We start from the raw sequence: 517,500 nt of genomic DNA, 5'->3' as shown, positions 1-517,500 counted from the left end.
CCCAGGAAACAAACCTGGGGCGGAGGCACGTGCTGGCTGCTCGGCGGGCCCTGCGGCAGGCTGGCCCCGTCCCGCTCTCCTGAGCTCCGTGGGGTGTTCCGAGTGAGGCGAGGGGCAGACCCTGCTCGGGCTCCACCTGACCGGAGGGCCTTCCTTGGGCTCTCCGTGCCCTGGTGCCTCCCTCTTGTGCAGTCATGGTAAGAACGCTCTGCTTGGGGGTTTGGTGAAGATTCCGTGACTCAATATGAGTGATAAAGGCTGCGTTTCTTTTGAGCCAGTGTTGACTCCTGTTTACCCAGGCCCACAGCTTCCTCCCAGGGCTTGTCTGTGCTGGGCATTCTCTGCGTTTTGGCAAATGCATGATGACAGAGATCCTCTGTGGCAATGCAGAACGTGGTCCCTGTCCTGGTCACCTGCCTCTGCCCTTAGCCTCCTCTCCCTAGACCCTTGCACCACTGATCCTGATAAGGGCTCTGCAGTTCTGCCTTTTCCCAAATGTCCTGGCTGGCTTGGGAGCTGGTTCCTTTTCACTGGTGAATAGTATTCCCTAGTATGGAGGTGCCGCGTGTGTCTCTCCATCCTCTGTGGATGGACACCACGGCTGCCTCCAGTTTTCAGCAATCACGAGTAAAACTGCCATAAACAACCCCTGGCTCACAGGGAAAGAGCTGGGAGTCCATTTTGTCAGTAAATACCAAGGGGGAGAAAGTCTTATAAACCCCAAATGCCCTGTGCTTTACAGTCATCAGAAAGCAGAGCTCATTTCCAGAGAAGCTGAGCAAGATGAGCCCATGATCTGATGACTGAATGCTGTTTTCAGTGTTATCAAGAGCTGTCTTTCAGGACTGCCATGTGTGGTTGAACAGGTTGTGCACTGCAGAACTCTGGTAGAAGGGTGGCTTTCATACAGATGCCTGGGTCTGGAGGAAGGAGCCCCCATTCCTTCTTTCAGACGTAAAACATTGAGCAGTGATTTGGGTCAAGCCTTGGGCATCCACTACCAAGAGGCTCTACTGGCAGGGGCCAGCTTGGCCGTTTCCCGTTGCCTGGCTGCAGCAAGCTCAGAAGGGGCACTGTTGACTGTTTTCATAGACATGGACTGTTGTGCGGTGCTTGTGCTGATCACTAAGCCTGGAGGTCCAGATGAGGACTGGCGGACACTCAGCGGTAACAGAAAGGCCCAGCTTATCCCTGACCCGTGCTCCCTGGGAGTGGCTTCTTCTGTCGCCTGGACACCCGACCCTGAGGCGCCCCGCGTGCCCACCGCCCACCCTCCCAGGGCACCGTGGAGGACGCTGCACCCTGCACCACCCATCCCACCAGGGGCGGGTGACTGTCCCCTCACTTGCCCTCCGTGCTCCGTCGGCCCCTGCCAGGACGGCTGCTGTGACACTGTGTGGCTGTCCTGCTCGGGCCAGGCAGAGAAATTCTGTGTGGTGTGCGGACACCCGGCTGGACCTGCTCTGGAGAGCGGTGCCCCTGGGCAGGGCCGTGGCACCCGGGCCACTGGGCGAGTTTCCAGGAGCGTGTTCCCCCTGAGTCTCAGGGGCAGCCCTGGCGCTCGGCGGGCAGACGGCGGGGTGCTAGGTGTCCTGTGCCGGGGACTGTCCTGCGAGCCCGGCCCACGTCCTCCGCGACTCCACGGGCTCCAGGAAAGAGCTGCTGTGGTCTGTGTTCTCGTCCTTCGGGAAGGCAGGCTCCGGGGTCACACAGCGCAGGGGCTGCTCTGTGACCACCCCGCTGGGCGCCTCTTCCCGCCACCCGATGTGGCGGCAGCACCGTGGTGGTCCGCCTCCAGGTGGCCGCATCTACGCGCTCCGGGAGGCCGTTTCCAGCGCGGCCGTGTAGGAAGCAGCGCGCTCGGAGATGGGGCGCTTCAGTTCCCAGGTAGAGCGTCCCGTTTCCCTAATCCCGTGGTGGCCTTGTGGACGGGCACAGGGCCGCTCACCGCAGCTCCGCAGGGTAGAGAAGTCGTGGGTATTGATGGAGGTACAGGCGGGACAGGCCGAGGACGGCTGGGTCAGGAAATCCGGTGCCGTCTTATCACTGCCGTGGGACTTCGGGCAAAGCCTCTGGCCATCCCCACCGTTCCCTCCACGAGCCTTTGCTGTTGAATAAACAAGCCCTGCCTGAGACCTGCCAGGCGCTCAGGGACGCGGGACGAGAAACGGCACCCGCGTCCCGCTTCCCGGGGTCTCGGTCCTCACTTCGGCTGCCTGCTCAGTGCCGAGAGCATTTTGTGATTCAAGAGGAAAGACCCACCTCCAGGGTCTCCGGAAGCAGTCCGTGGTTTTTCTCTCTGGCAACTGTGGAAAGTTATTCAGGAAACAGAAGCAGGAGGAGCTGTTTCCAGTGTCCCCAGCCCCAGGGGTGACTCCGGTTCACAGTAAATCGTCATATGAAGAAGCAGAAGAAAGGAGCCCAAAGATTTCCCACACAAAGAAATAATTAACGCTGAAGCTGACGGACGTGCCGATCACCTGACGGACGTGCCGATCACCTGATTTTATCATGGCACATCGTACCGTTGCTGAGTTACCTCCGTGTATCCCATAAATACGTGTGATTATCGGGTGCCAATTAAAACGTGTTTTAAAGTGCAAATGCTTTCATAATAGTCTGACGATTCTTCTTCAAAGGGGAAAAAAAAAAGTTACTTAGGAAAAGGCTTAGAAAAGAGCCAAAAGTCCAACATCTGGCAGCAGGAAAAAGTCAGTTTCCTCGGCTGCTCTGGGGCTTTCCACTTCCCTCTTGGTCTCTGTGTTGGCACCGGGTGTGCGTGTGTGTGAAACCTGCGTGTGCGTGCGTGTGTGTGTGAGTGACATCGATGGTGACGGAGCGTCCCCCGCAGCCTGAGAGGACAGCGGTCGGCACGTGACACTCCCTCTCGGGGCCGCCGGCCCCGCTGCTTGGGGATGAGGCAGTGTCCAGTGTCCAGAGGGGAGAAGGGACCAAAGGCCCCAGGCAGGACCACCTTTCCGTCTTCTCAGTCTCCTCCAGGCCTGGGCCACCCAGGACCTGGCTGGTCAGCCAGCCCCCAAGGCCAGCCCAGAACCAGGCCAGGGCTGGACTGCACTCTGCAGCAGGGCTGGGAGAAGGGGCCCTGAAGGAGGATGTGCACCTGCAGGACAGGTGGCCGGGCCTTCTTGGAAAGTGCTGTCGGCCACATGCGTCCCTGCCCGAGTCTGAGTTCTCCATGAAGACAGAGGACCTGGGGCTGCCCCCAGGAAGATAGGAAGGGCGGACCGGCTCGTGTTAGCAGGGACCTGGAGGACCCCGCGCAAGGACGTCTCCCACTGTGCACGCGGGTACGGCAGCGTGCCAGGAAGCCTCCAGGGACCCAGAGCCCCGGCCACAGCAGAGGCCGTCCTGAGAGCTGGGCTCTTGGGGCTCAAATGACCAGATTGGAACCAACCCTGGCCATGGCGGCCTCCTCCAGGATCCTTGGCCTTGTCTGCAGTCAGCTCTGTCACCAACTGGACTCGATGCTGCCAGCTCAGCAGGGAGGGGGCCAGATGCCCTACTGTGCGCGGGTCAGTCGGCTGCATCAGACATCCAGCCCCCAGTATAGATGCAGCAGAGGCCAAGAAAGCCTGGTCTGAGCGGCACCCGGGAGCTGCTGGACGGTCGTGAATGGCCTCCCGTGGGAGCACCGTCTGGGAAGGCCGGGCCCGAGAGCACTCGGTCAAGAGCAGAGAGCCGTGTGCAGAACAGCTCTTCCTCTGACTGAGGAGCCCGGGAATCCCGGAGCGTCCCAGGAAGGTGACCGTGTGACTCTGGAGGAAGGCAGGCTCTCTGGCAAAGGCGATTCCAAAGATGCCGACCTCTGCTCCTCGTCACTCACGAGAGGCCATCGTGGTGGACGGAGAAAGCCGCCGGCTTCCTCCCAGGAAAGCTCCTGCTCAGCACGGGGAGGCTGGGCGCAGGGCCCCAGTGGGAGCTCTCTGGGTTCAGGCTTGGGCCCCGACGCCTCCGTCCCAGCGGTCAGCTGTGGCCACCTCCAGGAGAGCAGGGCTGACCCGTCCCCTCCTTCCCTTCTCCTTCACAGAAGCTGCCATCTAACCACCTTCTCTCTGGTCCTGCTGCCCAGCGGGCAGCACAGCCCCAGGGCAGCACTGAAAGAGCAAGAGGGCAGCCAGGCCAGCTGGGGCCCAGACCCAGGCCCGACGTGCCGTGTGAGCAGCGACTTCATCCCGCGGTGCCCGTTCCTCACCCGCACGGTGGGTCGGAGGAGCCCCGTCTCCTCGGCTGCTGAAGAACCAACCCAGGTGCCACACGTGGGCTTCTGTTTCCAGAGAGCCACGTCCCCGAAACCAGCCTCCACCAACACTGCCTCCACCGAGGCCCCAGCCAGCCTCCTCTCCACCTGCTGGCTGTTTCTCCTGAGACGGGAAAGCAGCCTCAGAGACAGAGTAGGGGTTCTTCCTGAGCTTGGCTGCCTGCTTGCTGGGCTCGCGCGGGGACTTAGAGGCACGAAGAGCAGACGTGGGGTGAACGGGCTGGGCACCCGGTCCACCCTGCCCACTGTAGGGGCCGCTGTGCTGGACTGGGGGTTCCAGTGGGCGCGTAGATCTGGGCTCTCGCCACAGAAGCGCCAAACCCTGTGCCTCTCCGGGCGGCCCCGCGACTCCACTTCGCCGTGGCCGTGGGTTCCTCTCTGACGCTCCCCCAGACACGCGGGGCAGCTTGAGGGCACACGGTGAGGCCGAGGTTCGTTCTTAAACACTCACTTTCCATCTCTCTCCGTCCCCGGCCTCACTTCTGTCACCGGGGAAGCTCCGGTGGCTGTCACGGGTGCAGCAGGGCGATGGTGGTTAACGACACCGCGTCGTACACTTGAGGTTCCCAGGAGAGCGGCTGCCGACGTCCCCGCCCCACGCGCACACGCACAAAGGCGGCCGTGTGCTGTGGCCGGCTGGACCGTGATCATGCGCTCGCGGCTCACGTCTGCACCAAGACTTCAGCTTGTACCTTAAACGCCTGTGATTTGTGTGATTTTATTTGCCGATTACTGACTTGCCAGGGAAGCCGGGACGGAAGGTCCTTAGCTGCGGTCACCTCCGCAAAGGCCCAGACGGCTCCCACCGTGGCGGCACCTGCCCGGCCTGCTGTGCACGGGGACTCGCTCCTCACAGCCGGTCGGCCGCCCACCCGCTCCCCTGGCCTTGGGCTGCGGGGCACTGCGGAGGCTCACCGCCCGTCTCTCTCCGCCCCCTCCCAGGTGTCCGACAGGTGTGACTACGTCTTCGTCAACGGGAAGGAGATGAAAGGCAAGGTGGACGCGGTGGTCAGCTTCACCTACCAGCACCTGAGCAGCCCTCTGGAGGTGACCGTGTGGGCGCCCCGGCTCCCTCTGCAGATCGAGGTCTCAGACACGGAGCTCAACCAGATCAAGGGCTGGAGAGTCCCCATCGTCTCCAACAAAAGGTGAGCGTGTGTTGCGTGAGTGTGTGTGCGCACGTGTGCTGTGTGTCTGCGCACGTGTGCTATGTGAGTGTGTGTGTGCACGTGTGCTGCATGTGTGTGTGCGCACGTGTGCTGTGTGCGTGCGCGCATGTGTGCTGTGTGTATGTGCGCACGTGTGCTGCGTGAGTGTGTGTGCGCACGTGTGCTGCATGTGTGTGTGCTGTGTGCGTGTGTGTGCATACATGTGCTGTGTGTGCGCATATGTGCTGTGTGTGTGTCTGCGCATGTGTGCTATGTGAGTGTGTGTGTGCATGTGTGCTGCATGTGTGAGTGTGTGCGCACATGTGCTGTGTGCGTGTGTGTGCATACATGTGCTGTGTGTGTGTGCGCATGTGTGCTGTGTGTGTGCGCGCACGTGTGCTGCGTGAGTGTGCGCACGTGTGCTGTGTGCATGTGTGTGTGCACGTGTGCTGTGTGAGTGTGTGTGCGCACGTGTGCTGTTTGAGTGTGTGTGCGCACGTGTGCTACGTGTGTGTGCGCGCACGTGTGCTGTGTGAGTGTGTGTGCGCACGTGTGCTGCCTGTGTGCGTGTGCGTGTGCACATGTGCTGTGTGTGTGTGTGCCCACGTGTGCTACATGTGTGAGTGTGTGTGCGCACATGTGCTGTGTGAGTGTGTGTGCGCACGTGTGCTGCCTGTGTGCGTGTGCGTGTGCACATGTGCTGTGTGTGTGTGTGCCCACGTGTGCTGTATGAGTGTGTGTGTGCACGTGTGCTACATGTGTGTGTGTATGTGTGCTGTGTGAGTGTGTGCACACGTGTGCTGCGTGTGTGAGTGTATGTGTGCACACGTGTGCTGTGTGAGTGTGTGTGCACACGTGTGCTACATGGGTGAGTGTGTGTGTACGTGTGCTGTGTGAGTGTGTGTGCACGTGTGCTACATGTGTGTGTGTGTGATGTGTGAGTGTGTGTATTTGAGCTTTGTGAGTGTGTGTGCCCACGTGTGCTGTGTGAGTGTGTGTGCACACAGGTGCTTTGTGCGTGTGTGTGCGCATGTGTGCTGTGTATGTGAGACTCCCCAGCAGAGACCCGCTCGAGCACGCTGGGGCTCAGGGAGCAGGGACAGCACCCCAGGAGCCCTGTGGCGTTGTAAGGGGTCTCTGGGTCCCTGCTCTGATGTGCTCCCTGCTGGCTCCGACCCCAGCCCTTGGACGTCCCACCCCGCGGGAACCTGTGCACCTGCCCGCCACCCTGGCGATCCCAACCGTCCAGTGCTCTCCGTCTGTGCGTGTCTGAGCCCCGCAGCAAGCCGTGAACTCCTCGAGGGCTCAGGGGTCCTCCTGGGCCCCCAAGCAAGTACCCAACCCACCCAACTGACTCTTGGACAGGCCGGCTCGGGACAGCGAGGAGGAGGAGGACGAGGAGAGGCGGGGCCGCGGCTGCACCCTGCAGTACCAGCACGCCACGGTGCGCGTCCTGACGCAGTTTGTGGCCGAGGCGGCCAAGCCCGGGGGCCACCTGGCCCACCTGCTGGGCTCGGACTGGCAAGTGGACATCACGGAGCTCATAAGCGACTTCATGCAGGTGGAGGAGCCCAGGATCGCCAAGCTGCAGGGAGGGCAGGTCCTGACTGGGCAGGAGCTTGGGATGACCACCATTCAGGTAGGAAGCCCAGGGGCAAGGGCCCCCGGTGTCCCTGTCCCAGCCGTCTGTCATTCCTTAGAGCAGAGTCCAGTCTGGGGGTGACACATGACACCACAAGTGGGCAACACTGGCTGCAGATCTTGGGAAGGACCCTCTGGTCCTGAGCGGCCCTCCCCTGAGCACCAGCCAGGCCAGCCTCCAACCTCCACCTCCTGGACATCCTGGCTGCAGCTTCCCATCCCGCCATGACATGACTGCCACCTTGGCCAAGTCCCACCTCTGGCCCGATTGGTCCTAAACATGGTGGGAAGGTGGGGCCGTCGTGCGGTGGTCTGGTGGGCAGGAGCCTGCTGCTGGGCAGGTTCCAGAGAGGGCCTGCGGGCAATGCAGAAGTTCCAGGAAGTGAGAGCATGGTGGCTGTGCAGAGGGCCCACCCACAGGAAGCACCCCGGGAGCAATCTGACCTCCTTCCCACCCTCCCCTTGCTCTGCTCCCCGATCCTCCTTCTGCTCGTTCATTTATTTATGTTACTGGGACTTTCCACACAGAGACAGGCGCCGTTCCCTGTGGCCAGCCGACATGGCCTCCACTGTGATGTCATTCATTCCTGCCCTTCCCTGCCTCCTCCTCCTCTGCTCCCTGGCCTGCCCTGCGTGTCCGTGACATCTGAGTCCCCCACTCGGCCGTCTTTCCTGTCCTTGGCTCTTTTTTATTTTTTAAGTTTATTTTACGTTTGTAGCATTGGGAACAGAGCCCAGGACCTTGGAGCTCAGTGGAGGAGCACTTGCCCAGCAAGTTCCAGGTCCTTGGTTCAAGCCCCAGTGACTCTGGGGTTTGGGAAGAACCGTTTGTACAAACGGCTGTGCTGGGAGGCTGTGCTGGCAGACCTCTGCAGGTTTGGTGGTTTACCCTCAACTGGGAACAAAGGATGAGTTCATTCCCTCTCAGTGCTCCTCGGAGGAGGAGAGGAGAGCGCCTCGGGCAATCTGAGGTTTCTGAATCAGCTGCCCTGGGACTCCCTGGGGCTGCAGCAGTCCTGGAACATGGAAGGATTAAGACATAGCCATTCTGGAAACCAATTGGTTTTCCAAAGAAGAAAACAGTCGTTCCTCCCTTGGTATCCACGGGGTGGTTTTGAGGGTACCAGATTCCAGCCTGCTAGTCCCTTACATCACACAGTAGGGTATGTGCCTGTAAGCCGCGGGCACCTGCCACTCACTCTGCCATCTCTGGATCACTCCTAATGCCTAACGCAGGGCAGAGGCCGTGGAATCAGGGTCGTACTGTGTCCTTCAGGCAGGAAAGACAAGGAAGAGTCTGTACCTGTTCCGCTCAGACCCAGCTGATCCACAGTTGGCTGAATTTGATGCGGAGCTGGGGACGTGGGGGCCACCCAGAAGGGTTTGGGCTGTGGACCGAGAGTCACATGCACAATCTCTAGAAAGTGCCACCGTAGACTAAGGAGTTGAAAGACCTGATCGCTGAGGCCTGGAAGCTGGACCAAGACGAGGGTTTGGTATGAAGCACTCGCTTCATGCGACAGCTGAAGGACAGAGTGAATGATGCCGTATTCAGGAGTCGGTGATGGGGAGGAGGAGACAGGCCAGCTTCCCACGCATGGGACATAGAAATAGGCCTCTGGCAGACCTTATTGCAAACCTGTTTGTTTTACTGAAGAAAATATTTGAACTCATTTTGTTTATTATGACAATTTTGTTATTGACCCATAGGGGCTATTTTGTCTAGGATTGCATAGTGTCTGATTTGGGCACTGCTAATATTGACCTCCCCTTAAAGAAAGGGTTTTGGAAACATATCGGGCCACTCTAAGCCTATAGGGGGAAATCTGCAATACCCCAGATCTGCACTGCTAGAGGGGAAGATACAGGAACAACGTGAAAAAACAAGGGAAGGAAATGATCCAAACAAATCTAGATTCTATAGTAAAAGAATCTATCGCGTTCCCTCTGGCCGCAGAGAGAGACACGACAAACGTCTGAAGCTTTGGAAGTTTATTGCGTACAGTCTTCCTTTCTTTCCTTCTTATCTATCCCTTTCTCTCGTTCTCTTTCCCTCTCCTGCACTTCACTCTTCTCCCGCTCGGCTCTCACCTGCTCCAGCCGCTTCGTTTCTCCCGCTCGGCTCACGCCCGCTTGCACGCCTCTACTCCCAGCTTCTACTCCTACTCTCAGTTTCTTCTCTCTTTTCTCTCTCTTGCTCTCTTTCCCTCCGCTTAACTCTCGCCTGCGCCGGTCGTTCCGCTTCTCCGCTTCTACCCCTACTCTCAGCCTCTTTCTCTCTCAGCTTCTGCTCTCAGCTTCTTCCCTCAGCTTCTGCTCTCAGCTTCCGCTCCTCCTCCCAGCTTCTTCTTACTCCCAGCTTCCGCGCCTTACTCCCAGCTTCAGCCTCAGCTTCTGCCCAGCTTCTTCTCCTACTCCCAGTTTCTTCCGCTACTCCCCCGCCCATCAAGCTTATATACACCTCAACCAATCAGGGGAGAGCACACGAGGTAAACGCGCGGACAGCTGCAGGTATAGAATAGGTAAACGAGGGGGGCATGCTCTAATCACATCGTTAACTAGCCAATCATTGGAATTCGCTGGTTGTTTACTGTATAGCTGGCCGCTTTTGGCTCAGCGTCAGGCGCCATCTTGACCGTGCCCAAGGCTGGGGGTCCTGGAAACCCCGACAAGAATCCAATGACAGTATGTTAGAAGAAATGTCAGAGAAGGACTTCAGAGTATACATGATTAAGAAGATTCGCGAAGCAAAGGATGAGATAAGAGAGCAAATACAGGCAATGAATGATAATACCAATAAGCTGAAAGAGCACCTGCAGGAAGCAAAAGATCATTTCAACAAAGAGATAGAGATTCTCAAAAAAAAAAAAAAAAAAAAAAAACACGGAAATCCTTGAAATGAAGGAGACAATAAACCAAATAAAAAACTCAATGGAAAGCATCACCAACAGACTAGACCACTTGGAAGACAGAACCTCAGACAATGAAGACAAAATATTTAATCTTGAAAATAAAGTTGCCCAAACAGAGAAGATGGTAAGAAATCATGAACAGAATCTCCAAGAACTATGGGACATCATGAAAAGACCAAATTTAAGAATTATTGGGATTGAGGAAGGTACAGAGATACAAACCAAAGGAATGAACAACCTATTCAATGAAATAATATCAGAAAATTTCCCAAACCTGAAGAATGAAATGGAAAATCAAATACAAGAGGCTTACAGAACACCAAATGCACAGAATCACAACAGATCCACACCAAGGCACGTTATAATGAAAATGCCTAACATTCAAAATAAAGATAGGATTTTGAAGGCCACGAGAGAAAAGCATCAGACTACATATAGGGGGAGACCAATACGGATAGCAGCCAACTGCTCAACCCAGACTCTAAAAGCTAGAAGGGCCTGGAACAACGTATTTCAAGCTCTGAAAGAACATGGTTGCCAACCAAGAATTCTATACCCAGCAAAACTAACCTTCAGATTTGAAGATGAAATAAAATCCTTCCATGATAAACAAAAGTTAAAAGAATTTGCTACAGAATGTTCTCAACAAAATATTCCATGAGAAGGAAATGAAGAACAACAATGGAGGTCAGCAAAGGGAGGAAATACCTTAGAGAAAAACCACTCAAAGGAGAAACCAAGCCAACTTAAAAACCAAAAATAAGCCAAATGACTGGGAATACAAATCATTTATCAATAATAACCCTGGACGTTAATGGCCTAAACTCATCAATCAAAAGACATAGACTGGCAGAATGGATTAAAAAGAAAGACCCAACAATATGCTGCCTGCAAGAGACTCATCTCACAGAAAAAGACATCCACAGACTAAAGGTGAAAGAATGGGAGAAAACCTACCACGCACATGGACTCAATAAAAAAGTGGAGGTTTCCATCCTTATATCAGATAAAGTGGACTTCAAGCCAAAGTTAGTCAGAAGGGATAAAGAAGGACATTTCATACTGCTTAAGGGAACCATAAATCAGGAAGACATAACAATAGTAAATATTTATGCCCCAAACAATGGTGCATCCATGTACATCAAACAAATCCTTTTAATTTCAAGAATCACATAGACCACAACACAATAATTCTGGGTGACTTTAACACACTGCTGTCACCACTAGATAGATCTTCCAAACAAAATCCAACCAAAAAAACCGTAGAACTCAATAACACAATCAATAACCTAGACTTAATAGACATATATAGAATATTCCATCCATCAACGAGCAGATACACTTTCTTCTCAGCAGCACATGGAACCTTCTCGAAAATAGACCATGTGTTATGCCACTAAACAACCCTTAGGAAATGCAAAAAAAATAGAAATACTGCCTTGTGTTCTATCAGATCATAATGGATTGAGAGTAGAAATCAATGACAAAATAAAAAAGGGAAATTACTCCAACACTTGGAGACTAAATAATATGCTATTGAATAAAACATGGATAACAAAAAACATCAGGGAGGAGATAAAAAAATTCTTAGAGGTCAATGAGAACAATGATACAACATATCAAAATCTCTGGGACACTATGAAAGCAGTACTAAGAGGAAAATTCATTGCATGGAGCGCATTCCAAAAAGAATGAAAAGTCAACAACTAAATGATCTAACATTACAGCTCAAAGCCCTAGAAAAAGAAGAACAGAATAACAGCAAAAGTAGTAGAAGACAGGAAATAATTAAAATCAGAGCTGAAATCAATGAAATTGAAACAAAAGAAAATATTCAAAAAATTGACAAAACAAAAAGTTGGTTCTTTGAGAAAGGAAGCAAAATAGACAAACCCTTAGCCACACTAACAAAGAGAAGGAGAGAGGAGACTCAAATTACTAAAATACATGATGCAAAAGGAAATATCACGACAGACACCACTGAGATACAGAACATAATGAGAAGCTACTTTGAAAATCTGTATTCCAACAAAATAGAATCTACCGAAGACATTGACAAATTTCTAGAGACATATCCTCCTCCCAAACTGAACCAGGAGGACATACATGATTTAAACAGATCAATATCAAGCAATGAAATAGAAGAAGTCATTAAAAATCTACCATCCAAGAAAAGCCCAGGACCAGACGGATTCTCAGCCGAGTTCTACAAGACCTTCAAAGAAGAACTCATTCCAATACTTCTCAAAGTATTCCAGGAAAGAGAAAAGGAGGGTACCCTACCGAACTCATTCTATGAAGCTATTATCACCCTCATATCCAAACCAGGAAAAGGCACATCAAGGAAAGAAAATTTTAGACCAATATCCTTGATGAATATAGATGCAAAGATCCTTAACAAAATATTGGCAAACCATATCCAAAAACATACCAAGAAAATTGTGCACCACGATCAAGTGGGGTTCATTCCTGGAATGCAAGGATGGTTCAACATTCGTAAATCAATAAACGTAATCTATCATGTCAATAGACTTAAGGATAAGAATCATATGGTTATTTCAATTAATGCAGAAAAAGCATTTGACAAAATACAACACCCCTTCATGCTCAAAACACTAGAAAAAATAGGGATAGTAGGAACATACCTGAACATTGTAAAGGCTATTTATGCTAAGCCCATGGCCACCATCATTCTTAATGGAGAAAAACTGAAACCATTCCCTTTAAAAATGGGAACAAGACAAGGATGTCCTCTTTCACCACTTCTATTTAACATTGTCCTTGAAACTCTAGTCAGAGCAATTAGGCAGACTAAAGAAATTAAAGGGATATGAATAGGAAAAGAGGAACTTAAGCTGTCACTATTTGCGGATGACATGATTCTATATTTAGAGGATCCAAAAATCTCCTCCAGAAAACTTCTAGACCTCATCAATGAATTCAGCAAAATAGCAGGCTATAAAATCAACACGCATAAATCTAAAGCATTTTTATATGCAAGTGACGAAACAGCTGAAAGGAAAATGAGGAAAACAACTCCATTTGCAATAGCCTCAAAAAAAAAATAAAATACTTGGGCATCAATCTAACCAAAGAGGTAAAAGATCTCTACAATGAAAACTACAAAACATTGAAGAAAGAAATGAAGGAAGACCTCAGAAGATGGAAAGATCTCCCATGTTCTTGGATAGGCAGAATTAATATTGTCAAAATGGCCATACTACATATTCATATTCAATGCAATTCCAATTAAAATATACATATTCAATGCAATTCCAATCAAAATCCCAATGACGTACCTTACAGAAATAGAGCAAGCAATCATGAAATTCATCTGGAAGAATAAGAAACCCAGAATAGCTAAAGCAATCCTTAGCAGGAAGAATGAAACAGGGGGTATCGCAATACCAGAACTTCAACTATACTACAAAGCAATAGTAACAAAAACAGCATGGTATTGGCACCAAAATAGACAGGTAGATCAATGGTACAGAATAGAGGACACGGACACAAACCCAAATAAATACAATTTTCTAATACTAGACAAAGGTGCCAAAAATATGCAATGGAGAAAAGATAGCCTCTTCAACAAATGGTGCTGGGAAAACTGGAAATCCATATGCAACAGAATGAAACTAAACCCTTATCTCTCACCCTGCACAAAAATCAACTCACAATGGATCAAGGACCTTGAAATCAGACCAGAGACCCCGCATCTTATAGAAGAAAAAGTAGGTCCAAATCTTCACCTTGTTGACTTAGGATCAGACTTCCTTAACAGGACTCCCATAGCACAAGAAATAAAAGCAAGAATCAACAACTGTGATAGATTCAAACTAAATAGCTTTCTCTCAACAAAGGAAACTATCAGCAATGTGAAGAGAGAGCCTACAGAGTGGGAGAATATCTTTGCCACTCATACTTCAGATAGAGCACTAATTTCCAGAATATATAAAGAACTCAAAAAACTCTACACCAAGAATACAAATAACCCAATCAACAAATGGACTAAGGATATGAACAGACACTTCACAGAAGATCTACAAGCAATCAACAAACATATGAAAAAATGTTCACCATCTTTAGTAATAAGAGAAATGCAAATCAAAACTACACTAAGATTCCATCTCACCCCAATTAGAATGGCGATTATCAAGAATACAAGCAACAATAGGTGTTGGAGAGGATGTGGGAGAAAGGTACACTCATACATTGCTGGTGGGGCTGCAAATTAGTGCAGCCACTCTGGAAAGCAGTGTGGAGATTCGTTAGAAAACTTGGAATGGAACCACCATTTGACCCAGCTATCCCACTCCTCGGCCTATACCCAAAGGACTTAAAATCAGCATACTACAGAGATACAGCCACACCAATGTTCATAACTGCTCAATTCACAATAGCCAGTCTGTGGAACCATTCTCGATGCCCTTCAATTGATGAATGGATAAAGAAACTGTGGTATATATATATACAATGGAATATTACTCAGCTATAAAGAATAATAAAATTACGGCATTTGCAAGCAAATGGATGAAATTGGAGAATATCATGTTAAGTGAGATAAACCAATCTCAAAAATCCAAAAGGCAAATTATCTCACTGATAAGCGGATGATGACATGTAATGGGGGGTGGGAGGGGGGCAAGAATGGAGGAAGGAGGGACTGTATAGAGGGAAAAGAGGGGTGGGAGGGGTGTGGGGGAAGGAAAAAAATAACGGAATGAATCAAACATCATTACCCTATGTAAACGTATGATTACACAAATGGTATGCTGTTACTCATGTACAATCAGAAAAAACAGGTATCCCATTTGTTTACAATAAAATAAAAATAAAAATAAAAAGAAATAGGCCTCTGCTCCTGGGGCCCCGCGTCCACCCCTTATCTACTGCCACCAAGTCCTGAGCTATGAACCATCGTCCACGTCCTTCTGGGGACACAGGTCCTGCAGTCACTGCCGTCCAGTGTCACCCTTGGACCCAGAGGCCGGAGGTGATCTTCGAGTGGGTACCTGGGCTTTGGTTCCTGGGACACTGCTCGCAGCGTCTCATGAGCATCACCAGGAGCCTGAAGGGAGAAGAGGGTCAGGGGAGCCGGGGAGGGCGGCCGGACCCCCTCCCAGGAGGCTAGGCAGGCGCAGGGCAGCTGGGCCAGCCCTCTGTCCCCGGGGCTCTGCCACCACTGTCCTCAGAAGCAGGACTTCCAGCTCAGCCGCGCTCCCAGGTCATGACAGGTGTCCAGAGGAGAAAGGGGACGGGGACACAGAACCAGGGCTGGAGGCCCTGCGCCCACGCGTGGGGACGGGGCAGGAGGACATTCCAGACTCAGGATTCCCCAAGGCTGGGCTGCAAGCTCCCGGCGCTGGGAGAGCAGAGGGGTGTGTAGAGCACACGCCCTTCCTCTCAGCTGCGCCTGGGTTTCCCTGGGGGAGAGAGGAACAGACGCCGGACCCAGCTCGTGAGGTGATACGAAGGCTTTTTAGAAGAAAGTCAGTTAAGAAAAATAAACACCGTTGAGCAAGTAGCTTGTCCCAGCACAGCGCTGTTCCCTCCAGCTGGGGCAGCAGCCGGGCACAGGGCCAGCAGAGCTTCCCTCGGCAGGTCTCCAGTCGTGGTCAAGGTCTAGAAGTCCCCGTGGGAGAGGTCACTTCCACTCCTCCTCCGTCTGTCCTGGTCCCCCACTGTGTGGGCATCTCAGTGCCATGGGGCAAATCCCTGGGGCCGCACAAGCGCTTTCTGACGCTGCTGCTCTGCCCTTTAGATCCTGTCCCCTCTGTCAGATGCCATCCTGGCTGAGAAGACCATCACTGTGCTGGATGAGAAGGTGACCATCACAGACCTGGGGGTGCAGTTGGTGACAGGGCTGTCCCTGTCCCTGCAACTCAGCCCAGGGAGCAACAGAGCCATCTTTGCCACCGCGGTGGCTCAGGAACTTCTGCAGAGGCCCAAACAGGTGAGCGGTGGGCTGGAGACACAGGTCAGGTGGGTCTGGCACCAGGTGGACACCTGGTCAGACAACTCGTGCAGACTGCAGGAGGGCTTCCGGGAAGAGGGGGACACACAGCAGGTTTCTCACCTGCTACCCCACACGCAGCGGGTGCTGCTCCCCACATGCTTCCCAGGACCCTCTAACCGGGACAGGAAGGCTGCAGCCACCAAGACACAAACGCAAACAGGGAGCACTCTGCCACCCGTGCCTCTGCCGCGGCCGTCTCACATGCCTGTTCCTGCTCTGTCCAAGCAGACCTGGCTGGACACAGCAGGACCTCGCCAGTCATGGAGGGACAGGGCAGCGATAGCCTTGGGAGTCCCCACACCTGTACAACGTCCCTGCAAGGAGCCCGGCACCAGGTCTGGGGACCGGGAAGGAGACAGAGGCTTGTGCCCCCCATTCAGTGCTTAGCTGGCGGCAGAGTGGACAAGCGTGCTGAGGCCCATCAGGATTTTCTTTCTCGTTGTTTGAAGCCAGTGTGCTCACGGAGTGTGTGCTGGGTGCTTGTGTTGTGTGTCTGAGTGATGGACATATGTGTGTTTTGTGTATCTGTGGGTGTTGCATGTGTTGTGTTCTGTGTACTGTTTTGTGTTGTGAACGTGACTGTGCGTTTGTGTGTGGCTGTGTGAGTGCTGAGTGTTGTGTGTACGGATGTGAGTGTGTTGTTACAATGGCTTCCAGAGAAGACCGTTTACAGGGGCCTTGCCAATGGAACAAGCCCCTCCCCATTCAGAAGTGGACCGTCATCATGTCTTAGAGACAGTCTCGGGGACGGCTCGTCCTCAGGTGGGGAGGCTGGATGGTCTCCCGCCCTTGGAGACTTTTCTGGAAGCTCCCGTCATCAGTCAGGAACCTCTCTGCAGCTCTCCCTCAGCAGAGGAGTCAGAGGCTGGACCCTTCCCCGGTGCCCCAGCTGAGCTGTGGCCACTCAGAGCAGGACAGTGTGGTGGGCCAGGATCAGCCGCCCCGCGTCCCCAGTCTTTCCTACCCCCCTACACGCCCCTGTCACATGTCAGTGGGTCCCTGAGCCCTTGGCTATGGTCCTTAGGTGCAGGGTTTTGGACTGGGAAGCGTTAGAAAGTGGATGCTGCCATGACATATAAATCCTTGGCATAAAGCAAAGGTCGTTCTGTCCAGGAAGAGTGCTGGCCAGGATGGAAGACTCAGAGAGCCCGAGAGCCACCGCCAAAGCTGCTCTCCCTCCTAATGGAGCAATAGGCTCAGGGGGCCGCCAGGCAGGGCTTGAGGAAGCACTGCGACACAGGGAGAAGGCCGAAGAGCTTATCCCTGGAACAGGCACAACTAAACACGCGGCTCAGATCTGCTCCACGGTCGCTTGGGTGGTCCTCAATCCCCAGGTGGAACTTGGCTCTGACAGGGGCCTCCAAGAAATCCACTGCTCATTTGAATTTCCTGCCGAGGCTTCAGGGCAGATCAGAAGGTCCTGGCCATTCAGGCCATGTCCAGCGGCCTTTGCTCTGAGGCTTGGCAGGGTTTCCATTTGACAGCTGGTTCATGCCAGAGAGTAACTAGAAGTGTTTACTGCCTGAGCTTGAGGCCACCAGCTGCCTCCAAGCAACCTGGCTCGTTACACCCCAAGGCTAAGGTCACCAGCGTCCAGCTAACTTCTGCCGCAGTCAGGAGCCCTTCGGTAGGAAGGAAGAGAAGCCCCAGCCAGCTCGACCGCAGGGAAAGGGGTGAGGATGGGGGCCGTCTCAGACCCAGCGGGGAGCTCGGCGTCTCTGGGGGCCCAGGCTGCATTTCCTCTGCTTCCTTCCTCCTGTGGATGAACGCCACGGCCCAACTGGCTCACGCGTGATCCACCATCCCTCCGATTGCCCCGGGTCCTGCTCCACTCCTGATTCTAGATCGACTCCCACTGCCCGGCTCCCATCTCCCCACAGCTAGCAGCCTCCGTCTGGGAGGGAGAGGAAGAGGAAGGATAGACAGCTCGAGCCGCTGAGGCTGCGGCTCTAACAGCAGCTGGCTCCTTGCTTCAGCCAGCTGGAGTCAGGTGGCAGGGCTGTGTCCTCTGTGTCCTGCCGCTGGGCTGGGGCAGAGTGGGCTTTCCCGGTGCTGAGGAAGGAAGGAGCGATGGCCTGCCCGTCACTGCCAAGCAGAACGGCCTCTGGCTACGACGAGAGGCCGGCATTAAATCAGGTGGTCTCTGACGATCCGCCTGCTCAGACTCAGGAAGGAAGTTGGTCGGAAGCAGCCAAAGAGGCAAGAGGTGGAGGCGTGCGTGAACCGTCCGCCTCTGCGTCTCCCAGACTCCTCCTGCCGGTGGGGCCCAGGGGTGGAGGCAGAGCAACAGTCCCCAGCTAGCACGCTCCTCTGTCTGGCTGGTTTAACTCCGTCCCCACCCCAGCCAAGAGTGGGCCAGCCCCACCAAAGCCTGCAGCCTGGCGCGCATCTAGCCAGGGTCTTTGATCTCGGACGCTCATCTTGAGGCAGTGTAAAAATAACATAGCGAATATTTTCCTTTAAACAGGAGATCCCGTAAGCGATCCCACTAAGCAGGGACACCCGCCCTTCGCATGCGGTTCACGGCTGTGCGGAGGCGACCATCCTCTCACCTCCCAGGAAAGCACACCTTGCTGCGCACCAGCCCACATTGTCCTTTTGTGGGTTTATTTTGATTGTGCGTCTTCGTGGGGCTTCATCCTGCCCGGCCTGGGTTCGTCTGACCTCTCTCCGCACCGCGGAGAGGTTTCCTCTGCTCCGTGGCACACCTTTGGCAGCTGTGTCCCTTTAATGGGACCCGTCAGTGAGCTTTCCAGAGCTTTCCAGCCTGTTCTGATTCACCTGTTTTCCTCAACAGGAAGCGGCCATCAGCTGCTGGGTCCAGTTCAGCGACGGCTCAGTCACACCCTTGGACATCTATGATGGGAAGGACTTCTCCTTGCTGGCCACATCCTTGGATGAGAAGGTGGTCTCCATCCACCAGGACGCCAGGTTCAAGTGGCCTATAATCGCCGCGGAAACCGAAGGACAAGGAGCGCTGGTCAAGGTGGAGATGGTAATCAGCGAGTCCTGCCAGAAGTCCAAGCGGAAGAGCGTGCTCGCCGTGGGAACCGCAAACATCAAAGTGAAATTTGGCCAAAACGATGCCAACCCCAGCACCAGCGACGGTCGGCACGTCGGGACGGGGATTGACCTAGAAAACGACACTGAGGACCGGAGAGCCAAAGCACCCTGGCAGGAGCCGGGGAGCCCAGAAGGGCGGTACCTCGGTAGCTCTTCCATGGGCCTCATGGAGGGAAGAGGAAGCACCACCGAGAGGTCCACCCTCCAGAAGAAGGACGGCCAGGGGGGCCCACTGGACGGCGGTGTCCACCTGCAGACCTTCCCCGTGGACGTCACCAGCTTCCCAGACCCGGCGGATCTCCCCAGGAGCAACGTGGAAACGGAGGAGAACGACCCGGCGCAGGCATCCAAAGGGCTGAGCGACCTGGAGATCGGGATGTACGCTTTACTGGGCGTCTTCTGCCTGGCCATCCTGGTCTTCCTCATCAACTGTGCGGCCTTCGCGCTGAAGTACAGGCACAAACAGGTGCCCTTCGAAGAACAGGAGGGCATGAGCCACCCCCACGACTGGGTGGGGCTGAGCAACCGGACGGAGCTGCTGGAGAACCACGTCAACTTCGCGGCCTCCCAGGACGAGCAGATCTCGGCCGTGGACCGCGAGCTGGACGTGGAGGAGAGCAGGTACCTCCTGGGCACGCTCACCCAGAAAAGCACCAACGGGCAGCTGCTCGCGCCCGCGGGAGCCACGCTCGCGGCCGGGAGAGACCAGAGAGGCGAGCCCCCAGCGTCCCCTACCTCGAAAAGGAAAAGAGTGACGTTTACCACCTTCACCGCCCCCTCTCCGGATGACGGGTGTCCCGAGGGGGGCACCACCGTGACGAGCAGGGAGGACAACATCAAGTGGGTCTGCCAGGACCTGGACCCCGGGGGCCGCCCCGAGCTGCAGGGGTACATGGAGCGGCTCCGTGAAAACGTGTGAGCCGACCGGCCCCGTCCACACCACTTGCAGCCTCCAGTGAGGCATCAGGACCAAGGAGCCGGTGGGACAGGAGACGGGCGGCAGCGTCCACAGAGCCTCAGGAAGGGCCCCGCTCGGCGGGGGAGGCCCCGCCAGCGTGAAAGCTCACATCCCGGCCCGCCAGGTCTTGCTCAGGGGAAGCTTCCCTCAACCTGCCCAGAAAGGACTCTGAATCGCTGAGCTTCTGAGCGTTTCCAGGAAAGAACAGCCTCTCCCTTTAATCCAAGAAGTTTGGGTTTCATAAAATCCTCGTGACTCCAAAATTCAGTGTGACAGAGAAGAGAAGAGAAGCCAGGTTCGGGCGGAGCGCGCCTGAATCCACGGGAGAGTGTACGCTCGCCCGCGCGGCCTGCCTGACTGTGAGCGTGAGCTTCGGCGGGCGCGGCCCTGAGCGGACACCTCCCGAAGGCCAGGCTGAAGCTGCCTGGGTTGTGACAGACCCAGGCAGGTGCTGGCGAGGACAGAAGGGCCACCAGTACCTTGTGACAACCTGCCAAGACAAACATCACCGCTCTTCCCAGCCACCCAGAGCCATCCTCACGGCGTGAGCCGAGGACACGGGGCACAGGGCCTCTGTCAGTCCCAGGACCAGGCTCCTCCAGCAGGTCTGCTCTCTGGCTTGTGCTCCTCCCTGCCTCCCCACCTGCCAGAGCCCGCGGGCCACCTGCGTCCGGGGCAGGGAGGGCAGGGTCCCCGAGTGCTCAGTCTCCTCCCCGGGGCTGTGTAAACTCCAGAGCAACCCAGGACGTGCATCACCTGGAGGAGGCTGGTCCCGGGGAGTAGGCGGTAAGCACAGTGAATTCCGCACCAAAGGAGGTGGGCGGTCCCCACGCTGTTCGCCTTGGCCTCCCACCAGCCACCGGCCATCAGGCTGCCGAGACAGACCGGGGTCCGAGTGACTGAGCAGGGTGTGCGGGGTGGAGGCGGAGGCGGGGGGCTGCCCGGGCCTGTCAGCTCCGGGATGGGGGCAGGAGAGCAGCTGCCACCAGGAGGAGGGGTCCCATCAGCACCTGATCCTCCCGTGGGCCGCTTAACGTCAGAAGGACTCTTGGAAGGCTCTCCGATGGAAGACCTGGGGGACAGAGGGCTGGGATGAGCAGAGATCCTCAGCCATCTCGCACGGAGGCAGAGCCGCAGGCTGGCGCAGCCCGAGGGGCAGGAGCTGAGAAGGTGGCGGAAGTGGCAGAGGGCCATGCTGTCCGGCAGCCCCCTCCCCGCCTCTCTGTTTTTAACTGTGCCATCTCCTCTCTGCCTCTCTCTGTCTCTCTGTCTCTGTCTCTCTCTCTCTGTCTCTCTCTGTCTCTGTCTCTCTCTCTCTCTCCCTCTCCTCTCTCTCTCCTCTCTGTCTCTATCTCTCTCTCTGTCTCTCTCTGTCTCTGTCTCTGACTCTCTGTCTCTCTCTCTGCCCTCTCTCTTCTTCCTCTTCTGCTGCTTTTCTCTGTGGGCCTCTATTTCCTTCCCCTCCCCAGCCTCCTCCTCTTTCTCTTCTCTCCCCGGGTCGCATGGTTGAATTCCTGTGACGTGACACCTGTGTCCACCCCGCTGGGCCGCCCTTTCAGCTCCAGCACTCTCCTCCACCTGTGGTGCTAACAGTCGGCTCTGACCTTGGGATCCCTGCAGCGTACATCACCTGCACCTGTCCCGGTTTTCTCGCCTTGTGCGGTGGGGTGACTCGCCGTCACCTCTTTCCCCCGAGAGTCCTTTGCCCTCCACCCGGCTCACGTTTCTCCTTCTCGTGTGACATTCCGCTGACTCCTGCAGCGGCCGCTCACTCCCACGCCCATCTACATGTAGAATGTCTTGTAGATTGTAAGAATGTAATATATATTTATAAACCTGCCTCCTGTAAATATAAAACGTGCACTCAGCGGCGTGGTGGCTGGTGGTTGTCCTTCTGCACGCTGACCCCTCCAAGGGGCTGGCATCGGCTGCAAGTGGCTCTCCCGGTGCGGTGGCTTTTGGCAAATGAGAATGCAGATGTGGGGATCCAGCACAATCCAATTACACCCTGACGCCGTGTAATGCCGCTCTTGGCATTGAGGGGCTGTTGACACCTGATGACAAACGGCACTGTGTGCTGAGCATCTCTCCTCCAGGACCGGAAAGGATTTGCAAATAAATCACACGTGTAATTCCCTCCTAAAAGCATGCTGAGCGATGGATGGCAGGAAGCCGGCGGTGGGCGCTCACAGAGCAGCTCCGCTCTGAGCGGGAGCCAGGAGGTCTTCTGTCCTTCTCCAGCCTGCATCCCCACCTGCAGCACCCTGGGCCAGGTTCGAAGGCTGCCGGGGAGACCCCTGTCTGGCCTGCAGCTGGACGGTGCACCCAGAGAAGACGGTGGAGCCCGGGATGCACGCCGCAGGCAGGCAGGACGGCCCGTCTCTCCACAGCACTGACCGAGCAGCTGTGTGCCGGGAGCGGCTGTGAGCACCGGACACTGCGGAGGTGGCCACAGCCCCTCTGAGGACCTCGCCACAGGGGGCGGGCGGGCACTCAAGACAAACAGCTTTTGGATAGCCATCAGTTTTACAAAAGGCAATAAAACGGGTTTCAGAGTAGAGAAAGGTCGAGCCCACACTGAGAATCTTGGTCCGTTCACTTAAAAGGATCTTGTTCTCTAGTCTTTGCTGCTGGTCCAGACCCTGTGGGAGGGGCTTCAGCTGGACTCGGGCAGAGCAGGAATAGGGGAACCCCCACCCGGGCCTCCCTGGCCGTGAGTGGTGGTCCCATGTGTCCCCATCTTGCGGGTCTTCTTCCCCTAGGGAGCCGTTTCTCCCCAGCTGACTCCACCCCAGAGGGAGGAGAGCAGGTAGAGTCAGAGGAGACTGAGCCCCAGACCATTAGAGGAGCAGCACGTCAGCATCTCCCAAGCAAACAGGGACGTCCTTGCCTAAAACCAACCGAAGGTGCCCCTGTGACAGGCTCCCCAGTGTGATCTATGTGCCCAGAGTTCAAGACAGTGTCGCCCGAGGTCTTAAGGAGTTAAATCCCTACAGGGCGTCTTTCAAAGGTGAAGAAAGTGAGGCTTCTGTTTCCCACACCTGACTGTCAGCTCACTTACGCCCCCTGCGGGCCGGGCCGGGAAGTACAGAGTCTCCCATCCTGGGCTGGAGGCCAGAGCAAGCAGAGGACCAGCCTCCTCCCACCACCTGGGGAGGCTGTTTCTGTGCTTGCTCTGCCTCCAGCACAGGCTGGGAGGCCTGCTCTCTGCCTCTCGGGTTCCGATGCAGGAACGTGACCCTAACAGGACCACAAACTGAGCAGTAGAAACACACTTCTTGCAGACCTGGAGCCCGACGGTCTGACAGCGGTGACAGAGTTGGTCCTTCTGAGGGTTTTGGGGGCAATCTGTCCCCAGCCTCTCCCCCAGCTCCTGTGGTTCACTGGCCATCCCTGCTCTTCCTGGCCTTGTAGACCACCAGCCTGAACTCCCGCCATCTTCCCCTGGCTTTCTCCCTGTGTGGGTCTGTGTCCAAAGGTCCTGCTTCGTAGGAATACCAGGCATGGTGGATCAGGCCCCCCTACACCCTTGTGACCACATCTTAACTAATTGCACAGCAAGCACTGTTTCTAAACAAGACCACATTTTGGTCCTGGGGACTTGCTCATCCTCAGTCCAAAATATGAGTTTGGAGAGGACTTAACCCACAGTGCTGGCCTTTAGTAGGAAGGTCCTGGGTAGTGGCTGCTTCAAGCACCAGCCTGGGTACTGGGCTGGTGGATTCCACGGCCTTCCAGGACTGTGCCACCAAAGCCCGACTTCACTCCATTCCTCACCCATTCTGCACAGGACAGCCTGGGAGTGCAAGGGAATGGTTTGCCCAGGTGCCCCGGGTCAGCGCTGAGCTGAGTTAGTCACCCCGTGGCACTTCCCGGACATCTTCAGCTCCTCCCACCCTCACTGTGGTTGTGGCCCAGCAGATGATGCTCAGGCAGGGGTGTGGGTGGCCAGGGATGATCTCCCAGGAGAACTGTGTCCTCCAGCCAGAGTCTTTGACCTCCTAGATGATGCTCCAGGTGGGGTGGAGGGAAGAGTGCCTGCAAAGAGGTTCAGGTGCAGCTTGACTTGGCTCAGAGGCGCCCCCGCCCGGCCATCCGGGCTCATCACGGCTGCGACGCGCCTGCCTTACCTCAGCCCCTGTGGGATGTGCATGCGGGGAAGAACTAGCCTGTTCAGCAAAGCCGTGTGCATGGGGGAAGGAAAGATGTGCACCAGGTACACCCTCTATGTATCGGGTGGCGGGATCAGTTTCCTGGGCTGCCATATGGAATTTCCACAAACCGGGTGCCCCAAAGCAACAGGACTGCATCCTCTCGTCGTCCTGGGGGCTGGAAGCCTGGAGCTGGGGTGTTGCCGGGTTCGGCTCCTCCTGAGAAGGTGAGGGAGGGTTGGCTCTCCCTGCTGCTGGTGGCTCCTGGCTGTGCTGGGGTTCTGGCCGGAAGACACCTGGCTCTCGATCCGCTCGTCTTCTCCCCCCCCCCCCGCCCCAGGCTTTCTTTGTCCAGGTTCGACAACTTCTCACGAGGATGCCTGTCACTGGTGTGGGTTCCCTCCAATCCAGTGTGACCTCATCTTGCCTCTGTTACACCTGCGAAGACCCCAAGTGCATGTAAGGGCAGCGTCACTCGTCCTGAGAATTGGGATCTGAACATCTGAGGAGAGGGCCAGGATTCTACCCTCCCCAGGGAGAAAGCAGTCCCCTAGCTTGCTATTTGTTTTAGGGACAATCTTTTCATTGCAAGGGATTAAAAAAAAGTGAGTTTATGAAAAAGAACAGTAAGAGTGAGGGACCAAATGCCTTGTCCTGGGACTGAACGGCAGGGGTAGCTTTGACCCTCACCGCGATCTACTTCTCTGTCCCCTCCTCTCCAGCGGTCAGCTCCATGTTTTCCAACAATCGCAGAGGGAAGAGAGCCTGCCCTGCCCCTTCAGACTCCCCTTCAGACTCCTACCGGTCAGGTCAGCTCGAGTCTCCTGCTGAACAGGTGTCGTGGTCCCAGCCTGGGTCACAGGTGTCTCACCCCAGCCCTGCAGCCTGGGGAAGGGAGAGGGCAGAGGCCCAGGGCAGGCTCAGGATGCTTCTGCCCTGACGTGGGAAAACGGAGGCTGGCTTTGCAAACCCACAGGTCCCATTACCCATCACGGTTACGTTCCTCTGAGGTTTGCTTTCTAGATATTTGGAAAGACTCTAGACAAATGTGTGGGACCCCAGAATATTGAGGGCCAGGCTGACAAATGGGAGCAAGACCCCTCCACTGAAGAACCCCTTCACTCCCTGGCTGGGTCCCCCATGAGAGAGGACAGCCAGCATCCTCTGGCTTTCTTGGACAGCCAGGTCTTGAATTTCTCAAAGCCATTTTCCTGATGGTAAAACGAGCCTGATCCAACTGTCCTGCTAATGGCCTGGAGGCCCCGTGGATAGGAATTTCTTTATGATTCCAGAACCTTGCGTCTTGCTCCCGTTCCTTCACCCAGAACACTTCATGGTTATTGGATGAACCTACCAATTACACAGTAGTGTTGCTAAATGAAAATTAACAGGCTGGCCCTCTAAACCATGATTCAAGTCACGTCATTCCTGGCTTAAAACCAACAGATGCCCATGGTTCCCAGAACAGAATCCAGACTCCCAACATGGCGGGAAGGTCAGGAGCAGGGGTGCCCGTCCTTCACCTCACTGCCCAGCACCCACCTGCCCCCACAGCGCTCCTCCCGAGTCCTCCGGCAGGACAGGCTCACCACCACCCGGGGCCTTTTCCTTGGGGCTGCTGCTCCCTGGATCTGCTCCCCAGGTTCTCACAGGCCTGACTCCTCGTCACGCAGCGCTCTCTTCGGTCTTCACTTCCTTGGAGACCTCCTCTAAGTAGACACACACCCCAGTTCCTCCTGCTCTGACGGTCCCATCTCATATTCTTCACAGCTCATAAAGCATTCTGGAATGGTCCTTCCTAAGTATTTGCTTTCTTGTTTGTGCTGTGTCTTCCCTGGTTGAATGTGAGCTTCAGAAGAAAAGAATCCAGTCCAATCTGCTCTCTTCTATATAGCGCATGACTAAAGCCATGCCTGGCAAGAGTCGGCAATCAATGCCTTTTTGGGGGGATGAATCGTTGAAGGCTTGGATATTTGGATGGCGTGTGGATGAGTCAAAGTATGTGTGCATATGAGTGGATGAATGGGTGGGTGGATGGATGGACAGATAGATGGGTTTGTGGGTGGGTGGATGGATGGACAAGTTGGTGGATAAATCCATGCAGGCATGGATGAGTGGGTGTTGGGTGGAGACCTAGATGGATGAATAAATGGATGGAAGGGTGAACAAATGGATGAATGGTGGTAGATGAGTGGATGTATGCAGGGATGGGTAGGTGGAAGGGTGGGTGAGTGGGTGGGTGAGTAAGTGGGTGCCAGATGGAGGGCTAGGTGGATGGGTGGATGACGGGCAGGGTCTGCAGATACAAGCATCGAGAGTGGTCAACCACATAGTGGGCAGCAGGAAGCTGAGCTGCTCCCAGAGGGTTGATCTTACGTCTTCTGGCTACTCTGGCATATGGACTTCACTTCAGAGGACACAGAAATGGGCCAGATGCATTCCCCTCCCCAGAGACAGAAGATAAAGTCCCTTCTCCTCTCCGTCCGTAGAAACCTTGCTGGACGTTCAGGGCCCTCTGCAGAGGATGCCGAGTGTGAAGGAAACATCCCCACCTTCCAGATCCACCTCACCCTCTGGAGCCCACCCCATGGACTCCACTGATGCTCTTTAAACCAGCATCTCCCGTCTACAGCAAGCAGGTTTCCCCCGGATATTTCGTCTCCCTGGGAGGAGGAAGGGGGCTCCACTTGCTCTGTAGGCCCCAAGGACTCAGGACACACTGGGCCACTGGGAGCTGTGCTGGAGAGTTGGGCTCAATACATTTCCCAGCCTGCCTTGCAGCTCAGGTTGGGGCTCCCAAGGAGCTCTGAACAGGAAGTGTGGACCGTGGTGACCAGGGCCACTTCAAACACCGGTAGTTAAGGCCCAGCGTGAGCTCTCCATGCCGTGACATGCGGCATCACAGGCGGATCCCTGAGTCACTGCAAAAGGAGTGTGGCCCTGGGGAGAACCCCCTCATCTGTCTCTTTTTGACAAGGCGCAGACCTCTCTGTCCTGCCCCTGGTGTTTTGGGTGGTTCGTTGCTATAGCAACACTACCCTGACTGATTTATACAATAGTTATTGATTAGATGCTGCTTGGTTTATTGAGTAGCTGAATCCCTAAGAGCAGGTCTTCAGGTGGACTCGGGTGTGCGGGAGGGCAGATCCGTGCCAGGCTGGGGTATTTTTCCCCTTAAGGATCAGCAGGCCCTGGACGTCAATGCAGACCTGGCCTGTGAAGCTGATCACATGTGTCATCTGGAGGGAGGAGAGGTCCCCTGAGGTCTAATTGCGATTCTTATTACCCACAATGGTGGGACTTGCTGGCTGGTCTCTCCTGGCTGGAGAGAGCTCGTTAGTGAGCTGAGAATTGGCTGTCTGCTTTGCTCGTCTGTGGCACTGCTGCCCAAGGCCTGCTTTCCCCAGCGGGGCTTTGTGCTGGCTGGTTCTCCCAGCCGCCCCTGATGACCTTTCTCCCTCTGTGTTTTGGAGCACAGATATTGTCACAGTGATGAGATGCTACAGCTCTGGAAAGGCAGGTTCTGCTGGGTTGTACCTCCCTGCCCATCCCAGGCTCCTTAGACAAGACAAGCTGCTTAAGGTCAGATAACAGCAGGACTGGCTCCTTCTGAGAGTGGGCATCCTTCCAGGTTGAACCTCAGTGAGGCCCAGCTGCTCAGAGGAAGCGAGGGTTGCCACCTGTCCTCTGTGCTCCTGCGGCCTGGCAGTGCTTTCTGATGCTAAGGTCTGATTCTGCAGCAGAGAGGGAGACCCCAAGAGCCATTTCGTCTCTCCGAGCTTCAAGTTCATGGCTTGCGACGTGGAGAGGCTCTCTAGGCCAGGCACCCCTGGAAAAGTGCTGCATACTTAGGCAGCAGTGCCCCTGACCGGGCGGTCCTCCGTGGCCAGCCCTGCCTGTGGCCGGAAGCCATGCTGCCCTTTGGGACACTCCTCATCTCCAGACCAGGCTGGCTTTGGTTTGTTTGCTTTCCCTGGTTTCCACCTCTGTGCTGAGCCCCCAGTGTGGATCCGGGCCTCTGACCCAGGGTTTGGTCAGATCAGATGAACCTTATCATGCCAGCAGACCAGGCCACCCCGTTAAGATGCCAGGAGCCCTCACAGGGTCAGCACAGGACAGTCACCAGGCAGTGTGGACACAGGAAGAGCAGTTAAGACAACAGCCAGTAGCCCTCGGGGACAGTGGCCCTCCCGAACTGGGCCTAGCTTGGCGTGGTCTCCTTCTGCTCCTGAAGAGCCCCCTGGCCTCACACTGTGGGGAGGCTGGGCTTGTGCACTTCACAGTCTCTGGCCGGGTACCAGTTAGAACCTGTAAACTTTGCCAGGGGATGGTGGTCTTCCAGCTTAGAACAGGCGGTGAGTCCACTCCCCAGAATAGCAGAGACTTCTTCTGTCCTCCCAGCGGGTGGACAGAGCCCTGGGAGATGACATCACCAGGTGCTTCTTTGGTCCTCATTCTCTTCGGAGAACGTGAACCTGAGGATACCGAGCCATCACGAAGCTAAATGGCCCACCCAAGTCCCTCTTCAGGCTTCCCATTGCCCCAAAGAGGCCTTCCATGTCCACTGTCTGGATGGCTGTTCTGGACCCCAGAACAGGGCAGGTCCCTGCCGGTCCTCTTGCCTGGCATTGGTTGCTGCTTAAGACCCAGCATGGGGAAAAGCTCTCTGCTCTCTCCTGTGGGGCTCTGTGCTCCCGAGGGGCAGGTTCCTGGCCAAGACTGTCACTTGCTTTCTACCACAGGGAAGAGAGTCATCCAGCCTGGGGGCCCCTTGGAGCTCCACTCTGGGACCCCGAAGAGAGAAACTTCCCAAGTTACCTTTTTCTCCATGAATATATAAACACGATCTAAATCTACCTGTTTAAAAAGGCCTCAAGGAATATGCGAAAGTCACTGTTTTTCCTTAAGCATTTGAAAATAAGTGTGGTTTAATAGCAGCAAGGGTAAAATCTTCCGAGTCCATGGCCGGGAGGTCCCTCCAATGGCCTTGCAGTGAGTGGAAGGCCCCCTGCCCGCCACAGAGGAGGAGACGGAAGCCTGACCAGGCTGGAGGACAGGGTGGGGCAGCACCCACGATGCCCCTTGGAAGAACATCTTCCCCACGCGTTGAAAGTCCCCCGTGGCTCCTAGGTGCTCCTCTGGTGGGGCAGCCCTGTGTCAGCTGACTACGGGCTGCTTGTTATTCGCTGATACAGACCAGAACGGTGAGCTATTTCCGCCTCCCACGCTTTCTGTGGCCAGAACCTAGCAGTGGCCTAGCTGGTGGCTCTGGCTCAGGGTCTCTCCTGAGGATGCGCTTGGCTGGAGGTTGGCTGGGGCTACCGTCATCTGACAGTTTGATTTGAGCTAGAAAATAAGTTCCCCGTGTAGCTCGCTTGCACATCTAGAAGTTAGCGTTTGTCCTCAGAAGGAGACTTTGCAGCTTGACTTCTGCAGAAAGTTACCAGAGTGTCCCCAGAACATGGTGGTCAACATCCCCAGCGTGGCTGACCCTCGAGACTGCAAGCAGCAGCCACGATGCCCTGTACAACCCAACTCTGGACGCCCCACACCACGACCTCCCAGATCTACTCGCTGCACCGATTGGCCCTACTGAGTGTGGGAGGGGCATGCAGGACTGAGCATGAGCAGGTCAGGATCGCAGGTGCCATCTTGCAGGTCGACGCCCCCACAGTCCAGGGCAGACTCTCTTTAAGTACCAAAGAAACAACCTTCCTCGGGTGACAGGAAAGAAGCAACATCTCTCCAAATGTTTCCAACAAAATCCAGAGACTGAGCTCCTCCCTGACCCACGTTCACAGGGGACAGGGGACAGCTGTGGTCACTCAGCTGCGAGCCTGGGCCCACTTGTGCAGCAGTGGGGTAGAACTGCCCGAGTCCCGTGGGGCGAAGTGGAGGAGGGCACTTCCGCGTGGGCAATTTGACCTTAAATTCCATAGGAAAGGGGGACGAGGAGCAGGTGAGATCGGCCACTATTGGCTCCGGGCCCGAGTTCCTCCCTCAGCCATGGGGCCTCTCCACGGGGAGGAGGCTGAAGTGGAGAGGCTGGTGCCGAGCTCTGTCTGCAGGTCTGCCCCAAAGTCGGACGGGAGGCCAGCTGGGCACCGCCTGTCCTCTCTCAGGTCCCAGGCCAACGAGCCTCACGGTTAAAATTCGGAGACAGTGTCACCTCCAGAGGATGAGAGGGTCATTGCGAGGGGCTCACTCCTTTCCCCCCAACGTCTGAGATGCTTCAAACACGAGGGTTTTGAAAACGTTCCCAGCCCATCTCGCTGCCCCTCCCTCAGATCACAGAGACACATCGATCAGCACAATTAAAATTTTCCATTTGTTGATGTAGAACGGGGCAGACAAATAGCCTATCAATATATAGATCTTGGCAAGGGAGATAATCCGTTACCAGCAGCTATTAATCACCTGCTGCACCTGCCCGAGCGGGTCTCAGCGACTTCCCATGGGAGGACGCGCTCACCACAGATGCTAGTCTGGCTCTTCAGGCCCCCAAAACGGCAAAGGAATGTTTGAGCTACGTGGGTAGCAAATCCACAGCCCTGGATCATTGGCTTCAGCCACCACAGCATCCAATTCCTCTCCCGCGAACACCCCAGGATCCCTGGCGATGGCGGCACCGCTGTGTATTCCTGGTGGGCGGGAAGGCAGGGGCTGACCCTGTGCTGTGGGAGGGGGTCAACTGGAAGCCCCTCCAGTCAGACCTTCCTGCTGCTCCTGCTGCCTGCCCAGCAGGAGGCGCCCGACCTGAGCTCATCCACCAGCAGCTGCTTCTTCCTGGGCCATCAGCCTCCAAACGAGGGACCCAGGGACAGGAGCCAATGAAGCTTGTCCACCCTCAGGAGCTCCTGCATGGACCAGCTCTCCGGTGTCTCCCTTCTCTCAAAGCCGCCTGCTCCCTGTCGGTCTCTCCCTCCCAGCAACTCTGAGTTCCAGCAGCCTTCCAGAAAGTTCCATCTTACTAGTGGTGATGAGAGACCAGGTCCTGCGCCCAACCCCACCTCTTACCTGATTCTACTGGTCTTTCTACCTGACGCTGCCTGTAACGAAAGCTCACTCCCTTCTCCCGCGTGACACTGGGCCGCCGTCAGATGGGGATCTCTGAGGCCTGACATTTCAATATGGCCCTGACTCAGGGAGCAAGCTGCACTTCCCCGGAGAAGGAAATGGACAGCTGGTTTCTGTCTCAAGCAGAGGTTTAGAAGAGACGATGGGAGACTGGCCCTGGCTCTGCTGGTGTGTGACGTTCTCTCCTGTGCTTGACGCACCCCCGTGAGTCACAGACGCGGCACAGCAAGGGACCGTGACCGCGGGTGACAGAGAGGGTTCAAACAACACTGCAGCGAGTTTTGCAGACGTGGTCTCCCCTCTCAAAACCTCTCCTCGAACTGTGCTCAGCCTCCTCCTCCGGGGACATAGGAGGACAGATCCCAGGGGACGAGAAGAGGGAGGCAAACCACAGCAAGCCGGGCTGCGGCCCTTCCCGCCGGGCCTGACCCAGAGTGCAGCTGACCACGGTGACTGGGCTGGCAGGAGAACCAGGGCGACAGAGGCTGCCGAACCGTGTGCACGCATAGCACACGTGTGTGCAGCCTGTGTTCTTTGCACATGCCTGACACGCACATGCAGATGGGCCGCACACACGGGGACCATCTGCACTCTGGTTCTGGGAGAGGTATACACACAGGTCCACGGCTTGCACCTCCCTTGGTGCTGTCCCCAGGCGCGGGGGCCCAAGCAGCAGAGGAGAGGAGGGGCAGTCACTTCAGTGCTGCGGGGCGGAGGACTCAGCGCGGGCTGCTCATCTCAGGGATGAGCCTCGGAGCTGGCGGCCACGGCCACCTCACTCTGCAGAGGACGCAGCCAAGACCTGGGAGGAGCAGCCCGGGCGGTGCTGGGTGCACTCTGCCTCCTCCCGCCTGGGGCCCTTCGCCTCGACCTCCGACCCTCAGTTCCCACGATGTGAGGCAGAAAGGTGGCACATCCGTCTCAGGGCTGCGGGGCGGATGGAGTGGCGCGTGCCTGGACCAGAGGCCCTTCTCACCCTGGGGAACAGCACCGGCTGACCGAGACGTTGAGAATGGGTCAGCACAGCGGACGGTGCCATGGCCCCCAGATCTGCTTGGGGAGCCTTCGCAGCATGTGGACTGGAAGGTCCCCTCCCGGGCATGTGAGCCCTGGGATCTGGGGCAGGGCCTGGGAGCGGCGTCTCCAAAGCCCCCCTCCATTGATCCTGGCACATGGGAAGCGCCTTCCAGCTCCCAAGTGCTACACCCACCTCTCTCCCTTCACGCTCTGCCCTTTTATCTCCATGCCAGGAGCCCCAGCGCGGTCCCTTCTCCAGCCATTAATAAGCATCATGACTCTGCCATCCTTCCTCCTTCCAGTCCTGATCAATAGCTCTCCTCAGCACTTGGCATGGCTATGCCTGAGCTGGTGAGCTCTCAAGGTCGAACTGGGCACAGAGGCTTCTCCAACGACAGCACGGAGCTTCAGGCATCTGCCTCACCACACCAGCGACTGCAGTCTGAGGCTGTGCAGCCCCTGCTTCCTGAGCCCGGAGAAGGGGGACAGGAGCTGCACCCCACGGAAAACACCAGGAGGGCTGCAGTCCGAGGCAGCGTGGAGGTCAGTCCCCGGCCCTGGACACTGCTGCCTCCAGCAGATGAGCAGGCTTCAAGGAGCAGAGCCTGCATGCAGTTGCTGAGATGCCTCACTGTGACCCCCAGACAAAGGCCGGGTCCCCCTTTGGAGGACGATGGGCTGGTCCCCCACAGTCACACTCTGCATTTACACGGATTGAGGCCTGCAGGTGTTTCTGAAGAGCTCATCGCCCCGCAGGGACAGAACTCTAGGAAGGAGCTAAAGTCCTACAGCAGGAAGCTGCAAGGGAGTCCTGGGCCTCCAACCCTCCAGAGTCACAAGCAAGGCCCTCAAGGGCTGCCACGGGCTCTGCCCGTCCTTCATAGGTCCACTGCAGGCCTCTAAGCTTCTGGTCAGTGTGGACCCCACAGTCCCGCAGTGTGGACTGGGTGGGATCAGTGTGGACTGATCACACAAAGGGGCTCCAATTCTCCCTCTGTTTATGCCATTTTCTTTCTTTCTTTTAGATCAAAATATGTAATTGACCAAGACCGTGGATAGTCTAGGCCAGCACTCTGCGGGGTCGACGTAGGCGTGCGTGTGGAACGACTTCCAGCGTGACTTTCCATGCTTCCCCTCGGGGCCTACAGCACACCTCCCTACCCTTTGAATCTGGGCTGGCTGGGCACTTGCTTCAGTCCACAAAATGTGGTAGAAGGACCTTGTGTCAGTTCCACCCCTGGGTGTCGAGCCCTTTGCAAACCCAGCTCATTTTCAGAACGCTCTGCTTCCATGTCGACAGGCCCGGTCAGCCTTCTAACGCTCGAGACGCACGGAACAGAAGCTCAGCGGGAGACGGCTCAGCCCAAACCTGCCAAGTGGACCTGGTGCTTCACCCACCACATGACCACAGAAACACCTAAGCCCAGCCAAGACCAGAGCCGTCCGGCCAGCGCACAGTCCATGGGGTCCGTCACACACTTGTGTGAGGCCACCATGTTTCCCTGATCTCTGTAGGGTCAATGCGACACCCCGTTAGGGCTTAGGCTCCAGGGCTAAGGTGACCACGGAGTCTTCTCTGGGCGTCTGAAGCCATCGCAGTCCTCGGAATCCTGGAAATGCCCAAGGGGCCCAGGTGCAGACTGCGTCCTCATGGAAATCGCCGTCTCTGGTGGCAGCGTGGTCTCCAGTGCGAAGGCTGGAAGTGCGTGGTAAAGGGCTGTTCCAGAGGGGGTTGCCCTTGCACTTGGCTCTGGAAAAGCCACCTTGGGTGTGGGCTGAGCCGCCACCCCTGTGAGGTTGCTCCAGCGGGAGTGCCTCACCAGGGCAGCTCCGAATGGCGGATGTCAGGAGAGGCGTGCGGGAGGGGAAGGAGGAATTCTCTCTGTGACCAGAACACTCTCTGACGGATGCAGCCCAAACTGCAGACGGAAGGACGGGGCGGAGGACTTCTCAGTGAAAGTCTGCTCACCAGAGCGATGCACAGGAAACCACTGACGGTGGAGAGCTCTGGGGAGAACAGAGCCGGGGGAGGAGGACACGTGGTGGGGGCCGGACCTTCTCATCAGCGTGAGCAAGCTGGAGAAGCTGCAGCACCTCGGTTCAAGGAGGGCAGGAGCGTGTCCGAGCGCGCATCCCCGTTCCGCCGCTGGTGAACCCTTGGGGACACCTGGTTCCTCATCTCTAAAACAGGGAAAGGACAGCATCCTCTGACAGAGGCGTGTGAGGAACACTCGTGCCACAGGCTCTGTAGCTAGAAAGCGCCCGGCAGACGTGTCGTGGAGTCCAGCTGCAGACAGTCGCCCACCCCTGTCCACGTGGGCAACGACAACGCAGGAGACAGACGCAGCTGCCCCTGACCCGAGGCGTGCAGGTCACCTGGGTGTCACTGTGACCTTGCACGTGTGCCTGGTCACACAGTCCAGTTTACATGAGATAGATGGTCCCTTTGATCCTCAGAGCAGATCACGCAGTGGCTGATCCCCAGTCTTTCAAGGGGCATGTCAAGGTGCAAGTCTCAGGTTTGGACCATGCTGGTGGGAATGCTTGCAAAGATGAGCCGGGGTTCTGGATGACTCCCTTCTCCACACCCACCCCCAGTAGAATACCCAAGTGCCTACAGAAGCCAGGCAAGGAATGCATGCAGGAACCACTGTGCCTGGTGACCTTTTCTTCAACTCAGCGACACTCTGCATTGTAAACGGACGCACAGGACCTTCACTTACACAGAGAGCTGCCCTCCTCACCATCATTCTAGAGACACAAAACCCCTGGCTCCTGACACTCCTGTGAGACACACGTGAGCACCAGCTTCGCCGTCTACAGCAACGGACGTCTAGGGCCAGCGTCAGGAGGGAGAAGAAGGGTAAGGGACTGGGGACAGTCCCTTAGAGGAGGCCACACCCCCGACACGAGGCTGGTGCTGAGACAAGTCCAGCATGTTAAAAGGCTTTTGGCTTTTGGGAAGGATCAGGAACGTTCAGCATTTCTGTGAAATCTCTGGGTGTGTGGTGCTGAGGAGTTGTTTGACAAAAATGTTGGGACTGTAGTAATAAAGGGGGTTAGGCATTGATGGCGGCTCAAAACAGTAAGAAATACGAGAGACCAAGTAGTTGTGACCGAATGTGAAGCCACAGCGTCAGACATGGAAGATTAGGAGGCACTGTGGCATCTGCACCCAGAAAGCCAGCCGCTGGGGACATGATCTATGGAGACCCAGCAACAGCAGTCACCGCTGCGTCACACTGCATGGAAGGACCCGAGGGAGCCGCCCAGGAGCCCAGAGCACCATGTGCCCGATCGGTGTGGAGTTTACAGATGCAGGAATTTGCTGGTTCCTGCATTTTCCCATTAAATGATACCTCAATTGATACAGTAATTGCAGAAATCATGGAAACCATAAACCACTTTATGCTGATAAACAGGAAAACTAGAACATGAAGGATCTATTGAGCACCCACTATATGCTGCGAGCTGGCTCAGGATAGTTCTCACGTTTCCTTCTCGAAGACACCGCCCAGGATGACCCTCTGGCTATCCCTACTCTGTAAATGGGAAAATCTAGAGTCAGATGGGGATGAGACCTCCCAAGGTCACACAGCTCTTGAGCAGCAGACCTGTGACAGGCTGGTTCCAGAGGCTCGGGCTGTAGACACCTGTGAGGTGCACACACACACTCAAGGGGACACACCCAGCCTGTGCCCGCACAGCTCTGCTGCACACAGGGCTCACTTAGTTCCTTCATCGTCTGTGTTTGCTTTTTGTTTTGGCGGGGGGAGGGGTTGTTGTTGTTGTTGTTTTGATAAAACATTCTGATAATCGAGTGAGGTCATGACTTTTCAGAATTCAGCTGAGTTTTCCATAGCTTAAAACAATGCACAATCCCTGACATTTACATCTGTAGGTGAAATGTCTGTGTGAAAGTCATCAGATTTATTGCTTCTTCTTGCTCTGCCAAATGGCCTGGTCCGGTTGGTGATCCTGCATTTACAATGCCAAGGCTGAGCCCAGAACCCACTCACTGGTATTATGGTTTGATGTGAGGTGTCCTCCAAAAGCACACAGGTGAGACAGTGCCAGAATGTTCAGAGCAGAAATGACTGGGTTGCAAGAGTCTTAACCCAATCAGTGAGTTCATCCCCGAATGTAATGGTAGGGTGTGGCTGGAGGAGGTGGGCACTGGGCTGTGGCTGCGAGGTACATATTTGTGTCTGACAAGTGGAGACCTCCTCCTCTCTGCTTCCTGATCATCATGGGGGCTGCTTCCCTCTGCCACACTCTTCAGCCATGATGTTCAGCCTCACCTCGAGCCCCAAGGATTGGAGCCGGCCTTCTATGGACTAAGACCTCTGAAACAGGGAGCCCCTAAATAAACTTTTCCTCCTTTGCCATTGTTCTGGTGGGTCTTTTAGTCACAGCAGCAAGAAAGCAGACCAAAGCATGGGGTCATTAATGCAGGAGCCCAGATGGCCGCAGAGCTGTCCATGGTGCTGGCTGACCAGTGCCCACACAGACAGGGAGGAGTTGTCTCTGGAAGGAGGAGCTGGGGATCAAGACGCCTGCAGGAAACCCGGCTTATATTTCCAAACCTGCCAGATTAGGACGAACTTGGCCAGGCTGGAAAGTTCCACTGGGGAAGTTAGCAAGGCAAGATCAGCCACCCAGGAGAATGGAGCCCGAGGCTCGGTTTTAAAAATTAAAATGAACTTTCAGAGAACACACTTTGATGCAGGAGTCTCCTAGAAGTTACAAAGTCTTTAATAAGTGCAAAGGATATAGCTTTGGGAAACATTTACAGAGGTCTGGTCAGAAGGACCTTCAGCAAAGGCTCCTGAGTCCCCAGGGGAAATGGGCATGTTGGTGTTCTCCACGCTCAGGATCACAGGGAATCCCACGACGGGCTCACAGCCTCCCACACCCTGAGCTGAGCTATGCTGAAAGAGCTACATACGGAGGGGCTGTGTCATCACGAGCACCTTTCTTGGTTTCAAAAATGACTTCTAGACCTCACAGGGCATCTTCAGTACAGCTTTAGAAGAGCTCCCAAGTGGCCGGCAGAGTATGTCAAAATGGCGGAGCAGAGCATGTGCAAAGTCACACTCCAGCTAGTTAACCGTTTCTCTGGACAGAAGAATCCCAATTCCAGGAGCTGGAGAGGACCAGGCTAAACCAGCATGTCCAGGACTCACAAGAAGCAAGGCCGCTGGGTTATTACAAAAAGCAGCAAATACCCTCTCCATCATCGTCCAGATAAGTGATATGCCAGCTTGTTAGTGATCCGAGGACGTGGCGTGTGAACACCCCACTGGATTGACAATCAACTGTACCCCCAAGGAGACTGCTGTTCACGGCTACACTGCAAGAGACTTCCCCGGTCTGCAGGTGGCTTGGGATCCTCTTGAGCGTGGTGGTTTGAGTGTTTTGGAGAGGGCACAGAATGCAGCGCTTAAAGGGCAAATGCGAGAACCAGACTTCTGGGTCCAGTCCTGGCCCTTCCCCTCTCTCTTAAATGACCTAGCTATCATCTCTCTGCTTTGGCTTTCCAATCTCTAAAATGGGAACAGTAATGAGAAACATAACTGTGAGCTCATAGAACAGCATCTGGCGCGTAGCAAGAGTCCACCCAGGTTGCCAAACGCTGCTTTTTATCTTTGGCCCTGGATATTTGATATTTGTAAGATACCTTGCCTCTTTTTTCAGGTTTTTTTTTTTTTTTTTTCAGTGCGGGGATTGAACCCAGGGCCTTGTGCCTGCAACCAACTGAGCTATCTCCCCAGTCCTTCTTTTTTAGTTTTCAAAATTAAAATTTAACTTTCAACCACAAACCACTTAGGAACCCAAATAAAGTTCATTCGCTGCTGCAAAGCTAGTGGGAGAGGGTCAGTTTTCTTGGTTGCCAGCAACAGACATTGACTCACTTTAGGAAAGAGAGTGGGGACTCGGGGATTCGGAACTGGGACTAGGTGACATGGGAAATGAATGAAAAGCGGGGAACTGTGGAGATGGGATGCTGGATGCCACCACAAAGCCACCAAAGCCGCTTCTGTGCCTATCACAGTGAGGCCCACAGCCCCACCTCCCTGCACATCTTCTTGTTCAAGAATCAGAGTTCCTGGGGAGACTCTGCTGGCCGGGTCCAAGTCACGTGACCACACCCAGCTGCGAGGGGGTCTCACACGCAGAACCGCCCACCGCCAGACCTCCCTAGAAGGATCCCCAGTGTCACACCATCAAGTCACCAGAAAGGTCCACACGGTGGCAGCCACTGGCTTCCCTGCAGCCTTCTTACTCCCTTGACCGAGGACAAGAGAGCTAAAAACCCAGGACAGGCCCACTGCTGCCTAATGACATCAAAGCAAAACTTGGACTCAATTTGTCTTCTTCCCTCCTCTCCCATCCCTTCCTAGTGCCTGAAATTTAACAAAGCAATTGAATTCTGGTCTCCTGGGAGGTAAGGTGTTACCGTGGCCCCTCTAACTCAGCCACCTGTCTGGACTGTCTCTGGTGTGTGGCTCACACAATGGCTATTATTGTAAAAGGAGACCCAGGATGAGCGCTGGCATTATGCACTTCATTTATTTTGATATAATATTTGGAGCTACTTCATTAAATTTGCTCAGAACGGCCTGTTGTTTTTTGCCTTTGCCAGCGTCTGTTTCATACAGATAATAAGACACACAGAGGGCTAAAAAAAGTTTCCTGTAGAAAGGAATAGGAATTATTTAGCTTGATTTATAGATCAAGCTTGGCCTTTTCTTCCTTCTTCCCTGAAAGACTCCAAATAGCAGGCAACACTTCATTAGTGAGCATATCAGGGCCTTCGGTTCCTAAATGGCTGAAGCAATTAAGCTATTGTTCTCTGAGATGAAAGAGGCTGGGTGTACTTTGGGAGGAGTTTCATCCAGCTCCAGCCAGCTCTGACGGCGGAAATGCTAAACAGGAAGCACAAGCCGTGGACCTTCAGCTTTTTGATGTGAGAGACAAAGTCTCCAAGTTCCAGGAAGGCCTGCTTCTCAGTCTAAGGAGGCAGCCAGGAGGAGAGGACTGGCCTCTTCAGATTGTTCTTTCACGCCGTCCATGAATTTGTCACTCGCTGCCTTGCAGAGAGACTCTTGATAAACCAAGCATCCTTGAATTCAATTGAGTCTAAAGGCCCAAAGCCCCAAGTTGACAATGTGAGAACTGAGACCAAGATAAAACAGTGGGGTCCCATCTACGAAGATGAGCTGAAGTGACCGCGTGTCCGAACTCCTCACCCAGCGCTCTTCCCATTAGACACGCTGGGCCTGAAATTCCGCAGAGATGACGGTACAGGAGGGAAGGCGAAGCGAGTGAGACACCACCGTGGGGTTTTTGCTCCTCTCCAGCACGCAGAAAAAGAATAAAAACGATGTAAGAGGAATTACGTGCACCTGTAGTGGGCCGAGGGTCAGCTCGGGCAGCAGCCGGGCCTCACCCCGGTCCATCCTGACAGGCTGGTCTTGCAATCTGTGCCGATGGAGAGAGCCGGTCAGAGGGGTGGCACTTGCCTGCTGCTTTGCCGTTGGCAACTGTTCCATCTTTTTCTGGCACTGGAAGCTCAGACTTGCTTTGGAGGAGCTACTGTCCCCGGGGACGCCGTCTGGTGGGGCTGTCAACAAAGATGTCTTAGTCTCTTCCGCTCAAGGGATGCCGACATCGGTTCCCTGGGGAGCAGCCACCAGTTTCCGTGACCCACACCTGTCCTGCAGCTGTGGCCCTTCCTGTCCGTTTTAGCCTAGTTTTCAGCTGACATTTTCTGTTTTACAAAATACTTCAGCCTTTTAATGACATCCATCCGTCTTTCGGTTCTTCAAACTCAATTTCTGGCATGGGCAGCCAAAGAAGCTTCAATGAACCCCCAAATATGAGTCCCCCGATTTTCTAGAAATAAGTCAGTCCAGGAGGTGATGACAGAAGCGACGCTCCACGGGTGAGACCAGCCCTGCACGGGAAAGTCTCCCTGAAGTAACGTGTCACAGAGGTGAAGACAAGGTCCTGATGAGATTGAAGAGCCTCTTCTCGGAGAGTCAGGAGTCGGGGGAGAACTCTGTGCCCAGGAGACTCAGCCTGTTGTAACTCGTCTGCCGAAGATAAAATGTTGACTGTAACAAGCGTGGGCCTCAGAGAAGAGTGCCGTTAGACCAAAGAAAGTGTGAGACGAGGTTAGTGACCATCTACCCAGAATTGGGCAGGAGAACTGTTGCTTGTTCAGTGAAGCGTACTTTCCACGTCTTGTGTGTGTTCTTGGGTGCGCTCTGTCCGTCGTTCTCTGTCCTGTGTCCTGGAGAACAGCCCTCGAGTCCTCCCAACTGTCCTGAAGCCTACATTTATCGGGACTCTTGCAGACAGTTGTGAGTGACAGAATCCTGGTCAGATTGTTTCAAGTAGAGCAGGGAATTTGGAGGCACCTGTAAAGCAGGCAGACTGGGCACCCGAACGGCACAGGACCTGGGTTCTCCCTGCCCTCTGGCTCAGCTGTCCTCTGAAATGTCCAGCGTGGCTCTCAACAGGCTCTTTCAACACGGCGACCCCATCCGTGGGTCAGGCTCGCTTCTCACTGGCTGGCTGAGTCACACGCGCATCCTTGAGCCAGTGACTGAGGCCATTAAAATGGGGCCTTCTGATTGGTCAGGGAGGACACCCACCTCCCACAGGAACCTGGAGGAAGAGGGCAGCTTTCCAGGAGAGCCAGGCCGCCCTGACCAGGAGCAGGGGCAGATTCAGATGTCCCCCGGGCTCTCTTCACAGGAGGGAGGTCCGTGGTTCTTTTCTGAGCTGGCTTATTAGCAAATGTCTCTTTTTATTTATAAAGAATTCCTTTGAGTTGGGGAAATAAACATTATTTCGCCCTCCCTCTGTCTCCCCCACCTATAAAGGGTTCCCTGAAGCCCACGCGGCCTTAAGCCTCCAGAGCTGCTTCAGCCTCTCTCCTTGCCTCCCCAGCGGGCAGCTCACTCCCACCGTCGGCGGCCTCCTTGGCTGCCCTCTTCCCACCTGCCTGCCAGCCCTTCTGCCCTTGGGCCACACAGCCCAGTGGCCCAGCTCCACCGACCTCCTCTCTCTTCCAGAACGTGTCCTCATCTGACGCTCGCGAGCCGGAGAAGCCCAGACATACGAGCTGTGCGGCTTGGGAGCAGAGATGGGGAGGGCGGGAACAGGACGGAAAGGATCTGGTCCTGTGGGAGTGGGCGGGTGCCCTGGGGGCAGAAAGGTTCTGCGATGGGAGGTGCGTTTCCCTGCGGCTTGCTTTCCAGGATTTCCACAGGCAGCACTGGAGCTGCTAAGACACCTGGAGGCGCTGCCCCGGGCACTTGTGCCCAAGGACGAGCCTCACTAATCTGACACTTCCATACTGGGGACAAGGTTCGTCTTCCCTGTTTGTTCTCCACCCAAAGTGAGGGGCTGGCTGTGCCCTGGGGTCCTGTGAGCGCAGTGCCCATGGGCAGCAGGTCCCACTCCCAAGCCCCCTCACTCCCTCGCCGACTGGCTCACTCCTTCAGCGAGCATCACTTGTGACCAGAGCCAAGCCCTAGAGGCACACGGTCCCGCTCAAATGAAGCAGAAGGACGGCTCGCAGGTGGGGCCATATGCAACCTGCCCTCGGGGAGACTCAGATGGGGCAGTGCGCTGGCTTCCTGGGTGGCCATAGCCAGATGCTACCAACAGCAGCTTGAAATGACAGGAATCTCTTCCCTCAAGGGCTGCAGCCTCCAAGTCGGACACCAAGAAGTGGGCAGGGCACACCCGCCCCCAAGGGTCTCCGAGCCCCTCTGCCTCCTTCAGCTCCGGTGGCCCCGGGGGCCCTGGGCTTGAGGCTGCATCACTCCAGGCTCTGCCCGGGCACCAGGGGCCTCCTCCTGCGGAATTCCATCCTCTCTTGCCAGGACCCTGATCTGTGGCACGGGGGCGCCCTCAGATTCCAAGACGATTCATCTCTGGATCTTTGACCAGTTAACCTGCCAAGACCCCGCCCTCGAAGACGTCCATATCCCAAGGTTCCAGGCAGACGTGAGTTCTGGGGGGACACTGTTCAACCACCACAGGCAGGGACCTCCCAGCAGGAGACAAGAGGGACAGGTGGGGAGGGATAGGACAAATCACGAATCTCTCTACACTCGCAACTGTGCTCTGGGTGGTATTTAAGCTAAAAAAAAAAAACTCAAGTTAAACCAAAATCCCGCACCTGAGTCTTCATGGGCACTGACAGCTCAGGGTAAAGTTGCTTGCCCGGCAGCGTCTGGTGCCAGGAGGTGCACGCACACACACACACACACACACGTGCACACACACACGCACACACACACACATGTCCACACTTTGCCTCTGGTGCAGGGAGAGCATCCATATCCGGAGAGCAGGGGTCACAGAGGATTCACGGAGCTCCAGAGTGCTGGCAGGCCAGGGCGGTCACCTTGGCTCTTGGCGTCGGGCAAAACCCCCGAACGCCCTGCCAGCAGCACCCAGCGCAGCTGGGAAGGTGGCTCCTCCCTGGACAGGGCCTCCGCAGGTGGCGTCTGCCAACACCCAGCCCTGCTCTCAGCCTCCGATCGCCACGCCGGCTTTGATCACCACCATGAGCCCCTGAAAGCGGGTTGTGAGGACCAGCCTGTCCATAGCCGCTCTTCCCCGACTGGTTTCCACAGACCGGGGAGAAGTCCCCGGACTCTGCGACACTCCCTCATCGATAGGCAGGCCGCTTGCGCCAGCCACTGGAAGCAGCGCCCTGCGGCAGCACAGTCCTCCCACGTGGCAGCACGGACACCCTGGCCACCGCGGCCAGACACGCTTTCTCATCCTAATTCTCCGCAGCCACTGCTGCTCGGAAGGCGCCCTCTGTGGAGTTACTGCAGGACCATACGTCATGTCTGCGAGGAGGCCACCAGGTCCTCCCGCGGTCGGCCCGGGGCTGGCGGGCCCCACGTGTGCAGGCTGGGAGTCGGGGACCTGGGTCTTCGTTATTCACTGATGGGGGGCGACAGGTCCTGGCCTAGATGCTGGGGAGCAGCAGCACCCAGGGGCTTCTGGGCAGCGCTCCTGCCAGCGCACAGACGCCCGTCTGTCTCCCCTTCTCCAGGCGACTGTGGGCGCTGACGTCAGTGTGGCCGCTTCCTCATCAACAGCATCCAGACCTGCAGGCGGCTGGGAGCCGAAGACCAGGACCTACAGGAATGGTGGGCTCCTCCTCACCTGCAGGATGGGTGCAGAGGGCCAGGGCCAGACAGCGGCCGGTACCGCCCACAGACATGCCGACCACATCCACCCACGCCTGGGATCTTTCCAGGGGGAACCCAGAGAGAGTGGCTTTGCGTCCAGACCCTGGGGCCAAGCGGGTCCAGAACCACATCTGTGCTGCTGAGGGGCGAGGAGACCCCTGCCATCTGCACATCAGAAACTACGACCTCAGGGGTCGAATCCCGGCTATGGTCTCCAAGGGCCATTCGTGGTACACACTCGGTGCTCACTGCTGTCTCCATGGTCCATACGTGGTACACACTCAGTGCTCACTATAATCTCCAAGGGCCATTCATGCTATATACTCCATGGGCCCATTGGTGGTACACACTCGGTGCTCACTGCTGTCTCCATGGGCCCATTCGTGGTACACACTCAGTGCTCACTGCTGTGAGAGAGAGGAGAGAGAGAGAGAGGAGAGAGAAAGAGAGAGAGAGAGGGAGAGAGAGAGCTCTCCACAGAAGGGCAGCCACGTCAGGCTCCAGCAAGGCAGCTTCATGGGAGATGGACCAGATTGACGCTGGAGAGTTGGGAGCAGAGGTCCAGGCAGTGGGACACGCTGTGCTTAAGGCCAAACAAGGCCGTGACTCAGGTGTCCAGCAGCGGCCAGTCGGGAGACAGCGCCCTCCACAGTTACGGGGATTCCGCAGAGAGGTGGGACCTGGATAGGGGACCTGCGGACGGGCCTTGGAAACGCTGGCTTCCAGCAGAAGGAGCCACATTCAGAAGGGCAGGCGTCGTGTGGCTCACCTAGGGAGTTCTAGGGAACTAGGAACATCGCAAGGACAGAACCAGACCACTGGGCTCCAGGATTGCTGGGCAGGGAGGAGGAGGTGCCACCGTGCACAGGTGCCCCTCTTCCTAGGGAGGGGAGAGAGGGGACGGGCAGTGCCGTGAGCAGGTCTCAGGCTACTGGATTCCGAGGTGACTTCTCTGGTCCCAGGAAGATGCCAGCTCCCAGGATCCAGCTCCCTCCAGACCAGCCCCAGATCCTGCTAGCGCTCCTGCTAAAGTCAGCCTGTGACCAGCGCGACCCCTGGGGCCTCCTCAGAGCCAGAGCCGCCGGTGACAGGGCGGACCGCAGAGCTGATGGATCTTCTTCCCGCTGAGGTGTGAGCTTGTGGGTCAGAATAACTGGCCTCCTCCTACTGCAGGGAAATGAGGCCTCCTTGACTCCTGGAGGCCAGTCCTGTCCCCAGTCCACACGCAAAGGTGACGGCGGCATCGCTGCGCTGGGGCTGTGGAAGCACGGCCGCCCTCTTCTTTAGCTGCAGGCTCTGCTGACACCTCCAGCCGAGATGATGATGCTGCTTAAGGGGACTTTTGGTGCTCGGCAAGGAGTGCACTTAGCAGGTGATCCGATACAGACTCCAAGCCAGCTGCCGAGGTTCGCCGGGGGCCCGACGGCCGCTGTCCACCCCTCTATGCGTCTCCATTCCACCCCATCAATGTCCCGCTGGCCCTCACACGGCTGCCTGCGATGCCTGCACGTGGCCAGACCCTCTCCTACCCCACAGGGAGGGAAGAGCAGGAGACGAACCTGTGAGACTCCACGTGTCTGCCGAGTCGCTGAGCCTTCACCAAAACCCAGCGTCTTTCCCTCTGGGGAGCCCGGCTCAACTGAAATTCCCAGCATCCCTTGCAGTGAAGCAGAGTCGAGCACAAGATCTGGCCTGTGGGCTGTGCTGGAGGAAGGCCTACTGGTCACTGTCTCTGCTTGTCCCCACCCACCTGCTGAATGAGGAAGCCCAGGGGAGGACTGGGGCACGGTGGAGAGAACCTGGGACCCTGGTCACGCTGGGCAACAGTCCTCACACCTGCACTGACATGCATGACCCAGACAGGCACACTGAGCTCGCAGGCCGCCATGTGCCTGGCCTGGCCGACACTGCAGCCCTGACCTGGTCTTCCGAGTGTTGTGCGCTGAGCCACCCGAGAGTGCTGAGGTGCCTGCACTGAGATGCCCTCCAACCCAGACCACCGGCAGGGATGTGCCCCCCACTCTGCCAGGCTGTGGGTGCTTGCAGCTCCTCAGGAACCCACTGAGCCCCCCGGGCACAAGGCACCGCAATAGGGTAGGTGCCCCAGGCGTGTGCGAAGCCTGGACTGCTTCCGTCTCTCCCCAGGAGCTGCACTGCTGTCTCCAACTCAGATTCTACCAGGGGCGTTGCACCCAGCCATTTCGTCCCCACAACGAACGTCCCTTCAGGTGGCTTGATCTTCTGCTTTTCCCCCAGTTTAATGGAGGTATAATTGACAAATAAAAATTGCACATATTTAAAGTGGACAGTGTGATATTTTGATGCGTGTATACACTGTGATATCCTCGATATATCCTCACACAGTCCCTGTGTGTGTGTGTGTGTGTGTGTGTGTGTGTGTGGATGTGTGTGTAGAACACTTCTCTCTCGGCAAACTTTAAACATAGATCATTAGTAACATGGTCCCCATCCTGTGTCTGGGGTCCCCAGAACGTGTTCATCTGATCACTGCCAGTCTGTGTCCTTTGATGAACACGTCCCTATTCCCCCATCCCCGCCCTGGCCACCACCCTTCCGTGGAGTCTCTTGAGTTCAACTTCATAAAGTTCCACACATGGGTGAGACCGGGCAGTATTTTTCTTTCTGTGCCTGGCTTATGTCACTGAACAGGGTTCCTGAGGTTCATCTGTACTGTTCCAAATAGCAGAATCTCCTTCCTGAGGATTTTTAAAGCCTGGATAATGTTCTCATGTGTGCGTGTGTGTTTGAGAGAGAGAGAGAGATCTTCTTCATCTGAGTATCCGCTGGGGGTTTCTCAGACTGACTCCATTCCTTGGCTGTCATGAAGTGCGTCGCACTGAACTCTGGAGACCCCGTGTCTCCTGACACAGCATTTCATGCCCTGGGGCTGCGCATCCAGGAGGGAGATTGCTGGACATCAGACAGTTCTCCTGGTCATCTTTGAAGGCTCTCTATGCTGTTTTCTGCGAAGGCTGTACCAACGGCGTCCCCACCAACTTTGCACAAGGGTCCCTTTCTCCACACCCCAACATCCCCGCCGGCCTTCTAGGGGGTACGAGGGATCTCGCTGTGGTTTGGGTTTGCGCATCTCCGATGGTCAGGAGTGGCAGGCGTCTTTCCATATTCCTGCTGTAAGTCTTTGCTTGCTGGAGTTCTGTGCTTTTCTCCTAAGCCCACTTTGGCCTGGAACGAGGAGCTTCTGCTTCACACACAGCCCTTCTGAGCATCCTGGGTCCCACGTGGAAAGGGAGGCCGTCCTAGGCTCAGGCTGCAGCCTCTCCCTGGACGTCCCTGGGTGGAATGTGAAGGGAAGCTGGGTGCTGAGCCAGGTCTGTGGGTGGAAGACTCCACCATCTCCCATTTCCAGCCTCCTCCCTGCGGAGGAAGCCTGGTTGCTGATGTGCCTCTGCCATCGGATGCAGGACCCGTTACCTGCTGCCCTTGTGTTCTGATTACGTGGCAACCAGTTCCTTAAAAAAAAAAATCTGGCTATTTTGGAAGGATGTGAAAAGCAGAGGAGGAACAGAAAGCAGGCTGGATCCTGCCGTGTGCCAGACACTGTCCAGGTGTTGAGAAAGTGAGGGGCAAAGAAATACGAAGTCCTTCCTCCTGAGACTTAGGGGCTAGGGGAGCAAGGCAGGCACAGATGCACATTATGAGTGTGTGTGTGTGTGTGTGTGTGTGCGCGTGTGCTCACATGCATGTGTGTGTGTGTGTGTGGGCGGGCGCTCACATGCATGTGTGTGTGTGTGTGTGTGTGTGCGGGCGCTCACATGCATGTGTGTGTGTGTGTGTGTGTGCGTGGGCTCTCACATGCATGTGTGTGTGCACGTGTGCATGTGTGTTAGAATAAGTGCCTAAGATTAAACAGGATAGGGGACTAGAGTTCCCTGGCTCCCGGGCAGCAGGGGGTCCAGTGCCTGGGGCCGTCAGAGGGTATGAGAAGAGACCTGGAGGAGGAGGTGCATGGAGCCATGAGGACCCTCAAGCAGGGAGACTCCTGCGGGACGAGCTGTGGCAGAGGCCTATGGAGGCCGGGTGCTGGGACGGAGCCATCAAGAGGGAAGTGGCCTTCCAGAGGGCAGGCGTCAAGGACAGTTCCAGGTCTTGAGGGATGTCGTCACCTCCTCTGAGAGCAAGGGGAGCCCAAGAGCCTTCTGAAGACAGGCAGGGCTTGGACAGTGTCCACGTACGCTAACGGGATTCAAGAATGGAAGGAGGGAAGCCAGTCCGGAGCCCGTCTCCTTGACCCGGGAGGATATCAGCAGGAGGGCGGTGCGAGGGGGCTCATTCCCGTGGATTCCTCGGGAGCGGGGCGAGAGGGGATGGAGGAGAACAGGCGTGATGACCCAAGCGAGAGGTGGGTGGGGAGCCGTCTCCAGCTTCTGACACGCCTGGAGGGCTGGAGGATGGACTGACCGCACCCTTGGAGAGGGCCAGTGGCGGGAAGGCGTTAGGCCAGGCAGCTGGACAAGCGGAGCTGCCGTGGACGGTGGGCCGAGAGCAGCGTGAGCAAGCCAGCGCGAGTTCTATTTCAAACATGCTAAATCGAGAGGCATGTTAGCTGCATGAGGACGGATCCAAGAAAGATGTCGGACGGGCAAATGTGAGTCCAGGGTGGGCGTCCAGGCAGGATATGCAGATTAGGGTGGGCAGCCCACAGATCATCTGCACCGGGAAGGAAGAGAGCGGAGGAGAGAAGGAGAGAGAGATCCTCTCGGGAAAAGAGCTAGCTTATGAGTCAGGGAAGAGGGAAAGAGGTGGCAGGGAAAGAAGGCGAAAGACAGGAGGGGTGGAGTCCTGAACCCAAGGAAGAAGTTGCTTCGAGAAGAAATAAATGATCAGCTGAGTCATCTGTCTATTCAAGGTGGACTGAGATGGAGACAGAGAGTTGAGCAGAGAATTCAGGAACATGGGGATCGCTGGTGATCTGGATAGAGCTGGAGGGCGGGAGCAGAGGAGAAGCTCAATCCAGGGGCCGGAGAGAGGTGATTACAGGGGCAATTTCCTGGGGTGTGCTGCTGCAAAAGAGGCCAGAGGAAAGGTGGTATAGAGATCTTCCTGAAAATCAGGTTTGGCGCATGTCATGTGCCCATCCAATGGAGAAGGAAAATAATACTACTAGGGCTGTTAGGGACAGTTTCTGCGATGACAGTGTCCTCAAGCGGCTGACAGATGGGACGCTGTGTCCAGGAAGAGGGATTTGCCTTCAGTCAGAACACAGAAATACATCCACGGTGATCAGATGGAACGTCTCTGCAGGCTGACGGATGCAGCCCTGGAAGCCTGCACAGCCCTCGTCTCACTACTGCTATTTTTCTTAGTGAACAGGAAGCAAATGGCTTAGGGAACCATAAAGGGACTGCTGGGCTGCACTGAGGATCCATCACAGTTAATGGTCAGAAATTTAGAGGGAGACCAATAGGAGAGGGTGGCTGTTTCCACCCGCTGCCTGGGTGCAGGTGAAATGAATGGATCCTGTATTTTACCAGGCCTGGTGCTTTCGCGGGTGGATCTGACAGATGGAGAGACGGCCAGGAGAGCGGAGGGCTGTTGTGTGCCTGAGCAGAGCGGGGGCAGGGTGGGCACAGGGGCTGGACTTCTGACCGGCTCAGCCCTGCTCCCAAGAGGAGGGCTGAGGAGGGTGAGGAGGAGGTGGACGGTGGGCTGCAGGTCGGGGGTCAATCGAAGAACAGTGGAATTTGACGAACAGGAACGAGCTGCAGAGATGGCGGTGGAGACCATAGCACCAGATGTTTGAAACTGAGAGTGGGGTGGGCGGACTTCATTGATAATATAAAAATCTTCCAGAGGACCTGATAATGGGTACTTCAAAGTATCTCTGTGTAAAGGCCAGTGACTATTATTGAGGGTCATGAGTATGCTTTAGGGCCCTGGAAATGGGAAGTTAATTCTTACTCTTTCTCACTGAGGAAGTTCAGGAAGGTTTCACGCATGAGGATCTTTTCTGCTAGGCCTGGAAGCAAAGGCAGAATCTTGGTGTGTAATTGTGCGTGAAAGGATTCATCTTGCATGACCAACCCCTGGAGGCTGCCTGTACGTCCTTGGATGTCCTTACTAATAAGAGTGTCTTTTTTTTTTTTTAACCTGGGATCCTTTACCCACACCAGGTAGCCAATGCAATTCATGGTGGATCCCTTGGGCCTTGCAGTTTTGGGTTCAGCCTAAGGAGGCACTGGGGGAAGGTCAGCCACGAGGGTGGTTGGCCACATCTACAGGACCAACATCCACTGAAGGCTGGATACCTACGTTGAGTGAGCTTCTCTGCTCACTCAGGACAGTTCACACAGTGGCCACAGGCTGATGCCGGGAGCCGGAGGAGATGTCCGCCTGACCACGGTGTGTGTGCTGGTCCCGGCCCACCCTGCACCCTTCCACCGGTGGTTCTGGTGGGTAGTCTGGTGCTGCGGTGCCCAGTAACTCTCTAAGAGCTTCGCCAAATCCTGGAATCCTAGTGACTCACTGAGCTGGGGTGTCTTGACAATAAGATATGTCAGGTACAGGCAAAGACCAGGTATTCTAGTTAAACGCCTGCTGTGGAAAACCCAGGAGACTCAGCAATGCCACTTTCACAGGAATAGATGGTGCCCAGAAAGGAAAAAGGAAGCCAAAACAGATGGGGAAAGTTTCGACCTGACTCCACAGTATCACAAGCATAAATTAAAAAGTAGGTTGGAATACCATTTTTTAACCTAACAGATTGGTGCGATTCCCAAGGCACGGAAGCACGCCGTGTTGGTGAAGCTGCGGGGAAGCGGGGACTCACACGTAGCTGGCGGGAACATAAACTGACGCGAGTTCCATCTGGAGGGATCTGGCAGCAGACATCACGATCACTAGCGCACACCTCTGACCCTGCTGCGGGCGTCTGTGAATCCGCCCTTCCCACATACGCACGCACGTGGAGTGCATGGGCGCACGGGTCTTTATCGCAGAATTTTACGTCGCAGCAAGAGATGGGAAGTACCCATATGTTCATCAGTAGGGAACTAGCCGAGGGACTACGCTCTGCTCTCTACCGGAATGCGTGATGAAACGCTCTGAACATAAAAACAAACGATTCCTCTGTGGACCAACACAGGAAGAGGAACAGCAAGTTCCAAGAGTCTTATGGCAGGCCACTCCCTGGGTAAAAAGGTGGGGACATCAAAATACACATTCTAGTGGCTTCCGTTTGCATGAAGTTATGCCGTGATGATCCACAGGCCATCCATAAAGGCCGCCGGCGGTCTGGCGGAACAGGGAGGAAGAGGCCCTTAGCTGTCACTTCTGCCACCACGTGAATGCGCTGCTCACTCAAGGGTTAAAGTTGAAAAGAAAGCAATGCCAGTGTGTTAGCCCTGGAGGGGGTTGGCTGGACAAAGCTCTTCCCTGGCACTGGCTCCACGCCCCTGTGTAATCCCTCCCCTGCTGTGGGCACCACGCACAAGACTCCCTTCTCTCAGACGAAATGGGGCAGAAACCATGGCTGTCGCTTGGGAGATTAGGTCATAAAAAGACTGTAACTTCCATTTTGGCCTTAATCGTGTCCCCTCTACCAAATCCATAGGTTGAAGCCATAACCCTGGGCATGGATATGTTTGGAAATAGTATCATTAAAGAGACAGCAACTAAGAATGTCACTCCTAGTCCCAGTTGGACCAGTGCCCTCATGAGATGAAGGAGAGACGCCAGAGCTCATTCGCACCCTCTCTCTTCTCCCCACCATAAGAGCACCCAGCAAGAAGGCAGCGATCGAGACCACCGGCAAGTCAGGAAGTGAGCCCCAGCCAGACACGATCCTTCTGCAGCCTCGATCTCAGACTTCTAGCCTCCTGAACAGTAAAAACTGATATTTCTGTTGTTTAAGCCACACAGCCTGCAGCGTAGGTTATGGGAGCCTCCGTGGGCTGATGCATTGCCTGCTCATTCTTGGATTGCTTGCTGTGTCCAGGTGACGTGGGAGGCCTGAGTAACAATAGGGCCAGTCAACAAATGAGCTTGCTCATAAGCCTGAGGGGACGCCACCCCTGGCCAGCACCATGACTGCAGCCCTGAGAGTTCCTGAGCAGGGCAGCCTGGCTCCACTGCTCCTGAACCCACATCTCGGCCTGGAGAGAACAGGTTCTAGCTGCCTCCCGCTGCTGTGTTCGGGACATTTGTTACATAGCAATAGCTGACCATCATGTCTGCATTCCAGCCTGCCCCACAGTGTCTCCTGAAACAACACTCACTGCCTCACTCTTTCTGCAGGTCGAGCATGGCTTTGCCCCGGGTCCTGCTCAGGACGGCTCGTGAGGCCGTGGTCAAGGGTTGGCTAGGGTTTCATCCCATGGCTTGGCGGGGCTGTGGGTCACTCAGGGCTGCGGAAGGACTTCTATTCCTTGCCGGCTATGGGAAAAGGGCTCAGCTCACGTTCCTGTGGACCTCTCCCTGGGGGGCTGGGAGTGCCCAGAACAAGGCCGCAGCTTCCCTCAGAGCTGACGGCCTGGGTGTCAGTCAGTCCTACTGGGGACGTGGTCAGCCCACTTAGCACAGCTGGGACCTGCCCAGTGGTAGGGATTCCAGAATCAGGTGCCATTGAGGACCTTGGTGGACACTCTGTCACGATATTTGCTACAGAACTGCAGGCATCCAGCCCATGCAGGTAGAGATGAGGACCGAGGGCCCCACAGGAAAGGGGCCTGGAATGGACACTGTTAGAGTTTAGATACAGGCTGTCCCCAAAGGGTCACGTGGGGGACAATGCAAGAGGGTTCAGAGGTAAAAGGATTAGCAGGGCATGGTGGTGCCCACCTATAACCCCAGTGGCTCAGACAGCTGAGGCAAGAGGATCACAGGTTCGAAGTCAGTCTCAGCAACTTAGGGAGGCTCTAAGCAATTTAGCAAGACACTGTCCCAAAATGAAAAGATACTAACAATAAAAAAGGACAGGGGTGTGGCTTAGTTGTTAAGAACCCCTGGGTTCAACCCCTGGTACCAGAAAAAAAGGACCCTTTGTGAGAGCTGCAACTGACCCGTGGATTATCCCCTGATAAGGACTAACCGGGTGGTAATGGTGGGCAGGTGGGTGTGGCTGGAGGAGGTGGGTCACTGGGGTGCGCATTTGGGGTTTGTATTTTGTCCCTGGTGAGCGGAGCTCTCTCTGCTTCCTGGTGCCACATCCTGAGCTGCTTTCCTCCACACAGCTTCCCACCATACGCTCTGCCTCACCGCGGGCCTGAGCACGGAGTCAGCCAGCCGTGGACTGAGCCTCTGAAACTGTGAGCCAAAATAGCTTTTTCCTCCCTACGTTGCTCTTGCCAGTTCTTTTGGCCACCACGTTGAAAAAACTGACCAAAACGGACGCTGAGCATTAGGCTTGAGCCTGATCGGGTGACCACTGCTGCCCACCTGGTGGACTTCCTCTCCGTCCTCCCTCTAGGCGTTTCCTGTGAAGGGGGAGCAGTCAGCACAGCGACAGTGGACTGAAGGGCCCCGTCTGCCTCCTCCTACCTCAGCATCCCTTGGTCAGCCCCTGGAGACCTGCCTGACGTCATTGGCCTGCTGCATGGGCATTTCCCAGGACGTCTGCGACTGCTTACTCAGCATCCCTCTCGGTTCGCTGTAGGTTAGTTCCACTCTGACTTTGGGTGAGCGCCAATCTCGAAGGTTCACAGTGCGTGATCCCATCTCTGATCAGCCTCGAAAGAACAAACCAACCAACAGCCCTGGGGGTGGAGAACTGGCCGTGGGCTCCAGAGCTCAGGAAACAGGGAGTGACAACCCAGGAACATGAGGAAGCTTCCAGAATCCTGGGGAGTGAGGCACACGCTTCTACCCGGGGGCTACATACTGGAACTGGGAAACGGAACTTCGCTGTTGGGCTCTTTTTTAAGCAAACGGATTTTTAAAAAACTGTCCAGACCCGTGGTGTGCGCGTGGCATGTCCTCCAGAGCTGCCCCCAGGAAGAGACTCGCTGGACCGCAGGACATTGTATCGCGACCCGTCACCGCTGCTGCCAAACGCCCTCTGGAGCAGCTGCACTCCATGGTTTCTGTGCAGAACGTCCTACAGGTCACAAGTCCTAACGTGCCCGCGTCTGTGCCAGACAGCTGAGCTTGCTCTTGCCCTGGCCTCTCAGCGCAGAGCGGGGTGGGGAGGACGAGAAAGCCAATCAGGAGGCACAGACAGCTCGAGCACCTGGGGGTCGGCACGGGATATAGGAGGTGGTGAGAGAGCAGCAGAACTTACACAGCGAGCTTAGGCTGGCGAGCAGGGGCCAGGTGACGTGGCATGACTTACCTGATGTGCCCACACCCGGGGGCAGAGCTGGGCTCCCGGCTGCAGAGGGCCATCCTCTGCCCAGGATCCCTCCTCCCACGCTCAGCGCTGGGCCTGGTTCCCAGAGTCGAGGACAGCAGCCCACACCCCTCGACTCTCCACCGTGCCTTCCGGGGAAGAGGCAGAGTGTGGGCAGACGTTCCATTTTCTTGACAGAGGTTGAAATTTTAAATTGTTTCTAATAACCGCACAGATCAAATTACAACCCGTGCATTAGAAGTGATAATATCGTCTGAAAAAGACATCGAGCTGGCCCTGTGGTGGTGGTCCTCCGGGGCCCAGCCTGAAGTGCTCACGAGAGGACGCCCTCTCTTGCTTAGTGAGGAACCACACCACATCCCAGGGACCTGGAAAGAAGAGGTTTCCTTCCTGCTGTCATGTAAGATGGGAGGTCATTAACTGCAGTTGGTTAGTCACAATGTATTACAGTGACTTGTCCTTTCCATAGTCATTGCTCCCAGTCCTTGGCTCTGCTGGCCTGAGTCACACTCAGCTGGTGGTGCTGGACTTGCTCAGGGGTCTGTGGCCCGCTGCGTGGCCTGGGCTTCCCTCAGCTGCAATGAGTCCTCTGTGCTCCACAAGGCCCAGCCTCCAGCAGCTGGCCGGGCCTGGTCATGCAGCCCCAGGGGCCTGCCTAGGTTTGTAAGGAGAGGTCCAGGCACGCAGGGACTCCAGAGCTGGCTGACCCTGGCTCTACAGCTTTCTGCTGGCCAAGGCGAGACCATGTCTCCCACCCGGGGACGGGGACATGGGCAACAACATCAGAGTAGCAGAGCCCAGACGGAGGAGGTGGCCAGGCTACAAACAGGGCCCCCTGCCTGGCCACCACCCTCGCTCTGTCCCCCTGCTGCCTCTGCGGCTGGGCACAGCTCCTAGGACTTTGCAGATTGCTGTGACCAAAGCCAAGGTGTGGGAAGAACAATTAGGCTTTCCAAAGAACCGTTGGGTGGCATTCTTCTTTGACACCTGACAAGTTCACACGGTTCGGGGCCCAGTGTTAATCTCGGTGGCTGCTCCCACCCACACCATCACCCAAGGAGGCTGGACCCATCAGCCCCGCAGCGAGGGGAGCCGGCCACCCCCTCGCGGAGGAGGACCCGAGCATGCCCCGTCCCTGGGTGCTACTTACTGGGGAAGTCAAGGATCCTGAGGTGGGTGGAGGGACCCTGGATTGTCCAGATAATCAAAGTTTCTCTGACGGGGGGATGGAGGCCCGGAGCGGGAGGAGATATGAGGACAGAAGCAGAGGTCAGAGAGGGAGAGAGAGCAATTGGAAGATGCCCTGCTTCTGGCTCTGAGGACGGAGGAAGAGACCGGAGCCAGGGACTGGGCAGCCTTGCTCATGAGGAAGGCCAGGACCTAGCGTCCCCGTGAGCCTGCAGCAGGCTGTGCCTGCCGCACCTTGGTTTCGGGTACTGTCTGGTGAGAAGGGTGCAAGGTTAAGCCACCACACTCCTGGGAGCTGTTGCAGCAGCAATAGGAAACAAAGGCAGATGGCCCCTGGGGACAGGCCTGACCAGCACTGGGCTCCACCTCTCCAGTCCCAGGAGGAAGAGCACGGCAGAGGCCACGCCCACCCAGGCCAGCCCACAAGGGAGAGTCTCAGCGTCCAGCGACTCCTCCAGGGGCGGCCTGGGTTCTCTGGTCTGCACAGTGGGCCTCGTAACAGCTCGTGCCTCGCAATGGACAGAAGGAGAAAGCGAAGGAACACACGGAACACGCTTCCCGTGTCCCAGGCTCAGAAGAAAAGCAGGGTTGACCTTATGTGTGGCGATCATGCCCTACGCCTGGGGACCGTCCACCGATTCTAGAATACACGGTGTCTGGTGTTAATCTCACACATTCCCAGTGCCAAACAAGTCCAGGGGCAGGAGGTGTGGCCGGGCTCGCCCAGGCCTGGGTGCAGAGGCCCCGTGCCCTCTGGAGAGATGGGAGCGTGTGGGCGTGAGGCCAGACGGCACGCCGACACCTGGATGGACCACTAGAGTTAAATGAAAGTCGTTCCTTCTTCCTTACTGCCCCAGGACCTCAGTAACAACTCGGGCCTCTCTGAGCTGTAAGTGACCTCGGGAAAAGCTTCAGACCCCACTGGATGTCGGTCGGAGCCTGATGAATGAAGTTGAGATGATAATCCGCCTTCTCCAGAGAGGTGATTGCGAGGTAAACTTGCTTTACGTGAAGGGGCAGACATCACGTTGGCTCCTGGAGTCTTGGTAAACCTGGGAATGTTTGAAAATCTCTCTGGCACCCAACTGTGTCTCCTGGTATCCCAAGAGGAGTACCTTTGCTCAGACCCTGCAAGAGCTCGCCACAGGGTGCTTATGCTCCCTCTGGCCTCTTCTCCTGAGCCCTCCCCTACGGCACGGTCAGCGCTGCGCAGGAGGACTGGACATTGTCCAGGTGCCGTGCAGATGCAGAGCAGTGGCCAGCGGGATTGACAGCCAGCATGGAGCTGGGTTTGGAGCGACTCTTGAAGGACAGTCGGTACTTTGGTTCTTGCAGAGCTAATGAGAATAGTGATTTTCTTGTAGGACATGAAAGAGAAGACTTATTTCCTGTTGTGCAACACCAGGATTAATAATTCATTCAGCAGTTAGCTGTAAGCCCCTGTAATGAGCATTTGGGTCTTTACTTGACACCGTCGAACAGACTCTAAAAGGTTCCTGGAGGCCACCCTAGCCACATCGACTCGGCATTTTTATCACCGTCCGTTTCTCGCCTTCAGAGTAAATTTGCATAGAACAGAAACCCCAAATAACAAGCAGTAAACTCAACGACTCTGCTCACATAACAGATGCGAAGAGATGGGCAGCCCAGGCTGACCTGGTGACTCCACGAAGCCATCAGAGACCCTCTGCCTCAAGGTCGCCCAGTGTCCCCTAGGGCTTCAGTCATTATGTGGACAGTCCAGGTAACAAGCAGGAGAGAAGGGACCGGGACGACCCTCTTTGCTGAATCAGACCTCTTCAAGGGACCCCCCCTGGAAGTTCCTCCAAGGATTCTGCTTTGATCTCGCGGCCCAGGAAAGAGTCACATGGTCAGACCTAGCTTCAAGGAAGCCAGCACTGCACTCCCTCTGTCTGAGAGTCTCCACCCCAGGGAAGTCAGGGTCTGAATACAGGGGAAGAGGGAGGGGACCTCCCCTGGCCACCAGCCATCTTGGCCCCACCCCAATCTTTCCCCACTCAAGAATGGCCCCATCCCCCACCCCCAGCTGCTCACCCCAATCCCAGCCTATGTCCCACGGCTGACTTCCGTTACTTCCATGTCTACGCTAAGGGCACGCCCCCTCTGTCCTACCTCCAAAAACACCCCACGCCTGTCCAGTTCTCTGTGTCCCCCACTGCTGCCCTGCACAAGTCACCGTGGTCATCCGCTCCCTCCTGCCCGGGCTCTTTCTGTCCTGTGTCCCCTCTCCTCGCAGTGGCAAAGTCTGACCCTGTCACTCTTCCTCTTCCTGGTCTCCAGCAGGGGCCCCTCACTCTCCAGGGAAACCCCGAGCACCATGTCTCCTCACCTGAGCCTCACGCGATCCGGAAGAGCTGAGCTCCATCCTACCTCCACCCACTCGCTCCTGAGCTCCGTCTGCTGCTGTTTGTTCTCCCCCAGTGGCTGGTTACCGTCCACTCCCAGCTGCAGCCCGTCTGGGTCTGGCCAGCTTTGAGGCACCGTCCATGCGGTAGACTCAACACCCGAGCCCCCTTCCATCAGCACGTCCCTTCCCCATGTGGCCAGCTCTGCAGGTGGCTGTCCATCCACCCTCACCTTCCTGGGTTCCCATCTGGGTGCAGACACCCCCCTGGTGCTTCTGCACCGGCTGACCCAGCAAGCCTGTCCACTCCCCCGGTGCCCAGTCCCTCTCCCCCGGCTGTGTCTTCTTTGCCATGTTCACCAGCACTGGAATGGTCTTCCCGAGATGCTTTGCTCACCGACTGCCCACCAGGGCCATCCTGCGGGCAGGGCCGTGCTGGGCGGGAGGTCATCCCCTTGGTGCCTGAAGTGAGTCTACCTGCATGGACGGTGCCTCAAAGCTGGCCAGACCCGGACAGGCTGCAGCTGGGGGTGAACGGTAACCAGCCACTGGGGGAGAACAAACAGCGGCAGACGAACCTCAAGAGCCACGGAGAGCACCGTGCAGCTGCTGCGTTTGGAACGTGCCCCAGACACTGGCCCGGCCTCTGCGTGGGGCAGCAGAGAGTGCTGCCCATGTCCAGCAGCCGTCCAAACCAAAAGCCAGGGAAAGACGACCTCGTCGGTGGCATGATGAAACACCCGACAACTTAGTGCGAACCCTCGCTCTCACTGAGGCTGTAAGCGGCGGTCGGGGCGGGAGCCCCCAGCCGAGAGCACCCTTCGCCAGCAGCTGCTCTGTTTTCACAGGCCTGTCATGGATGAAGAGAGAGGCGCCCAGGGGCTTTCCCGTGGCTCACCAGTGGAGACCCGTCCACGGGCGGAAGGACAGAATGTCCAGGACGGATTAGGCTTTTCACTTCCGATGATCTTAGGCGGTTAATGCCGCGGTTCTGAGCTGGCTGGGGAGCCTCCTCTGCAGGGTTGACATCCCAGTAACCGCGGTTACTGAATAATAAAGGGAGGGTAGCTCTGGGAGCTCAGAAAGCACCCGCCTTTGGCTAATTTGGAGCTTCAGAGAGGCTGGTGGCCAGGTCTCAGGTCAACCTCAAACCGATGCTGCCACTGATCTACGGAGCCCAGGCGACATCGAATGGCGGGGTTCCCCAGGGCAGGGTCTTGCACTTGACTTCAGCGGGGTAAGAACCTCATCGCCACACGGAGCTGGCTACTAAGCACCCTGCGTGTCCGAGTAGAAGTTATGCCCAGCCTCCCTCCCTCATCACGTGCTGGTCCCTGGACATCTCCACTTTTCACCCTGGGCCACCGTCCTGGGGCTTGCTCCTGTCTTATGGTCAACTCACATTCTGCGTTGTTCTGCGACCGTCTGACTGAGTACTTCTGAGAAGGCAGAAGCCGACGCGGGCAGGAGCCCCGGGCGCCCCTGAGGGGAAGCTCCATCTCCACGTGGCTGCCGACTTTTGGCCTCTCCAGAGGACAGCCAGGGGAGAGGGGCCGCGTCCTGTGTCGGCCACACTGCCAACCAGTTCACCCCCAGGACACCCCCTGCCGTGTCTCAGCAGCTCTCCGACCTGGCGGGAACTTGAGAAATAGTCCCGAGGGTGACCAAAGTCACCAATGAAGAATCACCGTTTTTCCTGATCACTTCCTCAATTATGTCTGAAATATCATGTTTTAGCCCATGAAAATAAGCGCTCACTTCAGAAAACAACGGGTAAGAACATGAAAGTCACCCCGCAGCCTGTGGCCCTCCTACGTGAGGGGCCACCGTGACCCCCACCCAGGCAGAGGCCGCCATCCTCACCAGGACAGAGGGCACGGGCGGGCGGCTGTCCATCCTCGTCAAGCAGCGTCTCTGTAACACATTTCTAAGGGCTGCTTCCGATTCCATTTATAGTCACGCATTCCTTAATTGACTAATCTGTTTTTTCCAAATATTTGCATTGTTTGAAATCTCTGGCTTTTGTAACTAATGCTGCGATGCCTTTATCCTCTACATAAATCTTTTAAATCACCCCTGATTACATCCTTGGGGTAAATTCCTAGAAATGAAATTGTCACATCAAAGGTCTTAAATTTTTAAGGCTTTTGAGGACGCACAAATTGGGCTATACATACATATATATATTTAAATTTTTATTATTCTTATTCATTATTCATAATATACATTTGTGAGCATATTTTATAATTTTGTAAATATTATCGCTTCGCTATTTATGTGTTTGCAAGTCATTATGTGCTATTATAAATTATATTTACCAAATATATAGCTATGTGTGAGTTTAAATGTTCATCTATTTAGGTGTTTTACAGCTATCCATTGTATTCCTTGAACGGGGCCAGCTGCTCAGACAGATGCTATGTCCTGTGTGCTAGGCTGCAATTCACAGCCCCAAATTACAGGCTACCCCCACCCCGACGGCTCATGGGAGCAAGGCGACTTCAGAGTGCCCACGTCCTTCAAGGGGACTGAGTGCTCCGTGGACCCTGCCTTATAATTCCACACAGAAGAGAGCAAGTCCCGTGGCTCCGTCCCTCCAGATTCAGTGTGAACACCCCTTCCCCCAAGCCTGTACCCCCACGCCAGCCGTGGTTCATGAGCCCTACCGTCCACCCACATCCAGAGGGCAGGAGACTCGTGTGCCCCGAGAGCTGCAGGGGCACCAGGCATTATTCTCCCAACATCCAGGCCCTGGTTGACCTTGACTTGACTTGGCTCAAAAGAGGTTTATGTGCTGGTGAAGTGAATCTGGAATCGTGACCCCCAAAGGATGTCCCCCAGGACAAGCACGGGCGCTGTTTGGAACTGGTGTCTTTGCAAATGGGGATCTGGAGATGAGGTCGCCCCGGCTGGGTTCTGCACAGGATGTGTGTCCTCCCAAGACAGAGGAGGGGGAGACAGACACAGGGGGGACGCCAGGAGCAGGGTCCGACGCCTTCCGTCCTCGAGGCAGACACTCTGCCCTCTGTATCCTGCCCTCCGCCCGGAGACTCATGGAGAGGGTGCACGGGCTCGCTGGCCTGTGGCTCCTGGGTGGGTCCCACGGGGGTGAGGAAGGAGAGGCTGCTCCTCCCTAGGGGCCGGGGACTGGGGGTGCTCGGGGCCCTCTGCACACAGCTTTCCCTGGGACACCGCCCCCCACCCTGCACCGTTCTGTCCGTGAAAGGTACTGTGTTCCCTGCAGCTGCCCCAGGTGCACAGACTTCCCGGGGCCGTCCTGCGCTCTGCCCGAGTCTGTGTAAAGACTCTTTATCGGAAACTCCTCTTGAAGATGGAGTGAGCTGCCTATTTCCAGGAAACCCTGGCTGACACAGTTGCTGGGAAGGGGTAGCTTTACATGCACGCATCCTCTTTGCTTGTGTGTGTTCAAAATTCTGTATGATGAAGAGTTTAACAATACATCAAAATACTTTTTTCCTAAATAAAAGAAGGGTTATGGGAGAACCCTTCTTTTGTGAGCATATTTTATAATTTTGTAAATATTATCGCTTCACTGCGTGGAAACGCAGTCTGAGGTTGTCTGTCCTAGTTGCCACCCCTCTCGTTTCCCCATGACTGCAAGCTGGCAGCTGAGGCTCCAACCATCAGGCCTGAGTTCTGGACAGGAAGAACAGAAAAGTCCAACTGTAAAGTCTCTGCCTCTCATATGTCACTCCTAACTGCTTCTGTTCAAAACATACGGGCCAGGGCTGTGGCACAGACCAAAGGAATGTGGTGCTTGTCCCTAGGTAGTCTGCGCCTGCACAAAACTGGGATTTGGTTGCTAAGGAAGCAGAGGACAGTCACCTGCCAGTCTCAGGTGAATGACAGCAGGGCAAGAAGATCTAGCCAAGGCTGAGCGGACAGCGGAATGTGCTCGGTCACCAGCGGGGACGCAGCCCCAGCGCCGTACACGTGGCCCAGCTCCAGGTGAAAACTCCCACCTCCGCCCGTCCTCGCCAGACTTGGAATGTTCCAGACTTCACCTCGAGGCCTCAGCCTCTTTGAGTGCACGCCAACCCACAGGGGCATGAGCAGAAAGGACAGTGACTCTGAAGAGACGGGGACGCTCCGGGACCCACCAGAGCCTTTACGGTGTCTCCCCTGGTCTCTCTCGCCTCTCTCCTGTCGGTACGTCTCTCACGTTTCTTTCTGGCTCCGAATTGTCAGGGAAAGGCCCCGATTGCCTGTCTTGGGCCACCCATTCACCTGGACCAACAGATGTGGGGAGAGGAAGGGTCCTGAAGGAGGACGTGTCCTGTCCCCGTCCGCGGTCTCCCTCTGGGGACACACCTGTCTTCTCCGTGACAGCAGGACAGCTTCAAACTCGGCCACCGATCTCGACACGACGCTGGCCTCTCTCTGAGGCGCAGGACTCGCTGCCGTGGCCACGTGACTGGCCTGGACGCCCCCATCTCTGTGGTCATCTTCTAAAGCTGCTGCCGAGTCGCTGACCTCGGTGGCTCCTCTCCTGCTTGGTTTTCCTGCTGGTTTCCTTATTAACCATTTGCAAGATAAGGTTTTCAACCTTTTGAAATTCTGTTTGTGACCTCACTCTGTAGCACCCCTATGCATTGGGGACAATTATTAGACAAGGGTGATCGAGGGCCCACAGGGCTGCGGACACCGCCCCTAACAGAAGCGTCTGCACCCAGGGCTGGAGTGTGGGAGGCGGGGCTGGACCCCGGAGGTGCAGGAGGGCAGGACCCGGGGCCTCCGCCTCCGACCTCCCCCTGTGAACCGGCGGGGCCAGAACCTGCCTTTATCGTAGGGTTTTCTCAGAATGAAAGTTCAGAAGGATTTTACATTCCCCAAAATTCAGAAGATTGTCTCGAGATGATCTCAAGCAAGAGCAAGCTGCACTCACTCCGGAAAGTTCCGCAGGGAAGGGGTGGATTTCCTGGGGACAGGTGCAGGGTGAGAAGGGTCAGATTCTATCCTGGGTCCGCCACCTCTCGGGTCCCAGGAAGCAGACCTGGAGAGGGAGACCATCAGAAAGGAAAGGAAAAGCCGGGGGGAGTAGCCAGGGTGGCCAGCTGGTCCCAGGCCGGCCTCCAGAGGTACCAGGAGGTTCTCATCAACTCCGGCCTCCCAAGGGAGGGCCACCCACTGACCGTCCTTCTGAGCAGGAGGAGGGACAGACACCGCCTCCCTCTGGGCAGGGTCTGGGCAGCCCCCACAGAGGCCCCAACGCTAGGTTGATGGCAACTCTATCAAGTCTCGTTCTGCTGAATGGAAAAAAGGAGTCTGGTGAATTTCGAGGAGACACCCTGTCCCTGGAACTTCCTGGCCTCTTCCTGCCTCTGTCCTCCTCCGTGTGAGGCAGAGCGGGACAGCGCCATCCCTCGAGCAGCGCTCACCTGGTGGACATAGTGGCTCTCCCGGGGCAGGCTGAATCAGCCCTCGGGGCCTGCGACACTGTGGCCTGACACTCGGGGCTGACAGCTTCTCTCCAAGCCTGTGCCACGCATTCCTCGCCCTACACAGGCCAGCAGTGTACCTGGGTCACCTCCCCTCAGGCCCCCGCCTCCCTGCTGTCCCCCTGGACTCTGAGACGCAGCGTGCAGCCCAGGGAGGGCTTTCCAGAGGACCCCGCCCAGGGGAGCCCAAGCCACAGCTCCCTGCCCAGCAGGCTCCGCCCTGAGGCCTCTGCCCTGACGGCCCCAGAACATGTACGCCCGCCCTGGTCATCCCCGGACCACCGGGCACCTGCCCTGACTAACGCTTCCGAGTCCCCTGTGCTTCTCCTTTGCTAGCAAAGCAATAAAACTTCTTTTTCCTTTTTCTGAAAGCCGTGTCCTCATTACAGGATTGGCATCGGGGACAAGGATGGAGCTTTCGGCAGCATAGCCGTCCTGGACCAGTGTAGACCTGGCTCATCGCGCCAGGCCTGGGCGCTACACAGCAGGGGGCAGCCCTGTACCCAGTGCTGGTTAAAGTGACCCAACCTGCCAACCCCACACCTTCTGGCCCTGCCTCGCCCAGGCCTGCCTAGGACCACGGAGCCCGAGGCCTGCCTCTCCCCCGCCTCCTGGTGGACCCTGCCGCCTGCCTGTGGCGCCCCCGGTGGCTGCTTGCTGCCTCCTCTTGGAACTGGGAGTCACAAACTGCCACCGACTGGCACGTGTCCTGGCAGCGGCCTCACTATGCCTCCCATAACCCACAGATCCCGCAGGCTGTGGGGCAGGCCAGATGCCGCCCGCCGCCTGTCCCACAGCAATGCCCCTGGGCCCACCCTCCCAGAGCTCCAGGAGGAGGAGAGGGGCGCTGTGCCCTCTCCCCAGACCACCTCTGGTCATTGCCCCGCAGGACAGCAAGGAGCACCGGGCTCCAGGCCTCACACCCGCCCCCTCGGGCCTGGGCAGCACTTTGGGCCCAGGTACCCCGATGCCCCTTGGCTTCCTTGTTAATCTGCCGAGCACAGACTGCTGAGCCCTTCGGGACCTGCAGACGCCATCCAGACCCTGCAGGTGGACACTGAACCCTCTTCCTCTCCACAACCCTGCTGCACGATGCCAGCTTTGGTGTTCAGGAGTGATCGCTGTCCTCTCTCCTGACATTCAAAAGCCTCCTCCAAAATCCAAGGCCGGGCCTTTGATTCTTTGTCATCTGAATGTGGTTGGGCAACACCCACCTCCACCCTCAAAGGCAGCAAGCTCAGGAAGGTCCGATTTTCACAGTGAATTACCTGCATGTATCTGCTGTGTGCCTGCAGAGAATACGAGCAGCTAACACATCGGGAGGTCACTCTGCCATCAAGAAGTGGACGCATTCTGCATACGATAGTTGATGAGGCTTATCCAAACAGTGGTCATTTCCAGAGGACTAAAAATGGCCCAAGACCCATGGTCTTAATGTATTTAACACTCAAAATCCCTCTCGTGCTTCTTTCATTAAGCAATGAGCTCAAAATAAATGTGCAGATATTAAGACTGATGACCCTTGAACCTGGTGGAGCATCTGCCTGACCCCTGTGTGTGAGAGGGAAGGGAGACAGAGGGCGGCCAGCGAGAGCAGGTTGCCGCCCACCAGCGGCCTGTGTCCCATGCCAGAGCTGCTTCTGCACCCGCGGAGACCTTGACCAGTCAAGGCACCACAGCTCTCGAATACAAAACCTGTCCAGACTCCCCGTGGAGACCGTTCAGAAGCATCCTCACAGGCCGAGGACCATCTAGAATGCTCTGGCCAGACACGGCAGCCCCGGGGCCAAACCAGACAGGCTTTACCCGTGCGTGAGCGGAGCGCACGTGAGGCCAGACCAGCCGCCCGACCCAGGCAGCTCCCTGCGGAGCGTGGCTCCAGCTGTGGACCCGCTGGCTGCCCCTGGCTCAGGCAGGCAGAGCGCTGGGGCCTCGGCAGAGAGCAGCGTGAATAGTCCGGCTGTCCAGGGAGGTCCCTGGAGCCAGCCTCTGCAGGAGGATGGGCATTTCAGAGCCTTCCACGTCTCCCAGGGGTGGGTGACGGTCAGCGCTGCACCCCTGGGTTTGACTCACCTTCGCTTTGTGCACAGAGCTGGAGCCATGGCCCTGTTTCACCAAGTGCAGGACCCAATGGCGGCCTTGTAGGTCACTCCGTCCATGAGAGCCGAGCACACGACCACCAACCACAGAGCCTCTAAACTCACAGAGGCCAGGAGAGGCAGCTCAGGGAAAGGAGCGGGAAGCCGTCTTAGCAACCCGGAATCCTGCAGAGCTCTAGATGTGAAGCTGTTGTCTCTAAAATTGAGGTATTTGCCCAAATCTTGAGGAGAAATCTTGCCTACTGCCCGGGGCCTCCTTCTCTGGACTCTGGCAAATGTCCGCCTATATCCTGACTTGGAGCAAGACTCGGCACTTCCACGCCAGAGGCTGCGTTGCACACGCTGACGCTGGGGGCGTCCGCTGTCTTACGGTCGTGCTCTGCCGTGCTCAGGGCGAGTCCAGGACCTCCCCTGGAAGGGGCTGCTCTTTCACCTTGGCTAAGGGGACAGCTCGTGCCATCCGACAGTTGCGTGAGTTTTTGAAAAGATATTTCCCTACGCCTGGGTCTGAAAAGACAGGTCGGTTGTAAAATAATCTAGCAGGGGTTGTGGCCACGGCACAAATGAAGTCATCCCTTGTACCTGCCCTGCCATCGTGTTACCTTTGCCAGAAGCTCTTCGGGGCCTGCGGAGCCCCTTTGGAATTCCACGTGGCATCTCCGACAGTCTGCATTCTGAGAACCGTGCTCTGCTCTCCTGAACCTTGACCCCTGCTCTTAGGCCGAGGTCACCGGCCCTCTGACTGAACACCCTGTGGAGCATCGTCTATGCCTGCTGGGACCCTGGGAAGTGGCCCTGCCAGGTGGGCGGCTGGTTTCTTCACTATCCACAGTCTCAGAAGGTGCGCCGCCCAGCCCTGCCACACGCGCCTGTGGAAAGAACACAGGAGTGGCCGGCAGGACCCAGAATGGAATACGCCCCAGGACACAGGGACGCTGGCCCCGAGCAGAGCAGCTTGGGAGGCCACGCTGAGGTGTTGTTCCTGACCAGACCCCAGGGGCTCCAGCACTCTCAAGCGCAGGGTGACGAAATCCTCAAGGCTACGTGAGTCCAACCGTGCCAGGCCCGGGGCAGCGGGGGACAGTGGAGCCCTGCGAGGTCTTCGTCCTAGACGCTGTGCAAGACGGAGCTCCAGGCGTCTGTCCCTCACGTACATCAGTGTTTGTTCTGGTGGGCCTCGGGCTCCCGCACCCCTGCGGAACAGGTTCCGAGGTGGCAAGGCCCGGACACCCGAGTAACAGTGTCCGAGTTTCCTCCTGCAGGTCAGCCACAGGAGCGCGGAGGGACCAGAATTCTGCATGTGGCCAGCAGCTTTGGATTTCACGGTGCCGTCCAGGGTGGTGCTCCGCCCAACACACAGGACATTTAAGGTGGCGTAGCCTGATGCTGGGTTTTTAATCTAGAAACAGCGAAGTCTGAGACTCTCATTGATGCCTGGGGCTGGCGGAGAACTAGTGCAAATGAGCCTCCTGGGAGAGGAGGCGCGCTGCGTGTGGCCTTGAGGGGCAGAGGAAAGGCCAGTGGAAACCCTTCCTGGCCTTCAAAGGTATCCTGCAGTGAAGGCAACCAGGCTTCCCGCACCTGCTGCAGGATCCGACTCGTGGCTCTGCCTGGCTGCTATGCTGCAAAGACCCACAAAAAACACACGCTCCCCCTCTTTCCCAGTTACAGATCCCTCATCCTCAGTCAGACCCAAGGCTCCTTGCAGCAAGGTGGGGACATGCGATAGAAGTAAAAGTAGGAGAGAGAGGTCCCTGCTTCCCATCTTCCTGCCTGGAATTCAGACATGATGGTGGAGCTTAGGCAGCCACTTTGCGTCATGAGATAGGGATGGCCACCTATTGAGGATGAACAAAGAATGGGATAGAAGCAGGGTCATCTCTAATCCCATGGAAAACCACACCTGCCCAGTGAATCTCTCTGTCCAAGAGAAGATGCGCTTGTCTCTTGCTTCAGTCAATGTCTATTGTGGAATTTCCCGTCTGCCATGACCAAATGCAATCCTACCTGAGTCCTCTGGCTCCCCACCAATGCCAAGTGGGTCCCTCCTATTATGGTCACAGGTGGTTCAATGTTAAAATGCAACACAAAGTAAGTGTGCTGGAAACTAAAATCACAAATGTTGCCGGGGACACAGAAGTTGCTGACCCTGCTGGAGTGGAGGCTGGAAGCTCCTGGCATTTGAACTGCAGATCTGCAAGGCTGGGCAGCATGAGGCCAGGGCGGAGGGAAGGAGGCGAGAAGGTAGCCTGGTGAGAGACCGTGGCGCAGGAGAAGGCCCAGACTCTAAGGCAGAGCAAGAGTCCAGGCACACGCAGGCCCTGGAGAGCTGCTCGTCTCCTCTTGGCTGGTCTGTGGGAGGACATTGGGATTAAAGAGCTGAAGTGAGAGTGGAGGAGGGGAAGTGTGAGGAAAACCAGGAAGGAGGGAGCAGTGGGGGGGCCTGGAAACCTAGGTGACAGCCAGTTCGCCACACAGTTCACGTGTTGGAGTCCTGATCCTGGAAGAGTAGTGTCAGGAGGTGGGGCCTAACCTGAGATGCTTGGTCATAGGCCATCCCTCATGAACCAGCTATTGCCCTCCTTGGGGGAGTAGGGTCATTACCAGGAGTAAGCTCAAAAAAGGCCAAGTTCAGCCCCCTCTCCCCTACCTCCCTGACTTTGCGCTTCCACCACAGAAGGTTCTTGCTGGTGGGAAGCTCCTTGATTTTGAACTTTCCACCCTCAGACCTGTGAGCCAATAGGTTTCTATTCCTTGCACATTAGCCAGCCTGAGGTCTTCGGCTATAGCAGCAGTAGTCAGAAAGACACTGTCCCTGTCTCATAGGGAGCTGCAGATGAGTGGCAGGTGAGGCAGGTTCAGTCATCAAGAACCTTCCACAGGAAAAGGTCACATAGCTGTGCAAAGTATTGCTCTGGAGGTCACCATAGGGGTATGAGGGACACTTGAAGCCAAAATACCTGCTGAGAATTCAGATGTTCTCAAAATTCCACCCAAACTGTATAAGGCAGGGCAGTTTTTTACATAGAGCTGTGGCAGTTAATTCAGGGTCATAATGATACAAAGCTAGCACAGAAATTGGTACCAGAAGTAGGGTGATTGCTGTGATTAACCTGACCACATGGTTCAGAAGTTTTTGAAATGATTTGTGGGAGGAGATTGGAAAAGTTAGAAGACACAGACCAGAGGAGCCTTAGAATGTTGTAAGCAGAGCTTGATGGGCAATTCTGGTAAGAGTTCAGAAGACCAGACTGCCGATAGGACTGAGGCTCATGAAATTTGAGAGGGGAAGGAGGACTCTATTGGAAGTTGGACTAGAGTCCATTCAGGTTACATTCTGGCAAAGAAGTTGTCTACATTTTGCCCCTGAGACTTTGCATGAGATTAAATTCAAAGGTAATGAACTAATCAGTTTGGTGGAGCAAATTTCAAGGCAACACACCATTCAGGTGGTGATATGGATAATGCTGGCAGCTTTTAGCCAAATTAACCATGATAGTCAGGAGCAGAAACCACTACAGAAAGATTTGAAAAACTTGCAGTTTGGTTAGAAAAACTGTGGATAAAACTGTGGCTAAAGAAGTTGTAGCTATTAAAGAGATCACAACCACAAAAGAGATGATAAGTAATTTATACAGAGACAATAGATGCTTGAGAGAGTCTCAGGAATTGGCGAGACCTCACACATTGCAGGCTTCAAGTTGTAAAATTTTAAATTAATTTAAGAAGAAACTGTGTGGGCACACTGCTTGCACAGCAGGGGTTCAGTGGGCTAGGAAGTTGTTTCACTGTGCTGAGTCACCTAGGCACTCAGAGGTGGCTGCCGCTGGAGTCCAGGAAGACTTGGCTACTGCTTGAGATGGCAGCAGACCTTGACCTCAACCACATGGTGCTGGTTCTGCAAAAATGCAGGATATTAGAGTTAGATGGTCATGGAGGCTTCCACCGAGATTTCAAAGGAAGGCCTGGGAGTCCAGGAAAATATAGCAGAGTCAGAATCCCTGCAGGCAGCCTGAGAATGTGATGCATGAAGATGTGAGGAGAAAGCTTCAGTGGAGACCTTCAAGATTAAGAGATGCCATTACCCTGGAACATCTGCAAAAGAAAGCTGCAGAGATCAAGCAGAAACAAGGCAAGAGGGAGACCATGGGGCTGCAACCAGCAAGGACAAAAGAGCAGAATGCCACACTGTTATGTCCCTCAGACACTCAGGTGCTGGGCACGGAGCTGCAAAACTGTATGCCCAGTTGGATTTCAGTCTTGCTTTGGTCCCATCCCTTGTTTCTATGCCCCTATTTCTCCATTTGGGAAAGGGAATGCTTACCCTGTGCCATTACATATTGGACATACACCACTGGCTTTTGATCTTACAGGGTCTCAGAGCCAAGAGCCGTCCTGAGTTTCAGATGATGTTTTGGACTTGGACTTTTGGGCAATCCTGGAAGTGTTAAGACTATAGGGACTCTCTGAAGTGGACTAAATATATTTTGCATTGTGAGATAGGCATGAAGTTGTGGGAACCAGAGGTAGAATGTTAAGGTGTGGATATGAGGTGTCCCCAGAAAGCTCATGAGTGAGGAAATGCAGAAATGTCCAGAAGTGAAATGATTAGATTACAAGAACTTTGATCTAATCACTGTTTGATCCATTTAATGGATTTACAATTTGAGTGGATTAACAGGTGGCAACTGTAGGCAGGGAGGGTGTGGCGGGAGGAAGTAGGTCACTGGGACATGCCCTTGAGGACTCTTGCCCCTGGCTCCTTGCCCTTAGCTCACTCTGCTTCCTGGCTGTCATAAACTGAGCAGCTTCCCTCCACCACGCCCTTCTGCCATGATGTTCCACCTCACCTTGGGCCCCGAGATATGGAGTTGACTGACCATAGACTGAACCTCTGAAACCATGAGCCCAAATAAACTTTTCCTCCTCTAGGTTGTTCTTCTTGGGCATATTGGTCACAGCAACAAAAGCTGACCAAGACACCACCTCCCTGTGAGAGTCAGGGAGGGTATGAAGAGAGAGTTCAAGGGGAAGCCGTGTGCATACCCTGGCCTTGCGAACTCCGAGGCCACAGTCAGCAGGGCCTCTCTGCTCTGTCGCAAGGTCATCAGCATCATTAATACTGACATGGAAGTGTTTTCCCTCCATATTTAAAGGAGATACTGTCTCAGTTACATCTGAAAATTTATCCTTTGAGTCAATCAAACATATACATGAGCAAAATAAAACATACACAAAATGTCTGAGCAATAAAGTGAACAGAGAATGAGACCAAAACTATCCAGGACTCTTATTGAGAAGTGCTGCTTTTACATTGATCCTTCCTGCCGCAGTCTAGAACTTAAAGTCCCCCATGCGGTAAAGACTTGGTCCCCAGCTTGGCCATATTGGGAGGTTGTGGAAACTTTAAGGTGGGGGGCCTAGAGGAAGGCTTTCTGTCAGTGGTGGCAAGCTCCTGAGGGATGGTGGGACCCTGGCCTCTTCCTCTTTGTCTTTCACTTCCCAAACATGAGGCCAGGGGTTTGCTGTAGCACATACTCCTGCCATGCTCTGCCTCCCTGCCACAGGCCCTAAGGGATGGGGCCGACACATCCTGGACCGGAACCTCCGAGACTGTGACCGAAATAAACCTCTCCTCTCTGTAACGTTGTCCGCTTGGGCGTTTATTACAGTGGTGGAAAGCTGACGGACAGGGCGTGGTGTAAGAACGTGGCAGCATTTCCAACTCCTCCTGATTAGCTGTGGGGGTGTCAGCGCTCCCTGTGAAGGTGCAGGGGTTGGGGCCGGGGGACCCGTTCCTGGCAGAAGGCCGCTCACGAGAAGAATAGACGGTGACTATTTTTGTACCGCAGATGCTGACACTTTATTAACTTGAAGCCTGCCCTTCCCCACAGTGTGTGGGCAAGACGTAGCTTAGCGGTGATGGCCCGGCGGAGGCCAGGCACCCTCCAGGTCGCTCGGGGAGGAGGAGATGGGCGCTTCGGGACGGTCGGTGCTTGATGAACAGCAGCACCGTGGGACGGTAGCTGAGCGACGTGCCCCAGCCGTGCCTCTCCTTAGGGCGGCACTGCTACCCCCAGGCTCAGGGCTCAGGCCTGGCCCTCCCTCCCTCCTGGTACCTGCGCGGGGTCCAGGGAAAAGGGCCATGCTTGGCCACCTCCTGAGGAGGAGCCAGAGGAGCAGGCACCGCTCTCTCCGCCACGGCCTCCCTGGAGAGCAGCTCTCTGTGACCCAGCTGCAGGGCGAAAGGGCAAATGACACCGTAGGGAATCAAAGCGGGCCGCTGTCCTCCCCAGGACGGGGCGAGGCTGCTCCTCCTGAGGACGGGATGCTGGCTGCGCCTTTCTTAAGGACACGGTGGTGGGAAGCAGGCGCCCAAGCTGTGCCTGGGACGGGAAGCTGCAGGGCTGGTCCCGCCACTCCACCTCCCTCCAGAGCCCAGGTGGGCTCCTCGCCAGACGCTTTCCAGGAGAGCGTCCGGCCACGGTCCTCCGTCCCCTCCTCAAGGTGCCAGCTTCTGACTCTCGCGGGGCCCAGGGACAGTTGGCCCCGTTGACGGTCAGGGACGTCAGACAGGCTGCAGCGAGGTCAGTGCTCAGCGGAGGTCCTCCCAGCAGACACGGCAGCCGAGGTCATGGAGCCGACTTCAGGGAGGGTGAGCTGACACAGGGAGGCCCCCGTTACGATGACCACTGGGCAGAGCCTGCTGTGCCCTCGTGCTGTCCCACAGTCCCCGACCCATTGGAGACTCAGCCCCGGCTCCCTGATGCTGGGAGGGGAAGGACGGCCCCAACTGGACCCAGAGGCCTCCAGCTCAGGGCCACCCAGGTATCCTCCAGGCCATGTCTGGGCAGCAGGAGAGGTGGACAGGGCCTGGAGGGCAGCCGGGCCTCGTCTACGCACAGCTGGCCTTTCGACTGCACCAGTCTCGAGGGGTGGGAGGTGCAGATCCCGCAGGGCTCTCCAGCAGCCGGACGCAGGTGGCTGTGGCCGGGCCCCACGGGCCTGTCAGGGCCGGGATGCGCTAGGGGTCTGCACCGTGAGCACCTCGGAGGAGGCCTCCGCCATCCGCGAGGAAGTCCTAGAACTGCTGATGGAGTCCCCCCAACAGTTCCGGAAGGCCCCGCCTGGCACCTCCAGCAGCCGACCCAGGTAGATGTGCCTGGGCAGCCTCCACGGCACATGAGGACAGGGGTGGGCGTGGGGTCACGGGGGTCCCTGCAGGTCCAAGAGAAGGCCAAGCGGTCCTGGCCGGCCTGCTGGGTGCCCGCCAGGGGCGTGGACCGAGGAGCAGGGCGGGCGCGGGGGGCGCGGAGCTGGCCCCTCAGTACTCCGCACACCCCCCCAGCTTCCCCACGAGCTGCTGGTAGGTCTCCCTCTCCACCTTCCAGGAGTTGTGCCTCCTCACGTACTCCCGCCCCTGGGCCACCATGTCTCGCTCCAGCGCAGGGTCCCGGATGAGCCGCTTTGCCAGTTGAACAAACTCCTGCAGAAGAGGAAGTGGAGGAGAAAGAAGGGGATGGGTGAAGGGGGTTTACACAGGTCCGAAAGCCCCTGCCGCCTTGGCTCCTGTTCTGCCTTCCGTCTGCCGCCCCCGCCCTGGAGAAAGGGGCTTTTAGGAGGGATTGCAGTCAACGCCAGGCCTCGGGATTGAGAATAAACGTGGGTGGGCAGCAGGGGTGCACGCCGTGATCCCAGTGACCTGGAGGCCCAGGCAGGAGGATCGCAAGTTCAAAGCCAGTCTCAGCAACTTGGTGAGGCCCTAAGCCACTCAGTGAGAATCTGTTTCAAAAACTAAAAGAGCTGGGGGTGTGACTCAGTGGTTAAGCACCCCTGGTTCCATCCCTCGTACCAAAAAAAAAAAAAGAAGAAGAAGAAACATGCATACGCATATCTGTATAATCTGCCTGTACACAAGGGCACACGTACATATGTACACACGTGTGTGTACACATGTGCACGGATACATCCTACACGCAAAGATGCCTCCGCCTGCACATAAGCACAGACACGTGGACACATGCACGCGGAGGTGAGAGTCCTGGGAAAAGCTGGTGCACCAGGCACACTTGTGTCCCTTTTGTCCCTAACCAATGACAGCTATGGCTCTTCCTGAAGCCTCAGGGGCCACCATGCTGGCCTGAGCTCAGCCTGAGATACAGACGTGGTCTTCTGGGCACCAAGCCTCACACGCTGTGCACAGCACCACCACGCTGCCACCCTCTGGCCTCCCAGGCCATGGGGCTCCCCTGGGCTCCAAGAGCGGCTTCCCACCATGGGGGAGTGGCACCTGGTACAGGAGAGTTCTAGGCTTCAGGCTTCAAATCCTGTACAGCTTCACTCTGCTGTGTGACTTTGGCAAGCTGTTTAACCTCTCTGAGTCCCACACTGCGGCTCATTTGGGGAGGGGCAGAGGACACTGGATGGGCCACCCTGCCTGCAAGGAGAAGGCAGGGAGAGCGGAGCCCGGCATGATCCTGCCTGCCGCCAGCCTCTCTGGTTTAGGCCGGACCTGACCTCAGGCGTGTCGCTCTTGGGGCTCACAGGCTGGGGCGGTGATGAGAGGACTCCTGTGGTCCAGGCTTCCTGTCAAAGCCCTTCACGTCAGCAGTTGGAATCGTGTTGCTATTAGAGAGTATCCGCTATTCATCAGGCATGTAAGTCACCAGCAGAGCACTTGAGCCAAGAGGCCTGAGCTAAAGTCACACGCTGTCCCCGCAGCTCAGTCCCCAGCTGCAGATGAGGGGAAGGCAAAGCCTGGTCCCAGGGCACCGGGAAGATGAGAGGTTCCAGGGCAGAGGACTCGGGCACACTCCCCTCGCCCACCCCTGCCCCCGCCCACATGGACTCCAACAAGGCAACAGAGACCGAGAGCAGCAGACAAGGCTCTGCTGCTTAACAGAAGCATCCGCGTCCTCTCAAGATCATAGTAGAGTAAATGTCCACGGCCTCTCTCAGCTGGTGAGTAAACAGCCACCTTCGCCAGAGCGGAATCACGTGTTGATGCGCTATGGATCCGCTCTGAGGTAAGTGGGCGATCTTTCCATGATGAGACGCGGCGGAGTCCTCCCCGCTCCACGGCGGGCCGGCGTCTGAGGCCTGAGAGGCCGAGGGGGGACATTACTCACCCTGCTGCTCGTATCTTTGATGCATCTCTGGCTGAAACCCACCCCCGCCTATTACTGCCGCCCAACTTGAGGCCATCTGACAGCACCGTCCGAATGATCGTTTCCAGGATAAAGTCGCGATAAAATACGCGTGTTTTTTCCTTTCAACAAGGAAGTCTGGAGAAACAACCTCGCCAAAGCCGGAGCGACCCTGTGCGGTGGCCTCAGGAAGCCCTGGAGAGGGAGGAAGGCCCAGGAGAGGAGGCCCGCTGGGCCGTGGGGCCTGCCCGCTCCGGGACGGGCTCCTACCAGGCCAAAGCAGGAGCGCCCAGACCCAGCCTGTGGACAGTCAGGAACCCCTGGACGCGGACCCTGTCCCTTGCATCTTGGGGAGACAGCAGCACATGGAGCCCCAGGCGTCTCTCGGCCCCCGGCCCCGGCACGCCTCCTGCGGAGGTCCTGCTTCCCCTGCCGTGGACACAGCCGGGCAGGCGGCCTCCTTCCACCATGGTGCCGGGAGCTTCGGGAAAGCGTGCGGCTCCCCCACCGGCCCTCGGGTGTGCTGGCTGGAGAGCGCCAGGGCGAGCGCCCCCTCAGACAGCTGCTGGGCCACGGCCAGCACCATGGGGTGCCACCCTGGACCATCCAGCCCCGGCCAGCTGCCGGGGACTGTCCCTGGGAGAGTGGCCCAAGCCAGTCCAGCCAAGCGCCACCCGGGAGCCCAGCCAGGCGGCTCATCATGTGACTGTGAGCGGCTGGGGCGGTGGTGGACCTAGGCCACCAGGCTGGGCAGTTCCTGGTTACACAAGAGCTGAATTGGGCCTCTTTCCTCTTAGAGAAAATGACCCAGACTTAGGTAGAGGCTGCCTCTCCACAGTGTGGTCTGGGGAGAAGGCCTGACCTTCCCACGGAGGCGAGGCGGCAGACCCAACATGGCGACTCCCATGACCCGCATCTGTGACCGGAACACGCTGGGACCTGAGACTGGCCTCCAACCCTCGACTGGGCTGAGATGCGTGGGAAGGGCTCTGCCTCGGCTGGTGGGAGAGGGGCTTCCTGTGCTGCGTCGGGGCCCCTGGCAGCTCCTCAGAGCTGAGGGCTGTCCCACCCAGCAGCCAGCCAGGGACTGGACCTTGACCCTGCGGTCAGAAACCTAATCCACCCAGCCACAGGCTCAGGCTGGAGGAGCCGTGCCCACCACCCTGGAGCGGCCTCACCAGGTAGGAGACCCTGAGCAGGGAGCCCAGGCTCGCCACAGAGTCCTGTCCTGTCCTGCCTGGGACAGACGCAGGGCCCACGTCCTGGCGCTGAGCTGAAAGTCTGCCTGGTTCTAAGGAGACCCTGGGGGACACTGTGCCCTTAGTGCTGGTGTGGTCAGGATGCCCTGATCCGCCACTGTTTCCCCACTGGAGGAAGAGGCCACACCCTGAGGGCCAGGCAGGGACACTCAGAGACAGACTCGGCCAATGGGAGACATCAGGCTGGCTGTCCCTTGGGGATCTAATGCGGAATGCCTCAGGGAGACCAAGGCACTTGGCAAGAGCAGAAAACCTGGCGGGACAAGTTCGGCAAAACCCGTGCAAAGGCGGATTTGCCATGGGTCACCCGCAGGCCTAGCTGGTGCTGGCCCCCGAGCCAATCCGCTGACAGCAGGTGCTTACTGAGACCAACTGCCTCATGCTGACCCACGCCCGGAATCCACCTACGGAAATCAGTTATGAGCAGCCGAGGCGCACGAACTGGAACCTTCACCACAAAATCCCACACGGAGAGTCCAGCCCTGAAGGGAGAAAGCTCAGAAAGACCTGTGGACACTGCTCCAGACCAGCAACGGGACCCCGCCTGCCCCCAGGGGCCCATGGGGTGACGTGGCCCGTGCCGACCACCTGCTGGGTGACAGGGGCCTGCTTCTGGCTGGCTGCCTTTGCTTTTTGCCAAGAGAAGTCTAAATTCTGGATATTTATGGAAAGCACCCCATGTTAATTGAAAACCAGCAAGTGATCCACTTGGAGAACACGGCAGACAGAACAAAACCCACATGTGGGCCACACCGCGCTCTGGTCCACAGGGGTGCCAACCCTGGCTCAGGTGGCACCTTCGGGAAGCTGAAAACCATACAGAAGGACCGGGCGCTGTCCTCCAGGAGCCGCCCCTTCTCAGGGTGGCCTTCCTGCCCAGCAGTCCTGCTGCTGGCGGGCAGACTCCTCACCGAACCCCGGCCCAGGCCCCGGCCCCGAGGCTTCCCCAGCATCCCGGGAGGACAAACAGGACTGGTTTCTCACAGCATGAACAGAGGCCCAGTCCAGGCCTCGGCTCCGGAGGCCGGCTCCCTGCCCGACCGGGCTCCAGGTTCTGACTGAGCAGAAAGCACCTGTGCTGCGCCACCCCCGGTGACTCTGGGCAAGTCACGCAGGCATCTGCTGGCCGACTCCATTGTCCAAAAATCACATGGCCACTGAAACAGCTTTAGTTTTTGGAAACTACAAGTCATGAGATGCAAGTCCGAGCATCGGCCGTCTAGGGAAGGGACATGTTTTTCCCCAGACCGTTTTACTTGTGCACGACACCATCCTGGTGGTCATGTTTACAGCACTGGCCAAATGGCCACCGTCAACAGCCACCACCGGTGAACGGAACACATCCGTGTCCCGACTGCATCTGCCTTGGCCGATCCCGCAAGGACTCGCCCCAGGACCTCCTCACGAGAACATGTGGATGTCCCCTGGATTATTCAGCATAAACCTCCCGGACATCTCTTAGTGGGCAGCAGTAACAGGCAGGCTGGGGACGGTGGCATTCAGGTGACCTCCATGCCATGGTTATGCCAAAAACAGCTGCTAGGGTCCCCGCAGGTGGCTGAGTCCGGGGACCCAGCCTGGAGGGCTGAGCAGCAGCCCCCTGTGCTGACCCCTAGCGCTAGCTGCAGGGTGGGGCCTGAGCAGTGGGAGGCTCTGGCCCCACCAGGATGTCCCCGTGGAGAGGCAGGGTCTGACCCACCTCTCCCACTGTGGACCCCAAGCTGACCACCAGGGAGGCCGGACTGGGCCCTGTTGGCTGACGCCGAGCCGGGAACCTCCAGGCCCAGGCCGGTCATGGGACACCGCTAAGCTTGTGTCCAGCGGGCGTCACACAGACCTGGGCCCGGCCCTGCCTAGCAGGCGTGACAGGACCACTGGAGCCTGGCAGGGGAGGGGAGGCTGGGAGGCAGGGGCGGAGGCCCCTACTCACCTCCAGCCTCGGTGACGTGACCGAGCTCCTGAGCACTTCTTTAGCCAAGGAGCACAGGCCTCGGGTGGGGACGGTGTCCAGCCAGAACCTAGTAATGACAACCAGCAGGCTCGGGGCACCTGCATTTGCCATCTCTGGCAGGGCCTGAGGCAGCCCCAGAATCAGGCGGTCAGTATTTCTGAAGCAGACTTGGGAGCAGCCCCTGGAAGCAGGGGCCTCCATACCGTCCCGTCAGCTCAGCCGGAGTCCTTGCCAAGTGGGCACCGGCCCCAGAGGCGTTGAAAATACAACAGCTGTTCAGGTGCTGTTTGGACTTGGAATTGCAGAAGGGCCGGGAGGGGCGCTGTTCCTAGGACCCCCCACGGAGCAGGACGGCAGGCACTGACGGAGAAGCCAGACGCCCTCCAAGCTCTGCTGCCTCTGAGCAGGGAGCAAAGACGGCCGGCCGCCGCTCAGGTGGCGGAACCTGAACCAACGAGGGCGCTGAACGGGCCAGCTCTGTCTCTGTGCTCCTGGTGCGCTCCCGCAGGTGGACGTCCAGCCATGACGTCCCTGGTGCTGCCCTAGAGTGCTCAGGCAGGGAGGGGACGCAGGGGAGAAAAGGCGCTAGGGCCCCAGCTGGGGGGAAGGGTGCGGCCTCGGTGGGAAGCAAACCTAGAATTAGGTCTTTCTGGGCTTCCCTGGGGCTTGGGGAACAGGACGCTAAGCAGCAGCGTCCGGGGGCAGCTTCCGCCAGGCCTGGATAGAACAGGCGGGCGGTCAGGGTGGGTGTGCAGCCGCCCAGGGCCTGCAGACCCCTGAGGAGCGTCTCCCTGCTGCAGGGCCAAACCAGGTTGTCAAAGCTCACAGGCCAGCATGGAGCCACCCGCAGCCCCTCCCAGCCACTGGTCACCAGCCTCCTTCACAGCAGTGTCCACAAAGCCCCCGGCTGACGGCACACAGGAACTCCTGCTCCTCCCACCCATAGCCACCAGCTGTGCCCTCGGGTCACACTCAGAGGGTGCCACGGGACGATGGCCACCCGAACGTCCTGTGAGCCTCCTGACCATCCCCAAATTTACTCCACGCCCAGCCCCAGGCCTCCACGGAGAACCTGCCCACAGGCCAAGCAGGGACGCCCTCAGGTGAGCTGGCCAGAGGAGGAAATGAGAATGGACGCAGGCCAGTCCTCTGCAGAGTCTAGGGAGGTGGCTCCTCCAGCCCAGCCTGAGGGCTTGGTTCCCCAGGAGGAGAGAGGAGACGGCTGGGCACCAACCCGGAGGAGGAGGAAGGGGAGGAAGAGGGAGGGAGGAACACGGCCAGAGAAGGAAGGGCCCTGGGTCCCGGCACGTCCGCTCAGATTCTAAGGACCAGTAAGAGGCCGCACGGGGGTCCTGGCCGCATCTGGGGAATGGGCACCCATGATCAGAATGGGACTTTCGCTGAGGGCTGGTCAGGCAGGAGACCAGACCCACAGCAGCCGTGGCAGAAGGCCTGCCGCCATGGGCTGCTTTGAAAACCAAGCAGTTGAGCTCCACCTGGTGCCGGCCACGTGGCCACCACCAGGGCCAGCAATGGCCCTGCTCCCCAGCAAGGCCGCTGTGACACCCGGTGCCGTCCATTGCCTCCTCGTGGGCACTGGGACAGCTGCACAGGACCCGCGAGGGTCCCAGCCCCGTGAGAGGGAGCAGGCAGCCTGCCCTGGGGGGCCTGATCTGCCACGGAGGCAGCTGGCCGGGTGAAGAGCAGGGGAACATCCCCTAATGGTGGCGGTGCCCGGGGTGAATAGGGTGCTGGAGATGAATGGGGCCCTGTGATCGGGCAGCAAGAAAGGCCTCCAAGAAAGGGGCCAGAGCCCAGAGCCAGCAAGGGGCCGGGTCCTGTCCAGAGCAGCTCGGGGAGGCCACAGGGAGGACAGCTCAGGTGCTGGGCTGAGGGTGGGGCAGCAGGGCCACACGGGAGCCTGTCCAGCAGGCCCACCGCCTCCTCCATGCTGTGGGAAGCCCAGAGGGTACAGGTCCTGGGGCTGTTGGGGACGTGCACGGTCGGGATGGAGGAGGCAGCCAACGAGCCCGCACCAGACTGGGCAGGGCCTGGGAGTGCAGGGGACACCGTAGAGGCAGGTCCACTCTATTGTGGAGACAAAACCCACATGAAGTGGGAACTGAGGGGAAGGGCCTCGGAGAGAGGGAGGCCCCAGGCGGTGATGGAGGCTGCTGGCCGCCCCTGCCGTCGGGGGCAGCGTCCCCCTGGCTGCAGCCCAGAGTGTCCTCGCAGGCCACCTGCCCAGGGCCTGCAGGTGCTACAGTCATCCCACCTTCCTCTGAGGTCCAGGAAACACACAAGGCCACCTGCTGGGCTGGTCCAGGGAGCAGCCTGAGGGGCTGTGATTCGGCAGGTGGAAGCCAGAAGCTGCCCGGCCGGCCTGGGTGTCCTTGGGGGCTGTGGAGTCCTTTAGGTCACTCTGAGTCTCACCTGGCTGCTCCCAAGTCACAGGCCAACTGCACGCACTGGCCACGCTCAGAGCGGTTCTCAGCCAGGCTGCGCGGAGCTGCCCTGCAGCACCAGGCGGGGCGGAGCCGAGGGCTCCATGCTCCCAGTGGGAGGAACACACTTGCTCTCTCCCCAGGGCCAAGAGCACTGCAGATGAGCAGGGTTCCCCGGCAGCACCGCCCCGGCCAGGCACACGTGCAGTTCCAGGCCTCACAGGGCCACACAGGGCCAGGCCCACTCAGTGGGGCGCAGCCTCCCTTTGCTGAGGCGAGAGCCCCACCTGGTGGCTCAGCCCTGTTCCAGCTTCACATCCCGAGTCGCAGCTCTGCGGACCACGAGGGGCTTCCCTTCCCCTCGCTGTGCCTCCCGACGCTCTGACCCAGGGCCAGGGCCATCCGCGGTCAAGCAAGAGGCTGGGGCCTTGGAAAGGAGAAGCCCCTTCTCCCCGAGGACAAGGACAAGCAAGCGTTGAGAGGATCCATCCTGAGGACTCTTGGGTGGAAAAGTGGCACCTCTCCTCCACCAAGGGGACTGGGAGGGAGAGGGAGGAAAGCAGAGAACAAGGGACAGAGAGACAGACAGACAGAGAAGTAGACAGGCAGGAAAAGGAGAAGACAGCGTGGTAAAGAGAAACAGAGGAAGAGACAGGGACAGAGGAACAGACTCGGAGGAAGCCGCAGAAAGAAAGGCAGAGGCAGATGCAGAGGTGGCAGAGGGCAGGCAGAGCGGACAGGGCGGGCAGCGGCAGGCTTCTCCAGTGCTGAGTGCTGGCTCTGGAACCAGATGCCTGGGGCTGGGCCGGGCTGGCAGCTCTAGGGCAGTGGCCCAGGGCACAGGACACAGGATGAGCCCCTCTCTGTCTGTCCTGAAGTCAAGGCAGGATAACCGGCAAGGTGCTCGCACACGGGATGGCCAGCTGCAGCCCCCGCACTGTCCCCTCTCCTGTCCGTCCTGCATCCGCAGCCTGCCACCTGCCAGGCCCTCTGAACACCGGGAAGGAGAAGGGTGCTGGGGAAGGGCACTCGTCATTATTATCATTGGCTGATTTAAAATTTAAAACAGGTCCTTATTCAGTTACTCAAAAACGGCTATGTATTTTGAACAACTTGGAAATGCGGATCTATTTTTTTCAACCATAAATTCTATGGAGCTTAGACGCAGACCAAGTTTTTAATAAGAAGCTAATCTCCAAATTGAGATGTGCTGGAAATGCCAAGCACACACAGCATTTCAGAGCTCGGTATGAAAAGAGAATGCAGATACTAATATTTTTAATGTCAATTCTAGCTTGAGCTGGTACAAGTTTAAATAGGCTGAGTTAAGTCAAGTGGATTATGAAAACAGAATTCTTCCATTTCTTTTATGTACTTTTCTTAAATATGGCCACTATAAAGATGGGACTTGGCTGGACTCGTGCCTGCTGGACCACACCACTCACACGGCCAGCCCTTGCAGCCGATTGCATGCCCCAGGAAGGCTCCCTGCAGGTGGCTTGGGTCAGGTTCAGCCAGCCTTGCACCCTCAAGTCTCTGGGTTGGCCCAAGAAACAGTATGCTCCCCCGACTTGCAGATCCATGGGGACACATTTGGGATTAGCTTCCAAGGTGGTTCACACTGTCCTGAGCTTCCTCTGGATTCCCGTGGAGATCCGCTCAGTACTGGAGGTCACCATTTCTGGGGTTTTGCACGGGTGAATCCAGACACTGTGGGAAGTTTCCTGATCAGGGCCGCATTTAACTTCTGAGAAATCTCATGGTAGTTTAAAAAGTTGAAAGACGCAAGAAGGAAGTAATGTCTCATGTAATGTTGGTCGACCTCCACCCAGTCCCACAGGGACAGTGAAGTGAGCGTGAGGTGGGACATCCTCAGACCAACACCTGCTTCCCAAAGCAGGGCCCGGGCTGGGCCGAGCCTGATGGCCACCTGCTCCTCAGCACCAGGCTCCCGTGCTGCAGAGGATGACCAGCCTCCTGTGCCGCAGAGGATGACCAGCCTCCTGTGTCGCAGAGGATGACCAGCCTCCTGTGCTGCAGAAGATGGCCTCCAGCCCTGAGCTCCCCCTCAGGGGAGGCATGAGCCTCCTCTCCTATTTTCCTGTTATTCCTGCACAACAGGTCATGGTCCCGTCTTCCAGAGGAGGGGACCAGCGTAGGATGAGAAGGGCTTAAGGGATCCTTCAGATCTCAAGTGGGGAAACTCCAGACCTGAGCCACACTCAGCCCGGCCAAGAGCTGGAGGCTGTCTGTCCAGCCCGCCTCACGTTTTCCAAACTCTAAAGCACCGACTATCAACGCCATCACTGTTCAAAGAAAAAGAAATCGGACACAGGGCGTACTCCACAAATGTCAGCTCCCGGCACTGCGGCTATCCCCAAATTCAGTTTTCCTACCGTTGTCTACAACACAAACAGAACTTCCCGGTAAGCTTGAGCTACCTGCCAAGAGTCTGGCCTGGAGAATATGGATGCACAGTTTCTATTAAATGTCAAATGGATTTTAATTCTGAAGCTAAAACAACAAAGGGAAATAGTGCAACTCTTTTCTTCTTAGAAGGCAAACTCACGGGATTGAGGCAGTTATGGGGAATCAGCGTTGAGTGGGTTGGGGAAGCCCAGCTGCTACTGAAGTCTCCAGGCGAGGGGCGCAGAAGAGCCTGTTCCGCTGCCGCCGCACGGACTCCAGCTAGTCAATTGTTTCGGCTGGTTCAGGAGGAGTTCCCCCAGGAGCCCCCAAGCCCCTCCCCTTCCTCCCGATTCCCTTGATCTTTATGCAAACAGCTGCCACCCAGGGGGCTCTTGGGTCCTGGTTGGCACAGGTCACTGCTAACACACTATGTGGGGGGACCCAGAACACCAGGAGGCGGGCGTCCTCCCCCCACTTTACAGGAGCAGGGGAGCTGCCCAGTGGCTGCAGAGGTCCACTTTCAGGGGAGGGGTGAGCTGAGAAGAGAGGGGGCCAGGGTGCACCAGCGGCTGAGCGCTGATCCCGCACAGCAAAGACATCGTGGGGCTGGGCAGAGGGTAGAGGGAGAACAGGGGAGCCGCAGAGCCTGGAGGGGCAGGCAGGGCTGGCCAGGACAGCTTGCTGACCGCTGCCAAACCAGTGGACATTCTCCGGCAGGACACCTAGGGGCACCTAGGGCGGGAACACCACTATCCGCCCCCTCTGGGCCTTGGGGAGTCGGCTCCCCTCCCCAGAGCAGCATACTCAGATTTCCAGCAGTTTCTAGAGGAAACAGGGATCCAGCCGGGCTTCAGGGAAAAGGGACCCCTGTGTGTGTCCCCCGCAGGCCCCACGAGCACCCCCAGGGGCCTCCCCTCCTCTCCAGGGAAGCTCTTTCTCAGTCAGCCATCCTTCCTGGGGTCCCTCCTCCCGTCACAGTCCTTTCTCGGGGTCCAGCCCAGTTGGCAGGACCACATCCTTCTGTAGCCAGTTGCCCTGGCATGGCGCACCCTCTTCCTGTGCGACGGGCTGACAGATTCGGCTCCATGGAAATGTTACAGGCCAGGCTATGTGGGCAAGGACTACACAGACTCCATTTTACCCCGAGACTCCACGTCACGTAGGAAATGCTTCTCCCATGGGAACCCCGCCTCTGTACCCATCAACAGCTGCTTAGCGTGACTTGTTTGGCAACACAAAATGACGAAGTGGCAATTCTTGTAGAATGAAAAATTGTTCTCTTTTTGGTTCCCATTCTCCTAAGCACTGTACCATGTCAACAGTGATTGTCTAGATGTTAGTGACCACTCTTTAGTTGGTACCTGAGTGAGGTCATTTTGACCTACGTCCCCCTCTGCTAATGATTTCAGATCCCAGGATGTTAGTTTGTGATTCTGAATCATAGCAACAGACACTTATGATTGACGTACTGACTGACGGTAGAAAAACCCCTGCAACCCTACGCTTGCGGCTGTTCTCCCAATAGGCTTTTTTGGGGCGTTGCGTGAGACAGCCAGCCGGCCGGCTTAATAAAGACTCTCAGATTGGGACTTCTCAGTCTGTTCTTAAGTTGTGCCCCACAACCCCTGGGCTTCCTCCTACGCCACTTCTCCAGCTGCCACCAAGGAGGGCTTCCCATGACGCGCACTTACGGCCTGAGGTTTCTGAGGGTCAAAGTGCAGCCATGGCTGAGCTGAGGCCAGCTCCGCGCCTCGCAGGACTGAAATCCAGGTGCTGGCTCCAACCCTGTCGGGAGCCGGCCCCCGAGCCCGCGAGCCCGCTGGTTGTTAGCAAGATTCAATTCCTTGAGGCTGTGGGAGGGAGGCCCTGGTTCCTCTTGGCGGCTGCCTGGGAGCTGCCCTGGGCCCCTGGAGGCTGCCCAGGGTTCCTCTCCATGAGGCCCCTCACTGGCCTAGACCCTGCCCAGCCCCACAACTCTTGCTTTGACCTCTAGACCTGCATTTAGAGGTCAGATCCCTTTATATGTGATCAAGGCATATTAGCTAAAGCAGAACCAGTAAGTAGATTTAGCAAGGGTCCCAAGGGTGTTTATGGCTGTTCACACCATTATTTATATTCAACGCCATAAGTACACTGAACTCACAGGCTGGTGGTCTGCTGCGGACACTCCCTGACGATGAGCCGCTGGTTCAAGTACACATCTTGAAATCCATTTGCCCACGCTGGCAGCCGCCCAGCGGGCCACGCAGGGTCTCTGGGTAGGGATAGCACAAGCCTAATCCCAGACGTGTTTAAAAGGGGAGTCTGCTTTGAAGCAGGACCTCCGCCCGTGCTGAGTACAGCTGGATGGGACCGTGCAGCAGACAGAAGCACCTCTGTGACTCAGCGTCCAGCACCTGGTTCAGGGTGCTGGGCAGCCCGGCACCCACTGGCGAGGCCGGGAGAGCTGTTTCTTCAACATCTCTGCAAACCTAAGGCAGGCGGGCTGGGGTCAGAGCAGGCCCGACGGGCTCTGGATGGGGCAGAGGGAGGCCTCTGCCAGCTCCTGTGGGGCAGGGGCGAGGGGAGCGGGTGGGGCCTGCCAGGCTGGGCGGCCGTCACAAGGCCCCAGCACTCAGGGTCACCAGGAGCAACGGCCTCCTCCCCCGTTCCACCCGTCTTCCACTTAGGAGCGTCTGCAGGGGCACCGTAGAGGGACTGGGCACTGTATTTTGGAGGATGGGAATGGTCACCTCGCCAGCGTGCAGAGCTGGGCCTCGGCTGGTTTCAGGAGACCTGGGCTGTGGTAAAAAGCAACGGGCCTGGGTTTGCGGCCTCCACACGTGAGCGCTGACGACGCTCCACGCTTGCCTGGCTCCTCGTGGTCACCACTGAGGGAGGACCTCAGCACACACGTGCCTGTCAGACGAACCAGGGCCCCTCCCACCTGCCATGTCCCCGCAATGGGCACAGCCAGGGTATCTGCTCCAGAGGACGCCCAGCCCCACAGCCCTCCACCCCGGACCTCCTGCTGCCCACTTGTGCTGGAACCTGGGACTCTGGCAGGCTGGGAGCAAGAAGAGGGACCTGGGCTTATGTTAGGGAAAGGGACAGCTTGCTGGGACCCTATCCTGCTGCAGGACCCTGGGAGGACGGAATTTCCTTACGCTACCATCACTTCTAAGAATAGCTTCCTGCTTTTCTGAAACTAGCCTGTGCTTGGATGGTCACGAGCAGAACCTGGTTTCAGGTGTGCAGACGTGAAGGACAAAGCTTGGCCTGCGGTTCCGACTCCCCCACAGACAGCCACGCCCTCCCTTCCCACCTGCGCGTCATCCCACGGGGCCCTGCCACCACTCTGAGGCAGGTGTGTCCTTCACACCGCTGGTCCCAAAGGCAAAGCGGTTCTTAGAGACTTGGGCCACTTGGCCGGAGTGCCAGGCCTGCACGGGATCCAAGCCGGTGAACACAGGCGACGCCCAGGGCCCCCTGCAGAGCCGGCAGCTGCACCTTACCCGGCAACGCCTTACACACCCCCAGGGCCGTGGCACACACCTGCGCCCAGGTCCCGAGGCGGCCCTCTGTGCCCTCTGTCGGCTGCACGCTTGGCTGCTTCCCGATGCACAAGCGTGCTGGATCATAACGTAAGGGAGCAGCCTGCCTCACCTGTGTTTCTAGGGACTAAGAGTCAGGCACCCGGCCGTCTTCTGAAAGCCCCGGGCTCTCCCAACGCGAGGCTGGGGCTGAAGACGCCCCAGTTCAGACACCAGAAACCAGAGTGCGAGGAGGCCAGGTGGCCTGCGCAAGCCCGGGCCGGCGGCTCAGTGGCTGAGCCAGAAACGGAACGCAACTGGCCCACGGCTAACGTCCCTGGTTCCCTCCAGTCCCACGTCCCCGCAGCTCTGACAGAAACAGAAGCCGCGTGGCACACAGGGCCCCCTCCTGACCCTGCCAGGGACACTGAGCTCAGGCAGACACGGAATCACAGCCACTCGCCACGAATGCACGTGGAAAGTGCGCGGCCGCCAGCAACGCCGGGCAACGGCTCACCTGGGGATCGGCGAAGAGCAGCCCCGTGACTCCGTGCTTCACCAGGGCGGCATTCCCGGGGATGTTCCTGGCCAGCACCGGAACCTCCAGATCCATGGCCTGAGGAGACAGGGGACACGGGGGACGGTCATCCTAAGAGCTGGGTGGCGAGGTGAGCCGGCTCGGGGTGGGGCAACTCCTCGGGTTGGCAGGCCTCTGGCAGTGTGCACACAGCCCTGCCCGCCCGATGCCCCGGGCGACCCTGCGCTTTCAAACGGTGCCTCGATTTCAGCTGCTCACTCTGTTGGGAAGCCCGGGAAATGACGCCATCCCTCTCCCGAGGTCACAGAGAAGCCCCTCTCCAAACGCTCCCCTGACGCCCCTTCGCCCACCCCATGGAGCTCCCGCTGGGGCCCCTGCCCCTGCTTCCCGGGGGGCGGTGCTCCCAGGGCGGGCACCGTGATGCCACAGGACCCCGGTGGCCCTCCACCATGCAGACCCAAGTGGGAGGAGCGAGGCCTGGCGAGCTGATCCCTCAGGCGCAGCCGTCCTGTGCCGGCAGGTCTGGGGTTTGGCCTGTGACGCCTGCGGTGTGGCAGGAGCTGGCGGGGAGACCAGCTGACCTCCCTACCTGGGGAGCCTGACCTGGGGCCTAGAGTCGGCCTGCCTGCGAGACGTCCACCCGCTGTCTGCACCGAGCCTCCTGCAGCTGCTGTCTCTGCCCAGCCAGCTGCCATGCAGGGGCCCGTCGGCAGGCAAGAGGGACGCCTGGCACGCCTGGTGCGGAGGAGAGCGGCTCGTCCAGAGAGCAGAACTGGGCTTTTGCTATCAACGCGCGTGTCTTAGACAGAACGTCGCTGCCTGGGCGCTGAACTTCCTGCTGTGAAAGCTGGTTCTCAGGGGGCTGCCCCTGGCTGTCGGGAAGGCAAGGCGCCTCATCTCCACTGCAGGCCAGGGCATCTGCTCCAGAGGACGCGCTCCAGCAGGGACACCGCCCAGTGCCGGGCACATGCGTGTGTGGAACAGGCCCCGAGGTCCCTGCACGTGGCCCTTCACACTCACGACGAGGTGGCCTCTTGAGGCAGAGTCTGGGACTCACCTGGTTTCCGGGCTCTGCCTCGCCAATTTCTTCCCAGCACCCTGAGTCTAGGACCCAGGCCAGGGTGGCTCAGGAATATGCAGGAGGGCTGCTGCCAGCTCCTGCCTCCTGGCCTCCCTCGAGCCCACTCGGTGCCCAGCTCTGGGTGGCCAGAGCTGCCCCAGCCAGGACACACCACCTGCTGCTCAGTCAGTCCCACAGAGTTCCTGCCCAGTTGGGGGTCTCTCAGGTCCTCTGCCACATGACTCATGTCACGGAACAAGGTCACTGGACGGCACGGGTGGCCAGTCTGGAAGGGCCACCTCTCGAGGTCAAGTTACTTATAAGGGGACCACTAAGTCAGTTTTTCTGCTGCTGTGACTAAAGGACCCAACCAGCACAACTGTAGGGGAGAAGAGTTTATTTAGGGCTCAGGGTTTCAGAGGTCTCAGTCCATGGAAGGCCGGCTCCATTCCCTGGGGCTCGAGGTGAGGCTGAACATCATGGCGGGAGAGCGTGGCGGAGGGAAGCAGCTCGCATCACGGAGATCAGGAAGCAGAGACTCCACGCGCCAGATACACCCCGAAGCCACACCAATTTCCACCTCCTCCCCCCACAGCCGCTCCTCAGTGGCCACTCAGTTGACTCCACCCGGGGTTAACTCACCACTGGGTCGAGACTCTCACAACCCACCGGCTCTCCCCTGGACCTTCCTGCACCGTCTCACGTGAGCTTTGGGGACGCCTCACATCCAACCATAACAGGTGCACACACCTGAGGACAGAGCCCCGGGATACATGACGCAGGACCGGCAGAACCAAGAGGAGAGAGGGGCCGAGACGGCCGTCAGGTTCCAACACTGGGCCTCCGATAGCCCCGTCCACGGGAAGGAGGGGTCACGGCGAGGCGCCAGCTCCATCGCCCCAGCCCACGGGCTCCGTGGAACACACCTCACTCCTGCCAGACGCGCTCCCTTCCCAGGAAGGGCCACGTTACGAAAAACCAACAACAAGAGGCTTTAAGGGGAGGTCAGTCAAATGCAGTCTCTGGCCACGTGTTTGGGAACCAGGGAGAGAAAGCGAGAGGGGACCCAGGGCTTGAGGGACCAGAAGGGACACATGGGGTGTGAGTGTGACTGTGTGGGAGTGTGAGACTGTGTGTGTGAGACTGTGTGTGACTGTGTGTGTCTTTATGACTGTGACTGTGTGTGACTGTGTGTGAGAGACTGTGTGTGACTGTGTGTCTGTGTGTGACTGTGTGTCTGTGTGAGACTGTGTGTGTCTTTATGATTGTGACTGTGTGTGACTGTGTGTGTGACTGTGTGTGACTGTGTGTCTGTGTGTGACTGTGTATGACTGTGTGTGACTGTGTGTGTGTGACTGTGTTTGTCTGTGTGAGACTGTGTGTGACTGTGTGTGTCACTGTATGTGTGTGAGTGTGACTGGGTATCAGTGAGTGTGACTGTGTGTGTCTGTATTACTGTGACTGTATGTGAGTGTGGCTGGTTGTGAGTATGGTTGTATGTGAGTATGGCTATGTGTGACTGTGTGTGTCTGTTTGAGTGTGACTGTGTCTGTTTGTAAATGTGTGTGTATGACTGAGTGTGTGTGAGTGTGACTGAGTATCAGTGAGTGTGGCTGTGTAACTGTGTGTGACTATGGGTGACTGTGACTATGTGGTTGTGTGTGTCTGTGTGACTGTGACCGTGTGTGACTGTGTGTGTCACTGTGTGTGAGTGTGACTGGGTATCTGTGAGTGTGGCTATGTGTGTAACTATGTGTGTGTGTCACTGTGTGTGTCTGTGATTGTGACTGTGTGTGGCTGTGTAAGTGTGGCTGTGTGTGACCATGTGACTGTGTGACTGTGTGTGACTGTGTGACTGTGTGTGACTATGAGTGTGCCTATGTGTGTGTGGCTGTGTGTGAATGTGAGTGTGGCTGTGTGTGACTGTGTGACTGTGTGTGACTATGAGTGTGCCTGTGTGTGTGGCTGTGTGTGAATGTGAGTGTGACTGTGTGACTGTGTGTGGCTGTGTGTGGCTGTGTGCGTGTGTGGCCGTGTGTGACTGTATGTGGCTGTGTGCGTGTGTGGCTGTGTGTGACTGTGAATATGACTGTGTGACTGTGTGTGGCTGTGTGTGTGGCTGTGTGTGAATGTGAGTGTGACTGTGTGTGCCTGTGTGTGTGGCTGTGTGTGGCTGTGTGTGACTGTGTGTGCCTGTGTGTGACTGTGAGTGTGCCTGTGTGTGTGCACGAGCGTGACCACGCCCCAACACCAAGAGGCCTAGAGGAGGCAGCCTCCCAGTCCTCCGGGCTCACCTGGCACCCAGCTCTCGGTTTTTAGTGAATTTCTTCTCTAGAAGGTGGCGAGGTGGCAGGTCCAGAGCCGGTGCAGGAAAGGCCGGCCTGGGAGCTCCTGAACCTGTGCGTAGACGGCCTCTGCTCTGTGTCCTGACCTTTCCGTCCCTCACAAGAAGGTGAATTCCTCAGCAACGAGACTCGGTGCTGCTCACCCTGGGTCTCACGGCCCCACCCTGACCAGCCAGCTCCTCTTGGACGCTCAGGGCAGTAGTGTGGAGGGACAGGACAAATGTCCCCAACCCACTGCAGCCTGCTGGTCATCTCTGCACCTGCTAAACGTGGGAGTGCTCAGACAGGCCATGTCTGGCCCTAAACACTGGGGATGCGCGTCCCCATCTGGACACTCTGTGGTGCAGGGGGGCTCTGGGGATGCGTGTCCCCTTCTGGACACACTCTGTGGTGCAGGGGAGGCTCTGGGGAGGCGCGTCCCCTTCTGGACACTCTGTGGTGCAGGGGAGGCTCTGGGGAGGCGCGTCCCCTTCTGGACACACTGTGGTGCAGGGGGAGGCCAACCAGAGCCAGCTAGGAGCTGGGGACAGTGAGTGGTTCAGTTCTGGCCCCAGGGACTCCGCTGGGGACACAGACGTGCGCCGTGTCAGAACGTGACCCCCACCTGCTTGCCTGGCCCACTGGCCCTCAGTCCCCAGAGCTCCTCCACTCACAGGCAGACGGAGGCTGAAGGCGTCACTCTAGAACCTCTGCCCCTTCGCCCGGTCAGCGTGTGGCTGCCTCTTGCAGAGACTGCCTGAACTCAGGAGAGCAGCCTAGGAGACTCAGTGGCCGGGCTGCCTGGTGACAAGGGAAGCCCAAGCGCCGAGGGGCAGGCGCAGCCTGTGGGGGTGGCTTGCTGAGCTTCCAACAGCTCTGGTGCAGTCCCTAGCCCCTCAACCTGCTGTGCCCAGCCGATGACCCTGGCCTGTCCTGGGGCCACCGCTGGTCTGAGCACACCCAGCCTCGTGCTCACATGTCAGACGGTACGTCACTGGGCTTCGAGGGCTTCTCGTGGGACGCAGTGGCCTTTGGGGGCAATTCTTTGATGTCAGGACTACCCAGGATCTTAAAAAAGACTCCCCTTCGCTGCAGCTCCCTATACCCCAAATAAACGCCAGTAACACGCTCCCAGCTGAGACCACAGAGGAGACCCTTCACTTCCTGAAGAGGGCAGGGGGTAGCACCACCACCCAGGTACCCGCAGACGCACCCTTTAGAGCAGTCAGTCAAACCGTCACCGGCACGGTTGCCTTGGAGACAAGGCTGAGGGTCCCCACTAGGGCCTGCAGGCTCAGAGGTCAAGGAGTGACCCCTTCCTGCTCCTGACTTTGGACTGAGCCTCCTTCCTCCCAGGGGGCAAAACTGTGCTGGACAGTACAGAAAGAAAAGGAGAGAGAGAGGCCGACACAGGGGCAGCGGCGTGCTGGACAGGAAGACAGGGCAAGAAAACGGCTCTCGGCGTCCCTGTAATGCAGTTGGGCGCAGAACGCGGCTGTCAGCACCGCTCAGACTCGGAAGGAGCCGTGGGTTTCAGGACTCGCCACCCTGCTGCCGCGGGAACCTGGAGTCTGTCGGCGAGAAACGCGTTCCAGCCAGCGCACGTCTACACGCTTCCACGGGAAGAGAGCAGATTCCCAGAGGTCGGGGGTCACCTCCTCCAGAGGCACGATTCCCCGCCCAGCGATGAGCCACTCTGGCGACTGAATCGCTCCTAACGAAGTGCACCCTCGCTCACCCTCCACAATCAGTTCCATTCAAAACCCTGCACCCCAAGGTTATTTTGGACTTTTCAAGAGAAACACAACATCCACATTTTAAGGCCGTCAGATTGCCAACAGCTGCCTTCCCTTTGAAGTAAACGAGGTTTGACAGCAATTCATCTGCAATGAAGTGCTGTGTGTGCTAGTTACGAAACCACCCCCGCTCCACTTTACCTTTCCTTAAGAAGTTGAGAAAAGCCTGTATTTCCATACAAAGAGCCACTCAGCGACAGCTCTCAGGGCACATGCTAGGAACGCACATTTCTAAAGCTAACATGAAGAGGGGCACGTGCTGCTCCAATGCCGCGGTTGAAGCGCAGTGGGGTGCGTGTGACTGCCACGCACAGATGGGGCGCGGACACCTGGCTGGAGATGAGCCACTGCAAGTTCACACTGTGCTTTCAGAGCACCTGGACGCCACCTCCCGCGCCTGGGCTTTAGCTTCTACCTGCTCTCCGAGGTTTTTATTCCCCGCAACGATGCTAGGTTAAAAGAAAACATTAGGCCTCCAACTCTAAACCGTTCTTAAATTTAGGGAGAGGTTTCTTTTTCCCTACTTCACCATGTGATCTGAAACCCTGACTTTGAAGATTGGACCCTTTGGGTGCATTCGAACAGTATCCAAAGGAACACAGGGTGACCTCTGATCCTGAGGACAAAGTGACCGCGTCTGGACCAGGCAGACGCGGCGGTGAGGAGTCCCGCTGGAGAGGAACAAGACCAGAGCCCTGGCCCGGACCCCGGGAAGCCGTGTGCAGAGCCGCCTTCCTGGGGCGGGTTCCACCGGCCGCCATCAAGCCACGCGGAGTCGGGAACTCTGCGCCCCCGGTGTCTGCGGGAGATCAGAGCCAGGCGGGCCAAAGCACATGCACTCATGAGAAGAAGACGGCGGCCAGCTGCTGGTGGACACAGGAGCGCACCACAGGGGTCCTGGAGGTGGGAACCAGCCACGAGCAGGGAACCTTGTGTCAGGCACGGGACACAGCCAGCTCGGGGACCCCACGTTAAGTAGTGACGCTGCTCTGGTCACATGCCCTTTCCCAGAAAGCTCAAGTGACAGGAGGCGCGTTCGGCGGTCACGATACACAGTAGATTCGAGGTCAGCACCCTCTTCTGGCACATGCGCTGCCCAGCAGAGCTCACCAGGACCCCCCAAGCTGAGCCCTCCTGCAAACACAGGGCTCTGGCCGCTGCCTGCAGGGCCGTGCTGCAGATGTGCACGCGGCCAAACCAGCTGGGGCACGGCACGTCCCTGACACTAGAGAGTAGATCCCACCTGTGTCCACCTGGCCACTGTCCCCTCCCCGGCAGGGGCAGAGCGCAACCCCTTCTGCTCACCACAGAAGAGCCAGAGAAAAATGGAGGGAGAGGAGGCTGCTCGCCAACAGCACCTCGTCCTGCCTCCCGCCCACCTTCCCCAGCCCCGCTGGCTGGGGACTCAGGGCAGGGAGGTGGCCCCTAAGGGCTGTCCTTCACTTTGCAGCTGGTGGGGAGCGAGAGCGATGAAGGGATGTCCTGGAGTCCCAGACTGCACTGCAAGCGCAGTTTCCAGCTCCGCAGGCAAGGCTGCTTTGCTCCTTCAGCCCTAGAGGTGTCACTGACGAAGACGTCCCCTCCACCAGCCGCGGCCTGGGGACCCGCCTCACCCCACGCTGAGCCCCTGGGGCCCACGGTTACCTCCAGAATCGCGGCCGACATGCCCTCGGAGACAGAGCTGTTCACCAGAGCGAAGCAGTTCTTTAAGGCGGCGTGCAGGTCCTCCCGCCGCATCTCCCCCATCAGCCGGACCCCAGCGGCCCTGAAACCAGAGCGGGAGGGCGCTGCGTCCAGCTGGCCCGGGAGGGGCTGGCCAGGGCTCCCGAGGAGGGACGCTGTGTGTCAAAGTGGGCAGTGTAGCGTGGGCTTTTGCCCACCCTGGGGCAAGGATGCACAGTGGGCCACACCCGGGTGACAGAGGGACCGAAACATGGGCTTCCACTTGGGACGGGCGGCGTCCGCAAGACACATTCTCAAACACAGAAGGTCAGAGAGCTGCTCTGCCCTTGCCTTGCTAGGACTTAGGAAAATAATGTTTTTCTAGTAATTGGACCTTTCTCTAAATAATGATCTTATAGACACCTTAGGTTCTTGGCCTATCAGTTTCCTTGCCTGGACAAGGAGGCCAAAAATAGGGTCTCAGGATGGCGGGAGGACTGAAGGGCGTGGTCCCAGCCAGGTGCCTGGCACCCGGGCCCCGCTCCCGCCAGAGGCCTCTTCTCCTCCCTTACCTCTTCACTCTGGCTTTGACTTCCCTGGTGAACACTGGATCGACCTGGAGAGACAGACAGACAGACAGACAGACTGCCTTCAGCAAAAGCCTGAAGTGGACACAAATCCCAGAGACAGAGGCAGGCGACACAGCCAGACTCCGCCGTCCCGAAAGGAAAAGGAAACTATGTCCCGAGTCTGGCCAGGAGCCATTAGGACGGTGGCAGGAGGGCTACCAGGACAGGAGAGGGGTGCCATCATACGTCTCTCACGGGAGACAAACCCGCTGGGCGCTGGACAGGCGTGGGAGGCCCCAGGCGACCCGGGGAGACCTGCAGCGAGGCTGCTTGGATGCTGTCGGCACAACTTCCTGCAGAACAAGGGGGTCCTGGGACGGGGCATCTGAGGGACCCAGGGAGCCTCTCAAACCACGACCGTCAAGGCAAGAACACGTCCACGGGCTGAGGAATGAGTGACAAAATGTGTCCACCTGCACAAGGGCCTACCAGCCAGGAGGGGGCAGGCGGGGCTGTGCCAAGGCCGCAGAAGCTTGGAAACAAGCACCTACCCGACGGGAAGTCCCCCAGGTGTGGTCCCACCATGCAAAAGCCCTGCACAGCCCGATCCTCAGGGCAGGGGGCAGTACAGTGACCAGGGGCTGCCGTGGCACCAAGTCAGGGTCGCTGGGGGCGGGAGGGGAGGGGACTGTCTAAGGGTCGCAGGACACCCTTCTGGGGTGGAGGACACAGCCCGGAATCGGGGGCGGCGCTTGCGCAGCTGTGTGGGTGGGTATCCCAGCAGGGCCGAGCTTTGTGGCACGTAAACGCCATCTGGAAAAGTCAAAAAGACCAGTGTAGACCTTTCAGTTAGTCACGACCCAACACTCTTGAGTCTGCCTTTTACTCCTTTTCCACGTCTCTCGGGAAGATGTCCCTTGGGGCAGGGGCTGGGCTTGTCCCGACGTGTCCCTGGAGACTCATGTTTTTAAATAAAGGCCAGAACGTGGGGCGATATTTTCAAGCTCACCTCCATCCCAATGACATCTACTCCCTGAAGACAGGGCGTGGGTTTTAAGCACCTGCGTAAGTGTGCAGAGGCCAGACCCGCCGTCGGGAGCCCCTCTGGACCTCGGTCTCCTTACCCGTAATAGAAGAACCTAGCAGCAGCCAGGGCTGCTGAGCACTCGGCGTTCCAACGCTGCCCCTGCTCAGAACTGGGCCCACCGCCGCCTCTGCAGGCCCTCTGAGCGTGTCCAGCACACTGCAGAAGCAGCGCTGCGGAGGCGCCAGGCTCACCGGGGCTCCCCCTGCATTGGGACGGTGCACCCACCATGTCCCCACCTCCAGGACGGCGTCTGAGACACCACTCGAGGGGGGCGGACTTATTATGGACTTGGCACCAGGTGACCTTGGCACCAGGTGACCCGCCCAGGGCGGGCCGTGAACGTGGCTGAGGCAGGGTAGCCAGCCCGCTTCTGACCTCACGGGATTGTCCACTTACGACAGCTTGCAGAGAGGAAGCCCCAGAGGGAGTCGATGCGCATCTGCACACACTAAATCAAAAAGGCGGCCTTCCCGGCGAGGTGGACCCCGAGCGCCTGGGACCGCAGAGGAAAGGAAGCCCCGGGGGTGGCCGGGACATCACCACATTGGGGGAGCCAGCCCCATAAGCCGACCAGGACCAGCTGTGCGGGTGGGTGGGCTCACGTGGCCGCGTCCTCCCCCACCAGGACGTCCTCCCCACACCTGCTCCTCCTGATCGCAAGCTCGCCCCAACCCAGACTGCCGTCGCGCCCCGACTCCCTCGGTGAGTAGACCAGCAGCCCGACTTCACAACTGAGAAAATCTCAAGTGTAGGCGAACATGTCACAAAATTCTGGACTCCTCACAGATGCCCGGCAGGGGAGGGGTGAGCCGAGCTCCCACAACGCGTCCTCCTGGGACTCTGGTGCCCGGGGAGTCGGGCAGCTCCCGTTCCTGTTCTCATCCACACCCTCCACGGGGCGCCGGGGACGGCGGACCAGCTGCTCTGGAGGACGCCAGGCTGTCCCCCTGGCTGACACAGCACTGCTCCCCGGAATCCTGCCTGGACCCTCCTCTGGTAGGAAGACGTTTCCTGTGTGTGCTGAACCCCGACTGTTCGGACCCCTGGGGAGCCGGGCTCACCCCAGGTTCTCGATGTCAGGTTCACTGCCATCCCTGGCGTCCCTACGAACGGGCTCAACACCAGTCGGGGTGGGGAAGCTCACGGTGGGGTGAGCAGGTCTCTACAGGATGTGGTCACCAGGGAAATGGGCAGGGGCTACCTCTGCCCTGACCCGCAGTCCTTGGGAGAGGACCTGGACAGGGCCATCTGGTATAAAGCACACCGAGGAGCGCCCGTGCAGCGGGCATGCGACCCATCCCGTGTGGACCGCTCACGGGCACTGGTGCAGCCTGCGTCGTATCCTGGCACGGCTGCCAAGGAGCTGGTGAGCAATACAATGTCCCAAACCCCCATCAGGTCCCCCAGCTTCTCCCTCCGGGGTGGACAGAGTCTGCTCGGGGCCTCTGCAGCCCAGGGCGTGCACCCCGCATCCCCGCGAATGGGCGGTGTGCCTCCAACGGGCATGCGGAAGGATGCAGAAGCCTGAAACGATTCCTAGAAGGCCTCGTGAGCGGCGCACTGTTTTCCACCGTGACCTGTTACAGTCGGTGCTCTGCGCTCGGACTCCTGCGCTGAGCCCTCCACACGCAGTAACTCAGCCTTGCAACAACCCTGCTGTCGTTGTCCCCTTCCGCCCATGAGGACACGAACGCTCAGAGAGGCCGTGTGACATCAACAGGATCACACAGCTGCTGGAAGCACGCTAGGCCAGTATGCAAATCCAGGCAGTGAGTCGGAACCCGGATTCTTAAAAACAAGCTCTCCTGCCTCTCTGGTTTCTGCTCAAAGTGCTCCACCAAATAGTTCAGGAAAACCTCAGGTGGCCCAGGGAACACTTGCTCGCTGTTCCCCCTCTGTACCTATGTCCCAATCTCCCCAGCGACGTCACCCCGTGCCCGCCTGAGGTGCAGGCAGTGCTGCCCACCTAAGACAGGCTCCCTCTCACCCTGCCCAGAGCAGCGCCTGCTCCAGCTCTCCCGCCCAGCCAGGCTGGGGTCCTCCCCTCACCGGAGCCCCTTCACCGTCTGCAGCCACGCAGCGTCCACACACCCTCTGTCCTCTGCCAGGTGGACCCGCTCCGGATCGCCCTACCTTTCCAGCACCTGGTGTTCAGATTATATCCTGAACAGCTGGCACGTCATGACCCCAGCATCCAACAGAGACGGCAGACACGCCCAGAAAGGCCTCCGCAGATTAACGCGCACATTAATATTTTACTTATGGTAATTTGTAGCTAGAAATCCCTCTTTTGAATTTTATTAGCATGCTTCGGCTCTCGTGATTGCGTGTTCAGGGAAAGATAATTTGTCAAGGAAACAACTCCAATCTTGTACGGCCGCCGAAGGACCTGGTGCTTTAACCAGAATTTAGCTGAAGGTCTAACAACACTGAGATGCAACTACAAACCGCATTAAGTTTCGCCGGGTTTATCTTCCACATCAGTTCATTTTCAAATCTCCGAGGGAAGCCAAGCGGAACAAAACACAAGATAAAAAGAAAAGGAAGGGAGGATATTTTTATTTAATGAAAGCACATGTTATGAAATTTTTAAAGGCAAATTGTTGCAAGCAGCAGAGAAAATTCTCATTTCCTCCTTCCAAGTTTGTTTATTTTCTAGCAAAATATATTGTTTTGGCTGCCGGGCTTCGGGGAAATAATCTTTGATATAAGAAGTCACTGTGGAAAGTCATTAAGCTGTCATGTCCAAACCCAGTGTGCTCCCTGCACTCCTTAGCAAGGAGCCCGGGAACACGCCCACACACCAGGCCCCTGCCGGGCGGAACCGCAAGCTTTGCTGAATCGCGTGAACCAAGATCAAAGGCGAGTTCATGGGAAACCCAAGCCAAGCCCAGGGTGGCACTTCAGCCCCCAGAGCAAAGGAAACATGGGCACCAACTGGCTTGGACTTAACTCCAGAGGCTGCCCACACGCCAGGTGCTGCTCCAGTCTCCCTCGCTGGGACCTCACGGCGAACTGAGCGCAGGTACTGCTGCCCTGGTCACCTTCACTCTGTAGACAGGGAGACTGAGGCACGGGGCGGTCAAGTCGTGAGTGCCCAGGGAGCTGGCTGAAGGCAGTGTGGCCCTCCACCTGGCCGCACTGCTCTTGACAGAGACGTGGGGGGCCCAGAGGTGGCAGCTCATGCACCAACTGATATGGGACAGCGACCCAGTGTTTCGGAAAGTTCTTGCCAAGAAATCCACAAAACTAAACCCGTGTTGTAAAACATCTAAAAAATAAAATGGGCACTGGTGCGGCTCAGTCTCCCCAGCAGAGGAATGCCACCCGCGCGGTGGGGGCTGATCATTTTTTAAAGCAATCTAAGGATGTTCATGCTGCAATTTTGTAAGCAGTTGGTAGAGTAGGTAGAAGCTGAGTGAAGGGCAGAGCGAGGCTATTCCAAAGAGAGCCCTGGGAGCCGGGTGCCTGCCTCTGGGCTGGCCACAGGACACGCTGGTGCGAGGTCCAGGACACACGCGCCCAGCCCTGCACTGCCCTTGGTGAGCTTCCTGCAGCTGGTCTTGCCTGCCCAGGTCTGTCTCCCAACCAGTGTGTGCTGCAGGTGGGCGGGCAGCAGAGCTGGACTGCCCCCTGGGATATGTACAGAGGCCTGGAACAGTGGCCCTCCCTCCTGGGTGAGCCCCTGACATAGCTGTGGAAGTCGATGATGCAGATCCCTGACCGAGACCCAGACCCACAGAGAGAGCCATGGACGTGAGCATGTTCATAGGTCACATGTGACCAGGAAGCACAGAAAGAAACCCGGCCTCCTCCAGCCTCCTCCAGGTCTCCGTGTGGTGGGCGTGTCCGTGAAGGTGGCCCCTGCAGGACAGGTAGTGTCCTGTGTGCCCAGGTCAGTGCCGAGAGTGTGTTCCCTCCATCTTCCAGGAGAAGCCAACCAGCATGGGGTTCCCCTCGTGGACCTAGGAAAGTACCCAGTCCCTTCCTTTGCTGATGAGAACACTCGACCTGTGCACACATCAACGTCTCTTTCTTTGTTGTTGTTTTTGCTTCGACTGCCCAGAGTCCCCGCCACCCCTCCTGCCTGTGCCAGGTTTCCTCTGGGATCTTCCTCACCTCTTCCCCCTGGAGAGGGTCTGGTGAGAGGAGCATCAGCCGTTGGTCCTCTCCTTCCCAGCGGCAGGCTGTGTGGCCCGAGCTGGGGCATTCTGACGCCGTCCTCCTGGACCCTGACCCTGGAGAGCAAGCACAGGTGGGGCCGTGCCCTGGGGCAGCCAAGCTCTCCTCCATTGGACGTCCTGCCACTCTGCCTTTGGGGTTCTTGACATCCAAGCTGGTGCTTCAGCAGCCCGGCTGCTCCTTAGCGAGCTCCTGTACTCTCACGCCCTCTGACTGACCTTGGCTAGAGGCTGCTCGTCTCTGGAGCGTGCGGTGGAGGCGCATGAGGGAGCTGCTGCAACTTCTCCAAGGGGGTCCGTCAGCTCACGCGGGCTCCGTGCCGAGAACAGACACCACCGCCGGGCACAGTGGTTGTCCCCCTCATGAGGCTGGGCTGCTCTTCATGACACAGGATCTAACCGAGTTGACGGCTTTTGCAGAGGCACTGGAGGTGACCTGGAAAAGCGAGGCCCGCCGAGCACCCAGCTCAGGCCTCAAGAGCTGCCCCTCACTGAGCTCCAGAGCTCGCCGGGAGACACAGACCAGAAAGGGGAAGAAAGGTGTAGCCGCCTCAGGGGTCAGACGCGATTGTGAGACCCAGAGTGGACGTTCACTCTGCTGAACGCCGGCCATTGCACAAGGACTCTAACGTGGCCTCGACTGGACCTTCTCCATCTGCCTCCAGATCATCAGCAGGTGAGCCCCTGACACCACAGTGGGTGTCCAGACTCAAGTGTGAAATGAGGTCATCTCCCCGTCTCTGGATCCGGAAGTGATGTCCAACTGAATGCTGGCCTCTGAGAATTCAGAGTCGGCTGGAAGTCTGACGGTGAGGACGGGGAGTGTGTGTGAGCTGAGCGGTCGGAGGACGCGCCTAAGATCCCACGGGAGCCCGCAAGTGGGCCTTCTCGCAGGCCAGGTCCAGTCCCCCGCCGAGTGGCCGAGGCCACTGCAGGCCATGCAGCAGACCTTGAAAACCAATTTGAGGTGGAAATGAGAATTTCCTAACGGGACATGGAAGGGCCTGTTCTGGAAGCGTGGGCACCTCTACCGACGCCGGAGGCCCCCCGACCCATTTCCATGCAGGTCTAACGTGCCCACCATGTACCTGATGGCAGGGTGCTTGCTCAGCGAGCATCGGGGACCCCAAAGGCTTCTTTAAACGACCAGAGTGCAGGAACTACAGGAAGTAAGCACTGTTCAGCGCAGCTCCTCTCCCGCTCGGTGTGAGGGCGTGTGGCAGGCTAGCCCCTGCCCGGGCACACGTGTGCACCGCATCTCCACCAGCTTGTGTCGGGGCGGCTCTGCCTCCCCTGAGAGCTGCTGGGCCCATCCCCACCTCCCCTCAGTGCATCAGCTTGGAAACTTGGGACTGAGCATCGTGAAAGCATTTACACCATGGAAACTGGCAGATCAGGCCAAATAAGGATTTCGGGCAGTGGGCCCTGCAGGCAGGCGGCTGGTGGCTGAGTGCTGGGGCCACGGCTGACACGTGAGGAGGGCGCGGGGCACAAGCCCAGCCAAACTGCCAGAGGATCCGAAAAGTCTGTTAAACCCTAAAGACAAGCCAGGCGTGGCACACGCCTGTGATCCCAGCCACTTGGGAGCATCTCAAGTACGAGGCCAGCCTGGGCAGCTCAGCCAGATGCTGTCCCAAAATAAAAAGAACTGGGGGTGTAGCTCAGTGGTAGCGCATCCCTGGGTTCAATCCCCAGTACCAGAAAAATATCTCTTAAGGACAGAGAGAATCGGGAAGGACACAGGGGGTCAGCGGCCCAAGCCATTCCGTCTGCTGAGGGGACGTGCTGATCTGCTGGATGTGCTGTTGGTTTTCCACCCGAGATTGGAGAAAGATCTTTCAAGAGGCAGGACAGAGGCTTGGCTTCTGCCAGAGGGCCCAGTGAGGCCACCCATCTGCCACCAGAATCAGACATGGAAGATTCGGTGTCAGCTGCCATAGCAGGAGAAGCCGGCACTTCCCAGGAGGGCTCCAGGCAACGCGGACCCGCCCAGCCGGTGCTGGGGCTGCTCTCGAGACCTATGCAGGACTGAAGATGCATTTCCATTTCCCAGAGGGGTTTTAATTACAGATGGTGAAGTGCCTCGCAGAAGAGGTGCTTCAGAGCCACGAGCGGTTCCTGGCAGGAGCTGAAGCGCTCTCAGCTGCGAGGCCTCTCCCGAGTCCCAGGGGCTTGCTGAGGAGCTGCCTGTCTGGCGACTGCTCTCGTCGCCTGCTCCTCTGCTCTGCCCGGCCCACTAACCTGCTAGGTGCAGCACCGGAACAGCCCCAGGGGTCATGGGAGTGGTCTAGTGGGAGTGGGCTCCCAGGGACTTGCCCGCACCTAGTTTGCCTGGCAGTGGTGTGACGCTCGGGGGTCGGGCCCCCCCCGCTGTGGCTGTCAACTGCTGGGCCATCAGCTGGCCCCAAGCCACCATCTGTTCCTAATCCTGGATTATCGAATCCTGGTCAACATCTCATCAGGCAAAGCCCTCGCAGTCCTTGCTCAAAACCAATCAGTGACTGCATCCTTCCAGAACTGCAAGGAAAAAAAGGAAAGAGAAATGCGCGTGCAGGGCCCTGGGCGTGTGCGCGAGCGAGGCGTGAGCAGGCGCCCTGCGTGCGTCCTTCCCAGCACCAGAACGAGGCAGCTCACACGGTCTCATGGAGCAACGACACACAGCCACACCCACGAGGCCTCCCATGTGCGCTGCTCTCGGAAGGTGGCGCACGGTCCTGCCCGTGACCCCAAACCCTGCTGCGGCCGGATTCTGTCCCTCCCAGCTCACCCCAGCTGCCCGCCACTTCAGCCCAGAGCCTCGGGGACGGCCCAGGTGGGAGGAACGAGAAGCTCTTTTAACACTGATCTTTCCTTCAAAATCAGGCCAAGGTTGGCAAGGAGTGAACATTCCAGAAAGACACAGGGGAAAGGCCATGTCACATGGTCACAGCAGCAGCCGTGTCCCTCCTGAAGGACTGCTGCTGCGCTGGGACCCCAGCTGGGGAGCAAGGAGGGTCTCTCTCTCACGTGGTGGCACTACCCACCGGGCCCCCACTTGTGGCTGTCTGCAGGTGTCCGATGGAGGGAGCGCCGCAGAGGAAACGGGGAGCCCGGACCTCGTCCCTCCGCGTCCGGGTTGTGCCCGCCTCTTGCCAGCTGTCGCCCACTGCACACCACAGGTGACCAGTTTGTTTCCGAGCCTTAGCTGTCTGCACGTCTTCCCTTGATTTGTCCTGTCTGCACCTCGTCATGACTGTGGGTTCTTGAACACTTTTCCTGAAGTCCATTTGTCTTGTTTTTACAGGAAATCACCACAGGTGGAAAGTCAGTACCACGTGCTCCAAGTAGAATTTCATCATGAAAATGTAAATGTTGAAAGTCTTTTTTTTTCCCTGGGTACTGGTGACTGACCCAGGGACACTCTACTACTTTACCGCTGAGCCCCCTTCTTATCTATCTATTTATTTTAATTTTTTGAGACAGGGTCTTGCTGAGTTGCTGAGGGCCTCGCCAAGTTGCCGAGGCTGGTTTTGAACTTGCAATCCTCCTGCCTCAGCCTCCTGAGCCTCTGGGGTCACAGGTATGTGTCACTGTGCCCAGTAAGAAAGCCGTCTTTTTAAGTTCTCTCTGGGTGCTGTCATGGCTACTCCACAGGTCCAAGCCTGATGGCTTCTCCTGGGTTAGCAAGAACTTCAGCATCAACTAGGACTTTTTCTTCTAATCATGTCCTTCAAACAGAAGGCTGGAAAGAGGATTCTTAAAATAATAACGTTCCCACTGTGGGACTTAAGATTAATCAGTACACCAGTAATCATCTTGTTACCACCAAAGTCTCCCGCTTTGCGTGTGTGTGTGCAGAGGTGTGTGTGTGCATGTGAGTGCGAGCTATACCAAACAGGCCACGTGGATGTGGGGGGTCCTATCCTAGGTGGCATGCAGTGTGGCTAGTAAGTCCTCTAGCTTCTCTGGCCTCTTTGCAGGTAAACAAATTATTCCCCAAAGCCTTTGAGGATCCCGAGTCCTTAGGGAAACAGGAAACTAGAAAAACCAGCCAAGGAAGAGGGACCAAGCCGGCAGACTCGGGGAGGTTGTGCCGAGTCCATTCTCTGGAGTTCTCGGGTGGCCCCTAGGTAGAGAGGGTGGAGCAGGCGTGACATCACACACTCCGAGTCCCCGCCCACACGGAGGCAGCAAGCCCGGGCGGAAGCGGTTCCCAGGACTGTGCACAGCCCTGCACACGACGTGACTGTCGGTCCTTCCAGGCTGCTGCAGCATCGTGCCATGGAATAGGGGCTACAAACGAAGAGAGCCGTGCTGTCACGGGTCTGCAGTCTGGAAGTCCCAGGTCACGGCGATGGAGGACTTGGAGTCGGGTGAGGCTGCTCCCGGGCTCACAGCCGGTGCTCCTTCCTGGGTCCTCATTTGGGGGTGACGGGGAGCAGCTCCCTGGGGCCTCGCTTATGAGGCACTCCATCCCCTTGACCCAAATGCCACACCTCAAGACGCCACGGCACTGTGGGGCAGGATTTCAGCACCGAAATTGGGGCTGGGGGACACCAACATTTAGAAGTAATGGTGTCGTCGCTCCCGGGTGTTGCCTCCTTCTGGCCAGAAACGCTAAGTGTATTTAGTTGCTTGGAGCAACTCTAAGTTTATGTTCATGAAATGGCCAGGGTGGCCACAGACTCTGAGTCCTGAGCACAGAAAACTGAGTGTAGGACAGAGCAGGTGACTGACCCGCATCTGTCATGGAATGATGAACATCCTGGAGTTTGCGGGAACGGGAGGGATGGCTCCAAGAACTCCACAGGACTCTCTTCCCAGACCACGGCCGCCAAGGTCACCTACAGACATCTCCCCGCCCCTGTCCCTTGTGCCCACAGACATGCACCAAGGCCACTCAGTCTGAACCTGGGTTGAAGAGTACAGCACCGAGTTCATTTCCTAAGCAACTTAAGAGAGTTCTAAGGACATGGTGGGCCGTGCGCACTGTGGACTCGCTTTTGCTTCATGTGACTTTAAGTCATTTTCTCTTTGAAGGACCCGTCTGTATTTCCATAAGAATGTAAGGACCCTCTCCTTTGCAGCAAATAGGCAGCTGTAGAGATTAATTGTAGTGACCTTTGCAATAAATTAGCTGCAAGGATTAATTGCAGTTGTGATGATCTTTAACCTTGGTCTGGTTTTCATGTGTAAAAGATAAACTGACTTCATTTAGTTAAAAAGAGAAAAAAGTCCCACTGATTAGGAGAGTAATGCAAACTAATTTTTAGAAAATACATGGAAGAGGGTAAAGAAGAAAATAGAGAAGAAATAACCGTTCACCGCACACAGACTTACTTCAGGACCTACGATTACCAGGTAAACATTGGGTTCTTCTTGATGCCATTCTTGGGAAGAAGAAAAAGGAAAAGAAAAAAAAAAGATTTTTTAAAATGGCTTCAAGTCACAGTTTTAAACACAATTAATAAATATGAATTACTCCAAAATACAGATTATTTCTTATTATTATACTATCATTCATGATATTAGCCAATGTAAATTATATTTATTGAGAAATATTCATCTGACATTTTATACTTTTAAATAAGATTTTTTTCCTACTGTCTCAGACATTATCCATATTTCTAATTTACCAGATCACTAGGGCTAAGATGCCACCAAAACCCAATATGGGATTTTAGAATAAACTCAAGAGTAAATAGATCAACTCTAGCAGTGGAATACACTGGTAAACCTGTCGTGCAAATAGGCACATATGGAATCATTTTCTGATGAACAATTTTTAGCCTTGTAATTGGTTGTGATTTGATGAGTTCCTCGGCTCCAAGGACAGAGGAAAGCCCAACACTGGACTGAAATCGCCGCAGCTCCATAGACCCCATCAGCCATGTTTCCGGTTCTTTCCGCACTAATAATCTCAAACAGTTCTGCTCAGGTTCAGCACAGGAGGGGACAGAGGTTCAGACCCTGATGAGCGAGCAGCGTCCCAACTCACGCGGGCCCTGCAGGGACCTTACCTGAAAAGGCGTCCAGCAGGTAGAGCGGGTCTTTGACTTGCCTAAGCCCACAGACCAGGAGGAACACGTGCAAATCGTCCGCACCTTGGCTGATCTCTGCAACACAGGGGAGAAACAGTGGAGAGGACCCGCGGGAGCCTCAGCAGCCCGTCGCCGCTCTGTGGCTCCGAAGCCAGAGGCCGCCACCCTCAGCCGGTCGACCTCCTCCTGGCTTTGCCCACCTTCCTCAGGCCCCTCTGGGGGCCAGCCCGGCTGAGCTCGGCTGCTGCAGTACGCTTAGCTCTGCTGCAGCGAGGAAGGGCCAAGCCAGGAGAGCTGACCCCACCCTACAGACAGCGGGGCCACGGCCCCGGGAAACACTGGGACCCGATTCCAGCTGGGAGGACTCTTTGCTTTCCAGCCAGGAAAAAGGTCTCTGTGTGAAAGTCGGCTTTGATAGGTACCCAGGCATGGGAGGGCCGCGCGTCCACGCGCACACCTGCCCACAGGCTCCTGAAAGAACACAGGACGTCAGATCGTCGCACTGTGCGTCTTTCATCTTACATTTTCAATTTGTCAGTTAGGCCTCCGTGAAGCTGGAAAACGTTCAAAATAAAAGAATACGTTCACACGTTTTTAAGAAGAAGGCAGGCTTGGATTTGCCAGATGGACAGCTGTGGTGTGAGACGTCTGCAGCTCTCCCCACCGCGCCGCGCACACTTCCCCGACCTCCGGCTGGCCTCGGAGTGCCGGAAGCTGCAGTCACCCCCACGCCTCGGCCATAGGCGCCTCGTGCTGTCCATGGACCTAGGGGCCCTGTAACCGGCCCAGCAGCCTCCTTGGGAATGAGACTGTGAGGAGAGGCTCATCACTGCTGGGGAGGCCCCGGACCTGCGGCCAGGCCAGGCGGGACCCCCTGGACCTCAGCCGACGGCGTACGTCGAGTGAGCCCAGCAGACTCCTGCGGAGCAGACCGGAGCTGCCCCAGCTGAGCCACAGAACAACCAAGCCCACCCACAACATCACGAGAGATTCACCGGTGGTCCTTTCAAGCAGCACATCCTGACACCTCCCGATTGCTCCCCGATAGCGGGGACCTGACTCCATGGCGATTAACAACCCCAACGCAGGCCATCTGAAGCTCTGGCACGTGTGCAACCGGCACAACTGGCCGTAAAATCCTGTGAGGTCGTCTTTCCTAGGAGGGGTGTTTACCCACCATTCAATGCAAACCATGTCCTTCCCTCTGTTTTTCTAAGTCCTGAACAGAAATGCAATGAGTCTGACCATGACAAGGTGGGTGTACGCCAGTGAACAGAAGCCCCCAAGCCCGAGGAAAGGAACGTGTATCTAAATCTGGAGACAACCCTGACCAACACTAACGCTGAAACGTCTCTTTAAAAAGCCTTAAAAGCTATCACCTGAGCTGAGGCTGCACCCCAGTGGCAGAGCGCTGGCCCAGCAAGCCTGGGGTTCTGGGCTCAATCCTCCACACCCCAAAACAAAATGAAAGTCACTGTTGCCTCTGAACTGTTGAAACTTTGAGATGTGGAGGGGTTTATGAAAGTATCTCCCCAGTATTCTGGATATCCTGAAATGAGGTCAGAGCACAACCTTACCACTGGTTTGAAGTCTGAGCTAGAAGACAGATGTAAAACCTGCACTGGAGGTCAGAGGAGTGGAGGTCGGGGGCTTGCCCGTGGGGGATACTGGAGTCCGGCCTTCCTCTGGGTCTCCCCTTCCGGGTTCCCAGCTCTGCTCCACCACCCCTTCCACCAGGATGCTGGGCTTCACCACAGGCCTGAAAGCGGGGGAGGCAGCCAATCACGGAGGAAGCCTCTGAAACCTGGGAGCCCCGAAGCAGAGCACGGGGGAGATCTGCACCACTGAATCCGGGAAAGCAAACTCAAGTGCAGAGCAGGCAGCCCCCGGAGGCGCGGCAACAGCAAAGGGCCAGGTGCGGGACACCTCAGAGCATCAGCTGGAAGGCCCCTGGCCCCTGGCCGGGTCAGGCGGGGCCGTCTGGTCTGCTTCTCCCCTGGCCCAGGTCCTCAGAAAGCTGGCCCTGGGCGGAGGCGACCCACAGTGTAGAGACCTGGCGGAGACGACCCGCAGTGTGGAGAGCTGGTGGAGAGTGCCGCACCCGGGGAGTCGCACAGGCTGCATCCTAACCCCGCGCTCAGGATGCACGGAGCGCCCTGCACACCCCGAGCCTGCAGGCCACCTCCAGGGGCCCTTCAGCCGACTCCAGGCGGGGCTCCCAGGTGTCCTGTCCTGCTTCACTTCCTCGTGTTCAGGTGCCCTCCCCACCCGCCCCATGGATCATTAGGCTCCTGACAAAGACCCTGCAGGGGGCGGAGCTAAGCCAGGCTCCCACCTCTCCCCCATCTGCTGCGTTAACTCCAGGCGTCCTTTTCCAGCTGAGTTTCCTCCAGCACCCAGGCTGGGCGGAAGTCAGGGAGTCGGCTCCTCGCTCATTCACCGTCTTCCCGCCAGGACCATTTCCTGCAGGATGACATTTTTATCTTCAAAACAACGCCGTGTGGCTTGCACGGGGACCTGACAAGCTGGGCACGCTGTGCTCGCCCATCCTGAGCGTGACGGCGCCTGCGTGATCGGAAGCCCGCCGACCAGCCCCGCGCCTCCAAGCCGGCCGCTCCCGTTCTCTATTTTACGGGGATTATTAGGAGAAAAAATGTAAGAACTTCAGCCAAGCATATTAGGCTTACTGAATTGCAGCTGAAAAATCTGGTTTTGTGGCTGTGTAAGAATAAAGAGATCTTGTAATACCAATTTTCCGTACAAAAAAACAAGCCGGTTTTCTTAGGAATAGCCGGAGGAAGAAAAGGGCCACCTGAGACTGAGGCCTTGTAGGGTCTCCATTTAGAAATGCAAATAGTGATGGCGGGCACGGTGGGGTGGGGGCTAAATAAACAAGCAACGGGAATAAAAACCAAATGGAAAACAAAGAAATAGGGAGGGGAGGCCCCGGGCCAGCTCGGGCTTTCCTAGTTTGGGGGTCCAGCGACCCAGCCCATGAGGAGCCCTGGCCTCAGATGTGTTAGCTTGGGCAAAGGAGCAAACGCCGTAGAGCAGTGCGCTGAGTGGTGACCTTTAAGATGCACCTGGAAATGCACAGAAAACCCCGAGGGCCGGCCCACTAACTTGGGGTCCACACCTGTGTCTTCCGATCAGAACAGCTGCCACAAACACGTGCTGCGTGTAGCCCGTTAAATTCTTTACTTGGTCGATCCGTGCAAACACGGATCCTGCTGGCATCGAGCTGGTTTAGTGTTTTTGAACGAGGAGACTTACTGTCACCTGCGGCTGAGAGGCGTGGCATTGCCTGAAAACCTGACACAGGCCGGAAGAGAAGAACGCAGGTAAGACTGGCCTCAGGCCACGCGTGGGGCCACACCTGTAATCCTACTGGCTTGGGAGGCTGAGACAGGAGGATCACAAGTTCAAAGCCAGCCTCGGCAAATTAGCGAGGCCCTAAGCAACTCAGCCAGAACCTGCCTCTAAATTAAATACAAAAAAGGGCTGGGGATGTGGCTCAGTGGGTCAAGTGCCCCTGGGTTCAATCCTTAGTACCCTAAAGAGAGAGAGATTTTGGCCTCCGATGTTGCAGAAGCCTACTAGCCTCCTGTGAGCCTTCGTGACTAAGCAGATGCCCAGCTGTGTAGACGGGGTGTTCAGCCCGTCCCGGATCTACAGGTGAATGGTTCATGAGAGTTCAGAGGGAATCTGAGCGCTGTCTGCCTCAGGTCTCTGTACCTTCTGTCCTCACCGTCTGACGCTCGTGGAAGTGACAACAGTCACCGGCTCCAAACGCTCCAGAGGCCAAGGAAGGATAGAAGAGGGAGGACCAGGACCGTCCATCTCCAGAGCCAGAACAGGACAAAGACGAACAGAGGTGGACAGAGAGAGCGGCGGCCGTGTGACCCCGGCGCAGGTGAGTCCACCGCCCGAGGGCAGCATCTGGGTCCGTCACCCAGCCACTCCCGGCCTCCGCAGGCAGAGGGCTCCAAACACCGGGCAGCTCCGACTGCACACACCAAGAGGACCCTGCCGCCACGCTGGGCCCAGAGGAAAGGTCTGCAAAGGGCATTCAACCCTCCGGGTGTCTGCTCGTCACCCGTGGCAAGACCAGCGCCAGCCAGGAGGCCGCGGAGCCTGGACACACGCTCCTCCTTTTGGAGATCATGACTCTCAGTCACGCCATCCCCGGCCCGTGACATGCTGAAGATGAAATGCCCTCGCGAGGCCATTTAAAGTGGGCCGCCGGTTCTGAGTAACAGTCCCCCGGCCGCCGTGATGGAGCGACCGGCGGGGCGGGAGCATCTGTGAGGCCGGGCAGCCCCTGCTGTCGCTCGGCCGCGTGCGCGCACTCCGGATTCATTTCTAATGAAACGCCTGGGGATTCTTCTCCGGGGAAACCGGTACGGACGCGCCGATCGTGGTGGGGGGTTTGGAGGAGGGTTTGGGGTGAGAACGGGCCCGCCTTGGTGTCCGCTGAGGGAGGGACGTGACTCTTGCTTTCCCGGCCCCTCCTTGGACCTGTGACTCCAGCTCTCCCTGCACCAGCAGGTGGGTCCCTCTGGACCCCTGGAGTCCCTCACTGTCACCTCTGGGAAGACACATTTTCACTTCAGCTGAAGAATCCTTAGGCCGCAAACTGCAGGCGGGCAGCCAGTTCCCCGTTCTCACTCCTTGAGCCGGCGTGCCCGGCTGGTGGCCTGCGAGGAAGCTCTTCCCCGGTGTGTGCCCTGTGGGCCTCCCCTGCCGGCCACCACGCCCTGGACTTAAGGACACTGTGCAGCAAATCCTGCTGGAACGTCAGCCACGGAGACAGCACCCTCAGCTGCTGTGCTCAGGTGGGGAGGGCGCCCTCCCGGCGTCTCAGGTGGACCCCTTTCCAGGGGGCATCTCTACGGAGGCTTGACCGGCACAGTCTGTGGGTGGGGACCCTCCCGAGAACGAGGGCAGGTGTGTGAGGCGGGCCCTGGCGCGCTCCTCCCGGCTCACCCCGGGGCTGTGAAACCCAGCGGCCCAGCGAAGGGTGGAGTCAAGCAAGTCCATGGTGTCGGCAACCAAGCCTCGAAGGAGCTGGAGCTCGCGACGCGACAGTGAGGTGGAGGGTGACGACACGCAGCAGTCAACTGCACTTCCGTACATAAACACTGGCAGCAATTCGAGAATACATTTAAGTTCATAGTCGTATCAAAAGCAATAAAATACTGAAGAGTAATTTTTTAAAAGACATGAAAACTCTGCACAAACCCCTGTGAAGACGAAGTAAGAAAGACAGATCCAGGTCCCGGACGGCCCTGCGTCTCCCTGTCCTTGTACCAACGTGCTGCTTCCTAGTCCTGCGCCACCCGAGCCAGTCACTCAGGCAGGACAAGCTCTCCCTCAGAGCTGCCCCTGAGGAGCTGCGTCCCCGGCCTGGAGAAGACGCGACAGCTTACCTGAGCGCTGAAGAAAGGTGTCCCAGTTAAAGGCGACATTTGGTGACGTTGCAATTCCTGGGTCGAAGGAACCAGAAAAAGAAAGGTTGACGTAGGTGAGACTCCGAGACACCACGGACTGTTGATGTTTTGGTTCTTATGAACCCACCCAGCCCCAGTCCCCGCTGGGCCCGTTCACCATCCAGCACGGGAGGTTGAAGGTGAGCCCATGGTCCATCCCAATACCCAGCCTCCAGCCCCCGTCCACTGCCAGGCCAAGCTGCCTCTGGGTTGTGCCGCTCTCGAGTTCCTTAGGAACCCCTGTAAAAGGTGCCCAGCACGTCAGCGTCCGACCCTAACACCCCACGTACAATCTTATCTTTATTTAAAATTCCTAATCTCAACCCTCACCCGTCAGGTCCAAGCATCTGACGTCTGTATCCTCAGACAGATGTGCTAAGTCTGAATCTTCCTTAAAAAGCAAACCTGTAGGATTTAGACTGATTCTCAAGCAACATTCAGCACATTTTTCTGAGTTTTGATCTTTTCCAATATTCCTTGTCTACCACGTCCTAGTCACAGACAATGGCGCGTGGCTTGACAGCGGGAAGTTCCTAAGGTTTATAACGTGTGGCTCCCGTCATCCCACCACTTCTAGGACCCACTTATGCAGTCATCCTTGGCTCAGAAAGGCGCTCTCAGGGCCATCTGGCAAGAGCCCCCTGCCAGGGGACCTGGGCAGGGACCCAGGGCAGTGCCTCCCACCACTGCCCGCAGTCCTGAGACCTGCTGGCCAGGCTGGTTCCTGCAGCCCATCTGGCTGGAAACGGAGGTGCCAGAGCTGAAATGGGTTCCCCAGCGTGGCGTGGCGTGGCGTGGCGTAGCGTGGCGCTGCTTCCTCCCTGCACCAGCCTCTCCCGGCTGCAAACCAGGCCACAGCCGAGGCAGGGACACCCCTCGCCCCGCCTGCCCCTGCGCCCACACTCTCTTCCACACAGGCCGGGTGGCACCCCCTTCCCAGCACAGACTCCAAAAAGGATTTGATTTGAAAAATTGTTCTGCTGCTAAAAACAACCCTGAAACACTGGAGCCGTGTTACCGTGGTAACAAGACATGCAGCAGGGAGGGCCTGCAGGCAGGTGCGGCCTGGTGTGCAGAACCAGGAGGGGGTCCCAGCCGGCCTGCATGCGCCCCTGGCCTCATCCCTGTCCTCCCCGATCTCCTCTGTCCACCCGGGGTTGCACAGGACAGGGTTCTGCAAGAGCAACTACCAGCCCATGGGGTTCCGCTGGGGCTCCAGAGGCCCCAGAGGGGCAGGCTGGGCCTGGGCAAGAGCCGGTGGGCGGCTTCCTTGTTCTAAACTCACCACGGGGGAAACATACTGCACCACCGGTGGAAAACGTTGGGCGGCCTGCTTTTTAATGATTCCTCCATCATTTCTCCCAACGGTCCTATTCATTTTTTATTCTGATATTACAGACCAATGAAAATGTATCCCTCCTGCTCACGACTTTCAGTGAACATCAGAAATCATATTGTCTCCTCCGAATCTGTCTCTGAAGAACACACCCTTTCAAAACAGCATCTGGGATTTTAGAAACTCTCACCTTGACTTTGGACGTAGATCTTACCCTTCGCGTGTGGCTTTGGAAAAGAGGAAGAAAGAAAAAAAGTGAATTTGATGGTCCATTTTATACTCTTGACAAATAAAATCGCAGTCACCTTTAAGCCCTGATGGAAAACACCTCTAAGTTCTACCCCAGGAAGCACACAGGCCACGGCTCTGTAAGACACAGGTTAAGTCGGCTGTTAATGCTGTTGCTGTTAAGAAGGCAGCGTCCATAAGGCAAGAAGCACGGAAGAACTCCCTGAAATCAGGCTCGAGGCAATTGTAGGATTTTACAGTTACTATGTTAGTGGCACAGTTAGGGACGCTCAGCCAGAGGACATGCCGCCACAGAGCTCCTGGTACACCCCTGTCCCGAGCCGGGGGAAGCCTGGGTGGGTGGTTTGGGGCTACACACCCTCCAGTGGGAAAGCATATCCCCACCCTCGGGACAAAAGAAGGAAGGAAGGAAAAAGAAAGAGGAGAAGAAAGAGAGGAAGAGGAGGAGGAAGAAAGGGAGGAGGAACCCAAGGAGGGAAGGGGCCTGATATGTGGGCAGATTCCTCCCAGCAGGGCAGGACAGGACAGGTGAGCCTCAGATCCAGGCATCCCAGGCCTCGGGCTTCCAGGCCCTTCCGTGGGTGGCCCGGGCATTTGTGCCCAGGGATTAACTTACTATTGCTCGTGGTGTTTTCTGGTGAAACTGCACAAAACCACTTTAGAGAAAAGAATCCATTTCCCAGTTCACTGTGCAACAGTGTCAGGAATCTTCTAAAACTCAAGTTGAGGCCCAGGGTGGACGCGGGAGTGGAGAGGCCCACCCTAACGGAGGAGGGGCTCCCACACAGATGCCCGCAGTCCTCTTAGTGACCAGAACGTACAGTCATTTGGGGATAAATGTCCCAGTCGTGTGCCTTTCCGTCCTGTGACCTAAATGTTCCAGACGAATGGATGAAATGACCAAGCCAGCTAGATGTCTGGAGGTCACGGAAGCCACAGCCCTGTCCCCGTGTGTGTGTGTGTGTGTGTGTGTGTGTGTGTGCAGGGGCAGGTGCAGCCCTTAAAGTAACGTGGCCCTGGCCCAGTAGGGGGCTGCTGGCTGGTGCCCCAACTCGGCCTGCAACTCCAGGAACGGGCAGTGGAGAGAGGCCCGGGAGAGGCAGGCTGCTAGGGGGATGACCCTGCCCGGGCCTGGCCTGGCTGGGCAGCCTCCGGTTTCTGGTTTGCCATGAGCATCCCAAGCTGTTTAACCCTCAGACCCTGAGCCTACAGGAGACGTGAGTGCTACTCGCAGCCCACCAGGCAGAGAGGCGCATGCCTAGTCAGGAGGCCCTCGTCAGGAGGCCCCAGGAGGAGTCTCAAAGCTCCTTTCTCTCCGAGCTAAAGAAGGTATTAGCTTCCAGGGAAACGCTGGATAACAGCAATCACTGAAGCTGGGAACTGGAGTTGGGACCCCCGCAACATTCCTTTTGTTGAATTCCTCACTGTAACCAGGACCGGACAGGAGGCTGAGGGCTTTGGCCTCAGTCCACCTCTAAAACAGCCGCTCAGGGCCTCGGCCAGAGCGTGTTGAAGCTCCGCTGATGGCACATCAGAAGGCATCTTCGCCCGCGTGCGTGCACACATTAGACAACAACAGGGCCAACACGGTCCTGGGGGGATCTGATTCACGAAGGAGAGGAAAACAGAATTCAGTCTTGCCACTCCGTGCTTAGAAATATGCTTTGCAAAATGTGCCATTCAAGGAAGCTCCCCTTTCTACCAAAAAATCCATTTAACTGGTATGTCAACTCTACAGTAATCAGAAGGAACGGGTGTATGTGGAGACTCCTGGATTTAACTGCTGCTGTTTACAAATCTTTGAATATCATTTCTCTAAAGCCTATCGAGAGCCTGAAAAGATAAGTAAGTCAAAAGTCTAGCACAGACCTCTACGACACTTCCACAATGACATGTTGGAGATCTTATCTAAAGCAAATCAAGAAAATAGAGCTACAGTATAAAAGAAATCTGGGCCCGGGTTGTGGGTAATCACCCTACTAAAAGAAATCTGGCAAAGGCCAATCGGCTTATATTGATTTTGAAAAACATTTTCTATATTAAAATGGTACAAATACAAATTAGTTTTCTTTGCTCAATATTTATTGCTCCTTTTGTCCTAAGATGAGTCAAAGTCCTTGTGTATCACTTGTCTTGCCAGATGAGCTCATCGAGGCCTTTGATTTTATTTCTAAAATCAAATCAAAAGAAGACAGAGTCTACTTGCGGGTGGGATGGGGAAGACGCTCAATTTCAGCATCGGTGAGGAACGGTTACTGAACGTAGCCTACATTGACTGGACACGGAAAGCCAGTGTCCTCTCGGACAGGCACGTGAAACGGGGGTGACTGTGTAACACCAGCAAATGCTCACTGGGGTCTTTTTGTAACGGAATAAGGGTGACCACAAAAAAGACTCCCCATTCCTGGGCTAAGGCAAGACAGAGGCTAATCTTCAGAGGGGAAGTCTTTTGCACATGGAAACCACACTGAATACTAACCTCACAATAGATGCATACTTGAATCCTCTACAAGAGGCAAAAACAACTTTTATCTTGGAATTACAATACAGTTTCTGACTGTGACTTTATCAAAAGTCTGCATGGGCCGCAGCTGCCGCTCAGTGGTAGAGAGTTGCCGGGCACGCACAAGGGCCTGGGTTCCATCCCCAGCACCACCCCAACCACCAAAAAGTACACACAAAATAATTACAACTGTCTAAAGAAGATCAAGGCCCATACATACAACATTCCAGGAAATACAGCTACGCCACAAAACACATATAAATTGGGCATGTCTCTGGGGATATGGTGTTTTCTTCTCCGTCTGAACTCTTTTCCATGAAAAATCTGTTGCCAGGCAAGAAAAGAAAAGAACATTTTTAAAAAGGAGTGCCAGGGACACAGCCTTGCTGCTGGGCTCCTGAAACTAACCTGCGGAAACATTTTCCAGGAAAAGAAAACGGCCCAGCAGGGGCCGGGGCTGGGTGGTGGGGCACCGTCCCAGCAGGCCTGGGGCCCTGGGTTCCAAGCCAGCACCACAAACAAAGAAGACATCAAAGGTGAGGAGGGATCTCGTCCTACCCACCCAACACGGAGCAAGCGGGAGAAACGGAGCTGGACCCACCGTCCTGCACAAGAGCCAGGGTGAGCGCGTGGCCAAGGCAGGGGCAGGTCAAGCAGAGAGGACTTCTGCTTTCCAAGCAGCGACATCTCTGGTGGTGTCCGCGCAAATCCGCTGCTGGGGTGTGCTCAGAAGTGTGCCGCCCGCCCTCTGCCACCCGGCCAAGGAGAAGCCACGCTCCCGCTCTCCCCCTCCGGGCCCAGTCGCACAGCAGGTGAGCTCCAGGTCTGTGCTCTGGAATTGATGAGCTCCCCCCATACTTTGGGGGTCACTTTAAAGCTTCTCAGTTCCCAGGCCTCTCACATGGCGGGGGGTAAAGGAACGTTTGCGTTCCCTCAAGAAGGCAGGAGGAGAGCCGATGTTCACAGAAGTTGTTAGAGTGACCGGCTTCCAAGATGGCATGGATCCCCGGGGGGTCTCACATGGAGCCCCGTGTCACCCCCCACCAGATGGCGATTTCAAGTCTCCGCGGTGGTGGGAACCATAGCAGGAGTGGTGTGTAGCCATGTTCAGAGGCAGCGGCGCACAGAAACCAGCCATGCAGGAAGAGGAGGAGCACCAAGCAAAGAGACAGCAAGCACTCGCTGCGCACGACAGCACTACTTAATGGGCAGCTAGCCCCGGTTAGGTCAGCGTGGACACTCCCAGAGATGTTTGGGCTCACCTGTGACATGAACCGTGTGTGACAGTCCCTGAGATCTGCCTCACCTTCTGCACTCCAATTTCCAAAAGAATCTCCGTGAGCTGACGTACACACTGGAAGTAAAGTGGCGCCTTAGCTCTTGCCCCACACAACGCTGGGGACGGTGTTCTTCCTGACTCGGCAAGGAAGGTGACGTCGGGCCCCGAAGGTGGCGACCCAGGTTTCCAAACGGCGAAGCACATCACTCACAAGGGAACAGCACCAGGAAGCTCAGCTTCACACTGACTCGCCCAAGCGAACCCAGTGCCACCCTGCCTGTCCCCAGGCCCTTACGATGCCAGGCTTTCTCAGACACAAGAGTCTTACAGAGTGTGAATCAATGCTGGAATACAGATAACGTCCTCGTGGAATAATTCTTGGAAAGAGTGTGACCACAGCAAGAGCTGCTTGAGCCCCAGGAAGCCATGTCAAAACATCACCGCTGCTTCTGCTGGGGCAGGAGGTACCACTGGGCTGGACAACTGATTCGTAATTTGTTTTGGTAAAATGTTTACATTTTTTAAAAATGTGTTCTAATTAGTTACACATGACAGTAGAATGTATTTTGACACATCATACATAAATGGAGTATAACTTCTCATTCTTCTGGTTATACGTGTTGTAGAATCACACCAGTTGTATAGTCATATATGCACATGTTAATAATATTCGATTCATTCTACTGTCCTTCCTAACCCCAGACCCTCTCCTCTCCCTTCACTTCCCTCTACCTACTCCAAAGTACCTCTATTTCTCAACCCCCTTATTGTGAATTACCATCCACATATCAGAGAAAACATTCTGCCTTTGGTTTTGGGGGACTGGCTTATTTCACATAGCATAATATTCTCTAGTTCCATACATTTACCTGCAAATGTCATAATTTCATTATTTTTTAAGGTTGAGTAATATTCCATTCTGCACCATATTTTCTTTATCCATTCCTCTGTTGAAGGGCAACTAGGTTAGTTCCAAAGTTTAGCTATTGTGAATTGAGATGCTATAAACATTGATATGTCTGTGTCACTGTAGTATGTTGATTTTAAGTCCTTTGGGTATAGGCCACAGAGTGGGATAACTGGGTCAAATGGTGGTTCCATTCCAGGTTTTCTGAGGAATCTCCACACTGCTTTCCATAATGGTTGCACCAATTTACAGTCCCACCAACAATGTATGACTGTACCTTTTTCCCCACATCCTTGCCAACATTTATTGTTGCTTGTATTCTTGATAATTGCCATTCTGACTGAAGTCAGATGAAATCTTAGAGTAGTTTTGATTTCCATTTCTCTAATTGCTAGAGATGATGAACATTTTTTCATATATTTGTTGATCAATTGTAGATCTTCTTCTGTGAAGTGTCTGTTCCGTTCCTTAGCCCATTTATTGATTGGGTTATTTTTTATGTGTGTGTTGAGTTTCTTGAGTTCTTTTTATATCCTGGAGATTAGTGCTCTAGCTGAGGTGCTTGTGGTAAAGATTTTCTCCCACCCTGTAGGCTCTCTCTTCACATTATTGATTGTTTCCTTTGCTGAAAAGAAGCTTTTCAGTTTGAATCCATCCCATTTATTGATTCTTGATTTTACTTCTTGTTTTTTAGGAGTCTTTTTTAGGAAGTCAGGTCCTAAGCCAACATGATGAAGATTTGGAACTACTTTTTCTTCTAGTAGATGCAGGGTCTCTGTTCTAATGCTTAAGTCTTTGATCCACTTTGAGTTGAGTTTTGCGCAGGGTGAGAGACAGGTTTCATTTCATATTGTTACATATGGATTTCCAGTTTTCCCAGCACCATTTATTGAAGAGGCTGTCTTTTCTCCAATGATTGTTTTGCACCTTTGTCTAGGATGGGATAACTGTAGGTATGTGGGTTTGTCTCTGTCTTCTATTCTGCACCATTGGTCTACATGTCTATTTTGGTGCTATTACCATGCCGTTTTTGTTACTATTGCTCTACATTATAGTTTAAGGTCTGGTAGTGTGACATCTCCTGCTTCTCTTTTCTTGCTAAGGATTGCTTTGGCTATTCTGCATCTCTTATTTTTCCAAATGAATTTCATGATTGCCTTTTCTATTTCTATGAAGAATGTCATTGGAACTTTGATATAAATCGCATTAAATCTGTATAACACTTTTGGTAGTATGGCTATTTTGACAATATTAATTCTGCCTATCCAAGAGCATGGTAGATCTTTCCATCTTGTAAGGTTTTCTTCAATTTCTTTCTTTAGTGTTCTATGGTTTCCATTGTACAGATATTTTACCTTCCTTGTTATATTGACTCCCAAGTATTTTTTTTTTGAGGCCATGAATGTGAATGGGATTGTTTTCCTAATTTCTCTTTCAGTGGATTCATCGCTGATATATAGGAACATAGTTCACCACATCAATAGACTTAAAGACAAGAATCATATGATCATCTCATTTGACAGAATACAGCACCCTTCATGCTCAAAACACTAGAAAAACTAGGGATGGTAGGAACACACCTCAACATTGTAAAGGTAATGCAAAGCCCAAGGCCAACATGATTCTAAGTGAAGAAAAACTGAAAGCATTCCCCCTAAAAACTGGAACAAACAGGGATGTCCTCTTTTACCACTTCTGCTCAACAGAGTCCTGGGAACTCTAGTCAGCAATTAGACAGACCAAAGAAATTAAAGGGATACGAATAGGAAAAGAGGAACTCAAGCTGTCACTATTCACTGACAACATGATTCTATATCTAGAAGAGCCAAGAAAAATTCCACCAGAAAACTTCTAGAACTAATAAATGAATTCAGCAAAGTAGTAGGATACAAAATCCACACCCATAAATCCAACGCGTTCCTATACATCAATGTTTACATTTTCTGGTGACCATCTTGTAATCCTGAGAGCAAACATCCTGAACTGCGAGTCAGATCTGCTTTTGCACGTGTATCATGTGCCGCAGCAAAAGGTCAAAATCCCGTACAGGAGACCTCCACACTGTCCACAGCGCATGGCCCACAGCTGGAAACACACAGTGCGTCAGATCCTCAAAAATGCCAAGTCAAGGGCAAAAGACCACTAACCAACAGGAGCGCCACCCCAAAACAGGACCACGTGGGCAGGAGGGACACACAGCTGCACGGCCCGCAGACCTGGCGAGGAGCCCCTGGGGACAGAGCACACACGATGTCTAATTAGGGCTACACCAAAAATTTTAGCAACACCAAAAATCAACAACTTGGGTCTACACAGAGGCACCTTGAATTACAACCATAAAACCCTCTTTGTGGAAATCCAGGCGGGGTTCACCGTGCGCAGAGCCAGCTCTCAAGGGATCACAAACACGGCCTCCGAAGTCCCACCTCCACGAGGCCACTCTGGCTGAGGCTGGCGCTGACCGGGGACTGCACTGACTCCTGCTGAATACTGTTCACGTGTGTCCCCATCTGACGCCGTGCCTGCCTGCCCCACAAGTCTGGAGGCCGCTCTGCCCCGCGCCCTAGGGCTGCACTGACAGGGCCGCAGCCCAGCCGCCTGCATGGCCCAGACCAGAGCACGGCCAGCACCGCATGCACTGGGACCTGCAGGCTCGACGGCAAACGAGCACAAAGCACCTCTTGGTCTCTCCCGCACCGACTCCTCTTGGAGATGAGATTTTGGACACAGGACGTGTGGTAAAGAATTTGTCCTGGGTCAAAGAGAGCCCCTGGCTTCGCCCTCGGCTGCTGGGAGTCGGGAACCTGAGAGCTGATAGGACCATCTGTGTCCAGGGCAGGGACCCAGGCGGGATCTGGGTGGGGACCTGTTGATTCTGAGCGGGGAGGGACTTGAGGTCGAGTGCTGTCAGCCTGGAGACCGAGTCCAAGCCAGGGGCAGGGGCAGCCGAAGGCCCGGGGAAACTGGGGACACTGGACTCGGGAGCGTCCCTGGTTGGCCAGACTCCACGTGTCCTGTCACAAACAGATGCCAGGCAGACCAAGGGTCTGGACTTGCTCAGGCCTGGGGACTCAAAGGACTGCACGGCGAGGAGACAGAAGCACTGAGAATCTTAAGCTGATGTCCTCTGGTTGCTTTTTAAATGTAGCTGCCGGAAAGCTTCAAATCACATCCAGCTGCACGGTGTGTCCACCGAGCAGCACTGGTACTCACGGCTCCGGGGCTGCTGGTGCTTCACCTAATTACCTTTTCAAACGCAGCTTGAGACGACCTAAGTTTCACCCTGGCCTTTAATGCTCAGAACCACTATTACCTACGCAAACCCCACGCGTGAACATTCTCCCTTCTGCAGTCACAAAAGAAATAAGAAGCCAACGCCATAAGTTTTTCTAACCTGGGATTACTGAAATTCAATTCCGGTGTGATAACAACTAGGTAAGATTAACTAAACTGCAGCCTGAGCCGAGCCTGCTCGCCGAGATGGAATACAAAATCAAAAACCCAGAGCAGGCAGTTCCGTCAGGAAGAGGAGACGCGAACTGATCACAAACCCTTATCGCTGCATAAGGACCCTCTATATTAATTCTACAGCTGATTTCTGACAAAAAACTAATCAGCCGCACGTTGCTGAGCTGCACTTTATTGAAAAATCCACCCACTAAAGAAGTACAAAAAGGTGTGATAAAAACAACTTCACATTCAAATTTTACAAGTCCGTCCTTCAAGCCTCAGACACAAATTGATCCCTTCTTTTACGAGCGATATTACGGTGCATCTCACATCGTCACTGGGGCCACGCCACTGTTGCTGCCTTCTGGTGTCCCTTCACCTGCGTGCCCCCGAGCTTGGAGGAGGACCCCCAGGATTGGAGCGGGCATGGCAGGGCTGACCACCACAGCCGGGGAAGGGACCACCCAACTCTGAGATGTGGCCTTCCCCTTAATGAAGCAATCTCATGCGGGCTGGCTTCCACTCTAATTTTTGCTTGAAAATTCACATTTGTCCATGACAACAAATAATGCCACTCGTTTTTCTTGAAGGGACTGGCGCAGTCTGCTGGGCGTCGAGGAAGTGTCTGGTGGACGCCCAGGTCTGAGCAGCCGGGCTCTGTCCCCAGCTGGCCTCCAGGGGAAACATGGCGTCCAGGGGAGGCCGGCTCAGCCTGCAACTCAGGCAGCCAGGGAGGGCCTCTCCTGAGGACCACGGTCACACTGCCTCCACGAGGTGGCCGAGGCACTTTGGGCTTGCTTTCTGTGTCCCCGCAGGACATGCACCGGGGGTGGAGACCTGAGGACGTCATCGGAATCGCCTCGTGAGGACTTCAGTGAGGCTGGGTAAGTGGGTGGTGGTGACGGGCGGACTCCCCTTGCTGCCCCCACAGTGCAGAGGACAAACGTCACCTTGGCATTATCATGAGAGCAGGACGGACCCCCTCATGGGACCCACCTTACGGAGGCCGAGAGAACGTCCAGCTGGGACAAGGATAAGCCAGAAGCCAGAAAGCTGCGGGCCCCTCTGGTTTTGTTGCTGATTCTGAGCTTAACAACCCATGAATGTGCATAAAAAAGTTCTTGGCTGGCAGTTTTGGGTGTGGAGTGGCACCTGCCGACGGGAAGGGTGCTGTCCCTTTGCAAACCCACAGGTGGGCAGAGCTGGCCAAATGGGCTGGGACAGGGACTGGCTGCAGGCCCACCACCAGGGAACAGCTCTGTCCACGGGAGGAGCCTGAGCGTGGCCTCTTGGTTCAGTTCCGCAGGCGCCTGCTCTCCGCTGTCTTCCCTTCCCCGGCTGAGAACTCGGTCAGTCCCCCACCAGCTCACTTCCCCTGCCCGCAGTCAGAAGGATTACGAAGTCAATAAGTAAATTAACTTGCAAGTCTACCCAGTCCCGACTCTTTAAAGCTCTTCAAATCAACAGTCCACCCTGGGAGGCTCCCTCTGCCCCTGAGAGGTTGTTACTCTCAGGATACGAGGCGGCTGTAACATCTACAGCGCAGCCCGTAAATCTCCCAATCTAAGAACATAAAAAGAAAATAGACGAAACATTAAAAGCTTTGACAACTGGGCTATTTTGCAATTCGATGACAATATAAAAAAAAAAAAAAAGCCACGTTTTGAGAGTATTTGCACATTAAAAAAAAAAATCAATGCACAGGAATCATAATACACTGTCGTGAGCCCGGAGGCCCAGTCCAGGGACCCTGTCAGCTCCAATCAGACTGCGTCCCAGCCCTCCAGGGCTGCAACTCCCAGCACGACCCAAAGAACAACACAAGACAAACACGTACCCACTGTGTCTGCGCCATCTCCCTCATCGACTCCGTGAAGGCGACAGCAAATCTAGCAAATGAGCAAAAATAATGGGGACAATTAGGCCAGAATTCAATTAACGAAACTGTGAAACAGCTCCTCGGAACAAATTATGAGAGACAGGGTAAGGCACCGAATTTAAAGTGCAATCAATCTTTATTACTTGTGGTCACTGGCCATTAGGTTCAAACTCTACTCACATCAAAAAAAGTTGTGTGTGGAAGAAGTAAAGCAAATGATGCTCAAAACTCCCTATTTTTCTTGTTAATTCCATGCAAGTTCAGAGAAGCAGGGATAGAATTAAAAGCCAGAAAGCCAGGTGCAGGAGAGAAGCAGGGCCCTTAGCTAAACTCTCCCTGAGACCCCAGGGCTGTGAGGATTCAGGAGATACCCAGGGACACCTACGTGTTATTTTATCTTGTTTATTTACATGTTTATTTGGTACCAGGGATTGAATTCAGGGGTGCTCTATCGCTGAGCCACATCCCAACCCTTTTTATTTTCATTTTGAGAAAGACCCTTCCTAAATTGCTGAGGATGGTTGGCCTCGAACTTGTGATCCTCCTGCCTCTGCCTCTCAAGTGGTTGGAATCGGCCACCGTGCCCAGCACACCCGCAATTTCCTACACTTGATGCTTCTTCAGTGAACGTGCCAGGGGTTCCCAAGCTAAGAAGAGGAAGATAAGCTGTTCATCAAGTTTTTCCTTGTCGTGAAGGCCAGGGATAGTAACAGCTACCTCTTCACGGAAATGTAGAACACATTCCTAGGTGAGCTGATATAAAAATGTTCCCTTCTGCCAAGTCAGACGAGAAATTCAATCACAGTTCAAAGGGCATCCATGAAGCTACTGCTATCCACACTGGCACCACAGCCTCAGGAGATGCTGGTGCACGGCCAAGGACCAAGAAGACAAGGGCCAGGAGTCCTGGAGGCCTTCATCCCAAAGGGCGCCTGGAGTCAGAAGTCCAGGAGACCAGGCTGTGCACTGGAGCCTGCCCATCATTCCAGGTGGGCGGGCAGCATGCCCCCTCCCAGGGCGCCCTGATTCCTCCCGCCTTGGAGAGAACACTCTAGGAGCGTCTAGCCCAAAGCCCTGGGCCAGGAAGGAACTTGAAGAGAGCACTCCTTTTGTGGAAAATGTTAAAGCAACTACCTTTACACCTTGGTTGAACATTGGATTTACCCACTTTGACATGGGATTCTAGTTGTCAAAAACATCAGTAGGAAGACTACAGCTCAGGAAACCAGTGGAATTACCAGTCTCCAGCTAGTTTTGACCTAAAACACAGCAGAGCCACATAGTGCTATTATCTAATTATGCTCCTTCACTTCACGTCAGCTCTTTTGATCATTTGTTTAACAACACTTTTCCTGATATGTACCTGGATGATGGTCCTCAAAACAATTTCCCCAATTTTTCAGATACTCTTCATTTAATTTTGATATTTATGAAATAATTGCCTAATCATTACTATAATATCTACCAGCTGAGAAGTTGGTGCTAAATTCAAACGGAACACTATACTCTCTAGGAAAAAAGGGCTAACACATTGAAAAAATGTTGGATCTACACCCTACAGAAAAAATACACCCATGTAAAAAGTGTTTGCCGGAAAGCAAAACAGTCACCGTGAAGGGAGGCAAGTCCCAGACTTGGCTTCACAGAACAGTGGCTGCGTGCGTCTGCCGAGAACTCTGCAGTGCGTCTGCCGAGATCTCTTCAATGCCTCGCCCACTAACCTCAATCGATAGCCCCCAAATAAAAATCAACATGTGTCTAAATAACAACGCGATGAATAATATTAATGATGATATCATTAAGATGGATTCGCCCAGTATTCGCTTTGGTGAACAGAATCATTCTCCTTCTTTAAGACCGCGTTGTAAACCATGTCGCTCCAGAGGTCATGAGTTCGTCGAGTGTGAGGATGCCACCCCGAGAAAACCTGTAGGATGACCCTGAGGCTGGCGGGCCTTTGTCCACCGGGGGGCGCACACGGGCACGTGCCCACCGTGCCGGGCTCCCTTGTTAACAGGGAGCATCTCCACCGCACTTGGGCTCGGCGAGTCCTCAGGGAGAACAGGGTGCCTGCGCTCCGGGGGCCTTAAGGGGTGTCTGAAGACTGCACCCAGGTTGCCCAGGGAGGCTACCTGAGAGGAGAGCTCTGCCCCTGGGGGGTCCGGGCGACCTGGCTCCATAAACACGCACACCCCTGCTCCCCAGGGCTTGCTGGCCGGCAGACATCTGATGAGCTACAGAGAACTGACAACTGGTGATTTATCAGGCTGAAAATCGATTATCTGGTTGAGTTTTCTTTTGCTTTTACAGTGACACGATGATTTAGAACAGTGGGAAGGACCCTCAGGCAGTCCCTGGCTGTGGGGTTGCGCTAGACACAGGTGAGCCTCTCTCGGGGCAGCCGGTGGGTGCCTGGGAGGCCCAGTGGCACAGAGCCCGGCCCCCCGGGGCCCCCAGCGCCCGCCACCACCCTCAGAACGCGCCCCCAGCTCAGCCCTCTACCTTGGGGACACACTTCTTTCCATTTAACCTCCCCTTTTTGTTAAAATTTGCATGTGACTTCAGAGGACTTCTATGGCTGCTCTTGGTTTGGTTCTTTTTTAAAAAAATTTTTATTTGTCCCAATTAGTTGTGCATGAGAGTAGAATGCATTTATAAATCCTGCATAAACGGAGGGTAGTTTCTCATTTTTCTGCTTGTACATACTGTAGGATCACATCCGTCTGGTTCTTATTATGCATTTGTTATGCAAGGAAAATGGAGAGATTGACTTTTTCCCACTGAAACTTCCAATTTACTCCAGGTTGTCGTACAAATATCACTGCTGCTGTGGTCTGGATATGAAGCGTCCCCCGAGACTCGTGTGTCGAGGGCTCTCCCTAACACAGCCACGTCCAGAGGCGGAGTTTGGGGGCAGTGAGAGGGAATAAGGGCTCTGACCTCACGGGTGGATCCACTGATGGATTCATAATCCGAATGGACTCTTGGGAGGGGTAGAAACTGCGGGAACAGTTGAAGGGACCTTGTTGAAGGAGGGGTTCTTGGGGGCATGTCCTTAAGGACTTCATCTGGTCCCTTTCCAAAATAAATCTTCCCACCTTCAAGGGGTTGCTGTCAAGTATTTTTGTCAGTGATGAAAAAGCTGACGATACAACCTTTTTCTAAGTATACCTTGTTAAAAGACAAAGCCACAACCAATTTAGTTTAAAGCTTGCAATGGGCTTTTGTTAGATTCCAGAATCAGGAACGCCTCCGTCTGTAAACAGGGCAAGGGTTCTGATGAGCTGGGTGGTGTCGGTCGGCTTGACAGACAGACGGGAAAGGCCCAGGAAAGCGGAGAGCAGCACCATGGGTACTGAGGGACCCCCGCAGGGTTAAGGAGCGAGGACTCCCTTCGTACACGGACTCAGGCTGACTGGAATCCCCTGCTTTGGGAGAACTGGCCCATGTCACAGTCTGTCTGGATCACAGGCACTCAGCACAAGCGATACCACCTCAGTTTGGTCTGCCCGTGGTCCTGGTGAGGAGGCTGGTCCCAAATAATGCCTCATGTCAGCAACTCGGGAGGCCGAGGCAGAAGGAGCTCAAGTTCAAGGCCAACCTCACAACTTAGCAAGGCCCTAAGCAATTTAGTGAGACCCTGTCTGAAAATAAAAAATAAAAAGGGCCAGAGATGTGGCTCAGCGGCTAAGCGCCCTTGGGTTTCATGCCTGGTACCAAAAAAAGAACAATACCTGGTGCTCTTTGTTGGACACCTGGGCAGGAAGGCCGGGGGAGTGATTCCAGCTGAGGTGCTGACCACCCACCTGGGGGCAGAAACACGTGCAGGGACACTGGCGGCTGAGGGCCTGCAGCTGCTGTCCACATTCAGCAATGGGGACAGGGGCTCATCCCCCAACCCCAGGGACCCCTGCCCCGGTGCTCCCAGGGCTACCTTTGAGCAGCACCCCACAACAGCAGACAGACTTATGTCCCTAGTGCTCACGGGATGGCTGGGAGTGACAGGACTGCGTGAAAGACTGAGCCATGGCTTAGGCATCCAGCAGGGACCCGTCGTGCAAAGGACCTGCAGAGCTCGGGAAGTGACAGACAGGAGCCCTGCCAGGAGCAGCTGCTTAGATGAACCTGAGGCAAAGGGCGCCTAATTCCGGGGCTGATAAAGTTGGAGTCCACCTGTCCTCCCCCTGAGAAGCAGTGGCTGTCTTTACCGCGGGAGGAACGTTCCAAGAATGCTCACCCAGCGTTAAGTGTAGGATAAGGGCCAGGAGTCCCGTACCCTGATGATTCCCGACAAGACAAAACCAGACCCACGAGAGGGGAGAGCCTGGGAAGCTGGTTCCCGCAGTCAGACGGAAACTGCCCAGACAGTGGCTCTTCTTGGCCTGTCAGCTAATTCCATCCACATGGGTCCTGGGCGGGGCGGGAACTTCCTGGGGGTTACCTGGCTTCCTCGAGGACTCTTCCCATCACTTCCTTCTTTTCCCTGTGGTTGGCATCCTCATTTAAATCTGTTCCACCGAAGATGATCCCAAAAGGGATCCGATGACCTGGGAAACGGTGAGGGGAAGCAGAATTTAGCTTTGGAAAGGCCCCCAGCAACCCACCCGGAGGATGAACTACACTGCCATTTCCAGAGCAAGGGGCTGCGTCTCGTTGTCCGAGGTTGTGCAGCTCTCCTGAGCAGCGGGGCGTGTCTCAGCGCCACGGCCGCAGGCTGAGATTAATCACGGGACACGCCGACCAGGGTTGCCCCCGACTGTTTTTTTTGTTTTGTTTTGTTTTTCAATTAATTTGCTTTAAATTTTAACAGATGAAAAATATCGTTAGCCACTATCTATCAAAGCCAAGTTTATCATTCCTGGGAAACGAGTTCATCTGCGACCATGGAGGTTGGTAACAGAGAGAGGCGCTCCCCAATTTAGAGCTGTTGTTCATCATCGTGCCAGCCAGCAGCTGGGGGGAGGTGAGAGACAAGATCCCAACCAAGTCCTTGAGGAGCACACAGCACAGCAGGGAAGACAGATTGCAGCCACGGGACTGGAATGGGAACCAGGGGCCTGTGAGGCCGAGCACGCACGCAGGGGGGACCTTGAGAGGACAGGTGCAGGCTCCCAACGGAGGCCCAGGCTCTGGGAAGGCAGAGGGTGAGGCCATCCTGGGCTTACTCAGTAACCTCGTCACGAGCACGAATGTGCAGGCACCAATGTGCACAGATCAAGTTCAAGTGATGTGCTCCTCAGGAGCGGCTCCCCTGCTCCCCAAGAGGACTTCCCAAGGTCAACTAGAAGTTTCCAAAGCCCCTCTGTCGCCGCCCACGGCAACAATCCCACGGATATTTGTTACCACCTGCACCAACAATCTCGTGGGTATTTATCGGAGGTGGACTGGAACTGAGCTCCTTCTACTATCTTTCTCTTTAGTGCGCTGCTTTCTTGCTTGTTCGCTAGTTTATAGAGGAAGAGAGGCTTACTTGCTTTTAGAGGAAGTTTTAGAGGAAGACAGGCTTTGCTTAGAGCTTAGAGGAAGAGAGACTTTGCTTATAGAGGAAGTGCTTAGAGAAAGAGAGGCTTGCTACACTTTCAGAGAGGCTACTATTATCAGAGGAGCTATTTCTTAAAGGTCTGCTGCTTCTTCTTAGAGGTGCGTCCTGCATCCTGCGATCTTCATTCTGCCAGCTACAACCTGCATTCTGCAATCTGCCATCATCAACCTGCAACCTAGAGGTGTCTGCTTAGTCCTCCGCCCAGCAATCTATCAGAGGTGCTGCTTATCCTAGGTGCTTCCTATAGATGTGTGTCTTATATACCTAAGGCAGCCAATCAGCTTAGGATTAGCACAATTGAGGCACTCCCCTTGGTACCAATCAAGAAAGAATGAGGAATATCTGTTGACCACTAGCACAGAGGAGACATTAACTAATCAGGTAAAAGTAGATCACACCGTGTTAACACTAATTATGCGCCACCTCTTGGCCCAACGCCAGCGGCCATCTTAGGGTTACCCAAACATGTCTTTTGCACCTCTCCAGCCTGCAAACCCCACGTCAGGCCAAGTCTAACTGGAGGTCTCCTTGGGATTTCTCACACAAGCTGACCCCTTTCAGTATTTAAGGGAGGGATGCTGAAGTTTCCTTGTACTGAAGGGATCGTTTTCATTCTGGAAATGAGCAGACTCCATCTTTCTCTGTCTGTCTGGGTGACTCTCACCCTAGAATTTCACTGCTAAGAATTCAGCCTCAAGATACAGAGCAGAACAATAACGCAAATGGGTGCCAAGAAGGAGCTAGCAGAAGCAGAATCTGAGAAACAGTCTAGCTGAACACCAGTAGAGACCAGCCTTGTTTCAGGAGCTGTGTGTGTGTGTGTGTGTGTGTGTGTGTGTGTACTCAGAAAAACTGACAAAATCTGCTAAGTGCAGAAAACTAGCTAACATGCATCGGTCAACACCATATGCGTGTGGTGACGATAAACATGTTTCCCCGTGCATATGACATCTGTGCAAAGACACACAGCACAAGCTGCCATGCCTGTGGGAAGTCCTGCCAGACTGCAGGGCCTAGTGGGGTGGTATTTACGTGCATTTTACGCTATTGAGTTCCTTCCGTGAACCTGTGTGAACTTTCCCAAATACAGACAGACAGACAGAACAGCCCACGCAGTGGTTCCCGGGGTAGTGGGATCAGATCTCGAAGACGCTGGGGTGAGCGGATGGTCATCCGTGTGGGAGGATGTGCAGGTCTCTGGTGGGTAAAACAACTGCCTCAGAAATGTTCACATCCTAATTCCCAGCACCAAAGTACAGGTCACAGGGAAAGGGCACCGTAGGGCAGCCAGGATAACTGAGGTGGCGGGGAGCGGCCTGGAGATGGGAGAGACCACCTGGACTCGCCGGGTGGCCCATGGGGGACCTCGAGGTCCTGATGGGGAGGAGAGAGGCAGGCGTGGGTTGACACAGGAGCGGCCTCAACAGCAGCGCAGGCTTGGAGCCAGAGGAGGGGTGGTCAGGAGAGAGGAGGGCCCAGAGCCTCCGGAGTAGGCACAGCCTGCTGAGCCCCCGCAGCCGAGGCCTCCAGGGTTCTGGCCGCTGGAACTGTGGGCAATACACGGTGTCACCAGCACCTGTCACAGCAGCTTCAGGAGGTCCATGCACCCTATGCCACCAGGGCGTTCCCCTGGTAAAGACCGCTGCTGAGGGAGGCAAAGGAGCAGAGCGGGAAGCCTTTTTCAGCACCTGAAAAGCTGCTCTGGAGGCAAGAGCACACTTGGCAAGGAAGGCCCTGGCCTGGCTGGCCCAAAGAGCCCCCAGGGCAGTGGTGGAGGAGCGGGCTCAGCTCCAGCCAGCCCTGGGCTAGAACCAGCTCCGCCTGAACACGCAAGACTTAGACAGGCGCCCAGTCTCTGAACCCCGCCCTCTCCCTGGAGAGGGAGCCCATCCTAGTTAGCTGGTTAGCTGACAGGTGCTGAGATCTCAGGACAGACTGCACAACACACGGTGTTCCCAGCAGACCCCGCGCCGAGAGCCAGTCTCACTGTGCTTCATACCAAAGACATTTCAAATGCACCAACCAGGGATTCTCTGAACTGGGTTAGCTCTTGGAAGAACCGGGTGTGAGCTATTTATTCACCTACTTCTCTTATTTCTCAGTGCTCATGCTATTGTTAAGAAAACAAAGCCTTAAATAGGTGGCACATTAGTCTTAATAGCACGACTTTAAAAAACTCACCCATAATTGTAATCGATAAATTCTAGAAGCCCTTCTGGACCTTTTTCTTTTTTTCCCCTGCAGCATGATGTATAGAAAGTGTGTTTGCGAAGCTATTTTTATTAGTGTACAGGTTCACGGTGTTTTGAAATACGTGCCCATCGTGGAAAAGCTGGATGGAGCTAATTAACATACACGGTACCCCGCAGACCTGTCATGGTGCGGTAGGGACATAAAATCTGCTCTCCAGCCACATTCAAGATATAACCCGTCGCTGTTAACTACAGTCAACTTTCTGTACCGCAGATCTCTCGAGTCTCCTCCTCCTGACTAAGCGAAGTTACAGGGTTTACCAACAGCTCCCCGATGACCCCGCCGCAGCCCCTCGAACCATCGATTCACTCTCTGCCTCTGGGGACCCCACTTTTCAGATGCACAGGTAAGTGGGCTCCCGGGGCATTTCTCTTTCTGTGCCTGGCTCTTCTCACTTAACAGAGCATCCGTCAGATTCATCCAGGTGTTTGCAAACGGGAGGGTTTTCAAAGCTAGAATCCCACAGGTACATACACCACATTTTCTTGATTGTCCATCTGCTGATGGACACTGAGGTCAATTCTGCATCTTGGCTATTGTGACCGACGCTTCAGTGAACATGGGGTGCAGATATCCTAAAAAAATAGGGTAGGCCCTCTCCAAAAGTGTATGCAGGGGTCTACACACCAGTACGTGGCTAAGAGCTGAGGGGAAAAGGGAAGACGCAGCCTTCCTTGACCAACCGTACTGTAGAAGAGCATTTGAGGACAGAAGAGAAGGTCTTAACGTCTTGTTGGGTGAGCATAGATATAACTGAATTATGATATGGCTGCCATTTTTTAAATACCCACAAACTGCAGAGGGAGAAGCCAGAGGTTGGGATGGAGAGAGAGCCAGGCTTCGCCTCCTCCACTTCCTCTGCTCAAAGGCAGAGCAGGGGCGGGCGCAGCATGTGCCGAGCCTCCTTCCTGCTCAGTCACCTGGCCCTGTCTGCTGCCCTGTTGGGTCCAAGCCTGAGCATATTTCCTACAGAGGAGGGCTTCAGTCACGCAGGACAGCCAGCATCACACAAAGTGGCCAGTTGCCTCTCGCACACGGTTAAGGCCCGTAAAAGAGAGGCCAGAAAGCCGGGCGGCAGGGCTGTCACAGCCGGAAGGCAAACAGCCACAGGACCCCTCTTTAAACACTCGACAGGCTGATTGCCACGTGGAAGAATCTTCCACAGACAGACCCAGAGGGAGCACTGAATGCCACCTGCTACTTCAAAGCTCATACTCATATAGTTCTCTGAAACACGCGCGCTAAGCCTGCAGCCTCGCTGTGATGCAAACTCTGGGGTGCTAAGGCGCTATTTCCTACCGCCCGCATATTCATCCTGGCAACTTTATTTCCCTAGTCATGCCCTCGGCAAATACTGATTCTAAACAGAAAAGTGACCTTGCACTTGTCGGGGTCGTTAAGGTCTTGCCTGTATTAAACACACACAGCCATGGGAACCTGGCTGGTTTGCATCCAGAGACCTGAATCGAGAGCTGACAAGTGCACATACCCTCAGAGCACGGCTAGAAAATGCTCAAGCAAATGAGACGAACCAAAAGAATAGGCAGACATCTGTCCATCAATCCGTTGTTTGTCGTTGAGGCAGGGGTGGGAAGAGGATGCAATCCTTGGACCGCAGAGGAAATGATCTTATAATACTGTCAGGTAGGAACAAGTGACTGAACTGAGTCTGATGTGACAACCCACCCTGCACAGGGAACGTGGTGGGAGGGTCAGCGCAGCACTCTAATGATTTCTGTGGTGCTCGGCACATTGTCACCAGCCCCCAAACACCTTTTGAAGGAGCTGCAAGTTTACGTGGTAAGGGTGCATCTTTTTTGCTAACTTAATTTTGAATAAAAAGGTAAGGCAAATGGAACCAAATCACCCACAGACACTGGTCATTTCTGCGTAAAACTGCAGGGGCCAGATTTTCTTCCTTGCCTTTTTCTGTAGTTTCCAAATCACTTACCGATGTAATTTTAAAAATCAGTGAATTCATGTATTTAATAAAGGACTATAAAAGTTTCATGGTGCATCCATGGGGTGGAACTGTTGGCCAGGCAATTAGTAACAGGTGCAGCTCCTCTTAACGTGCAGACCCAGCCTGGGAGCCCCTGGACACGCGGGCCTGTGGAAGCCTCCGGGCACTGGGATGCTCTTCTCACGAACCAGGCTTCCCTAGGTTTGCAGGCGATGGTACTCGGTTTGACTCTTAAAAACCCCTGGGCAGGATGATGTTTGATTTCCACAACGAGAACAATTTGCAACAGATGAACAGATGAAAGTTGAACCAATATACTCCAAGGGGTGATGCCTTGGTTCTTGAAATTCGTGAGGTTGTGCAATAACATTGATTTGTCCTCAGGTTGGTCAGGTTGTGGGGGGCAGGCCTTGCACCCCACAACTCTTCAGAGAAGCAAACCTAACTTCCGATGTCTTCGCGTTTGTTGAAACAGAGGTCAAGGAGGGTAAAATCGAAAAGAACTGAAGTTTCAAAGAAAAAAACAGCAATTTGACTAAAGTAAGGGGAATAGGTCCTTGCTCGTTTGCTAGCAGAACATGAACTGGAATAACCTTTCTGGGTAGCAATTTGTCAGTGTCAATCAAAAAAAAAAAAAAATACTGCCCCTTGGCCTACAAGTTTACCTAGGAATTAGTGCTACTGATAGCTCTCATAATGAAGTGAAGACATTTAATCAAAGGCACTGCCACATTGCTTAGAACAGCAAAACTCAGACTTCTAATAAATATGTGCATTCTTACAGTGGAATTCAGGTTGAGTAAGCCTAATCCGAAAATCCAAAATAGGAAATGTTCCAAAATCAGAAGCTTTTTGAAGTCACAAGATGGCAAATTTCAATTCTGACCTTATGTAACAGATCACCAATGAGAGGCAGGCACACTACAAATACTCTATAAAATTACCTTCAGGTCATTAAATAAGGTGTATAGGAATCCTACACCTTGGGACTCATCCCCCAAATGTTTCATTATGGATAGGCAAATATTCTACAATTTAAAAAGTCTGAAATCCAAAACACTTCTGTCCCAAGCATTTCAGAAAAGGAACACTCAAATGATACCTCACAGCCACTGAGAGCCAGGCCGATGTAACCATGCAATTTGGAAATGTACAGAATAACCCTGCTTGTAGGAATACAATATATTCCACGTGTGTGTAGGGAAAGCCACTTGCAAGAAACGCCCAGGATAATTTCACAGACAACAATACATCGCGCAGCCAGAAGAACACCAGACTCTGTGGAGGGGCTTGACAGCAGCCAGGACCACCCGCAAGAGGGGCAGAGCTTCCGGCTCCAGGAGGGAAGTACTCGTGACCCGTCCTGGGATAAACCTCGAGCTCTGCTAAGTCCTACTGCACGGAGAAGAGAATTCAGGTCCCACACTTGTTCACAGAGAAACCCTCTCCGGGAGTCCCACCTTCGGAAGCAGGGTGCTCGCTTCTGGGATGCAATCACTTCTGATAGTTGGGGTCCCAGAAACAGGACAGCAGATACGCTCTCAAAAGTTCACGTGCTAAGACGCCTGTGCCAAGACATGCACCGCAGTGGCTGAAGTAGAAGAAATTCAGTTTAATGTCTATTAACTGAATGCTTCAGACCACGGCGGTAGAGTTGCCAGGGAAGGAAGTTCCCAGGGACACAGACACCCCATCTGTGTTGTCCGAAGGAGGGGCATCTACACAGACGTGAAAAGGCCTACGTGGTGGCCGGCCTCCAGGGGTCGCCACCTCACACACACCTGGGTAGGACCACGCCATCAGTGCCACGTAACCAACGGGGCTCGTGTTGGGCAGTTCCTGGGGCTGGGTGGTGGAAGACAAAGTGGCCGCATTCTCTCTTGGATTGCTCTCTCTGGGAGAAGCTGGCCACCGTGTCTGAGGAGAGGGGCAGCCCGTGGAGAAGCCCATGTCTCCTGCCCACCAGTGACAGAGCCACAATCATGGACATGGTCCTCCAGCTGCCCAGGGTGACCACAGCTCCCCAGAGCCCCTGGGACAGAATGCCTGGCCAGGCTGCCGGCAAGCATGTTGCTGTGAGCAGCCAGTTTGGGGGTGACAGGTTGCACAGTAGTAGACAACCAATGCAGTGGATGTTCTTCTAGAAGAATCCACATGGAAAATGGGAGCTGGCGGCCTCAGGGGAGGACGAATGAGGTGGAGGGGATAAGGGGCAGGAAAGAGATCCCTTCCCACGCCACACCCCACGGTCATGCTTGACTCTCAGCTGGGGGACTGTTTCACCAAGCACACTTACAACCTCAAAAAATAAAAGAGAGCACAAGAGTAGAATGTACCAACCCGGGAAGACAGCATCCCAAGAGGCTCCGCTTCCCATGCACAGCGGCAGGAGAGAGGAGGAGGACCTCACCTCACCCTCAGCAGTGAAACTTCAGAACGCTTCGGAAACTTCACACATTTTGCTATCCTAGCACAAGTGTTGTGATAAAGGTTTTCTGCAAGTGACTGCCCTTCCCCGAACACCCAGCATAAAAGGCACCTTCAACACCATCAAAGCCTACCAACCAAGGAAAGCCCAGGACCAGACCAGTTCTCAGCCGAGCGCTACAAGACCTTCAAAGAAGAATTAATACCAAACTTCTCAAGTTATTCCATAGAAAAGGAGGGAACCCTTCCAAACTCATTTTATGAGGCTAATATCACTCTGATACCTAAACCAGACAAAGACATCAAGGAAAGAAAACTTCAGACCAATATCCCTCACGAACACAGACACAAAAATTTCTCAATAAAATTCTTGTAAATTGCATAAAAAAAATTAAAAAGATAGTGCACCATGATCAAGTGGGGTTCATCTCTGGAATGAAAGGTTGATTCAATGTATGGAAATCAATAAATGTAAAACATGACATGGATAGATTTAAAGACAAGAATCATATGATTATCTCAATAGATGCAGAGAAAGCATTTGACAAAATACAGCACCTCTTCCTGTTCAAAACACTAGAAAAACTAGGGTAGTAGGAACATACCTCAACATTATAAAAGTTATCTATGTGAAGTCCATGGCCAACATCATTCTAAATGCAGAAATATTGAAAGCACTCCCTCTAAAAACTGGAACAAGGCAGGGATGCCCTCTTTCACCACTTCTATTCAACATAGTCCTGGAAACTCGAGCCAGAGCAATCAGGCAGATAAAAGAAATGAAAGGGATATGAATAGGAAAAGAAGAACTCAAACTATCACTATTTGCCAATGACATTATTCTATATTTAGAAGATCCAAATAATTCCACCAGAAAACTTCTAGAACTCATAAATTAATTTGGCAAAGTAGCAGGATATAAAATCAACACCCATAAATCAAATGCATTTCTCTACATAAGCAACAAATCCACTGCCAGAGAAATTAGGAAAAGTACTCCATTCACAAAAGCCTCAACAAAAATAATTGGGAATCAATCTAACAAAAGAGGCGAAAGACCTCTACAATGAGAACTACACAACACTAAAGAAAGAAATTAAAGAAGACCTTAGAAGATGGTGCTTTTGGATAGGCAGAATTTATATTGTCAAAATGGATATACTACCAAAAGTGTTGTACAGGTTCAATGCAATTCCTATTAAAATCCAAATGGCATTCTTCATAGAAATAGGAAAAGCAATCATGAAATTCATTTGGAAAAATAAGAGACCCAGAATAGCCAAAGCAATCCTTAGCAAGAAAAGTGAAGCAGGAGGAATCACAATACCAGACCATAAACTATACTATGGAGCAATAGTAACAAAAATGGCATGTTATTGGCACCAAAATAGACATGGAGATCAATGGTACAAAATAGAAGACACAAAGAAAAATCCACATAAATACAGTTATCTCATATTAGACAAAGGTGTCAAAAATATACTTTGGAGAAAAGATAACTTCTTCAACAAATGGTGTTGGGAAGACTGGAAATCCATATACAGCAAAATTAAATTAAACTCTATCTCTCACCCTGCACAAAACTCAACTCAAAGTGGATCAGAGACTTAGGTACTAAAATAGAGACCCTGAGCCTAATAGAAGAAAAAGTAGGCCCAAATCTTCATCATGTCGGCCTAGGACCTGACTTCCTTAACAAGACTCCTAAAGCGCAAGAAATAAAATTAAGAATTAATAAATGGGATGGATTCAAACTAAAAAGGTTCTTCTCAGCAAAGGAAACAATAATGTGAAGAAAGAGCCTACAGAATAGGAGAAAATCTTTACCACACATACCTCAGATACAGCACTAATCTCCAAGATATATAAAGAACTCAAAAAACTTAAAATCAAATAACCCAATCAATAAATGGACTAAGGAACTGAATAGACATTTCACAGAAGAAGAAATAACAATCGATCAACAAACATGAAAAAAAGTTCATCATCTCTTGCAATCAGAGAAATGCAAATCAAAACTGCTCTAAGATTTCATCTCGCTCCAGTCAGAATGGCAATTATTAAGAATACAAGCAACAATAAGTGTTGGCAAGGATGTGGGGAAAAGGGTTCACTCATACATTGTTGGTAGGACTGCAGATTGGTGCAACCACTTTGGAAAGCAGTATGGACGGCGATTCCGAAGAAAACTTGGAATGAAACCACCATTTGACCCAGTTATCCCACTCCTTATTTCTACTCAAAGGACTTAAAATCAGTCACGTCAATGTTTATAGCAGCTCAACTCACAACAGCAAAACTATGAAACCAATGCAGGTGCCCTTCAATAGATGAATGGAAAGAAAATGTAGTACATGTACACCATGGAATATTACTCAGCCTTAAAGAAGAATGAAATTATGGCATTTGTAGATAAATGGATAGAACTGGAGAATATGATGCTAAGTGAAAGAAGCCAATCTCCCAAAACCAAAGGCCGAATGTTTTCTCTGATAAGTGGATGCCGATCCATAGTGGGGGATGGTAGATTGAGACAGACATTATCCTATGTACATGTATGAAAAGAATTTTTTTAAAAAATCACTGTCAAAAACAGTTAATGTAAATAAATAAAAGTTAAAAAATAAAAAAATGAAAAATAAATGGCACCTTCACCAGGCCACCTAATTCAAGTTTGGGGACAGTCCCTTCTGGCTCAACTAACACAGAACACCTGTCCTCCCCCACCTCGGGAAGCCAGACGAGCTAGGAGAGTTACAAAACCCACTACCTGCAATAAGGTCCAGAGTGAAATGGGAGAAAACAAGGACAATGTGCCCATCCTCTGGGTGTCCCAGGGAGCAGCCCTCAGGACTCCCGAGGGTGAGAGCATCCTCTCTGGGTCGTGCTGCCGCTGACCTCACTCTTGACGACGGAGAGCGCACCCTCCGCCACCCTGTGAGCCGGTCTGCAGCTCTGCATCAGGCAGAGATGTCAATCACTTCTGTCCAGTACAAAAGAGCCCCAGAGCACATGCCCCAGGACCGAATGGACCTTCATTCCTTTTGCAACTGATTTATTGATCTCATTCTGACATTTCGTCCTAAATCGCCTGTTTAAGCCCAGTTCTCACAAAGGGTCTATGTGAGCTTCAGCATCCTAGCGGGTTCCTCATTAATTAAGCTGAATTAAAACCTTTCATAATACTCATGATTAGAAAAGAACTCCATTTTTAGCTTTTGAAATTTATACTTTGAAATAGGAATACACCTGAAAAAGGTCAGGACGGCACTCTTCACACAGCAAAAAACAGTTTCAAAGTCCATTTGTTCTGTGTTGGCACAGTGACCACGTTTTAGAAAATTGCTCAGTAGAAAAACAAAGTGAAGAGCTCATTGAACTCCCTCCATCGGTGAACGGGACAAACAGGGCACACGGTTGTGCACATTCTGGACATTGCAGGTGCTCTTGGCTTACAGCATTTCTACTTTGAATTTCACTTTGAAAGAGTGTATTTGTCAGCTTTTTCATTGCTGAGACCAAAAGGCCCCAAAAGAGCAATGTAGAGGAGGGAAGGTTGATTTGGGGCTCATGGTTCAGAGGTCTCAGTCTGTGGTCAGCCGCCTCCATTGCTCTGGGCCTGCGATGGTCAGACAGAACATCACTGTGGAAGGGGAAAGCCGCTCAGGACACAGCAACCAGGAAGCAGAGAGCTCTTCTCACCAGGAGCAAAATATAAACCCCAAAGGCATGCCCCCAGGGACCCACCTCCTCCAGCCACACCCCACCTGCCTCCAGTTACCACCAAGTTAATCCTTTCAAGTGGATCAATCCACTGACTAGGTTACGACTTTCCTGATTTGATCACTTCCCCTCTGAACTTTCTCACGTTGTCTCGCACATGAGCTTCTGGTGGCTAGCTCATAGCTAAACCATCACAAAGAGCAAGAGGGTCACCTTGCAAAAGTCTGCCTCCCCTGTAGAGGTGAAGAGCCAGGGCTGCCTCCAAGTTCTCAGCCGCAATGAGGTCTGCGATTTCAGAGGGGCTTTCAAAGTCGAAGGCATCTTTCAGAAGGCACTCGTGTCCAGCGGCTTCCAGATGGTCCCTAGGTCAAAAACAGAGAGACAGGAGAAGATGGGAGAAAGGCTGACAGGCCACGGGTCACTCCCGTGATTAGGATTTTAAGTCGATTCTATGAATAATATTTATTTAATGAATTGCCCTTTATAGGAAATTGGCTTTGAAACCCAGAAGGAGGCTCAGAGTCCATGACAACAGTATTCATGCCCTAGTCCTTGACACACTGGACTGCAGCCAGGACCAAGGCCAGAGGACCAAAGGCTAATGTAGGCTGGCTGGCCACGCTTCAGACATGGAGTCCACCCTGCCATCTCCAGCGACATGTGCTGACCAAGAGAGAGCCTTCTCTGTTTCTTTGATTCCACATGTCACTTTTTTCTCCTGTCCCTTCGTTGTGAATTGTACCCCAAATTCGTCTTCAGGTCTCTGTTACTCATTTCTTAAAAAGGACTTCAAAAGTCACATATTATAACTTCAAAAACTACTTTCTGGCTCTTCCTTTCTACCTTCAAAAAGAAATGTCTTTCAAACAGGACTCTTCCTTCCTCCCCATTTTAACTCAGTTCCTGGTAACATGAATCACAGATACAAATTTGGTAAGCAAAAGAGAACTGTTCTAGATGGTACCAAAAGCAGGAATAAGATAAAAAGACAAATGAGAAACTGGGAAATAAAAACCTACTATTTACAACACATTCAGAAGAGGAAAAAAAGCTAGTTTTCCTTATATATAAAGAACTTTTATAAATCAACAAGAAAAAGTCTGATAATCCAATGGGAAAATATAGTTGGGCATAAAATTGTATTTCACAGAGAAACAAAAGCAACTGAGTTTTTAAAGAAAGGAATTGGAGCTTGACTTCTTCACCTTTTAAGGTAAATTATCTAGAAAGATCCAAAAGTCTTCCTAGGACTTTGTGAGATCAACCCTCCTACACTTTCTTTGTGAGACAGTAAATTAGTGCAACCCCTCTGAAGGCTCTGCAGGAACAAGCGGCAAATTCAAAACACACAAACCTTCTGGCCAAATGAGTCGGCTTCTTGGGCTTTATTCCAGAGGTGCATTTAAATTGTGTGCAAAAGCAGGCAGCCAGGAACAGCTCTGCTGCTGGGTTTGAAATACCAGAAGGATTGAAAACCACCGCACGACCATGATCTCCTGCCACTAAACCAGGACCCTGGGGTCACCACCCTGGGGTCAAAATGAACTCTGGAATTCCTGCTGAACCAAGCAGCGAGTCCTCTGTATGGTCTCCATGTTGCACAGAGCATCTTTCCAGGGAGACCCGGGAACAAGGGCAACGTCTGTGCAAATGGGAGGTCGCAGCGGGAGGCAGACGTCCCTCCACGTGCCCTTGTCCTCGTGGGTACTTTCACCGTGCGCACGCATCGGGTGTCGTATTATTTGGGGCGTGTGCAGGTTAGGGTTAGGGTGCCGCGTCTCTGCCCTGGTGGAAAACCTCAAGGCTCGCCGGTGCCAGTTCAAAGAAACTGCGTGAGAATGGGGTCCCCCTCTGGATCCAGCTTACTGAATAATTGACGGCCAAACGTGTCCCTACTGGGGGTCCAAACACCCGCGCCCAGCTCAGGCGGCCACCAGCCGCAGCCCACAGTCACGCCCGAGACCGCCCTGCCTTATCGCACAGGATGGCGATTCAGCGCCACCGGGCCCCGCCTCCCGCCTGGGATGCTGCCGCCAGCTCCCTCGAGGGGGCGCACGGCCCTCCTGCGCCTGCACACCTCCGCCCCGCTGGCCTGGCCATACAGCCCTTTGTGCTGCAGTTACACGAAAGGCGGGCTTGCACTTTGGGGCTCTGGTTACACAATGAGCAAACAGGTGGTGATCAAGCGCACTCCAATGACCCTCGGAGGTTCTCCCAAATCGCCCGACGGCACCACGGTCGGAAAGCAGGTCCAGCCGAGCGGTTTTCGTTTGGACTCCAGCAATGGATCGTTACTTCCTTATCCAACAGAACGAACTGGCCGTGTCACGTTTCCGGTGAATGTTTCACAAAACCCCAAATTAGAACAGAAGACGGAGGACGCAGAGGGGAGGAGGGACGTCAGGAGGATGAGGAGGGGAAGGGGAGGGAGAGGGAGGAGGAAGAGAGGTAAGAGGAGGAGGCCATCTTGAGCTTGGTCACTGTGCTCCCGCCAGGTTTGGATGTGGCTTGGGGGTCGTGACCCACTAGGCGCAGGTGTTGAAATTTAATCCTGACGGTGAAGCACTGAGAAGGTGGAAACTTACTCGGCTGGGTGTTTAGAAGGGCTTGGGAGGCCAGCAGACTAAGTAACACGGTCAGGTGCAGCCTTCATGATGGAGTACTGGTAAATTTACGCAGAGGAAGAGACCAGAAGGCACACACGTGTGTTCCCTGTCTCTTGCCACAAGATGCCCTGAGCCACCATGAGACTCTGCCAGCAAGAAGGCCATCAACCCCTGGTGGCCCTCAACCTTGAACCTGCATGAGTGTGAGCTAAGTAAACCTCTTCTTTACAAAGTTATCCAGCCTCAGGTATTTCATCACAAAGCACGAACTAGTCCGGATCATAATGTGGCCGAGGGGCTTGCACTGTGGGAGCACATGGGAACAAGGCCTGGGGAAGGACGGTAGATCCAAGTCCTGAAGTTTCCACCCACTCTGGGCACGTGGAGCGAGCCCACCCACGCTCGCATGCGAATGCTAACTTCCCCTGCTGTTTCCTTCTTACAATGCAAGCTGCACACACCCTGCTCCAAGGGCAGCATGCAAATGAAGAGAAACCGAGGCCTTAGGATGGAAGTCGGCCTATGCCATTGAGGCACGTGATGTATCTCGATTTCACCATCTTCATGGTTGCATCTGATCCTGCCATGGACGTTCATCAAAACTGTCCCTCCCCGCCAGACTCTGCCGCCTTTGTAGATGTAACTGGCCAGCAGGCCAGGAGAGAAGCCTGCGGCCCGTGTAGCTACTGCTCACTTCTGCCTAAAAACCATTATCATGCAAAGGGAAGAGGTCAACATGCTTGTGAGCAGAAGTGAATAATTGCTATTCCATCTTCTTAAGACTCTAAGAAACGAGAAGCTGAGAAAACCTATTGATAAATAGAAAAGGGTTTGAATTCTTCTCAGAGAATCCATCCTTGAGAGATTTATGACCTCTGCAGAATCCACACCCAAGAGAACAGGAAGGGAGGCTGGTGGGATGGGGAGACACAGGATAAGAAGCCATTGCAGCCTTTTGACGCTACCTTTATGACCTCATAAATATTGTAAATAATTCTTTTAATCTTAATCCTCTGTGGATTAACGTTTTACCCTCATTTCTAGTTGACTTACAATGCTTTGAAGTTGCTCTCTACCTTTATTCCTTCTGTCAAGCAATAATTCAGTTCAGCTAATAAATTCACGAAGCACCCATTATGCCCCAGGAATTCTATTTCTTCTTTCCTAAAAAGAAAGCTTTCTTGAGAAAGAAAGATTCTCCAAAAAAAAATTAAGAGACTTTGATCATTTGTTTGTCAGTTGCAGGAAGAGAAGAAATGATGTGCGCATCCCTGACTTAAGATTGGACAGCACTCCGCCTGCCCGCACCTGCCTCCGCCCGCTGGCAGCCGTCCTCCATCTGTGCGGACGGCGAAGCTTAATCATGGCACTGTTTGCCCTCGGGGAATTGCCGCAAACTTCCATGGCGGATTTTTACAGAATAGCAAGAACCATCGCACTGGAGCAGGGAAGACCGGCTGGGGTCCATTCCAGATCCCCGTGCCCTGCAAGACCGAGATGGGAGACAGGGACGTGGCCATCCTACCACAGTCCCTGCAGTGGCCTCCACATGTGAGCGCCTGGCTGGCTTCCCACAGCACCTCAGGTGAGGGAGTCTGCGCCCTCACCTGCAGGTGGCCTGGAGCAAGAGCCACCTTCCTGCTGCAGACGGGATGCTGGCCGTGCTGGGCTGCACCACAGTGCTCTCTGAGCAGTACTTCAGGAAAGAGATCGGGCTGTCTCGGAACGAGAAAGATCCTCGTGTCCATGTGGGCAAGCCCAGGAGCCCGTCCAGAGAGCGAAGCGGAGAGAAGGCCGCCCTTTACCTTCCCATGGATTAAGTGAGGTGACGGCGACCCATCTGCAGAACGTCGCATTACCTGGGTGTTATCTGTGTGAATGCTTGTAAACTCTTAGCAGAGAAAGAGAGAGGGAAGGGGGGATCCGCCTGGGTTCAACCACCAAGCCCACCTGTCCTGCACCTGCTGGCCTCCGAACCCCTCCCAGCAGCCCGAGACCACAGCTCAGAAACCCACCCCCTCGCCTCCTCGAGTAGCCCTGTCCTTTCTGGGTTCCTCTTCCCTTTACAGCAACGTCGAATATGCTCAGGCTCTTGAAGGGTTTCCCTAGCAACCTGCCTCCTGCACCCCTGTTACCCGGATTCTCTGCTCTGAGGACTCCTTGAAGGGTCCCCTGATGCCTCGACCCCACTTCTCACTCTGGCTCACTCCTGGGCCTCCACCCCTGTCCTTCCCCCAGAGTAAGGGCAGGACAGACTCCCGGCAGTGCCTGCCTGCAGGGCACCTGCCTCCACTGGAATATTCCTCTCCCTGGCCTACCTGCGTCTTCTGGTCCTCCTGGTACCTCCACCTGTGATCCTCCATCTCCTCTCAGTCACGCCCTCTCCCCAGTCTGACCCACCCTGGGTCTCCTTACGAGGCCCCCTCTTCCACCACCTTTTGGTACAGCTCTCTGGGAGTGAGGTACTTCCCCTTCCCTAATTCAGCACCTCACACTGAGCCTGGACGGCTCCTCCCGCCCCTGGAGGGGCTCTTTCAGGGTCTCCGGTCAGGGATCCCCGACCCCTCCTCCCTCCTTTCCCTGAGTTTGCCATCGGTACCCTCCCCTCTCCTCTCTTACTTGTTCCCAAGGCAACAACCTCCACCTCTCGCCTGCTAAGCCCGTGGCTTTAAATCTAGGACCTCCATGTGACAGGGACAGCACCCGGCTCACCTTTTCCCTCCCTCTGCTCAGTCACCTCCTCCCTGGGGACCCCATACATTCAGCTCCCTCTGCCATAGATACTGCTCCCAGCCCCTCTCCCTCTTCGCCTCACTAACCTTTAACACCTGAGCAGAAAAAGTGGTTTTTGCATGCACAAGAGCCCACTATGGCACATCCATAAGGGCCCAGAGTGGAAGTGATCCAAATGCAAGTGAAACTGTATCCACACAATGGAATGTTCTTCACCGTGAAGGAATGAAGCGCTAATAGATCATGCAAAGTCCTGGCAAAGATCCACACGCTGTGTATGTCCAAGCATACGAATGATCAGAACAGGATAGGTGGTGACCAGGGTTGGGCAGGGAGCAGGTGACTGCTGATGGGTTCAGGGCTGCTTTTGAGGTGCTGAAAATGTTCTGGAATTGAGTAGTAGTGAGGGTCACATGACTTGATGAATATGCGTAAAACCACCGAATTGCACACTTTAAAAGGGTGCATTTTAGGTGATGTGGAGTATATCTCAGCTTAAAACCAAAAACTGCATGTTTCGTCCCAGAGCCCTGAACTAGGGCTGGGCATGCTGGGCCTCCACCACCCTGTGTGCATCTGTGTTCCATGCTGCAGTGCTAGAACCTTCTTCCAGATGACGGGGCTTACCCCGAGCTGAGGGCAGAGGGCTGCCTCGCGGGCTCCACCACATGATGAAGTTACTCTCCCTTGGAGACAGACGCTCAGCAGACATTTGCTAAATGAAAACAGGCACTGACCCTACACCTTTTCCTTCAGGGGGGATGAGATCGCCTCTCTCCCTCCCCCACTGGAAGGCCACGATTCCTATGACTGCTCCAAAGAAAAACCGGGCAGCCCAAAAACCTGCCCTCCTGCCTGTTTTGTTCCCAGTGGAATTTAGCAAGGCAGGAGCAGACGCTGCTGAGCTGGACGGGACCTGGGTCCTGCACTCCGCTCTGCCCTTCCGCCTCTCTCTGCCTCCCGTTGTACTCCTGTGTCTGAAGGGACTCACACTCAATTCCCACACGAGCGGTGCCTGCTGTGGTCCAGGTGGAGAAAGGGTGGAGAGTCTGGCTCTGGTCACAGGATGTCCACACGAATCCAGGCCAGCACTTACCACCACGGCTGAGCGGCCCGGCTGCTCCTCCCAGCCAAGGAAGCCCAGATGGACAGAGGGTGAAGCGTCTCTGGGATTGTTGGCCAGGGATCTCTTAACTGCTGGCCTCTGCCCGTGCTGCAGACAGTCGCCCAACAACACCCGGGATGGAGTGATGGGTTCTAGGGTCACTTTATGTACCAGAGCAGGTGGCAGCTGTACTCGACCCCAGGCAATAGGGGCCACACTTGGTTTAGAAGATCACTTCAAGCCTTCTGAAGACCAGCCTCCAACTCCAGCGCGAAAAGAGGCAGCCTTGGGCGCTATGGGTTCACCCATTACCAACTCAACAAGCCCAAGTCAGCGTGCGGACCTGTTTCTACACTTGTTACCGGTGCCCCTCATTTCTTCTCCAGGGTTCTACTCTATTTTTTAATGTACCAGAGTAAATTTTAGTTTTTAGCTTTGCCCTTCTTTCATTTTTAACTTCAAGGCTAGGAACTGTCCTGGGTCCGTTCACCCAGCGCCATGCGGGAGTGTCAGGTTCTTCTGGCAAACACTGACAACCTCAGGGGATCACAGGCGGGACCCACATGTCCCCTCTCCACACTGACCACAGGTGTGCCCCACAGTGAATGTAAGTCTCACCCAGTTCCAGCCACGAAACGGTTACAGCCTATTCTGTGGGCGCAGGCGACTCCAGGCCTACAGTGTCAAATGGCACCTGGCAGCCTGGGTCTGCTTCTGCTGGGTCACAGGATCCGTCTCCTGCAGTGGGGAGAAGGCCAGGGGCAGCTGCTTGTCAACCCAAGGGCTCTTCTGCAGGAGAGGCCCACACCGTCTTCCCAGCAGCCCCCCATATCTTTGATGTCCCTAATTATTCCTGGAATGCTTTGCTCTTCAGATGTGGGTTCCTTAATATTCTCAGGGCCCTAGCCCTCTGCAGAGTAGGTGCCAAGCCACTGCATCGACAGCGCCAACTCCCAGAGCCACACGTGGCTCGCCCAGAAGAGGGTGGGGAGAGATGAGACCTCACAACATCCGACTCTTATCGGCTCCAGGTCTTTTACCCAGAATGCATTTTTTGTCTCTGCCACCTGCACCTTTTAAAAAGTGGATAGACGGTGGAGACCTGAGCCTCCTGCAGAGACCCTGAGCACCCAGGAGTGCCCACTTGGTCCCAGCACCTGCCCTTCACTCCCCACATTTGACCCCAGGCATTGGGGTCATCTTGATTCTTAAATATGCCAAACCTGAAGGCTTCCTCGGGTCCCCACCTTCTGTCCCTCCATCTGCAGCCACCGTGACCTTCCCATGCGAGCCTCCCACGGCCTTCCAGGGCTACTCTTCCTGCGCCTGTGAGAAGGTCCTTCCACCTCTCCAGCCACATCCCCCGACCCTGCCCGGAGCACGTTGCTCAGTCTCAGCACCACTGACGCTGAGACTGGGCTCAGAAAGCCACGCAGGGAAGCGCGGCTCCAAACCGGCTTCAGAAGCCAGTCTTTCTCTGCCCTCCGTCCCCCTGTCTCCTCCCAGCTTCTTCCCCTCGAGGCAGCCATGACAACTAGAATTTCTGTGCCCCATGGCAGGTCCTCAAATCTAGATCTTATTTCTCCAAGCAAGTCATAAGATCTAAGAACATGAATCTTCCTGTTTTGAAACGGGCCATCAAGAAATTCTTCAATGTCTGTGTTCACACACACAATGTAATTTCACATCACGTACAACCAGAAGAACGGGCAGTTGTACTCCATGCGTGTATGTTACATCAAAGTGCAACCGACTGTCCTGTGTAAGTACAAAGAACAAATAAAACAAGAAGTCCTTCTATCTCCTGTGTCTGACTGAAGCCTGTAAGACGCCACCCTGCCCTGCGCCTGGAAGGACGGTCAGCTGCCCCGAGGCCAGGAAGAACCTGGACAGACAGGGCCTGCTGTGTCCCCCTCTGTCTCATACCACTGGATGGCAGCCTTTGTGCCAGTCATGGGTCCCCATGGCTGGTCCATGCTTCATCACACCTAAGCACGAAACGGACATTCACCTGTGTGCACGGCTCTTCAACCTAAAGGCTCCCGATCATGTAAGACATGATCCATTAAATGTGTTATGCTTTCCTCTTGTTGACTTGCCTTGTTACAGGGGTGTTGGCCCCGACCCAGGAGGAAGGGGTGGCTGCCTCCCGTCCCACCTGCAGCAGGCTCACTGTGTCTTGTTGAGGTGGCCTGCGTACTGCAGGCTGTGCAGCGGCAGCCCCAGCCTCTGCCCGCTCCATGCCAGTAGCTCCCAACACCAGCTGTGGCAACCGAAAATGTCTCTCGGTATTGTTAAATGACCCTGCGGGGACAAAACTGCTCCCTCAGGCTCGGCACACCCTCTCTGTCCCCACTCCCATCGAGTCACTGCTTTGGAAGAGTCTCAGCCCTAGCACAGTCCGACCCTTGGTTCTTAGAAGGGTGCTCTCTCCCACCATCCTACTGCTCCTCCATCTGCACCAGACACCCTCCTGATCCCTTCCCTTCCCTTCCCTTAGTAACTAAGGCCCGTGTTTCTCTAACGGTTCACGTGTACTAAGTGTATACTATGTGCCAGACACTATTTAGAAACCCTGAAATGCACAAACTCACCTGACCCTCTTAACAACCTTAGACTTGGGACCAGCACCCCCGGCTGATAAGACACGGGGCTGCCTGGCTAAATCCTGCAGTGTTTAAGCAGCGGAGCTGGCATTTAAAGGCACCAAAAGCCTCCCCCTGATCTCTAGGCTGAGTGGGTCCCCCACCGACATGCTCCCAGAGGACCTTCCCACATAACCGCAGCTGACACAATCGAGCATCACTATGCCTGAGGCACAATCTAGGAATTTTAAGAAATGGGGTCTTGCTATGTTGCCTAGACTGATGTTGAACTCCTTGAGCTCAGGTGATCCCACTGCCCGGCCTCCCAAGTAGCAGGGACCACAGGCGTGCACCACTACACCCAGCACGGCGTTAGTTACAGTGACACACTTGGGTGTGCCTGAATGGGACCATCACTTATCTGATCTCATCTAACTCAGAGGTCCTCCTCTGCTAAGCTGACGGGACTCCAGTGTTACTCGTTTGGGGGTTCCCTCCATGATTGCACAGGGTCGCTTGAAGGTCACCAAGGTCTTTTGCAGAGGATAGTTAAGGACCGCCTCCAGTTCTCTCTGCTCATGCTGATTGGCTCTTAGGGAATCCCCATCACCATGGGAACCTTACAACCCTTCCTTTCCAGGATGCCACCATCACATCCTTGGGGACCTAAGCTTTCCAGGACCTATAATGTCTTCCAGGGACTTCCAAAATCCTTCCTGAGAGAAAGGAAGACAAACACTGGCTCTGAATAGACTCCAAAGGACAGATGACAACTGCACAGTGCACAGCCAGAAAGCAGCAGAAAGGAAGAGTAACCGAGAGACCCTGCACTCTGGCTTATGCCTACCTTCTCCAGGACCTGCCTGCCTTACCTGCCTGGGCATCCCCCAGGTCCTCCAAGAAGGGCAACCTCACAGGGGCTGGGTAAACCCGCTGTGTGAAGGAACCAAGGGATGAACAGATGGATCTAGGAAGAACAGCTCTCTTTCCACTTGACCTTCAAACTGGGGCAGAAGTAAGGTGTGGCCTTTCTGATGGTTTGAGTCCAAGTCCTTGGAAGATGTGGTTTATAGTTTTAGATAGGAGTTGAAGGAGTCCAGAGACTGTCACCCCAAAATGCGGCACCCTCAGGTCGATCGTATCAAAGCAAGGAACCTGGCGAGCAGCAGAACTCACATCTCATCAACACGCCTGGGCAGCTTTGCACACACGGTTGCCTTGTGCTTTGGCTATATTCCATATGCCAGAGGCAATCTTTACAATCCATTGTCTGCACTGTGGACCAACGACGTTGTCCCAGCCAGTGCATGTCCTACCAAAGTCGCCCAAAGAACTATCATTTTCCCCACTGCCTGTTCTCCCCGTCCCCTGTGGAAAGGGTTGTACACACTTCTGGATCACACTGGGCTGGCGGGTAGTCACCCTTTATGATTGCCTCTTTGTACCAGGTAAATCTGCACGTCTCTTCTCTCTGTCGGTTGTCCAATCGTTCTTGGGAACCTTCAGAGGGTGAAGGGGAGCCCTTCCCTCTGTCCAGAGAGCCTGATGTTAGATGACAGGCACTTACCACCTGTGTTCCTAAAGCACCATCTGTTCTCCCCAGCAGGATTCAGCTGGCCTCTCCCTCTGACCTCATTCCTAGCTCCTGTCCCCAAGCTGCCTTCAGTGACCCTGCCTTCAGTGACCAGGACTCTCAGGTCTGCCCCTACCTCAGGACCTGTGTTCCTGTGTGGTCCTTCCTTCCAGGTCTCGGCCTCGTCTGGGTTTTTAGCTTGACTGCCACCTCCTCAGAGAGCCCCCTGGACCCCACTATCTAACGTGGCCCCCCAGCCTTCCAGGAACCTGTTTTCTTAATGCTGCCACCACCTGGAGGTTCCTCCTTTACTTCTGTTCCCTTCTCCATGTCTGTTCCCCAGTGCTCCCTCCAACAGAGACCCCAGGGGCTTTCTTCCAGTCCAGCCCAAGGAGTGAATGGAATATGCCCCAATCAAGTTCAAGAGAAACTCATACAATAAAAACCCTAATTGTAAATTCTCCAAGACAGATTCCTCCATGTGTCATTTTCACTTACGATCTTTAGGAGAACTGTAGCTTTTGTTTTGTTTTGTTTTTAGCAAAAAGGGACATTCACGAGTTGGTGGGACCCAACTGCTCCTGATGAGGAAACGACCACCGAGGGGAAGTAAATTGGGAAGTGTCATGAAGCATGTCAGTTGCTGGAAAGCGGGAGGGATGGCGAGCCCTTCCACTGGTCCTGTCCGGTCCGTCCAACCTCTGCGCTGGGCCCGACCCCAGCTCCTTCCCCTAGTCGAGACAACCCAGCCCGCCACGACTAGGCCAGAGGTGGCCTTGAAACCACTCGGTCCTGTCTCCGAGCTTAGGATCCAGCGGCCAGAAGACAAAGAGGTAAAACACAAAGCAAGACAGCTGCCGAGGAAGGTAAGTATCAAGATACCCAGGCGAAGCCTGGGGAAGATGGGGACAGAGGACGCTGGAGGGAAGGACAGCCGTGCAGACGGGAGCCAGGACCCTGGGAATCAGACCTGACCCAGGGGCAGGGGCTTTGCGAGTACCGGCTCTGCCTGGAACTCTGGCCCACCCGAGCCGCGCGCCCCTGGGCGTCCTTCGGGCTGTGGCCAGAGCTCCCTAGCGGGGAGGTCGGCCCCAGGCTCCACTCCCAGGCACCGCACCGGCACCCGCACCCCTGCCGGGTCCCACGCCGCGTCCCTGGCCGGGCGCTCACAATAGAGCAGGAGCAGCCGGGCCGCGCGGAGCCCGGGCCCGGCCAGCTGCCTTTCCGCCGCCAGCGCGCCCTGCGTGGCCGCGAGCGCCGCACACCCCGCGCGGTCCCCACGCCGCGCGCCGTCCACCTGCGCCTGCGGGGCGCCCAGCCGCGCCGGCCCGGCCGTTTGAGCTCGCGGCGCGGGCGCCGCGTCGGCCCGCGGGATGCCCAGGCCCGGCCGCACCTACCGGACACGCTCGGCCGTCACCGCGTTGCCGGTGTGCGGCCGCAGCACCGCCAGGAACAGCAGCCGCATGCCGCCGCCGCCCGGGCCATGGACCCGCTCCGCAGCCGCCGCCCGGCCCGGGGCGGCGCTCGGCCGCTCCCGCCCGCAGCGCCCCAGGCCGAGCCCGCGCCCGCCCGCTCGGGCACCCGGAGGGGATGCGGGGCGGGGAGGGGCCTGCGGAGAGGGGAGCCGGGCGGAGGGGTCCGTGGGGAGGAGGGTCTGCGGGGAGGGGAGGGGAGACGAGGGGAGGTCGGCGGGGAGGGAAGGGACCAGAGGGCCGTGGGCAGGGGCGGGTCCGCGGGGAGGGAGGGGCGGGTCCGCGGGGAGGGGTGCGCGGGCCGGAGGGGACAGCGTGGAGGAAGGGAGGGTCCGTGGGGAGGGGGCTGTAGAGGCAGGAGGAGCGCACAGGTGGCCGCCCTGGGAAGGAAGGGGTCCGCCTGAGGGGAGGGGAGCCAGGTCAGAGGGTCTCAGGCAGCTCCATTCCCACGGGGATCAGGACCCCTCGTGGCCTGCACCCTCACCTCATCTGCTGGCCCCTTGGTCTTGGGCTCCCCCACCCCAACTAGAACTGTGAGGAGTAAATTTCTGTTGTCTATAAATCACCCCGTCTGTGGTATTTTGTTATAGCAGCAGAAATTGATGAGAACTGCCACGCTCCTGGGTTTCTGGGATTAGGACACAGACTGCCATTCAGCCCACCACAAGGCCCACCAGGGAGATGTCTGCATCTATGAGGCCCCCAAAGGGTCATCCGGGACCCTCTCCACCTTCCCTGACCCTCACCCTCTTAGACCTTCTCTGGTCCTGATCCCACCCTGCTTTACAATATGGGGCAGGAGGGCCTTGGCCTCCACTGGGTCATGTCCTCCCTGAAAGCTAAGTCACGCTTCCTATGACCTCCGTGTGCCCAGGGCAACATCAGGCATGGCCAGCCCACTCAATAAAGGCTTGCTTAATTCTGTTGAATCATGGAAGGTGCCCTGTTGTGAGGTCTTATCCTATGAGAAATCATTCCTGGTTCTTAATGGGAGTTAGTGCTAGAAGAGGGTTTGCTAGGCTGAAACTCACCTTCAGATTTTCTGCATACACCTGTTTCATCAGGTGAGAGAGTCTGAAAGGCCTTTTGGGGCCCATTACTTACACATTCATTGCTTCAGTTTACTCATTTGTAAAATGAGAAGACCTATAAACAATATCATAGTTAATTAGTTCTTTTTCATGAAGCCTTTTATGATTCTCCCGTTTAGGTAATAAAAAATGATAGGAAGGCAAATATGTTACCCTGGCGTAGGTAGAAAAAACTGCTGGGGTGGGGGGGTGTTGATGGAACAGAACAGGTTGTCAGCACCCCTCATGAGACCTTCCCAAAGCTTTCAATGGTAGGGTCGTAAGATACATGTAAAGCAAAATCTGTTTTCTCTCTGATCATAGTATTTACTGACTATTTTTCTAGTTCCTAGCACCAGGAAAATGAAACTTTATTATCTACCCTGTATAAAAGCGATCGTTTTCAAGGGAGTGCACTGTGGGCCTCCTGGCTTTAGAAACACCTCCGAGATAGACATCGACTCCTGCCGTCTCGCCCCCTCTGCAGTAGCGATAAGCGCAGCGCAGTGCGCCTGTGTCCCTACAAAGGGTTTTGTCTGTGCCCCATTGTTCCTCCCTGTAGTACTGAAAATTACAAGTGAGACAGAGATGGAGGGAAAATGAGAGAGAAGGAAGGGGGATGGAGACAAAGACCCTTGTTAACAAAAGAAGATGCGTGTGGAACTGTGGTGTAGGCGCCCGGGTTAGTTTTCATTTCCTTACTTCCATTGACAGAACTCCAAAGTGACCAATGCAAAAATAAATAAATAAATAATAGAAAATAAGAAGAAAAAAAGTTGTTGGTCTGAAAGCAATTACTTCCTGCGGGTTCTGCTTAGTTAGTGAATATGAAGCTAATGAGAAATGAGTGGTTCTTCCCTGATGGCTGACAGGCAGCAGTCAGGGCTTTCAATCCCACACTCCGCTGATGACTGGGCACAGCAGGCTCTAGATTTCGGCAGAGATGCTCCTCCCAAAGATTCCCCTCCCTGCCAGCTGCCACAGGCAGCCTGGTCACATTTGGCACGGCTGCAAGGATTCCATGCCAATCACCTAAGAGTCCTGGCTCCAACTGAGGACCTGCGTCCTGAGCTTGCTAGAGGTTTACTCTTGGGGAGGACAGAGGTCATCTGATCTGAGCCCAGTAACAACCTGTGGCTGGTGGAGGACCTTCTTTAATCTTTTGACATTTTAGTTATTAAGTAAAACATGTTTGATAAATTCATATAAGTGGAAAAGAATGGCAAAATCACACAAAATCCCACTGCCCTGAGATACACCATTAATACTTAGTTTTCCAGGCTTTGTCTATATGGTCACAATGACATTCTGATCACTGGGTGGCGACCACGTGCTAAACCCGCTCTAGGCTCCATACTGAGCTCCTCAGTGAATGCCCCGTCCTCACCTGTAGATTCTGCTGTTCTCACCCCTTTCTATGCGGGCGTCAGAATCTGGCACACCTGAGCTCTCCCCCAGGTAATGAACTCTTCATTGTTTCTTTGACTCTGCTACATGGACACAGGTTTTTTTTTTTTTTAACTTTTGTTCAGTATTTTTGGTCATTGCTGTTACAAAAAATAGGAACACTTTATACTGTTTCTGGTAATACGCTCCTAGTTGTGGCAGATGAGTTCTGACATGGCCCAAGAGTTGCCCTCTCCTGTTGTGCACACAACTTCTCCGAGTGAGTCAATCAAGCGCCAGCCCAGGGGCTGCTGGGAAGGGGCAGCAGAGGCGAAGACGATTTGAAGATATGATCTGAATTCCCAAGTTAGTTGACCTTAAAATAGGAAGATGCTGCAGACTGAGTCTTATCTAATAAGCATCCTTTTAAAGAGACTGAGCATTTTCTGGCAGCAGAAAGACTCAAGTATAAGAGAGTCTCTGCAGCCAACTCTGACCAGGTGGGCCATGTGGCTGGGATCAGGCCCCCAGCTGATGGAGCAGGGAAATGGGCAGTCCAGTCATACCTCAAGGGACTACATGCTGCCCCAACCACAAGAGCTGGGAGAGAGCCCTGAACTTCAGAAGGGCCTGCCTGGCCATCAGCTGGACTTCAGCTTTGTAGCTTGGGGCTGTGCCAACACCCAGACTTCTGAGCTGCAGATCTCTGAGGTAACAGATGGATGCTATCTTAAGCACTGAGGTGGTAATTTGTTACACGTGTAATTTGTTACACGGCAATAAAAAACTAACATGGCAGCATATCATGAACTCATTTCTACCTCCCCTCCTACATCTACAGTATGATCTGAATGATCACATAGTATCCCAGGCGTATGCCTGCCCTATCATTTACCAATACCTTCCGATTGTGCATCTTTGCTATTTCCAGCAAACGCTGTGATGAGTATTTTACAGTTAAGTTTCCTGATGTAGAATTGCACATTTAAAATGTGGGCAAATATGCTTTGGGTACAAATGCTGAATTGCACTCCAGAAAAGTTGTAGCACTTTATCTTTCCATTGGCCATTAGGAGCTCACCTGTTCCCCAAAACAGTGCCAATGCCGATTATTTTCAAGTTAGTGACAAAACATATCTCCTCTTCACACGTTTAAATTACTGCTGTATTTTGATTTGGTTTTATGAAGGGCATCTGTATCCTCATCTGTTCTGTGTGTACATGCATGTATACACACCAATTGTATTGGATGGACTTTTTCAATTTCAAATCACAAAGTCACATCTGCTTAACTAAAAGGAGAATTTATGGGTTTACAATTGAAATATCAGGAAGAAAACTACTTTGTGTGTGTATGTGTATGTGTGTGTGGTGCTAGGAATTGAACCCAGGGCCTTGTGCATGCAAGGCAAGCCCCCTACCAACTGAGCTATATGCCCAGCCCCAAGAAATCTACTTTTAGCTATGATCAGAACCAAGACCTACATGTTGTCCTTTTGAAACAAAAATCTTTCTCTCATCTCTACCAGATTCTTTCAGGTTGCTTAATCCTTGGGTTTTATAAGATGGTCCCAGGCAACTCCAAACATATGCCTTTAAAATCTTCAGTCCCAGCAGAGAGCAGATTGTCTTCCTTCTCATTACAGAGTAAGTCCCGATTAGCTCTGACCAGCTTGCATCACGTCACAAGCTGTGAACCAGTCCTTCAGTTCCACAGGCTTAGTGCTGATGAGGCAGACAGGTCACACACCCACTTCTGGACATGGGGGTCCAGCCAGCCCCTTTCACCACAGGCAGCCTTGGTGAACCAAAAAAGCCAAGGTGCAGTTCCCAAAGAGTGTTAGGTTCAAAAAAGCGTTCTCCTCCTAAGATTTTGTATTTGCCAACTTTTTCTCCTCATGCTTTTATATCTTCGGTTTCTTCCTTTTAGAATGTAATCCATTTGGAATTTATGTCAGAACAAAATGTGAAGCCTGTTTTCTCCACATGTCCCGTCACTTTTTCCTACAGCTTTCACTGAACAGTTCATTCTTGCCCAGGGACCTGAAACCCCTTCTTCATCTTGGGCTGAGTTATTTCAAGCTCATGTTCTAGTGCTTGTCCATTGTACCCACCACCATGGATGGCTCCTGAGGCCAACCCCAAGAAATGAGTGCATTTACAGCTACCAATGATCTAGTTTATGATTACATATAGACTAAGATTGCTTACGAGATATTTTAAAAGTGGCAGTTGGAACAGGGTGGTTAGGTGTGGATGCCCACTGTGAACAGCTTGCCTCCTTGCCATCGAAGCAGAAGTTCGTTTTCCTTCACTTACTCTCTGGCTCTCCCTTCTTCCACTGCCCCCTCCTATTGGTGAATGCCTGCCATTTGCAGATGTCTTGTGGGTTTTTAAAACACAGGAGAAAAAGTACCCAAGAAGTAGAGTTTCTACTTGCAGGGTCAAAATTAGTGTGTACACACAACAAGTCAAATCAGAATCCATCTCCCTGACCATACGGTCTCATATCCTCTGTAAAAACAGACCCAGCCATCCGGGGGCTGAACTGCCACACAGCCCCACGTGGCTTTGACCCGGGTCCAGGAATGTGAGACGGATGCCGTTCGCCTGCTTGGCCCTGTTTACCACTTCACTTTCTGGCATTTTTCTGCTTCCACATAGCCCATGACTGTGTGCCGTGTCCTCATGGGTGAGGATGAGCTGGACCTGTCTGCACTGCTCCCCAAGAACTGGGCAGGCAGCGGTGCTGGCCTGCGGTTGAGCTCTCGTGAGGTGACCTCCCGGGTAGGGGTTCAGTGGGTGATGGATGGATGGTGTGGGATCCATCGTGGCTGCTCGGGAGCCACAGCTTTGGGGAAGTGGAAACTGCACCAGGAGAGGCACTGTCCCGCCGCTGGGGTGCACAGTCAACAGACACGTGAGGCAACGAGCGCACACGTCATGAGAAAGTCAGTTGGGCAAACCCTGCGGGGTTTCCGAATTCATCACAGCAAACAGTGTCCCCTCTGAGCTCTGCAGAGGGCAAGGATGGGGAACAAGACAGTGCTGGGAAAACGAAAGCCAGCCATGCATTTCCGATTCCAGTGCATTCCGCAGGGCCTGGAGAGGAGCGGCCACCTGCAACAGCTTGCTTTGAGTCAATGCTGCCTTCTGTCGGTTTAGGTCACTTATTTATTTGATTATTTTAGTTGCTACTCACATGATTACTCTCCCGTATACTCCAAGTATATTCCTAGTACACCCAACAAAGGGGTAAGTCAATTTGCATAAACTCTTTAGCTACACCATCACTGAGGCTCAGGACAGGAGCCACAAACTCAGCAATTACAGGATCAGGCAGAAAACTCCAAGATTGAATTGGGCCCAGCATGAGAGAAAATTCAGGTTGCCCTCTCTTGTTCTTATTTTTTCCACGTTTTGATAGGATCATGGTAGGTGGCTTTTGGCTACAAAGAAGAAACACCTCTAATACGGTGGCTGAAACAATGTACACTTGTTACCTCTTATTAGCTATCTTTTCCCAGATTCTTCACAGTGCCGTGCACTGAGCTGGTTTCCTCCTAACTGGCTCATCTCGCAGTTGTCCAGCACCTGCTAAGAGCTATTAGGGCCACCGGCTTCCTAGTTCACGTCCACCCTGGAAGTAGGCATCCCTGGCAGTAGTGGAGCAACAGTTCTTGCCTCAGTACAGCTGGGCAATCATATCATGTGTCCAACAACAGACCACAAGACAAACAAGGAAATTCCTTGTCCTGAGTGGTCAGGGCCTGGGTTCTGAATCAGTCATGGTGAAGGGACATGGGCAGAGCCCTGCTGCTGACCTGTCAGCCAGGGGCAAAGGTGAGTTTCTTCTGAGTTACAGGACTGGCTGGCGTGCAGGGGTGGAGTGGGGAGGTCAGAATACATCCTTTAATGGAATCTGGATTCTGTCTGGAGGAAGAGAGTAGGTGTGGATGTTGGGTAAGTCATCAGTCTCACCCATTATGCAACAGCTGCTGTACTGCCCACTGTGGTCAACACTAGTCACATGTACCCACAGACGCTGAAGCATGTCCAGTGTGACCCAGGAAAAGAATCTTTCATTTTATTTAATTTGAACTAATTAAAGTTCGGGTAGCCACGTGTGGTTGGTGGCTACTACGTTGGACCATATAGATATGGAAAATAATTGCTCACAGCACCTGCAACCTGGTGCTATTGAACTGTGGTCAAAGGAGAAGGCAGACGCATTCCGATGTCTGCTGCAATGTGACACACACTCCCAGACCCTGGTGGTATAAATGACAAGTGTTTGTCACACTTCTGCACTCCAGGCTGAGGCTTGCCTGTGGAGCTTTCCCATGAGCCTCGAGGGCTGTTTGTACAGCCACATTTACTCAGCACATCGGCTGGGATGCTGGGACAAAGACCTCGCCTGGTTGTTGTGGATCTCCCTCAACATGTGACCTCTCTGGCAAGCGAGGTGCCTTCTAACACGGTGGCTCAGGGCACAAGGCACAAGAGTGGAGCCGGCCAGATGGCTTCAAGGCTTGGGCTCCTACCTGGTCAGGACTCTTCTGCGGCATTCTCTTGGTCAAAACAGGTCACAGGTCCACAGGTCTGTGTGCCTCTGTGACCTGCGGGGACCATATGCAGACTTGAATGCCATGAGGCAGTTCCTGGGGCAGGGGGCACAGGAGTGACAGGTAACCACAAGCCCCGGTGTTGCCACAACTCCCATTTTTTCCCCATAAGGACAGCAGGAAATCCAAATTCATATGTGAAACCCCTCCAGTAACTTTTAGTTCACTTTCTTTTGGTAACAGCTTCACTGAGACAAGCTTCACACACCATAGGATCTGTCCGTTTAAGGAATGCAACTCAATGGCCTTTAGTCCCGTCAGAGTTGTACAGCTGCCACCACAATCGGTCTTAGGACATTTTCATCACCCCATGCCCTTTATCAGTCATTTCCCAATCTTACCTCCACCAACGTGGCAACCACAGCACCTATCTGCAGCCTGTCTCTATGCATTTGCCTACTGCACACATTTCATATAAATGGGATCTTGAAGCTGGATGTAGGGGCAGTTGGGGAGGCTGACGCAGGAGGCTCACAAGTTCAAAGTCAGCCTCTGCAATTCAGCAAGGTCCTAAGCAACTTAGTGAGACCCTGTCTCTAAATAAAATGTACATATTAAAAAAAAAAACAAACGAAAAACGACTGGGGATGGGGCTGAGTAGCTAAGTGCCCTTGGGTTTATTCCCCAGTATGATGAATAAATAAATAAATAAATAAATAGGATCTTGCAGTATGTGTTCTTTGCTCATTTTGCCCCCCTAAACATTGCAACCAAACTGAAACATTTTTTGCATGTTGGATTTGTTTTGCGATCTCAAGTTACCAAGTACAGGACCTTGGGACACTGCTCACAATGCCTGGCATAGATTGAACCTGGCGACTGCTCCCCTGCCATTTTTTTTTTTTTACTTAGCGTTAGATTTCTCGAATGAGATCACCCAACCAGGTATCTGCTACCATCCAAAATGTACATCTTTAACTGGGCAATGATTCAAATCAAATTACTTCACTTTTATTCCATGTTTAAAGTTAACTCCATTCTAGACCTTGCTTGAGCATGTAAGGACTATCAGAACTAGAATAAATCCTCATTCTGTCCATCTACTAGCTGGAACTTGGAAGGAATACTGGAACTAAGAATCAGTTATAAACAAGCCTTTTCTTTAAGTCAGAGTTCCTTTACCTACTAAATATGTGACTCTGGGCAGAAATCTTGAGGGTTTTGCTTTTTCCATTAGTGGGCTTGGGTACTAATATGAACATAAGGTGTTCATTTATCATTTACAGTTCAACAAATGATCAGTCATTCAGTTAACTCCAAATGCATTTATTACTGGCAGGAGCTATAGACTCCAGGAATATGACCACCAAAGATCCCAATCCACTCAGCTTCAAAAACAGCCCTCAGTGGTTTCATAAAATAAATGCTTATGAATTACTGTGGGGGGAAAAAAAGTACAGGGAGCACAAACGACATAAAAAATAGGGGAGTTGATCTTGTCTGGAGAGTTAGGAAAGCGACATTCAAGCTGACTGCTAAAAAACAACTAGTATTAACAGGTGGGAAAAGGCTCAGTTCTGGCACCAAACTATTTTCTCAATAGATATTTAATAAACACATATGCCTGCTTTGTGCCAGCACCGGGCTAAACATCAGTCTATATGTTTGACATTTAAAAAACTAAAGATGAAGCATGCTACCTAAGGGGCAGGATTACTTATCCCTGATGACCTACAGCGGAACCCACTTCCAGGTAATGGCTCCACCCTAGCCTTGCTGGAGGTAAGGATGAAGGATGGGGAAGTGGTCTTACACCATCTGAATCAGTGCAGCTCTGGGTCCCAATGCCAACCCATGCTTGGGGCCACTTGAAAGGCACTCTGCCACTGCACCAGGTGCTGCTTTCCTAGGTGCAGGGCTTGGGGACAGGAGCAAGACAGCACTGATCTCTGCCAGCACGAAGCCTGGGCCTGTGGGAAACGTGCAGATTGGGGAGACAGACAAATCAAGCAGCAGGTTCTACAAGGGGTGATGGGATGGGAGGGCCTGGGCAGCTTCTCAGTAATGACTGTTCGGGACCAGGGTTGTCTGCGGCAGTCTCGGGCAGACCTGAAACAGGTGGGCCTGGTTGTTCTAGGATGGTGGCTCTCAGTCGGGGCAAGTCGGCCGCTCAGGGTGCTGGGGCGACGTCCGAGGACGTCTTCGGCGGCCACAGCCTGGGGTGGCGGGGGTGGAGCTGGCATCTGGCCGGCGGCAATGCCGGGGCGCTACCGAACACCCTGAGCTCGCCGGCCGCCCTGCCACAGTCGCCCAGCTCAAGTCTGCACAGGGGCCGCACGGAGAGCCGGGCAGGGCCGGCCTTCTGCCTCGGCTCCCCCCCAAGCCCCGCCCCGCCGACCACGTGCTCCTGCGCACGCTCAGTAGCCAATCGTAGCAGCGCGCGGGCCGCCTCGCGGACTTCCGGGGCGGGACCGGAAGCGAGCCCGCCCAATGAGGCGGTGCGGCCCGTTGGTCTCGCGAGAGGGCGACGCGGGGTCTTCCTGGAGCGGCCGGCGGCCGGAGCGGCGCGACGCATGGAGGGCGCGGGCGAGAGGGCGCCGCTGCTGGGCGCGCGGCGGGCGGCGGCCGGGGCCTTCGCGGGCCGGCGCGCGGCGTGCGGGGCCGTGCTGCTGACCGAGCTGCTGGAGCGCGCCGCCTTCTACGGCGTCACGTCCAACCTGGTGCTGTTCCTGAACGGCGCGCCGTTCAGCTGGGAGGGCGCGCAGGCCAGCCAGGCGCTGCTGCTCTTCATGGGCCTCACCTACCTGGGCTCGCCCTTCGGCGGTTGGCTGGCCGACGCGCGGCTCGGCCGGGCGCGCGCCATCCTGCTCAGCCTGGCGCTCTACTTGCTGGGCATGCTGGCCTTCCCGCTGCTGGCCGCGCCCGCCGCGCGCGCCGCGCTCTGCGGGACCCCGCGCCCGACGCGGGTGCTCAACTGCTCGGCGCCCTACCCCAACGGCAGCGCCGCCTGCCCCGACGCCGCCGCCCGCCGCTGCGCGCCCGCCACCTTCGCGGGGCTGGTGCTCGTGGGCCTGGGCGTGGCCACCGTCAAGGCCAACATCACGCCCTTCGGCGCCGACCAGGTGAGCCGCGCCGCGCCCCCTCACCTGCGTCTGGTGCCCGGAGAGCCGGAGCGGGTAGCCGCGCACTCCGCACCGGGCTGTGCACCTGGCACCTTGGAGAAGACAGCCCGTGAGCAGATAGCCGTGCCCATCCCACTGTTTCACATACCTAGCGTCTGTCCTGTGTCCCTGCCCGGAGCAGAAGGGACGTAGGAACTGGGAGCCTCCCCCAGGGCAGCTTCCCGCAGCGCAGGGAGGCTCAGGAGCATTTGGAAGAAAGCCGCATAGACAGGTGTGATAGGTGCTAGCAAGGTGGGGTGGCCTAAAAGAGAAGGGGCTGCCCTCTGTGGAATGACCCTTTGAATTGAGACTTGAAGGATAGACATGGTCGCTGCTGTTGAAGGTTTCCCTACGGGGGGGGGGGGTCAACATGTGCAAAGGCCTTGGGGCCAGAAAACAAGGGCAAGTCCCTGTCATTACTGGACTTCCTTTACAAATGAATGGGCACACATCTTTGTTGTTTTAAAGGATTTGGGGTGGGGTTGGTAGGAAAGGCCAGGTGAAGAGTTTTTGAGTTAGCCTCCCACTGCTGCCCTAAATCATCACCGCCAAGAATGAGGTTGGAGTCATCCAGAACTTTGGGTGGGAAGGGAAGTGCTAGCAAATGGTCTGGGTGCCAAATCACGCCTACTTCCTCCTTTTTGAGGACTTGCTTGCTAAGAATGATTCTCACATCTTTTAAGTGGTTGGAAACAATTTTGAGACAGGAGAAAAAGGTGAAGTTTCAACTTTGATTCTTCATTAATAAAGTTTTATTAGAACACAGGGCCACCCATTCCTGCCCTCATATTCCCTGTGCTGAGTCTGTTTTAACAGTGGCAGAATTGAATAGTTGCTATGGAAACAGTGTCTTCCATAACCTAGTGTCAACTACTTGCCCCATCTCAGAAACAGAATGCAGGTGTCTGCTGTAGAGAGTGGGCTGTGTGGTCAGTGGTGTCAGCAGGGGTTCCAGGTCAGAGTCTTGCAGCTGACCAGTTGAGAGATGCCTGAACTAGAGTGGAGGCAGGAGACAGGTGTTGAGTGGGTGGGTTTAGAGGTTTGGGGTGGGTAGGAAGTGCTGGTGAACGCCTGGAGCAGTGGGGAGGATGGCCCCTAGGGTCTGCGCTCAGTGACTCTGATGCCTGTTCCTTGCTGGTATTTACCGAGGCTTAATGTGCCCAGGCCCTGTTCTGAGTACTCACTTAGTCCACATGACACCCTGCTGGTCGAGTGCCCGCTTCATAAATGAGGAAGCCGCCGCTGGAGAGGTTGAATCATCAGCTCAGAGTTTTGCAGCGAAGACCTGGCTGAGCCAGGGCTCAGGAGCTTTCCCTTGAGTCCGAGCTTTTACTGCTTCCGTGTGAGGCTGTCCATGCAGTAAGGAGACGCCTCACAAGGGAGTGAGATGGTAGCTCTTCTGAGTACTGAATTCTGAACTGAGTTATTTGTACAATGCTTTAAGCTATGTGGGAGTCTTAAATTCACCTTACAGGTGGGTAAGTGGAGGCCCAAAGCTTTTCCTGTGCTGTAGGTAGTGAGTGGTCAAGCCAGGGTTCGTCTCAGCATCCAGCACTGATTTCCTAAGCTCTAATTTGGCCAGGGCACTGAGGCTGCTTCTAGGGCTGGTTCATGACCTTGGCCCTGGTACCATCCTCTCCCAGTCCCAGGCAGAGGTGCGAGACTGGGAGCCAGTAGCCCCTTTGCCCTCCGTCTTCAGGCAGGGCAAGTCCCACATGAGCGATTACCAGATGCCCTTCCTGGGTGTGTTGTGTCTCTCCTCACAGCCCTTGTGGTGCTCATGCTGTGGTCCCGTCCCTCACTGCTCATGGAGTACGCAGGGCCTCGGGGTTTGAACCTAGGCAGTCTGAATTAAAAGTTAATGCTGTCTGGTTCACAGTAGATCAGCAATTGATGTTTCTTAAAGGAGCCAATGAATGGTCCTGTGGAACTTACCTTGAGTGATCCGAAGAACATGCACTCTTTTGATCCATAGTGTGGAGATGTCTCATCTAAAGCCACCTGGCCAGCCTCTTCCCAGGTGATGCTCTGGTGGGAGAGGGACCCTGGTAGAAGGATGCCAGGGAGACTTGACTGCCAGGTGTAAAGTGGTGGGCTCGGGAGGGTTTCCGGCAGCCATGCTCCGTGGACATGTGGACATGAGACTGTAGCCCATGCATCAGGTGGTAATGCTTTCGTGTAGACCCTTGTTGTGGGAGATGCGTGATGGAATCTTGGGTGCTATAACTTATTTCTAAATAGTTTAGACAGAAATATTCTATGTTTTCATTAGAAAAAAGAGCTATCTGAGTAATGGGTATAGAGAAGCACATTTTATGATTCTTTCAACTTTTCTGTAAGTTTTAAATTTTTTTAAATGAAAGGTTAGGGGGTGTCCATCAACTAATGAAAGAATGAGCTAAATGTAGTATAGCCATACAAAGCAATATTATTGGGCCATAATAAAAGAAGTGCAGTGCTGGTGAATCTCGAGCAATACACTAATGATCTGGAGAAAGCCAGACACTGGGTTCCATGGATGTCCATTTATGTGGAATGTCCTGCACAGGAAATGTCAGGCCAGTGGTTGTCTATGGCCGGGAAGGGCCTGGGAGTGAATGCTAAAGGGAAGAGGCTCCTGTCAGTGCGAAGGAAATGTGGCAGACTGGATAGTTGTGATGGGTTACACCGAGACCATGGACCATGCTTTAATGGGTACATTTTATGTAAATGATACCTCCATGGGAGATGTTGGGATTAGTACCCCTAGGCCAGGGGCTTTGCTCCCTGCCAGTCTTGGCTGGTCTTGGTGGGATTTCTGAGGCCCCTTGTGCGTAGCTGCACTGCTCTCCTCCAGTGCAGGTCGGCTGCCCTGGTCTGCCTTCTCATTTAGAGGGAATCTGCTTGCATCTCAAGTTATTCTTTCTCTCAGGGGCCTCTATCTCCACATAGGCCCCTGGGAAGCATTCTGGTTTGAGAGGTGACTGGGGTCAGGCCGGTAGCTTTGAGAGTGAATGTGTAAGCTGTGGAGCCCAGGGGGTGATGTGTTTTGATGTACATCTTGCCAGCCTGACATTTCCCTGTCGCTTACCCTTTTTCAAAGATCAGGACCGTCCCTGATGGGTAAATCCAGTATTTGAAGAGTTATCTGGAAGAGGAAAATCTTACTGTGCCTATGGATGAAGACGGCACATAATGCACTTTTATTTATTTATTTTTGGTAGACAAAAAAATTGTCCCCCTGTGTATTTTAAGGAATTTTCCCAGGTCAGCCAGCTATTTAACCTGGTGCTCAGTTGTCTTTTGAGCCTTAATCTCCAGGTTGATTTTGGTGGTACCCTTTGGCCAGGCCCGTGAAGAGCTTGTCACCCTAGCCGGGCAGGTGGCAGCGGCACACGTGTGGAAAGGGCATGTTCCTGTCAGCCAAATGCCGGAGGCTGGCGACGTGCCCAGGCCTTAGCCAGCAGCCCCTCGGTGGCCAGGGGGCTGCTGTGTGAGTACTCGGGCCTCAAGAAGGGACTCTGGTTATGAAGTAGTTTTGGTGGATGACCCTTGGAACTTGAAATAAACTGACCACAAGTTCATCCAGAAAATGGGGGCAAACGGAGTAGTAAGGTTAGGATTCTGCTAGGCTGACTGAATGTTGACTAGTTCTTGCTTCACGTGAAGATGAGACACATCTTAAGGATGGGATTGCGTGCAGTGCCGTGGTGGGTGTGGAAAGGCCCCAGTACATCATGTAAATTGTCCGTGTTAGATTTGGTGTGTTTACTGGCCTCTTTTAAGTTTACCAGTTGTTTTTTTTTGTTTTGTTTTGTTTTGTTTACACTGATTTTTTTTTTCTGTAACATTTTTCAGCTGACATTTTTCTTCTTGTCTATCTCCAATCTAACATCATGCCCACTGTTTAATAAGATTTTAAAGGCATTGTGCCCCTGTGGAAGAAAGTCTCAGTACACACTGTTCAGTCACAGTGCTTGAATGTGGTTCAGAGCCTCTGTTTGGTTCTGATGTGGACAGGAGAAAAGTTCAAACTCTTGAGAATGACTGTGGTTTATTTAAAATCCAGGCTTTTAATTTGAGATGATATAACCATATAATTAACTGAGCCTGTTACTGCCAATGCAGTTGGTATGCTTAACCATTTGGACTTAAAAGTAATGGCTTTTGACCAGCACTCAGTTTTAACTATGTAGTTTGCACTTCTACTTTAATCTTTTTTTTTTTAAGTTTTAAATTTTATTTGTTCTAATTAGTTGTGCATAACAGTAGAATGCATTTATACATTTTGATAATCATACATAAGTGGAGTGTAATCTCTCATTTTTCTGATTATACATATTGCAGACTCACATCAGTCATGCAGTCATACATGTATGTGAGGTAATAATGTATGTTTCACTTAATCTTAAAAACAAAACAGTGCTTAAGATACTGCATCAGGCTGGGCGCGTGGCTTCCCTGTCATCCCGGCCACTCGAGAGACCAAGGCAGGAGAATGCAAGTGTGTTTGGGGTCTGAGCCTTTGGCCCGGTGCTTCGGGCCACTTAGATCAGTGAGGCATAAGTGCTGGAACTTACCTGCACAGCTGTGTGGTCCTGTGACAGTTGATTCACATGCTGTAGAATCTGTTGGCATTTGGAGAAATCACCCTAGAACCAGCCCAGCGCTGGTGGTAGGTAAGTGTGGGGCACTTCTGTCAAGGGACCCTTTAATGTATCTGCGAACGCCGTTTTGATCGTGTTGCATTTCTTAAAGGCTGCTGACAGCAGTCTTAAGCATTTCATGATCCTCGTTTTTCACCTGTGAAGATTTATCACAGACCAGCTGATGGTGTGGCTACACCTGTAGTCCTAGCTACTTGGGAAGCTGACTCCTAACTTGAACCCAGAAGTTCAAGGCCAGCCTGGGCAATACAGTGAGACCTTGTCTCAAAAAAAGGAAAAGAAAGGAAAGATAGATAAAGGAATAAATTACTGTCACACATTTCAAGTGGTTTTCCTCCCTGTTATTTTAGGTCAAAGATCGAGGTCCTGAGGCCACTAGGAGATTTTTTAATTGGTTTTATTGGAGCATTAATTTGGGAGCGATCCTTTCACTAGGAGGCATTGCCTACATTCAGCAGAACGTGAGCTTTTTCACGGGGTACCTGATCCCCACAGTCTGCGTCGCTGTCGCTTTCGTGGTCTTCCTCTGTGGCCAGAGTGTCTTCATCACCAAGCCCCCGGATGGCAGTGCCTTCACCGACATGTTCAGGATACTCACGTACTGGTGCTGTTCGCAGAGGCGCGGTGAACGCCCCAGCAGTGGGTAAGTGTGCGATCCTCATCTTGGGCTGTTGGGACTATTCACTCACTGTCACCAAAACAGCTGCTAATTGATGATGTCATGTGCTGGGCCCTGGGCTGCATGGCTGGTGAGTCCTGTCTCCTCTAGCCTCGCATCTGCTTGGCGGGGCAGCGGCTGTGCACTGTTGTCCCTTGTGAGTCCTGTCTCCTCTAGTCTTCATCTGCGGGTGGGGTGGGCATGCAAAGCTGTCCCCTTGTGAGTCTGGTCTCCTAGCCTTGCAGAGCCGGGGTGGGGGCTGGGGGGAAGGGGGGCCGTTCGAGGAGCTCGTGTCCAACATCTTCCACTGCCAGTGCAGATGGAAGCTCCTGGCAGCTTAGTGGCAGACCGGAAGTAAAGATAGGATTTGCCCAGGGCATAGAGGAGACAGAATACATGCTGTGTGCATGATATTTTATTTTGAAGCATCTTGAAATACATTAATGAATATCTAAGCCACTGCGTATTTTGTTGGAACCTTTCTATCAGAAGTGAAACAAGCAGTCTGTCAGATCAGCAGGTGCTCTGTTGTCCAGGGGCCGCGTCAGCTGCTCCAACAGAAGGACTGCAGCAGAGCTTTGAGATGCGCTTTGGGGAGCCAGGCCTCCTCTATTTGCAGGGAACTTGCCCAGCTTTGTGCTGAGTGCTCCGTGAACTGGGGTTTTAAATCAGAAAGTCCTGTGTCCTGGGAAACCCTCCATGTCCCAGCGCACTGTGACAAGTGGTCACCAGATGCAGGGTGATAAAGAGAAAAGTCTAGAACTCAGCTTAAGAAGGCACCTCGGACATCTTTTCATTAGTACTTGCTGAGAGACACGTAAGGTATACATGTGATAAAATCGTCCCTTCAAGCTGTGCATTTCTGGAATAGGACAAACCCAAGTGGTGTGACCATCAGGACTAGAACGCTGTGTCCCTGGAGGAGTCTCTGGGACCTTTATGGTCAGCCCCTCAGGGCTGCTTGGTCAGCCTAGATTCCTGGCAGCTCTCTGTGGGCCTTGGGGCCGTGCCCTTCCACAGGCTGAATGTCCGCCTCAGCGCCTGCCGTGTCTTCTCTGTGCTTGCAGCCTTGACCGAGGGCACTCCTGCACGTGTCCGTCTGAAGCTGTTCCCGAGCAGCCCAGGGCATGGAGGAGACAGAGTACATGCTGTGTGCGTGATGTTTTATTAGCCTGTAACCAGCCTTTTAGCTGCAGGCACAGTGTCTGTGCTTGATTCTGGGCCCTCGTGTGGTGTCTGGCTGATGATGTTCCCAGTGGGCCTGCGGGAATGCTGGTCGTCCGCACAGTTTCCAGACCCCTCGTTCCAGACTTCAAGTAGTGGAAGCACACTAAGGAACTTTTAAAAACCAGGGTCACCCTGCTCAGCAGCAGCAGATGCTAGCTTTTTGTGTGTCTGTGTGTGTGTACCAGGAATTGAACCCAGGAGAACTTACCCACTGAGCCACATCCCCGGTCCCTTTTTTGTATTTTGTTATTAGAGACAGGGTCTTACTAAGTTGCTTAGGGCCTCGCTAAGTTGCTGAGGCTGACTTGAACTCAAGATCCTCCTGCCTCAGCCTCCTGAGCCACTCTGATTATAGGCAGGCACCATGGCGCCCGGCGGTGATGCTAGCATTTTGTAGGGTCTTATTCATGTGGCAGAAGTGGTGTCTTGGGTCTTAGATGTTTATTCTGTGAGCTGCTATCCTAGGCAAGATGCGTCCCTCCCAGGCAGCCCTCATTGTCTCCCGTGCCTGTGTGACCTGGCAGACTTCTGCCAGAGAGCAGCTTGACTTCAAGGACTTACTTGGGTTTTAGTACCAGATGGCACGGGGAAGAGGGTTTGGAGTTACTTGTACTTCAGAAACTGCTTCCCTTTAGGTCTATGCTTGGAGCCTCTGTGGACAAGAGTACGGATAGAGGGCTCCTTGGAGAAAAGTTGGTGGTTTAGAGAACTGTCCACCTGTGCTCCTTGCTTGAACAGGGTTAACAACCTTGCCAGGCCTGCCCTCCCTTTTTGCATAGTTGAGATGGACTGGGAGACCCAGTGAGACTTGAGCAAGGTGACGCTCAGTCCCTGATGGGGCCAGTCAATAGTAGCCACTCGCTTGAGCCCAGGGAAGTAGGGTGCACCTAGTTTCTACCTGTGAGACTCTCAACTTCATCAGGCCCCACCTCAAGTTTCTGGTCTGTGTTCTCCTGCTTCCAAGATGATGCAGTGCTGATTTTAAATGAGTTCTGAAGGTCTGTTTAAATGACCTGAACACTTCCTTGAGATCTGCCCCTCCTTTAGTTGAGAGCCCTTCGGAACTGGTGACCCTGTGTCCTGACAGTGCATGCACTGTGCCCCTGGGCTTCCAGGGGAGGTGGTGGGCTCTTTTCTGTGTTCTGATGTTCCGCGTGACTGTGGCGTCATGTTAGGTCACTGAATAGTTTACTATGTATGAACTATGTGTGCTGCATATTGACTTGGCAGTTTTTAAAATGCTTAAGTGATAAGAAGTCAAAGCAGTGCAGCCCGTTAGTAACCCGCATGGGAGATTCTTCATGCAAAGTGTATTTGTTATTTGGAATGGAAATGATTTGGGAAACATACTTAGCATGATGTATAAATCACTGGTAGGATCTAATGAGGTGCATAAAGACCTCAGGTTTCCTTTTTGAAATAAGAAAAGTAGTAAGTTGTTTCAGTATCCCCAGCGCCCAATCATAACAGCCGTGGGCATACAGTAGGTACTCAGTAAATACTTATTGAATTGATTTTTGTTGTCTTTACCAAAATTTGGTTAAAATATTAGTTTATAGTTTTTAGCTTTTTGATTTTCCCCCTATTCTGAATGTCTAGATGAAACATGTCAACTTTATAAGATAAAAAATAATTTAAAATAGTGGCAACTTAGTAAAATGGGACATGAGTTTATAAACTAGAAAGCAGACACTTGCCATTTCTCCTCGAGTCCCGGAATTGGGAGCTGGTCTTAAGATAATTGTCTCCTGGTGTCTTTGACTTCAGAGAGCTTGTGCAGCCCCTTCTTCCCCCAGCCTTAGGGCTTGCTCTGTTCAGTTTGGGAGCTGGAAAAGATCTTGGAGCTGGCTAGAGGGACCTGCTCATTTTATAAAGCACAAATCAGCCGATGGAGAAGCCAAGGTGCTGGTGTGGGGACCTGGGAGCCCGGCTCTGTTCTGGACTGTGGTGCCATGGTGTGAGGGTGACGTGGAGGTAGGAGCAGAGGGGCAGTGATGTGCTGCAGTGGCCAAGCTGCTCAGATTTGCACCCTGCTGCCAGGCCTCGTAGCTTTGTGACTCTGACATATTTCTTGTCCTCTCTGTGCCCCAGCTTCCTCTGTGAAATGGGCCAGTAGGTCCTGGAGCACTTTCCGGGCTCATGGTCAGGGCAAGTAACTCAGTGCTCAGGGGTCCAAGAGCAGGAACCCTCCTGTGACCCCCCCGCCTCATTCCAGCATTGCCCTCCTGCGCTCCCTTCACCCAGGAGAGGACGCCAGTGTGGTCGTGCTGAGCGTGAGTTTGGGTTGCCAGCCTCCGCGTGGGCTAGAAGAGCTTAAGTGGATACAGGCAGCCTGGGACTGGGGGTGGCTCAGTGGGAGAGCACGTGCCCAGCACGTGAGACACCCTGGGTTGGAATCTCCGCTTGGCAAGGGAAAAAATCCAGTCTAGCACCGTTGCTTGTTTGTTTCAGATACCAAGAATCTGATGAGCAGATTGTTGGATGGAATCAGACGAGCAGATTTGGATGGAACTGCTGACCCTTAGCATGTAGCCTGCTGAGCAGGGTGACCAGCGCTGGGCTAACACGGGCCCTCAGACTGCAGTCCACTGTGTCTCCGACTTGCTCAGTCTCTGAATCTCAGTAGCTGCAGCCATGCCCTTTGTCAGCCGTTCCAGCACCTTTTGCTACATTTAGAAATTATTTAGATAGGTGTGTAGGGTTAGTAATAGAATGAGTTAAAGCAGACTCAATATGGTGAGCTGGTTTCCTACCCCAAATTTAAATTGTTACCAAATAATTGATTGCCGGGGGTGGAGGAAAACTAACTCCTTCATTTTGTTTCCCAAAGTGAAGGCATTGGAGTCTTTCAGCAACCTTCTAAACAAAGTCTGTTTGATTCATGTAAGATGTCTCGCGGAGGGCCGTTCACAGAGGACAGAGTGGAGGATGTGAAAGCCCTCGTCAAGATTGTGCCTGTGTTCGTGGCTCTGGTCCCTTACTGGACAGTGTATTTCCAGGTGAGTGGGCCTGCGGCTGGACGGCCCGTTTACCAGGCGCACTGCCCTCCTGTGTTCTACCCAGTACTGATGGGATTCCCGCCCCCCATGAATCTCTTAGGCTCCTTTGTTTTTAATTCAGACTCATTTTGAGTGCTTTAAATATTTTAAAACCCTTTTCAGAAAAGAAGCTAAGAACAGGCGTGCTTCTGGTTTAATGGACCCCTCCATTAATTTAGTTTCAATTTGGATAACTGCAGTTCTTTTCCAAAATTATCTTGCGGATTCCTGTGATGACCAAATAATTGACCTGTCCACTTCACACTTGAACCACCATCTGTTCTCAGAGTTGTCACAGGGTCTCCCACAGAGGGTGGGTTTGGGGGAGACAGCCGCAGTCCTCGGACACCATGTTTGGTTCACCTGTAACAGCTCTGCTTTCTGTGCCCAGATGCAGACCACATATGTTTTACAGAGTCTTCATTTGAAGATTCCAGAAATTTCAAGCATTACAACCACTCCTCACACGGTAAGATCATTGAACCGATCTGAAGTTGACACTTGGGGTTAGGTAATAGATAGACCCCTGCCGCATCAGCTTTCGTGACTAGACTGACGCGTTCTTAGTGGAACCAGCCTTCACATCTGAGGGGGCACCCATGCCTTTCCATTGGCCAGGCATCCGTGAGATTGACTTGACGACACCCGTCACACGTTAATTAGTATTCTTACCTGATTCTGAACCCCCATCAAAGCACAGAACAAGAGATCCTTTTAGAAACGCGTGTTCCAGTTCAGTGTGCTTTCCTGGGTCGCGCTGGGTGGAGACGGACTGTGCTCTGTGCTGTCAGGGAGGCTGACCCTCCTGTGTTCTGACCAGTTCCCAGCGGCCTGGCTCACCATGTTTGACGCGGTGCTCATCCTGGTGCTCATCCCACTCAAGGACAAGCTGGTGGACCCCATCCTGAGGAGACACGGCCTGCTGCCGTCCTCCCTGAAGAGGATCGCCGTGGGCATGTTCTTCGTGATGTGCTCTGCCTTCGCTGCGGGTGAGAGCTCTGTCCCCCCTCGCACCGCTCTCCTGAGGTGGTGCAGAGTGTGTGATCCGCAGCATGTTGCTCAGGAAGTGCATGTGCTTGAAAAGACTGCCTCCCAAGCATTTTCTAAGGATTATTCTCCATTTTCTTATTTTTCACTGTGGAAGTTCCAGTCTTCTTCCTGAGGATACATCATCAGTTTTCTAGAACTCAAACCATGTGCGCTAAAAGGGGCTGTCCTCTGCGCCTGGTTTGGATTTGGAGTAGAGGTCGCTGCCTGGGTGCCTGCTCACTAACTGAAGAGTTCTGTGACTCTCGCAGGAGAGTCCACCTTCAGTGACCAGCCGCAGCTCTTACAGGCTTCAACGTCCACATCCTTTGACTTTTTAATAGAAATCTTTGTGCGTCTTTGTAGGGAGGAGGTTCTGTGAGATCGTTTCAGGCTCACGGGCCTTGCTTCTGCCCCCAGACACAAGGAACTGATGCCTGAGCGTGCACGTCCAGGGAGGGGTGTCCGCCTTTTGAAGGGCTTCTGTCCACTCTCTAGTTCCCATATTCTGAGACATTGTTTCTCTTTTTGCTGGTAAAGCTGTCTTGTTGTTGATGTTTTAAATTTGCTTTGAAGTGTCCCTCCTTCATCAGCGTTTGAAAGTTATTGAACCATAAAATAACGCAGTTATTTGATGGGGAATCTGTGGCCATGAGGACTGGGAGCTCCTGTCCTCTTGGTAGGCCTCCCTCTGGCCAGCCCAGGAGCCACACGGTGTTCACCAGGTGTAGGGAAGTTGGTCCTGGGGCGTAGGAGATCTGGATCCAAGAAGCCAGGACATTTTAGAAGGCCTGCTTTTTCTTCTGAGCACACAGATGACGACAGTGAGGCCTGAGTGAAGCTTTTCCTCAGTGCTCGGAGCTTGATGTCTCTCCAGAACTGGTGCTGGGGACTAAGTGGGGGCAGCCCTCTAGGTGCTCCTCCGGAGGAGGAGCAGGCTTGTCGGCCCGCTGGGTCTGTCCAGGCCCAGCTTTGGCCTCAGCTCCCTTCTCTCTGCTCAGGCTCAGGGACGCTCCCCGTCAGTCTGCCTTGTCCGCGTCCTCCCTGGTCCCCTGGACAGGTTTCTGTTCTTGCTGTCATGGTGGTCACCGCAGTGGAAAGCCTCCTCTTTGCTTCTGAAGTCCCTGCAGCTGGGCGAGCTGACAGTCGGGCAGGAGGCTGGGCCTTGGGTGTGAACCTGGACGGCTGGGGCCGCCTTCACAGGCTGCTCCTTAGTTGTCCTCACATGGTGCCGTCAGCCCCTGCTGTCCCTGGACTCCACTGGTGGCCTCGGGCTGTGAGAGCATCCTGAGTGTGAGGCAGAATCACCTGAGTGCCTCTTCTGGTCGCGGCTTTCATGACCGAGAACTAACCTCTGATCGGTAGCAAGTTTGTGAAGTCACTGAACAGTCAAGCGATGGTCTTCGACAGATAGATGTAGCCATCATCTTTGCCAGGCAAGCATGGCCACTACATCTGTATTGTCTTAGGACACTTTCTGTGTATAACTGAATGCATTTTGAGGGGACAGAAAGGGTATCAGAAAGTCTATAATCATTTTCCTGTATTTTATACTTAACATTTTTTCATGTCAGCAATTACATATTGAAATCATGCTTTTTAACATACTCCATTTTTAATGTTATAGCATTTTAAAAACTCCGTCTCCTCTTATGATGGCTGGTTCCAGTTTACCAGCACAGGGCCGTGTGTGCACCTGCACATGCATGTGCCTGTTTCCTTGGGATACAGCCCTTGGTGATGGAGAAAGAGCCTCTGCCGGCTCTGATTCTGGTTTATGTCACCCTTGCCAGTGCTGATTCTTTTTTTGTTTTTTTTTTACCTGAAGTGTTAAAAAATGTTTTATTATTACTTCACCATATTTTACTAGTGATGTTTGAAATTCTTTCTCAATTTCTCAGCCATCTATGTTCTTCTGGGTACAATTTTCTTTTGTACCCATTTCCATTGGGTTTTCTTTTTTATGTTGATGTGTAATAGATCATTATGGTTTAAGGATTTCTAGATTCTCTTCTACTTCTTTGGTACCAGAAATTGACCCAGGGGCACTCAACTATTGAGCCTCATCCCAGCCCATTTTTATTTTTTATTTTGAGACAGTCTTACTTAGTTGCTTAGGGCCTCACTAAGTTGCCAAAGCTGGCTTTGAACTCATCATCCTCCTGAGCTGCTGGGATTACAGGCGTGCACCCTGGGTCCAGCCTACATTGTATTCGTCCGTCTTTCTCATTTTTTGTTTGTTCTTTTGTTTGTGGTAGCTCGCCAAGTTTCTCGTACTTCTTCACGACAGCCCTAGCTGCTTGTGTACTCTTGATGGCTCTTATTTTCAGTTCAGTGGATTATTTTCAAATGATCCCTCTTCATCTTCCAGTAACGATATTTCTTTCCCGGACTTCGTGGTAATGACAACCCTTAACAACACTTTCTCCGCTGGAGCCGAGTGCAGCAGCTCTTTCCAGCAGCTGGCTGGTCACAGCTCACTCCTGTGAGTTCGAAGTGGCGCTCCTGGGGGTGGCGAGCCACGAGCCTCCTTCGGGCCCACTGTGGCTGTGCAGGAGTGAGCGCTGAGTCTTTCTCTGGGCGGGTATGCGGGAGCCTCTCCTGCCCTCTCTTGGGCTGCTGTTCAGCACCTGCAGCACCTGTGGAGCAAGCCATCTGCTAAGAGGGCCCCGTGGCCAGGGCTCCTTCAGCACAGCACTCTGCTGCCGTCCTGGGCGTGGCTCTGTGGTGGTCTTGGGGGCTCTGGTGTCTGCACTGCACAGCTTCAGGGCAGGAGTTGGTGAGCCATAGTTGGTCTCCTTTCCTGTAGGCCTCAGAATATTTTAATGAGCTGAGAGTTCTCTGTTGCCAGGGAGTTCAGGTGTTTGCCTAAAATATTCATCTGAGCCCATTACCTCCCTGAGAGGTAATTTGTTTGGTAACTTTTAAAGAAATCTTTTCTCTGATTTTTTATAGATTTTTTTTCTCTTAATTCACTTATTTTTTTAAAACAATCCCTACTAAATAATTTTTTTTTTTTTGAGTTTTAAGAAAATGTGTTAGAGATAAAAATAGTCTTCTAAGTAAAATCTTTTATTTCCTTCCTCATTTCTAGATTCACATGCTCTCTTTTGTTCATCTTGCCGGAATTGAATGCTTTTTGTTTCCATACATCTTGAATCATCAACTTAACGGTCACTATGTTTACCTATGTTTAAGGCACCGAAACCGTTTTATTATGCTTTATGTTTAGATAGAAGAGGAGATTTACTGGCGGGATCTCACAGAATCCAGCAGAATTTGCTGTGATTTGGATGTGGCGTCTTTTGGCTCTGCCCTCTAACCGAGGAATTAAGTACTTTCCATTGGGTTTGTTTTTCTGGTTTTTTCTTTTTTTTCTCATTTATTCAGTTAAATTCCTCATTCACTTTTATTAATTTTTTTTCTGTTTATCTGTGAAAACATGTTAATGCTGAGAATTTGCCTGTTGTTACAGCCCTAATCGGGACTCATACGCTCTGGTTTGTCTTTGGTCTCTGCTGCTTTCTCTGGATGTGGATTTGGCTCTGATCTCCTTCCCCCGTTGCTTTATTGGTGGGTAGTGGCTGTGTGACCTGGGCTTCAGAAGCTGGGCGTGCCTCTGCTCTGCTTCAGCCCCCAGGACTTCCCTTCTCCCCTGCTGCCCAGCCTTTCTTCCTCTGCTGACCTTCCTGCTCTTGACTTAGTTGGTCTTTCTTCACTAGTGGCTTGTGGATGCACGTGGTGGTGGGAGTCCCTGGTGTGGTCATTGTGAGCACAGGAAGCTGGGTCAGAGTCCTTCCCCTGGTTTTCCTACCCCATCCCTCCTCCTCCCCTACGGCGTCCTCCTCCTCGCCGCTCTTTCTTCTAGTTTGATGACCTCCCCTGCCCCCATTTCTTCTCTCTGCACCACCCCCAACCTTATTTTTGACTAGCTTCCACGTACATATCAGAGAAATTACTGCACCTTTGATTTCTGGGTCTGGCTTATTTCATTAGCATGATGATCTTCAGTTCCTCGATTTCCTTTTAAGTCCAAGAGTAATGTCAGAGAATTTTTTCATTTACCGTTACTGATATTTTTACCTATACTTTTGCTGATGATGGTTCCTTTTGTTTTGGAGTCTGGTGAGATCATGGCTTTATTAATTCCTGTTTTGGGGTTTTGAGACTTCCTTTATGGCAGCTAGACGTTCTAAAAATGCTTGTCAGGTGCTGAGTAACATGATTCCTCTGTGGGAATATTCTGAAGTACGTTACAAACCAGACTTTGTGCAGTGCTGGGGGTGGAACCCAGGGCTTCCCCTGCGGAGCCACGTCCCCAGCCCAGTCACATCTTCAGCAGAGGAGTCCTGGACTCCAGTGTTCTAAACTCCTAGGGGCTCCACAGACGAGCGTGGAGGCCAGGAATGAGCCAGTGGGTCTGTGGTGACCAGGAAGCCACAGGTCCTGTGCCAGCGCTTTCTGAGGCACTGCGCAGGCTTAGTGACGCCTGTGTGTGACAGCGAGACCGTGGTGACAGGGCTGTGCGAGCCGTCTGGCACGGAGACCTCAGGAACCTCTGTTGTCTCCAGTCTGCATCTAGGTTTGCACGTGCAGCCCTCCTGCCAAAGAGAACCTTACTTTTTATGGTCTGCTTGTTCTGAGAGGCTGGGGCAGGTGTGTTTCAGGCAGACGCTCAGTGTTTCTAGCAGCTCCAAAGTCCTTTGCTTGTCTTGGGAGTGTGGGGTTCATGTTTTCTCTGGATTGCACACATCATTGGTAGTGAGACGTGATGACTCTCTGCAAGGAGGACCCAGCTCAACTCTGCGGGTCATCTGAGACTTGTGGGGTCGCCTTACCGCAGCTCACTGCGATGGTAGGCCAGCTGCAGGCCCCCGCGCACCTGCCTGTTGTGGGCGGTTGTTCTTGCCTGGTGTTTCCCCTTCTCTTGTTTCTGACTCCATTGCCTGCTGCCCCGTGGCTGGCCTCCTCTGTTGATGATCTTCCGACCACGTTGCCTCCTTGTGTGTGCTGTTCTGAGGTGCTGCGAGCTCATTTCTAGGACGACCCTGTCGGCCGTATTGGCACAGGTGTTCCTGATGGAGCTGAGCCAGGCTTGGCCGGGAGGCCTCTCTCTGCCCTGGGTTTGGGGAATGTTTCTTTTTGTGGGGACAGCGCAGTTGAGAAATGAACCGGGCACATTTTGGAGAACAGATCCCGAGTTTATTTCTAGTCTCCCTGGAAATTGTGTTCTGGTCCTTTCTTGTGCTCACATTTTAAAAGGAATGATTTTAATACGCTCATTATGTCATCTTCTTGCCAGTCTCTCATCCTCTCTCATATCATGTTTTTAAATAAGCATATTTCTGCATAAACATTGGATATCAGGGTCCATTATTCTATTTGCAATTAAAAGTTCTTAGATTAAAAAAGAAAAGTGGGCGGGATCCTTTCTGGCGGCTGCAGCTGCAGATGGATGTCTTAGCCTCCCTGGGCGTGTGCGAGCGGTTGCCCTCTTCTTCGCGCACCCTTGGACTTGCGCTGATGGTCACCTGCACCTGCAGCGAGTCCTCTCCTGTGCAGGCAGGGGTTCACTTGTGCTTGGTGCAGAGGTTCATCCCGCCCTGTGCAGGGCGGCCGGCGTCGCTGTTAGCAGTGCCGTGGTGACCGTGGCAGTGCCGGGTGGCCTTAAGGCTGTCACGGTCGGGAAGAGGTCTCAGCATCTACCTGCAGTTAGGGAATCGACTGTGGTCCTTCCACCGACAGGACCTCACTCCCCTTGAGACGAGAGAACGTGGACGAGCAGCTTGGTATCCGAGGACTGAAGTAAACGCACCTGTGTGTGGGACGCCGTAGGCACCCGTGCACAGACTTGGGACGGGGACTCTGAACCTGCAGGGGAAGCTGAGCACTGTAGCTGCCTCGGCCGTGGGTGCAGTGGCTGCCGTGCTGGGCACTTGCCCTCCTGTGGCAAGCAGAGTTTCTAGTTTAATGACAAGTGTTGATAAACACCTGCTACACTAACCCACTTCTGAATCCTAGGAATCCTGGAGAGCAAAAGACTGGACCTCGTCAAAGAGAAGACCATCAATCAGACCATTGGCAAAGTGGTTTACCATGCCGCGGACTTGCCCATTTGGTGGCAGGTGCCCCAGTATGTGCTGATCGGCATCAGCGAGATATTTGCAAGCATAGCAGGTATGTTGTGTTAGTGTCCGTGGTCCCTGGTGTTTCTTAATTGTCAGAGCCTCTGTGTCACCTGGAGGGAGCTGTGGGTTATCCCCTGGCTGTTGAGCACCTGTTGGGCGGTGGCAGTGGTTCCTGAATATTCCTGCCTCCTGTGTGGGTGCCCCAGGGGTGAGAGGGAAATCGCTCCTGCCTGGTGTGGTGCTTCCTCAGCGCCCTTCGCCGAGTGCCATCAGCCTAAGATGTGAGCTGTGCTCACTGCTGGGTGGTGGTGGTCAGGTCTGTGTGAGGCAGCAGAGCTGGTTTTACAACAGCAGGCCTCTCTGTCCCCGTCAGGGAGATTCTGCAGGGTGCGCACTGGCACGTTCTGGTCACTGGTTGGAAGCAGGAATCAGTGACACCCAGAATCTGGAGTAGTGGCCAGGGTCAGGAGGCAGCAAGGGTCCTCGCATCTGAGAGTCTCATGCACCACTGGCTGATGGGTCTGTGAGGGGTGCATCTCTGCAGAGTGGCTTCTATTTAGGATGTATCCCATGTCTTGAGTCCAGTTACTACAAGCATCTGAGTTTATAGGTGAGCCTGCTGGAGTTGTTTTAAGACTTCCCTTTGAAATAGAATCCTGGCCAGGTACCGTGGCACACACTGGTAATCCCAGTGACTCAGGAGCCAGAGGCAAGAGGAAGGCAAGTTCCAGCCCAGCCTGGACACCTTGGTGAGGCCCTGTGAAATCTGTAAATGAGCTGGGGATGTAGCTCAGCGGTGGGTTCCGTTCCCAATGCTACAGAAACAAGCAATATTTAAGGAAATTCCCCAGTTTATAGTGTGTGCTTTTTAAAAGTCCTTTACTTGAGAATAAGGAGAGGTGTTTCTTTGACAACCTCTTTCCATGATGAACTAAAAGTCCTAGGAGCTGACATCCACATGGGTGTGACCCTGAAGTTGGAGAGCGTTGCCTGCTTCCCTGAGTGCGTTCAGGAGTTGTCATGGTGGGCGGGGTCTGGGCAGCAGGCTGGCAGGAGAGGGAAGCTGCTGCCTCCCGGGCCCCAGACCCGAGCAGAGCTGCCTTCCTGTGCCAGGTGAGGACAGCACCCATCTGGCGGCGGTGCCTTTCCACACAGGCCCTCCCTCTTCCCCCAGGTCTGGAGTTCGCGTACTCTGCCGCCCCCAAGTCCATGCAGAGTGCCATCATGGGGCTGTTCTTCTTCTTCTCTGGCGTCGGGTCCTTCGTGGGCTCAGGGCTGTTGGCACTGGTGTCCATCAAAGCCATCGGGTGGATGAGCAGCCACACGGACTTTGGTAAGAGCCAGCTCCCTGTGGCTTTGAAAGTGATCTCAGCATGGCTGCTGGGTGTGAGCGAGAGGCTCTTGTCACATGGGTGTGTGGCAGAGCCTTCTCAGGGCACGTGGGACCCCTGCTGTCAGGAGTATCCTTTCTCCAGGGGCTGTGGCCAGCCAACCACTCCCTAGTGAGCCACAGTGTGCCACTGCTGCTTGGAGAATCCTTGACGGACAGATTGCTGTAATTTCTGGAACCCTTTCCGTGCGGAAGTGAAATCTGTATCTCAAGTTCTCTTTATTTAATTTGGTTTTGTATATATATTTTTTCTTCTCCTGACAATACTTGCATTTTCTGATGTTAAAAGCAGGGTTGATAAGTTGCTCTTTGTTTTTAAAATAAACAGGTTATTCGTGATCAGTCGTAATAGGGTGTTGCAGTTAATGCCAGTTAATGGTGGCATCTTGGGTTGTAGACAGAATTACTCCAGAGATGGGAGTCTTGCTTTCTGCAGATGTGTGGTGGCCGGGGGTGGAGCTTCCCTCTCCCCGGTTGGAGCCTGCTGTCTGTGGGCACAGCCTGTGGCCTGTCCTCTTCCGCCTGCAGCGCCTGCTCTGGTTCAGGAGCACCAGCCACTGTGGTTTGTTAGTCCCCTGGAAATCCGAGGGCAGTTCAGGGCTTTTTTCTAGTAGTTGTGGAGGCCCAGAGCCCTCCTGAGGCTGAGCTGAGGCTCCTGCCCCGTGAGTCCTGGTGGAGAGTCCAGAGCCCCAAGCTGCCGTCGTCCTGGTGGTCACAGTTGCTGACTGTCCAGCGCCGTGTGCTGGTTCTGAGAGTAGTGGGCAGCCCTGGGCGTCTCTTTCCCTCTCAGTCCCCGTGGAGCCTCGCAGCCTTGGTGTACAGGGCAGCACAGCCCGTGAGCCCCAGGGCCGCAGGTGGTGTGAGAGCCGAGTCCATGGAGGACTCCTGAGGGCTCCCTGGAGGCCGGCTCTGGGCCCTAGGGCCAGCTTCCCGCCTTGTGTGCCTGTGGTGCCTGTGTCCTGGGGAGGGGCTTGGTCTCCTTGTGCCAGTTGCTTTCTGGCTGGACTCGGGCCTCACGGTGCCCCAGCTGTCCTCTCTCACGGGTGTCGTGAGCCTCCACCCAAGCTTCCCGTCCTGATTTGCGCGCACACCTGGGCTCTGCGGAGGACCCCCTCTGGCTTCCCACCTGCCACAGGGCAGGGCACCCGTCTGTCCTGGCTTGTCCTACTCTTCCTCCATGGACCTAGGGGAGGAAGCCAGCCACCAACTGGTTTAGCTTTTCATGGTGGACGAGGAAGTCACTGTCCATAAGGTCTCAAGACCCAGGTTCGACGGAAGAGCGCCTGGTGTTGATCAGTGCGTCTGCCCCGCCCTCCTGCAGTGCTCCTTACAGTGACTTATTTAAGTTGGAAACAGCCTTCCGGCCTGGAACACCCTGGCTTAGGTGTGCGTACAGCTGATGGGCTTCATGCCGGGTCCCGTCTGGGCGGCCTTCCTCTGTGCTGCCTGCCGCCCCGCCCCGCCCCACCAGAGGAGCCCAGGGCAGCCCCCTGGTGGCTCGGCCCATCTTCCAGCTCGGTGCTGCTGTCAGGGAGCGCTTGATTCCTCACTCTTTCTCCGCACGGGCTTCGGTCCCACGGCTAAGTCACAGCTGCCTGTTTCCCAGCATCCTGTGGCCCTCTGCAGTGTCCCAACAGCCCTGCTCATGAATTTTGGTACGCTTATTTTCGAGGGGCTCAAAAGTGTTCTCTTTTGAAACAAAAGCCCCCTTTCCTGTCTTCATAGGCATTCATCTTCTGTCTACAGAGAGGCCAGGAAGGCCCAGGGCAGCGGGGCAGGCGGGGTGGGCACTGGATTCTGTGCATTCTCCAAAGAGACCGGTCCTGTGAGGCTTGTGACCTCTGCCCACAGGCTCATGTCACATGCAGAGGCCGCACAGCATACTTTCTGCTTGGCCTGCCAGCCTTGCGCTCTGAAGGGTCTTGGGCACATAAACGACCTTGTCCATACTTTGACTGCTTGGTCACGGCAGCGTCAGTTGCTGCTCCTGGATTGGGAGTGAGAGCAGGCGTCAGGCCCAGGCAGATGGTGAGGCTCCACACACAGGTGCCCGGGCAGGCAGGTGGGGCCTAGTCCGTCAGAAATTCAAGGAATCAGCCGTTCTCCTCCCAAATCCTCATGCCTAGGAAACTGTTTTCCCCAGGCTTTGTGAATTGGCACTGCCACGAACACGCGTGCGTCCCCGCTCATTGTTACCTCGGTGACTGCCCTGTTAGGCAGGGGTCCTCGTGAGCCCTGTGCAGAGAGGAGAGCCTCAGAGTCGCCCCACTTAGGACCTCGGGGAGGAAGGAGGCTCACTCTCCGAGAGTCCACCAGTGCCCTTGAGCACGTCCGACAGCGCCACAGCTCCCTCTGCGAGGCAGTCAGGCCTCACGGTGTCGCTGCCTGGGTACCCTGTTCACCTGTTTCCCCATCCCTTTGGAATGTGCTGGAGCTGCTTCTCGGCTGGCGTCGGTTGGTCTAGGTGGTGCCCTGTCTGTGGGCCTGTGGGGCAGGCATGCTGCCCTGGTGGCACGTGGTGAGAGGCTCGGAGTGGCCGAGCCGATGTCCGTGCTCCCAGCACGCGTTCCATGCCTGTGGAGTGATGTCAGCCAGGGCTTGGAAGGCGTTCTCCAAGGGGAAGACGGGGTCTTCTGGGTTCTGGGCCTGCGTGCAGGGACGGCAGCAGAGCACGTGCTCGAAGGCTGCAGAGTGGAAGCCCAGCCAGATGGGCAGCGTGTGCCCTGTGGCCCTGCCCTGCACTGTTCTGAAGGCCACAGTGGCTTGGGGCAGCTGGTGTTCGGTGTGCCAGTGTGTTACACTAGTCAGGGACGCGGGTTTATCAGCCTGCGTCAGCGTGAGGAGGCTGACGCCTGACCATGTATAGGGATTCTGAAAGCAAACTTTGTGTTCCTGTGGCGGGTGGACTGTGTCCCCCATCTGCCACGGCTTACGAAGGGCACGTTTTAGGATTTCCCCAGTGGACTGCACAGTGGCCCAGAGCTCCCGGCCTGAGAGGCTGCTCCTGGCTCTGTGCTGGGAGATGCACAGGTGGCAGCCGGGAGCACAGGCGAAGCAGCCAGGCACCCTTCAGCGGGACGTGACTCTGTGCTGTGCTTGGCCTGAACGTGGAGGGTCCTCAGTTGGTCCATGGTGACAGAACACCCGTGGAAGAAGGCTGGCGGGAACGCCACACGCTGTCCCACGTGTGCCCCTGCTGGCGAGGCAAAGGAAGCCCATGTTGTTTTACATCAGTCAAATTTTTATTTTGAAGAAAAGAAAATTAACACATAAGTGTCCCCTTTCCTCCTGCTGCTGGCTCTCCGAGGCTGGCCGTGGCCGCCCTGGCTTTGCCTCTGTCCTTGCCTCTTCCCCTGCTCTGATGGAGCTGGCTCCAGGCCCGTGGGTGCTGGGGAGCTGCAGCCAGCCCTGGGCACTGCCGCCTCCCTCCTCGGCCAGGCATCTCGCAGCCTCCTGTCTCGGGTTGGAGGTGGGAAGGGGGAGCAGGAGGGCGCAGAGCCCTGGAGGGGGTGGCTGCTGCTCTCCCCTGAGAGCTTGAGTCGCAGGGGGGTGGGCTTTGTGTTGTGGCCACGGTTCCTGCAGGTTGGGGCCCGTGGGCTGCGCTGGCAGCCCAGGTGGAGGTCTGACGGCTCTCTCCTCCCTGCAGGCAACATCAACGGCTGCCACCTGAACTACTACTTCTTCCTCCTGGCTGCTATCCAGGGGGCCACCCTCCTGCTCTTCCTCATCGTCTCTGTGAAGTACGACCGGCAGCGATCCAGAGCAGACGGAGTGGCTGCCAGCGCCAGGGCCTGACCGGGAGCCACGTGTGGTTCTAGACTGAGCACAGGACAGGGTGGGCGTGCACTGAGGGATGGGCTCACGGGGCTGGCCGCCTGGCTTCCTGTGCTCGCGCGTTGCCTGGGCCGGTTCCCCTTCCCGCTGCCCAGTGGACTGAGTAAGTGCCTTCCTGTGCTCTGCCTGCCGGCACGCCGGGCCCTCCCAGAGCAGAAGGCAGGTTTTACTGCGTCGCTCCTGTCCAGCAAGGCCTCTCGATCCTGAGCTGTTGGCTTTCCCACCAGAACATGCAGACGGAGATCACAAAGCCCTGGGAGCTGTGGGTGTGCTGGCTAGCTGCCCGCTTTCTTGGATATTGTCCCTCCTTCCCCATAAACCCTATGAGTGCCCTTTTAAAAAATTAATAGCATTTACTTCTGCTGGGAAGCGGGAGGGTTCTTGAAGGAGAGCATGGCCAAGTGCCAGGCGGTTTGCAGAGCCCTGTCGTGGTTCCTTCCTGAGCCACCGTCTTGCCATCGCCACGTTCTTGGTCAGTTGGTAGCGCATATTTCATCTGCTGCTTCAAAAACACTTGTTTCTTACACAGTTGTGACTTATTTTTAAGCAGGAGCGTGTATCAGTAATTACTGGGCCCACGTGTCCTAGCTCAAACTGCAGAGCAACTTGCAGGGTATTTAAAGCTCTGCCCAGACAGTCCCGATGGCTAGTTTTATTTTGGGTACGAGTGAGACAAGGCTGATTGTGCTTGGCTATGGGGAGGACGTTCTGTGAACAGCGCTAGTGTAATGGAAATAGTCGAAATGTGAACCTGAGCGGTGGGCTCGTTGCCTACTCTGTGTCCTTAGTGACAGATCTGGGGTTCTGAGTTTGTCCACTAAACTATTCACTGTGTGTTGCTGTGTTTTTGGTATGATTTTATTATAAAACCATCTCAAACGTGAGACCCAGCACGAGTTCTGAGTGGTTTGTCCATGTCCGCCGCTGGTTCCGCCTCTGCGTGCAGATTTTGTGAGGATTCATGATTCCCACCTTCCTGAGTCAGGTCAGACGGAAAGGGTGAGGCCCCCTGCTATCTAGCTGGGGGTCTCCAGCCCCCCACAGCCCAGGAGTACAGGGAGCCAGCCCCTCACAGCCCAGGAGTACAGGGAGCTAGCCCCCCATAGCCCAGGGGTACAGGGGAGCCAGCCCCCCACAGCTTAGGAGTATAGGGGAACCAGCCCCCCACAGCCCAGGAATACAGGGGAGCCAGCCCCCCACAGCTTAGGAGTACAGGGGAGCCAGCCCCCCACAGCCCAGGAGTACAGGGAGCCAGACCCCACAGCCCAGGAGTACAGGGGAGCCAGCCCCCCGCAGCCCAGGAGTACAGGGGAGCCAGACCCCACAGCCCAGGAGTATAGGGAGCCAGACCCCACAGCCCAGGAGTACAGGGGAGCCAGCTCCCCACAGCTTAGGAGTACAGGGAGCCAGCCCCCCACAGCCCAGGAGTACAGGGGAGCCAGCCCCCCATAGCCCAGGAGTACAGGGGAGCCAGCCCCCCATAGCCCAGGAGTACAGGGGAGCCAGACCCCACAGCCCAGGAGTACAGGGAGCCAGACCCCACAGCCCAGGAGTACAGGGGAGCCAGCCCCCCAAAGCCCAGGAGTACAGGGGAGCCAGCCCCCCGCAGCCCAGGAGTACAGGGAGCCAGCCCCACAGCCTGGGATTGAGGACGTCTTGGGGGACGCCATCCTGCATGCCCTGGCCAGCTGGCAGCCGGAGTACCATACCTGGCTGCTTCCGCGAGAGGCCGTGGCGTGCGGTCACAGGGGCCCTAAAGGAATCATGCTGTGAAGATATGGCGGTCCTCCAGACCAGCCGTGCTAATGGCCATCAGAATCAGAATCTCCTAGACAGATGCAGACGTGAAGTTCCATGCTTCAGATCGCTGCATAAATCCACTGTCTCAGTACAGATACGGGCTTGAGCAAGAGCCAATTAAGGGAACTGATCAGGACCCGTGGCACCGTGACGTCACCCGACGCTGCGCGGGGCACCTCGACCAGGAGGCGAGTGTGGTCCTGCCACCCTCTCTCCTTGGTTTGGGTCCAGGGCTTTGATTTTTCCACACCCTGAACACAGGAGTATTTCGTTCCTGGATCAGGGAAATCGCGGCGGGCCGTGTGTCCACTGAACGTCACTGGCGTGCACAGCCCATGAGGGTGATGGTCCAGCACTGCTACTCGGGGCTAAGCTAGGGTCCCGTCCCCAAGGTGGCTTTCTGTCCCCTCCCTGCTGCAACTCAAAATCCGTCAGGGAAATGAGAAAGGAAAGAGGAGCTCGGACCCTCGCCAGGTGCTGGGGTGGAAGGCGCTGGGCAGGGCTCACCTGGGTGGCCGCCTGCCTTCCCCAGGTCCCTGGCACTGTTGCTCTTCCTCCTGAGGTAGAGCTCACTTGCTTGTGGGTACCAGCAATAGCCGTGGGGTCACATGGAACAGGCACAGAGGCAGGAGTTGGGGGCTTGCATGTGAGCCATCTTGGTCGGGTGGATCTGGCCCTGGGTCTACGGGCACTGGGGAAATTGCCACTCTGCTGCTGGGGTGGTGGCCCTGGGTCTACGGGCACTGGGGAAATTGCCACTGTGCTGCTGGGGTGGTGGCCCTGGGTCTATGGGCACTGGGGAAATTGCCACTCTGCTGCTGGGGTGGTGGTCCTGGGTCTGTGGGCACTGGGGAAATTGCCACAATGCTGCTGGGGTGGTGGTCTCATTTCCTTTGTCTTCCAGACCATGATCCTTACTGCCAGTCCTCCCTAAGAGTGCAGCTCGGGAGCAGCCGGGTCGAAGGGGGCTCAGGCTAGGTGTGGGAGGGTCTGATCCCCAGCACCGCTCCCCGAGCTGCAGCCCCTTCCTCCAGGTGTTCTGTAGTGTTCTGGAGGCTCCCTCGGGCAGACTGATGTACCAGCCCCTGGTCAGCTTTGACTGGAGGGCGGGAGTAGGGCTCACTGGGCCTCCATCCCACAGGAGGGCCCCACCCAGACCCCTCCCAGGCCCTCCTGACTCCATCCCACACACATGCACTAGCCTGTGAGTCCCTCTTCAGATCCTCGACCCCCGGAGCTGTAGGATGAACTGCACTGCAAGCCACCCGGCCCTTGGTGATTGTTCCAGCAGTGGTGTCGGGGGCTAATCCATGGAGACTCTTTGAGCAAGACTTCACGCTCGCTGCTGTGTGGTGTTCTCACAGCTGGAGAAATAAGCGACTGTCTCACCCCTGCAGGTCACTTGGAGCCCCTTCCTGAACCTTGTTCGCTTGAGGACACCAGGGACAGTTTCCTGCTCCAGCTCCCCCATTGACAAGAGGGTGTTGGCATCCTCCATATGGAAAAATCCATAATGAGCAAGATATCAGAATTTTATGTCATGTTGACTTGTGGTCTTCCTGCTTCATTTTCCCGAGTTGCCACAATTACAGGTGCTTGCCACTGTACCTGGCTAACTATTTACCTTTGAGGACTGGGGATCCAACTCAGGGGTGTTTTACCACTGAGCAACACCCCTAGTTGTTTTCTTCTTTTTCTTATTTTGAGACAGTGTCCCACTAAGTTGCTGAGGCTGGCCTTGAACTTAGATCCTCCTGCCTCAGCCTCCTGAGTCACTGGAATTACTGCTTTGTCCAGCTGATGACAATCATGGCAGGATCAGCTGTGACCTCTGAGTCCCTGCACATGCCCAGGATCCCCGCCAGCCAAGCCAAAATCTATGTCTTGAGACGAATTGTCAGTGGGCAGTTTATGTGAACCCACCTTGATGAACCGGGGTTTGCAACTTCACTTGCATTGGAGTCGTTGGTCTTTCCTGAGCTGGAAAGGAATAGATGTTTCAGGGAGAGGAGGGAAGGTGCCCTGTGAATTCACATCCAGCGTTCTACATTGTAGGCCCAGACCAAGCTCAGTGGACCTGAGGACTCCCTGCCCAGTGCTCTTTAGGGCTTAGATATTTCAGAGGCATAAACCAGCCCAGAGCTCAGCAGTTTTCTATCGGCCTGGACACCGTGCCAGCTTCAAGTCGTCACTCACGGTGGGTCATGAAGCCACTGGGAAGGCAGAGGAGGCTTGGCCTGGGTGAGTCTGCAGTGTCCTCTCCTGACACCTGGGCTGCCTGCAGTGTGCTGCGGGGCGGGCGGAGGCAGGTGCGGAGCCCAGGAAGCCCTGACTCTCCTGGAGGTCATGTTTCATGGACAGTCAGCGGAAGCAGGCAGGGACACTAAGAACGCGGAGGGTGCCGGGAAGCCCGGGAACCCGGAGGTGACGTGAGCGGTGTTGCCCCAGGAGAAGGTCTGCCTTGGTCTCCTCATCCAGGGACGCCTGCAGAGGTGGAGACCAGAAGCCAGCTCCTGAGTATGTTGAAGGCAGCGTTAGGAGGAGCCGAGGCAGAGGCCCAAGTCTGGGGACAGCTTGGTGTGTGGTGGGGCGGCGGAGGGGTGGGCACAGGACAGACCTGGAGGCTGGCTGTGCTCAGCCCGTCCTGGGCCCGGCCCTGGGCCAAGCGGGGGCTCCGCCCTCGAGGCCCTGCTGCCTGGCCCTGCAAGGCGGAGCTGCAGGGGGTTTGCACAGACGGATTCCCCCGAAAGCCTCTGACAGAAAGACAGGGCAGAAAAAGTAGCCAAGATCCCACCCAGTCCCTGGGCCACCTGGGCGGAGGGACGGCGCCCACAGCTGAGGGCAGCTCCAGGATCTCAGGCCCATGGAGTGGAACTCGGGGGCGGGTTTGTCTTGAGCAGGAGGCCTGCCGAGAACCCCACTCTCCCCCCAGGCGGTCGGAATCCCCCGGAGAACTTGGCTCTGAGGGAAAGCCCGCCTCGCCCTCCCGGGTCCCCTCCTTGCCCGTCCTCCCTGCGGCCCTGCCTCCTCCTGCTCCAGTCCTCCCTCCCTCCTCTTCCTTCCTGCTCCTTCCTACCATCCTCCCCTCCCCTCTCTTCTTCTGTCCCTTCCTCTCCCTCCCCCCTTTCTTCCCCCTCCCTCCCCGCTTGTCTCCCTCCCCGCTTGTCCCCCTCCCTCCTCCAGGCCCTGGACTCCCGTCCAGCCCTCCCCGTGCTGTGCTCACAGCAGCAGCCCCATGCATGGCTGTTAGATCAGCAGGTGGACCTCCTGGCCACACGGGGAGATTTGGGTAGGCTGGGCCCAGGCTGAGGCCCCCTCCTCTCCCCGTGGCATGGGGGAAGCACCATGATGAAGCAGTGGCACAGGAGCCGACCCTGCTGAGCGCCGACTGTTCCTGGCTCCTCGGGATGCATCGTCCCATTCGTCCAGTGGCAGCCCTGGGGGAGGACCTGTCACTGTCCCCACTTCACAGAGGTCCGAGCAGCTTCCCCACGGTGACCAAGCTGGAGAGTGGCGGCCTGGCTTGGGCGCCAGAGCGGCACCTTTGCGCCCCTGGAGAACGGCCTGTGGATGCCAGGCCAGGCGCCAGGGGCCTCTTCCAGGGCTTTGCCAAACCAGCTTTCCTGACGTGACTCCCGCCTGGCCTGTCCCACAGCCTGCGACCGTGGGGACCCCTCAGTGCAGAGCAGAGCTGTGTGTGTCCTCTTTGTCACGGGGGGGGGCTTTGCCAGCTCCTCCCAACTGCAGAACCAGGGTGGGGGGACAGGGGCCGTCCAGATCCAAAGCCCACTGAGGCTTCCTTCTGCTGCACCGCACGGGAGCCCATGAGGATGGCCACGTGACCCCTGGCATGGGCAGTGAGACCACCGTGGTCCAGACAGCCCGGGAGGAGGGCCCCAGGGAGGAGCCCGTGGGCAGCGAGATGGCGTGGGCAGGTGAGACCACTGTGGTCCCTCAGTCACAGCCCGGGAGGAGGGCCCCAGGGAGGAACCCGTGGGCAGTGAGATGGCGTGGGCAGGTGAGACCACTGTGGTCCCTCAGTCACAGACAGCCCGGGAGGAGGGCCCCAGGGAGGAGCCCGTGGGCAGCGAGGAGACCGTGGTGCCCTGGCTGCCCAGGGAGAGCAGGATGGACTTGTTCAGCAACCCTGTGGACGGGGGCAAGCATCACTGCCTGGTCCACAGGAAAGGGCGCAGCCTGGCTCAAAGGCCTCTGTGGACAGTGGGGAGGGACTCAAGGTTGACCTCTTGAGGCCCTCGGTCTCGCCTGTGGTCCTGCATGAGGTCTGTCCCTCCGCCCTGAGCAGGGGACTCTGTCCACCTCCGGGTACTCCTGAGGCCCTGCCCCTGTGCTGCGGCCGCAGTCTCTGCTCGGTGCAGTCAGACCCTGCCAGGTCCTGCACAGTGCTCCCCGCGGCTGCGTGGGAGGGAGCGAGCCCAGGGAGTGAGGTGCCACAGCGGGCAGGGCAGAGTGGGCTCTGTGCCCAGGTGTGCTTACGGGTCACCCGTGCCGCCCTCTGGCCCCTCCTCCGACTCCTGCAGCCCCCGACTGCCGGGTGCCAGCCCCAGAGCCGCGCCTGAGAGATGCCGCCCGCAGCCTCGCCACACTCAGAACCCCAGGGCCCTGGGACTGAGGGGTCTCTCCCCAGGTCAGATTCTGCGACAGTTGTACGTTGGGGACCTGCAGGACGAGTTTATCTGAAGTGAGGCACGATTGGAACCATCACTCGCACGTGAAGCAGGCCTTGGCCTTGCCTGGGAGTGTCTGGCCGCGTCCCTGCGATGGTCATTGGCAAGTGAGCTCCCATCGGGCTCATGGGGAGGAGAGACCCTAAGGCACCCACGGGAGGTTGGAGGCCGCGTTCATCCTCCCGCCCTTCTCTGCGGGGCCCGAGTCGAAATGCCTCAGACTCTGGGTCACACTCTGCTGGTCCAGGAGCTCAACTTCACCACCACAGCCTGGAAGTCGCCACCATGCATGAGAGTGGACGGCAGGGTCATGTCCCACAAAAGTGTAGTCACCAGGACGGGCCATGTCCTGATAGAGCTGTGGTCACCAGGATGGTCCAGTTCCTGGTAGAGCCGTGGTCACCAGGATGGCCGTGTCCCAGTAGAGCTGTGGTCACCAGGACAGGCTGGGTCCCAGTAGAGCCGTGGTCACCAGGATGGCTGTGTCCCGGTAGAGCCGTGGTCACCAGGACAGGCCGGGTCCCAGTAGAGCCATATTCAGGAGGACTAGCTGTGGGCCCGCGGGCACTGCCAGCGTGGTGGGACCTGTGGGGCTGGGCCTTGGTTCCGGGTGTCCTATCCGCCCTCCGTCTTGCTCTGGACAGCTGCCTTTCTTGAGGGGCAGCTTGGTGGCTGTGTAGCCGCGGTCCTCCTCGAGGCAGGCCTGGCCTGTGCCACTCAACCCATCATGCCTCTCGTGGTCTCTGCCCCGAGTCCTCCCCCTAGGTCCCTGAGGGGCCCGATTCCCCTTCCATGCCTGGCCTCTGGCCTCTGCTTCTTAAGTCACGCGAACCCCGCAAAGACAGTCCAGAAACGGCAAGAATCCTGCCTGAGTTGATGTTGGCCAGGGCCGGTCAGAGGACATCACTGGACACGTATTTTGAGAGCATGGCCACAGTCTTCATGGGGATACTTGGAAGGACTGGGCGAGGCAGGAGCTGGAGCAGAGTGGGCGGGGCCTCGGCCCTGGAGGCAGGGAGTTTCGGGGTCGAGGGGACGCGGTGTCATGGTGTGGATGTGAGGTGTGCCCCAGCTCAGGTGTGAGACACGACTGGGCCGTGAGGGTCCCGACCCGTCCAGTCAGTGAGTTCGTGCCCTGAAGAGGTGGGTGTGGCTGAGGAGGCGGGAACTGCCGTCTCTGGGTCGTGATTTGTATCTGGAGAGTGGAGTCGCCCTCTCTCTGCTTCCTGATCACCGTGATGCCAGCGGCTTCCCTCTGCCACACTCTTCGCCATGATGTCCTGCCTCCCCTCGAGCCCCGAGGAGGGAGCCTGCCTCTGTGGACTGAGGCCCTGACACCCTGAGCCGCCATAAACCTGGCTCCGCTACAGTCGCTCTGATGGGTCCTTTCAGTCACAGCAGCCAAACAGCTGACTAAGTCACGGGACAGGAAGAGAAAAGGAGGCGGGGAGGCCCCCAAGGCCGGGACCCTCCACGGAGCAGCCCCTCCTGCAGGCGGCCAGGGCCACACGGTGCCCTGAGGGCGCTGGCTGTGGGTCATCCAGAAGGAGGTTGCAGGAATGTGAGTCCCGCCCCTCTTTGCTCGTGTCCTGTGGCTTCTGTCATGAGGTTCACAGGCTGGACTTGGAGTCCCGTCCCTCAGAGCGGGGGCGTGCTAGGAAAGGGGTCACTGGTTCACGAGGTCATCAGGGCAGGGCCACGTCCAGCACCAGGGTGTCCTCACAAGAAGAGCAGATGTGACCCAGCAGCTTGTACGGGGAGGACGAGGCACCTGGGGAGACAAAGCGCCCACGGCCAGCCAGGAGCGAGGCCTGGGCAGGAGCCCCGCGCCCACCCCAGAGGGGGCCCAGCAGGCTTTTGGACTTGGCCTGGCGTTCGGACTGGTGGCTTCAGAGGGGAGACAGCAACCTGTAGGCCGAGCCGCTCACATAGTGGCACTTGGTTCCCGCAGCCCCGGGGACCCACATCTTAAGTCCCTGTATCAGCAGAGCGCCTGCTTCCGAGGCTCCAGAGAGGTCTGTCCCTGCCCCGTCCCCTCTGTGGCTGCTGCCATTTCCTGGCCCAGAGCCACCTCTGCCCCCCTCTGTGACACTCCCTGGCCAGCAGTCTCCTGGGGGCCTCTAACGAGAAACCCCGTGACTGGCACCACCCACCCCCTGCCAGGGACAGTGCAGGGCCATCTCCCCAATGGAGGTCTCTGCCCTAATCATGCCTGCAAAGTCCCTGTCGCCACATGCAGTGACACGTTTACAGGTTCCAGGTTCAAATGATGGCTTCCTTAGAGGGCCAGTATTCAGCTGGCTGCTCTGCTGGGATGGTCTCAGAGTCACAAAGACGTCACTGTGTCACCAACTGCAAGAACTTCCTGTCCAGCACTGAATGGGAATATGAGTGGGAAGCTCATCCACCCGGTGTGAAGCCACCTGGATTTGTCCTGTCCTGGGCTTGGTGACCCCTCCTGGTGACACCACCATCTTTAGTAGCATCTGCCAGTCCCAGAGGGCCACTGGAGTGGAGAGAGCGGAGCGTGGGCCGTGTGGGAGCTGGGATAGAACACACGGAGCAGGAGCTTCCCTCTGGGGACAGGAAGGCTCTGAGCATGTGCGGGATTTTTGTCCACAGATGAGAGATGTCCACGTGGAGGTGACTTCCTGTGTGCATCATGCTCATGCCTGTGTGCGTCTCTGTGCATGCTGTGTCTCAGTGTGCACCTGTGTTCACTTGTGTGTGCATGTGTGCGCAGGTGCCTGTGTCTGTGTGCATGCATACATGTCTCTGGACACGAGTACTTGTGTGCATGCTTTTTTCATGTGTACATCTGTGTTTGTGTGTTAACGTGTGCATAGTGTGTCTGTGTGTGCAGGCATCTGTGCATGGATCACTAAGTAGCAGCCTTGGGGACAAGATTCGGGGTACTGACATTGGCCAGCGTGTCACATCCGGCTCCTCCCCTGATAGTAGCAGAAGGCCTCAGCTGGAGGCCACGGAATGACCTCCCAGAGACCAGCAAGGCTGCTGTCCTTGACCAAAGGCCAACCCTCCCATCTTGATATCTTTTTGTCACCTCCAGCCAAACTGCTTCATAATAAAAAGAAAATTGCTTTATTGCGTGCAGTCCTGGAGCTATTCCTTTTCTTCCCTCAAGAAGTTTTATACGCTCTTAACGTATGGAAAGCAGGCGTCAATGGCCCATAATCCTTTAAAATGAGAAATCGTATATTTTCCTTCCAGCAATAAAAGTCTCGCTCTGCGTGCAGAGAGCGGCCAGCCGCTGCCTTCCCTTTGGTCTCCATGTGAAGGTCACTTGTTTGCTGGAGAAGCCTGATGTCCTGCAGGGCAGAGCGGAGCTCGGGGCCTCTGTGTCTGGGACCCGAGGACGTGACTGTGAGGCCTGGAGGGCTTGACTGTGGACGTCCCCAAAGCCCTTGGGGTCCTTCCCCCCTCACCAGGGTTGGTTAAAAATAAGGAGGACCAGGAGGCCCAGGGAAACCCGGGGACACGGAACCAGGGCAGTCCCAACAGTGTCCGAGGGAGGCTTCCGGAGGGCTGTCTCCGTGGCTGAGCAGATGTCCCAACTGCAGCCTGTTCTGACTGGCCAGTCACTTAGGTCCCAGCTGCCAGAGGCTGAGGCCATGGACACGGAGCCAGGTGATCATCCACGCCCATGGCGTCCTGTGGCCTGAGCTTGGCAAGCGAGTCTGTGCTCTGGCCATCTCCAGCACCTTCAGTCACCCTTCCTTGTTCCTACGTCCCCTCCCCACTGTGCCCAAGCAGGCCCAGGAGCGTTCTTCCCTGAAGATCCGTCAGGTGGTTTGTTGTAAAGGAGTTGACTATCCTTCAGATCCTGAAACAAAGTGTTTAAGACCATTACATGTGCTCTCTCACAGTTCTGCAGGTGAAAGGCGGAAATCAGGGTTCCCACTGAGCAGCTGCTGGCTGTCCTCCACCTCGGCCTTCACGCAGGGTCTGAACCTCCCTCTTCTTAGAGAGACATCAGCCAGTCGGGATCACCCCAGTGGGGTATGGCTTCATCTGAACCAGATCATATCTGTAAAGATCTGGTTCTCTAAGCTCACGTCCTGGGGTCCTGAGGGGATATGAAGAGAAGGGGCATCGCTGTCCAGCTGAGTACTCGCGGTGATGGTTCACAGAGGATGCAGGAAGCTGAAAGCATGCACAGCCAAAATGACCTTAAAGCCCCTCTGGGACACAGGACAGCGTGACCATGCCTATAGTCTCAGCTACTCTGGAGGCCAAGTTAGGAGGATGGCAAGTTCAAGGTCAGCCTGGGCAACTTCGGGAGACCCTGTTTCAAAATAAAAAAATAAAAAGACGGGGCTGTGGCTTGGTGGTAGAGCCCCTGGTTCCAGCCCCAATGCCATAAATAAACAAATGAGTAAATAAACAAGAAAAAAAAAGCAACCCTCTGGAGAAGAGAAAAAGGCCTCCCGTGTACCTCTTTCTCATGAGGGAGGGACTTCTCACAGACCCCAGCAGGAGCCTCTTTCTTGTCATTGACCAGCACTGAGTCACATGGCCCTGCTGGCCAGCTAATGGCCAAAGGAAGGGGATCGGCCCTCGTGGCTTGCACACTCCTGACTGACCCCCGGGACTGGGCACTTTGTGGAAGTGTCCAGAATCTCGCCCGCGGCTGCCAGCCCTCAGGGTCCGGCAGGTGCCGTGCACAAGCCCAGGCTAACCTGGTGGGAGAGGCACGGCAGCCACCATGTGCCCCGGCAGGCAGCGAGCCGACGCAGGATGTGAGCAAGCTGGCTCTGGATTCCTCCCCCGCAGCCACGCTCCCCATGACCAGACCACGGAGCAGCCAGCCAAGGTCAGCAAGCCTCCCCAACGGACCCACCCACTCAGGTCAGTAATTACTAATCCGTAATTAGCTGCCCGGCCATTGTGCCTGGGGCAGCATGTGACTTTACAGCTGCCGTCAAACCAGCCTGTAGCCGCCTCACTGAGACAAAGCCACAGGCATCCGGGTCACCCTGATGAGTGGCTCTTGGTGCATCTGGAGCTGGGCTGCCATCCGTCAATCAACTTCAGAGCATCCTGACCACTTAAGGAGGAAGCCCACTTCCCATCACCGACCACCCAGGCCCTGGAGCCCTGGCGTAGGCTCTGTCTGCGTGCATTTGCCTGGTGGACGTTCCGCAGGAATGGAATCCTCCCAAATGCTTTTATACGTGCCGTAGCTATGGTTTTATGTGACAGGCGTTTCTGCACTTAATGTTTTCAAAGTTCTTCCACCCTGTAGCAGAGTGACCTAAGTTTTTCCTAGAGGTACCAGTTATTTATTTGCTTTTTAATTCTCTCGACCCGTGGCTGGCAGCCTGCTCCGTGCCAGAGCTGAGCTTTGCATACAGTGCACTTCTTAAAGGAACAGGGGGTGAAGGGATGGGTAAATCCCTTTAGGTAAGAGTTGGTCCCATCTCAATGTCCACGGACGTGGATAATCCAGTGACCGCTAGACCAGCCCCACCCCCGCAGGCCACTGCCAAGCGTCCACCAAGCCAGGGTTCAGCCCGGCTGCCTCTTTCTCCAGCCGGGTATCTCGGGGTTCCGGATTCTAGCAACACAACACTCTTCTCATTGTTGCTTAATGACAGAAATATGTCCTCTTCTGCCTCTGGCAAAATCCACTGTGGGCAGCAAGTGAACTTTCCTGCGATGTGACCAGCCTCACCTCGGATGCAAGACTCCTCCCGGCTCACGCTTTCCAGCTGAGGGGGTGGACAGGACCCGGGAGGCCCTGCCCGCTCTGTGCTGCCTGTCTGTGATCCGCCGTAACTCCCGGGTTCCCGGTGGGAATGGATTACAAGGGCATCTAAACTGGAGTCTCCATAAACCTGACAAGGTTTTTCATTTAAAGAAAAAAATGTCCTTTGCTTTCAAAGTCGCTGTCGGCTGCGGTGGGCGCACTGCAGTGTTTACAGCCGGCAGCCTCTCCCGTGGGATCGCAAGAGTCTTTGGTGACATTATTTTGTCTTGTCCGACTAGGGAAGAGAGAGGCCTAGAGTGAATCTCCTGGACAAGCAGCTGTTGGCCGGCATAGTCGCAGCTGGGCCAACTGAGGACCATGGGGGTCAGCGGGCAGGGCCTCCAGACTCCTCCCAGCTCCCGGCACGCTTTTGGCCGGCAGGGCCTGCCCGCTCAGGAGTGCTCACTGGCAAGGACAGACGTGCCTGCCATGGACCTCCGGAGAGCCACTTGGTGCTGACACGCCACCCCTGCTTACGAGTTTGGATCCCACACACCTGACTCACACCTTATCCAGGGCATTGTAGGGGTCAGGGCCCAAGGACACATCGTGAAGGAGGGTGACGGCAAGGCCAGTAGCCGACGAGTCACCCAAATCGGAGCTGGACCCAGCCCTGGGCAGTAGAGAGGGCCGGGTGGACGGCCTCCTGGCTGAGTGGGGGGCATTGGGTGTGCTGGTTCCTCCAGCCTCCAGGACATGTGGGGTCCAGCTGTGGACACTGGGCACAGGAGTGCCCTCACCCTCACCCCTCTGTCACCGTCTAGGGGTGCTGGGTTCCTAGTCTTTGGTCAGCAAAGAAGTGTGGAGCAGGACGCAGAGGCAGCAAGCAAGCAGCGGGCTTATGGTAAAGGTGACCGAGATCCCGGCAGACTTCTCTGAGGAGAAGGGCCGGAGCTGGGAGTCCGAGGGGAGTCTCAGTCTCCTCTCCCCTGGTCTCTGGAACCCCTCCTCTCCTTACCTCCTCCCTGTCCGCTTGCTCCTCACGGTTACTGACCGGTGCCCCCTCCGTCCTCGCGTCTGATTTACCTTTTCTATTACTTAGGAGCCCGAGGTTGGAAGTGTCTGGCTGGGTCTCCACTCCCGTCCACGAGCACTGTCCTCAGGCAGGAGCTGACCTTGCCAGGAGACCCTCCCTGCTACTCTGTTCTGGCCCCACCCGACCCCTGCCTGGCCGCACTGCCCTGGCTGTCCTGCCCTGGCTGCCCACGCCCTTCTGCACCTCCCTCATTTCTTTGCTTTATTTGTGGGATTAAAAAAAATATCTGTGTGTACGTTGTGTTTGCAAACCACACTTGCTTGCTGTAAAAATTCAAGCAATTAAAAAAATATGCCAAGTGGAAAATGGAGTTCGCCCCGCCCCACCCATCAGGAGGACGTCCTGGGGGTGATCCGTCCCTGCTCAACTCAGCAGCGATGGATGGATTCACGGCTCTGCACAGGTGCCGCTCCTCACCTCACACGCCCGCCGGAGCTTCCCACCGCTCTCTGCTCTCAAAGTATCAGTCTGTAACCAACCGCTTTTCAGCTGCAGGGAAGCAGAGTTTCTGACGCCAGACGGTCACGGTCACGGAGCATCCTCTGCTTCCACAGGTAGCAGCGCTCTGCCCTGCTTGTCTTATCTATGCACCTCTCTTTTCAGAAATTTTGAATTTTGGAAACATTTATGCACAAAAGTAGAGAGAAGCGTGTGCCCCACCCTCGTGTCCGCTCCCCACCTTCCTGTCGGCTCCCCACCTGGTTCCAGCCTCTTCCTGCAGAGCGAGCCTAGCCTTGCCACTGCGCCAGAGCCCCGCTGCCCTCCCGCCCCCTCCAGCCTCCGCCCTCCGGCTCTGGGGGAAGCAAGCCCTGGGTGTTCCTCTGTTACCGAGGGACTCTGGGCTCCTCTGTTACCGGGGGCCTCCGGGCATCTGTTTTTCCTGAGGCAGCTTCATCCAGGTGAATCCGCACAGCATGCAGTTCCCCATCGCAAGCGAGCCGCTGTCATTGTTAGGTTCTCAGAGTCTCCAGCCCCCCACCCCAGTCAGTGAGTGAGCGCCACCCAGAAGGAGACCCTCTCCCTGCCCGGCCCCTGGCAGCCATGATCACCTTCCTCCCTCCGTGGATTTGCCTCTCTGGACGTCTCCTGAAAGTGACTGGAAATGTATAACCCCTGGCGTCTTTCACTTGACATCATGTTTTCCAGCTCGTACTATCGTCTTGGTCGGCTTTGTGTTGCTATCGCAGAATCCCTGAGACCTGGTGGCTCATAAACAGTAGGAGTTCATCTGGCCCGTGGTTCTGGAGCCTGGGAAGTCTAGAAGCGTGGTGCTGGTCTGGGGAGGCCTCCTGGCTGCATCCTTCCTGGCAGAAGGGCAGGCGAGCACACTCTCCCTTTCTGGAATGGACCTGGTGGAATCCGCACTCATCCCCAGTGGGCTCAGCCCCGCCCAGGCCCCGCCCAGACCCCGCCCAGGTCCCGCCTCTCAACACTCTGGCAGGGGTGGAGGGGGGTTTCCAGCCCCACCACCTCACCAAGGCCCGGTGAGAGGTGCTGAGGGCTCACCTGCCCGTGATCACGCTGCCACCCACCAACCCGAGAAGCCCGGAACATTCTGCTTTACTTTTCCTTCTGCCCCATCCTCAGTGCCACTGAGCATCTCTGCAGGGGTTTCCCGGCCCCTTGCCTCTCCAGGATGAGGAGGCAGAGGTGTGGGGATCTGGGGTGCTCACTCCTTGGGGAGACACGCAGCTGCAAATCCCAGCTGTGCTGCGACACTTAACTGGAGATGTTCCTGACAGTCCCGGGGCTCATTCTGTCCACCAGGTAAAATACGGCCCCAAAGCCTGTCAGCCACATGCAGGTCTCCGGGACTTCGTTCTAAGTTTATGTGACTACTGATGATGTTTTTCATGTAAGGGACTCACAGTTTTTAAAATTTTGCTAATGATCGGGTTCTCCAGTCTTTTTTTTTTTTTTTTTAACATTCATGTAATGACATCACACATGAGTTACAACCTAGACTCCAGTATTCAGCGTAGCGGGGCACTTGTGAACCTGGATGGAAGAGAGGCAAGGGACTCCAGAGTCCTCCGCCATTCGCCCCCAGCCACCCTCCGTTTCCTACCCGGGTTCTGAAAATGTGTTCAAAGGTGGAACATCAGGCCCGTGGTTGAGAGGACCGGCCCGGGTGTCTGTCTCAGCGGGCGTGGGGAAGCACTGTGACACGGGTCAGGTGGGCTCATCTGGAAAGCCCGACGGTCACCATGCATTTCAGTGGAGATCCCTCTCCTTCCTGAGCCTCGTTTTATCATGTCTCCTGAACATGTAGTAATAATACTTAGAGGTTTTCTTCAAAAAAAAAAAAAAAAAAAAAAAAGACATTCTTCTCAACGTGACCAAGTTAATGCAAAAGACGCCTTTTTAACCTTCCAGTTGACTGCTCTCCCGCTTCCGGGTGAGTGGTCCGGGTGTTGCTCACCTCCAGCACGTTTTATGTAAGGAGGCTTCTGTTCTGTCCAGCCAGGTTCCCAGGGGCACCTGAGGAGAGTCTGGAGAGGCTCCAGGGAGCGTGGAGGGTGCCGGGCACAGGCTGTGGTGGAGGCGAAGGCCGTCATCCAGGTGGTGGCGGAAGAGCATGGCGATGCAGGAGAAAGCTCCGGCTGAGCCCGGGATGCCTGGTCTCCTCCCGCACTTCTCTCTGCAGCCAGCGAGGGCGGCTTGCACGGGGAGGCGCCATCCTGCCCTGCACAGCACGGCCTGCGTCTGCTGTCTGGCTCTGTTTCTTTCTTCATGTCACTTTGGGAAGAGCCTTTCTCAGGCTCAGAGCATGTACGAGTTTCTTATTGCTGCTGTAACAAATTGCCACAAACCTGAGTGGTTTAAGGCAACACGGGTTTATTATTTCACCAGACTGTGGGTCAGGAGTCCTGTGGGCTGTAAGGACGGAGTCATTCCTCCCCGCGGCTTTGGGTAGGATCCCTGTTCTTGTCTTTCCTGGCTTCAAGAGGCTCCAGCACCCCGTGGCTCCTGGCCCCTGGTCCATCCTCCCGGCCAGCAATGCTGTGTCTCTCGGAGCCTCTCCACGGAAGGCTGTCCTCCTCTGATGCAGGCTTCTGCCTCCCTCCTGCCCTCGGGCCCCTGAGGTCATGCAGGGCCCACTGCTACTCCAGGATGTTCTCCACACATCCTCGGGGAGCGTCGCTCTACCACACTGACAGGGCTCCTTTGGGCGTGGAGGTGACGTAGTCACAGGTGCCAGGCTTGGTGTCTGGACCTCTTCATTCTGACGCCCCCAGGGAGAGTCCCGCTTTCCCATCCGGGAGTCGGAACCCAGATCTCCAGGCGCCTCGGCCCTGCCTTGCCGGGAGGAGGCTGGCAGACGGGGAGGACCCGCCCTCCTGCAGGGGCAGCGGTGGTGTAGCCAGCGGTGGTCGCCCCGCTCCACGGCTGCCGAGGTCGCCGTAGACTGAACGGAGCAGAGCAGGCCACGGTCACCCACGCAGGGCTCAGGGACAGGAGGGCCTGGCATCGAAGCCCGCGGTGCTCACGAGTGTTCTAAAAACCTTCATGTTGACTACAACACGAACACAGGAAGCCGGGAGCGGGGGAGTGCTAAGGAGGCCAGGTTACAACTAGGCAGTTACGGGGGAGGCTTTCCGTCCAGTGAGTGCCCGGCAAGCGTCCCTCCCAGAGGCCTCCAGTGCACACGCACCTGGCGCCCAGCCTGCTGCCGGCCACGCCCGCCGGCAGCAGCAGTGCAGCCCGGACCCCAGGGCAAGGGCTGTGCCTCGCGCAGCAGAGAAGCGGGGTCCTGCTTGGGTTGAGCGCGTGCCCAGCAGTCTCCACGGGCACCGTGACCCTCCCAGCCACCCACAAGGCCATCTGCAGGAACATCGTGTGTCAGGGGCCGGGTCCTTGTGGCAGAATGCCCCGGGCCCTGGGCGGCTCCTCTCCAACCACACGGCCCCGGCTGGCTGGCCGGGCTCCCGGTGTCTCCTGGCTTCCAGGGGGATTGAGCAGGGAGCCCCGGCCCGGTGCTCCTCTTTTCCTTGTGCCTGTTGGCTGGGAGGGTCTAGCCTCGTGGAGGGAGAGGCCGTGGCCCGCCTCAGTGCCTGGTCACGTGCCCCGTGCCCAGCAGATCCCGGGCGGGAGGAGGTCCCTGCATTCGGTGGTCAGGGGCAGCTGTTGGCCCCCAGTCAGCCGGGGCTGCCCGTGAGTTTGGAACGGTGGCTTGGGTGTTGCCTCCCCAGCCTGGCCGACGGTCCCCGTGTCCTGGGAAGAAGCTCTTGAGCTCAGCACGGTCAGCTCTGACACGCGAGGTCGGTGCTGTGCCCTTCCTTACGCGGTCCTCAGGCCTCGCTGCCGGGCTGGGTCCTCGGGTGTGTGAGCCGCTTGTGCGTGTGCGCGCTGTAGGCTGCGTGAGCTCCCGGGACCTTGGCAGCAAAGGAACTGCCAGGTCGCCGGGCGTCTACCCTGTGTTCTCCCCCACGACGTGGCACAGAGTGGGTCCCCGAGTCCCGCTGGGGTCTCTTGGTGCTCTTGCCTGGCGAGGGGCTCTGCTCCACCTGCTCCCTGCTCTCAGCAGAAATGCCAGAGGGAGCCGCAGGCGCCGGCGTGCACAGGGCCTGTGGGGTCCCCCAGGCCGGGCAGCTAATGATTTGCTTTCTGCTTGGACAGGCCGTTATCCACTCTGACACCCGGATCCCGCGGCAGCCCGGAGCCACGCGACCGCGTGCCGTGGCCTGAGTCGCTCTTGCAGACTCCTTATCTCGACCAAGCACCTCAGGCTCCCACGGAAGAGGGGCGAAGGGCGGGAGGAGGGGCTGCCAGGTTCTTCAGGACAAGGTGTCCATCGCGGAGACCCTGACCAGGGGAGGAGCAGCGTCAGGAGGCAGGCTCGGCTCCGCTCACTGCTTCTCAGCCTCCTGGCAAGTGCGGAGTCCGCGGAGCGTGCAGGAGCAGCACCCGGGGCCGGGGCCACGCTCACACCCCTGCCCCGGTGCCTGCTGGGAAAGGCAGGCAAAGCCAGGGAGCACTGTGACGGGGTGCGCACCAGGGAACCCTGTCGCCCTGGAACACCCCACTACCTCATGCGGAACTGTCCGGAACAGCTGTGCCGCCTTAACTCTGCCCTTCCCGGTTGGTATCCATCCTGCCTTTTTTGTGACAAAGCCGTGTAACGTTTCCGGCAAGGGATTCGCCTCACTTTCAGTCCGTGAGGCTTCTCTTGGCTCTGGAGGTAGACGTTGGACCCAGCAATCTGCATGCAGTAATCCAAAGAGACTCAGTTCTAAGCATTTTGTTGGAATGGTTGGGGGAAGAATAGTTCTTCACCGGAGGTACTGAGAGGTTTTGAAGCTGCCTCATGATGATCACTTTTGCCTGCTTGGGGATGGAGTTAACATAGAGAAAACTAGAGCCAAGAGACAGGCAGGAGGACACAGTTGGGACCTAGTATGAATAAGCACCTGGATCCAGCTGTACCTGAAACTCCCTGAACTTTTAATTCCAGCTAGCCTCTTCCCTATTTTATTTTTCCTTAAGCCACCTTGAGAGTTATTTTTCTTATCTCTTAGAACCAAAAGAACCCTGCTCTACACCGAAATCATGAAATACTGTGTTTTCCTCCAGGTCTCTTTCTTCCCCTTTTCTAGTTTCACCCTCTCATTCTGCTGTTCTTACCTGCTTTCCCTTCCCCTCAATGTTCCAGCTCCCTCCTGGTCTCCTCACACGATCACAGTGAACCTCACACGGCAGAGCCCGGGAAGGCGTGAGCGCCGTGGTCATCAACAGCACTGAAACGGAGACGCAGGGAGTCCGTCTGGGCGAAGTGGAGGCTGAGCAAGGCCTCCTGTGCAGGCACCGCCGTGTCCTTCTGGAAACCAGTGTTCCTTGGACAGACGGGCAGGAACCGCAGGGCCCAGGGGGCCTGGGACTGGTTTTGTTTTGGCTGGTGTCCGAGGTTGAGTGTTCGCCCCGTCTGCGCTCCCCGGGGCCGGGGGCGTCGTCCTCGCTGCCTTTCTTTGCTCCTGTCAAAGTGTAGGTCAGTGATTCTGGAACCCTCGAGTCTGAGTGGACTCCTGTACTGTCCCTGGCCTTTGAGCAGCTGATGAAGGTCCTGCCGGAGGGAAGCGACTGTCTCGGTTTCCGCCCCCGCCTCCCTCGGGTAGAGCCCTCGCTGAGCCCAGGGAGCCACCACCTCCTCCCGGCTCTGCTGGCCAGGGTGCAGCTGCCCTTCCTGTTTCCTGCAGGACTCTGGTTGCAGAGCGGCCGATGGACTTGTGCCCGGGAAAGGCACCGTGGCACTTAGAACAGAAACTGCACAGGGCGCTGTGCCCCTTTACGTGACTCAATCAGGAGGCAGCGGCTTCAGCATAATCAGGGCACGTGAACATCTCCCTGAAACGCGAGTGTGACATCGGGCTGCGGAAAACACGAGGAGGGGCCCCAAAGCCCGCCAGCGTCTCCGTGGCAACGCTACTTCACCGTCAACACCGTGGAACCTGGGCAGCCTGGGCCTCGCCCTGCTCACACCCACCCCTGGCTGGAACCTGCTTTCGTGCCTTGCTGCTGGACAGGCCACCCGACTGCCTCTTCAGACACCCTTCACAGAGCCCCTGCCAGGGGCCAGGCTGGCTTTCCTAGTCAGAGTCTCAGGCCCACTGACCAGCCACAGGAAGATGGGCACCTGCTGCCCAGGGTGTGGTCCAGACTCCCGTGTGGGTGGGGTCTCTGGCTTGGTCATGGGGTTGGTGGGACCCAAAGCAAGAGCACGTGTGGTGATCACATTTGACATATGGGAATGCCTGAAGTGACCAAGGGACCTCACTTACCTGGCCACCGCTGCCTCGCCCCAGCTCAGCTGGCGCCCAGCCGAAGACCTTTCGCTCTTGGCAGGTGAGGCGTGGCGCTTGGCCTTGGTCCGCAGACCTTCCCGGCCCTCCCCAGTCCCTTTCCTGTACGTGGGCAGGCCCCACCAGCCTGCCACTATGCGGCTACCTGGCCCGCAGGAGCAGGCTCTGCCCAGAGTCCTGCAAGCAACTGCCCCCTGGGCTTCTGTCCGGCGAGAGCCCTTGGGAAGCTGGTCTCAGGGTAGAGGCCCCTGCAGGCCTCAAATGAGCCTGAGCCCACAGAATTCTGGGTCCACGTCCCTGCAGAATAGTCTGGAACAGGGAGCCAAGCTTTGGTGGTCATGTCCTGCTGCCCTGCGATCTCTGCCAGCACTGTCCTGGGGTTGCTGTCTCTGGAGGCTAAGTCCACGGTCCAGGTGTGCGCAGGCCGGTTTCTCTGGGGGCCTCTCCTCTGCTGAGAGGGCTGTCTTCTTTCTGTGTCCCGACCCAGGTTCCCTCTGCACCCACATCCCCCGTCTCCTTACAAGGACAAGTTGGACAAGGCCCACCTGCTGACCTTTCTCCACGTGGACCCTACCCCCAGGGCACTGGAGCCTGAGAGCCTGGGTCAGGGCCTCAGCCCTGAGGGAACAGAGGTCAGGCCCCAGTGGCCTCCTTGGCAGGGTGACCGACAGCACAGGGGCGGAGTCGGGCAGGGCAAGGCCCTTGAGGGGACCTCGGGCACCCTGCCCTTTTAACTCGCCCTCCCCTGAAGCTGGCTGCATGTGTGCAGGTGCCCAGCCCTGTCCCACTGACCCCTGACGAGCCATGCTCTCTGTGACACGCTTTCTTCTGAGGCCCCCAGGTGGTGCCCAGCCCTGTCCCACTGACCCCTGACGAGCCGTGCTCTCTGTGACACGCTTTCTTCCGAGGCCCCCAGGTGGTGGGCGCGGTCCCTGGCCCTCTGCCAATACTAATGGCCGTTGGTAGAGTTGGGCCCACTGGCTGGTAGAGAACTGCAGAACCGGTTGCTGGAATAATCACTTCAGAACTAAAGAAAGAAAAAACATCCCGCCAGTGTGTTGACGGGAAAAGCCGACTTCCAGCAGTTTCTAAAGGAGAGTGCATTTCCTTCAGCAGGGAAATGCAGGGAACCCTCATTTCTGGTGGGAAAACCCTTCCGGATGGATCCCAAGATTCAGAGCTCACAGGTGGGCCCGGGGTGTGCTGAACCCAGGGTGACTTCTCTCTCCTCTCTGGTGCTTTGCACATGTGCACAAATTGGCAAGCAGTGGGCTTTCCTGCGGGCTCCCGGCAAGGCAGACCCGCCCGGCAGATCCGCTCCTGGCTCATCAATTGCAGGGCAGGTGCCGAGGTCTCTCCGTGCCTCCGGGACTCGGCCGCCTTCACCCTTTCCAACACCAAAGAGAAAATGGCAGCGCTTGCTGTATGCAGGTGCCCGAAGGTGACCCCCAAGCTGCAGGCCCGAGCCCCAGGCGGGGGTCTGGTCCAGTTCTCAGCAGCAGCGCGGTGACAAGCAGGAATGGGTGACCCTGCATCTCAGGCCCTGACGCCGGCCTCAGCTGAGCACTTAAAGGGCCATGCGTGAGCTGGTGGGTGCCGCAGGTGAGGGGACACCCTCCCGACGGGGCAAGGCAGGCTTCTTCCCTGATTTACAGCAGAGCAAACTGAGCTCCAGGCCACCAGCTAATCACCAAAGGCCCCTGAGCTCCTAGTGCCAACTGGCTGACTTCACAATTCAGTGTGGTTCAGGTACTCATGTCATGTCACCCTCATGCAGCTCCACTGCAGAACGCCCGTCACCCAGGAAGAAAACCTGGGCCTCCAGCTGTCCCTTCCGGACACTCCCTTCTCACTGGCCCTGAGAAATAGTCAGTGTCCCATGTGGCTCTGTTGTGACTGCTTTCTTGTCACATCACAATGTTTTCAAGGTTCCAGGAGGGTCAGAATCGGGTGGCATACTCCGTTGGAGCGTCAGTCACATTTTGTGACCCATGACGGACATTCAGGCCCTGCCCACCTTTTGGCTATTATGAATCAGAGCCCTGTGCACATCATATGTGACTCTTGCATGAGCACCTGCCTTCGGTTCTTTTGTGAGTGGAGCTGGGGTGGACTCTGAGCCAGGCCTGCCTGCCGCCGGGTAGAGGGCCACTAACTGGGGAAACAGACCTCTCCTGCCTGTACGGTAGCCAAGGTAGCAGCTGGTTGGCCCCCGGATGACTCTGTTCGCCTGACTATCCAGATGTGGCAACTGTCCTGCATTCCTTTCTCCATGACTTCCAAGGCAGATGTGACTTGGAACCCCGTGGCCAGAAGCTGGCTCTCAGGTGAGTTCTGCTCCCCGACTGTTCAACGGGGCTGCCATGGCTACACCTTGTGACGCCTTTGGATGAAACTCTTTTCTCTGCTGTCCCCTCCCCACTGCTTGGCCCTAGCTCTCCGTGCACCTGGCTTGACCCAAGGGCCAGGGCCCAGTCAGGTCTGCAGCACAGGAGCTGATAAGGAAAGCAGAATCTCAGTGCCTTCCACACCTGCTCGGGATCAGCTGCAGTGAGCAGGAGCCGCTCACAGGCAATGGAGAGGCGCTGGCCCGCTGGCCCGGCTCCCTGGACTCCCAAGTCAGGAGTGGAGAGGCAGGGCTCCCAGCTCCGGCCTCCTAGATGGGAGCTGCTCAGACCTGCCCAGACTGTGGTTTACATCTGGCTGGAGGAGCGTGTCCAGCAGCCCCACGGTCCCAGCTAATGAGACAGACCCTATGACCTGCTCCGCAGACACAGCCGGTCGCTGATTCTGTAAGGATCCGGAAATGCCGTGGACACAACGTGCAAGCAACAGGCTGTGCTGTGGGAATTGTGGAAACAGCTTTTTTCTGGTTCTCGGAGCATGACTCATGCTCATTGTAAATCATGAAAAACTGAAGCGTGAAGAACAAAATAAGAGTGAGTCAGCCCCACACAGAAAGGACTGCACCCCACATCACTAGCCTTTCTCTGCAAATGTCTGCACACACACAAGCGTATGCCTTTAAAACACCACAGGGAGCACTATTTTGTGAACTTTCCCTCAAGTGAATCTTTAAAGGTTTTTCACATTTGCAGAGTTTTTTGTTTATTTGTTTGTTTTTGCATTCAAGTTACCAAAGAAATCCTGGTTTGTGGCAGACAGAGTAACCGCCCCAAGAGGCCCAGGTCCTACTTCTAAGACCCATGGCTATGTGGCATTTCAAGGCAGAGGACTGCAGCTGTGACTACATCAGCAGCCAAACAGCTGGCATTGAGAAGGGTAGCCACCCTGCCCTGTGTTGTCAGGTGTGCGTCTCAGGCAAGAGAGGGTCAGCGATGTACCCGTGGGAGCAGAACACCCTGCAGAGAGACGCCAGCGGTCCTGGCTGGCTGGGGAGAGGACGGAGTTCAGAGGCAGAGGTCGTGAGGATCTGGGCTCTTGGGTGGCCATCTGCATAATGCTTCCTTTTCCTCTGCTGCGCTCTCTGCTTTATCAGCTGTCGGTAGTCTCTTGGGACTCTGGCTATCAGGGATGTCACTTCCTGCTCCCCCTGACCTCCCTCCCCGGCTTTCCTTTAAGCGGCAGATGGCCATGTTTTTACTTTTAATTCTTCAGTTGGCGCACACGTATGAATTTAAGTAACACGCGGCAATCGCTACTCCTAATCTGCCCATGTCACCTTTTATCTGTGATGCTCACAGGACAGGGAGATGGGAAGCTTCATGTGTTCCGCTGCTTGCTGCTGCTTTGGCAGCCTGCTTCTCCTCAGGTGACACCAAGTTCGTGCAGATTTATTCTTTGGCAACCCTGACCCAAAACTCTGCTGTACCTGTAAGTGGATGCTAACAGCTGAGAGCAAACACAAAATCAGCACATTATCCTGCAAATCAGGACCTTTCCACCATCACAGAGTCCCACAATTTTCCTTTCTCCCATTCTTCCTACAGGAGCCGGATGACATTCGGTAATTAAAAGTGAGCCGGTCTCTGCGCAGGGACATGCAGCATCCCCAGGACGCCAGGTCCTTCCGCTTCACCGGGCAACGACTTTCTTCCGCGGGTTCAGGCGCACCTTTCCTTCTTAGAAGGCATGTGTGTTTGCACCCGATGGTGACGATGCTCCAGGGTCTCCTCCTGTCTCCTGAGATGCAGCCGGTGGTCTCGCAGACCCTCTTTAGGGAGGCCTGGCTTTCTGCTCCTGCCTGGAGCCGTCCCTCTGCCCGCCTTGCCGCGGGCCGCGGTGGTTCCAGGTTCCTGAGCGGGTGTCCTTTCAGCTGGGCTTCATCCTCCCGTTCATCCACGAGGACCCGACTCCCAAGAGGGCAGGATTTGAGGGTCATCTTTTCTCGTCTGAAAACGGCCGAACTCTGCACCCGCCCTGGCAGGACCAAGCACCTGGGTTAAACGCCTGGCCCTGAAGTGGCTTGTACTTGGAGCTGGAGGGAATTCTGCGTTTCTCTAGCACCGAGAGTTGCAGATGAGCCGTTCCATGCAAGTCGGATGCGAACTTCCTTTAGAGCGAACTTTCTTCTCTCTTGGAGTTTTAGGCTGTTCTTTAAAGTTCCCCGGTCTCAGGAGGCTGTCAGGGGAGGATACCGGACGTCCACTGGGGTCACGTGTGCTGTGCTCTTGTCCTCGAGCCCCACGTCTCCCCACGGTCCTGCAGGCTGGGCTTTATCATGCCTTCACAGTTTCCCCTCTGCCTCGCGTCTCTTCCCGAGCACCTCATGGTTTCTGTCTTGCTTGATTTTCTGGGGAAATTCTTGCAGCTCCCGCCTGGGCCTTTGGTGTCAGCACGCCTATTTTTCATGGCAAGAGCTCTTGTCTGCGTGTTGCTTCACACAGTTCTTGTCTTCTGGGTGCAGCTGCTCTGAAGGGTCACTGGGTCCCCTTCGGTGCTCCCAGCTCTCTGATTCCTGACCAGGGATCGGTCTGCCTGCCTTTCTCCACAGGTCCCCTCCCCTGACCGCGGTCCTTGCACATCCTGGAACAGTTTCTGCACATTTCCCAAGCGTGCCAGTTGCTTTCCCGAGGATTCCTGACACTTAAACAGCCATTGGCTCTCTGGGCACGTCCCCTCTCCACGCCCTCCACACACAGCAACTTCAGGAAACAGTGGGACAGCAACCATCACTGACTCGGGAGGGGACCGGTGACAGGCTGTTTCATTTGCAGCGGCTTGGGCCTTCTTCAGTGGCTTCTGGATCCTGGCCATTTCTCCTCCGGTCAGCTAGCAGCTCAGGGGCCAAGCGCTGGCAATCAAGATGGAGTGGGGAGCAGTTGACCACGAGAGAGAAACCCCCGGGCTCACTGGCGTCCTCCTTAAGAGCTTCTTCTCTCCCTGCTCCTCAAGCCCGAGTAGCCTGGTGCTCCTGGGACAAGTCCTGAATCACCTGGCCCTCCTGAGAGTGACAGGTCCATGGGACATGTGACTCCCTTCCACAGAGAACAGACACAAATCAGGACCAGACAGCGCAGAGCGAATTCCACAAACCTTCAGAAGATGCTCAGCGAGGGGGAGAGGGAGCTGCTCTTTCTCTTCTCTGGCCTGTTCTCGCCCAGGCGTTAGGAATTTCTACTTTTCATCAAATTGTTCCAAATGAAGAGAATTCACTGAGCCTCAGCGGCAGCCCCTGAAAAGTTCTAAAGCAAACTCTTCAGAGATGCAGACCAGGCGAGCCAACAGGAAGCCACATTATTTGCACATGCTTAAAAAAATGCTAACCTGCGCTCATGGATTGGGGTCAGGGGTAAATGGCACATGGTGGCAGAGGAAGCTCAGCCCGTCCGGTTCAGTCACAGAGCGGGGGCGTTTCCTGTGGCTGATGTGGCACGCACCACCCGCTGGGAAAGTTGTCTGGGAGCTCTGGACACCAGGAGTCTGAACCAAGGTGTCCGCAGGGTGCACTCCCTCAGAAGGCCCCGGGGAGGACCCCACCCGGCCTCTGGGCTTGAAGCCACACCGCCACAATCTCACGGCCAGCTCCACAAGGCCGTGTCCCCCTGCTCTCTGTCCTCGTGTGGATTTAGGCCATCCAGGATGGCCTCATTTCTTCCACTGGTTACATCTTCAATTACCCTATTTCTAAAGAAGCTTACATGCTGAGATTCTGGGGGGATAGGATTTGGGGGACACTCTTTGCCTCAGTCCCTCTGCCAATTCCTACAGCTGCTTTCTCATCAGCCAAGAGCTGTTTTCCTTTCTTCTTTCTTTATTGTCACAAAACCCCCGTGTCCAGCGGTGTGTCTTTGGTGACGATCGATGCACCAGCGTGTATCTGGTGTGCTCTAACCTGTGACCAGGTGGGGTCCTGGGTCTGTGTGTCCTCCACTTGAACCTGGGTTGGCTTTTGGTTCCTGGGATGCAGTGGTGCTGCTCCTGAATGGGTTCTGGGCTGGCGGTGCCTGTGGCTTCCTGGCGCCCTGCACGTACCCTTTGCCTTGGTACTGGGAGCTGCCAGGCGTGAAGTCCATTCCAGCCATCCTGATGTCATGAGCCTCATGGGGCCACCAGGGACCAGAGGAGCCAGGCGTTCACATCTCCCCAGCTGCGTGATGTGGAGCTTCAGGTGACCCCAGCATGGCCCCATCTACTGAACCCTCAGGAGGGGTTCTCAGCCAGAACCGACTGGCCGAGCGGCTCCTGATTACCAGCCCCAGGAAGCCACGCAGACCACGAACACAGAGACGAGGCGTGGGGGTGGCTTGCTGTGCAGCGCACAGGTAAGCAGGTCACTGCCCGTCCAGGAGAGCTGCGGCTCCGCTCCCCACGCCCAAAGCTGACTGGCTGCGTGGCCATGTGGCCTGGTCGCCTCCTCCTCCCCTGACGCCAGGCCCCAAGGAGAGGCGTCTCCGAGAGGCAAAGGGCTTGCTCCCCTGCCCTGGGGTTCTCCTGTCCTCTCATCAGAGCCCCCACCCTCGGGCACTCCAGCAGGGGGGTCGAGGAAGAAGAGGGGCTTCCTTCCTCTTCACGTGGGGCAGCGTGAGAAAAGCCTCCGTGGTTGGGTCTTCTGACAGCCCTGCTTCCAGGGCAGGCAGCTGCGGCCCTGCAAGATGGAGCAGTGGTTTCCAGAGTTCCTCAAGGCTGGAGCCTGATCAGCTTGCAGGCCGCCTGGGACACTAGAGGTGACGGCGGGGCAGGCCCAAGGAGGCCATCAGGCCTTCTCTGGAGGCAGGTCTGTCCTCCTCCATGAGATCCCCTCCCTCCTTCCTCTTCTCATGGACCAAGCCCTGGAGGTAGCTATGCTCCATCCTCACAGGACGGCGTCACCTGAGGGGACCGTCTGGAGTGTAGAGCCTTCTCAGTCGGCTCTTCACAAGGGGCAGGCTCTGCACACACACGGCCTGGCTCTTAGCAGACAGAGGCGTGGCTGCTCTCGAGGGGTCTCTGTTCTGGAATGTGGGTGCCCCTTCCTGTTGTCTGCAGATTGCTGCTTCCCAACGCCTCCAGCTCAGAATGACCCTTCAGTGAGAGTCGGGCACTCTGGGGCGGAGTACTCTGAATGTCCACTCCCGTGCTGAATGCGGGGAGTCTGAATCGAGATGCACTCTCAGTACCTTGCACGTGGCATTTCAAAGCCTTGTTGCACACATGCACAATGTCCACCCACGAACCCTGATACTGACCACACGTTGAAAGGGTGAGAGTTCAGGTCAACCGGACTGAGCGAAGCATCATTAACGTAGATCGTACTTTCTTTGTATTCTAATGTGGTTTCTGGAAAATTTAGAATCACCCGCACGACTGTGTTATATTTCTCTTGTGCAGTGCTGACTGCGGATGGCCCTGTATGGCTGGCTCCGTGCACAAGTCCAGCACATTCACTCGGAAGCTCCTACAAGTAGAGCCCAGGAGCCCTGCGAGGGGACAGGCCAGGCGTCTCTCCTCGCAGCACTTATGGTCTATGGGTAGGACCGCCCTTGCCGGGGTCCCGGGTATTAGGAGCTGACGGGCCCAGGCTTGTGAGCACACCAGGGCTGGCGTGAGCGGTCCTGGCAGGCGTGTGCTCTGTGCGACATCTGGACATGAGTTTTCTGAGGGGCACCGACAGGGGAGCAGGCCAGGAGCCCGAGCCACGCTCCCACGTTTTCTCACTCCTTGGCCATCTGCCCACCAGGGCCAGCCCGCCTGCCAGAGCTCTGGCTGCCTTGGGGACAGAAAGTGTCTGATAGCTGGCAGGCTCCACGACCTCATCAGCTACCCAAGAAGATGCTCAGCGCTTTTCCTATGGCCGGATTCAGGCTGGGTGTGGGGTGGGGGAGGAAGGAGAGGGTCCTCACTGGCAGGCACGTGGAGACGGGCACCAAAATCAGGGCTAGCCTCTCTGTGGCTGACTGGTTCCCAGGTTTTATTCTAGAACTGAAATGGGGTTTAAGCTCTTTTCTAAACAGTGGGGGCAAGTTCCCCAATTCATGCTGGAGGCCGTGACCGGGCAGCTTCTCAGCAGCAGGGAGTGGCCAGCTTTCTGCAGTGCGGCCCACCCCACCCCACCCCCCATACCCCATAGCAGCAGAGTCCACGGGGCTGGAGAGCTTGGAAGGCCTGCGGTTCCAGGGCTTTGTCTCGGCACTTGAAAACTGCTTTCGTGCTTTAAGTAGGAGAAAAGTTGTGTCTTCCTGTTTCCTTGCCTCTTTCTGACTCGGGGAGAGCAGGAAAGCTCATTAATAGTCCCTGTTTATTGAACACCCGTCGGACGCGCAGGGCAAGGTACTTGGCTTGCATAACATTTTTTTTTCCACAAGGGGCAGTGTGGTGTGGTGGTGAGGGCCAGGGACCCGGCTCTAGGCTGCCCTGCCCTCTCCCGCTGCCGGGCTGCCAACCCCTTTTTCCTTCTGCCTTACCCCAGTTCCCCCTTGCTTCTTTGCTCAGCTCTGTCTCAGGAAATTTCACAAGGATGTGGCAAGAAATGATGAGCGAAGCCGAGGCGTGAGCACAGGCGTGGACGCAGAATCCACGCTCCTCCTCCGCCTCCAGAGCCTCCCAGGCCTGAGAGGGCGGCCTCCCTGCCTGCAGCTCCCGCCTACCCTGAGTCAGATCTTTCCAGAAAGAATGAGGAGCGAGGCCCTCACCCCCTCATCGCCCTGGGGTGGGAACGTCTTGACGGACAGTCCTCGCGTCTGTGTGAGAGCTGACGTCCCCTCTCTAGGCTCCAGGTCATTGCCTTCCTGACACCAGCATGGAGCCTGGTCTCCTGAGGGTCCCCTGAGCTGGGCTTTGCTGAGGTGTAAGCGCCAACATGCAGGGACCTGTCACGCCTCTGGCCCTGAGAGCCATGTCCCTTGCTCCACATTCAAACCTGTTCCCGAATATCGTGCCTACAGCAAATCACATCTGGACACGCCTGGTCCGTTTACTCCGCGAGTCCTTCTGTGGAGCAAGGCTTTGGAGAAGGTGACTGGTCCGACCTCAGTAAGAAAAAAAGTTCTCGCGGTGAACACGAGTCCAGTTCTTCAGCTCCAGACTTTGAGGTCCGCATCCTAACTTCCCTATGGTGACCTAACCTCTCTTGAGGCAGACCTACCTGGAAGCCCACGTCAAAGAATCGCCCCGTGCCCAGAGGTTTAAGAGCAACGGATTTGGACTCGCTCAAGAACAGCCTGGTAGAGGGATGTGGTCTTAGCTCCACCAGGTTTTCTGCAGGCCAAGCAAGGTGCAGCCACATTGGAATGTCCCCGTGGCCCCTGGAGCAGCCTGGGTGGAAAACAGAAAGGGCTGCACCCGTCAGTGTTGGGCTGGGCAGACGACCTGGACGGGCACAGCGCCTACCCCATGCCAGGACAGTGCCAAGGCACTACTTTAGTTGGAACTGAGACGCATCCCGCAGGAGAAAGGATGAAAATCTGAATTGCTTGATAGTGAATTCTTGTTCCCTAAGGTGAAAGACTTAGTAAAAAATTGTTTCAGTTATGGAAGAAGAAAATGACAATTATATTTTTACCTACCTGAGTCTGGGGTCTGAAAACCACTCCCCCAGAAACAAATGTCCCTATTTTGAGGCTTTATATTGGGAGCCCATTAGCTTTTGTGAGAGTCATTTACGAAGAAGCAGAAGAGTCTGGAAACCTCCATGTCCGCCTGCAGCCATGAGTGTCCTGGATGTAGGTAGTGAATGGCAATTTAGGAAGGAGGAGGGACACCTGATTTGGCACTTCTGAACCGTGACTGGGGACCGACGACGTTCCTCTTCCTGTAATTGACCTGCCTTTGTCAGCAGGTGCCTGATCACTGTTTTAGCATCGCCTTGAACCCCATGAACCCCAGGCCTCACATTTCTTATGTCTGTTGCAATTTGTGTCTATTTTCCTGGTGTGAAACCTCATCCTCTAGAAGACTGTTGGATTATGCCAATCAAAAGGAGTGCTGGGGAGAGGAACCCACTCGTGTGAAACCGGGGAACACCACGCAGACCCCACCCCGCCCACGGGCAGGCGAGCAGCTCCCACGAGCGCCTGCTTTCCATGGTGCTGTGGCTGGGGGAATTCCTGCCGGCAGATACAGCTTGATGGACGTCACCTTGTAATCATTCAGTCCTCACCTGGGTAAGTGGATGACTTAAATACCCTTTGATCATGGGGAAAAAAAACCCACCCAGGATTCTTTTCCTTCTCTTAACCCTCCTGTGATCCCCTGGCAAACCCTGCTGGTGCTGTGTCTGATTGAATCTGCTTCTCGCGGAAGAGGAGAGAAGAGGAGGTGACTTGTTTGGGACAGTCTACCAAGAAGTCACCAACTGGAAGTGGGAAGTGAGTCAGTAAGGGACAGAACCAGCGTGTCCATGAGCACGTCACCTCCGTGGGCAGCTCAGTCCTGCAGCACCCTTGGGGAGGTGGGTCTGGTACCAGTAAACCAGCTCTGGTGTGCTAGGCTGAACCTTGTCCCCCCCAAATTCATGTCACTCAGAACGTGACCCTCTCTGGAAACAGGGACTTCGCGGCTGTGATTCATCAAGCCAGGTTAATCAATCACCCTGAATTAGGCTGAGTCCTGAGTCCGGTGACTGGTGTCCTCATGGGAAGACAGAGGGTGACAGGGAGAACGGGGGAAGCCAGTGCAGAGGTGGCAGGTGGGAGGGGGGCACCCAGAGCCAGGGCCTGCAACCTCCAGGAGCTGCAGAGGCCAGGGAGGGACCCCGCCCTGGGGCCCCGCCCTGCTCACACTCTGAACTCAGATTCCCGGACTTTGGAACTGTAACAGAGTAGATACCTGCAGTCCCAGGCTTGGGGTAATTTGCTAGGAAACTAAAGCTTGTAGTGTTTCCCAGTTCTGATGGCAAGCCCTTCCTGTCACAGCTGATTTCAAGCTACCACCGGATGTCACTGAACAAGAATCCAGGTAGAGACGGACACAGTCGGGTGTCGTGAGCTGGCACTGCAGGCTGCAGCCCAGCCCAGGGCGGGTGGAGCGCAGCTCAGGTACCCCACCTGAAGGACGGACGCGAATGCGCGCCGTGTCTCCTGCTGCGTGACAGGTCTGTCCCCATCCAGCTGTTTACCATGCCAAATATCTACCATCTCACCATTTCTGTGGGTCAAGACTTGGGAGCTGTGCAGCCCGTGGTCTGACTCGGTTCTTGTCTTGCTGTGCTGAGGGTCTGACGGACTGTGGCTCTGCTCCCCGCAGCTGCGGTCAGGGGCCCCAGCTCCTCACGGGGTGGGCCTGTCCACACCATCCGAAGGAAGGAAGCCACAGAGCTCTTCATGGCCAGCATGGGGACGCAGGCCATTGCCCCGCCTCACTCTGCTCACGCCACGCCAGCCCTACGCAGCTGCGACCCCCTGGGATCCCTGCCTCCTGGCTGTGGCTGCTCACCAGATGGGGACTGTCCTGCCACTGTCTGGCCTAGGCCGCTGCAGCCGTCCACTGGCACAATGCAAGCGGCCCTCTCAGGTGTCCTGCCAGTGTCCCCACTCCTCACACCCTTCAGAGGGGCCCTCCCTCTGGGAGCCGCCAGTGACCTCCTGTGATGCCTGCTCTCCTAGCCAAGCCCGCCTGGGCGGCCACTGTGCCCTCTGTGACCTCACGGCCTCCTGCCCCAGGGCGTCCCTGGTCCCCCGACACGGTGGCCCTCTTGCCGGGCCACACACGAGGTCTGGGGTGCCCATCCTGCAGCCTCGGCTCACTCCCTCTCGGGCTCCCTGCACCAGGGTCCCCCGCTGCGCTCTCTACGGGCCTGAGCACCCGCTCCGTTCCCTTCACGGTCGAGCTTCGCGCCTTCTCGCGTCCTCATTGACTTGGTTCCTGTTTGGCTTTACCTCTTTCCCTCCCCGGGAATTCCACATTCCACAGACCTGGCTCCCTCTTGATCGTCCCCCGCCTCTCGGACAGAGGTCTTGTCTGTAGTCTGGCTCTGAGTGGTGCTGAGTGGCCGAGGACTGCTTGGGCCCCATGTCCGCCCTGGCCCTGGGCTGTCTACTCCTCGCCGTTGCCCCTGCTCCTGGGAACCTGGGCCTGCTGCAGCCCCCTCCGGAGTGACGCTGCGCTGGATCCCTGCTGCCCTAACTCGTTAACCACAGACCCAGCAGCTGGAGACAGCAGGCTCCCTGACCTCGCAGCTCGGGGAGACACGGGCGCGTGCGCAGGGACCGGCCTTCCTGCCTTTCAGCAGCGGCCTGTGGCTTCCGTCTTTGTGGCCTGTATCTGTCTGTCCATTGTGAGGTTCATAGATAACTGGGCTGATTAGCTTCAAGGAGCTCTTCTGTTCTGACCAAGCCCTCTTCTCTCCGGCGATGCGTCCTGCCCCCTGAGGTACGTCCTCTGCCCATAGTTCTTACTCTTTCACTACCAGCTTCTTTGGTCGTGGGTTGGAGTTTGAGCTGGTGTAATCAGTGTGTGCCTTCCTGGGCTTTGAACCCCATTTCTCTGTCTTCGTCCTTAATTAACGTGGCCCTGGTTGCCTTTGGTCAGCGCGGCCTGATCACCACGTCTTTCTCAGGAGCCCCCCGCCCTGTAGATGAGAAACTGCGTCTTCCAGAACCGCGTGTGTGGTGCTGGGGTGGCGCCCGGGACTCACATCTTCCTAGGCGAGGCTCTGCCGCTGAGCCACGCTGGCCCCAGAGTCTCCCTCTGGCTGATTCCAGAGCAGTCGCTTCCGAGGAGAACGCCCCGGGAGGGCGGGAGGGAAGGAGAAGCCCTTTCTCTGGAGGAGGTCCCCCATTTGGAGGAGGGGTACAACCCCAGCTCTCGCTCACGTGAGGGTCGAGGCCTCTGAGACCCCGACTCAGTCATCAGCCACCCGACTCCCGGCTTCCTGGGACCTGCTCAGGCCCCCTGCTCCCCTGAGGACCACCCCCCAGGGTCTCGGCTCCAGCCCTGGGCGCTAACGGGGTCCCTCTTGCCTGGGGGCTTTAGGCTCCAGTTCCCTCTCCTAAGTGCCACGAGAGCAGCCACGCTTCCGCCTCCCTGTTCCTCTCCCCCTGCTTTGTGATCCCCCTGCTCATGGGCCGTCCAGACGCTGCCAGAGGCTCAAGAGAGAACGGCGTCTGACGCACTTGTCTGTCCAGCCCAGGGGCCTGCTGTGCGCTCTGGGACGCTGCTCCCGGCTCAGTCTCTGAGCCCTGCAGCCTCAATCGTCAACGTCTGGGGAGCCGGTTGGTGGCAGGAGTGGGACTCACCTGGTGTGGCCCAGCGTCCCTGGGACTGTTGCCCTTGTGACGGCCACGGCTGCCCCCTGAGCCTGGTGGACAGGCCCTCCTCTGGCTTCATCCTCTGCGTCCCGGTGGGAGCCTTGGCTTCATCCTCACCGGAGCTCCACGGCTTTTAAGGAAGGTCTGGACCGCCGGTGGCAGCGGCCACGGGTTGCCATAAGCACGGCCTCCCTTGGCTGTGCAGCGCTGGGCGATGCTGGGATGGTTCTTGTTCACCCCGTGCCTTGCGCCTGCCTTCACGGCAGAGTCCCCAATGCACAGCCTCTCCCCAACGGAGGCCCACCATCTTCCAACATGGGCTGCAGTTTCCACTGGTTCACGATGCTTGAAACTCAACACTTTGCCCCTTGATATCAGAAAGAAACCGAGGACATCCTCGAAGTGCCCACAGAGAGAGTCTGGTCACTTTAAAAAGTTTCTTACGACCTTCATTCACGGGCTACTGTACAAACCGGACAGAATGCTCCAGATCACGTTTACAACAGGAAGCCTTCCAAACCTGAATAGAAACATGTGACAATCGCCTGCAAGGTGACCGCCCCAGGGGACGTGGGCGTGGCGGAAGGCTTACTTTCCTTCTTCATTTCTCCTGCGTTTCTTCACCTTCCAGCTCTCGTGTAGCGAATCTGAGTTGCCTTTATGTTGGTCGAATTCCATTTTTAGCACAGGATCGTACACATGGGGCTTGTGCCGCATGGTAGATAAGGACACAGACGCGGAGACACAGCTGGGCCTGAACACCGGCTCTGCCACCGGGGTCTGTGGCCTTGGGAAGGACGCTCTTTCCCACCTGGAACGGGTTCACACCTCCTGGGGATGACATGGCCTTAACTGGAGGGCATTTGACCCTGGTCCTGGCACAGAGTGACAGCTCATTTACTGGACTTTTATTTATTTTTTTAATCATTATAGTTGTTGCTGTTTCTTTTTTCAGACCCTCACATTTCCGAAAGACCAGGAGAGGATTGGTGGGCTACGTGGGGGACGTCTGTCCACAGGCAGGTGTGAAGGGAAGCACAGGGAGCAGCCACCGCCAGCGGCTCAGTGACCCAGCACGCACCCGTCGATCTGTGCTGTCCCGACCTCCTCCTCTGCCTCTGAACTCTGACCGTGAGCGCCCTGAGGTCTGGCTCATTGTTCTGACCTTGGCGTGTGGCGCAGGCTGGGCACACAGCAGTGTTCAGTGACCACGTGCCCAGCGGCGTCCCAGGCCAGCAACAAAGAGATGGGCCCTTGTGTTTCACGATTTGCACAGGGAGGAAGCCCGTCTGCCCAGGCTCTGTGCTGTGGGGTCCCTGCTGCAGCCCAGGGTCCTTGAGGAAAGCCAGGGCCTTTCCTGGGGTGCCCATACCCGCCACACCTGTGGCCTTATTTGCAAAAGGCACTGACGACACACGTCCTCGGGAATAGATTACGGGTCACGTGTGGTCCAGACTCACCTGGTGAGGACCCACTTTCCCAAAGGGAGGGGTCGGGTACAGAGTGGAGTGAGCGGGGAGGGAGCCAGGAGTCCTTGAGGCTGATCCGGTTTGCTTTAGGGTCTGACAGGATCAGGGCTGCGAGCGAGCTCAGATTTGTCTTAAGCTTGCTTTTCCAAGGAGGAAACTGGCTCGATGTGACTGAGATTGTCACCCCTCACCCCACTTTCAGGAGAGTGTCCCGGAAGGATTCCAACGTCCGCTCCTCCAGGCAAATCGGTGCAGACAGAAGACACAGCAGTGGCCGGTCAGGGCTGGTGAGATCGGGGCCTGGGACGTGGCAGCTGAGGGGCACAGGGCTTCTCCTTGGGGTGATGGACGTGCTCTCAGACCGGGGCTGTGATGGGTGCCCCGCTCTGTGAGCAGGCTAGAGACACCCAGCTGGACGTCTTCCTGGTGGGTTCCACGGCATGAGAATTATGGAAAAACAGCAAGTTTTGTTCTGCTAAAAAAAAAACCCTGCCCAAACCAACGGGCAGCAACGATGGTCCTGCCCAGACCCTGAGCAAACGGTGACAGCTGGGAAGGAGGGTGAGAGATGGACCCTGCCTCCCGCAGGCCGCATGGCTCCCCCGCCAACCAGGTCCACGCGAGGCTTGCAAAGTGCAGGCCTCAACCAGCAGCACCCGCCGCACCCCTGCAGGTTGTTAAAAATCCTCCCGGAGCCACCCAGTCAGAAACCTGCGACAGGCCGGCTGCGGTGACCGGGATGCGGCGGAGGGCAGGTGGAGGTGAACGTGGGGCCACCTTCCCTTATTGGGTTCCCTTATTAGCAGTCGCTCCGGATCTTTCAGGAAGCAGAGGGGAGAGGCACATGCACGGGTCCCCTCGGCCCAGAGAAAACTGAAGGCAGAAGAAACACGCCGGATACGCTGCGTGGTCAAGCCATTGGGAGCACTTTAATGACAACTGGCATTACAGGTATAAATAAATATCTTCTTTCCGTCTATAATATGTGCTACAAATATACTTTGAAAAGGTCCAACCAAGCTTAAGAGGCTTCAGGACCCTTTCTCAGCTACTGACTTTAGTAATAATAATAATAATAATAATAAAAAACCACCAGCAACCATCCCTGGTATCTCTGTGAGCCTCTCTCCCTGCTGTGAGCGTGAAGCTCGGTCAGGACGTCCGCCATCCACAGCCACCGTTCGGAGAGTCTCAAAGGGGGTTACTTTACCCGGTGCAGGTCTTCTGTGCCACGTGCCTATCACTTTGGATGAATGCATTTTGCAATGCACGGCTACACGGTTATGCTCCTCGAGAACACAGTGAGGGACGTCTAACATAGGTTTCATCTTTTGCGTCTACGCTGGTACACCCTGCCCGACAAAGGAGGAACAGCTGGAAGCCCCCACCCCATACGGTTTTCATCTGGGGTCATTTTTCAGCAGTGGCTGTGGTCTGACCCCACCTCCTCCCTCCCAGGGCTCTCTGTGTGGAGGGGGACGTCCAGGATGAGCTCTGTTCTGCTGAACAGGACCCACCCACGGGCCTTGACCCTGTGATGTCGCTGGTGGGGTCACCGGCAGCTCCCGGCCACCCCCAACAGAAGGCGTCGAGAGCTTTCTCGAATTGTCAAGTCCCAACATACAACAGCAAAGCCGGAGGACAAGGAGAAGCACTACAGTCACAGCGGGAGGCCTTGGGGGGACTGGACATTGTTGCTAAAAAGCCCTCTGATGAAGAGAATATAATTTATATTTCATTTAGGAAAAATATACCACTCGATCCTCAGAAATCAACTTTAAATATAAATCAAAAGTGAGCTGGATGCAGAGAGGAAATGTGCAGGAGGAAGAGGCGGCCACGGCCGAAGCGCAGAGTTCCTCAGTTCTACCCCGAGGCCGCCTCTGCTGGGGGAAGCGTCTCTTCCCTGGCCCCGGCCACAGTCCTGGGGAAAGCGGAGGCGGCCGCGGAGCTGGGAGCATCCTGCGGAAGGCCCTCCTTCTGTCTTTTGCTCCTTTATTAGAAATATAAACATTATTATTTGTCTCTTTTTATTTGTCTTTTTGCTTTTTTTTTAAACAAATAATTTTTGGTAGCTTGTGTGTGTTGGTAAGACCCCTTCCCAGCGTTTCCGGCTGCACCCTGCCTGCCCCAGAACCAGAGGAGTTTCCAAAATCCACCGTCAGCAACTGCTAAGAAAACCCTTGATACAAAAGTGTCCTTCTGGGCTTCCGAACTTCCCACTGGGCCTTAGGGAGCCCAGCCATCCCGCTCAGCCTCTCAGGATGCCCTCTGTCCACTGGGGACCTGCAGGAAGGCTTCGGGGCCAGGCCCGTGGCCGGAGGACCTACACCTTCCCCTGGAAGTCCTCCAGGGCGTCTCTGAGCTCCTCGGGGGCCCCCGCGTCCACGTCCTGGTGCACCCACGGGATGTCCTCCTTGGCCCCGAGGATGGAGTTCACGGTGGGGCAGCCGCCATCGGTGGGGCAGGAGGGGAAGGTGGCGAACTTCACCTTCTTCCGCTTGGAGGTGGGCGAGTGTGGGGGCTCCTGCTGCTGGGCCTGGCCCGGCCTCCCGGAGTCCGCGGGCCGGCGCCCCTGGCCCTGCACGTGCTTCTGGGAGCCCCCGTTGAGGAGCAGGTGGCGGCCCTCGGCGCAGCCCCCCGGCCCACGGTCGATGACGGTGGTGTGCTCCTCCGGGGGCGGCGCGGGGTCCCCCAGGCTCCCCAGGAGCTCCGCCCCAGTGCCCAGCCACACCCAGTCGTGGGAGTGGGTCACGGAGGCCTGGCCCTCGGGGGGCACTTGCTTGTGCCTGTACTTGAGGGCGAAGGTGGCGCAGTTGATCAGGAAGACCAGGATGGCCAGGCAGAAGACGCCCAGCAGGGCGTACATGCCGATCTCCAGGTCGCTCAGGCCCCGGGGCGCCTGCAGCAGGCCGTTCCCCTCCAGCCCCGCGCCTGCCCCGGGGAGGCCCAGCTGGGCCGGGAAGTTGGTGAAGTCGAGGGGGATGTTCTGCAGCGGCGCCTCCCCGGGCCGCGCGCCCCCGTCCAGCCAGCGGCTCTTCACCGCCCTGCCGTCCAGCGGCGACCTGGCCCTCGTGGTGGCCCTCCGCAGGGCCCCTTCCTCGCGCTCAGGGGACGGCCCATCCTGGCCGGGACTCTCGTCCTGGCCCTTCCGACGGTGGCTGGCGTGGTTCTTGGTCTCCTCCTCCTCCGCGTCTCCGGTGGGGCTGGGGTCGGCGTCGTTCCGTCCAAACTTGACCCTGACGTTGCCGAAGCCCACGGCCAGGACGCTCTTGCGTTTGGATTTTTGGCAGGCCTCCGCGATGGTCATGTCCACTCGGACCAGTGGGCCCTGCCCTTCCCCTTCGGCCACCACGGTGGGCCACCTGGGAGAGCGGGCGGGGGCGACAGACACCACGGCCTCGTCCAGGGAGCTGGCGGCCAGGGAGAAGTCCTGGGTGTCATAGACGTCCAGGGGGGTCGCCGAGCCGTCGCTGAACTGCAGCCACGTGCTGACCACGGCTTCCTGTGGGGAGAGGCAGTCAGCACCCCTGGGCAGCCCTTCTCCTAGATCTCCCCACCAGCACGATGCCCCAGACAAGGCGCTGGACCCCGAACCCGCACCTGGGGGGTGACGAATCTGGGGGAGAAAACAGTCTCACACCAGGGTGGACAAAGCACCCCGACTCCCTTGACAGCTGGGCACGGCCCTTCCCAGGCCCTTCCCAGGCCCCTGCTTCCCATCCCGATGTACCCGGCAGAGGCTCAGTAAGCAGAAGCCCGGCCTCCTCCCTGGCACCCGTGGCCGCAGCAGAGCCCAGGCCAGGCTGGACACTCGGCGGCAGACCCTTGTGCCTCCAAGGCGGGAACTGCCCAGGGCAGACCAGGCCCTCGCACTAGCGTGGAGCCTGTGCCCCGGGGCCCGGCGCCGTCCAGGGGAATGGAGGCCGGTGGGGAAGGGCTGCGGTCCAGCCCTGCTCTGGGGCCAGTGCTGCTCACAGTCACCTCTTCTCTTTCATGGCTATGCTTCCTACTTGGTGACGGACTGACCAAGTGCCACAGCCCTGTGGTCAACAAGAGGCAGGCCGCGGGCGTGGCCGAGGGCGCTGCTCACTGCTAACCACTAGGCGGCCCCGGAGAGCCAGCGCCAGCCCGCGTCAGCCCCTGCAGGGAGGTACACAAGGTCCTCCCGACCTCCCCCTTCAGGTCAGGCTGATCACAGGGCCCTCAGGGCCCCGCCCAGACCCTGCCCTCGCAGCCCCAGCAGGCCGCCCGGACGCCCACTGGAAAGCCAAACCCCCACGGGATCCTGGGGTGGCTGTGGCATCACCTCTGGGCACAGAGTGGGGACTGCGAGGGCAGATGTCACACCCAGGAGAATTCCTTAGGAACCAGCAAAGCCACCGAGCTAGGAGGCCGTGGGGACGAGACGAGAGAAAGACTGTCCCCCACAGGCGGACGGCGTCCACCCCGAGAGAGATGGGCAGAGGAGCAGGCTGAGCCGAGCCCAGAGAAGGGTTGGGAAAGGTGACCACACGAGACGAGCAGACCTCGTCTCGAGAGCCCAGGAGATGGGACGCTCAGGAGAAGAGAGCAGGAGGGAGACCCCGGGGCGAGGCAGCGAGTGGGAGGCGGCAGAGGTGGAGGGCAGCCGCGGGCTTCTAGAAACAGAGCAGAGCGGCGGAAGCCCAGGGGCTGGCAGGACACAAGGAGACCCGTCACGGCTGCTTCCCAACGTCAACTCCCCAAGGCCTCGTCCATCCCAACCGGGCCCGAGTCCAGAGCACAGGGCAAAGGATCCTGGGCCCGCTTCACTAGAAACGCTGTGGCTTACTGAGATCAGTCACCTCCCCACGTCGTTTCGGTTCCCTTTGTTGGAAAATCGAAATGAATATTAAAATCTGATATGTCTTTAAAAGAGAACGACCCCTCCCTATTAGAGGCCAACAGCCGGGTTTCAAAGAACCCCTGGACTTGCCTGTGGCCGACCTCACCAGCCTGCTGTGTGGCCAGGCCTGCGTCCTTCCACCCCCATCATGGCCTGGCCGGCCCTGAGGCCCCTCCGAGTGGCCAGCGCCTCCCCAGGGACTTCGAGTAACCTGTGCCCCTGGAGAGCTGCCCGCTCCCTTCCCGTCACCTGCGGCTCATGGGCTCCCTCCGTCAATGGCAGTGCTGAGCCTCCAACTGCCCCCGCTGATGAAGACAGATGGGCCATTGCAGGAGGACAGGTGGCCTTGCCCTCCCCACGGAGGTCATGGCCAATCCTCCTCCTCAGGATTCCCGCTCACTGCGAGTTGCTCTGTGGGCTCGGCTTCTCTCCCGCTGTCCTCTCCTCTTTAACAGAGAACAGCCGGCCACTTTCTCACCCTGGGGACCAGGGCAGAGGAGCCAGGCTGGGGCCAGTGCGCTGCGTGTTCTGCACTTGCTCCCGTGGAGGCTCTGGGACGGTCAGGGGGCCGGCAGGATGGCCAGGAGGGCCCTGCAGACATGCTGCTGGGACCCCGACCGGGGCTCTGCCACGTGTGCCCCAGTCAGATGGGACGGAGGAGTCTCGAGAGCCTCACAGCAGAGGTCGCACGGGAGGCCGGGGTGAGGACCCCGCTGCTGGTGCCAAGGGGACAGGGAGAGGGGTAGTGAGAGTGAGCCAAGAGAGGTCCACAGACCACAGCTGCCCAGAGGGGACCTCAGCCACACCGAGCGAGGGCCACTGCACCAGCAGCAGGGTTTGGGCTGCAGGTCCTTCCCCAGATGGCGGGGAGGAGCCAGCCTCGCCACCTCCTGAGCAGAGTGCCCAGCGGGGCCCCCGACAGGCCTCGGAGCCAAGGCCTGGCTGAGGCTTTGAGCTGCTGAGTTGGTGGCGACTGTCACCTAGAGAGCCGAGTGAGCACTGCCCCTGGTCCCCACAGCCTCCAGGGCCAAGGCAGCCCAGGCGCCAGAGCCTGCACCGTTCACTCGGGACGCTGGCCCTGGCCCGTGGCACTGAAGCCGGCAGCCTTTGTGCCATTTCTAGACCCGTGTGCCCCCACAGACCCATGGGCCCGCTGGCACCTTGGACAGTGAATGTCCTGCATTCCCGCAGCTGTCCCCTCTTTGGAACACTGTGGAGTCCACTCAGGCACCTCAGGAATGAGGCCCCTGTTGCTGATCCCTGTGGGCACACTGCCTGTCCCGGCTGCCATGGAACAGAGCCACGTGGAACAGAATCACCATGGAACAGAGCCACTGTGGAACAGAGCCGCTGTGGTGCAGAGCCACCATGGAAGAGGCCCACTGTGGAGCAGAGCCACCGTGGAACAGAGTTACTGTGGAACAGAGCCACCGTGGTACAGAGCCACCGTGGAACAGAGCCACCATGGAACAGAGACACCGTGGAGCAGAGCCACCACGGAACAGAACCACCGTGGAAGAGAGCCACCGTGGAAGAGAGCCACCGTGGAACAGAGGCACCATGGAACAGAGCCACCACGGAACAGAACCACCGTGGAAGAGAGCCACCGTGGAAGAGAGCCACCGTGGTACAGAGCCACCGTGGAAGAGAGCCACCGTGGAAGAGAGCCACCGTGGTACAGAGCCACCGTGGAAGAGAGCCACCGTGGAACAGAGGAACCGTGGAACAGGCCACCGTGGAACAGAGCCACGTGGAACAGAATCACCGTGGAAGAGAGCCACCGTGAGCAGAGCCACCGTGGAACAGGCCCACTGTGGAACAGAGTCACTGTGGAACAGAGTCACCATGGAAGAGAGCCACTGTGGGACAGAGTCACCATGGAACAGAGTCACCGTGGAACAGAGCCACCGTGGAACAGAGCCACCGTGGAACAGAGTCACCGTGGAAGAGAGCCACCATGGAACAGAGTCACCATGGAACAGAGTCACTGTGGAACAGATTCACTGTGGAAGAGAGCCACCATGGAACAGAGTCACCATGGAACAGAGTCACTGTGGAACAGAGTCACTGTGGAAGAGAGCCACCATGGAACAGAGTCACCGTGGAAGAGAGCCACCGTGGGACAGAGTCACCATGGAACAGAGTCACTGTGGAAGAGAGCCACCGTGGAACAGAGTCACTGTGGAAGAGAGCCACCATGGAACAGAGCCACCGTGGAACAGAGCCACCGTGGAACAGATCCATTGTGGAACACAGCCACCGTGGAACAGAGTCACTGTGGAAGAGAGCCACCATGGAACAGAGTCACCATGGAACAGAGTCACTGTGGAACAGAGCCACCGTGGAACAGATCCATTGTGGAACAGAGCCACCGTGGAACAGAGCCACCGTGGAACAGAGTCACCATGGAACAGAGTCACCGTGGAGCAGAGTCACTGTGGAGCAGAGCCACCGTGGAACAGAGTCACTGTGGAAGAGAGCCACCATGGAACAGAGTCACCATGGAACAGAGTCACTGTGGAACAGAGCCACCGTGGAACAGATCCATTGTGGAACACAGCCACCGTGGAACAGAGCCACCGTGGAACAGATCCATTGTGGAACACAGCCACCGTGGAACAGAGCCACCATGGAACAGAGCCACTGTGGAACAGAGCCACTGTGGAACAGAGTCACCGTGGAGCAGAGTCACTGTGGAGCAGAGTCACTGTGGAGCAGAGTCACTGTGGAACAGGCCACTGTGGAACAGAGTCACTGTGGAACAGAGTCACTGTGGAACAGAGTCACTGTGGAACAGAGCCACCGTGGAACAGATCCATTGTGGAACACAGCCACCATGGAACAGAGCCACCATGGAACAGAGCCACTGTGGAACAGAGCCACCGTGGAACAGAGTCACCGTGGAGCAGAGTCACTGTGGAGCAGAGTCACTGTGGAGCAGAGTCACTGTGGAACAGGCCACTGTGGAACAGAGTCACTGTGGAACAGGCCACCGTGGAGCAGAGTCACTGTGGACCTCCCCGCAGGGACTGGCTCCCACCTCCCCCTGCTGCCTGCCTCCTGCGCTGCTGGTCACCAGAGGAACTGGGCTGAAGCAGGAGTCTGACTGAGACAGGTCTGCCTGGGGAGCCCGCGGTCCTGCGTGCCCATGGCACAGAGTGGCCCAGAGCCCTGTGCCCGTCCTGGTGGAAAGAGCCGACTCCGAGGAGCTCTACTCTGGCAGCTGCTGCTGTCCTCAGCTAGCGACTTGTTCATCCCGACTTGATCTCCAGCACCAGGTGGTCAGGCCGCGAGGGGGAGGGTGGCACTGTGAAGCCCTCCATCCCAAGTCCTCCTCTCCTCCAGGTCCAGCCTAGTGACCGCAGCGGAAGCAGAGAGCCCCGCGAGCGGGCGGGTGTCTCCCCACTCCCTTTCCCTGTGCTGCCTGGCTTCCTGCCCAGCCGAGTCTCCACGCAGGGGGCCATGTTCCCTGAGCACCTACTGCGTGCCCACGAACCTGGCGCTGGAGAAGGCCTGAGCCTACCATCCAGGAGGAGAACCCGCAGGCTGGGTGCACGCACGAACATGCAGCGGCTGCAGATCACACCGAGGCTGTGGGTGGAGCAAGGCTGGTGGCCCAGGCGCGGCACGTGGGCTGGGAGGAAAGGCAGCAGGAGCTGCAGGCCCCAGCTGGGTCTGAACATGGGACCCAGAGATGCTCGGGAAGCTGGGCCGCGTGCTCCAGGCCAGAGCCTGAGAGGCTTGGGAGAGGACACCTGTACCGTGGGAGAGGCCGGGAGCTGGGAGGGAGGCTGGTGAGGAGGCCTGCATGGGGGATCGTGGCCTCCGAAGATCAGTGGGAAGGCCCTGCATGGGTTATAGCTGGGGGGACGTGGGCTGACCCCTGGCTTTAGAGGCTCACTCTGCCCACCGTGGATGGGAGGGGCAGGGAGGAAGAGCATCCGACAGTCCCTCCCGGAGGCGCTGCGGGCGGCTTGCTCCTGGTCTGGGTCCCGCAGGCAGCTGGGGGACGAGGCTCTAGGGCTCAGGACCTGAGCTCCGCCTGGACCTGTGGCTGCCGACGGGCAGGGCGCTTCCTCCTCCCTGATCGGCAGGCGGCCGCCCCGCTCCGCCTGCCCCCGGCCCTGGCCCTACCTGTTTGGGGGTGCGAAGTAGCTCCTCGGCCGTGGCCACAGCGGTGAACGGCCTTGCTGTGCTCTGCACTGGGGTGGAGGCTGACGGACAGCCCGGCCACCAGTTGGATGGCCAAGTCCATCACTGACACTTTGTCTTCTAGCACGGTGACCGTTTTCTCCGCCAGGATGGAGTCCGACAGTGGGGACAGCACCTGGCAGGACACAAGGAGCACCCATCACGGCTGCTTCCCGATGTCAGAACTCCCCACGGGCCTCTTCCATCCCAACCAGGCCTGAGTCCAGAGCACAGGGCAAAGGAGTCACGTGCCCGTTTCACTAGAAGCGCTGGGACTTACTGAGGTCAGCCACCCCTCCCCACCTCATCTCGATTCCCTTTGTTGGAAAATAGAAACAAATATTAAAATCTATTATGTCTTTAAAAGAGAATGACCCCTCCCGTTTAGAGGAGGGTCCCTGTCCCATGCACGACCTGGTCAACTGTGCAGGGGGATCCTGTTGACGAGACTCATGAAGAGCTGCACAGAAACTGACTCTGTGCAGCCTGAGTCAGATTCTAAGTGAGCTACGGAATCAACTGGGGAGAACAGGACCGTGACAGTCCACACCTTCCACCCCAGCGCAGCGTGTCCTGTCGGGACACTGATCTCTCCCTCTCCCATGAGCTCCGTGGGGTGCAGATGTCCATGGGAGATGGCGGACTGGACAGGTCGCTTCCACATATGGTGCAAAGGTCAAGAACGGCATTCCAGATAGGGGTTGGTCAAGGCAGACCTGTGGGGTGGAGGCAAAGGCCGTCCACACCCCGCCGTCTGTCCTGAAATGTCCTACACATCTTTTGAAGCACAAGATGGGGTGTGGATTCTGAAGAGCTGGACATTGCCCAGCACAAAGGGATGGCAGTGTCCGGAAGCAGCAGAGGAAGGGAACTGCAGGCTCCAGCTGCCCCCTTGCAGATGCACAGAGGACAGGAAGGCCACCCCAAGAGGGGCAGGTAAGTGACTCTGGGGGCAGCTACTTGGGGGTCCGGAGGCCGTGTGGACGGGGAGGCAGCTGCGGTGCAGGCAGCACGGGTGCCGGAGCAGGACGGGAGCGCCAAGCGCTGGGCTGTGCTGCCCTTTCTATGCCATCTGGAGGGGGCCAGGAACTGGCCACGATGACCTGCCCACTGGGACCCCCGTCCCCCCTCTGGGAAGCGCGCTCCACCCCGCCACAGACGTTCCGGCTGCCCTTCCTACCTGGATGGTGGTCATTCCCACCTCCCGCCTGACCAGGATCCTGCCATCCTGGAGCGAGGCGATGTGAGGTGCCTCCAGCTTCATGAAGTCCACCACCAGGTGGGTGATGTCCAGCTGCCAGCCGGGGTCCAGCAGGTGGCTGGGCTGGCCCCAGGGCCCGGAGCCCTCGGACACAAACTGGATGAGGACCCGCACAGTGGCGTGCTTGAACTGCAGGGTGCAGCCGCGGCCCCGGCGCTCCTCCTCCTCTTCGTCCTCGCTCTCCCGCGTGGCCCTGGGGGAAGGAGAAGCCGCTCTGGATGGGGCCAGGAGTCAGCGGTGCCCACTGGGCCCCCCAGAGAGGATATTCTGCACCCAGGCCACAGGCAGCCAGCTCCACTCTGAGCGGCACAAAGGGCCGGGCCTCCTTCTGGAATTTGTTTATCAGCAGATTAAGACTCAGGGCTGACGCGTACCAAGCACCAAGCACCTGTGTACTAAGTGTCCCTTCCCAGGATGGCTACTTAAACGCAAATGAATGCAAATTAAATGCACTCAAAGCCCCAACTTCTGGGTCACACTGTGGTTCAAATACTCTGGCTGCCGTGTGGGCGGCTACCAGATTGGACAGCATCCCTCTAGGACATCCCACTGCTGCGGAAAGTCCCATTGGACAGAGCTGCTGGTGCTCTTGAGGTGGGCCAGGCCCCCCGCTGGGCCCCATGAACTCTGCAGCCACAGGCCTCTGGCTATCCTTATGTCTAGAGGCAACAGAGAGGTCAGGGGTCTGGGTCAACTCGTGAAGCTGTCCCACAGCACACCTTCCTTGGCTCGGAACTCAGTGCTGGTGTCCTGGTTCCACGTGGGACACGCCCATTCTCTTGGCCTCTCTGGAGCCCAGCATGAACTGGAGGACGGCCGTCCTCCCTGAGGGACTGGTTTCTCTCACGCTCTTCCGGTAGGACGTCTGACTTCTGTGCCTGGCACTCTTCCTGAGACACCCTCTGGGGCCTATGGGAGGATCCTGGTGCCTCAGAGCCACCCGGGAAACAGTCCTGATGGCCCAGCAGGAATTCCAAGGGAATTCCAGGCAGGAAGCCAGGACCTCAGCCACAACTCTGACTTGGCTGAGTGGGGGGCTCAGAGCTCCCTGAGTACTGGACCCCACGCTCCTGCATGGGACAATCCAGAGTCACACAGAATAGATAAACTAGAGGCTGTTTGCAAACAGTAGCCCGTGTTCCAGTATAAATGCAATTAAATTTGGTCCAGTAATTTGACCTGCAGTATTTCAAGCTTAGATATTCACAAAACACAGGAAAGGGCAGATGCTTTCCTTAGAGAAATTCAATCCAAACTTAAGTCCCCTGGGGGTTGAAGGCCTAGAAAAATGGAAAATTTGAGGTGACATTTGGGGACCCACTTGCAATACAGCCTCACCAAACCCACGTGAAGCAGGAGGACATCTCGGGCTTGATGCAGACCCGTGGGTCCAGCTCTGGATGGCTCAGGCTTGAGCAGCTTGTGGGTCCAGCTCTGACTGGGCCATCCCAAGTCCTCATCAGGATTAGGGGACGTAAGAGTTGTAGGAACATCAGTACCTACTATGCGCCAGGTGCTGAATGGCCCCTTGAGTGTTAGGACTCTGAGTACAGCTGTCATTATCTCGGCTCTTGGACACTTCCTCCACCCCAGCTCACCTCTTGCTGGCCACGATGGGGACCCTCCAGCCCTTAATCTGGCTGAGCTCAGTGTCAGAGACCTCGATCTGCAGGGGACAGCCGGGGCACCCACACGGTGATGTGCAGCGGGGCGCTCAGGTACTGGTAGGTGAAATTCACCACGGCCTCCATCCTGCCCTTTGTCTCTTTGCCATTGACGAAGACGTAGTCGCAGTGGTCGGACACCTGCAGAGGCAGACGGAGAGGGGATGGAGATGTCCTGCAGGACCCTGCAGACCACTGTCTTCAGCTCGTTCCATTTCCTCGGAAAGCACACTGAGCTTCCAGTTCCTCAGACAAGGACCTGGCACAGACGGGCACATTAGAAGTGCCCCTTCCTGGGGTGAGGATGATGGTTACAATGCCGGGAAGAGAGCCAGGTTCTGCTTTGGCCATCAACGAACTGAACACAGAAATAGAAGCACAGTTGAATTATGGAGAGATGACATGACCTATCTCCTAAAGCCAGGTGATTGGGTGCAATTTACAGGCCGCTTGTGCCTGTATCACTTCCTAAACCGCGACATCCTTGAAGGCAAAAAGTGCATCATCTTCATCTCCAACCCTTGGTTCCTTATATCAGCTGCTCATGAAGCAGAGCTCAGCAAGAGTGGATGGTGGACATATGGAGGGATGGAGGGATGGAGTGATGGAGGGATGGAGGGATCAGGATGGAGGGATGGAGTGATGGAGGGATGGGGAATGGAGGGATGGGGATGGAGGGATGGGTATGGAGGGATAGAGTGATGGAGGGATGGGGATGAAGAGATGGGGGATGGAGGGATGAAGTGATGGAGGGATGGGGATGGAGAGATGAGGGATGGAGGGATGGGGAAGGAGGGATGGAGGATGGAAGGATGGGGGATGGAGGGATGGAGAAATGGAGGGATGGGGGAAGGAGGGATGGAGATGGAGGGATGGAGAGATGGAGGGATGGAGAGATGGAGGGATAAGGGATGGATTAGATGGGTGAATAGATGAACTGATGGAAGGATGGATGGATGAATGGATAAATCAATGGATGGTTAGACAGATGGATGGAAGGACAAACAGATTTGTGAGTAGGTGGACAAATGGTTGACTTGCTGGCTAGATGGATGGATGGAAGGATGATCAGATGAATGAATGGATGAGTGAGTAGATGGAAAGATGGATGAATAGATGGAAGGATGAATGGATGGATGGAGGTGGGGGGAGGAAGGGAGGGTCAGATTTGTGGAGAGCCAGCCAGATGAATGAAAGGAAGGACAGATGGATGAAAAGAGCCCTCCCTTTGTGGGGGTGCCTCAGCACAACCCTCAAGGACTTGGGGTTGAGTGGAGAGAGGACATGGAGGCAAAAGCAGTGGAAACACAGGAAGTCAATTTGAAAGCCCCTAGGATACCTCGGGCTGCGTTTCCTAACCTCCCAGGTCAGCGACTCCTTCGAGAATGCACAGGAGGCTCCTCTGTGCTAGAGTAGCACATGCACATGTTGAGCTTAGCATCCCGAGTTCACGGATTCACCACGTCCACGTGGCATTCACCCTGCTAAGCTATCATTGCCGACTCGCTTATCTGTCTGCTAGGCTGTGTGCTCTGGAAGGAGCAGATCCCTGCTGGGGGTCTGGACCCCACCAGATGACCTCCAGAGCACCTCCGGGGCCGAAGCAGTGGGCCTCCCGTGATCACACCCTCTCCTTCCCACCACCCGGGGTGGCGGGTGGCCACTCTGGGCCGATTTTCATCTGCCATGCACAGTTCTGTTTGCAGAGGCAGCTGGTGAGGGCGGGGCAGAGAGACTCGCTCCATCTGCTGGGGACAGTGGCAGGGAGCAGCTGGGAGGGACACACGGAGGTGGCTTCTCACTCATGGTCAAGAGGCATGTCAAAGTGTCCCCGCATTGATGAAGGATGGAAACCAATTTTGGCTGCTGCCCCAGACTGGCCATTAGCACATCAGCACTGCCCCAGATCCGGGCAGTGCTAGCGTAGCGGCCGGCAGGCGCCCGTCAGGGACCTCTCTAATCAACGCTGTAACTCACGGACGGCGGCTTTCTCCTTCGCTACCTGTCTGGGTGGGGGGAACCTGGCCCCCGAGGAATAGACGAACATTCGAGAGGAAGGCCAGAGGTTCGAGGTCACAGGGCACGGCAGAGCCCTGTCACTGCCTGTCCGGGGGTGTCCTAACCAACAGGGGAGGTCTCCGGGTGCACGGTCACCTCCTAAGTGACCGGCAGTGAGGACCGTGGTGCCCCAAAGCGAGCCGGCTCTGCCACAGCAGGAAGCAGCCTCTTCTTGGTCCTGGGTGGGTGGGCTGCCCGTGGGACCCTGCCACGCTGATATGAACCATCAAGGCTGATGCACGGGGGCCGTGAGGACCTGGAGGGCAGGGCTGGCTCACGGAGGTCCTGCCTGGGTGGCACAGGGTCATGTGCCACAGTCTGGTCTCTCAGCCTTGGCATTTCCCAATGGTGTCCCCTGGGGAGAGTCTGGGGTCAGTCTCCAAGGAGGAAGAGAGGTACCTACCGGCCAGCCTCTGCTGTCCAGGGCCTCCTCCACTCTCAGGGGACGTTGTGGGGTTGCTGAGTTGCATCCCAGCCTCTGCTTTCCATCAGGGGGCGTTGGGGGGATGCTGACTTGCATTCCAGCCTCTGGTGACTAAGGCCTCCTCCACCGTCAGGGGATATTGGGGGGCTGCTGACTCACATCCCTACAGGTCCCCAGTCTTGGATGCGGGAGGATGGCAGGGGTGACTCTCCCTGGAGGCTGAGGCTGCCAGGCTGGCCCACTCCGGGAAGCCACTGCTGGCAATGATGAGTGGCCCTGGTTCCCACGGTGACCGGTACCCCCTCTCGGCATCGTCGTCACTGGGTTCCGCACCTTCGATGCCACCTCTTGCTGATGATGTGCCAGTCCTGCTGCTCAGCACCTCCTTGTGGACCACTCAGGAGTCCTTGCCTGACCTGTGGAGACCAGGCTGCCGAGGAGCCCTCGCCCCACACTAGGTCACTCAGAGGGAGTGACAGAGGAGACCCAGTCCTGTCTGTGGGCTGCTGGTCGGGCCACACACAGGTGCTGGTTCCCGAGAGCATCCCTGCCGGGTGAGGTCAGCTTCCTCCACCTCAGCTCCATCACGGGCTTCTCTGTTGTGCAGCCATGAGTAGCCACCACTGGATGCCAGCAGCCTCCGCCTCACATGATGCTAAGCCAAGGAATGGACGGCAGAGAACTGCAGATCCACAGGGACAGAAGTAGCTCAGTGGTTGCCCAGGGCTGGAGGCAGGGAAGAGCAACTCGCCCCAGCAGGTGACACTAGTGTCCCGTGTCTGGGTCACGGAGACGCACGAGCTTCAGGTCCCCAGGCCAGGGCTCCTCTCCTGTAGCACAGCAGGCACATGTGCCAGTGTCACTGGCCCTCTGCATGACCTTGTGGCGCTGAGCTTAGGCCTCCGCGTCTGTCTCAGACCCGGGAGGCAGGAAGGTTCATTTGCCTGCACTGAGCGAAACCTCCGCGTCTTCAGACTCCACAAAACTGAGCTCCCGAAGCCTGAAGCCTCTGGGTCCCCAGCAGAGAAGCACCGACTAGACGTGGGCTCCCGCCCGTCTCCTCCACAGCGACCAGTCGCCGCCCTCCAGCCGCCCTCCTGCCCGCCCAGCCCCTCCATGATGCCTCCGTGGCTCCCGACTTGAGAGGCTGTGCTGCTCCGCCCACGGCCAGCGATGCCACCTCCCGGTCTCAGGGGCAGCTCTCAGTCTGAAACGCCTCTTCCCTAAAGACACAGATCGCATTCCGGGAACGCGGGCCACGGGCTCCTTGTCAGCATCATTGAAGGGCAGCCGAGGGTCGCCCTGGGTGTAGCTCTGATGGACTCTCTTCCTGGGTCTTGTTCTCCCCTGGTTTTGAAGCTAAAAATAGATTCCTTCTCTCCGGAAAACTGGCTGGAGTCTCCTTCCAAGCTGTCACTCGCCCAGCTGAAGTGGCCCTGTCCCCGGTCCTGCCTCCCCCTCCTGTCTCTCAACCACCGCTCTACTCTCTGCATCTGCGAATTTAACTCAGGAGGAGGTCAAGGGCTCTTTCACAACATGGTGACCACAGTCAGTAACAATGCACTCGCTTTTGAAAATGTTTCTGAGATTGTTTCAAGTGTTCTCATCACAAAAAGACCCGTGAGGCGATGCACAGGAGGGTAATGAGCTGAGAGAGCTGTTCCGCCGCACCCGCGTGTTCTCCAAAGCCACGCAAGTACCTGGTAAATAGGTAGAGTTCTCATTTTTCCATTAAATAAACGTGGAAGGAAGGAAGGGACGGAGGGAGGGAGGGAAAAATAAAGAGAAACCTAGATGAGCAGAGTGGTAAAATGAGGCAGGACCGGGTGGGACCTGTGGGGTGGGCTGGGCATGCGCAGACCGGTGGACTACCCTTCTCTGGGCGAGCTTCCCTAGAGAGCGGAGCCCGGCTGCCTGCGGAGCCACTTACTTTGATGACACCCTCGTCCGCAGACTTGCACTCCACCAACTCCGAGACGTTGGCCACCGCGCCGTTCTCTTCCACGGAGACCAGCCTGAGGGGCATGGCCACTGTCTTTACCGTGAGGATGGCTGTGTTCAGGATCTCAGTGTCCTGCCAAAAGAACCAGATGCACAGGATCAGGGGGTCTCCGTCCCTGGGATCCCCCAGGTAAGCGCCAGGCTGTCAGGTAGACAAGACACGGGGGCACTTGCTTAGGAGGGAAAAGGCCGAGCTGTGAGATGGATTCTCAAGAACGCGCAATGCTTGGTCCACGCCTATCCTCTTCCCAGCTTCCCGTGACCACAGGTGCCCTCTGTTCCCCATTGGCCAGGCTGTGGTGTGAGCCCCAGAAATGTCCTTGGGTCCCTCGGGCCAGCAGGTACCGTGGCGGGCCCCACAGTGCCCTCTTCTCCCCCTGCAGCAGATGTCCACCATCTGACCTCAGAGCCTGGACTACGTCACCTGACTTGGTAAGAGGGACTTGCAGGATCTTGAGATGGGGACACCATCCTGGGTGGCCCGATTCTAGCATCTCCCTAGGAGGGGGCCACAAAGGTCAGAGGAAGGAAACGGATCCCAGGGGAGAGGGATGAGGTCAGGGGACACGGCCGTGACCTGGAGCTGGTTTGGCCTCCAGGGACAGAGGCAGGGTGGTGCCCCCAGAGCTGTTGAGGAGCACCACCCTGAAAACCAGCCCCTGAGGCTGGTCACGGACCCCGACCAGAGCTGTCAGACCCTCAAGTCCTGGTGACAGCACAGCAAACAGGATGGGCGGCAGGCGGCTCAGAGTCCCGGGGAGGCTGGAGAGCCCTGTGCCAAGGTGGGACCAGGTCACCACTGAGGATCCTGGGAGCAGGGAGCCGGGCATTCTCTCCAGTGAGGCAGCCAGGATGCCTCCCGCCTCCCACCTGTGCATCGCCCTGCCTGAGATCGTCCTGGGAGGGTGTCTCTGGCTGGCCCCGCTGGGCTCAGGGCCCCCTCCTCACCAGAGGAGGACCCCACAGGTGGACCAACAAGACTACTAGACAGATTTCCAGAGGAAAAGCGGGTTCGAAAGATTAGATTCATGTTATCAGAAAGAGACAGGATGGTGAACTTCCTGCTGGATCAAGAGCAGCAGATTCCCCCCACGGGGCCACCAGGTCGGCCCCTGGAGCCTGTGATGGCTGCACAGCCGCAGGGGACCCGGAACCCGGGGCTGCATTGTTTGTTTGTTTGTTTTTCATTGAGGGTCTTGTTATGTGGCCCAGGCTGGCCCGGAACTCCTGGGCTGCAGCAACCCTGCTCCAGCCCTGGGTTCCAGCTACGCACTTGGGTTTATTTTTGGCAGTACTGGGGCCTGACACCAGGGGCGCTCTACCCTGAGCTACTTCCCCCGCCCTTTTATTATTGTTATTTTTTGTTTGTTTCAAGTCAGGGTCTCACTATTTGCCAGACTGTCCATTTTTTGTTTGTTTCAAGTCAGGGTCTCACTATTTGCCAGACTGTCCTTGAACTTGTGATCCTCCTGCCTCAGCCTCCAGAGCAGGGTCCTCCTTGTTTAGTGAAGACTTTTCAGCAAACGGGAACCTCTTCCTCTGCTGCCCCAGGGAAGTCCCTCCATCACAGCCAGGGGCCTTGGCTGATTCTGTTCTGATTCTGTCTTTCAAATTCTGAGCACGCCCCCTCCTGCCCGCACTGAGACTTGCCAAGCAGGGGAGAGTCTGTGGGGTGCAGCTGCCCGCAGGTGGGGCTGTGTCTAGCGCTCCATTTCCGCGCACAAGGTCGCGCTGTCTTCTGAACCCGTGTCTGTGACCCTTCTCTTGGTGGCCAGATGAAGGTGCGAAAGGGCCTCTGGCCTCGGGACACCGGCTGACACCTTTTACCCTGGGGTCTGTTTTTCCCAGGGTCCCTCTCCAGAGACTGCTCTGGTTTGAAGCAGGAGAAGCGAGGGAAGAGCCTTTCTGTTCTTCCTCCAGGGAAGCAATTGACAGGGGAGCTCCGCAGCGCTCGGGGGCACGGTGGGGGAGGCTGGGTTAGGAGTGAGCCGGGTCTGCCCCGGTGCTCCCTGGTGCTCAGGATTCCTGGGGCTGTGGCTATAATCCCCACAGCTTGCCGGACGGCAGGAACCCCCAGTCCCCTTCCAGGCCCTTCCAGGTGACGTGCTCAGAGTTCAGCCCGCAGCTTCCCCCAGCGCGGCCTCTGGCTGTGGCTTCAGGACAGCTGCAGGCTCCCGAGGACTCACTATGGTTTGTCTCCTCTGGCTGTAGCCATTTCACACCCGCACACCTACACTCATTTGCACACACATGCACGCTCACCGGGTCCTGCCTTCACACTCCCTGTCTGCACTGCACGAAGGCTGAGAGGGCTGGACCCCAGGCTTCCCTGACCACACTGATTTCAGGGCACTAACAGCCACGGAAAGAACAGGTGACAGGAGGAAATGCCTCCCTCTGGGACAGGTCGGCAGCCCTGTGGGGACCTCCCGGGTTCACAAGCCGCTCTCCTGAGCAGGGAGTGCTCGGTGCCTGGTGAGCTCCGTGAGTCTGGGAGCTGCACTCTTCTCCGTGAGGAACGACACCGGCTCGCGTGGCCTCCACCCGTCTCCTGTCATCGTTGAGAATCTGTCTCACTCAGTCCATTTGGACCAGAGCAAAATTCCACAGACGGGGCGGGTTTCGAGCAACACACACTTGATCCTCACAGCTCTGGAGGCCTGAGGTCCAAGACCAAGACTCAGGCCTGGTGAAGGCGGAGTTAGTGTGTGTGTGTGTGTGTGTGTGTGTGTGTGAGTGTGTGTGTGTGTGTGTGTGTTTGTGTGTGTGAGTGTGTGTGTGAGTGTGCATGAGTGTGTGAGTGTGAGTGTGTGTGTTTGTGTGTGTGTTTGTGTGTGAGTGTGTGTATGTGAGTATGTGTGTATGTGAGTGTGTGTGTTTGTGTGTGTGTGTGTTTGTGTGTGAGTGTGTGTATGTGTGTGTGTGTGTTTGTATGTGTGGATGTGTGTGTTTGTGAGTGAGTGTGTGTATGTGTGTGTGTGTGTGAGTGTGTGTGTATGTGAGTGTGTGTGTGAGTGTGTGTGTGTGTGAGTGTGTGTGTGTGAGTGTGAGTATAAGAGAGAGAGGTTGGTGCAGACACAGGGTTCTGTGTGGCTGGTTGCAACTCCCGAAAGCTTTTTAGTAGAGGCAGTCCACTGGAGACCAGGACATTATTTAAGTGCACACAATTGCACTGTTTCTGAGACCCACAAGCTGTCCTGTGCAGGGGCTGCTGGGAGCTGGTGTGCCTCCCTTCCCCCTGTCCCTATGGCTGCCCAAGAAAGCTTCCGCTGCTGGCTGCCTACCCCTGACCCAGCTCCTTCTGGGCAGTGGAAGCTCAGCCTCTTGGAGGGCAGACCTCTGAGAGATTCCGGGTTCTGGCAAATTCCAGCACCTGTTTCCCACACAGCCGTGGGGCCTTCGGAGGGCTGAAGCCCTGGTGTCGCCGCCCGGAGACGTGTCACTAGGTGCTTCCTCCCTCCTCTCCCTCCACTCCCTGTCCTTCCCTGCCCGCGCCCGGCGGAAGCTGCTCTGTCCCTCTGTGTAGTCAGTGGCATAGGGCACTTAAATCACGTCCTTTCAAATTTGCGAAGAGCCGGAGGCTTTGGATTAAACACGCCTTGTTGTTGACTCTTCCTCATAAATGCTAATTGCTTTGGCCGCTTTAATTTTAAATCAATAAAGAACATAGAATTGCTTCTGGAGCGTGAGACTCAGGACTGCCAACCGACTAAAAGGCCGCCTGGGACATGACCAGTGGTGGTCCTGGGGTCTAGACCCTGGGGGCGGAGGAGAAAAGGGGTGGGCCAGGTGACAGCACCCGAGGGTGGCTCAGCCTGGAGCAGTCAGGACACGTGCGGAGCGGGAGGGCGGGCGCTGAAGGCCAGCTACAGGGACAGGGAGCTGGCGAGGGCGCTGGGCAGGGACGGCTGCTGGGCTGGGGAAAGGCTTTGGAATTGGATGGGGTGACGGCCGCGAACTTGACCAAGGCCGGACCTCTGAGGAGGGTACTCTCAAGAGGCACGTCTTATGGCGCAGGAATGGTATCTGAAGAAGAGGAAGAAGGGGCGGAGGGAGGGAGGGAAATGGGGGAGGAAGGGCGGTGGAGGGAGGGAGGGAGGAAGAGAGGGAGGACATGAGGGTGGACCCACCAAGAGGCCCAGGCCAGGCCAGACTGCCTCTGACTCTGGGCCTGCAGGGAGGCCTTGGAAAGCCAACCCGTGTTCACCTTGGAAACAGGAGGAGAGAGCACAGTTCACGGCACAGCGGCCAGGACACCTGGTCCAGGGCCCATGGGGCAGCTGGTCGTGTGGTCCTCAGTCCTCAGATAGGGAAACTGAGGTGCAGGGTGGGGTGAGCTGGCCACAGTCCAGCAGGGTTGGGTGTCCACCCAGGACAGTACGTGTGTCCTGACCACATCTCTGGCTGGCAGGTGAGGAGTGAGGACAGAGCTTCACCCGCATCCTGGCTCTGCCCCGCCCTGGCTGTTCTTTGCCTTCTCCAAGTGTCAGCTCCCTCCACTGGACTGGAGGAATACCTGGGGGGGTCAGATCTGGTCATGGTTGGGACCACCCCTGGGGCAGGAACAGTCCAGGGCCTCAGGGCAGCTGGCGAGCCTGGGTGCTGGGGCAGGGAGTCGTGGGTGGTGGAGGGTTCAGACCTCCCACAGGGATCTCTTTGCTCCTTTGAGCTGTTGAGGGACACCTCGTATCTAACATTGGGGTGTGTCGGGGAAAGAATGGAAAATAAAGTAAAAGCAAATCAGTCATTTGTAGTCATTTTTTCCTTTATAAAGGAGAAATTGAGGCCAGTGTCTCAGTCAGCTTTCTGCCTCTGTGATCAGAACACCCAACAAGGGCAAGGTTAGAGAGGGAAAGCTTCTTTCGGCTCATGGTCCCAGAGGTTTCAGTCCGTGACCGACTCCACCCATTACTCCAGGCCCAAGGTGAGGTCCCAAGGTGGTGGTCATGGCCAGAGTCTGTGGTGGAAGAAAGTTGCCCAGGACGTGTGGCCAGGAAGCAGAGAGGGAAGGAGGAGAGGGGTCATAGAGCAGGTCCCCAGGCCCCCAGTGACCACCTGCTCCTGCCACACCCCATCTGCCCAATCACCACCCAGGAAGTCCATTCAAGCTGGATGGGCTGACTAGGTCCCTGCTCTCACGATGCCATCTCTCCCCCTCTGAACATTCCCGCATCAGCACGGAGCTTTTGGGGCACACCTCATCCAATCCACAACATTCTGTCCTTGGCCCCCAAAGTTCATGTCCACCTCACGGTGCAAAATGCATTTAGCCTCATCTCCAAGATCCCATCATCTTGACAGTTCCGGCATTTCCCCAAAGTCCAGGTCCAAAGCGTCCCCTGAGACTCAAGGCAGACTCTTGGCTGTGAGCAACAGCAAGTCACATGTACCCACGTACAGTGGTGGAGTGAACACTCCCGTTCCAAAAAGGAGGGACAGAAGAGTAGAAAGAAGGGATGGAGAGAAAGACCAGACCTAGATCTTGCTGGAAAAACATATTCTGCAGCTCCTCCCTGGCATATGGGTGCATGGTGGCAAGATGTGCTGTTCAAAGGGTCTGGGAAGCCCCACGCCTTTGGCCTTGCTGGTCATAGCCTGCGTGGCTTTTCTTCCAACCTGGCTCTCTCTGCAGCCAGTGGCTTTTCTCAGCAGACATTCCATGTTACTGACACCTGTTAGTTCCCAAGGTCTCCAGCACTGGCTTTACCTTCCAGCTTCACACATCACCCTCTCAGGCATTCTGAGCCTGCCACAATTTGTCTGCCCTTGCAGGCCTTCCTTTAAAATCTCAGTGGAAGCCTGCATGACCCCTTAACCTTAGCCTCCTGAGTTCCTGCAGAACTAGCACCACATGGATGATGCCAAGTTCTGCCACCTGCTTGTTCAGTACCTGGGCTTCCTGGGATCCTGATGACACAGCCTCTGAGTGCCTGCATTGGCTTGGTGTGGACAAACAATGTCCGAGGCCCTCTGTGAAATCAGGGTGGCCCCACAATCTTTTCTCCAAGGAAATTTTCCTTGTATACCCTTGAGCCTGCAAAGGGTATGGTCCTGCAAAGTCCTGAGATACCCTTAAGTCATCTTTCCAGTGTGTCTCTGTGCAGAGTACTTAGCATCTCTTTAGAGGCTGTAATATCCTTAACAATTATGACTTCCTTGGCCCTAGTTTTATATACACTTCTCTGACCAAACTGCAAATTTTATAAATCCTGCAGCTCTGCTTTCTACTCCCAATTCTCATAGTAAACCTGTCAGCAATATCCATGCCACCACCTGAATGCTTTGCTGCTTTCAAATTTCCTCCAACAGATTAATGAGTCCATCACCTTTAAATTCAGCCTCATGCAGAGTCTCAGGACATGGGCAAAATATAAACAAGTTATTTGCCAGAACATAATACAAATGGCCTGTAATACAATTCCTAACAGAATCTTCCTTTTGCCTTGAAACTTGGCGAGTACAGTCCACATTCTTCTCAGCACTCTGGTCTTCCAGGCTCTCTCTAGAATTGCCCGTTAGGCTCCACTTACAACATTCTTTATCCTCTCTCCGTCCTGCATCTCCACTCTCCCAAACTCCTCCCACAAACTGGCTCCAAAGGCTTCTGAACCACATAGTCAGTTTGGTCACAGCAACAACCCCACTTATCGGTACCAATTTCTCACTTAGTCAGCTTTGTGTTGCTGTCAGCAAAATACTGGACAAGATCAAGTTAGAGGAGGAAATCCGTTGGTCTCATGGCTCCGGAGGTCCCAGTTCTTGGTAGGCCTCGTGCATTGCTCGGGGCCCAAGGTGGGGCAGAATGTCACATCAGAAGGGTGTGGCAGAGCAGAGCTGTCCACCTCCTGGCAGCCAGGAAGCAGAGAGAGGGATGGACAGGAGGGGCCGCAGGGAAGATGCGCCCTTCCGGGACAAGCTGCTGGTGACCCGCCTCCTGCAGCCTCACTCCACCTGCCTAGAGCCACCACCCAGTCAGGCCATTCAACCCGGGATGAGCTGGAAGTTTTCGGCTCTCACCACCCAGCCATTTCACCACCAGACATTCCCGCATCAGGCCAGGCGCTCCGGCGGACACCTCCCGGACAAGCCGCATCAGCTGATGACCTGCAGATCTCCCTTGTCCCATTCTCTAATCTTTTCCCTCAATTTCTCTCCCCAGAAGCAACTACCCCACTGAAACATGGCGTCTGATTTTCTGACATATGATTTTACCTTACCCCATATCCACATCTAACAGGGAAGGAAGGCTTCGTCCTCTGCCTGTGTAGACAGGTCCACGTGGTTCACATAAATATGCCACACTGCCCCTTCATCACCCCTTCTCCGGCTCAGCTCTGCACCTTGGCTTTGAAAAAGCAAACGCGTGCAGTAGAGATATCTCAGGAAAGCGCCTTTAAAAAACAGCTCATCGAGACACAATCTGACACCCTAAGACCCGCCATTTAGAGGGCGCTGCTCGCCAGGGCAAAGGTCACTTTACCCTGGTCCAAAACAGTGTCGTCACCCGGAAGGAATGGCCGTGCTCTCCATTCCCCTGTCCAGTCCCTGGCCACCACGGCCTGCTCTGTTCCTGGGGGCTCCCCTGTTCTGGACACTTCTGGTGAAAGGAGTCATAACGGGTGTGGCCGGCTGCCTCCGGCTTCTTCAGCGCCACTGTGCAAGCGTCCCTGTGGTGGCAGGCCGCAGAGCTTCCCCCCTTTATTGCTAATAACCTTCTCTTGCAAGCAGAGCCCTAATTTCCTGGGCCCACATGTCGCGTGGGCTGTCCCCGCCCCGGGCTGCTCTGCCCAACGCTGCTGGCGACACTGGAGAACAGTGTTCCCGGGGCCCGGGCTTCCGCTCTCCTGGGTGAGCGAGCGGGCCTGCGAGAGTCCTCTTGAAAGCCGGGCCTGACACAGACGTCTCGAAGGGGGACGCTCTGTCCACGACTCCTCTACGCTGGCCAAGCAAGAATGGCCCTGAGGCTCTGTGAACCCCTCCTCCAACGTGGCCTGTGCACTTAGTACTGTGCAAGGACTCCCCCGGCCTTCTTATGGGGGGCACTTCATAAAGACATGGAGGTCCCCATAGGGCTCTGCTCAGGGCAGAGGCGAGAAGCTGATGTGACCGCAGCCTGCTGTCCTGTCCCAGGGCCAGGGCCCCTCTGCTCACAGGCCCGCGGGAGCCACCTTCCTCTGGCTTCCGTGAATGCTGCTCTTTGTGACTTTGGGGACGCTGGGTTCCGCCTGTGAGCATTCCGAGAATTCTGAGACGGTGTCTCTGGCTCCTGGCCGCCTTCTGAGCCACTTCTCAATGAGTGGCCCTGCCAGATGACCCTCTGTGGACACAGGCGCTCTTCACCAGATCCTGTGTCTCTCTGGAGTTTTAAGCAGGGGTCCATGGGATACCAAGAGGCCGATCTGCCCATTTCCCATCCAGGGGCACAGGAACCACAGCCAACAAGGAACCCCTGCGACAGGCGGGGTGGATGGTACCTGGTCCTCCCTCTGTCGAATCCATGTTTCTTCATCATATATAAATATATATATATATATACATATACATATATATATATATATATATTTTTTTTTTTTTTTTTTTTGTACTGGGGATTGAACTCAGGGGCACTAGACCACTGAGCCACCTCCCCAGCCCTATTTTGTATTTTATCTCTTTAGAGACAGGGTCTCAGGGAGTTGCTTAGCACCTCGCTTTGAGGCTGACTTTGAACTCTAGATCCTCCTGCCTCAGCCTCCCGAGCTGCTGGGGTTACAGGCATGTGCCCGACTTGGATCGTATTTTGAGTTTACCTTCCACGCAACAGACAGGGCCAGTCCTTGAGGCCTGAGCGGGGGACAAGGCTCTGCCCTGCTCTGCTCACACGGGGGAGCCAAAGTCCTGCAGCAGTGGACCTGGGGCCTTGGGCTCCCACTTCTGCCCCCACACTGCTTTCCAGGGACTGTCTGTGCTGCATATACTGTTCCTCCTGCCTGGACGGCTGCTCCCCAGACGTGCACAGAGCTCCCTCCTCACCTCCCACCCCGTCCCACCCCGCTCCCCCCTCCACAGCTCCAGGCACACATGCCACAGGATTTCCCTTCAGCTTTGGGGCCACCTGGGCCTCCCTTCTGGCTGGAGGCACCACAGAGTGGAGACTTCAGTGTCTCTTGTTCACTGCTCCACCTCAGCACCAGGAACAAGGCACCGGGGACACAAAGGAGAAACGTCTGCAGATCTTTTTAGCTGGAGGGCTTCAAAGTATTTAGGAAAGGGAATTGGGGTCACAGTACTTTTAGAGAAGGGTCTTGAATTAGGAAAAGGGACCCTGGCCTGCTTCCCAGAGGAGCACAACAAAGACGCTGGGCAGAGTGGTCCCAAAGCACCGCCTTGGAAAGGAGGTCCGGGCGCAGGATCCGTGGTGGGCTTGGTGCACAGGATTGTGCGGGGACCAGGAAACCAGGTCCTCTGGAACAAGCTGCAGCCTCGGTAGGGCACTGGGAGATCCAGGAGCTTTAATAAAACAGCGCTGCCGGGGGTAGAACCCCCAAGTGGAGGCGGAAATCAGAGCCAGGTGCAGGACAGCGAGGGACAGCTGCACGGGCTCCAGCAGGGTGGCGATTCACACCCAGCGCCCAAGTTCCGCGGGCCACGCCCTCAGGCCCGCTCCTTTCTGATTGGCCAATAGTACCCTCTGGTTTGCTCTGATTGGTTGGAGCCTGAGCCACTCTAGCCGGGCGGTGTTTGATTATGAGCCCTGTCTGCAACCATTTTAATGGAAATTTCAGGTACCAAGTGAGATTCTCTTTGCAATTTCTCCTGTGTGCTGAGTGACCACCATGACCCCCTAATCAGTGGGAAGTGGTCCAATCATGATCTTTTAGTGAGTCTCTTGCAAGGGTCTTCGTGGCTCTCCTTGGGGCATCTGGAAGGTCAGAATACAAAAGACAGTCGTCCTTTTTGAACGACCTACAAGGGTCTCTGCCTGCAGTTTTTCGGGCAAGCGCTGCGCTGACTGCATTAGTCACATGGAGTTAAAAGCGAGCGGGCCTCATTCCTCTGCCCTCCCGCATCTCGGCGTATCTGCCAGCGGTCGCCACGGGAGGAAGGCAGGAGCTCTGCAGCGAGTCACTCAACCCAGCCATCCTGGGGAGGCGCAGCTCCTCTAGAGGGGCGGCCAGCAGGCTGCCCTCCCTCCCGCAGGACGCTACTAACAGCTCTGAGGCTCGCAGTAACAGAGCAATAATTCTGGGTCCCTCAGCCAGGGACACCCAGCGCCCATCTCATTTACTTCCAATTCACCCACGGCCCAAAGCAGGGGTGCAGGAGGCGAACTTCACTTATCTGTCAATTTGCTCCTAATGCAAGATAGAGACTCTATCCCCAAACATGCATTTAAAACAAGAAAGCAATTCAATTTCGGCGGGCACCATTTTCAGAAGGTCCAGCGCTGTAACCGAGTTATTAGAGGGACCATCCTTTGGGGCAGCCCGTGGAATAAGTGGCACCAATGTCCCTGAGAAACGTCCTTGTTTGCAACTTAGCCAAGAAGGAGGCTCCAAAGTTGCAGTCTGTCTCACTCTTTCCCATTTCTCCGCATCACTTCAGTGCTTGAACACGCTACTGCTACCCACTCGGGTGTCCTGAGGCAGCCCCAAGTGCAGGGCTGCTCTGACAACCCTGGGGAGAAGGGGCCCCTGGAATCTGCGCCCCTCCTGCCCCTCGCAGCCCTGTCTTGCCAAGGGCACTGAGTGCGAGACATTCCTGCTGCCATGCACCTCTTATCTTTCCTGAGCCAAGGGAAGAGGCCACGTCCCAGATGCCTTGCAGCCGTTGACACGGGAGGACAGATGATGGGGTCCCTTCTAGGCGGAGGCAGGGAGAAGCCAGAATGCCAGCCCTCTGCTCTCTCCTTCGGGTGTGAATCAGGCCCAGCGTCTCAGGACAGCGTTAGAGGAACTGCCGAGTCCCCGGGATGGCCGGCTCCACGCTCTGCTGAGGGCACTGAGTACCCGGCTGAGTTGAGCCTCTGCTGTGGAGCCTGCTGGACACGTGCCAGCAGAACACCAGGGCAGCCAGGCTGGCATCCACCTGGACACAGGGCAGCTCCCCAGCAGGCTCACTCCAGGGGACGTCTGCTGGGCTCCACCAAGGTGGCCCTGCCAGGGACACCGGCATTTCACAGAGAACCCCAGTGAGCTGGAGATGCTTGCCAGAGGGACACAGTGGTGTCGGTGGGCTCCAGTCAATGCCTGGAGCTGCCAGGGAGCGGATTTTGAGGTGGGCTTTCTTGGTGCCCTTAAAATCATAGTGACCACTTTATCCCATGAGGACTTTGGCTCATAAGCACCGAAATGGGCAAAAGGGAATCTGCCGGAAGGGTCATGGGCAACCTGCAGGATTGGCGGTGGTGTTCGGGTGCTGGCTGGGCACCACGCTTGCCCCCGAGCAGCAGGGCTGGTCCACATTTGGTCAGGGAGAGGCTCGCCACTGCACCCCAAGAGTTGTGTAGCGTTCTCACATCACATTGGCCGAGACTCACAAGAGCGCACTGGCCCCGCTGAGGAGGCGGCCAGCACTGGCGGGCTGGGCAGTGTGAGGGGCTGGGTGGATGAGCCTGCGCTGGGTTCTGGGATCCCCAGCTCCGTGGACCTCAGCCCTCTGTGGGTGGTGGGCTGGACACGACCTCAGCTGCGTCCCAGGCTTGGTCCAGGGTGGCTGGAGGCACCATCAGCCCAGCAAGTGCTCTCAGAACCCGGGGCTGGCTCGGGTGGACTCCAGCGAAGGCCAGGGCGTTCACAGGTCCCCAGGCCTGGGTGATCCCACTAAGTGTGGTCATGTGGAGGAGGACTCTTCCCGGCCCCAGTCCTTCCCGAACCCCAGGAATCTGACCCGGACATTCCCAGAGACTGAAAGCCCAGCATCTGCCGGACCCACAGTGGTGACACTACCCCCTGGTGGCAGAGACCAGAAACACAGTGGTCCTAGCAGAAGCAGCAACCTAGCCCACAGGGGATCGGAGCAGAACGCAGGCGACTCCGGGCGCTGCCCACTGGCCGAGGTCCGGCGGGGTGAGGCGCTTGCTGTGAAGCTCAGTCTGGGTTAGCGGGACGCAGCCTGGGCATCTCCCCCACGTGGGATGCTCCCTGCCTCTGCTCTCTGTGCAACCCGGGCTGGTCTTGCCGGTCTTCCTTTGTCACTTCGTCACCCTTGCTTGGTGAGGCAGGAGTTTTCCTGCTTGTTGGCAGGGCTGTCCTACTGTCCGCCTGCCCATGGTTTGCCCCTTCTTTATCGCCCACTGCGGGCACCTGGGCTGGGTGAGGGTAGCAGGGCTCACCTGCCTGCATCCAGGGCCAGGTGTTCTCCTTCCCCACACACCTGCTGACCCCCGGGCGGCGCAGCGTGCACGGTTAATGCCCGGAGAAACCGCGTGTCCACCGATTCTTCATCTCCTCCTTCCCAACACTACAGCCGGGCTTGCGCCCCTCCGCATCTGCCAGCTCTGCATGACCGGTCCCTTCGCTGGGAGGCGGTATTTCCCGGTGACTGAGGATGCTGAGCATGTCCCTCCTCCTAACATTTTGGGTTAAAATTAACGACCATTGTAAGTCTCAGTGTAAGTTCATGTTTCGATATTGCATTTATGTTTCTGTTGTGGCTCGGATTCCTCAAACCCTTGCTCCAGCACCTCATTTAATCTCTGTGGTAAGAGAAATGGAAAAGAACCAGCTAAAAGGACGTCGGGTTGGCTCACGACAAATGGAAAGAGAGGAAGAAGAGAGAGCAAGACGGGGACCAGGGCAAGCTGGTGCAGCAAACACCGTAACAGCGTTTTTGGGTGGCAATTTAAATGATCAAATTACACATCACCGGGACATTGCACATTTCACCCTCCTCATGGTTCCTTGTAAAATTAGGACTCTTTTGGTTTCTTTTCCTAGTTTTTAGAATAACTTTCACCAGCGGCCTCTTCCAGCCAAGGCGGAGCTTGTCTCTTGAGGTGGCGCTGGCTGCGGGGCCGGGGCTGCTGCTGTTCTCCGGACTTCCTTGCCCTCTCTGAGTGCTCTCCTTGGCCCAGGGTTCCTGACCCCTGGCCGGACTCTCCTGAGCATGCCTCCTGGGAGTCTCACCACACCCACGGGCCTCCGAGACAGCAGCACCCTGAGGCGCCCTCGCTGCCCTGGAAGGAGCCGCAAATGGACTCAATGCTTCTGTGAACTAGCAGAGACTCTCTCCAGCTCCCCATGCCCGCTTTGCAGATTTAATTTTGAGCACAAGCAATAATCCCATTGCAAAATCCCTTGTCCTACACGGAGTTACCGACGTACTAGACAAATAAACGCCTGGGGAGAAAAGCAGATCTTGCTCCTTTCTTTCTAATGATTAAAGGAAAGCAACAAGCTCGCAGGCTCGGTGGTTTTAAAGGCGAGTTTAAGAAAGGAGACATCTCTGAGGTTGAAGAGAGGGGCTGTCAGTAACGCGGAGAGAGCAGGCAGGTGAGAGCGGCGTCTGCTTCCCTCGCTTGCCGGCAGAGCCTCCTTGGTGTCTGCTGGGCTGGCCCAGGTGGGAGTGGAGAGGGGGCAGCCATCGGCTGCATCGGCTGTGCTCGCTGCACCTCCACATCCTTAGCTTTGCAAGAGGGAAATGATAGCACTGCTCTTCTGTGAGCTGGCTTTGGCTGCTGTAACAAATGACCATTAACCCGGTAGCATAAAGAATAGAAAGGTACCTTCTCACAGCTGTGTGGGCAAGTCCAATATGAAGGTATGGGCAGGCCTGTGCACTCATGCGAGGCTCCAGGGCTGGGAAGGACCCTCCCTTGCGTCTGCCAGCTGCTCCTGGCCACCAGCAATGCTTGGTGCTCCTCAGCTGGCAGGCACATCCTAGCAGCATCTGCGTCTCTCCTCCAGGTGTGTCTCCCTCTGTGTTTTCTCCTTTTTTCGTTTCTTATGAAAGTGCTCACCCTAATCCTGGATGAGCTCATCTCGACCCTTAAGAACTTCTGCAAAGACCCTACTTGCACATGAGGTCAGCTGGTTGTCTTGTGGGACCTCGGCACGGGAAAGGCCTGGAGGCTGGAACTGGCAGACTGTGTAGAGGGGACGTCCTCAGTGTCAGGCTCACATCCAGGATGTCGGCTCCTGGGTCTGGATGCGATCGGTGACTCTGTGCCTCCGTGCCTCCTGCCGAGTGATTCCTGTGCCTTCTCCTCGTTTCCCTAGCCCAGATCTTGGAGCACTGTGGCATTTGTGCGGGCAAGCAAGCTCGGCTGCAGAACTTTTTAAAAAATTGACTTGATTATGGTACAATTCTCATGCTGTACCTTTCATCCATTTAAAATGGGACTTTCAGTGGTTTTTAGTAGATTCACAGAATCGTGCATCCGTCTCTACCATCCTTCTCAGAACACTTCCATCAGCCCACAAAGAAATTCCACAGCCCCTGGCTGTCCCCGCCCGTCCTCTCAGCCCCGGGCGGTCTCTGAGCTGTGCTGTCCGTGGGCTGACTTGGTTCACAGTTCCATGTACATGGGGCCGAGAGGCATGTGCTCTCTCCTGACTGGCTTCTTTCACGCAGGGTGACGTCTCCCCAGTTCATCTTCCCTACGGCAGGTGCCGGTGCTTCGCGTTTTTATTGCAGAATGATGGCGTCCCCTGGAGCCGAGAGGAGCAATCCAAGGTAGAAATCGTGAACTACCAGGGCCGCCTCGCCGCGCCTCCGTGTTCCAAGCACTGTTCTAATTCTGCACCTTATTCCAGTAGGAACAGCCAGGACGAAGGCGAGAGGACGCGGAGGGACTCGGAGACTGGCTCTCCCTGCCCGGGGACCGCGGGGCGCAGCCTCCGTCCACTCTGCTGATTGCTGCCTCTGGGGCTGCGGGTGCCGGATCTTCTGATTCTTTCCAGAGAAGCCGGGATCCAGGTCGGCCTGTGTGACGTCTCCTGGCTGATGGAGACGAACAACGGACAAAACCAGCTGCAAGTCAGAGGCGCCACGCGCGAGCAGCAAGACCATCTGAAGGCAACCACAGGGGGTCATCGCTTCCTGTCTGCGCCCTCAGTCAGTTTGGGAGGAACGTGGCTACCTCATCTTGGTTGTCTGGATTGTCCCAGCGTTAAAACTGGAGGTCCCACATCCCAGGAGCCTCCTCAGTTCCAAGGAAACTGGGATGACTGTGAGGCCATAGTGGATTTGTAGGAGGGTCCCTCTCTGAGACATGGTGGCTGCTGACTCTCTGAGATTGTATGAACACCATCCCCATCTCCATCATCTCCATCTCCATCCCCATCTCCATCATCTCCATCTCCATCTCCATTATCTCCATTCTTATCTTCCCCATCTCCATCATCTCCATCCCCATCACCACCATCATCACCATCACTCCCATCTCCATCATTCCCATCTCCATCCCCATCACCATCATCATCACCAACACCATCACCATCACCTCATCTCCATCTCCATCATTTCCATCATCTCCATCATCCCTATTCCCATCTCCATCCCCATCTCCATCACTCCATCCCCATCACCACCATCATCACCATCACTCCCATCTCCATCATTCCCATCTCCATCCCCATCATCTCCATCTCCATCTCCATCCCAATTATCCTCATCCCCATCACCCCATCTCCATCATCTCCATCTCCATCTCCATCACCATCAACACCATCATCATGACCATCATCACCATCACCATCACCACCATCTCCATCCCCATCATCCCCATCTCCATCACCATCACCACCATCATCACTATTACCCCCATCTCCATCATCTGCATCTCCATCATCACCATCTCCATCACCATCAACACCATCATCACCACCATCTCCATCACCATCAACACCATCATCACCACCATCTCCATCACCATCAACACCATTATCACTATCATCATCTCCATCTCCATCATCACCATCACCATCTCCATCATCCCCATCTCCATCCCCATCATCCCCAGCTCCATAATTATTACACTTTCACCACCATAACCACCGTCATCATCATCTCCGCCATTATCACCACCATCACCACCATCATTTCCATAACCACCACCAGGAGCATCAGGGCTGGCATGTTCGTTGGCCTCCTCTTTTCCACCCTTCACAGTCAATATTTTCTGGTTGAAGGTGAGGCAGTGACATGACAGGCTGGGGTCAGAGACATGAGGGTTGTGCCCCACATCCACCCTTTCCAGGCCGCGTAGCCAGGACACACCAGCCGGGTCCACAGGCGTGAGGACGCTCACCATCAGGTGAAGGCAAATGGGCTCCGAAGCCACCGAAACAGCTGCTAGGAGATTAAATGAATAGGAACGTGAAGCACTTCGTCCCCCGCACGGCCCGTAAGAAAGAAGTCCCGGCTTGGCCACAGCACTGCGCATCCTGGGGCACCGCACGCTGGCCAGGCTCAGGAGCAGCTCCGGCGCGGCACTGCACCCAGCGCAGGGAGGCGGACAGCAGAAAGCCGGCTTCAGGAGGGGCGGCCAGGGGCTGCAGCTCAGGGGTGACGAGTTTCAGTGGCGCCCACCAGCAAGCCCCGGAGACACGTCAGTGCCCAGAGGTCGCTGTGCGTGGAAACGTGGTTAAGGGAGCAGATCTCATGTTGAGTGCTCTTAATGCGCACCGAGTGTGCACACACGCACCCTCCCCACCGGAAGGGGACCGCAAAGGGACTCCGGCCATCAGTTCTCCGTCCCTGTGACCAAACACCTGGGATCAACGTAGTGGGAGGGAAGGTTGATTTTGGCCCTGGATTCAGAGAGTTCAGCCCTGCTGCTGTGGGCCGGTGGCAGCACGGCACACCGTGATGGGAGCTCAGGGTGGCGGAGGACGGCCACCTCGTGGTGGCTGGGAAGCAGAGAGAGCCAGGATGCAGCCAGGTCCCACCATGCCCTGAAGGGCACGACCCCAGGGACCTGACTCCTCAGCAGAGCCCAGGGTGGATCTGCCCCGGGTCACATGGAGGGTGGCCAGACCCAAGCTCTGGGCCCTGGAGAGACGATGTGGCTTGTGGGCTTTGGTGTCCTTCTCACGGTCTGGACAAGAGAAAACAGGCTCAGAAAAGGGTCTGGGGAGCCCGGGACTGGGGCCCCGTGGCTAATGGCACTGCCCTGGGAGCTGGGGCCTCTGTCATCCTCTTTAGATTCAGAGCAGCTCCAGCACCCAAGGGTCCAGCAGCCCGGGAGGTGGGCTTGCTGCAGACTGCCTCTGTGAATGGAGGCCGGCGAGGGGCTGGTGTGCAGCCGGGTGGCTGGGACCCTCGGAGGGAAGGGAGCTTGCCCCCATGTGGGTTCCGAAGGCAGAAAGAACACTTTTCCATGAAATAAATGGATGTGCTGATTTTGACCTTTCAAAACCCCATGACAAAATCCATATGGAGGCAAACAAAATCTCACTGTGTCTAGCTGTTCTTATATTAATCTATAAAGCAAAATACCGAGATTAATTCTCATTCAAATCCGCACCCACCTAAGGTTCCCGAAAATGAGATTCCATTACTGATTCCCTTTCATTTTTGCTTTCAAGGATCTTTGGAACGAGGGTGTGGGGCTCTGGGGGGTCTCCTGCCCTAGCACAGCAGGGGTTCTGTGAGCGTCCTGCTAACTCCTGTTCCCACCCCTGCAGTACCGCGAGTGCTCTGAGGGACTGAGTCGCTCTTCATTTTCGTGACTGACACATGCACCTGGCAATCCCGGCCTCCTTTAGGAAGGAGGAGGTGGCTTCTGCCCTGCACCTGTCTGGCAGTGACACTTGGAAAAGGAACTGCGTGTGTCTCGTGCCCTCACTTGCTAATAAGTCCTCTTTCCAAGGGTCCTTCAGAAAGAAAGAGAAAAGGGACATCAAGAATCTGAAACCACTAACAACAGTCCCTTCAGGCTCTAGCACAGGCTAAGCAGAAATCCAAGGCCTTGTTTTGGTGCTAAAACCTAAAATGTTAGCAAAACTGATGAACAACACAGATAGAGGGCACCAGTTTCCCTGTCACCAAGGACAGTAGGCTTTGCTTGGTTTGCAGGTAAGTTCAGGCACAGTTGCCAAGTACAGCTGGGCGGCCTCTGCACTGCACAAGGGCTGTACATGAACCAAGTTGGTATCTGCACAGCCAACTGGGATTTTCTGAGGGAACTCAGGTGCCATGTGAGAGGGGCTTCTCGTTTGCACTGCTCCGGACAGCGTTGTGGCCCTTTCCTCAGGACCTAGCGCATGACAAAGGAGAATTATACACACGATTTTGGTCACCTCTTCCAAGACGGAGAAGCACTGGTTTCTAAGGGCCAGACGCCTTCCTTCCCAGCTTCCTTAATGCAGACGAGCGACTGACCAGGTGGCAGGCGAGCAGGGCACCTGCAGGGTCTGCACCTTTCCTCCCTGAGGCTGTCCGTGTGGCCTCTGCCCGCTGCCAGGGACCGTTCATCACGAGCCCTGAATTTTGGGGGGTGGGCTTGTGACACAGAAGAGACAGTGGATCTCGCTATCCCCCTCCTCAAGTCCCCACGCTAGTGACACACGTACCCAGGTCTGAGCAGCACGAGCCACGGCAGCCGGACATGGAGCAGCCTGGGCGTCCACCGGCAAGGGGTGGACGCAGGACGTGGGGCGGGGAGGGGCGTGCCGCGGATTCACGCTGCCGTGGGAAGGGCGGATGAACGGACCGTCCCGCCGGGTGAGGCGGCCCGTCTCAGGGTCAGGGTGCTGCCTGCTCTGTGTGGAAGCTGGGGAGGAAAAAGGGGAGGCAGGGCCTGGGGGTCTCAGGGAATCCAAGGACCGCCGAGGAGGGGCCAGGTCGGCGGGGCCGAGGGGCACCGGGGGCCCACACGGAGGTCAGCAGGCCTCATGGGTCCTGCACCGGAGGCTGTGTGTGACCAAGCCGCTCTTGGGGACGCACCGCTGGGGAGCGGTGGCCGGGAGGGCTCGGGGTCCTGGCTGGGAGCTCAGCCCCTCGCCCGGGCAGGCCGGGGCTCCCCCACCCTGTGCTCGGGAGGCCCTCCCGGCCCAGCCGCCTCCACCCTCCGACTCCACCAGCTTGAGCTTAGAGGCCTGGCCTACGCGGAGTCACGTTGTAAGATGTTTTGAGGTTGATTGATAAACGCTGAACCCGGCCCGAGCCCTGGAACGGCACCCTTATCTGAGAAGTGATCGGACGTCGCTGAGACCAGGCTGAATACACAGGCTACCCCGAGGCGGACCTGATCCAATCAGGCGTCCACGGCCGCCGGCCCGCACACGCGTGTGCATGCACACACGCGCGTGTTCTGGAGTTCTCCTCCAGAGCGCCCCCAGGTGGCGATTACTTACAGTCAGTTAGGAATTTGTTCTCAGACCCACCGTCTAACGAGTTTGAAAAGGTGGCCTAATTACAGGGCGGATGGTCTTTGATGTCACCTCGGCCTGGTGACCTCTCACCCATCAAGGAGAAGTCCCTCTCCCCTCAGGCTGGGCGGGTGGAGGCCAGGGTTCACAGAGGGTCCATGGGGCGGGAGCTGGACCAGGCTCGGGTGGGAAGGACCATGGTCCCTCCCTGCGGGAGCTCAGACCAGCGGGGAGACGTATGTGTCGCATCATGCATGCAGTCCTGCATTCGACAGCTCCTTATTGAGCGCCTACTGTGTGCTGGGCACCACTGCAGTGGATGCAGTCCCTGCCCTCTGGGGGCTGACATCCGGTGTGGACACTCAGACACTGGACACATGAAGGAACGTGCCATTTCCCATCTGTGAAGGACAACTCGGGCCAGACAGGACCTAGTGACGGGGTTGCTGTTCTAAATGAGGAGGAGGTGGACCTGGGCAGATGTAAGAGACTTGGCCAGCGTGGGGAAGAACCCAGCATGGAAGCTGGGAAGGGGCATGGGAAGCAGGTGCCCATGGAACACTGTGGGCAGGAGGCAGGTGCCAAGGCCCTGGGAACACCATGGGCAGGAGGCAGGTGCCAAGGTCCCGTGGCACCATGGGCAAGAGGCAGGTGCCAAGGCCCTGTAGCATCATGGGCAGGAGGCAGGTGCCAAGGCCCCGTAGCACCGTGGGCGGGAGGCAGGTGCCAAGGCCCTGTAGCACCACGGGTGGTGAACTGGATGGGAGAGGAGCTGGTCAGACTTCACACTCCTCTTAAAGCAGAGCAGGAGTCTGTCTGGGACGGTAAAGAGAAAGAAGTGACGAGGCCGGTCAGACGAGGTTCTCCACGTGGGGAACAGGCTGTGAGGCGTCGGGATGGAGCAGGAAGACCAGTCGGGCCAGGAGGGAGAAATCTGGGTGTGGACGGCGTGGCCTGGGGCCCCTGCCTGAGGCGGGCAGAGGAGGCACCTCCCTGGTGGTGCGGAGGCCCACGGAGAGCTGGCAGGACGGTCAGAGTGCGTGGCGGGACCAGGCCTGCTGCTTCACAGCCGCCCTCCGGTGGCGTTTCGAGCCCACACAGGTGGGGGGACACGCCAGGCTTCATCGGGAGGTGAGAGACCCAAGTGTAACTTCCCACAGGAGTTCAGGGACTCCCGTCCCAGGGCTGGGCTCGCGCCCTGCAGGACACTGTGAGGTCCTGTGTCCTCATCGGGCGACTTTGCACCTTCCAGCGGGAGGACAGGAGGGCGGTCACCCAGAGATCCCTCCTGGCAGGTGATGACTCTGCACTGAGGGTGGCCCTGGGTGGCAGTGGTGTGGCCCTGGGTGGCAGTGGTGTGGCCCTGGGTGGCGGTGGTGGCAGACGGATTTCCCGGTGGGCTGCCCCTTTCCTCCGAGATAATTCCCAGCAGCCTGGGAACGTGGACGGACATTTCCGCAGCAGTGGTTGCGTCCTCATTGGAAACGGATTCAGGAGTCTGCTTTCACACCTGGTAAGGTGACATTTCCTTTTAAATACAAGTAGGAGGCCGGGCGCAGTGGCACACACCTGTGATCCCGATGGCTCGGGAGGCTGAGGCAGGAGGATCGCGAGTTCAAAGCCAGCCTCAGCACCTTAGTGAGGTGCTAAGCCGCTCAGTGAGACCCTGTCTCTAAATAATATAAAAGTAGGGCAGGGATGTGGCTCAGTGGTTGAGTGCCCTGGGTTCAAGCTCCAGGACCAAAATAAATAAATCTAAGTAGGAGCTTAAAATGAAACTGATTCCAACTAAAATAAAGAACAGGTAGCGTTTCCCGAGAGCTTACTCAGTGCCTGGTTAGGATGTTTTTAGTTCATTTTCAAAACAGAGAGGAGGTGCGGAAGGATCCGCAGACCAGAGAGCGGGTGACAGGCCAATGCCCCTCAGTCTCACTATGGGACGCTGGAGACCTGGAGAGACGTGAAGTTCAGTTACTAGAGGAGAAAGCAGGGCAGAGGCCCTCAAACCAGAACCTGGGCCGGGGCGGGAGGGAGCAGGGCAGCGAGAGAGAGGGGAGAGAGCCCAGAGCGCACTCCCTTGGCCCCAGAAAGCAGACGGTGAAAACGCACCAGAGGGCAGGATCGGCCAAGGGGAGCCAGCAGCTTAACCCAAATGTGGACAGAAGGCCGCACTGCGCAGGACAGTCGTTTGTGGAGCCCGCAGTTGGCCAGCTGCTTGACAGGAAATCACCTTTCTGCCCTGGAGCCTGGACGGAGACCGAGCAGACACCCAGGATTCATGGCCAGGGGCAGCGAGCTCAGATCCAGGCGGGTGGCTGTGTCTGTCTCCGGCAACAGAGATGCGTGGTGCACGGACTCAGCCCCGGGCGGCGGGTATTTGGACATGACTGGACGTGGCCTCAGCCCCTGGCAGCAGAGGGAAGCGGCACCTTTGGTTCACAGCCTGGGGCAGAGGGCGCTGGAACCCAGAGATCCCGCTGAGTCTCTTTCCTGGTAGCAGGGACAGTGCCCAGCAATCGGTGCCAGTCAGGGGCCATTTCTGCACCACCGGGCCCCACAGAGAATTCACAAGCACAGGTCCCATGACTGCAGACAGCCACCAGGCTCTCGGCCGTGTTGAAGAGGGCCCTGGGAGGGACCCGCAGTGACCCACAGCAGTCCCAGCGAGCTGTACACAACAGAAGTGACCATGGACGCATCCTGTCCTCCCAGCTGCTGGCCTCAGACCCCTGCACTGTCAAGCGGGGAGAGCGGGAGGGCAGGCGCTGCACCTGGGGGGGTGGCTCCTGGGCCCCAGCACCTTTGGGGGGTCCGAGGCTGAAGGGTGAGGGACATCTTCTGAATGTCCCAAATCCCGATGAAATCCACACCAAGACGCAATACGAATCTCCTTCACTGTGGCCTGGTTTGCTATAAACAGCTCTAACATCAGCTTTGGTCATAGAAGCCACTCTGATTTGACAGCTATCCCCCTATTATCCAGCATGGCACCTTCCATTCGTTTGATCATATTTCTTCTCAGGTGTCACAGCATTAACTGGAATCGTTCTCTTTGTTTTCCTCCCACACGTTCACGATCTGTCCTCTTAGCCCCTCTTCTTACAGGACCCGCCATCGCCTCAAATCTCCATCATCCATCTTTTTCTTCTTTTGGCCATGGTGCGTGTTATTCTTTTCTATCTTTCTTTTTTCTATCTTTAATAACTCGTTTTTCAGCCTATGCCAGAACATTACTACAACTTTATACCTGGATTAGGGGCACAGTGGAGAACTTCATCAACAAGTTTTGTTTTTTCCTAAGGCTGATTACTATGAGGTTCTGCTCTGAAGCGATGGTACTAAATAGAGTTTGGTGTCTTCTCTCAAAGTGATGCTAATATCAGGAACAGTAGAGGACACACATTGGGTAAAAGTATCCAATTCCCCAGTGTGGGGCTCTTAAGAGAAAGAAGTTCATGTAATAGTTCCTTGCATAAACGAAGAAGCAATAACCACCCCTGTAGATGGGTAGACATACACAAAGTACTGAAGACAAGGGGACAGGCCACCCCCACAGCCCACAACACTTCAACAACCGATCCCACTGACACCACAGTGGAGGAAATGTCAGAGAAAGAGTTTAGAAAGTTCAGTTAAAATGTTCAAGGAGCTAAGAGAAGGAGTAAGGAATGAAGTTAGAAAATACTGGAAGTGAAAGATCATGTCAATAAAGTGACAGGGATTATGAAAAAGAATAAAATGGAAATCCTGGAAATGAAAGATTCAATAAGTCAAAATAAAATTCCATGGAAAGCATCACTAATGGATTTAACCACTGTGAAGACAGATTCTCAGACCTTGAGGATGAAGCACATAATCTTGAAAAAAATGATGACAACAAAGAAAAGATGTTAAGGGAAAATGATCAGAGTATTCTAGAAATCTGGGACAATATTAAGAGATCAAATATAAGATCATTGCTATAGAAGAAGGCTGCAAAATACAAAGAAGAGGAATGCACAATCTTTTTAATGAAATAATAGGAAAAATTCCAAAGCTTAGGAGCAAGATGAAAATCCAAACAGAAGAGACATAAGGAACCCCAAATAAGCAAAATCAAAACAGATCCTCTCCAAGACACATTAGAATGAAAATGTCCAATATACAGAGTAAGAATATAATTTTTAAAGCTGCAAAAAATAACAGGTAACATTTAGAGGTAAACCAATTCATATTTCAACTGATTTATCGACCCATCCCAGAAGGTTTGGAATACTTTGTACCAAGTCCTGAAAGATAAACATGGGTAACAACCATGTTTATCATATACAGCAAAATTACCTTTCAGAATTAAAGATGAAATAAAAACCTTCCATGATAAGCCAAAACTAAAAGAATTCGTAATGATTAATCCTGTACTACAAAACATGTTCAGCGAAATATTTCATGTGGAAGAAATAAAAAATAAATATTAAACCCAGTATAGGGATGAACTGCACGAGAAAAACAGTCAATTATAAGAGAATCAAGTTTGAGTTAAGCATTAGAAATATATCAAAATGGCAGGAAATAAAAACCATCCCTCTATAATAACATTGAATGTAAATGGTCTGAATGCTTCAATCAAAAGACATAAATTGCAAAATGGATTACAAAACAAGATACAATAATATGTTGTTTATAGGAGCCTCACCTGACAGGCAAAGACATCCATAGACTGAAGGTGAAAGGCTGAGAAAACATAAACCATGCTAATGGTGGCCATAAGCAAGCAGGGTTAGCTACTCTTACATCAGGCAAAGTGGACTTCACACCAAAATTAATCAGAAAAGGTTCTTCAGATCTAAAAAAACACTGCTAACCAAAGGAAACTAAAAGACATCTACATACTGTTTAATCTATCAACAACTGAATTCTCTTTCTTCTCAACAACACATGGAACATTCTCTAAAATAGATCATATTTTAGGATATAAACAATCTTAGCAAATACAAGAAAAACAGATAAGTCCTTGCATTCTTTCAGATCACAATGAAATGAAATTAGAAATCAATGACAAGATAGAAAACAGAAACCTTTTTAACACCTGGAGATTAAGTAATACTCTTTTGAATGAGGAATGGTCCCAGAAGAAATCAGAGGAAAAAGTTTTAAAAGTTCTTAGAATCAAATGAGAATAGTTATAAAACATATCAGACTCTCTTGGACAGTATAAGGGCACTTCTAAGAGGAAAGTTTATAGCTCTGAGCTTGTACATTAAAAAAAACAGAAAGAGGCTGGGGATTAGGTCAGTTGGTAGAGTGCTTTACTCACATGCACAAGGCCCTGGGTTCTAATCCCCAGTACCACACACACACACACACACACACAAAATAGAAAGATATCAAATAATTGATCTAACATTATATCTCAAGACCCTAGAAAAAGAAGAACAAACTAGTTTCAAAATCAGTAGAAGTCAGGAAATACTTAAAATCAGACCTGAAATTAATGAAATTGAGAATAAAAAAGCAATACATAGGATAAATGAAATAGCAAGTTGGTTTTTTGAAAAGAGAAACAAGATCAATAAACCCCTAGTCAAAATAACCTAATGAGAGAGAAAGAAGGCCCAAATTTATAAAATTAGAAATGAAAAAGGAAATATTATCACAGACATTTCTGAAATAGAGGATCATTACAAACTAATTTAAAAATTCATACTCTAATAAACTGGAAAATAAAAAAGACATCAGTGAATTTCTAGACACATAAAACCTGTACCCAGACTGAACCATAGGATGTACAAAACTTAAATAGACCAATATCAAGTAATGAAATTGAAGCAGTCATCAAAAGTCTTCCATCAAAGAAAAGCCCAGGACAAGATGGATTTTTCAGCTGAGTTCTAACCGACCTTTAAAGAAGAACTAAAGGCAATGCCCCTCAAATTATTCCACAAAACGAGGGGCAGGAACACTGCCAAATTCATTCTGTGACGTCAAGACCACAACCAACAAGGACACATGGAGGAAAGTAAACTTCAGATTAATATCCCTGATGAATATAAATTCAAACATTCTTAATGAGATGTAGGCAAACTACATTCGAAAACACATTAAAAAGAAGGTACGCCATGATCGAGCGGGTTTCGTTTCCATACAAGGTTGGTTCAGCATATGTGAATCTATAAACGTAATTGGCCACATAGAGTTAAGGACCAGAATCACATGATCATCTCAATAGATGTGGAGAAGACATTTGACAAAATCCAGCACCCACTCATACTAAAAATGCTGCATGAACTATGGGGATAGAAGGAACGTATCTCAACATTACAAATGCTGTATACAACAATCCCAAGGTCAACATTATCCTGCATTGAGAAAAACTGAAAGCATCGTCTCTAAAAACAGGAAGAAGACAAGGATGTCCACATTTACCACTTCTATTTAATATAATTCTTGAAGCTCTATCAGAGCAATCAGACAAGAGAAGGAAATAGGAAAAGAAGTCAGATTATTTGTTTGATGATGACAGATTCTATGTTTAGAAGATCCAAAAAACTCAAGATTTTAGAGCTGAGAAACAAATTCATCAAAGCAGCAGGAGAAAAATATCAACATGTATAAATCAATCTCCTTCCTATACTCCCCCACAAATATAATGAATCTGCTGAAAAAAATTAGGAAAACTATCCCATTCACAATAACTCAAAAAATCTTTAAAAATAAATATAACAAAGGAGGCAAAAGATCTCTAATATAGAAACTATAGAACACTGAAGAAGGAAATTGAAGACCTGAGAAGACGGAAGGAGCTCCCATGTTCTTGAAGAGGCAGGATTAATATGGTCAATATGGTCACACTACCAAAAGTGTTACACAGATTCAATGCAATCCCATCCCAATGCCAACGACATTCTTACAGAACTAGAAAAAACAGTTCTAATATTCATTTGAAAGAATGAGAGACCCGGAATAGCCAAAGCAATCCTGAGCAAGAAGAGCTGGAGGCCTCACAACATTTGATCTCAAAGGAAACTACATAGTTGTAGAGGAAAAACCAGCATGGTGTTGGCACCAAGCAGACATGAAGACCAAGGGAAGAACAGAGGATGCAGAGACAAGCCCACATAATTACACTCATCTGATCCTTGGCAAAGGTGCCCACATATATGTTAGAGAAAAGAGAGCCTTTTAAACTAACGGTGCTGGGAACTCTGGACATCCATACGTAGAAGAACAAAGGTAGGTTCCAATCTCTCACCCTACACAAAAGCAAAATCATCGTGGAGCAAAGACCTAGGAATCAGACCTGAAACTCAGCAACTTCTAGAAGTAAATGTATGCCAAACATGCCGACTTGCAGAGGCGTTGGTCTGATTCCTGGGTCTTTGGTCCACTTTGATTTCACCTTTGTGTAGGGTGAGAGATCAGCTTGACAGAGTCAGGAGGTCGTGTTGGATGTGGAAGGCGGGGATGAGCAAGGCTGGTGGCAACCCAGGCCGCTCCCCTTGCACCCTGTGAGCTCTGGCTGACCTGGAGGCTGGGGAGAGAGGCTGGCTGACCTTCAGTCCTTCCTGCTCACTTTTCTGCTCTGCCGTCGCGCTTTCCATGTTGGATGACCACAAGTGTATTTTATCTTTTTTCAGTCTTGTGTTCTCCGTCTCCGTTTCTCAATCATCTCCAATTAAGTCCAGTTCTTCAGAACTGGAGTGCGGTCTACTGTCCAGGTGAGACGCAGAGCCCCACGGGAAGTGTGAGCTTGGAGAAGACCCACCTGTCACTCCATCTCACGCTGCCTTTCATGGAGGCCACCAGAATTCAGATGAGGATGGTCACCGGCTGAACGTCAGCAATGATCACCGGTGAGCACTCTGTGTGGCGGGGGTCGGGGGCAGGGTAAGCTCTCCTTTCTCGCATAATCAATTGATAACCCTGCAAACATCACCACCAAGTAAAACAGCTTCACATGCCTCATAGTTTGCTTTTTAGGCAAAATTCGGGGCCAGTTCGATGGAGCGAAGGAACATTTTTCATTTTAATTCCAAAGTCAACCTCCGGCTGTGATTCTGAAACACTTATTTTCCCACAGATTTATTTTTTCAACTGAGCAAACATCTTCCAATTGCTTTGGAGCTCCCCAGCCCTCCTCGGAGGCTCAGAAGGTCCACACGCAGCATCTTCTGGTTGCACAAGTAAAGTGGGGATCGGGTTGGATCCTCTTGAAAATTCTTGAAACCTCATTTTCCTATTGTCTATAAAAACGGCACTGTCCCATCCTGTCAGAGGACATCGCCTGGAGCTCCGGGGAGCATCTCCCTTTGCCTTCTAGAACTCAGGGTGTCGCAGCGCGGTCCCCGACACACCCGAGCAGCTCAGCCTTCCGCCATCTGCAGACTGATGTGCGGATCCCAGCATCCTCGTAGGACCCGGGCCTGTGGACACAAGCTTGGTGCCTGCACCTGGGTCTCCCAGGCAGAGAGTGACGAGGGACGTCCCTCGGTGGGAAATCCATCCCCAGATCAAGATGCCTGGTAGGATTCCTTGACCTCTCCCGCCATCACGAGTGTGGGCAGAGGGGAGAAGAGGGGCCCCAGTGGGACGCCTCTCACACCCACATCAGGGCGATCACCGCGCTGTCTGTGGAGGAGCCTGGGGAGCAGGAGGCACTACCCTCCGGTGCCACTCAGGTCCTGGCAGGGATGAGCTCCCTCCCGGGCTGTGACTGGAGGGCGGGAGCTGAGGGCCCCGGACACCAGGGTCCAAGGGCAGCCAGGCCCAGGGCAGCACAGACACCATGGCAGCTGGGGTGTTCCCACCCCAGGCCTCGGGCAAGGGGAGGGTGGGGGTCCTGGAGCCCAGGGACAGGAGATCCCCAGAGGACACGTTGCTGCCCCTCCAGCCGCAGTGGAGGCCTGGGATGTGCCCTGGTGGCAGGTGCCCGGTGGCGAGGTTCCCTCCCTTGCAGATCTGCAGGGAGTTAAAGCCAGGGGTTGGCAGCACCTTGCTCCCTCTGCGGGTGACAGAGGAGACCCTCCTCTCCGCCTCCTAGGTTCCACGGGGGCGGCTATGCCTCGCACAGCCGGGCTTGTGGGCAGACACAGTGCTCCTGTCCCTGTGATTGTCACTGGGTGGCCTTCTCTCTGTGTCTCCACGTCCAAACTTGTCTCCGAGCAGCACCACCGTCACTGGATTTAGGGACAACCCTAATCCAGTATGGTCTCACCTCAACGTCAGGACACCTGCGAGCACCCTGCTTCCAAATCAGGTCACCATTGTCACCTCAGCCTGGGTCGGGACCGTGCGGTTGGAGGCAGGACCACAGCGTGCTCTCTACCCTCCGCCCACTGGCTGCGGTTCCTCTTGGCTCCTCCCACCGGCTGAAGCCATCTGAAGCCGAAGGCATCCCCGCCCGAGGCAGGCAGAGGGAGCCCCGGGGCAGGTCGCCCAGCCTGCCCTGTTCTTGCTGCACACTGGGCTCTGAGGATCTGGTTCACCTTCTAGAGTCTCCAGGTCACCCAAGAGGCGGGCACTCAAATTATCCTTCTGCAGACTCGAGACCAAGAGCCATCTCCTTTAAATAGCCCTAGTGATTGACACTTTAATTTCATTTTATGCACAGAGTGAGGGATATGTCCTAGGAATTTCAAAAGCTCTTGTAAGGAAAGCCCCTGGCCCACATGTTTCTGGGTGAAGGAAGGGGACTTCCTCTTGCACCTATCATGGCGAAAATGAAACTTCAAAACGCCAAGTAAACTCACCACGTCCTTGGAAACTCTGTGTAGGTACGTCGGTCCTGGATGACAAGGCCTCTTTCTATACCTGCCTAAATGACGGGTGCCGTTGTCCCTAGGCTAAGCCCAATATTTAGGTCTAATGTTTAAAAAATTTTAATAAACCCTAAGGAGAGACACCCAGGAAACGCAGGTGGAAGCCTGTCGGACCCACCCTGTCCTGCCTCTTCCACCTGCCAGCAGTGGCCGGTCACTACCTGGTGGTGTCTTGTGAAATGTCTGCCTGGTTTCCTGTCAGGTCACCAGAGTGCAGCTGCCCTGGGCAAGACGGGTCTCTCCGGCTCAATCCCCCAGGACAACCTGTGCCCAGCCCAGGGAAGAGCAGGGCTGAGGTCCAGTGAGGGCTGCCGCTCCCTTCTTCTCAAGGAGACCATGACCCCTCCTCAGAAGGCACAGAAGTGACCACACAGGACATGCCTGGTCCCTGTGGGCTCCACTCACGATGTGAATCCTCTTCCTACGTGGGAGACCGAATGCCCACACACTCCTTCCCGCAGGGGGCACTGCCCGGGCAGACCCCATGCTCAGAAGCAGCCAGGTGGCTGAGTGGGTCTCGGTTCTTCACTAAAGTGCCTGCACAGACGGGGCTCTGCGGAACCCACAGCCCTGTGTTCCCGCTCTTGACTCAGTGGGTGTCAGAGGGCAGCTCAGTGGGCAGGGAGGCCTGGACGGTGCTTGGCCACAGGAGGAGGCCCGGGCAGGCCTGCTTTCACGGGCAGCATCCAGTTCCCCTCCGGTGCTCCTGCCTTGCAGCTTGTGTGGTTTATTTTCTTTAAAATGAACAACAACTTGGGGAATCCACTTAACTTTCTCCAAGACCTGGCCAGCTGTCTTCTGGCTGCAGACATGCAACTCAAGAGTTAGTTTCTCTGGCAGGTTTTTTTATTTTTAAATTCCTCATCTTTTAGTGAGAAAGTTTTCACCATTATCACTAGCTATTTCCAACGAAAGTTTAGTTTTTGGCTGGTTATAAATGTATTAATGCTCAGTCTTGGAAAAAAAAAAAACTCCTTGAGATATAATTACTCTTTTCATACATCAAAGAATGGAAGCCCCAAAATGTTTTTGCGAGCCCCAAATGCTCAGAAATCACAGAAAAACAGAAGGACGTTCCCCCAGGTGGGCCCATCTGCTGTCCCCTACCGGCACAATCCCGGTGTCCCAAACTGCATGGCACAGTTGTGGATTCCAGGGAAGCAAGGTGGTGTCGCCTGGGCTCTCCGTCCCGTGTTTGGACCCGGATCCACGCTGGTCCTGCGGAGCTAACTGCCACCAGTGCCCTCTGAGGTGAAGCCAGTTGGAGCTCACGTTCAGCAGCTCTCAGGGGAGTGGATCCCGGGCACCACACTAGCAGTCATTTCATCTTGCCTTGAAGGCATTGCAAGACACAACAACCGTTTTACTAATCTCACTGCAGCAAGGATTCTTGTTTTGAAACGGGCCATATTAACATCTTATATCTTTATAATGGTTTTGCTTTTCCAACCTATTTGGGTGTCTTATCTTTCTGAAATAGGTAGGATAGGAACGGAGCACGCACACTCTAACTGACGCTGGTGCGTGTGTCAGGATGTAAGTCTGCAAACCTTCTCTCTGGAGGGCCAGGAGTAAATATTTCAGGGTGGTGGGCCAAGAAGCAAAGCTGAGCATAGTTAGGAGCTATATCTAAGCTTTTAAAATGCAGACATTTAAACACTTAAAAGCAGTGAAGTCACTGCTAGCTTGCATGGAGGACAGGCAGTAGACCGCATGTGACCCAAGGTTACAGAGGACATGATGAGCCAAGAGGGATCCTTCTCCAACCTCAGGGTCTGCCAGTCCTCATGACAGGCAACACCTCCGGCGTGGACACTTGGCGTCCTCGTCTGACCAGTGTCCATCCCCACCTCTCAGTGGAAGCCAGACTTTCCCATGACACCCACACCCGCCAGCTCTCAGGCTGAGTCCGCACCTGTCCTAGGCTGACCGGTTCCCCAGGCCTGGCCAAGCAGAGCATTGACTTCAGTGTGGCTTCAGGTTGGCATGTGGCCAACTGCTCAGGACGATAATCAGAGCCGGCCCAGGGATGCGCGTGGGAGATTGGCCGTGAGGATTTATTTTTTTCCTGCTGAATGTAATATTCTGAGGTCACCAGCACGGCATTGTCAGGGCCACCTTGTGACTCTAACAGGGAGTCACAGAGCAGAGGGAGGAAGAGAAGTCAGAACCCTCTGTGACAATATCGTCAGGACACGGGGTCCTGAGCCCCCAGTGAGGCCTGCGGCCACAGTACTGACACAAACCCGTGACACAACCCCATGAGGTCAACACCCGGCCCAGACCCCCTAAATCACGGGGCATGCAATTCAAGTTCCAGAAATGCAACTCTAGACTTGGAAGTTCTGGCAGCCAAGTTTAAGTTGGGCTGGGTTCGTAGCCCTTGATACCCTAAGACTTTCAACCCACCTGTTCCCGGTCAGCCTAACGCAGGCTGCACGCTGCCCGGTTCTCTTCAGCACAGGCCCCTAAGTCACTGAGCACAGCAACCTGCCGGGCGCGTGTGGCATTGAGATCTGCCTGCGCGGTACCTCGGGTCCACTGCAGCCCACGGGGGCCTTGTGGAGCCCCTGCTGGCCAATCTCCTCCCGGCTAGGGTGCTGAAGGAGCGGAGTACCCCCCCATGTGGAGTAGGGAGCAGGAGGCCCCCCGGGGATGCACGGTCCAGGGCTGCCTGGCTTTCCGTGAATGCAGTATAACCAAGAAAGTCATCTGCTGCTTCAGGTCCCCAGGATTCGAGGTCACCTGTTGCCACAGCACAGCCTCACCCACCTCCACTAATGTGCAGCGCAGCCCACAAAACTTCTTTATAGAAAAGGAACAGAAGAAAAGAACGGGTCGATGCAAAGAAGAGGCTGGTGGGTATGGACCAGGTGGCCTGCGTGGTGGGCGCCCCGAGGCTGAGCTCCTGCAGTCGAGAGCGGCCCCTCCTGGCCTGGGGGACGGTGGGGGGCTGGGGCCGGCACCCCTGGGGCTGCGTCCCACACCTCCTGGGTGGGAGGGGCGGCCAGGGCAGCACACCTTACCATGGCCAGCGGCACGATGCCCACCAGGTCCTTCTGGCTGATGAAGATCTCCGATAGCACCACGTCGCTGGTCCCCTTCCGCGGGTATTCCACCTGCCACGTGATGGGCTGCGTCCCCGAGAGGCTGCTGAAGCTGGCGATTTCGAAGTTCATCTGCACAACCTCGCTGAAGTTGCTGCTGCTTCTGGAAGGAACAGAGGGGAGTGGCGTCAGCTGACCTCCTCACAAGACCCTCCCTGACCCCCTCTCCGTCGCCATCTTATACTACGGAGACAAAGAGGAGGCTGGGGTCTGCTGGGCACCGGGCACAGGCCACCACTGCAGCTCAGGGAGCAGGCGGCGGGACGGAGAGCAGCCACACCTGTGGGCCCGGGAACCGGGTGTCACGCACGGGCTGCATCCGCACAGGCCTCGAGGAGCCCTGGGTGGGCTTCCCAGCTCCTGGGATGAAGAGATAAGCCAGTGGGCATCCGAGAGGCCACTGAGCTAAGCGGGCCCTTATATCCAGGGTCACAGCTGCGGCAGACACCATGTCACCTTCACCACCCCACCTCCTTCCCAGCTGGTCCCTCCCTCTCTTCCTGGTGACTGAGAAGCTTTTCCCACTCCCAGGCTCCCCTGCAGCCAGATGCAGGCTCACAGCAGGGTCCACCCGGCAGGCCCCACTTGCCCAGGGCTCAGGGACAGAGGGGGTGGTGGGATGGCAGCGGCGAGGGGCTGGCACTCCCTGGAGAGCTGGTTTTTCAGGACGGCTGTGGGTGCTCCTGGCTCCCTGGCCTTGGTACTCTCAGCAGTTGGTGCTGGTGGCTCTGCAGAGCCTGGTCACTTCATTCTGTCTGTTACCCCTGCCGCCCTGGTTGTGGCTGGGAGGTTAATACCTCCCAGAGGTCCTTCAGATTGCCTCGTGTACTTCAGCAAAGCCTCTGTGCTCAGAAGGACTCCTTAGTGGAAAGCCTGGGGTCTGAACCTAAGAATCCTGCGATACTGCGGTGGGGGCAGACGGACGTTCAGCAAGCTCAGTCAGTACACTTCCAGAGTGGGTGACGGTCCAAACGTGAGTTTTCAGATGACGAAACCTAGGCCTAGAGAGGAACAGTGGCTTTCTCCAACCTCACAGCACGTGGCAGCATCACATGGAGCGCGGTGTCTCCGCTCCTTAGCGCAGGGCTCCCTGGCACCCTCGGCCGTGGTCAGACACCACCTCACAGGCACCACAAGACTTTCTCAACACAGGACATGGCCAACGGTGTCCTTTGACCAAACCCAGCAGCTGCCGACTTTGGCAAGTCACACTTGATTGGCGCAGAGCCCTGTGGGGTCATTCACGGTTTGTCTGCGGTGTGTTCATGATGCAGAAGCAGGTGTGAGCTGTGGAGCGGGCAGGGCATCCCCTACATATCCCGAAGCACGTGCCAGCTGGACCTTCACGGGGAAGTCTGCGGTCCTTGCCGGAGGCTGGGGAAGGGACGGGTTCGCACTGTCCACAACTGTTCAACCACCAGGGTTCAGTAGAACCGCGAAGGAGGGTGTCCCAGGCACAAAGCTGGGTTTGCACCATTGCAGCCTTGAGGGACAGGCTGGGGGTGCCTAAGCAGTGGGCCAGCAATCAGCACCATCTCAGGCTGGCATCTCAAGGGAAGGTCACATGTCTGCAAGCAAATTCAAGGGGGTTTTCCATGCACCTCGAGAAAGACACACCAGACATGCTCGGCAGTGGCGTCCTGAGTGTGCTGTGTGCTGTGGAGGTGTGCCGCCTTTCCCTTTGCCAGGGCGAGAATCAGCCACAAACGCACCTGCTGGGTCTTCAGGGCTTGCTCCGGGCCGAGGGCTGGTTCTCTGCTGCGTGCACTTGGTGCTGTGCAGCAGTTGAGTTGGAGGTTGCTGCACCAGCCTGAGCTCTGGGTGGATCTTTCGTGAACTCTCTGAGTCTGAGGTGGGCCCAGAGAATCGTGATGTATGAAACGCCAGCGATCCCTCGGGAAGGGAAAATAGACTCGGGGTCTGGACAGTCCATGCAGGCCGCAAATCTCAGGAATGAGCTTCTGGTCTTGGAAAATGAGGGGCCTGGGTTTCCCAACTGGGAGACACGCTCTTTCTCCAGGAACCAAAGGCCCTGGCATCTGACCCGGCTCGACTACCTCCAGGGCATCCTCCTCCTTGGCCTGGCCCAGCCAGGGTCTCCCCTCTGGTCACAGGCACTCCTGTGTTTCCAGACGTGTATCTTGTTCTCCTAGCGAGGACACCTGGGATCTCCCCACCCACCACGGAGCCAGGTCCTGGCTGGCTGGGCCTGCTGGAGGTGCCCATCGCTGCCCAGCTACTTGATGGACTCCAGTCAGCAAAGGCTGAGTCTCCTCAGGACTGCATGTGACAAAGATCTGACAGTGCACAGGCTTGCTCTGTGGACGCCCCAGGGGAGGCCTGTCCGGCACCGGGCTGCAGAGTCTACCACCACGCGCCTACACCTGGCTGCATTCTCTTACAGCACTCTGTGGGCATCGCCGAAGTGGTGGGCCATCCCCGCTGCAGCTGGGCCCAAGGTTGGGAATGACCACTTGACTCGGAAAGAGAAGGAAGCAGTGCTTTTCTCTGGCTTTGAAGGATTATGTTGTATGATTTTTGTGAGCAATGAGGTTACTGCCCAAGGTGGGTTTTGTTTTGGTACTGGGGATTGAACCCAGGGGCACTCTACCATTGAGACACATCCCCTGCCCTTTTTTGTATTTTATTTAGAGACAGGGTCTCATTGAGTTGCTTAGGGCCTCACTAAGTTGCAGAGGCTGGCTTTGAACTCCCATCCTCCTGCCTCAGCCTCCTGAGCTGCTGGGATTACAGGTGTGTGCCACCACACCTAGTCTCCCAAGGGGTTTTGCTCAAGTGCACACAAGAATAAAACGAAGACCCTACTATTAATGAGATTCACTGTGTGCCCCATACTAGACCAGGGTTCACATACGCATCATTCCAAGCCCCACGAAAACCCTCAGGGTGCGGGGTTGACAAGACTCCCAGTTGACATCAGTGCCAGAGCAGAGACTCCTGGGCCTCTGTGGCCAGGGATGGGTTTGCATCTCCTGGATCCCCAGCCACAGATAGAGGACAAAAACTCTGCAGGTCCCTGTTTGGAACATGCAAGGTCCCCCCTGGGGCTCTCACCACTTGTGAGCCAACTAGGCTCATTTTTGTTTCAGAATAAAAAAAAATAATAAAAAGTTTGCAGTTGGAGGAAATCTCCGGCTGTCTAACAGCTGGGCAGAATTACAGGCAGAGCGACATCAGGACAAGCCCCAGGTGCAAGGCAGGGCGGACGTGCTTGTTTAGAACATTGACATCAGACTCTCAGGGAGGGAGACCTCAGACAGACAGGAGGGACTGTCCCGGGTCCACAGGGAGCCAGACGCACGGGTGAGAAGAGGGCAACCGGGATGACCGGGCAGAGACAGGCACCTGGGAGGCTCAGGACTCCACGCCTGGCTGGTTCACTTCTCTACACACACGCGGCTTTCTCTCCTCCTCCATGGCCACGCATCGCATCTTCTTCCTCTCGTAGAGGATGTGGGACATATCAATTCACAGGGAAGGAAACTACTGGGAATGTGTGGCCTGCTGGAGAGGAGGGAGGCCGCCTGGTGCTCGCGGGCCCGGCTGCGGTCCTTCTAAGAGCCGATCCTCCTAGGGGGCGGTCCTTCTAAGAGGCAGCCCTCCTAGTGGGCGGTCCTTCTAGGGGGCGGTCCTCCTAAGGGGCGGTCCTTCTAGGGGGCGGTCTTCCTAAGGGGCGGTCCTTCTAGCTGCCTTATGGGCACAGGAGAGAGAAAGATGGTTCCAGAGAGGCTGGGAACCTGGGCTTTTCTATGAAGTCGCTGGATTTTGAAACAGTCCTTAACCCTTCAGCCCTGATGCAGCCCAGTCGACAGCTGCATTTGCTGCCTGGCCTGGGAACGCCAGCGGCCAGCGTTTCCTCCACATCGCTGTCTCAGAGGCTTCCATCTTTCTGGGTACCCTTTGCAGAAGTGCTTTCACTGAGGTGGAAGACGCCTGTCCTGAAGAGGGTGCAGCGTGATTTTCCAACTGGGTCCCCAGAACTCCAAGGGGGTGGGCAAGAGATGAGCATGGCTGCGTGGGTCCCCAACACCACAGGGTCCTTACGTCCTCCTGTTGCAAAATAAGAGCAGCTGTAGTCTAGGGGTTCAGGATATCTAGGGGGGATTTATTTTAAGGAATGAAAGAGAAAGAAGGAAGGATGGGACTAGGGAGAGAAGAGGGAAGGAAGTGAGGGGGGAGGGGAAGAGAACCAGGCAGTTGGAACCAAGACTGGAGGTAGGGATCTCTGAGGGGGAGAGTTGGATCCAGGGTGTGTCTGAGCGCCAATCCTGGTCTCCCTAGCTTGCGGCTGGGTGAGCGAGGACACCCCAACCTCAGGGTCTCCATTTGAGGAATGGGCATTGCTAATCCTTCCCATTTGGTAGACCTGACGTGAGGACGAGCTCATCATGTCTAAGCACGCTGGACAGAGCGCGGCACCAGCAGTCAGCAGCACTGGCGACTGTTCTTGATTCAGCAGGACTGGTCTGCACGCTCATGCCTGGGACCTCAAGGCTGCCTGGCACGGCCACCATGCCCACCCAGGGGCTCCCTGAGAGCAAGCCGCAGCTTCATGGGGACTCTGGCTGGTCTCGAGCTGGGTTCACTCAGATCCACGTACTGAGCATTTACTCATAACTGTGTGTCTGACGTTGTGCCTGATGCTCACGGTGCTGGCAGGGGGACCAGGAAGGAGGCAGTTCCTGTGCAGGTGTGTCTGTGGTCCACTTTCCACTCACTAAGAGTCTGTTTAGAGCAGACTGAGAACCCCCCACCCAGCTTAGGTGGGGCTTGAGACACTGGTGGAGTGATAAACGGGAATTTCAACACATATGTGACTCCAGAGCATCCAAGAGCCACCCCTTGCTAAAATCAATCATGTACATATATTGCAGTAACTCTTGAAAGAAATTTTCAAAGTCGACTTAACAAAGCTCTTACTGAAAAGCAAATAAATTCCCCCAATAGTCGCAATAATGTTTGGGTCACTGAAAATTCAATTTACCAAACCTCTTATCGAGTGGACTCTATCTGGTAGGAAAATGGAGTCTGGGGCCGTGTTTAAAACCCAGAGGGACTTTGCGTCCCCACTCTGGGGTAAGGGGCTTTCTCCTCACTGAGAGCCACAGAGAAAGGACGGTCACAAAGGGAAGAGCGGAAACTTGGAACAGGGGCCACTCCGGGAGGTCAGTACGCTCCACCCAGGCTTCATGTAGTTCCTTCTGCTTCATGTGTATTTGACAAAGGTGGGAACATGTCCTTCCCCTGACCCCAGGTCCACGCTGATGGCCTGGGTGCTCTGGGGTGTCACCTCGGTGCTGGCGTGCGTGGGCTTGAGCTACGAATCGCAAGCAGCCACAAACTCCTTGATCCAACTGCGAGAGAAAAGGAAACGGAACAGAAGCTTCACAATCACCAGGAAGGGAGGAGGCAAGAAGTGGACGAGGGGGACGAAGGAGGCCTACGAAGCTGGGCCTCAGAGAAGCCCAGCGGGAGGGCACAGGGCAGCGGGACCCGAGCACACCTCCTGCTCTCTCTCCGCACCAGCGACCCCATCCCGAGTGCTGAGCAAGGACGTGCTGGCTGAGTGAGGGGACCTGCTGCTGTCCACTGGGCCGGGGCAGTCAGAGGGAGCCCCCTTCTTTCTCTCCCGCTCTCCCCAGTTACTAGGCAGAATTCCAGGCTCAGGACAGCAGCTGGAGGAAGACCAAAGCCTAGGAAGCCTGCCTGTTTCTGAGGAGTTGGTGACATTCGGGGTCTGGACTTACCAGCAAACATACAACCTACAAACAAACGTTTTACTTCTCTCCTAAGAAGCCAAGCCGAGCAATCCATTGAGCAGGCAATAAAGGGGAAGAGGAAGAAAGAGACTGCTTTACTGCAAATTATATGGATGCCCTTGGCATCCCTTTAAAGCACTGTGGCCCCTTGGAGGGGCTGGGCCTGCTGTTACTCTGAGTCTGGCTCCCACGTCCCCTCTGTTGTAACTACTCGAAGTGGGGAGACCCCATGGAAGGCTGTTGAGTGGTCTCAAATCCTGCCCATCTCTTTCAGGGTGACTTTTCTGCGCCTCCCAGCAAGAGCTGGAGACGCTTTCTCCTCCCTGGGAATCCAGGCTGGCCCGTGTCGCTTTGGCTGACAGAACACAGTGAAGTAACACTGCGGAACTTCCAAGTCCCGGCAGCCACTACCTGTCTCTCTAGGGGCATTGCTGTGACATTCCTGGGGACCATGTGGAGAGAGAGGCCCCTGCCATTCACGCCAAGCTGCTGGGCCAGATAAATACAGTTCCATCGGGGGACTTGCCCGGTGAGTTTCTACTCAGGAGAAATAGTGAACGGCGATTTGGAGTCAGGAAGTGCAGGGGAGTCTGTCAGGCAGAACCAGATGGAGGCTGGCTGCCACAGTTCTTTTGAGTAGGGTAGGGCAGAGGCTGGGCAGAGCTCAGGTGCTAGGAGCAGGGAGGAGCCCAGAAGCCCACCTACTCTGCAGCCCACCGGGGCCTGACTGGTGCAGAATGCAGTGAAATGTTTGTCCAGGTCCAAGGACGTTTTCTGAGGTTGCTGAGGGGACAGAGGCAGACCTCCACCTGGCCTCAGTGTCCTGCAGGAGGACGGGTGGAGAGTCAAGATGGCAAGGACCATGGACAGAGACTGGCCAAACGTGGCTGCTCTGTGAAGTTTGGCCTCGACACCTACCACCCTGGCACCCAAGAAGAAATTGAAGGTTCCTGCATGGAGGCCATCAGCGAGAAGGCTTGAAGGTTCCGTGTCCCCTGCAGCCCAGTACCATGAGGCTTGTCCAGCTGGACCAAGGTTGGGGAGAACCCTGCGGAGCCCCAGGGGCCAAAATGACCGAGTTTCAACCTGCGGTGCCTTAGCAAACCTGGCATGAACCCGGTCGAGTTTTCTGCCTGCAGGAGGCCTGGGAGCTTGGGGAGAGGCCGAGGAAGGACGGTGGAGGCCTGGAGCTGGACCTGCTGTTTTGCACACTGGGGTGTCTAGATGGGAAGCTGAGCACGCCAGTTCACGGTGCCCAAGCAGCGGCCACCCGGAGCCCGCCCAGGGCCCACAGTGTCTCCATCTCTCAGATCCTGGTGGTGGGATCCCACCTCCACACTGCTTGCTTCCTGTCCCCATCACTCCCGGCTGCTCCCACCTGGCCCTTCTCACACCAGTGTCGGTCCCCCCACACGTCTGCCCTTGCTTTCCTCCACAGCTGGCTCCTCACAGCACGCACCCTGCTGTTCATGACGCGCTCTTCCCATGATCCCTGCCTGCTGCTGGGCACTCACCAACCCCTTCACCGCTATGACCACATGGCACACTCTGCACCCCTCTGCACCTGGTGGACCTGTGTGCCTCCTTCTCCAGCACAAGCTCCGTGACAGCATGAGATTGCCCCTTCCATCGCCTCCTGGGCCCGTCACCGCCGTGATCCATGGGAGGCGCTCAGCAAGTGTTTGTTGAAGGCGTGATGAGTGAGCAGTTGTGCCAGGAGCCGAGCTCCCTGATATTCACACTTTTCTTTCCTTCCACTAGTCAGGTTAATATTAATTTCTACTCAAGAGGGGAGTCGGAATCTCTGCTGCCTTGGAAGGAGGTGCAGGCACATCCTTGGAAGCTATCAGCTGCCCCAGAAGCGTTGAACCTGTTCCAGGAGCAGAGCGAAAGGCAGAGTCCTCTGGAGGCTTTCCAGCACAGACACGCTCCGAGGTCCACCACGAAAACTTTGCATTTTCCAAATATCACAGAAGACAGACGCTGGATCTGCTCCAAAGCTTGCTATTGAATTTTATGCCTGCTAAGCTCTACTAAATACATAATGAGGAGGCTGAATTAACGATGCAAAATTGTAATTTACAGTTAATGTTTGTAATTGATGAGCTGCGGGTCTCTGTGGTAGCGCTAACTGCTGAGATGAGAAGGCCCGGGAGGGATAAAGGAAAGTTCTCACCTGAAAACAGAAGGCTTCCTCTGCCCGGTCTCATGCCCATTCATCCATCATCCAGCCACTGGGCACTGACCAAGCTCAGATTGGTGCCAGGCACATGTCGGAGCTGCAGAAGTGAGCCACTGTGGGCCGTGGCACAAGCGGGTGACCCCAGGAGTCCCCAGTCACCTGCTGTCCGCTCCAGCTTCGTTGGCTACAGGCACGGTGCGGAGGTTGTCCAGTGGAGGCAGGTCACCAGCTGGGGCTGCTCCGCCCTGGTCCCTTAGGTTCCCTTCTTTGGCCCCTGACTGCAATGACATTTCCAAGCAGGTTGAGAAAGCTGTCTACTCATGTCTACTCTTCTCTTTGAACCTGGGGGTGCAGATCATGAGGACTCTGGAAGAACTTAAACTAACAGTCCCTCCCTTCTTATTTAAGATCCTGCACCCTGGTTAATGGCAGATCGACCTGCTGGGCTTGAAGAAGATACCAGAGCTTTTTAAAAGTGGCCGTTGCCTCTCCCCTTCAGATTCCACAGGCAGGGGTTGGGCCTGGATGTCACTTTTCGTTTTTGGCAAAGCTTCTGAGGATATCCTGTGGGCAGCTGGGGTTAAGAAGCATTGTTTTGGGTTTGGCTTTGCTTTGTTTTTAAGGGCGTCGTATCACATATGAAGGTCTTGTTCTTGTACTCAAATCAGCAGCAGCAAGATAAGAGAGTCCCATTCCAGCGGAGCTGCAGAGGCAGGCCCTAGTGTCCTGGCCACTGTCCCTGCCCTGGTCTCCTGGTGCCACGGACAGCCCCACAGCCAGAAGTGCAGAGGCCTGGTTGCTGGACACTGCTTCTGCTCTGCTGGAGAGCCCAACCATGCCTGGGTGAGGAGGCCTGCAGGGGGTCACTCCCTAGCGCAGAGCAACGACTGGGTGATGGGGTGGCCAGAGGGAGAAAGGGGAAGACACTTCCACCTCCAGGGGGAGGGATGAGGTCAGGGTGGGTGTCGGGGGACGCAGGAGCTGGGTCCTCAGCCAGAGTCGCGGAGCTGCAGCCACAGAGGACAAGGGCCGCTTCCTGAGATGCCCTGGAAACCGAGGGCTTCCTTCCTCCACCCTCCTCTGCACTTGCTCAGGGCCTCCCTCTGGCTAAACAGAGCTAATGGCCAGTTGGCAAGTTTGGTCCCTTGTTATAATCCAGCTGACGAGGGACCCAATTATGGCAGACCCTCCACCCCACCACCATAACCCAGTTAGCAAGGGACCCTGGCAAGTTCAGTTTGCAGGTTGCAGAGTGATGGACGGAGACCCAGCGGGCCCCCGGCCTGCACAGCCCAGGCTGACTCCCACGAAGCCCCTGCGCCCACTCAGCAGGGGTGGGCCCACTGCGTGTGAGGGCCGTGGCGGGAGCGTGGTCCAGTGCCATCCCCAGCTGGGGTGACTGCACTGGGGGGTCACAGAGACGCCCCCAGACTTGAGCTGAGACCCACACAGGGTGGAGTCCACCAGGGAGGCACCAGGGTTTAGGAAGGGCCTTTGTGGGAAGACCCTGAGGACGTGAGATGCGTCCTAACACCTGGGGGAGCCAGCTGGGGGCCGGAGGGGCTGGCACCCCTGTCTGTGCTGGTGGTGGCAGTGGGTGGGGTCCTCCACACTCGGTCCTTCAACATGTGTTCTATAAGACGTTGTTAATACTGTCCAGTCAGCATCTTATCTTTAAAAGGTTTTTAATTAAAATGAGATAAAACTTGGAGAAGACATCACATGGGGAAGACGCAGACTCAGGGCCTCTCTTCTCCCTGGCTCAGCCCCTTCCGGTTCCCCAGAGAGCGAGGAGCTGGGACAGCAGGGTGTGGGGCTCCCACGGAAGGATCCAGATGCAACTGGATTAAAAGGCAAAGCAGCAAGGACTGCAAAGACTGGCCTCCCAGACTGGCCTCCCAGACAGAACTCCCTGGGGGTGGGCGGTGTCCTGGGAGGAGAGGGCAGGGAGCTGAACGGGAAAGCTGGAGGAGGAGTGGGCGGGCTGGGTGGACCCCAGGCTCCCAGGGCTGGTGCGGGAGGCTGGGACTCAGTAGCATCTGGAGTGCGGCCCGGTGGCTGCCGGCTGTCAGTCCTGCAGGGCTCAGCAGGGGGCTCCGCTGGACCTGGCTGTGGCGGCTCTTCAGTGGCTCTGTGGCTTGAACTGAGGGTTGAAGTCCGTGGTTGTCCTCCTGCCGAGAGGAGGGGCGCCCCGGCCCCTGCTCACAATGGGTCCCTCCTGTCCCCCCAGCCGCCCCCACCTGGTCTTTGGTCGACCTGCTGACTCTGCCTCCAGATTCATCTTGAGTCTGCGTCTCGCCGTCTGCACCGTGACACATTCGCCCCCAGCCCTTCGCGTCTCTCCCTGGGTGGCTGTGGCCGCCGTTCCCCCAGGTGGGCCCTGTCTCTCCATGGCAGAGTCTCTGCTGTGAGCAGGGTGGTCTTCCCGTAAGAGACAGCTCCTGAGGCCACCTCTGTCCTTACACGTCTCCGACTTCCTCCCTCAGTTAGAGCACCACCCTGGTGCTGTCCCTGGTCACCATGTTCTCCCCCTCCTCAGCTCGTCTCCCCTCCGTCACTGGGCCGCTGCAAGGGGCTCTTGTCTGTGCGCCCCACCTACGCATGGTTGCTCCCTGCTCAGTGCACATCAGCTCCACCCTGTCACCTGGGAAAGAAGCCGTGACGTTGAACACCAGACTCGAGCCTTCACCCTGGTGCCCACGCCTCACTGGCCCTATTGCAAATCTGGCCTTTCTTTGTTCATGTTTTCTCTTCCCTGCCGAGGGGCAAGCTCCTTGAGATGAGGAACTCTGTCAGGTCACCGTGGTGTCCCCGAGGCACGATGCCTGGAAGCGCACTTGTTCAGAGGACTCTGGGGCACTGTGGCAGAAGGCCTGGCCACACGCCTGACCAGCGCTCCCCAAGCTCAGCTGGTTCCTCCCAGCGTCCCAAGCAGAACAGGGACAAGCTGCGAAGGGCTGGAATGGCCCTGTGGAAGAGGTCAGCCTTCTGCCACCTCGGCCGCTCCCCATGGCCACCACAAGGCTTGTGACCATGTGATTGCTAATGCGTGGCCTTCACTAGAAGGGCTCTCACGAGGAGACGGGCAGCTGGGGCCACCGTGCAGCCCGGGCAGGCAGTCTTTGCCCTGTTTCCATCCTCCTGGGGACCCCGTGGGACATGCGGGTGCTAGATCAGGACCAGCCCCAGGCACTTCAGAGCTTCCCAGCACCGTCTGTCTGAACGGCGGGCAGGATGGCTGTTGCCTTCTGCTGCCACGTGGAGCTGCGATGGTCACTCACCTCCTGGCGGCTCCTCCACCCCACGTCAAAGTCCCAGCGCCTCAGCCCTCCACCCTCAGGTCTGTGTGGGCAGGAGGGGGCTGAGCTGGGCGCTGTGCCCTCCCAGGTCCTTGCTGTCCGGCGCTGTCCCCAGCCTGTGCACCTGTCTTGCTCATTCTGAGGCCTGTCCTCTGTCCCCGGTGCCCCTGTGACCACCTGCTCTTCACTTCCTGCCCCACACACCCTGGGCCTCGGTCTCCCCTCTCTAAGAGCAGGGTATGAAAAGTGGCCAAGGGAACTCAGCGTTTGGCTGTATCACCGACAGCAGAGGTGCTCACCTCACACCTGACACCAGCTCCGGGACACCAGAGCCGGGACAGCAGGCTCAGGGGAAATCCCCGCCCGCGCAGGCCCTGGAACCGCCTCGGACTCACCCATCTCTAAACGGTTCCTTGTATTCCAACAACCAGCAGCTTGGCTTCAAAGGCGGCAGATGCCGTGAACAAACATCTCCTCTGTGAGCCATCACCAGACGCGGGAAGAGGGTCGGGTGGCAGGGGGACGCGGCGGGTGGAAAGATCAGTGTGGGGTCAGAACCACTGTGCCCCACTCTGTCCCCTGGGAGCTGGTTCTCTCCAGCCGCTCTGCCCATTCTGACCCACCATGCTTGCTGGCCAGCAGCCCTCCCTCCCCAGAGGGGGAGGACGTGCCGCCCCGCCTGGCTCCCTGGAGCAGCCGTGATGGAGAGCCGGGCGCTTCTCAGATCCACAGCACCGAAGCCATAACTATCTAGCTGAGCCCATCCAAGGGGACCTTCAATTTAGAAAAAGCCATTCTTAGGTGACTTGGAAACAGCCGGAATGGAGAGTAAAGACGCCGAAATGAACCGCATCCTTTGAGAAATCAGTTTCGAGGCTGCAATTTCATTTTCGAGTAAACTCCGTTTAGGGGTTCTCCCTGGACCGAGGGCGGTGGGGAATTGAATAATGCCGTGTTCACACTGGAAATGGAAAACATCATCCTGTTGACAAATGGCCTCAATCCCGGGGCCCTCCTCGCACTCAAGTGTTACAAAGCAGCCGCGACAGCTGCTCCTCCCTTCGCTGTCTCTATTCCCAGCCTTGTTCGGGAGGGACTGCGGCGCTGGGCCCTCCGGGCACCAGCTGGGAGGTTTCTAGCTACCTTCATCTGTGGAATGTGACAGTATTGTTTCAAGAAATGTTTACTGAGCGCCTACAGTATACAAAGCAGGTTGTGAGGAGCTGGGGACATGCAGAGACACAACGGATGCCTCTGCTCGTGGAGTTTGGTGCCAGTGTCTGAGTGGGGGCCGGGAAGGTGGCAGGGAGTCGGAGAGCTAGCAGACTGGGACAGGAAGTGCTGCTGGTGGGTGGGAGTCAGCTCACCATGCAGCTCCTCAGGTACCACCCTCCCTTCCCCTGGCCTCCCCGTGCCAGGGCTCGGCTGGCACTGCGCACACGTGTGCTGACGGGGCCGACGGTGACTCTCAGACCTGGCGGAGGCCCCCAGAGCCTGGAGCAGGTGCTTTGCTCCTCACTCGGCCTGATCTTCTGTCTTCTTGTTTCCCCAGCTGGACTCAGCAAAAGCCCGCCTAGCTCAGGAAAGCCAGAGCCTCAGCCCTCCACGGCTCTGCAGGCGCGCTCGGGGGACCCAATCCAGGTGCACCGGCGGGCGCAGGAGGAAAGGCAGTCTCCCTAACCACCGTCACACAGCTCCGCCTTCAGGATTGCCCAGCGGGTCGAAGCTGGTGGGTAAAGAGGGAAAGCAACCTGGACCAGTGCTCAGTGCCAGGCACTTGTGTGGTGCCCAGTGTGTCCCAGCTCCTGGCCCCGTACAGGAGGTGCCACCTTGGAAGAAGTGCCTATCTCAAGGACCAGAGCTGTGACGTCGGAACCGGAACCCAGATCCCGTGCAGATGTCAGACACGTCCAGGGAAATCCTCCCACTCTGTCATCAGCTGTGTGATGGATGATGGGAAAGTGTCTCTGGGCTGGGAAGGGCAGCAGGGCAGTGAGACCCGGCCCTCGGAGGTTCAAGGCCTCCAGAACCCGGAGAACAGCTTCCGATTCAGGTGGGAGCAGAGGTCTGTGTGTCCAGGCTCAGGCTGCATCCGGAGCCTGGCAGGGCCGACCTCCTGGTCCAAGATAGCCCTCTCACTACATCCTCACAGGCCACCTCCAGCCTCTTTCCCGAGACCCCTACTGTCATTCACAAGCACCACCCTCCTGACCTAAGCACCTTCAAAGCCCTTCCTCTGAACCCCAGCCAGCACCTGCTGGTGGGGTCCAGCCTAGGGGCACGGGGGACACATTCGGCCTCTGCACCAGGTCCAGGCTGGGTTCTCACAGCCCAGACAGACAATCCACCGCTTGTTAGTGAAGCAAACAAATCAATGCAAACACACACAGACCTCTCTCTGTTCTGTGGGGAGGGGCCCATGAAGTCGCCCACTGTTCCTCACCTGAACTTGACCTCTGAGTCTCCAGACACAGGGACAATTTCTTCATCTTTAAGACTGGGTGCATGGAAGCACCTGCCTCCCGGCCTTAGTCACCAGGAGTGTGAGTCGGCTCACAGCACAATCCCACAGAGCCTGACCCAACAGAGTTCTTAGGGCTAAGGTCCTGCTGCCGATCGTCCTTGGGTTCAGGACTCCAAACTCCACATGCAGAAAGTACACCATGCACATGACATTTGGCACGTCTCAGGGCCACATGTTCTGCTATTTACTTTGCATTTCCTCTGTAATTGGTCTTGCTTTTTTCCTTAGGCTGATGTATCCTTGTTTAGCAAAGCATCTTCCATTGATGCATTGAGCTGAGGAGGAGGCCACAGACAAGCAAGAGGAGCCAGAGGGGCGCCACTGGAGGAAGCCGCAGTCCACGACTGCTCCTCCTGTGACTCACCAGCCCAGTAGAGGAGGACAGTGGAGAGGAGGTCACTTCCCACCTTGGAATGTGACTGAGTGCCATGGGGCATACGACCCCAGTAAAGTCATCTGCTGTGGTCTGAATGCTTGTGTCCCCCAGATTCACAAAATCCTCAGTCCCCAAGCTGATGAGTGTGGAGGTGGGGGTCTTGGGGTGTAAGTAGGTCATGAAGGTAGGGTCCTTGAGAAGGGGATTAGTGCCTTATAAGACAGCTTTCCGCTCCTCCTGCCACGAGAGGTCAGGGTGGGAAGACACAGCCCTCACGTGGCACCACGTGGGCTGGTGCCCTGACCTTGGGCCTCCAGCCTTCAGCCTCCGGAGCGTGCCCTCTGCATTTCTGCTGTTTGTAGCCTCCTGATCTATAGTGTTTTGTTACAGCAGTTGGAATGGACGAAGGCGTCCCCTTCCACATACCTCAGGAAATGATGCTCCTTGGCTTCTGTGGCCTCTGATATCCACTGTCACCAACACCCACGGCAAGCGAGACCACTACCAGGACACAGACTCTGAAGGAAGCTGGTCACTTGCCCTGACTCTGAGTGATTCTCCCTCAAGTATGCGTGTACAAGGCCGGAAGGGAGGAGCAGGAGCAGGGGCTGAAACTCTGAGCCTTGTGGCCTGTGGCTCCACTCTGTCCCTTCCATGGCCTCTGCGTCCCTGGGTGAGACCCAGGGACCCGGGAGGGGCACTCAGGGGTGTTAGTGGAACAGGGCCCCCTTAACACACTGAGTCCGAGCCAAGGCTGCAGAAGGGCCACCAGGACATGCACAGGACGTGTGAACCCACAGGACGGTTCCAGTGGGAGAGTGGGCACAGCATCTGAGCCAGGACACAGCTGCAGCCAGCGGGGCTCCTTTCCACTGCAGGATCAGCCACGCCTCCTGGTTTCACCTGAGTGACGTCCTGCTTCCGCCGGGCTGTCTGAACTCCTTTCCACGAAAGGTGTGATCGTTCTCCTTGAGAGGAAGGGGAAGCATGGCCGAGGCAGAGGACGAGTCCTACGTCTTTAAGGAATATTTTTAAAAGACAGCAGTTTGGTGGTTTTATTTGCTTATGTAATAGTGGAAAAATACAAGCTGCAATCCCATTTCACCCTGTAGCTAATAATCTTTTTAACTGTAACAGAGCAGAATTCTAGTCTTGCAAAGTAGGTCACAGGTTGCTAAATATATGCCACCGAATTCATCTTTGTAATACATATTACACATTTATAAAGGCACAACATATGAATATAAATACATGCTATAAATTACTCGTAAGCCTATAGTATGTATTTATTATATGTACGGCTAAAGCAAGCATATTTGGCTATTGCAATTATCTAGTTCTTTTTTTTTTACATTTAAAAAGCATTTTAAAATGTACCACAGGTACCCAGTCACAAGATTCAAACAGTACACAAACTGTAGGGCGTAGGGCCGTGAGTCTTCCCGCATCCCCAGTATTCCATTTCTGAAATCCCCTCGGAGACTTCCCAGCCTGACGCAGTGAGGGTGGAGTTGCGCACGCACATCCGCGGTGTCCTGCAGGTGGCCGCCGTCGCCCGAGCGCTCTCCGTCTTGCAAACCTGGCGCTCCGTGCCCCTCGGACACCAGTCCCATTTCCCACTTCCCGTGGCCACTGGCACCCGCCGCTCTCTGAACCTGGCAGCTGCGGGTCCTCCTGGGGGGGGGGGGGGGCTGGCGCGTGACCCCCGGGACCGGCAACGTCAGGGACTCGCGGTCCACCTTCATGCCTCACCTCGGGCAGCAGCCTCACGTGCGGCTGCGGGCTTCGCTTTTCTCACATTTCGAGATTTCTTAAAGACACAGCAGCTCGGCGGGTGCAGGCACAACTCATTTCCAGTGGCCGTAGGACATCCCGTCTGATGGAAGTGGCCGAATTCAGGGACAATGGTTTCCGGTCCCCCTGGGGGCGATGCCAGGACACTGATGCGCATGCGCGCTTGTGGAGGCAGCGCAGGGTGTGCCTGGAACCCACGCCCACCCCGCGGGAGGAAGGGGATCCAGGGCTGGGTGTCTTCGCCCGGAGCTAGTTGCTGGTTCACCCTTCCCTTACCCTCCAGGCTCCTCCCTGCCTGTTCTGTGGGTCCCAATACGTCTGGTGGCCTCTTGTGTGTTCACCTCCACAGCAAGGCCGTGCTGGGGCTGGGCCACTTGGCTCTGGTTCTAATACCATGAGGTTGGGGTGCAGTGTTGGCCGAGAAAACTTGAGGCAACGCAGGGTGGTCTTCCTGCCGCACCCCTGCACCCCTCCTGTGTGGTTGCGCTTTCTTCCACCTTCTCTCCACGGTGTGAAGCCATCAGCTCTGCACCTCCAGGGACTGTGAATAAAACATGGCTTTCTCTGTTCCCTGCCCGTGGATGGTCCTGAACCAGCCTGTGAGCTAATGCAATAGGAAGAGGAGAGGAGAGGTCGGGAGGACCACCTCCATGCCTGACTCAGCTCCAGCTGGGTCCCAGCGGCTGACGTCCTGGCTGGTCACTAAGTTGGCAAGCTGTGCGTTTTACAGACTGGGAAGGAGGTGCAGATCTAAGGAGCCAGGGATTTTGTGACCACTGTGATGAGAACCCTTTAAAGTCAAAGTGAGCTGTGAACTGCTGCCAAGCCCACTGAAGCCACCTGCCCCTCGCGGGCGGAGGAGCGGGGCGCCCCTCCCACCCCGACTGGAGCGGAGGCAGAAGACTGCGCGGCTCTCATGCCCCCTCTGCGCCTCCCTGTTCAAGGACCGCTGTGTTCGGGAGCTCACTGCGATTTGCAAATTAAACATTTATTTTGTTGATTTGTATTTTCAAAAGAAAGAAAAATTTAAAAAGAAAACATTCCCAGAGTGGGAGGCCAGCAGAACGGCACCTGAGTCAGCTGCCGGGAACCGTGGTTGGCGGCACCAGGGCAGCCTTCTCACTGCCCCTGGCTCTCCAGGCCCTGCTGCCTTCCTCTGACCCCAGCTCCATTTTCTTCTCCACAGTCCCTGGCGTCTGGAGTGCAGGAACCTGCTTGGTGTTACCCGTGGTTCTCAGGCAGGGGCAGGTTTGCCCCTGGGGACACTTGTGTCCTCACACCGGGGCAGGGGAGGGTGAGCCGTGGGCATCTGTGGCTAGAGGCCATGGTGCGGCTGAACGTCCTCCCAGCACACGGCAGCCCTGTCACAAGGAATCGCTGTCCAGAGGGGAGCAGAGAGCAAGTCGAGAAGCCTGATGAAATGCGAGAGCAGGGGGTGGGGCGTGTCCCGGGGGTCCCCTAACTAAAGGCAGCAAGCTGCGGCAGGGGCCGCGGGTGCGAGCTTGCTGATCGGGAGTGGTGGGCACCTCCGCTGTCAGAAAAATCATGCCCAGCTCCTCCTCAAGCCTGGCTGCTCAGCTTTCTGCTTTGCAGAAGAATCAGGGAATTCAGTGTGTCGACTTCAAACCCTGCATGGAGTAAATCGCCTCCCGCTGGGACTGAGAACCTGCGCGGCTCCCAGCCAGACCCCGGCTGCGCAGACTCACATCTGCCAGGCTGTTTACCTGCGCTGCTCTTGTCGGCTCATTTCCCACCCCCGCGACGATTCACAGTGGTGAACCGAAGGGGAACCGAGGCTTCGAGACATCAGCCACCTGACCCAGGTCGGCAGCCGGCGCGCAGGTCGGGCTAGAACCTGGTTGGCGGAGCCCCTCCCGGTGCCTGGAAGGCCCCCCTCACCGACCGCCTTAGCTTCTCCCTTTCTCTGACCCTCTCCTTCCTCTGCTTAGCTTCCTGTCCAGGTCCAGAGCAGTTCGCATCCCTCTGGGGAGGCCTATGGACCACGCTGGGGTGACCCTTGCTTCTCTGGATTCCACAGCCCAGTGGGGCCGGACAGTCGTTCTGGCTCCTCCCGGCCACTTGTCTCCACCCTGACGGCAGGGTCTGCTTGTCATTCTCCAGTCCCTCTCACTGCCCAGCATGCAGTGCCTACGAGCAGACGGCAGCTACCCGAGAGGACTCTGTGGCTGGCTCCCAGCCGGGCGCTGGGGGCGGGGCTTCCTTCTCGCAGGACTTAGCGATGCCTCTTCTACGGCCTGATGCAAGGCAGGTAAGGGAAGTTGCATCATCCTCCAAACCTGTTCAACCAGAGAACCAGGGGCAAGGTGTGATTCCGGAGGAGGTCATGGTTCACACCTCACACGTCCTCCAGGGCTCGTGTGTGGACACCTGATCCCTGGTGGACAGCACCATCTGGAGGTGAGACCTTCAGGAGCTGGAGCCCAGTGGAGAGAAGTGAGTCAGGGGTGCTCACGTGAAGGGACAATGAAGGATATGTCACATGAAGGGACATGGAGACTCTGGCCCTTCCTCTCTGTCTCTGCTTTCTGGGCTGCTGTGAGGTAGTAGCTCTGCTCCACCTCACTCTGTCATGATGTTCTGCCTTGCCATGGGCCCGAGGCAGCAGGGCCTGGAGACTGTGGAAAGAAACTTCTGAAACCCTGAGCCAAAATAAACCTTTTCTCCTCTTAAGTTTGCTTATCTCAGGTATTTTGTCACAGCAATGGAAAGCTGACTAAGTAGGGTGGGTAATGCGAGAGGGGTGTTCATGCTCTCCTGGATCCAGCATGTGGCCACCAAGTGGCACGTTTCAGCAGTTTCCAAGTACCGTGTTGACAGGACGATCGAGATGCCCCCAGTGGACAGCATTAGAGTGAAGGTGATTCCCAGCAAGGGCCACGCGGGATCAATCCTGGGCTTCAGGGCAGTGAGACGGGGGGCAGGCAGAGAAAGGGGCCCCGCCCTGGGCCCCAGCTCCCACACAGCCGCAGCGCAGGGGCCACGGCCATGGCTGGGGGCTCCTGATGCTCCCCACTGATCTGCAAGATGGCGCCCGCCACTTCCAGGAGTGGAGCTTCCTTTCTTGAACGGCACAGGTTCCAGGGGCAGCCCTCCCCGGGGGGGCGGCGTTGGGGTGGCTCGGCAGGCGTGGCAGGGGGACCCCATGTGTGGCAAGTCCCCAGTCACTTCTACTGGAGTCGTGTTTTCATGATTTTTCCTGTAATTCTAACTGGTCTTATCTGATACTTTAGAAAAGAAAAAAGATCCCCATCCTCAGGTGAGCCCAGTGGGAGAGGAGCTGTTTGGGGCAGTGTCTGCATCTGGTGATTCGCGATGAAGTAAGAAGCGGCCTCCGAGTAGATAAGCAAGTGAAAGGGCGTAACAGGTGGGGCGGGAGGGGCGAGCCAGGGTGGGACCCAGGAGGAACTCAGACCTGGGAGAGGAGGGCTGGCCGCAGAGGAAGACGTGGAGCCGCTGGCCGCTGGCTGTGCCCCTTGGGTGCGGCCCTCAAATGCCAGGGCAGGAGCTGCCACCTAGCTGTGAATTTCACTTAGCCGCTGTGCATACAGCAGGCGCTCTCACACGATTTTAAGTGGATCAGGTTGGGAGGCATGGGGCAGACAGCTTTCTGGCTTGGAGGCATGACCTACATTCTAATTTAAATGCATCTTCTGCTCATGCAAGAGATAAGATGGAGGTTCTCCTGGGGCGCAGGGAGACAGGAGGGGAGCCTTTTAGGGCCACTCAGCTCCATCCGCACGGAGAGGCGCGGCCCCGGGCCACGAGTTTAATTGCATTTCTTTTATGGCTGCCTTCTATTTATGGCACAGGCTGCTGGTTTCATGTTCAGGCATGATGTGAGGTTCCCTCCTGAAATGTATTTATTAGAGGGCGGGAGAGGAAGGCGAGTTGGCTTGCACATGCAGGAGTGTCACAATGGCGCTGATGACCTGCGGCTGTCTGGAAACCGCAGGGGCTTCCTGGGACACGCAGCTGGAGGAGGGTGGGAGGGTGGGCTTCCCATCACCTGCGCAGGGAGGCAGGCCTGAAGGCCGAGGCCCTTGAGCACTGAGGGCAGAGTCAGGCCCTGGGGGGCTAACGGCCGCCCACTTCGTGATCTCGAGATGGGACGTAAGACTTTACAAAGCTCAGTAGCTGCTTCAGCAGGGCGGGGCCGGAGCGCAGAGCTGGCTGGACCCCAGCAGAGGGCACCCGGAGAGGTCGGGACGGGCCTCCGTGGGCCACAGGGTCTCCCAGAGGCGGGTTCCAAGGCTGGGACAGAATGCTCTCCCGTGGTCGCAGAGACGTCACAGTAGCACGGAGTCACGGCAGTGTGGCTTTGGTTTGAGGAGGCCTGACGGGAGACGCACAGCCCTGGGGTGGCCTCCACGTGGGGCACCAACGGTGGTGCACCCCACTCTTCAGTTACCAGCTTCTCCCTCAATGGAGATGCACTGGACTTGAAGAAAAGCGCAGCCCACGTGGCAGGTCCCCACAGTGGACTGTCACCAGCCCAGGGAAGGGATGAGGCGCAGACATGCAACCTGCCCGGGCCTCGAGAACGTCCTCGCGCCAGGTTGGATGCAGGACCGCAAAGAGCACGTAGTTTGTGTCGGTGTGGAACCTGCAGAGGGGGCAGGTCCTCGGACGCAGAAAGCAGACCTGAGCTTGCCACAGGCCACCGAGGGCGGAGGCCGGGTGAGTGACGGGCCTCCTGCTCGGCGAGGAGAAGGTTCCAGAGTGGATGGTGGGGGTGGTGTCACGAGTGGTAGGTGCATGGACACCCTGGGGATCGAGCGCTTTAAGGGTGGGTGGAAGATGCAGGAACACCCGCTCAACCAGGAAAGGCCACCGAGACGGAGCCGGGCGCCCAGCCGCCAGCCCGAGCAGCTCTCCAGGCAGGAAGAAGGTGGGTTGCAGCACAGCCTCAAGAACGGTACCACCCAGGGGACTCGGGCTTGAGCTCGGTGGTCAGACCCCTGCCTTCCAACCCCGGCCTGCCCCTGAGCGCGAGAGTCCTCGTGGGACCCAGGGGTGACCGTGGAGGACCGCGTGCTGACAAAGACACACGTGTGCAGCACAAAGCCAGGCAGAGTGCAAAGCAAGCTGGGGAGGCACCTGCCACTCACACCAACCCACCCAGCCAAGGGGAGTCTCGGGGCAGGGGAGGCAGGCTGGGGACACGAGGGCACTGGACAGACAGCCCAACAACTCTGCATGGCGGGTTCTGACCACAGAGGGGCACAGGGACATTGGCCCATCTTGGCTTTAGCATAGGAAGCATCCCTGCGGACTCCCAGCTGGACCAAAGACGCCGTGTCCTGCGGGAGACGACGCTGTGTTCAGATCACCCACCTCTTCCTTGGACTCCATGGCGTTTCCGCCTTTCACTGGCTTGACCCACTTTGCAGTTCTGTACCTTGCGGATGAGTGACGGCCACGCAAACCCTTCCTGTCAGAGACACGCTTACACGTGATGCCCAGAGGAGGGCCGGCAGACCTCTCTTCCCACCTGTGTGGGAAAGCCAGTTTCTCACCTCCTTACAGCTCATTTCCTGGCCCTGCATGTCCCTGCCTTTTAAATCCCCCGTGAACGGTTACATACTATAGGTTCCTCCATCAATCATCGTTAAGATTTTACACCTGTTCATTTTTTATTTCTAAGAGACTCGTGATTTTACTGCGATTCCGAGACTCATCCTGTAGGAGTGTGAGTGGTCAGCTGGAGGAGCACAGGGCTGTCCAAGGAAGACACTGTGAGGGGTCACAAGGACGAGATGACAGGATGAGGCAGGGCCCTGTGCTGGCATTGGTGGCTTTGGAGAAGAGGAAGAGGGACGGAGCTGGAACTACCGCCGTCTTGCCAGGCGACACGCTCTGCCACGCTGTGCTGCGCCTGATGCCCTTACCAGAAGCTGAACAGGTGCAGGCACCACGCTGCTGGACCCCCGGCCTCCGGCACTGTGAGCTCCACAGGCCCCTCTCTATCAATCACCCGGTCTGTGGCATTCAGTCAGAGCGACAGGAAATGGATGAAGGCAGTAGGGGTGCCGTACAGATGGCACGGAATCAGGGTGGCAATCAATGGGGACTGGCAAGCATCACTTTTGCACAGGGTGCTTGGAGTCTTGCAGGGCTGGAGGGGCAAGAGTGAACAAAGGAGCCAGGAGAACTCAGGTGCACAGGCCAGGCACAGTGGGAGCAAAGGACATGGAGGTCTGGGTGCTAAAAGCCAGGAGTGGGGCCGTGGGTCCCAGAGGGCACAGGCCCCATCCCTCTCTGGAGTGGACACCTGGCCTGTCTAACCATCCATACAGTCTCTGTCCTTCCAGAAAGCTCTCCACTCCTTTTTGGTACCCAAGACTCACTTACCAGGGTCAAATCACCCAAGCAGGGTCAGATCAACACTCAGTACAAGAAGTGGACACTTGACTCAGGTCTGGCCAATCAGAGGCCAGGAGAGGCTACAAGTGGGCATGTGAACCTGTCCTGGCCAATCAGAAGCCAGGAGAAGAAGAAGCCACATGATTGGTTCAGGGATAAGCACATGATCAGTTGAAGCCAATGAGCCTCTACTCTGGGATGTTTGTGGGAACTCCTGACAAGAAGAAGAGGTTTTTGGCTTTTTCAAATGATTTATTCCTAATAGAATGAAGACTTGGTGCTGAGACAGGACAATCTACCTCTAAATAGAGAAGAAAATCCAGCCCTTCTCCACAGAATAGCTCTGAGGCCCTGCATCCCACCGTTCCTAAAACCAGCTCTAATTTCTTAAGCAGATTTCAGTTAGGCTTTTCTGTCTTCATAAACACATAAGTCTTCATCAACACACACTCTTTTAAAAGACAAATTTCTGTGATCCCTCTTACGGAAGGTCCCTAGAGGAGTGACACCCAGAGACAAAAGTAGGATAGTGGTGCCGGGACCAGAGAGAGGCTGGGGCTCTGGTGTTTAATGGGGACAGAGATTCGGTCAGGGATGATTGTGATTTTACAGTACACTAGTGCCCCATGCAGCTGAAATGCACACTTGAATGTGGTTAAAATGGTCGATTTCATATTATATATATTTTACCACAATCAAAATTTCATTTAAAAACCACTTGCTCGTATATAGGTTTGAAAGAGACTTGGACAGCTGTGTCAGTTACAGTGTTTTTACTGAACACTCCAGAACCCAACCTCGGACTGCACTGACAGGGAAATTGACATATATATATACACACATATACATATGTATATATGTTTTTTTTTTTTTTAACTAAACGAGAAGGCTAGAGGACAGGCAAGTGCAGAGTTGGTTAATTCAGGGGCTCAGCAATGCCATCAGACACCCCCAAGTGTCTGCTCTGCCCTGCAGGGCACTGACCCTGGTCCTCAGGCGTGTCTGATCTCATCTCCCACCCGACTCGGCTGGATCCAAAGCCTGAGGAAAGGGTCCTCCCGAGCCCTGGGTCAGCGGGCTGCCTAGCCAACAGCCCTCCTGCTTTCTTGCTCACAGAGCCCTGGATTGTTCAGAGCAGTGCTGGGCCAGCTGAGAACGTCCACCTCCCCAGGCCTCCTTGCTCGTCCAGCATTGAGGGATAAGCAGGTGTCCGCTGGCTATGCTTCCAGGAGAGCTGTTGTTTTTCCGTCCCAAGGAGACCCAGCCTCTGCTCTTTGCCATGAGCCACGCTCCTCCCACAAACATGGTGACTACAAGTTCATGCCACCATCCTGTGAGCCTGAGAGAGGCCGCCACACACCAAAGATGGTGCAGCAGGAAGAGAAAAGGAGCCTGAGTCCCCAGTGGCTCTGTGGAAACCCCAAACCAATTCCGGCCCTAACTCTGGTCTCTGAACTTCATGTTGTGGCAAAGGAGAAGAGAGCCGATTTCGCTGGGCCGTGGCGATCTGGTTTCCATTCGTGGCATCGGCAAGAGCAGCCATTCGGGTAGGGAATGCATACAAAATGAAGATAAAACCCAATTCTGGAGTCGAGTCTGCCCAAGCACCATTCAGCAGGGTTTTCCCTGGCAGGCACGTCAGCCGAGATTTGCAAAGGCCGTGAATGTGCCCAGGTGGACAGCGGAAAGCATAGCCCACACGGGTGTGTCACAAGGCGCCGTGCGTCTTTTCCCAGTGTGACTGCGGTGCGTGGGGTGGGCTCCCTCCGTCTCTCCTGCTCTTTCTCCTACCTTTCCACCCCTTTGTGGTGCCATGGAGCTTCTGGATGAGACATAACCCCAGCTGTCCCCATCGGGTACCATGTGTGTTTTCCCATGTTTTCCTGACATGGCCAGAGTTTATTCTTCATCTCTCATGTTAACAGCACTGTAATAAAAGGACCTTGAAGTTGATCAAAGAAAAACTCTGTGCAGAAGCAGGCACCCCAGGGCTTGGGGGCACTGAGCCTTCAGTGCAGCTGAAGTTGGTTTTTGATTTTATTTAACTTCTTTTATTTTTCCCCCTGTCTTTTATGATTTTGGCAAAAGGCGGAATGCAATCAAGGTCCTATTTGCGGCAGCTGTGTAAGCAATCCCCGTTTAACTGGAGACAATGAAAAATTAATCTGAGCCCAGCGAAACTAAGTTTTCACTGAAACAATGGAGCCCCTTGAACATTATCGTCCTCTGCAGATGTTTGCTGACTGTCTTGATTTACCAAATTGCCTGTCGCCTTTACTGCTCCCTCCTCAAGCAACACCTACTGCCAGCTCTGTCTTCATGTCACCTGCTTAATACAAAGCTGATGGCATAAATGGAGAATGTAAATTGTGCTTTCTTTTATTCCCCCTCTGGCCTCCCACCCTCTACTCCTTGGTTAGAAAATCTCCGTCCTGTGCTTTTTTATAGGTATTATATATCCACCCTTCACAGCAGTGGGAAACACTCCCACTCTTGCTCCACTTATGAGCTCCCTGGTGGCCCAGCTACGTCTGTAATCTCAGTGACCTGGAGGTTGAGGCAGGAGGACTGCAAGTTCAAGGCCGGCTTCAGCAACTTAGCGAGGCCCCGTCTCAAAATAAAAACATTCTTAAAAAAGGGCCGGGGAGGTAGTCGAGTGGTTGAGCACCCCTTGGTTCAACCTCCAGTGCCCCAAATAAAACAAAACAAAAGGAGCTCATTAGTGTGCTTCTTATCTTTTTTAAAATTATTTATTTGGTGCTGGGAGTGAACCCAAGGGCTCTTAGCCACCGAGTCACATCCCCAATTCTTTACTTTTTTATTTTTGTTTTGAGACAGAGTCTTGCTAAGTTGCTCAGGACCTGACTAAGTGGGTAAGGCTGGCCTTGAACTTGTGAGTCTTCCTTCTCAGCCTCCTGAGCCTCTGGAGCACAGGTGTGCGCAATCGCATCGACCCTCTTATCTGTCTTTTTTTTTTTTTTTAATATTTTTTAGCTGTCAACGGATCTTTTATTTTATTTGTTTGCTTTTTTGTGGTGCTGAGGATCGAGCCCAGGGCCTCACACACGCCAGACAAGCACTCTACCACTGAGCCAGGGCTCCAGCCTACCTGTCTTTTAAGAGACAGAGTAAAGCAGACTTGGACCTGATTTTTGCTGCAGAAAAGAGACTTGAAGAATCGAGCTTCTTGCCCTGGAGATGTTCGTCCTCTGATATAATCATCCATGGCCCCTGCTGTCCATTCTGATTGGACCCTACCATTGTCCCCAGCTCCTACTCATGCCACCAAGATCCCTGAGGGGCGTGGGCTCCCTGTGCTGTGGCTGGAAGGGCTCTCCCCGGTGCTCTGGTTCTGTGGCTCCCTCAGTCCATCCTGGGGGGCTCTTTCTCCTGCACTGAAAACTATTCTGGGATGAATACATGTCTATCTGGAGGAGGCGCTGGAAAGCTCTGGTTTGTGGACGCGAACTTCAAGACTAGCGATTGGGTGACCCTGGAGGACGTGGGGCTGGATGTATTTGCTCTTGCAAAGTTAGCATCCACCTGGTGTTTCGTCCCCAGTCCCCAGCAGGTCTGGCGCACAAAGCTCCCATGAGCCACCTCTACTCAGCACAAAGTGCTCACTGTTGGAAATTCACCGAAGTTCAGTTAGAAGCTCACCATGCTGGAGTCTGAAGCCTGCCAGGCTGCTTCCCAAGAGGGAGCTCTGAAGCTCACATGGTACTAACCGCAGGATGCACAGCGGGCTGGGATCAGGGCTGCAGGTTCCCCCTTGGTCTGTATTAGGGCTCTCCAGAGGAGCAGGATCAACAGGAAGTATGATTATAAAAAGGGATTTACTAGATTGGCTCACACGGCCAGAAGCTGGATAGTCCACAATGGCTGTCTGCAGCTGGACAGCTGGAGGAATCAGTAGCTGTGCAGTACAAGAAGCGAAATCCTCCGAACAAGAGGGACCAACAGTGCCACCCTAGTCCAAGACTCAAGGCTTCTGAAATTCCCTGGAGAGTCACTGGAGAGTCCACTTTGGAAGAGTGAAGGAGTGAGAGTCCAGCATTCCCAGGTGATCACAGCAGCGATCAAGAACCCGTCCAAGAAGAGCCGAGCTGCAACCGCATCTGCTTCCTTATTCTTCCAGCTTTATACCATCCAAGCCACCATCCTATTGGGTGGAGCTGCCCAGGCTTAGGGAGGGGCTCCCCTTCAGTTCCCTATCCCACATGCCAATCATTCCTAGACACGCCCTCACGGACACACCCAGAGGTCTCTTAATCATCTGCATCTCTTAATCCAATCAAGTTGATGATTCAGATTTTCCATCACAGTACCTGTAACAGGAAATGTGACTGCCTCACCTAAGAGTGGCCTCTCTCTTCAGCTCATCCTCAGAAATGATTTCAGAGGTTTTTATATCACTTTGGCACATTCCAGACCAGGAAAAACAAATCAGTCATGAACACCCAGCTCCTCCCCTGGAGGTGCTGGCAGTGGGGGCTTCAACCCACACAGGGCTAAAAACAACGTTTCATATTCCTAGACAATGACGGAAGCAGTCCAATATGTTTAAATAAAGTAGGTGAAGAAACAATGCTTCAGGATAAAAAGTCAATCACTCCTTAGGTAAACATCCTCTAAATAATACAGATTGTCGGAAATATGCGCACAAGATATCAATTATTTTTTTCTATGGTAGATGCAAGTTCATACCCATGCGACCTTTTCCAGTAGCCTTCCTGAATCTGATGTACTAGAATAACAGGAACTCTGAAAAATCAGGGGTTAGGCCTTGACTTTTCAAAAAGAGTTGATGTATTCAACATATGCAGCACTGATCTTCCTACGGACCTTGGGTTCAAATTACAGAATATGCACGGTCTGGGTTTTACAAAGAGGAATAGGAGAGAGCATAGGACGTGGAGAGCAATACCACTGTAGCCTCTGACCTGCTCGGTGGCTTTGGATGAGTCCCTTCTGATTCCCTCAAATCTCAGCTTCTCCACCCATAACGAAGCCCCCATTGTCCCATCAGGATCTCCAAGGTCTGGTGAGCAGATGAAGTGACAGCCACAGAAGTCCTTTTGGAAACTGTGAAGCTCCATAAAGACATGAGGAGATTTTATGGCTTACATTTACCCACTCCTTATTGTAGTTGTCCATGACCATGAGTCCATACAAGCAACCCTGGAGCTTCTAAGAATACCACATGAGGAACTTGTGTCTCCACCACCATCCTGAGGCTCCATGGGTCAGGAGGCCTGGGTGGGGAGGCTGAGCTGTGTCTTGGGCTGCAGAGTCTGTCCTAAGCTGAGACCATGTTGTCAACAAGGGCTGGGATCTTACTTGAAGAGGGGAAGGATCTGCCTCCAGGCTCCCAAGTCTTAGAGGGGACTCCATGCCTTGTGGGCCAGAGACTCACTGCTTGGGCTTCTCGCTGCTGGTGGCTCCAGAGCCTTCCCCTTCGCCAGGCGGGTTCTGCCAACATGCAAGCCAGGGAGACCACGAGGGTCTGCTAGCCACGTGTGGGCTCGGCCTCCATGACCTCAACACATGAGTCGGGCTCATCACTGCCAGACCTCCCCCAGGTCCACCTGAAAGCAAGCCAGCAGCAGCCCATGCCGAGGGCAAGGCCACTCCCGGGCATGAGTGCCAGACGGGGGCGCAGCTCCAGGCCCGCGAGAAGCCGCCTGACGCAAGCTGGGAACCCTGGCTTTCCAGATGCTCAGCATCTGCGACCACTTGCCCCTGAGAGCAAAGGTATCAGTGGAGACCCCGCCACCTTCACAGAGGTGAAGACACGGAGGCCAGAGGCGTCCCGCAGCTTCCCCGAGCCATGGGACAAAGAAGCGACCGAGGATTCCAGCGCAGATCCCACTCTCGACCACATGCTGTACCCACGTGGTCGCCCGGAGGGTGGGACTCAGAGGACCTGTGTCTCGGGGGTGTAAGACCTGGAGCTCGTCGGTGGCGTGGCAGTCATCGGCTGGGGCGCACATGCACTGCCAGGCAGAGGACTGGCTTTGAAGCTGCTTTGGCAGAACCGCGGGTTTGCCTGGATTCTGTGCTGGCCTGAGGGGTGGCTGGCGAAGGTGCTGGGAGCCGGGACCCCCTCCTGACTTCCTGCCCAGCGAGGCTCTGAGTCACGACCCCCGAATTCATGTGTTGAAACTCAGTCCCCCGTGCTGTCCATTAGGTGCTGGGGCCTTTGGGAGGTGACCAGGTTTAGAAGAGGTCCCGGGCACACAGCCCAGGATGGAATTCATGTCCTTGCCAGGAGAGAGAGACCAGAGCTCTCTGCCCTGGGAGGACCAAGGGGGGAGGAAGACTGGGTCACATCATACGCAGAGGGTCCCAGAGGGCACATGACGTAATGCTGGGGAAGAGCCACTCTGCAAAAGGGGACATGGAGGACCAGTGGTCACACAGAGGTTCCTGGTCAGGGCAGGGCTGCCCCAGGCACTCAAGTCCCTCCCCTGCGGGCCACCTGTGTCCTCTCGTTCTTGCTCATGTGTTTGAAAACTCTTGAGAGCCGAGCCCTCCCTTTCCTGACTGGAAGTCCTCCTGCCAGTCTGGCCTTCATGAACCACCAAGCCTCTGGTCTCACGTGGGATTCTTGGACACCACCTACTTCAGAGGACTCACCTTCTGAAGGTGGAAGGAGTATCTTCAAATCCCTACTTGTGGCAAAGACTCCTCGCTGCCCCCTTCTGCGGTGCCTTCTGGCTTGGCACATGAACACATGTGACATGTCCACGTCTTCTTTGCAGTTAGGCATGGTCCTGTGTGTTCTGCCCATGAGAAGTGACAGGGACAACTTCTGGCCCTTTAAGAGGAACAGCACGCTGCCTGCTCCCTGTTGCCCCTCCGCTGGCTGGTTTTCAGTGTTGGAGCGCCATCTTGGACTGTGGGTGCACAGCAACCTTGGGCGATGTGTCCAGCAAGCTGAACGGAGCCCGAGACCCGCTGCTGGCACAGAGCGGGGCTGCCACAGACACACGGACATTCAACCAGAGGATGCGACTTCTGTGTGCCGATTCAGCGATGTGGAGCCCCCACCACAGAGCTGACCCTTCTGCCCTGAATGAGCTACATCTCCATGGGGACCAGCTGGGCTTCCAGATGGTGGCCTGCCTGTGTGAGGACCTGGCCAAAGCGGCCAGTGAAGAAGTAAGGGGACCTACCTCTATCCACAACTTCAGCCTTGGTGCTTCCTCCCAAGGTGGGAAGCCAAGGCCGTGATGGATGAGGTGTCTCCGCGTTTAGCTGGCCTGGGGTACACACGGCTGGTGGGAAAGTGCCACACTGCAGCGGGAACGAGTGGGCAACAGCGAGGACCCTCATGAAGAATTAGTGGATGTTGAAAACAGGAAGGAAGACGTTATCAAGTTACCCCGGAAAGGTGTGGGGAACGGCTCTGCAGAGCCACCTGCCACTCTGTCTTTGAGAAGCGACGAGAGCGGCAGTCTGGAGGACAGACTGAAGTTATGGAAATGACCTCCGGCTGCCAGACCACCTCTCCCTCTGCTGTGACTGTTGACAGGAGCTCCTGGGCTCCCTCCTAAGCACAGCCATGGCTTTCTGCCAACTCAGAGAGTCTGGGCGTGGCCCTGGGCATGCTTGGCGCTAGGCAACATGGCGGTGTGGTAATGGGAGCGTGGCTGAGGTCCTCGGTGTGGGAGGCCAGAGCTGGAGGAGGACGGTGGTGCCAAGGAGGCTGCACGCCTGGTCCTTATTTTGGCCGAGGACCATTGTCTGCTTGCCTGCATCTCCTGGGAACCCCTATCTGCTCTTCATACATTTGCAGTGATATTTTTTATATAAATGGGACAGTGCCACCACCCTGCTTGACATCTTGCAAAGGCTTCTTGTCATTCTCTGGATGAGGACAGAAGCTTTTCCCCCACAGGCTGGCTCCCCTGCCCTCCTGTGCTCCCCAGCTTCCCATCACTGGGCTGTGAGCTGGCGGATGTTGGGTCAAGTTATGGGGCAGCCTCCCCTCTGGTTCCTGAGCCCAGGAGAGGAGCCTGGGCTTCCGATGGCACTGCAGCCGGCACCGAGCCACCCTGGCCTCCTCCACGGCCGAAGCCATTCTCTTCAATTACACCCCTTGAGACAAGGCTTCTTCTGCCAGGGGCGGACCCACGCCTGAGTCTTGGGCTTTGTAAACCACGCGCTCTTCCTGGTGCACGCAGCAGACTTGCAGCTGAGCATTTCTCATGGGCTCAGCTGATCATCTTCCATCTGAGGAACACGTTTGCCTTATCGGCTTTGCTATTCCCAGCGCGGGGCCGGCACGCGGTACACACTGGGTTGACGAACACATGTGCACAGATCCAGGTCTCGCTGGAGACCTTCCAGCCTGGCTGTGTCACGAGAGGCACCTCACGAGGGCCACACAGGTGCTCATGTCCAGCCATGGAGACTAATACCCGAGCACGTGGGGGAAGAGTCTGCTCCCCGTGGGCCTGAGTCCTGAGTGGCCCCCAGCACAAGAGGTGAAGGTGAAGCGACAGTCTAGTCCCTATGGCTCGCAGCTCCCAAGCTTGCCTGGGCAGCGGGGCTCTTCCCAGCATGCCTTAGGAAAACCTCCCTTTGGCCTGCAGATCCTCATCCGGCAGGCAGGAGATGGCTCGGTACTTCCCTTGTCGGAGTGGATGAGGGTTCCCTGCCTCCTTCACAGCTGCTGAGTCGGTGGCACCATGGGAGCTGGTCGGGAGCAGGGGCGCAGGAGTGGGGTGGTTCCCGTCCCCACTTCCCAGCATGGGTTCCAGGACGCCCGTCCCCGCCCTGGGACTCTCTGGGCCTTTTCCTCACCCGTGTGAGAGGACAGCGTGCTCTAACTCTGTGTATCATGACAGTGCCGTCCCGTCCTTTGTCACTCGACAGACATTCCTCACTCTGCCCACACGAGGACCTTCCCGTCCTGCACCTTCCTCTGTGGATGGGAGAGGAGACACCTCGCTGCGGCAGTTGCAGAGATGAGTCCTGCGTTCACTCACCCAGCGAGTTTCCTGTCCCTTCTCTGAGCCAGACACCGAACGAAGCATTAGACACCCTCAGGCAGAGGAGAGGAGCACGTCCAGCTACACGAGGCCCAGATGGTGAACAAATAAACGAGATCATTCATCCCTTGGCTGAGTTCTTGGAAGGAAACGAAGCAGGCGACTGTGTGGTGGTCACCCTGTTCTTTTTGAGATTTTGACAAGTGGACCGAGACTTAAACTCAGAATGGTCCAGCCAGGCAGGGTCCAGCCTGAGGGAGAGCAGAAGCAGAGGCCCTGGGGCAGGGGCAAGCCTGACTCTGGAGGGACAGGCCAGTGTGGAGAAGAGGGCCCGGTAGAGGGGTGAGGGCAAGTCAGGAACGTGCGTGTAGCTGGGTCACGCAGGACCCTAGAGGCCATGGCCGAGAGCTGGTAGGACTGAGCCAACAGGAAGCGCCACGACCCGATTTGTGGCTGAGAGAACACTCAGACCATTTTGAGAAGAAACCGTGGGGTTGGGAGGAGGAGGAGAAGCAGATGGAGATGCAGGGAGGATTTAGAGAAGAACTAACACGGAGCCCACACGCTGGGGATGCTCACGGACAGCTGCAGATCCGAGACTGGTGCCGGGAACCTGCGGGTCCCGGCTCACGGGCACCCTGAGCGCCCGCGGGAGTCTATGAAAACCTGGGAAACCGCGGCTTTAGCTCTCCTGGCGCGTTATGATCTCAGGCTACTCAGTAACCGAGCCATTTGTGAGCAAATAAAAATGAGTCCCAAAGGGTCACGTGGCTTGGTAGTGATGTGCCGGGAGCGTGGCCGTGCCCAGGCCCGAGCAGCCTCGCAGGGCAGCACACGGTGTCTGTGAAGTCCAGCAGGGCCCGTGCCTTTGCCTGGCTGGTCCACTTCCGGAATTTAATTCACGGATAAAACCACAATGGTCCAAAGACCATTTGGACAAGGTCAGTGAAAACAGCCCTTCCAGCACAAAGCTAATGCCAATCAACAGGGGGCTTGTGTGATCCACATGTAAAACCTAAAAATCAAGACAAGAACCTCACGTTCTGATACGGAAAAACTGCAGGATACGTTATTAGGTGAAGCAGAAAGGAAGCAATGTGTTTGAAGGCAGCGTGTGTGTGTGTGTGTGTGTGTGTGTGTGTGTGTGTGTGTGTCTGCACAGACTCGGAGCATGTTTGGAAAAGGCCGTGACTAACTGCAAACACTGGTGGTCCCTGGGGAGGAGCAGGGTGGCCGCGGGTCAGGGAGAGACATTTGCACAGAGGTGCGTGTACATGTTGAATCTGGAACGGCATCAATGTATTGCTTACACCCTGCAAATACATCGAGACTAAAGAATGATAAAAGATGAAGACCTTCCTCAGTTAAGTGACAAATTGCAGCAAGCCTTGGCTGACCCTCCAGGGTGGCTTATTAACAGTCGAAGGGACAGGCATCCCAACCACAGGAGCACACCTGCTCCTGACTTTCCTCTGGCTGAGCGCAGCCCTCCCCTGGACCTTCAGGCTGCCCTGAGGGCGGGTGCCAAGGCCAGAGCCGCCCAGAGACTGGAACTGAGGTAGAAGCAGGAGCTCAGAGGACATGCATGCAGGACAGGAGTGGCTGGCAAGCCCAATGGAGCTCCGGTGGGATGCGGGGATGGGTGGCGGTCAGCAGGGCAGTGGGTCTCACTGATTGACAGATGCCACCAGTGACCAAGGGTGCTGGGGTCACAGTAGGATGCAGGGAATTCTGGAACCCTGTAAAAAAGGTCAGGAAGGACTTATGGAGAACATGCTCCGTGGAAAACGGCTGGCCCTCTGTGGGCTCTTCGCACACACTGAATCAGTCATGAAAAGTGTTCCACCACAGACTCTAGTACCGTTTAGCATCTCATTTTCATGTGAGACTCAAGGAGACAGAATAATCTGGGGGCGGGGGGAGAAAACCAGATCTCACAGTGTCCAGGTAGCAGAGCTGAGACTTGAACCCAGGGCCGGCTGGCTCGAGGTGGCCACACTGCTCTTTGGGGCACCATATTGCTTTATGGATGCTTGGGAACACAGTTGTCATGTGAGCAAAAAATGCTCATTAAGTTTTAAAAGAGGAAGCTGCTTGTTTCCACCGCTGTCTGCATTTCTCATGAAGATTAGTCAGTCTGAGAGGGACCCACCCACTCAACCAGGCCCTGGAATTTTTGAAAGGATTTAGACAGGGTGAGTAAAACCAGCATCTCATGGTGGTTGGCTGGTGGCCAGGAGGATTCACAACAGGTCCCCCGAAGCACACAGGGCCTTGGGGGGGCTTTAGGAAGTTCCCCCCACAGCCCTTCCTTGGTACCCAGCTGGCTCCCTGGGCACCAGGAATGGAGGCACCATTTCAGGGTTGGTCTCTACTGAAAGCCAATTAGCAAGCCAGGGTCTCCGAGGCAAGGTCACTGGTTCCGAAATGCACCAGCTCCCGTCAGAGGCCAGAACAGGGGGTCCACAGCCTTCCCTTAAAGTTAATTACGGCTCTGGCGAGAGCGTGAGTGACGTGTTCACTCCATGCAGCAAGTCACTGCAGGGAAACGCTGCGAGGTGTTCACTTTGTACATTTTCAGTTTCGACTGGGAACTGTGTGCCAGACTGTCACGGGCATGAAGAAAACATAGCCCCATCTTGGCTATGTTCATCCGCCCACGAGGCTCGGGCCTCAGAGCGCAGAAGAAAACTTCCAGAGGTGGCGCTGGGCGTCGGGAAGGGCATGAGGAGACGGCCCTCCGCATCTCTGCTCAGGGATCTCTTCCTCGCCCTGGGGTGCTCAGGCTCCGACGAGGAGGGCCACAGGATCCACTCTGGCCCTCTGTGGCCCCGTGACTTTGGTGAGTGGTTTAACCCTTTGTGTTCCCCGTTATGTCACAGATCCCCCCAAACTCAGCAGCATCAAACAGAAACAGTCACTGTTGTCTCTCACGGTGTCCGTGAATCGAGCGTTCTGGAAGGGCTTGGCTGGGAGTTTTGGCTTAGGTCTCCCTTGCAGTCACGTCTGATGGTGGCTGTGGATGGGACAGAGGCTGGAGCAGGGTGAAGGCTGGACATGGCTCTCTCTTCATAAGGCAAGAGGTCCTCCTTGGGGATTTTGCATAGTTGGGCTTCCTCACAAGGTGGTGGCCTCAGAAGCCAGCTCAGAGCCCTCTGGTGACCCAGCTTTGGACCTTGCATGGTGTCCCTGCTGCCGGACACTATCTTCAGCTAGTCACAAAGGCCCACCTGGGCTCAAGGGGAGGAGGCAGAGATGCCACGCCTTAGAGATTCCAGAGGGGCATGTGGGCAGAGGACATTGATAGTGTGTCCACTGGAACTACTTTTGAAAAACGCGACCGTGGCGGGCAGTGGTCTCCACGAAAACGGACCGTGCTGACATGCACCGCGCAGCACCGAGGGAGCCCGTGCTCAGGTACTGAAGACCGCTGGCACCACCCACTGAGAAGCTTCCCTCCTGGCATGGCTTCCCTCTCTGTGGAAGCATCCTGATTTCCTCAGGGACGTCAATTCCCTCCACCCTCGGCGGTCTTGACAGGATGTGAACCAAGTGGTGTGTACAGCACCAGGCCAGGAAGGCCACCCTGTGACCTTGTCAGACCTCAGCTCCGGGCCTGAGATGCCTGCCTGGCTGTGGGTCTCAGGAGAAGCTCTTCTTAGGCTCCCTCACGGGCTCCCTTTCCTGTCCCTCCTGCACCCTCAGGTGTCTCCAGCAAGTTCTGTTGGAGGCTTCAGCTTCTAGAAGTGACAGGAAACACCAACGGCCTCACCGTCTCGGCTCTGAACTCTGCCACAGAGCCCAGGACCCCAAGGCCTGACCCAGGCTTGCAGCGAAAAGAGAGAAGATCTCATGGAGAGCCACCAGTTCATATGTCAACACATGACCTGCTTCCGGGGCTTACAGGAGCCTGCTATGGATTTGGGCTCTTCCTTTAATAATGCAAAATGTGACCTTATGCTACTGATGGGGACATTTTCATTTGAGGTTATTCGCTGTTTTCAAGTACGTCTTACGGAGAGGAAGGGGTCTGGATGACTTCCTTCAGGGGAAAGCGGATCATCGTAGCATGTCACTCCCCTAAGCTCTTCTGGAACAGTTTACATCAAGCAGCTACGAGCCCGGTCATATTCCAGAATTCTTCAAAAACAGAGTGTGGTTAAGAGGTGTGCGCAGGGACTGCTTCCATGAATACTAATGGGCATTTTAGTTACCATTTTCGATGATTTTTGCTTTCCGAAAGCCCTTCTCGCTTTATTACCTGCCTGATTTAGGTTTCTCCTGTGCGGCGGAGTCCCTGAAGCTTGATGCTCTTGGATTAAGGGAGCTGGGGTCGCCGCAGCTGCCTCCATTCCAGGGAGGGGGAGACCGGGCGGGCATCGACTGGCATCCAGTGGGAGCACATGGACCCCAGCAGGCCTCCCCCAGAACACCTAGAGAATGCCAGCTGGTTCACAGCTGCCCCAGGGGGGCAGGCAGGCGGGCACACCGTGCCACAGGCAGGATCCTGAGTAGGGCTGGCTCTCCACTCGAGCTGTGGGAAGACGGGCTGGGGGCCAGAGTCAGACGCATGCCCACAACTTCTGGAAACAAAGGTGGCTGTGGCTTGGTCTGTCGAGGAGGATCCTTGGGGTGGCTGGCCCTATTTATAAATCCCTCCAAAGCGGCACAGAGCCCAGCTCCAAGGAGGTTCTTGCTGCAAACTCCATGCGAGCGAGACACAATCCACCTCCTGAAGAAAATGGGCTTTATTTTGGCTGAAACTGGCCCCCTGGCCCAGGACTGACTTACTGATGAGAAATTTCCTGAACAATCAATCATCCTTTAGTTTGATCTGCACAGTGATCTTTAAAATGTTTACACATTGGGAGATTTTTCAGCTGCTCTAGAAAAATCCAGAGAACTGGCAACACAGGACCGTGCTTCCCCAAGAGAAGGCTCCGGAAGCTGTAGGGCACCCTTTGAAGGCCCTGGGAATTGCTTTCCAAAGGGTCATAAGCGGCATGTGAAAGGCTGATCACAAAGACAAAAGTGCGTCCCTTTCAGATTCTTCCAGAAGCTTTAAGATGAGTTCAGAAGAATGTCTCCTGGCCATCCTAAAGACAGTCCTGGGTCTGTGGACCCAAGGCTGTGTGGGGCGGAGGGGACCTGTGGACTTCCGGCCCTCTGCTTCCGCCTGCCACTCACAGCTTCCAGCCTTGTCCCTCGGCTGCTGTACAGGTGTGGCCACTGGCTTTTGGCTTTGTGCTCACTTCAATGGGTGTATGTGACAAGATTAGGAAGGGCACCGAGTTGGACTCGGGATATTCCCGGGACCCCTGGAAGCACCCACCAGAACCCCTCACCTCAGAACGATGGCAAAGTAAGATAGGATGTTGAAGAAAATAGGTCAAACAAAAGATAAAGGAGCCACAGAAGCCGCGGTCCGAGCCAGCCCACGTTCAGCAACTCTCGGACATTGGCTAACCTGCGGCCACCTGGACAAGCAAGCCCTTCCCGGCTCGGGCCCATGAGTGGGCCTTCAACAGGCACCTGATGCTGCACTGGATTTTCCTTTAATTTGTGCAACTGATAGGAATTCCCCCCGTTTATTCGTTGACATTAAAACTACGTTAAAGATAAAGCATTTTAATCATTTTCACATCTATTCTGTTGGGCACCGTCTCTCTTGGCCCTGCATCCTTGTCTTTGCTTGCCCGACCCAGGGACTGCTCAGTTCAGGTGGCTGTCAGGAAGATGAACTGAAATAAGGACCAGAGAGCATTTGCAAAACGCCAGACACGAGGAAACATACAGGGTGCTATTCTGAGGCTGTCAGGCTCTGAGATATGCAGAGTATTACCCTTATTTAAGTCTCTACTTTAAGGAGAGTCAGCTTGCTTCAGAAAAGAGATTTTAACAGTAACGTTTTAATAATAAAGCCAAGACGAAAGCTTTTAAAAGGCAAGAAGCCACCACTTTAAGTAAAGGTGTTCGGTATGTGAGAGTCCAAAGCAGCAGGTTCCGGGACGCACCAGGCAGGCTCAGCCTCAGGGCTTCAACAAGAGGTGGCCTGTTAACTTCAGAAGATGCTGCAGTTTAAAGAAACACCTCCTGTGGGCGTTTGCCCTGAAGGGATGGACGGAGTTGCAGAAGGGTCAGGGACGCTGGGTGCAGAAGCACTCTCCAGATAAAGGTGCAGCCTCGGAATGAATCAGGGGAGCAGGCAGTGCCTCCTCCTGCCTCTGCAAGGTCAGCTGCACAGGCCTCAGGAGTGTCTGCCCTCACTGAGCCCCAGCTGCTGAGACCAGCCGACACTTAGGTTTGAACAAAGACTTGGAAGGGCGAGGGAGGTGAAAGGGCACGGGGAGATGTTCTGTCAGGAAGGACACAGAAAGGACAAGAAATGTGCCCCCACACTCAAACGCACGCCCGCTGGTCGCCACCCGCTCTCCCTGTGGCCGGAGGCACTCCTTACGCACCACGCACTTGAGCCAAGGGGTGGTCTGGACAGATGTCACTGGCTCTGCTGGCCTCGCGCCCTGTAAACATGGAGACCGCTCTCGGAGGCTGCTAGCTGATTTTGCCTGATGGCCCAGGTGCTCAGACTACTGAAGGGCTGGTCCAGGGGACTGGAAGGTACAGGCGACACAGTTTGGTGGCCGTGTGGACTGGGTGCGAGCTGTCCCCCTGGATCTGAGGCTCATGGCAGGCGACTTTGGGACCAGAAGCCCACAGCCTCGGGGAGGGTCCAGGCTATGAGAGACGGTCAGTCCTGACCAGCTCCCTCTCCGAGTCATCCTCCCGAGGACACTTCAGCAGGGAGGAAGCAAAGGCCTCGCCTGTCTCTGCGACTCTCAGGGTCCAACAGAAGCAGCTCCAAGATGCGGAGTCATCTGCAAGTAACTGACTGTGGAAGATCCCTCCACCCCAGGAGAAGCTGGTAGGGAAGGAGAGAGGGAAATAACTAACAGCATCTGCAACTAGGGACAGAGCTGGGCTTTGTACACCACACCTGGCCTTCACTGGCAGAGCAGCCCCAGGCGACCAAGAACCCCTGGCTCCCTCAGCACCTGCAAGAGTGGGCAAAAGGGACCCCGGAGCCCTGGAGCCCACACGCACTTTGGCAGGTGGCAGAAGCACGCTCCTCAGTTAGCTGAGGTCATACCTGGCACCATGCTGGCCGCCATGTGGTGCCCAGTTGCACTGGGACAGCTTCAATTTCTCCTTCCTGAATTCCCTACCTGAGCTTGTTAGTACTGACCTGCAGGCACAGCGCGCTTGGTGGACATCGAGAGAAAGGGGAACTGCAGGTTTTCTCAGGGGTGGAAACAGTCCAGGAACTTTCCAGAGCAGGGGGCTCTCCTGAGCCCAGCAGACTTTAGTGCTGCTGAGAGGGAGGAACGTCGCACAGAGCAAGTCCTCACCCCTGCCCACTGCCTGTGGAGGGCACGTCCCACCTGCCGACTTTGGCCCACGGCAGTCACTGGACATGATGTGGCCGTCAGGAGGTGGCCAGCTGTCCTGGGAACATGGTAGGGGCAGCCCTGCCAGCCTGGGAGGCCCACAGCAGCAGCTGGGGTCCATCGGCAGCTCCCGAAGCAGGGGTGAGGCTTGCTGGGGCTGTGAGACTTCAGATCCTTGAGATTCCGGTAGTACCTTTTCTCCCTTTAACACAGCATTATGGTGGTGCCAGCTGACAGATGCAGCAGCTCCCTACGAACCCAGGAAAAACCAAGGGAGGCCAGGTATAGACAACAGGGAGGCACGGGCAGCAGGACTAACTGGAAACATTGTATCTAGAATGCTGTCGCTCAAACTCTGGTTTTGCTGCGGCTCATGAAACCCACAGATCCACCCAGCTGGGTGCAGGGACATCAGTTCACTTAGCCTCAAGCTTGGGAACTTTAGGAATCATCCACGTGGCAGCACCCCTCAACCACACAGCTCCAGCCCAGCCCCCGCGCCCATTCAAGGGCCCTGTTTGAAACTTGCAGACGAGAGCCACGCGGAGAGCCTGAAGCACGGAGAGCAAGCACACTTCACCACTGGCTGTCCGCTGGCTCAGAGCAGGGCTCCCACGTCTGCCCCCAACATCGGATGTGCGAAGCTCTGGGTCCCGGGGCCCAGGAGTTGCTATGGGGAGAGGCCGGGCACACTTTGAAGCTGGGCTCACCTATCCCAGCGCTCTTTTTAGTTAGGCGTGGAGCATAGTTTGGAAGCGGGTGGCAGAGCCTCGTCAAGTCTCCAGAGACACCTTTCAGGACCCGAAACAGGAGCTCCATGCCAACAGGATCTCAGGTAGTCGATCGAGCCAACCTCATCCTCGAAACCAGAGTCCCTGATGGCAGCTCTGCACCTGCTGGGCCAACCCGGCAGGTCCAGTGCCCACGACAGCATGGCACAGTGCAGATCTAGTGTCGTCCCCCCAGCTGCACAGACGTGCCCGGGCACCAGAAGGCGCAGCAACTGACCTGAGCCTGGAGCCCGAGGCGGCCCTGCCGGGCGCTGCAGGACTCGGGACTGACAGAGGCCACAGGTGCCACACTACAAGAGGAGCGTCACAGGCATGTGAGCCACAGCTGATCCTGGAAACTGTGCCCATGTCACCTTCCGAGGCAGAGGGACCTGAGCTTGAGGGTTTTGAAAAGGGGGATGATCCTGACCATCCAGCCTATGTGGCCACGGGGCACCAGCACATGAATGCAGGAGGCAGGAAGTCAGAGAAGTGGGGAGGGGGCGGGGGTAGAGACGCCACCTGAGAAGCACCTTGAACGGCTGAGGGTGGCTTGAGGGTGGGAAAGCAACCACTGCCGAGGGTCAGGGGCTCAGAAGACAAGAGGCCCATCCCCTGGGCCCCCCGAGGGAACGTAGCCCTGCTGACACCTGGACGGTCGCCCACAGATGCCCAATTTTCCTTCAGACCTCCAGCACCATAGGAGGATCCGTCTGTGCTGATTGGTGTCAGCAACGGGACATGAGGATGAAGACGTGGGCCACCCCACAGGCAGGCAGGGACCCGCTAGTGAAGCCACGTCCCCATTGTCCTGAAGCATCGTCCCTCCCGTGGTCTGCTTTGGAGTGGTATTTTCTGCAGTGCTGCCCGAGGGAGGACCCAGCGACGGAGAGGGTCTCTGTCCTGGGAGATAAGGCTCCTGGCTGCGTGCTTGCAAGTTAGAAAAAAATAACAGCCCCTCCCCTGCATCATTTCCAGGACATTATTACTATAAATGAAAGCGCATTTTTAAATCCAAAGTCATTTAAAGTTGATCTTGGAAAACCTCTTAAGGGTGAGGTGGTCCGAGTGGACTCCGTGCGGCGTGATTTCAGGCCAGTACCGGCTGTGGCTCGGGCTTCCGGTCCCGTGGCCTCGGGAGATCTCCTTTGGCTAAACTCTTCTTCCTCGTCATGAAGACGGGGTCACCAGTTGTGCATCTGAGGATGCTCGCCGATGTGAGGGTGCAGCAGCGCTTCAGTCCGCCGAGGGCAGATGGTCTGAGTGGGCGAGGCCGGTCCTCCCTTGACCACGCTCCTGCTAAGGCAAGGCTGTCTCTGGGCCGTCACTGGAGGGAAGCTGAGCACACAGGCGCCTCCAGCCTCCCCACGCCGGCTCGGCCCGCCCCATTCCAGCCCTTGAAGCGAGGGAGGCCACGCAGGCCTGGGGCGCTCGGCGAGGCAGGAGCATTCGGAAGCACAGGACCCGGGGAAAAGGTGTAGAGTCCACCCTCCTGGCCGGCACCCTGGCACCGGGGCCCAGGCCAGGGCTGCTGGGGACTCTGCAGAACTCACCTCCCGCTCGAGGACGCTCGTTCTACTTCTGACCTTCACAAAGTGACTCCTAACAAACACGTTCACCTTTATTGGCGTGATCAGTGCTGAGCTCGTGGGTTAATTACACTTTATGTGCAAATATCAGATTCAGGAGATCTGATTTTTGCCTTGATATCCTGCTTATACCAAGGGGCCCTGGCACACGTTTCTTTGGGCCGTACTTTCCAGTCCCACCCTCACACCCAGATGTACTGGAACCTTCCAGAGGCCCTGGTGGGGTGGACTGGTGTTGAACCCACGAACTGCGCAGGACCCAAGGTGGAAAGCCTGTGAGAAGGGGACGTGACTGACGGAGCAGAGCACGTATGAACCAAGGGCAGTGGGGCGTGGTGCGGCTCGGCCATGTTCCCCTAAGAAAAGGTGCCTAGCAAGGAAGGTTTCTCCCCTAATACCAATCACTCCAGGAAAATTCACTGAGGGTATCAGGAATCCTAAAAGTGAGTACAGGTTTTTGATACTAAGAAGCCAAATGTGTACACTCTGCGACAGGTTGACATTTGGAAACGTTACAGGCCAGGCTATGTGGGCAATGACTACACAGACTCCATTTTACTCCACGTCACGTAGGAAATGCTTCTCCCATGGGAACTCCGCCTCTGTACCCATCAACAGCTGCTTAGCGTGACTTGTTTGACAACACAAAATGATGAAGTGGCAATTCTCATAGAATGAAAAATTGTTCTCTTTTTGGTTCCCATTCTCCTAAGCCCTGTACTATGTCAACAGTGATGTCAACAGCGATTGTCTAGATGTTAGTGACCATTCTTTAGTTTGTACCTGAGTGAGGTCATTTTGACCCACGTCCCCCTCTGCTAGTGATTTTAGATCCCAGGATGTTAGTTTGTGATTTTGAATCATAGCAATAGACACTTATGATTGATGTACTGATTTATGGTATAAAAACCCCTGCAACCCTATGCTTGGGGCTGTTCTCCCAGTAACTGTTTTTGGGGCGTTGTGTGAGACAGTCAGCCGACCGGCTTAATAAAGACTCAGATTTGGACTTCTCAGTGGTGATCGGTCTGTTCTTAAGTTGTGCCCCACAACAACTCTATATGTAAGTATGTTGAAATATCACACAGAACTCCATTAATAAGTACAAGGAACACAAATTATGCAGAAATAAAAGAAGAAACATAAACCTTGGGAGACAGTAGCATTCCCAACGCAAATGATGTGAACTTGCGAATTTCAGCTACTGAGGGAAACTGAGTCAGCTTCAGTGCCCATGTTTTATTGAACTAATTACAACTTGAAAGTTTCAATGGAAACAGCAGGGATGCTAAACTTAGAGTTTTTCTAAATAATAAAGGAATGCCAAGTCATCCAAGCTTGCAAATTATTATTCTCTCATCACTAAGCAATTTTATTGAAGGTAACATACAGAATGCATAAGTTTTTTTTTTCCATTTAGAAAATACAAAATATCAATCTGATATTTTAAATATTTTAAATGAAATATTTGAATCCAGACTGAACGCTACCAGCCTCTTTCCACGGGAGGTAATCACTACAGAGATTTGATATTAATAGAAGGCCACCTCTTTAGATAGATCCGAGGCAATAAAAATAAATAAATACTCCCTCTATTACTGCCACAGGATGAAACGTAATATTCGTGATGAAAAGAAGAAAGGCCTCCTTCACCCTGTCTTTTTCCAACAGAAACGGACAACTTTTATGCTTCAGTGCTAGGCATTATCTATGAGAATGACCTGGAACACAACCTAAATGCTAAACAACACAGCTTGCTTATTTACAATATGTTCAATACCCAGGAGGGAATATTATGAAGCCATTAAAATTATTTTTAAGAAATAAAGTCAAGAAAAAATTTTTCTAATAGAAGAGAAAGTAAAAGCACCTGTAACATCTGTATGTATATAATGTTTCTAAATTTGTAACATAAACAAGTCACTGCACGTTTGCTCTCTGTGGAGCTTATATCTGTGAAAGACCCTGGAAGCAGTGCCCTCCCCCGGGGACAGTAGGGCACTGGGACCTGACTTCTCTTTTCCTCCTGTTTCCCTGATGTCATGAGAAGAGATGTGAGGCTTTTATTATCAGAAAATGACTGTTTTAGGCGTGAATCCAGTAGGGAATCTCACTGGGCACACTCCTCTCCCAGCTGCTTGCTTCAATTCCCGCTCGCTGAAGACGAGGCCTGACCCTCTGTGCAGGAACCGCACCTTGCCACAGGCCCTCTGATCTCCAGGGCCACCCAGCCCAGGCCTGTGAACTGGGGAGGCCGGACGGCTCAGGCACTCAGCGCAGCACAGTGCGCCCGCTGCCCCGGGTTCAAGGCTGCGTGTGCAGGTGGAGGCCAGGCCCGGAGCCTCCAGGAGGCTGGGCCGGGCAGCTCAGGGCGCTTACCTGTTGCGCGAGCCCAGGCGCTGGCAGGCCACGGTGGCGGTGGCGTGCTTCCCGCCGTTCCCCACCTCCTGCTTCACGTCCCACTGCCGGGGCTCGCTGGTCCAGGCGCTCAGGATGTTCACCCCCTTCTTCACCTTGGCCCTGCGGATGGAGACGGGAAAGAGCTGCAGCACTAGACGGGCCTTTCCAGAGGAGCCCACTCCCCAAAGCCGCCACACGGCTCCTTTTCCTCTTGGCCATGTTTTCAACAGTTGGTGATACAAAACGCCCCGGATGGTGGCCATGGGGACGAGGGACTGGGGTGGAGCGGGAGGCAGGAGACCTGCAGCAGACCAGGGAGCCAGGTGCCTCCTGTGCAGTTCTAGGTGGGGAGGGGGAGGCAGGAGACTGAGCAGACCAGGGAGCCAGGTGCCTCCTGTCCAGTTCTAGGTGGGGAGGGGGAGGGGGAGGGGGAGGGGAGGAGAGGAGACCTGCTGCAGACCAGGGAGCCAGGTGCCTCCTGTCCAGTTCTAGGTGGGGGAGGGGAGGGGAGGAGACCTGAGCAGACCAGGGAGCCAGGTGCCTCCTGTCCAGTTCTAGGTGGAGGACAGGGAGGGGGAGGGGAGGAGACCTGCTGCAGACCATGGAGCCAGGTGCCTCCTGTCCAGTTCTAGGTGGGGGAGGGGAGGGGAGGAGACCTGAGCAGACCAGGGAGCCAGGTGCCTCCTGTCCAGTTCCAGGTGGGGAGGGGCCCTGGCTCTTCCTTAGAAGGGCAGCCCCAGCCTCGGGAACCGGGTACCAGCTGGCTCTGAGGACGAGAATAAAGAGGGCCAGAGCCGCGGTCCACTTGTGGGGCCGCGGACAGACTGCCTCTCCCTGCAGGGTGTCTGCCTGAGCCCGGCACCTGACCTGGGCTCCAGGTCGAGTAGAGAGCTGGGGCACCTCACTGCAAGGACACGTGATCTGTGCACACTGAACACAACTCCTAGTTCTTTCCAGGCAGAACCTTCACCTTCCAGGAAAAAGGTAGGATTCTAGAGAATTCCACTACCCTAAAGCAAAATCCTGCAGCACTGTGGCTGGGGCCACGTGAAACAGGTGCCCCTGCGTGTCCCAGCCATGGGTCTGAGTCTCTAGTGGCTGTCTAGCCCCAACTCTTGTCCCAGCTGACAAACAAGGAAGTCTCCCACGGAATGAAGACCCAAACAGGCAAATGAGGGGTGCATGGGAAAGTGTGTCGGGAGAACAGGGCTTAGGAAATCGCTCACTTCATGGAAAGATGAGGGACTGCGGCACAAACCCCAAACCAGAGTGCCGCTAAAAAAGATGGCATGGACGGAAGGTGAGCCTCTGACCAAAGCAGCACAGCAGGCGAGGAGGGTTGGAGGGACCGCCCGCCGTGGAGGGAGCCTCGGAGGAGAGAGGCCGGGAGGTGGAAGACGGGAAAAGGGGGACCAGGAGAGCAGCTTCCAGGTTCCACACGGAACGACAGAGCAGAGAGGGCGCCACACGGAAGAGTCCAAGAACATTTCCCAACTGGAAGGCCAGCTGTTCTCAGAGAAGGCTCCATGGAGCGCAGGGAGAGCAGGTGCCCAGCAGGCCACTCTCTGGACAGGTCCCACGCTGGGCACAGAGGCAGACACTGCGTGCTCCAGAGAGAACAGCCACACAGGACCCAGTAAATGAGGGGAAATATCTCAAACACCCTCCGGGGAGGGTCTTTCCAACCTGGATTTCTGTATCCAGCCCATTCATGAGTTCATGTTTCTACAGCCTCGAGTTTCGGGAACTTTACCTCCTACACCTGTGCTCAGGAAAAATTCAGGGAAGTGCTCCATCGAACTGGAGGGTGAACCCAAGATGGTGAGATGACCCAGAATGCAGCAGGGGTGGAGAGGCCCCGGTAACTGGAGAGCACCAGGCGTGTAGAAGACTCCAGCAAACCTCCCAGGAAGCTGGGCTTTCCTAACCAATGCACTGTGTGAATGACTGTCTCACAAAGAGACTTAGATGACTATTGGAGATTCCCGCAATGAATAAGAGCTGAGCACACTGAGAATCAAGGAAAAGAATGAACCAAATCAGCCTGTGATTGTACAGATAAAAAATTATGCAAAAAAGGAAAAGTCATCACTATTTAATTCTTCCTTGGACTATGATTCACACACACGTCGACAGTATTGTCAACACTAAGTACTCATCTGAACCAAACGTGATGCTCACCCTGCAGGGAGGGAGCCGGAAGGGAGGGCACCCGGGGAGGGAGGAAGAGTGGGGCCTGGCTTGTCCCTCCACAGTGGGAAATCTGTAGACCTTGCCTAAAGCTCAAGGAGGAGGAATTGAGAAATATCAACAGCAGCACGTCACCAAGTGACACAGATGTCAACGCCGGACGAGGAGGGGATTCTGCAGGACAGAGGAACGGGGCAGCTGGAGACTCTCCTTTTTGAAATAGTTTTATCATTTGAGATCCACAAGGAGTTGCAATAAATAAATTAAAACCATAGAATTCCTCGTACACTTGACCGGGTTTGTCCCCACGTGGACACTGCACAGTAATGGTCACTGTCAAAGTCAGGAGCTGTACTGGTACAGTGCTGCCCACGCGGGAACGGACTGCAGGCTCCGCTCACAGACCTTCGCCCCTCGGTGAACTCAGGTGCCTGGAGTCAGGGAACCACAGCACAGCAAGACCCGGAGCTGTTCCCCCGACGGAGGGGTCCCGCCTGACCCCTCCACCCTGCCCCTGTCCCCTCCCTGATCCCACAGCATGGACTGTTCTCTTTGTTCTGTCATGTCAAGAATTCATGCACAACTGCTTGACGGAACACGGTGTGTCAGGTTGCGTCTTCTGAAAGGAGCTGCTTAATAGTGGCATGCACATTCTCACACTTACACACTGACACACACACTGATACACATTCACATATACACACACACACTCTCTCTCAGACACACACACTAACACACTCACATTCTCACACACTCACGCACACACACACACACACTGACACACACTTTGACACTCACGCACTCTCACACACTCACAGTCACACACACAGTCACATACACAGTCACACGCACACACTGACACACACCCCCCCCACACTGACACATACACTCTGACACACTCACATACTCTCACATACACACTCTCACACACTTACACACTGACACACACTGATACACACTCATATATACTCTCACACACACACTCTCTCACACACACACTAACACACATTCACATTCTCACACACACACTGACACACACACTGACACACTCACGTACTCTCACACAGTCACACACACTCACACACTCACATACACTCACACTCACACACACACATCCACACTGACACACACTCACAAACAGCCCCACACACACTGACACATACACTCTGACACACTCACATACTCTCACATACACACTGACACACTGACACACTGACACACACACTGATACACACTCACATATACTCACACACACACACTCACAGACACACACTAACACACACATTCTCACACACTCATGCACACACACACATGGACACACACTCTGACACACACTCTCACATACACACTCAGTCACACACACACTCACATACACTCACGCTCAGTCACACACACACTCACACTGACACTCACACACACACCCACACACTGACACATACACTCTGACACACTCACATACTCTCACATACACTCACACACACTCACACTCACACTCACATGTGTCATGCTCACACACAAACACACGTACACACTCTCACACAGACACATACACTCTCACATATATGCTCACACACACACTCATGCACACACATACACTCAACACACAAGCACTCACATATATACACACTCACATGCACTCACGCACACACACGGACACACACTTTCTCACACTCTCACACACACACACTCTCACACACTCACACTCTCACTCACACACACACACACTCTCACATACACACCCTCACACATACACACACACACACACACACACACACACACACTCATTGGAATTACACAGTCAGTCTTGAGGATGCCTGGCTTCTAGGCAAGAGGTGCAGATGGAGGGCCAGCGGCCCCTTGAGAGGCTGCTGACATGGACACAGGGAGAATCTCCAATGGTCATCTAAGTCTCTTTGTGAGACAGTCATTCACACAGCGCATTGGTTAGAAAGCCCAGCTTCCTGGGAGGTTTGGTTGGAGTCTTCTACAGCCTGGCTCTGCCGCAGGAGTTGCCGGGGACTTTCATCGTCTGTCCCTGTGCAGAGGGTGGCTGGGTTTCATGGGCCCTGATTTGTGGGCCTTCTGCTGTGGGTCACTGGGGAGATGATTCCAGCTCAGGGACTCAGCTGGAGGATACTGAGGCTGCCATCTTTCAGTCACCACCTCAGCACTGGCCCCAACGGCTCCCGGCATGGTGCTGGATGCCGGGGCACAGGGCTCAGGGTGGCCTTGCCGGGGGCTCCTGCAGCCCACCTGCGGACACCTGAGTGGCTCATGCCATCCGCACAGCACCTTGCAGGTGGCATTCTGTTCCTCTGTGGTTAACAGCCACTGCAAAATAATGCCCCGTGGCTCAGACATCACGCAGGGTGACCAAGCTGCTCAGAGCAGATTTTGAATGCAGGAGGCCTGTTACCACAGCGAGTGGCCTTGTGGTGAAGCGCTCTCTGGGGGGACTCAGGAGTGCTGGGAGTGAGCATCTCTGTGGGGTGCAGGCCTCCCCAGGACCCCTTGGTCACTGGCCCCTGCTCAGGACCTGAATCTGAACCTCAAAGCTCATTAAAGAGGAAGTGACCGGGTCAGCTCTCGGGAGCCGAGTTCTACCTCACTGTCCATGTCTTGGAGTCCTAACCCCCCAGCACTTTGCAGGTGGCCTCAGGTGGAGGCAGGCACTTTGTGGAGGCCGTCAAATCCAAAGACAGCCATGGGGTGTGGCTGATAAAGGGCTGCTGTGCTCATGCAGGAGGGACTGGAGACAGACTCTGCCTGCAGAGTGACACAGGGCCTGAGGGGGGCCCTCCCCAGCCAGGAAGGAAGGCCAGGAGCCTCCCTCTCGGCCCTGGGAAACACCTGCCAACTCCTAGGCCTCACTCCCCCACCTCCCTGAGAACCGGGAGAGCATCCATTTCCCTGGTTGAAGTGGCCCGTCTGTGATCCCGTTGCAGCAACCCCAGAAAACCCAGACCGTTGCAGCATCAACTGAACGAGGTGGGGAAGGTGGAGCCCACCCCTCTGGCCCCTGGGAGCAGCTGCCCAGAAGCACCGCCACTAGAAGGTGGAACACGCAGGTTATGGTCCCCTCTGTTCATCCGTCTATCCAGTGCTCTCCAGCAGCGTGGCCCCGGGCACCGCAACAGGAACACCTCCTGCTCGGTGTTCACAACGGCTTCTGCAGCTAAGAAACGAGGGGAAGGGTCTTTGCTGTGGCGCATCATAGCGGAAGGTGTGACTCCTGTGCTTGACCACTGCTGCAGGGGACCCAGGAGTTCACGTCCACATCCACCTGCCATCCTGACTGCGGAGGTACCCGGAGGGGCTGCGTTTCCAGCATCTCCAGGCACAGGAGAGGGTCAGGTACACACATTAACTGAACTGCATAAATGTCATTGCCGCTTCCGTGAGCTTGGAGGTCTCCCGGTGCCCAGGCATCATGGGCTCAAGCTGAGTTGTGGAGGTCTGACCTTCACAGTGCACTGGGGTCCCCCAAGCTGAGCGCTCGGGGCCCACCCCCAAATTGCTAGCATGTCCACACTCTGTGATATCATCTACTTAATATTTTTTTCTTTAAATTAGCTACCCCTCTGTTTACCGCAGAAAAGTTATTTAAAAAAAGAATGATATATGCAATCGTGAAAAATAAACGTTTTTCCTAGATGCACACTGAAATAATTATATAATAGTGCAAACGAGAACAATTGTTCACGAATCTCATGAAGCAGCAACTCTTGCTACAGGCACACATAGTGCACTCTGGCAGGCACTGTGGGCATATGACCTAAACAGGCAGTTTCCTTTCATCAGGTCAGCTTGGTACAGACCACCTTCCAAAACATAGGCGGGTGGAGTCACCAGCAGGGCCCTGGGTAGTGGAAACATTAAGAAGGCCGTTTTCAGTGGCGTGAGCTGCTTTCCATCTTCCTGCCTCCCACCAGGAGCCCCAGGAACACAGTCACCCTATTCCACCACAGCTTCTGGGTTGGGGCCAGCTGGGAGGCCAGCAGGCAGTGTCCTTTTCCACACTGTGACACCTACGCACCCCTCGGAGTGTTCCTACATTACCTAGCAGGGCATTTTCTGCCCCTGCCAATGGAAATGGAGAACCCAGGAAGTGAGGAGGCAGGGACTGGTTCCAAGGCCATAATGATCTAGAAGAAGTCGTGAGCACCCACGTGCCTGCACCTGCGCACCGTGTGCCCGGCTCTTCCCCGTCGTGAGCACCCACGTGCCTGCACCTGCGCACCGTGTGCCCGGCTCTTCCCCGTCGTGAGCACCCACGTGCCTGCACCTGCGCGCCGTGTGCCCGGCTCTTCCCCGTCGTGAGCACCCACGTGCCTGCACCTGCGCGCCGTGTGCCCGGCTCTTCCCCGTCGTGAGCACCCACGTGCCTGCACCTGCGCGCCGTGTGCCCGGCTCTTCCCCGTCGTGAGCACCCACGTGCCTGCACCTGCGCGCCGTGTGCCCGGCTCTTCCCCGTGCACAAACAGCGGCAGGCAAGGTCTCCCACCCAGCACCTGTCCACCTTCTGCATAGTTGCCCAGCACCGGTTGACTCTTTCCTGGAACTCATCAGACCTCTGCGAGAAGGCGGGAGCCGAGCAGCCGCTGGTGTCCAGAGCACAGCTCTCCCCCAGCTCTGGTACTTCTCCTCCTCCCTCCAGTCCCCAGCGATGGGCCACCCCCCCACCACAAACTCCAGCACACGGCGGGATGCTCGTTCCTAAGGCAAACGCTACCACAGGCTGACTCCTCCGCCCCCAGGCCCACCTCCCACCCTACCGTTCTCTTCTTTCTTTAAGATGTAGGCCGATGGCACGGCCCAGTGCTATCCTGGATGTGAGGATTTCGGGATATTTGCAAACTAGTTGCCAAACCCAAGTATAAATCACAAACACTCCCCATTGAATAATCAGTATAGAGACACCCACGACCCATCACTTGCTAGTCATTTTATCACAATTTACTATCGCACGGGTCCTGGAGGTTCTGAAGTCTGTGTGTCTGTGAGGAGGGGTGGCACACAACGGAGGGTTAAGGGACACGTCCTCCCTGCCCTGTGCTCAGCGACACCTGACTACGACCTTGACTGATTTCGGCTTTGGTGGGAGTATTTACACCCCTGCAATTGGCAGGTGCTGTAAATTGAGGCCTATTCCCCAGAAAGCCGCTGCTCGGCACAGGACTGTCAGGGTGGCTGGATCAGGGCTGGGGGCTGGTTTGCAGAGTGTTCCCAACCCCAGGCACGGTGATTACTGCTCTGCTCCGTCAATCTCCAGGGTCCTGATGCACAGTTTAATCGTGCGGCTGGGGACTCTCACTTGCATGCTCCCTGATCTGGCTCCCCCCGGAAGTTCCTGCCCTTCCTCCTCGCCTGTCTCGTGCCCTTGGAGACTGACCCACTCTGAGGTCCCCTCCCTTCCAGGTCCAGTGGATTCTGCCCAAATACCAGACTGAGGGGCAGGAGTGCTGAGTTCAGGGGGTCAGCCTGCAGCACCATGTTCCCACAGATATCCCTGCTGGAGCCCAGCCAGGGTGAAGAGAGCTGCCCAGGGCACAGGGAGACGGGCGGTGTGTGCCTGTCGGAAGAGCGCCTGGGTCCCACTCGGAGTAACTGCCAGAAGATGTTCAGTTCCAGAAGGGGTCAAGATGCCAAGCGAATCATAGAGTTCCAGCGGTTTAATGCACCCTAGCCTGAGCCAGGAGACGTGTCCACTGGCCCTGAATACAGAGCTCTTTGTGGGTGTGTGACGGAGGGCTCCTCACCCCCCCCGCTTTACCCCCTGCCCACACACCACTCAGAGCTGTGCTCCGAGGCAGCAGTTCCCACACGGGGGATCTACCCTTCAGGGGACGCTTGGCGATGTCCTGCGTAGGAGCGGCAGTGACTGGCATTTAGCAGGCAGAGCCTGGGATGTTGCTAAGCATCCTGTCACGGACGGGAAAGCCCCTTCCAGACACAATAATCATCTGGCCCCAAATGTCAGTGGTAGTGAGGCTGAGAAATCTTGCTTGAAGGCAGAGCAAGCAGAGTCCAGCCCAGTGGGCTTGGTGAGCAGAGGAAGCTGCCATCTAACTACCAGGATGAACACACACCCGACGATGCCGCAGCTGCCGGAGGTCGGGCCGCGCCCCACGTGCGTGGACGGAGGAGCCCCGGGGCCCCTGGTCTGTTTCAGTGCATCCTGGCGGACGCTATTTAATTATGGGAGAAGGAGCCGTCGGCAGAGCAGCCCCTGCTGTGGTCTGGGGGTTTCATCACCGACCATGAGTGAGGACACAGGGTCCCAGAGGCGACCACCTCCCCTGGGGGTTGGGCTCTGAACACTGACCAGCGGAAAACAACACCCAACCTGCTGTTGCTCTGACCCTGGGTTCTGGTGGCAGCCAGGGAGTGGCCAGGGCCCGGCTCTGCTGTGACGTGGGCTTGCCCCGTGGAGACCCAACCCGCCCCATTGCATCTCACGCCTGCCGGGCTCTCGGCTAAGTGTGGTTGTTGTTTTAAATCTTCTAACAATTCATTGAGTAGATCCCATTACTAAGTTACTATTTTAAACATTTTAAAAAGAGAAAAGACCCGGAATGGCCAAGAAACACTCAAGATCACACAAGGACGAGGCGGCCGTGCACAGGGACCCACCCCGTCTGACTCCAGCCCCGTAACTACCCGTCCTCGGTTCAGTGGTAGGGGGCCGCTGGCCCATGAGCAAGGTGGACGGGCCAGTGTAGTTCCAGATGCCGGCTTCGGCCCCGATGGCCGGAGAGTCATCCCGGGCACTCGCCTCCCCCAGCACACGGGCACAGGCTCCCCTCCCCCACACTGGCTCCGGGCAGTGGGACTGCTCCGGGGCCCAGAGCAGGGCATTAATAATGAACTCCAGAAAGGGCTTCAGAGCCCATCCATCAACTTCACGGCGGCTCCTTAAGTACCCTGAACAGGTGCCCTGGCTCCCGCGCAGGCCTGCAGCCCGGCCACAGAGGGACTCCTGCAGCAGGAGGACGGCGCTGGGCAGCTGGAGCATTAATATTTGACGAGGATGACCTACTAACTCACCCCTGAAGGGCCCGCGTCTCCGCAGCCCTGCTTCCCCGGCCAGCGAGGCAGAGTGGAGCGTGCTAACTCCTACGGACAGGTGACGGCCGCCGGCTCTGGGGGTCAGCACCGCGTCCCCGCCGCCTTCCCAGCCCGTGCCCGGGGCTCACCTTCCTCTGGTCCTGGTGGCGCCGATGGGCCGAGGACCGCTCAGCGAGCCGCGTTCCCTCTTCTGCTCAAGCTTGGGCTCTCCTTTCTCAGCTGCTGCAGGGTAACCAGGGGGCAGGTGCCGCTCTCTGGCCTTCCAGAAGCCAGCAGCAAGCCAGGCATTTCAGGGACTCCCTGCCAGGGTGCAGGTCCCACCGGCTGGCCCACACTGCCCCTCCCACTGTCCCTCGGACCTCGTTTGCAGCTCCCATCATGACAATCTGGCTGGGCAAGGGTGCGGCCTCTGAGCTCTGTTCTGACGGTTCCCTTCTCCTGAATGCCCTTCCCTCACGTATCCGCCTGCCCAGGTTGGCCTGGTGTCTCAGTCCCCGCTGCCCCAGTCTGCCTCGGGGTGGGCACGTAGAGCAGGATCCGCTTCAGGGGCTCGGGCCCTGGCCTCACTGTCTCCACAGGTTTTATCCAACAGTCCACGCACAGTTGATCGGCGTTTGCTGACCCGTCTCCCCCGGGGAGGAGCATCAGAGCCCCGACGTTTGTGCCCTGCCAAGTCCCGGGGTGAAACCTCACCAGCAAGGCCACGTGCTCGGAGGCGCCCTCGGGAGGGGATGAGGTCCTGGGGTGGAGCCTCATGCAGGGCGCTAGTTCCCCTGTGAGAGACCCCAGGAAGCTCTCGTCCCTCCCTGACGGGAGGACAGAGTGGGAAGCCACCTCTGTGACCAGGAAGCAGCCCTCTGCAGACCTTTGGCTCCAGCCTCCAGGCCACCGCGCTGTTAGGCGGACGAGGACGAGGCTGTCGCCTCTGCGCCCTGCAGCACTCTGGGGACTTGGACAGTGTCTGGCTCCTGGGCCGACCTCCACAGACACTTCTGCGCCCAGCCCCTGCCCTCTGGCCGGCCCAGGGCCTCTTTTCAGAAGTGCAGAGGTAAGACCTGAGCGGCCTGGCAGCTCCCCGGCATCTGCTTCCTGCTCTCGGGGTCGGCTGAGGAGGTGGGGGTTGGGGGAGGCTGGGCTCTGGAGGGTGAGCTCCTCCAACAGCCGTGTTCAGGCGGCTCTCCTGCCATGTGGACGCACGCAGGCCTTCTGCCTCTTGGAACGGGGAGCGAGCTTTGCAGGCAGCTCCTCAACCCGGTGCAGAAGTGTTTTCTGGGCAAATCCTGGAGCCAGTTTTGATGATCACTGGGGTGGTATCCCAGGAAGTCCTGGTTTGGATGAGAAGATCTGGTCCCTGTGTTGGTGGGGAACAGTTAAATAAAGGAGGGAAGGCAGAGGGGTCCCCATGTGGAAGTCCCCAGGACACTCGGGCCAGTAGTACAAGGTGGTGCCCGCTTAGCCCCTGTGCAGAAATACTAGGCAGCGACACGGAGCGCGTAGAACACGTACCTTATAAAATAATGAAACTCTGCCCCCGCTACCAAGCACCTCCCAGGGTCCCCAGACCTGCATGTAGCCCTCACCAACACTTCAGGGGAGGTGCCACTAATCCCACAGGATGTGTGGGGACATGGGACAGGAGGACAGGCCACCTCCCGTGTTCTCGCATGGCGCGTGAGCATCTAAGCTGGAACGTGCGCAGGCCGTCTTCCACACGCATGGTTCCTTCAAAGGGGCGAGGGAAGCAATTCAAATCCAAACCTGAGATAAGGGAAACGATGCTTTTAACATTTCAAAAAATTCACAAAAGGTCTCTTCACGCTTTTTGCATAATTAAAGTGTAACCATCGGCCCTTTTAAACTCCAGAGCCGACAGGAGGCAGGCTTTCTGCAAGGGTGGCTGGCAGACCTGCCCTGTCCTCGGTGTCCCCCCACGACTGCAGCCCTCCCTCCCCAGGCCCCTGGCCCAGCCTCCGAGGCTCTGGCAGCACCCCGAGCCCCCACTGTTCTGTCCAAGCTGCCATCCTGAGACTCGGAATTGACGGCAAACGGCTCTGGACAACACAGGAGACTCCGGGAATACATCCTAGGTGCTTCCTTTCCACCTCATTAACCGCCCGCACATTAGTTCATTTTCTGCACAAATAAATCACTGGCCCAGAAAATATAAGCTTTATCCGCCAAGGGCCAGGGTGGGCAGGGCCAGGCTGCAGCTTTCCCTGTGCATCTGTGTGAGCCCCCTGAGATGCCCTTCTCATAAAAGGGACAAGGCCGGAGCATACCTGGGCTCTCCCCAAGGTGAGGACTGTCACCTGAATGTCAATGTCCCCGGCAGGAAACTTCCATGTGCCATAGTCCAAGGTCTCTGGCCAACCGGTTGTTCTGGCCTCAGGCCAAGCTCACGTGGTAACTGACGGGGTCTGCTTGGCATAGATGACCCGATCCCTAGGAGCCCAGCCCACCCCACCCTGCAAAACCCTCAGTGCCACAAAACCGCCTTCGCCAGAGGAAAGAGGCCTGGCTGGGTGGGGCCCGAGATCTCCTGACGGCTCCGAGGGCCTCTGAATGGCCTTCTCCCGAACCTCACTGCAAACCGCTCCGTCACACAGAGGAGTTGGGAGAAGTGTCAGTCAGTAGCGCAGACATCCACGTGGCTCGGCCAGGGCCCCGCGTGGGGCTTCCTGCTCTGGCCATGTCCAGCCTTCTATCTAGCTATCCAGCGGCCATCTCGTCCAGATCCATTTCACCTGCGAGGGATCAGGTCCTCCCCGTGGCAACAAGTGAGTGCTTGCTGAGTGAGTGACGGAGGCAGGGGACCCGGTGCTCCTGATGGCCTTACAGTGACGGCACAGAGAGCGCTCAGCATTCGGCTTCTGCTACTGTCACTTCTCAAGGGTCACCAGGCACTTCCTTGCAAACGATGCCAACATGACCATTTGCTCCTCTGGGGGGTCACGATGTGCCAGGGCTCAAGTCAGACCTGGGGACGCCCTGAGCACTGAGCAGATGGCGTGGTGCCCCCCCCCCTCCGTCCAGATGTAAGAACATCAAAATAAAACAGGAAACCAAGTGAGCGCAGGGCAGTTGGGAGTCTGGCCCGGGTGATTTGTCCCTGGATTCAGTGTCCTTCTCTGAGAGCGGAGACCACAGCTCTGGAGGAGGAGGGCGGGCGTGTGAGGCTGGCACGCTGAGCAGGCCCCTCTGAGCGCAGCTTCCGGGTAGCAGACGCACATCCCACGCCCGCGTCCCTTCCCTGAGAACAGCCCAACGGCAAGTCTTTGGCAACTTCTCCAGGGCCGGACGGGCTCCTCCTCCTGCCTCAGTGGATCCAATGCTGCTGTCCTCTCAGGCAGGGCTGCTGGGCAGGCCTGTGGCAGGTCAGGCTACGGGGCTTGGCGGGTGCTGAACCTGGCGACTCGGGAAGCTCGTCACGGACAGAAGCTGACCGAGCTCCCGGTGCTGAGCCTCCTTCCTGCGTGGCCCGCGGTCATCAAAGAGGAGTGCGCTGCAGCGGAGGGAGGCCAGACATCCTGGAGGTGTCCGTTCAGTGGCCTGGTGGTCCCTCCAGCACTCCGTGGTGAGGAGGACCCTCCCCAGGGCCCACAGCTCATTTCCACACCTGTCATCTCTTCTGATGGCTTCTCCCTTCCTCTCCAGGAGCGAAATTTCCATTCTAATTGGAGATGTCATGCTGGCTCCTGTAAGAGGGGGGCACCTCCATCCCACCCAACTGGCTGCATGTTAACTAGGTAAACGTGTCCGAGGTGTCCCAGGCCCACAGCCGAGATCCCCTCCAGGGGCCAGAGGCGGCTCGGCAGAGGCTTCTACTGGGTCTCTTCTGCTGTCTGACCCATGTATAGGCTAACGGGATGAGATGCCCGGCTTGCCCTGTGGGGACGCAGGAGGGGGATGCTGTGGTGTCCCTCCTGGTGGTCTGTCTCCTGAGCCTCCCTTCCCTGTGCTTGGGAGCAGGGAGCAGAGGTAACTGTGCTGTCTCCCTGGCCCCTCTCCCCTTCAGTACTTTGCACATGATGGTCCCTCTGCCCAGAGTCGTCTGTCCCCTGATCCCGTGACTCCCTTCCCTCTTCCTGTGGGTCTCTCTGTAAGTGCCACCTCCCTGAAGCCCTCCCTGATAACACTGCTCCCCCCCCCCAGGGTCTCCTCCCGGCACCTCCCTCTCCCTGCACACCACACATCAATCTGTCCTGTGTGTCTCCCTGTCGGGTCAGCGCCACATGGACAGAGGCGTGGCCATGTCCCAGGCCCTGTGCAAGGTCTCAGCAGGTGTTCCATGGACCTGTTTGTCACAGGATCTAGACTAAGAGCAAAGACATCCCCAATTCTTGGCTTTTCACATTTCAAACATGGAGGTAAGAAAAATAAAAAGTCGCACCTACCCACCCTCCTGGTGGTGAATGACAGACTCTCAGTTGGTGGGTGTGGATGGTGCCGACCTGCAGAGGAAACTCTCGACGGCTTTTCCGTTGCTTCTGCAACCTGCTCTGCCTGCTTCAATAACTGCACAGAGCTTACTCTGCCCATCTTGCACTATGCTGGTGCCACTGCATATTAAAGCCTCCTAAAGTAAGACTTAAAATGTGTTTGTGGCCTTATGTTATGTCATTCCTATTGGGAGACACCCAGCTCTCATTGACGGGTTAGGAAAATTCCGGAAGGTGCCCTGGGTGGAATATTAAGTGACAGTGAAGAAGCTGAGAGAACTGGATGCACAGAGACAGAAAGGGCTCTGGGAGCTGTCAGCAGAAAAGGGAGCAAGACAGAACAGGCAGGGTGCGAGCGCTTGCACCAGGTGGAAAGGAACATGTCGTCCCATCTGCTCGTGTTTGTAGAGAGAAAGATCAGAAGGCAGCACGGAAGCCGCCACCAGAGTCTCTCCAGTGGGCGGCTGCGAGGACCAGGCTGGGCCGAGGACAGAGGCACTGGAGGACTCCTTGTCTGTCACATTCTCCTTGAGGGACCAATGACGATGACTAACAAGGATGCAGTGAATGGGGTCGGAGGCTCCCGGGGCCTTCAGGGAGACTCCAGGGACCCTGGGCCGCACCGGGGTCTGCGCAGCAGCCGGGTACGTGTGGTCCTGGCGGAAAACAAAGTACACGGGCGTGACCCAGAGCCGAAGGAGCCGGCTCCCTGGGAGATGGTCACCCGGCCGTGGACGGCCGTGCCTGGCAAACAAGCAGGCCCAGGCCAGGCAGGGGCCACGGGATTCAGGCCGGGCCTGGGGCACAGCTGTCAGCTCGCCCTGTGAGGCGCTGGCGCTGAGGGCAGCCTCTGGCGGTGGAGCCCGGGGAAGGACACCAGGCCTGGTGCCTCCTGGCGGCAGTTCTCCAGGTGACTCCTGGGGCCCCACCCTGGCTGGGGAGTGCACCCTGCCAGGCTCCGTGGGCGGAGACCTGCGCGTTTCTTGACCTCTGCCTTTCGGGTTCCTCCCCAAACGGTGTCATCCTCCCCCGTCCTTGTGACACACCGCGGCCACGATGGACTCAGGGATGCCTCCCAACTCACGGTGGGTGTGGGAAGCGTGGGGTCTGCAGGCTCCTCCCTCAGGCCACGTCGGCTGGCTTCTCACTCCCCACCCAACACCGGCTGCCGAGTTTAACAAGTGTGCGGCTTCAGAAGGGGCGGAACAGCGTCTGCGGAATGAATGAAGCACCACGTTCGCGCAGAGGCTGCTGCCAGGCTCCCCCGGCAGCCAGGCTGACTCCTGGCTCTTCCTCTCCTGGTCCACCCGTGTGCAGAAGCCCTGCGTCAAGTGCCAAGGCCAGGCCTGCTTGCATGCTGCCCTCAGGGGGCACGCGGCCACTTTCGGCTTGAGGAGGAGAGCGTCTCTAGCAGGACCCAGAGAGCAGCAAGGGTCAGCCAGGCGAAGTGGGCCAAGGAACTATTGGAATGCAGAGTGGACACAGATGGGTCAGCGGGGGCACGGCATCAAGTCGCAGGCCTTCTGCAGTTGGGGAAGGAACTAGCCGTGAGCCCAGATCCCTGACCACATGCTCCAGGGCCAGTTGCCAGGCGAGGGATGCCCGCGGGCCTGGGGTGCCCGTGCAAGATGCTCCCTCTCAGCATTTGAGTGCTTGCCAGGCTGCTCCGGTCCTGCCGGGGGAAGACCTCTGGGGACAGGGGGATGAGCTGGGCTTATTCCCAGTCTGGCGATCGGCGGGAACGGTGGTTTACCAGGTTCACGTCCATCCGATGGAAGCTGGAGAGAAGCCAGTGCTTGGTATGAACTTCCAACCGACTCAGACCATGCAGAAAATGTGCGAGGAGTCTCCTGGACAGCAGGCAACCAGAATCACAAGGCACAGGGGGTGAAGTGGAAGTGAGAAGCCTGCCAGGAAAGAGCGGGGACCACACCGGCCCCGGAGGAAGACGCAGCGTCAGAAAGCAGCAAGCCGCGAGTTTGTTTCTATTTTTAAAAAGGCAACAGAAAGCCCTCCCTCTTGGCAAAGCAGGGCACTAGGCTGGCAGGGCCAGGGTGCAAGCCGCCTGTCCTGCTCACTGCTTGGTCAGGCTGCCAAGGTTTAGGGTGGTTGCTCTCAGCATCTCATCGACGAGGAAGAATCGCAGATCTCAAAGACACGGGAGACGCAACAGAGACGCGGCTACGGTGGAAACGCCCCGGGCTGCTCCCGCCCTCGGCCCTAGACTAGCACAGACCCACTTTCCAGGTCGTCTGTTCTGGCAGGTGGCCAGTCTGGGCGCACCGGTCAGCAGCACACTGACCACTCCCAGGACCCTGGCAGCGTACACTCAGCATCGCGCTTATTCCCTCTTTGGTTCCCCAGTCTGCGAAGACAGAGGCCTGGGGATGAGGAGACCACAGGGGGACAGGAGAAAGCCGCTTGGTGTCAGCGTCCAGTTCACTCTGAAAACCGAGGATGCGATGTTCCTCTTAATGGACACTGTGTCCGTGGTTGGAGGCAACCAGCCTGCCTGCAGCGCCTCAGGGAAGCGTGATGACCAGCTGTCCCACATCCACTCCCAGCAGACCTTAACCTCTGCTGGGGTTTCCACGGCACTGATGACCAGTCCAGCTGTTCCTGACCCTGGCTCTGGTGACGCTGGTGTGCGCGTCACTGATAGAGTTGGCTCTTGGGACGTGCGTGCTCCTCTGCGTGTGTGAGACGCTGGCCAGCGGCTCTCCAAGCTCCCAAGCACCTGGAAAGCATTTCAGAAGGCGAGCAGGCCCCTGTGGGGCGCAGAGAGGGCGGTGTTTGACTGAGAAGATATCCGCGCAGGAGAGTCTTGGCATAAACATCAGTTTTCAAAACAAACAAGGCAAAGAAATGTTCCCGAGTCCAGCATCAGGCTGGGAGCCGCTTATCCACCCCAGGGCCACCTGAAGACAGCGGAGCTGCCAAGCCGACGGCAGGACGGAGCAGCCCTCCAGAGCACCATCTGCCCCCCACATCCAGCCCAGACCCTCCAGGAAAGGGAGGGGCATGGGGACTTCTATGGTGAGGATCCCGCAGGAAGAAGGGCAGCTGCTGCTACAGAGGGCACCCCGGGGCTAGGAGAGCTCCAGAAACAGAGGGGAGACAGGTTGTCAGCGAACCCCATGATCAGAGGCTCTGGGAACCCAAAGTCAGGGCTGCTCTCTGCAGATGCCAGCAATGACCATGAGGTTCTCTCCAGGGGCCCAGGGAGCAGGACCCCTGCCGTCCCTACCCTCTCCCTGGCATTGGCTATTAACAGGAGAAACAGTTATGATTGTCCATGAGGAGCGTCACCATGTCAGGTGACATCCCTCGGAGGACTCACCCACAGACCCAGCAGCACCGTGCAGGTCAGCCTGGGCTATCCGGGCTACTGACCCCCACATGGGCACTAGTCAGTGAGTATGTGCACAGCAGGGGGTGGACGCTGCTACTGAACCCCCAGAGCTGTGTGACTGGACAAAATGACCCTCACGTTCCCACCACCATGTCATCTCCTGTCACCCGTGCAGGACCACGGGACCGTGTGACCATCTGCAGAGGCGCTCAGAGGCTGCTGTGAGTCCCTTTCCCCTTCCTAACGTGCTTCCGGGCAGCTTGCTCACTTGTCCACACGCCCGTCAGCAGCAGGGCCCTCTGCCCCTTTCTGTGCATATAACGCACTCCGTCACTTGATGCCCTGGGACCACCGGCTGAGTGGCAGCCCGAGAAGCAGCCCCTCCAGCACCCGAGGGAGCTCCCCGTCGCAGCAGGAGATTCTTCAAACACTTCGCACCAACCCTGCTGGAGCCTCTTCTCCGGGACCGTCCAAGGAAACGAGGCACGCAGACGCTCGGGGGAACACTGTCCTCTGGATTCTCATCTCGAAGTCTCAGCCGCCGGGGTGCTTTGGTCTTATAAAGAGAAAGAGCCTGTAAAAACACTCATGCACAACTTCCGGGCTTTGGCTTCTCTCCCTCAACCCTAAAATCTCATTATCACATTCCTCTCCACCGTGGTCTGACATTTCTCAAGTGCAATTAGGTCTCAGGTGAGGTACGTAGTAATGGAATTGGAAATAAACCAGGAGCAGGGTCGCCACAGGCGCAGGGCACCTTTGCAGCCAGGCAGGATTCCCTCCTCGTCTCGGCTGATTTCCTCTGTGGGGCTTCAATTCCAGGACCCGTGGGTGGTGACAAATGGGGACACTGCCACTCTCAAGCTGGGAGATGGGGGGGGGGTTTCCATTAGTTGCAGCTGAGGTCTATTGGGACCTTCCTGTGACAGCCCACCACACAGAGAGTCACTATGAAGGCTGCTCTGGTGGCAGAGCCTGTGGCCAGCGGAAAGGCATCATTAGAATTGGCTGCATCTTCTTCTCCTGTTCGACTTGGGGTCTGGGGTGAGGACAGGAGCCCCCAGGCTGCAGGGATGGAGAGGAAGAGGGCAGGCATCGCCAGCAGGCACGGGGGAGGCATTTCCAGAGGGAGGGATGGGAACCAGCCAGGCTGAGGCAGGGGTGCTGGTTTCCATTGCTCACAGTCCCAGGGATGGGCTTCAGGCAGGTTGAACAGGACACTGGCCGCAGGTAACGTGGCCTCCGTTTTGCTGGATAACTAGCATTCCGCCCACCATGCTACAGGGGGGTGTTGAATCTCTCCCGTATCCGTACATCACAGGCCTGGCCCCAGAAGGGGCTGTCGGGAGGTGCTAAGGACCACATAGGAGGTGGTGACTTATACAGGCACTCAGGTCCCTGGACACTGTCCCCAAAAGGAATTGTGGGATCCCAGTCCATCCTCTCTCTCTTTGCTTTCTGGTCATGGGGCAAGCAGCCATTGTCCACCACATGTTCCTGCCATGACCTCTCGAGGCCCAAATTGCAGGGTCATTCAATCACAAAAGGGAGCCACAGAACCTTCCTCTTTAAAGCTGGTGGTCTCAGGTATTCCATTATAGCAACTCACAGCTGACCAACACCACATCTTCCCCAAACAACTCCTCCAGGGCAGCGCTCCTATCTCTGAGCCTACGGAGGAGCAAGCCTGGAGGTCTGGAGTGGCCTCACAGCCACGGCAAGTCCACACCTTCACACCGCCTGTCTATAACTCTGCAAGAAAGCCCCAACATGACTGGATGCAGGACTCGGCACAGTCTCTTCTGGGAAGGAGACAAGAACTTCTCTGGTGGAGGGTTTGCTCTTTGTAAAGGAGAACGAAAAGCTGAACTGAAGGAGACCCAAGCATCTGGCAGATGCTGAGGCTGCCTGGGGCCCAGGACCCCCGCTTCTGTGCCTGGAGGACTGTCCTGGGCTGGTGCACTGCCCCCTGCTGGCCAGGAGGATGAAAGCTGCACGTAACTATGGTGGACACGAGTGGCCTCACCCCCAGGGTCACTGTAACAGAGGGCAAGAAAACAACAGAAGCAGGACCAGTGCCACCAGTCACCTGCCTGCCCTGGCTTCCTGTCACGGGTGGCAGAACGCAGTCCATCCTGGTGCAGGAGGCTTCGGGACAAGGGACAGAGGCTCCGGGTGGACATACTGCCACTGCTCTGAACCTCAAGGGCCTTCCGGCCACTGCCCTCCAACTGTCTACTGGGGGAGTGTCAAGTCCAGAGCTTGTGTCAAGAGTCCAGTGTCAAGTCCTTGTGCTTTCTCTAGAGGAGTGACCTGAGGACATTTCACTCACTCAGCCCATTGGTAGATGGTCACACTGGACACAGCAGCAAACGAGCATATTCATCAAGACCTGTAGTAGCTGGTCATGGTCACAGAGGTCATGCTGGGTGTCAGACATCAGGCTAGGCACCTTCTACAGATTAACCTCAGTATCTGCAATAGCTGCGCTGGCATCTGTAACCACACACTTCCCATGATGTCCATGCAGGGAGATATTTAAGAGTTAGCAACCAGGAATTGTTATGGATGAAGTCATTTCTCCGGAATCTCAGGTGTTGAGCCCCTAAACCCAGTGCGAGTGCATCTGGAGACGGGTCTTTAAGGAGGAAGTGAAAGGTAAATGAGGCTCCAGAGCAGAGCCTGGTTCAGTGGGACCAGAAGAGAAAGAGACACAGAGATCTCTTCCTGCACGCACGAGGGTAGGTCACAGGAAGACACAAGAAGGCAGCCATCTGCAAGCCGGGGGAGAGCCCTTGCCAGATGCAGACCCTACAGCACCTTGGCCTTGGAGTTCCAGCCTTCAGAACCACTGGAAAGTCAGCTCCTGTCCCCTGAGCCACCCAGGCTGTGGCATTGTGTCCTGAACACAGGAACAGTGGTGACCCAGTGATGACTTCCACTACACAGACTCGCCTTAAAACGTGACCTGGACGTTCCTCCCCCTGAGAGGCAGAATGGATGCTCCTCCCTCTGAAACCAGGCAGGACTTTGGGACTCTTGACCACAAGAGCTCGAGCTGCCCTGGAGCGCTGGTGCTTGGCTTCTAGAGCTGATTCCCTTGCTCTTGGAGCCCCTGGGCTGCCGAGCAACAGTCCCACTACACTGTGGCCCGGAGAACCCCGTGGAAAGACCCCAGGGAAAGCCTGGAGGTGACTGGGAGGGAGGGAGAGGCGGAGAGAGGGAAGAGGGAGGCCCAACCGCCTGCTTCTCCGTGCAGGCTCCAGTGTCCTGTCTCTCTGCAACTCGGTGAGGAGCCAGGAGCCGGAACTGCCCGGCCAGGTCCTCCCCAAGTTCCTGGGGGGCCAGCACTTCTGGGGAGCATTCCCTAATGGACCAGGTGACAGATCCCATCGTGTGACACAGTGAGGGAGGCAGGGGACAGGCAGCACACAGTACTCACTGGCGCCTGTCTGCTCTGGCTCTTATTTTTGTTGTTTTAGATACAAAACTAAACCAATGCCAGCATGAAACTCCCAGAAGCACCGGAGGTCAGGGTCAGAAGCCAGGTCACTGCCCACCTCGCAGACCCGAGGGTATACGTGAGTGGTCTGCAGGGAGGAAAGACCACGGCAGCACTGAGCAGGGGAACCGTGCCACCCCACAAAGGCCAGCTGCGTCTGCTCCTGGCCGCCTTTGAGCCGAAGCTGAAGGCCGCATGCCATGCTCTCCAAAGCCGGGCCCAGAACGCCTCCTGCGCGGGCCACTCGTCTCGGGGTCAGGACCTCGGGGTCAGGACCTCGGGGTCAGGACCTCGAGGTCCAGAGCCGAGGGGAGCCTTCAGGTTTTCTTCACTGGCTTTCAAAGGAATGGTTATGCAGAGTGGGGTCCTCGGAAGCCAGGCGGGGGTTAATGGTGTCACTTTGGCTGGGTGCCATCACTTCTGAAGACCTGAACAATGAGACACGTCGCCCTTCATGTTTAACAATGCCCCAGGTAATGGCAGGGCTTTTATCCCGACTGACGCGGCCTTCTAAAAAGCTCCGCGACTGGTTAAGTGGAGGAACGAGCAGCGCTGGAGAAGAGAACCGGCGGGAAGTTCTGCGGACGTGCTTTCTATTCAGATGGAGGCAGCCCGTCCGGCTCGCGCTCCAAGCCGCACCTCCATCGGGGGCTCTTTGGAAGTGTCATCCATTAGGGCCATTATTGTTCCTGAGGAGGCTTCGTCTGGAGAGGGCAGGGTTACTGACAGATCCCCCTTTGCCTTGGACCCGTCAAGCCTGCCAGGAGGCTGCCAGTCACGGACACGCTCGTCCTCGGAGGCACACGCAGCCTGCTGGCTGGAGAGGCCATCAGGCTGACCACACCAGGGCACTGACCTGCTCACCCGGAATTCGCTCTTGGGTCACACACGGCAAAGCCTCAGCCAGGGTGTTTTGATCTTCCAGGACGACCAGGCAAGGCAGTGTGCATGGGTGTGGCGCTCATTCCCACGGTCAGAGAGACCCCCAGAGTTTCCTCTACCGCCCCTGCTAATCCACTCCGCTGTTGACGGGCATCTGGGTTGTTTCTGCCCTTGGTCATTGTGGCCATTACTGTGGCATTCATGCACACATTTGGGTCTGGGGATGTGTTATCCGTACTCTTCGGTGTGTATCTAAGACTGGAATCGCTGGACCATCTGATAAAGGGGCTTAGCTTCTGTTCTACCTATTTATTTCGTAATTGGTGTGTTAGAGATGCACGTAAATGTGAACCACTGTGGGGTAATCACACAGGCGCACAGTGGGCACAATGGACTTCTCTGGGCAGCTGCTCCCCTCACCCAGCTCTCCTCCCCTCCCCTCCAGTCCCTTCCTCGGCTCTGCTCTTTTTCCTTTTTATTTTCATGGCATTTGCCCCTCTTCCTTGCCTGCATTTCTCTCAAGCTTTTGCACAGAAGAGAAAACAGGGGGCCCTTGACTTTCTGAGTCTGACTTTTCTCACTTAGCGTGATGGTCTCCGGTGGGTTCCGCTGAGGAACTGCCAAGAAGTGAGGGCTATCCCACACTCTCCCCGTGGAGGCACAGCTGGCCGCCTTGCCCAAGTCGTGGCAGCAGACGTGTCTGTTGACCACAGCCGTCCTAACGAGTAGGAAGCTGCATCTCACTGTGGTTTTGATTTGCATTTGCCTGGTGACTAATTACGCTGGGAATCTTTCCACGTGCTTATGTGTCATTTGTATGCCCTTGGCAAAATGTCTACCAATATCCTTTATCTATTTTTAAAAATTGAGTTAATCGTGTCTTTATTGTTGAATAGTAATCGTGCTTTGTAAGTTCTTGACACCAGATGCTCATCAGATAATGATTGCAGATGACTTCTTTTATTCTGCAGGCTGCGTCTTCACTGTCTTTACAGGGTTCTTGGAAGCACACAAGTTTTAATTTGAACAGAATCAGACTCATCTTTTTTGTTGTTGTTGTTGTTGTTGCCTGTGATTTTAGAGTTGAGACTAAGAAACTATTGCCCAATCCAAGGTCATGTACACCTGCTTGCTTCTAAGTATTTTAGTTTTAAGCCTTCCATCCAGGGTTTTGATCCTTTTGATTCATTTCCATAGATGTTATGATGTAGGGATCAAATTTTACTTTTTTTTTTGCATAAGGAATAACCAGTTGTCCTAACACCATTTACTGACAAGACCATCATGCTGGATACATGGTGAGCACCTGTGATTCCAGCAACCCAGGGGCTGAGGCAGGGGGAACACAAGTTTGAGGCCAGCCTCAGCAACTTAGCGAAATCCTGCCTTAAAATAAAAAAATAAAAGGGCTGGGAATGTAACTCAGTGCTAGAGAGTCCCTGGGTTCAATACCTAGTACTGCAAACAACAACAACAACAAAACTATTATTTCCCATCCAGATTACTCGAGACTCATTCTTGTTGAAAATGAACCAAACACAAACTGATGAATTTATTTCTGGGCTTTCTGGGCCACTGATCTGCACGTGGCTCCATCATCTATAGATGATGACTCCATCATCTATATCTACGCCAGCAGCAAGCAACACTGGTTGCTATAGCCTTGTACTACCTTTGGAAATACGGCAGCATAGCCTACCAAATTTGTTCTTTTTCACATTGTTTTGGTTATTTTTTGTGTGGGGCTGGGGACTGAACCAAGGCCTTATGCACACCAGGCAAGCCCTCTTAACACTGAGCCACCCCCTCCAGTCCTTCCATGTGAAGTTTTGAATTAGCTTCCCAATTTCTGCCAAAATAGCAGTTGGAATTTTGATAGGAACTGCACTGAACCTGTAGGTCAATTTGCGGAACACACTAGACGTCTTTCTATTTGGGAGTTCTTTTATTTCTTTCAATAATATTTTGTAGTTTTCAGAGTACAAATCTTGTACTTCTTTTGACAAATTTATTCCTGAGTATCTTACCCTTTTGATGCTGTTGTAAATGGAATTTTTTAAAAGTTCATTTTCAGACATTCATTACTCTGCACAGAAAATTCAATGCCTATTAAGTTTTGCACATTGATCCTATAATCTTGCAAAATTCCTTTATTGGTTCTAATAGTTTTTCAGTTAGTTTCTCAGGGTTCTCTGCAGGGAACGTTATGTTATCTACACACAGAGAATTTTACTCCTTCCTTTCTGCTTTGTGTACCTTCTATTTCCTTTTCCTGCCTAATTGCATTGGCTATACCTTCCAGTACGATGCTGAATAGAAATTGTGGAAATGGACATTGTTGTCTTGTTCTTGATTGTCCAGATTCTGCTTTATAGAGAGTCATGAACAACACGCCCACTGAAGGAAGAGGCAAGTAAGGGGATCATTTCATCAAAATGAAAACATTAAAAAGTTGGCTTGTATAGAACTCTAGATCATAGAGATGCAAAGAATTATGAAATACTGGTTCAGAAGAAACCATCTGAAACATCCCCAGAGAAGACTAATATGGCAAAAAAGTGGTTGGTACCCAACGGGAGGAGGGAGAGGGTAGAGCAGACAGCTAGAGGATGCCCAGGTGAGAGCTGGTAAGGCTGAAAGCTAGTCCACCTGGATTCTTGAAAAAGAGCCCAGGAGGCACCCTGTGAATACACAGGAAGCCCGTGAGCAGGTGGACGAGGCTTGGAGACCGACATCAAGCACCTCAGGAACCACAGGGATCAGCAGCAAGTGGGGACAGACAAGGTCAAGAGACCCTGAGTGGTTCAACAGAAGTTTCTCGAGTGCCTGCTTCCCCTGGGAAGGATGTCAGCACACTTCAAGTTTATATTTCAGCCAAAAGGATGTCACAGAAATTTAACAGGAACTAATGTCCACTTGACCCTGGCCCTGTCGACATGGTGGTCCAGCTGACACTGTGGGGACTGCACAGACTGCCCTTCATGGACCGAGCCCAGGGAGCCTGTGGCAGAATCACCCAGCGATCCCAAGTGACGCATGTGCTCAAGCCTCATCTGCCTCGAAGTTCTTATATTCCAAGAGTAACGTAGGGTCCAGACAGCAGGCTGGTTAAAGTCCTCTGACTCCTTTTCGGCCAGCACTGCTGTGCCTTATGAATGTCCCTTCAGCGTCCAGCTTGTTATGTTTGCCCACAGAGCTCCTTCACATGCACCTGCCGTGTGGCCACACCACAGAACCCTGCAGAGGTGAGGAGTCTGGTTTGGGGCATCAGACAACGCTGGGCTGGAAGTCACCTCCCGTCCTCACTGACTGAGCTCTGTGAATGGGTCACATAGAACCAAGCCTTGGTTCTCTCATGCTGCACCCCCACCCCAAGACATTGTAGCTAAAGGCCCACCATTGGCTAGTCACTGAACGGTTATAGACACCTGCTGTAGAACAATCGCCAAGACCAGATGGCTATTACTGCTGACAAACCACCCCACGGGGCTGCAGGATGGACACTGTTATCTTTATGCGACAGAATCAGATCTGGCAGACAGGATGCAGGCACTTTTCCAGAATGGCACCAGCACACAGGACTAGTGCGAGTTCTCAAAGCCCCTTCTCCGGATTTACGAGCGGTGGATGTTCTTCCCACCCCACTACCCAGGCCTTTTACTTTGTAGTGGCTTGTTAATTAGAACTGATTATTAAGTCGTAAATCAGCCAAAAGGATGCCTGATGAGGAGAATCTGCGACTGCAACCTGGAGCCACCATCCTGGAGCTTCTCTGACCTGTACCTGAGTCACAGAGGCGCCAGGCTCCACCCTCAAATGTGCTGGCGTGGGCCATGAGGGTGTGGGAGGGGAGAGCGTCGCGTTGTCTAGGAAGGCACCATGGTGGCCCCGGTGTTCTCTGGGCAGGAAGGCTCCCGGGCAAGGGGAGGGGAGGAGAGCCTGCTGCATTGCTCACAGTGGAAGAGGTGGGCCAGCTACCTACACAGAAGCTTTGCACTAGAGTGACCTGGAGTCCCGTCCGTGACCAAAGCTTGTACTTGCATCAACACTAAGCGCTTGGCTCAAAATCCAGGCTCTTTCATAGACATTCAGTTCAGGGAATGGAGTGTTTACCAAGAAAGGGTGGAAAAGGATTTCCATTCCCTCATGAGCTCCCCCATTAACCTCCATTGATTTTTGCTGCTCCAAACTGAGTCCCCTAATTGGAATTTGTTTTGAGTTGCATTTGGAAGGAATAGCTAGAACCCAGGTGCCGGTCCACATCTTAGTCTTTTGGGGTTCGGGACAGACTTGCAAACTGCAATCTTGGCGCACACAAGGGGTTTGGAGAAAGGGCAGCTCTGGGTTCTTGGGTTGGTTGGAAAGCCTGTCTCAGGGTGTGTGAAAGTCCGGTCAGGGCTCCGCACGAGGCAGATGTTAGCAGAGGGACGTTCAAGGAACAGACATCACCTGTCCAACACACGCTCCTGGGAAGGATCGTTGCTTGTTCTCGAGTCTCGCCCGTCTCACAGCCCCTCAGCTCCCTTCTCCCAGACATCATGGTGGCAAGACAGCAAGCCTGTGCCACCAACGTGCTCTCGAATGTAAGGACCTCATCCTCTCCAGGTTTGCCTCCCTTGTCTTTTTTTCTCCTTCTTTTCCCTTGTTACATATTTCACTGCTGTGACTAAACGACCCGACCAGCACAACTGTAAAGGAGGAAAGGTTCATTTAGGGCTCACGGTTTCAGAAGTCTCAGTCCATAGAAGGCCAGCTCCATTCCTCCAGGCTCAAGGTGAGGCTGAACATCATGGTGGGAGAGGGTGGTGGACGGAAGCAGCTCACATCACGGTGATCAGGAAGCAGAGAGAGAGGCTCCATGTGCCAGATACAAATATACAAATATGTACCCAAAGCCACGCCCCAATCCCCACCTCCTCCAGCCACACCCCACCTCCTCCAGTTACCACTCAGCTAATCCCACCAGGGACTAACTCGCTGACTGGGTTGAGACTCTCACAACCCCATTGATCTTCTCTGAACCCTCCTGCACTGTCTCACACGTGAGCTTCTGGGGGACGCCTCGCATCCAACCACAGCACCCCTCCTCTTCCCCTCCATGTGAGCACAGTGGCCAAGCCAAGATGACTAAAAGGAGGAGCCACAGTCTCCCTCTCCTCGGCAGCATGGCCGTATCTGGGGGTGCATGTCGCCCCCACTCAGCAGGGCACCCCAGAGAGCTGATGGCGGACATGCAAGTAGTAACTAGGGAAGGTGCGGTGCTCCTTCCGGAAAGAGCCAGCCTTTCCCAGCTTTCCTGACCACGAGGCAGGGATGTGAAGGCAGGCATGTGGCTGGCATCTGGGAGGGGAGGGCTTGCGAGAGGGACGGGCCTTTGGCTCTTAGCTCCTAGTAGCATGGTGGGTCGATTTCCACCCATTCATGTTCTTTCCTGGGGTCCAGTTCTTTCCCTCGGTCACCTTCCTCCTGTCCGAGGCATGTCGGATTTCCCTGCACTTGCTGAACTCACCACTGCCTCAGGCTTGGGAATTTGGAGCTGGGAATGTCTGAATAATGCTGACACTTCTCAAAGTCACACGAGGTCACCCAAGGCTCCAGATGAAGGTGACACAGGTCTTGAGACAGTGGGAAATGCAACAGTCCCTATGCCAGCTGATGCCCCACACAGCGGGTCCCACCCTCCCGGTGGGAAGGTGGGGCTGGGTGGCGGCGGCTATTGACTGTCTCCATGAGTGATCGCGTTATCCCATCTCTGAAGCGAACGTGTCAATCAATCCCTGCCTCCCGAACACGATCCGCAGCTCTGGGCATCCAGTAAGAGGCCATGCTCTTGGACCTGACGTCTGAGTCTAACCTTGAGGCGCCACATGCTATAAATATGATCGACAGCTGCTGAGAAGGGAAAAGTGGGTACAAACCGAAAGGAGCGGGTGGGGAGGGCAAATGGGTGGCGCACCTTTCAGGAACCTTCAGCCTGTGATTAGGGTCGGCCCCCGACTGGGAGGGGCAGATTCGACAGTCTGGAACTAAGAACTCGCAGGTGTCTTCTTATCAAGACCCAGGCGAGAAGGTTTGCTGCAACCCACAGCAGGAGCTTGGGCACTGCCCACTGCAGGGCTGGCGCTTCTGCTGGCACTTAGCAGATCCCGCTGGGAGCTGAAGCGCCCCTCCCCCCAGCAGTGGTGCCCGGAAGTGTCTTCGGACACTGCAGAGCTCGGGCGGGGAGGGCTCCCCGGGCGGAACCCCTTGGGGTCAGAAAGGTGCCCTCCTCCTCCTCTCTCCATGCTGCTGCTGTTCCGCATCCCTGCAGGTGGCAGGCCCTCGCAGAGGCTTCTTATTTAGAGGAAGCCGTTCCTCAGCAGCTGGCCTCCAGCTCCGAGTCTCTCTTGCCGGGATTTCTTCGACACGACACTGAGAATGGAGTTGTCACTTTGAGGTGTGACATGCCCCTGAGGCCAGGGACCCGGGAGAGATGTGGCCTGAGCACTCATGCAGGGGTCAGGAAGACCGCGGAGGCCCAGGACAGGTGCTCCCAGGAGACCCACCTGCCACCCGCCATCTCCCGGGGCGCTGCTGAGAGCTGACCAGGGAGGACACACTCAGGGTGTCACAGGGCCCCTTCCAGGTCCAGCAGCTCGGCCAGCGCAGTGACGGGGCAGGACCCTCACACCAAGACGCTGGTGGGGACGGCGGCTTAGGTGCCCCCCCCCTGCATTTAAAAGGGACTATTTGGGACCGGCAATGACGTCACAGGTCTGGGACTCCTGTGAGACTCCCCAGCAGCCCTGCGCAGCACCGGCCTGGCCGGGCACCCGTGAGGAAGCAGGCTGGCTGGCCCGGAGGGCACCCTGCCAAGAAGCTGCTCAGCCAGGGACCCCGGCACCGCCCTGCTCTCTTGAGGAAGCCAACGCGCTGGCATCGCTCAGCATCTGGCACAAAAGCTCGCGCACAGGTGGGGGCTCGGCTGTCCCTGGAGGTGTAGTGGCTCCTGCCCTTTGGACAGCACGGGGCAGCGGAGAGGTGGAGAGCCAGGCGCGGGCAGAGTCCTGACCCGCTCCTGCCACGTGAGGCTCCTGGGCTGCAGAATCCACCCTGCCTCGTCGGCTGCCTCAAGCAGAAGCCACCAGTGTGCAGAGCATTAAAGGACCTTGTCCCTGTTCGGCGTGAGTCACTGGGAGCCCTCATGAGCGTGGCCCCAAGGCGGTCCTTGCTGCTGTGATGACCACAATGAGGACACAGGACCCTTGCCCCAGCACGGACACACTCACACAAGAACCCACCACCCCCAGCCTGTATTCCACCAGCCGCTCACATTTGGCTCTCATTTATTAAACACCTACTGTTTGCTGGGTGTAGTGCCAGGAGCTGGAAACAGTCAGCAGACAGCCCTGGCCTCTCTGAGCTGGCAGGGAATCTACTCACAACCTTTTCAGTTGGCTGGATCCTTTTTGATGAAGGTCGATGGAAGAGGATGTGAGTCTGAGCTGATCAGTCAGAACACGGGTGCTGAGGGCTCCTCCGCTTCCCCACAGATGCCCCTTGTGCTCCTCACGCCAGCCTGGCTCCAAGAGGAGTGGCGTCCTGGGCCTGCTCAGGGCCCCCTGACCCACAGGGAGACTTAGGAATGTTTAGCACTGCCCCATTCCTACCAGCCTTCACACGGGGGAGAAATTACAAGTGAACATTATTTCTAGGCCCCTGAGTTTTGGAAGTGTTTTGATACACAGCAGCAGCTCACTGATACACAAAATGACTTTAAGTGAACCATAAGCAGGAAGCCTATAGATTAGATTACCAGTATTTATGGGGATAATTGGGATTCTGTCCCCAAAGAATGTGGAGAGTATAACAAACATCCCTTATTCAGGGACTGCCATCAGCTACTATGAACATCAAATGCTTTTCTGCTCTGGTGTTGCTCCTGCTGGGAAGACGTAGGCAGAACTTACATGCTCACAAGGGGCAGCCTGGGCTTCCGGAACTCTGCTCGGAAGGAGCTCTGCTCCCGTCCTTCAACCTGGGAATCTCCAGAGAGTCCCAGTTTGCTGGCCACCAGGTCGAGAGCCGTGGAGGAGCTGAGCCCTGCTGGGCCTGCTGACATGTGGATTTATTCCACGAAAGCCAGATGGGGATGTAGCTCCACAGTAGAGTGCTGGCCCAGCATGCGCTTGATCCTCAGGGCCACAGAAAAGAGTGCCTGGCGTAGGTGCTGCAGCCATCGCCCCCACGGTTACAGAAGGAGAACCTGAGATGGACCTGAGTTCAGGCGCTTGCTCAGGTAAAGCACAGCTAGCAGAGGGGGTCCTGGTCCCAGCGAATCCCATCCCCGAGTGCAAAACCTAAGCCAGGGATCAGCGGGTCACTAGTCTCCACTCTTGGCCACACCGTCTCTTGCAGCCACCCAGCTCGGCTGAGGCAGTGTGAGGGCAGACGGAGGCCCAAATGCAAATGGGCAGAGCCGCATTCCAGCTGAACATTATTTGTAGGCGCTAGATTCCAAACTCTGTTTAATTTGCACTTGTCACAAAATATTTTCTTCTCAGCGTTTAAACCCATTCTTACCTTGTGGCTGTATAAAAGCACGCAGTCTGTGGCTTAGCCGTGTGGCTGCGGTTGGTCAACTCACCTCTTGGTTGGGCAGGCTGTGCCCCGTATTGGGTGCTGGATGATTCTGCTTGCCTGCTTGGTGTCATCAAAGGCTGGCTCTCACGGTGCCTCTCTTAACTTTCCTTTTTTTTGATACCGGGGGTTGAACTCAGGGGCACTCAACCACTGAGCCACATCCCCAGCCTTTGTTTGTATTTTATTTAGAGACAGGGTCTCACTGAGTTGCTTACTGCCTCGCTTTTGCTGAGGCTGGCTTTGAACTGGTGATCCTCCTGTCTCAGCCTCCTGAGCTGCTGGGATTATAGGCATGTACCACTGTGCCCGGCTTTACCTTCTTACTATGAAAACTCACAAGTCTCCATAGACCTGGACAGAATGTTCCACGCATCCCCACGGGCCTTCCACAGCCACCCATGTGAGGTCATAACGTGGGCTAGAAGTGGGGGTGGGCCTGAGGAAAGGAACAGGGGTGGCCACACCCACCTGAGTTGGACAGGTGTGCACAGAGTGTCTGCGGGAGGCTCAGCACCAGGGACGGGGTGTCAGGGGTGGGCCCAGAGGCAGGGGCACTGTTTCCAACCCACAGTGAGCTACAGTGGCGTGCAGGAGCCACCAGGAAGATCAGGACGGTGAGTCGAGTCGGGAGCAGAGGAGGGCGGTGCAGAAACTCCTGGGACTCAATGCGAGCCGGGTGACTCTGTGCGCTCCCTGGGCCAGCGTGGGATGACACCCCAGGAGGGAGGCCACCTGGCTTTCCCCTTCGCTCAGCTCCTGAAGTTAAGAGGCGGAAGTGGGCTGTGCTCAGTGCCTCGATGATTGATTTCCTTTAAGAATCATAAGTGCTTAGAGAGTGAGGGGGAAAATCCCAAAAGCAACTGTCAGTGTTTTTCAATGAACAGCTGAGGGCTAGATGGAGCAGGAACGCCTCCCCATCTTGCAGAATGGAGTGCGTTCAGCTGCTGTCTGCACGGCTGCCCTGGAAGTGAGGAGGCTGCTCTCCCAGGGCCAGGCCTCACCTGCTCAGGTCTGGTCTGGTCCAGTGTGCGAGCTGTAGCAACTGTGAAAATAAGGACTTGCAAACACAGGGACTTCTGCTTGTAGGACTGGGGAGGGGTCGGGGGCCTCATGAAAGACAGGTCTTGGTGTCAGGGACTCATTATCTGGGTCAAGGTCGCAGATGGGAAGAGTCCCACCTCAGCTTCCATCATGGAGGCACCAGGACCAGCTTCCGGTCCACAGGGCTTCCTAGCAAGAGGGTGCACACCACAGGACAGACTACACACCTTGCCCCGTCCTTCAGGCTTCCTCTCCTGGAATGTGGCTTGCAGTGCCCTTCAGGAAGGAGGGACCCATCCCTCATCTCTGAGCTCAACCAGGGACTTGACACAATGCCTAGACCAAGATGGAAATGACCCTTTCAGTCTTCAGTCTCAAGATACCATGGTGCCTCTGCTTGCTTCATGCTTTGGTTTTGCACTCAGAAAAACATTCCCATGCCAGTTGCAGGCCCAGTAGGAGGCCAAGGTGTTGGTAGCCGGGCACAGCTATGTGACTGCTGTGTGAGTCCAGCATGACCTACAAGAAGACCTAGGAATGTTCAGCACTGCCCCATCCCTGACGGCCTTCACAATGGGGAGAAATTACAAGTGAACATTATTTCTAGGTCCCTGAGTTTTGGAAGCATTTTGTTACACAGCAGTAGCTAACAGATATGAACTGACTTTAAATGTGAGTGAACCATAAGCAGGAAGCCTATTCTGCTCAAGAAAATAGTTTTGACATGGTTTAAACCAAAGTGAGAGTGAGGCTTTATTTCACATATAGATTAGATAGCCAGTATTTATGGGGATAATTGAGACTCTGTCCCTCAAACATCCCTTATTCAGGGAATGCAGTTGGCCACTAGGAACATTAAATGTTTTTCTGCTCTGGTGGGATACCTTCATATGAGCATCCATCGCCTGGACTGCTGGCCTCAGAACAGGAACTCAGTGGTCCGTGGTGAGTCTCAGCGAGTGTTGACAAAACTCCCAATGAGATTGTGTTGTGCAGCTAAGGCTGAGAATGACTGCACTGCCGATGTCAAAGATCTAAAGTGTTAAAATGTGATAGATTTTGAGAAAATCCCACGTTTTCCTTTTCCCATCACTAAATGCACTTCTCAGTCACCATCGGCATCAGACCTGACAGGAGATCTTTTCCTGTGATTTTCTGGAGGAGCTGGGAAGGGCTCTGCTTGGCTCGGAGAGAGCTGCCAGCCCATAAGAAGCACGTTGCTCATCCCCCTGAAACTTGCAGTCCATCAATTCCGTCCTCAGCGCTGCTTTCATCCTGACTCGCCAGCGTGGGGGTGAGGTGTCTCCCCAGCTGCTCTCTGCTCTGTCCCCTCCACTCTGAAACCCTTGCCGACTGTCGTAGGGAAGGATCCTAAGTCCGAGGAATGCCAGGTCCCTGCCTAGTAGTCACAGGCGTTGCTGGACTCCGCTGGTTTAGCTCCCAGCAAATTAATCCAGGGAAAGCCTGCTTGGGAGGGCTCTGCCAGCCACGGGCAGCTCAGGGGAGAATGCAGAATGGACCGGAGACCAACTCTGACATTCGCCCTGCTGCCCACCAAGAGGCCAGTGGCTCTATGCTGCTCACTCGCCTCCCCTGGGCCTGCAGGTGCGGCTTCCATCACTGGGCCAAGTCGCAGACTAACCACTGGCCGAGCAGAGATTCTGCAGGCTCCTGGGCTGCCGGCTCACCTGGTGCAGTCCAAATGTGGCCCCAGCTTCCCCACCTGCACCAGCGCAATCGCCTATGCAGCCCGACACCCGCATTCCCACTAGGCTCACTGCACACATTAGGTGCTCAACAAACAGTGAGTCGCATGTATGTAAGAATTAGAAAAGTAAGTGAAGAAGGAGATGGATCCAACGGTATTAGTGGCCTATCCCCCGTGCTGTCTGTCCCCGCACCCTGGGTAAGGGTATCCAGTATGCCCTTAACTCTGAATTTTTCTTATTGAAATAAGATCCACGTATCACAATGTCACCATTTTAAAGAGCATTCTGTGTGCGTTGTTATGTTCACAGGGGTGAGCGACCCTCAGCACTAATCCAGAACGCCTTCACCACCCCCAGGAGAAGCCCCACAGCCAGGACAGCCACCCCATGTGCTCTCTACCTGCCCCTGTGAGCACGGATCTCTCTGGTTCTGTGGATTCTGTTTTTCCGGGCATTTTGTGTAAATGGAATTATGTAAATGGAATAGAAATGAAGACAGTATGTGAGTTTTGAGTGTAAGGCTGTCACTGCGTCAGAAAAAAAAAATCACAGGCAACATCCTGGAGGCCCAGTAAACAGCACACTGGGGGTCTGTGCTGAGATGCACGGCCACCCTGACCTGCGGGCTGTCCCTGACTCCACCTGCCAGCTGTGCTCTGAACTCTGGGAACAGCCCAGAGCTGCCCTGAAGAGCCACAGCCCTGGCCGACCCTGCACCCCCTGCTCCCTCCCACGTGGTCTCATCATCAGACCCCTGAGCTCCGAGGGGACAGGTTACTGGGTAGCTCTTTGTCCCATGGTGAAGTATTCCAAGGAGGGCAGCGTGGAGATGGCCTGGCCACAGCTCACACAGAAAAACCGGGACACGGCTAATTCCTGTTGCTCCAAACAAAGCCACTACTTCTAACGAGGCGAGGGTTGTCTCGGATACGACCTCACACCAATTTGTGCTTCTTGCCGCTGCGAAGTTTTCAACAGACCACTGCTCAGCACGGAGACTGAGTCCTCACTCCAGAATTCATAACAAAATAAGGATTACCTGGAGCGGCGCAGACGGCTTATACTGCAATTTCCCCGCCTAGGATGTCAGGATTTTCCCCACCTCAGTGAGCATCAGCATTGGGCATGCTAATTACTGTGACAAGTGTCCAAATACTACCTCTGCTGCTGCGGTAATCTTACTTAAGAGAATGGGTTTGACTCTGAGAAGGGTTATTCTGCAGCTTTGCTGCGAAATACATGGCGGCTCCGCTGAAGAAGCCCCAAGGCTGCTGACCGCCAACCCCCTCAGCCGCCGCCATCTTCCAGAGTGTCACTGTGCCTGCTGAAGGCAGGGAGGGCTGTGAGCAGCCATGCAGGGGACGGAGTGTATCCAGGACACCTGGGAGCTAACCTCCTAATGAAACCTCCAGGACCAGGCCCCGCCCGGACCAGCAGCATCGCATCACCCAGGAATTTCTTAAAAACGCAGATTCCCAGGTTGCACCCTCCACTGGCCCCCAGTGGGACCCCGCACACTGAGCTCCAGGCCCAGGTGGATGACGCATTCAGGAGTCTGGACACACAGGTTTAAGGACCAACGCAGAGTCCCACAGGAAGGACCCGCCAGCGCTGACAAGTGAGAGTATCAGGGCCCCAGACGCCAGTCTAGGAGGTCACTGTCACTTTCCAAGATGGCAGGGCCTGGAGGGGGTCGAGTGCTGACCTCCACACAGTGGGTTCACATCCCAGAAACCATGAGGCAACTCCGTTTGGAGAAAGGGCCTCTGCAGATGTGATTCAATCCAGGGTCCCGGACGAGATCATCGTGGGTTATCTGGGCAGTTCTTAATCCAATAAGAGGTGTCCTTGTACCTTGTACGGGGAGTGGGGAGAGGCCTGGCAAAGACGGAGGTGGAGACTGGGGTGCTGCTTTGCAAGCCCAGGAAGCTGGCGCCAGAAGCGGCTGGAGGGGCAGAGGACACTCCCGCGGCCCCAGGAGGCACCCAGCCAGTTGCAGGAGGCCGGAGAACAGCTCCACCGTGGAGCGGCAGCGTGTAACTGAAGCGGTATTGGGTGCACTGTTCTCGGGGTCACCACGTGCAAGGGACCCCTGTGCCCGTTCCTGGCTGGGCCCAGGTGAGCGCCATCCTTTGCTGTTGGGGGTCTTTGTTCCTCCTTCCCATCCGGGTGTCTCCCGTCCCAGACTTTCCTGATCCCCATATGGGTCACACCTGCCTGAAACTCCCAACAGAACTGCCACCTTAATCACCAACCTGGGGCTGCCTGACACCTACAAAGTGACTGTCAGCCGCCCAGCCACACCATGGCCCTCAGCCAAGATGCAGGAGGTGGCCTTTCCCAAGCCCTCCATGAACCCGAGCTCTGTGGAAGGAAGGAAAAACTCCCACCCAGAGCACCGGCTGGGGTCCCCTGCTTAAGGGCCCACTGCCCAGGGAGCCCTGTGGTGACAGGCCCTGTGTCCTGTTGATTAACCGAGTATCTCCCAACCTGCAGGGCCCAAGTGTGAAGGTGGCCCTGGGCTCCCCGGTGGCTTGCTTAGCAGGAGAACACTTAGGCCACAGGCCACACGGGCTTCCTGAACGCCAGGGTGCCCGGCCTTCTTCACCGGCCACAGTCCACCATCACCTCAGTCCCCATCCCCTCTCACTCCCATGTGGTAAGATTCCCCAAGGCCACCCAGGGACCCAGAAGTAGGTTCCCTTCACGCTTTATCACACACTGTATTCATGTACTGTGCAACCAACAGACCCAGGTCACGTCTTTCACGGGCAGGGATGACCCCCGGCCTAAGGCATAATGGTGCCATCAAAAGACGACGTAATGAATGAGCAGAAGGACAGATGGGCAGAGGGCAGAGGGGCAGATGCACAGGCAAGTGCTGCAGACGGAGGGACAAGCCTGGGTACGCAGGGCTGCCTGGGGCAGCCCCCGGGCCAGCCTGGAACTCCGGGTGTGACCCCTCCCTCCTGCTCCCAGACGCGGGCTCTGCAGACACCTACGACCCACCATGTGGCAGATGATCCCGGAACAGGTGGCACTAGCCCCACGCCAGGGCCCTGGGCCCTTCACCAGAGCTCACATCGACCCCGGATCTGCACCTGACACCTGCTGGGGGGGAGAGCCATTCCCCTGCACAGCGTAAACGGAAAACAGAAAAACCCACAAGCAACGCAGCCCCACTGCCTGACCGTCGCCCCCAACAACCCACTCTGATGAGCCAGCTCATGAAAATACAAGCCGACTTAATCCCACCACTTAAGCAGCAGCCCGGCCCTCGGCGTCCTCATTACAAACTCCGGGATGCCCTCTCCTCTGTGAGACCTCAGAACTGGGTGTCTGTGTTAAGCATGTGAATTTCTTGCTGCTGCAGAGAGGAGAATCTCTGGCAGTGTCCCCCCAGCCTGCTGCACGTCAGAAGCATCTCCTCTGATTTCCTAAAGCGATTCTGCAGGAAACCACCAAACACAGCGGGGTGTGGACGATGGCGGGCGTGGATCGTTCAAGAGGACTTTCTTACCAAGTTGGTGGGGAGGGTGCAGGGTGGACCCAGCAGCTCCCGGGTGGGGCTTCCTGCTGCGTCCTGGCCTTCCTGTCTCTGTGCACCTCCTTGGCCTCCCTGCAAACCCCCTCTTCTCTGGGACCTCCTGCTCACCCTTCCCCATAAGCCCCAAGGCTCCATGAGGTGTTTGCGTGCCTCCTCAGGAAGACCCCACCCCACCGGCACTTATGGCTTTATCCCATTCCAGATTCATATCCCCGAATGCCCGGGGGACCCGATGGGTGACGCCAAGCAGCGGGCCCTCCAGGTGCCTGGGACAGGATCAGCCCCATGGGGCTCTGGGTGGTGCGCTCTGATGGATATTGAGTTTTTCCCTGAGCAGCCGAGAAAGCTGAATTTCCAAGTGCACCGCTACAGCGTGGATGCAACTAAGCAGGTCAAACCTGAGCTTCACCTCAGCCGCACGAAACACGCTTGCAGGTCGAGTTCAGTGACCACTTTCCTCCTCCTGCGTTGGGTGCGTACTTGTCCCGGCTCTCTCCAGAGGCCCCTGCACCCCGTGAGTCAGCGAGAACCTGCACCTTCGTCACTTCCGACACCCCCTCCCTGCGGGGCTGGATTTTCAGCTCCTTCCTGGGCCCTTCTGCAGCTCACAGCTCTGCCTGTCTTCTGCCGTCCGGACGTCACATTGGACCTGCTGTTCATTAGAGATATTGGCATTCATTTTGATGTTTTAAATATTTCATTGAAACGTCATCTGGGCCGTGTGGTTCAGGGCTCGCTCGCTGTGTGATGTGCTCTGGCCCCTTGCTGCTTCTTGACCGGCTCTCCGCCCTGGCTTGCCTGGTCACACCATTTCACCCACGGACATGCATTTGTTCTGACGTCACAGCCCTGTGCTCTGACACAGCGCTGGCCCTGGCTGAGAGGTGACGTGAGGGTTTCAATGGCCTTTGCACCTTAATGCCAGGGCATGCAAGGGGTCACAGGCGTCATGTGGACCTCCGGGACTCTCAGTGCATACCAGTGGCCCTGTGCCCGGGCGTAGGTTGGCTGTGAGGATGGACAACCCCAAGTTGCCCTCCCAGGGGCCTCCCATGGGCTTTGAGGCTTCCCCAGCGCTGGTCATGTGGACAGTGGGAGGGCAGCTCTTGTAAGAGTCAACTTGAAGCCTCGGGGTGACAGCCAGCTGACACTGGGGTTCTGCGGTAAGGAGTGTGCGAGAAACCGGAGCAGGATGCAAGGCTGGGGTGAGTGGTGAGCCCACCCGACGTGGCTCGAGGGGCCAACTTGGTGAGGACACATGGGTTCCATGCTATGGCTGCAGAGGCACGCTCACCCTCCATGACCTAGAAGGCCCTGGGGGTGCCCAGAGCCTCAGTCAGAGGTTACTGTGTGGGCTGCCCCCACTCAGGACAAGGGCTCCCCGGGGCCAGCAGTGGAGGGAAATGCAGTGACTTGTGACGAAGGGAGAAGGGGGGTGACCCGACTGACAGAGACTGGGAGGACTCTGGACAGTCCAAGATCTGGGAGATGCCTCCACTGCAGGGCGCCTTCCGTGCCTGCTGCAGTGCCTGGTGGGCGGGCCAGTGCAGGTTGCCGGGCAGGGCAAGGGCCCAGCTGGGATGCTGCGGGTGTGCCTGCCACTCAGGCTGGCAACGCAGTGCAGGCCCAGGGTGGGCCAGGCTCGGCGTCCTAGCCTTGCTGCCTCCCAGAGCCCGTGCACTCCCCAGGCCACAGGGAGGGGACACTCCTCCCACAGCCGGTTGACACACGTCTTCGCATGCCACGTGGCCATCTCCATGCAAGAGCGGCTGGGAAGCAGTCTGACCCGGCAGCCGCGGCCAGGCAACTCCACGGGCATGTCCAGCTTCCTTGTGTGAAGATGTCAGTCAGATGTCCGCGCTGCCCCAGGAGGGGCGGAGCACATGGCAGATGCACCCTGAGGCCTGGACTCGGGGGAGCTGCTGGACGGGCCACCCACAGCCTGGAGCCTGGCTGATGAGGAAACCCGCCCGTGGGCACACCCGGCCCTGACTTGTGCTGAGCCCTCTCCTCAGGCTTCCACCAGGCGAGGGCTCTGTGTGGTTCCCCCTGTTGCGGAAGGGAGACCCTTGCTCGCACGGGGCCACACAGGGCTTCTTCCCTGGCATGGGCCAACCCGGCCTGTGGACTCTTCTGCTCACCGCGCCTGACTTAGGGGCTTTCAAAATAAATTACTAAGTGAAAGAAAAGAGGCAATAAAGTGCAAGGAGCTCAAAGAGGCTGGAGTCCGGCTTCCCCTGGGCAGGAGAGCCGCGGGGCTTGGCAGGACCCTTCCTGCTTTGCCCGGGCAAAATCTAGTCTTTACTTAAATATTTAGCTTTTGTGCTCCGCAAAACAGAGTCCTTGCAACACAGGACAGCTGCTCAGGTGGAGAAGCACAGCCCCATGGCGACGCCCCTCCAGGGGAGGGTCCGCTGGGTGCACACTGACCCCTTTTCAGGGCAGCATGCCCTGGGGAGTCAGCCTCACAGGGGAGAGCAGGTCAGAGCCGGGCGTGTCCTGCAATGGAGCCGCAGGACCTGGGGTCCAGGGAGCAGCAGCCACGTCCCCCGGGACATTCCATGCAGCTGTGCTGAGGGCCACGCTGTCCCAGAGTCTGGAGGGATGGCTGGCAGCAGGCCTGGGGACGGAGGGTTTGCTTTGTCAGAGTTGTGTCATGTGCCGCCCAATGGGGAAGGCCAAGTTTGAGGCCAGGTCTACAGGACAGGAGCTGGGGAGGGGCTTGGGAATTCCCACAGCAGGGAGAGCGGGGCCCATGCTCCCTTGGGCCTTCCCGTCTCCCCTCTTCCCGCACGCCTCTCCTCCGGCCTTCAACACTCAGTTAAGTGCTGCCCTTGAATTTGCCAGCGTGTCCTGCCTCAGGACCTTTGCATCCCCATGCTTGCCTCCTGGGTCACCCTCCCCAGTCATGGGGCCGGATCCCTCCTGTTATCTGTATTCTGGGTCCAGGCTGAGTCATGACGAGGCCTGTGCACTCACGACCCTTCGTACTGGAGAGGATGTGCCCGGCGCTCAGGCTGAGTCCTGCCTTGCCTGTGCACCTGCAAGGCAGCATCGACCCCTGCGGTGGGGACTGAGGGCTGCCCGTGTGCTGAAGGACCAGCTCTCTCCAGGAATGGCACCACACCTGGAGGACGGAGCTCAAAACCATTTTGGGAAGTGAAGCAAGACCAAGATGGAAGCCTCTCCAGGGTGGGGAGTGGCAGGTGAGTAGCAGGGGCGTCACTGGAGAATGAACTGCAAACACGTCTCCTCGGTGGGCAGGGACCCTGGTGTCCTTGCTTGGTGAGCAATAGCTGTGCTGAGATTTGTTCCCCATTTTTCCCTCAACTGAGCCTCCTTGAGCAGTGAACAACCTGTATGACTGTGCAGAGCAGTCCTGGGGGATGAGAGAGCTTCCCACAATGAGGGGCAATGGGGACCGTGGTTCACATTTTAGGGCTCTCCCACTGACGGACTTCAGGCCAGATTCATTTCGCAGGCCTCCGTCTTCGGGGCAGGGTGGTGGGCGGGAGAGGGAGGATGACCTACATAGAGTTTTCAGACACCTCGGCGCTCTGGCAAGTCTTTCTAGGGGGCACGTGCCTGCTGATCAATTGTCAGCGGTCTCTCTACTGCTCGGTGTCAGTTACACGCCCCCCGCCACATGCTCCTGTTCCCTGCTGGTCCTCCTGGGGACCCGAATGAGGAAGTCGGGACGCACAGGGAAGAAGTCGGAATACCAGCTGCCTCTTTATTCCTCCTTCCAATTAACGGCTGCCGGAAGCAAGCTTTCCGAGGTGAAGCTCACGGAGAAGATAAATGGCTTTTTAATTTGGGTCACTGACAAGGTCAGCGTAGAACTAAGTTACTGTTATTTTTTTCAAACATGCCTTCATTAACTTCTTTCAGGAAACAGGACAGCGAAACCGGGGCTTCCGATGCACACCTCCCTCCCCTCCCATTCTCACTTCCAGTTACGTCGCCGCCGCTGCGGGTCCAGCCTTCAGGAGTGGCCTCCTCTGGAGGCCCCATCAGAGCACAGCTGTGGGTTGCTAGGCTCCAGAAAGCTCTGGCAGCAAAGGCCCAATGCCATCTGATGACCAGAGACGAGCAGAGCTCAGGCAGGGGGAGACCAGCGTGAGGGCCTTTCCCTGAGGCCGTGGGCGGCAAAGGCGGCTCCGCCTGCAGACCCTGTGAGCCACCTCCTGCCTCACCCGCCTGCCTTCTTCTCTCTTCTGCTGGTTTTAGGTGCCGTCCTGGCTGTTCATCCCCAGCGGAGGCGCCTGGGGTGGGCACAGTGCCGCGGCCAGGCAGAGAGATGCACAGAGAGTGGAACAGCCTCGGCCCAGCCTGGTCCGTGAGAGCCGGCCCCAGGGCACTAGCGGTGAGGTGCTGCTCTGCTAGCACTTCCTGGGTGCCTTGCGAGGAGCACTGCAGAGGAGGCGGGGCCAGGGCTGGGCCTGAGGAAGGTCAGGTCCCACTTCCTGCCCACAGCTCCGCCTGCCCTTGGTCGTCTGTTATGAGAGCCACGGTCCCCAGTTTTCTTTCTCCTGAAGCTGTTCTTATTTGGGTTTCTGTCACTTACAACCCCAAGTGTCCTATCTGTTACATCCCCGAGAAGTCTTTCCTGCCGAATCCTGGGTCCTGACTCGGTGACCTCCAAATTTCTGAGCCACCCATAGGCATCCTGCTCATGTCCCAGCCTGAGTTTCAGACTCTTCCCTGTCTGAATTTCTGGCCTCATTTTGAACCCTTGCTGGATAACACCCGGCGGGGCTGACAGCTCCTCAGATCTAAATCAGCTCGAAGGAGAACTCCTCACCTTGTCCTCAAGTCTGGGACTCCCAGGCAACGGCACTGCATCCTCTGGGCTGGAAACCTGAACATCTTCCTCTGTCCCACCATTTTAGCCCTGGCATCTTCCTGTCTGCTTCCTGCCACCCCCGTCAAACCTCCTACCTCTCTGAAGCCCTGCCCCCTCTGAACCCAACTGCAGGGACCTAGCTCTGTCCCTGCTCCTGTCCCTCCTCACCTGCTGCCAGAGGCACTCCTGAGATCCAGCTTTGACCACCTAGTTCCCCTGCTTAATACCTGCTGGCCAGACTTTGGGTGGCCTCGAAGTAGCCCCCCTTCTTTTCTTCTCTGAGAAAACCCTGTGATTTTTGGCAGGACACATGGCCTCTCAACCACATGAGGCTCCGCAGCCTCAATTGCTAGCCTCCCGAGTCTGAGCTGTGAGCTTTGTGCAGAGTGGGGGCATGTGCAGTATTCAGCTGGTGCTTAAGACAGGGTGTGCAGCTGCAGACCCAGCTGCCACAGGCTTCTCTCCTCAGGTCCACATGTGGAGGCTTGCAATCAGCCACGGTGGGAGATCCGCACCATGGAGACAGGCCAGATCAACAAGTCACCCCTCCAGCACCAAGGTCGGCCCTGCCCCCTCCACCCTGCTGAGCAGAGGTGTGAGGGTGGACATCAGGCACCGGAGGGACCACAGGGCAAGATGTGGGAGAAGCCTGAGCCCCCAGCCCCACCAAGGGGTTACCTCACCTTAGGTGGCCACACCTGCACGTCACCTGAGAAAAAGAAGCAGAATTAAGGGGAGAAGTCGGTACTGTGGAGGAGTTGTTACGATGTGGACATCGGTTATAGCCTTGGTGGTGACTCATACTGAGTCTAATGCCAGCGTGTGGCATGAATGGTGTTTGTGATGCCTGCGGAGGGACAAACCCAGCCAGCTCGCCTCTCCCACCACGGCCAGCGCACGTCTTGAGCTGGCCACGCTGCCAGGCTTTGCTCAACTCATTTAGTGTCTTAAAAACACAACATGAAATTGAAATCCACATACTGCCCGTGAAAACACGGATCAAACGTGTGCAGGCCACGTCTCTGCCCGCTCCCATGTGGCCAGGAGTGGGTCAGTGAAGGTGCGTGTCGGGAGCTCTTGACCCACGCTCTCCAGTCTTGATGCCCACCGCAGGGCACTGTGGACACCAGAGCCTTGCGGCCACAGGCTCTGCACCTCCCCATGCGAGGACCGTTCCTGTCCCCTCCTGTCGAGAGCCCAGCTGGATGGGCAGAGCTTCTTCCTGGTGGGCTCTGGGTACCTCGGACCTGGGGCACACACCCTGCTAGCAAGACTAAACTAAAAGAAAAAAGATTGAAAACCTCAAGGTTTAATGACAGGTGAGCAAGTAGTTCCCCCGAGCGTGGCTGGTGGCAGGGAAAATCCCCACGACCACGCTGGAGAGTGACCTGGCGATTTCCTAGAAAGTGAGGCACATATCCACCTGTGACCAGCAGCTACTCCAGGGTCAGGGACAACACAGTCACACAGGACTCCTGGGCCAACACTCAAACACCCCGCCTGCCTGCCCGCCCAGCTGGAGGCCACCCCGGGGCCCCCGGCGAATCCCGCAAATGCCTACAAGAGGACTGAGCTCGCAGCAGGATCACGTCCTGGTTCCTGCCACGTGGTGGACCCACAAACACACTGACCAGGAAGGCCCGGCAGGGACCCATCCTCTAGCCTGCTCACGGCCACACCCTCTGCTCTGCTGGAACGCCCGCTACCGTCTCTCTACCCACGAGCCCCTCACTTTGGACTGGGGTGGCGAACTGGGCCTGGTTGTGAAGTGAAATCACAAAAACGTTATGGGAAGAGTCGGTGCCAAGGGGTCTCCCCTCCCGTCTCCAGCCTTTCTCCAGACCACCTCATCCACCGTGGGTCCCACCTTCTGCCCGGTCAGTAACCGCCCTAAGTGTCCCACTCCTGCCTCCCGAAACATGGCAGATGTCTGGAAGAAGGGCTCTTTCTTCTCCTCTGTTCTGTGAGCCGCTTTCCCTTAGAGACCCTGCAGGGCCTTCAGCCATGCAGACAGAATTTTTTTTTAAAGCCTCAGTGATAGGACAGGTTGAAGATGACATCACATGACCTATAAATATTGGGAGAAACCGTGCATCGGGGGCTCAGAACTTGGAGTGCTTGTTTTCCTCTGTGAAAGAACGTCCCAAGCTCTCCTCTCTCCTGCTGCTTCTCCTCCAGTCCGCTTCCCGTGACAGAAGGACCTAAGGGTGACCCGCTGGGCAAGGTGCGCCTGTTCCTGTGCTGAGCCTGGGCAGGCCCTGCACGCCCGCTCCCGCCTTCCACCACCGCTGCTTCCTGCCCGGCCACTCTGCTGAGCAGGGCGGGATGGGTCTGAGGTGAGGCGGAATTCAGGCGGCAGGCTGGTCATAGCAGAGCCACCTCAATGACTTGACAACCATGACCTATTCACCGGGCAGCTCTTCGCTTCCAGCCATGACCATGTCTAAGACGTGTCTTATCTTCAGCTTGCGTGGATCACCCCAAATTCAGATTTTCCTGACACTTCATAGTCACCGTCGAGAGGGGAAGGGAAAGGGGGCCATCACAAAAGAGTCCTCAAGAAAGATCTCTTGCCGATCACACGGCCTCGCATTTTTACCTTCACACTTAATCTGGGCGGTTTTGAGGCGGGAGGAGGAAATCAGCCGTCGTATCCTGACTCCACCGCTGGATGTGGGCAGGTCAGCCCCACCCGTCCCCTGCCCTGCAGCTGACTGTGGAAGGGGACAGTGGCAGCGTTTGAGTCCGAGGGTCCCCAGAGCCCTGGTGTCCAGGGCTTGGTCTTCAGCTGACTGCTGTTGGAGGGGTGGGAACCTGTAGGACCAGGGCTGGGTGGGAGGCCTCAGGCCTCGCATGCCCTCCAGGGGACTGTGGACACCCACCCACTCCTCATCCCCTCTCTGCTTCCTGACCACCACGAGGTGAGCTGCTTACTCCACCCCACACTCCCAGCCCGGAGGTGCACACAGGTCCAGGAGCAACGGGGTCAGCTGACCACATACTGCAACCTCTGAGGCCGTGAGCCACTGAGCCTGGGTCCTGCATGAGCTGGTTCCCTCAGCTGTTCATTCTAGTAATGAAAGCTGCCCCGTGCAGGGAGGAGGAGCTGACTTCCTGCTTCTCTGTCAACCTGTCCTGAGGATTCGGGGAGGGCAGATGATGCGGCAGGACCCGGGCACGGGCCCAAAGCAGAGACGCCTTTGAACAGGTGTGAGCAAAATCCTCTTGAGGACACCTGCTGACCACTGGCTCTATTATCCCGGTCGGGGTGGGAGGGTAGGAGTCATATGATGCCTACTAACTACCACGGCAAAGCCACTGGGACCTCCGACTCTCTATTGCAATCCAGAAAGTGCCCTCGGCTCCTCCTCCGGATGGCCCAGCTGCTGCTCAGACGGCAGCGCTGCAGGAGTAGGGTGCCTCTGAAATTGGGCTCCACACAGGTTCCATGCTGGGGAATGACAGTCGGGCTTTCCTGGCTCCTCCCTGCCCTCGGCAAGGAGGATGGGGCACAGCTTAGCCGGGGCCTGGGACACCGTGTGAGCTCCCAGAACAGCGACCCACTTCTCAACACCGTCTTCTGGGAGCGTGGACGTCACTTCTCTGGGACAAGTGGGCACACCCGAAATGCACAGCCTCTGCAGGTGAACGTCCCAGAGAAAAGTCCTCAGAGCCTGGAGCTGCTGTCCAAGGACTGACCAAGTGGACGTGGTCACCGGAGAACCAGAGGCAGGTGTGTGGACAGGGTCAGGGTCTGGAGCCAGTGTTCAGAGGCTGAGTGGAGGATCAAGGAAGCCCTGTGGAGTGGTGGCATGTGTCCCCTCCTGCAGTGTGTCCCTGATGTTCCCCTGGCCAGTCGCTGCTGGGTGACCTGCTGACCACCCTGGTCAGGCTCCACTGAGGAAGGTGAGGTCCACATGGGCACCCTAAGGGTGAAGGAGGGGAGCTACACTGTATAGGTAGAAGCCCGTCTTCCAAGTACAGCAGATCATTAAACACCCAGACTCCTGAGGAGCAGTCCGCACAGATGCTCCTGTCGCCAGGCTGAGCAATGTGCAGGGTCTTAAAACTTTTATTTATTTCTTTATTATTTTTTGGTTCCGATTTAATTGAGACCAGATGAATCACCTACTTCTCTAAATGAATTCTGCCAATGTCAGGAGGTGAAATAATTCTGTAGCATTACATTTTATATTCATTTGCTATCACATTTAAAAAGAAAACAGTTTTCTTTTAATCACCTTGATCTAATTTTCTGCCCAGCAAGAGATGGACGTTTCCCAGACAGAACATTGAACGCTGGGAAGAAATGTTTGAAAAACCATCATGGCACTTGTGTGTGACATCTTACATCCTAAGAGCTTCAGGCTTCCTACGGATGGAATGGACCTGCAGACATTAGAAAACACCAAAGCAGGGCAGACGACAGCGAGGAGTTGGGTGGGGAAGAGGACGAAGAGAGAATTCAGAGCCCTCCAAGGAAGGGTTAATCGGGGCTGGGACCCAGTATTTTCAGAGAGCAGCCCTACCCCACAGGAGCCCACTGGTTTCAGTCTGATGGTCCAAAGCAGGGAAACTGAGTCCCCAAGCCCCGAGCGAAGCCCAGCTTCTAAGGCTCCACTGACGGTTTTCTCTCCTTCACAAGCATCCGAGGGGTCAAATATGAGAGTTTCTCAGTCAAGATGAGAGGGCTCTATGCAACCCCACTGGCTTAGCAAATCAAGAAGCTGAGGACGTCAAAGACAGGCAGCCTGGTGGCTTCGGAGGCCTTATCCTCCCCTGGCCTCCCTGCCACGCCCAGACTGAAGCCATCGTCAATGGGTGATCACAGGGCTGCCGATTCCAGGTGTCATGCCAGACTGGGTGACACCCAGGGGAAGAAGGGGCCCAGAGCTCAAGCGGCCCGTGTCCATTCCTGCTGCTGAAGGGATTCTTGTTAGACCAACTACAGTTATTTCATGATGGGCCCCGGGTTCTTTGGTGCTCCTTTGGGGGGTGGTCTACGTTCATCCTCTGAGACTCGAGGACTTGTAAACTCCAACCGCAGAGAGCAGTAGAAAGGATGCCCTGCCTTCCAGCTGGGCCTGCAGAAGCTCTCTTGGAATACTCGTCCTGACAGAAGCCAGCAGCCACGCAAGAGACCTCCACGTTGGAGAGCTCACGTGTAGGGCTGCCTTGGAGGTGCGGCCAGCTCCTAGCCGATGGTCAGTGTCGGCTGCCAGCCCTGTGAGTGCGCCATCTTGGAGATCCCACTGGAGAGTTCCTCCGATGACCGCAGCTGCAACCAGCACCTCCGTGTCCTCGTGCAAGATCCCAAGGGAGAACTGGCCCGCGAATCTTGTCCCACAAAACTCTCACCAGAGAGGAAGGGAGGGAGGGACGGAGGGAGGGAGCTTTGCTTTCCTGAGTCTCAGAGCACTCGTGAAAGGCGGCAGTAATTAGAAAACCAGTTCCATAGACTTCTGAGCTGGGCCTGGGCTCAACGTCCCCTGAAGCATGTGAACCTACACTCAGAAATCCAAGACAGGGAAAAGCACGCCAAGCAGGCCGCCCACAGTATTTTCAACAACACTGCAAAATCCAGTGCATCACACCCAGCACAATGGGGCATAGCACTCACAGCAGCTCAGGGGCTGAGGCAGGAGGATGGAGAGTTCAAAGCCAGGCTCAGCAACGGCAAATGCTAAAGCACTCAGTGAGACCCTCTCTCTAAATAAAATACAAAATAGGGCTGGGGATGTGGCTCAGAGGTCAGGTGCCACTTCTTCCAAAGAAAAGAAAAGAAAAGAAAAGAAATCCAGTACCTCAACCTCCTGCAAATTAAAATGAGCAAAACATGGACATCATGCCTGGCATAGCATAAGGCTTGAAAAACGACAGTGATTTCTAGTATTATTCTAGGTGTGAATGCACCCAAGTCTCTAACGCACCTTGCCAAGCAGTTTGGGGGTAAAACCTGGACATCTTGTCTACTTCCTTGTCGACATCGATGGAAACATGCAAAGACGGAAGAGGATCCTTCAGAGGGAAAGGCCCCTGCCAGGCCTTTTTCAAGTTCTTTTTCCCCCTCCCCCTCCTGACCTGCACCCTGCACGCTGTCTCCTGGGTGAGGCCCAGCATCACCCTGCATCCGGATTTTTATCAAAATCCAGTGCGGGGTACTGAATCTTGCCATAGCAACCTCCCTCCTCTCCTGGCTTTCTGTAGCCCCCAAGAGTCAATTTTTCTTCCTGTTCTTCTTCCTGTGCTGAAGTTGTCCCTGATCCTGAGGGGCCCTACCCAACACACACACACACACACACACACACACACACTCACACACACACTCACACACTCACTCTTACACACACTCACACACACACTCTCACACTCTCACACATACACACACACTCACACACACTCACACACACTCTCACACACTCACTCTCTCACACACTCACTCTCTCACACACACACACTCACACACATTCACACACACACTCACACTCACTCTTACACACACTCACACACACACCCACACACACTCTCACACATACTCACACACACTCACACACACACTCTCACACACACTCACTCTCTCACACACACTCACACACACACTCACACACACACTCACACACACTCTCACACATACACACACACTCTCACACACATTCACTCTCACACACACTCTCATATACACTCACACACTCATTTACTCACTCACACTCATACACACTCACTCTCACACACACTCTCTCACACATACACTCTCACATACACACACACACTCACACTCACACACAATCACACACATTCACTCACACACACACACTCTCACACACACTCTCACACACACAACCAACCTCACACCCCTGGCCTTCCATGTGGCTCCTAGCACACTGTGCTCAGGCCAGCCCCTCGCACCAAAGGGTGGATGTCTACCAAAGACGGATGTGACGGCCATTCCCAGCGTGGCTCTCTCACTCCTCCTTGAGGCCAACGTCCCCTCTCTTTGAGTCCAGGTAGCCTCGGCACCTGGCAGATGCCACATCTGTACTCTTGACCATGAACTGCCATCGATAGAAGCCCAGGTTCAATGCTGGCAAGACCACGGAGAGGGAGAGACTGTAGACAGTCGGAACTCACAGGAGAGAGGAGCCTCAGCAACCCAGCCTCCCAGCTGAGGCCCAGCAGGGGAGCTGCAGGTCCTTCCTTCCACCCAGCAGCTGGTGCTGAAGCCCAGCCTACGCCAGGTGCAGGGCAGACTGTGTGAGCCCTGCCAGGCCAGCCGGGATCCTGATGACCAAGTGGAGGTCCAGCGAGGCTGTGAGGTCTAGGGTGGTGGGCAAGAGTCAGCCAGGCCGGCCTCAGTCACTCCGCAGTGACCAGTCAATCGCCAGCCTCATCTCCAGCCCCCTCTTCCAGCCATGGTGCGAACAGCAGGCATCTCCATCCAGACTCCTGGCCACACCTGCTGCTTCTCCAAGGTGGAAGCTGCTTTCCTTTGCTACGTTTCGCCTCCTTCACTGACGGGTTTACTAGAAAGTGAACTGTTCCAGTGTCACTTGGTAAAAATGGAAGGCTACCAAATCTGTAAAGAGGTGATTGTTACCACTCAGAGGTACTGACCCAGGACAACCAGCAGGACACAGTGCACGTGCTGGAAGCATTGCCTAGAGCACCGGCGACAACCGCTTCCTCTGGTTCTTTGTCAAGCCACGTCTGGATGCAAGACCTGGTAAATAATCCTTCATGTTTATGCTTTGCACTCTTTCTATCATCTATCTACCTACTATCTATCTACCATCTATCTATCTACCATCTATCTACTATCTATCTGTCTACCATCTATCTATTATCTATCTATCTATTATCTATCTACCATCTATCTACTATTTATCTATCTATCTACCATCTATCTATCTCTCCATCTAACATCTATCTATCCATCTATCTCTCTACTATCTATCTACCATCTATCTATCTATCCACCATCTATCTACTATCTACCATCCATTTATCTATCTATCCATCTATCTATCTACTATCTATCTAACATCTATCTATCCACCATCTATCTACTATCTATCCATCTATCTACCTACCATCTATCTACCTACTATCTATCTACCATCTATCTACCAATCTATCCATCTACCGTCTATCTATCTACCATCTATCTATCTATTATCTATCCATCTACCATCTATCTATCTATCTACTATCTATCTACCATCTATCTACTATTTATCTATCTACCATCTATCTATCTACTATCTATCCATCTATCTATCTACTATCTATCTACCATCTATCTATTTACCATCTATCTACCATCTATCTACCTACTATCTATCCATCTATCTACTATCTACCTACCATCTATCTACTATTTATCTACCATCTATCTATCCATCTAACATCTATCTATCTATCTACCATCTATCTATCTACTACCTACCATCCATTTATCTATCTATCCATCTATCTATCTACTATCTATCTATCTACCATCTATCTACTATCTATCTATCATCTATCTATTATCTATCTATTATCTACCTACCATCTATCTATCTACTATTCATCTATCTACCATCTATCTATCTATCCATCTAACATCTATCTATCCATCTATCTCTCTACTATCTATTTACCATCTTATCTATCTAGTCACCATCTATCTACTATCTACCATCCATTTATCTATCTATCCATCTATCTATCTACTATCTATCTAACATCTATCTATCCACCATCTATCTATCTACTATCTATCTATCTACCATCTATTATTTATCTATCTACCATCTATCTACTATTTATCTATCTACCATCTATCTATCTACTATCTATCCATCTATCTACTATCTATCCATCTATCTATCTACTATCTACCTAACATCTATCTACCATCTATCTATCCACTATCTATCTATCTACTGTTTATCTACCATCTATCTATCTATCTACCATCTATCTATCTACCTACTATCTATCCATCTATCTACCATCTATCTATCATCTATCTACTATCTATCTATCTATCTACTATCTATCTATTTATCTATCTACCATCTATCTATCCATCTATCATCTATCTATCTACCATCTATCTATCTATCTATCATCTATCTATCTATCTATCTATCTATCTATCTATCTATCTAGAATTTGGGGTTCTTTTGGTGCCATGAATTGAACCAGGGGTGCTTAACCACTGCGCCACATCCCCAGCCCTTCTTTAATTTTTATTTTGAGATTGAGGTAGGGTCTCACTAAGTTGTTTAGAGCCTCACTAAATTATCCAGGCTGGCCTTGAACTGGCAATCCTCCTGCCTCAACCTCCCAAGCTGCGGGGATTACAGGTGAGCACCACCATGCTGGCTTATCACTATATTTTTAAGTGACCTTACTTCCTGTCTGGTGAGTCCCCTGCCCTTTAGGTGTAAGCCCCACCAGGTGCCTCTCTGGGGTCAGTTCTGCCCACTCCTGAAGTCCCAGTACCTGCAGCTTGTGCCTGGTGGGAGCTCCATGTGTTTCTGTTGAAGCAGGAATGAACCAGGGACCTGAAGACTCCAGCAAGACTTCTAGCTGGCCCCCGCAATTGGGGGAGTCCAGACTCTCCCGGAACCTCTTTTTCATAAGTCAATATTGTTGTGCTCACGGTGAAATGTTTTCTCCTCTGGGTTTTAGCTGGCTGCACAATACATTTTTGATGGTGTATTTATTTTCTGCCCAGCAACAATGGGTCTTGTGACAATCGGGGAGCCCTGAACTGTGGAATGTGGGAGCAGGAACAATGTGCTGGTGAATCGACCCCGGAATGCGTGGCCCTCCCTCCTGCAGAGGGTGGAGGTGGGGACACACGAGTTCCACAGGACGGGGGTCCCTTTGCATTTTAGTCTCAAGCGCCTATTTCATTTCTTCCTCTCACATGTAAACTCAGAGAGAACCCCAATATTTTCAATATTGCTGCTTGACCTCTCTGGTCGCCTTATCATGTCAAACTCTGATGCCTGAGGATAGAAAATGGCAGGATCTAAACATAGTATTTTCACATTTTTCCAGCGGGCGAGGGTATCTATCACCTTAGCAGGAAAAGGGCTACGTTTTCAGCAAAACCAAACAGCAGGCAGTCCCTGGATCTCTGAGGTTGGTCTTCCCGTCTGCCCGGGGACCACGAACCAAACACTTCCAACCCATTTGTGTTTTCAATAAAAATCTTATTTAACAGCATCATGAATATTCATGCTTTTAGCTTCCTCCAGATGAAAACAAGAGAATGAAAAAGAAACGACCCAGGGAGGAAAAGTGGTGCACCCCGTCACAGGAAGGTTTAAAGGGTGGGTTTCACGTTTGAGGGCATGCGTGTCTGTTAGAACAGCAAGAGGGAAAGAAGGAGAAGAAACCTCACAATAACCAGCGCGGGGGGCGCCCGCACGGTCACCCGCAGATTGGAACGTCAGTTATTTCCTCTTTCTTTTGTCACATTTGTCTTGTCTGGGGTTCAGTCTCTCATTACTTGTGAGCCGTTTTTCTGTAGGTCTGACTGGTGGAAAGCATGGCCTTAGTTCCTACCCGTGGCCTGCATTTCCACAAGCTGCTTGCATGGCCCCCTTCTGTGTTCACACACCAGGATCAGGAAGCAGGAGGAGGGTCCGAGCGGCGACTAGAATTTGGTACCTTGGCAGCAGCATGCTTACCGTGTGCTTGCACAGCATACTTGATCTTGGTTCTTGTTTGGATCAGAATGGACCCCAAAGGCCCATGGGTCCCCAGGGTGGTGGTCCTAGGAGGTTCCACCCTCCAGGCTGGGCCCAGTGGAAGCCAGGCCTGGGGGTGTGCCCCGGGGGAACATCGGGCCCCAGCTCCTGCTCATTCTCTGTCTGCGTCCCAGCTGACCTGAGGTAGGTGGCTGGGCTGCACCACCCACTCCTCGCCACAGGCCCTGGGGCAGCCAGGCCAGCTGACCAAGGACGGAAGCCTCTGAGGCTGTAAGCCATGAATCATTCCTCCTTCCGAGGTGAGCATGTCAGGCGCTCTGCCCGTGATGTACAGCTGACCAGCACGCATAGCACAGGGCCGAGGGGCTGGGGACAAGGGTGAGCGGCTGCGTCCTGGACCTCAAAGCCATATTCTTCAGTGTGGCCACAGCTGTACCAGGAGCTGCTCTCTGCCCTAGTCCGCTGTCCGTCACTGTGACAGAGTCAGTTGACTCATGAGGAGAAGAAGGTCATTCTGGCTCACATCTACTGGGGTTCCAGCCTGTCATCAGGTGGACCTGCTGCTTTGGGCCTCTGGCAGACCTGCCAGGGGGCAGAGTCAGGGGGTGCGTGGGGGAGCAAGCCTCAGGTCACGACCAGGAAGCAGAAGCGGAGAGGAAGAGACCAGTGCGCCATGGTCACCTTCAGGGGCAAACCTGAGAGGCCTGAAGACCTCCTGCTAGGCTCTGTCTCCCAGGTCAGGAGGTCAGAGTTCAGGATCAGGCCTCAGAAGGCTCTGCACCCTACAGTGTGGCAGCCACTGGCTGCCAAAACCAAATCAATCGAAATTGAATAAAGCCAAACGTGGGGAGCCTCATTGTGCCAGACTCGCGTCAGGTGCCTGGCAAGTGCCTCCCTGCTGGTGACACGGGCCAGCCCCTCCACATCACGCTGGGTTCTGCTCCAGGAAACACGGTGTTCCCGCCACACGTGGAGAGACCCGCAGCCGTTCCTGGAGAACTCCAGAGCCCGCGTTCCTCTGTTGGCCCAGAGTCTTCGCAGGCACGGTGGGCATTTCACCGGAAACCCACTGAGCGTTCAACCTGATTCCCTCCTGCAGGAGGGACCCGCGATGCTTCTGTGCATCGAACGCACATGAGCCCTCCCGGCAAGGAATTCCCACCCGAAACCTGGAGCAGCTTTACTCACTCCAGTCCCTGCGCTGCTTAGAGGCACCTGTTCCAGGGCTGCTTGTTTTTGAGGAGAGGGGACGACTTACAGTGTTGCCTGGCTCGCCGCCGGGCCACGCGTGGGTCAGACACGGCAAGGCCACACGCGACACATTCCACTCAGGGAACCGCCACGACCTCCCCGCGGTGGGCTCCAGAGGACACCCACCAAGCACGAGGCCTCGCCCTGGCTCCCGGCCAGAGGGAGACGTCATCCTGATAAACCATAAACAGACCCGGAGCGCAGACTAATAAGACGCTATCAGGTCCGCGCGTCTGGCCCGGGAGCCTGTAACGCAATTAACCTAAGGCAGCCGAGGCCACCGCGGAGCTGACCCAGGGGAGCAGGGACTAGGGAGGAAGACGCCCCAGGGAGCAGCAGAGTAACTCCCCGGAGGGAGGCTGCCTGGGGGCGCTGCGGGTGGGCTGGAGCGGACAGCAAGCCCCCGAGGCAGCCACTGGTGCTCTCTCAATTCCTGGGGCAAAAGTGGAAAAAATGGGCTCGATGTTTAGATCTGACTTTTAAGAGAAAACAGAAAGCCAGATTCTCACGTGGAACGTCTTGATGGTTCAAATGCTTTGCAAGCACAACAAAGCCCTCCAGCCCAGACGGCAGCCCACGGGCTCAGCCGCGTGTGAGGGACAGTGGACCCAGGGGCTGTGGGCTCAGCCGCGTGTGAGGGACAGTGGACCCAGGGGCTTTGGGCTCAGCTGTGTGTGAGGGACAGTGGACCCAGGGTCTGTGGGCTCAGCCGTGTGTGAGGGACAGTGGACCCAGGGAAACACAGGCCCGACGCGCGTTCAGGTTATGCCTATGGAAGGGACAGAGTGGGCACTTTTCCTCTCCTGCGTCCAAGTCCCTTAGCAATGGAACTTGGAGGCTCCTCCCTCTAAGAAGGGGGATCTCTTCCTCCATTCCTCAGTGGGACCTGACCTTTGGCCTGCCCAGGCCGAGGAGGTAGGAGAGGCAGGCAGCACCAGCCCCGTGCAGAGCCCGCAGCTGCTCTTCTTCCTGGAACCTGCGTGGCCACGCACACACGCTGGGCTGGCCCGCTGGGTCCTGCATGACACAGACACCTTGAGGCCCCGTCAAGCCAGTGGACAGCCCAGCTCCTCTCCAGCCAGCCTGGCCAGGACCAGAAGAGGAACCCCGTTGAGCAGAGCACGAGCTACAGCCCACAACTGCGAGACTGAGCAAGGTGTTTCTAGGGCACTGATGTTCAGCGTAGTTAGTTAAGCAGAAAGCCCAGCAGATACAGGACGGGGGTCAAAGTCGGTACCACCAGAACTATTGCTGGGTGACTCACAGCTGTGACTTCACTTCCAGTACTTCAGTCTTGTGCTCTGAATCTTGCATGCTTTCCCAAAGCTCATGTTTTGGAAGCATGACCCCAAATCCAGAAAGGTTCAGAGGTGATGCTTTTAGGCAAAGATGATGGATTAATGATTTGAAATAGACTGTGGGTAGTGACAGCAGGCAGGTTGGTACCAGCTGGAGGAAGTGGGTCACTGAGGCATACCCTCGGGCATTAATTATGTCTTGTCCTGGCTCCCCTCCTTCTCGCTCTGCTTCCAGGCTGCCAGGAGCTGACAGCTTGCCTTCTATATGTCCCTGCAGCTGATGTCTGACCTCACTCGGGCCCAGAGCAATGGAGTCAGCCAACTGTGGACTGAGACCTCAGAAACCATAAGCCCCAAAGAACTTTTTCTCCTCTAAGTTGTTCTTGTTGGGCATTTTGGCCACAGCAAAGCAAAGGCTGATTAACACTACTCAGTTTCCACCTTTGTAACATAAAGACAGTAATAATAATGACCTCTACTGCCCGAGGCCTTTGCAAGGACTTACGGAGACAGTGAGATCCGTGAGAAGCATAGAGAAAAGAACCTGGCACAGATAAATAAGGCCTTGATAAACGGCCTTGTTTACCTAACAACTTTGTTGACTTCAGGCCAGTCTTTTTAAAGGTCTTCAGTCAATTTCCAAACAAATACTCTCAATTCTTCCAGCTCAATCACTCCGGGCACTTGGCCCCAGAAGCTGGGAGGATCTGCAGTGGGGATTATATTAGGATGCTTTTACAAGCAATTGAAGTAATGCCATGCAGCCGGGGAGGTGCTGGGTTGTGTCTTGCTTGCTTGCAAAGGCCGCATGCTGCATTTTTAGGAATTTGGTGAGCTGGTTGGTCAGGCTGTGGACAGAGCCTCTGCACCAGAGAACATGGAAAACCCACAGACAAGGCTGCCTGTCCCCTCCCTGCTGGTTGTTAAATACGCATACACGACTGCATGCATCTTCGCCACACTACCCAGGCCATGGGGTGCAGGTCCTTCCTTGTGACTCATGGACTTTAGGACCCCCGTGTCCATTTCCTTCTGAGTGACACTAAGTTCCTTTGAGGGAACAGCCTCTTGCTGTTGCCTGAAGTCTCAGTTAGATGCTCTTCATGGACCTGAGGTGGAAAGAGCTGTGAGCTCCCTCCCCTGCAGCAAGACAGCCACCGGGGACGTGACCACATGCACACGACCAGATGCTTCATCCTGGGAAGCCTAGGATGCCTGTCCAGCAAGTGGACCGAGGTTCCTGGGGAGCCATTTCTCACCCTGCTGCTCTTCCCAGAGTCCTATCTTTCCAGAACTGCCCCAGGGACGCCAAGCCCCACTCCTGGCCTCACTGTCCAGCACCCTGTCCACGACTCATCTTTTGCTGAGGTCATCTGCATTGTGCCTGTGATCAGCCACCACCAGAGAGCTCAACCGAGCGGGCCCTCTGATGCTCTGCGGAGTTGCTGGAGTCCACGCCTCCCAGGGTCGGCATTCATGGGTGCGTGCAGCCCTGGAACCACTTGGTAGGAAACAGCGGGACGATCCGTCCCCAGAGGCCAAGTGTGGAAGCATCACAGGCCTGTGAGTTTTAAAAGGGCGAGTTCTCGCCACGGCACTTCGAGGGAGGACAGCATGGGGCTTAGAGTGCCTGAGCAGCCCAGCCTTCTGGAGCACAGGCACATGCCCGAAGGACGGACGGGAGATCAAATCGCTCAGGGACAAAGTCGGCCCGGGAGTTCAGAGGCCTACGGAGCGAATCCACTTCAAGTGCTGCCCGCGCTGTTTCAGTTACTGGTTACCATCGAGTCCAGCCAAACAGATGATGAGACGTGATGGAGCGATGCAGGGACCTTGGGGAAGGCGGAGGGGCACCTGAGGACCTGCAAGGGGTGCTATTCCTGATGTGCTCCCCAGAGTGGAGGGCTGTCCTCGGTGACCTTGGGATGCTCACCTTGGCTGGCTCAGGAACTCCTGCGTCTCAGGGGGGACCCCTGGTCTGCAGGGTGCTCACCTCAAGGCTGGCAGATCTCTCTGCGTCCCTCACAGCTCAGGGTCCACAGCTCCTTAGTTCTGAGACATAAGCTCAGCAGACAAGTGGACTCCCGTGCCGCTGCCCTGGGGCCCCAGTGCTCTGGACTCTGGAATGGCTGCTGGGTTTGCCCTGGTCAGAGGCAAAAGCATGCCATTCACCTGCTGGAAACACGACCACCTTACCCTGTCTGGGAGAGCAAGGGATTTTGATCAAGGCACGGTGCAGGCCAGGGCCACGCTCACACAACACCCCTCCATGACTCGCTCTCCACGTGAGAGGAAGATGACCATGGAAGCAGCTCAGAAGATGACGGAGACTAATCACCTCTCACTCATCACGACTCATTACTGTGGCTCTTGGGTGGCTCTTTCATGGTCTCTGCTTCCATGTTCTATAAACAGGAGTTTGGTTGTGTATTTGAAGACAGAATGTTCTAGAAGCCAGTGGAAAATTCCAGGAGGGGCTTACTGATCGCCATTGGCTGGAGGTTTTGAAAACATGCGGGGGGCGCTGGGGTGAGCCCTTCATTAAGAAGACCGGGAAGGAGGTGGATCTTGGTGCAGCAGGGGCAGATCCGGGAGCCAGAGAAGGCGTGGGCCCCAGTGGAAAGCCTGCTTCCCACACTCCTGGTCCCTTCCCAGGACACAGGTACCAAGAAACAGCACCTCAAGTAGGTGGAGGGGTGCCATGTGGCACGCAGGGAGGGCTCTGCCCAGCATCTGCCGCGATGGCCGAGCGCACAACCGGGAGCCGGAGCCCACGACCCTCGGAGGTGAAGCTCGGAAAGGAGGCCACCTGAATCTTACAAATTGCACTCTTCTCTTCTAATCTGCTTGTTCGATTCTGTTTGAATGCGCACACTGCCGCTCTGTTTAAATTAGATGCCAAAATGATAGCAATCTGGAGGGAAGAAAAAAAGTGGCGGCTGTGTTTTTATGTAACATTTTCTTTAACTTTTCTTATGCAAAAAAAAAAAAAAAAGTCAGCGATTTCCATAGCAACAGGCTTGTTGCCTGCTTTTCTGGAGACAGTTCAGGAATTAAGGACGAGGCAGCAATGCCAGGTGACTGGATCTCAGAATTCTGTCTGGGGCTTTTCCAGGTGCCGACAGCTTCTAGCTGATTTTGAGGAGACTCTAAGTGGCTTCCATTAACCCCATGGAGGGAGACCCCAGTAAGGTCCTGAAGCTTCTGCACACTTTCCCACCATCATCTTTCTAATCTCCCATCCCTGCAGATTGAAAAACAGAACGTCCTAATGATCCCCACGGTCCTGACCTAAGACCAGCCCTAACGGCTTTCTCAGGCAGTCATAGGGCGGGGCGGGCACCTGACGTGACGCTGGCTCCCGCAGTAGGGACCACTAAGGTGTGGGGGTCTTTTTTTTTTTGGTACTGGGGATTGAACCCAGTGTGGAGAGTGGTGATGGAGGATGGGGGGACAGTGACTGAGGTCAGGGGTCTCTGATGCCCTCATGACTGCGGCATGCCCACTGCCTGGGACTGTTCCTGTGCAAGGGTACAGGATGCCTAGCTGCCGTGGCAACGCCCTGCACGAGGAGGCTGTGCAAGAGTCCTGCCAGCTCTGACCTTGATCTCAGGCACCCAGCTCCCGGGAAGGAAGGAACTCTTATGCTCGACAGCCACAGTGTGAACAGCTGGCTTCTCCAGTTCTGCCCGCCCTACACTAACTTTAAACAATGGACTTTCTTGAGAGCCACACAGAGCTCCTAACACTGCACTCTGCAACTGCGGAACAGCTACTAGATGTCCTGGTTTCTGTAACTTTCCTGAATACAGAGAATAATGGTTGCATAGTCTTTAACCTGATATGGAGACATATATAAATAAAGATTGCTGGAGTAACACTTCAGATCTGCATCTCCATCAGACAGCAGGCTCCACCTGATCCAGGCTTAATCCTCAAAATCTGTGTTTGTGAATCTTCATTTTCCAATCCCCCTTTGCCCCTTGTGGGACACGAGAGTTTGGTTGCTCTAGTCACAGCAACCCAGAGGCACTTAACCACTGAGCCACATCCCCAGTTCATATAAACATATATATATATACAGGTCTTGCTGAGTTGCTTAAGGTCTCATGAAGTTGCTGAAACTGGCTCTGAACTCGCGATCCTCCTGTCTCAGCCTCCCGAGACGCTGAGATTACGGTTGTGTTCCACCACGCCTGACTTGCTGGGTCTTTTTTCCAAAGCAGAAACACTTCTATTGCCACTGTCACCAGCCAAAGAGGAGGAGGGAGCGCTTCTGTGTAGATGAGGCCCCACCTCAAAACCAGAGCCAAACCAGGGGACACTAGCCCCCAGACCCCTCCTCAGTATCCTGCAGGCCGTCCCAGAGGACGATGACAGGAGAGTCAGAAAAGGCACTGCTCCGTGGCAGTCTGTGCCCGCCCTGCCCACAGACACGGCATCTCTGCAGGTCATGGAAGCTACTCCCCAAAGCCCCAGCTCAGCCTCAGCCCAGGTCAGGCATCTGCTCTGCACTCTGTCCTGGCCCTTCCACCTGAGAAGCAGCTCCTGGGGATGCTGTGGGGGACAGGAAGGCACAGCGATGACCCAGAGGGAGCACAGAGCGGACGTTCGAGTCTGGAAATCCACATGAGGGAATACAAAGACCAGAAGCCACACAGGATCAACTGTCATGGAGAGCTGGAGGGAGGCTGAGCTCGGCCCTGGCCTGCAGAGAGGACCGGACGAAGGAGGGGAGGGAGCCACGTCCTGAGTGGCAAGAGGGAGCCCACACTCTGAAGACAGGCGTTTCAGGCACAGTCAACAGCAAGTGCCAAGGCCCTGGGGCAGGATAAGCGTCACACTCGGCCACGGGAAACAGGCAAGACTTCAACACAAAGAGCAGAGGAAGAAGTGAAAACAGGGGCTAGGTGAGGGCCGGCGTGGGACCGCAGACCTCAACCGCCACAGGCCGTCCTGGAGTCATTTCCCAAAACACGGGTCATACCCAGGCGCACCCAAGAGAAGCTCATCTATTGGATTGGCGTGAAGTGGAGGCGCTGACATTTTTCAACATGTTTTTTTCAAACAAGTTTTAAAAAGTGAGTATAAAATCTACAGAACAGTATCATTGAAGCCCATCTGATCTCCAAGTAGTTGCAAAACCTTTAAGATTTTGCCACATACGCTCTTGCCTCTCTCTAAATATACACAGTGTGGGGGGTGTGGAGAGCTTTTTGGGACCTTTTAAAATTTGAGCTTCTGGGCCATTTGAAAGTTAGAAATGGCCACAAAGCGTCTCGTTCCTAACGTTCCACATGCATTCCTAAAGTCAAGGAGCTTCTCCCATAAAGAGAACCACCTCAGGGTGCTCAGGAGATTCTGACAGGAAGGTTTAGGGTACAGTTTAGGGTAAGATGACTTCGAGCTCCAGGGCTGGGGCAGAGGTTTCAGGGTCTCCCTTGAGGGTGATGAAGTGATCGAGCATCACCAAGAGCTGCTGGCGGAACAGTACCCAGCGCACTACGTGCCTCCTGGAGGTGGCCGACTCCGTGACAGGAGAGTCTCCACGCAATGAAAGCGTTCCCCATTGTTTGAACGTCCCTGGTCGCGTGCTTAAGTCCAGAATGCACGGGCTTTGTCAGCCTCGGCCAACTTAGGGCCCCTCACCTCTTGTTTCCTAAGGGATGCTTTGAAGGGTCTGGGCCAGTTTTTCTTGGAGAAAAGACCGCGTGGGGTTTTTCTGTTTGGGTTCAGGTTGACTGTTTTTGGCAAGAACAGAAGCCACAGGAAGGGCAGGGGGTCGGCAGCCAACAGAATGGTGAGCTGGGGGAGAGGAGGCGAGTGGGAAGGGCAAAGAGAGAGACGGGACCGACTCAGCACCTCAGGCCAGATCCCCCTTTTCAGGTGGGCCGGCTGAAGCCCAGGAAGTATGACTCCCCAGGCTGCTTAAGATTGAGAAGCTGAGCCAGGACGGACTCCGGCACGGCTCCATCTGGGGATGCAGAGGTGAAGGCAGGAGCAGAGGCGGCCCAGGTGGTGCCACGGGCAGCAGTCCTTGGAAATACACCCTCCTGTGTCCCCATGTGTCTGCTGTCACGCAGCCACTGGGAACGTGCCACCTGGCGGGGAGCTGACCCGTCTGCAGGTGACGACAGGTGACGCTAACAATCTTCTACTTTTTAATTTTAGAAAAAAAAAATTTTTTAAAGTTTCAACCGCGTTTTGTTAAATGTAACTAAAATACAGCTACTGTTGGAGAGGAAGTATCTACGGTACAGTGAGCACGCGCTGTGCTTGGGCCTCGTGTTGGCACTGGTCCTGTGCCCTAGGACAGCACAGCGCCAGCCCACCTCGCTCTCAAGCTCCAGGTAAGACAGAAGGTCGGTCCAGGCCAAGTGGGATCATCTCGGGATGTCCACACGAAGAGCGCAGAGGAGGGGCTGGGTCGTGGCTCCGTGGTGGAGCGCTTGCCCAGCAGGCGTGAGGCACTGGGTTCCATCCCCGGCACCACATAAGACAAATAAAATAAAGGTATTGTCCATCTGCAACTAAAAACATTTTTATGAAAATTCAGCATCTTCTTCAGCCTCTCTCCCAGCCTCTCCATTCTCTTCAGAATTCCTAGTCCCTTGTTTTCCCTCGACTGACAAAGAATTGACATCCCAACAATCAACAGCCAGTTTGTGCCCCTTGCTGATATCAGTTCTCTGAAATACGATCGCCTAGGATCATGCCACGTTCTTTGCATTACTGGATCTGGAAGGTGTGGACATCATCTGATTTAATTCAACAGTAATTTAAAACAGAAAACAAGGCGTGGACAAAGACTTAGAGGCAGGTGCAATGGATAAAGCCTCTTGGGCAACCCAGAACTCATTGTCCAGCATGAGTTTCGGTACCCATAAGCAGGAGCATCATTAAAAAATAACAGAAAAGTGAGGAAGGTCCAGTTGCCAAGAGGATTTTGTGTAGTCTGGAGTCTTCTATTTCATTTCCACAGTGTGAAATTTCTCACTCACAGAAACAGACTTGGTTCCTAAACATTTATTTTCTCTCTCTTTGCTAGAAGCAGAAGCACCTTTTCTCTCTGACAAACTGTCCCCGGGGAACACAATAAATGCTTTCCCAAATTGGAGCATCGATCTTCCCGCGGAATCGGCGTGTGACAGAGAGAACGAGGCATCCCCCTTCATCTCCTGGTGGTGGCCAGGAGGGTGCGTGGGTCACCCGGCAGTCCCGAGTCAGCTGCTCACCAGTGTTGTCTTCACCTTCCACTCGCCTCTGTCCTCACCGCCCAGCCCCTCCTGGTCCTGCACTTCCTGTGTCACCGGGGGACCCAGGAACTTAGTCACTGGCCCTTCATCTGGGCCATCTGGCAGCAGGCTCTGAGCAAGCTCCACAGAATACCCGCCCTGGCCCCGCTCCAGGCCCGTCCACACTGTCCCCACACAGTCCTAGCAGGACCTGAGTCCCTGCGAGCAGAGCCTGGGCACGTGGCTGCCCTGCTCCTCAGGAGGATGGAGAAGGGAGGAAGGAGGGAGAGAGGAGGGAGGGAGGAGGGAGAGAGGAGGGAGAGAGGAGGGAGAGAGGAGGGAGGGAGGAGGGAGAGAGGAGGGAGGGAGGGAGGAGGGAGAGAGGAGGATGGAGGGAGGAGGATGGAGGGAGGAGGATGGAGGGAGGATGAGGGAGGAGGGAGGAGGATGGAGGAGGATGGAGGAAGATGGAGGGAGGAGGATGGAGGGAGGATGAGGGAGGAGGGAGAGAGGAGGATGAGGGAGGAAGAAGGAGGATGGAGGGAGGATGGAGGAGGATGGAGGAGGATGGAGGGAGGAAGGAGAAGGAGGGAAGAAGGAGGGAGGGAGGAAGGAGGAGGGAGGACGGAGGGAGGAGGGAGGGAGAGGTTGGTGGGAGTTCTCTTGACCAGGCCGGTTATGGCAAATGGCAGCAATGGAAAGGACCACAGCACGTGCTCCTGGGACAGCTTGTCCCTAGAGACTACCTCCAGCACAAAAGGAAACTGGAAAGCTGTGCCGCTGTGTTCAGCCCGCCATGTCACAATGCTGTGAAGCCACCAGACAGTCCCTCCAGGGGCCTGGACGGGAAGTGACCCCTTAAGGGGCTCACCCGTGTGACCTCCCCAAGGCTGCTCACAGGACTTTGGGGGCCCTGTACAAATCCCTCCTGCTGCTGTGTCGTCTGCCCTCTGTCCCTTGGCCTGCCTCTCCCTCCCCTCAGGACGGCTGTCGAATTCACTCTCCCCTCCACTTGGCCCCGCTTCCACCCAGTTGCTGAGGACATAGACGGAGCACCGCTTGGGAGAGACGCGGAGTCCCACATGGCCTGGACCCCGGCGTGCTGGGAACCGGCCTCTGAATCATCGCCGCCTCCTGCCGAGAAAAGAAAGTCCTTCTCCGTGGATTTTCTGGAAGCTCCTAGGGTGTGACGTCTCAAGCTCCAGCCGAGGCTCTTCTCTAGGCTCATGAGCCTGACGGGCACAGATCCGATCCGCGAGTGCAGACTCTCCCGGGCCCCTGCGTGCAACTCACTTCTCTTGCGGGCCATTATTTCAAGGGGTGGTAGAAGAGTCTCAGGGAGCTACGGCACCTCCGTGGCAAGCCCTGCTCGCCCCCACGGGCAGCCCGCTTCCCCCGGCTCTCTGGCCTCTGGGGCGGCCTGGGAAGCGCGTGTTAGCCCGGGAGGATGCGCGAATCTCGTGTGGACGTTTTCCACGGTGCCCTGGAGGCAGACGGCTCCCTCCCGGGCACCCGATGCCAGAGCCGCACTGGCGTGGCTGGTGCCTGGAGACCTCTCACCTTCTTTGGTGGCAGAGTCGGCTCTGGGTGACGTGTGGGGGTGCGGGGGGCCCACGTCAGTGGAGAATAACCAGCGGGCTCTCCTCATGAGGCAGAGCCTTTCACGGTGTCCACTCACCACTGAATGGGGGCTCTCTTGCTTCAGACCAGCGGACTGGAGAGGGGACGGGGAACCTGCTTGGGACTGCTCTGTGGACCCCCGTCGGGTGTCCTCAACTTGGTTGTTAAAAAAGACAAGATAAAAGGTGGAGGGACTCTCAGGACTTCAGAGAGACGGAAAGCAGATAGGGACGTTCCAGTGACGGGGGAAGGGATGGGGAGGAGTGACGCGGTGGGCGTGGGACTCCCTTTGGGACCGTGTGGATATTTGGGGACCAGGAAGAAATGGTGGTCACTCAGCACTGTCGGTGTACTAAGTGAGGTGCCATTTTTCACGTTTCAGTGGCTGATTCACGTTCAGGACGCTTTCACCTGAATTTGAAAGGTGGGGGGCCTTGAGGGGACGTTCCTGGACTCACTGGGACGGCTGTGTGGTCACGGGGTCTAAAGGCGCTCGCAGGATCGGCGGACTGTTTGCTCTCCGAAGATGACTTCCACCCTGCGTTTGGGGAAAGCCACTCGATGAGGAGGATCAAAAATAAACAGGCACGGAAGCGCCGGCGCGGGGTCCTGTTACTCCATTTTTTCACAGGGCGCAAATATCAGTGTTTTTCTCAAAAAAAATAAAAAAAAAAAAGGCCCTATTTGAAATTCAACAAAGAAAAATTCAGAGATACTGCATAACATGCTGAGCTTAAAGACAATAAAGGAGGCCAAAGAAAAGGACCCAGAGCAGACAGAGAGGCGGAGGCTGTCCTCACTGAGCATCTGCGGAGGCCGTCAAAATCGAGATCTCAGAGTGACCAAGAACCGAGATCGACATTGTGCACATGGAAGGAAGGGCTCACGGTGGCACAGTGTCCCTTTGCCCTCTGACAGAGACGGTCTCAGGGCACCCAGAGGGCCCAGCACAGCCAGCCTGAGGCAAGGGAAGCCTGCGGCCAGACTTGCGGGAGAGGCGCCCCTCCCTGCAGAGGCAGAGCTGTATCGGAGACGCCCTTTCCTTTCCACCTTTGTCTCCCGCTTCCTGCCTGGACCACTTGCAGCTGGGGAGGTCATCTTCACGGGGCCCTGGGGCATCATGGGTAAGGGCGGCCATGGAGCATGATGGGAAGGCACCGGCGCTGTGCCACTCTGGCTCACTCCCCGGCTCCCTGTCCAGTAAACAGCTGCTGGGCTGCTGAGCCAGTGGTTCTCAAAGCGGGGTCCCTGGGCCAGCAGGAGCGGCACCAGGGTGTCACGATAAAGTCATGCACTGAGTGGTGTCCTGTTCTGGGTGTTAACAGGGATCTGAGGGTGGGCACAGCTCCACCTATAACAACCAGGATCTTATCAGGAGGATAAATCCCCCGACCGGGCTCCACAGGTCCTGAGCCAGAAACCCTGAGTGGCTGTGGCCATTTTCACTTTCACGAGCCCTCCAGGGCTGCTGGCGCCCACTTGAGTTCCAGAGCCCCTGGTTTAAGGTCCTGTTGCTTGAGCACCGGTGACTGCAGAGGAAAGCCACCCAGCCGACACATCCGGCCCCAGGGCAGCGGGTGAGTGGGGCATCCAAGCATGACACTGAGTCAGGTGCCACCTACGTGCCTCTGAGCTGCTTTCCCAGGACACAGATCTTAAAGGAGCCCTTCCTAGCCCACAGGTGCCCGGCAGGTGCCCGGCAGGTGCCCACTGATGTCTACTTCATTCTGATGCCAAAGCCAGCTTTCCCTTTCAGGTGCTTCTGTGCCCGCTTATCTGCGCAGACATGTGGGGACTGAGTGAGGACAGGCCTTCTCATCCTGGGGTCTCCCCGCCATCCCCGCTCCACCGCCCGTTCCTGCCGTGCCAGGCACAGGAGACCCCTGAGACCCTTTTTGCTACTGGTGTGTTATCAGAGACAGAGAGGAGAGATCCGTTTCCTTCCTCTCGGATGCTCCGACTTTTCAGGGTTTATCTCAGAGCTCACGCGACCTTTCTGGGTTCCTCAGTTCTTAACTCCTTTGAGGTCTGATCCTAAATTCTTTCTCATTTCACTCTTTGGGAAAACTCAGATTTCTTAGACTAAGAACAAACCTGATAACAATTTTCTATTTGTTTGCCTTTAATTTAAAAAATTAAAGATATTTAACAGGTCAATAGGAAACTAAGATCTTAAAAAGTCTATTTCAGTAAACTATGAACCATAAATAGCACGCTCCAAACCAGAAGTGGCTGGGGAGTACTGCCCAAGGGGACACTAGGGAGGGGCTTTCTTAGGGCAGCTTGTGGGCTGCTGTTACACCCCGGCCTGATTTGGTGTGTTCCCTGGGAAAGTCCCGTTGCAGAATCCTAAGTTTGTTGACTACTTTGAGCTGGTTGGGTTTGGGTTCCTTTTTTTTAACTTATTTTTTTTATTAAAATCTTTTCTTGTTTAACATATGCATTCACAGAAAGGGGCTCCAGGGCAGCTCTGCTTGTGTTTGCAAACCAAGCAAGAGCCAGGCCACATACCAGACCCAACTGCTCTGCTGCCCACGGGCCCTGCAGGACCATCTCCATTTCACTTCACCTCAAGAAGAGTTCCCGGGGCTGGGGAGACGGCTCAGCTGGTAGAAAGCTCGCCTCGCAAGCTCAGGCCCTGGGTTCAATCCCCAGTACCAAAAAAAAAAAAAAAAAAGGAGTTTCAGGCCCTTGGTCACCATTTGTGCCAATACCCACTCCTAATCAGTAAAACCTGCTGGCCGTCTGGCTGGAATCCTGGGGAAAATCGCAGTGTACCAAGAAGCCTAGTGTGGGGGAATCAGCATTTATTGTATTCAAACATCCCCCACGAAAGGCAGGCTGCATGTCCACAGCACACTGACTGGGAATGGGGTGCCGTGGGTGGGAGGAAACGGTCTTTGGCTCTTTAGAGATTGACAAGTCCATGTGTCTGCTGAGGAAAAGGCCCCCTGTCTCCACACCCTGCAGCCACCAGCTCAGCTGAGCAAGAATGGAGCCCTCCCCCCTTTCAAATTAGAGCACTTTGGTCATACACAGTGTTGGGTTCCTTCGGATAAGGGCAAACCTGCAGGGCACCTGATTCCAGTCCCTACTCTCTCTCCCACCCTTCCCTCCTCTCCTCCCTCCCCCATTCTCCTTCCCCTACAGATCTTCCTTTCACTCGCTCATTTATTTTTTGATGGGTGATTTCTACATACACATAAAGGTGAGACTCCCTTTGGTACATTTGTATGTGCATACAGTGTGATTTTGTTAAATTCATTCCATATTTCCTCCCCTTCCCCACCCCTCCTCCCTCCCTCCACCCCACTGATCCTCCCTAGATCTTTTTGATATCCGATCCCGTGCCTTCCTCCACCTTATTCCCCTTATTTGACCCTAGCTTCAACATAAGAGAGAAAACATCCGCCCCTTGACTTTCTGAGTCTGGGGTTTTTTTACTCAGCAGGATGTTCTCTAGTTGCATCCATTTACTAGCAAATTCCATAATTCCATCCTTTATGGCTGAGTAAAACTCCATTGTATACACCACATTTTCTTTATTCGTTCATCTGTTGATGGACACCTAGGCTGGTTCCATAACTCGGCTCTTGTGAACTGTGCCCTTATAAACACCGATATGGCTATATCACTACAGTAGGTTGATTTTAATTCTTTTGGGAAAATACCAAAGAGTGTAGCTTTAGGTAGCTGGGTATATGGTGATTCCATCCCTAGCTTTTTGAGGCATCTCCAAACTGCTTTCCAGAGTGGTTGTGCTAATTTGCAGTCCCACCAACAACATATGAGTGTACTTTTACCCCCACATCCTCCTTGTTTGCTACTATCTGTGTTCTTGATAATTGCCATTCTGACTGGAGTAGGTGAAATCGTAGTGTAGCTTTGATTGGCATGGTCCTGATTACTGGAGATGCTGGACACTTTTTCATATCTCTCTTGGCCTCTGTCTGTTTTAATGACGCTTCCATGTTTGATTCTTCTCACTCCACTAGGAATTCACAACGGCATGATGGGCTCTGCTGGCTGGATTCAGTCCTGGACTCGTCCATCTGAGAAACACTGACACTGGTCCGTCAAGTGTGAGGGCCGGGGATGTGGCAGATCACCTGGTCCAGGAGGGATTCATTAACAGCTAATGAAATGAAGTCAGCGGACATGTGACCCCCTCTCTGCCAAAGATATGTCAAGAAAGGGGCTCCATCTTTGCATGTTCCTTTCTGATTTATCACAGACCTTTTCTTGTTGTTCTTTTCCTTTTAAAGTAGGGACATTAAGACATGCTTATTATAAAGTTTAGACAAACCAGATGTGGTCCTTGTTCTTTGGTAAACATGAAATTGGCCTTGATTTCCATGACACATGGCCATTATCTGCAGCCAACATCTGGGAAGAACATTTCAAAGAAACAGAGCCTCTTGCACACTGAGCAGAGCTGTCTTGTACGTCCCCGACGGCTCTGGTCACATGCATGAGGCGCATCTGTGACTCACCGAGACTCTTGTGTGAGACTGAGAAGAAAGAGGTCACGACCCATGGCCGTAGGAACCTACCTGGTTATCAGTCCTTTGTTCCCTTCAGAGATTTTCTGTCTCAGAATTGTTAATTGGCATTTGGGGTTGGAATATTCTTTGTTGGGGTGGCAAGGAGGCTGTCTTGTGCATCGTAGGCCACCGTCCCTCATCTGTGGCCTCTACCCACTGGAAGCCAGTAGCAACTTCTTTCCAAGTTAGACAACCAAAGTTGCTGCAGGCGTTGTTAAAGATCCCTGCGGAAGTGCGGGAAAACTCCTCCTCCCTGGTTGAGATCCTCCACTGACCTCCACAAAAGCAGTGTCTTCCCTCCTCCCAGAGACAGTCCCTGCTGCACAGCGACTGGAGGTCAGCAGCTAGCAGGCTCCCAGGCCCCCTCAAGTTCTCAGTCAGAAGCAAGGACAGTGCAGCCACTATGACTTTGAGGAAAATGTGCATAATAATAAAAAGTGGAAATAAAAAAGTTGATATTTATGAATGCTTAAAGTGTGGCAAACACGAGTTAAATTCCACTTAAATCCCTGTAAGTAGGAGCTGTTCTCTGCATACAGAAAGCGAGCACAGAGCAGCTCAGGAACCAGTTGTGGTTCCAGTTGGGAACCTGTGGTGCTGGCTTTGAACTTGACCATCTGCATCTGCTGTACTGCAGCTGAGTGGAAGGATGTCACTGCTCTTCGCTGCCTGGTGCACACATCCTCCTCCCGCTGGCGGCGGCACTTCACGTCCAGCTCCAAGAGGAGCCTGGTGAATGAGCGTGCTTACATTTGCTGGTAACAATAAATGGATTAGATGTGGGTAGGTGGCCCCAACCAAGCCAAGGCAACTCAATTACAGGACATTTATTGGACTTATTACAGAAGAGACATCTACTTAATCTCAGCACGCCCACGGGCATCACCAGGCAGAGCTGGCGAGAGAATGGTAATATGTACAAAAAGGAGGTGAACGATGGGGACATCAGAGCCCGGGGCGTCGGTCAAGCCTGAGACGCTGGCACCTGAATCCCCTGGCCTGTCAGTCTCGGGGAAACCTCTTTTTCAGTTTAAGAGGACTTTTTTTGTGTGTGAGTTTGTTTGCAGTCTGGGTGGCAAGAGCTCTCCTCCCAGCCCCACCTTTTTGGTTGAGGTTGGTTTAAGTTGGAACCAATGCTTGGAGCCCGCCTTGGCATCCGTACAGCAGCTGCTGGAGGCTGGCAGGTGCATCGGAGAGAGTGACTCGGGCAGCATGGTACCAATCGCCTGGGAGCTCGGAAGAGCTGTGCAGCCCCGGGTCCCGGAGGAGCCGGCTGTGCCTCTCAGGACCCACGGGTCTCATCCTGGCTGCCGCGGGCAGGAGCAGAGGGAAGGCGCGCACGTTCCTTTATCTTAGAGTGAATTCTGTTTTTAAAGGTTTCTCTGAAAAATGCCTCAGAAAAGCAAGTGACTCGCGGTGCCAGGTGTGGCTGTTGCAGGGCAAGGTGAGACAGGGTCCCCATCTCCCTGCACTCTGTCCTGAGGAGCATTTCCCATGAAGCAGCGGTCACCCCAGGTGCCAGCATCCTGGGCCGTCCTAGCTGAGGGTCTCCAGGGAACAAGGCAGAGGAGGACGGTCCTGGTGAGGGACACTAAGAGGGCAGGGTCAGGCTTGAGAACACAGCCCCTTCCTGGAGAGAAGAGGGGCCAGCAAAAGGAATCCAGCCCTGGGGCAGTGACGGGCCAGGCAGGGCGTGGCCCCTGCCGCGGAGATCCACAGCCGTCCCGTTCTCCCTGACACCACGTCCTCCTGCCTCCATGAGGTCTCCACGTCCAGGCCCTTCCAAAACAAGTTCATGGTGCCTCTAGAAGCAGACTGGAGCCTGGCGGACCCTGGGGGAAACTGAGAACTAGCATGTAGAAGAAACACCAGGGTCGGCGTCACTAGGAAGCTGACCCAGCAGGGAGTCGCAAGGGCTGAGCTTCAACTAAGGGGGTGCCCGTGCCTGCTCTCGACACAGGAATGCTTTCTGTCTTTCAGCAAGAGTCCGGCTCGGCTAATAACTGGGGGTTTCAAGACCCGGAGAGTCCGGCTACCCCATATCTAGGAGCCCTGGAGGAGCAACACCGTGTCACACACAGGAAGTGCCATCCACGCGGAGCTGCACCGGGGGCCTGGCACGCGGCACTCCTTCTGCAGTCATTACTCTCCTGGGACACTCCCCTCTGCGAACACGTCCTGACAGAGAGACTGGGTGCAGGTCCACTTAGACAATGTAAAACTGGGAGCCCGGGGGAGGCTGCAGCCTGGGGCCCTGGAGATGGAAGCGACTCTCAGCGGTCACGGAACGTGGAACAAAGGGTTGGGAGGGCTGCCTCCTCTCCTCACAGAGCCTGAGTCAATTTCACGTTCAAGGTTTCGCACGGCAGCGAGGCAGCTGCCTGGCAACCCACACATGGTGTGGGGAGCCGGGGAGGGGACGGGCCTGAGCAGGGAACCTTATTTCTTCACTTCTTCCCCAGCAGAAGGAAAATTGTTTCTTTCCTCTGTTCCAGAAGAACACATTTAAAATGACCGGCTAGGGAGCAGGCAGGGGTGCTTCCCAGGTGGCCTGCAGCAGGGGAAGCGGGTTTGAGGCCTGGCATGGGAAAATGAGTCTCCAGAAATTTCTCAATTTGCTCCAAATTTGTCGTCAATGCAAACTGGATTGGGTTTTAGGGTCTCCTCCTCCTAATGATGAGTCTGGGAAGAGGCCAGACCATCTTGGGCCCCACAGGCTGTTGCCAGGTTGGAAATGAAGGAGTGGCAATCACTGTATGCACATACAAATTTCTCTGGAAAATGGCTTTGCAGGGTCTTCACATCCTCAGACATTAGAGAGACCTGAGCAAAACGGATGGGTTGAAGCTAAATTATAACAGTGCAGATATAGGCCCCGCTTGGTACCTAGAGGGGTGGACCTGAGAGCGCCCGTCCAGGCTCAGGCTGGGCGGAGGCTCGGGCGCCCCTGTGGCCTGCTGCGGGCACACAACTTTCAGAAGAGCCCCAAGAAGCCGTGAAGGCTGCAAAGGCATGAGGGGTGCATCTTCTCTGCAGTGTTGGGCACTGGCCTCCTGCCCGCACCCAGGTGGGACCTCAGAGCATGACCTATTTGCAAACAGGACCTTTGTAATTAGTTGAGGATCTCCAAAGCTGCCCTTCTGGAGTAGAGTGGGCCCTCAACCCCGTGACTGTGTCTTTACATGAGGAAGGCCGGGGGTGTCTGGGGCACAGGCACGTACAGGCACAGAGGTGGATATTCAAAGTGCAACCAGCAGCCAAGGAACGTGGAGGCCCACCAGTGGCTCAGAAGCTGGAAGCAGCAAGGACTCTTCCCCGGAGGCTTTGCGGGGAGTAGGGCCTGGACAGCACCTTGGTTTTCAACTTTAGATTTCCAGAACCCTGAGGAAAGGAAGTTCTGTGGCTTCAAGCCACCAAGTTGGGAGTTGTTTGTTGTAGCAGCGGCAGGAACCGAGACATACTTCCGCTGCGGCAGGAGAATGTCTGGCAGCCGACAGACAGGCGGGCCCGCCCGGGGCAGTGGGGAAGGATTCTGACGTCCACACTCACAAGGAAAGGACGCACCGGCAGCCCGCACTTCCAGTTCTCTTTAAAACCACCGAGTCTGGGTGCCGTGGGCCGACAGCCCTGCACATGGACAGTGGCTGGGAGTTGGTAAGAGGCTCCTGTTGGCGTGGCCCCTGCCCTTTAGCTCCCTAGTCTCCATGGTGCCAGGTGCACTGAAGCGTGGGACTTAGCGCCGCGGAGTGCACTAGAGAAGGAGCGCCACCGCACCACCAGCTGGTTGGGGGCATCCTCAGCACCCTGGAAAGAAGCTCCTAGGCCATCAGCAGCCACTCCCCACTTCCCGGCCCACCCCGGGTCCTGGCGACCACCTCCTGTGTCTATGGATCTGCCATTCCAGGGGCCTCACGAGTGGATGGGGCCACATGAGGCCTTCTTGGAGTGGCTTCTGTCACCCCATGTCACCTTCCCCAGGTCCTCCACGCTGCAGTGGGTGTCAGCGCTTCATTCCTTTTGCACCTGAATCGCCTTCCCCTTGACGCAGCAGCCCTCTGTAGCTGCCGATGGATCAGGCGATGGCACCTTTGTGTGCGTGGTGTGGTTGTGAAGACCCCCTCTCGCCAGCCAGCGGGACCCTGCGACTGCCCCCTTGCCCTGGGCAGGCGAGGAACTAAGTGTGTCTGCAATGGACCAACCTCACAAAGTCCTCTGGAAGGAGGTGGCAGGCAGTCTGTGAATCCCCCGGGATTCCCTGGTCACAGAGTTAAATTTTAGGAACAAATTCACCTAAAAACCTCGTCCAGCTTGGAAACATCACGCTCGTCTCAGTGTTCCCACATAAAACGTCACCTCTGGCCATCTCTGAACATGTCTCCCCACACCCGTCCTCCTTATTTATTTATTGGAACACGCTGGGAACATATCACGGCTGGAATCTTATTTAGTTATTTATTAGAACTCACTGGGAGCGGGTCTTGGCCGTCAAGCACCGGGACATTGTGCTGACGTGGTGGGAGGACCTTAGATAGTGATCACAGTGGCTGCCGCTTCACCACCAGCCTGGCGAGGGCAGGAGGAAAGGACCAGGAGGCCCCTCTTCCAGGAGTTGGAAAGACGGGTGCACGCGCTGGGCACCCCGCGGCTGCGTGCTGCTCCCCTCTCGGGGCCCCGCCTCCACCAGGCCAGGCTGCCAAGGACCGGTGCTCTGCACGGCCCAGCCTCCGCTGCCCACTCCTCGGGGAAGATGCCTCCTCACTTCACAGCTCTTAGGGTTGAGGTCCCGCAGGCCCCATGACCAGCCCTGCAACAGGATGTCCGTCCAGCAGAGCAGAGAAGCCGGCACACTGCTCTCTGTTCTGCTGTTCCTGAGAAGCTTCAGAAGACCCAGAAGCACGAGCAGAAGGGAGAGAGAGACTTGTGGGACGTTTCCCCTGGTGCAGTGTTGACTGTGCCCAGCTGGCACCTACCTGAGAGGGACAGGACCTGAGAAAACCAGCTGAGGTCTAGAGAAACCCAGAAACACCTGGGCTCCGAGACGGGCTGCCGTGCGTCTCGTCTGCCTCTGGGACACGAACCAGGGGTGGGGACATGGACCCACTTATTCACGGGAGCATCACTGTTTGGTGCCGCCGTGCCCCAGCCATGCTCCATGGTGGGGTGTGGCACTGTCCTGTGGACCCACAACCTTGGAGCCTCCACCGGGAGGAGGGAGGCTGGCATGCCTGGGATGGCGTGGGAGAGACCGTGAAGCCACACCTGAAGGGGGGAAGGAGGTCCTGCTTCTCCCACAGGTGGGCAGGGAAGCCACCCGAGCAGGTCACCCACGAGCAGAGACACAGGCAGGTGAAGTGAGCCCATGCCACCTGGCGGAAGGTCCCTCAGGCAAGAGCCCTGGGGTGGGTGAGCTCTTCCAGACGCAGAGTCGGACCTGGTCCATAAACATGTCTGTGCATCTCTCACGACCCCACGCTGTCCAGGGGCTGGCGAGGTAGGTATGAACAGCACGGTCTGCCTTGAATTCTGGCTCCTAGGGAGGCATTTCCTTTGTGCCCAGATCTGAAGCTGGGGACAGAACACCATGAAGGAGCCACACAGTTGCTGTTCAGAGGAGGAGCCGAGGAAAGATTCCCAACAGCCTTTACCCAGAGCACTGCAGAGGCGCCAGCCACCTCACCCCGCCTTCCACCTGCAGCTCACAGACCAGCCACAGGCCTGAGCTCTGCACACCAAGGCTGTGGACGCGTGACGCCCACCGGGGTGATCGTGTCCCCAGAGAACTTCTGCAACAACTGCAGATGTTCTGACTGTCAGAGTGGAGCAGAGGTGCAGGGGTTTCCAGGGTCCGGAGGGTAGAGAGACCCTTTCGTGCACAGGACAAGCCCAGGACAAAGTTTTCTGGCCCTCAAAGCCAATATTGCCCAGGCTGCCGTGGACAGTCCAGGCCTAGTGCTGGCCGTCCTTCCTCATCAGGTTGAGACGTGGAGGTGTCTGTTCACCATGCGCAAGTTCACGTTCACAGCACGGTGTGATCTCCCACCCAGGGAAGATTCCTTAGGACTCCCTTTGCCTCCCTAATGGGGAGCCGGGGATGGGTTACCAGGGGAACACCAAGCCCCTCCCTCTCTATAAGCGACATGTCCCAACTAGCAAGCTCACTTAGCACAGAGAGCAGGAAGGAGCACGCCTCTGCCTCCCTCGGTGTCCTTTTCCTTTCCTGAGGTTCAAGGCAGAGGTCCAGTGGCCCCCAGTCTCCTCTGCACCACCTGCAAGACCAAGGTCCACTGTGCTGCCCAGGAACTGCCCTTGAGTCAAATGGACACTGCTGCCCTCGAGGGGTGAGGCTGCACACGGTCTGAAACCGGGCTTTGGGGTGCAGCGTACAGAAGGAGTCCCTGCCTGGGCCTTCCAAGGTCTGCGGGGGCACCCCAGCACTCGGCGACGGCAAAGGGAGGCTTCACAACCGGTGACCTTAATTGTCCATGTATCGGGACAGCTGCGGAATGTCAGGCAAAGCCTGCTGGCTGAGGAAGCTCAGTCTTCACTTCAAGGAGACTCAGTCAGTTATGAGAGAAAACATCAGAAAAGGACCTTTTTTGATGCAGATTTGTCTTCGATTTTGGATTCATTCAATAAATGAGGATGCATCTTGCCTAAGCCACAGGTTGAGGGCTGGGGACGGACAAGGGGCTCACCCCACACCACCAACGTGCTCGCGGCATTTGTAAAACACATGCCTTCTCACTTCAGCCAGCGATTGCGATATTGTATTTTCTAAAACAGGCTTCCAATGTAAATCATAGCGAGGGACAGGGGTGCCCTCTTCCACACCTTGACTTAAGAGTCTCGGGCCTCAGAAAGCAAGGGTTGCCTTTTAATTTGATCCGTGAAGTTGCAAACAAAATCCAGGCTGCTGCTTTCCCCTAGGGAGAACGGTGTTTGTCAGACGATTCAGCAGCTGTGACTTTTGCCAAGTTTCGTAGACATTATTGGCCCAATGAAATTTCCAAGAATTCCAGATTACCTAACTTCTAGCTTTGTGGGTGACGCCATTATGCTCAGGATGCTGAAGAGAGTCTCAGTCCCGCAGTTGGGAGACGGCCAGGGTCTCCCCGTGCTTGGCACCCCCGTGAGCTCCCCCATAGAAAGGACCCAGGCTCTAAGTCTGGGAGGAGCCCTCCCGCGTCTCCAGGTGGAGGCAGGTGGATACTCGGGCTTCCAGCCACCTCTACGCTCACCGAGAGGAGCAGAGGCGTTTCCCGGGCCCAGCGGGCCTCCTTCACTGCAAGGCCAGGTCTGTGTGAATCTTCTCAGATGACCTGCTGGCTTTAGAGTTTCCTCTAAAACGATGATTTTAAACATCAAAACACATTTTAATCAAGAGGAAACGTGTTCCCCAGGAAGGCAAGCGTGCCTGCTCCCCAGGCCTCCCGGCACGCGACCCTCTGACCCGGGTCTCCTGCACCACGCTGTCCTGGCTGCCTCCCTCCCAGCTCTCGCTTCCTTGGGTTCTGCACGCTCCCCACCCTCTGCAGTTGCTAGACTGCTCCAAGGAACACCCGCTCCCAAGACCACTGCAGTACACGGTGCATGGCTGGGTGGGGGGGCACATGCCTATGTCCCAGCTGCTTAGGAGTCTGAGCCTGGAGACTGTGAGCTGGGCCAGGCCGGGCAACAGAGTGAGACCACACCTCAGAAAAATAAAGGTGGATCATGACTAACTAACAAAACCTTCCAGCAGTCCGCATCTCACTCAGAAAAGGCAAATCCTCCCAAGGGTCTGTGAGACTGAGTGACCTGGATCCCAACCCTCCCCTGAGCCCACCTGCACCTCCTTCCATTCTATTTCACCCATAAGCAAGCTGCCTTAGGGCCTTTGCACCTGGTGCTCCCCAAGACCATGCTTGGTCCTCATGCCGGCTTTCTAGCAAAACCTGCCTTGGCTGCAGCCTCATCTAGATCACACGCTCAGCAGGCTCCGTCATCTTCCGCAGCTCATGCTTCTCCCCACTTATTACTGCATGCGGACTTACTTCCTTATTTTGATTATGTTCATCTTACTCCACGAGAGCACAAGACCCACATGGGTAGAGAGCTTTGTGGTTCCCTTGACCGGTGGGCACGCGTGCCTGGCGAATGGGACCCATAAATATTAACTGAATAAAGATTCATCCAAGGCAGAGGAACATCACACCCACAGTGAAGATGGGAAGCCTCTTCAGGGAAAGAAAGCGCCTGGGAACACAAATAGTGGAAACGGAGCCACACTGGAAAGCTCCAACCAGACAGGGCGGGGCTGGGAGACGGACCCGCCTTTGCTCCGCCATAAAAGTGAGACACAGTGGCTGCTCTCCAAGTGTGAAGGGCGTGGAGGGCAAGACCCCTCCCCGTAGAGTCAGCTGCAGGAGCATGGGGACACCGATCTGCCTCCTGGTGACCGGCATCCTGCATTGTGCACCCCTGGAGTCCGCAGCTCTCGGCACACTGAGGTCCAGAGCCTATCCAACCAGCTGTGGGGCCTGCCCTCCACAAAGCCAGCTTCCTTCAGGGCTGAGTCCTTCCCCTGGCCAGATGCTAAGCTTGTGGAGGCTTCTGAGACCCCGTCCATCTAAGGCAGCTAGTGCCCCCAAAGACCTGCTGATATCTGCACACGTGTAAGACTCGGAAGGAGCCGCGGCCCTCCAGGCTGTGGGGTGAGGCCCGTCTGGTGTGGGCGCTTCTCAGCCCATGTGCTCACACGGACGGGCACTTGCTCACCCTGCTGATGATGCAGAAACCCCTGACATGCGGGGAACGCAGGTAGGTGTCTGCACAGGAGCAAAGTTCTCTGTACCCCTAACCACAGCGGGAGCAGAGTGGGCACCTCTTTCCTAATGGATGCTTGACGAAAACTGGGCAGTTGTTCCTAGGGACTGTCTTTCCCAACTGAACATCCTCCTCTTTGAAACTATTCCCAGCACCTCAAAAGTTCAATTCTCCTGCAACCCCAGAGACGCTGGAGGCTGAGGTAGGAGGATGGCAAGTTCTAGGCCAGCCTGGGCAACTTAGCTTAGTGGTAAGCACCACAGTACCAAAACCAAAACCAAAACCAAAACGAACAACAAAAAACACTTAAATTCTGATCCAAATACCATCTGCAGTGTGGTTAATAATGTTGTCAATGCCTATTTTCAAGTCTTGAACAAGCTATGGTTCTGCTGTGGTTTTCTCCTTAGAGAGAACTAGGAGAAGGTATATAGGAAGGCACTGCATCATGTTTGCGATTTCTTACAAGCTTATAATTTTTAAAAATGGAAAAATAAATAAAAACGAACCTTCTGGCATGTTGGCAGAATGAGGGAGTTAGGTGGAGAGGAGGCGAGGGACAGGAGGAGAGATGGAGGGAAGCAGACGAGGAAGGGATTCACGCAGAGTGAAATTCCGTTTGACAAACCTCAGACGGACCATTTGTGCTGTTCAATTAAGCCAGACCTTAAAAAGTCTACACCGTCCATAAAGTCCATTTTTTCAGTTGTGAGAGGCCATTTTCAGAATGAGAACAGATACTTTGAGACGGGTCTTCCAACACCACGGAGTTCCCACCTGCCCGAGACTCAAACCCTTTTATCTGCACACGTGTTTGGGGGCCTTTCGTGCTTGGAGTTTCAAATGAACAACTGCTTGGTAGCATTTGGGGACTTGGCTTCAAGTTCAGGGTCAGGACTCATAACATCTTCCCTAACTTGGATGGGTGAGGTTGACCTCTCTCCCAAGGACCCTGGCTGTGGATGGAAAGATCCAGAGGGAGGACCATGGCAGCTGCACTTGAGGACACGGGGTAGGACCCGCAGTGTGACCAGGTCTTGGGTCCCCCACATCGTTACCCTGACACGGGGCAGCACCCACAGTATGACCAGGTCCCGGGTCCCCCACATCGTTACCCTCTGAGCTCTGTACGCTCCCGTCACAGAAAGGCTCTGGGGCACTGGGAGTGGACACAGCCTGGAGGGCAAAGCACGTGTCCTGGGCAGCTAAAATAAGACCCCATGCTCATCCAAACTTCGATGGAGAATCATATTCCACATTTTTATGTGCCAGATGCTGTTACAAGCACCTCAGAAGCAAATACTAGCCCATCGAACTGTCACAAGGCTCTGTCAGGAGGCCCTGGAGCTCGATCCATTTTTAAGATGAGGAAACGGAGGCATGGGGAGGTTGGCAACTCGCCAAGTCACAGGACTGTCAGTGGGAGAAACAGGCCCAGGACTGAGACCCACCAGCTGCAGGCTGCTGTTCTCCACCACCGAGCCCGACTTTGTGGCGACGAATATGAACAACAGCTCCTTCCTTCTGCTGACCCAAGGATGCAGGTGGCCCCACTTGCGGTCACCCTGGTCACCAGAGTGTGCACTCCTGAAGATGGCGTGTGAGGACACCAGCTGTCCCGTGGGGTCACCACTCCTTAGCAGTGCCTTGCTCCCCATGGCCTGTCTCCGGGTTCCAGAGCTGGGTCTGGAGGTACTTCATTTACCCTTGTGCCATCTGAGACCCAAGCAGGGAGACTTACTCTAAGCCAAACTCAGGCTGCCAGGTGGGCATCCCTCCCCACCCTAGGCTGAGCAGGCAAACCCAACATTGGGCAGCCTGCCCAGTCACAAGGTGGCGACATCTTCAGGAAGTCTCCAGTGCACTGGCGGCCAGACCTCTACGCTGTGGCAGGCCCCTCGCTGAACATGGGAGGTTTACAGGCAAGTGACAGGCATCTCCTGTACGGTGAGGCCTTAAATCCCAGAAGAGGCGTTTGATTCCATACTGCCTCTGAAAAGATGTTGCAAGAGACCTTCCATCACATCCAGAAACACTGGCAAATGAGGATCCACAAAACTAACTCAGCAGGAAGTCGCTGGGGCTCAGAGGCAGAGCACGTGCAAGGCCGGGAATCCCACCCTGGCACCACAAACAGAAGGATAGATAGATAGATAGATAGATAGATAGATAGATAAATAGATAGACAGATGATAGATGATAGAGAGAGAGAGATGATAGGTGGATGGATAGATAGATGGATAGATGAATGGATAGAGAGGTGATAGATCAATGGATAGACAAATGGATAGACAGATGAATGGATGGATGGATAGATGAATGGATAAAGGGATGAATGGATGGAAAGATAGATGGATAGAGGGATGACTGAATGGATAGATAGCTAGATCAATAGACAGAGGGATGAATGGATAGATAAAGGAGAAAAATGAAAAGTCACAGGGTGGTGACAAGGCAGATTTCAGAGAGACTTCAGACTCTCATTTGACTCTGAAGGGCCTGTGAGCTTCCTGAAAGCTGTGAACGCTACTTACACCAAAAGCAGAACTTTGACAAGAAACACTCGTGCAGACAAATTACCAAAGGAAAAGGAACTGAAGTCCATCCCCTGCCATCATTCTGTTTGGCAAATCTTTTCCCAAATGACTCATTTGACAAGTGAGTATTTTATTCTAAAAAGGATCAAAACACAGCTGCAGTATAACCCAAGTCTTCCTTAAGTGTCAGAGAAAAAAGAAAACCTTTTTGGTTAGTCTTCATTTTTAAAACAAGTCTCAAACAAATACATTTGTCCCGACTGAAATTCCCCTCCGTATCTGAGGATCTGCTGTGTGGCCTCTCCTCTGAGTTGGTCACCCTGGAGGCAAGTGTTCCTCAACCCAAGGGAGGCCCCAGCAGAGCGCAGTCTGGTGGGCTGAGCCAGTAACCGGAAAACACCCGGGCTTGCCCTGTGCTTGTTTTGGTTCAGGAGTCCTGGTCTGTGCTCAGAGCACCTGGTGCCCAGTTTTCTGCTGGATGTGTTCCTTGAAGTGCTGCTAAGCTCTCTGGGAACGGAGGCTTCCCAGGCCCTCCCCAGTAACATGGAACCCCACCAAATCCAGAGCCCTGAGCATCACCCCGAGCCAGGTCCCTGCACAGGCAAACCAGGATCACAGCCCCATGCCTGCTCGACACACGGCCTGCCTCCGCAGCTCAGCACACCTACAGGCAAAGCCAAGCCCGAGAAAACACTCGGATCCCTCTCCACCTGGAGTAAGCTCAAGGCCCGGAGGCTGGTTACCCCCTGCTCCCGCAGGATACGTTTCTGCCCTGTCCCCTCCATCTGTCCCATGGGACAAGGATACCTTTCTGCCCTGTCCCCTCCATCTGTCCCATGGGATACAGTGCAGGAAGAGCCATTGAGTGCCTGTGGGCAGGGGCGAGACTCAGCTTCCACCTTTGGGTGGAAGGGTCCCTAAAGAAAGCAGAGCTCTCTTCCTGAACACCGTCCCAGGCATGGAGTGCGACCTCACCCTCGACGTGGCACCTACCTCAGGACGAAGCGATCTACGGTAGAGTTGCTGGAGAGAGTGACATAGGCGGTGACCACGTCTCCCTGCTTGACAGGCCGGGAGGGCAGCCAGATGACCACGTTGGTGTCCAGGTGCAGCTCGCGGAGCTGGGCGCTGTCCTGGGTGCGGTACAGGCCCACGGTACCGATCCTCTGCAGCTGCGAGGTGGCCTCCTGCAGGCCGCCCTTCCCTGGGCGAATGGCGTTGCCCTTCCTGACGTCGCCCCAGGCGCAGTCCACGCGCTCGGCCCCCGGCTGCACGGCGTAGTAGAGCTCCACGGGGCTCCCCGCGGGCTGCTCCAGGGGCTTCCGCCGGCCCACCGCCGTCGGGGGGCTGAACCAGCCGGCCGGGAGCTCCAGCTCGGCCACGCACAGCCCCAGGTCCCCGCCCAGCCGGCAGCCGCCCCGCACCTCCCGCGTCTCCCGGAAGGCGAAGACCCGCAGGCAGGGCAGCCTCTCCGCGGCCCTGTGGTCGTCCCAGTCTCTGCCCACGACGTGGAAGAGGATCTGCACCTTGGGCCGGCTCGGGTAGATCTTCTCCCGCAGGACGTGGGCCTTCAGTTTCCAGCCGAAAGTAAACTTATTGGTTGGGCCTAACAAATTTGAGGTCGACATGAAGTCCAGAGGCACAACCTTCTCTGCAGAGTAAGGCCCGCAGCTGGCGCTCAGCACCGGGGGCTGCTTGGCTTTGTACATGAAGAAGGACTCCGCCCGGGACTGCAGGCTGCCGTTGCCCAGCGGGTCCTGGCTGGCCTCCTTCAGGAAGAAGGAGCTCTCCGCTCTGAGGATACGGTAGCTCACAGGCAGGTAAGGCGGCGTGGAGGAGAATCTCGGAATGCTGTCTGCGACCCCGTGACCCTCTATCACTGAAGGAGGGAAGAGAAAGAAAAGAAGACAAGAACCATTACCAGGCTGCCTAGAGGTTCCCAGGCCTGTGAGCAACTCAGAAATGAGGGCCAGAGCTCTGACGTCCACTTGGCCAGTATGGTTATATTCTCTCTGGAAATAGCCAGTAATGACCCTAGAGGGTCCACAAATTATGCACTCATGTTGAGTGGAAATAGTCAAATGGAGAGTCCTGAGCAGCGAGAGTCAGTGATGGGTGGTGATCTCACCTTCAACCCAGCAGAAAGCTGCCAACCACCTGTGAGAGCTACTTTGCATGAGATCAAGTTGTATTTAATGGCACTGGGACATGAACAGGAAAACAGCCCGATGGATTAGAACAAAGTTCATAAGTAAGTTCAAGGACATAGGAAGTTTAGTGTGTAATAACGGCATCATCTCAAATATGGATACAAGTACAGACGCTTTAATAAATGATGCTGGGACCACTGGGTAGCCATCGAGAAAAAAATAAAGTTAGATCTATACCTCCTAGTATACACAGGGATAGGCCTCAAAGGTATCCCTGATTTGAATGAAAGTACATGAAATCTTGTAAGTGGTAAATAAAACATGAGTGAACTGCTCAATATTCTACATGTAGGAAAAGTTTACTAATTGTAACTCAAAATTCAAATGCATTTAGTAAATGCTAAATTTGCCTATATCATTTAAAAATATTTGCATCAAAATGCCATAAACAAAGGCAGAAGAAACCTGAAAAATTGGGAGAAAATCATTTTCAGTGTATATATTATAGACAAAGGGCTACTATTCCTAATCTGAAGAAAAACAACAAATTGAGAGAGAAATGGGCAAACAGAAAATTCACCAAAAATACACTAAACTCTCCCTTACATACATGAAAACGACATAACTTAATCAGCAAATGCAAATTAAGACTACAAACCAGGAACATTTCCCCTATCAGACTGGCAGATAACGGCACACGGAGGCAGCAGAGACTCTAGTGCCTTACTGCTGAGACAGAAAAGTGAGTCCGCTCTTTCGGAAGGCAATCAGCAGAGGCAGGACAGACGCATTGACCCTTGCTGCTCTTAGAAATCCACCCTGAAGACACAAGTAGGGCAATTTAAAAAGAGGTGGGCACAAGGTCCTTCATGGCAACATTGTTTCCAAATGAAACATGTTTTGTAACTATGTTACATTCTTTAGCGACACATCCATAGGTAGGAAAATACATACGGAATAAACTTGGGCGTATCCACACAATGCAGCACTTCAACTGCAGAAAGAGGAGCCCGGCCTCTAAGGACTACTGTGCAGGGAGCTCCAGAACAGGTCTGCAGGAACCACTATGGAGGAAATTCCAGAACACTGTGCTCAGTGAAAAAGCCAAGTGCAAGGCACTGTACTGCCTTCTGTGTAATAAAGAAGGGGGGTAATAAAATACGTGTCTGCTTATTTCTGTAACACAACAGAAATAAGGGAAAACGCAGCACCCACAAGATTGATTGTCAAGAGGGGCTGGGTGGGAACAGCGCAGAAAGAAAGAGGACTAAGGACAGGGAGAAAGGGCGGGACAGACAAGGCAGTTCCTTGCATGGTTCTGATGCTGGAGTCTCCTTGACATTTTGCATATGATATTAATAAGAACAGCAAGGAGGGACAAAAGCCCTAAAATGACTGCAGACAGAAACAGATACACTGAATTCTGTTTCAAAGGAGTACAGAAACCACCCTGAAGAATCTGGGGAGGATCAAACCCAGCAGGCTGAACACACATTTTTATTCTATATCCCAAGGCGAAAAACAAAGAGCTGTTGTAGAGTTAGAAAATTTGTTTTGGGCAGAAGAACGCATGTAGCCATTCTGAAGCTGCTTTCTGTGTGGCATGGGATTGAGCAAACAAGATGCGTTGAGAACACAGGAGTCAGCCTCACTGTCAGGGAAGAGGTTAAAAAAAAAGAAAGAAAAGAAAAGCAGGGGCCAGAGGAAGCCTGCGGTGTGCTGGAGGAGGCAGGAGGTGGAGCGTGCTCCAGGTTTCCTTGTGTCTAGGAGTACCAGCAGGCTCAGCTCTGTGCACACGCCTCCTGGCCGTCCACTGAGCAGGCCTAGAACAACTGGCAGCCCTGTAGCCACCAGCACCCCAGCACCCAGACGCTGGTCTCTAAGTGCCATTTCTGCTAACCAGAAGCAGAACTTCTTGGCTCTATGTCTGACCCTCAGCACCTGAAGAACCTGGAACCTGGTCTATGTCCAACAATGAGAAAGTTCCCTCTGAATGCAGAGGGCACCTCAGAGCGAAGCGGAGCCTGTCACGAGAAGGGCCCTGCTGAGCAGATCTGAGATGATCTGAGCATCCAGACACACACTGATGGCACAGGATAATTAACCACTCGATGAAGAAAGAACCCTGAGTCATTATTGATAAAATAAAGGTAGGCTGGAGGAAAAGGTTCTCCTTGTGGCATAATCCAAACTGGTGACAGAATTCACAGTAGTGACAGAGTCAGGCAAGAATCGCAAATGGATGCTAAAACTCGGTGGAAGTTTGATGAGTGAGAGGATGGGCACATGGCCTGCAGACCCTTCCAAGGAGGGGAGCCCCGAGTGGCTCACTGAATCACTAAGGAACAACAGGTTTCACGGAGAAACAGGACAGGAAGCACTTTAACCAAGGGCCCAGATTTAACATCTCCAGTGGTGGGAGAAATAGACATCTCGCTCCCCCGCCACGCACCCAGGAGAAGGCAGCGTCAATCAATCAATGCCCCTGTGTTTCTATAAAACTGCATGCTAAAAATCGCACCATCTACGACCAATGGTGAGGAAAGTTCTGAGGGACACAATCTGAAATAATGGGCCTCTCTCATCAAAATGTCCAGGGCAAGAGCAACGAGGAGACAGGAGGCCCTGTTTGAGGTGAGTGGGGAAATGTCTACAGAGATGTGAAACCCAGGTAACATGGAACCATTTTCTTTTCCTATGAAGAGAAATTTTAGGACATGCGGCAAAATTTGCAGTAAGTTTCCAAAATAGCTAGTTAACCTCATATTGATGTTACTCTCCTCATTTTGATAACTATATTATAATTATATAATAGGCTACCTTTACTTTTTAATTTACTATTTTTTATGGTTCTGGGGACTGAACCCAGGGGTGCTTTACCTCTGAGCCACGTCCCTAGCCCTTTGCATTTTATTTTGAGACAGGGCCTCACAAAGTTGCCCAGGCTGGCCTCAAACTTGCAGTCCTCTTGCCTCAGCCTCCTGAATCTCTCTGATCACTAATGTATGCCCCCATTCCTGGCTAAGGCTATCTTTATTTTTCAGACATATCGTTGGAAATATTTAGTAATAAAGTGATGTATCTATACTCCCTTCTCAGATAACTCGGGAGACAGAGAAAAGCAACTCGTGTGAAAGCTAATGTGATAAAATATTCCTATTTGAGGGATCTGGGAAAAACATATGGGGAAATTCATTTTACTCTTCTTGCAACTTTTTTTTAAGTCTCAGACTTAAAAAATATGCTTAGTGAAATAAATAATATACAAGCAATAAATACATACATACATACATAAATAAAATGTCATCAACAGGTTAAATCAGCATCTAGTGAGGCAGGGAGGAGCAAGAGGCACCCTGTGTGTCACCTGTCACCCCTCCAGCCCGTGCTTCTGCATCCATCCCAGCCACAACAGCAATAAGCCAGCTAAGCTCCCCATGGGTTTTCAACTACCTTCCGGGGGACCACTACACACCCAGGACCCAAGAGCCCAGAGCACCGCAAGCTTTGCAAGCCCACCTCCTTGGTCTTCCGAAGCCCCAGGAAATGCACACCAGGCTTGGTACGTGATGGAGAGAGAAGCAAGAACTCTTTCCAGCCAACCCTCTGCCCTCCCTCCAGCCCCCGCCCGACATGCTCCTGCATCTGGGGCAGTCTTGCTCACTGTCCTCTGAATGCGTCCCTAATCCTTTCCCACAGACACTGGCGACTCATCAAAGCTGCCTTTAGTGCTGCAGCCAGACGAACTTGGGTTGTCCAGGTGGCTCCTCAAAGCCACGCTGCTCTGGTGGCTCTCTGCCCAGCGGCCCTGTCCTGAGGTCGCCAGCACCCAGGGCACATTCGCCCCCTCCCTCTGTCCTTCAGGATGGCCCAGAGCATCCATCTCACCACTCATTTCGGCACCAGCTTGAAAGACACGCAAAAGTCCCTGCCAAGGCACGGCTTTCCAGAAAGAGCACAGGAGCTCGTCTTTGAGAATCCACTGACGAGCTAAGCAACTGGGGGAATTTTGTAAAATCCAGCGGGCTACTAGCCACATCTGATGCTTTCATTCCGAAGTATTCATCTCTGTCCAGAAAAGCTCTTAAAATTTGAAGTGCAGAGATTTGGAGCCTCATTTGTTGGGGAGGGGAGTGGCCAAGGCTGCCTGAAGCGGCAGAGCACAGGACGGAAGGCCCCAGGTGTCGGGCGTGGCCGTGGGAAGCTCTTGTCACTAAGTTCCTCATTCCTCACTCTTCCTGCTCCTGAGAGCTCAAGGGTGCCCTTCCTCTACTTTTTTCTTTTAACTAATAAGATAAAAAAAAAAAAAAATTCTAAATGGTGAACCTTCCGCTCTTGAGCAGATGCTGGCCAGTCTCTGAGGGTGGAGTGGCTGGCTCCTCTCGTGGGCTGCGTCCATTCTTTTTCCTTGGGTGGAGTAGAAAGCGTCCAGCTTCTATCCTCCTGCTGAATGTAGTTCTGAATTCTTCTGGGCTGTGAGAGTTACCTTGAGCCAAGATGTGGTGAGGAAGGGGTGGGGTCTGGGACAGTGGCCAAGGACACAGAGTCTGGCCACAGTCAGATCCAGGCTCGATGCTACTCACCTGCCGTGTGATCCTGGGCAAGCGCTCAGTTTCTGCAGCCTCGTTTCCACAGAAGGGCAGACGCAGAGGCAGACAGATCCGGGTGCACAGGGCAGTAGTAGTAGCTGTGGCTGCTTGGCTATGCAGTGGCTCCGTCTCTTCCTGTGTCCACGCCTGTGTGTGACCGTCAAGCGGGGGGGCCTATTGTCTCACCATCTCTGGAACTGGGTCTGGCTTGGGAATTGCTTCAGCCAACAGAATATGGTGGCGGTGCCCGTGCTGAGCCCACGTTTCCAGGGGCACTGGACACTCCCACCCTCTGTCTCCTGGAGGTTTGTGGCACCTCCAAAAGGAACAAGGCGAGGAGGGCCTGCAGGAGGCTGAGAGGTCACGCGGAGGAGAGTAGGCAGCCCAGGTCTCCCCACACCAGCCAGCCCGCAGCCAATCAGAGGAGTGAGAGAGCCCAGCCTCCAGCCTCCTCGCCCAGCCCAGCCCAGAACGGGAGCCCTGGTCCCAGGAGCCTGTCACATGATCTCAGCCTCCAGCTCTTGGACTGTCAAGAGTCCGCCATGCTCGGGGTATGATTTTAGATGCCTTGGGAATGAAGATGACGAGCCCAGAACTTCGGTCAGCTCTTCACAACCTCCTGTGAGGGAGGTGCTACCAGGGCCACTTCTCATGGGGGAGCAGACTGGAAAGTGGAGAAGGTGCGTATTTCCCTAGTCCTTCTAGACCGTGAGCGTGGAACCCATGCCCAGCTCTCCGGCGCCAGAGACTCTTGTCCCCTGAACGACAGGCCCATCTCTCCACCTTCTGCCTCCCAGTAGGTGAAGGTTTGTGAGAAGTTGCTCGTAAGTGTTTCCCGAGAGCCTGGATCCTGGTGAGCATTAAACAGGGGGACCCGTGAACACCCAGGGGCTCCTGCTTAACACTGAGTGGGTTTCTCCGTATCCCAGGGCTTCTCACCTCCAGGGCCGGAAGGCTGCTCTTCGGCCTCACTGGTGTGTCCTGGTTCCCAGCCCCCCACCCTCCTGAGCCTCTGCACCAGGTGTGGCATCCAGTCTTCAGGTGCCTGGGTGTTGGGTGAACAGCCATCTCCCCGGATGGACTGGCCGTCCTGCGTGGGCAGGGGGATGCTTTTATTCATCATGGTCCCTCCTGCCTTGCTTACTGTGTGCACAGTTGTCACCAACAGGATACCTGAGGAACCTGTGGCTTTGACCCGCGGTGCAGAGTTTAAGCAGGAGGGATGGTGGAAGAAGCCTCTTCACAGAGAGGAGCCGGCTGTGAGGCAGAAGAGTTGGCCCCACAGGTCTGCGGGTGGGACCTGCCTCGCGCACGTCACGGGCTGGAGCGACTGGCCCTGGCGCCTTCTGTGAGGGGCAGTGCCTGCAGCCGCTCCATGCAGAGCCTCAAGCGTTCTGAGGAGAGCTGGCCTTCGCTAGGACCTGCCCGGCCTTTCAGTCTATTGTCACTAGAAGTCAGCCAAGCTCAACCCAAGAGCTTGCAGCAGACGGGAAGGCTCGTTTCTATTGGCCGGTGAAAGCACAGCAGGAACTGCCCGGGGCTGCCGATGGCCACGCAGACCTCGCTGAGCCAGCTCCTGCTGCGACCACCTGCAACAGCCTGTGTACACCGGCTTCCTCCAGGAGACAGAGGTGGTGTCCCAGCTCCGGACACCCCTTCCCCTTGAAGACATCAGGCAGACGTTTACGCACTGTCAATTAGTAAGTTGATTAATAGTTGACAACTTTATTGATTAGAATTAAAATTAATGATGCATGAACACCCGTGAAGTGCTTACTTGAACAAAATTCTTAAAACTTACGATCTTAAAATTAAAAAGGTAAGATGGTACTTAAAATAAAAAAGTGAGGTCACGAGCTCCAGTGTGCTGGCCGAGAGAGGCCCGCCCTCTCCCTGACATTCGCTGGTTAAACAGGAAGATCATCGAGTGTTGGGTGGGAAGTCCCAAGCGGCACCCGCTCTTTGTAGAATAATTCAGGCAGAATCAGGAAGGGGGTCGCTTCAGATGGTGTCTGGAGACCAACTGGAGACAGGCTACCCCAACCCCGGCCTGTGCCCAGCCCCTTCGGTTCCCACCGTGTGCCACCTGGACACATCCGGGTGATAGGAAGCACAAGCCCAGCAGACGGAGGGAGCAGGGCTGATGGCCAGCTCTGGGGTACACGTTCCTGAACCTCCTCTCCCGACCGCAGGGAAACCGCCCACAGCTGAAGACACTGAGCCCCAGCTCCTTCCTGTGCTCTGGTCCACCTGCTCCCACCAACGTCCCCCGAAGACAGGACAATTGGGGGGTTTATGGTCTGAGTCGCCCGTGGCAAAGCCCAGAGCTGGCTCCTGGAGGCCGAGGCTGAGCGCTGGGAGCGTGGATGGCGGGCCTCTCCCCAGGCCTCTGGCGAAGGCATGTTCCCTCCGGGCCTCCCGCCCTGTGAATCCATTTCCTTTATCTGCACTTGCCCGTCGGCGTCAGGGATATTGTGTCCCCGCCGGTTGTTCATCAGAGGACTCCACTACCCAGCCGCTGCCGGAAATTGAGTTTTTGAGATTCTGAGATAGTGGACAGGGAAGATGGCCCTGCCACTCAGTGCCAGGAGAACAGCACGTGGGAAACGACCACCAGCCAAAGGCCCTGCCTGAGCAGGCAGGTGGACTCCCTGGACGCCATGCTCTCTGGGCCGGAGTGAAGGATGAGCAGCGCTAGGCAGTGGCGTGGAATGGGACGGGTGAGGACCCCAGGATGGGGGCCGTGTGGCAGGTGCGCAGAGGGAATCTGAGGAGCTGGCCGTGGGGAAAGGGCGGCCGCCAGCCAGGAGGGTGGACCCAGAGTTTGCTGTGGATGGTGTGAGCAGGGCTGCCCTTGGTAAATAGTCACAGTGGCTCGTGGCTTTGGACAGTCAGCGGTGGGCTGTGTGTGGGGATGGTCCTGCAAGACTGAAGCGGAGCTGGAAAGTCCTGTTGCTTGCTGACACTGCGGCCATCATGATGTCACAGTCCAAGGCAAGACTCATGCCTCTGTAGAGAGGCTGGGGGACCGAGCTGCTGCCCTGCCTGTGGATACACCCGAGCACGGCAATGATGGCCGGCACACTGCACTTGATGACACAGCAGAGGACGATGTCCCCGGCCCGTGTGCCTGTGGCACTACTTCTTTGGTGAAGTATGCTCCTTCTACTTATAAACAGTTAATGGTAAACAGCAGCTGCATTACCTGGGCAGCAGCCTTGAGCACCTTGTGTTTGCCACGTCACTGGACGGCAGCAGGAGGCCATGCCCAGTAATTGACACCTGCCACCAGGACATGTAAGCACATTCCGTGATGTTTCTCCGGAGACGGAGCCAGCTAAGGACGTCTTTGGGCGAGGGTGCCTACCAGGTCCTGCTTCCTCTGTGTCTGGACGAGATGGAAACGTCCTGGAGTCGGAGCCCAGGACCAGAGTGGAACGGCTCAGGGAGAGGACTTCCAGAAAGGCCATCAGTCACTGATTCTCAAAGAAGGGTGATCTGGTCCTCAGGTGACAGCCGGCAATGTCTGGAGATGCTGCTGTAGATGGAAGGAGGGGCAAGGCCAGGTGGTCCCACAGAGCAGCCCCGCCACGCAGAATGGCGCAGGCAAAGGGTCCAGGGTGCCCAGCTTGAGGGACCCTGCTCCAATCACCCCCACAGAAGGACGTAGCTCGTCAGAGCTGCCTAATTAGGAAGGAATGTGGTTTTAGCCAACATTTTCTCCAGCCCAGGAAGAAGCGAAGCATTGCAGTGAACATTCCTGAAGTCAGACAGCCCAGCCCACAAGTAGTGAAGCCCTGTCCCGGAACGGAGGACTCTCTCCACCCGCCAATACCTTAAGCTTCTGAGCCTCGGAATCTGCATCTATAACGAGAATCACAAACTCCTCAGTAACAGCAACAGAGCTCTCAGCAAACTTGGCCACAGGGAGACCTTGTCCTTCCTGTCGATGTTACCGTCACCGTTTCAACGAGGAGGTTGACAAGTTATAGCCAGCGGCTCTGACAGCCTGGGAGTGGGGGATGTGCATCTGGGGAGCAAGCACGTTGGGAGAGGCCCCCACCCCCGCCAAGAGAACGGAAATCTGCAAAGGAGGGCGGCGACTCTTCCAAAGTCCCTGCCTGCTCTGCGGCAGACAACCCTCCACGCCCACAGCGGCATCGGTCACCGGCCAAGCGCAGCCTGCTTCTCCCCCAGTGCCACATGGAGAAGCGGGGCTGGGCTTACCTTCCAAGACCCGCAGCAGCTCCCTTGAAACACAGAGGCCCGAACCTCTTCCCTCCCCTACATGGGCTCCCCCACCTCTCTCTCTCTATCTCTCTCTCTCCTTAAATGGGGCCCACTGGTGCCTTTTCCTTGAAACAAGGCACCTTGACAAGTGGGTTATTTGACTTCAACACCTCCTCCGGACAAACCCCAACTATCCCTTGCTGAAATTCCGCTGTACAGTTTGTGGATCCGTCTCAGTGAAGCTCCCTTTGAAAGACGTGTAATTTAGACCCGGGCCTGGGCCCCGGGGAAGGGGTGCTCCCTGTCTCCAGGAGAAGCCCGTCACCCTCGCGAGCTCCTCCAGCAGACCCCTGTCCAGGGCAAGGAGCCTCGCTGCTCCAAGAGGGAGGTGGACACCAGAACCTCAGACCTGGCGCAGCGGGCAGTGCCTTGGCCGGCGCAGGGCGGGGCATGTACCAGCAGGGTCGGCAACCTGGAAGGGCTGCTCTCTGCAGGGACTGGCATTTCCTGGAGTCCAGCTTAGCTCAGGGCCCTCCGGAGGCCCGGGACCCCATGCCCAGGCACATGAGCTCCACTGTACCTTCCCAGGAGAGGCCCACTGGGGGACGCCCTGCTGGCCCGCTGGTTCCCTCCTGCCCCTGGGTAGAGAAGCAGCAGTCTTCCCATCTGCTGGGCTGAGCAGTCAGGGCCGAGGGCCGGCCGAGCTCTGCTCCCTGCAGGGGCTGAAGAGCGCCCACCCCTTCCCCTCTGCATTTTCCAGAAGCTACCCGTCTCGTCCACGGCCTCTTCTCACTGGTCACAGCCAGCGGCTCGCAGCTCCTGCCCTCTGACCCCCTCTCTGTCTCTCCAGGGAGGCTGCTGATGACAGTGGTCCAGCTGGGTGACTCAGGGACACCCCAGCTCAGGATCCTCAAATGAGTCCCTTCTGCAAAGCCCTCAAAGCCATGGCAGGATGCACCTCTGCAGGCTCTGGTAGTGGGGACAGAGATGTCACTGGGAGGAGGCATTGCTGAGTGTCACGCGTGTCTGCTGTCTGTTGCTGTGACAAGACGCCTGAGACAGATCTAGTTAAAGGAGGAAAGGCTGCTCTTGGCTCACAGCTTTGGAGGCTGCAGTGCACGGTGACCTGGCTGTCATTCTGGGGCGTGGGGTCAGGCAGAACAGGGAGACAGAGACCATGTGGTGGAGCAGGTCTGTCCCCTCCTAGCAGCTGGGGAAGGGCCAGGTCCCAATGTCCCCTGCGAGGGCCCCCAGGGACCTTCTCCTTCTACCAGTCACATCCCTTAGAGGCTCCACTGTCCCAACAGTGTCAAAGCTGGGACCAAGGCCTCACCCGGGGCCTTGGGAGCATTCAAGGCCCAAGTCCTAGCACGGACGACGCCTCCAGCATTCAGAGAGCAGGGTCCGGTTCTGCGAAGGTCTGTGGGAGGTGCAGGGTGTCGCACACGCTAATGCAGAACTCAGGTTCCACAGGACACTGTCCCACCGGCATTCGCAGGCGAGAACCTGCTTACGGATCCAAGCAGACTGACCGGCAAAGCAAACAAAGGAGAAGCCCAGCACGGGGCGGGGCGGTGATCTCCCGTGCCGTGCATCCCCCAGCAGGGCCACCGCCGGGTGCAGGCCACGCTCTGACCGAGAGTCCCTGAAAGGTCGCTGACCCTCTTGGAAATCACATCTGCAAGGCCCAGTCGGCCTGTGGAGTCCCCGTCACTGGCCTGGGTCAGCGGCCCACAGGAAGGGTCTGCCGGGCTTGCTGGAGAGAAGCGCCCCTGCTCTAGGGAAATGGGGAGATGCAGGGCAGACCCCTCCCAGCCAGAGGCCTGAGGGGCCGGGCTGCCCAGGGCGGCTGCCGTCCAATCCTGAGTGAAGTCCCTGCCGACGGTCGCGGGCGGGCTGGGTGGGGGAATGGTACCCTGAGTCTTTTTTCCAACCTACTTTAAATGTACGTGTCAACCTGTGCATATAAACACAACCTCGTCCCCGATGCTGGGGTGCCTGCGATGTTTTCAAACACACACAGGTTGCGCAGCGTTTGCATCAGATCAAACGTTTCTGCTTCCTCAAACATTGGTCATTTCCTATGGCGGGGATTTTCAGGGTCCTTTCGTCTAGCTTTCTGAAACGTGCAGTCCCTCTGGCCACCTACTGTCACCTGCTGCGCAGTCCACCACGTGATCCCAGCACAGCTACCCGGTTCTGACCCTGAGGAGGGGCCACCGTACAAAGGGCCCTGTGCCCACCTCTCCCCACCTCTGCCTCCAGGGAACATGATTGCAGGCCAGGGCTTTCTCCCAAGTGTGGCCAAAAGCTTCTAAGGCAATACCCAGGGCTGCTTCCACCCTGAGGTCACCCGGCTCCCCCGTCACTGAGAAGAGGAGTGAGCATACTCTGATCAAAGTTCGAATAGAGACCGTCAGGCCTCCACAGGCCTGAAGGACTCTGTGCAGATTCTCTGGCTGCTGAGCTATCAGGAAAGTCCCCACAGACACACGGAAATGCAGGCTCGTGTCCGCCTTCCGGTGAAACTTCCCTTAGAATCACACCTTTGAACTGCATGGGATTCCACATCCTAAGCTTTATTCTCTTGGAAATGTTTCCAGTTGTTGAATCCAGCACATGTGACCTCCTTAGTTTTCAGGCCACACAGCAGGCAGTGGTCTGGGGATGGGACCTCAGGTTCCGGAGCCCTGATGGGGTGGGGCCCCCTGAGCTCCCTCGGTGTGGTGTCCAGGGCTCTCTGCCATCTGAACCACATGCTAGGTGCACTTGTTGAGCCAAAATGTGAGCGTGCTGTTCCTCTGCCTCCAAATCCGTTTGGAAATGGAGACAAAAAGAGAAAAAGTCAGGAGGCACAGAGTCACGTAACGCGGGCCTTTAAGCCTGAACAACATCACATAGCATAAAGGCCGGCCTTCCCCGGAGGCTGGAGAACACTCAGCTGCGTCTATTCAGACGCGTCCAGGAGCCGCTGATGGTGGTGTTATTTACGACGGAACCTTACATTAATCGTGAGAGTCCAAATTATCTCAATTCATGTAAGCAAAAAGGAACAGCGTTCCTAAGCGTTATGATGGGCTTTTTCCTCAAAAATAAAGAGCTTATTTTTAATACAGCGCCCATATTTTCTTTCCCTGTAATTACAGATAATGAAGAAGAGTCTGCAGCCTACCCAGCCATCCACGTTTCCTCCTGCCTGTGAGTCCCGGGTGCCCGCCGTGGGCATCTGCAGATCTGTTTCCTTGGACCAGTATTTAGGACGGTCATATTAAGGAGAAGTCTGCGGGTACTGAGCCGAAAATGCTTTCCCCATGGTCCAGTGAACAAGCAGAGGAGAGAACCTCTGAAGACAGAGCTGGCCTTCTCTGCCATTACGAGGTTGGGACCCTCACCCTGGGAGAGGATGTTGAGCGGAACAGTCCAAGAGGCAGCGGGAAACCACAGGTTCTGAAAAGTCAAGGGGGTCCCTAGGTTGACAGTGAGCAGGGCCGGAGGGCGAGAGATTAACCCCACTGTCAGCAGCTGTAAGTTCAGGCGCCCTCACCACATGCCCCGTGCTTCACACGGAAAACAGCCCTCTCGTCTGAGGGGCTTCAGCATCCCCATTTTACCCACCAGCAGCCTGAGACCTGGGAAATTTATTCACCCAGCTGGAATCCTGGGGCACTGGGATCAGGATTCGAACTCAGCACCCCTGCACTGCTGTGCTCTAAGTTCACAGCTCACTCCTGGCTGTGGTTTTCCATGGATCAGAGGGTCAGTGCTTGGTCAGCAAGTTGGTGATCACACTCTTGTTAGTCAACTGGGCTGGGGTTGGGTCCCCTGGATGCAGCCATGTCTGAAGCCGCAAAGTCTGTGAGCATTTTCCCTTGATGGCTTAAGTTAGTCTGAGATGCCTTCCTGTCATTTTAAACTAACAGATAATCAACATCCTACTTTTGATAAATGAGCCTCCTGAACTTACAACTGTTCTTATTTAATAATGCAGAGACGAAGCATCGATCTCACTCTTCACATTATCCTCAGGAGGGAAGTCGGCGGGGGACGGTATAAGAAACCGTCTTCCTCCAGTGTCCATTTGCCAAGAGACTCTTCCCTGCCCCGTGCGGCCTGACCTCTGCAGCGGCTACACAGATAATTAAAGAATGTTTGTGAGGCTCAGAAGAGTCTAAGCAGAGGACAGGAGACCAGCCACTGGGAAGACCTCAGAAGGGAAGGAAGCCCAGGTGAGTCCAGCTTCATCTGCGAGGACCCCTCATTCCCTCCTTGCCACCCCCCAGCCCAGCACACTGGGCTGGCTGTCCGGGGCTAAGGAAGCTCACCAGCCCAGGGCGGAGCACGCCAGCGAGCCAGGGGGAGGCTGCCCAGCCCCCTCCCCCTGTCACTACGATGGCCAGGGCTGGGACCGGAACCCGAGGTGCTGACCTTTGTCTGCACCATGGTGTCTCCCCAGGCTGACTCTACTCAGATGTCCCCGCCACTAATCGGCCCCGACACTGTTCCCAGTTTGGAACTGTCGTCTGAAGGTGGCGAGGGCCGGGTGGCATGGCCCAGGTGCCCTGGGTGCTGGGAGGAAACACCTGTGCCCACGCGGAGGGGCTCAGAGATGCTCGACCAGTGGTGGGAGGTCCCTGGCCCGGGCAGCCAAGGGCGCGGGAGCCGAGTTAGGAGCAGGGGCAGTGCCTCCGGGCAGGTTGAGGGGGGGTGTTGGGCTTGTTGATGTCACCAGCATGCGGACCACTGACCTATGGCTCTCCCTGGCCAGTAGCCACCCTGAGGTCTCTCTTGCTTATGGGCATGGCTGGAGGGTCTAAGTGGCCCACCGCAGCACGGCCTGCAACTGCCCCAAACTGGGAACAGTGTCGGGGCCGATTAGTGGCGGGGACATCTGAGTAGAGTCAGCCTGGGGAGACACCATGGTGCAGACAAAGGTCAGCACCTCGGGTTCCGGTCCCAGCCCTGGCCATCGTAGTGACAGTATATCCCCACGGAAGCCACCTGGAAGCTCACGCATCTGCCGAGGTTCAGCGCTCAGAGCAGAGCCCAGCACATAGTAGGCTCTCCAAATCGTCGCCTGTTGATCTACAGGATGAGGCGGAAGCTGGAAAGGGGAACTTCCTGCACCAGCCGACCGAGACCTCTAGGTCATGAGCCTGAAAACGCCGAGGTGCAGGACAATGTCACTGTGGAAGAGCAGAGGCACCCGGGCGTCTGTGAGATTCGCGTTTCCGGGCAGAACTGCTTCCCGCCAACCTTAGAAGCAGGAGGCAGCGCTCACCAAGGCTCCACGCCACCATCCAGGACCAGGTGCTGCCTGTCCTTCCGCCCCACCGTCCCTAAGGACGGCCTCGAGCTCAGGACGGCAGTCGCACGTCCAGCCGCCACATCTGAGTTCCAGGGAGTCAACTTTAAAGGTGGAACGTCTGCACCAGACTCGCTGCCTCCAGGTGGCCTCCCAGGAAGCAGGTCCTGCTGAACCTCGGCTCACCACCACGCAGCCGGAAGGGAGTCTGGGAGGCGGCCACGTCTAACTGGGGACATTGCCACCTCCAGCAAGTTCAGCGTTCTGTGAGCAAGGAAGGAGAGAATGGACACTGCAGAGCACGAGCATCCTCACCCGATTATCCCACAAAGAATGGCCGATGCCAATGGTCCATTAATTATATCAATGTTATATTAATAAGTTCAACACAAAAATCAAGTTAACAATAACAAGCACCAAAACAGCACTGCTTGTACCTGTGTGTATGTCCACGCTCTGCATGTACAGTCCCACACACTCGCACGCACAGACACGCGTGTGCAGGAGAGATTCAGGTGCGGATATCACCCTTTCCAAAAGGGATTCCCAGAGAGGGGCAGCGGTCAGCCAGGTCCTTGACCGTCACACACAGTTAGTTCCACTGGACGTTTGATCCTATCTTATAAAATAAGAGGCTGCACTCTTAGGTTTCATGCTGGGGGTCAAACGCTGTGCAAAGGGAGCCTCCCTGAGCCCGGGCTGCCGCCTGGCCTGTGCGTCTGTGAGGCGGTCAAGCCCGCTGGCCTGCGCCTGCCACGTCCTGGGGCACACTTGGGGTACAAGACTCTTCCTGCTCCTCCTGCTCCTCCGCTCTTCTTTCTTACAGTCTGTGCTCCCCAGGGTCCCGCTGGGGGCTGGCCCTGCAGGCTGCGAAGCACAGCACCGAGGGAAGCGGGGGTCACAGGATGTGACCGGGCACCTGCTGGAAAGCCCCCGCCCCGCATCCCCTCCTTTCTTAGCAGCAGACCTTCCCGATCCCTGAGGAACTCTGTCTCCCGTTCTGCCTGCCTGTGTTTGGTGGGTTTGGTGTTACCACTGGGTCCAGCTGTGGACGGGTGTTTCAGGCGGACCAATCAGAACACCGAGCTGACCAACTCCATATGGCGGCTCCGTCCACGAGGTCAGGCCCCTCCCGGGTTGGCACGGCCCACTGAGCACCTGCCACGTGCTGGCGCTGGTCCAGGCATGGGAACTGCAGCTCTGAGCCAAGCAGAGCCCCTGCCACAGGGGCCAGCGCTCACCGTCGAGCAGGGAGAGGACGGACAGTGTGGGACCAGGCTCCACGCCTGCGTGGCCTCCTGTTCTTTCCAAATGCTGTGTTTGCTGCTGACCTGGGCAGCCCGTGGAACACTGAATGTCCCTCCTCCCTTCTCAGTGCCCAGGCCAGCACCTGGATTCCGGATGCCTCCGCGAAGGACAACCTGAAGGGACGAGAGGACCACAGGCCAGGGGAACATGCCACCCACGCGGGCCTTGGCTGCCCTTTCCCTGGGCGTCCCTGTCCGCCGTCCAGGACCTGCAGCACCTCTGGACTCCTGTTCCCAGGGCCAGGTAGCCTGGCAGGACACAGCGAGCCCGTGGCTGACTGCCCGCATGGGGGTCCCTCCACGCCGCCTCCTGTGAGGTCAGCTCTGCTGCCTGATTCCCTCAGGCCGCGTGTGGGGCCAGCACTGTCACAAAGTGGGAGCATGACGCCCCCAGTTACCACGTCACGACCAGGGCCACAGAAAGAGCGGCAGGAAGAGGAGGGAGGTGTCCCGCCGCGGGCCCGGCCTGACGTGGCTGGGCCGCCTCTGCTCCATGGCCATGCTCAGTCCAGCCAGGGTGACCAGCATGGCCCCCGTCCAGACTGTCGGGTCCCTCACAGGGACTTCTCTAGGGAGACCCCTCCCTGGTGGGGCACGGACGTGACTGTCACGCTGAGCAGACATGCAAAGCAGGACGGCAGGGGGAGGGACGGGCACAGAGGGGCCGTGGCGCTGCCCCCGCTCACAAGTCAGAGCTGAGATTGTTTCTTGGTAGAACTCAGCGTCTGGAGCAACGGTAGGAGGGCAGGGGCTGCCACCAAAGAGGAGCTGCCCGGTGGTCTCTGGCTGTCCCGTCCCCACCCGGACTCCCCTGCAGCTGCCCGGCCCTGCATGCTCCAGGTCGGCCCAGCCTTCACAGGCGCCCGCATGCTGGCTTTCTGAGCCCACGGCTCCCAGAGGGGACAGCTGCCCCACCGCTCTCCTCCTGTAGTGCCCTGGACCCAAGGCTCGCCTGGCTCAGGAGCTCTGAGTGGGGAGAACCGGGCCTCTCCGTCCATACTAGCCAGGACTCCCAGGGGACACTGCTCAGCTCAGCCACCAGAGGGGGCGCAGGGGTGTGGATGAGGCCAGCCTGCAGGCCAGGGCCCAGGGAGCCAGGGCCAACTCCCTGGAGGGGCAGTGGGGCCAGTGGCCCGGACCAGAGCGGCAGGCACCATCCCCGACCGGGTCCTGGAGGGGGTCTGGTCGAGGGCAGCGCGCGACGCCTGCACCTTCAGCTCCCAGCCACCCCCTCCCCCCACTCCTCCTTCGTCACATGTGAACCTGAGCGTCAGCGCTGCCCGAGGACTGAGGCTCAGGGGTCCACCAGCGAGCAAGAGGCCTGCCAAGCTGGCACCACGGGGCAGACGTGGACAGGGGACCTGTGGACAGCAGGCCACAGAGGTGGGCGGGTGGCCAGCAGCGAGCCCGCGTGAGCCAGGGAGTCCTGGCGCCTGGGGAGGACGTGCCAAGACCAAGACGGGTCCACCAGGTACAGTCCCACCTCGGCGCCTCAGGGTCCTGAGGTCCGCGGTGCCCTCGCTAGGGAAGACCAGGACGTGGGCGGCACAGGTGACTGAGGGCAGCCTGGAGACCGCCTCAGGCCTGGGGAGGCTTCCCCGGGGACTCTGCATGCACAGCACCCAGCACAGGCTGACTGGCGTCGGCTGTGTGTCACGGATGGAGCATCAGTGACGTTGGCTCGAGTGGCAATGGATGAGGTCCCCTCCACCCCAGGGTGATGCCACCACTGGGCATGGCTGCAGGGGACAGTGACCTGATCAGGTGGAGCCAAACGTTCCTCCAAGTGCATCTGAAAATCCCAGCGTGCAGGACAGGCTGGTGAGAGGAAGGACTTCCACAGCAACGGCCACTGCCGGAAGCTCCAGCTGAAAGCCCGAGAGGAGGATCTGGGACGAGAGCCCCGGCACGGTGGCCGAATGGAGAGCCACGGAACGGTCTTCAATCCCATGGTCACCAGGGTTCCCTTGCTGGGAATCGTGGGAGCGCCTGCGTCTGATCTTTGATAGGAAAGGTGACGATCCCTCCCCCAGCCTGCATGGGGTCCTCGAAAGCTCTTGACCCCTCTTCAGTTCCTGGAGACCAAACCCACTGACCTCCCCGTGGACAGGTGGGGAGCCAGCTCCTGGGGTCTGGCCCTGCGGGCCCCTTCCTGGCAGCCCCTGCTCTCCTCCCAGCCCACGCCCCGGGCACAGGCCCCTCGCCTGCAAACCAGGCCCGGCCTGGACGGCTGCTTGGCCCGGATGGTGCCCTCTGTCTCCAGGAGGAGGGGTCGGACTGCGCGCTAGGCTGCGCTTCCGTCCGCAGCTTCTGTCTTGTGTGTTCTTCGTTCGGTTTGCTTCAGTTTGTTGTTTTCTGAGCTTCGTTGTTTTAAACTGAGCCGCTTAGTGTGGCTCACCAGCGGCGGGTATGCAGTTGTCTCTGCAGCGTACTTGGGCGGTCCACAAACATCCCCGAACCCAGGGGTTCCCAGTGAGCGTGCTCACAATACCAAGGTTTCTTGAAGCAGAGCAGAACTTTTCAACTGTTAAAAAAAAAACAAAATGGCTTGGCCGTCTCAGTCCTGAGCCGTCTGACTCCTTCCTGCGTTAACTGTGCCTTTATGGGAAAGTACTGGCCTGGAAAAACTCATTCAAGCCAGCTCTGGAGAGGCCGATGGTCCCTGCCCTGCAAGGCCAGGGCTGGGAGGGACAACGGAAACCCCGGGGGGTGGAGAGGAGTCCCGTCTAAACTCAGGAATGACAGGATGGTCATGAGAACAGGCGCTGTGTGCCTGCCTCGACCTGCCCGCCTCTCGCCCTGAATGCAGGCCCCCGGGGTGCCAGAGCCCCAGCACCATGGAAAGCAGTGCAAGGGTCCCCAAGGACAAGGAGGGCGGACCTGGCACTGCCGGGAGCACCTCAGGTCTGGACGGAGCCTCAGCGACATGTTGTAGCACTGCTGCCAGAATCGAGTGACCCCAGAGGCAGCTGGCCCAGCAAAGAGAGAAAGCACCTGCCGACCCTCTTCACCCTTCTGCCCTGGAGGAAGACACGCAGGCGCACACACACACGCAGGCGGGCCATGCAGTGCTCACAAGCACCTGTGTGAGCACACACGTGTGCATATCTGGCACACACACACCCATGCAACCACACACACAGCACAGAGATACACACACACACGTGCACACGCACATACCCAACACAGGTGCACAGGCAGGCGGGCACACACAAGCGACCAAGCACTGAGCGCGTGCGAGGAAGCTCACTCTTCCACGTCTCAGCAGAAAGTCAGCCACCTGAGTGTCAGTCTAGTAGCAGGCTGGCACATGGGCACTGAGGCCACCGTGGAGCCACCAGAAGGAGGGTCCGCTGGTCGGGAGGGGGGTGCCGATGGCGGCCGGCGCTGGCGGGTCACGCGCGGGCAGCCACTGCCTCTTCCTGGATGTGTGAAGAGTTCCTGGCCTGAAAGCCAACTTCAGAAGAAGATGTGTGCCCGGGCGTGGATCAGCGGCCACAGTCGTGTGGGGTGAGGCTGCAGCGAACGCAGTCACCTGAACCCAGAGCTTCCGCTGCCCTAGCCACTGCACCTAGCCACTGCGCGGGAGCTCGTGGGCATCCAGCCCTCCCCGCGGCTCCCTGGTCAGCGCCAGCTGGGCAGCTCTGGGTCGCAGAGACCACGACAAAGCCCTTGTGCGGGTGGTAGAAGGCGGAAGGTGCAGGAGGGCCGTCGCCGTCGCCGCTGCACGCGCAGCTGAGACCCCGCGTTCTCCACAGGCATGTGCCCTTGTGTGGAAGAGGTGGGATCAGGGTCCGGGGCTGTGGCAGGCTCGGCAGTGGCTTCCCGGGAGGGGAGGCTGAAGCCTGTGGAGGGACTGCGTTGCCCAGCAACGGGGAATGTGCCTCGCCAAGCCGGTACTAATGTGTGATTTGTGCGCCTTTTTCTCAAAAGTGAGTGAGGAAAGCAGAAACCGAGACGGGGGAGGGGTGCCGAGAGGGTCTTCGCCTGGACAAATCAAGGGGTCAGAGCCGGTCCCCCCGCAAGCTGCCCTCCTCTCAACAGCAAACCCTCGGGATCCTCCTCCACTTCTCAGGCCGACAGAAAGTCGGGGCTTGGAGAAGTGCTTCCCTTTGGGCTGCTGAACTCGTGTCTTGCCGCTGGCGCTACTTCAAGCTGGCAGATGTGGCTTCCCTCAAAGCTGCTCTTTGTGGCTGTCCTGGTATGAAGTCCGCAGCCTCCCAGCTGGATGACTCTCTCCAGCCTCTGCCAGGGGAGCCTCTGGGGTTGGGGCCGCAGCCTTCAGCCCCGGCTCCAGCAGGGGACTCCAGAAGCCGCTCCCCAGGGAGGAGGAGGACAGAGGCCTCCCTTTCCAGACTCGGGGTTTTCGTTAGTTTGTCTTTCTCAGTCCTTTGAAGAGTCCACAAGTGACAGGCAGGTCCCGGGTGGAGCCCCAAGATTAGATTCTAGAAAGCTCTGTCTCCACAAAGGTGGAGCTGCGCCGGCCACCTGTCTGCAGTATCAGCGCTTCCTGCGTCTCCGGAGAGGGTGCAGAGCAGCGGGCTCTGTGCAGACTGTCCATCCCCATGGCACCAGGACCCTGTGTGAGCTGAGGCACCCCCGCATAGAGGTCTATCGACTGTGCTTCCAGGTCCCACCCAGGAGCGCATCCTGATGCAGTCCCAGCTCAGGTGGATAAGGTGATAGTCGCTTCTTTGTCCAGTTCTCATACCTTGTGCGGGTGGACCTCCTTGGCATGGTCTGTTTAGCACTGAGTTTTGCCCTCTCTGTGCTTTTGTTGGTTGTTCTGCTGTTTGCTGAGTCCTTTGTCCCCAAGCATAGTGGCAACAAGCTGTCCCGTGTTCCTGAGGGCAAGGAAGTTAAGGCGTGCATTATGGAAACCACGTGCCAGATCGGTTCTGTGCAGGTATGCACAAAAGAGTTGTTGCCTGTGGGTTCAACATCAATAAGTCGACAACTGACATCAAGTCAAGGGTCTTTGACCATAAACCACAGGATGAGGACGTATCTCGATTGCTGAGGACAGTGCCGCTGAAGGTTTACAGGAGCCTCTCTTCTCGCCTTTGTGCAACAGTTCTGAATTCACTAACCCAGCATTCATGGGGTCTTTACCTAAGCACTGTAATAACCAGAATCAACTGCATTTCTCACCAGTATCTCTGTTTGGGGTGTTCAAATGGTCTGCTTTGCTACATTATCACTTAATATTCCCCAACATATGTCTTGCTGTGAATGAATGGCACCCAAGGCATTATGGATCTGATACGGAAGAAGTGATTCAGGGAAATGAGAGGAGGGTCTCCCAAACTCTGCTAGGAGACGTCCCATAGATTCTGAAACTATGCTGTTGGATGATGATAGCGGACAGAGAAATGAGTTCCTCGGGTGGCAGGCCAGCTTCCAGAGTGCCGTGCAGTGGAACAAGGGACCTCGGAGGGGCAGGGGCAGGGGCTGGTGGGACTTTGAGACGGTAACCGGAGCAGAGCTCACAGAGGACAGGACATCTGCACAGAAGGTTTGAGGCTGCAGCCGAGAGAGCGGGGGCACAGAGAGCTGAGCTCCTGGCTCACCAGGCACAGCGCCGTGGCAGCTCCTGGATTGGCAGGGAAAGACCCACGGCTCAGAGCCCAGGGCGAAGGCTGGGCAGTGGCGCTGAATGGAGCTACCCTCTGACCCCACTGAGTCCACTTCCTCTCTCCAGTTGCCCAGTGGGTCGAATGGTGGCCCCCAAAGTGATATGCCCACTTCTAACCCAGAACCTGGGACAGTGACCTTGATTCCCTGGACAATGAGTCTGTGCAGATGCAACTGAGGATTTTGAATTGAGAACCCATGGGGTTTGGGATGGATCCTTAACCCAATGACAAGTGTCCTTTCAAGGGGCAGAGTAAGAGGGGATGGAGCAGAGGGGAAGGACCGGTGAGGACAGAGGCAAGACCAGAGTGTTGTGGCCACAAGCCCAGAGCAGCTGGGCTGCTGGACCTGGGAAAGGCCTGACCTCTGACCTCTAGGGCCCAAGGAGAGTACATGCTGCTACTTTAAGCCAGGCAGTCAGGGCCACCCGTGGCCGCAGCCCTGGGAACCCAATGAAGATCACAGAAAGCACGGCTAAGAAAGTACGGTCAGAATCCATCGCCCGCTGTGCAGGCCGATTCACCTACGAGGCGCAGAGGGTGCGGCCAGTGGCCACTCAGCTCCTTCATCACTCAGGGGACCATCTCCCTCCCCCACAACCTTCCCCTAGCTGACCCCTTTCCCCACCAACAGCCCTCGAGCCCAGCACCATGGTGGGTCCACTCCAGGAGGGGCACAGAGGCAGGGCACCCAGGCAGGGCACCCAGGCAGGGCACAGAGGCAGGGCACTGAAGTAGGGCACTGAGGAAGGGCACAGAGGCAGGGCACAGAGGCAGGGCACCCAGGCAGGGCACAGAGGTAGGGCACAGAGGAAGGGCTCCTAGGTAGGGTGCCCAGGTGGGGCACTGAGGCAGGGTGCCCAGGCAGGGTGCGCAGGCAGTGCGCCCAGGCAGAGCACTGAGGCAGGGCACCCGGGCAGGGTGCCCAGGCAGGGCACCCAGGCAGAGCACTGAGGCAGGGCACCCAGGCAGGGTGCCCAGGCAGCATGCTCAGGTAGCGGCTGTGCCTCTCGCCCTCCCAGGACCAGCGCCTTGGTGCCTGGTGCGTGTGAAGCAGGCCCGCCCTACGCCCCACCCGAGCAGGAGAGAGCCGCGTCACTATGACAACTCCTTCCCCAGCAGCCTGGCTCCAGAGACACCTTAATAGTGACAATTAGCACTCTGCGGAGGGCAGCGCTGATCACGCGCTCTCCTGTCAGTCTGCGAGTGGCCCCGAGGTGTCGGTTGCTGGGAGTCTTGAGCTCTTCGCTGGCTGGAAGCGTGAATGGATGTGGTGTGGTGTGCTTCTGCCTCGCGTCTGCCTCATCTCCTAGGGACCTCTTAAAACGGGCACAGTCCCAATCCTACGACGCTGGCTGGACGGCTGCCACCCCTGGCTCCCGGCCAAGGGCCTCCGGGTGTATCCGGCCCATCCCGGATGGACTTCACATCAGCACAAATAACCACCCAAGGCCAGGAAGCAGGCAGACAGGGTGCCTGAGGTCAAAGTGGACCTTGGAATTCAGAGTTGCCCTTTGGACACTTGCTGCCCATGCGCCAGAAGGCACCTGCACTGTCCCTGTGGAGGGAACATCTGAGCCTGGGCAGTGCTGACTGGTTCTGGCACCGCAGCCTCCTGTTCAGAAGCACAAAGAATGGAGGTGAGCGCTTGCCCACCCCGACACGGGCCGAGGATGTGGGGCATGGACGGAGGTGGTGGTCTTCAAGCATTTGCAGTGAGTCCCCAAGGTTCACAGGGCCCTGGGCGGTCTGCTCTGGCCGCTAGGTCCTGCCCCGCCCAGCGGCACTGTGCTGACCCCCCCCTTCTCTCCTAAACGCTGTCTCCTAAATGCACCCCCCCCCACCACCTCCAGGGCTCCTCACGCGCAATTTGAGAAGCACCTGCGGACTGTGGGACAGAAGGATCACATCTTCTTCCCCAAGGGTCCCGTCTTGGGGGCTCCATTCCCAGGGAGCTGGTGGTAGACATAGGAAGCCCTCGGCAGGTCCAGCGGCCTCTCCCTCCAGCAGGGGGGATGGAGGTGTTTGTACAGCTGACTCCCAGGGGTGGAGGGAAGGCCCCGTGTCACTGCGGCAGACCAGGGGACAGCTGGGCGGAGACAGCAGGGGAAGCCAGGTCAGGGGGTCTCATACGCCCAGTGTAGCAGACGGGCACCCCCGTTCCCTAAGTTTTATGCTACTTTAGAAACACAACGAGCTCTTCACACCCTTTGTACATGATTTTTTTTCAACAGTAAAATAACAATTTATTCATCCCCCCAATTATTTTGAATGCTGACTGGTCAAAGCCCTGTTTCCGCTCTCAAAATTGCAAGCGGCCCTCCATAAATTCCCGCTCTGACCCCTGCGTAGGCTGGAACGCATGGACACCCGGGCCTCGGACCCCGGCCGTCCAGCTAACGCTCCCACTGGGTGGGCTTCCCACCTTCACCTTTGGCACCTGGGCTCCCTCTTTTCTCTCTGGAGGTAATAAAAGTGACTAATTCCCTAGAAATTCAAAGTTGGTACTTTACAACCAAATATATATTTTTAAAGGTTCTCAAAACTCGAATAATCAAAGAAGTTTCATTGTGAGACCGGAGGAAACGTTTCCGATTCCTGGGACAACGTCCGGAACGTATCCTACGAGCAGCTCCGAAATCCAGACCCTGACACCTTCGTGAATCAGAAGGAAAATCATCTCCCGGAGGCGCTGGGTCGCCGTGAGCCTGGAGGCCCTGGGGCAGGCCGCCCGGGCTTCTTTGGTTCGCCTCCTTCCTAACGTCCTGAACCAACGATCTCACACGTGCTCCCTGTCTGCGGCCGCCATCCCTGGAGGGCACACTGTGGCCACCTTGTGGGCACCGGGATGGACCTGGGAGCTTCTCACCGCCTCTGAGACTCGGCGTGACGTGGCTGCACCAGCGCTTCACACTCATCCCCAGCTGGACCCCTGCAGGGTGGCTGCCCTGGATCCCTGGACACACCATGCTCATCGGGGCCTCAGATGGGTCACCTTTGCTTTGGTCACCTCCCTGGAATGTCCCCCACCATCCCCACGTCTTCACGTGTCTCCCTCCTGAGAGTGGACGCACCATGTGCTCCAGAGCGCCCTGTGCACTGCCTGCCTTTGGAAACGGGGCCTTTGCACGCGTGACTTCAACCCAGGGACTCAGGCTCCGGAGACCCCGCTCCTGCACACTCTTGGTTTTGGATTCCAAGGCAGAGGCCCTGAAGAGAGCCCCGTGGAGACTGTGTCCCGTGCCCCATCCAGTCCTGCCTTCCGACTCTCGTGTTGTACGTAACACAGGTCGCAGCAGTGACCTGCATGTCCTGCAGAACACGGAGCAGGAGTGCCCCAGGGGCCCTGCTCGTGCCTCCACCCGAGGAGCCTTCCTGTGCTCTCCACTCCCAGGGGCCCTTGCTTGCCCTTTAAGACGGAGCTGGCAGTAAGCACACTCGGGGCCTTCCTGTTCCCGAAAGGCCAGCCGGCCTTTGTTCAGCAAAGCGAAGGTCGCCAGTCACGAGGCCTTTCCTTTAAACAGGTTCTGCACTCCCCAGTCTTCCCTGAAGGTCAAGGTGACCTGTTCTGGCCAGCGACATGTGAGGGGATATCTCTAGGGGAGAGTCCTCCCTTTCTTAACAGGCAAGGCCAGAGGACCAGCCTCAACACTACTCCCTTTGACCAAGCTCGGGGTGAGGAACATGCCAAAATAATGTTCTGACCTTGTAGCAAGAAGCCGACAAGGTGAGGAAAGTCCAGAGGAAAGGTGGACAGCGCCTGGGTTTTCAGGTCTTTTTTGAGTCTCTGAACAGAGTCCTTCCCCTCTGCACCCCGAGGTCTTCTGATAAAGAGGACTAGAGCCTTTTTGCCGAACTCACCATTACTTGCAGCCGGAAGCATCCCAGCCCTCGGGTCTGAGCACACGGGACAGGCGCAGAGTGTGTATCCTTGAGCTAAACTCCACCCCAGAGCTCCTGGGGGCCCTGCTGGTCCCCATAAAACTGCTGTCAGTGAACTGCACCATGGAGTGGCTCAAGAGAGAAGTCAGCTCCTGGGTGGTTTCAACTTTAAACACCACGATTCCACACGGGGCTGTGGTGGCTCTGAGGCCGGATCAACTGTCACCACCTCCAGGGCCTGCGTCTGGGTGCTCCAGGGTGGCTCTGTCCACCCAGCAGATCTTCCTAATTCACAAGGGGCTTCTGCATTCGGACCCAGAGCTCGGGGCTGACCCATGTGACGGGACGTCCTCCACCTCCGAGCCGTGGAAAAGCAGCTGGCTGCGCCCCGACCTGCCAGCAGCCCGGGATGTCCACCTCAGACCCTGGCCGAGCACATTCCGTTTCCTTGTGGCCACACCACGAAGCCATGAAGGCGGTGCTGAAGTCGAGGTGAATAACGTCTCCTGTTGAACCCAAACACCCAGCGCGCCTTCCTTCCCGCACGTACCCACTGGTCCATCGCCCCAGGGACTTCACACGCCGCTCCTCCTACCGCATCCTCGAACCCAGGCAGCCATTCTGTGCCTGAGGCTCAAGTGCACCGGACCAGCCTGCTTCCCGCTCAAGACTCCACGTGGCTCCGGGAATCAGCGCCACCGTGTTAGCGGCCGGGGACCGGGCCAGGGAATCAGATGGGCTGGGGGACGCAGAACGTGTCAAATGGCACTGCTGTGGATTCACAGCTCAGTCCCGTTTCCCAGCGCTTTAGGGTGGGGATGGGCTGTCAGATTAAGTTGCCCAAAATCACGCACCAGGGCAGCCAGGCTGCGCCCCTGCAGACGGCCATTCACATGACCAGGGCCCTACACAGTGCTCACCTGTGTCGTGTCTGGAGGAACCACCGCTCCAGGACTGTGCTCTAGGACTGGACACACGTTTGGCTGGACTCTTGGAACCAATCACGTCCTTACTAAGACCATGGGGTCCAGGCCTCATCTGTCTCTCTGAGCTCAGATCTCCAGCTTCTACCTCACTCCCCAAACTCTAAGCCCCAGTCACAAGGGTCCAAAAGTTCTCCTGCTCCTACCTCAGGCCCTTTGCACATTCTGCCTGTCTTCTAATTCTAGAATGTTCCTCCCATGGAGGGCTCCATCTTTTCATTCTGGCCTCAGCTCACTGGTTACCTCAGCAGAAAATCCTCCTCTGATCTCACTGACTAAGGAGCATAACCCAGGTCTGTCCTCTGACACATCTTTGTCGCTAACAGGGTCTCCTTTGTAGTGCCTGAGCTTTTCTGAAGTCACCTTCGCTATTTACACACTGGTTTATCTTCAGTCTCTGTCCACAGAAATGTCATGGGAGATGCTTGTTTTTCCCTTGAACTTGTGGCTATTTTTCCCACTGGGCCTCTGTCACATAAGAGATGCTTCGTAAGCTGTGTTCCGTGAATGAAGGAGGCCAGAAGGGACCTTGGAAAGCTTCTAGTGCAGTCCCCAGATCTCAGGGATGAGGCTTCCCTGCTGTCCACGCAGAAGCTGGAATGTCAGTAAGGGTGGCCACAGGCACACACTGGTGCCTTTAAAAAACAGACAAAATCCCAGCGGACGAGCAAGGTCAGCCACCTGGTGAGGAGCGGGGGGGACAGTTTGCATCCTTCAAAGGCAGGTGTGTGGGATGCAGCCAATCCCAGGAGGAGCAGCAAGGCCTGGAGATGCCCCAGGGAGCAGTGCCCTCTGCATCTCGGGCCTGGGACGCAGTGGGGCTGGGCGCAGTCCCCTGTGGCACCCGGCTCCTCTGTGAGCCGGGCAAAGGGAAGCACATTCACGTCACCTCCCGAAACGCCACCCGGGCAACAAAGCGGGCAATGTGTCTCATCGGGGCGGCGAACCCAGCTGAGCTCACAGCAGTGGAAGGCTTTCAGACCAACATTGGATCAAAATGAAAAAGTGGCCCTCCCTTTCACCCCGTGACAAGCCCGCGCGTATAAATCACAGCTTCCTGGGGACGGCTTCTCGGCTCACAATCAACCGGGCAGCCTGGCCACCTCTGTCCCCATTTGGACAAAGGGGCTGGGAATTTTCAAGGGGCCAGGAGCTTTTAAAGGCCCCTTGTAAAATCAAAACCCAGACACCATCCGGAGCAGAACTCTGGGGAGGGGAGGAGAGCGGGGAGATTTGCATTTGATCCGGCTGAGAGCTCAACAGACGGGCTTTCCTGAGAGCCAGGGCCCAGAACCAGGGCGGCGGGAATCCCTGGGTTGTGGGCGCATATGCTTTCAGATTCTAAGAAAAAAAAGGAATTCGGAAATGTGCCTTTGGATGGAAAGAAGTATAGCGATGATGATTTTTAAATGACGGAATCCCTTGTTATTTAAGCATCAACAGATTCTGTTGCCAAGTCAGTAACTGTCACAGGATATGGGGCAGCGCCTCCTGTGACAATAAGAGGACACTAGCAACAGGTGACAATGTTACTGGGCGTCCCCACAGCGCTGCCGGACGGTCAGGCAGGGATATTCCACCCGCTGGGGTCCCACAGCCCTGCAGCTCCTACGACCCTGGCGTGGGCGCCGTGATCCACAGAGCCATTAAGCCCCCCTGACCAGAGGTCACTTCGCTGACAGGCAGGACAGGGGGAGGAGCAGCCAGCGGCTCCAGCAGGAAGCTCCCATCCTCCCCGAGGCAGCCCGGGTGTTCCCCTTACACCTCCACGGGGCTCGAGTCGACGTAGACCGGCCAGGTCTCCACGCTCCACAGCCCAGTGCTACGGAGCACGTGGGTCCAGCCGGGTCCCCACGTGGGGACGCCCAGCTACGCTCAGCTGCGGGGTGGGAGAGCGGGGCCCATGGTGGGGACCCACTTCCTCCAGCTCTCTCTCCAAGAGCCAACGTGGGAAGCCAGCGGGGGCCCCAGGCCCGAGAGACCCTGGGCAGGGGTCCCCGCGAGATCCCAGAATGCTCTGGGTGGAGGCGGAGGTGGCGGCCCTTCACAGTGGTCCCTGGCCTCCCTCCGGACACTGGTCAACCAGCTCCCGTGGTGTGCTGGGGCAGGGCGGGGGAGGGAGAGGAAGGTGGCATCGTGGGGGAAGCACCCCTCTCTCCAGCTCCACCAGAGACCGGCTGCAGAGGCCGGGGCGTGGGTGGCCGGCATAGAGGCTCTGAACTCCAGATTCAGTGTCTGGAGCACAGTCCAGGGTCAGATGCTGGACTGGAGTCCCTGCTTTGCCATCACAACCCCAGGCTTGGCGGCTCCGTCTCCTCCAGCCTCTGCCAGGGCTGCTGCCTCCTCCAGGGCTCCACAGCCTCTGCCAGGGCAGCTGCCTCCTCTCCAGACAGTGCTTCCTGGGTTGCAGGACAGGGACAGGCAGGTGTCCAGCAGCCCCACACCAAGGATGACGTTCGCAAGTGAGGGACCCCATCTTGCTACTCATCCCCGTCTCCCCAAAGCCCAGCAGAGTGTGGCCAGCCCAGCCCCAGTCTTACCCTGAGGTAAGTCCTCAGTCCTTACCAAGGGCGGCTGGCCAAGCCTGCCGCAGGCTGTGTGGAAGCCCTGACTTATCCAGAGTCATCATTCCCAGGAAACAAAAAGCAAGAGGCATCCACCTCCGACGGAAAATAAGACCTCGCAGAGAACAGTGACGTGGGGTGGGGGCAGTCTCGGGTTGGGACTTCTTTTTCGTTTGAAAAGTAAAAAGTCATGAATATGATTACATTTGATCTGTCTTTTAACAAGACGTAGGCTTTAATTAAGGTCACGTGGTCACTCTTGGAACACGCGGAAAATGGAATAAACGTTACTTCCGTGGATGAAACGGCAACTTGACGTCTTCCTCCACGCGGAGACTTAGAGATTCCTCATCAACAGGTCCTCATCTATGTTCCACTTCTGCAGGTCAGTCATCCGCGTGGAATTCTTTTGGCAAAGGGCTTAAAACCCTTCGTCCATTTCCCAGGCCTTCTCTTCATCCTTCAGTATTCCAAAGCCCTCTTTCCTCTCCTCTTCTCCCAGGCCCGGGGGACAGCCCCTGGACGCTCACTGTGGCTCTGCACCTGGTCAGAGCATGGACTTGAACAAGTCCTGCATCTCTTGCCAGACGTGCACACTCTTGGTTAAACACGGTGCCATTTTGCACCGTGGATATTTCTCTTCCCCACAAATTAGAGAAAGAACAAGAAAGGGCCCTCCTGGCACGGCCACAGCTGCTGACTGACTTCCCAGCCCGTCGCAGCATGAGGAGTCTTTCCAGGAGATTGGATAGCAAGCGAGCCCCCTCAGGGGCCGTCCCGCAGGGGAGAGGACTCAAGGGGCTGAGGCACTGCTGCCCCACGTTCCCTCTCCAGGTCACGTCCACCCTCTTGGTAGAGGTTCAGACGCTGTTCACCGGGTGCCAGAGTTACCTGTCCCTGTTTTGTCGGCAGGAAAGGCACGGAGGGCGCCTGAGCCATCGTCCCCTAACCTGGCCTTTCACAAGCTGGAGCGGAGGTGGGTGGGGACAGGGTGCAGCTGGTGGGGCAGAGACGGCTGCCGTTCTGGGGCTGGGTGGGGTAACTGGTTGGCAACACGGGTGTGTGTTTTAAACGGGTGCATGCGGAGGATTTTGAATGTTTCCAACACAGAAATGATAGATGTCTGAGGGACAGCTAGGCCAGCAGCCCTGGTCTGCTCGCTACAGGTCACACACCTGGACTCAAGTGTCCACGGTACCCACAAACGTGTGCAATTGCCATGTGGCACTTTAGAAATAAAAAGCAGATTTATTTAATAACAAGAGCATGCCATTGTTGGGGACAGCGGAAAGAGTGGCCTCCTGGTGAAGGAACAGGGCCGCCCCCCCGGTGGCTCCCAGGCTGCCCACCGGCTCCCTGGCCGTCACTCCCATTGGCCAGCTTCACGAGGTCCAGCCCGGCAGGAATGGCAGTCTCGGATTCGGGACCTTTCTGCGGCTCACGCTTCTTTCCTAATGGCAAGAAAGGCAGCCCCCCTTGCTAGGGAGGAACGTGTAGAGGAGAGAGCTGACCGGGAGTCCTCCCCGGGCCCGGAGGGCCCCGCATCAAAGCCTTTCCCGGGTCCACTGCAGAGAGTTCAGTGCTCAGCAATTGGAAGCACATGGCCCCCGAGTCCTCCATCCGAGGCATGGGGTATAGAGAAGAATGAGAAGGAAGAGGAGACTGGAGAAGTGTGTTTCACGTTGGCACAGCCTCGAGCGCTGGAAACGGTTCAAGACGTGGCCATCGAGCCCTGAAAATGCCACGGGTTTTCCTTTTCCAATTAGGGAAGGTTTGGGGACCACCAGCGGGGGCATCCCCGGGGGCGGAAGTCTGGACTTCAAAGGTCTGCGCCTGCCGAGGCTGAGGCGGTGGCCGAGGCTGAGGCGGCGGCCGGGGCTGGGAGAGGACCTCTGCTCTCTCTGTTCCCCAAGACTGAGGCTCGCTGCACAGATGCACAGGAGTCCTTGGAACCTCTGGTCACTGCATGGGCAGCTGTAAGGCACTGGGGTCTTCCGGTTTGGCCAGCCCTCTGAGTTCCAGATAAGAGGACCCAGGCCCACAGAGCGGGATGAGGTCCAGGGAGCAATCAGGATCAACTCGAGGATCATGAGTGACAGGCTCTCTCCCCGCCCCGCCCCCGCCCTGTGAATCGCATACATACAAAGATGCTGGGTCCTCAACACTGCCAGCAGCAGGAGGCTCTTAGTAGGAGGCCACCCATGTTGTCACCTGAGTGACACCTAGGTCACATGGAGGCTGCCTACGAGACCGTCCTGGCTGGCATGCGAGGGCTGTGGATGCGGGAAAGTAATCCCGTGTGCTCGGGCAGAACAGGGTCGTCAGGGAACTGACGCGGAAGCTGAAGGAGCGGACCCAAGGCTGGCACCCGTGAGACTTTGGGGGCATTGTCCCCAAATCATTCAGCTCAAGAGCCTTGCTCAGGCCCCAAATCCGAGCTGAGGACACCCGTGGGCTGCTGTCCCACTCATTCAGTTGTCCTGTGTGTGGGCGGCTCGGGCTGAGGCAGGCCCACTTGGGTTCACACCGGGAAGTTCAAGTGCTCCGGATCCAGTGCAGAAAGAGGGGGACAAGGGTCCCCTGAGGAACACGGGGCCTTCTCAGCAGGCACACGCGGGGTGCTCACATTTAAGTTCATTAAAATCACATAAAGTCACAACCCAGTTCTTGAGTCTCACTAGGCTCACTGTAAGTGTCCCCTGGTCACATGAGACTTGCGGCTTCCGTGCTGGACGGCACAGAAGTGGAATATTCCCGTTGTCTCACCGACCCTGCTGGATGCTGTGCTCTGCCCTTTTGAGGCACTGGCTGGTGGGCTGCCTGGCCTGCCCCAGCCCGGAGCCGCCTTCACATCCACGCGGGACACTGCCCCCCACCGCCCCGTGGTCGAAGAGGTTGGGCTCCCACCTGCTGGGCACCAGGGTGTTGGTGCTGAGCGCACGGCCCAGGCCAGAGGCCGGGTAAGCGCCGTGGACAGGACGCGCCGGTGTTCCACCCCACCGCCAGGATGGCCGCCCTACTTGCGGTTTAACAGAATCTACTAAACATTAAAACATCCTTCACCGCCAGGTCTCTTGGGTTCTAAGTTAGTATTTTGCCTTCTCTGATATAAAACTTGGGCTTCAAATGCGCTTTATCCTGCCATGAAGACTCATCAGTTGCTGTCCTTGAGTCGGCACCAATGGCTGCCGTCAGGCCCATGAGCTTGATGAGGGTCACGAGAGGGACCACCAAGAGGCACCTGAGGCCTGTGGAGCGGCTGGCCTGAGCCCGCCTCTTGTGGGGGTCACTGCAGGCGGAGAAACTGTGGAGACGGCGCCCAGAGGTGGGGGTCCTCGCCTGGGTTTGATTTTGGACAGGGGTCAAGGGGAGAACCCACTGGGCCCGTAAGGGCTTATCTACTCTCGTAACTGCATCGAGCACCTCGCAGAAGGTTCTAGAAGCCCTTCGAAGGGATGAGGAGGTGAAAGGGCAACGTGGCGGGTACTGAGCACCTGCCTGCTGGTGCCCTGGCTCCGGGATGCAGTCTCCACACCGAGGTGGGTCCTGGAGGGGCTGATGTGAGCGGGGCTCTGCCCGGCCTCGGGCACGGGGGGCTCTCCACTGCCGCCACATGGCCGCACACACCAGCCGTGTCCCCTTCGCGAACAGGAGGCAAATTCAGGTGACTGCACTGCAGGCTGCACACACCGTGGGAGCCTGAGCAACTCAGAGGCCTTCCACTGTCCTGCCGCGGCCCACCCACCCCACGGGGCCAGCAGAAGTGCCACGGGAGGGCCTGGCTCTGGGGCCGGCACACACTCACCTCAGGGACACGTGTAGTCCCAGGCCCCATTCCCGTGACCTGAGTGGTCCCTCATGCCATCCCAGACACCCCACATCTGGACTGGTTCTCTGGGAAGTTCAGGAGTGCACAGTGCATGTGTGCACGCACACAAACACACAGACACACACGCACACACACACAAACACACGCACATGCACGCACATGCACACTTGCGCACACACACACCCACGCACACACACACGCACACACATGCATGCACACGCATCCGCGCACACACGTGCATCCACACACGCACACGCACGCACATGCACACATGCACACACATGCACACACACGTGCAGGCGTGTGCGCACATACGCATGCACATGCCCACATGCACGTGCACACACACACGTACATACACACGTCCACACGCGTGTATGCACACACATGCACACGCACGCACACACACGCACACACACACATGCACACGCACGCATACACGCACACGCACACACATACACATGCACATGCACATGCACACGCACGTGCATGCACACGCACACACGCACACACCCACACGCACACACATGCACACGCATGCACATGACCACACACGTGCCGCACATGCACGTGCACACACATATGCACGCACACGCACGCACACACGCACGCACACATGCACGCACACGCACGCACACAGTGTAGAATGGGCAGGACTCTGACGCGCTTCCCAGACTTCACCACCCTTGCTTTAGTTGACCCCAACTCTGACGCTAGAGGACAGAACAGCCACTGGGGCCACCGTCTGCCCCACGGTCACCCCTGCAGGACGCCACCCCTCCCTGGGTTCTGGTCCTGGGGACAGGCACCCACTGAGGGTGAAAGGAGACCCGAGGCTCAGGGTGCCCCCCACCTCCCCGTGGAGCCGCGACTCGGGGCGACACTCCGCCCTCCCTCCACGTCCCTTTCACGGTGATCACAATCTTACGACCTGAGCTGGAGGGACCCGCCAGGGCTGGGTCGCTGGGTGCTGACGCGCAGGGCAGGGCAGCCGGGCTGGTGGGCGCCCTTCTCCTCTGATCTGCAGGAACAGACGGTGAGCGCAGGACTAACTGCCCTGGCCCTGGGGTGCCCTGCGCGTCCCCTGGATCCCGCCACTTCAGCTGTCTGTCTGCGTCGGGACACAACAGACCCACGCCTGTGCGGATGCTGGGGCTGGGGCCGGGGCTAGGGCCAGCTGGGAGGCAGCCTGCAGGACGTCAGCTCCAGCTGTCCCTTAGGAAGCAGAGGCACCAGGGGCTGCAGCTAGGAGCCAGGGCACGCGACCAGGGCACGAGGACCCCGGGAAGGCTGCCCACGGAGCCCACAAGACAAGCGCAGGACTCCTTGGGAGCCAGACATGGCCTGAGGTCTCTGGCGGAGGCAGGATTACATCGACTCACGGTTCATTATGACAGAATGGACGGCGGGCCCCTGGGTGCTCCAGACTTAGGGCCGGTCAGCGGCAAACCCATTTTCCATGAAAGCCGGACGCTTGCTCTGCTCCGGAAGAGGCTGACCACAGCCCTGGGGCACTGACCTTACTGGAAGGCCACCCTGCTGTCCGTTGCCTGCCTTCTGTGTTAACTCTGCCATTTCCGGACAAAGCTGAGCCAGGGGTCTGGGTCTGTCCACTCAGTGGACACAGGTCCTCTTGAGCCAGGCCTGTGGCTCGGCTTCTGTAGACCTGAAAGAGGCCATTTCCATGTGACGTGGCCCCACTATGCCAGCTACGTATTTTGCTGAAGTTCCACGGGAGCGAGAGACCAAGGGCAGAGAGACTGGTCCTCTCAGCCTCGACGACACAGGGCAGTTCCTACCTGCCTTCCCTTTGAGGCACATCTGCTGAGGGCCCGCCCTGCACCCCGCTCTGTTTCGATGCTGAGGGTGCAGCAGAGATCACAGCTGCAGACCCGGGCAGGGCTGGGGCTCAGTGCATGCGCACTCGCCTGGCACGTGTGAGGCCCTGGGTTCCATCCTTAGCACCTCATGAAAATCCATAAATAAAGGTCTCATGTCCATCTGCAACTAAAACTATTTTTAAAATGGTTTAATACAAAAAAATCTGCAAAGCCCCTCCCTGCACGGAGCTCCCGTTTGTGTGGGAAACAAACTGCAAACAGGATAAATAATAAAATGCTGGGTAGGAGATGGGGCCATGGTTGGGTGGAGGCCCGAGCGTGGGGAGGGAGGCTGCGGTGACAAGGTGCCTGGGACAGCCTCAACCACCAGGCACGTGAGGAGAAGCCTCCAAGGAGGCGGGGCCCTAGGGAGGAGCTTCATGGGCAGAGGGTGGGTGAAGGCTGAGGCGAGGGCTGGCCTCAGGCAGCCGGGGAAGTCAGGAGGCCGGGCCAGGGAGCAGGAAGAAGGAAGAGGCTGGGTGGGAGAGGCCCCGGCCTCCCCGCGGGGCCTACGGATTCGGGCTTATTCTGAGGTGAGCCAGGGGGGGTGTCAGGCAGAGGTGGCACTCGCTTCCCCCAAACCTCTGAGTCCGGCTCAGTGCTCACGGGGCTCGGGCACCCACAGGCAGCAGGACTGACTGCTGGACATCAGCCACACCACCAGGAAGGGCGGTGCTGTTTCTGAAAGCAGGCGCCGGGCCCGAGTGCGACGTCGCTGAGAGAGAGATGGGGAGGAGGAGGGAGGAGCCGCTGACGCTGACCACCGCCTTCCTCTGGCCCGCGCTGTCCGCGAGCAGAAGGTCCAGCTCCGGCCCCCCTGGGGTGCACGTGCCCTGGGTGTTTCTCTCCACCTCTCCTCCCCTCCCTCCTGAGCACCAGCCGCTTCCCTGACCTCGGTCTGACTGGCCCAGGCGGAGGTTTTCTGACCCGAGGCTGGCTGGACTCCTCCCCAGGCCTCCCACGGGGCTCCTCTCCTCTCCGAGGAACATCTACAGTCCTGCTTCCTGCCTCTGCGTCCTTCAAGACGTGATGCCTCAAATGTCCTGCCCAGGCCAGGGGCTCAGAGTGCAGCACGTGTTATCCAGAAGCAGGTTGGGGACAAGGACAAGAAGGAAGGACGCTTGTGCCGTCTCACCAGCCCTCTCAGGAGGGGCAGGCCCGAGTGAGTACAGGCCTCAGTGTAGCTGGGGTCCACCTCCCAGCGAGCAGGGAGCACAGGGCCGGCCATGCGGAGCCATCGCAGGAAGCTGCCCGCAGAGGCTGAGGGGGCCTCTAAGCAAGCCAGGGCCCAGATGGAGCAGCTCCTGCACAGCCCTCTTGTCCCGGCCCTGGGAGGGTTTCCAGGAGCAGCAGGACTTGGGTTCCAGCCTCCTCCTGCAGGAAACTAGGCACCACAGGAAGCTGCGGCCAAGAGGAGGCTCTGCTGGTCTCCTGCGGCTCTCCACAGGTTGGCTGGGTCTGGTCCTGTTTCCCCTTTCTCTTGTGCTGCCAGGAAACCCCAGGAGTCCTGCTTGCTGACGGCCAGGGACGTGGGGCGCCCTCTGGCCTGGGTTCGCCCCACCATTGTCCTTTCTCGCCCAGGCCCATCTTTCAGGAAGGAAGGGCAGAGGGCATCACGGGCTGCCTCTCCCGCCCCCGGCCTCCACTCCTCCTGGGCTCCGCCTCGTCGCTATCACCGTGCTCACTGTCCACCAGAGAAGGTCGAGCCTCCTGCCTCCGTCAGACCCTAAGATGGGGACCCGGCATGGAGTGCGAGAGCTAAAGCAAAAAGCCTTCCCCTCAAGGGCAAGGGGACGGCCCGCGCCAAAAGCCCCCTGGAGACAGTCGGGTCCACAGCCCAGTCAAAGTCCCTCCCACATGCTTCTCTCCTGTGGCTAGGGTCGGACCTCAGCCTCCCCGGGACAGGGTCCCTGCGGTCAGCGCCGCTCCAGAGTGTCTGTGGGGTTAGGGACGCGAGGAACCCTTGGCTCCATCCCGCAAATAACAGCTGGCCTCCCGAGGTGGGTGGGCCTCGTCCAATCAGCCGCAGACTTGAAACAACCAGGGAACCTGGGGCTCTGGCAGGAGAGGGGCCCTCCCGGGGCCTGGGGTGCCGACTGACCCGTGGGCTGTGCAGGTCTGCAGCTCGCCCTCTGGCCTTGCAGAATCGGGCCCCGGTCGCCTCTGCAACAGCGCGAGCGGATTCCTCGTAGTAAACGTCTGCACGTTACAGCTCTGTACCTCATGCCGTGCTACATACACGCCAGTCTGCTCCTTGGTACACGATCACGTGCGTACACACGCATGTTACACACCTGGGTGTGTGCACATGCATGCGTGCGGGGCCTGTGCATCCTTCCTGCTGCCGGGCCTCCTCGCACACTCAGACTTCTACAAGATGGATTTAGCCATGTCGGCCCCCAGCCTCAAAGCCTCCACAGCTTCCTATGAGTGACAAGAAAATGCCAAGTCCTGATAACGGGAATGAGAAAGGTTTTGGTTCAGCTGTGAGTGACAGAAGGATCCCAAATAGTAGAAGCTTGAACAAGAAAACAGCACATTGGTCTCCTAGGTCCACAGAGAGGGGTGACCCCTGATGGCATCAGAGACCCGGACTCCATCCCTCTTTTAGTTCCTACTCTCAGCATCAATACCTCACAACCCAACATGGCTGCTGGAGTCCTGCCATTATAACACATTGCCATCAGTAGGAAGCAGGCATGCCCCCTCCCTTTAAGGTGACTTCCTGGGAGATTCAGGTGCCTCCTGGAACATACATAGCCAAAACATACACAGCGTTTTACAAACCAAAAGCTAGAACATTGTCACAGAGCCACAAGGAGTTGCGGAAATGGCTGGAAAAGGCCATTGTCACTCTGGGTGGTCTAGTGCACCAGGAGCTCTGCTCCCTGGAAAGAGACAGGAGAGCAGACACCGGGGCCAGCTCCAGCATCTGTCACACATGTCCACGCAGGGCCATGTTTGGTCCCCTCCCTTCCCATCTCCTGCCCGGCCCCTGGCTCTGCTGTTCCTCCCACACACCATGCTAGTCCAGTCTCGGGGCTCTGCACTAGCCACAGTCTCCTCCTGGACGGCTCCCCGCAAACGTCCGCAGGGCCACTCTGAAATCGAGTTCCTGGGGAGCCTTCCTGCCACCCGGCCACGGTGGGCCCGCCGTGCTTGGGCGCCTGGGGGCGTTGCCGTGCCTCGCGACTCTTCCTGCTCCGCAGCCCGGATCCGCCATTGGGTCCGCGGTCCTGGCCCCAGCCCGCCCCCTTGGACATGTGCACGGGAGAGTGGGAGTTCTGGTCCCCACTCGCCTCTCACCCCAAACTGCTGGAGAAACGGGGCCTCTGACCCAGCGGGGGCCTCGTGCAGCGGGCGCGATGATTTCATGTGTGATTTGCATCAAAAAGGACTCATTTTGAGAATTCATAAAAAACCAATTTCGCTGGGATGAGAGTTCTCCTAAACGAAATGCAACTGCGACTGAAGATGAACGAGCGCCCGAGCCGTGACAGAGGCGCGTGCTGCTGGGGACGGGCTCCTGGAGGGCGGCGTGACTCGGGCCAGGTGTGTGCAGAGCAGCGTGCTTCCCAGGACCAGCTGGTGCGCGGTCAGCGTCGCGGAGACTCCGAGAGACAAGGAGGCAGCGATGCGGGTGGAGAGGAAGGAAGGGCCTCGACGTCCCCAGCAGACAGTGGGAGGCCCTGTGTGGTTACGTTCCTCTGGCGGCGGTGCTCTGGCTGGCGAAGGCAGGACCCCTGGCCTGGGCTGCGGCAAGGGCCAGGACAGGCTGACGTCAGGCGCTCCGAGTGCCTTGGGGAGGGACAGACCCTGCAGCAGCTGCACACCAGCCCCGAGGGGCAGCAGGAGGAGGAGCGTCTGCGTCTTCGCCCTGCCGTGGGAGGCCGGTCCCACCACCTCCTCCTCTTCAAAGCCCTGTCCTGAGGCAGGAGAGGCAGGGGCCTCCAGCCGGTCTCCGAGCTCGGAGGACAACTTGCTCAGCATGGCCTCCTGCGTCACCGGCACGTCTCCGCCCTGGAGAGCCAGTGCTCGGTCTCCAGGAGCTCCCAGAGTCCACAGCCCACGCGGCTGCAGGGTCAGAACGAACAAAAGCCCTGCAAAACCAGCGTCCTCCACCAGGGAGCACGCCACAGCCTCCTCGCGGCTCCTTCCCGTCAGATCTCAGCCACGCTCAAAGGAGACGCCATTCTCAGGGGTGCCAAGAAACCAAGTGTCTGAGCTACAAAGATGAGGCCTGTCAATGACACAGCCCCAGGAAATGGGTGGGTGGGTGGGAGGATGAATGGATGAATGGATGGATGGATGGGAGGATGGATGGGTGGGTGGAGGGATGGATAGGTGGATGGGTGGATGGGTGGATGGATGGGTGGTGGATGGATAGGTGAATGGATGGGAGGAGGGATGGATGGATGGGAGGATGGATGGATGGATGGGTGGGTGGGTAGGTGGGTGGGTAAATGAATGGATGGATGGGTGGATGGATGGATGGGAGGATGGATGGATGGATGGATGGGAGGATGGATGGATAGGTGCGTGGGTGTATGGATGGATGGATGGATAGATGGGAGGATGGATAGATGGATGCGAGGGTGGATGGATGGATGGGAGGATGGATGGATGGATGGATGGATGTGAGAATGGATGGATGGATGGGAGGATGGATGGATGGATGGATGGATGGATGTGAGAATGGATGGATGGATGGGAGGATGGATGGATGGATGGATGGATGGATGTGAGAATGGATGGATGGATGGGAGGATGGATGGATGGATGGGAGGATGGATAGATGGATGCGAGGATGGATGGATGGATGGACGCGAGGATGGAAGGATGGATGGGAGGATGGGTGGATGGATGGGAGGATGGATAGGTGGATGCGAGGATGGATGGATGGATGGACGCGAGGATGGATGGATGGATGGGAGGATGGGTGGATGGATGGATGGATGGATGGGTAGATGGATGGACACTTCCACTGTGCAGAAAGTTCAGGAGGCTAGTCCGGCTTGACCAAGTCTGCTGAGGCTGTCAGGAATGTTCCAGTTTCAGCACAGAAATCTCCCGCTTGGAAATTCCCTCAGCCTCAGCAAACTGAATGGCTGAGGGGCTGAAGTGGCCGTCATGGCCACAGAAGAACCTGCTGTGAGCGGCTCCACAGGTGGGGTTGCGTGCTCGCCCCGGGAAGGACAGCAGAGCGCGTCCGCCCTGCCACCGCCTGGGTAGCGCGCAGAGGCTGTAGCCCCAGGAGCGGGAGGAAGGGAAGCAGGCATCGGAGGGGAAGGGACTCCCAGCCGCCGCGCGCTGCGCAGAAGGTCCTAGCGAATCCACAGAGAGAAGTCACAGCCAAGGGGCGAGCCTGGCAAGGTCGCGGGCGCAGGGCCCCCGCGTCGGCCTGGCTGGCGTCTGTACAGCAGCCACTGCCGTCCCGCGAGGCCAAGCCGCCTGGTGCACTCACAGGGCGTCCTGGGAGCAAGTCCACAGGGAAGCGCAGGGAAGCGCAGGGAAGCGCAGGGAAACCCGAGGGGCCGGAGCCAGGAGGCTGGGAAGCAGGAGCCGGCCACTCCCGGTCCACAGGCTCAGCGTCGGCCAGCCGACGCCCAGCTGCCTCTTTTGTAGGAAGCGACCTGCAGGTCCTGTTCCACAGGTCAGCATGGCCTGGAATCAGGAAGGGCCCAACGGTGCTGCCCAGGAAGCTCTCACCACGGGCTGGGGCAGCCACGTCCATCAGGACCGCGTGGCGCTGGCCAGGGACGGACACACAGAGCGGGCAAGGGGACACGGGTCCAGAGCACACGCCTGCAGCTGAGGCCGTCGGTTCTGAGGGAGCCCAGACACTCCAGGGAAGTCGCAGGGCTCCAGCAGGAGAGTGGACGTCACCAGCAGGCGGGGGACTGGGCACCAGCCTCAGCCCACGCGGGACAGCCACTCGCCGTGGGTCACAGACCTGCGCCTGAGAGCTGGGACCCTGCGCGACTGGGAGACAGCAGAGGGACACGCGTGCGGGACGTCGGAGGACACGAGTGCTTCTCAGTCTGCCGATTCGCGCTGGGCAGGAGGTCAGAACCTCTCATTCGTGCTGGGCAGGAGGTCAGAACCTCTCCGCTGAGTGGAAGCGTCGGAGGGGCCCTGTGGGGCGTGAGAGTCACCGTGTGTCACGGGACCCTCCAGTGCCGGCGGGCACTGACTCCGCTGGGCGGGCCTCACGAGGGCAATCCATGGGGACAGGAGCCCATGGCTGCCGTGTGCCACAGAGTGGCCGGGCCTCTCGGGGTGAAGGAGGTTCTCGCGCCTCAGCGGTGATGTCGCTGGGCCTGAACTGCAGGACACCACGGCCAGCGCGCCTCAGGAGGGCCGGGGCCATGTGATCAACCCGCCTCAGCGGCAGTCCATAGAAACCTCCAGCCTGGGGCCCCAGGACAGCCGCTCGGCAGGGCCCACGTCCGCCCGCCTCCTGCAGAAGCTCCTGTGGGCGCCTGGGGAAGGCTGGCTCTGCCTGCCAAGCACCCCACCTCCCGGCGTCACTGTCACCCTGAACGCCTGGGGCCACCTTCCCTCTGGCCCTGTGGCTCCTGTTCAAGCCTCCAGGGACCCTGGGGACCCTGCTCAGAGCTCAGTTGGCACCACGGGCTCCACGCTGGCCCCGGCGCACCTGGCTGGCCCCGCGGCTCCTCCCTGCTGGGGGCGTGAAGGGGAGGGAGAGTTCTGCCATTAACAGGAAACCCAGCAGGGAACACCCCCGGGTCCGTCCTGGCCAGGAGCGGGAAGGAGGGCTGAGGCAGCGGCAGGGGCCACCTCTGCACGGGGAAGGATGGAAATCGGGAGAAACCCATCCATCTGCAGAGCCGAAGGTTCCAGCCCCACTGGGCTTCCTCAAGCACCGGCAGAAGAGAAGGAGGAGGGAGTGGCAGCAGCTGACCCAACCCTCCAGAGAGGCTGGGCGGCACCTCAGCCAGGGGCACCCTGGGAGCCGCACCACAGAGATGATAACCCGGCTCTGTGACTAACGCTTTCACAGGGTGGTCTGCAAAGAGCTCAGCACAGGGGGGCAGCCTGCTTGTCCTCACACCTTCCTACTAAGCAAGTCCACAGAAGAGCAGGCAGGTGGGCTTCTCACAAGGGAGGTGAAGCTGGCCGTGGGGAGATGGGGCAGATAACAGCATATACACTTCAGCTACTATGACTAGAAGCACCAATGGTTCGTTAAGAGGATGGAAATTTCTTTCTTCTCATTTAGAGTCCAAGTAAGTGAAGGGCTGGCTTGACAATTCCATGGTTTGAGAGATCCTACCCCAAATCCTTACATCATTCTCTGCCTGTGTCTTCTACCTCATGGCACAACATGGCTGCACCAGCTAAAGCCATCACATCTCCATTCTAATCAGCAGTGACAAGAAAGGAGAAGAAGCCTGCCCTCTGCTTTCCAAGGACACATCCTCAAAGGTGTACAGCCCAGGTTCATTTGCATCTGTTGTGTATATTTGTTCCACTGAGTTTTTTATCTGGTAAATTCTATAATGTTGCTTGGGTACTGATTCTCCCCCAAAGTGTGGATGACATTGAGCTAAAATATTTTTAAGTCCTTTGGAGTAAAGTAAAACATGTGGGCCTGTGGGTGGTGAGGGCAGCGAGGATCTTCCGCTTTCTCCTTCCTTTGCTATTCCGAATTGAAGTACTGACTGAGCGTTCCCCACAGCCGGAGCGAAGGGCATGTGGTCAGCCGGCCTTTGCATCCTAGATGGCTGGGGATAACTCAAAGGTGACACAGACGCAGGCAGAGCCTGGGAGGAAGAGCAAGAGCCCCGGGAAGCAGGAGGCTGGCCCCCAACAAGGTGCTTCCTGCTTTCCACCAGCCTGGTTGGGAGCTCAGACCCTGGAGGCGGCTGAGCTTGGGCCCTGTCCGCCGCTGCCCCTTGCCGGTTCCTTTCCTGGGATCTACCAGGTCTCCTGGTTGACAGGTCACGCTCTCTGTGTTAAACATGTGATGCCTTTGCTGCCCCTTGCAACTGGAAGGAGTCTTGATTGATAACAGATCTTATGACCCTCGGATGAAGGGCCACGGACAGGGCACGTCAGGGGAACTCGGCCACATGCCGAGCTCGGAGAACCGAGAGGAACGCTGTAGACACGCCGACAAGACACTCCGCTGACCCTCCAGGGCCCGGGCTGTTCAGACCACTGAGTTCCCTCCCCCGGGTACCTGTCCATGGAGAGGGGGCAGAGCCACAGGGACCTGAGGAAGCCCTGGCGCCTGGCAAGTGGGCGGAGGCTGTGAAGCTCCCTGAGACCCAGGGGCTCTCCGGAGGTGGCTCTTCCTCCACGTGTTTCCTGACTGTCTGTGGAGCCCCCCGCTGACGACCCCGAGGGTTCTGCAGTGGCATGGAGAGGTGGCCAGGAGTCGTCCCTCAGGAGGCCCTCGGTGTCCGCAGCCCTGCCAGGATTCGCGGGCCTGTGAGCTCCCGAGTGACGTCTGTATGGCGCCCAGCGGCACCTGGCACTGGAGGGCTTCCAGGTCTGTGCCGTCCCAGCTGCCTCTCGGGACCTGCAGGCTTCAGGAAGAGCCGGGATAGAGGGAGCCCTTCATCTCAGGCCACCCTGTGTGCCATGGAGGGCATCGCTTCTGTGGGGAGAGGGCACCCCCAGAGGATCCCCCAGTGACTGGGACCACCCAAGTTCCTGTTCCAGGAAGTGGGCTGGTCCCTCCCCTCCTGTCACTAAATGAGTAGGGAGAAAGGGCTGAGCTGGAACATGCAGGAGAGGCACATGCCATGCAGGTCTGCCGGCCCCGAACCCTGGCCCTACAGAGAGGAGTGCAGTGAACTCACGGACGTGGCCCTGCACCTCCCGGCCTCTGGAGAAGCCAGCAAAGCCAGCTCAGGCCAGGAGGGAGGCAGTCTCCAGCCCCAGGGCCGGCCGGCTGTCCTCTGGGTGGACCGAAAGGAAGGTCTCAAACTTGCCCGGCTCCAACAGAGACAGAGCTGGGAGCCCTGCAGGGCCCTGGCAGTGTCCCTGCACAGGGACCCCATGCTGGCAGGTGGCAGGAGGCTGGACGCAGGGCTACACAGGGAAGCCCTCAGCACCGGCGGCTCAGAAAGTAAACAGCGGGAGCGGGGCTAAGGCCATTGTCAATTCTCCTTCCAGATGTGAAGATCAGGGCTGCCCAGGAGGGGCACCTAGAGACTCTGGGAAGAACCTTAAATGCTCCAGTTAAGTCCTCCTTAAGAACCCTGCGCTAATCACTTAAGCCAGCCGACATCCTCGCGAAATCCACCAATTACCCGGAGCTCTTCCCGGGGTGCTGCTGAGGGGCCCAGCAGGCCTGCGCCCCGACACCACAGGACACGGCTCAGGCAACAGCTCATAAATCTTAAGGCCCTGGGATGGATTTCATCCCTGCAGAACACACACATACGACTGCAGGCAGGAAGTAGGAAAGGAGCCGGGATCTGAGCCTAACCAGCTGGCGGGTCAGAGCTGCCGGGCAGCCTGGCTTTGGAGTGGGAAGGCGTCTCTGCTGCTGTATCCGCTGAACACCCGCCACGTGCTCAGCTCCGACCTGGGCACCCAAGAGCCTCCGGAGGTCAAGATGGACCGAGCCCAAGCCGGGCAGGCGCCCCAGTAGGACTGTGCAGACAGAGGACAGACCCGGCTGAAAAAGCAGCCCGCCGAGGGGTGGGGAGGTTGTTTCCAAGTCCTTTATGTTTTGGGTGCTGGGGTGAAACCAGGGCTTTGCCTCCAGCCACACCCCAGCCCTAGAGAGGGTACCGGCCCCTGGGGCACGCAGAAGCGTGGGTGCCGGCTGTGCTCCGTTTCCCTTAGCGGGCCCACTTTCTTGGCTCAGCTTCAGGACCGCAGAACACGTGGAAAGAAGCCCACGCGGCTCCTCCCGTCCCTCCCCTGCGGCCGTCACTGGTGTTAGCGGGCACGCTGGGCGGTTGACAGCCACGGATGTACTGTGCAGGGCAGCGGTGCACGTGGGTACGGCCTGGGCGCCCCGCGATCTGCAGGAATCTACTGCGCCAGATGCGGCTGCCTAGTGCTGCCACCCGGGATCCTTCCGCCGCCCTGGGAGCGCCATGCACCCTCTGCCCCTCACCACCCCAATCCCTGGCCTCCTCGGACCTCGCCCTGCCTCTCTAACCCCAGAACGTGCAGAACAGCTGTCCGTGTCGCAGGCATGCCGCCGGGTCACCTGGCTTTCCTCCCTTAGCAACCTGCCTGGAAGGCCCCCCATCTTCGCTGGCTGGACAGCGCATCTCCTTTGACCTCTGAAGAGCGCCGGGGCGATGCGCCGGGGTGTGTCGGCCACTCCCCTGTTGCCGGGCATCTCCGTTACTTCTGAGCTCCGCCTGGCACCCAAGCACCTGGCAGGCTTCTGGGTGTGAATGTGCTTTCGCCTGGTGCAGCGTGGTGCCCGGGGTGCGCTGCTGTGCAGAACCGCACACCTGCCTTTGTTCTTAAGGAAACTCCCCAACCGCTTCCCAGGGGTGGCTCGTTTTGCATTTCCAGGTGATGAAGCAGCGGGCCTCTCCTTCCACATCCTCACCAGCTGCGTGGGGTCAGCGTTTCCAGCCATTCTGACAGGTGCAGGCTGCAACTTAATCATGGCACCCTTCCGAGAAGGCGGCAATGCTGGACGGGAAGCGGAAGGCAGGCGGAGACGTGAACGCCTCATTCTGCAGCTCTGATGGCTTTTCTGTGTATGTGAGTTGGACACACGGTGCCTTCCCTTGCTCTGGGGAAAAGACCCTGAAATCAACTCCCAGTGAGCAGAGGCCAGGCAGGACCAGAGCCCCGCCCAGCAAAGGTCTTTGAGCATCCCAGAGTTTTCTTTAAAGATCACTGGACGTGATTTCTTAAAAGAAACGCCCAGGGGAGATGACAGTCTTTTCCAGATTGCTTGTAAACAGAGGTAACTAGCTTGATCAGTTTGAATCTTCAAGTATGAAGTTCGCCAAAATGTGCTGGCTGGGGTTGGCCAAGGCAGGACACCCTTGAGGCCCTCTAAGAACAGGTGGGGAGGGATAAATACCACAGGTACGGAGTCGAGGAGCAGGCGAAGCCCTGCACGCCGGGAACCCCACTGTGAGGACGTTTCTCCAAGGGCGAACCAACTTTCCCCCTGCTCGGGCTTGCATAAGGCTCCAAGTTACCTCTGAATTTTCTGATGATGAACCAGAAGTCAGCCCCAAATAAATCCTGAGCCTGGTCTTCTGGGTGAAGCATCTGGGAAGTTTCCTGCCTGCATGGAGACCCTGTCCTCTTTGGTCATTAGCCGTGACTTGGTGGACACCGAGAGCTGAGCCCCAGCTCAGCACAGAGTGAGGCACACAGGAGGCAGTGGTCCCGCTGGCTGGGCCAGGATCCCCCCTTCCTGAGATCTTACAGCTGCTGTGCACAGTGAGACACCTGGCGCTGGCCTCCTCTCTCCAGAGAGAGCACATGGCTGTCCTTTGATACACGGTGACCCTGCGGTGAGAACTTCTCCAGACAGCGGTAAAAACCAAAGCAAAGGACACAGATGCAGACACTGCCCAGGGCCAAGGCTTAGAGCAGGGCGGGTCCACCGGCTTCCCGCTCAGCATGCAGAAACCTCACACATCTGGCCCGTCCCAGGGGGTCCCCATCCCCAGTGGGACCCCAGCATCACACGGCACTTGTGAACCAGGACAGGAACAGAAGTGTAGCTTCAAGTCAGCACAGCCGGGCGTTCGCAGAGCTCAGAAGGAAGGAATTGGGCAGACAGGAAATGATCTGAACGGAGGATGAAAAGGCCTGACCGCCAGTTTGAAACCTGAGAAGGGCCTGGGATCTGGAGACTGGAGGCAGCACAGAGATGGATCTAACCGCAAAGGGCTGTGGGGACAACGGACTGCCCGGGGCAGGGGAGGACCGGGCCTGCCGCCCACTCTGCTCCTTAGTTACTTGGACTGCAGAGCGTGAGGAGAAACCATCTTGACTGGCCATCTGTCTGGTCCTACGTCTGGGGGTCAGTTTGGGGGTCAGTTTGGATTCCACGACCCCAGTGGCAGGATCCTTGGGTTTCTGCTCTGCCCCCGCCAGGGTGTGGCTGCCACAACATGGTGCTTCACACCCTGCCGACCCGAGAGCCCAGGAAAGTCAGAAACTCCCAAAAGGTCCCTTGGGAACAGTCCTCCCCCTTCCAGCGGCTTCCCTGCAGCTTCGCATGGCCCCGGCTGCACGCTCCCGAGTTTCCCGCGGCTCAGCATCCCCCAAGCAGCACGGTCCGGCTCTCCGATCACTCTGATCGACTGGTCGCCTGGTGCAGGTAAGAAGCCAGACGCTGTGATCTCCAGGCAAAATGTTGCAGAAACGGCCGAAATGATGAGAGAACATCAGAGGCCACCAGGAAGCAAAAAAGAAGAGAACGAGGAGCGCGCCCCCTCTCCCTGAAGTCCGGCGCTGGAAACCCCATCTCTCAGGGCTCCTTGCTCCAGTCGGCATGAGCAGCTCTTCAAGGCTGACGTTCTGGTTCTGAGTGCCACGGCTTTAGTCATAAGTTTGTCATGCCAACTTGGAAAGCGGCCGGACCTCGGATCAAACAGAGACACCCCACACAAAAGCCCCAGAGGCTCAGGCCAGTGTTGCCCGAGGGCGGGAGGTCCCCTGGAAGCCTGGCTCCACCTGGCCGGGAGGGGAGCCCTCCTGACGCCCGGAGGGGTCAGAAGGAGGTGGCAGGGATGGAACAGGGGTTCCCAAGGCGGCCCAGAGCTGGGTCACGGGGACTTGGCTTCAGGAGCGGCCCTACACCCGGCGCGTGGCCCCCTGCTCGGTGGCGGAAATGCCGCCACAGCTTAGGGCCAGACAGATGGCCAGCCAAGATGGTTTCTCCTCACGCTCGGCTTATCTTATCCTGTCGCATGCAACCATGGACCGTTGGGATCACTGGATGCAAATTTGAGAAAAAGGATACATTTTTGATATTGAATGTGTAGAACAGCAAAATAAAAGGATGATGTATCAACCTTTAGAAGAATGGTCTTGCTGGAAATAGAAACTGGGTTTTAAATAGGGAGTCGCAGCTGGGACGTCCTCATCGTATAATTACCTAACTGGAGACATTTGGCGAGGGGCTGGGCGCGCCGCGCCGGCGTCCCCCCAACCTCGGAGCATGCGGAGAAAATGCTCTCACAAAGCTCCGTAATGACCGTGTCTATAAATAAGTGAGCGTCTGTTTACAAATGCACATATTTAAACGCAGGATCAAAGGCACACAGATATTTCTATATCCAATGAACAAACTCAAAAACAATTCTATTGAGCCAGTGCAGTGGTCTGACTAGTAATTAAGCCAACGTCACTTGGACATTTATTGCTCCACATTCAAGTGTTTTCACAATGAAGCTGCTTCTGTTTATTTAAAATGCAAAATCATAATGGAAAATTACCCTGATCACTTAAAGCGCAGTACTACAGAGGCAAAATACCCGCCCCCACTGATCTAATTTAATGAGTGTGGATGAGACATGGTGGATAATTATGGATTAGATTTTGGCAAATAGCTACACTATACATTTCCAATAAAATAATTCTGAAAGAGAGAGGACAGATAAGTGGGGGGGGGGTGTCACCCCAGTTTTTACCTTCTTCACCCGGGACATCAGTCAAAAGCCTGCTACTGGGCAGCCAGATTGCTTCCCTTGGGATTCTAGGGCCTCCATCTTACCCCTCGCCCACCCTTTACGCCTGGGTTCTCTTGGGCCTCTGGGTGCCTCATTGTCTCCACCTGTGGAATGCAGATGACGCAAATGCCCACAATCGGGACTCTGGTGAGGCCAGCCAAGCTAGTGCTGGCTCTACCACCCCCTCACTGCAGGAAGCAGACGCGATTGCATCTGCTGGCCGCCACGCTCCTCTGGAATGAGGAGTCCGCTGGCCCTTCCTCCTGGGCTATGGCACCAGCTGAATGAGATCCTGAGCGGGAGCCCCACTGTAGCTAGGACGTGCTTTCACGTGTGCTGCCTGTCACCTGTGGTCCGCCTTCAGTATGACAACCAGAGGCTAGACTACAGCCGTGACCGGCAGCCTTGCTGAAACAGCTGCTCTCCTCAAAAGCACAAGCAAACAACCCTAAAACGTCAATATAGAAAACATTCAAATAGCCATTATTTGCTTATTATATAAATTCAAATTTATAAAGATCGTCAATAAGAAAGATTGATGTTTTAGTGCACATGGACTAAATAATTTCATAGTTAAAATTTCTTTGAAAAAGTTGAAAATTCAGGGGTGACCCTAAAAGCCATAACGCTACCCCACTGACACAGTAGGCAGCATCCAAGGCTTAAATGATTCACTGAGAACTTGAAAAAGGAGATTTACACTGAGTTTTACATGAATCGTATAGGCAAGTTTGAACTTTTAAAAAAATAAAACCCTGTAGTTCTATTATAATTCTGTAATATATAATATGTCTAAATGACTCTTGACTTAAAGGGGGAAAAATCAAATTGGAAGCCCCCAACTATTTAGAACTAAGGACCAGAGCACTGTGGGTTTCAGCCAAAGTGGCACGAAAGGCAAATTCATAGCCATAGGTGTGGATCAGAAAACCAGGAAAGGACTGGCGATGTCTGACTTCAAGGAACCAGGGGGAAAACTCAAATAAGGAGAAGCTAAGGAGTTAAAAACATTTAAAAAGGAGAAATTTGTGAATGAAATTAGAAGAAAACATCCAAGTATCTTCTATTGAGGGCTACTGAGAACCTCCACTTCTGAGGAGCACCCTTGGAAACACCAGGGCCACAGGGAGCTAGTTAACTGGGTAGCACCTCCCAGGCCTGGGCACTGAGAAATGAGGACACAAGCTGGCCTCAGACCCAGAGAGTGCGAGCCATCAGGGAAGGGCTGTTGACGACTGGAACAGAAGACGGACAGCCGCGGCGGCTCTGCAGGCTCATCCTGCAGACCACAGTCCCGGGGCCGCTCGAAAGCAGCTCTGCCAACACCAGGACGGGCACGGCAGAGGACGGAGCCGGGTGACCTGGCATGAAGTCGCTGGACCTGCCTTCCAAGAGCAGAGGCACCCCCGGGGGCTTAGATGTCTCGAGATATCTAAAAACAAACCCAAATGTCTTATTGGGTCGCTCTGACGTCCCAGGCGAGCAGAGGCTGCAGGAGCATCGGCAGGGGTCACAGCAAAGCGCTGGCTCCGCTTTCCTTGCCTGTCACACAAGAACGTGCAGTGGGTGTGGCGTGGGCAGTGGTGGCCGGCGAGCAGAGCGCCGCTCCCTCGGCCTCCTCGGGAAGCACCGCCGGGGTGCAAGAGGGCCGTGCGCTCGGTCGACGTAGTGGAGCCATGGTGGGCACCACATCCGCCTAGTGACCTGGGTGGGGCCAGCCAGGCGGGGAGGGGACGGGGCCAAGGCTCAGGCGGTGCAGGGATGGAGGGCGGCCCTCGGGGGCCTGCAAAGTGCATCCCAAGCTCGTCAGTGACGTCTCTCTAGGAAGCGTGAAGAAGTCCTGCCATCAGCCCTGCGCCTACGTGACCAGGGGCTGTTAGCCGCACGCGACCCGAGGCCGTGGCTCAGAGCGGGCCCTGCGAGGCAGGAGAGGGTGATTTTAAGAGGGCAGCGCTCCGGGCACCCGGACCCTAGCATCGCAGGCCTCCCCAGGCACCTTGGGAGCCTGGCGCTCACACTGTGCTGCGGACAGCCGGGAGGCCGCCAGAGGTCGCCAGGCTCACTCGGCAGGTTGAAATGCCCGTCCCGTTGCTGGCGTCTGTCACAGGGGCTTCCCCGGCAGGGTCTGCATGCCGTGGACACGTGGGTGTGCCCTGTACGCACACGTCTGTCCACCTGCTGACACTCCTGTGGACCTGGGGACCTCGAATTAGGTGCTTCTGCCCACCAGCTGACGGGCGCCTGCAGCGGGCGATCTCAGATGGCAGCCACGCCCCTTCCCACGACTTTAGGGGACTCTGACCTCTCTCTGGCGTGGCACAGACTCGGCAACGCCACAGAGGCCGGGCCCACAGTGTTTCCCGCCGTGTGGAGAGTGAGGAGGGAACAGTCACACGGAGCCAGGGCCCCAGAAACGAGGCCGTCGCAGCTTCCTCTGCTTCTCGCACGCTGCCCCCCAGGTGACAAATTGAACCCCAGCGCCATCCGTGAGTGCATGCCCGGCTAGATATCTGGCTTTCTATATTGAGGAACGTTTACTGCTTAGCTGCTCAGAATCTGGGGACCCCTTTAGTGGCCTCCACAAGCCTTCTCCACCCGAGTCCCCCGATCCCACCCAGCTGCCTCCCCAACAGACAGAGCAGCAAAGGCTGCAGGAGGCCAGCCCTCTGTACACCATCCCACCAAGGGGCACTCACCTGCCCGAAGATGATTCCCAGCATCTCCCTGTGCTGCACACAGAGCATTAACTGAACCGTCACAGGACTCTGCCCTGCCACAGCGGAGCCTGGGAAAATACAACTTTGTTCAACTTCTACCCTCAGAACCGATATCTTCACAAACCAATAAAAGTTAATCCTCTGGCCTCCCAGCTGCCTTTGTACCTGCAGTCACACACACAGCCTGTGCCGTCGCAGGCCAGCGGAGGATTAATCTCCAGCCTGCCCAACTGCCTGCCTTTCTTCCCAGCAACCTGGCACAGTTGACCAAGATCAAGCACTAAAACAAAAAAAAGTTTTGTAGATTTTTTTTTAACCGAAAGAAAAAAAAAATTGGACAATGCTAATACCGGAGATTTCGTCTGAAATAACTCTCAAGTTCAACCCTGTTGAGGTCTTACGAGTGAAATACAGAATTAGTTAGAGCACGCACATAGAAATACTTTCAAAACCTTCCTTGGTCCGTGGAATCTGGGCTGGGCCTGTCGCTCACAGCAAGCCCGCGCCTTCCCCTGTGGGTCCCGGCCTGTGGCAGTAATCTGTGGCTCCTAAAAATGGCAGCAGAGGTTCCCATGGAAACCCAGGGAAGAAGAGACCCGAAGGAAACCAAGGCGGACGGAGAGAGGCGGGATGACCACACAGGTGTGCAAATCCGTGCTCCCGAGGTGTGCGCAGGGAGGGCGGGGACGGGCGCCCCGGCAAGCTTGGCCACCGGAACCTGGTGATCCAGAAGGGCCCTCGCTGGGCAGCAGCAGGCGCCTCCTGTTTGACGTGGCTGGAGGGCCAGGCTGAGCCTCGTCCTTGGGTCAGTCATTTTGATAGTTTTAGAATGATTTTAAAAACAATGGTGTCCATCGCCCTCCTCCTGTCCCTCATCACAGCTGACGTCTTCTCGCTCAGAGTTCCGGTTCCCACGCGTCTCCCGCCCTGGGCGACCCCACACTGGGGCTGCCGGCCCACAGGGATCCCCCGCACAGGCTGCACAATGGCTCTCACCCGACGGTCAGTGCCACGGGACCCGAGGCACCTGTGCCAGGCGAGGAGCTCAGGAGAGGCGAGAAACAAGAGGGAAAAGCACTAAGCGAATTTCCCGAAAGAAGCTTTTCTAACTTCTGCCCCTGAACAACAGCGTGTCTTCAGCTGCCCAGGAAGAGCAGGTTCCCAGACAAAAAGAAAAAAAATAACTGAGGGCCAGCTTCATTGAAAATATTGAAAATACCATTAATTCAATTCCCAGGTGCCATTTCTCTGTTGTTGACGGAGCAGGAAAGTAATGAAGGTTAGGAGCTCGGGAACGTGGTGGCTCTTCCCACCCCGTCCCTGCCCTCCAGAGGCTCAGTGGCCAATGGGCCCCTCCATGCGCCCTTGGCACACAGGGCCAGGCTTGGGCCCAGCCTGGGGGCTGTGGGGAGTGCTGCCCACGTCCCTTCTGCAGCCTGCTGCTGGTGTCCAGCACCGTGGTGTCCAGGGCTGCCCACCCCACGCTGGGCTCCGGCAGGGTGGAACCCAGGTCCCCTGCAGACACACATGACGCAGACAGAGGCACATGCCGCACCGCTGGACATGGCCACCTTCATCCTTTTCCCAGCACCCCGACCACCTCACACCCAGAGAATCGGTCAAGGGAAGGGCCCAACCGGGAGGCGCAGGTTGGTGGAGAGACGGCCATGGAGATGGAGAAACGAAGGTTGGACACCAGGAGACTTTTGAGAATTTGATACGGAAGCGTGCACATTCCTTACGCCCGGAGAGGCAGAAAGCAACAGGAGATAGCTTCCTACCTAGCTGGTCGGGACAGCAGGCTCTCCGAAGGAGCACGCGGTCAGCACTCACGCATTCCTTCCCTTCCATACCCGTGGACTCTGGCAGTGTCACCGTCTTGCTCTGGAGCAGGGTCACCTTGGAGCACAGGTTCTGCACACAGGCCAGGAGGTGCAGCCCCGGCTGCAAGAGCCTGCCGAGGAAAGGGCCCCTGCACACCCACGGCGGGCTCGGGCCTCAGGGAAGCTGCGCCTACTCGCCAGGAGGGCTGGCGGGGCGCAGCAGGTGCCCCAGGTAACAGGTGGGGCCAACAGCACGGACAGGGTCACGAGGTGCCCACTGCACAGGGCCCCAACTAGAGACCCAGTGACCCTGGGAGACCCTGCCTGAGTGATGGCAAAGCAGGAGGGACGACAGGTGAGTGGAGATCCCAGATGAGGATCGGTGAGGGTGAGCAGGAGGCGCCGCGCTCCAGTGACGTCAGAAGGACCCCGCGTATCACGTCCGTGCCCGTCTGCGGAGCCTTTCCCAAAGCAGGTGGTGCACACGGGCACGTTTGTCTTCCAGAAGGATCACAACCAACCCAGTGGGGACCCTAAGAGAATCACCGTGGTGGGGTCGGCAGCCCCACCTGCACGGTGGCCTTGGTGGTCCAGTTCCCAAGGGACTCAGACCTGGAGCTCCTGCTGGGAACTTCCCGGAGGCCAATCTGGGCACTGGACTTACAAGCTCTGAAATTCCATTTATTTCTTCACATTTCCCTTCACATACTCAGCAACAGCCACACCAGCAATTATCAAAACCATGAGCACAAACAGAAAAGCAGGCTGGCTGATGGCGTGGGTGGCTCCCAGGCCAGGGCACCGCGGTCCAGCCTCCTGCAGAGCCAGCAGGCCAGCCAGACCCCCAGATCCTCTAGCCCAAAGCCCCAGCTTTTAGGAACTAGGTGCAAGGAATTTACTGTTGAGAATTTATATAAATTTACTGAAAGAATCTTCAGTGATTTACACCTGAGATGGTTTATGGGATGCAGAGCTATAATCACATTGAGGATAACACCAGTATCTGCAAATGGGACTGCGTCTAAGACCTAGTTATTACAGACGTTCTCTAAAAGACAAAGCAACAACAAAACCTGTAAAAGCTCTCTGGGTTCAAGTTTGTACACAAACTCCTAGATCCATCCCTATTCACATGCGTGCTCCGTGTGCACATGTGGCGAGATACACAGACACGCACACACATACCCAGGGCAAGAGCGAACCAGCCAGGTAGGAAAAGCCCCAGGCAGCCAGAGAAGTCACCGAGAGTCACCCGGCTGCATGAGGACTATGCCGGTTTCCACTTGTTTCCAGAGTGATTATTTCGAGGTGCTGGGGACGGAACCCAGGGCCTTGCACACGCTAGGTGGCTGCTCTGCCCTGAGCTTCCCCCAGCCCCTTCGTTCCCTTCCTTCATGTCCTCTTAGCTTTACAATCTGAACAACCAGGAGGGCAGGCACGACCCTGCTTAACGGGCACCCCCGGACCTGCTGGGTGGTCTTCCTGCACCCACCAGGAGCTCCTAGGGAGGAGAGGTGGGAGACAGCTCCTGGCACTGGCTCTGCTGCAGGGCCCGATGCTCCACAGGTCTCGGGTGCAAAGACGAGTTTCCACATGGTACAGGGCATATCTGGGAAGAGGCGACATCATCTATTCTTAATAGAAACCATCACAATTTCACAAAAGGCCTGGGGGGCGTTCCCTCAGGGCTGCTGGGCCTCCCTTCCTGTCTCTCCTCTGTTTCTCTTTCCTCCTCTGCTCTTCTCTCAATCCAGGCAGCCTCTCTTGTGCCGGTGCAAACTTCCCCTGGAAGTTGGGTCTTGGTTGGGCCTGGGTGAGCGGCAGGCTGAGCCCAGCTCCCTCTGGAGCGCGTCCTGCAAGGGAACTGCATCCTCCGGGCCTCCACGGGCCTCGCGATGTCTGCCATCCATCCACTGTGCTTATTGGCAAAGCCCACAGATTCTATCTGGAGCCTGGGGAGGCGACAGAGGCACATCTATCAGCAATCCAATTCCACGCGCCTGGTGCAAGGAGCCAGTATTATCGCAGCAAAGACTCGCCTCTTGCTATATTGATTTTTATATTAACAATAAAAGACAGTCAGTCTCCTAGCAAGCGCGGCTGTAAAGAGAAGATGAACATCCCTGCTTCCTCCTTGGCCTGCAGTCTGTGAATATTCTTCCACTGAAATTCCTGCTTCGTCATGCCTGACGATGGCCCCCCAGGGCCCGGGGCTGCAGGCCAATCTTCCGCAGATGGACCCGCGCTCTGTCCTCCTCATTTCCAATCGGTCCAGGCTCAGGAAACAGTGCAGCTTGTGGCTGACACTCCTCTTGGCTCCCTTTCCATCTTCCTTGTGTGGGGCCAGAACTTCACTGAAATCCGCTCCTGGAGTTGGTGAATAAATTCTGCATTTTTCTTGAGGTTTTCTCCCTATGCTCACCTTGGAACAATGGCTCTGGGCTGGCTGGCCGGCTGCGTGTGAGCGCAGCCTCCCTCCACGGGAACAGGGCCTCGTCCACCTTGTTAGCTGCGTCTGCCACCCTAGAACAGGACAGGTACCTGAAAACACATGCAGGACGGGGAGTAGGCTCTGCTTTATTTGAGGTGACGACACTGCTCATTGAACCTTCCCAAGTCTGCTTATCAGTTCACGACTGTCTCTCCTTTACTATGCACCGGGGTTGCCACAGAGTTTCTCTGAAGCTAACAGGTTCCCAAGTGAGGTCCTGTGCATCCTGGGTAGGCCTCCGACGGGTCTAGCCCGAATTCATTTCTACTGCAGGAAACCAAAGACCCCCGGCAGACGTACACCTGGAGCAAGGACAAGACAACCACAGGTCTCCATGACGGAGACGGCCTCTGACTCCTTGGAAACCCATTTCAAGATCTCTTGTTTCTAAACTGTGATCTCTTCATCTTCTGGATGTGTTGCCAGCAACTGCACATTAAATGGCAAATGAGAATCAGCAAAGGAATAGGAAGGAAAGGGGGTGAATCCTACCGACTCTAGCACAACAAACAATTCAAGAGCCCACCCGCGCCCCAATCAACCAGTCAAAAATAATGGGACTGCCCCGTACGGCACTACGGAACGGAGACCTGGACACACTCGGAAGCCAGGAAGCAAAGGAAAAGCAGAACGCTAACAGGCAGAGTCTCAGCGGATCTCACGTTGCATTGCAGCCCGAAAAGTGGAAAAAAAAAGAATCGATTTTACGACAGGGAGATTCATCCCAGAAAAACACTTTTGAAACAACCCACAAGAACAAAGCAGAAGCCAGAAGGATGGCCAGCTAGTGACTTCTGAGGACCTAGCTTGCGTCTGTGTAGACGTCATCTCGGTGCTGACGTGTCCATCACTGGGAAATGCCAGTGATCTCGTGAAGGCGGGGCTTCCCTGGGGACAGAAAAGCCAGACTCGCCGCGGATCTGCACAGGACGGTGCAGGGTGGGAAAGGTCACGGCACCCTGCTCTCTCCTTGGGGCCACGATCTCTCCCCGCCTCGTGTGAGACTCAACGGGACTGGTAGCCAAGGGAGAAGGTGGTGCCCGGGCTCCTGGGCGTGAGCAGGGCCAGGAAGGACGTGGGTCCAGCGTGCCCCTAGCAGCACTCCACGGGGGAGCTGGTACCTGCGCTGGCCGATGCCGACCCGCCTGGTTTCTTCTCACTCTCCTGCAAGGCTGACCACGGCTCCCTCCCGGGGCCGACGGCCCAGCAGCCAGCTCTATAAAGAGGAGGATGAACTCCAGACCCCAAACGGTTGGTCCCTGGCCTCACTCCGACTTCTTACCTCAAGTCACCAGGGTGGAATTCCTGAGTTCACTGAGACTTTTAAGACCCACCCAACCCTCATGTTTGAGATGGAGACACTTACAGCTCTCCGCCATCACTTGAAAATATCCAATCTATTGACAAAACCCCAATTAAGTTTCTCCTGTCAATTAATTAAAGCTGAGACAAATGAAATGCAGCTTTTATTTAAAGTGTAGTAAAAAATGGCACGCAATTAGCTGGCAACAGACGCGGTCCCAGCAGGGTTTCAATTACGTTATGGATGATGGTTCCCTGACTCAATACAAAGCTATAATTAAGAAGGTAATTAGCTCTCCAAGTCGTACTGATGTCACCCACCGCAGGCACGTAATGACCCTTGGTGTTCCTGTGCACCAGGCTCGGGTGTGTTTCTGTTTATCGAGGTGCATGCACTGCTTTCCGGGGGCATCTGGTCGTGGGCTGGGTAGGTGCACGGAGCCGGGGAAGGCAGCTGGCAAGGCTTTAGCACCTGCTTCCGAGACCCAGGGAAACAGGAATTTGGAGCTGACTCCCAGAACTGAAAAAGAGTCGCTTGTGGGCCAGTGAAACAGCAGACTCAAGACTGGTCCCCAGGTGTTCATCTTCAAGCGTAAGTCAAGTTCAATGTCGTCTCTGAATTTCTGGTTCTGACTCACTCCTCGGTGAGACTCAGGGCTGTGTCCATGGCTATCCTACTCCTCAGAGCCCAGACTCAGCCTGGCATCTGCTGGTCCCCAGGAAACACTTCACAAACACATCACGTCCTCCCTCCAAAACGTCGGAGAGATGCTTTAGGTGACTCGTCCCAGTCTATATGCTAGATAAGTGGCAGGACCAGAACCCACTTCTTCCCGAGGCCTCTGCAGCACCCACGGGTCTGTCACCCCGGGACTCAGGGAACAACTCTCCTAAAATCCTGGTGAGAATTACATAAACGAGCAGGAGAGAGATACAGAGTATCAGACTTCCCTCCTGGCTTGCAGACTCCTCCTGGTGGCTGGTCCCTCGGCAAAGCTACTTGGCCTACTTTTTCCCCTTGGTGTTTTATCTCTGGTATGTGCACGCCCAGCACCAGGATCCGGAACTCTAAACAGTCATAAACAGTCCTGGCGTGAACAGATAAACCTGTTATCCTGAGCGTGCAGAGCGTCTGTTCTCACTCCTTTTGATTATATAACCACACAGCAGCCCAGGTGCCTCCTGGTTTTGACACTAAAAGAAATCAGTTAAGAAAGGAGGTGGGGTTTTTTTGTTTTTTTGTTTTTTTTTTTCCTTTTTGCAGTAAACAGGACCACATTTAGTGCAGGCAACAGGAAGGGAGAGTCCCCCTGGAAGATGATGCTGGACGATTAGATTCTGAGCACCTCAAAGTCCCCACCAGGGGCCCTGATGTGTCTGAAACAGGCCTGGTTACTGAGGAAACAAGGCAATATCACGGAACTGCTTCTTAAGATACACACAGGCGAAGGTTATTCACCATTCGGGCTAAATAGATGGATCGCCCAGCCTTTGTTTGGGGTGGTGAGCTTGCAGGTGCCAATTAAGTGATGAAGAATCACAAATTATATGAGTGTATGAAGAACAGTGCGCTCAGGGGGCGGGGTTAAGACTGAAACGACTCTGCACCTGCGCCAGAAAAATCACACCGGGAAGAAGTAACACTTAAGTCTTAAAAACAGAACGAGCAAGAACAGACGGCAAGAGTCCCGACAGACATGCCCCGGGCCAGAGGCTCACGCGAGGCCTCGCTCAAGTTGCACGTCGGTGTTTCTGTGTGTCCCCAACACGTGGGGCGGTGGAGCTCTTCCTCAGAAGGGGAAGCCCCGCCTCCCTGAGGCCCAGGCTCCACCCTGGGGCGGGGCCTGCTGACCTTCCTCCCTGGGAGGAAAAGTCCTGTCCCCCAAAACATCCCAAGTCCTAAGCCTACGGGGCCTGTGTGGCAGGGAGAGGGAGACAAGGAAGTGGGCAGGGAAGGGAGAGGGGGCTCTTGCGGCAGTGGTGTGATGGGAAGAGCAGGCTACCCACGCTCCTGGGGTCCCACATGCACCCTCTGACCTATCACCAGTTGGTCCCAGCAGGGGCTCCTTGGAACAGAACCAGGGAGTCAGCAGGTGACAAAGGACAGGGCTCAGCTGAAGTGACTGGGAGGGGGCCCTCGGTCAAACCTGAGACCAAAGAACCAAAAAAGCACTTTCTTCCCAAAGACACATGGAGCCAGGAATGACGGACAGCTCCCTGCAAAGGCCGCCATAGCTTCCCTCTGCTGCGGTGACAAAGAGCCACCCCAAGGTGGCTTCAGACACCAGAATCCATGCTTCAGCAGCTGGGGACCTGAAGTCAGGGTCCGTGAGGGTTCTGGGGAGAAGCTGCCCTTGCCTGCTCCTGGCAGTGGTGGCTCCGGCCGTCCCTGGCATCCCTCAGCTTGGCGGAGCGTGGACCAGGCACTGCCTCCCGCCTCTCAGAGCCGTCTGTGCCCCTCTCTGGTGGGCCATGTGCCTTTCCTACAAGGCCTCTCACTGGATTTGGTGCCTGTCCCCCTCCAGGATGACCTCGTCTTAGCCATTACATCTGCAGAGACCCCAAGGAAGGCCGCACTCTGGTCTGGGGGGACCGAGTCCACTCTGCAGTCCTGCATGGGGAGCTCCTTCGTCTCCTCAGCTCACAACCGCTCGGTCCTTGCCTGAAGGAGAAGGGCCACCTCGGACACGGCAGTTAATTTCCCAGGAAGTCAGGGGATATGCTGAGTGGAACAGGGCCCCGCCACCCGGGAGCCCCAGCAGGACTCCTCCTTCACCTTTTTAAAGAGCACCCTCCGACTTCGCCCTCCCTCCGCTGGTGCAGCCTTGGTTTCCTGCCTTCGTGGGAACGCTGAGTATGTTCAGCCACATCTGGACGTGCCTCTCTCTACCTGCCACCTGGTCTCCCTTCCCGCCCTGCGCCCTGCAGCGTGGCCCCACGGGCTTCTCTCCACGTCCTGACAGCTCCACCTCCTCCCGTCTCAGACCGTCACACTTTCTGCCCTCGGCCTGGGGCACCCTCCTCTGAAGGTCACCTGGTGTTTGGCCCTCCCCACTGCCAGGTCCTGGCGTCAAGGATTCCTCTCCGAAGAGCTTCCCAGATGGTCCCTGTGTTGGGAAGCATCCTTCCGGTTTGGAAGCAGCATGAAAGCAAACGTGTATCTGTCTCCCTCCCCTTTGCATCTCCACAGCTAGAACACACGCAAGGTTAGTGTGAGCCTCTTGCGGCTGCGGTAACAAAGTTCCCCACCCGGCTTCATCACCAAAGCAGCCAGCTTCATCCTCACGCGCAGCTTTGGAGGCCAGAAGTCCAAGACCGTTGTGTTCACTGGGGAGAAGCTGTTTGGGCCCCTCTCCAGCTCCCAGCCGGGCTGGCAGTCCCTGGCTTGTGGACCCAGTGCTCTGCCTCCGCCTCCATCTTCCCCTGGTCTCCCTGGCCTTAGAGCCATCCTCGGCCAGTATGAGCCATTTTAACTTAACCCATTCCACCGGCAAAGATCCTACTTCCAAATACAGCTGGCGGCAGAGGCTCCCAGTGGAGGTGAGTTTGGGGGGACAGGTCACCGCTGCACCGTGAACTCCCTGGATAGGGGCGGCCCGGAGCAGGACCTCAGAAGTGGAGGCAAAGGGGGAGCGTTTTGCTCTGACCCTTCACCAGCATCTCTGAATGGCCTCAGGTGGAAGGCCGGCCGGCGGCTCCCTTCCAGCTCTCGCCAGTTAAAAAAACGCTCCCCATAAAGCTCAATCGCTTGGAGTCACAATAAAGGCAGGAGCGGACGGGACATTTCTCCCTTTTCCCTCTCACTCCAGGGATATATTTGGCTCAACAATAAGGGATTGAGGGAGCAGATTTCTCCACGGAGGGAGATAAAGTCCTTTGATCTCTGAGAGACTCTGGTTTGCCTTCCGTGCCAAGAGCTATTAAGCAGATTCCAAGTTCAAGTGTCTCCAGGGACCCCGGCCATTCCCGGGTTTCCCACCCTTTCTTCTCGGCCGTGAGTGATGGATTTAATCAACTTCCCAGACAACCTGCAGCATGAAGGGCAGCTGCCTCCCGCCAGGGGAAGGCCTTTCTTCTTGGTGGGAACGCAGAGGTCCTCTTGGGGGGAAATATGATGAACTAAACTAGTCCCTGTCGCTGGGCCGTTTCTTCTCCCTGTGAGTCACGCGTGCTCCTTGCCCACACTGCTCCTGCTGTGTGCTCTGCCATCACCTCGGGCAGCTGGAAAAGCCAGGAACCACGGCCACACCCTGCCTGCTTCCCGACAGAACCCCAGTCGGGCCAGGAACTCAGCTGCCTCTGCCAACGCCGTCCACAGCCACAGGCCGGCTCCCAGCAGGACTTACTCCTGCAGGACTTACTCCTGCAGGACTCGGCCAGGCCAGTCCCCCAGCAGGACTGTCCTAGGCTCACTGGCAGTACAGAAAGACGCAAGCATGTCGTGACGCCTGGGCGACCTTGGCCTCTGGCAGCGGGTGCAGAATGGGAGGGCGGGTAGGAGTTCCGCACAGACCCACCCTGGGTGCCAAGGCTGTTCTGTCCCTCACCCTCGCTCACCGAGCCACCTCCGAGTGGCCCCTGCGCTTCTCCCTGCTCTCCTCTGCCCCTGGTGTGAGGTCGTGTTCAGGAGACAGTGCAGGTGAGGGGCACAGCCGCCTCTGGGAAGGGGGCTCAGGGTGAGGGGCCGGGTAAAGCCATACCCAGGGGAGGAGCCGCCCTCTCCGTCAGCTGCGGAGCCCACCCCCTTGGCCAGAGCAGGCGAGGCGCACGCTGCCTGCAGCGGGGGGACTGGACAGCAGGCTGGTGGCCCGGCTGCACTCCTCTCCGGTCCTGTCTCTTCCGTCCATCTCCCTTCCGCCCGTGGAGCGGGAGGCTGGACGTGCAGCCCGGGCCGTCCTCCGTCAGGGAACATCTAACAGCCAGGACAGCCCTCCGGTGGACCTGTCCGTGAGCTGAGCGGGTGCAGCTGAAGACCTCTGGCTCTGGGGGAACAGCAGCCACAAATGGTGGACGCTGGGTCCCAGGGCCGCCATGACAGCCAGCAAAGACCCTCTTTCCTCACAGCTCTGGGGCTGGAAGTCCACAGACAAGCTATCCAAAGGGTCAGCCTCCCTGGGAGCTCTGGGATCCAGTCTGCCCCTCCCCAGCTCCAGGCTGCTCCGTGGCTTCCAGGTGCATCATGGCCCCAGGCTTCCCGTGTATCTGGAAGTTCACGTCTCCCTCTCCTTCTCCTTCTAAGGACCCCAGCCTTTGGGTTTGGGGCCTACTCCTCCTTCACCATGACCTCATCTTACTGATTACATCCACATAGACTCTATTTCCAAATAAGGTCACATTCTGAGGTTCCAGGTAAACATGAAATTTTGCAGGGGACACTATTCAAGCCTGAAGAAAGAACCAGAGGAAAGCAGAACCAAGGGGAGATGCTACCAGGTCTCCTGAGGGCACCTGGAGCCAGCTGCACCTGCAGGAGTCTCTACTGTCAGATTTTGTAGATGACGAATCCTCAGCTTTCCAGAGTCCCCTTGATGCAGTGTGGAACTGGCTTCCTGTCACTTGTCACTCAGAATCCTGATGAACCCTAGCTGAGGTAAGCAGAGAATGAGGCCGGAGGATATGATTCAGCTTCCGACTTTGAGTCACCCCTGCGGAACATGGCCAGCAGTGACACGAGAAAGCACTCTGTGGAAGTGGTCAGCTAGCTGAGGACAGTGCTGCGAGTGGACGGTGTGGACCAGGATGGAGAGCGAGGTCTGAGCAGACAGGAAGGGGACATGCAGGGGCCTGCACGGCAGAACGTGGGGTGGTGAGCGTCCCGTGGCTCCGACTGCAAGGCTGCCTCTCCTCAAAGCGAGGGGACTCAAGGTCACCCTGAAAGCACAGTGTGAGCGAGGGGGCTTCTGGGGGCACCTCAGTGACCCGATTGGCATCTGGGCACTGACCGCGTCACTAAGGCAACATTTTCGGAGTTTTTCCTGTAGAAAACAGATGCAGAGGAGAGACAGGCAGCCTCCTCTGTCCAGCGGCCACTCCCTAGTCATCTGGGCAGCGGTGCCAGGTCCCCGGGAGCCCAGTAGCGAGAAGCCCAGCATCCTGTCCACAGCTCTATGACCCAGGGAGCACACAGCAACGGGGCGACGGCGACGGCGTGAGGGGACGCCATGGCTGCCTCCCGGTCTGGCTGAGTCCAGAGTGCCAACCAGAAAGTGCTGAGCCCTGGCTTCCCAGAGTGCGTGGACCATCGCCACACGTCGACCGTGAAAAACAGCGTTGTGAGTGACGGCATGACCATCAAGCATTGTCGACAGCATCCGGTGACATAACGTAAGTGTGTGATGAGTAGGAACAACGAACAATGGTTTTCTCCGTGCTCCTCAGTCTCACGGGGCAAACGCCTGCAGGCACACCCACAGCAGCATCCTCGCAAAAGACAGGGACACCAGCCAGTATCTCCTGGCTGGCCTGTGGGTAAGCACACCGGGGGTGTCCACCCCCACACTGGAATATTATCCAGCCCTGAAAAGGAATGAGGCAGTGCTACAGCATGGAGGGGGCACAGAGACCGATGCTGAGTGGAGGAAGCCTGCCATAGAGGCCACCTGCGGTAGAGACCACCTGCTGCATGAGTCCCTTTTCTGAAGTGTCCAGAAAAGGAGACTCCCAAGACAGGAAGTAGATTAGAGGCTGAGCAGGGAGGCAGGGAGGGAGGGAGGTGCTTGGTGGGTGTGGGGTGTCAGGAGTGAAGAAACCAGGGAGTCCATGGGAGGACCCTGAGGACGTGCCGAGGCCACTGAGCGGTGACCTGAGAATCGCTGGCCTGCTGAATGAGACCCGTCACCTCAGTTTCTGAAAAGGAAAAGCAAGCTTTGTGCGTCCCAGACGGACGCTCCAGAGGCCGGAGCGCAGGCCGCCGGCCAAAGGTCAGAGCTCAGAAGATGGAAAGCAGAGCTTGACTCTTCCTCTTCTCCCAGCTCCTCATTCCTGGGCCCACCCGGCCACACCAGATCCCCACCAGAGGCAGGCAGTGCCCGGGGGTCACCGAAAGGGCCCCTGACCCTGACCCTCAGTCAGCACAGGATGCTGCACTTTCCAGACTCCCCTCGTCCTTGCCAGGACAGCGTCCCAGGCCACAGCTGGAGGGAGATGCTTTCCGTCCCACTGTGAAAACACCTGTCCCTTCATGGGACGGACAGAGCAAAGGGAGCTGAACTTACAAGCTCCTTACTCACGGGCGGGAGGGTCTCAGCCAGGGTGCTGAGCAGGGAGAGCAGCCTGTCGTGGAGCTGCGGAGGCCAATCTCGTCTCCTGGGCAGTGTTCCGCAGGTGGGGTGCAGGCCAGCAGGTCCCCGGGGGCCAGGCAGGAAGCGGGTGTTCCCTCTCCCCTCCTGACCCTCCCCACAAGCCTGCAGCAACTGGAGAGAGTGGAGCGCGGCCTCCTTCCCCACCCAGCAGAGGGGTGTGGAGGGCCCAGGACCTGCCAGGTGCTGGCTCCGTGGAGCATGTGGTCACCTTCCCAAGGACTGTCGGCCATCGAAGCCACGTGCTTACGGAATGTGAAGAAGCAAAGCATTCCCAGAATCTGAGCCACTAGAAGCAGCAAACAGGTGTGCGCAGGGTGTGCACAGAGCAGTGCGTTGGTAAGGACCACCCGTGGGACCAGGCAGCCTGCTCCCCAGGCTTCGTGCTCCAGCGAGATGACCACCAGCAGGCCCAACAGCCACAGCCCGGGGGAGAAGCGACCTTCCCCTTCAGGATGGGTGTAGCCGGAGTCCTCCGGCTGTCCCAGTCACCTTGGAATGGCCCACTTTGAACACCTGCTCACCTCTGGACTGACCACTTCCTCCCGGCAGGGGAGGCACGGCTGTCCTGGGACACCTGCCCACATCACGTGACTTCTCTGGACCTAAGGGTCTGGGGGCCAGGAAGGGGCAGCTCCGGAAAGAGAAGCGAGGGAGGGTCCCCTCTGAGCAGGGCTGTGACCCCGTGGGAGGAGGACTCCGGGAGCCGGGGAGGGAGCACACGAGCGCCTCGGTACCCCGACAGAGCAGGAAATGCACTGGGGACACTTATTCCAAAAAGAAACTAGAGAGTCAAAGTGCCATTAGGAGATAATACAGTTTTTGCTTTCCTTAATTATTAATAGACTTTGAGGAATAATTTAGAGTGATATTAAAACTGGATGAAGGAATTCATAATACATTTGGGTCACATGAGATTATGAAAATATCTGCCCTCATTTTCATGTCACCTGATAGAAATTTATCCAGCAAAACAATAGTGAAATGTAATGACGTGCATTAAAACACGGGTCCTGGCGGCTTCGCTGCTTCCTTCTGTCCGATCCAGAGAGTTGGAGCTTACGGTTCCAGCTGCAGACGGCTCTGGACATCTGTAGCCAATGCTCCTGAATTTCTAGAACACACTGGGGATATCTGTACCTGTCAGCGACCCAGTGCCCTTTCTCCCTCCCGGATGGTGCCCTGATGGGGGGAAGATCACGCCACCCCACTGGTCCGTCTAAGGGAAGAAGAAGTCTCGACAATGAAGAAGGTCCTGTGCCATGCTGCCACCAGCAGCGGTAGCCATCCTGGTCCAACAGACTCTCGCCAAGGGCTTTGAATCCCACGAATGCCCAGGGAAGAAGGCTCTTCATTCCGGGGAAGGTGAAAGCCGCCATGTGGTTCTTCCTTTGATCCTTTCAATGATGATTCAGGGTTTTCAGCGTCTTTCACCAGAGCTCAAGAGCTGGCCAGAGCCAGGGTCAGCAATGCTGGCAAAGGTCTGTGCTTCCCCAACATGCCAACTAAGTCGCACAACCCAGCTCGCGTTTCCGCCGTGATGTTTGAAGAATGACCACTGATTCTTTCATTCTTCCCTTACTCCCCAACCTGAGTCATCATCCGACGGAGCTCTGGCCATGGTGGACAGAATTCGCTTTCTCTCAAATGCCCTCCTTGAAGACTTCAGAAGCCAGAAATCCAAAACAACAGCATAAATACCCGCTAGAGAAACTCCGCTGTCACCCAGACCTACAACTCAAACAATCATGAGCATATATCTCCCTCGGGCATTTCTAAAAATAACACCACCAGAGAGTAAAGCATCAGTCCCGAGGGCACGCTGGGATTTCTCGCGGGGTAAAGATGCGCATCCCAGGATAAAATGCTTTACTCGTAAACACTGTGAAGTGGAGTTAGTGGGACACGTTTTTTCAGAGAGGAAAATCTGCACGCAGCTAGAAAATGAAACCTACTGCCCAGGGTGTCAACCAGCCCCGTTGTGAGGAATACGGACTCAGATGGACTCTGTGAGTCACACCAAGAGACTGTGAAGGACTGAATCAGGTCCCTAGGAACCCCAAGCCATTACTACCTCCTGGAGATAATATCTAAAATAAGCGTCACATGCTAAACATAGCCATCACCAGGCTGCCCCCGGGGCCAGGTTTCCTCCACAGGGACAGGGACCAAGCCCTCAGCCTGGCTCTGGAAGGTTCCACAGCATTCCGCACGGTCTTCCGAAGCCCAGGCACGGGTGAGGCTGGTGCTGCATTTTCTCTGAAAATCTGCAGTGATGGATTCAGGGGTCTTCTTAAAATAGCCGATTAGCAAATGGCACTGCTGCCCTGGGAGGTCCCCTTTTTAATGACCAGCCAATCCTTCCATTAGAGCGCAAGATAATGCTGTTTAAATGTCATCTAATGCCCACTGTTTAACAGCTGTGGCTTCGTCATTCCAGATAATTAAATTTCTGATGGGGAAAAAAACCCACAAACCCACAACACAAAGCCACAGAACCATCTAGAGCTGGACGGGAGCTTTCCGTTGAGCAAATGCACTGGGCTCCAGGCTTGGAGCAACTGCAGGCAGACTTCAGACCTTGCAGGGGCCGGGCAATTGGGGAGAGCACGTGCCTGCCGAGAGGGGGACAGTATCAGAACAGTCACACGTGAGGCCTCTTCTTCCAAACAAGACTGGCTCCTGTAACTAAGATGGCACACGCAACACCTCCAAGCAGAGGATCAGTGGGGGAACGGGATGAGGGACATGACGTCCCTGCATCAGCTGCTCTGGAGCCCTGTGACCCCTCTTGGGGAGAGGCAAGGCCCAGCCTGGGACTCTGGAGGCCACAGACGCTCTGACACGGTCTCCCTGGTGAGGTTCGTATTCAGCGGTCACAGACCCCTTTTGTTTAAAACCAATGATGCCCTTTGGATTAACCAGCAGCTACCCCGGTGAGGACTCTTATTTGATGGACAGAGGAAGAGACCCGTAGACAGCAGATGTCCCATGAGAGCTTGCCAGCCAATCGGCACAGACTTGGGTGGTACCTGTTCCCTGGGCCACAGTGTGACCAGCGTCACACTGACTTATCATTCACCTATGAGCATCCCAAACTCCCAGTCTCCTCCTGCTTGCCGGTGCCTCTTCAAGCACATGTGGGAGCCCAGCTCCACTGCAGGATGCCCAAGGAGATTCCAGATGCCCAAGCGCCGGGGTCACGTGGCACCACGCCTCACAGAATCAAGAACCTGGGAGCACCCAGGCTCCAGGCACCCGGAGGCCTCAGCCACTGGTCCATGGGTCTCCCTTAGTGCTCTGTGTTAACACAAGCCAGCTACCTGCCCCAGCTGACTGTCCCCACCAGGCGCTTCCTAAGGAGCTTTGTCTTCCCTCGCCTCTTGAAAGGACGCCAACAGCCACGCGCTCTCGCCTGTCTCTGGTCCCCTCTGCATTACCATCTCTCACTTATCCTCTGCCCTCTCTGAACTGGCACCCTAAGGCTCACTGACCACCGGGATCCGGAGAGCCCCCTGTGCCTTGCTGAGCTCGAACTGAGACTGCTTCCACTGGCTCATCGTTTCCAAACCAGCCTGGCGTGCTTTGGCCACTCTGGGAACAAAGGGATTCCGGGGTGGAAGTGGGAGTCTCTGGCATGACACAGCTGTCTGAAGCCCCAGGTCCGCGCAGCAGGGCGCTCGGGAAGTGAGTCTGTTGACCGAGATCTCCAGTACGGTTTTCCGCTTTGGAGAAATAAATGCCGCACCTCTAAAGACCCAGCGCAGCGGCGGGAAGATGAGCTCTGAGCACCGTAGGGCCTGGATGCAGGCGCGCCCGCCAGGGCCTCCAGGACTCTGGAAGCAAACGCGGCCCTGCGGCCACTGCGGCTCCTGTGGTTGACCTGAAGGCAGCGCCCACAGCAGAGTTGGTGCCACCTGGGGAGGGGCTGGGAAGGCAACTCAACCAGAGGCCCCTGCGCGCCTGGAGCCTCCGCCGAACCGCGTGTGCGGGCAGCAGGTGGCTCTGAGGCTCGTGTGCACCCTGCGGGGCGTGGAAATGGCCTGCTCTGCTCCAGTTGCGCACTGCGGGCGCAGGCCAGGTCCTGAAGTGCGGGAGTGCTCCGAGGGGCTCGGCGATAACCGGACTCTCCCCACAGGGGTGCACTTTTATTATTGACAATAACTAAGAACTGCCTTAAGGAAAAACGAAGAGAACGAGTCACGAGCAAGCACGGCTCGGTGGTCGCGTACTGTGCGTGTTGCTTCCAAGCCTCGAGAGGGCACCTTGCAGGCTGCGGCACATGGAGGGCCTTCGGGCTGCAGCTGAGACCAGGGCCTTCGCAATGGCAGCACGCACCGCGGGGCAGTGGGGACACGCGGACCAAGGATGAGCTCTGCGCGTGCGCTCATCGAGGTGGGGCGAGCGGGGACACGTGTACCAAGGATGAGCTCTGTGCATGCGCTCATCGAGGCGGGGGCAACAGGGACATGTGGACTGAGGAAGAACTCCGCGCATGCGCTCAGCGAGGTGGGGGTGGGGGGCAGGCGGTGGGTAAGGAGGCAGTGCGATTGGAGGAGGGACAGCCCAGGAGGGAGTGAAGGGCACACAGGCTCTGTGCAGCTTTTTTGCAATCTCCTCTAAGCTTTCTTTATTTCAAGATAAAAATTAAAACAAACAAAAAACAGGCTAAAAAAATCCCCCAATAACAAGCTGCCCTGAAGTAAGAAGAACATTTGGTGCATTATACAAACCAGAAGGGAGAAGCCGAGGCCGAGAGGGGAGGCTGTGGCTGGCGGGTTAGAAGGAGCCGGATCCTGGAGCGGGGACAGACGCTGAGGACAAAGGGGAAGGGCAGAGGGCGACATGCTTAGCCGTGCCACCTCGGGCGTGCTCTCTGGAGACAGCCTGAACCCAACTCGGGAAGGAGAGAAGATAAAATGAGCCGAAAATACGGAAGTACTTTGTAGCTTTGAAAGGTTAGTTCTTAGAAGTAGGTCCAGCAAGCCCCCCATCACCCAGCACCAAGGAATCGGGCCCTGCCATGGGGGGCAATTTTTTTCCAAAGCATCTGATACCAAAGTCAATAAGAAATTATTGACTATAATGACAATTATTTGTTGGCCCCTCTTCCACTTGCTTCATGGTTAAATACTGTTTCAATTTTAAATTGCAGACAGGTGGAGGAGGGCTCCCAGATTTGTTTTCCATGCTTGGGATCTGTAAGGGATTTGTTCAGGTCTTGGGTAAAGGGTTATGTTTAATAAGAAATCATGAACCTCAGGAATGTTCCCTTAGAATCATCTGAGTGTCCAAAGGAAAGATTCAGATGAGATCGGAAATCCTAAAAAGAAAAAAACTCCTACCCATCAGGATGTCGCCACCATTCCCAAGAGTGCTTGGGGAGAGGGGCTAAGAACCAGTCAGCCCCCCTCGGTTCAGAGGGCCCACCGAGGAGTATTCCAAGGCCAGAGGATCATCAGGATGAAGAGTCAGCATTAATTACGATAAGACTGTCACTTTCCTGGGGAGGATGAGGCTTATTAAGGACCCAAAGCCATGCCAGCAGCCATGAACTACTGAGAGGCATGATCAAGGCGTAATCCAATAATCCATTTATGACTTTGAATAAATCTGGCTGCACACGGAAACCCTCAAGCTATAATATTCACACGGGGGCGGGGCCTTCACACCCAGCCCACCTACTCGGGTGTTCGTGCTACCGAAAATTAATGGGAGCCAAGCAGTCCTCCTCCTTCATGGGGTTCTTTACTCCGTTCACTACCAGTCATTTCAAGTCGGTGCCAGTCAATGTTGGCTGATCCAGCCTGAGAAACAGGCGCTCAACTCTCTCGAATCCTCAAAGTTTGAAGAGGCAGTAACTAATCCACATGCACTGCAATTGGAAAAACGAGAAACCTATTTGACAGGTTGGGAGCAGCATCTCCGACATCCATAGAGACGTGAGGCCATGTCCTCCCCAGGAGCACAGGGGCAGTTTCCATGGATCGTGCAGTTTGGGAAGATGAATTCAAACCCAGTGATTCCCAAAACGGTACCCAAACAAATACCTTTTTTTAAAAATACTTTAGATGTACTTTAATGCCTGTTATAAGAAAGCATGAACATGTGGAGACCCAGGGAATTTAAAAATCCCTTCCTAAGTTACAAAACGAGTCATTTTTCTAAAGGGCTGAGTTCCATCCATACTTCTGTCTTTGTCACCATGCTTGTCAGTGTCCCCGACTCCATTCTCGGCACCTAGAGGTTGTCCTAACCCTTTCACATGCTTTCCCAAGGCTGGCCAGGCCAGGGTGTGTGTTCTGCATGCAACCTGCTAGGCAGGACACCAGGAGCCACAAGGAGCACCTCGCTCTCCAGAGAAAGCCCCGAAGAGCTACCACCAGTCATTAAAAAAAAGGAAAAAAATGGTTCACGCTAAATACCACAACTATCTGTGGCCATAAGTGTGACCAATCTGAGAAGAAGCCAGCCCTGAGGATGCTCTGGGAAGTCCTCAGGACACTGGTCTCTGAGGGAAAGACGGACAGACGTTGGCCACTGAGGCATCAATAAGCCATCCATCAATGAACGGAGCCGCCCTACCTCTGGAGTTGGGCTTTTAAGGCAAAGCATATCCCTGCCCCTCAAGCCAGGTGCACGAGGCCTGCTGTTACTTGCAGCCCCAGGCATCCTACCTGTGATGCCTGAATGCCCCGTGGTGAGGCACGGGGGCCTAGATGCTGGATTCATCCTCCCACCTCCTGGTTCTGGCTCCAGGTCACACACTTTGAATACTAAATGAGCAAATATCCCCCCAGACACTGTGCCTCTGAGGAAAACAGGAAGCAATGAGAAGCAGAGGCACTGACTGGGCAAGAGGGCAGGGAGGGCAGGACCTTTGTTCCTTCACGGTGTAGTTCCCCCCAGGTGTGTTGGCACACGCCTGTGATCCCCGTGGCTCGCAAGGCTGAGGCAGGGGGACTGTGAGTTCAAAGCCACCTCAGCAAAAGTGAGGCACTAAGCAACTCAGTGAGGTCCTGTCTCAAATACAAAATAGGGCTGGGGATGTGGCTCAGTGGTCCAGTGCCCCTGAGTTCAATCCCTGGTACCTCCTGATCCTCCCCACCCCCCAAAAAAGGATGCATTTCCGTCCTGGAGGACTGGATCCATTTCCTCCTGAAGATACAGAGACGAGGTGAGGCCCGTGTCTTCAGGAAGCCACAGAGCAGAGGAGGCAGCAGAGGAGGACCGAGCTGTGATCTGCAGAAGGCAGATTTCACCTGGATGGGAAGGAAGTGGAGGGGCTGCAGCGTGCTGTGCCCGAGGCGGGGTCAGGACGTGGGGTCAGGACGCCGGCCTCTGGCAGGGGACTGCTTGTGAGGTGGAGCCCTGATGACTGGGACTGGTGCCCTTAGGAGAGGCCCTGGGAGCTAGTCTGTGCCTTCCAGCATGTAAGGACGCAGCAGAAGGCGCCACCTAGGAGCCAGGAAGCAGGCCCCTGCCAAACTCTGACTCTGCTGGCATCTGCTCTCGGACTGCCACCTCCCAAACCGTGAGAGACGGATTTCTGCTGTTTAGAAGCCACCAAGTCCTGGCATCTCGTTGCAGTTGCCGAAGGGACCACAGTGTGTGTGTGTGTGTGTGTGTGTGTGTGTGTGTGTGTGTTAAAACACTGGACGTCTCCCACGCTTACTGGCCATTTCCTGGGTACTTGCCTGTTACCCTCTCAAGAATGGGGCAGGGGAGAGAGGTTAAGTCCTCGAGAAGGCACTGGGGACAGGCTCTGTCACTGGGTGGCTTCAACAGATCTAAAGCCCCAGCATCAATCAAAAGCAGCCTCAGAGGAGAGGCTTGTGCCCACTGCCACGGATGGCCTTCCAGGTCACCAGGCCATGCCACCAGGAGACCTCTGGGCAGCCTCATGTGGGTGGTCCACAGAGGAGTATGCCTAGAGGGGCCCAGGGCCTCTGATGTGCTTCAGAGAGGGATCCTCTCCCTCCCTCGCCTTAAGATGCCTCCCAGCCCCACTCTGATGCTCTGAAATCAGTCGCTGAAGTTCCCACTAATCTGCCTGCCAGGATGGGGCGCCATGCTGGTCCACTCTGATTCCCCAGGAGATCCCATCGGCTGCTTCCCTTTTGGAAATACGCTGTGCCAAATGAAATCTGAGTGAAGTCATTAATTATGAAAATTCACAATACGTAATTACAATAATTGCTCTGATCACATAAACATTACACCACCATGAATAATTTAACAGGAATCCTGCTTTGGAGAGCACGGCGATTACAGTAAAGCCCAGGGAGGTGACGGGAGGAGGCAGGAGATCTATGCTCCAGTTTGTTGCCAGGGAGGCTGTACTGTCACCAGGATGTTCGCCCCTTGTCTTAAGGAATCATCCCTGACCTTAGGAGGCTGTGAACAAAGACAACAATACCTGAGAGTTTATAAGTGGGCTTCGCTTCTGAAAATGGAGATCAAGAGCTCAAACACAAAATTAAAAAAAAAAAAAAGTGTTTCCTCTAAATAACACAAGTTCCTGCTTCTTCACTCAAACCAAATCTGCGTTGCAGAAGAAATGACAAGTCCCACCTCGGAACACAGATAGATAGCGACATTCAAGTGCCCCTCTTCTTTTAAATTCTGCATGGAGCTAGCTCTAGGAATAAATGGAAATTTCCTGGCCTCCCAACAGATGCTGTAGAATTAATCAAAAAATCAGGGTGGGGGGTTGTGTTTTACATTAAAGATAAGACTTTGCATTTATATACCCCATGACTTTCATGAATCATCACCAAATTTTATTTAATAACTTCCTAAGCTTGGGAACAAACAATGATTTCCACATGAAACAGCCTTTGGAGATTAGGGAATTAAAGTTATTTGCAGTGGCCTCAAAGAAAATGTGTGGGGTTGACCCTGAGAGACCTGAGACCAGGGAGGTGGCGTGGACGGACTGGGGTTTAAAGGAGATCCTCTCTGCTCACCGAGAACAATCCAGGAGTCAAATTTACACAAGCCCTCACTGTTTACAAAAGCTGCTCTATAATCTTGCACGTTGGCTTTCAACCCTTTTAAAATCAAGGTCTATTGAAAGAAATGAATGTACAGGGCAAGCTGCACACTCACTCAGAACATGAGGACCCACACGTGAAATGCCGTAAGAATAAGGAGGCTCTTTATTCTATTTCTGCAGAGAAACACTGTAGCCTGGGCTGGTCTCACGGCATCATGATCCACGGTTCTTATGCTCTGCCATGAGACATTCGCAGACAGCCTACTGTGTGCCTGCACTGTCCCAGGTACTAGGGTTTCCATGTCGCCGGTAGAGTTGAATCCCGTGTCCATGGGCAGCTCACCTCCCAAGGAGCACTGGCAACCCCACGTCTCTCCTCTGCTCCGTGACGCAGTGGGCGGGACTGTCCATCTCCTGTTATCTGACACACACCCAGGCTCGGGGTGGAAGGTTGGCCAGCCCCTTCCACAGCAGCAGGTGGGTGGACAGGCTTAGGGTTCGAGGGCCTGTTCTACGCTCGTTTCCAGCACCCTTTGGGGTCAGAGTTCTTTTGACTGCAGTAAGCAGAAAGCAAAGTCGAGTGTGGAGAACTCCCTGCAGTGGTCCCCATGAGGTGTCCAGACACGAAGATTGACTGCGCACCGGTGAGAGCTGACGGCGCACCATGAGATGCCCGGATACAGGCTACTGTGGGGAGCCACCGCCAGCCCCGGGGAGGAGTGACAATGGAGGGATGCGGCTTCCAGAGGCCAGGGCCAGGCCCAGGAGGCAAAACGGCCCCTGGTGAGAAGACCCTGCCCCAGCCACAGGCAGCGCGAGAAAGAAGGTGAGAAGGACAGACACTGGCTTCGTCCTCCATCTCCCTCATCGTCTTCCATTGCCTTGAGATGGACTCAGGCGTCCAGAAGCCACAGGGCCAGGGAGGCAGTGAGGGGCAGCCCCTGCAAGCCAGGGTGGGCAGGCAAGAACACAGGTGGATGGAGGGCAGACAGGCCGTCTGCCAGCTCAGGCGTGGAGTGGAGAATCACGTCCTGAGCTGCAGGAAACCCCAGGGCCACCAGGCCTGGGGACAGGAGGTACTCCAGACTCAGTCCATCAGCCTTCCCCTCTCTGCTCCTTCCTCCTGCAACAGACCCGGCTCCCTCCAGAGCCGCAGCAGCTGTGAGCAGCTCAGAGCCTGGTCTTCAGCAGCTGCCCACCAAGGAAAGTAGAGCCCAGTGATATGTGAAGAGGCGGTTGGCTGTCACGGCAGGGTCGGTGCTGCTGGCACCTTGTGGGTGGAGACAGGCACCTGGAACTACAGAACATGGAGGGCAGGCCGCCAAAGTCCTTCCTCAGGGACACGACAGCGAGGCTGCTCCCACCTCTGGCTTCTCCACATTCTGTCCCTGGATGGGCTCTCAGAATTCTGAAATCTCCTCCCGGGACAGCCTTGGGTCCTGGGAAGACCCCTCAAGAACTCCCAGTTCCCGCCTGCCCAGGTTCCCTGAGGGTGAAGCCTATACGCTGCCATACTGCACCTCACCAGGAGGGCGGCGCTCTCATCCACAGCAGGCCCCGCCCAGGGCTTCTGCTGTGAACTCAGGTCAACTTCACTCCTGATGGCAAATCCCACTTAGAGGACCGTGTGTGCGCGCACGCGTGTGTGTGTGTGCGCGTGTGTGTGTGTCAGGATCCTCAGGTCCGTCTCGCGTTAAAATGTACAGCTGACATTTTCTATTAAGAAATTAGGAAACCTTATGCTGTACATGAGATGAAACTCTGAAGGCAGAGGTCATGTATTTGTTGTTCTTTGGCTCAGAGAAGACAGTGCATGGTCCTTGAGGACCTGGGTACCCCACCACTCTGGGAGTGGGGGCAGAGAAAAAAATCTCTGGATTTTTTAATATTAGTTGAAAAGGACATTGATGTTTACAGTTGGAAAACGCCAACTTAAATACTGATGGTTGACTAGAGCCCAGCAGTGGGCTGGGCTGGAACATCTGGATCCCTGATTAAGGCAGCTGCCCAGACAGCAGTTCTCTGGCTGAGGACACCACTGGTCATTCTCACTGTCCTGCTGGCTGCAAAGGAAGGGCCTGTCTGTCTGTAATTCCCTCTTTCAGAATTGTGTATAGCATAACATTGCGTGTGGTGCTGGGCGTTGAACCAGGGTCTCAGGCGAGTGAAGTGCTCTACCACCGAGCTGCACCCCCGCCCTCCCCTCTCAGAACTTCAGGAAGCCTTTCTCCCGTCTCCGAGGAGCACTGTTCAAAGCTGTGACACAGCGTGCCGTCAGGAGACTCACATCACAGGGAAAAAGTGGCTCACATCAGATCTGCCAGTCCCATCCATGCCTGGGCCCGGAGCCAGGCTCTGCCCAAGTGCACAATCTGAGATAATTTGGGGTAAAACACAAGAGGACCTTTAAACACCTTATCAGCTATGTATTTATCTTAATGTTTTGGGGAAATGCAATTAGTATGTAAAACAGCGATTTTCATGGAAATGGTTGCTCAGGGCAAAACTCAGATTAAAAGAGAAGATTTGAAATCGCAAAAAAACTGTTATTAAGTCCGTGGAAGTGCAGGTGACACTAATATATGAAAGAAATCTCTGAGAATCACACAGGGCAGACTGCAAGTTAGAAACGCTGATTTAAGAATTACCAGCAATTCTCTGTCTTTGAAGATGGGGACTTTAAATCCACCTCTTGGGCAGACTTCCTTTCTTTCAGAGTCATCTCCAAAATGCAGGGGTGGGGATGTGTTGGTGCCTTGGGCTGAACTACCCTAGTTTCTAGAGAAAACGGTGAGGTCACCATTCACCTGAGTGGAGAGAGAACGAGTTTCTTAGTCATTCAAGTGTACACTGCACGCTGCAGAGGGAGGGACTTGGCAAAGATTCCTAAATCTGCGTTTCTGTTCACTCACGTCCAGGATGGACGGCTTGTCCTGGGGCTGTGCCCCGGGGTGCTTGTGTGTGCGTGCGTGTATGTGCACACCTGAAGTGTCGGTGCACAGTGATGCACGCACATGTGAGTGTGCCAGGGACGGGGGCATGAGACCGTGTGGTTGCCCAGCTCCCAGGCTGGACGGGTGAGAGGGACTCTCCTGACCTGGGCACTCCGCACGTTGTCAGAGACTCGGGGACTGGAGTGCACCCTGTACGCAGGACACAGCAATGTCATCCCTCGCCTTTTGGAAAGTCCTGTTGAGGTTCCCAGCTGGTCTCTGTTGTGCCAGGGAACTGGGAGCAGCCAGCTGTGCCCCACGCGTGTCTCAGGGAGACTCTGAGCAACAGAACGTGCAACGAGAAGAGGACCCAGAACATGTCTGGACAGGACGCTGCCGGGAAGTGCGGGGGAGAGCGGAGGGAGAAGGGGCTTCCCACAAGTAGGCCTCTGGGGCCAGAGTCAGGGCCTCGCGGGCAAGAGGATCCTGCAGGTGACACTAAGGCTGCTCAGGCAGACACACTGAATCCACGCTCAGTGTGCGGGAGGCCCAGGTCAGCGTGAACCGAACACAACCACTATTTCCAAAAGAATGTGGGCCAAATGAAGGGGCATTCTACCCCAAAACATGGGCTGTACTCTTCCAGTACATCAGGGGAGAAGGACCAGAAATTGTCTCAGATTCAAAGATACAAAAGAGACCTCGCAGCAAAACAGAGAGAGATCCTGCACCAGACCCTGGACCCAGAGAGGTCTTCTTTGCTTTTGCTATAAATGACATCAGAATGAAGTTAAGGACCAGTCATTAGACCATGGAGATGTGGCTTTCTTGATTTTGACCTTTGCAATAGGGTTAGGTGAGGACATGCCCCTGTTTTAGGAAATACACCAGAGGTGGCATGCACAGCTTACGCATAAATAGTTCAGAGGAACTGTACACGTGCAGAAACAGAGAGGCGGGCAGACCCGCGTGACGAGCACATGTTAGCGCAAACACCTTGAATGCTAATTTGGGGGAATCCAGGTAAAGAGTATATGGGATTCTTTGTATTGTTTTTACAACTCTTTTGAATGTCTAAAACTATTTCCGAGTAAAGAGTTCACAAAAATGTTTTGATGCAGGAGGTTCCTTGCCCACAGTGGGCAGTGGATAAAGTCTGTGGACTTCTCTGTGCCTCGGGGACACTTGGCAATGTCTGGAGATACTGTGGATGCCATTACTGGGCATGCCTGTGGCATTTAGTCCTGCCCAGGACACACCCGCTGCCCAACTGCCCATGGTCCTGAGGTCGAGAAGCCTAGATGTGGACATCTAAAGAAGGGCAAAGTTCCTTGCAGACATCAGCACACAGCAGTGGAAGGCGCTGGGAATGAGCATGGTCAGGGGCAGCGCGGTCCTGGCCACTCCTGCCCACTGCCCTTCCTCTCTCAGCTGCCCAGCTGCCAGGTTCACTGGATTCTGTTCGGGGAACACGATTTGCGGACGTCGCATTCCCTTCCGCCCTTCTGATACCAACACAACTCTTCTTCGGGGAAGGGCTCTTCTCCTGACGGGCCACCTGGATTGGATGGGAACTGCAGTACCTGTGTGGGTCTCACTGCTGTGACCTCATGTGACCGTGACCAAATTAGGGTACTTCTAATGTCTCGCCCTCTCCCATGAAGCAGAGTGGTTAGCAAGAGTGGAAAGTCGGTGGTGTGTGACCCTAAGGAAACGGTGTGGGCCTCCTCCCTGAGCCTGTCATGGCTGAAGCACCGGGACATGATGAATGCACCCACATCCGAGGCCTGGATTCCACAGACCGCTCCCCGCAAGAGAAACCGAGTTGCTCCCCGGACTGGGGCAGAGGAGCATAGAGGAGCCTGGAAGATCTTCTCTCCAGAAAGTAGGACACTGCTCAGAGATTAATGAGGACATGTCCAAGTCACACAGAAGTTGTCATGAAATGGCTCCCGGTGGCCAAATTTGGGATATTTCAAGCACCAAAATAAACAATAATGGCAACAGAATGTAACCCAGAGAGAACAGAACAAGTCCAGGAGCCCATTCTGTCGCAGACTCACAAGAGAAACATTAAAATTCTGAGGGACGGGACACTCACGTCGTCTCTAAGCATATTTTCACAAAAATATGCATTAAAATTCCAAAGGCACCTCGCAGCAGGAAGCCCGGAGGCACCTTCTCCACCAAGTGATCAAAGCAAAGCTCCTCGGTGTGGTGACACATTGAGTCCCGCGCACCCTGAGAAGGTGCAGAGAGGAGAGGGCTCCAGGTCTGGGCTCCTGCAGTTGCTCTCCAGGCAACACCAGACACGTCCGAACAGAGAGAGGTGCGAAAGAACCAGCCTGCGTCTCCAACAGGGTCAAGGTCCTGGGATGAGTGTCCTGCTTCTCCAACAGGGTCAGGGTCCTGGGATGAGCGTCCTGCTTCTCCAACAGGGTCAAGGGTGGGATGAGCGTCCTGCATCTCCAACAGGGTCAAGGTCCTGGGATGAGCATCCTGCATCTCCAACAGGGTCAAGGTCCTGGGATGAGCGTCCTGCATCTCCAACAGGGTCAAGGGTGGGATGAGCATCCTGCATCTCCAACAGGGTCAGGGTCCTGGGATGAGTGTCCTGCATCTCCAACAGGGTCAGGGTCCTGGGATGACCGTCCTGCATCTCCAACAGGGTCAAGGTCCTGGGATGAGTGTCCTGCATCTCCAACAGGGTCAGGGTCCTGGGATGAGCGTCCTGCATCTCCAACAGGGTCAAGGTCCTGGGATGAGTGTCCTGCATCTCCAACAGGGTCAGGGTCCTGGGATGACCGTCCTGCATCTCCAACAGGGTCAAGGTCCTGGGATGAGTGTCCTGCATCTCCAACAGGGTCAGGGTCCTGGGATGACCGTCCTGCATCTCCAACAGGGTCAAGGTCCTGGGATGAGTGTCCTGCGTCTCCAACAGGGTCAGGGTCCTGGGATGACCGTCCTGCATCTCCAACAGGGTCAAGGTCCTGGGATGAGCGTCCTGCATCTCCAACAGGGTCAGGGTCCTGGGATGACCGTCCTGCATCTCCAACAGGGTCCAGGTCATAAAACTCAAGGGAAGACTCTTATTTTAAAGAACATGAGGACTAAATGCATTTGAACCAGAGGAGGGCCCGGGAACAACAGGAAATAGAGAACCGAGCCCGAGGACTGGGTGGCAGTACTGCAGAGCCAGGAACTCCCGATTTTGACGTTGTATCCTGGCTTGGGAAGAGAATGTGTGCTGGTGGGGACACACCAAGATTCTCAGGGCGATGAGCGGCAGCTCACCAGGTGCCCTGAGACGGTTCACGGGACAGAAGCTCGAGGCACTTGTTCTTGAAACCTTTTGGTACGTTTGACCTGTTCCAACATTCCACCAACCAGACGTCCCACCCTCTTCCAGATGTGCAAGAGACATTTGCAAGAGACGTTTGTCTGTGTGTGTGTCGCTCTCAGGAGGAAAGAGAACCCAGTGCAACCATGAAAGTCCCTCTAACGAGGGGACAGCTGATGGAAAAAATAAAAATGCCATGTGGGGTATCCAAGGACATGAGGGAGGGGACAGCACCGTCATCAGGAGAGGTAAGAGGGACGTGCTTGTTGCGGAAGCCTGTGAGAGCTGGTGGCTTGCACAGGTCTCCGACTGGAGCTGGTGTCATGGGGGCAGGGACACACGGGGCGAGCAGGGGCAGTCCAGCTCTCTCCTCCTGCCTCCCGTTTCCTGCCTGGGCCCCCACTGGCCACCTCTGAGTGGAATCCAGTGGGACACCAGAAGGTAGGGCTCAACCTCCCAGGAGCAAGCAGGACCAAGGCCGCGCCTGTCCAGAACAGGAGGGCTGCAGACGGGCACTGCCCACGTGGACCTCGTCCATCCCTCCGTGAGACCCTCAGCACAGATCCACACGCTGAGGCCGAGGGACGAGGTGGCCTGCCCCGTCCACCAGTGGAGCAGGAGTCCAGGCATCCACAGAACTGCCAGGCCTTATCCTCTCCTCCTGGATGGGACCTTGGAGGAGAGGCAGGGTCCTGACACGCTGGACCAGCCCCACGTGGGCCTCACCTCTACCCGTCTCTGGCGTCCTTCTCGATTTGCTTCTGCTGGGCTGAGCAGCAAGTGGTAAATGCTGCTGGACACCTTGGTCCAGGCCAGTAGGACCCCGGCTTCCCTAGAAACCCTGCCACCCGCCTCCCGCCGTGCACGCCAGCTCAGGTGTTTTTTAGGAGCAGAGACGCTGCTTGGCCCTGCGGTCCCTCCGTCCCTTTACCTGCCTGCTCCTGCTCTTGGAATCAGAGACGTGGGGATGCTGAGCTCCAAACACCCCCTCCCCGTACCTGACAGCACCCTCTGTTCACGCAGCCCACCTGAACTCCACCACGGCTCCTGTCCTGGAGGCTCAGAGCACGCTGGCCTGTACTGACCCGGTCACGTGGTTCCAAGGTGGGCATGTGAACCAGCAAAGCCAGTGCAACAGTCTCACCCTTCCTGGGGTGCTGGAAAGGGCCATGTGACCCCTCAAGACTGTGAACCTGGAACCCTGCAACCAGCAGGAGCCCCCATGTAGAACCTAAAAGTGAATCCTACTCTAAAACAGGCCAAGATAATATGGGGAAAAAAGTCCAAAGTCCTGCTGTCATAATTGAACACCTGGATCAAGCCATACCTGTCACCTCTTTGAGTTGTTCTTCATTATCCCCAAACATTTCTTAGACCTATGAGGAGTCCACTTTCTATTAATTCCAGCAATTCTGATGTTGAGTTGTTAAAGTCCTGATCAAAGATGTTTCCTACTATTTACGGTGGCTGGTTTTGATTCCTTTCCTGTGGCTGGTACTGGGAACCCATGATCCCCATGGGATGAATCCCTCCTATATTTCAGAGAGGAGCAGAGGAGAGTGCGACCCCCACCAAAGCAGTCAGTGACTTGAAGGCAGCTCCTTGGCCAGCGCAGTTTGCCCAGCAGGGCAATCCGAGCATCACACGCCGCCATCAGATTCTAAGACGGACAGTGCTGTAGAGTGAGGGGCAGAGAGAGCACGGCCAGAGCAGGCAGTGGCTCCCGGGGACTCCCCGCCCACCAGCTCTCCCTCTCCCCCTTGAGCCCTCGGGAGGAGAGAGGACACAGGAGGGGAGAGGACGCAGGAGGAGAGAGGACGCAGGAGGAGAGAGGACGGAGGACGAGAGAGGATGCAGGAGGGGAGAGGACGCAGGAAGGAGGGACGGTGAGCCCCCTCCCCACTCCTCCACGGGCAGCGAGGGCTTCCCCGGGGCCAGGATGGGCTGGTGAGCAAAACAGGTGGGACCCGAGGTGAGTTGGGAGAGGGATCTCTGCTCAGGGAGCTTGATCCTGGGGAGGGGAGAGCCTTCACCAGTGGGACGAATCCTGGGTTCCCAGGGGCGAGACACGGGAGGGCAGAGGTCCCCGAGGTGAGGACTGTGGGCCGCAGGCCAGGAGGCCTCCTGGGGACGGGCCCTGGAGTAGGGACAGAGAAGCTGGGACGTCCACCGGACTGCATGGAGCTTGTCCCTGGGGCAGGTGCCACAGAGGCCCTGTGGGGGCCACAGCTGGTCCAGAGGAGAGAGCAGAGCAGAGCGGGTGCAAAGGGGTCAGAGGGCCCAGGCGGTCAGACAACACGCAGCACCTGCGCCCGTGTGTCTGCAGCCTCGGGAGGGTCTGGCAGAGGCAGAGTGGCTGAGCACCGGAGTGGGAAGTCGGGCAGGGGTCCCGGAGCCAGCCTGCAGCTGCCGTCTGCCGAGGAGTCAGGAATTCCGTCTCCACCTCAGCTTTCGGAAGGAAGTAAGGCTGGTAAAGCCGCCACAGGGAGCACAGCCTGCCCGGGTGTGCCTGGAGCGCCAGAGGCCACCGCACAGCGGAGAAGCACCTCCCTGCCTGGGCCTGAGCTCCAAGGGCCCCGAAGAAAGGGCCATGGCGACGTAGCAGCAGGAAGGAGAGACCCCGCGGCCACAGCAGAACCCCACATGGAGGCGGCCCAGGACAGGGGCACGCGGAAGGCCTCCGAGCTGGTGCAGCCCAGGGTGAAGGCACTTGCACGGAGGGCCCCGGCCAGCCACAGGGCCTGGTCCACGGTCCCACGGTCACTGCTGGACAGGTGGGGGAATGCGTGGCGAGCAGGCAGAGAACAGGGAGGCGCTCAGGGGCCTGAGCCGCTGGGCGGACGCGGCACCCAGGGGAGACGCAGGAGAAACGGGTGGCCTTCCAGGCCCGGGCAGTCCGCAAAGCCTCTGGCTCCCTGGGCTGTGCTCCTTGCTTGGACCACTCTGTGTTTCTTCCTTCCTGTCCATGGCGCCCTGTCTTTGGACATCATGGTTCTTTGCACTCTCTGCCCCAGTGACTGGGATGGAAATGACCTCGCCTGTGGGTTCCCAGGATAGGTATGTCCCAGACCTGCCCAATCAGAGTCCTGCTACCTGTAGTCACAGTGACTGGCTCCGGTGGGCCACTCTGCAGGGCCAGGAGATTCAACTCTGCGACCTCTATCTTCATTTGGGACGTGGTTCTCCTTTGGTTGGCTATGCTGCGTGGAAAGAGTATAAGACTGGGGCAAGCTGCTGGTGATAATGATGGACACCTTGAAGTAAAGCCAGTGCGGAGGGCAGGGAGGAGCCTAGGGAGGAGAGGAGCAGCCCCCGTGACCCTGCATGACTCCTGGATCCAGCCGTGTCTGAAGCCCACGTGTACTTCTCAGTTACCCCATGCTGAAGAAGTTTATTTTTCATTTTGTTTTTGATACGGTTTGCTTAAGCTAGGTTCTTTTTTGCATTTTCAGTTAAAGGAGTCAGGACTTTCAGGACTAAATTTGGTGCACATTCCAAGAACATGTCTATCAGGCAAGGAGGGGGAAGATTGCCCCTGGTGTCTGGAACACAACCTCATTGTGTCCAGTGGAAACAAAACCAGGTTGGCAGTGTGGATCCTGTTTACAGGGTGGAGGCTGCGCGAGGCTTCCTGGTTTTCTTTTTTGTTACAGTGTGATGAGGGTTTTTGTTTTTGCTATTTTGTTTGTTCTTGAAATCATCACTAAGCAGTAGCTCCATAAGACAGACACTAGCTGTTAGTTGGGTGTGTGTGTGTGTGTCCTTAAAGTCCCTTTATTTTGAGAATGCAAGAATCCCTAGTGCCTCCAAAGCCTGCTTATGGACCTCCACGTGCCAAAGCAGGCAGGGTAATACCCACATCTCTACAGCGTCTGAGCCCGCGGAGACAGCGAGGGAGCAACAGCAAACAAACACCGTAATTAAGGGCCAGAGGGACCAGTTGAGCAAGAAAGATGCAGAGTCGATTGCAGAACTGGGCAAAGCTACCCGGGGGAGACTCAGGAGCTGCTCTGGGTGTTGGGGGGACTCTGGGAGCCCAGGGGAGGGTGCTGGAGACAGCGTCCGGAGCCCGGCCCGAGGCCAGGCTCAGGCAGCCGCAGAGGAGAGAGCTGGTGCTCCACCTAGGCCTGCACCCAGCGCACCCTCGCACTGGCCCAGCGTCCGCTGTTCCCAGCCTGGCCAAGCGTGCCGTCCAGTGGGTTGGTGACACGTTCTCGGTCATGTCAACACCCCTGCGGCCTTCACCATGCTGACAGTGCGCTGCTTCTGCACTTGCTGAGTGTTACCGCGTGTAATGGTTTGAAAGGCCCCCGACGCGTCCCCGCTGAACCCGTGAATGCACCTGGCTTAGACAGAAGGTCCTGGCAGGTGTCACTAGGGTTAGGATCTCAAAAAGGGTCATCCCGGAGGACAGAGGGCCTCACATTCAGTGACAAGTGTCCTTAAAAGACAGAAGGGAGGGACACACGCAGAAGACGGGTTGGAGAAGCCAAGCACTGCAGGAGCCGCGGGAGCCAGAGAGGCAGTGAGGATCCTCCCTGGAGACCGAGGGCACGTGGCCTGCGGATGTCTTGAGTGGGGACTTCACTGTATTATGCGACCCCGTCTGTGGGACTGTCGGGGGCACAAGCCCACCATCACACTGTTCTCAAGGGTCCTACAGAGGGGCTGCCATCGACCTGTGGAAGAGCAACGGGCTCAGAAGAGCTGCCCTCCACTGCAGTACCGCGCACGCGCCAGGCCCGGAGCCGGGGGCAGGGCGCCAGAGGCTGCATCCAGCAACCGGCCCTTGCTTTGCTATGAGGGCTTCTCTTCCTCCCAGAGGACTTCTCTCCCCTTGCATAGGAAACGTGGGGGCTTTCCACCGGCTGCCTCAGCCCCTCTAGACGGAGGTGGGCCTCTGCCAGCGGTCACATCCCGATGCACCGTAGCAGCGCTCCCAGATCTTCAGAAGGAGACTCGCGCTGCACCCTCCCCTCACCCACCTCCACCGCTAGCAAGGCCCCGATTTGGCCACTTTGGGGCAGGGTCTGCAGTTGGGAGCTTTTTAAAATTCCCCAGATGCTTCTAAAGTTCAGCTGAGGTTGTGGGCTTCCCTCTCTTGGGAATCTAAAATCGGATCATAAATACAGAAAGAGAAAAAATGACTGACGCCCTGCATCTGCACAGGGTGCCCTGCATCCACACGGGGTACCCTGCATCCAAACGGGGTGCCCTACAGCAGGCAGACACATAGCCCCTCAAGCAGACAGCTTCTCCTCTCAGGAAGCCCAGCCCTCTGGCTCTCTGTGCAATCAGAGGTCCCAGTCAACAAGGACTTACTTCTCAGGTGGCCCTCAGACGTTTCCGCCGCTAAAAAACCAAGACTTCCAGCTTATTCACCCAGGAACTGGCAGACCAGAGGCTCAAAATGAGGTTTCTGCTCCTATGACACAGACTGTGGTCCCCCATTAGTCCACGAGCGAACCCTCACGGCGCTGCTGAACACGCCAAGGTGTTGAGAGAGAGATCTGCTATGCCCAGCCTGGGGGCAGCTCTAGGAAGCCAGTCATCCGCAAATGTGTCCCTGATGGGCCAAACGCTCCTCTGACAGCGTTGATCAAAGAATGTGTGCACACGGCAGAGGGCGAGGAGGTACCCCAGGGGAGAGGAGCTAGAACTCTCAGTGTTGAAGGCTTTGCTAACTCAGAGGACAGCTGGGGTGCACGTCACCTGCAGTCTGTCCTTGAAGGCAGCAACTTCTCAATTCCTAGAATACATAAACAAGAGAACCCCCTATGCAGGTAGGAGAAAATAAATCCCATGGGGAAAACAATTTCAAGGATATCAGACGTGCCCACTCAGAAATAAGTGCAAGCCAATTAAACGTGATTTTCATTTTTTGAATAATGGACAAATAATCTCTAGTTGACAATTCTCTTAGCCACACCTATGTGTGTGTGCTGGAAAATAATTATATGAACAGGAAAAAGCACGGGGAATATATTCTTTCAAGGTTCCCATACATAACATAACTTGAATATAACCTTTGATTAATTAAAGATGCACTTTGTAAACCTTAGGGCAATGACTAAAACTTAAAAAGAAGTCTAAGTAATGAGCCAATACTAGAGATAAAATGGAATCACAAAAATACCTAATCCCCAATCAGGCAGAAGAGGAGGGGCAAAGAATAAAGAACAGATGGAACATAAAGAAACCCATGAGTCAAATGCTGGCTCTTAATTTAAGTCTATGGATAATCACATTAAATATAAATGGTCCAAACATAATGATTAAAAGACAAAGACCGTCAGACTGAAGGAACAAGGGAAGCCCAACTGGCTGTTCTCTGCAAAGGTCGACACTAAGCATAAAAAGCAAAAAGATGGAACATGAACACTGATCAAAAGAAAGCCGAGGTGGTACCTTAATATCAGATGAAATGGACTTCGGAGCAAGGAATACGTCCAAGAATAAAGAGAGGCATTACGTCATGATGATGGATGTGATTCAACAAAAGGACATAATAATACAGAGTGTACAGTGCTTAAAAATAATCAAAGCAAAAGTTGGCACAATAAAATTAAAATAGACTGTGCTACAACTCAGAGGTTTTACTATTCTTCTCTTGGTAACCAACAGAACAAACATATCAATTGGAATATATAGAATCCTTTTGACCTTGAGTTGGGCAAAAGATGTGACACACACACACACACACACACACAAACACAACCATTTAGAGAAAACATCAATAAACTTGCTTCATTAAAATTTAAAATCTCTGCTCTTCCAGGGACACACAATGGGAAAAAATGTCTGTAAAACACAATCTGATAAAGGTCTTACATCTATAATATATAAAGTACCCTCAAAGATCAATAATAAAATAAAGAACAAAGAAAATATGGGCACAATATTTGAAAAAGACATTTCACCAAAGACATAATAAGAATGGCAATTAAACACAAGCAAGAATATTCACCATTGTCATGAGAATGAAATTAAAATCTCAATGAAATACCTGCTGCTGACCTTACCAAAATCAAACAAAACAAAATGATAATATCAAGTGCTGCTGAAGATACAAAACAGCTGGAACATTTATCCATAGCTGGTGCAAATGAAAAACGTTAGAACCACGTTTTAAAATGAGTTTCCAGTGCAATCACCATACTGCCTAGAAATTCCAAGAGAAATGAAAACATGTTTACATAAAACCTGTTTGTGAACGTTTACAGCAAGTTTTCTCATAATCATCAAGATTGTGAGATAATCCAAATGCCCTTTCACTGGGGAATTAATAAGCAACTGTCATGAGTCTGCACAGTCTTGGCAAGCATCCCACACATGACCAACGACCATCACCAGACACCCAAGTGCACGGGACTCGTCAGCACCAGAAAGGAGCAGGCTCTGGAGACAAAGGAAGATCTCAAATGCTCTGTGCAGTGGAGAGACAGCAGACTTGGAAGCTGCCTGCTACGTGACCCCCTTTTTTGGTGCTATGGACAAGGCAAAAGACCAGGGGCAGAAACAGATGGGGCTTGCTGGGTACTGGGGTGGAGGAGGGAGGTGGCTACCCAGGGGCAGAGGAGATTCTGAGGCTGATGGAAATGTGTTGCAATGTTTACACTCTGCACAATGCACAATGGACATTTGTCAAAACTTACTTGAAAGGGTGAATTTTACTGTATGCAGTCACACCTTAATAAATCCAGCTTTTAAACAAAGTAGATTGTGGTAAAAATATCTGTCAGACATTCCTTTTATTCCATTAATTCCATAATACTCCCCTTTGTTCCAAGTAATACAGCAAGGACCCATTTTTATTAACCTTGCTCTCAGGACTGCGGAGGTACGTAGCACCTAATACGTCCAAAGGCTTTCTTTCCACCTGTGCTCTGACAGGTGCTAGCTGGTCAAATAATTGAAAGTTTAGGCTCTGTCCTGCCTGAATCTCGCCACCCTCGTGATCAAGCTTCGTGGGTCCTGAGGACCAGGAAGGTGAGTGGGGGGAGAGAAGACTGTGTAGGCACCCTCACAGGGGCACATACCTGCTCACACTGGCAAAAGGAGCCACGTGGGAGCGTGTGCCCAGGTCAGGGATGACAAGGTACCCGCACTTTCAAGGAAAGCTGAAATTTCTGATTATTTTTTCAGAACAAAGGTCATTTATGTGACCACCTTTGTAGATGCAAAGGAGTATCTGATAAGAGTTTGCATGCAACTTCAAGTACACTAAGAATACGATCTTTTTATTGACACATAACAAATTGCAAAGAGTTACAGAGCACAACACGATGCTCTGATATGTGGACACGCGTGGAAATCCTGATCTTTAGGCGTGACTTCCTCTGTTTCCAGATGTTGGGAGTCTATTTGGTGTTTGCAAACACTGTGTAGACAAAATGGCATTGTCAGCAGGCTCCGGGTCCTGCAGGCACTGGTCGGGGATCAGGGTGAGAAGAGGTGGAGGACACGGCCGAGCCCGACAGTTTATCGGATCTGCTTCCAAGAAGACCAGATAACCCTAGGACCTAGATACCCCTATGGAGTGTCACTGTGAGGGACGGGAAGAGAGGGAAGGGCAAACACATGAGCCTCTGTGTTCCATGTCCTGAGCATAGGTGTGTCCAGCGAGGCAGGGCAAGACGAGTTCATTCCCTGGTGTCAGCCGGACCCTGGGCGAGCTGAGAAGGACCTCCCACCGCGGGGACCTGCTCATCCTCATACCTGCCACGGGGCCCAGATCCCTTCTCAGAAACCCTGAATTCCCTAAGTGCTGACAAAGCCAGGGTCTGGCTGGCAGCTGGCCTTTAATCCACTGGACGGCCAATGCTGAAGTGAAGCTCTGCAGGGCCTCTGCCTGCCCCTGTGACAGGAAGACTCCTGTTCCCTGCAGTTACCAACATGTGCCTCGCAGGGAAGGTGCCCCTGCAGACCGCGGCACCGGAAGGCGCCTGCGAGCAATGTGTGGCCTGTGTCTCCACTCTCTACCTTCTCGGCCAAACATTTCAATTGTCCTAGCTCTTGAAACACTTCTGGACACCAGATTTCAGAAAACAGACTGTGGTCCCATGTAAACTTGACAGTGTCCCTTATGTGACCAAGAGCCATCACAGAAATTCCGAGTACACCCCAGCCCACACCGCCCTTCCACCTGCTTTGTAGGGCCCCAGGTATTAACCCCCACCCCAGCTCAAGGGTACTTTGCCCCTAGTAGCTCGGTCTTAACTCTTAGGAAGAGAATCCCTTCTTTCGATACTGTCCTAATTATGGAAGCTTCCAAGAACAACTATGTGTTTTCTGAACCTTGACAAACTGCAAAGCTTCTAAATCCACAGTCGAAAATAAACATATAGTTGCTATTGAACATTGATCAGTGGTCTCAAGAATTCCAGAAATCAGCAAGTAGGTCCTCACAAAGACTCGGAGGTGGGTGGTGTTGGTTGCTGTTATTATTATTATTGTCATTATTTACAATAGCACATATTTAAAGAAGGCTCACAAAACGTTCCTTTCTATTCCTTATGGAGACAGTGTGGAGGAATCGGGAAGGGGGAGTGAACTGCTGCTTTCGATCATGAGACGTGAACTGCAATGTTGCAGAAGAGGAGCTACAGACCCTTGTGCACCGCACACCATGAAAGAGCAGCCAAGGGAGAAGCCCACCACCACCACGTCAAGGCAGCACCCAGCCCGCTCAGGGTGGCTTTGCCCTCAGGTGGGCTTCCCTTGCCAGTGCTGTTCACCACCCGCCCCCACCCATCTGCTGCTGTCCTGCTCTGCTTTCCCACTACATGACTGCTCCTAACCCCGCCACATGCACAGCAGCAGTCACTGCTCCACATCAAAAGTGAAATCCTGTGGAAGGTACACACCCTCACCAAGAATGGCAGCTTCGATTAGGAAAAGCCCACCATTTGCTTTAAAAACACAACTGGAGTCCTCGTCTGATTAAGTCCTCTCAAGGACTCAGAGAAGAAAAGGGAAAGAGGGAGGGTTCTGCCCTGGCTCAACCCAGTGGGACACGGCTGACCACAAAGCCCTGTCATTAGACCTCCGAGAAGAATGCCAAGAAGGCACTTCAGATGGCCACTTTACATTTGGGGAAACTGAGTCCTAGAAAGGCAGGGACCCAGAGCTAACAGCAGAATTCAAGGCGGGCTTTTGGATGTTGGCCCCTGCAGATAAAACAGAAAAGCGCCCCTCCCCCCACGCCCTTGGGCGCGCACACTGTGTTCACCTGGGGCAACCTGCAGAAAGGGCGACCACACAAAACTGAACGCGCCAGTCGGCGGTTCTGGGAAACTGTCCCCTCAAGGAAAGCAGCTTTCTCTGGAATTTCAGACGGTGCCGTTGAGTAATGACTTTTGAAAAGCAAACCCTGCTTTTTAACATCAATTGGCAAGTTGTCTCTACCAATGCATTTCCAGCGCAGCCCCAGAGCGCTGGGCGGGAGAGTTCTGGTCTGCGTTGGGGCGGATTTGAGGTTGCTCTTCCCAGCGCCAGAGCCAGCTCCTGGGGCCCGCCCCGCCGCGCTCGCGAAGGCGCAGGGCACACTTGTGCACACCGCAGTTAACCAAATGGACCCGAGACCCTCGCCAGAGCGCGGGCGGCAGGAAGTGCAGTGTCCTCTCCCGGCTCCCAGACCGCACCCCGGGATCCCTCAGCTGCTGTGGGCGCAGTCGCTGTCCCCGCGGGGAAGGCGCCTGGGGCCAGCTGCTCCTGCGGCTCCGCTTGGGACCGCCTCTCGCCGCCCCGCCAGGCCTGCCGCCCTGGCGGCTACGGTCCCCACATGCGTATAACATGGTTGTGATTATAGCAATAGCTACCTTTTGTGAGCCCTTCGGCCGCCCTACCTTGGCTCATTTGCACAAATCTGGAAGACCTGTGGCAGTCATCATCCCTATCGCCCCGAGGAGGAGCGGACTGAGGTGAAAGCCCTCCGGGGACAGAACTGCTGGGGAGCCAGCCCGGCCGGCGAGAAGCGCACCCGTTCCCCCGCGCGCGCTCCGAAGCCATACCAGGCCTAATTTGGGGTGCCTGGAGAGAGTCCCGGGTTTCTGCCAAGCTGGTGTCCGGGTGAGCCGCGCGGTGAGCCACCGTGGTGGGTTCTAGGGACTCGGGGGTTGCGGAAAGGGGTTGCGGAAAGGGACTGGATCCCCAATCCCACTGTCTGAGCTGGGGATGGGCCTCACGCGATTGAGAGGAAGGAGGTCAAAGGACTGGGCTCCCCTATCAAGCAACCCAGCACCACAATGTGACTGCTGGGGCCGGAGGTTGGTCCCCGCGGAACTCAGGGATGGGGGACACGTTTAAAGTGCCCCTTAGTCACGCCCCCTCCCGACCCCGAGGCAGCACTGGGTCTGGGGGGTCTGGGTAGTGGATTTGGAGCTCCAAGACCAGCCTAACTTGCCTCAACCCTGGCGCCCAACTGAATCCACCATTCTAGAGAAGGGGCTGCTCTGCCGTCCGCGTAGGGCTCTTGGTGGGACCGGCGCCCTTGCCAAGGACCCCCCCTGCACCCCATGTTTAGGCTTCCCTCGTCCGGTGTTCACCGGGGTCCCGGGGAACTTCGCGGTGGCCGGTGCGGTCGACTCCCGCCTTGCCTTACCTTTGCCGAGAAGCGCGCTCAGCACCAGGCTCAGCGCCCCGCACAGCGGCGCCGCCGGCCCGGGGGCCGCGCCCTCGGAGCGCATCCTGCTCGCTGCCGCTCACGCCGCCCGCTGCCAGCCCGGGGCGCAGCGCCCGCCCGCGGCCCCCGCCGGTTGCCCCATGCCGGGGGCCACCCCGGCAGCCGCGGTGTCCGTCCGGCTGCTTCTCGGCGTCCGCGCCGCGGCGCTCCGGCTTCCGCGGCTGCTCGCGCTCCGGCCGGGACAACTTTTCTCCAGCAGCCGCCGCAGCCGCCGCCGCTGCCCGGCGGGGCCCGCCCCACAGTCCCGCCCACCTCCGCCCCCGCCACCCCGGCCCAGGCCCCGCCCACCAGGCCCCCACCCCCACCCCGCCCGCTGCCTGTGATGAATGGAGGGGGCGGGGGGCGGTGGAGCGGGGACCGGGAGCGCGCCTGCGGGTGGGGAGGGCCCCGGAGGCGGGGAAAGCGAGAGGAGAGCCGGAGGGCAGGGGGCGACTCCGGCACCGTGCAGCGCCGTGTTTGCAGCCGCTGGCCTTCGTGCGGAGTCCTGCCCAGGTACCCTCCACGCAGGATGGAGCTGGAGTCTGCGGTCGCCGCCTCCTGTGCTCACTGCGGGGCTCGGTGGTCCTCACACCCCATCCTCAACTTCAGACCGTTCACCGCTTTAGCTCTGAGACCTGGGACATCTGGATTTAAAAGTCACATGCGGCTGCCGAGGAAGATCTCCCAGACAGATTATTTAGTGGGAAAAGCAACGTGCAGGGCAGGGACTCGGATGGCCACAGATGCGCGTACGTGTGGATGTGTGCGTTGTGCGTGGAGAGCACAAGACGCCAGCAGTCTCTGGAAGGGGCACGGGGACGCAGGGACGAAAGGAAGGTTCATTTTTCACTGCATATCCTTTCATGCCGCTGGGTCTGCCCATCGCACCGCATGTGTTTTTTATTAACTATTCAGAGAAAACAAAACAAAAACCAGCTCCCCGCCACCGCACACGCACACCCAGGTTTGCTCTGCACTACCAGTTTCCCTGCGGAGTCCTCCCCACCGCGTCCTGACCTGCTCGCCCCTCTCGGCTTTTCTCAGTCTCCCCTCCCGCGCCTCGCGGGACCCAGGAGCAGTCTAGGCTCGGTTACCGGCGCTGGGGCTTCATCCTCCACGCAGGGGTCCGAGCAACGTGAGGGCGGGACCCCGGCTCCCTCTGGTGTCTAGGAGCGAAGGCGGTGGTTTCTGAGCCTGGAAACCTCGCCCAGCCCTGCACCAGCCAGCTCCCCCGCCCGGGTGGTCCCCACCTGCCCTGGGTTCCTGGCTGTCACCCTAGGCGGGCTCAGACCAACCTCAAAAGGAAGCCTGACTGGGTTATGTTTCACCAGCCCTCAAGGAAAGAATTTTGAAATAAAAGGAAAAAAAGTCCTTGATTGATAGAGAAGAAACGCAAGTGAAGGGTCCCTCAACTCAGCTTCAAGGAGATGTGAGCCTGAGAGGAGGAGAAATTGGGGATGGGACCAGGTTTTTCTCCGGAGCATCCCCCAGCTCTGGAGCCCTCTCCCAGCTGGGGGTTGGGTGCAGGGTGGCCAGGGATTCTACCGCCCAGGCTGCAGGAAGATGCTTCATTGTCTTTCTGGCTTGGGGAACTGGCTGCTGGAAAACCAGCCAGGCCCAAAAGGTCGGTTCTCACAGGTCTGGGGAGTAGTGACTTCTTATTTTAAGTGGATTATGCTGGTAATTGCCGAAATCACTGCCCAGCTGATGTAGACACGTGGCTGGGGAATAGTCATGGAGTAGATGTGGGCTCCTAAAATGGAAGGCACATTTTCTTCTCTCTTTCTTTTTTCTTTTTAGTCTGGAAGTCACTGGAGAATAAATATTTTTCATTTAAATGTTTCTAGCCTCCCTCCATTAGGGAGAAATACAACATCTCCCATTATTTTTGAAGGAGGGATTGGAATCTGCTTCATCCTCTCTCCCTCCTATCCCATAATAAGAACAAAAAATAGAAGCCCGGGATGGGCTCTCCACTTCCCGCTCTTCCTTGCAGACTCATAAATTGCCCCTCCTCTCCATGCCGGCTCTTTCCTTTTGGCACCGAACATCGCTTTTCTTGTGCAAAGCCAGATGTGGTCCCTGGACTCAGGACTCCACCGTGCAAATAATCAAAACAAGAGGAAATCGAACCAACCACAACACAATTCATAGCAACTCAAAATGAGGGGGAAATAAAAAAGAGAAGAGGACCTTCAATCTGGTAAACGCACCTTACTGTGTGGCCATTCTGCTTTGTGACTAAGCCCTGCACACGCTTCCCAGCATCCAGAAGCTGTCTTCCTGGTCCCTCCAGGAAGTCTAGGAAATGGGAGCATCCCCTCTGCAAGTCTAACTGTAAGACCTCATTGAGTTTATCATGCACTCTTCTAAAAATCAGTCAAACAAAATACAAATCCAGCAAATCAGAGGGATGAGTTGGTCATTTATCCTTGCTAGGTAAATCCACAGAAATGGAGGTGTGAACTTAGAGGTTCACGGACTAATAAAGTTTCCTGTGTTTATTTTTTTTTAAGTTGTGTATTATTTAACCTCAAAATCATTAATTCCTTAAATTACTTCCAGATGCTTTTCTGAATTTCATAAGGAACATCAGAGACCACTAATCTCCTCAAAGGCTATGGCAAACTCCCCGCAGGTTGTGGGCACATGGAGACCATTAGCATGATTTATAGGAGAGGAGAGTTATTGGAAAGAGGAAACCTGTTGCTTCCACATGTGCTGGGTTCCTTCCTAAGTCAAAGAGGCAATTTCAGATTTTTTGTTGTTGTTGTTCGTGCTTAAATTCCAAATTGTTAATACTGTATAAAATGAAAGACAGAACTTGCTCATTTGGCTCAGGAATTCCTTACCCTGTCTGCCTCCGGGCAGGAGACCTGCGCATAATGAAGGACTGAATACAGGGAATCAGGGGTTCCATGTTGGCCTCATCCAACAACCATGGTCATCCTGCAAATTCAAGAGCAAGGTCTGACTCTGCTGCTTCCTACTAGAGGTAAAAGCAAGGAAGGAAGGAACATAAAGAAAGTTCGAGGCCTGGCGCCCACTTCACCTGGTAGCAGCTCTCCTGGGGAACACTGGTTTTGCCCTTGGACAGTTCATTCATTCACTCAACAACCATTTGTCCCCGTCTTACCATTTGTCAGCCCAGATTCCAGGGTGAACCAAAACGCAGGTCCTACGTTCATAGACCATGCGTTCTAGCAGAGGAGAGGGGCTCTCCAGAAATAGCTAAGTCAACCCATCCCCAAAGACAGTGGCATGTGATGCAAATAGCCCTAAAGCAGCTGAGGGGGAAGTTTGTTTGCAGTGCACCTTTAGGGCCTGCTGGAGAAGGGAGGCCAAGCTTCTCCCTGAGAACCAGCAGTGACAGGCCAGGCGGGGAGCTGGAGGGCCTCGCTCTCCTCCCGGGAGGTCTGCTAAGATCACCTGTGGCACATCGTCTGTGGCAGGTGGCAGGGAAGCCCGGAGTCCAAGCAAGAGCTCCTGTGGGCCCCCAGGAGTCCTGGGCAGAGAGCAGAGTGGTGAGCAAGCTGAAGGGGGTCCTTCGGGGCTTGCTGATGGTCCGGGATCCTGGGAGGGGAGGAAGAGTATGCAGCCACTGGGTCTCTGAGGTGTCCTTCACGGAGGCAGGAAGGCTGGAGTGGTAAGCAGCCCTCAACGGGGGCGGGTGTGGTTGCTGGAATGTGGCAGCAAAGGCACTTACATTCAACCCTCGGAAGCAGCAGAGCCAGGCCAGGGCCACCAACCCAACCCAGCACCAAAATGGGTTTGGCCTCGGTGTGAACCGTAGCCACCTGCTCTCTCTCTGAGCAAACCCCAGAGCCTTGGTCTGGCCCAGGGGAGAGTGGGGTGTAGGACGTACCCTTCCTCCTCCCCACTGCACGTGATGGGTGTCCCTCCATTGGCACCAAGGAGAATAGAAACTGATGAGGGACGGCTTGTGGGGACCCTCCCCATCCCCCTGCTCCTTCACTCCCTCTCTCTCCCTCTCCTGTGACTGGGTGGAGAGCCACACCTGACCCACCTACCTCTATATTCCCAGCCCCCACTCAGTGAATAATGCCCCCAATCCTAGATTATTAACCCATTTACGATGAGGAATCTGAGATCCACGCATTCTGTCATTAGCTCATCTTGTCTAATAGTGGTGGTGATGATGCCAATAACAATTAGCATTTATTAGGTTCTTGCTAATTAAGAAGTAATTCTCTCCACCATCTATGATCATGTGCTCTTCTCTTATTCCAGTTTGCAGACAAGAAAACTGATGCCAAAGGGGGTGAGATGACACTTTCAAGATCACCCGGAGAGGAAGGGGTCACGCTGGGACTGGATCCAGGCCCCTGGCCTGGGCGTCCGTGGTCATGATCCTTCAGTGGACTCACTGGTGTTCCTGGTTGCTCGGGTATGTCTACGTCCCACACTAGATGTCTCGGTGCCCTTGTACAGATCCCATTTTTGTAATATCCACTTAATGCTTTAGATGAGTTCTGGCCCTCCATGCTGCTCTGGGGCCCTCCCTAAACTCAGCCACTGTAGAATTTAATCTCCCCTGAAGGGAGCATGGGCACAGCAGCCCAAGGAAGGATACAGGGTGCAGGTGCCCAGCTGTGAGAGCAACTTCAGGAAGGATGCTCAAGTGTCCTCCCTGCCCTTCTCCCACTTCCCATGCAATACTGGTGGGTGCCCAGCTCCTCTCTCCTTTATAGTGAAGACCCACAAAGTAGATTTCACCCTTCCATTAGGGTTCAAGTTTGGCAAAGGTACCTTACTATACCTTACTATTCACATTTTCTTAACTGTATTTGCAACATTAGTACCATCATCACTACCACCATTGTTATATCATCACCACCACCACCACCATCACCACCAACACCACCATCATCACCATCACCAACACCATCATCACCATCACCAACACCATCATCACCATCATCTCCACCATCACTACCATCACCATCACCATCACCATCACCACCACCATCACCAACACCACCATCACTACCATCACCATCACCAACACCACCATCACCATCACCATCACCACCACCATCACCATCACCATCACTAACACCACCACCACAATGTCCATCATCATCATTGCCCTCAGCAGCAGCAGCAGTAGCACCATCACTACCACCACCACCACGTCCTCCTCCTCCTCGCCATCATCTCACACTTACAGACCCCTGTTCTGTGTCAGACCCATTTTAAGTTCTCTGACAGTGACGACTCATTTCACCCTCACAACAGTCCTGTGCATTGCTGTTGTTATTAAGCCCATTCACAGACAGTGAAATTGACGCTGGGGTTGACTAAGCTGCCCAAGGTCTCAGAGCTGGACATCGGCAGAGCGGGGTCACACTCGAGCACTCTGGCCGCAGACTCCCTGTTCTGGCTCCACCATCCTCAGACTTTACTGGGTGTGCGCATGCCTAGGGAACTCACTAAAACGCTGATTGGGATTCAGAGATCGGGGTGGGACCCTTGCCTGCACTTTTCAAAAGCCTCCAGAGGACTTTGCGGCTGTGGTCAGTGATCGTTCTTTGAGTAACGGCCCCCTGACCTAAGATCCTCTTCTGCTACTTATTCACCATCATATTCTCCAGACTACCATCATCTGAAAATTTCACCCGGTCATTCCCCACTTCTGAGAAGGAGGCAGTGGTGAGCGCTCAGGCTCCACGCCATCATTGCAGAACAGGACACCAGAGTTTCTCATGCAAGCAGTTAACAGTGGTTATTAAGATGTGCCTCTCAGCAAACCCAATATTTGGAGAGGACAGGCAGTAACTGGCTGTCAAGGTGGTAGCTCCTTGGTCACCCAGGGCCCTGGAGGGTGTCAATGAGCACCATCCTCCAAGCCAGCAAGGGACCCAAAACATTGAATGAGAGAGGAATGTTTGCTGTTGTAAGCCAATGGGATTTCAGACTTGCTCGTTACTGCACCATGATGTAACCCATCCTCACAGAAACACCCGAACTTCCACACTCATTGCTCCCTACGAAATACCCTGCATCCAGAAAGTAAGGCTGAATAAACTCTCTTTGAAGAAGTGGTGTGTGATCACAGACTTCTGGGGTGTGAGATCCACAGTGAAGATGTGGAAAAGATAAGAGAGATGGGTCTCCATGGCCGAAAGGACAGCCATCTAAATGGGAGCAGGAACAGTTCCTCCCGGTCAGTCCCCATAACCACCAGCCAAAAAAAAAAAAAAAAAAACACGTCAGATGAGACCAACTCCAACATCTTTGCCTTGAGCTACAGTGGGTTCAGCCATCCCATGAATCTGGCCTTCTTCACCCCAAGCCTTTGGTTTTGTTTTTGTTAGTTTTATAGTCATTGCTCAGAAGGACCTAAATTTTGAATTTTTAATGCAAAATAATTCAATTCAAACTCATCCACCACTAAGACGCCACATAGCGCTGTTACGATATAATTTGTCAGTGTTCCTCTAGCCAACCATGACCAACATCCTGAGCCAGGGAGGCGCTTAGGATTCATCAGAGATCTAGCCAGGTCCCAAGGAGGGACACTTGCAGCTTACCCAGGACTAGCTGGGGTCAACCACCTTTCTCAGGTGCAGAGAAGCCAGGTAACTACAGGAGCTCTCCTCAAAACTCATCCACATTCTGCTAAAAAACATCGAGCTTCAAATAGAAACCCGCACAAACCTTGTGCTTCTGCTGCCTGGAGCCAAGGTCCCTCATTTTCGTGAGAAACGTCCCTGCTGGGAGCCGCTTCCAGCGGGCAGGTGGAGACGGGTCCGCAGCGCCCCCTGGCGGCACCGCCTGGCATTTACTGCTGGTAGAGAAAACCCACGGATTTCTGGGTGTAAGTGGAGGCAGGCAAGATCAGAAGAGGGTCACTAAGCCGGGCAGCCACTCACACCTCCTCCAGGGACGCACTGGCCAGGGATGGACCTTCTACCTCTGGCAAGCCAGGGTAGGATAGTCAGGGCGACGCCTCCTTGATGTGGTTTCAGAGGATGGTGATGCCTACTTAGAGCGAGGAGACCCAGGTTTGATCTTATGGGGGCGCTGGAGAGAGTAAACAGACCCTCAGACCCTCGGTCTAGGAGCCAGGGGAAGCTCCGGGAAGGGGGGCTCTGCACTTGCCCAGACTAAAGGCATTGAGCATCGACTGTCCAGGTGACCACTCTGGTTATCAGCGAACTAAGTGGCACTGTCCGTCCAGGCTTCCTGGGGAAGGGACACCACCAGGGACGGGGGTCTGTTTTAGGAGGAAGACCTTACGTAACTGAGGGAGAGGCTGGAGAAATTAGACCAGGAGGGGGCGGTGGAGGATAAGGAAATCCCTGGGCCGCTTCCGAGAAGCACAGGTGCCTGTGGACGGCAGAGCCCCGTAGATCGCAGGGGAACGGGGAGCTTGCAGGGGAATGTGGGGACACCATTCCCAGTGGCAGGAGCAGGGCGAGGAGAGAGCCTGTGTCTGGAGGACGCAGGAAGGAGGTCAGCCTTTGGAGGGGCCAAGAAAAGGCCTCCCCGATGGGTCTTCATGCAGGTGACAACCCTGGATTCTGCACAGACTAGCAAACAAAACCCAAGTGCAGAGGCACCTGCAGGAGATCCCGGATGGCAGCGGACCTGTGGAAGAGGGAGGGCCACCCAGAGCAGCTCCAGTCCACGGCTTGTGACCCAGGGACCGGCCACGGTCACGGCCACGTGGGTCCACTAGCTCTCCTGCAGAAACCCACTCCTCCTGGCTCACAGAACCAGAAGACGGAGTTCAGTGCTGTGGTGACCACTGCATGTAGAGGGGGGATCCCAGCAAAGGACAGGGAAAGGAAGGCCTCCCACGTTGTGGTCTAACCTTCGCCCAAGCCTCTGGGTGTCCCACCGACCACACATGCACAGCTAGACTCTGAGCACAGCAGAGGAAGAAAGGACTGAGCTCCCCCCTGCAGAGCCCAGAGACAACACGTTGACTGAATCCAGCCCACCCCATGGCTCTCAAAATATAAAAATATGTCAGTGCTGTTCTGATGAATATAACAAAACACGGCGCCTCCACACGAGTCAGAAAATTAAAAGTGTTCCGAAGCATATCATGTGCAACGTGCAGGATATAATCTGAACTTCAAAAGCCAGGAAAATGGGCAACGGACCTGGATAAACATTTCTTAAAAGAAGACACACAAGTGGCCACCAGGTACACACACACACGCGTGCGCTGGACATCACAGGTCATGGGGGATGCAAATTAAAATGACAGTGGAATAGCCTCTCACGCTAGTCCCCGTGACTGTCACCAAGAGGGCAGGAGGTAAGCACAGGGAGGACATGGAGGAAGGGCCGCCTCGCTGACTGTGGTGGGAGTGCAAGTGGGAAGGCGTGGGGGAGGAAGGCGTGGGGGAGGATGGCGTGGGGTCCCTCCACACGTGAAGGAACTGCCGCAGGAGGGCAGTCCAGTGCTGGGCATGTGGGCAGAGGAGGTGAGCCCTGCACGGGAGAGACAGCCGCTCTCCAGGTCCGGCGCAGCACCGCCGCGCGTGCTGAAGACATGGAGTTGACCTGCGCCCCCATGACGGGTGGTAGAGATGTGGTAGGTGGGCACGATGGGGGTCTGCTCAGCTTTAAGAAGGACATCTCGTCCTTGGCAGCAACGTGGATGACGGAGGACCTTCGTCCAGGGGTAAGCCAGGCATGACAGGGAAATACAGTGCACTGTCCTCACGTGTAAAATCTTAAAAGCCCAAGTGGTGGAGGCAGAGAGGAGGGCGGCAGTCAGGAGCTGGGGTGGAGGTGAAGTGGTCCAGGGGAGGATTGCGCTGCACAACATGGTGCCCACCTGAGACCGGCCCAGAGGGTAGGTTCTAAATGTTCTCGTCCCACTCGCCCACCCACAAACACACAGGTGTGTGACGCAGCCATTTCACGGTGCGTACCTCCGTCCACACATCACGGGGATCTGTCGGAACCTGTCCTCTCTCTCACCTGTCTACTGGGTAAGCATGGACGCAGGTGAACGGAAAAACCTTATCAACTGCCGTGAGCCGACTGCTGGTTATTAAAACGCCTCACCTGATACTTCAGAACACACATTATGTTCACGAATTCGTGATGTACCAATCAACATAGGCCATGTTCTGAGCTTCAGATTAAGTACAAATACATTTTAAAAGATTGAAGTCAGCTAGAGAACGTGATCTGACCAAAAGTGGAAAAAATTTACAAATCAATAACAATAAGATATCTAGAAAAGACCCAAATACTTGGAAATTAAACAATTTCCAAACAATTCATGAATTGAAGACAAATCCCACGGGACATCGGGAAACACACATCCCTTTCTCCCTCACGGCCTCTCATCTCATCCAGGTTGTTAGCAGGAGGCGGTCCATGCAGGTCTGGTGAGACTGTGGTCTCCTCTCCTGCCTGGCTGTGCGCTGGGTCCTGCTCTAAGCGCCGGGGGTCAATGTTGGGGTCATGGCGCCTGTCCCCACATCTCAGAGTCGACAGCAGGGGGCGGTCCCTCACACACCGGCATCCCCTCACCCAGCTCAGAAGGCTGTCTGACTTTAAAGACTCCTTTTATAAGATTGGGCCTGGACAACCCAAAGCAACCCCCCTTCTCAAGGTCTGTACCCTTAATCAAATCTGCAGGGATCTTTTTGCCATGGGAAGTAATAAAATCAGAGTCTCCAGGGATTAGGGAACGGATATCTTCAGGGGCATTATTCGGCCTACTAGGAAATCCTTATTAAGAGGCCAGATAATTCCATTGGTGAATTTCATCTAATGTTTAGGGAAGAGACAACACCAAGCTTACCCAAACCTTCCAGAAAATGGAGGAGGATGAATGCTTTCCAGCTCATTTTTATGAAACCAGCAAACCTGACAAAGTTAATTCAGAAACCACAATGCCATATCCGTCACGAACACAGATAACTCCATTTTAACAGAGCAAAGCCAGCAAGCCTAGGTATATTCTTTTGGCTTTGCTTATGTTCCAAAATTTTCATTTAAAAAAAAGCAACAAAATCCAGTGGCTTGGGAGGCTGATGCAGGAGGATCATGTGATCAAAGCCAGACTCAGAAATTTAGTGAGACCCTGTCTCAAAATAAAACATATACATGTATTTACATAGGGTTGGGGATGCAGCTCAGTGGTTAGGCACCCCTGGGTTCAAACTCTGGTACCAAAAAAAAAAGAAAAGTAACAGAAAGCTATCCCCGTTCTGACTCTTCTGGCCACTACTGCTCATCAGAACCTGTGGTCAGCAGCAGGAGAGCTGGGTATGGACATAAGGAGCAAGACCCAGCCTGTCCTCCACGTCCCTGACTCTCCCTAATCATGACCGAAGAACTCGGCTGCTTCTCTCCAGCCACAGATCTGTGAGCGTGAATCCAACGCTTGCTTAGCCAGCTTCGCCCTGGACACATATCGGGGGAGACTGTTGGACACTGAGGTTCTGCTTAACGAAGCAGTGGATGTCCGTCTACAGCCCCTGATTGGTCTGTTTTAAAATATGCTAACTCTGTTCCTGGTGGAGCTATTTTAAAGGAATCAGTGGAGAGTTACACCTGATTTTTAAGGAAATAAGCAAAAGTTTGTTGTGGTTGTGAAATTTTAATTTGGCCTCTATTCAGTTTTCTGCTGAATTTTCAGACTGCCTTTGAAAATCGAGATGGAGGTGCTGAAGGCCTTACCAGTTTCAGCCGCAATTAATCAGCTGCATAGCAAATCGGGTGTGTCTGTGGAGCCAGTCGGGCACCCACACGCCTCGGCTGAGGTGGAGAGAGGGCTCCAGGCTGCAGACCTCACTGGACCTCAGCCTTTGCTTCCCTCCCGCCCCAGGAAGTAGCTCGGCTGAGCATCAACTTGTACCTGCAAACATTGGGAGCTCTCTGTCACTCTTGGGAGCTACCTGGTATTCCCAGGAAGGGAATCTCAGCAAAGATAGTTTTGATTTTGCTGCTCAGAGCCACATGTGAAGACTCTGGAACAACTGGGTTCGATTCTCAGCACCACATATAAATAAAAAGTAAAGGTCCATCAACAACTAAAAAAAAAGTTTAAAAAAAAAGAATGGAGTTCATTTCTGATTAATGAAGCAGGGATGGGTGGCCATGTCCCTGACAGGTCCTTGTTGAGCCTGTGGTGAGCCCAGGGTCAGACTTCCCTGTGAAACAATGCTGAGAGCTTTGTGCCTGGCCGTGAGGGGTACGTGACAGGCCTGGTGTGGAGCATTATCAGGTGGCTCCCAGGGAGACATGAGGCTCGAGTCAGAAGCACCCTGGGTGAGTTTGGAGAGGTGAGCAGGGAGGAGCCGCCTTGGTGGTATGCCCAGCATGTTCCAGAGGCCGAGGGACAGCAGCTCAGGCCAGGCCAGGAGTGTGCCGCTCCGAGACACTTTTTAGTAATGATCTCAAGTTCAACACCACCCAAGACTCCTTTCTCTGTTCATATTTTTATAAGTGCAAGAAGCTCAACCGGCCTAATGGGTTCTGATCTGTAAAGAGGTCATAATAAAAACACACACTTAGTGTATTGAATGTGAGTATCGAATCCACCATTTTTGCCGTCACAGAAACCCTGGCCCAAGGTGTCCTCAGCTACAGATCCTGACGCGTGAACCGTGTGAGTGAGTGTCCTTGAAGAGGAGGCCAGAGCCCAGGCTCCCGCAGGACCTGCCTCTCGGTTCTGTTTCATCCAGGTTCATTCTCTGCCCGGAGACCAGGAAGCTGGAACGCAGCCTCATCTCTGGCTCCATATCTGGCCACTCTCCACTTCCTGGCAGGAGAGGCACAGCTCCAGATCTGAGGCCAGGGGTCAGGCGGGGCAGCTCCCACAGTGGACTCTGGGTGCCTGGGGCTCCGCTCCTGCAGACACAGCCTAAGATCGCCCTTCACCCCTCCAGGGGCCTTCAGGGTGCTGGTTCCCCGTAGCAGATGCAGGTGCAGATCTCAGACTGGCTCCCGCCCCCTGGATGCCACACACACAGACGCCCTTCCTGAATGGGGCGGGAAATCCCGAGTCCCTCACGCCACTGTGCTTGTGTTTTCTGTGGCCACAGCCACAAGCTGCACTGGAAAGGCTCAGGGAGCCCGGCCTGTGCTTCCCTGCTCCGCTGCTGACCTGCTGGGACCTGGGTGTCCCCGTGACCTCTTTGGCTTCAGCTTCACCGCATCTGCAGGCGAGGAAGGCCTGAGACGGCCAGGAAGGCGGGGATCCTGAGACTTCAATTTCCGTGCTTTGGTTTATTGGGGTGGCAGCTCTCAGAGCCAGGCCTGCCCTGCGGCCACCTCGTTTCCTGGCAGTGACTTGGATGGCCCCAGGGGAAGGGAAGGAACGCCTGCTCTGTGCCTGTCCCTTAAGAAGCCCAGGTCATTTAATCCAGCTCAGTAACTCCAGCAGGTGTGATCGGCTGTCTCACTGCACAGATGTTAAAAGCAGGGTCCAGAGGAGGACAGCACAGCGGGTTGGTAACAGAGCAGCTCTTGGGATCCTGTTCCATCCCAAGTCCGTTGCCTGTGGTCCTGCTGTTCCCCTCTCAGGCTGAGGGGAGGACGTGCCCTTGCTCAGACCCTCCTGCTTTACACTTGGCAGGCGTTATCAGATGGACCCCTTCGTACTGGTCTCCACCCCTAGACGGCTCGGTAAGAGACTTAAGCCAGCAGAGCCTTCAACCTCTGGCCGACTTCCGATTGCCATGTCAAAGCAGCAAGCCAACGTGGGGATCCCGGGCCAAGGCCAGCCACCGGGAGAGCCAGCGCCAGGCAGCCGCTCACTCCGCTCAGCACCCGCCCGCTGCTCTCAATCTGCCGCCATCTCACGATCTCTTATCAGCCCTGAATTCAATTAATCAGCTGTCTGATTAATGCTGCCAGGCAACACCATTGATAAGCCATAGAGATTTGACTCCTGGCTCCATTAATTTGATCAGTGAGTAACAGATGCTTTATCGGTGCCCTTGGAAATGGGCTCCATTGTCTTCTGTTTTCCCGTAATTAAAGGTGGCCTTTCATGTGAGCGCTAAGTACCGCAGGTGTGGGCTCAGCTCCCTGGTCAGATCCAGCCTGCTCTGTTCTCTCAGTTCACGTTAAAGGTGACCCAAACACCTTGCCACTCATCCCGAGACACTCCACGAAGAAAACTGACAGCTACGTGTTCTGTTCTGGCCTCCCTGTGGGCCGGGCTTTGTGGAGCCACCTGCCATCAGGCTGTTCACCCCAGCCCCAAGCACGGAGTGGGACAGAGGCTTCCAAGGTCCCCTGCCCTGGGGTCATGTCACAACACCCAGCACTTCCAATTCATTACACAAACAAAACCAATGTGGAAGTCCTCCCTCCAGCGAAAGCAGAGTTCCCGCTGGGTGGATACGCTGGGGCCGCCTTATGAAATGAACATCAGGCGGAGCATCGGTTTGCTCAGAAGGCCGAGAGCGCCAGGGAACCACATTCGCTGTCTGCCCTCGTTAGACTCCTCGCCCGCAAATGCACAGAGCAGATGAGGCGATTTGCTCCGGAGTCGGTATCCTGAATTCAGATGCACAGGGAGGGAAGAGTGGGAGACCAGAGGACCAGTCCAGGGTGGGAGGGGTGGAACCGACTGCCCCACCGCAGTCCCCGAGGCACTGGCTATCCCTTTCTTCCCTGTGTGGACTCCACGGGGTGGGGACAGGAGCCAGGAGGCAGGGAGGAGCAGGCCAGAAGCTGCTCACCCACGTTCTCCACCCCTGAGTGATGGCCAGCCTAAGTGGGCTTGGCATATGCTGAATCTACAGGGACAGCAGAAAGGGCCAGGCCTGGTCTACCAGGAGATTCTGCTTGGGAGGAATTATGGTTTAGATATGAGGCGTCTCCCGGATGCTCATTTGTCAGACAATGTGAGAATTTTCAGAGGTGAAATAATTGGGTTACGAGAACCTAGACCTAATCAGTGGACTAATCCACTAATGGATCAGCGGGGCGGTGACTGCAGGCTGTGGGGTGTGGCTGGGGAGGGGAGTCCCTGGGGGTGTGCCTTTGGGGTTTAGCTTTTGTCCCTGGTAAGCGGAGCTGTCTCTGCTTCCTGGTTGACGTGTCCTGAGCAGCTTTCTTCCACCCTGATGCTCCAAGGTGATGTTCTGCCTCACCCTGACCCAGAGCCAGGGAACTGGCCTGCCGTGGACTGAACCTCAGATAAACTTCCTCTCCTTTGCTTTGTGCCCGTCGGGTCTTTTGGTGACAGTGACAGGTCGACTTCCCCAGGAGGCGAGCAGAGCACTGGCTAGCTGTCCCTTGTGCAGATGGGAGTTACCTGAAGGACAGGCCAGAAGGGGCAGAGCTGCCCAGCCGTGGGCCGTGCTCGGTGTTGTCCCAGACGCAGGCTGTTGTCCAGCCTCTGCCATTAGCACGGCTACGATATGGTCACCTGAGGGTGGTGCCGTCCTGTCCGTGATCCAGCAGGAGGGTGGGGCCCAGATAGAAGGCAGCAGGCCAGAGGAGGCCCGAGGGGCGGAGCACCAAGCTGCCCAGGGCCCCTGTCCTCCCTCAGGTGTCCTCTGCACTGAGATGTGGCGCCGTCAGTCACTGGTAGGAGGAGCCGAGCAGATGGACTTAGGTTGCTAATCAGCGGCTGGGTGTTTATACAGAAGCAGGGTACGGGGTGGTCCAGGGTGGACACACCAGCCCTCTGAAAGTGGACCCCCCTCTCTGGCTGGCAGCATAGTTTTAGTTATTTTTTTTAAGCTTTTATTTAAGCATTACCTGTTGGTTACTTTAAAAATCAAGATCTATAGAAACACACAAAGAAAGCAATGACACCCTCTCTCCCACGTCCTGCCCCTGCAGGGCGCTCCCCCAGGCCCCTCTGCCTGCAGCTGACCACCCTCCTCCCCAGGGCGCCCCCTCCCCCAGGGAAGGGCCTCCTGCCAGGCTGAGCGTGGTCTCCTGGGAGAGAGTGCAACCCCAGGCCCCGGACCCAGAACGCGTGTCCATGGATGCCTGCGTGTCCCCTCTCCTCTCCTCCCAGAGCCTCGGGTCAGCAAGTGACCGAGGTTGGCCCCAAACCCACAACCCTGGGACTTGGGATTTTTTTTAAGTTGAGATATAATGTGCATGACACCAGGTTCACCCTTTTGAAGTGTCTGGTTATTAGTTTACTCTCAAAGCTGCATGCACCCCGCCACTTCCTGATTTCGGGATGCTCTGATTGCCCCAGGGAAGCCCATGGGCACCCAGGCGGGCACTCCTCCCTGGGCCCTGGCGGGGCCTAAGTTGCCTTGCGTCTGTAAGGACGGCCCTCTTCTGGACTTTGCTGCAGCATGTGGGCCTTTGCGATGGCATCTCCATGGGCACTCTCTCTCTCTCCAGTGGCAGCCTGTGCCCCGCTCCGTCCTCTTCAAAGCTGAGTGACGCCTGGTCTTGGGCAGATGGGCCTTGTTGATCCACCGGCTGATGGACAGTCGGGACGTTTCCATTTTTTGGCTGCTATGAGGGACTTTGACTCCTGAGTGAGTGACTTGCAGGCAGGGGATCAACTGGTGGTCACTTTTCAGAACAGCAGTAGGGATGGCAGAGGATGCTGAGGGTCTCCGTGGTGCCAACCCGGTCAGAATTTTCCTGGTTTCCTGTTTGCTCCTCCCTCACCTTAGGGAGCTTCCTTGGTGCCTGCTGTTCTCGGTCCTGGCCTCCCAGCCTCTGGGCATGTGACGGAGCCCCCACCTCTGAGTGGCACCCCTGTGGTACCCGTCTGGGGTCCTTCGCATGCAGCAGGTAAGACCTCTGGGTATTGAGGTACATTTTGTGAGTATTTCCTTGTCTGTGCTCTCAATTTGTGTGTCCTGGAGGAACTTCTTCTAGTCCATTTTGAAGCAGAAATAAAAACTCAGAGGAGTCGTAGGCCAAAGTACAGGGGACACTCCCAAAGTCTGCTGGAGGAGTGGCTTTGTGAGCCCAGAGACTGGACAAGAGCAGAAGGGAAAAGGGAAGTGCTGCACAGGGCCTCCCTGGAGGGAGGACAGCTCCTTCCTCAGACTCATTGCTGAATCAGGGTTGGGTGGCCCCTCTGTGCCAAGGCCCAGACACCTGCGCCCACTGGTCTCAGGATAGACAAGGACCAGGAGGAGAGGAGAAGAGCTTGTCGGCTCCGGAGGTTCGGGGGTGAGAGGAAACCACACCTCCTGGCCAATGTGGGGATTCTGCATGAGGCTGGACCAAGGGGGTCATACCTTACTGTCACGTCTGTGCTCCTGGCCAGATGCCACCTGCTCAAAGGCGGTGGAGATGGCTGTTGCACATGATTGTTTTGAAGATCACACTGAAAAGGAAACAGGCAAGGGCACAGGAAGGTGATGGTTGTTCAAGGCCAAGTTCTTGGGTTGAGGTGCTCTTCAGAACCACTTTGCTCTTCCGTAGAGGACGCAGGTGTTAGCAGGTGGTCCTGCGAACCTCACACTGAGCTAGGTGAGCACAGACTCTCCCCTAATTAAAAGACTCTCAGTTACCTTAAGACAGTCTTCTTCCTCAAACACATCAGAGAACCACTTTAAAATCACAGGAATTGTCTTAGCTTGTGGATTGCGCAGTGTGCAGGTCCTGGGGACTTGCTGAGGAGCTTTAACTGGATGAGAATTTTAACTACAGACCCCAAGGCCAGAACCGAGGTCTGCTCTGCGTGGGGACAACCTGAGCTGTAGGACATGCCATTGCTTGGGAGGTTGGGGGGGTCCAGAGGTCACTAGGAGCTCAGGAGGGTCATTTAACATGGAACCACAAAGAGCGTCGAGCACAGCCACGGTGGGGCCAGGAACTTCCTGTAGACTTTGACTCGATCCCCTGCCACCGAGAAGTGAAAGTGGACGTGCAGAGGGACAGGTGTGGCCGCCCGGGGTCTTCCAGATGGCGTCCCAAAGGCTCGAGTTTGTTCCCCTGTCACGTAAGGTGAGGACCCTGTCTTCTACTTGGTGGTAAGCCCTGGAGGGCAGAGGCAGGGACCGTGCCCGTCTTGCTGACCACTCTGTCCTCAGCACATGGCACCCGGCCTGGTTCACACGCTCAGTGGATAAGGTCCTAGTGAAGCAGTCCCTACAGCAGGGACTGCGGAATCGATCTAGAGAGGCCTGCTGGGCTGGGCGGCTGTTTCCAGGAACACAGGTGTCAGACAGCAGGGAGAGGAGGGGACAGTGGCACCTGAGCAAGCACCATCCCACTTAATGTGCATCTGGCATTCAACCAGGGCCGGTAGTGCCCTCCGTGAAGGGCCCAGTACAGGTGTAAAAGAGCCCCCGCATAGATGGCTGCTACTAATTCCTTTAAAATAGAAATGAGCTTGAAAAATATGTGTAGGCTGTGAGTTTTTATGGCTCCTATATTGTGGTCTTTGTCCTAAACACATGGAACCTAGAGGAAAACTTCTTCCACGATTTCCTCCTAGGAAACTTGCTACAAGTCACCTTTCCTCGTTTCGGGTTCCGGCTGATACGGAAAGACATGCGCTCCTGAGAATCCCCGGCACACTAATGGGCCAGCTCAAGGACTCTCAGAAGCACGGCTCTTCCCTGCAGCTAGTGACAAGCGTCCTGTGATCAGACTCGGAGAAGGATGCTCTGAAGGGCTCTGAAGGGAAGCGAGGCGGCCTGAATGTCGCCATAAATGAAAAGCAAGCAAAAGGACACTTTGGAACCAGGGGAGGACAGGCGCGGGGGCAACTGGGGTCCTGGAGCAGATGCGAAGCTGCTGCTGTCAGCAGACTGTCCTCCCTGCAGGGCTGGGCGGGCGCGTGGCGCTCAGCAGCTGCTGGATGGCAGCAGCCCGGATGCCAGGACACGAGTCTGTCCCGGGAGCCATCGCTGAAGTCTCCTGCAGAAAAGGGGCCTCTTCATCGTGGTCACCTACGGAGAAAGCCCAGACACAGCCCAGAGATGCCGGTGACCCTGCGCCGGTGCTGTTTCCTGGGGCTCCTGTAACAAGCTTCCACGAACCAGGTTGCTTAAAACAAAGGGCCCCCCTCACAGCTCCGGAGCCAGGGATGCCAGAGCGGAGCATCCGCAGGGCTGAGCTCCCTCCAAAGTCTGGAGAGGGGCCCGTCCTGCCCTGGCTAGCTCCTGATGGCCCCGTGTTCCTGGCCCGTGACTGCATGCTTCAACCTCTGCCTGTGTCTTCACACGGTCTGTCCCCAGACCTGTGGGCTTTCAGTTACTCACAAGGACACTCGCAGGCTGTCGGCCCCCCTAACCCAGGACCACCTCATCTCCATTCCTCCCTGAACTGCGTTTACAAAGATCCTGTTGCCGTACAAGGTCGCATTTTAAGTTCTGGTGGATGCACCCTCTGGAGACCAGGATGCAGCCCACCACCGGCTCCAGAGGCAGGACTGGGACGTGGAGGAGAGAGCATGCCCTGTCCCCTCTCCCCTCTCGGCAGATAGGAAGTGCACAGGGCCCCGTCCCCTGGAGGCTGTTATGCAGAGGGACATTGGCACAGGTGTGGTCAGGGTTCAAGGCAATGAAGAAACAGTGCAGACTTGGAGCTGGTGAGGACGAGGGAAGGGGTGGCTCTTGGAACATGGACTGGGAGGTCACTGGGACACGGCCTTTCAGTAGGGGCTGTGGCCCTTGGAGGCTGGATCCTGGAGGGAGTGAGCAGGGTAGAGATTCCCAGCCTGCCCTCTTCTCACACGCCTGACCCCACTGGTCCTCCAGTTAACCAAATCCAGCTGGTGCAAGGAAAGCCGAAGACCCCTGCTCTGCCTCCCAGGTGGGTGTCCATGAGAGATGGACACAGGAGCCCAAGGGGGGAGAAAAGTCCATGTGCTTTCTCTTGGGATGAGCCGGACCAGAGGACATGGCCTTAACCGTGGGAACACTGGGGGCTCTCATCCTCTCTGTCTGGAAGAAACCCCTGCCCAGCTCTCAGTTCTCCTTTCGGGGCTCGGAGGAGAGGAGAGGGGAGGCAGCAGGTGGGATGAGGGAGGCAGCTCTGCCAGATCAACTCTTCTCCTTCCCTGGAGCCCTGGTGGCTCAGCCTCCTGGCCCTTGTGGACGGACCATAGCAGGTGGGGGCGTGGTCCTCAAGGAAAATGGCAGAGGGACAAACCAGCAGGTGTCCACCACATCCTGAACGGAAAGATTCACCTCCAACAGTGCATCTCTCCATCCCAGAGGCAGCTCCTCGGAAATGGGATGGGGTGGTGCCTAGGACCCTGAGGGACCCTCCGCCTCTCCTGGAGCAGGACTTCTGAGTCCTTAGCCTCCAACGGCCTCTGCTGAGAGCAGCCTCCGTCCTCCCAGTACAGGCAGGTAAGCAGATATGAGGAGGGCGGTCGTGTCTGCACTAACAGCCGGGAATAAATAGACTTACCATGATTATTGTTCAACTTTCTCGCCACGTGCTGTTTGGAGCTGCCTGTGTTCAGAAGCGCAGCTGCCGGGTGTCCAGAGGACCGTAATCAGCTAACGAGGACTGATTTCCACTGCCTCCGCCTCCAGCCGCCTCTCCTTCCCTAACCAGTTCTCATCCCTCCTTATTACAAAACAAGAACATCCAGATTCGTCCGCAGCGGAGGGAGAGGGCGAAAAGGGAGACAGTGGGGGCTGGGGCACAGGACCCTTCAGGGCCACTGGGGGCCCCCCTGGCCACTGACTCACCTGAGGACCCTGGGCGGGTTCTTCCTACTCTCCCCTCAGTGCTGGTCCCGGGGTGGAGTAGGTCAGAATTCTGCCCTCAACCCTGGGAAGAGGGCTCACTGACTCTGGGAGGGTACTGAGAGGTCCCTGGACAAATGGCAACCCGGGTGGAGGAGGAGGGAGAGGAAGGGCAGGAGGGGAGTCCAGGCGGAAGGCACTCTGGCCAGGCGACAGCCCTGCTCCTCTTCCGGGCTTCCTGGGGATTCGTTTGCAAACATGGAAAGTCGTTCGTTCCCCCAGTGCAGTGAGCAAGAACGTGACTCTTGTCAGGTCCCCTCTGTCCCCTCCGGGGGTCCGAGGTGCCCACTGCCGTGGTCTGAGGGTCAGTGCCCACACGTGGACTCCTGGCTCCCAACATGAGGGCACGTGGGGGCGAAGCCTTTGTGGGGTGGTCGGGTCTTGAGGGCAGAGCGTGTGTGATGGGTTAGTGACCTTGTGAAAGGGGCCCTTCCACCCACGAGGACACAGCACGAGAGCTTGTCCATGAGCCGGGAATCCGGGCCTCTTCCGTCGCCGAATCTGCGGGTGCCACTGCTTTGGCCTTCCAGCCCCGGAGCCCCAAGCTCTGGATTTCTGTTGTTGTGAGCTGCCTGGTCGATGGTACTTTGTTACAGCAGCTCAGACAAAGCCACCACCCCGCCCGGCATTTTGCCTGGGTTCCTGGGAGTCAGGGTGTAGCATCTCCAAGGGACCCAGACTGTGGGGTCCCCCCTCGGCCACCCTGCCTGGGAACAAGACTGGTCTGCTGCCTGAACTTTGCAGCGGCTGGGTTTCCTGTGCCTGCTTCCCAGGCAAGGGGAGGAGATGAGAGCACCCAGGGCCTCTGAGCGCAGAGCCCCTGAGCGCACACTGCAGGGAGCCCTGTTGACAAGACGCCTGGAGCCTCAGAACGCAGGGGGGCAACATCAGGCCTGCCCGCGTGGACAGCACCTGCTGGGCAGCAACCAGGGCAGCCCTCCCAGGAGCCTGTTCCAGCCGCCTCCTGGCACATCAGCCCGGGACAAAGGGCCCTTCTTCCCATATGTAAGGGGGCCACTGACGGATGACCCCTCCCCTTCACTGGTGTCCCTGAGCCGTGACCCCCCTGCAGGAGACTCACTTTGGGCTTAAGTACATTATCCACAGACGCTCATGAACGAGGTCCTCCTGGGACAGGACTCCTCTGACCAGCCCGATCTCCAGCTCCATTTCACACCACCCTGCCATGCTGGCCTGCTCCCCACTTCTGGACCTGAGGTCCTTCCTTCTGCTTCTCCCTGGAACTTCCCCAGGTGGAGCTGGTGGCTGGGAGGGGCTCGGTGCTGGATTCCAGCTGGACCATCGCTCTCCTTTTCTAAAGCTGCTGCTTACTGTGCCCACCTGGTTTATGGTACTTCCAACACTTGCTCTCTGAAGTCTCCATTTCTATTGTCACTACTTGTGGTCTGTCTCCTCCATGGGGGTGCAAAGGACTTCCCAACAGAGACCTGGCCTGCCCTGTACCCCAGACGTCTTTGACGGTGGCCGGCATGTCGCAGGGGCACAGTGAAAGACATGGCCTTAGTCAAAAGAGGATGCCGCTCTTTCTAGCACCTGAAGTTTTGTGGGTTTATTTGTCTATTTATTCATAGTTTTAGAAATTTTTTATTTGTTCTAATTTGTCATACATGACAGTAGATCATGTAAATACACATGATATAAAACTTCCTGCTTTCACCCTTTTAAAGCGAGCAACTCAAAGGTGTGAAGGGCGGGGTCAGTGGGGTGCGACGGTCACCACTGCCTGGTTCCAGAGCTCCCTGCTCACTAGGGTGGGGTGCAGGACTCACACCCCGCGTGGCTGTGGACAGACCAGGCCGCTGCACACCCACATCTTTGCTTATTCTTGGAGACTTTTTTTGAGAAACTGAAGACATCGGAGTAGCTTTGAGAAGCTGCCTTTTGGTAAAAGAAATTTAGGTCTAGGAAGGAAATCCAGTTCCCCCGAGCCCCGTGCCAGGCAGGGCTGGGCTGAGAAAGCTTGTCCCTGGGGCATCCACCTGCTCAGCAGGGGCTTTCTTCACCCTACACTCCCCTCGCCCTTGGAGCTTGCCTCCGCCCCTCCAGAAGCCCCGCCCTCTTCCTTTCTGGAGCTCCCGACATCATAAAGCTTCACCCCAACCCTTCGTCTGAGTCTCCTATTTTTGTGGGCCTCCCCTGGAAACGCATGTAAGTGCAGATGTCCTTCCCCTGGTTAGTCTGCCTTGTGTCGATCTAACCTTGCCCACCAAAAACCTAGGAGGGTGACGGGAAGCCCCTTCACCCTCCTCCCTACCCCCAAAGAGACCCAGGACCTGCAGCCGTCAGGATGTTTGGCCCTGACATTGTTCATTAAATGCCCTCAGATGTGTGTCTGCACTTTATCAAGCACTGGCGACCTGTCCGTCCTGAGACTGTCCCCCGACCCCCTGCGCCCCGAAGCTTCTGCAAGAACATGGTACATTTAACCAGTCACTATGCTTGAACGACTGTGGCAGGATCTCGACTAATCATGATGTCCAACGTGGATCCCTGGAGGAGAAGCCCCGGGCGCCTGCTCCAGACGTACAACGAAGCTACGAGGCTTCTTATTTATTTCTTATTTATTTTCGGCTTAAGACGTCAAACTTGGAGTTGGAGAGTTGGTCTCTGGTGCCATCACAGCTGCGGCTTGGTGACCGAGGCGAGGCAAGTGCTGAAGGATTTGGCCACGTTGGGGCAGCTGGTGCGCTTGGGAAGGTTAGTGTGTCTCTGGCAAGTGGAGGTGGAGGTATCAGGAGTGGGGAGGTCAGGTAGGTGGCTGCCGGCCAGGCAGGGGCTCCTCACACGGGGTGGGCAGTTCTAGAACAGGAAGTCTGCAGGTAGCACGCTGCAGCAGAGGGGGTGGGTGCAGAGGGAGGCTCGGGGGGCTTCCCCGGTCCTGTGGTCATGCAGCGGCTTTGGGCAAGCCAGCGAGGTGTCGTGTGGCCCAACTCCTGTTGTTACTTTTAGCAGACGGCCACAGTCTTAAGCCAACACAGCTTCATTATCCTTTTCGAGGTCTGAGTCCTAATGGGGCTCACGGTTAACATCAGGTGTCAGCAGAGCAGGTTTCCTCCCGCAGCCCCAGAGGAGAACGTCCCTCTTCTTCCACGTTTAAGGGCCTTCGTGATTTCACTCGGCCTGCTGGGGTGATCCAGGATGACCTCCATGTTTTAGGGTCAGCCCATCAGCAGCCTGAACCACCTCTGCTGCCCAACCTTCCTCTCGCCAGGTCGCCCGACAGTCCCGAAGGCCCAGGGCATTAGGATGTGCATGTGCTCGGGGCCACCAGTCTGCCCTCCAGATGCCCCATTTCAATGCTCACCTGGAATCATTTTGATGAGGTTAAGTCAGACTCTGTACCCTCCCCACAAACCCTCCAGCGCCCTCCACCCCAACTACAGAAAAAGCCCAAGTCTCTGAATCGACCGTAAAGGGAATGCACCAACTGGGCCTCTCCCTCCTGCTTTCTGTCTCTGCTCTTTTCTTGACCCTTCCTGCCACAGGGCCTTTGCACACTTGGCCTCTGCCTGCTCCCTCCCCTCGGCACCCTGCAGCTCCCACCTTTGTAGGGCTTGGCTCTTAGCCATGTTTTCCATGAGACCCACTCCCACCCTGTCCATGCCCAAGCCTCAGCTCCTCTCATTCATAAGGGGACCCGGGGGTGCTCTGTCTGCAGGAGGGCTGTTTTCTGAGCTTAGACACGTGTGTGTGCATGCATGCGCGTGCACACACACGCACACACTCCCACAAGTTTCCTTCTAAAGGGGGGAAGGCCGTGCCGCCCAGAAATGGGTGCTGAGGAAGTGTCATGGCTGACAGCCTGCTGGCCAGCCCGGGGTGCCCTGCCCACGATCCACAAGGCTCTCAGAAAGGAGAGCAGGGAGAGGCGCTGAGGTGCTGGCTGGGGCGCGAGGACAGGGTGGGGTCCTGTGGCAGGCCTTCCCCTGCTCTCTCCCTTCCTCCTCCTCGTACTCACCGCCCCCCCTTTGTCTCTCTCCCTCCTGCCCTCCCCGCTTCCCTTCCCTTTCTAGTTCCTAAGACTGTGCGGCTTCCGCTTGGTGTATGAACTATTCTCCAAGCTCAGAAGTCCAAATCTGAAGGTCAGACCTGAAGGTCAACGCTCTCACCCCCACCCCAGAACCCACTGGGAAAACCCCGGTCTTCAGAATCTACTAGAAAGTTACCATCAGCCTAGATGTTCCCCAACCCCGTTCTCCCAGAGAGGCCAGCAGGCCTTCCGGCTGGAGCTCAATGCCCAGGCTGCCAGAGGACAGGGGAGGCTGACCCTTCCACGTGCCGGTCTGCAGAGTCAGGGTCAGGGTTTGCTGGGAGGCGCCCTGGCAGCGCAGGGAGGCCAGCAGGCAAGGTGGGGATGGAGATCCTGGCGGGACACAGTGCTCCTCCGGCTTCCCCCTCAGGTCTGCCGTCTCCGCCAGGCTGGAAGAGTGCACGGGTGTTTGAGGCTGCTGACCTTCCATGTTCTTCTGTCTGTTCCTGGAGTAAGATCAATACTCCCTCCTCATCACCGGGCAGTGCTGCTCGCTCTGCCTCCCTAATCCAGTGCTGCAGAAGGTCCCTGCAGCTGGCGCATAGCCCTTGGTCCCTTCCCCAGAGCAGGACCTCGCCAGGAGCAACCAGCATGACGAACAGGTGGACGTCAGAGGCTGGATGAGAGAGCCATTCGTAGAACCAGAAGCAGCTTCTTCGTGGCCAGCCAGCCCGAGCTGACCTGGACTCCCCAAACACCCGCAGCGGCGGCCCCGCCAGACCCAGAACATCCGTCGGAGTGAGGGGGAGGTTGATTCCAATCCATTCACGTGTTCTGAATTGCACACCTTGATCTTGGTGCCCATCACTTGAGAGAAGGCACAAGAAGCTTTGAGTTCATTTCTCAAACTATTTGCTCCACGCGGGAGGTTTCTCTTTTGTAAGAATTCGCAATTTTCATAAAAGAGACCAAATTCTCATCCCTGTCACCGACGCTGGGGGCATTACCTCAGGTTCTCAAACTTCTGGCTCCTCGTGGGTGTGGTGCTGAGACGTGGGTTCTGAGTTGGTGTCACAGGGCGTCTTCCGGCTCCAGTGACGTGCCCTCCCCAGACCTGGACTGGCCCTCTGCACACCCCACAGCCCCTGAGCTTGCAATCTCAAAGGGCGAAAAGTCAAAGGAGCCACCGAGGACACAGTTTCCCTCACTGAGTCCTTCTGGTGACTTTGACCGCTTTTGTTTTTTTTTAAATAAACCTTGAAAATTTTAAATATCTCACTTTATATTAAAACAATTATAAATGTTGGCAATTTGTGTTTAAGACACTCAGCCTCTCGCCCCAGGTCCAGGTCCGGGACCCTCCAGCAGGAAGCCAGGCAGCCTGGGTGAGGTGAGTCTTGTCCGTGACCATGTGGTGAAAGCGTCCTCAAGTCCTGCTGGTCCCCTGGGGCTGCCCCGCATGCCCCCGCCAGGTCCATGCTCCTCCTAGACGGGGGCCATCGCCCCTCTCTTCCCGTGTGTCCTGAGGACACACATCAGGGTAGGGACTCTCAGGGGTGGCACTGGGCATGGTTTACTCCGTATTTAAGGGGGGAGCAGGGGCTGGAAACGGTGGGGTCTGGTGTGAGCGAGGCCAGGTGACAGGGTAAGTGATGGCAGGGTGACACTAGGGGAGGACAGAAACACTTAGAATCTATTAAGCCTGTGACATAGAAATAGAGCCCCACAGCTTCTCCCCATGAAAATTTCAGCACAATCAAAAGGGCTCGATACTGTTTTTTGTTTGGGGGGGCAAGTACCAGGAATCGAACCCAGTGGCACTCGACCACTGAGCCACCTCCTCAGTCCTATTTGGTATTTTATTTAGAGATGGGGTCTCACTGAGCTGCTTAGTGCCTCACCGCGGCTGAGGCTGGCTTTGAACTGCTGATCCTCCTGCCTCGGCCTCGGGAGCTGCTGCGATTATAGGCGTGCGTCCCGTGCCCGGCTCAGCACTGTTTTGTGGTCACCCGAGTGTCTCTATAACGGAAGAGAATACAGAATATTACTAAATATCCTCCAAGTGGCAAGTAACAGAAGAGCGCGCCCAAATAGCCCAGTGAAAAGGAAAACTTAGGATGGGTCATATCAGAATGTCTCAAGGTGAGGGGACCCGGGATAGGTTAATGTGCGACTGAAGATAAACTTTCCTCCCCCTCCTGCTTCTCCATCCTCACCCGCTCCACCGTCAGCGGGGTCCCGGGCTAGAGCCAGCTCTGGGGAGCCGGCTGCTCTAGTTCCAGGGGCTCCCCAGGTCCACCGTGGCTGTGTCCCCCTTTCCCAGGGACCCCACACATTTCTCTCACATCTCTGGTGGGAAGTGGGGCACGTGCCCAGCCCTAAGCCAATCACTGCAGAGAACAAGGCTGGCTGGTTTGAGTTAACCAGGAGTTCCCTGGGAGCTGGGGACGGATGGGTGGCTCTTTTGCTCCCAGGGACGGGGTGGACTCTTTGGGTCATGGACATCCTGTGCCACACGTGGGAACACAGCGTTTGAACGAGCCTCCATGGCTGTCAGGGTTTCTGGGCTCCCTTGGCTGGGGTTCAGGCACCAGGCGCACCTGTCCTGGCGGATGGCTGGTGGTCCCAGTGAGCGCCCAGGGGTTGGGTTATTCACTTGTTCGCCAGGTAGAATGTGGCTGGGGAATCACCGCATGCTCGTGCCCATTGTCAACTCCATCGTTTTCAAGAGGAGCGTTTTACGGGAGCACTTGGAGGCCTCCTCGGACAGATGCTCGGACGCACCGTGGTGGCTCCTGAAACCGCGCGGAGGGATTTCCTCCTGCCTGTGCTGCAGCGCACTAGCACTGTCGATTTCATTCCTGGCCGAGTGAAGCCGGTTTGAGCCACAGCAGCCTCAGCCTCTGCCTCAGCCTCCGCCTCTGCCTCTGCCATCCCGCGCTGCGTCCAATGGCTGCTTCTTCAGAGGAACCACCCGGGTTTTAGGAAACAGACGGATACTGTGACAAACCACCGCTTGGCTGGAAAACCGTTTCTTATCTACAGATCTTTTAAAGGGAAGGCGTCTTACAGGATCACTGAAAATTGGCTGCGTGTGTCCCTGGGGGACTCTGGTCCTTCCGCCACGGTCAGTGAGAGAGGTGCCTCTAATAAAACCAGCAGGACAGGGGCTGGCAGCCTGGCTTGAAATCGTGAGACGTTTCTCACGAATGCCAGACTCAGGTCCATGTCACCTCCCCCTCCTCAGTTTGTTTGTTTATTTATGACACTTCTGTCATCAGCTCAGAAAGCCTGCAGGCCCTGGACACGCCTTCCCATGTTGGATTCAGCACCTACTGGAAGCCACTCAGCTCCCAGCCTCCAGGGGTTATTGCCTTCGGCCTTGGACATTGGTCCAGCTTGGGGCCAGTCTCTCTGCCACGTGGGCCAAACCCACCCGAGTGTCAGAAGGTGGCAAGGACTGCACTTGGAGGATTAATACATTCCTGCCGGCCGGTCACGTTCTGAACGGATTCTTCCCTTTTTAAACGACCCCTCTTCTGATGCACAGCCGCAGAGTTGCTCACGGGTCCTGAGCTTGGAGAGTCTGGCCCAAGGTGTACTCGGTACTTTTGGGTCGGGTGGGATGAAACGGAGGGGCTGGATGAGCATGAGAAATCTAGAGGTGCAATCCGGGTGGTTAGAAAGGAAAGACACCTTTTTTGACAAATGAATGTGTTAATGGGAGAAAGTGGGAGGCAGGGAGCCACCCAGATTTCATCTGCAGGACTTACAGGTCACATAAAATGGACTTCTCTCTGGGGGGAGGGCATGTAATCAGAGGCCTGTCCCCAGAGAAAACATGACCAGCCTCTAACGTCTCCTGCACCAGCTCCACCTCCAGCCCGGAGGCTCAGCTTTTCGCGCTCTGGCTGCGTGACCAAGTGACCAAGTCCTGCAAAACCCCAGCCGGGTCACTGTTTCCCCTGCACCTTGCACTGTCCATACTTTGAAGTCCACCTCACAAAGCCAAGAGCTGAGAGCCCAGCGACCTCAGTTGTTCCTGCCAGTGCCTGAGCCTCCTGACTCGCCACCTGGACCTTGGTTTCCCCATCTTTACTGTAAAGAGATTACACCTGCTGAACCCCAGTAGCCTCCCGTGAATCCAGTCTGTAAGCCACCCTTTCAGCACCCATGAAGCGGACGGAATTCAATTCCTTCTGTTGTGATTCTCAGGTGTCATCAGAAAAGCCAGCCGCGGCCTTGTTGTACAATTCGAGCCTCTCAATCTCTATTTTGGAATTTTAATAGCGCTCATCCTGCTATTCTGCAAAATGAACTCCCCCCCACCACTGAAATCCCTGGGATTAGGGGCAGTAAAGAAGGGCTAAGGCAACGAGCTTCCCCTGGGCACCTCAGACCTGCAGGGGCTGCTGGCATGATGACTAAGTTTCAAATCTTGGAGTCAAGACTGAAAGTCAGAATCTCAGACAAAGCCTGGTGGTGTCCAGGGAAAGGCCGAGACCTGGGCCTATGTTCCTCGGTGTGAGTCCGAGCACATCGAGAAGCAAGCGAATGCCCGGGAGGCAGCGAACCATGGTCAGGAGCACCCCTAGGCCCCACGGGGGTTCAGGTCAGCCACACCCAAGGACGGCAACTACACACCCGCTCTGCAAGACCTCACCAAGCTGTCCCCGCAAACACAAAACAAAGACGGAAGCATCGGCTGGGGGTCTCAGTTCTCAAAGTGCACTGAGTAGTGTCCCCCAAGACTTCACATCCTCCTGGGACCTCAGAGCGGTGTGGTCTGCCTACTGTGCGCCAGGTCTCAGACTCCCAGTGGGAAAGCAGGTGTCGAGTTGAACCAAACTGGAAGAGCTGGTTAGTGGCCGTGAGGCATGTCACCATCTTCGGGAAAGATTTTTAAACCAGCGTAGGGGATACTTACTGGCTCACATCCCAGATACCGGCTGGGGCCTTCCCCGCCAGTGCACTCCCCCAAGGAGGGTAGACTCACGGCTGCGTCCCAGCTGCCTGTGCAGCCTCCTTCAGGGTTGTTTGAGGATGAAATAAAACATTCCCCAAAAAGGCTGGCTCCGGAAGTGCTCCCTGGGTCTCTCTCCTGGGGCTCCTTGCCGATGAGGCCTGAGGCCCTTATTCACTAGCTTATAAAACAGGCCTGGGCATGAAGCACATTCACTTTCACAGAGAAATTAAAAATCTACCTATCTTTCAACATATAGGTCACATTGGAAGAGATTTTAAAGTGAGTTCATAGGGAAAAGTATAGGTGTTTAGTCCTGTAAATCAAACATACTCCATATCGGGGTGTGATAGGGAACAGTTTGGGATATAAAATAATAGCCCTTCAACCTTGGAAATGAATTGTAAAATTATATAGCTTAATAAATATGTTAGCAACAGCAAACACCGGCGTGTGGAGAAGAAATATCACAGGGGGTCTGGTGAATGGCATCCCGTTCTTGATGTTTTATTGTCAGAGCAAGTGCCATTTCTATAACGCAGAGAATTTGGGGGACTAAAAAGCCAGCCGCAATATGAAATAAATGAAGTTAGAATCAGTTCCTTTACTCAATTTGCAGGCAAAACAAATCAGGCAACAACAATAACAACAAAAATCCCCATGCACTTGACTGAATTCCCACCCACGTTGCCAAGTATATGCAGTCAAATCAATATTTCAGTAAAAATCAATAAAAACATACAGGGCAGAAATAAAGAATCCCAATCGCGCTCATGCATGCAGTAAAAACTATTATTTCTCTGACTAGCCGTAGAATGATAAGCAGCTTGAAAAAAAAAAAATTCTGACTGAAGTGAGCCCGTTTCGAGAACTGAGAGAACTTCCATTTCTCTGTGAGCTGCGGGTGCAACTCCAAGAAATTTAAATCTGGACTGTTGGGCAGACACCCCGAGCTCACCTCTAACTGTGCTATCACCTGGGTGGCCAGGAGCAGGAGGTGCGTGTGGCTGGCGGGGAGAGCTGCCTGCAGGTGCAGTCAGTCCCAGGAGGCCCTCACCTGCCGTCCCCACCTGCTGTCCCCACCTGCCTGTCCCCACCTGCCTGTCCCCAGCTGGCAGGGCAGCTTGGCTCAGAGAAGCTAAACATGCAAATATTTGATGAATGAATGAACGAACAAACTTACTAATTATGGAGAGGGGATTTCCCTCTCTAGGCGCTTGCAGACATTTGGGAAAAGGCAGGAGCTTATTCCAAGATGCAGCAGAGGAGACCCGACCCGAGGAGCCAGTGTCACCCACGTGTCGAGTTCAGCCCGACCTCGGTTGGGTGTCGAGGCCCTGCCTGTGGTGTGCCCTCTTGTGTGTGCATGCACGTGTGTTCACGCGTGATAGAGAGACAGAGACGGAATGGCACCGGTGACGTGCTGCTGCCTTCAAGTGGTAAGTGTTCAGGCAACTTCTGAGATTTGTGTTTTCAGCCATAAACAATGCTTTTTAAATAAACATGAAACTGTGTTCATTGGGATTCATTGACACCATTGTTCCCAAAGTAACAAAAACAAGGGCCGCAAGGTGACAACCTGGCAATGACAATCAGCCTATTGGCCAACTGGCCTTCAGGTGATCATCCCTTTCCATTCCCCAAGAGCCGACCCATGTCACCTTCCAAGAGGACTTGTAAGTGCAGGAAGAAGGGGCCACAGTACAGCATCGCCCTCCTGGGTGGTGGCCGTGCCAGGGGTCTCAGGTGAGGAGGAGCTGACCGTCCCAGGCGACCCACGGCTTTCCCTTGTCCTGGCCACGGGTCACGGTTCCCTCCCCACCTGCCTCCCATGGATGTGGCTCCACCAGCTGCTGCGTGGACCTCCGTGCACACACCCTCTCCTCCAAGCCCCCTGGGCAGGGCACCCACAGGACTTGGGGTCACACAGACAATGGGGCCCAGCCCTGAGGAACAGAGGCAGCGTCTGAGAAGGGTAAAGCCAACCACGGTGACTGAGGAGGGTGGCCAGCTCAAGGGAGCGCCCTCCCACAGGGTCCCTCTTCTGCTAGAGGCCACCGCCCATTCAGAAAGGCTCCTGCCCACCAGGGAAAGAGGCGCCCTGAGGTTGGAGAAGCTGAGGCAGCAGCAGAGCCCGGGGGGCCTGCGTGAAAGGCCTGGACCTGCAGAGTGGGCCGAGGGAAGGCAACCAAGACCCCGTCCTCATCCAGGAGGCCATGTCCAGGGGCCCCGGGTCACCCGCGTGCCCCTGCTCCCCTCTCGATTTCCCTGGGCATTTCCATGGTGTCGCCGATGCTAAACGCTCTCGGCTCGCTCGCTAGCAGACTGGAGATCATCGTATTTCCCACCTGGGGCATGTCAACGACAGAGTGTGCACAGGAAGACTGGCCAGGTGACCGGCACACAGGAACTTCAGTCACATGATAACCTCAGTCGGCAACCTCGGTAAGCCAGCTCCTTCCCAGGGCCCCTGGCCAGCTCTCACGTGGCCAGCACTTCTGTCTCTGCTGTTGATTGACAGACAGTGCAGGAGTCCCACTCCAGGACCTTAAGCTCCGCAGGGAGAGGGTGTCCTGCGCACCCAGAGAGTCTTAAGGTGATAGACCTGTGTCTCCTCTGACTTTTGGAAAGATAATTGTTGTCTTTGCTTCAGTTTTATTACTTATAGATGATGGATATCAATACCTACTGTATGTGAAACTTGAAAGAGAAAGACACCAGAGTGCAGTGGTTCCAGGCATCTGGTCACATCTGCATTCCGAGTGACCTTTTCTCTCTCCGTTTCACTTTCAGATCTGCATAATGGATGCAATGGAAAGCTTTCTGAGGAAGCATCGTGAAGACATAGGAAGATACTTAATATCAGTGCTTCACTCGCGCCTGGCATACAGTCCTCACTCAACGACACTTAGACCAGCACCATTACTTGAAAGTGTTGTTACCTGATTCAGGCAGTCCTCTCTTGGCAGATGTGATTAAAAAAAAAAAAATTCAAAATGGTCTAAGCAAAATGGGAAAACGTATTATTCCTATAACTGGAAAATCCGGGGCTAGGGTCTTACAAGCTTCAGGCTGGGTGGGATCCAGGTGCTAGATGGATGTTGGCAACGTCTCTCTGAATATTTGCCTCTCCCTCTATTTATGACTGTAGTCACTGAGGCACGTAGCTCAGCAGAACTGTGACCATGTGTGAAATCAATCGATCGATGGAGACCCAGCTTCACAGAGCTGCCAGCCCCTCCTCCAGGGGCTCTGAGCTGTCACTGGGCCGTCTGCAGTCTGGCTGAGTCTCGATTCCCTTTGTCTGCTGAACAGACATGACCACCACGCACGCGCTTCCTAGGGTGGTCACGAGGCTCTGCGGGGCAGGGGCTCTGTGTAGGGCCATGGAGACCATAATCCTGCTGGGACAGGCGTCACCAAGAGATGGAACAGTGAGCGTGGGTGAGGTGCCAGGAAGCGGGCGTTCTCGCTCGCTGCTGCAGAGAGTGGCCAGTGTGCAGCTGGGGTGGTCGAAGCTCCGTGAGAAATTCCCTCTGAGCTGCAGGTCCCCTCACTTGTAGGGGCGCTTACTCCCCAGCACCGAAGCCAGCGTTCAGCCACCTCCATCCACGGCTGCTCACAGGGGCTCAACCCCGACACACGAAGGTGGGAAGCAACCCAGGCATCCGCCAGTGGATGTCCACGCCATGTTATTCAGCACAGAAGGGACGGAAGTACGGATTCACGCTCCAGCGGGTGAACCCTGGAAGGAGCACGCTCAGTGAGAGAAGCCCCACGGAGGTCACAAGCCGTGGGCGCCGTGCAGAGGAGGCATCCAGGAAGGTCACAGCCGCCGGGACAGAAGGCGGGCCGGTGCCTGAGGGGCTGGGGGCAGCCATCGATTCTGGGTACAGAGTTATCTGGGGTGACGGAAATGCGTGGAACTAGAGGCTAGAGGCGGTTTTCAGGACACCACCGGAACACCAAACGCCCCTGGAGGATTTATTTTACATGGGTAAATTTTATGGCATGTGAACTTCACTGCAAGAAAAAATAAAATGGATCAGCCGGGAAGTTAAAGGAATCTGAGCGTCAAGATGGCGGGAGCAGGGCCGTCACTGCTCCCAGGCTTGGCAGGGTCACTCACAGGGACAGGAAAGGCCTTGGGGGTGGTTCCAGGGTGACGAGCCTCCTGCTCTCCTTCCTGCTGGAGCCCCTCACTACTGGAACCCAGTTGAGACCAAGGGAGGTGGGGCCCTGGTGACCTGCAGGTCAGAGGAGAGTGGGCAGGGGCACAGCCGGCTGTCCACGCTCTCCGTGGCTCTCGAGGCCACACCATGTCTGCTCGCCACACACCTTCCGGAGTCTCCACTGCGGGGAAGACTACAGACCCAACCTCAGGGACAAGGCAACGTGTCCATAAGACAGGCCCCAGGTGACCCCGGAACGGGTCCCCTCCGTAGGTGGGAAAGCAACCTCCACAGAGGGAGAGGAGTGGCCTGTGTTTAGACAACCCTGCCTCCCAGGCCACCACCACGGGTAGACGGTCAGGCTGTCCTCCTGCCACCATCGCAAGGTGTCCCTGGTGGACGCCTTCCCACTGTGAACCCTCCTGGTCAGCGCTGGGTCCCGGCAGACTGGCCCAATAAAAGCAATGGAGGTGTGAACCCGGGCCCGAGCGCGGGCCTGCCTCTGCCTCCCTGAAGCCTCTTCCCTGGTCAGACTTTCGGAAGGTCCCTTCTCTGAGTGTCACGGTGGCCCTGCTGGGACCAGGGCAGGCTTGCCGCCTCTCAGGTCATCAGCCCCTGAAAGCCCACTCCAGAGTCGGAGCCCTCAGCAACCTCGGAACCTGGCCTCTCCTGCCAGAAGCTCAGGGACTCTCAGTGAGGTTAGTGGACCCAGAAAGGAGGCCCACGTGGCTGGACCCTGCCTGGTCTCTCAGGGAGCTCTTGGAAATCTGGGGGCTTCCCTCAATGAAGAGTCACATTTGGCAGGTGTCGTTTTGCAGGATAGGGTTTCCCTTGGGCCACTGGCCGCTCTCCAGTTTTAGGCAGAATCGCATAGAGGGATGAGGGAGAGCTGAGGTTTCTTCAACAGGAGGGACCGGCGGGGGTCACCGTCTCTTCCCGGTGCACTGAACGTCCGTCCATCAGAAAGACCCCTGAAGGCCCGTCTGTGGCTTGGGATGGAGTGGCGGCAGCTGGGTTTGGGGCGTCGTGCGAGACCCTTCAACGCAGCCGTGGACAATGAGAGAAGTGAGCAGAGGAGGAGGGAGGGAAGGAGGCCGCGTGTCCCACCCAGGTGGGCCAGTGGGGCACCGTGGACAGTGGTGGACAGTGGAGGCCGAACACTTGAGGGCATGTGGGAGGCCGGGGAGGCCGGCGAGTCCGGCACTCTGAATACCCGACCAAGTGCTCCCTGAGCTCGGAACACAGGGGCATCCCCCTGGCTCTGGCTCTCGTGCCCCCTCCCTGAGCCTCTTTCCTGCATGCTCCTTGCTCAGCAGCGGCCTGGGCTGTGTCCAGAGTGGACCAGAGCAGGGAGAAGGGCCGCAAAAGGGAGAGAGAGGAGACGAGAGGCGCCGTGGCCACGACGGAGCAGGGCGGCCCTGCCCCGCATCCCGTCCTACGCTTGTCAACCTGCTCTCTTTCTTGCTGTCCTCCCCGAGCATCCCGTCCACTATCCTCCGGGTACCACGGTCGTGCCCGCTTGCCGTGCCTGATCCTGAGTTGGGGGTGTTCACAGAGCCGCCGTGTAGCTGTGGAGCCCCGTCCTCGCTCCCCGCCCGAGCCGCTCCTTCCCCACGACCCCTCCAGCGCCGGCACCATGGCTCTCCCTGCCATCGTGGCTGCTCTGGGCACTTCAGACCAATGCAACCCCGGCCGCCCGGCTCCCGGCCGTGTGGACTTCCAGCTGCCCCGGAGCAGGGCGGTGCTTTGTTCTGGTGTCGTTGGGCGTTGCTCCCTCCCAGGGACAAAAGCGTCCCGCGTCCTGGTTCATCAGGAGCGGGCAGCTGGGGTGTCTCCTCCTGAGGTGATCCCGGGGACGCGCGGGTGCCTGCGGTGATCTCCCTCCTCCTGCGACGGGTTTTAAGAAGACACACGTCTGGGCATCTTTAATCTGGTCTCTGAGCCTCTCTGAGGAGGCCGAGGAGCGTGGGCACCGGCTCTCAGAGTGCCCGCTTTCGCTCCCGTGCCTCCTCTGTGCACCGGGAGGCTCCTGCGAGGCCGAGCAGGAGGGCAGCGGGATGCAGCCACAGCCAGGGACAGGCTGCAGGGCCTGGGGGTAGAGCCCTGGGGAGAGCTTAGCACCCGCCTGCCGTGGGCATAGGACGTTCCAAGCCAATCACTGTGGCCACGGGCAGCACTCCTGCTGATTGGCTGGCTGTGTGTCATGTGACCCCCGAGGGAGGCTCTGGAATGTCAGGTGGGGAAGGAGAGATCCCAGTGGAAAATCTGGTGCTGTTTCCAGAATCCGCAGAAGGCACCCAAGGCAGGAAGCAGGTAACTCCAGCAAGTGACAGATCCTGTCTCTTCAAAAGCATTTTGTGGTAAGAACATACTTACTTTCTGGAAATATCCAGTAGACACTAACCCACGAGACAAGCTGTCTTTCAAGTAGGAGCTACTTCTCATGAATTTATCCTGTAAGTATTTCCTGCAGAGGAAAATAACATAAGCTTGGGGTGACATGCACACAGATGGAGTCAAATGAGTGCACTCACACTGGCACACTCGAGTTGAGCAAAGGTCTATTTTAGAGCATCAGGTGCCTCCCAGTGGGGACCCTGATCCGTGACGCGCTCTGTGCAGGGGGTCATCGGACAGGTCTCTCCTCTTCCCCGCTATCCTCGCTTGGCAGAGGCCTGTGAGATTTTGAGTTTGCAAGGGAAGGTTTTCCCAGAGCCTCCTGGGTGGGTGGCTCTTTTGGAATGGTAAGTAGCCCATTCTGACATTTATCGACAGTCACTTGTCCCCAGAGGTGGCTTCTGCAGAGGGCGCCTGCCAAGGAGTCCTCCACCTTCCCCCTCCTGCCGGCGCTGACAGTAGACAGGGCTCCCGGCTCCACCCTGCCCACTCCGCCCCTGGAGGATGGCTCTTGGGAACCCCAGCACCCACGGGTCTGAGGCCAAGGCCACCGGCATGGAGGGATCTACTGCTGGGAGGCCACGCTGTGCATTCAGAACGCCCGGAACTAGGGGTCCGGGAGTGTGGCCCCTTCAGGTCCCCGAGCAAGGGTGCGGGCTTACCGTAGTGACCAAAGCAGGGTAGACGTGAGAGGAAGAGGGAACGCCACCACACATGGACGGGCCCAGGGGAGGCGGGAAGCCAGGGGACCCCCGGGTAGGTGTAGTTCTCACCTAAGGACCATCCCAGCACCAGGACTTAGCTCACCTGTCCACCCGCCTCCCTTTGCCAGCACGCTTCATCCAGCTCTGGGCCACTCTTTACAGAGGCCGCCCGGCTCGGCAGGGGTCAGTGGTTTCTTTCTCTCCCTGGCTGGCTGGCTTTCTTTCTTTCTCTCTCTCTCTCTCTCTCTTTCTTTCCCTCCCTCCCTCCCTCCTTCCCTTCTCTCTCTCTTTCTCTCTTCTCTCTCTCTTTCTTTCCCTCCTTCCCTTCCTCCCCTCCTTCCTTTCTCTCTCTCTCTCTTCTTTCTTCTCTTTCTCTCC

At 55.9% G+C, this 517,500-nt stretch overlaps 4 protein-coding genes across 4 annotated transcripts in view; 2 read left to right on the top strand and 2 right to left on the bottom strand.

Moving 5' to 3' along the window:
• Positions 1-21,334, top strand: part of Tmem132d (transmembrane protein 132D) — a 526,990-nt gene extending 505,656 nt beyond the window's left edge. The window contains 4 exon segments of the mRNA XM_047561780.1: positions 5,222-5,427; positions 6,793-7,066; positions 15,742-15,933; positions 18,794-21,334. Coding sequence (XP_047417736.1) covers positions 5,222-5,427; positions 6,793-7,066; positions 15,742-15,933; positions 18,794-19,978 — 1,857 coding nt within the window. The 3' untranslated portion in view covers positions 19,979-21,334.
• Positions 21,335-69,805: 48,471 nt separating this feature from the next.
• Positions 69,806-150,168, bottom strand: Glt1d1 (glycosyltransferase 1 domain containing 1). Its single transcript, XM_047562591.1, has 12 exons — positions 149,886-150,168; positions 138,100-138,248; positions 126,420-126,525; positions 121,937-121,988; positions 111,902-111,938; positions 110,316-110,372; positions 104,866-104,961; positions 104,186-104,235; positions 93,602-93,645; positions 93,012-93,132; positions 86,167-86,265; positions 69,806-72,414 (listed from the first exon to the last, which is right to left on the bottom strand). Exons 1-12 carry the CDS (start codon positions 149,951-149,953, stop codon positions 72,253-72,255), a joined length of 1,041 nt encoding a protein of 346 aa, XP_047418547.1. The 5' UTR covers positions 149,954-150,168; the 3' UTR covers positions 69,806-72,252.
• Positions 150,169-159,515: 9,347 nt separating this feature from the next.
• Positions 159,516-182,980, top strand: Slc15a4 (solute carrier family 15 member 4). The gene is made up of 8 exons (XM_047562357.1): positions 159,516-160,103; positions 165,139-165,431; positions 169,504-169,672; positions 170,103-170,180; positions 170,532-170,700; positions 176,759-176,914; positions 178,040-178,198; positions 181,902-182,980. Exons 1-8 carry the CDS (start codon positions 159,555-159,557, stop codon positions 182,048-182,050), a joined length of 1,722 nt encoding a protein of 573 aa, XP_047418313.1. The 5' UTR covers positions 159,516-159,554; the 3' UTR covers positions 182,051-182,980.
• Positions 182,981-218,183: 35,203 nt separating this feature from the next.
• On the bottom strand, positions 218,184-481,430 carry Tmem132c (transmembrane protein 132C). The gene is given in 11 exon segments (XM_047561338.1): positions 218,184-220,779; positions 226,276-226,320; positions 226,322-226,468; positions 227,513-227,786; positions 229,192-229,268; positions 229,270-229,398; positions 233,670-233,813; positions 265,856-266,039; positions 309,458-309,598; positions 389,669-390,554; positions 481,178-481,430. Coding segments are annotated over 11 exon segments (3,291 nt in total). The 5' UTR covers positions 481,263-481,430; the 3' UTR covers positions 218,184-219,600.
• Positions 481,431-517,500: the final 36,070 nt, after the last annotated feature.

Source organism: Sciurus carolinensis, chromosome 8 (assembly GCF_902686445.1).
Source record: "Sciurus carolinensis chromosome 8, mSciCar1.2, whole genome shotgun sequence".
Classification (NCBI taxonomy): Eukaryota; Metazoa; Chordata; class Mammalia; order Rodentia; family Sciuridae; genus Sciurus; species Sciurus carolinensis.
The sequence above is the reverse complement of the archived record's forward strand: the minus strand, read 5'-3'. Positions and strand labels throughout refer to the sequence as shown.

Bases quoted from the DNA above. Each gene is read 5' to 3' on its own strand.
- Glt1d1 (XM_047562591.1), bottom strand. From the start codon at position 149,953: ATGCGGCTGCTGTTCCTGGCGGTGCTGCGGCCGCACACCGGCAACGCG. The intron at 138,249-149,885 runs GTAGGTGCGGCC...TTTTTGACCTAG, and splicing joins GTGACGGCCGAGCGTGTCCG to GGACCATCTGGAAGCCGCTG. The intron at 104,236-104,865 runs GTAAGGTCCCTG...CTTCTTCCCAAG, and splicing joins CCTGCTGGACGCCTTTTCAG to AATGGCATCAAGAAGAACCC.
- Slc15a4 (XM_047562357.1), top strand. From the start codon at position 159,555: ATGGAGGGCGCGGGCGAGAGGGCGCCGCTGCTGGGCGCGCGGCGGGCG. The intron at 160,104-165,138 runs GTGAGCCGCGCC...CTGTTATTTTAG, and splicing joins CGCCCTTCGGCGCCGACCAG to GTCAAAGATCGAGGTCCTGA. The intron at 170,181-170,531 runs GTAAGATCATTG...TGTTCTGACCAG, and splicing joins TTACAACCACTCCTCACACG to TTCCCAGCGGCCTGGCTCAC.